The sequence below is a fragment of the Artibeus jamaicensis genome, unplaced genomic scaffold (assembly GCF_021234435.1).
Source record: "Artibeus jamaicensis isolate MK-2021 breed Jamaican fruit bat unplaced genomic scaffold, CSHL_Jam_final contig_332, whole genome shotgun sequence".
Lineage (NCBI taxonomy): Eukaryota > Metazoa > Chordata > Mammalia > Chiroptera > Phyllostomidae > Artibeus > Artibeus jamaicensis.
The window spans coordinates 4,733,189-5,309,904 of NW_026521788.1; the positions used below are offsets into that span (position 1 = coordinate 4,733,189).

Genomic DNA, 576,716 nt, shown 5'->3' on the forward strand with positions numbered 1-576,716 from the left:
GCACTAAATTTTAGTTATGTGCAGTCCTTCTTAGCAAGAGAGGCATATTTTGTACCTGTGCTGCTGGTAGGTCTTCGTCCATGGGGAATCCTGTTGATGCTGAGGATGTACCCATCTTGAGTGACGACCTCATACTCCTCACTGGGGTAGCCATTGTAGGTGATGATTTCACTCTGCCCAACACAAAGACGGCATTAGCTAAACATCTTTAAATGTTATCAATAGAAACTAGAACAAATCATCCGGTATGTACTTATTGGAGTGAATTATCTGTAACCTGTAGCACTAGATAACTGTAAAATGAATTTACTATGTAAAGTCTTGATAAAAATAAGTAGAATATTAGGAAATGTCTACTGCTGGCTTTTTGGGGGGAGGGGGATAATATTTAGCATTGACCCATTCTGTTGATAAAACTGTACTCTCAAGTCAATTGTTTTCTGAGATCCTTCTTTTGGTTAAAGATAATAAGATAATAGCCCAATAAGCATCAGTCATAAATATCATCCAGATGGCTTAAAATATAAACTTTTAATATTCTTGAAATATTACTTGTTTATAAAAATACAGTTCTGCTTTGTATTACTAGAAAGTATTATTCAGCCGAAAGAACTAATCTACCTAGCTTGACTTTTGGAGAAATGTTAAAAATCACCTGCTTATATCTGTTTTCTTATGAGATTTTCAGCTATAATAGATCCTTTAATAATTTCATAACCCATTAATCTGCTTTATTTGATGTTCTTCAGAATTTTCCATGACTTACAATATTCATCCACACTTCAGGATTCGCTTCATTTTCCAAATTAAAGAATCTATCACCATTTAAAATTCCACAAATCAAACAGGTTGTTGTTAAAAACAGCCACATCATGGGAATACCTGGCATAAGACATTTAATATCACAGATTAATTTCAAGGATTAGAGTGGAATAATGAAATCAGTATAGTGGCCTAATAAAAAAATTAACTAACATCCCGAGAAAGTTGACAAAGTGTGGAAGGGAAAAAATACAATAAGCTAACTCTGAGCATTATTAAACCATTTTTTTTCACATGAAAACTACCTTGATATAGTCCAGTTCTGAAAATAAAGTGAATTTTAGTCTGTATGAAGTCTTATTTTTTGTCTCATTTTAATCACAATTTTTCAATTATTTTAAGTCTTTGCTCACCTGTGAGTTGCCAGAACATCTAAAGATTCACACCATGGCAAAGCTAAAAGTGGAAGTAGCCTGTTGTCTAGCCAGTTTCCCACAAAACAAACAAGAACTGAAGCTTTAACCAAACAAGCTTACGATCAGTTTCTAACAATGTGATTATTTCTCTTGTGGTCACCCAAATGGCAATTTTTAAATAAATGTGCAATCTATACATTGTGGCCTGGCTTAAATCATGTCTCTTCAATGCCAGCATCGTCTCAGTGACCAGTGCTCATCACATGCGAACGCCAAAGGCCTGAGATTGAAGTCCAGCCTCACTACAAACCAGATTCCTAACCTCAGGCGAGTTATTTTTAGTGGCTTGTCTCCCTGCTCCCTTGACTGTAGACTTAAGATAATCATGTTTACACGGTTAGAGGGAAAGATTACAGGTTAGAGAGAGGATTAAGTGATATATAAAGCGCTAAGTACAGTGTAAACTCTTTCACTACTTAATCTAAGAATGAGGAAGAGAGTAATAGTAGAGAGTCTTGGTTCTAACAAATTAATGACTGACTTCTAGAAACTTAGAATTTACTTTTGAAATGAAATAAGTTTCCATCTATCTGGTTGAAGACAATTTTATATCTGTAAATGTTATATAATCTAAAACATTTTTGAAACAAATAATAGACATCTTTCGAATGCTTGGCCTGTGCCAGGCAGTGTTCTACGTGTCTCACATATGTTATTTAAACCTCAGAAAAGCTCATGAGGTAGTTACTGTTATTATCCTCCTTTTTCTAATGGGAAAAAACCCAAACACTTAGAGAGATGTAAGATCTGCCCAAGGTTACAGAGCCAACAGGGGACAGAAATACCACAAGAACGCAGGCAGCCTTCCTGCAGAGCCCATACATCTGATTGCCATGCTCGACTACCTTCTATTTGTGATAAATCTTGATCTTACCTTATTAAGTGAGCTTCCCCTGCTCCCAAGGACTCCTGTGAGTTAGGAACTTCTGATCTTTGGCATGTGACATCGGGCTGAAGAATGAGATATGGTTGCAGTGACAGTTAGAAGCGAGGTAGATAAGACAGGCACGCCCAGGGCGTCTTCCCAGCACACTGAATGCCACAGTGCACTTGTGGATTGGGAAACGATGGTCTGAAGGACGCCAAATAACCAGTTTGACTGAATCTTTTGTGTTTCCACTGAGTGTCTACCACTGCTGGGAGGATTCAGCAACATTTTGAAACCAGTGAGTCAAATGGGGAAGTAGAATGCATTCAGGATCCTAATGCACAAATTCAGACATAATAATAGCCACCTCCTCAACCCTATGGCATTACTGTGAGAGTCAAGTGAGGCAATGTACAGTTGGCACTTGAACAACACATGTTCAAACTACGTGGGTCCACTTATGTGCAAATATTTTCAATAGATATCGTAAATGAACTTTCCTCATGATTTCCTTAATATCATTCTTTTCTGTAACTTACTTTATTGTAAGAATATAGTATATAATACCTATAATGAGCAAAATATGTGCTTATCAACTATTTATGTTATCAGTAAGGTTTATGTTAACAGTATACTACTAGTAGTTAAGTCTTTGGGGAGTCAAGCATAGATTCTGCTGGGATAAAGAGTCACCACCCGTAATCCCTTCATTGTTTAAGAGTCAACTATATGTGAAGGTAATGATGTCAGCCATCTAGTGCAGAGATTTATCGACCAGTATGCCACAAGTATTTTTGAAACATGCAATACCTGACTGTGTAGTCAGACTCACTGACCTCTTTTCCCTTAGAATGTCAAATAAAAAATAACAGCCAACAATAGCTGTCTGGTCTGACTGTCCTGTCTTGAACCATGAATATATAGATCATATAATAAAGTTGCCTCTTATTGGTTATGTTGCGTAATAAGGTTGCGTTATGTTTGGCTATTCTTACTACCAGCAATTCTTATGTACAAATACAGGCACTTGATTTTTTAAAAAATCACTTTAGAGCAAAAAAGGGTAGGTGATGACTATTTTTTTTGGTAAATCAATCAAAATTACACCTATTTTTGTCAATCAACAAAAATATATATATTTTTGGTGTGTGACAGAACTTTAGTAATTAATTTATTGTGTCATGAGATGAAAAAGGTTGAAATTGCTGACCTGGTATGTAGGCATGTGAATATAACTAAATTCACAAGATGAACCATCCTGACTCCCAGCTCTTGAGTCTAGAAAGAGTTTGGAAGTAGCCCTGTGGCAGAGAAAAGTGAACCCTGTGTTAAAGAGATTCAACCTGCTGCCAACGTTGGAGCAACCACTGGGGAGCTAACGGACTGACCTTCCAGCAGCTGCCCTAAACGAGGTAGAGATGGAGACACAAGGAGAGTCAAAACTACTTAGCTTTAAGCGCCACCCGACATACTAGACAAGGGAGGCATGGCTTAATTTTCTACTTCACTTTGCCTGCCTTTAGAGTCCAAGCAGTATTTAAATCTCTTTCATCTTCCAACATGAAGAAAGGTTAAATTGCTATTCAGTGTGATACAGGAGTTTTAGTTCTATTACTTTGGACTCATGCACAAATTCCTTCAAAAACAAAGATTATCCATGTTTGTCTAAATCCTAAATCTATCCAACTTGTGTGAGAAATTTTATGCCATTTAAACCAAGGTGCAGTGAAAGGAAGCACTCAACTTGTTGGAATAGGTCAGATAGATTGGAAAGGTCAGGTACCAATCTGTCCTTAGTCTTGGTTGAAAGACTCGGCCATGGTTTGCCATGATGGACAGCCCATGGCAGAGCTTTGTGGACTTGTCTGGAATCTCTCATGAATTACGACTTTAAAATCAACCCTTTCTAGCAAGACTTCAGTGGACTCTTTGGAGAGTTCTAGGAAGCAGAGTATTATTATTAATGATGATTTGTTGCCATGACTTATTGTGGAAATAGCATAAATATAGTTAAGCTTCTCAGGCTTTTACAGACTGTGTAGACTAGCTTAAATCTCAGAAGAATTCCTACCCCATTGCCTCCTTATACTCCTTCCTCAACTCTGAGCATTATTAAATACCTGGAGAATTCTTCTAATGCTTTTGTTTGTAGAGATACAAAGCCATATCAAATAAATGTGGCTAATTTTTCCACAGTGTTTTCACCATTCTTCTTATGTAAACTTGCTATTTCAGTAATTACTTAATATATTGAAATGAATTAAAATAAAATACATTGAAACTTCTTCCTTGGCTCTGTGAAATATAAAATGAGAATTGATAATCTCTAAAAGCTCAAATTTCCCTGCTTTTTCCTTCCATAAAGCTAGATGACATTAGAGCTGGAAAAGGATGTTGGCTAAAACATAGATTAAGGGGCAGACTTTCAGAAGGCCTGTGGTATTTCTGATACCTTGGCCCAAGGACCGTATTCAGCTTCAGCAAATTGTTTAACAATGGCTGCCCATTGTTTGATCATTGAGATGGCTGGAAATATGTAGTTGAACATACATTCTTGAACTTGATATCTATTGAGAAAATGATTATTACTTTTTTCCAATGTTCTAATTCAAAATATGTTTGCTCTTATACCTCATTTCATTTTGTTTGCCTCATTCTCCCCAAAGACTGGCCACAGGCTCCCCTTTTATTAGCATATGACTGTATTAAAGGGGGCATAATTTCCCCTTCAACACAACTCAAAGTTAAAAAATAAGCATAACCAACACAAGAAGAACTACTAAGAATTTTAGAAAAAGAAATAATTTGAAACTTTACACCCTTGAGTCTTTGTATGAACAGGACCACAGAGTTTGTTGCTAGTTCACTAGGCAACTTATCTAATTCATTATGCATCCTAAAATTCAAGCAGGGCTCAATAAAGTCATAAGTGTGTGTGTGTGTGTGTGTGTGTGTGTATAAAATGATTGATTAGCACATTTTGGCTTTAGGAAAGGCATTTTAAATTACATTTTTTATTTTGATTTTTTAACCCATAAAGCAAAGTGGCCAATGTCTATAATATCTGTAAGAAACAATGTTGTTTTTGAGATTACCTGTTAGAGAGGAGCATGTTCTCCTTAGTGCTGGAGTCAATGCATCTTCGTTTCTGCTCCACTACGCCGCTCCCATCTTCAAATTCAGTACGGCTCTGGCAAAGACATCGAAGAGAGAAATGGCAAATAAAAAATTCTACCCATCGTAAATGAGTGAAATATTGAAGGTTTTGAAAAGAGGCCACAACAAGCTAATTGAACATTTACCCACCTCAAATCAAAGGCTCAGAAGAAAGATCACTTACATTTGAAGAGAAGTTATTACCAGAAGGGCTGCTTATTGTCTTTGATGACATCCACGACCCAGAGAGCCAGGATCAGGACACTATCAGTGACAAAGGTCAAAGCTTTGTGAGAATGAAGAGGAGCCATGCCATCCAATGGGAGGAAATTTATACCATCCATTCCTCCAGGCAGGTTTACCTGTCTAACTGCTTACTTAATGTGCAGAATTTATGTATGGTATTTGCTAGAGCTCATTTTGTATCTGAATTCCAGTAGGAGGTATATTCAAATGAAGATTCATTAAAAAAAAACAAAAACAAAACATGCAGAACACTCAGCCAGAAATTCAAGTTGGGTCTAGTTTTTAAATTGTCTCAACAATTTGCAAAGGTAAATAGTGATTAGACTGTAGGAAGAGGTAACAATGGCTCTTCTGATACATGCTCCTGTTTCTCTTCAGAGTTAATTTTCTGTTTTGTGCAGTTACTGTTATATCACCTTGAAATCTCCCTAGCACTTCTGAAAATGGGAAGATGGCTTTTAGCATCACAGCGCCTTGATTTATTTGTCTCCTAAACACCATGAACATCGAAACTATTTGTTGAGTGAATGAAGAAATGAATGAATGAATGATTGCGCGAGATGAGAGAAGGTTGCTTAATTACCGAGGAATACTAATGATGTTAAGCTACCAGCTTGGCTATAAATTCTAATGTATCCTTTTACTCTTACATACATTTCAAACATTTCTTAACGTTTTCATATGATAAATTTAATAGAAGAAAGTAAATTCATGGGAAAAAATCAATCTTGTTTTGTTTTTCTATTAAACTGGAACAAATCTACCTTTACTCATATATTGCATTGTACAAATAAAAAATTACTACTCAGCAATAGTTTTTCTGCCAGTTAGTCTTATAATTATCCTCAAATGTGAGAACTATGGCACAATCTGATCTTTCACACACTATATTCTCTCATATCTCCAGACATTTAAAAAAACCTTACAAATAAAGAATTATTCAAGTTTTTGTATAAATAACCAGATTTCTTAGGCAATAATAACCTTATTCTTGATAATCTATACCAGTGCTGTCCAAGAAAACTATAATGTAAAATATATATAATTTAATATTCTCATAGCCACATTTTGAAAAATATACAGAAACAGGTCAAATCCATTTTGTATTATATTTAATTTAAACCAATAAATCCAAAACGTCATCAATATTATTGACTTTTCATTCTTCTTTTTTTTTTTTTGCACTTAGTCTTTGTAATGTAAGGATTGTTACACTTTCAACACATCTGCCTTAAAACTAATCACATTGAGTGCTTGATAGCTGTATCTGGCTAGTGTCTGTACTATCGGTCTTATGCTTGTTTTTCCCTACAACTTTTCTTCAACCAGATTCTTTATTTTTCCATGTAGCGCTCACTCCAGAGACGTAATTTGTATCATATATTTGATCTGAATTGAATGAATATCTGCTTACTGAGCTTCCTCCTATCTGAATCAGCAAACGTGTCTTTTGAAGAGCTTGGACCCTGGTCTTCCTCTGAGCTTTGAGTGCTGCTGTCTAGCCAAAAAGACGTGCACAAATATTTTACCTACAATGTTTATCAGGAGTACAATATCCATCATGGTCTCAAGGTCAGTAAATCTAGAAAGATAGCTTGTCATATTGACTCTACGTCAACAACAAAGGCCAAACTATTATTTTAAAGTTTGTATTAACAATTTAAAATTTTCTGACCAAGATGTCACCAAAATTATGCTAGCATTTAAAATCAATTACACGTTTGATAGTTTCCCAGATCTAAATTTTCTATTTCTTTTATTTTTTATTTAATCTTTATTGTTTTTTTTCTAGTACCATTTAGTCCCCTTATAGCAATCACCACACTGTGGTCCATGAGTCCTTTTTCCTTTTGCTTAATCCTTCTACTCCCTAACTTCCCTCTCCCTAATTATCTGTCATCTGTTCTCCACCTATAAGTCTGTCTCAGTTTTGCATGTTAGTTCAGTTTGTTCATTAGATTCCACATATGAATGAAATCATATGGTATTGATTGAATAAGCACCAACATAGCAACTTTCTTGGGAGGTTTTGCTTGTAGATCATAGGTATCAACAAAAATCCATTACTTGTTCTTAAGAGTCCTTAATGTAGAACTGAGAAAATATTTGCCTATGGCTAGCTTTATGGTTCCAAATAGTGTAGGCCTTCATCTCTAGCTGGACCACAGCAATCTTTGAACTAGATTCCTTACACCCATTTAATTCACTCTACACTGTGTGAACATTATCATTGCTTTAAATCACACATATGACCTGATTCTATTTTGAACATTCTTGAGATTAAAATTCTTTAATGGCTTGACAGTCACAATTCTGTGAGAGTTTAGGAAGACCTACAAACCAGGCTCAACCTATTTTTTTAGGTTCAATACTCCCTGTCTCCTTGTGCTTCTTTAATTCTCTTCAGTAAGCCAGCTTCTTGCCACCTGGGCTATTCCCCTGCTTGTAATAGCTGAGAATTTAAAGATCTCAGCCACAACTTGCCCACACTGATGAGGATGCATTTCATGTTAGTGGATTCAGCACAATTTTAATAAAGATTTAATTAGGTGAGTAAGCAGCTGTATAGTATCTGCCTTTTTCTTTAGTCTGTGAAGTTCCGTTTGGGCAGGAACAATGTCTACCTCATTACTCTCCATAAGTGCCCAGCTAATTCATAATAAACACAATATTATAGCATAAAGATTAAGAGCTTGGTATCCAAATTCAAGATTCTGAAGTTTAGAGCATTGATATTTTGAGGCAAGTTGCCCAATATTTTTTAATTTTAGTTCCCTAATCTACAAAGAAAGGATACAAATGGTATTTTATATAGCTATAGTGAAGCTTAAATGTAATGTACTTAGACTGTTATTTTATTATGGAAAAGGCTCAGTGCACTTAAATAGTTATGTAGGTGGTAATGGTTTCTGTTAAACCACATACTTCCTCTGGGTTTTTAATCTATATTTTATTGATTATGCTATTATAGTTGTCCCAATTTTTCCCCCTTTGCCCCTCTCTACCCAGCATCTCCCACTTGCTAAGGCAATCCCCACACCATTGCTTATGCATATAAGTTCTTTGGCTGCTCCATTTCCTATACTGTACTTTACATCCCATGGCTATTCTGTAACTACCTATTTGTACTTCTTAATCCCCTCACCTCTTAATCCATTCCTCCAAACGCCCCTCCCACCTAGCACCCATCAATATGTTCTCTGTATCCACGATTCTGTCTCTGTTCTTGTTTCCTTAGTTTGTTTTTTAGATGCAATTGTTGATAAATATGTATTTATTGCCATTTTATTGTTCATAGTTTTGATCTTCTTCTTTTTCTTAAATAAGTGTCTTTAACATTTCATATAATAATGGCTTTGTGATGATAAACTTCTTTAGTTTTTTCTTGTATCGGAAGCTCTTTATCTGCCCTTCAGTTCTACATGACATCTTTGCTGGGTGGAACAATTTTGTCTGTAGGTCCCTGCTTTTCATGACCTTGGATATTTCTTGCCAATCCTTTTTAGCCTGCAAGATATCTTTAGAGAAAGCACTGACAGTCTTATGGGAACTCCCCCATAATCCTTGCACATCAAGCAACATTTTCTCACTGGAACTTCCGATGTGTTTTATTACCGGGAAGGCATCCATTAGTTTGGCGTAAAATTGATATCGTTTTTTTTGATAGCTATAGATTTTAATATAAATTATAGGTTTTGGGTTGATGCTTCATGGCTTCTCAGTTACACTTCAGTTATGTGACTCAGCATGTGTTAAGTGCGGTCATTTCTGGGACACTAACAAGGCCAAGTATCAGGTTGTGACACTCTGATACGCCATAGTCCCCGGACATGCCTCCCTGTGAAGACTTGTGGTGTCCTGCCAGACAGGCTTCCCCTGCCAAGGTTCAGATCTCTTTCCGTTTTCTGTCCTTCACAACTATAGCTCCTTATTTATACCAACAAATTCTTGAGAAACGAGTCTTAGCCAAATATATATTAATTATATTTTAAAAGTACCCCAATTTCCTCAGGACCCAGTCAAGTGCTTGGAGGTCAGAGAGGACACGCTCAGCTATTTAACAACCATTCATGAATCACGGACTCTGTGCCTGAGTGATCGTTGGTGTGACTGTAAATGAGACAGACAGATCTACCACCATGAGGCAGCTGACCCTCCACCCAAGTTCATTTGGCAATCAGATGAACACCACATCCTCTGGCTCCCTTTCTGTCTGTAGACACTCCAAGGCCTCTCTCACCTTCCATTTACGTATGATTATATTCACACCTAGATCACGACTTGGACAGCATATGGGAATATTCCTGGGAATCAGAGTAACAAGATAGTTACTTGCCATTGGACCTGGGGTACCTAATTATTTCTGGAACTTATCTTCTTCATATATAAAATGAGTTTACTAATATCTAACCCATAAACTATTGTGAAATTAAATGAGATAATATGCTACACTTGGCACTCAAAAATAAGAAAAACAAACACAGAACCTCACAGACACAGACAATGGTGTGGTGGTTACCAGAGGGAAGGAGGGTTGGTAAAGAGAATCATATGTGGCGACAGAAGATTGGACTTTGGGCAGTGGGCACACAATGCGATATCCAGATAATGTATCACAGAATATACGTTTGAAAGTTATATAATCATATTAATCAATGTCACCCCAATAGATTTAATTAAAATAATGAAAATATATTAATCTCCTGCCCTGGCTGGTGTGTAGCTCAGTGATGGAGTGCGGGCCTGCGAACCAGAGGATCATGGTTCAATTCCCAGTCAGGGCACATGCCTGGGTTGCAGGCCAGTTCCCAGGAGGGGATGCATGAGAGACAACCATATATTGATATTTCTCTCCCTTTCTCCTTCCCTTCCTCTCTAAAGATTAATGAATAAAATCTTTATATATATATATATATCCCCCATTTCCATACATGCACACGATACCTGGTCCCCTTCTCTCTCCACAGCAGGTAGTATAGCACTGGATGAAACATTAGAGATTATTTAATTGATTGTGCAAAAAATGGAGAATAATTCACAAATACCTTTATGCTGGCAACATTCCATTGTGAGAGGCAATATAGCATCATGGTTAATTAGCATGTTGGCCTCAGTAGTGAGACATTTTTGGGTTCACTGCCCTCGCCCATCAAAAAAGTGGCTCCACCCCTTCAGAAAATTATTAACTTTTCAAATATCCAATCTCCTTATCTGTAAAATGGGAAAACATGGAGTCTATCTTTAGGACTATTATTAAAATTAAACAAGAAAAAGTACAGAAGCATTAACATAGTGCTTGGCAAGAGCATTTCAAAATAATAAGTACAGATGATTTTTATTGATGTTATTAAGGTAAATATTAATATACTCAAGTCAAAAGAGGGCAAGAAAATAGGTATGACTTTACATATGTCATTTAATGTCTTGATATACTGCACTTAATTCCTCTGTAAATTAAGCATTCTATTCTTCTATGTAGGGTTTTGGTTATGATTTGAAATATTGAGCCTTTATCTTTATATAACACTTTATAAATAATAATTCTTATTAACGCCTTTCTATGTAACTGGTATTAAATTTCTTAATTAATTATCTCACAACAATCCAATGATAGAAGTACTAACATTATCTCCATTTTACAGATAAAAAATATAGATTGGAGTGATAAACTTGTTTATGGATATGAATATCACAATAGAGCTAGGAAATAAACCTTAACAACTTGGATTTCAAGGCTCATGTTTCAGTACTGTGCTATGCAAATGTGCTTCATAACCATCTTTGATCTTTAATACAGCATGGGGGTAGGCAGGAAAGAATGCCTCCATTTTGTGGAAAAGGAAATTGCTAGAATTAATGATAAGGAACTATTCTAGGGTCACACAGCTAATTGTTAGTGGAGCCAGCTTTGGAACTTTCATTGTTTAGCACTAACATGAGCACTCTGTCCATTGTGACTCCGCACTACCTCTCAGTCTATAAGAGGAAAGGTATTTGTACCTGTGAAAGCACTTTAAAATGAACACGAAGAGCCATAAAAATGAGAGCAACTCTTTGTTAGGATGATCTCCGTAAATATTGCTAGCGCCCAAAATATCCTTAAAAGGAATGGTTAGGAGAGAACTGGTTTTCGTTGCACTGAGCTGATGGATGTGCCTGACGCCATGTTGGTGCGCAGGACACGACAGCTGGAGCCAACACTAAAACAAGTGGGTCAGTAGAACCTAAAAATGTGAAAATGTTCAGCCTCGGGTAAGGAATCTCACCTATGAAAATAAAGGAAAAGCCTTTTCTTATTAAAGTTATAGAGAATAGTGACTTTTCCAAATTTATTTTTAAGTTGAATTTATTGGGGTGACACTGATGAATAAAATTATATAGGTTTCAGGCATACAATTCTATAATACATTGTCAGGTCTCCTTCCATCACCATTTATCCCTCCTATGCCCTCCTCCACCTTCCCCCCACCCACTCCTTTCCCTCTGCTAATCACCAATCTGTTGTCTGTGTCTGTGAGGTTGTTTTTTTTCACCCAGGCCCTCAAGTCCCCTCCCCTCGGACAGCTGTTAGTCCATTTCCTATACTTAGGAAGGAGTCTGCTTCTACTTTGTTTGTTAGTTTGTGTTCATTAGCTTTCTGATTCTACTAAATATAGAAGGGAGGATTATTCTCTTGAGGCTTGGGTCATTCTCCAAGGTTGCAGGGCAGGGCTTCATTGAGAAGGGTCAAGAGGATGATGCTTAGCTGCTACCTTAAAGTGTTGAAGCTATGCAAAAGCCATCACAACACTCCTGTCAACAGATTTGTCAGATGAATACCAACCAAGATGTCAGCCTGATTTTGACTCAGAACTTGGGTAGCCTGCTTCACATACTTACTCACACTCCTGTTTTGTCCTGGCATTGCCCAGCTCTTGCTGCTGGATTAGTCAGTCCTCTCTGTAGCTCAAGCAACATAGATTTTGCTTTAGTTTCTCTGTTAACTTTAAGTATGTGTTAAATTCTGATCTTGCCTATTGTACAGAGCCCCAAGAATCCTCTAACAAGGAGACACTTTCCTGACTGGACTACTCTAACCAAGACTCCATATTGAGAGATGAAACAAGAAAGATTTAAAGCCTAAGATTTGGATTCAAAAAACTCTGGGATCAAAACTCAGATTTGCTTCTAATTTTTAAATATTTGACCTGAGCTAGTATTCACATTTTCTGAGTCTCAGTAGCCCTCTAGCAAATACAGGGTTTGGCGGCGGTAAGGCTGGCTCGAGTGTGGTTGGTAGCAATGTCTCGCATGAGATGGACAACAACTTGAACATTTCACCTAAAATGTCCTAAGGTGTGCTTGAGTGTGATATTGTTATGTTACAGGATTACATGCTTATGATTTTGTAATAAAAGATTTTGTTATAAAATAAAGGAGCATTATTTATGCTGGACCTCCTCTAGCTAAGCATAGTACCTTTATAACAAAGATATAGACAAGGATGAATGACTTAGACCATATATTTATTAAAAGTTAATTAAGTTAATAAGTGCACAGTAAGTGCTAAATAATATTCATTATTTTAATTACTGTCCTTATTGTGATGAAATTTCCTATTACATTTTAAATTCAATACATAAATCATAAGGGCGAGAACCACTTTTTCTTCTTTCATCCCATACCTTTAGCCTTTAACATATAAGAAATGCAGGTTGAAATATTTAAATTAATAACTTGTAACTTTAAGGAGATGCTCAGAAAATCCTTTGGCAGGGACTACAAAGACTATCCACCACTAGGAGACCTCCCACTTCCTGCACAACATAGGCTTACGGTTAGACTGAACAATAATGGTTCTATATGAAAGTTTTCTCCCTTCTAGAAGCTGCCAGTGTTCAGAATATTGGACACATAGTACAAAATCAAACTAAAATTATTACATTGATATAATTGATGAATGTGGTGATGGTGTACTTTGAGATTCCTCCTAAAAAGAAATTATAAACTAAGAAAATATTTTCAATGTATAGGAATTAAAACAAGAAAATCCAACTTGATTAAGAAATGCCATGTTGTGACAATTATAATTCCATTCAGTTTAAGGGAAACTTTTTTGTGGACAAAAAAGTTCTACCACCTACACATTAGCAGAATGATATAATTGTTTTTAAAGATTTTATTTATTTATCTTTAGAGGGGAAGGGAAGAAGAGGAGAGAAATATCAATGTATGGTTGCCTCTCGTGGGTCTCCTGCTGGGAACTGGCCTGCAACCCAGGCATGTGCCCTGACTGGGAACGAACGTCGATCCTTTGGTTCACAGGCCTGCACTCAGTCCACTGAGCTACACCAGCCAGTGTAAAATGATATAATTTTTAAAAAGATCTTGATTTTCACTTCTAGTCATGAGAGAATAACAAGTTTTAGAATTACCGTCCTACCCTCAAAATTAGAAAATTGGAACCAACATAATAAACAACATTTTTCAGACATTGGTGAGCAGGCAGCACTGTGATGATAACTAAGAGGATGAAAACAGTAAGGTGAGCCCTCTGAAGCCCTTAGCTTTTTGCCTATCAGCAATTTCCACATTGCAGCAAAGGTAAGGGAACCCACAGAGAGCTCAGTGGCCTAGTTTACTGAAGGTGACAAAGCCTAGAAATCAGGGAGAACGAGGACAATACAATATATGGGTCTGAGTAGCAGAAAAATGAGCAGTCTCGAGAAAAATATCCTGAAATATGAAGATACATCTCCCGGAGCCTTTGGCTAAATAATAATATGCTAATGCAAAGGGTAAAATTCCACAAGAGTGGACAAAGTAAAACTTTCAGAGGAAAATAATTGCAAAGGAACTGTAAGTAAGACAATTTCTAGAGTATACATAGGGATTGAATTGAGTCCTCACCAACCAGCAAGAAGATACCTCTGTGAACACACGGGAATTCAATGGAGACCTTGGAAAGGACATGTCTCAGTGTTAGGGCTAAATTTCCTCAAAGGGGAGAATGCTCTAGACCTGCCCTTGGGAGATGGAAAAGTTTCAAAACAATCAAAGTTAGGTGCAAGTAAATTAACTGACTGCCAAAAAATTTCCAACTCTATTTAAAGGGATAAAATAAAATTCAACATTCAACAATGCAAAATTCAAAGTCTTGTAACAGTGGAAAATCGTAATGGTGGAAAATTATAACCCACTTTAACATTCTCTGACATTATTTCTGTAACTGCTGACTCAGACTAATACATAGCTTGTAGCTAAAAAGCATGTTTATATAAGAATCCTAGGAACTAACTTCAAAAGACAGACTCCAACCTTCAGGCATCCCAGCTCTGGGAGATTTACTCTCCTTTGACTGTGGAGCCAGGATGATGTAAAGTCAGGATGATGTGAATCCAGAATGACTAAACCAGGATGATGCACACCAGACCATCACTTGCCTCATTGGAATGGACTGTGCTGGTCTGCATGTGGAGTTTTCAACACCTTCCCTTCATCTCTTTGTTAAAAAGATCCCACTCTCCACTGACAGAAGTGGAGATGGGCTTTGAGACATGAGTCCCCTATTTTCCAGAAGGCCAGCATCTGAAAATAAACCACTTTTCTTTACATCAGCACTTGCCTCTCAAGCATTGGCTTTTGTAGAGGCAGAAAGCTGGATCTGCATTTGGGTCCAGTCTGGCATCCAATAAAAATTTCTGAATGTGGAATGGAAGCAGGAAAATATAGCCCTTAAGCAGAAGAAAGTCAATACATAGAACAAGCTCACAAGTGAGAGAGATAATTAAATAAGCAGAAAGTATGTTAAAACAGGCATTAAAATGTTTGTGACATTAAAGGATTTAAAGACAAACATAAAAGTAAGGAAGAAAGATACAGTAGATACACAAAAGACCTAAATGAAATATCTAGAGATAAACAATACAGTACCCAAAATTAAAAAAATGCACCAAGTATAGTTACAGCAGATTAGATAGTGCAAAAGAAATGACTACAGGATGTGAAGCCATAAGACGAGAAAGCATGTCAGCTAAAGCACCCAGAGAAAATTACTCGGGGAAAACACAGCTGCAGCGACTTGTGAGTCCACTGCAAGTGCCCTGACATATTTGTGATTAGAGACCCAGGGAAAGTAAAGCACGAAAGATACTTGAGGAAACCATGGACACAAGGTTTCCAAATTGGATAAAAACTATATATGCATACATGCAAGAGGCCTGTAAAGTTCCAAGTACAATACACACAAAAACACAAGTTTCACCCAAATCAAATAGCTAAAAAATTATTGACAAAGAGAATATTTAAAAACAAAGGAAAAAGGTACATGAACTACAAAGAAACAGAGATGTGGTATTCCATACTTCTCAAAAACTACATATTCCAAAAGTCAATGAACAACATTTTTTAAAGCACTGAAGGAGTAACAACAAAATATGAAGCAGGTCAATCTAAAAGCAGGTCAATTGTAAGAAAAAATATTTTTCAGAAAATAAGGCAAAATAAGAATTCACCAGTCAGCACAGCTAGAAATTCTGGAAGCTGCTCAAACTTTTTCTAAGGATGTACACATTCCCCTCTTCTCCCTCCCTCCTGGAGCAGAAGTCTCACGGGCATTAGCTTTTTTCCATCACCACTAATCATCAGGGAACTGCAAATCAAAATCACAGTAAGATGTGACTTCACATCTATTTGGATGGCTATTGTCAAAAAAAAAGACAAGTATTGTTGAGGATGTAGAAAAATTTGAAATTTTATGCACTGTTGATGGGGACACAAAATGGTGCCATTGCTGGAGAAAACAGTATGGAAGTTTCTCAAAAACTTAAAAATAAAATCACCTTGTGATTCATCGATCTGATTTCTGTGTATCCAAAAGAATTGAAGTCAAGACCTTGAAAAGATATGTGCTCCTGGTTCATTCCAACATTACTCACAATAGCCAAGGTCTGGGAGCAACCTAAATGTTCATTGATGAACAAATGGGTTAGAGAAACGTGGAATACATTTTTTTATGTATTCCACAATGTATGTATTCCAATACATACATTAGAATGCTATTCAGCTTTTAAAAAGACACCCTATCATAGGCAATAATACAGATGAACCTAAAGGACACTGTACTGTATGTTGCTGTGTATGATGTGCAACCATGTTTTAGTACTACCAATGTATAGTGGGCATCCTCGTTTTCCCCCCAAAACTTTGGGCAAAAATGGTGTACCTTATACATGGCAAAATATGGGTACTCAGTGAAATAATCCAGTTACAAAGGACAAATGCTGAATGATTCATGTATATAAAGTATATAAAATAGTCAAACTCATAGATGCAAAGAGTAGAATGGTGGCTTCCTGGGGCCAGGGGCAGAGAAAAAGGGGAATAGTTGTTCAACAGGTACAGAAGTTTCAGTCATGCAGGAAGAAAAAGTTCTAGAGATCTTCTGTACAACATAGTATCTACACTTAACAATACTGTATACACACTTAAAAATACATTAAGAAGGTAGATCTCCTGTTAAATGTCCTAATCACAATAAAAACTGAAGAAATGAAGTCAAAATAAAGATCTTTTTTCCAGACACACCCTGAGAGAATCAGTCACTAGCTGCTCTACAAAACAAGCAATGTTCAAGGACGTTCTGCAGGCCAAAGGAAATACAACAAAAGGAAATAAGGGCAGGGTCTCTTAAGCTTCTAACCGAAGAGATAAAAATAATAATAACAACAATAATAACTTATTAGTAGTAGTATCAGTAGTGGTTTACTATTGCTCATAACAAATTACCACAGACTTAGTAGTTTAGAATCACATATATTTATTATCTCACTGTTTCTGTGGGTCAGTGTTCAGGGCATGGCATAGCTGGGTCCTTTGCTCCAGGTCTCAGCAGGCTGCAGTCCAAGTGTTGGTGGGGCTGCGTTCTCAGCTGAAGGCTTTCCTGGGAAAGAATACGCTTCCCAGCTCATTCAAGTTTTAGGCAGAATACATTTCCTTATAGCTGTATGACAGAGTCCTGACTCTGCAGTTTGTCGGCTGGAGGCCACCAGCAGATCCTAGAAGCCACACATGGTTCCTTTCTATGAGGGTTTTCTCAACATAGCTGCTTACTTCATCAAGCCAGCAAGGAGAATCTCCTGTTCCAGTCTGCTAACATGGTTTCTTATACAATACAAAGTAACCAGGGAGCGACAGCCCAGCACCTTTGCCAGGAACATAATCTAACCAAGGGTGTGACAGCCCATCACCTTCGCCAATTCTAGAAGCAAGTGTCAGGTCCCTCCCTTACTCATAGAGTGCGAACTACACAAATGCATCCACGTGAGGAGGCAAGTCATTGGAGGGGTCACCTTCGGGTCTGTATGCCATATTGTTACCATGGAAACTTGCTTGCTTATAAAAAGGTAAGTGTACTTAACTTCAGAAACATTCCTCCATCATTCTGATCAGGTCTTGGTAAATTTCCTGGGGCGCATCCTGTCCAAGGTAAAAATCCACATGATTGTAGTGAGGAATAAATTTGTAATAAATGAGTCTGGTGATTTTAGGAAGTAAATTTTCAGTGTCTTTGGAATTAGCCACGCGGTCCTGTCCACCACTCCACACTGCTGTTGGAACGTCCATCTCAGAAACGTTGTATAAGGGAGGTGTAAGCTAAACACAATTAAAGAGACAGAGAGAAAGAAAAAAAGAGCTTTCACGAAAACCCACATTATAGAACTAACATTATCAGTTTTTAAGCATATTCTTTAAATGTTAAAAATGTGCAATTAGGATACACAATGATATGCAGACATTAAAATATTAAATTTGCATAAAACCCTTCAGGGCAATAACATGAATTATGAATTTAAAAAAACAATCATTATATTTCTGATTTTCACTTTTCTGAAAATAGGAAAGGGTCCTAGAGAAAAGGGGCTCTTATTTTTATGGGCATTATCTTTCTAGTAGCACTTGGACTGGGAGTGTGCCCTTTCAAACAAAATATTGTATAGGATAAATATAAATGCCCCTCCACATGTGCAGAAACCTGGGCTCAGGGGTATTATTGACATTTGAGCAGACTCTTCAGGGAGCATTGGGACCAATACATAAAAACAGACATTGGGAATATGATGTTAAAAAGCCAGCCTGTTACAGAGCAATTGTGCCTGGGGCGCTCATCTCCTGGCAAGTTTTCCCTGATCCCTGGGCTCTGGTAACACCTTTCCTGTGCTGATTCAACAAATTCCGCTCCTCCAGTTCCAGAGTGGTCCAGGGTGACCAGGTCTGGCCAGTTAGCTCTTTATTCTCCTGACCACAGTGGTTGTATGAGAGATGCAACTGCTGAGAGAGGAGATGCACTTTTTCTGACTCTGTCAGAAATAACACAAAGAATAACTATTTAAATGCAAAGATAGAGATAAAGAATGCATGACAATGCAACACAGCAGAGACAGCAACAAATATCAGCAAGCTTCAGGACACAAAGGGGGTCTGAGAAGCCCCTGAAATCAGAATATCTTTACTGCAATGACTTAATAAATACCCTGCTAAGGATGAATGGAGAGCCTAGAAAGATGACAAAGAAAAATGAATATTCAGATTAGGATTTAAGTGATACAGTGGTTTTGGCCAAGAATTTTTACCTTCTTTGTAATAAAAGATTGGTGATAACATTGGTAATTACACTTGTCTAATGTATAGTGTTACTACTTATAGTTGTGACTAGGTTTATTGCTTTTTAAACGTGCATATAGTTGACCCTCAGTTTATTTAGGATTTATTTTACCCCCAAAGTACCAAGCAAAATATTCATAGCTCAACCTGAATCATCATTTAAAAAAATGGAATCTGAAAACATAATGATAAAGCTAACACCTGTGAGTCACTTAACCTCATCCACACAGGCATCTGAGTCTTACAGAGCAAGGCCACCACCTAAAAGTTTTTCCTAAAGCACTTGTATACTTTTGCCAAAGCAAGAAATTGGCTAATTATTAGTAAACAGTGTGTATAGACATAGTGTGTTTGTGTGTTTGGGCACACACACCCACACACATATGTAATTATAGTAGTTTAGGAGAGAAATCAGATTTTTCACACCAGTTGAAGTTATTCATTTTTACTATTGTAGTTATTATAGTCGTGCTGAAAATTTGCTTTTCAAAAAATTTCCAAACTTCCACATTCCTGATTTGTAAAACCCATGTATCTTTGATGACTACTTGTTTAATGTTAGCTCAGTCTATCAGAAAAAAGTCAAAATCTCTACTAAATTCCCTTATTTATTTAAAAAAACCCACATATTTCCCTTAATATAGAACTTTTGCTCCAAAACTTTTCCTAGATAACATCAAGAAATATCTTGATGTAGCATTCTCTGGGAAATAGCACCAATTCTTCCTAAAGGTGACATTCCTGCCTGGTGTATCCTTAATGGTTCTGTACAGTAGTAAACAACTCTCCAAAGAACTAATAAGACAGCGTTAGCTCATTCTATGATAGATGAATATAGAATGAGAGCATATGCTCTAGAAACAAAAATTATGTATCTTTACTTCTCCCTTTAATATTTGATCTTAAATGTTGAGAGTTTCTACTTTAAAAAAACAGTGAGTAGAAGAAGAATAGACTTTAGATCCAGAAACTCCTAAGTTCTATTTCGATTCTTTACTAGCTAAATAATTTTGACAATTTATCTAACCTCTCTGAGCCTTGCAAGGTCACAGTGAAGATCAAAAGTAACGATATGGCACAGGGTAAAAAACCAATAAGTAATAAATGATCTATATAAAATAGCTGGCATAGTTTGAATGAGACTAGTAAGTGTTTAATGAGCAGATGCCATATAGGGTGGTGCAAAAGTAGGTTTACAATTTTTCATATGAAAAACAATATAATAATCAATAAACACTAACACAAGAATAAATACTGTGTTTTGCATACTCACAAGTGTAAGCCTCCTTTTGCCCACCCTGCATGTATTAGCTCGTTCACAGTCCGCCACTGATGACTGTTATTACTGTACCTGGTGGAAGTGCTGCATGTTCTGATAAGGGTTTCCCCAATCAAATGCTTGGAACAGACCAGAATTAACAGCCTATAGTAAAAGAATGAACACATTAAAATGATATAAAAAAACCATACATTTAAAGACAGTAAGCAAGAAATGTACAGAGAAGGTTGACACTATATCCTACTTTTTAAATTTCAATAAAGATTAATAAGCCAAATAATAAAAATCGATACTAATTTCTGAAATATTGTTAAGCTTTTGTCCCCCCTTCTAATTTTCCAATGAAGATCCTCAAACAGAAATGCCTTTAAAATGTTACAATGTTGTACACAGAAAAGTTTTAAAAGAAGCTGAGTCGAATGATTCTTAAATATCTTGGCTTAAGGAATTTACGTATCTATATCTACATCTATATATCTGTATCTACACATATTTAAAAGGCACCACCTATACATTTCTTTTTTTTAAAGATTTTTATTTATTTATTTATTTTTAGAGAGGGGGAAGGGAAAGAGAGAGGGAAACATCCATGTGTAGGTGCCTCTCTTGCACCCCCTACTGGGGACTTGGCCCACAACCCAGGCATGTGTCCTGCCTGGGAACTGGACCAGAGACACTGTGGTTCACAGTCCAGTGCTCAGTCCACTGAGCCACGCCAGCTAGGGCCACCCATACATCTCTTACATTAAAAAATATCTGCCATTATTATTAAGTGACTTTAAACCTTATTATTCTTTTGAGGCGGCCTAGGATATTCTGATGACGCTCCCTGTTCTTAAACAGTTTTGTTACTATTGAAAGGGACGTTCATTCCCAGAACACCCAGGTGCTTCTGGGGGGAGGTGTGGATTGCCGGGTCTGTCTCCTGTGTGCAGGGCCAAGGCCCTGCCATGTTATCAGTAGGGTGGCCACAGGCTGCATGTCCAAGACACCACATGTGCCCTTTTTCACATTTTAATTTTAGACTTCAGATATTAGAAAAGAAACATTCATACACCTAGAGGTTCCTTTTTCTGTTATTTGCCACCCATGTCTATTCAAAGAGGCAGATAACCTTTACCTTTACCTCAAGCTCTTCATTGAACTATTCCCAGACTACTCTAGAGGTTTTTTCTTAACTTGAATCTCAGGTATTTTTTTCACACTCATTGATTTTAACTTGACTTTTAGTTTTAAATGATCCCATCAGATTTATACGGACAGAGGCAACAGCCTTCTGTTATTGGAATTTTGCAAGATTTTAACAATGGGAAGCGATAGAGTATACTAGTTAAAAACATGGATTCTTGCATCAGACAGGCCTGGTTTGAATCTAGGCTTAAAGAAATATTGAATCTGTGGTCCAGGACAAGACATTCGTCTTCTTGAAACCTGTTTTCTCACCTGCGAAATAAGATTGGCAATAGCATTCTTCTCATAGGTTGTGAAGAGTAAATAGAGCAATAAAAACATTTAACACCTAGAAATGCTCAACAATTTTTTTACTAATATACTACCATCTTCCTCATTCTTCCCTTAGCTGTCTATATAAGGTATGACCTAATATTTTGTACCTCCACCTTTATTTCTGTCTTGAAGAGGTCCTTCTGTCACAGAAGAATGCTCTGGAAGAGGAGTCAGCTGTGAGATGTGTAAGGGATGGGCTGTGGCATTTGTAGAACAGGGATATTAATGTCTTTATTGCCAGATTGTCATGAGAATGAATTAAATGATAATGGATGAAGTCATGTATAGAAATGGTAAAAGAATGCATAGTAAGTGCTCAGTAAATATGAAATTAAAGTTGCACTGCCTGGAAGGCCATGCCCATCAGCCCATCAGTGAGTCTGTCTCCTCACTGGGTGGTGCTATGCCTTGAACATCTTTTTTCTGATACAAACTTGAAGGCTTATTTCAGAAATCCTCAACTAGTGTTTTAGGCTAACTGTGGCCATGATTTTAAACTTTAAAGTAAGAAACAAATGTGTCAGGGTGTAGTTTAAAATGCAAATTCCTAGAGATCTCAGATACATTAAAATTTGGGGAGGAACTCCCTCCCCACCCCCTATTCCACACACAAACTTTCTTATATACTTGGCTCGGGGAACTACACTAATTGAACTTGACTTACCTTGAAGCTTGTCAACTATTAAGTAACGTAGTAACACAAAGAAAAAACTTAAACTGAGGGTAAAAAGAGACAACATTAATCTATATTAATCCCTTCCTAATATTTAATTTGCTCTGAGTAAAACTCCATACTCTGAAATGGCCCATAGGCCAAATGAAGGGTGAGATCTTTCTGGAATAGCCTATATCATGGTGCATAAAGTTCTGTTAGAGCTGGTGGTGTCCCAGAAGAGGATATATAAGCTTTCCCTAGAAAAAGCAGTTTGGAGTAATTTAAGGATCAGAAGTCAGTTAGAATACCCGGCAACCAGGCCCAGACTCCAGACACCAAGGACACGCAGATGAGAAGGGAGTAAAGGAAATCAGCATGGGTTGATGCTGATTCTAGAAATATCAGTGACAGGTGCCTGCAAAGCCCTGCAGTGAGCTGTCTGGGGGTGCTGCTTGGGGATCTCGCATAGATATGTGTGTACCACATCAGAAACAGGAATCACGTACCTGGGACCAGTGTAGCATATTCTGAACAGATGTCCCTGCTGGACTCTGTGCCAAATAAACATCCAAGCGACTCTGCACAGTAAAGAGATCATGTTTCATGTTGAGGCTAATCATATAATCACATCACAAGTAAATTTGAATATTTTTTAAAGTTTTTCTTTTAGCAATAAACATATAGCATACTCTCTGAAGACATATTAACCAAAGAAGCCCATCTTTAAGTTTTCCTTCCCTTAGCTCCATTCTTCTGTCCCGAGCAGTGTGTTCATAAAGCCCACAGAGGGTATCCCATGGATCGGAGGTAGAAAATAATATACCTTTTCTTTCTAGTTGCATCTTGGACAGGTCCCAGAGGACAGAAAGTCATGGGATAAACGCCCCACTGGTTTTCTTCTTCATCCTGCATTATGTCCCAAAGGACATTCTAAGAAAGTTATTCATTGTAAGGTGTTGAGAACAGATCTGAATGTTCCCATTTGTTCTGATTTTTAAAATGTGGTAAATATCCTATAGGGTTCTTTGACAGTTTGTAGAACACAAGCTATCCAATATTTTAATCTCCATTAACATTTAAATTCATTCTGGGTTTTTTAAATAATCCTTGAGTTTTTCATATTTTCAATTGCATTCTGGTTTTTTAGTATACAAAATGAGTGATTTGTCCACCATAGCAAACAACAGAAACATCTTGGAGCTTCAGAAAATACAATTAAACTACCCAAACCTGAGATTCAATATTAAAATCTCCAGGGCTGAGTTCTGGACATGTGTATTTTTTCAAAGTTCTACAAACATTCTACTTACATACCCCTGGTTATACTCTGCTAAACATTCATACAGGCATTGTCACATTCCATAGTCCAGGCCCCAACAGTGAGGAAAAAAAGGCAATTTTACTGCATAAATGTACAGCGAGAGATGCCAATTTATGTTCAAGCGTAGCATTTTGTGAGGGATTACTTTAGCAAACTCTTAAACTATGTTGAGAGGCTGAGTTTGAAATGATCTCTATTGAGTTTGCCTAAAGGTTTTTTTACTCAGCTTTGCCTACATGAAATGCTTCCATCTAAATGATAGGCAAGCACAGTCTCCCTAATCAATTCAGAAAGTGAGAGAGGAATGTGAAAAGCAGTGGCTAAGGCATGCTTTGCAAAGACAACATTTTAAACCTTGCTTGAATGCAAGGAAAATATTAATCAGTGCTTTCCACCTCCAGGGGGATACAAATCTCTGTGCAGAATCTGAGACACGAGTGGAAATCACCTTCAGCTTTGTCTCTGGTTTCATGCATATCTCCTCTCTAGCTGGGCAGTGAACAGTAACTGCCTCTCTTTCCTCTTCCCATTGTTTGGGTTAGCTAGAGGTAACTAAAAAAGGAAAGGATCTCAGTTAAGTTGGCAATGGCTTGACAAACAGCCAACATTTATTCCTCTCCATATCCCTTGAACAATGAATGTATAGCTATCATTGAAGAGCCATCCCTTTATCTCTTTGGATTAAAGTGGCTCACAAAATGGCTATTTGTACATGAAAGTAGAAAACTGATTTTAAAAATAGAGACACCTGAGCTCACTTTCTGAAATTCTGCTTCACTAGGTCTAAGACAGGGCTCATGCACAGCAAGATAAGTTTCAAAATGATAGCTGTAATCAAAGTGAGGAACTTTCCAATGTGGAACCTTGGCCAATAGCAAGAGTTAGTAAGAATTTTTAGCAAAAAACTCTCTCAGGTTGTCATACTAAAATAGGTGGACTCTCAGCTTTGGATGGAAACCGTGAATATCCTATAACATTTCAGGAGACAAAAAGCAGACCTTGGATATGGTTTCTGTGCAATTTAGAATAACATCTCCTAACCACTGTGCAACAAAACAATTGCTTTCCCAGATCCAACTACTTACACGTACCATGTTTAAGTTTTTGGGATCAAATCCAGAAAAAGAAAATAGGAAGTTGCTGCAAATACGATGAAATAGCTTCCGGTTACACACCTTGGTGGCAATGAATTGTTCAAAAAATGTATGAGGGGAGAACATCTTGTCACCAAATAGTACCTGCAAATTCAATTTAAGACACTATCAGATTTCATGGGGTGCATGTCAACAGTGGAAAATGAGTAGTAATTCAGACAAGGACTGGGCAGAAGATGACATCTGCTTAGTACTTAGAACTCAGTGAAAGCAAGAGTTGCTATGTTAAATTTTGTCTTCGCAGTTCCCTCAGCTCACCTCATTTCCCGAGATCCTCTCCTTGGAGTATTTTCATAATGCTCCCTAAGAAACTAGTCCTCGTAGAACATAGTTAAAGCTTTGGAACCAGGGATACCTTGGTTCGATTTTGGACTTTTTCTCTTATACCTTAGACAAGTATTTAATTTCTAGTATCCTGAATTTTCTCAAATTTAAAATGGAAAAGTCAATATGCACTAAGTAGAACTGTTGTGAACATAATAAGTCATGTTTAAAAGACACCTAGTGCATTTTTTAGACCTAGTGAACATTACAAAAACAGTATTATTATTATAGTTAGTGACTAATACAGACTTGATAAGTCATTCCTTCTGGAATCTTTTAATACAGTCTTACTAGAGGCAAAAGCTTACCTCCAATAAATCCATCTCTACTTGTGGAATTTCTAGTAATATTACAAGTAACTTGAATGTATCTTTTGAACTTTGAGAATCCTTGAAGTTAAAACATAAATTAATATCTAATCCCTGTGCATATAAATCCAATCTTGCCTTAGTTGCACAATAAATAGTTTTATAATCTTAGGATAATAAACTAGACATAAAGGTGAAAAGATATTTTTTTGATTCTTAAAACTTTTGGAAACACCCATTTACACTATAAGACTATCATTTCCCTCTCCTGGAATTCTTCTTTAATTGGCAATCACAACTAAGAACAAAAAAAACTAGCACTTATTTTTATTGCACTAATGCACTGCAATAACATATTATCTTTGGTAAATTAGATGTAGTAAATTCCTACTGTTATAACTCATTAAATTCCAAGTTTGAAAAATGGTTACCTTTACAATCCAAGGTAATATTTAATAAAATATTTTATATTCCATCGGATATTAATGAAGTATATGATATGCCATGACTTAATATAATCCTTCATGCCAGAGAGAGGGAGGGGCCAGAGGAAGGAAGGAAGGGAACAGGAAGAGGCTACAATATGTTAAACTAGTTCAAACCACTGCAGGCATTATCTGACTTATTCTGGCCTCTTATTCACATTGTCACAGTCACTGGGACCCTTGGACAATAAGTCAGATCATTTATTTAATCCACTTAACAAATTGTAACTCTTCCTATGTAACTACCTTCATGATCATTTAATAGTACTTATCTTTTAAAAGGATGTTGAGTTCTATGTTCTCAAGTGCGATAACCTAAATAGATCACCACATAAATAAGTAATTAAAGTAAAAGGCAGGATTTGATTTTACTTAGTCAACATTTTTATTTTTCATTTACCAATATCTTCATCATCCACACTTGGCAGAGAATTCATATGAAAGAAGACAGCCAGTTCAGAGACTAATTGACCATGAAAATATGATGTGAAGGAAGAGGTTATATACCATAAGAAGCCCTTGTTCTTTTTTCTAACTGTTGACTTTCCTAAATACGGGGTGAAATAGCATGATTGCCTCTGACTCGACTCCACCTCTGTAACCATGCATGAGTGACTCAGCAAAGCTAACATCCACTTACCCAAGGATAAATAATTGCTCCCTTACCCTAACCTGAAAGGGAGGATAATAATGCAGACTGACCAGCCATATAGCACCCACTCGCAGAGAGGTAAACATGCTGACTTGTCAATGTAATTCCAGGTTGGTTCTGGAGGGGACATGTTTGTCTCGTAACAGCATGGAGATATGCTTCTGCTGGTAGTTTTTTTTTGGTATCTTTGTGACAATTACAAAAGTGCCCCCCTCTTTCTTCTGGCACATGACTCTATGCCAGGGCACATGGCTTGCCAAGCAGAACAGGGACTGCATTCAGTCTTCCACAGCCTACTGAGCTGGGCACGAGTGTGTATGGCTGCATAATGATACAGGACTGACTTCTTCAGGTCGGCACTAAAAATGACAACATATGAAAAAGAGCACTGACCATGGATGGCCTGATCAGATCTGGGTTCAAATTCTGATTCTGCCACCCATAAGCTGGGTGATTTGGAATAGGATGTTTAACCTCTCTGAGACTCAAGTTCCCTTTTTAATAAGTGGAAACAATATTAATCCTTAGTATCATAGATAGTATGTAAAAAGCAAAGGGTCAAAGAAAGCTATAACTTAGAACAAAGAAAAATAAGGAGAGGAAGGCATAAATGCCCAGGGGCAAAACAAGGGGTGGGAGGGGAGGAAAGGATATCTGGAACACAGAGGGCTGTGGCTTTGACTGCAAAATAAGTTCAGTTAATAATACTAGATAATATTTATAGAGCACCTACTACAGCCCAGTACAATGATCTCAATGAATATTCCAAACAACTTGGGAAATTCTATATTTTTAAATTTACTTATTAACTTAAAACTTTAATGAATAATTGACACTACAAGACTTTAAAAATTCTATGAATAAAAGCTTGTACCCTTTGATCTACATCTCCCCATTTCCCCCCTTTTCAGTCCCCGAGACCACCATTTTAATTTTTGTTTCTACACAATTGGCTTGTTAAAATTAGATTTCATACATAAGTGATTCCTTACAGGATTTGTCTTTCTCTGTCTGGCTTATGTCATTTAGCATTAAGCCCTCCAGATTCACCCGTGTTGCTGCAAATGAAAGTATTTCCTTCTTTTCTTTTGGCCTTTTGATGTTCTTTTTAATTTTTGTATTTTAATTTGTTGAGGAACCTGTATATGTTTTTCCCATAAGGGCCATGCAGTTTACTTCCATCGATAGTATAGTATGAAGGGTTCCCTTTTCTCCACATTCTCACCATCATTTATAATTTCTTGTCATTCTGAGAAAAGCCATTCTAAAAGGTATGAAGTGATGTCCCGTTGTGGTTTTAATTGGCGTTTTCCTGATGATTAACAATGTTGAGCACTTTTTCACATATCTACTGGTCATTTGTATATCTTCTTGGAAAAAACTTGTGGTCCTTTGCCTATTTTAAAATTAAATTACCCACTTTTTCCTATTGAGTTATATAAGTTCTTTGTATATTTTATATTAACCTTATATCAGATACATACTTGGCAAGTATTGTAGGTTACATTCCTAACATATCGATTACATCACTTGTGGAGTTGAAGCATTTTCGTTAGTCCTATGTTTTAGTTTCCTTACCCATGCTTTGGGCATTTTATCAAAAGAAATTATTGGTAAGATTAATGTCAAGAACCTTTTCCTCGAGTTTCCTTCTGTGTATTTTATGGTTGCAGGTCTTACATTTAACTCTTTAATCTATTTCAACTCAATTTTCTGTGTGGTATAATATAGGGATCCGGTTTCATTCTTTTGCAACTAGTTGGCCCTAGCCAGTTCTCCCAATGTTATTTATTGAAGAGACTGTCCTTTTCCCACTGTGTTCATAGTGCCTTGTCAAAGACCAGGTGACCATAAGTAGGGGTTTATTTCTGGACTCTGTTCTGTTTTTCTGGTCCATGTTACTGTTTTTTATGTCATTACAATACTGTTTGATTACTATGTTTTTGTAATATAGATTGAAATCAAGAAGGGTGATGACTCTACCTTTGTTCTTTTTCTTTTTTTAAAGTAATCTTTATTGTATTTTTCCATTACCATTTAGTCCCCAACTCACACTCACTCCCCCCAGCACTCACCATACTGTTGTCCGTGAGTTCATTTACCTTTGTGCTCCATCCCTCTGCTCCCTAACTTCCCTCACCCACCGTTATCCTGCTCTCCATCTATGACTCTGTCCCTGTTTTCCTTGTTAGTTCAGTTTGTTCATTAGATGCCACATGAGTAAAATCATATGGTATTTGTCTTTCTCTGATTCACTTACTTCACTTAGCATAATGTTCTCCAGGTCTGTCTATATCATTGCAAAATGATATAGCAAAAGGGTAAACTTTTCTTTTTTTCTATGGCTGAGTAGTATTCCATCGTGTAAATGTGGCATAGTTGTTTAATCCACTCATCTGCTGATGGACACTTGGGCTGCCCCCACATATTTGCATCTGTAAGTAACACTGCAATGAACATAGAGGTGCTTAGGTTCTTTTGAATTAGTGTATTGGGTTCTATCAGATATATTCCCAGAAGTAGAATAGCTGACTTAAAAAACAAATCCATTTTTAATTTGTGAGGTATCTCCATACTGCTTTCCACAGTGGCTGCACCAATATGCAGTCCCATCAACAGTGCAAAAGGATTCTCCTTTCTCTACACATTTGCCAGCACTTTTTTGATTTACTGATGATAGCCATCCTGACAGATACAAGATGATATCTCATTGTGGTTTTAATTTGCATTTCTCTGATGATTAGTGATATTGAACTCCTTTTCATATGGCTATTGGCTATCTGTATGCCCTCTTTCAAGAAGTGTCTATTCAGGTCTTTTGCTCATTTTTAAATTGAGTTGTTTGGTTTCTTTTGGTGTTGAGTTTTGTAAGTTCTTCATAAATTTTGGATATTAATCGCTATCAGATGTATTGGCAAAAAGGTTTTCCAATCTGTGGGTTGTCTTTTTATTTTGCTGATGATTTCCTTTGCTGTGAAAACTCTTTTAAGTTTGATGTACCCATTTATTTTTTCTTTCATTTCTCTTTCCTGGAGAGGTATATCTGATAAAATATTGCTACAAGCAATGTCCAAGATTTTACTGCCTATGTTTTCTTCTACAATTTTTATGGGTTTGGGTCTAACATTTAAGTCTTTATTCCATTTTGAATGTATTCTTTTGTGTGGTATAAGAAGGTGATCTAGTTCCTTTTTTCTACACATATCTGCTCAATTTTCCTAACACCATTTATTGAAAACTATCTTTAGCTTATTGTGTGTGTTTGTGTACTCTGTCAAGTATTAATTGACTATAAAGGTATGGGTTTATTTTTGGGCTTTCTGTTCTGTTCCATTGACCTATGTGTCTGTTTTTATGCCAGTACCATGCTGATTTGGTGAACTATGGCTTATACTATAGTTTCATAGTAGGTAGTATAATTCCTCCAACTTTTGTTCTTCCTCATGATTGCTCTATGAGGGGCCTTTTGTGGTTCCACATACATTTTTGAAATATTTCTCCTCATTCTGTGAAATATACCATTGGAACCTTGACAAGAATTGTGTTGAATCTATAGATTGCTTTGGGTAATATAGACATTCTAATGATGTTAATGTTTCCTATCCATGAACACCATATGTGCTTCCATTTATTTGTACCTTCATCTATTTCTTTCCTCAGTGTCATAATTTTCTGAGTGTGATGGGTCCTTTACATCCTTGTTTAGGTTTATTCCTAGGTATTTTATTCTTTTTGTAGCAATTGTGAATGGGATTGTTTTATTAATTTCTCTTTGTTTGTTTTTGGCATATAAAAATGCAACTGATTTCTGGATATTAATTTTGTATGATGCTTCTTTGTTGAATTCATTTATTAGTTCTAGCAATTTCTTGGTGGAGTCTTTGGGGTTATCTATGCACAGTATCATGTCATCTGAAAATGATGACAGTTTTACTTCTTCCTTTCCAATTTGGACACCTTTTATTTCTTCTTGTTGTCTGATTGCTGTGGCTAAGACTTCTGTACTATGTTGAATAAGAGAAGTGAAAGCAGGCACCCCTGTCTTGTTCTCACTTTTAAGGGGGATGCTTATAGTTTGTGCCTATTGAGTATGATGCTGGCAGTGGGTTTGTAATATATGGCCTTTATTATGTTTAGGTATATTCCTCTAATCCCACTTAGCTGAGAGTTTTTATCATAAGTGGGTGCTGGATTTTAGCAAATGCTTTTTCTGTGTGTATAGAAAGAATCATATGGTCTTTACCCTTCCTTTTGTTTACATGGTGAATCACATTTATTGATTTATGAATGTTGTACTAACCTGATATTCCTGGAATAAATCCCCTTTAATCATGGTGTATGATCTTTTTGTTGCATTGCTCTATTCAGTTTGTTCATGTTTTGTTGAGGATTTTTAGCATCTATGTTAATCAGAGATATTAGCCTATAATTTTCTTTCTTTGTAGTGTCATTATCTGGCTTTGGAATTAGGATAATGCTGGCTTTGTAAAATGAGTTTGGGAGCCTTCCCTCCTCTTAAATTTTATGAAATAATTTGAGGCAGACAGATGTTAGTTCTTCTTGGAATTTTTGGTAAGATTCACCCATGAAGCCCTTGGCCCAGGGCTTTTGATTGTTGGGAGTGTTTTGATTATTGCTTTAATTTCACTAGGTATAATGTATTTATTTAGATGACCTGATTCTTCCTGATTTAGTTTTGGAAGATTGTATGTTTCTAGGAATTTATCTTTTTATCCAGGTTGTCTAGTTTTTTGGCATGTAGTTGGTCATAATATTTTCTTACAATCCTTTGTATTTCTTTGGTGTCAGTTATTTCTCCTCTTTCATTTCTGACTTTATTTATTTTGGATCTGTCTTTTTTCTTGATAAGTCTGATTCCATGTTTGCCAATCTTGTTTATCTTTTTGAACAACCAACTTTTAGATTCATTGATTGAATTTTTTAGACTCTATTTCATTTATTTCTGCTCTGATTTTTATGATTTCTTTCCTTCTACTCACTTTGGGCTTTGTTTCTTATTCTTTTTAAGTTCCTTTAAGTGTAAAGATAGATTATTTGAGCTTTCTCTTGTTTTATTTTTTTTTGAGGTAGAGGCCTACCCATTGCTTCCTCTACGTCCCACAGATTTTGGATTGTTATGTCCTCATTTTCAGTTGTTTCAAGATATCTTTTGATTTCTTTCTTGATCTCATTGTTTGTTTAATAACCTATTCATTGTTTAATAACATGTTATTTAGTTTCCATGTGTTTGTGTGTTTTTCACTGTTCTTGTGATTGATTTCTAGTTTCATAGTATTGTGGTCATAGAAGATGCTTGATGTGACTTCAGTCTTCTTCAATTTATTGAGACTTATGTAGTGTCTTAACATGTGCTTTATCCTAGATGTTCCAAGGGCACTTGAATAGTATGCACAGGCTGCTGCTTTGGGATGAAATGCTCTGAGGACATTATTAAATCCATCTGATCTAGTGTGTCATTTAAAGTTGTTGTCCTCTTGTTGATTTTGTCTGGAAGACTTATTCATTGAAGTCAATGGGGTGTTAAAATCCCCAACTATGATTGTATTTCTGTTGATCTTTCCCTTGAAGACTATCAAGATTTGCCTCACATATTTAGTGCTCCTATGTTGTGTATGTGAATGTTTACTAAGGTTATATCCTCTTGTTAGATTATTATATCCCTTTATTATTATGCATTGTCCTTCTGTGTCTCTTACGATAGCCTTGTTTTTAAAGTCTATTTTGTCAAGTATAAGTTCTGCTACCCCAGCTTTTTTTTCCTTTCCATTTGTATGAAATATCTTTTTCCATCCTTTTACTTTTAGTGTGTGTATCTTTTGATCTTGTTTTCTCATTCACTCAGTTACCTTATGCCTTTTGTTTGAAGCATAAGTCATTCACATTTAAGGTGATTATTGATAGATTTATATTTAGTGCCATTTATTGTCAGACTATTTTTCTCTTTTTTTTCCTTTCTCTTTTTCTTTGTCTTCTTAAAGCAAGCCCTTTATCATTTGTTGCAGTACTGATTTGGTGTAAACAAACTCCTTTAGCTTTTTCTTGTCTGAAAAGTTCTTTATTTCTCCTTCAATTTTAAATGATAGCTTTGTTGGGTAAAGTAGCCTTGGTTGTGGGTCCTTGCTTTTCATCACCTTGAAGATTTCATGCCACTCCCCTCTGGCATGAAATGTTTCTGCTGAAAAATCAGATGACAGTCTCATTGGTGCTCCCTTGTAGGGAACTACCTGCTGTTCTTTTGATTATGCATTATCATTTTGATTATGATATGTCTCTCTGTAGGCCTGTTTGGGCCCAACTTGTTTTGGGTTCTCGAAGCTTCCTGGACTTGTATGTCTTTTTCTTTCACCACATTAGGGAAGTTTTCTGTCATTATTTCTTTAAATAGGTTCTTGATCCCTTGCTCACTCTCTTCTCCTTCTGGTACTCCCATTATGTGAATGTTGTTACACTTCATGTTATCCAAAATGTTTCTTAAGCTTTTCTCAATTTTTAAAACTCTTTTTCCTTTTTGTTGCTCTGAGTGATTTTTCCTGCCTTGTTTTCCAAATCACTGATTCAGTCCTCTGCTTCATATAACCTACTGTTTATTCCTTCTAGGGTATTATTTATTTCAGATACTGTATTCTTTATTTCTGAATTGTCCTTTTTATGGTTTCTGTCTTTTTTTATGCTGTTGTGTATCATTATTATCATTACTCTAAACTCTCTATGTGATAAATTGCTTACCTCCATTTCATATGGCTGCTCTTCTTAAGAATTCTCTTGTTCTTACATTTGGGGTCTGTTTCTTTGTCTTCCCATTTTGGCTGCTTCTTTGTATTTGTTTCTTTTTATCGGGTAGATCTGCAAAGACTGGTATAGGCCTTTGTTAGACACTGCTGGTGACTGGCCCTACTCACACTTTTGGAGCTGTCAGTGATCTACAGCAAGTGGCTCCCTCTGCTGGACAATCTTGTTGTGGGGAAGTGGTTTTTCTGTCTGTGGCTATCAGGTTTCTCTCCAGCTACTGTTTAGCTGGTTATTCAGGATGATTTCTCGACAATTTAGTTGTAATTTCAGATTGGTCCTGGGAGGAGGTTAGTGTAGCTTCCACTCACTCTTCTGCCATCTGGGATCTCACCTTTTGCTCTTTTTCAAGATTGGTTTGTTTTTCAGAGCCTTTGTGGCTTAATACAAATTTTAGGGTAGTTTTCTTTTTCTGTTTTTGTTAAAAAGCCTTTGAACATTTGATAGGGATTCCACTCAATTATAGATAGCTTTGGGTAGTATGGCCATTTAAACAATATCAATCTTTTAATCCATGAACACAATATATCTTTTTATTTAATTGTATCTTCTTCAATTTCTTTCATCAATGTCTTATATATTCAGTGTACATGTTTTTCACCTTTGTGGTTAAATTTATTATTACATATTTTATGATTTTTGATACTACTGTACATAAGATTGCTTTCTTAATTTCTCTTCCAGATAGTGCATTGTTTAAGGTAGAGGAATGCATCTATTTTTTTAATGTCATTTTATATTCTGCAACTTTATTGAATTCATTCATTGGTTCTAACTTGTTTTGGTGGAATCTTCAGGGTATTTTTTATAAGGTTATGTCATCTGCAAACAGAGATGATTTTACCTTTTTCTTTCCAATTTAGATGCCTTTTATTTCCTTTTCTTGCCTAATTTTCCTGGCTAATATTTCCAGTGCTATGTTGAATAGAAGTGTTTTTGATCTTAGAGAAAAAGTTTTTAATTTTTCACTGTTGACTATGTTGTTAGCCATGGGCTTGTCATATATAACCTTTGTTTATTGAAGTATATTTTTTCTATACCAAATTTGTTTAGAATTTTTATTATAAAGGAGATTTAACTTTGTGAAATGCCCTTTTCACATCAATTAAGATGATTATAAATTCTTATCCTTCATTCTATTAATGTGATGTTTCACATTTATTGATTTATATATTTTGAAACATCCTTGCATTGCAGGAATAATCTCACTTGGTCACAGTGATTAATTCTTTTAATGTACTGTTGAATTCAGTTTGCTAATATTTTCTTGAGGATTTTACATCATGTTATTTTCCTGTAGCATCTTTGTCTGACATTAGTATCAGGTTAATGCTGGCCTTATAAATGAATATGGAAGTGTTACCTCTTTTTCAATTTGTTGGAAGAATTTGAGAAGTATTAATGTTAATTCTTTTAAGTTTTGTCAGCTGAGCTCAACAGTGGTAAAGACTGCAGGAATCCACACTTGCCAAAATTATGGAGGTCTTTGGTAACAGTTGTGAGTAGAATTAGTAAGATCCTCAGTGGCAAACGCTGCTGGTATTCTCCTAATTCTTTTTGTGCATGGGAAGAAGCTATAGCTTCGGGTATACTTCCTGGTACCAGGTTTGGTTCACTGAAACTCAATGTGGTAGCAAAGCCAGTGTCCAGGGTTCAGGTACACACGGAACTACCATAGCAGCTAGGTTGGGGCATAGGTGTATTTACTGCGGTAGTGGTATTAACTCTGAGGTGTGGGCATGTGCACACCTCCTGTGGAAATAGGATCTGGGTCTCTTGTGCTTGTTGCAGTGACTCAGGCCCAGAGGTGGGGGAAGAAGTTGGGAAACTCAGCAGCAGCATGGGCCCAGGGATGATAGGGTGCAGTGGTGACTTAGGTTCAAGAGGCAGGGTGTAGCAGTAGTATGCCCTGGGGATGGCATCATTAGGGCCAAGCTGCTGTTGTCCCATATCTGCCCCCCGGGGGGGCCAGGGTTGGGACTTTGTTGCATCCTAATGATGCTTAGACAAAACCCCAACTTGGGTACTAAGGGCAGAACACAAAGAAGCAGTGGTGTGGCCCCAGTGATGGTGGTTCAAAACCATGAGAAGGGCAGAGCAGTAACAACTCCAGTCCCATAGATGGCAAGGCACTGTGGTGTCCTAATTTCAAAGTGGCCAAAGCTGCAACTGGGGCCCCTGGAAACAGTGGGGCTCGCTTCAATGGCAGCTGTAGACTTGGAGAGGAGATGCAGCATCGGGAACTCAGAGCATCTCTGTCAGCTGGGTTCAGTACTAGAGAAGACTGTGGGGATTTGGTAACAAAGGCTGCAAATTCCCAGGGTGATGATAAGGCTTGATGGAGTTCTTCTTTTTTTTTCAGCCACTTGATGAAGTACCTCTGAGGGGATCCTTTTGAGAGATAAGCTGCTCCATACTAGCTGGTAAGGTGATGCAGGAGAAATGCTTTCTATTATTTTTCATGAAGCCATTCTTGGTATTTGAGGTCTGAAGGGTTTCTGCTATTTCTTCACTATAGTCCAGAACTTCCCCAGAACTATTTTCATCAGTTTACACTTGTTTTATTGTTTTTGTTGTTTCTATTGGGTAGACAGGCTGGGACCTCCAAGCTCACCATCTTGCTGACATCACAACTTCACATTCTACCCATTTTATAAATGTAAAACTTAGATTTTAAATAGTTGAGTAGCTTGCCCTAGGTCACAAGGGACAGAAAGCAGAGGCAGAACGTGAACTTTGTTCTATCTGACCAAGTCCTTTAGCCAGTATGTAATGTGAATTCAATTGAATCAAAACTAAGTGAAGGAGTTATAGAAAAGAACTCATAGTATCAATAAAAAGAATTATCTAATCAGAGATAGTGAAAAGGTTCTCTCAGTCCATCTCTCCACTGAAAGAGGAAGCCATTCTCCAATTATGTCTGAGGACTTTTGGCTAATAAGAGAACAGAAGAGAAAGAAGCCCCTCCCTCTCAAAGCTTGTATCATGTCTATTTTATTATCAACTCCTGTAATTTTTTTTCTTTTTGGACAACTCTGGCTCAGATTGTCACCTATCAGCTGAAGTGTAGCAATAATGCCATAAGCACTCTATCTTTTTCACCTCATGATGTTCTTTACTCCCATGCACTTCCATTTAGTTACCAGGAGAAAAGAACATTGTGTGTGCCCTTCCCCATGTGCAAGGACTTTCCATGACACCCATTACCTATGGAATAAATTCTAAACATTAACTTAACACTCAATTCCTATCAGAATCTATTATTATACTTTCAATATTATTTCTCACACACTTTTTTACAAATGCAAAGCACCAATAAAGTCAGTTACATGTGGTTTCCCATGGCTTGAGTTTTACTATTTCAGTAGTAGTGTTACCCTTTTGGTTTGGAAAGACTTCCTACACCACCCTATATGTTGAGCTCTGGCCTTTAATCTCAAATTCAAATGCCACATCATCTAAGAAGTTCTGCAATTCCAACAACTAGAAACTAGAAAATCTTCACTTTTCTCTGTGTTTGCCTATATTTTTATTTTTACTCTATTCCTACAATGCTGGACTTTCTATTAGAAGTTAGTGGTTCATATCTGGTAGCTCCTCTATTGTAGTCAAAGCTCTTTCAGGGCAATCTTTCTAAACGTACAAATTTGATCAAGCCAGTTCTCTGCTTAACATTCTTCATTGGCTACCCATTACCAACAGAACAAAATCTAAACTTAACATGACGTAGCTGCTTTCCATTAACTGTGCCACACTCTCCCTTCAGTCAAATCTCCCATGACTCTCACCTGCACCCTGCTTCTCAGTCATATCCATTGGCCGAAATGCATTTTTATAGACATTGCTGTTTCTTGATATTATTTATGGCTTTGAAATAGTAGCTCATATATCTTTCCACAGAATTGCATTGACCTGCACTATACCACAGGTGTGTCAAAACATGTGAAAGGTTGAAGCAGAGCTATGCAAATTGAGAAAAATAGAAAGAGTCCATCATAACAAAATGTCTCTTAACTGTATGGGAAATGCTGACATAAGTTACTAAGCAGTCCAGTGAGGCCAGGCTAGACTGAATCTTTAGGGTATGAGGGGCCCAAGTACTATGAGGGAAATGAGAGCATTTCCCATGTTGTTTGGTGGTCTTCCTGCTACTGTGTTTCTGAGTTATATAGGTATGGAACGACTCAACATAAGCTAATTTGCTTATCTCTTACCAACCAAAATCCCTGGCTTCTATAAAAATTATCTCAGCATTTGCCTTAACTGAAATCATTGATTTTAATTAAACACTATGATTACCTTCTGTCAGCCATGAGAAAAACCTATATTAATATGCAGCATGAAAACTCACCAGCCCACATACACCAATTGTCCTCGACTGAGTAAATGATGAGCTTAGATAACTGTCAGCTAGCAGAAAAACCTGGGGTGAAAGATATTGTCTAGGTGTTGAGGAGTTAAAAGACTGGGAGTCTGTGAACTGTGAGCAGTTGGGGAAAGTTGGACTTGGAGAGATGGGGGAAGGTATGTTATATGAAATGCATGACAGTGATAACAGTAGTTGACATTTGTTGAAGGCTTATAATGTGCAAGACCTAAGGGATTTACATGAACAATGAACTCACTTAATCATCACAGCAGCCCTATGAGGAGAAAATATTGTCCCCACTTTAACCAATAAAGAAAATGGTTCACAGAACAATTAAGGTCTTGACCAAATTTACCCAGCTAGCCAGGATTCAAACCCAGGCCATCTGGCTTCATGCCCTGATCTCAACTACAACTGTATTTGAGAAACTAGGGGCCTCTGGAGAGAGATTTAACCTACTAGATTAAACAAGCCAATTAATCCAAGCAGCATTTGTTGTATGTGTAATTGAAGAATGACATACATGAGAGAGAGAAGGCATTGATGAAGACAGTAGGGCGGTATAGCATCAGAGTGAGCCCCTGAACCCTGCTGGTAAAATTGCACCTCATCAGTAAACCTATATGGGTACCTCCAGCACCAGTGATAGTCTCAGAGGTTTATAAAATGTCATCTGATTTTCTTCTGTTGAAACCATTGGGAATAGAGCTAGCTTTGGCATCTACAGAATTAAACTTGGGAAGTCACATACCTTGACTGCTTCTCTGGAAAGAGTTGTTAATTTTCTCATAGGACTTTGGGTGTATTGCACTGTAGTGACTGGAGCCAATGCAAAAAATATTTTAATCCTTTTAGCCAGCTCTGGATTTGTAGAGAATGCTATGAAAGCTGAAAGGGAAGAAAACACTAGTTTATAGACTTAAAAACAATTCCTAATCATTTTAAAACATAGAAAAATAGTTGTATTAAAACCAGCAATGGAAATGAGAAGTAATTCAGAGTAAGCACAATTTGTAGAGAAGGATTTTCTAAATTTCTCAAGAACGGAACTGGCTAATTCAGAAGAAAGCGCTTCCTGTCCTTGGAGGGTACAAGAGCTACAGAGAGGGTTCGCATGGCCCTTGTAGGGCACGTGGAGGTAAGCTCCTTGCTCAACCACCTCTTTGGTATCAGACAAAACCAGACTTTAATTTTGGCTTACATTCACTAGCTATATAAAGACTTGAGCAAGTTAACTATGTGAATCTCAGTTTTTGCAATCTGTAAATGTGGATAAAGAACTTTATAGGATGATTCTTTTGAAGGTTAAAATATACATATATAAAGCTTAAGGTATTATTTGGCAGTATCACCCTTAGAAAGGATTTCTAAATTCAGCCATTTATAAAATATGGATGATAATGGTCTCACACATTTGTACTTTCCAACTCGAGAATGCATGTAAGATGGCTGGTATAGTACAGGCATATAAAATCCAGCTTTATACTAGAAACTTAATTAGAATTAGGATACAGAAAAGAGACTGGTGGAAATGCTGCTGACATTGTTGAGGCCAGCGGCAGGAGGAGGAGCCGTGAAGGAAGTGAAGTGCCTCATGGTATTGTCCACAGACCCCCCTCTCCATCCAGCCCACCCCAGCACATGCTGGGAAGTGAACAGCATGCTGCTCACGACATATGACCAGTGGGATTTGTAATTATCAGTTTTCTTTTCAGTGTCTTCACTAGACTGTGAGCTCTTTAAAGGAAAAGTGTCTACCATATTTACCTCTGCTTCCCCAGCATATAACCCAGTGTCTGAAAAATGTTTCTAGAATAATTCTCTCTCCTTATGGCTTATTTATCAATCTCCAGATTTAGTTCTATGGGGGGGGGAATCCTTGCTGTTTTTCTCCTTTTTTTTACTCTTCACAAATCAGACAGAGAAAATGGCTTTCCAACTCAAGTTCCCGAGCTAGAGACATCACAGAGGGAAGAAATCCTGACCCCTTTCATGAATAGGGAAGAAGATCCTCTGCCACTCTCAGGTCACACCTGCCCCAAACACACCGATGGTGGTGCCCTGGGAGTGGCCCACATAGTAGAGTCGTTCCTGTCCAGTTTCTTCTACAATAAAATTGATTGTGGCTGGAAGGTCATATTTAGCCATCTCATCCAAACTGCCAGAGGAAAAAGAACAACAAAATTGGAAAAGATATCACTGTTAGGCTTGCAATATTCAAACACATTCATTGCAGACATAGATACTTAGCTTTTGTTAAATCTAAGAGTAGAGTCAATACATGATATTATGGGTTTCTGGGACTTTTGAGGATGGAAGTTACCTCGATTGCACATTGTTAAGAAATTGGAATTAGAAAAATCTGAGTTACAAAAGCCTATACTTTTCCTGAAAGATTAGTCATATATTTCACTTAATTCTATGTCAGATTACCAAACTCCCTTTAAAAAGAACAATTACCTAAAATGTAAGATACAGGATCTTGCAGAAGTAAGGCCAGCTTGAGTGTGGCTAGTAGGGTAATAACATGGGTTTAATAATTTATTGTTTTAATTTGAACATTTCACCTAAAATGTCATATGATGTACTTGAGTGTGGTATTGTTATGTTACAGAATTACAGGCTTACGATTTTGTAATAAAAATGTGCATTATTTGTTCCAGATTTAAAAAAAAACAATAAAGAAAACAGATTTATAGTCTTTGGCCCAGAAAGACTGAATCAGGGAAGACACCTGGGAATCTGAATATTTATCAATCACTTCAGATGCTTCTTTTTGTGTGTGCATTTGTATGTGTAGCTGGGAAAACACTCATCTAGGGAATCATCATGTTATTTGCAATAGTACAGTGACACAGTTGCACTGGGGTGTGCAATTAGGAAATACCAAGTGGCTTCCAGGAATAAGGCGGAAACGAGGTCAGAGAACAAACGGCTCTCGTGGTCTTCAAGGTATGGTTCTAAGTGCCTCTGCAAGTGCAGGGGTTGGTCCCAAGGACTGAGCGGGCTTGGCTTCCAGAGCCAACAGTGCCCCAGGGAAGGCTGGTGGGAACACTCTGCTCTTTGATCATCCCACAATCAGGCTTTCTCCTTATTGCCCCCAAAATCTACTGCCTGGGGCAGAGTTCAATACTGCCCCCTATGGAGGACAGTTTTTTCACCAGTCAGCAAAACATTTGAGTGTCATCTACACACAGGATTAAGCTCACCCTTGGCGTATCATGAATGTTTGGTTCTCAGGATTTTCAACGAGAACCTGTTTCTTGTCCCAGTTCTCAATCAGCTTCATTTTTCCTCTTTCATAAGAGTACCATGTCGGCTTCTTTTGGAGTCCACGTGGATGAAGGGATAGTCTTGGAATTAACCTTTTCCTGAGGCTGACCTTTGCATTTTGATTTTTTTGCATATATACTTTGCATATGAACATGCACGTACCTGTTTACCCCCACCCCCACACACCAGCAAGTGGGGTGTTAGAGACAAACATCAATGCAATAATAAGGGCATTTTTTCAGAGCCAGTGAAGAAAGCCTAGGTAAAGGAGAAAATGTTTGTTTCCTCCTTGTGGATTTCACTGGATGCATTTGGACAGAAAGGGAAAAACTGAAGTGTTCATTCATATATATGAGCCAAGTACACATTTTACTCATTACTATGTATCTCTTTACCTGAAGGCCCAGAATTCTGGTGATGTGGGTGAAAATTTCAAGTGTTTTCTGGACCAGGTATTGCCCCGGCTGTTCCCCATCCACACATCATAACCTCTGTCTGCCAGAAGGAAAGCCAAGCTGTTGTTGGGCAGGTTGCAAATCCAGTTAGTTGCAGATGCAATTAAGCCATGTTGCAAATAAACAACAGGCCTTGGAGCTGCAAAACATAGGCAATGAGAATTGTAAGTCTACTTCCTCGGTGTCCGCAAGAGAATTCTCTTTCCTGACTTCCTGTAGTATAGAAGAGAGGTTAAGAGATGAAATTTGGCACTAGCCAAACCTAGGTTCAAGTCCTTTCTGAACCACTTACTTGGGCAAGTTATCTATCTTCTCTATGTCTTGTTTTTCTTATTGTAAAATTTAAATTATATATAATGTATTGTGTTGTTCTGTAGATGCTGGAGTCAGATTGTCCTGGTTCAAAATCTAATCTACTATGGATTAACGCTTTTGTGGTTATCTCAGCTCATTTACCTGCATAAAGGGTAATAATGACATGCTGTCTCATAGTAGAGTCATAAGAATTAATTAGAATTAAATACATAAAAGAGTGTCCAGGACAAGAAATATTTGCTTTATTATTATTTATATTAATGACATTTTATTTCTCAAGAAGTAACTGATAATAAAACTAACTTTTTCTCCAAATAATAACAAAAACCATAAAAATGCCATTTGTTGAATACCAGGCATTATGCTAGATATCATATACACTGCTTAATTTAATTTGTTCTTTCAGAAAGCAAAATTTAAAGATTTATGTGAAATGTTATGCCATGTAAAATCATTCATTTAGTATAAAAATCCTATTCATAATGTAAAATTGGAACAATCTGACTAAGAAAGAGAAAAAAGGAAGTGGGGAAATGGTGTGAAAACTCCAAGAGAGAGAAGTGACCAGGGTTTTTTTTAAAATAAACGGTTTGGAATGCCCTGTTGCTACCTCAGGACTCTCCCTCAGGTCACTTTTGGTGCTACACCAGCTTTCCAACACTGGGTAGGCTAGACCGGACTCTCAGAGAGCCTTCAGCCATCTGGAAATCCAATGGACCAAGCAAGGAGCTGTGTCCATTTACCCAGCTTTTCAGAAGACAGAAGGAGGAGGTATTACTAATCCCGCAAACGGCAGTCATAGTCCCTCTCTGATCTGAGCCCTCAGGCAGCTTCTCATTGTGGAGACGGCTTTCCATATCAAGTATTTTGCCAGCTTCCTGGCAGAGATCATGAGATAAAAGATTGTGGAAACAAAGTTCTTGTGAGTATTTATAAAGAAAATAGATTTATTTGGGGGGAATGGATGTTTCTATTAAGTCATCACCATTTCATCACTCCTTCTTTTTTCAGTTGAGATTTTTCTTTAAATAATTAACCTTTCTGATGTTACAGTGTGTGTTATACAATACTCCAAAGAAGAAAGGGAGCTAAAACTCAGAAAAGAAAATAAAGAGTTCTTGCCAAATGAATCTCTCTCCTCTACAGATACCAGCCTATATTGCAGGGAGCTAGAAATGACCCTTTCATTCCATTTCAGTATAGAACTAGTAGTGTCAGATTTACTTTAAAAATGAAATCCCACTGGTTGGAGTGGAGGACTGATTACAACTGACATAATACCGGTTAGAAAGCTATTGTAGTAGTTAAAGCAAACGATGATAATGATGTGTAAGCCCAGACTTGGGTGATCTTGAAGTTAAAAGAATTTTGCAAATAAGAAAGAAATGTAGAAGACCAGTACTGGTGATTGGCTATATCATTTTAGTATTTATGTCAGTAGGTAAGGAATCAGAAAGTATTCAAATGCCTCCTAGATTTCTCGTTTTAAGCTGGAAAGTGGTATCTCTAGAGGAAGACTGAGTTTTCTTTTTTGTGTGTTTTAGGAAAGAGGACAAAGTGAGAAATAAGAGGTTAAATAAACAGTGTATGTAAAATGCCTTAAAAATTCCAAAGGGTTATACAGATGAAAGGGAGTGGTAAAGGTGGTGTGTCTCTAATGGAAGACACTGGGCTCTGTTTCAGAACGAAAGCTGCCTTGCTCCTATCAGCACATCCAGGAATCTCTGCCTTAGACATCATGCCTTTCACAGCAAAAGAAATCCTACCTGCTCCAGAACTCCTTCTTCCATGAGGAATCCTGTAAATTCCGAGGACATAACCATCTTTTGTCACAACATCGTACTTTTCATAAGGATAACCCCAGTAAGAAATAATTTGGCTCTGAAAAGAGGAAAGAAAAATATATATATTCATGATGCCATCTCTTGATTTCTATACCTGCACTGCAATATAGTACTTTAAGTCCCAGTCTACTCTTCCTCTGTGCATTGAGACAAAATAAAGCAGGAAAATCAGGACAGCTTGAGGAGGGCTTTAAAGAGGGATAGATAGAGCAAAGGCATCAGTGAGGCAAGGTTGGGTGACTGTACATTTTGGTTTGCTTGGCCTGGTATTATTAGTGCACCCTAGTTCATTCTCAAAAAAATTTTTACAAGAAATTATATGGTCGTAATGAGGGAAACCACAGATGATTGTACAGTACCCTATGCTAATAACAAGTGAGCTGTCACTGAACTTTTACCATAAAGAAGATGAAAGGAAGTGATTACCGGAACAGAACCAGACAGTCAGGTAGAGAGGACCGCATTGAGAGGAGCTGTGACCTTTAGCAGAGCGAGATGGCCTGTTTAGGGTGATCTCATGCAGTGGGCCAAGGCAATAACTCATGATTTCACTTTCCCCCTTCCTTCTGATCTCCTGCTCACTATTTCCACTGGATGAACTGAACCGAAAACCAAAGATCCAGGGAGCTTGTTGACCTAGTTCTTACAGGTCAGCCTCTTGGACAGAGAAAACAGTATAAAAGAATACAGAGTGGATCTAGAGGGGTAAACTAGAGATATCCCTACCTACAAGAAAGAGGGGAACTACTGTTTATTGCATAGAAGATGGTTTATACCTCTTGTTTTATTAATCTTAATAAATAGTTTTTAAGATAAAATTATACCCATTTTGCAGCTGAGAAAACTGAATTGCTGAAATATTAACAATCTGTCTGAGATTGTACAAGTAGGCAAAGATAAAGATCCAATTAAGGCCACAGTCACTTTAGCTCAAAAGCATGCCCTTACCGCAAGATTATGTATTTGACCATGCCAGGCACACAAGAGGTGCGTACACATTATGGGACCATAGGAAACAGTGGTTATGCACACAGAGTCTAGAGACTCACAGTATGACACTGAATGCCCACTCTTCCTCCTGCTAGCTATGGAGCTTTTGGAAAGTTACTTAACCTTCTTCTGCCTCATTTCCCTCAACTCTGAGACAAAGATAAAATGGTAGCTCTTCACAGATTTGTTGTGAGAATTATACATAAAGAGTCTGGAAGAGTGCCTGGCAGAATCTAAGTGATCCATAATGTTTATTATTCTTTTTTTCTCCTCATCCAAGAACATACTTATTCATTTTAGAGAGAGGGGAAGGAAGGGAGAGAGAGGAAGAGAAATATCTATGTGAGAGAAGCTGATTGGCTGCTTCTAGTAGCACCCTGAACAGACTAAACCTGCAACCGAGGCGTACTCCCTGACTGGGAATTGAACCTGTGATCTTTTGGTCTATGTGACAATGCTCCAAACAAACAAGCCACACTAGCCAGGGCTAATGTTTATTTTTCTTATGATCATTATAGAATAATTTAGAGCCAAAAAGCATTCAGACCAGAAAGAATAAAATGTATGTGAATATGGGAGGAAAAGGAGAATCTGGATTGAGGACATATATTTATAGACTGTGAGTTCAGCAGTGTGGTAGAAGTTTAGGGGTATTTGCTGGATGCATTGGAATGAGAAACAAGACGCTAATTATAAAACGTTGACAATTCCATTCTTAAAGTTCTAATTTAAACAGGTGCGGCAAGCACATCAGTGGTGTACAATGTCCGCAGGAGTATGGAGTATCCCATTAGAACTAAGTCTACAGTGGATATTGGTCATTTGCCTTTCTGCTCCCTCCCTTCCTTCCCTCTTTATTTCTCTCACAGCACTGTTCCGTTCTATCACTCTATTTCATTCATACCCACTTCTGGTATGGATTCCTGCATGTTAAAATACTTTTGGTTAATAGCAAACCAAAGCCAGTATACTAAGCTAAAAGAGTACACTGACAGAGCTCAGAAATCACAGAAGCTGCTCGAGAAACAAAACCTCAGGAAGAATGCAAGGATACACCATAGTATGAACTCACAAACATTTTCTTCAGTAAGCCACTGTGAGATGGTAGCTCAACTACCGGGAGAGGGAGTATTAACTCCCTCAACTTGAATCAGGTCTTTCAACCCTTGAATTAGTCATGTCAAGGAACAGGGGAGGAGGCACAGATTCTGTCAATTTAGAATTGTTGAAAAGTAGGCAAGCGCATCAACTGTGTCTAAAAAATGATGACTGAATAAATCCTTATCTTAATTTTGTTCCTTAATGGATGACTTACAATATTCATATTAGCTTCAGGATTTGTGGTGCTGCCTTTTTTGTGATAACCGTATAGAGGTCCAAGAAGAAGCATCCAGCATGCTGCTGCTAAAAGCTGCCACATTTGGGGTCTGCCTAGGAAGGAAATATTAATATTTTTGTCATCAAAGAGAATTCTAAATGTGAAGTATGGTGTAATATTCTATAACGGTACTGTGGGAGTGAGGACAAACACACTTCTAGTTGGGCTTTAACAAGCAATATACTTAATTATTCAAGACTCATCCCATTAAAAATCTAAATGGCAACTTTTCAGTAGAAAGAAAGAAGAAAGTGTCAATTAACTGTCCAGTAGGTAATTGGACAAAATAAGGAAATGTACGATTTGCAGGAAAAGAAATATAATGGCCAATATATTAATCAAAGTAGATTTAATAACTCTAGTTATGGATAAATTAATATTTTCCCTCTGATTTTGGGAGTAAGCACTGGCACAGCCTTAATGGAAAGAAACTTTTTAGCATGTCTTAAAAATTTAAAAATATTTGTACCTTTCACTCAATCATTCTATTTTCAGGAGTCTATCCAAAAGAAATATAACATATGTAGGGAACATGTATAAAATTAATTCTTATACCTTAGAATAGTGAAATTTACCAAAATAAGAGATTGACAAAATAAATTATGGGTGAGGAAGAATGAAATTATTTACATAACGAGTATTATTTTTACATGTGATATGTGAAATTCCTATTATACAATAGTAAAGAAAAACAGCCCTGGCTGGCATAGCTCAGTGGATTGAGCGTGGGCCTGCGAACCACACAATCGCAGTTCGATTCCCAGTCAGGGCACATGCCTGGGTTGCAGGCCGGTTCCCTGTAGGTCAGTTCCCAGCAGGGAATGCACGAAAGGCAACCATACATCGATGTTTCTCTCCTCCTCTCCTTCCCTTCCTCTCTCAAAGATAAATAAATAAAATCTTTAAAAAAAAAAAAGAAAAGAAAAACAATGTACATAAATTGTGTATATATATCCTCACTTGAGAACATTGATTTTTATAGAGAAAGAAAGGGAGAGGGAGGGAAGGAGGGGAAGAGAGAAAGAGAGAGAGAGAAATTGATTAGTTGCCTCCCATAGGCTCCCCAGTGAGGGATCGAATCAGCAACCTAGGCACATGGTCTGACCTGGAACTGAACTGGTGACCTGTCAGTGCACAGAATGATGCTCCAACCAACTGACCCAAGCCGCCTGGGCATGTGCATATATTTTGAAGTCATGAGAAAACAAATTATAAAGGGAGAAAAAGAGACTAAGCACCAAATTTTATTATGGTTATATCTAAATGGTGAATACTTGGGTGGATGATTAGTTTTTTATTTTTAAAGGATTCTCCTTCTTTCTAAATGTTCTATGTCCAGTATTTATTATAAGAAAATATTTTTCAAATAGAAAATATTGGGAACAAATTATGGGGGTTAAAAACATGATATACATTTTTTATTTGGCTTTGAAACTACTTGAGTTTAAAAACAACAACAAATAAGTAACATCTGCAAAAATAACAGAGTGGAGACATTTTTCAGGAGACCTCCCATTTACTACTATTGTTAGAAAGTAAAGCTCTTCAAATTCTGTTAGAAAACACTCTCTGCTGATTTGCTGTTTTCTTCTAGGAAGAGACAATGGCAAAATTTAGGCCAAAGTAAGTTTAGCTCCAAAGCATATGGTCTTATTATAGGATTATCCATTTGACCATGCCAAGAATACTATACGTATAGTATACATAAACTATATATATATATATATGTATATATAGTGTATATATATATAAGTGTATGTGAGCATATATTATGGGGCTATTAAGCAGAGGAGTCACTTCTCTCTCTTCTCTGTGGCTCCAACACCACTCCCCCTATTTCCGTGTTTTATTACACGGAAATAGTCAAATTATTACAATTCTACATTGTGAATAGGATTTTTATATCCAATTAACATGTAAGAGAGATGATAAATCTCACCCTGCAGAAAATTCATGCCTTCACTGCTCTGTTATAGAAAATTGTATGAATTCCTTTCTTAAATTTGCCAGTCATACTCTGTTAACTATATGTTAGTTAATATATTAATATGATTAATAACATACATTCTTAATAACATAATTAATATGATTAATAATATAAATTATGCAGTTTTATATTAATATATTTATATTTAACTAATATTGATTAGTATAACTTAGTTCTGCTGAATCATTATGGTAGTGATAACATCATCAATAGCAATAATTATTACTTTTACAGGTATGTATTAAGCATCTATTATGTGCCATGTAATGTGCCAGACATATATTAATTCATTTTATTCTCAAAGTAATCCCAAGGGATAGAAAATATTATTCTCATTTTATTTCAAATAATACTGGGGGAGGAAATGGGAGGGAGGTGGGGAGCAAGGGGCAGGGGAGGCTGGGATGGGAAAAATAGACAAAAAACTGTACTTGAAAAATAACTAAATAAAATTAAAAAAAAAATACTGGGTATTAAAAAGGTCATTTGCCTGAGGTCAAATAGTCAAATAGTGATGGAGCCTGAGTCTGAACTCAGGTTGCCTGGCTCTAAAGGAATGTTCCTGAACTCTCACCCACTCAGTCCATTCAGAACAGACTCACTAGAGCCCTCTGGCGGCTATGTGCTCACCCGCGGCCCACAGATCATAGGCATCATAATCATCATAAAAAACAATGAAGACTCTTAGAATCCACCCCAGCCTAAGCAAATGAGACTCTGTGGGGTTGTGGGCAAGGATCTGCATTTTAAACCAGTATGCCAAATGATTCCAAGCATTTCAATGTGGGAAAAACAGCTAGACTGATATGATCCCATGAGAAGAGAAACTATTCCATTCTCATTTCTGTCTCTCTGAGATGGAGCCTGGAGGTCCCTATAAATGTTTGTCAAATAAATAGATGAGTGAAAGAGTGAACGAGTCCATTATGTAATCTTAAAAACTGTTTCAAATTGACTCAGTATCTTCTATCATATATTTCTCACCTGGTTTCATTTCACTCCACCTCACTGGTCTTCTCTGACAGGAAGCTTTCAGCTGATTATGTCCTCAGTTCAATTCGGGAATGTACCTTAGGGGTAGGTAGTAGGGCAGTTTTTTTAAATTTGCCTTTTCTTGTAGGGCATTTACAATTTAGATGTTCCAAATTCTGCTGAGTGATTGGGATTTAAGGTCTCCAAGTTATAGTCACTGGCCAGGGAACCTGGAGCCTCTGCATTAGAACAGATTCAGCTCTTTTCTAAACCAGACAAATATGAGAACCTGTGGAGGTGGTAATTGTGCAGGGGAGGAGGTCTAGGTGGTTAGCACCGTGTGCTGCTTGGGCCTCGTCCCAAGAGATGGCACAAGAATATGCTAGTCCTGACAGGTTATCTTTCACAGCCATGGCAGGGAGCCCATTCGGCTGCCTTAGTTTCATTCTTCTGGGTGATGGATCTGGGTAGGGCAGGGTGACACACCCAGTCAACAGGAGTCTCTGTGGTCGTTCTTTTAAGCAGTGGCAGGTCCTAGCCAAACAGTCTTTCTTCAGGCACTTCTCACCAGGGCTGTGTTTACCTGTGCTTTCCAGGGGTGTGTTTATCTGCACTGCCCTATCTGAGCCTCACATTATTAACTGTAATTGCTGGGTAAGTCTGCCTGACTCAGGCATCTGTTCTTAATGATACTCCAACCGTCCTCTAATTTCCTTGACCTGTTTCTATGATGGCTCCCTGATGAATGTGTCCTACATCAGTTGACATCCTGCTGGTTCAAACTAATGCATATAAGGATGTTAGGCTTAGAAAAAGCAGACATAAATCCCAGAGGGCTGTCAGTTCTCAAAAGTGAGACCTTTAGCTTCAAGCGCCCAGACTAAGCCATATATAATTTGTATAGATTATACATGTCTCCCATGTTATTTGCAAAAGGAGCTCATGGGGAAACATGTTAGAATAGATGAATAGTGGACTCTGTACATGCATATGTGTGTGTGTGTGACTTGCTGGAGAGTCATAGACTATATATAAATATAAGTATATAAATATTTATAAATGTTACACACATGACTTGCTTAGAGAATCTTAACTTGGGTATAATATTAAGGCTCAATGCAATCCTGCACTCAAGACAACTGTTTAACTTTGTTTAAAACAATCTGCTTTTTCACAGCCTTATTTGCTCTTAGAATTTTTATCATTCGAATAATACCAATTAAATATACTATAACCCAAGTTTTCTAAGAAACACACTTGAGAAATGCTGCTTTGATATTTATTGATTTTCCTATTTACTATACCAAAAATAATCAGTGTCATGAAGGGAAAGCTAAAATGATGCAAACAGCCCAAAATTAGAAGCTCATCTTTGAGAAGTTCCCTGCAGGCAGGTGCCCTCCAGGCCCGGGGTGAGATCTGCTGTGAAGTGAGTGCGGTTGTGAAAAGACAGTGCCAGGAACCGGACCACTTGTTAAGACTCTCCTCCATCCATCAAAATTCTCCCTTCTCTGTGGTTAGTTTCATCTTTCCCCCTAGCAAATGCAGCCAGGGGGATAGATGAGAATTTTGAAAGAGTATTGCTATATTTTGCTTCATATTGATTTAAATATTTTCCATTAAATGCATGTGCATTAATAGGCAACTTTCATAAGGAAAACCTTTTCCATCTACAAATACATTGATGATGAAATAAATCAGGGGTGGCAATTTCTCAATGAGAGAATTTCATAAATAATATAGAATTTCATTCTACTTTTCTCATTGCCCCATGATAGTTATTGTAGGACTTATGAGGTGGACATTTATCCAAGGCTTATGTTGATGCTTGGACAGTATTCTCAATGAATCCACATCCCAATTCTTAACTATGTTGTGAAAATAGAGATGAGAATTAGCCAGAAAAGGCAAGTACAATGACCCCACAGGTAGTTCTAAACAAGTTTTTGTTCCAAAAATCCATAAAGGCCAGTTTCTATGTATGGCTCTCTGGTGAATCTCAGTCTGCTTGATGGTAAAGCAAAGGGTAAGTCCCTGAGTGCTCTACACAAACTTTGAGTTAAAAGTCTGGCTGTGTCCTAATTTAGAGAACATGGCAGCCTGAGAATGCACCTCTTAGACGTCTGACTATAGAGAGCAAAACTGGCCATCGGCCATCTCTCCTGTGCTCAAAAAGCCATCACTATGTCTCCACTAAAGATAAACACTGTAGACACTTCATAAGTGTTGGCTATCACTGTTATTATTATCAGTCGGGTGACTTTTGCTAGTTAACTTAACCTCCCTGAAACTTAGTTTCCTTACCTGTATTATGACTATAATATCATCTACCTGGTAGGGTTAGCTTGAGATGATAAATAAGATGATAAATAATGTCTATAAGACATCTAACAATGTTTGGCATTTAATAAATGGTAGCTGTTGGTATAACATACCCTCAATTATTTAGTGATTGTTTCAGATGTGTATCACTTGGCTGTCAAACTAGTCCATGAGTTTCTTAAAAGCAAGAACCACATTTTACACTCTGACTGTATTTATCATTTTTATATCATTCATGTGTCTAGCCTTGCTCATGCTAGATATGATACAACTCCTTGAATTAAATTGTAAATAAATCACAGGCATTTTATACCAACATCTCTTCTGAAACAGTAACATATGAGTGGTTAAGAATTTTTGTCTGTTTATAACCTCTATCAAGAATTCTAATTTTTATTATGTAAGTACCTTACTTATTTCATCTATAATTCTTCAATGGATAATACCATTCATTGAACATCAATATATTTAATCATCATGATTATTATTTTTCACAGGTAGAGAACAGCAAGTCCATGACTCAAGATAGAAAGAAGTTAGGAAAAACTCATGACAAGTAGAATACAGAGGTAGGGCCAGACATCACAGGCCATCACAGGACTAGGTCCTCTCACCAGAGCCCCCAGCTCCACACATGATGAAAGGGAAATAGTTCATGGCAGGAAACACTTGCAACTGCAGTGGTCACAGAAGTCAACAGTAAGGACTGTCTAAAACCAGAAAAATCCAAGATGGAGAAAAAAATTGACCAGAAAACCAACTCCAAAATTTCGTACACCATTATTGTAATGAAAACTGGCACCCCAAGCAGAAGGGAGACTGAGGGTGAGCAGCACCATGACACTTCTCAGAATGGACCATATTGGGAACAAGACCCCCTTCCCAAGCAGAGGGCAGAATCAAAATTTGATGCCCCAAAGTTCCGAAACAACCCACCCTTGGAAACTTATAAAATTCCAAGAGCTGACTTACCCAGAGTGCCACTAACTCACGAGTTCACCCACGTCCGCCCCAGCGTGCACTTTTCCTTTTTACACAACAGAATCCGTGAGACTTCCAACCAGTGGGGCAACGGGTGGTGGCTGCCAGTCTCAGGCTCAAGCTCTGGTCCTGTCTCCAGGAACACATGTCCTAACCTTTTTTTCTCTCCCCGAATGAAATTTGCTTTTGTTCTCTCATTCTCATTTGTTCTTGATTTCCTTCTTGCAAAAGTCGAGAGCCTGGAGGCCCAGTCCCAGACAGTGCCAGAGTAGGGCCAGTCCCCAGCACTGGGCTGACTGGGTGACATTAGGATTTGAACAAGATCTATTTTACTCCATGGTCTTTTCACTGAATCTTGTTTCCTCATAACATTATTCTATAATGAAATTTTCTCAAAGTATTAATAGATGTCAGAAAGTTTGGGCACAGTGTAACTCAGTAGAAGATTAAAACAGATGAGCAGTTTTGTCTTAACAGGTATGAGTATGCAATTATCATCGGTGATAATATTGAAAATGTGAGCGAGCTTAGATATGTGAATCTATCTTGTGTATGAAGGTTGCTTAACAACAAAATAAACAACACAACACAAAACCAGGATGAATATGCATATTAAGATGTAAACAAAATGTGTGACAGTCTCACAGCCAGAGGGAGATGTGAGAATTGAGATGAAAATTATGGACATATCAGCAAATACAAGTATGTGTGTATATATAGATATATATACATATATATGTATATATATGAAAGCCAAGTACAATGTTATGTAATCATATCTTCTCTGTTGTCACAGTGATGGCATATTCTTTTTTTTCATCTTTTATTGACTAGAAAATAAGTGAACTCAGAAAATAAGAAAACAAATGTAGGAGGAGAGAGTGGGAGGAAAAGGAGCGATCATATCACAAATTTGCACACATGCACAGACAAGAATTCTAGGCCCCAATGGTTTATTAATGAATATCCTATTTAACATTAAAGGAAAAATGATTAAAACTAAGAAAAAACCATTAGAAATAGAAAAGGAAGAAATTCTTCCCATCCAATCTCATTTAAAATGATCTAAATGGCAAAAGAAACAAAGTTGGATGACTTACACTACCTGCTTTCAAGACTTACTATAAAGCTCTACAGTAATCAAAAATGAGTGCACAGTGGTGTCTAAAGATAAATCTATAGTTCAATGAAATGCAATAACCAATCCACAAATAAACACATACATAAATGCTCAATTGATCTGGAGCAAAGCTCTTAAGGTAATTGAAAGGAAAAAATTCTATTTTCAAAAATGGTGCTAGAAACATGTTTTAAAAAATCAATTTCAGCCCCTGATTCACTAAAGTTAAAAGCAAACCATTTTTCTCAACAGAAAAACTAAAACTATAAAAGTTTGGAAGAGAACACAGAAAGTCTTTCCGACTTTGGAGCAGGCAAATATCTTAAGACACACACACATACACACACACAAGAAAAGAAAAAGAGCAAAACAAAATTCATCAAAATTAAAAACTTGTACTGCAGAAAAGATACCATTAAAAAATTTAAAAGCGAAGCTGTAAACTTAGAGAAAGTATTTGTAAAACAAGGATCTGACAAAGAAATTTTATCGAGATTATATATAAATCTTTTACAGTTTAATAGAAGTAAAATTGACAATAATAAAATGGTCAAAAGCTGTGAACAAACACTTTAGAGAAGATATATAAATCACTAATAAGTATATGAAAAACTATTTTGTATCTTTAGTCATGAAGAAATGGAAATTTAAAACTACAATGTGATAGTTCTTTAACAACTAACACCCACTATAACGACTACAATTTATTTTTCCCCTTTTTAATTAAATTTATTGGGGTGACATTGGTTAGTAAAATTATACAGGTTTCAAGTGCAAAATTCTATAACATACCATCTGAATATTGTATTGTGTGTTCACCACCAAAGTCAAGTCTCCTTCTATCACCATTTATTCCCACTTTCCCCTCTTCTACCTCCCACCCCCTTTTCTTTCTGGCATTCGCCATATTGTTGTCTGTGTTGTTTCTACCCGTTCTTCTGCTTATTTACCTCAGAATAGTCCTATTTAGATAACTAATTAAATATTGTGGACAAAGCTATTAAAATGTTTATGAAGACTACACAATAACATGAAGACATACTTACAATATCATGTTAAATCAGGAAAAAGCTGTTGGGAAGAATGGTATGTACCAATAGTCTTGCTACTAGGGTATGCCATGGCTTTGTAAAAAATATAGAGGTATATAAACAGTTTTTAAAAAAATCAAATTAGGTACAGAGCTTTGACTCCCAAATATACTCTTTTCTAAAATTGATAGGACCTGAGAATTTCTACCTTCAAGCAGGTTTTCCTTTTCTAACTCAATGAAGGAAAAGCCTCTCTTCTCTCCTGAATCTAGGGCCATTGCCCCAGGCTGTAAAAAAGTTGGAGGCCCCTAACAAAGGAACACTTGGCAGTATGGACATTGGTGCTGGGAAAGATATTGTTAATGAAGTGATCAGCTTTTTCAAGGGCAATTCACCTTTGCAAATCAGTTAAGTTTATAATCCTTTGCTTTTAAAAAATTGAAAAAGGACCTACCAAGTTGTTAGGAGGTAAATCATTAAAAATAATTTTTGGAGATGCATTATTATGTGATTTGCAGCACAGAGCTTCAGAAAAAGTTTGAAGAATTGAATGAAATTATGCAAACATGATTTTTCAGCACTTACATCCATTGAATAAATGGGAAAGAACTGATGTTGACTATCTCTTTTCTACCAAGAGATAATAATCATCACTAGATATTTAAATTAAATGGAAAAGTCCATTTATGTCATTAAGAGATTTGTTAATAATGTTTTATTTTAATGCTTAATAATCACTCATTAAACTTTTAACATACCTATGATCTCTTGATAATTATATACTAATAGAAATTATAATAAAGAATCATTAAAAAATTAAGGGAAGCTGAACTGTGGTTCGACCAAGGGCTTTGGATTCACCACCACCATAGCCAGTCAGTTGCAGGGCATCCTTTGTTACTACAAGTTGGAGAAGTGGGTCATGGAGAAGATGTGCAAGGCTGGCAAACAAAAGAACCAGAGGCTGAAGCAAGCCAAAGAAGAGGTTCAGGATGGAATTGTACAGTACTGCCTGGAGAAGAAGAAGGAGTTCAAGGCCAAGGATGCTGTGGCTCTGGGACTCCAGGCTGTTGCAGCACTGAAGTGGAGAAGGATACCCAGGAGAAGATGATCATCCTCCAGGCTTACTTCCAGCAGAACAGGGGTGAAGGGCTGGATTGCCTGTTGGCCTTCGTCTGCCACACCCAGCCAGAAAGCCACGAGAACTACAGCATAAATGGATGGAGGAAGAAGAAAGAAGCAGCTGCTCCATGGATTGGCATTTTAGGTGCCTCCATGGAATATGAAGTTTTGCAAAGCTTGTGAAAAGGCTATTAAATTATTTCTGTATACTACATATTAGGTCCTTTTACTCTTTGGAGAACAGCAAATCTAGTTTCTCAAATGTAGTAAGAAACATTTTTTTAAAGAAAGGAATTAAATATATGTATTTTTCCCTAAAACTTTCTCAAAGATTAGGGGCTTTTCCTATGAAAAAGTAGTAAACAGTTGTTTGTAACCTGTGCAAAGCAGCAACCAGCCTTAAAAATAGCCTTTTCTGGCTAAGGGTTGGAAAAATGAATACTTGTGTAATTGTATGGGCTGCTTTTAGTATCTCTTTATCAAAATTACTAGATTCAAGAACTTGTTACATATTATTACTTGGTGTACTGATAATCATTTAAAGACTCTGTCATGCAAAAAAATGAAAGAAAATGCAACTTATGATCACAAGATGTAGAAGCAATGAAAATATCAATGCATTTTCATTTTTTAGTTGCAAAGAAGGATCAATTGATCAATAAAAGACTTTTTAAGCATACTAATATATTTCATTAGGATGTATATTTATAGAAACATGTAAAACACCTCTAAAAAAGTGGGATGGGAATATGAATTGAAGAAAAAAGCCCCAAAGATATAAATGTGCAATCTATTAAATGAGGTTTCTTTCCCAAAGAATATTAGGTATCAGATCATTATTCTATTGAATATATTTTTAAATGTGTAACAATTTTAATTTAACCTGTCAATTTTAATAATGTGCCTTAAAGTTCATTCTTTATAACTGTTTTAAAATTATGATAAAAATTTTTATATGTCGGCATAAATATTTCTAAGTGTTAGTTAGCATAGGCAGGTAGTTAGTTATTAATGAAAGAGATGAGAGCCAGCCAGACAGCTAATTAGACCAGAGTAACTAGGGGATAGCCATGTTTCCCCACCAAGGGGTTAACATCCCCCTGAAGAGGGAGGAAAGACTGGCTTTCCAATCACTCCAGGGGACAATCAGTTAGTTTCTGCCCATGGGGGTAGGGGCACCAGTGAGGGGGAAAAACTGTCTGCTGAGGTATGTGCAGTAGGAGCCAAAATGGTGACCGTAAGGGGAGGAAGGGAGGAGTCTAGCTTGGGAAAATCTGGGGAAAAGACTGGATGGGATGAAGGCAGGAACTCCAGGATATCCAGGGAAGGGCCTGGAGAGGAGGGGGCCTGCTCAAGCCCTGGAAGAATTAGGAAGAAGATTGGTTAGTTTGAAAGAAAGTTTACCCTTTCCCAAACCCAAGGAGATATAATCACAGTTTAAAGGTGCAATGTTTAGAGTGCTCTCTCTCCCTCCATAGCAGCTGCAGGGGCAGCCACAAGGACAGGAGTGTAAATAGTTCAGAGGATATTTTCCCATTAATGTGGCTTGGGGAGTGGAAGAAGCAGAGCACAGTGGCTGGGAGATTTTGCATATCTATGGCAACTTAATAGTTATGTTAAAAAGCTGTGCCTGCTGTGCCTGGAATCAGGGAGATGGGCATGACTTTAACCCCAAAGGAGCCAGTACTTTCGAGTTTGGAGGTGGTTCACTCTGCCTCATTGTTAGTCCACACACGCCTCGACTAACAATAGCAGCCACAGAATGCAGAAGATAATGGGGAACATGCAGAGGTAGCCCACTGTGGGAGGAGTCGGAAATGGGGTTGCACCAGAAGCTTTGGGCTGGGATTGAAACTAGGTGCAGCGGCCATTTGCTCTCTTGGCCATGTGGGGAGTAGTAGTGAGGGAGGCGGCACGCTGTCTGTAGTAAGGGTTTTTTGCCATGTGGCTTGAAAGGGAGTAGGAGAGCCATGAGGGAGAGGTGATGTACTGATACAGGGTGCAGCTGGGAGGGCCCCAAAAAAGATTTGGAATGGTGTCCAGAATTCAAAATGTATAGGAATATTGGAGAGACATATAAGATGTCCTCACCCCCCAAGGGGGAAGGGACCAATAGAGCAGGGTCATTGAGAGCTGTTTTGCATAGCAACAGTTTTGCAGCTAACCTCTGGAATGATTATTTAACATATCTATAACCTTTAACTGATTTCATACATATGTTAAATAGCTGTGGCCAAGTTTTGAGCCAGGGAGAAAGAAGTAGCTGGTAGCCAAGAGGTAACTAGGGGCTGAGCCCCTGAGTGGGAGAGTTCCTGTGTGAGAGCTTTGGAAAAGATGGGCTCCGGGACATGAGGGGATAACTGCGCAGGTGAAAGGGAAAACCACGCAGCTTTGCCAGAATGGAGATCCCAGCAGCCAGGTGAAGGAGAAGCCACATGCTTTTGGTGGAGTGTGAACACCTGCAGCTTTGGTAGAAGAGGCCCACGCGGCTTTGGGGTGCCTCCTTTGGCCACGGGGCCTGGAAAGCAGGAGAGACTTTGACTGTAACTTGGTACAAAGAACTCTTGCCAGTGGACCATGAGAGAGTGCCACATAATTTTGGATTAACTCAAGAGCCTACACAGTGACACAGCTGATGGTGCCAGTGGCCTGAAACACAGACCTGTGCTCTTTTCCTGATTTTACGGTACCCGGAGTTGGGACAGTGGGAGAAGGGAACGCTGTGTGGGTGTAGGTGTATACCCTAAAGGACTTTAATATTTTAGTGCAGGCATTAGACCTGGATAGCATTCAATAAACATTTTATTTCCTTTTCACGAATCTCTGGCATTGAGAGATGTCTCTCCAATTGGCACGGACAGAAGAGCCCAGTAGATATTAGTATTCTGTCCTTGGGAGGGGCCCCTGTTCTTTAGCAGTTTTTGGCATCCCTAGGTGAGCCAAATATTGTATTGCCCCTCCCTCGAACCTCTTGTTCGGTAACAGTACCACCATGAAACTCTCCTGCTCGCTCTCTCTGCTACACGGCTTGGGAAAGAGAAGGAGAGTTGACCATATGTTTTGAAAGAGAGCAGTGAGAAGGGAGAAGTAAGCAAGCAGCTGTGTAGTTTATAGTGAGGAGAGATCCCATGTGACCCGGACTAATAAAGGAGATGCTGGTATGATCGTGCCTGCTCTAACTGACTCTGAAGCTGCAAAGGACTGCTTTGCAAGATCCTGACCTGCTGCACCAGGCTTCTACCTGGATTATATTTTTATAATACAAATATACTGTAAGTCCTGGCTGGTGTGGTTCAGTGCATTAAGTGCTGGCCTGCAAGCCAAAGGGTTGCTGATTCCATACCCAGTCAGGGCACATGCCTGGGTTGTGGGCCAGGTCCTTAGCAGTGGGCACATGAGAGGCAACCACACATGGGTGTCTCTCTCCCCGTCTTTATCCATCCCTTCCCTTTTCTCTAAAACTAAATTTAAAATCTTAAAAAAAATTAAAAATATACTCAAGATGTTTAAAAATAATAAGGTATAAATTTAAACTCAAAAACCTTTGAGTAAAGGTCCCAAGAATCTTATGGGACGAAGTCCACAAGTTTTATTATTTCCACCTGTGATGACCAATTATTTCTGAAGTTCCCTGAATTTTTTGGTTATTATGGAATTTTTGTTAGTTATACATACACATGACTATGTTTGCCAGGGGCTGTTTTCTGTCACCAAAAACATTTTGATATCTGCCACATTTTTCCTCTTTACCTGATGTGTTCAATTTAGAAAGAATTGGGATGATTATAAAAATTTAGATTCTGCCCAGTTGTTACTTCAGCTTTCTCCTTCACAAAGCTCTGATATTTTCTTCTCTTACCAAAGAATGGTGACTCACCAAGTAACACAACTATTAGCAAAGTTAATCAGAATCTAATCTAAATTGGTCTGCTGCTCTCCAAATTCCTCCACCCATAGAGTGAAAGAGGAAATGAATCAGGAAGAGTGAGGAGACTATTAACAAGTGAATGAAAGGAGATCATTGTACAATAGGATACCCAGGCCCACACATTTCAGATTTGGGTTTAGTTCCTTGTGTCAAATGAAGAAGGATTGGGCACCTTTGACAAGATCTTTAAATAGGATTGAGAGGCCAATAGCTCTATGCTCCAAGCCCAGAGTTAGCAGAAGAGTTTTCGGATGAATGGGGAGTAAAATGCTCAAGAGAGAAAAAAAATACAGTGAAACACTAGAGGACAATATTTTCATGGCTCTTCTACAATATTAAGGATGAAGCACCTGAACTCTGAAAATGTGTAGCTTCAAAGTTTATAAAATGAAATAAAGTAAAATAAAATAAAATAGATAACAAAGGAGAAGCTGTGGAGGGAATAATTTTTTGTTCATTTTTCTATGAAAGTAGACTAACATGGACCAGTGAAGGAACATTACAGCAAGTTGTATTAGAGTAAAATGACTCCTTTAACACCATATTCCCATCCGCAAATTTAGCTCCACACTCATATTTCCAGTCTGAAGTATTAAGTGTGCTACAAAGATTGTACATTTGAACCAATTTCTTTTTTCAAAGTCTCATAACTTATTTCTTGTTTCTTTAGAATAGGAAACAAATAAAACAACAGCCATTTGGCTTTGATAGACAGAATTAAAGGACAATTATTTCACCTCTCAATTTCTGGGCAGGGAATATTAGTCCATCAGGGTGGCTTATCCTCATCTCCCCAGATTTCAACGCAGTTTTGCAATTCTGAGAGTTAGTGGAGCATGTTACACTTAAAAACCATTCACATTCATGTGAACCACTTTTTCACTCTACACCCAGAAAGACTTTCATTACAAAGAAGCAGAAAAGGAAAATGGTGTGCCCCTCACAAGCTATTAGAAGGGTGTTCACAATTCCCATGAGCAGGAATGTCCCTTAGTGCAGTGATTCCCATCAATCATTTGGCCCCACGCTTCCCTGCAGCTGATCTTTCTCATAAGAAAGAATACACATGCTCAAAGCCATTGGAATGAGACAATAAAAGGCATTCTGTAAATGCTAAACATTTGGAAAAACATTATTCAAGTATTACTTCCCAAGCCCTTAAATGCACAATCCCACAGAAAGATCTTTTAAATCCTTAAAGTACCTGTCACTAGTACTTCCCAGGTGTAGACTTGTGATGCCACCTTTCATTGAGATTCAGATACAGTACTGTCTGCTTTGTGAGTGCTACCACAGCTTTCTGAAAGAGAAAACTCAACAGTAACATGCCTGGAAACACCACCATATGTCTTCTCCATCTGGAGTGGTCACATTATATTCTTTTGTTATCTCTTGCTTAACTTGACAGAATCAAAACACAGTGCTCCTCACCAACATGTAAAGTTTTGTACCTCCAAATATTTCCCATGTCTCACTGAAATACCATGACTCAGGCTCTGCAAATAGATCAATAGTTATTACCTGAAGTCTCCGGGGATATGTCTTCAAGTCTTGGGAGCTTCAGGTGATTCCTGCCCTTCCAGAGGCAGCTGTCAGCAGAGCATGCTCTTTTCTCAACAGCCCAACGCATGTTGCAATGAGCGATTTCTCAACTGAAACAGATTAATTATGGCTTCACATGCAACAGATGCCATCCAGGCAACCTCATTACGTGAGTTCTTAGGCAGTAATAAAAAACCAGTTGCAATGAACTAAAATCCCTGCTTAGGCCGAGCCAGTCATGTGCCTCAAGGGTGAGATGAATTGGAAGATCCCAAGTAGAATGCGGAGTCTCAATTTAGAAAATAATTTTCACCTAGAGCTGGATGCAGTGACTCAGTCAGTCATCTAAGCATCTCTGTAAACTGCCTAATCACCTTGCATTGTCCAGCCACAACACCTATAATGCTATTCACTTCCAATTAATGCTCTTGTTAATTTGGTTTATCTAATTTCCTCTACCTTGTTATGTAAATTGGGTATTCAGATTGGCAGAAAATGCAAAAAAAGGTACCCATTTTTTAAACTGAAGCCTAGAAAGACAGTGTCTCATTCGAGATTTCCAACTAGCTAAAGGCAAACAAACAAACAAACCAAAAAGAAAAAAGAAAAAAAAACCTGCCAGACTTTTTTCTTTTCGTAACTGGTCTTTCCCAACCACACAAGTAGCTCCTGCATCTGCACTGGGTGGAAGTTTGGTGTTAGATAAACTGTGAGGAATTTTAGAACTATACAAATTTTTATGTTTTTATCTTCCTTATAATTATGAGGCCGCAAATCTAGTTTGGCTGAATTCACCGAACCAAACTTCTAGTATGACTTTAAAACTAACATGTTACATGCTTAAAAGTCATCTAAAGAAGAGAGAGAATATTCTTGAATGAATTTCTGAATTTTCACTGTTGGTATAGGCATGTTGTGTTGACATCCCCTCCGAGCATAGGAGGTGACTGCCAATGCCTTTCTTCACAACTTGCATTTCTTAGTCAGGTGGCCAGGATTTAAAGGCATGTGGCTGATTTACATATCTTCAATGTCTTTGCATTGTGTCAATTCTTAACTACATTTAAGGTACTCTGATTCAAAATTGTAGGTGGAATTGGGTTTAATTTGTAGCTGGAAATGGAAGTGATTCATGAATCAGACATCACCCCGTCTAATAAGTAGAAAAGCACTCTGGGATGGGGAGGGGTGTTGTACACAATGAAAGGCTTTTATTGGAAAAAAGTGGGGCAAGGGAGCTTTAGCAAAAGAGATTATTTTTGTGCCATCTTTTGGGGGGGGGAGAAGGGACCAGCAAAGGTTTTATGCAAGGGACCATGCAAGATTGTCTCTTTTCCCTCTAAGGGGGTGGGTGAGTAAAGAGGACCCACGCACTTGACCAGAAAATTCTAGACGGATTAGGATCACATTTCTGATGAAGGTTGAAGCTGCAGTTAGGTCAAGTATAAAATCTACTTGTGGTATCAAATGCTTTAGCACCAGTGACACTGTTTTGGGTCTGTAATTTTCTTTGTAATGCTATAATAGTTCCAGCAGTTTAATTAAAATTTTATACAGGTTTGCTTTATTAGAAGCATTTTATATAATGTCAACATAAGAAACAGTCAAATCTGTAGAGAATTTTTGCGAGTTTATTTGAGCCAAACTGACCATTGCCAGGAAGCAAAATCTCAAGGAACTGAGACTGCTCCAGAGAGTGGCAGCTCTGCACCCCGCTAATTTACACATTACAATCAAAAGAGAGGATGGAAGTGGGTTACATAAAATCCACTGGTGACAGATGAGGAAGGAAGGAAGTAAAGCTGGAAAACTTCTGAAATTGAATAAAATGTAAAATAATAGACACATACTTCTTTTACATAGGAGGGTACAGGACAGTTGACAGTCAATAATTAACTCAGCAATAATGAGGGGTTTTGTAGTCTCTACTTTGGTGCTCTGGTGTGGCACCTGGTTTGAGGGGTCAGGGAAAAAGAAATTACTTTGGCATTGCAAAGGTATATTATTATCATAGATGCAAAAAGACAATAGATAGGCTTAATTAAGGTGAAGATTGACTTTTGTCAGGGAAAATTCTAGGCTAGGATGTGACTACTGCCATAAATTGCTTTTAGTAAGTTACAATTTCAGACCATCTTTTAGGTCTTTGAGCTACTACTAAGGCTGCCACGCCAGCCACACTTGAACTTACCAGGTTTACTATGTGTTCCCTTTTTGTCCACATGTATCTGTATTTGTAATAGACAATTCCACTTACAAAGTAGTACATTACACTAGCACACCATTTTGAATCTCTGAAGAGACAGAACCAACTAGAAAAATAGTTCATGTGTTGGCAGTATATAAACAACTGGAATCTAGCCTATGCTATAAAATCAGATATTCTTGAGCAAAAGAAATGGAAAGGTAGATTTTTCAAGTATTGCATGGTTGATATTGAACTATTTTACCAAAAGTTTTTTGTAATACATCTTTCACTCTCCCCAAATCCAAATCTTTATATTTTGCATATTTTGACAGGGAATCAGTTACTCATTCATAGACCCTCTACTATTGTGTTTATTCTTATCTTGTTTAATTTTAAGCTTGTTTCTGTTCCTGACCCCCACCCTCATACATTTAACCTCCTTTCCTTCCTAAAAAATAATTGTGACACATCATTGTAAAGTATATAGTATTCTATGATAAATATCATTGTGTTTCCTACACTAGGCTTACAAATAAGACTGGCTACGTAAAATGTGCAGGCCAGTGCAAAATGAAAATTCAGAGCCCCTTGTTAACAACTGTAAAGAACTTCACGATGACAGTAGCAAAGTATTCAACATAGTGTGGTGCCCTGTGCTACTGCCTGAGTCACACATCTATCGAGTCAGCCCCATTTGGGAGAACACAGCACATGTGCACAGGGGGTTTGTTTTTTTCTTACTGTCCCATCAAATTCCACAATAGCCATTTTTAAAAGTATCCCATCCCTCAGGGACAGATACTTTCATTTCTTCAAATTCCCTGCCCTTATACACATCAACATTTACACTTTCCAATAATTATGTGAGAATTTCTTTGAGACATATTTCTAGGAACAAGACATTTAGGTCATAGGATATATGGTTGCTCAATTTTACTCTATGTTGACAGATTGTTCTGAAATAGGTTGTATACTCTTGTCAACAATGCTGAGAGTACCCATTTCTCTATTTATTGTGCTAATTGTGATGTACTTATGTCTGTCAACTTTCATTTTTTTAAAAAAGATTTTAATTTATTTATCTTTAGAGGGGAAGGGAAGGAAAGAGGGAGAGACTATCAATGGATGGTTGCCTCTTGTGTGTCCCCTGCTGGGAAGTGGCCCACAACCCAGGCATGTGCCCTGACTGGGAATCAAACTGCGATCCTTCGGTTTGCAGGCCTGCACTCAATCCACTGAGCTACCCCAGCCAAGGTTCAATCTTTCATTAAAAAATTTATCTCATCTATGATTTAACTAATTGAACAAAATTCATTTTCTGTTCGCATTTTTACTTTTACATTCGTATTTGTGCCTTTGGGTTCTTCTCGAAACTTATTTTTCAACCCCAAGATCTCAAAATAGCAGGACAAAGATGTTTTTCATTTCCCTAACTTAGTAGTGGCTTTAGAGCCCTTGAGGGATGAGGCCCCTTTGGCTCCGTTGCTCCTCCTCCTTGCCTCACCACGCCGGAGGAGCAGGTGTGCTTTCAGAGCACATCCTCTTCCTCTTCCATCAGGATTTCTGAGATCTCCAGGGTAGCAGGGCTGAGCATGGGAAAGAACAGAGCAACTCCTGTTTGACTCAAGCTGTGGGCTGATACACTGATGACTAATGCCACACAGGTCTTAAAGGGAACATTTGGGACGAAGTGCAGCTGGGTCCCAATCTGGACACATTTTAGAATTTACGCTCTCAGCTCTGGTCATGTAGCTCAGTTGGTCAGTGTTGTCCCACTATGCCAAGGTTGGGAGTTGATGTCTGATCAGGGCACATACAAGAATCAAGCAATGAATGTAAATAAGTGGAACAACAAATCAATGTTTCTCTCTCTCTTCTTCTCTCTAAAATCAATAAATAAAAATTTAAAAATAAAGTAAAATCTATGCCTTCTGAGGATTGATACAGTAAGGAAAATACTCTGTATGATACTGTAGTGATGGATGGATGTCATTATACATTTGTCCAAACCTATACAACATGCAGCACCAAGCATGAACCCTAATATATACTGTGGACTTTGGGTGATTATGATGTGTCAGTGAAGGTTCATACATTGTGACAAATGTACCACTCTGGTGGGGGATGTTGATAATTGGTGGGGGGGGCCTATGCATGTCTGGGAACAGGGAATGTATGGGAATTTTCTGTACCTTCTTCCCATTTTGCTGTAAACATAAAACTGTTCTAAAAATTTAAGTCCTTATAAAAATCTGTGTCTTTAGGTCTGAACCAGAAATTTGGCATTGTTTCATCAAGGAGGTGAAATGCCTTGATGTTTGCCTAATGACCTTCCTTTGTTGTGACGTACTGCTTTGGTGTACTAGCCCCTGAGATTTGTCTTCTTATGGGCCTATTGGTGAGGAACTAGACTAGCATGAGGTTTAAGGTCTCGATTTTAAGGAATGTAATCCTCCAGTGCTGTGCACTGAAGACCTTCTGTGTGTGCCTGTGTGTCTATGCATCGGGTGTCTTGAATGCCTGGGGTACACTGGAGATCATGAGTCAGAGGAAAACAAGGCCCACTGTGGGTCAATGGACATGGCCCTTCCCCCTACCATGACTGAGGGTTGGTCAGATGGCCACTGTACAGAAAGAATGCGTTGTTTTGGGAATGGATCATATCTCCCTCTTTATCTCTTTCTGGGAGTAGCTTCTTGCCCTGTGACTGCTTCTTGACCCTTGTACACACTTAGTGTAGTTTAGGGTCACATGTAGAACATGTACCTCCCTTGTCTGGGACCCCTAATAACGAGCCTCAGACTGGAGCAGGTACGGTCTCTCTCGCGCCAGCCCACTGTGCCAGTGCACTTCCCTGTAACGTGAGTAACAAACTGCATGTCCTTGTCGCCTAGTGCACTGCGTGGGGTTTGTTTTTTTTTTCTTTTTTTTGAAACAAACCATGTGTACTTAAGCAGTTTCCTGGCTCGGGTTTGAAGCTCCTGTGTTACACCCATGGACAAGACAAATATCAAAACTTACTCCCCCTGCTAATGAATGTAGCAATTTATTAAGGCATGTAATTTTCCTAGGGACTGGGTATTCAATGAAAAAAAAAAAACAAAACCCTGAAGCTCTTACAACATTTTTTGAATCTAAGATATCTCCATTTGTAAAATGTCTTCTTCATTACAATATACCTTCCTAGGAAGAGAAAACAATGTCAATCATATTTGTAAGACATCATCAGTTATAAGAAGAATATATAAGATATATAAAAATGTAAAAAACACATTTTGAAATCAGTGAAATACGCTTTTCTGTGTTGTCCCCAATAGAGGGACCACAAGATCTTTGTCAGAATTTGCTCAATGATTCAGATTTATATATGGATTAAAACACTCACATGTTCTGGCTTATGATGAAGTGAAATAACCTAGGATTTTGCAAGCCCCCAAATCTCCTTTTAAAATTTTGTAGGGGATTTAAGAGGCCACAGTATTAGGAAAAGGGTCCTGAGACTAATAACCTATTAACTCTAATTGTCACCAAAACTCTGCTTAATTAAGTTAATATAAAGCCCATTTTATAGCTTGGGAAACTGATGTTTAGAGAAATTATAATATGTATAAAAAACTAGCTGGTGAAAGATAAATATCATGACATTTAGCCCCTCATTAAGACATTTAATTCATATAGCACCAAATGCCTAATTATTCTATTATGTAGATATTTGGTATTTCGCTATAGGTCTAATAGTTCAAATGTCATTTGTAGACACAGTCTATGCGTTCCAAAAATATAGTTTATCATTCATTTCAAATGAGGCTTCTAAATCAATATTTATCTGCTTATTTATTATTCAATAAGCTACACATACAGAAAAGATGCAAGTCTGTTCATTCTATAAAATGAAAAGAAACAAAAATAAAATTCCTTCTCTACACAAAATATTTCCTCTGTAGACCAATTGGCCATGTTGCCTGCCTGTATAAACAACTTGAAAATTAATATTTTTATAGGAGGACAGCATTACTGAGTACCAAAGCCAGAAAAGGACACTACTAGAAAACTGTAGGACAGCTAACATAGTATTCAGTGGAGAAAGTTTGAAATCTCTTCCTTTAACACCAGGAATAAGACTAGGGTTCCCACTCTCACCACCCCTATTCAACCTAGTACTAGAAGTACTACCCAGAGTAATCAGACAAGAAAAAAGGCATCATAATTAGAAAAGAAGAATGCAATTGTCTCCATTTGCAGGTGACAAAATTTTATGTGTAGAAAATCTAAAAGACTTAAGAAAGCCCTGGCTAGGTATCTCAGTCAATTAGAGTTCCATCCTGATATGCCAAAGGTTATGGGCTCAATCTCTGGTCAGGGAACATATAAGACTCAACCAATGAATGCAAAAATAAGCTCCTCTGGAGGTTTCTTAACATTTTTGGATAATGAAGACAATAATGGTAATTATGATGATGTAACTACTATTTATTGAACATCAACTATGGGATAAGTTTTTGACTTATATATTTTAATCCTCGCCATAATCCTACAAAGTATGAATGATTGCTTTCATTTACAGATTAAAAGTATTGCTTGAAGAGGTGAAATATTTTATTTAAAGCCACTAATCCAGGCAGAGGTGGGAGCTATGGACTTGTTCTCTTTAACTAGGCTCCTACTTGTAAAATGAGAACAAAAAGTAAATCGGACGATGCATGCAATATGCCTAGGATTGTGCTTGATATTTTGTAGATGTTAAATAAATATCAGTCCCTTTTCCTCTTTAGTAGGGGTCTAGATTACATGTTCAACTATGGTCGGAAAAGGTGGTATCACTGTGAGTTGACAAGAATCGGGAAAGAACCATTCTGGGAAGTTAATGTTTTTAAATCTCTTTTTTTCCTTTCCATGGAATTCACTCCATTTGCCCAGAAGTCACTGTGATGGCTGGATGTATTCTCATAGACCATGATGAAAGCAGTTGCCAAAAGGAGCCAAATGGCAAGCCTTCCCTCTCCTACCTAATCCTTCAGTAGGGCAACTGCTGACACCTCCTCCACCTAATCTGTATTGCTTAATCCTTTCCCATTGCCAAAACCTCACTGGGTCTGACTAACAGCAAACCCACTGCCAGGATCTCTGCCTCTTCCCTTGGTGGCTGCCTGAGGCTGTGTGGAGGGGAGGAGAGGCTTCATGTGGCAGTGTATGAGTGTGTATGCATTTCTATTCATTGGGGATTATTCAAACTGGACTGCTCCTATGGACCAAGGGCCACCATCTTATTAAAAATACCATTTCAATGGGCCCCATTCCAGACTTACTGACCAGCATTTTTGGACGTGGGTCTCTGTTTTAGCAAGGTCTCCAGAAGATTTGTAATATATGCTAAGGTCTGAGAATATCTGAGGTAAAGCATCCTTTTCACAGGAAAATGTGTTGCAAGTTTCTAAGGAACAATTTAGAAATTAGCATTAAGAGACAACCTATTATTAAGTGTTGGCACTGCTGGCTTTATGAAAATGAGAAGACACAACCCTCTTTTTTTTTTTTTGAGGAAGAGGGTTATTGACACTGTTTCCAAGGAGCAGATCGGATAATAAAGCTTCTCTTTCCACCTCTTCTAACCTCAGGACAATGATTTATCTGTACATCCTGGGTCAACATAAAATTTCCATATGCACTTGATTTGTGAAGACAAAAAAGGGTAGAGATGTGCAGAAATGCTGAAGTCTGACTGTTTTTTTCAGAATTTAAGTTTATACCTGCTTCCACATTCTACCTCAACAATCATATTTTCACTATATGATGGCTATGTTCAGACAGACAGACCATGAATAAGGTCAATGAATACACATTTTATTGCTGTTTCTCTGTTTCCAGCTTTTCTCAACTAACTGACTATCAAGTGCCACTTCCTACCCAGGCTTGACTGACCGAAGGTAAAGTTCAGATCTTTAGGGTTGTGTATTCCCAAAGCATTCGGGACAGTTTTTTGCACATATTAGATTCACTGCTGAGTGGTTAATAAAGGCACTTTTCTTTTTGCCTTAAAGGAAATGTTTCAACTTTATTTTAGAAGACAAATACTCAATGCAAAAAGAAAAACTTAGAGAAGTAATAAGAAAAATAACAAAGTGATTTATGCAAAAACAAACAAATAGGAAAACTCCCACAATAAACCCAATAGGTTTGTTTTACTGCAGGGCCACTTACCATTGGCTCCCATCTCCAGTCTTGAGGAATGACACACATAATCGCAAGTAATGTAGGCGGGGGCTCTATTCTAGATGTTTCAGAATCCCTGAGGATGAAGTGAATATACTTTGAAAAAAACCCCACAAGTGATTTTCTAACTCTTTAGCTGATATACCAGCAATAAATAGTTATCTATATACCAGAATACAGTCTAACAACAGTATCATAAAATTTCTGTAAATGACTTGAATAAAAAGTGAAAGAGACCTGAACAGGAAAGTATGCAATTATACTAAGGTACATCCGAGACAACTTGGGTGAAAGTCCAGACATATAACATTTAGAATAAGGAGATTCTGTTTGAAAAAATTATTTGAATTATTGAAAAGGTTTAATGAAATTTTAATGTAAATCTCAGTGAATGTTTTTGAAAACTTGCAGAAAATATAAATTTTACTAAGAATAAAAGGGCAAGATGATTTACTTAAGAATATTGAAGAGTAACAAAAAGAGACATACCAAATTATAATTTAAAATAAATTTCAAGGTTATTAAAAATTAAAAACTGTGGTATAGTACCAAGATTGACCATAGATCTACAAAACAGAACAGAGAGACCAAAACAATTGTAAAGTGATAAATAATATAAATGTATTATAAAGATAATGCCATAAGTTAAAAAAAAAGAAATGTTAAAGGGCTAAAATGGGAAAATAAATTAAATTGGACTGTGATCTTAGAGTAAAAGCTTTACACGTAGCAAGAAAGAACCAGTGCAAAACATTCTCGAAAATTTCAATGATAGAAAACCCACCTGAAATTAACACCGTTACTACTGAATCAGAATCTAGATTCAGACCCAGCTCTAAGTTTATGTTATAGTATTCTGCCTTGCAATGAAGGAAAAAAAGGGTAAGAAATAACCAGTAAGGAAAACAAATCTTCACATCAGCCCAAGCTTATGTTTTCTATATAGAGTAACCAAGATTAGAAGATCAATGAGTATTTTACTAAACTATTTTAAGAATCAAGATTCTTTTTATTAAAAGCTCATGTTTGGCTGTGTTATATCTTATTTTTTACTATCTTAACCACTTCATACTGAAAGTGGAGTTATCTAAATTAATTGCCCAGTAATTAGCCAAAAATAAATTCCCCAATTGTGCTATGCATTGAGTTCAGCTATCAAATACAGGAAGAGTAATACTGTGGATCATTTACAACAAGGGCCCAAGAGATACTTTTGAAGGAGGAAGTGTACCTTAATAACTTGGAAAAACACAAGAGTGACTTTGTGCTTGTGTTTTCTTGTGGAATAAATGACAACTACCTTACTGTGTCTCTGACGATCAGAGCTCCTCCAGACAGATTTGTCTTTCTGACTCCACCATGCTGTTTATTCATAGGCTATAACAGAGATTCCAGAAAGAGCTGTGAATTGTGAATGAGTAAAGTTAGCTCATTTGCAGGTTATGTAAATAAAATAAAAACTTGACAGAAACAGAAAGCGTAACCAAACCAGTCCAGGAGGAAAAATCTCCCCATTGCATAATAATCATTCTCAAAGGGATACCCTGATACTTTGATAGGAGGGTAGAAATTCATCATTATTAATATAATTATTAATTATCATTAATTATTAATACTACAGGCCTGTCTTATCATGATGGAAAAAGAGTGTTTCAAAAGAAACTCAGAAATAAACTTGATTCTCACCTAGGAATTAAGCCCTCTGTTGGTTAAATAAAAAGCTAGAAATCATGAGAGGCTCCTTATGTTAGATTAGATCAGGAAATACGGAGTCACAAAACTAAGGCTTAGATATTTAGCTGCAGTGTTGATGCTTGCACTGGCTCCCGGCGCCCACAGCATCATGGATGAGATATGAGAAACTTGCAGAAAATATAAATTTTTCTGAAAAATTTTTCTGAGAAAATACAAATTCACACGGACTACCGAGTCCTGTGGAGGAAAAGGGACTACACAGCTACTCCCTTAAAAGGGGAGCACCTCAGAGTGGCTTGGCCACCCTCTCAAGGGGAAAGCGCCCTGACCCTAGCCTAGACAGGCTTTTATTGGGTTTAATTTATGCAGGAATACAGGAACAGCTTATTAATCATTGTCAGGCAGTAAGGATCAAACAGTAGATAGCATACGAAGAACTATGAGGGCCTATTTTGAGTCAGGGTTTATTAGCTAAAGGGCTACAAGACTTTGGGAAACAAACTCATTTCCTGCTCTGACCTTTATCATTTAACTAAGAGCATTCTAGCAAAGCAGACTTCACAGGATTTTACGTATTCCTTCTTAGGTCTGATCACTCAGGGTACCCGCCCTTTCCAGCACAGGGCTGCACCACCCTCGTCATTGTTTCAGGCTTAAGCTCGGCAGAGGAGGCAGATAGTCAAGAAGTTTTCGGAGACTTTGCAAGGACTCAGGGGAGTCAGGGTTTGTCAAAGCCTAGGGGCGAGGATCCATCACCCCCTTTCTCCATAGCCATGGGGTGGTTTCTCCATGTGGTTTATTAATTAGCCTTGTGACCTTGGACAAGTCACCTAAACCCTAACAGACTCAGTTTCCTCGGTTGAATTATGGAGATAATAATAAGTGCTTCATTAGTTGTATAAGAACAATATAAGGTGAATAGCCATGTAAAGCATTTACCAGGATAATTGGCAAATAAGTAAATGCTTGACAAACAAGTAGCCAAGATAATTCAAATACCTACATGTAGTAAATACAGTCAGCTCACTCTGTAATTAATTGGTTTTGTAAACGGTAGCATATTAGTAGGTTAGGATATAATCAAACAGTTTTTAAGTTAAATTCCATACTGTTGAACTACACTGGATGATCATTTTTCACTCTTGATAATGGTGTATAGAGGAGGCTCAAAAATGGCCCAAAACAAAAAGCTTTCAGATTTATCCAACAGTCTCACCTATATAATATATAGCCTGATTCTCTTTGATGAAAAACGTTTTTACTCCAGGAGCACAAAGTTGATTAAGGGATTTTCCTATCTGGTTGCCTAAGTCTTCACATTATAGCCAGCACATCACCCAGAGTAAGAATCACATAAGAGACAGGCGACTTCTCAGTGCTTGTTCAAAATAAGCTTGATCTTATTTTAGGCCCAGTTCTAACAAGGATACCTATCTAAGTTCCCACTGCACAGAAGTTGGGAATATGTACCTTTGAAGATGGAAAATACTTGCTGTTATATATGAGTATGTTGAATACAATGACAAATTATTCACAAATCAAATGAAAAAAATAGATACATTCAGTATTCAAATAACTCAAAAGAGTAGTAGATTGAAGTTATTTGGTTTAGCACAAGCAGTTTTATTCATTTCAAGAAATTCTAAGGAAATTTCTGTATTACATCTCAATGCAATAATTTCATAAACTTAGATCAATGAGAAGATGTTAAATGATATTCAATATGTGCTTTTTAAAAAGACAGGAAAGTGTGTCATAAGTGCATGCACAGTTCCATCCAGAATGGTTGAATTTTTGTGCAGTTTTGGAAATTGAGGGAGTAGATCTTAGTCATCTAGAAAATTTCCCCCTTTTTCACAGAGGATTTTGAGTTGATTGCTGACCAGGTGTTACTGCTGCCGAGCCGCATGGCCCAGATCCCCCTTCAAGTCTAAGGCGCTTAGTCAACTCTAGTGGCAGGATAGGTGGTGAGTCCTCCCTAAAGTTGTTTTTTCTCCATGAGAACCCAAGGGTATGCTTCCTTCCTGGGGCAGCCTACATTTAATGACTCATCCACAAGATGGGTAAAAAAGCCCAGTTGCTCAAGAAGAGCTATTGCATACAGAGGTGGCTGAGTCACTTTTTTTGTTACTGAATCCCAATCCAGCTTCTTATTGTCTAGTCTGCTTTTTTGACTTTTCCCCTAAAGGTGTTTTTTTAAACAGTATCCTGAGTATTAATCTTCATCTCCTTGGGAACAAGACCTATTACACAATGATAAGGACATTGGGAATCTGTGTTTCACTGATCTTTTCTTCTAAAGTTTTACAAGTGAGCCCTGGCAGGTGTGGCTCAGTGGATTGAGTACCAGAATGCAAAACAAAGGGCCACTGGTTCAATTCCCAGTGAGGGCACATGCCTGGGTTGCAGGCCAGGTCCCCAGTAGGGGGTGCGAGAGAGGCAACCATGTTTGATGGTGTGATGTTTCCCTTTCTTTCTCCCTTTCTTCTTCTCTCTCTAAAAGTAAATAAATAAAATCTTTAAAAAAATAAAATAAAATTCTACAGGTGCATACTTTAGAAGAAACCAACAATAAGAAGAGAACTTTTATAGGCTCCTGTCAACAATTTCATCCAGTTTCCTGTATATGAGTCTATATATGGACATTCTGACAGAGCTCAGAATTATAGTAGGAATAAAGTAGTCAGCTGAGAGTGAGCATCATCATAAAAACATGCCCTTATTTCTCCCATATGATGCCTCATTTGCTCCTTTTTCCACCCTACTTCTTTCCTTTACAACTTTCTCTCATGCTCTTTTGAACTAACTTGCTTCCATCTCAACCACTCCCTCAAAGGTGCCATTATAAAAGTCTCCTACAACTTTTAGGCTGCCCAATCCAGTGGTCAGATTTCAGACTTCATTACACATGGCTTAACAATAGCATTATCCACAGTTGGCCACATTCTCTTAAGACACTTTCTCCCCTTGACTTCCAGAATACCAGAAACTCCCGGTTCTCCCGATACCAGTCATTATTATTTCCCAGTTTCTTTTCCTGTTTCCTCCTCATCTAAACTAAAAGTGGCCCAGGGCTTAGTCCTTGGACTCCTCCTCTTCTCTGTCTGCACTTCTCCTTTGGTTATTGCATCCTGTCTCATTTACTGATGACTCACATTTTGTATCTTCAGTCCAGTCCTTTCCTGTGCACTCCAAATTTTTATTATAATTGACAGTTCAACCCCTCCACTTGAATCTCCATTAGGCACCTAACATTCAGCAGGTCCAACACTGAGCTCCTGCTCTCCCTGGTCACATCATCATTTCTTATAGTTTTCTTCATCTTGGATAATGACATCCCCATTACTCCAGGTGCGTAGGCCCCAGATCTTGCCATCATCCTTGACTTCTCTTTTTCTCTTATACCCATATCCCATACTTAAGCAAATCCTTTTGATGCCACCTCCAAAATATATTTAAAATAAACAGAGAGCCTAATCCTTATTATTAACCCCCCAGGTAGCCATACCCACTCATCTAGGTCACTACTATCTCTCAGACGGGTTAGTGTAAGAGCCCTCTAACTGGTTTCTCTGCTCCAGCTCTGTCACCTTCAGTAATGAGAGGGATCTTGTTAACAGCATCACATTACTCCTGATTCTGTAGAGGATCATGTAACTCCTCTGTTCAAAACTCTTCTGTAATTTCCTCTTTCATGTAAAGTGAAAGCTGAAATCCTTACAAAAGCCAAAAATCCCTGAACAGTCTGCCCTCCTCAACTTCTCTCCCAGTCTCATTTCTCTCTCTGTCTCTCATTCTTAATCTGATTCATCTACACAGTGAGTAGGCCTTAATTCCATTCCTTGAACATGCAAATGTAGCTCAGCCTCAGGCCTTTTGCACTTTCCAGTCCCTCTTCCTGGAACATCAGTCTTCCAGATATGCCGTGCATATGACTCACTCCTTGACCTCCTTCGTATTGTTACTCAGAGAGTGACTGGTGCTCTTCCCTGTGTAAAATTGTTGTGTATCCTTTTGATGTCCCTTAATATTGTTGCAGGGAAATGAAGCAACCAGACACCGAGGGTTTCTGGAGTACAAGGTTTATTTAACGTGCATGGGCCCAGAGGAGTCAGTATTCAAATTCTGAGCCCCGAACAAAGGATTCTTAGGGTTTTTATAGTTTACAGGGTCTTCTTATCTATGGAGCAAAGTGGGATATAGAAGCGGAATGAGGAAGTTAGTTCTAGCTATGGGGCAGAAGCAGAGTACAAAGGCTAAATTCGGAGGTCAGTTTTTAACAGCAGGGGTGTTAATCTCAGTCCTAGCTAATGAGCCGTTGTTTACTTAACCCAGACAGCCCCATCATTCTCCCTAGGGCGCCTGGGGCCTGGGCAAATAAAGGTTAAACAGAGGTTCTTCAAAGTTTCCCATATCAATATCTTTCCCCATAACATTACCATTATCTAACAGACTTTGTATTTTTTTTAATCTTTAGTATTTTCTCTGCCTCCTCCCACTAGTGGATCCCTATTATCACACTGATAGTAGGAAGACAAAGATTTTACTCTATTTTATTTATTGCTGTATTCTAGGACACATACTAGGTGATCCATTAATATGGTTGAATGAGTGAGATCAGTTCAGTCCAGAGGCTGTGAGTGCACAGCGTTTCAGAGCATGGGTTGGCAGTCAGAACGCCTGGGCTATATCTGAGCTACCCTATTTGTAGTAACTGTGTTACCTTACGCAAAGTATTTACCCCTGTTTTCTTTCACCACATGCACAATAGGAATAATAATTGTTCCTATATCCTTGCATTGTTGTTGATATTACATTATATAATGAGTGGAAAATGATTAGCATGATGACCAACATGCCTGTGTAACCAGTAGAAAGAAGTCTACGTCAACGAAACCACCTGCTTCAACTGCTTTTACCTACCAATGGTGGTGCCCTGGGAATGATCAACATAATGTAGCTTCTCCTGTCCAGTTTTCTTTAACATCAAGTCAACTGTGGAAGAAAGGTTATATTTAGCCATTTCATCAAAGCTGCAAGAAAAAAAGGACAAAATAAACAACGTATTTCTTGATATAATTTCTGAAAGTCAAACGTATTTATACCTAAGGGTCTGTTTGAGAAATTGAAAACTAGATTCTCTAAGTGTTGCTGCTTATAGAGCATTAGTGACTGTCAGGTGCTTTTGGGGTGCTCCTTATAATCAGTTGACATCATTTCTGAAGCACAGCATTAAAGCCACAATTTAATCAAAATGAAACAATACCTGAAGCTGGTGATTATTTGTATCCCTAAAGCAATGTCTGACTTAATAATCAGTTGTACGCACTGTTACGCTGCATTTAATATGAACTATGTCCCTCTCTATTGTATTCTTCACAACTCAGCCAGAATGAACTTTTGAAAATAAAAGTGGGAAGACTTCCGGTCAGGATGGAGGCATAAGCAAACACAGCTCACCTCCTCACGCAACCACATCAAAATTACAACTAAAATATTGAACCACCATTACTCAGAACCATCAGAAATTGAGTTTAATAGAAATCTAACAATTGCAAAATTAAAGAAATCACATCCATCCAGACTGGTAGGAGAGGTGCAGATGTGGAATGGGCTGGTCCAACATCCACATGTAAATAGTAAAAATTCAGGAGGGATATCTCATGAGTGAGGAGTCCCAATCACACTCCAGGTCCCCCAACCCAGGGTTCCAGTGCCAGGAGATAAGTCCCCATATCTTCTGTCTGGAAAAACAAGCAGAGATTGAGTCAGTGAAAGAAACTTCTGGAGTCCCAAGTAGTTCTTCTCAAAGAATGCTCATACAAACTTAACCAGACTCACTCCCTCTGAGTTCCAGCACTGAGGTAGCAGCTTGAAAGGCACCAGTGACATACAGGGAGAAAGTGAAGCATCTGGCATGAAGGTGAGAGCTGGGGGACAGCTTTCTCCCAGACATAAAGGCAAGCAGAGACCAATGTCCCTTTTCTGAACCCTCCCACAACAGAGTCAAAAAGCCGGCAGACTGGTGCCATATCTGAAACTCCATCAACATGGCTAAAACTGTTTGCCCCACCTTGGAGATCCCCAGAGACTCCATCATACCCCACTTACGGGCCGACCCAAGAATTAAATGGTTTGCTTCACTGAGTTGACTATTTTTGAATATTTTATTTTCATCATGGTAATAGTTTCTAAGATGATAGAACTTACTAAAATGTACACTTTAAGTAGGTGCAGATTATTGTATGCCAATAACACCTCCCAAAACTGTTAAAAATATATTTTAAAGAAATTCAGCTTGATGTTAATTTAAGTGGTCTTGCTTACTTTCATATTTTTTGTTCTTCACAATATTTCTACAATCTGAAAAAGATAAATTTTAATAGTATTAGCAAAAATGACTTTTATCTGTTTAGTAAATAAGTTTTTATTTTTCTCCCCTCTGTAACACACACCCAGGTTCACTCTCCTTGATCCTCTAGGACTGAGATCTGTTTTTTTATCTTCAAAGAGCAAGCTTTCCTTAACTTCTAGTTAGGTGCCTATGTCAGGACTTCTAGCTTTATAGCCTGTGCACAAATCTAGCATTGCTCCAATCACATATTATTAAGCTCTATTGTTTATTTATATATCTTATTTGCTTGATGATCTCCTTGAAGACCAAAGATCCTACTTCATTAGTGTTGCATTTCCAGAGTAAGCAAGAGTCATTAAGTGTTTGTGGGGGGGAAGGGAGGAAAAAGGGGAAGGAAAATAAAAAGGAAAAAATGAAGGGAGGAAAAGAGAGAGAGAAATAGAAAGAAAAAGGAAAGGGGGAAGAAGGCTATACCTCTTTTCTCTGAATTTTTCTTCCCATAAGGAATTCTGTAGATCTCAAGAATATAACCACCTTCAGTCATGCCGTCATATTCTTCACTTGGGTATTCCCAGTAAGAAATCATCTGACTCTGATGAGGAAAAACAAAAACTTCTTTAGCTCACTTCTTAAATGCATCTAATAAGTAGATATTATTATATTTAATTGAGCATGTAAAAGCTTAAATTTACTATAATTCTAAATGATGATAATCTCTTGGTTTTATAGGTTTTTTAGTCCTCCAGTACTTACAGCATTCATAGTCATTTTGGGGCTTGCAGGATTTGATCCTCCGAAGAAATCATGTGTAGTTCCAAGTGCAGATATTAAATTTGCCACTGTTAGTAATAACCACATCTATCTGAAGTAGAATAATTTCTGCCATGGTTAACCCATTACATTTTCATAGCACTCCTATTTTCTGTTAATTTTATCTTCATGTTAAGTAGGGAAATGCTTAGTTTTATTATATTATTTTGTGCCAAAACCTGGGACATATGGATACTAGTAAAGACATTTTAATGCTTAGTATGTTTTCAGTCTTTTTGATTCCTTTCGCTTGAGAATATTTTCTATTTGAAGTGATATTGAATGAAAATTAATTTAAAAGTATTCTAATTTTCTAGCAGAATATTATATTCTTTTAAAAATTATTTTATTTGTTTATCTTTAGAGGGGAAGGGAAGGAGACAGGGAGAGAAATATCAATGTATGGTTGCCTCTCGTTTATCCCTTGGTGGGAACTGGCCTGCAACCCAGGCATATGCCCTGACTGGGAATCAAACAGTGATTCTTTTGGCCAACTTATTCTGAGAGTTCAGACTTGGGGGATGAGGCACTGTGTGAGCATTTGACTCTTGTAGATTCACTCTCAATATAATATGTATTCAAAGCTATCATAATGTTTTTAATATCATTTTATTTAATATTAATAGTCTCCAAGATATTTATTGATTTGAGGTAATTATGTGCATTTATCACCAAGCCCTTATTATATGCAATGTTAAAGGAACTTACCTAAGAAAAAGAAGATAAAAAAGATGAACAGTGAAAGGACAGAAAATTCACAGTTATTAAGAACCACACCTAAAACAAAAACAAACTAAGAGAACAGCTAGATCAGGAGCAGAACCATAGAAATGAAGATCACATGGAGGGTTAGCAACAGGAGAGTGGGAGAAGGAGAAGGGGGGAGAAGGTACAGAAAATAAGTAGCATAGATAGTAGGTAGAAAATAGATGGGGGGGCAAGAATAGTAGGGGAAATACAGAATCTAAAGAACTTGAGACACGTGGTCATAAACTAAAGGGGGGAATGGTGGGGGAGGGGTGTGCAGGGTGAAGGGGAATGAAGGAGGGGAATAGAATAACTGTAATGGCATAATCAATAAAATATATTTAAAAAATAAAATAAATAAAAGCTACTTCTACCTTCTCAAAATGCTGCTATAACTAGAGTAACATGTGAATATAATATTAGGAAAGTGTTTGTTCTTTAAATATTTTGCTATGAGATGACCTATCAAAAGTTCTTAAATAGGCCTTGACATATATAAATGGACAATGTATTGGATGATAAAATAAATTTTTTTTCACAAGTGTTTAGCAATTAAAAGGAACATCAGTATCATGATTTGAAAATGATTGTAGCAATTTCTCTATTCAACCCCCTCATATTTTACAGGTAAGAAATAGCAACTAGTTCTTAGAAAATTTAATGGTGATTTCAAGTTGACCGAGTGCTATTGTTTCGATGATCAATCTTTCACATAATTGTTTTACCAAAATTGGCAGGCTTTTGCAAGCTATTTTAAAAAGTCAGAAAACATATGTCAAAATCCAAAAAAATATCTGCAACTCTTATTACAAAAGGTTAATTTATTCAATACTTAATTAGCTTTTAAAAATGGGTAAAAAAGGAAATACCAACAGCAACTGAATTGGTATAGTACGTAAAAACATTTCATAGAAATAAAAGCATCTTAAAAGCTTAAGACTTAAAAACATTTGCAAAAATTCTCAATTTCATTTTTCATCAATATAATATAAATTAAAACTACAATGTTGCAACAGTTTTCATCTATTAAATAAAGTCTAATAAGTTACAGTAATGGTAAAGTTATAAAACAGACACTTAAATGTTTGTGAAAGTATAAATATTTGAAAGATCTTTAAGAGGAATGTGACAATACTTACAAAAATTTACAAAATATGAAAATTTAAAATACATGTCCCTTCCAATCCACATTTAGAAATTTAACCTCAAATATAATTATAAATATGCCTACATATATGTATTACCATGTTCATTACAGCACTGTTTATAATAGGAAATATTTGTAACAAATTCAATGCCCATCAGTAGAGAACATAATTGTATAAATTATTTGCAACTACACCACAGAATGCCATGCATATTGTTTAAAAGAAAACAGTAAGGTAGATCTGTGTGTGCTTATATAACAAGTTATCCCAGAGGGATTATAATAGCAAGGCATAGAATTCAATGTATTTAGTGTATATAGTATAGTATATATAGCACCATTTATGAAAATGAAAATGTATAATTTAAAAAGTAAAAATAAAACACCAGAATTGTTAGGCTTTTTTTGTAGTTGTACAATAATACAGGCCAAGAGGACAGTCACAAGATGTATTTGTTATGAGACAAATAAAATGTTTTGGGTTGAAAATAGCTTAACTGATGAGCTTACTTACTATATCTAATCTCTCATAAAAACCAAGTGAGTTCCAGCTTAAATGGGGTTTTCCAACCTAAAATTTTTAACATGTGATCCTTGGAGCAACTGGTTAGCATTTTTTTCTGAGACAATAACTAGGGATTTCACATACACTCAAAGTCAGTAGACCTGAACTGATAATCCTTTCAACTTTTACATTTTGAATACAATTACAATTTACAAGCTTTCTTTTTCCAAATGATCATTTCGACAGCACGCTACCATTTTGCTCTTCTGATGGCAATTATCCTTGTTTCTCAGCACATAAAGAATATCTGACATTAGACCCAGAACATCAAAACTTCCTTTATGTTATAATCACATACAACAAGTTTGAGAACATTCAGATATTAAGCTGGGGGAAAAGCTTCAAGGAGAAGGGATATTTGTCTTCACACAGTTGAAGAAATGCCATGTGGAGAACAGTTTTATATCAATTTGTTTTTAGTGTGCCAGAAATAAATAATTCAATGTATTTTATTAAGAAACTATTGCATACTAGGAGCAATACTTGGAGGTCATGCATGAAAAGATTCTAATTCTATACAGTGAAGATTTGTAGAATCCAGACCATTGGATTCAAGTAAGATTCTTTGAAAAGTGATGAGTTCTTTGTTGACGATGATATTTCAACAGAGGCATAAAACCATTTGTCATAATTCATGTAGAGTACTTAGCATAGTGCCTGACTTACTGTAAACCCAGACTAGAACCCTCAAGACCTAATCTGACCCTCTAGCCTAATAGCTTAGTCTCTTATTTAGCAAACAGTTAGATATAATAGAATCTCTTAAAAATGGATTTTTAAAAACTAAACCACATCTTCACAATCATATTTTGGGAAGGGACAAACCAATATGTAAAGACCAATGAGTAGTGTTTTAACACTCAAACCAGAAGGCTTTGATCCAGTATTTCAGGAATGCATAATTTTATAACATCTATTGACTTCATTAAGTAATTGTTATTGTAAAGTGAGGGCATCTGACCAATAGTTTGAGTTATCAAACATTCCAACAGCCCAGTCTCATACATGTGCTCGAAGATGTTCAGGGGCAGGATGACAAGCTCTAAGATAATAACAGTAAGTAGTATTTTCAGAGTGCTCACACTGCTGGGCACTACCTGTTACATGTACAAGTGGGTTACCTTCGCTAAGATGGTTTCCTCTCCTATAAAACAGGGCCAGTAATAATGCATGTCCTGAAGTTATTACGAGAATTCATCAAGATAATAAAAGTAAAGTTCTTAACAGCATATTAGCCATCTAGTAAACCCTGGATAAATGCAGTTATAATTAGTATCATCTCATTAAACACTCATTCTAACTCGATGAGGTAAGTAGCATTATACTCTTCATTTTATAGATGAGCAAGCCAAGGCTGAAAGAGGACTTCCCCAACCTGTGTGTAGAAAGCAATTGAGCTCGTATTTGACACTAGGAAGTCTATCGGTAAAGACTATGTCTTCTCCACTATAAATGTTTCTTTAGGATGAGCTTAGGCCAACATTTATAAGGAACTACTTAGGATATCCCCAGAGAGAGTTACTTAGTTTAATCCAAACATTATTTGAGGTGTTTATAATTTGAAAATAAATGTTAGTAGCCTATGAAGTTTAATCAGTATTTTTTAAAATTTATCTTTAGAGGGGAAGGGAAGGAGAGAGGGAGAGAAATGTCCACGTATGGTTGTCTCTCATGTGTCCCCTGCCGGGAACTGGCCTGCAACCCAGGCAAGTGCCCTGACTGGAAATCAAACCGCGATCCTCTGGTTCACAGGCCCACGTTCAATCCACTGAGCTGCACCAGCCAGGGCTAACAAGAGTATTCTTAAAGGTTAATTCAATAAGTTGGTTCACGTGAAATTAAATTATTCAATGTAATATATCAATACACCCAGTTCATATGACACTAGAGCACTGATCTATTGTTTCTCAAAAGGGAGAATAAAAGATACAACACTTTCCTATTAAACATCTATGACAAAAATGCCAAATTAATAAACAGATTTGTCATCTACTAATCAAGAATTTTATGTAGTTATAAAAATAGAAGAAAAATACATCAAATCTCAGAAGAATAAAACCTAATTCAAGTAGACACACTTATATAGATCAATATATAACAAATATTTCTGTCTTTATAAATTCACCCTGGCTGGTGTAGCTCAGTGGATTGCACACAGGCCTGTGTGAAGCTAAGGATCGTCGGTTTGACTCCCAGTCAGGGCACATGCCTGGGTTGCGGGCCACGTCCCCAGTAGTGGACACACAAGAGGCAACTACACGTTGACATTTCTCTCCCACTCTTTCTCCTCCCTTCCCTTCTCTCTGAAAATAAAAAAATATTTTTCAAAATGCACAGTTGGATTAAAGAAAAAATGAACCTGATAATTCAAATATCAATTTTGCTCAGCACAAATTATGTTCATGGTCCCCTAAGAAATATGATTATGTTCCTCTGGGAGTTTAGTATTATCATTAATCTTGCATTACTTCTTATATAAAAAACTTCAACAATGGCCAAATTACTCATCTACTGATTAAATTGATATAATGTCTTTAATATCCTCACATCATCAAGATGTAAAATGAACATCTAAAAATTAAATACTGCACTCAATTTGACATACTATTGAGTTGTCAATTTTTAAACAGATTTTATTATTTGTTTTTAGAGAGGGGAGAAGAGAAAGAGAGGGAGAGAAACATCGATGTGGGAGAGATATGTCTATCAGTTGCCCCTCCCATACCCGCAACTGGGCACTTGGCCTGCAGCCCAGGCATATGCCCTGATTGGGAATCGAAATGGTGACCTTTTGGTTCACAGGGCGGCACTGAATCCACTGAGACACACCAGCCAGGGTGTCAACTTTAACTTTTAACAATCACAAATATTGGCCAAAGAAGTTGTGTTGATTAAGAATGATTTAGAAAACATTAAAAATGATTCTTGATGGCTTAAACATATAAAACTGTTGAACTAAAAGTATAATGCAAGTTATTATGTAGTATGGCTCAAATAAAGAAGCCTAAGATTTTAAAAAAAGTTCTCTTGCATAAATACAATGCTTAAAATGTTCAGACTAGATAGTTAGACAACCGCCTGCAAATACACGTAATCAGCAAGGCTTCTTTATATTTGTCTTTGACCAGGGTCTCTAACCTTAAAGATAATAGTCTAGTTAATATACAAAACCCAACCCTGCCCTTTGAAAATGTATGAGGATGTCTATGTTCCTGAGTGCTCACCACAGTGCCTGGTGCCCTGGAGTAGCGGGTTGTGAGGGAGCAATAAGCTTTTCTGGCTCCCAAGACTCTACATGTGTCTGAAGGAGAAGGCAGTGAGCGACAAATCAACAACTGAATCAACAAAAGCAAACTAAGCAAACAACCAGAACAAGAACAGAATGATAGATATGGAGATCATTTGGAGGGTTATTAGCTAGGAGGAAGAAGAGGGGGAATGGGGGAAAGGGTGTAGGGATTAAGAAGCATAGTTGGTAGGTACAAAATAGACAGGGGGATATTAAGAATAGTAATGGAGAAGCCAAAGAACTTACATGCATGACCCATGGACGTGAACTAAGCATGAGGGGGGGTGTTGCTGGAGGGAATGGGGGTACTGGGTGGAGGGGGCAAAGGGGTAAAATTGGGACAACTGTAATACTAGTAATCAATAAAATATATATTTTTAAAAAGAGTCTAAATTGAATTTTATGAGACTCTCCTGCTGATCTTCATGTGAGTAGCCACTGTGCTGTTATATGAAGCATCTGACATTGTGCAGCAAAGAAATATTTATGGAGAAGCCCAATCAACTACTTATAGGATGAGGAGTTTGTGAGGCAATATTATACTCTGTTGAATAAAGCTCCAGAATATTTACACAGGTTTTATGGCAGGAATTCTTTCTATGTTCATGGTGGAGTAGATGCTAGAGGAAAGCACCAGGAGGCTGTTTATGGGCAAAATGATATACACCACAAAGTGTTGTCTCTAAACTTCAGTAAATGTCATGCCAAAATTTGTCATGTGGATGCTCACGCAACATTGAATGATGGAGTAGTTTTCTGTCTAATGATGGACAGCCCGAGAGGAAGTTTATGCAAAACTTGGTTCTGGCTCCTGAGGCATATGTTCCAAACAAGTTTTACATTCCCAATTATATGCTTTGTTATAAGGAAGAAGTATTTGGTGACTCTAAACCACAACCTGATGAAGAATCAGAAGATGAAGTAGGAGGACAAGAAAAAAAGCAACCACCTCCAGAACCTGTACAAGAAAACACTAAAATGGTGGATACTATGAAGCTCAGCCTCTGACTAATGGCACAGGGAGCCTTTGGAAGCATCCTCTCATGAACCTGGACCTGACCCAGATTCTAAAACTAAGACAGAAGAGCTGAAACCAGCAGTGAGGGAGAAGAACTTAAAAGAATTAGAGGAGTCTGCTTCTACTACAGCCAAACCTGTTTTTCTGCCCCAGGAACCACCAAAGCTCAGAGTTGAACTAATAGTTCTGTCTCGGTCACCTCACATGCATGAGCAATGAACTAGAGAATGGCCTGGTTTCCCTCCTAGAGAATCGAGACTAGGCAGTGTGTAGAAATAGAACAGAATAAATACAACAACCATAGAATAATTTGTTTTCCAGTCAGTCATCAACTTTTTTGGTAATTTGCCACATGATATGATGAAAGTTAACTGAAAGCATTCTTCATGAATTTTGGAAGCATTATGGAATTTCGCATGGACACCAGAAGTGTTTGGCAAGCTTCCAAATTTTGGTTTTGTGGGTTTTTTAAAAATTTAATTTATTTATTTTTAGAGAGAGAGGAAGGAGAAAGAGTGGGAGAGAAACACCAATGTGTGGCTGCCTCCCACCGTCCCCCACTGGGAACTTGGCCTGCAAACCCAGCATGTGCTCTGACTGGGAATCAAACCAGCAACCCTCCGCTTCACAGGCCCACGCCCAATCCACTGAGCTACACCAGCCAGGGCTGGTTTTGTGGTTTTTGATGACTCTGAACCAGTTCAGAGACTCTTAACTGCAAAACCAATTATATTTAAATGGGAAGTGCATTTAAATGTGGAAGAGAAAAAAATAGAGCCACAAGAGTGAGAAACTAGAGATGGTGGTGATGATCAGAGGGATTTTAGGCACAGCAACTGAGGTCTTGGTGGTCCACATGGAATAGTGGGTAATAGGATGACATGTGACCAGGATGGAAGAGGACCTCCTCCAAGAGGCAGCATGGCAAAAAAAAAATTGGCTCTGGAAGAGGAACCGGGCAGATGGAAAGTCACTGCACAGGACAGTGTCGGTGAGGCCCACCCCCCCCACCCATTGGCAAAATCTTGGTGGTCGTACATTCTTTGTGGTGTTTGCATTCCTGTTAATTTATTTGGGCTTAGGTTAAGGATGTGACATGGCCTTTTTTTATCATTCCTTTGATGTGAAAAGCATCTTTGGTTTTGAATTAAACCAAGGTGAACATTATTTCCCCAATTTCAAAGTGAGATTCAATTTGTTAATTTATAAATCTAGGCCTGGAGAATTAAGGACTGAGGAATGACCATATCTTAAACAATTTACAACAAAATGAACTTCTTAAAAGGACATGCCCAACCGATTTCAGGTCCTATGAGTAAAAAATAATAATCCTGTCCTCCACATTTCATTTGTGTTACTATTTCTGCCTATTAACATTGGAGACACAAACAGTACAATAGGAAATCTTGCATTTTTTCTTAGTTCCTCCCAAAATACAAACCAACAGAAACTTGTTATGCATGCATCAAAATGCTCTACTGTGTACTCTGAACACATTAACATTGACATCTACAATAGGAGGCAACAGGGGAAAAAATCTTTTATCATTTTTTCCAGGATAGAGGAGTTTGAGAAATGAGGGCATTTTATTTTCTTGCTTTGACGAGACTGCAAGTATAGTCCAGAACTTCAAATGCTTTGCTCTTAAAAACTAGACCAAATTTAGTGGCTCTATATCTCAGATTTTTCTACCTGCCCCTTTTCGGTACAGGGATGGCTGGCTACTCAACAAACTCCCCCTCCTCTTTTTCATTTCTCTAAGCTGTGTACAGTGAAAGTTGTCTTCACTGTATTTTTATTCTCTAGTGATGTAACAAGCATGATTCTATTAATGCATCATTCTATTAATACATCATTCCAGCTTTGCTGGTAATTTTGTACCATAGAGTGTATCAATTGCTGTGCTGCAAAGCCAAATAGCTGCAAAACATTGAATAATCAGTGAGGTGTATAAAACTGCAGTATCTTTAAACTTAGTAAAGTTAACTAGTATATTATTTACCTTGTTCTTTAGTTAAGAGCTTTGTGTTCTCGGTGGGACAGAGTCTGGTATGTCTGGGAGGGAGAGGGAATGAGGCAGGTATTTGAGTAAGTCTCTTGTTCACTGTTCTCTTAGCCTGAATGTGAACCTGGAAGCAGATCACTTGGGAGGTGCTTGGAAAAGTCAATCAACCTGATGTACATTAATAGTGTTATTTAAAAGCAGTCAGATTCCATTAATGGCAAGTAAACCCAAAGTGAGGACACTGCAATTTTCAGCTTAACAATAACCCACAACCTTAGGACCAACTAAGGACACTGCAATTTTCAGAGAAAAGAATAGCAGTTCTTAAGTGTTTGCATTTTTTATTTTGGGGGGAGAGAAATGTCATAAATTTTTTATAATTCTTGAACTGATGTCACCAGTCAAGTGGTTCTGAATTTAAGTTGGGGACATATCTTTTATTTGAGCAAATTTTGCGGCTACTGGATTACTGTCTGTCTTTATTGCAAGTTCTAGTAAACAGCAAGAATGTCAAAGGACATCTAATTTATGCCTGAAGTAAATAACCAGTGTCTGACATTTCAAACTTGGAGTGGGGTCAATAAATGTGACCATTAAAGCTGCTTGTTAGCATGGAAGATGTCTTTGTTCTATCTTGGTAAAAACAAAAATGCACTTGACATAGTAGCAAACTAGTTTTGAATCATGAAAGCTGTTTGCCATTTTGTAAACTAGCAAATAATGCACATATTTTGTTTTTCATGTACTGGACAAAATAAGTAAAGTTAAATCTGTTCCTTTGTTTCCTTTGAATGAGGTCCTCCATGTTTAAGGAAGAGTCTTGCCCTATTGCATATATTTTGGGGAAACGCATCTATAATAATTTCCACTTGGGGGGGACTTAAGGATTCTTCTTTGTCCCGTTTAAAACACTTTTCACATTTTCTGTGTATAGTACTCGAAGTTCTTACCAGAAAATTAATTCTGAGTTTTGAAGTCTTTATCAAACTACATTTAAATTAATGCTTTATTGTCGGTTTTTTACAGTATATTTTCCCTCTTCTCTTTTCTTTCTTTCTTCCCATTTCATATATCTGAAATTTCCAATCCAGGATATTGCCATGCCTTTCATGGAAACTGTTCTGACCCCAAAAATAACAGCAGATACTAAGTGTAGCAGGAGAATAGAATGAAGCATCATTTATCTTAAATTCCATGAATAAAACATTAACACATCATATGGACAAGTTTACATGGTGCTTGGTCACCAACTACACTGTGGACTTTTAACATTTGTCCCCAAAAGTTTTCATACACTGTGAAAAGGGCTGTGAAGAAACAAAGGACTATTTGAAAGACAAATGCATTAGTTCACAAATTCATGAGAAAACTCTTGGTGCTTATGAAATGACTCCATTTGATTGTATTCATAAAATTCCAAAGTTTCTTTATCTCTTTGAAGAGATTACATTGTCATTCTAATTCCTCTAGAAGCCATGTAAACGTGTGTGTATTTAAGTCTGTATATTTCTAAAGTGAGTAGCTCCTTTACTTCCATTAGATTCTTGAGCAAAACTCAAGGAATACTATGACAGTAATATGAAAGATAAATCAATAGTGTTCAGAAAACAATTCCAATGACAATGACACCCAGAACTTTGCATCTAGTAGGAATATTTTTTAGCATGCCAATGATTTTGTAATAAATGCTGCAAAATGTTTCATGTCCCCAGATCATATTCAATTGATTGTAGAAGGTAGAGAGAGAGGGTGAGTGAGTTTAGGAATTTGACAGGATAAGTTGCTAACATGCTTAGGGTTATCCAGTAAGACCTTTCCCTATCTACAGAGTAAGTGGGGTATGTCTGTCAGTCACTTGGCACTGTGAGGGAATAGGCTAACTGAATACACAGAAAGAAAAGAATTTTCACAAATAATTACACTTAAAAGTAACATTAGATCTTTGTAAAACCATACTTTACTAGAAGGGAATGTGTATTTTATTAATACTATAATTGTTGGTGAAAGTGAGTTGACTTTAAAATCCATACCTTCTAGTAGAAAGACCACTTGCATATTAGTAAAATATAAAGGTCCACGCGACAGTAGTCCAACATACCTGGCAAGCTTGGTGACCTTTTACACACAGACTAGATTAGGAGAGAGACAATAACTCTTTCTAATATTTAAGACAACAGTAAAATAGATTGTTGAAACCAGATCTTCTTTGTTGACTCTTTTGAAGAAACAAAAACAGCTGTGGCTTAAAATTTCTGGACAAAAACCAGTCTGGATGCTGGTTACTGTCCTGGCCCGTTGGTCTTGAATTGATCCTGTAGGTTTGGAGATAAGGGTGTTGATCTGACTCGTAGATTCAACAGGTTCCAGCCCGAATCCTGCCGAGGTTTGTCCTTGCTTCTTCTCTTTTGTCACCACCCCTTGGGCAAAGCAAATTTATGAGTCCCTACCACAATAGAGGCAAGTAGAGAGCTGAGGTGTGGACATTTTGGACACAGATATTAGGATAGAATTATGAAAAACTACTTTGGGAAGAAAACCTGTGGGTGTTCTAACAATTTATAGACAGACACTGCCACCCCAAATCATTATCTCATATATGACAGAAGCCTGAAAAACAGTCTTCTTTGGCTGTGTCATGTGATGCCAAGTAGGTAAAACAGATTAAAAGTATTAATATATTCTATTAGTTTTAGACAACACTTTATATGTTACATGTGTTTTTATTTTCAACTTATTGTCTAAAGAATAATTTTTCTAAATTAGTACCCTATTACATTAGCCTTTTTTGAAGGATTATTTGAAAACTTTTAAGTAATACATGCTGTATTAACATTCTTGAAGAGATCACTACATATATATCTATTCTCAGTGCTCTCCTATTTTAACCCTTAGGGTTACCAAAAAAAGGAAAAAACTTATCTTTAGCCTTAATTATTATCTTTAAAGTTATTGTTTGCCTTCTCTTGGCTATATTAATAATATATGCATGTATTTTATTTTTTTCTCAGTATCTATCCACATGCCATTTATTTTTGTATAACAATTTTTAAAGTCCATACCCATGTGTTAAATACAAATTTTGCAGCTTCAAAACTAATTGAACTTGACTTGGCTTTCAACCTCCATTTTGTCAGAGGTAGAAAATTCAATTTTCCCACTTAGAGAATAATAGATTGCTTATCTCAATCTTTATATGGTAAATTCACACTCAGTTCTAGAATTCCCCTTTTCCATATTGCTCTCCCCAGGGATTACCAAAGGCCTGTGAAATTATACATTAGGAATTGGAAGGAAGAGAATTTGGCCTCCCCTGAAGCATAAATCTGCAGTGTGCTCTGTACCTGCTGGACATACCCATTGTCTTACCACAGCCTGTGGCTCCTTTAATATATGTTGCAATTACTGACAGTATTCCTTCATCCCATATCTTCCCATCTGCTGTACCCTGTTAAACATGTCTGCGCTTTTCTGGTCTGTAAGAGGCTCTTGCATCTTTCATGCACTAAGATACTAGACATATTTTGTGAAGCCACCCTCAGATCTATTTACATAGAAATATGCACCTACCACTACTTTTAACACACACTAAGCTGGACAGGTAAATCCAGTCTCCCCAGGCTATCCACCCAAGGAGTGAGGCACACACACCCCCTCTATGGCTCCTACTGTCTCTCTACCTCTAGAATTTAGACTAAAATGTGGTAGTGGGCAACATGTCTTTACTATCTTCTCCACCTGAACTCCTACATCAAGCTCAAAAAGTGTTTTATTCTTCATTCAGAATAGAGAAAAATTAGCTTTCATATCAGCAAGTATTCTTCCTAAATCTATTTTTATAATATCATAAATGCCCATATTTCTTTTAAAATAACACATCTTTACTCTGGCTAGTGTGGCTCAGTAGATTGAGCACTGGCCTGTGAACCAAAGGGTCGCTGGTTTGATCCCTGGTCAGAGCACATGCCTGGGTTGTGGTCTGAGAGGCAACTCATCCATGTTTCTCTCACACATTGATGTTTCTCCATCTCTTTCTTTCTCCCTTATACTCTCTCTAAAAATAAATAAATAAACTCTTTAAAGAAAACACATCTTTCTCAAAAAACTATCTCTTGCAGTTAAAATATTCAAGGTTATTATTTTTCTTTTCACTTATTTACATTCTATTTAGAAACACAACAGATTTCTTTGGGTTAAGTTATTATGTTATTTCCCCTGATATAACAAATGCTACTGATTTGAAAAATGGAAGGCTTGAGGGCAATGAAAAATATAGGGAAATTTTAAGATTTTATTTAAATAACTGGAAATACATACATAGTAAGGAAAAATAATTGGCTTTTATTAAATATTATATAGATCCTTCAAAACAAGCACCATGGTTCTTATAGATTGCCTTGGATAATATCAATGATTTCCTGATAAACTTGATGATATGCATCTAATCCAAACAAAAAGTCTATATGATTGTAATAAGAAATAGTTTTATGGTAAATATGGTTTCTGATTTCAGAAAGTAAAAGGTTAACATCTTCAGGATCAGCCAGTAAGTCACTGTCACCGTTCCAAGTTGCAGTTGACACATTCATGTTCGTCACGTTGTACAGTGGAGCAGTTGTCTAAATATAAATGAGTACATATAAGGGTTTTCACAAGGGATAACACTTAGGAAGTGTTATTTACTGATTTGTTAAGTGTTAAATTAAAAAAAACTGTTTAGAAATGACCTGAATTAAATAACTACTACTACGGAAGCAATGAATGTGAAAGAATAGCTATTACAATTTTTACTTAGAAATAAATCAGATACAAATCAAAACTAGATAGGTGGTTCTAATTCAGAGTATCCAAACATTTCACAGAAATAAATTCAGTTTTACTTACACAGCATGAAAGTGTGTTAATCAAAATTTTCTGTGACTGCCAGTATGTTTATCAATAAATAATAAATACTGGTAGCCAAGGTCAAATCTGGTGTTACTGAATTTGATGTTTATGTTACTTCAAACCTTACACAAGCAAACCACATGTGGCATGGAGTTTAGCTAATGAATAAAAATAGAGTGGAAAACCATAAATTTTGAAACAAATAGACTTGGGTTTTAATAGTCCAGGGCTTCTGTTATACTCATACTATTTTTTTTACCAACTTTGCTTTAACTTCTATATTTTCCTAATTATTATATGCATTTATCTTAGCTTCCTCAATAGAATAGTTTTAGGGTCAAGAACAATATTACACTTTTTATTTCTTATTTAAGCAAACATAGAACTATGTATATTACAAACAATATTTTTTTCTCTTGCAGGATGATCAATTATTCTATTGCCTGTCAACTTCTCTAGGCTTCTATAAGATATTTGTTAAAATATGTAGAAAACACGTAAAAGCATAGCAGTGTTATTTACAACAGCCAAGTGCAAACAGCCTAAGTGCCCATCAGTAAATGAGTGGATCAAAAAACTGTGGTACATTTACACAATGAAATATTATGCATCAGAAAGAAAGAAGGAACTCCTATTCTTCATGATAGCATGGTTGAAACTGGAGAGCATTATGCTAAGTGAAGTAAGCCAAGTGGTGAAAGACAAATACCATATGATCTCACCTATAAATGGAACCTAATCAACAAAACAAATAAGCAAGCAAAATACAACCAGAGACATGAAAATAAAAAAAATAAACTGACAGTAACCAGAAGAGAGGGAGCAAGGGGAATAATAGGAAAAAGGACAAGGACAAGTCAAGGAACATGTAAAAAGGACCCAATGGACACAGGCAATAGTTGGGAGGGAGACTGAATGTGGCAGGTGGGAGCAGGCAGGGGAGGGGAGAGTAATGAGAGGGAAAATGGGGACAACTGTAATTGGACAACAATGAAAATATTTTTCAATTAAAAAATAAAATAATATGTTAAAAAGGAAAACGTGGAAAAGTCACTTTGACTGGATGTGACAATATGAATCCAAAGCAACATGATCTTTACTGCTCTTTCTTACTGTGTCATTGTACTCTTGGGCTTTATGGATGAGCCTTTATCTATAGCAAGATATTCTGAATTGATCACAGACATAGTTTTTAGTTTACATATAATTATGTACCTGATTAAAATGAACCAAGTTCAGAGCAGGACTGCCCCAGTCAAAAGCTTTCAAGTAACTAGAATTGAAAAGCTGAAAGAAAAATAAAAAAGCAAGACTGTATTCATTTTTTTCATCACAGGAGCAGTAGAGACAAATTAGGAATGCATTGTACATATGGCCTCTTTTTACTGGGTCTGTTGGTATATGTGCAGGTGACCTTCATTGCTCCTCCCTTCCTTTGCATAGGATTATGGGTGGAAGAGGTGGCAGTTGGGGGCCGGGGGCTCAACAGAATATGAATCTATCTTCTTCATTTAAATGCACATCACTCCAAGGCCTTTTATCTTATTATAGGGGGGGCCTGTGTGTTTAGGGTAACATTCGGCTTCACCAGAAATCCTTAGCTTCATTCACAGATGTCAAAAGTGAGTGTCTAACACTAAGTGATCTAAGATTAACATGATACTTCCCTGAATATGCTTGCTTCACGCTTAACACTCATATTCTCACTACCACTGTGTGCTCCAAGCTTATTTGGCCTAATATGATTATGTCCACTTTCTTCCTTAATTATGTTTTTATTACAAGAAAATGTAGAGTCTCAGGTTCCCATCTTCTCTGATACTATAAACCTTGTAAGTCTCCACACCACCATGCCCCCCACACCCATTTTATCTTTCCAATTGGTTCCCAACTACAAAAACTCTCTTTGTGATCTGGAATTCCTTCATCAGTTTAGATCTTAAAACTCTTATCTAATAGACCTCTGTATCTCCTTGCTCTGTTGAACACATGATTTTCCCCGAGAACATTTTTTTATAGATCTTTGTTTCTACCAAAACTGGCCAAGGTTAATTATGATCTAGATATTTTTTAAATTTTGGTCAATTCTGAGATAGTTTCTCATGTATGAGCAGTATTTGACACAACTGTTCATTCACTCCTTCTCGAGTTCTTTATTACCTTCTAGAATAGCGTTTTCTTGATCTTCATTTTCATTCACTGTTTCTTTTTAGTTTTCTGTGTTATGCATTTCTTTCTGACCTCTTAATCTTCCATGTGTTAGCAGTCAATCCTTGCTGCTTTTCTCTGTGTTCATTCTATTTGTGTTCTCATCCAGTTTCTTGGTTTTAAATGTCATTCATATTCCAAATGTTTTTCTCCTTTTATAAGTTTCTTCTAAATTATGGACTTTTATACAAAACTGCTTATTCAAATTATTCAAATTCATCACTTGGATGTCTAATACTTAACAACCCCAGAAGAGAACATCTTAGCTCCCCATCAAGCCCACTCTATCATCAGACCTTTTTTTCTCCTTTAATGGCAATTTTATCATTTCATTGCTTAGGTCAAAAACTGTGGAATTATCTAAGACTCTTCCTTCTCACATCTTATATAATCCATCATTAAATTTTGTTGGCTCCATGTGTACAATATACACATATTCAGAATCTAACCATTTTCACCACCTCTAGTAGGAATATATCAGTGCAAGCCATTATTAATTACTGTTTGGGTTTTGAGAATAAAAATAATCTCGAAAATTGATCACTGCCCTTACCCTTGCCCCACTATAGTCTACTCATGTAGCAGCTAAAGTATCCTTTAAAAAATTTACATCCTGCCATGTCACCTTCCTGCTCAAAAACCTGCAGGGGTTCCCCACACCATACTGAATGCCAAAGTCCCTGCAATGGCATACAAGTTCCTTTCTGTTGCCCCATTGCCTTTTTGCCTTTTCCTGTGACTCACTCCCTTAAATCACTCACATTAGTCGTACAGACAGACCTTTTACTGATGCCTTTCAGAAAGGCTCCTGACTCGGGGCTTGGTATTAGCTATTTCTTTTGTCTAGAACACTCTTACCCAGATTTTCACATTGCTAACTTTCTCATCTCCTTTAAATCTTTTCTCCAAGGTCACCAGCTCATTGTGGCTTGGCCTAACATTTCTATTGAAAAATACAATCCACTAGACCTAGCATGCCTAATCTTTTCCCCCCAGTTTCCTCTCATTTTTTCATAGCTTCTAGGCCCTTCTAACATTTTAATAATTTAGTTGTTATTTTTATTGTTTACTGTCTGTATATCTACTACTAGGATTTAAGCTTAAGGAAGACAAATAGATTTTTGTTCACTGATTTATACCACGAGCATAGGACAGTATAGAATGCATAGTAAGTACTCAGTAAATATAGTTTCATTGGATGAATAAATGCAAAGGCTGTTCAGATTTTCCTGGTCTAGCTACGACTAGGTATAAACTAAATTAAGGATAAATAATAAAAATAATACTTTTAATAATCTATTCTTAAACAATCACTTAATAGATTTAAACATTTTTAAATGAGGAAGTCCTTAACCAACATCTCAATGACATTTTAAACTTACCTAGTGTTTATTAATTTTAAAGAACACTCATAATTATCATCCTATTTAATCTCACAGTATTTTTGTTAGGTCATAAAATTATTATTAATTCTACTTTTTAAATTAATAAGATTGAAGGAGATTAACTCAATACCATTGATAGTAAGGTTCAGAGAAAAGAGTCAGTGCTATTGTGATCTCAAGAATAGTGTTCTTTCTGTGATATTATCCTGATTCTCAGTGTTAATATGATATTCACACTGAATTTTGTTCTTCATCAATATTTATTCAACAAATATTTTTGAGTATCTACTCTTTTCCAAGAACTCTTGGCTTTGCAAATATTAAAAAAATGGACAAAACGTGCTAATGGTCCTCATGGAGTTCACAATTTAATGGAGAAGAAAATGTAACCTTGTGAAAAACTAGTCTTAGTTTTATTTGTTTGTTTGGTTTCTTAAAGGAATGGCTTTGAACCTTCGAGTCAAAGAATGGACATGACTTAGATGGTTCCTATCCTACTGTTCTTAATGAACACTTTCTCAGCTGTGAAACTGAAAAGAATTATTTTGTTCTTATCATTTCTTAGCATTATTGGGTCTAATAAATTATATTAATACATTATAAACTATATTTTTTACAAATGTGTAATTATTTCTATCCTTCCAAATTTGTCATTTTACAACAGTTGGCATGAATCCTAGAATGATATGATAACCCATGGATAATATAATAAACTTGTACTGAAATGTACTTTAAAAGTTATACCTGAGTCCAGTGGAGTATATTTTGAACAGAGGTTCCCGCTGGGTTTTGTGACATATAAATATCCATACGACTCTGAGGGAAGAAAAAATCATTTTTATTCTTAGTCCAACCATAAAAAGTGTAATCTTTGATATTTATTGAATTAAACAATTTCAGAAAAATTAATAAATAATACATATAAAACTATATTTAAATGTTGCAGACCCTGTCCAGCAGAGTCCGTCTGTTGTGGTTTATGGCAAGAATCAATGCACAGGCGACAACAACCCTGTGTGGAAGAAGGGAACAGGCACGACTACTCTCTCAAGGGCAGAGTGTCTATGGTGCCTCGGCTACTCCCTCAAGAGGGGAGTGCCATGACCCTTGCCAAGACAGGCTTTATTGTCTTCCTGGGGTCTTACATCATAGAAAGATTTATTATCTATCACACAGAGCATTATTATCTACATCCTAGGTACAATCAAGGAAATAGAAATAGCCTGCAGAGGGGGATGGCAATGAGCTCATTAGCTCTGTCCTTGGGAGAGCTCACACGGGTTTTGGGAGTTACCTTGAGGATAAACAATATACATTTGTTGCTTTAGACTAGGGTGAGGGAGTTTTAGCAAGAGCAAGCCATAACAGTCTGTATTTTCTAGGCCTGATTCCCACAAGAAAACTCGGTTTGAAGGTCTGGCTCCTGCCCACCACTTTGCATCTGTAGGTTTTCCATACAGAGCTGAGTCACATTTGCCAGGCTAAGACAAACTGGTCCCCTACATTTAAATAAATATATAAGTGTACTTATCAATTTTAGAATTTCTGCATTAAGGTAGAAGCTATTATTTTCTAAGTTATGTGGTCTATTACCCAACACTGAAAACAACCCAAAGTGATGGAACACACACAAACACACCTTTTGAAAACACTAAAGAGCAGAAAAAATAGAAGGAAATTACCCGTACAAATGAAAAAAGTAACTAAGAACCCAAGGAGAACAGCAAACTACGGCCACTTTTTCCTTAATGTTATTTCAAAGAAATTTTTTTGACTTTATTTATTTATTTATTTGTTTGTTTGTTTATTTATTTATTTTTACACTTTGTTCCAGTTGTATTGTTTCAAGAATTATTCAGACTGTTCCTAGATTTGCATTCAAAGACGGCGAAACCCACACCTATTTTTTTCAATTTAACTCTAAAGTGTCTTTTTTAATTTTTTTTTATTTCAAAGAATTTGAAGTTTCATTTTGAGATCTTAGCTAGCTGAGGAAAATATAAATCAGCTGAGGGCCTCCCAAGGCAGTTAGAGATTTAAAAAGAAACCTTTTCCATGATAAACTGGGGGCCCAAAGTTTTACACAAGGAAAGTGAAGCTAATTAAAAAATATAGCAGCCTCATGTCAATCTGTAATCTAGGTCTGCCTACACAGTCTCTGGGAACATCAATCAGTGAATAAGATATTTTTAAAAATACTGTATTCAAGAATGTATAGCTCTGTGTTTGGTATATAAGAAATAAAAGTCCTAATATTGACCCTAAAATTATTTATTTTATTTGGGAAGATAAAATAAAGATATAATAATTAGAGCAAAGAAGGAGTTAATAAGCAGCTGGTAAAAATGGTATGAGTATAACAAAAGTCTTAAACTTTTAGAACCCAAGTCTGTCTACCTCAAAGTTTGTGCATTTCTTTCATACTATCCTACCTTAGCTAAATTTCATATCTAATGTGGTTTGCTCATTTGAAAGCCAGAGGGAAAATGTAAAGATCAAATTTAATAAAATCAGATTTGACCTTGGTTGCTAATATTTGTCATTTATTGATAAACATATTAACAGTTAATAGCAATAGAAAATCTTTATTAGCATCCTTTCATGCTGTATAAATAAAACTGAAATTATATGTGTGGCATGTTTGGATACTCTGAATTAGAACAACTATTGATCGATAGTTTTGATTTGTATCTGATTTTGAATTAAAATTTTAATAGCTATTCTTTCATACTCATTGCTTCCAAAGTAATGATTAGTGTAGATTCAGTTTATTTTAAACAGCATTATAATTTATCATTTAATGAATTAGTATATAACATTTTCTAGCTATTCCGTATGAAATCTATTATTTCTAGGTAAGCAAAATATGACTGAATTAGCCATCAACAGACCTTCATTAATAAAAATTCTCAAGGATGAACCTCAGGAAGAAGGAATAAAAACAAAACAGTAAATATCTGGGAGTAGAGAACATCTAATAAATAATAATAAGTGGTGATGTTTAAAAATATAATAAAATTTTAAAATTAAACAACAAAAATAAGAAAGAGGCTATATAGGTGCTAAAGTGGCTCAAGATACTCAAATTACCTATGAGAAGCATAAAATATTGATTAACTTTACATTTGCAAATTATGCATATTTTACTTCTAGGGAAATCACTGAAAATAATACAATATCTAACTTAAAATTCAGAAAGAAAAAATGAATGATAATTTTTAATTCAAAAGAAAGCAAGAAAGGATAGAAAAAGAAAGAAAGGAAGAATGTATTTTTAGAAAGAGAGATTTAAGGTGGTGGAGTGGTGAGTGGAAGCCACGCTGACCTCCTCCCACAGCCAGTCTGGAATTACAACTAAATTGAAGAGAGAGCGTCCTGACTCTTGAGTATTAATCTCATAACCTGCAACCCTTTCCATAATTGCTCATTAGTTCCCAGGAGCTTTTAGTCCACTCTCCAGCTATTCTACACAGATGTCCTATTATCTGAAAACAAAGACAATTTTATGTCTTCCTTTCCAGTCTGTAGACCTTTTTATTTCTTTGCTTGCCTTACCACATTAGCAAGGATGTCCTACATGATGCTGAAGAGAAGTCATGCAGAGAAATCCTTGCCTTGTACCTGTTCTCAGTGGAAAAACTGCAAGTTTTTCACCACAAAGTATAATGTAAGTTGTAGTTTTCTTGTAGTTCTTTATCAAGTTGAGGCAGTGTCCCTCTATTCCTAGTTTACTGAGAGGTTTTCTTTCTTTTTTCTATCATGAATGAGTGTTGTATTTTGTCAAATGCTTTTTCTACCTCTATTTATATAATCATGTGATTTTTTTTTTCCCTTTAAACCCTCTGATGTGATGGACACATTTTTTGAATGTGGAACCAGACTTGCATACCTGAGATATTTTGTTCTATATTTTCTTATAAATTTGTTCCAAATTACCTAGTTATTTATGCTCAGAGGGTAATGCTACACTCGGCTATTCACTCATGGCCAGAAGTAAAATTCTCTATGTATTTTCATTATGTCACCTCTTTAAAAGCTTTTGCCATTTGGCTTCCTGGGGGGCTTAAAAGAAAATCTGTTTTCATTGCAACTCAAGGGAGTTGGAACTTGCAAGAGTAAAGTTCTGATAAAACCCTTTAAAATGTCCTGTGTAAAGCTTTTTAACACATTCTCTACTTTACTCTCAGGGGTTTGTTGTATCCTCTAATCATAATTTTTCCTTGTGCTTGAAATAAGCTCCAATAGACTGTTTGTCTTGGATGGGATACTCTGGATATACTAACATTCATGGTCACCATTACTGGTGAGCTGGCGTGGGCTGAAGATTTACTCAACCAAAAACACCTTGTCTCATTCATTGTCCTGGGAAAAGAAGATTATAAGTAGCTTTTATAAATGCTCATTATTCTGTCTCCATGAGTAATCTGAAATGTTTACAAAGTCTCTACATTAACTTTAACTGACAGGTAAGAATAAATCTATTCCCTAAAGGGACTCAAATCATAACCACAAACCATAGACTACTGTACTCAGATATCTCGGGCTCTTTATAAGTGTTAGAATTTAGTTTTTTGTAAGCCATCATCACAGAATCGTGTGACTTGAACAAAGTAAAAATTCTGAATTGTTTGGTGATATGTTTTCCTAGTTATTTTGGTGAAAGCTTTTTGCCACTTGTTCTTCCTTGCATGATAGCTTGCTTTAGTTTTCTTATTTGGTTTTCTATTCCTGAGTGACACTGGCCTGATTCCATTCACTGCCTTGTTACAAACCACTAGATTCTCTGTCAGTTATTCATGCTGACTACAGGAAAGAAATTCTAAGTCAGACCCTATCTTCCCACATAGATTTTGACAGGCTCAAGAAGACTGAATCTAACAGAAATATACTATCGCTCTTTCTATTCCCATATACAGTCTGTGTGAAATTGTTCTGTTTTAACATTCCCAATGCTGCATAACTCAGGACACAACCATATTACAACCTATGTACTGTCGACTTTTGTTCCAGGAGGGAGACTCAGAAAGTTAAAGGCTAAAAAACCAGAGTAGAATCTCCCTTTATAGTTCACAAAAAAAAAAGTTTTCAAAGAAACCACAGTATAATTACAGAAAATATAGCAATACTAAATATACTACCCAACACACAGAATGAATGAATGAGGCAAGCAAAACTTCAGATTAAATTTATGATTATATTATTTTCATGATTGAAAGATAGCATTCTTTCAGTCATTCCATGGTGGGTACATAATACTACATGGACACAATAATATGAGAAAGGGAGGGTATTGAAATAGTCTTTAAAAAAAAGACTCCTATGGCTAAGTTATACTGCTCACACCTTTATGTGCAAATGGAGAGAAATGAGTTCATTTCTTCTATTATGAACTATTTCTTTCAAATTTATACTATTGTATATACAGTTCTCTTGGACTGGGATAAGGTCTTGAGGTTGAATAAAACCAGCTTTTTTGTGGTATGAGAATGTATTTGGAAACTAAGAGAAAATCAATCTCTCTCCTCCACCTTTCTCACTGAATGAATAAATTGGTTTTCATTGAAAAGTTCTTAAAAGGTCCAGGTACAAGAACAAACCACTAGTCCAAATGCCACAACTGCTTCTGCCAACCCTGGATTTTTTATTTAATGAAAAATTTTAGAATGAATACCTACATCTTTAAGAGAATCTACAGACAGTCAATCCAAATGGACTTGGTAGTGGTAGCTTGAATACCAGTTTCCCACTCTAGGGTTTTGATGAATGCAAGAAGCCACGTAAGTAACTGACAGGCACCACTTCTAATTACGAAAGGATCAACAAGGAAGATAACATGTTTGGAACCAGGATATAAGAGGAGGAGAAATGGGTAACCAGTAAACAGAAGGCAACCTAAATGCAATAAACCACAGGAAACTAACACTTTATTAAGTGTAATAGCAAAGGTTAATGAAGATGCCCATCACAACAGCTTCTCTCTGTTCTTTACAAATATGAAAGCAAAACAATCCCAATATGCAAATCAAATTAGTGTCACAATACTGGCATGAACACAGAATCAGAAGAGCAAGGAATCTAACTCCTAGTATATATGGATAAATCATGAAATGACACACAAGAGCATAAAATAAACTCTATTAAGAGCTGCTTTCTAAAAATTGACAACATGTGTTTTAAATACATACAACTTGTTCTTACCATATTTAAGTTCTTCAGGTCATATCCATACATCATGAACAAGATATCATGGCAAATCTTACCAAAAATTTTTAGTGGACATAGCTTTGAGCCCATAATTCTTTTAAATGAGGTATGAGGTAAGAAGTCTTTGTTGCCCCAAAATACCTGTAAATAAATTTACTTTATTCATATTTAGAAGAGGAAAATAATGTATCAAGAAATGATTTGGTGAGTTCACTATGTTTATAACTTAATGCAGTATCTCACAGTAGGTTAAAGCATTTAAATTAAGGACAAAACTGAGGAGCAGAATTCAGATATGATTTGACTGCTAGATTTTCATTCACACCGAGATGCTCTAAAGTACCACAATTAGTATACTACTCTTTTTTAAAAACAAAGGCAAGAATCCAGTATGAATGAAACAAACAAACAAAAAATCAGTTCATGCATGTGGCCCCATGCAAGCCTAGTTAAGACTTTATGTTTTGAGAGTAAGAATCATTGTCTTTTGGGGTGAACAACAACATAAAAGAAATAAGTAACATACCTTAATCACTGACTTCCACTTGTACGCCATTTTAATTAAAGGGCTTTTTACATATTTAATGGAAAAAACTGGTGCTAGGGCAAAAAATATTTTGATTCTTTCAGCTATCTTTGGTATTGTGGAAAATGCTATGAAACCTGAAAAAAAATGATGTAAATGAACTATTCTTAATTACTAGCATGTAAGAAAAGACACTGTGGTGAATAAAAGTTCGGTAGGTTCTAACCAATTATTTTACTAATTTTTTATTTACTTATCAAATATTTCCTGATAAGCCAGCATGAGAGATACATATTGGTCACAACATAATCTTTATTATTAGCATTAAAAATGTGTCCAGACCATAAATGATGATAGTTCATCAATAAATCAGTCTTGTAACATCATAATTTAAAAATCAGAGAAAAATATTGATTATTTGTGTGAATGACAATGGCAAAAATGTGGTTAGTGAATTTTTCAGGTAAATGAATCTTACACTTTAGGTGAAAAATTCAATAAATGTCAAACTGTTTTAATGTTTACCATTAACATATTTAAAAACTCTTCTGCCTTCCAGTACAGAAAATACTAAATACTACTTTATATTGTGCTGATAATTTACAGTCATTATTCCTTTTAGGGAACAACTTCTATTTGTTATAATAGTAACTTCAAGCGATGTACTTGCAGGTATCTACTTGTATTGATTTTTTTCTCCCTGGGTTCTAAGAAGTCAAATAAAAAATTGACCAAAAATTATATATTTTATTATGAGTCAATAAGCTCTGGGTGACATATCACACTTTTTTAAATTTAATAATTTTCTAAGATTCTTAGTTCCACAGAACTGAAGAGCTGATGAAAACTTGGACTAAAAGTCACACGCATGGTTAATAAATGTCAGGGAGAATATCTGTGAAAATTAGGAATAGATTGTTATTCAAGATACTTTTTCTCGTAGGAAGATAATCTCTTTAAGAAAGTGATACTCTTCGGCTGAAAAGGACTCATTTAATAGTACCTTCTATTATAAAGTTGTCTAATTCCAAAATAGAAAGAGTAACTTTAAATAAGCAGGCTTACAATCCCATGTAAGAACTTATGTTAGGAAACACTTTCTTAAAGGTAAGTTGTTACTCATTAGACAGAAGCACTAGTGTTGTAAGGAGATGAGAGTTCTTTTCTAGATGTGTTCAAGTAGAGGAAGGTTTTTTTCTCATCTTTGTATACAGTATTTCTTAAATTTATTCTAAATGCCGAAATATAAACATCCTTTTCAAGTCTCTCACTCATAAAGCCTTAGGCTATAGTTTTAAAAAATTATGAAAGTCCTGTTTGTGAAACAAGTGATAGTTATGGTCTCAGTTTGATCTAAGATGAATATCCAATTGTTATACAACTGGAAACAACCTTGTTTATACAATTAATTCTTTGTGACTAGAGAAGACTATGTGGAATTGAAGCAGGACATAAGCTCCTAGGGCATTGCTATGTAATGCTTGTCTCAATTCTGCCTTGTTTCACTTATAGGTCTGGAAGCTTATCTACATCCTTAAGAAGCATATGTACAAATTTGTAAGATGTAACTAAGGAATACTGGCACTAATCTTTCTTGCCATACCAATAGTTGTACCCTGTGAGTGGCCTACATAAAATATTTCCTTTTGTCCAGTTTGCTTCACAATGAAATCAATGGAGGCTGGAAGGTCATATTTAGCCATTTCGTCAAAACTACAAAAGAAAAAGAAAAATGCAATTTGTAGTCATGCTACATTAACATTTGAATGTAATAAATAGGTAGATGAGTAAAAGAGATTTTCAACTCTTGTTGGGTATGATCAAGAAGTTATATCGTATAATGAAATGCATCAACCGAATAAAGACTTCTGTGAGAGCACTTCGTCCAGGAAATGAAATTGTCCCAAAGTAATCTGACAAAGAGGGTATTTGAATTTTCCAAGGATAGTAGATTAGACTAAAATGTAGGTTACAGGGTGAAAGGGTAGTTAGAGGAATCAGTAGCCTACTGTAAGGCTTACCACTGCAAAATGAGAAACAAGTTTAAAATCAAGCACTCTTGATTGTAAGGTCAATTAAAAGCCCTTAGTTGAGAGAGGAGACTTCTTAAAAATTTCACTAAAAAATGTTTAATACATTTATAAAATAAAATGAAACATTTCTTGATTTTATTTGTACCTGAAAGCCCAGAATTCTTTGGAATTTGTCTTTAGGTACAAGTGTTTTCTGGACCAGGTGGTCCCTCTGCTGTTCCCCATCCAAACATCACAACCGGCATCTGCCAGAATGAAGCCCAGGCTGTTGTTGGGAAGATTGGAAATCCAGCTGCTGGCAGATGTAAGCAAACCGTGTTGCAAGTATACAACAAGCCTCTGAGCTGGAAAAAATGCAAATTTTTTTTTTAAATTTTGTAATGTTTACATGAATATCTTATCTGAAATTCAATCTTTTAATACATTACAGTTTAAACACTTTTCAAAAGTGATATAAATAGGCTAAGTTAATAATGTTTAATCCCTCTCTGTGTCAGAATCATTTAACAAAGTTCAGTGCTGAGTTTCTTTCAGGTAACCAAGTAAGCAATTAGGTCATGTCCCACTTAAACATGTAAACTTTAAGGATATAGGATAGTCAAATACAGTGGTACCTCAGTACTCGGCTCCAGAACTCGTCAAACCCGGTACATGTTGCATTTTGATGAGAAAGAAATTTCAGCACTTGGTGCTTGCTTGCCACTCATTACACTTGCTAAAACTTGTATGAGCCATGACGCCACCCCACAAGAAATAATGCTTCATCACTCATCACTGGCTTGCTACTCATGGGACCAGATTAACAAGTACGGAGGTACCACTGTATGTAATAGTAATTTGGGCATATATATTATATATATAACATTTATATGATTTTCCCACTTTTCATTTCATGAAACAATTTTATTATCACATTTATCAGCCATATTTAATATAGGCGCCATCATTACAATTGTGTGTTACTCATCTAACAGAATTCCCAGAACCCTGCTTTATACATCTAAGGTTTTTGAGAAATACCATCTTTTGAATAGTGTAAGGCATGCTCACTAGTAACTTGGGTTTTCACCCCCAAGTTGTTATTCACACACAATTCACCTGATCATCATCTACTGAAGTGAAACTGACAGTGTTTCCTAAAGTCAGTCCCAATACTCTGCTAAGGGTTCTTGTAAGCTTAGAAAATTTCAGAATTGCAGCAGCAAATTGTGAAGGAAAGGATAAAAGGGTTTAGATGTAGGTAGGCTAAATTTATTAAATAGGAACAGAACACCCACCAACTGATAAAGGTGCCTTGGGAGATCTTGGAGGATGTTCTATCTACCAAGTTTTTTTTTTAATGTACTGGTGAGAACAGCAGCAGAATTTAACATCTCAGAAGTGGAGAATTTCTGCTTTCATTTTGAGATAACTGGAAGAAGAATCACTCACACGTTTATAAAAAAACTAGCTTCAAATTCATAACTTTTAAAAACTCATCAAAACATAATGTCACAAAGCACAAATCTGGACCAAAATCTTAAGAGAAACAGGTGCTTGCAGGGCGAGAGGAGTCATAAGTCCTCCCTACAAGGGAGACATACAATCAGAAGAGCTCAGGTAGAATAAGTAATTAGTGAAGACCAGGTGAAGCTTCCTGGTGCAGTAGATACTGGGAAATTCTACACCCTGCTGCAAGCTCTTTCCCATGAAGCCTACATGAAGCTCACAGAACAGACTGGAAAAAGTCTCTATTGTGGTATAGACCTATGAGAGGAAATAGCAGTTATGCAGAAGGGGCAACAAACTCTCCTCTAACCCTACACCCATCGGCCTTGTAGAACAATATTTAACCTGTGTGTGGGGGGTTGGGGGGGAGTTGTTAGGAAAGGGATAGGAAGAGCAACCAACACTACACAGAGCACACTAACCAAACAAGTGCTTTGGAAGACTCAACCAATTTACATCAGCCAGATACTGTTTTTAGCAACCCCACTGCTGTGCAACACTCTCAAAAAGGCATATCCATGATGGCAGAGATGGAGGCTAAACACTGGCCCATCATTGTGGGCCTACTCACCAAGGCAGACCTAGCTACTGCCAGGGCAGTATGTCTGACCTGTCAGTGAAAGAGATCTTACATGCTACCGACCCTCAAGGAGATGAATACGAAATGTGGAGTCAATTTGGATACTTCAGTCCCTTTGTCTTCGTGGAAAGAGCAATTCATTATGAGTAGGTCTGATACACATTTCTACTATGATTTGCCTTTTGCTCCACACAGGATCATAGCCAGCACCACTATTCAAGAGTTCACAGCATGTCTGCTCTACCTACATGGGACACTGTCCCCCTCCCCAACCCACCTGCCACTCAACTACAATCAAGACACTTCCAGCCTTGTAAAACAGTGAAACAAAAAATTGAGGGCTCAGGGGAGATGCCAGCTGGGGTATTATATCCTGGAAGTATGGGTACTGTCCTTCAGGATTTATTATACACCCTAAATACATGGTCATAATACAGTGATGATTCCCCTAGTTAGTAGAATATATGAGTTTCAAGGGAAAAAAAAGGAATGGCATTAAGGATCATTATCACTCCCAGCAACTCCTTTAGAGACTTACACTTACTGTCTTCACAATTTTAGGCCCTATCAATCTAGAGGTCCTGGTTTCCAGAGAGCAAATGCCTATAGCAGGGCTCACAGAAATCAACCTAAGAAATCTAGAGCTATGACTGCTGCCTGTTCACTTTGGGTTCCTCCAGCTAGAAGACTTACCAGCAAAGGAAAGAATTACCATAATGGCCTTAATCATCGTGAGGAGGTAGGGCTGCTGATGACAGAGAAAATATATTTGTTATTCAGATGATTCTCTGGAGCATCTGTTGTTATTCCCATGCCTTGTTTTAGGTGTAAAAGTACAAGTCAGCAACTATGAACTGTTATGAATGTAGTAATCCTTCCTTAGCAATGAGGGCCTGGCTTACCTCTCCAAGAAAGATAACTGGGAGGGAGGAAAGTCTATGATGGGTAGTGGAGGTGGGAATTTATGAGTGCCAGTTAGGACATTAAAATCAGCTACAAGAGCAGATGTAGGAATTTGCTCTGCTAACCTGTTCTCATAAGTTTTCCCAGAAATTCTGACCTACCACAGTTCTAGAAAAGCCGTTCCTGAATGAAATAAGTGTAATGTGAAAAACAGGTGAATCTGAGTAGTGCAAGGGATGTGTTCTGTTAGATTATTTGGGTGCCCCACTTAGATTTCCTTTACTAAGCAGGTACACCATTCTCCTAGCTGTTGTAAACTGCTTTTGAGGGGTTCACTATTGCCCCTTTCTCTGCAGAACTGTCCCCAAGCAAATGGGAATTGCCTCACCCAAAAGATTACATCTTTTTCTATAGGTAGCCTCAGGCACTGACTGGTATGGGAATGCAAAAGCTAGTTCCCTAACTACAACTGGGTCCACCTCGGGAGCAGAATTCATAAATCGTTGAGGTCCTCTGAGATCACACTGCAGCTAGACTTAGCCGAGGCACATCCCTCCTCAGTTCCTTTGCCTGGTCTACCCTGATTTCCACATTACTTTCTCTTGACGGTATTCCATCAATAAATAACATTCATTTGAATTCCTGTCTCTTGCCCTGCTTAGAGAGAATTCTAAGGCATGTACTATATTTTTAAATTATCTTTAAATATTTTATTATAAGATTTGCAAACTTAAGCCTTACCCTAAGGAATGGTTATTATAATTATGTTAAATCTATGTTAACACTTTCTGTCTAGTAGATGTCATCTTTATTAGAAGCCAAAATTACATTGATTGGGGCTGTTTTAAATTAATGTGTCTTCTCTGAAAGATACTTAATATTCAAAATGAGAACTTGAGATGGTATCCTATAATAGGAGAAAAATTCTTTACTAGGAGAAAATCAAAAGAGAAAAAAACTGGCTTTTATTTGAGCAATTAGATGAATAACAAAGAAACCTATTACATATTCTTCTGGTAAGTGGTAGATGGAGGATTATAACTGCAGTGATGAGTGCTAGTGCATTCTTTGCACCTCACTCTGCTGCTAGTGAACCAGTTTTTGTTGTGATAAAGAGCCATGAGGCTGCTACCCACCTGATCTCTTTGCTATTACTGAAGGAAAGAATCATAATTATGAAAAAATCTTCCCAGCCATTCTTCAGTCCTACAGAATAATGTTATTATGGTTCAGAGTGTTTCTAACCACTAACTAAACAAGTCCCAGAGAACAACATGTATGAGTAAAGTGATCCACAAAGAAAATTTGGAAGAAACAACTGGTGTTGCACCATATTTTAAAACCACTCTATGAACAGTAAGCCAGTGGAAAATCAAACTCTCCTTGGGGCATGCAGAGAGATGTGTGAGGAAGGAAACTGTTCACTTCCATTCAGATCCTTTTCTTGTCCTAAACTCACTGAGAAGAAACAAAAAAATGTTAAGAAATTCTGGCCCTAAAGAGTCAACGATTTATCTTGAATTGAATAATACCTGATTTATCATCATTTTTTTTCTTTCCATAAGGAATTCTATAAAGGCCAAGAATATAACCATCTTCAGTTACAATATCATACTCTTCATCTGGATATCCCCAATAAGAAATAATTTGACTCTAGGCAAAAAAAAAAAGGCAAACCTTTAGAATAAATTGCAAGATAATTAATATAAATTAATTAACCTAACTTATTAATGTAATAATGAACTTTCATATTCTCTTTTAACCTCAGATCTATTTTTATTTTTGTCAATTTCCTCATTTATTCAGTAATAAGTATTTATAGACACCTACTAAGCATCAACCTTCTATAATAGGAATTCTTGAATACATAAAAAGCATAGACCTCTGTCTCCAAGGAAATATTTCAGAACTAACTCATTATTCTTTTTTTTTTTTTTAACAATAAGAGAGGAAGAAGAAAGGAGAGAAAAACCTCTCATGTGTCCCCTGCTCGGTTGCAACCCAGGATCTCTATCCATAGCTTCAGCCAGGGCCTCATTATTCTTTTTTAAGTACTAATAACTTAAATTTCTATCTACTCACCCTTATACAATTTTAAAATATTTATTTATCAATAAATGTTTATATGGCTATACATATATCTAACTCTTTTCATTATATTAACAATGGCTGAACTTTTTCTGGACTTCACATATTAGACCTATATAAAAATATATGAGTGCAGAAATATAAATCTGACTATTAAACTAAAAAATAGAATGGGTAACATTCACTGTTATTTTGTCAGCCTAACATTTATTTTCTAATAACTTACAATATTCATATTTGCTTCAGGGTTCACAGACCTTCGATATTGAAAAGCACCGTGAGTAGTTCCAAGATTTAATATAAAAGATATCGCTTTGAAGAGGTACCACATTTGGGACCTACATATAAAAGGAGATGTTGATACTATTAAAATTGTAGCAAATACTATCTTTGACTCTTTAAATAATTCCATGAAGTAGACAATATTACCTTTTTCAGATAAGAAGACTGGCTCTTAAATAACTTGTCTAAAGATACACAATATATAATTGTCAAGGTTCAGATTCAGGCCTGCTTCATTTCAAAACCCATATTTCCAACTGCCAGGCTTTTCCAACTGCCATATTTTGTAGCACAGACTCCTTCTTTGAAGTCTCCATTATAGTATTATTTAGCCCAACTCCAAAAGCTTTATCATACATTGAAAGTTAATTAAATTAATAGTGTATCAGTTGTTGATATAGAAAACTGAGCAAGATGAGCCAAAACTTTGATCAAATTAGTTTTACGAAATATCACTCCCCAACTTTTTTTAAGTAGATGAAAAAATTCACTAAGACCATATGTTGGTCATGAAATAAGTATTAATAAATTTCAAGAATATTAAAATATTGCAAAGTATGTGTTTGGACCACAACAGAACTAAATTGGAAAAGAATTTCAAGAAAATGTAGAAAATGTAGAAAAACCTCAAATATTTAAACTGCAAGTAGTACACTTATGAATATGTGAATAACCCAGGGGTCCAGAAAGATAAACCAAGAAATATTAGAGAATATTCATGACCAATGGATTAAGACAGTATACTGTTTCTTGATATGCTGGATTTAATTGAAATAGGACTAAGGAAAGTTTGTAAATGCTAAGATACCTTGTTCACATAGTAATAAGTAGATAGGAATAGAAAAACTTTTGTTGAATAATGTCACTTAATTTTGTGAGATCTTGGGTCATATGTCAAAGATATAATGACCTCAGCAATATTGATCGCGACAAAGGAGGCTCCTGCGCGCCATACTCCCATGGACATACTAAATAAACAGCTAGCTACACATGGAGCAAGTCCCTCTGAAAGAAACCCAGAAACTACCTTAGCGACTTCTACACATCAGACAAATACGAAAATATCCACTTCAAGATGGGTACAAAAGGATGAAACACACTCACACCATAAATCCCACTCTGCACAACACCATACAATTTGGAGGGATTCCCAAACTCCCAGATTATTCCTGAGGGAAAAGGGTTTCAACACCATATCCATGGCCCCAACTTTTAAGTCATTCACACTGGCAATGGACCTCCTCTCCCAAACACCTAGGTTTGAAAGCCAAACACACCTGCACCTTCAAGACACATAAGGCTATATAGCAAACAAACAAACAAGCAGTCGTTAGTGGTCATGAGCACTCAGTGCATATATCACCCCAAGTTTTAGTGTACAGGGAGCTGGAAAAAATGCCCATCTCCTCATCTTTCCCTAAACAGGGTCTGTATTTTTCAAACTTCCAAAACTGCTGACTGAAGATCAGGCATTTAGTTTAGCAAGTATCTGGGTACTTACTGTTATCCTACCCCCCTATGGGCCACTGATGGGTCTTGGCATGGTCTCAATTACTGGCAGCCACTAATAACAAAAATGGTGGTTTGAGTAGTCACAAATGTCAGAAAAATAGAGTATGGGCCAGTCTGACTCATGAGGTTAATCACTTATCTGAGACCACTCTGTCCAGACTAGCAGAGGTGACTATTTTAGCTAATGCATAGAAACTAACAGAGAGAATCAAGAAAAATGGGGAAAAAAACCCAGGAATTTCAAACACAAGAATCAGATAAAACTCTAGAAACAGATGTTAGTGAAATCAAGATAAGTGATTAACCTGACAGAGAATTCAAAATAGTAGTCATATATATACTCCCAAAGATCAGGACAAAAAAAATGAATGAACAATGTGAGGATTTTGAATGGAGATGGAAAAATCTTAAAAAGTACCAAACAGAAATCACAGAGATGAAACATACAGTAACTGAACTGAAATATTCATAGAGGGGTTCAACAGTGGGCTAGACCAAGCAAAAGAAAGGATTAGCAAACTAGTGTGTTCATTTTTGTGTGAACAATGGCCTAGAGAACAAACAATGACCTCCTGGAAGACCAAGACCAGGCAGAAAGGATATTGAACAGAATGAATCTGAAAGCTGCAAAATAAATTGCTATCCAGACAGCCTCAACTTTCTGCTTGTAGCTTGCCACACAATATTGATTTAAAAAAATGAATGGAAGGAGTTCTTCATGAGTTTTGACAATGTTGTAGAATATCAGTATCAATGTTGTCACATCAATAACAAGGGTGTTAGAGGAAAAGTTACAAATTTTGGTTTTATAATTTTTGATTATTGTAAGCCAGTTCAGAGAATTTTAGTTCAAAGCCAATTATGTTCTGAGAGGAACTGCATTTAAATGTGGAAAAGAAAGAACAAATGCTGCAAGGGAGCGAGAAGCCAGATGTGGTGGTGATGATCACAGGGAGATTAGATGCAATGACTGAGGACCTGGTGGTCCACATGGAACAGTGGGTGACGGAATGATGGATGACCAGGTTAGAAGAGGACCTCCTCCAAGAGGTGGCGTGGCACAGAAACTTGGCTCTGGAAGTGCAACTGGGCAGACGGAAGGCCACTTCATAGGACAGAGTCAGCGAGGCCCCAATATTGACAAAGCTTTGTCAGGAGTATGGCTTCATGGTGTTCGCAATTTATTATTTTTTTTGGCTTTGGAATGTAACACAGCTTTTTGATCATTTCTTTGATGTGAAAAGTATCCTTTGGTTTTGAGATGAACATTATTTCCACAATTTCACGACAAGATTCACATTGTTAATTTACACACCTAGACTTGGAGAATTAAGGACTGAGGAATGACCATGTTTTAAACTATCTACAACAAAAGGAAGTTCTTAAAAGGACATGCCCAGCTGAATTCAGGTCCTTGGAGTCAAAAAAAATCCTCTGCTTCACATTTTGTTTAAGTGTTACTGTTTCTGCCTATTAATGTTGGAAACATAAATACTGACACTGGAAATTCTTGCTTTTTTATTGGCTTCCTTCACTCCTGAAAATACACATCAGCAGGAACTTGTTATGCACGCATCAAAACGCACTAATGTGCACTCCGAACTCGTTAACATTGAAATTTGCAATGGGAGGCAGCAGGGGAAAAATTCTCTTTATCCTTTTCTAGTAGAGAATGGTTTGAGAAATGATGAGGGCATTTTATCTGCTTGTTGTGATCAGTGTGTTTACACTTAAACCTTAACATATCTACAAGTATATTCAAAAGGACATCATTTAGTTTGAACTGAATAACAAAAATCAAACCTTTAAATACTATGATCTTCAACACTAGACCAGATTAATATATAACAGTTTTCTATCTTTCCCTCTTCAGTACAGGAATGGCCGGCTGCTCAACAACCTCCTCCTGTTCTTTCTTTCTTTAAACTGGCTACAGTGAAAGCTGTCTTCACTGTATTTTTGTTCTCTGCTAATGTAATTAGCATGATGTTGCCTTCCATTAATACATTATTCCAGTCTTGCCGGTAATTTTGTACAGTAGAATGTATGAATTGCTGTGCTGCAAAGTGAAACAATTGCAAGATGTTAAAAAAATTAGTGAAGTGTGTAAAAATTGCAATATCTTTAAAATTAGTAAAATTGACTTTAGTTAACAACTAAAATTAGTAAAATTGTTCTTTAGTTAACACCTCTGTGTTCTTTGTGGGACAGAGTCTGGTGTGTTTGGAAGGAGTGGGAAGGAGGCAGGTATTTGAGTAAGTCTCTTGTTGACTGCTTTCTTAGCACAAATGTGAACACGAAAGCAGAGCACTTGAGAGGTGCTTGGAAAAGTCAATCAACTTGATGTACATTAATAGTGACATTTAATTTAAAAGCAGTCAGATTTCAAAAATAGCAAGTAAACCAGAAGTATGAATGCTACAATTTTCAGAGAAAAGGACAGCAGATTTTAAGTGTTTGCATTTTCTATTTGGAGGGCAGAGATATGTCATTAATTTAGCACAATTCCTGAACTGATGTCTGCAGCCAATAAGTCTGGGATGACATCTTTTATTTTTGCATGCATCTCTAAACAATTCTGTGAACAAAGTTTATAGCTGCTAAAATACTGTCTTTATTACAAGTTCCAGTAAACTGCAGTATGGCAAAGGACAGTCAATTTTGTACTTGAAGCATTCAGTACATATCAGTTTCTTATGTTTCGAGCTAGGAGTGGGGTCAATAAGTGTGACCATTAAAACTGCTTGTTAGCATGGAAGACATCTCTGTTCTATCTTGGTAAAAACAAAAATGCACTTGACATAGTGGCAAATTAGTTTTGAATCATCAAAGCTGTTTGCCATTTTGTAAACTAGCAAATGATGCACATATTTTGTTTTTCATGTACTGGACAAAATAAGTAAAGTTAAATCTGTTCCTTTGTTTCCTTTGAATGAAGTCTTCCATGTTTGAGGAAAAGCCTTGCATATATTTTGTGGACACAGATATGTAATCATTTCCAATTTGGGGGATTTAAAGGATACTTCTTTGTTCTGATACTTCTTTGTCCTGTTTAAAACATTTTTTACACTTTCTGACATACAGTACTTGAAGTTCTTATCAGAAATTAATTTTGAGTTTTGAAGCCTTTATCTAACTGCTTTTAAATGAGTGGTTTATTGGCAGTGTTTTTTATAGACTATCTCTTTCCTCTACTCTTTTATTTCGTTTTTCTGTTTCATATACCTGAAAGTTCTAATCCATGTTATGCCCTGCCACTCACAAAAACTGTCATGGCATGCAAAAAATGGCACATGTGTAAGTGAAATAGAAAATTAGAGTAAAGTGACATTCAGCTTCAGTTTTCACACTCCATGAATAAAACATTAAAACATCACATGGACAAAGTTATATGGTGATTGTTAACCAGCCATACTGTTCACTTTTAACATTTGCCCCCTTTCCAGTGAACCACAAAATAGTCATCTACTATTACTGTAATTTGCTGGTTTTTATGGTAATATTCTATCCTTATGACACAATTGCAACCATCTTGGCTTTTGTAGGTCTAATCAGAAGACAATGGACTACCATCTCTATTGCTGTAATGTGTGAAGCATTATTTACTAGCAGAATCTAGTTCGTTTCAGGTGAAAAGTATTCTTTCAGCTTTCATTTTGAATATGTTTGGACTAAAGAAGCAATACATGACTTAGGTCTGCATATATAAGTAATTGCCAGGGCAGGACAACCCACTTCACCAGGCTCTGTGTGGGGTGAGGTCTTGGAGAGGGGGCAGTACTACTGCCTGGCTTCTGGAGGTTTGCCCAGCATCTGCCCTGTTCCCAGTCACTTTACCCACTTCCTGTATGCTACTGGCACCCTTTTAGTTGTTGCCCTGGTGGTAATCCCTGCATGGGTGGGTGTGCATACATTCTAAGCCTATTTAGGCCCTTTCGATGGTATCCTGAAAATTCAGCAGTTTTTCCTGCTGCTCCAACCCCCACTGGTTTTTACAGTCAGAAGTTATGGGGATTCATCTTCCCAGCACTGGAACTCTGGGCTTTGCGTTCTGGCCTGGGGCTGGGATCACAAGCTTCTAAGGTATCCCTCCTGATTTTTATCCAAAACAGTGAAAGTGCAACTGCCTGTTCCACGCCGCTCTGTACCACACTGTATCTCTGCACCTCTCCACCCATCTCTGCAGCTCCATCCCTTCTACCTGCCTGGATGAATGTGGCTTCTTTATATTCTTGGTTGTCAGATTTCCGTGCAGCTCGATTTTCTGACAGGTCTGGGTACTTGTTTTGAGATATAACTGTAATTCTCTCTGTGGTTGCATGAGGAGGAGAAGCGTGTCTACCTATGCCTCCATCTTGACCAGAAGTCCGTTTTAGATGTATCTACCTAAAATTATTCCTCAAACATATTATTTGAGTTAAGGCAGAACCTACTTTCTAGTAGTTTTCATTGATTGCTTCAGGATACTGAAAACATTTAATTACTTCTCCCTTAAGTCCTTTCACGTATTTGAAAATAGGTAACATGTTCTCCTGAAGTCTTCTCTAGGCTAGAAATCTCTATCCTCTTTACCTGTTCAAATAAGGTAACTTCAGGCCTGTTTACCATCCTGGTCATTTTGTTGGAATGGTGCCACTTTCTGAATGATCGATCCTCTTACATGTGGGAGCCAGCACTGAGTTCAGTATTCTAGATGTGATCTGGCCAGTCTAAAGTGTTGGATTATCACCTCTCTTGTTCTGCATATTATAATTCACTAATCATGGCGCATTCTCATATTTACTTTTTGTCCTGACATATCTATTGTACTTTTAATGCATAATGATCAGGGTCAACCAAAATTCTAAGCCTCTTTCCTTGATTTAGTAAAATTAGTTTTGAGATACAAGGGTTAACGGTTTCAATATCCTTGTCCAATTTTCTTTTGGTTAAATTTGTTTCAGTGACTGCCCATTAAAATACTTAAAATCCTAATTATAACGTACCCCCATGGAACTATTCATCTTGTTTTTACTTGATCTAAAACTATTAGATGTGGCATAAAAATTATCTAAATTATCAATAACACAGTTAAGATAGAACTGTATATCACACTAGTAGATATCCTCTGCTGACTGGCATGACATATTATTACAGTCATATATTATAGCATTAAAACACTCTATGAAAAAAGATATTTAATATTGCAATCATTCAACTGAATAGCCATTCACCATATCTTACTTTAAGTATTGTCTTCAAAAGGCTTATATAACTTCTAGGCCAAAACTTAGTGAATTCTCAGTTTCTGAGAATTCTAACTTTGATTCTAGTCACCGGGGATACTAGCGTTTAATATAAAAATGTCTCTGCCTTCTTGGTTCTTAAATTCTAGTAGGAGAAAGACAATAAATAAACAATAAATAAGTAGATGGGTATAAACACAAAATAACTTCTAAAAGTGACTGTCATGAAGAAAAAAAAACAGGTTAATGGAATAGAGTCACTGGGTGGGTGTTTTAGGTCAAGTAATTAGAGAAGGCCCCTTTAAGTGACTTGTAAGCTTGAATTGATTAACAGAAGGAGTCAGCCTTGCAAAATTCAGGACTAGGAAAGAAGTTAAAGGGAAAGGTCAAGGTGACTAGGAAGAGTAAATACAAGCACATCTATCCCAGCTATTTTGCAATCCTACTTTTTATAGGTCATCTAGTTATTCCCAACTCTCCCTGAAACATAAATGTGTGTCTGTCCGTAGCCAATCATGGACCAAGAAATCTATAGTTATAGTTCTGGACTAACGTAACTTCTTCTGGAGTTTGGGGAATGGGAAATGGGGTGAGTGGTTATACCAATGCTTAAAGGTTAGAGTAATGAGAAACTTTGCCAACATGACTAGCTCTATCCAATGGTCATAAGAATCCCAAATTCTGGCTAACTTTATAAAGAGCATATTGTTGATCAAAGGAGAAAAGAAAAAGAGAGTGAAAAATTCACAACTTTAGGAAACACATGTCAACAGTTCTTGAGCTTAAGCAAAGGTTTACCACTTCCACAAATAAGTGGAAAATCTGAGCACGTTCTCAAGGAAAATAAAATAATTCAATTTAGCTATAACACAGGGCATATGAAGGTTATCAACATAAGATATAAACAGGTTGGGGAAATGTCACTGAATACTTTTTATGCCAAGCAGTTACATTTGATTTTGTATGAATTTGAGAGCTACTAAAAGCTTTTTGGGGAGGGTGGTGTGACCGATCTCAGAGCTTGGTGCAGAACACAGACTAGGAGTGGGGAGACCAGTTAGAAAACTATAAAAAAATTAGCAGTAATAATTCAGTTAAGAACTAATGCTTGCCTGAATTTAGGTGATGTTTAACCTGTTGGTGATTACCTTTCAGAATGCTAAATGCCCACAGTTTACAAGAATGAAGTAAAATAGGCATTTTAGTGCATTTCCGGTGGAAGTGGGAATCATACTTTACTGGTGTACAACTGCATGGGATTGCATTACAAAGGAGAGAATGTCAAAAAGACCAGAAGACTGATAGATATGAAGGATGAGAGAAGAGAAGCTATTGGAGATGATTATGAGGTTTTAGAGGTGATTGTGCTAGATGATCAATTAACAGAAATGAGGAAACAAGAGGAGATGATGAAAAAGAGCAGAACACATTCAAAAGACTGAGGATCTGCCCTGGCCTCATCATACAAATACTTTGTAATCTTGGAAAAGCTCACTTAAACTTAACATCTATAGTAATGAATATAAAATGGTGGTGGCAGAGGGCCTTGAAATAGACTACCTTTCAAGCTAGAAAATTCTGCGATTTTAGAATGTTGTGAATCGTATTATTGAAGCTTTTAATTTCAGAGAAATGTCTTAAACTATAAACAATAAGGCAGGGACTTATCTTACTACGTTTCACATATTAGCTTAACTAACAAATAAATAAATAAATGATTAGAAATATCTGGGCCTTTAAAAAATTGAAATTAATAGTACGCTTTCTTTCATATTTCTCTGCAACTGCATATGTGCTTGTATCTATCTGTGTGTTCACAAGAATCGGAATTTGCTAGTTTGTAGCCCCTTTTCTCAGCATGACAGCAAATGTAGTTTGCCATATGTTTCTATATATTCAAAACCATATTTTTAAAGATGTTTTAATATAGGTGTATGAATAGCTATAATCTTCTTAACCCTCTGTTGATTATATACATTAGTGTTTAATAACTTGAGGTACACACATTTTTACCTACATCTCAATGTACATTTGTAAATTATTTTCCCAAAATAAACATCTAGACCTGGAATATTTCTTTTAAAGGGCATAGCTTTAATTTGACATATTTCGAAACTCTGTTCCAGTAAACCTATTACATTTCTACCAGTAATAATATTAAAGTATGCTTTGTTACACTCGTGCCAAATGTAGGCATATAACATTTTTAAAAAGCAGTTCCCAACAAATAGAGTGGCATCTCATTTTAATTTGTATTTGAATGTAGAAAAGTTAAACATGATTTTTATGTTTATATGTTTTATATAAACATATAAACATTTTATGTTTATTGGACTTCTGTATTTATGTTCAAGAATTTTATTAAATCTGGGAATATTTTCTTTTTGGATTCTCATTTAATTTTAAAGATTAAACTTTAAACTCATTAAACTTTCATCTTTCATAGGTGTTTCAAAAATTTGTTCACAATTGTTTTGTGTTGTGTACTTTAACATACAAGTTGTAATGATTGTGCATTCCATCTTTCTTCTCAGTTCTACCTTTTATTTTTATGCTTAGAAGTGTCTTCTTAGACTATATATGTTCACTGTATTTTCTTCTTAGTTCTTTTATTGGACATATGTAATATTAACCCATCACCAATTTAATGCATGGTGATTTCTTCATGATGTGGACAGTGGCTACCATTGTCAACTTTCTTATTAGTTCTTATACCTATTGTTTCCCTAGAGTTTCCTAGGTAAATTTTTAAAATCTACAATTTAATGCAACTTAATTATTTTTTTAATAGTTCATTGCTTTTTGTTGTTTCACTCAGAATTTCCAGGACCATGTTGGGGGAGGGGGACCAGTGGTAACCTTTATATCCCTTACAGCATTTATAATATGTTATGCCATAAAACGTTTCCTGAAGAGCTGAGTGATCTAAAGTGTTTCGGTGCATCAAATATCTTTCATCTTCATAAATCCGAAATGAAGACGTTATCATTTCCATTTCACGGATGGAGAAACTGAAATTCAAAAAGATACATAAACACAAAGCCCAAGGGCTAGTTTGAGAAAAAAATTTCCTTGACTCCAAAATCTTTTTTCTATTATGTGAATAGCAGCCATTAAGGCATTGGAGGGAGGCTGGCTCTGGCGTCGCTGGAATGTCCCCTCCAATCCGCACTTTCAGATTTAGAACATTGAGAGCAAAGGCCCCACCAGGCAGTGCCAGTTACCCCGTAGGCACGTGGTAGTCAACAGCAGCCCGAGGCGGACAGTCACACTAACCTGTAAGATTTTCAGGCTTTTCTAAGCGAGGGCCGGGCGCGGTTTTACGCGCCGGCTCCGGGCCCGCGAACCAACGGGGAAGTCCAAGTTTGCCGCTCTTCTCCGGGCAGACCTGCCTCTCAGCTCCGATCGCCTCCTCTCCGCCCCCTGCAGGCCGGCCGCCGGGACTGCGCAGGGGACGGTGCCAGCTGGGTCTCGGCGGCCGGGCAAAAAACTGCTGGCCGGGCAGTGTCGCCGCGGAGACGTCGGGTCATGGCTCGGGTGCTGATCGTGGGCGCGGGGCTAACGGGAAGCTTGTGCGCAGCGCTGCTGCGAAAGGAAGTTGCAGGTCCTTTACATCTCGTTGTGTGGGACAAAGCTGGGGACGCAGGTGGGTCGACTACTGGCCAAACGCGGGAAAGGAAGCCCGGGCGAAAGCCGGTTTCTGAGGTAGCCAGGGCCTCACCAGGAAAAGTCTGGGGAAAATGCAGTTTACCCACCAGCCGGACGGTGCGGTGTGCGCCCATCACGTGATCGGAGACTTCCGCCGCTGGAAAAGGCCGGAGTGGGGCCGCGGGTGGGGGCGGCGACCCCTGCCTGGCTGGCGGTGCTGCGCCAGTACGCGCCAGGCCCCAGCTGCAGGGAAGCGATCCTGACCGGAGTTTGCCAAGCCTGGGCCTACCGCTGTCGCTGATAAATAGATTTTTCATTTTGGCCTGCCTGTGCCTTTGCAGTTTTCTCCAAATTATGCGGATCCCCCAAAACCCATTGACCAAGACCCAATGAAGATGTAGTTTACAGTATCCAGTTATTCTCATGAATCCTGACTCAGAGAGTGAAAGCATTCATTGATTGATTCATTCTGACATTTCATTCATTATTTTATTCATTCATTGCTTTCATTCGAGTTAGCTGTATGCGCCACACATAGTACTGAGCACTGCTGTGTTATTCATGTGTCATTCTTTAAAAAAAAAATCACAGTGACCAAATTTTCTTTTAACTGTTTTCTATCAATGTTGGATGACACAATCTTCAACTTCAAAAAACAATTTTTCTAATATAGACGTAAGGTTACCCATTTGAGGTAAGATGGGGTGAATAGCATTAATTGCAAAAGGTTATTCTAATGCAGAGACATTTTCCTGTGGATTAATTCAAGGGGGAAGAATGACCACCAGCAGCAGTCCTCAGAACCCACAGAGCACAGTGGACTTGGGTGCCCAGTACGTCACACGCACGCCTCACTATGCCAAGAAACACCACCGGTGAGTTAGTTGAGGAGTGGAATCAGTCTTAACTAGCTGTATGACTTAAAAATAAACTATCCATATTTAACAGGGTTAAACTTTGCTTCTTGTAACATAGTGAAATTATTTTGATATTATTTGTGGTGGTTTCAGCATTAAAAGGTTTACCTAGTAAAATGGGAAAACTGTAACACATGCCTGAGAGTGTTGTTGTGAAGGTCAGGTGAGATGTTAGATGGCACAGAGGAAGGGCCCGGTAAATATGAATCACTGTGTTGGTGCTGAGGAAGAAGATGAAATAGCTGTGTTGGAAGTCAATGCTCACCAACTTAAATAAAACTGGGGTACTGAATAACTTTCAGTTCATCTTCGCCGACTTTATTTATTTACTTATTTAGAAATGTACAAGAAAATAGGCTCTTGATTAATGTCAGCAGAAGATTTATGGATTCTCGAAACGTTTCTGTTCTTCCCCCGAATTATGCTGTACTAACACAAATCATACATTGAGTTGATCATATGACAATTTCCGGTTATTATTTAATATTATAATCTCTAGGAATTCTTGTGAGAGAATATGGTATGTTAGAGCTAATTATAACATATAACTATCTTATATATATTGATTGATTTCAGTTTTTATGACGAACTGTTAGCTCTTGGCATTCTGAGGCCTCTGACCTCTCCTGTGGAAGGAATGGTGGTGAAAGACGGAGACTGCAACTTTGTGGCCCCACAAGGAATTTCTTCAATTATTAAACATTACTTGAAAGAATCAGGTGGGAGTAGGATTTTTTCTGCCTTCTTTTAAAATTAGCACTTTAAAATAAAAATTATACACATAATTAAATATTAATACTATAAAGAAAATGATAAGATATTGTCCTATTCGATATTCAATAGCTAGTTTTCTTCCCCTGAAGTAATCATTAATAACAGCGTCCAATGTATGCTTCTAGAAAAGTGTTTATGCATTTATCTATTAATCTACATGGCTGTCGCTATTTATCTATTCACATACCTTTCTATTTTTATTCTTTTTTAAACTTTAGATTTTAGATTTATTTAGGGCCATTTGCACATGTTTGTAGAATATTTAGTTTAACAGATGGCACGATAGCTCCCCCTCAGTGAGACCCTGACCTAAATATATTTCCTTTACTTATAGAGCAAGAGGATAACATTAAACACAAAATCTTTTGATTTGCAGCACTGAACAATGATCTACACAGGCATCCTTCAAAAGCTACAGTTAAGGATCCGCTTAACTTTTCAGCAATACAAGCCCAGGTCTTCTGGCCTATTTGCTTGACATTCGTGTTTTATGCCTTGAAATTTCTTTTTGACTGCATCCTTGGAGCTTGCATCGATTTTATTTTTCGGAGGTGGTGCTAGTTCTGGTGCCCTCAAAAAAGCAAACAAATAAGAATGACATTTCCTCTTTTCTGGATTCCTTAGTTTTAAAGCTTGGATCAAACAAAGCAGAGTGAGAAGCTTCCTCAGGAAGCATTTCCACAAAATGTTTAAAAGGATTGGCAATGGCTACACCACCATCTCCAACCAAGAATCAAGTTCTCTTTGCCTTCCTCAGTGATGCACTTTTTGTCTGCACTGAGACAAAAGATGCCAGCCTTCCTTCTTTTGTTGATTTCTTCTAGTGTGGAGCACTTCCTAAGTTTCATGTCATAAAAATGCAACACACTTCATCAGCAACTTGCACTCCCAAGGCCATCTTCAATTCAGGGTTGGCTGCAAGGACATGGCGGGCAGGGGGAAAGCAGGACAAGGAGTTGGGGGGCAGTCGTCATAATGTCTAATGAGCATCCTTCTCTTAGCAGCAGGACCAAGTGACATGTTTATAACTATTGTTTTGAAAAATATATGCTCATGGGACTTTTTACATAAACCATTCTATAACATGTTTGGACTATGTTGATAATAAATCTATCTCTACTCTCTCTCTCTCTCTAGAGCAGTGCATTTAGTTAGACATTGTTTACATTTCTTCAGATTTTGTCTGATCAGTTCTGAACTGCTGCTCCCTAGAACCTATTTGTAGGAAGTTATGGTACAAAAATGAATATAGATTTTCTCTATGAAATAGAAGAAGGCTGGGAAGAAAATTGAGTAAATATATTTCAGAAACATATTTGTTTTTGTAAAATGTTTAAACTTTAATATTCTGATATCCTTATAGCTTTTATATACTTAAAATTTATTACATGTTATAAATATTTAATAAAATATTAAATATTATAAATATTCAAGAAACAGTGGTAAATAAGAAGTGGTTCCTACCTCTGTTAACAGAAAGACTATGTATATACACAAAGGCACTTAATAAATGCCAAGAAGGAATGAGAGCCTTATGAGAGAATGTACAGGAGATCTAACTAGTTTCAGAGGTAGGAGAGGGGGAGATGGGTCAAAGAAAGTGTCACTGAGCAACTGCTGTTTTCATCAGTACCCGAAAGGTAAGCAAGAGGAAACTAGGCCAAGAAATGAGTGGTGATAATTGCATGCAGTGGACGCATGAAATTGGAACTGTTCTAATATAGGATCAAGTTGGTACATTTGAGGAACTAAAAGGTCATCATGACTGGAGAGTCGTGAATGAGGAAGAAAGTGATGAGATGAAGTTCAAGACTAAGACAGGATCATAAGGGGCTTTGTAACCAATATTAAAGATTTTATACTTTGTCTTATGTGCAGTGGGAAGGCATTGAAGAATATTAGATTGTCGGATAAAAAAGGACAACAGCCAACACAATAATAGCCCTCCGGTGTGAATGAATCAAAATTATACCTATATTTTTGTCAGATTGGCAAAACATAGGATATATTTTTTGGTGTGCTGCAGAATTTTAGTAATTAGTTTGTGTGTGCCATGAGATGAAAAAGGCTAAAAATCGCTGCCTTATATAATCAAACGAGCATTGATTATATACCTAGTGTGTGCCAAGGACTGTACTCTATAGGCTGTATGCTTATGTAGAAACAAAACAGACTTGATTACAGATTAGAAGGGAACAAAATATTAATCAAATAACTACTCAAATAGTTACCAAAATGCCTTCTGTCCAAAAATGGAAAATGCAGTAAGAGGATATTCTAGATTGTGTTTCTGTTAATTTCTTCTTAATTAAGGTAGTTGATCCATTGATAAGGACTTGGATTCTCTTACAGAGACCATTTTCAGGTTTAATAGGGAATAATAATTTCTTTAATAGGGGATATTGCTCTTTCTTGCTATCACTAGAGGGAAGAATTAACACCTTTACTAAAATGTATACTTGCTCTGCAGTGATAATGAGTTTACAGTCAGAGAGAGGTAGCTTTAAATTACGGCATGGCATTTCCGAATCTGTTTCCTTACCTGTGAAATTAATTGGTATAACGTGCATCCAGTGCTTTGTGTAGTCTTGTCATGTAGCTGATGCTTAATAAAAAATAGCTATGGTTACTACTATTATTAATTGTAATAATATTTTGCCCCATAGCAGGCATTGATAGGTAGGCCAGGAGTGCCAGAAGGAGATGAATTCTCAATAAATGCTGAAAAAAGTAAGAAAGTGAACCCCAGGGGACATAGGGGACAAAGTGCACCATTTATTCACCCAGGTGACTCTTCTCTCCCCCTTTATTCACATGGAAAATTCTGCTTACGTGAACATGATTTTGCTTTTGGAACAGGTGCTGATATCTGTTTCAGACAATGTGTGACCCAGATCAACCTGAGAAATGACAAGTGGGAAGTCTCCAAGGAAACAGGCTCCCCTGAGCAGTTTGATATTGTTGTCCTCACGATGCCAGTTCCTCAGATGCTGCAGCTTCAAGGCGACATCGCCAACTGTGAGTCTCAGCCTGTGTTGTTTACTTCTGGGAATGGGATTTCTTTGAGAGAGCATGAATTCAGCTTAACTCTCTTAGCAAAGGGTCTAATAGTATGGATCCTCTTGATTCGAATGTTTTACAAGCATAAGATGGCCTAGTTCATGGTATTAGCCTTGGTCAAACTGAAACCCTTAACCAGTTCAAAGTTGAATGATTTTCTAATTGCTGTTGCCTTTAAGATGTAAATAATTTTGATGGATATGCAGTAGTTTGCCCTACAAGGATAGTAGTCTTCTTGTGGACACCTGGAGAAAAGAAGGTTTTTATGACACAGCATTAATTAGGTGAACCTCTGGCAAACCTCATCTCTGACTGCTCTTGAGTAAGAGTCTCATGTTCTTCCCCGCTTGGGATCTCTTGGCTCACCTTTTACTTGGCTTCTCCCCATCTTTTTTCAAAAGCAGCTTTAAGATGTAATTCTCATACCATGTAATTCATTCATTTAAAATATACATTTCGGTGGTATTTCATATATTCACCAATATATGCAACCATTCCCACTCTCAATTTTGGGCTATTTTAATAACTCCAAAAGAAAACCCACACCCTAAAGCCCTTGCCTGCATCCTTCTGTCCCCTAACCCTAAATGAACTGTCACCCATTTTCTGTCTCTAGATTTCCTCATTACCTGGATTCTTAAAAACTTTTCTGTGGATCTGCTTTGCCTCTACCTATGCCAGGTTTCACTGATTTTTCTCCTGTCTTTCATTTTGTCTGACTGAACCTGGCACATCAAAGTCATTGACTTCTAGAGGACACCTCATCTTGCCTTGAAGCCCATGAGTTATAATAAAGCAGAGCCTGGCAATGGTGGGCAAGACTTGGGGTCATGTAGGAATGGCGGTGGATGTGACGTGCCTGGAGCTTTTGACTTTGTTGCCTGACTGAAGTTGACAATGGATTTAATTGAGAAATGGCCTTTGATGCCACTATTACAAAGAAAACTGGTAATAAAAGTGTTGTATCTATCATAGATTTAGAACTCTAATAGAAATTGTTCTTTGAGGAAGAAAATAGCTGCTTATTAGATCTTCAAAGTAATTAACTTTTCTTTAAATACCAGTTCTACCAGACAGTACAATATATCGGTACCTTCTTTGCTAGTGCAGTGTGAGGTAATGAAATAGAAGGGATTGGAATATTTATTATGTAGCTAAAGGAAAAGCTAAAATATATAGGCACAAAATATATACTAAAAATATATAGCTATATTTAAAAGGCAATCAAAAAAAATATATATAATATTTATTATATAGGCACATTAGGAAAGTAATTTCAATAATCTCTATCATGAGCCTACTTCTAGTCTCTTGCCAAAGTTACTTTAAAGTAGGATGATTTATTGTCATGGTATCTGCAATAATTGTATAAATTTCAAGACTTAAATAATATGCTAGGACATTTTACTAAAATACAGTTATTGGTCAGTGGATTCAGTTGTGCTGTTAGTTACATATTCCGATTGTTAAAAACTACAACAGTTCTGTATATGAGGAGAGATCCGTCAGCGTTGCAATTGGAAAGTACTTGTCAGTATTTGTATTAGTGGCATATAAAACATAACACTTGGCATGTGTTTAAGGGCCTTCCAAATAATAATTTTATTTAGATCTTCCATATCCTTTGAATACTTGAACTATATTGGACTGAGACAGATAACTTAATTCTCTTACTGTTATTGTATTTCTTTATATCTTTCCAGAGTTTTGGGGGCAATTTTTGATTCATGTTTTTTGATACCATTTTATTTGATTCATCATATATCTTCATTAAATTTATGTGCTACATCCTTTTTACTTTAAGTCTTTCAGAGATGCTTTATTTTGAAAGGCATTTTTTTTAATTTGCTCATCTTTGAGTCCAGTAATTTAATAAAGATGTATAGTAGTTGTGTGTCGGTTTTGCATGGAGCATGTCGTCCATTATTTTACTTGAAAATTTGGCTTTCCCCTTATTTTCAACTAAGTTTTCTTCTGATACTTGAAGAATTACTTCTGGTACATTTATTATGATCTCAGAGTATCTTAAGAAACACAGAGTATCTCCCTCCCCTATCTGGTATTTTGTGTGAACTCACTTTCAACTTCGGTCTTTGCATTACTTTTTAACTTTCTCTAAAAAGCCTTCTCTCCATGTCACCCATGCAGTTTTCAAAAGTGTTCTTTTTGCTGTCTTCATTGAGATACTTTCCTAAAGAGGTCATATAATTCTTCGCTGTTTTCAGGTCATTGCCTAAGTGTTTGTTGAACTACTTACTCTGCTTCCTGACAAAATTTTTCGATGTGTATTTCTCATCAGCTCATTTTTTAGGTTCTTTTAGGTTTCGTAGTCTTTCTCCTTTTCTCAGCATGGGTCCATCTCTTTAGATAGTCATCTTTAAATGGGACTATTTCTGTCAGTTTTGTGAAGCATAGTGTTGTTGGGAAGGCCAGACATTTCAGTTAAAATATGTTCCCTCAGAACACTTTCCATATAAATTTTACAAATACTTACCTATGAACAATTGAATGCTAGTGGTCATTAATGTAATAATATAGTTATTAACAGGAAAAGATTTCAAAAGATTTTAAACTGAAAAACAAAAAGATGCATCTATATTTTTTCAATTTTGGTTGAAAAACATTTTTCAACTTAAAATGTTTTGACAGAAACATTTTAACATTTTTTATTGCTTAAAGATGATTTTTATATTCTTCCTTAAAATTTTTGAATAATCATAACTTTAAAATAAAGATAGTTTAGCTTTACTATTAAAAAATAATATTGACATAATGTGAAAAAATATATCATGCTGAAAAAGAAATAGATTTTTTTCTTTTTTAGTGGAACAATATCACGGAATAGGTAGGCTCTTCATGATGAACAAGTTTAAGACTCATTGACTTGGTGCAGTTGATTGATAGTTAGGGTCTTTGGAGCGTAGAATTGTCTCAATTCGTAATTGGACCCCATGCAAATAATTCCGTTTGCTTCCTTGTTATAAATGACCCAGTCTGGCAGTAAACAGTTAACAGAATGTCCTAACAATGAAGACACAATGCTTATGGGTATAAAAGAAAGGAGTTAAAAAGATCAGCTTTCTCTTTATCTTATAAGTTTCAATAATGACTTCAGTATAAAGAATAAGTTAATCCCTTCTCTCTTTGTTTCTGGAGAAGTTATAATATACTCTTATAATGTACTCTTGTTTGATTTTAGACATTTTCAATTTCTATGAAGAGATATCTGTTTATAAAGCCATTTATTGCCATCTAGTGGATCCCAATATACATTGCAGTTCCCTTCTGAATTTTTATTTTTATTTATCTATTTTTAAAATTGTAATAGTTTATTTTTATTGCATTTTTCCATTACCATTTTCCCCCTTGTATCTTATCCACCTCCACCCCCTGCCCTTCTCCCCTCAGTCACCGCACTGTTTTACATGTTCATTACGTGTGCAAGAGTTTTGGTTTTTTTATTCTGCTTGGTCCCTCATCTTCTGCCTCCTACCGCCACTGCTGTCAGCCTGCTCTTTATATGTCACTCTGCCTCTGTTTTGCTTGTTAGTTCAGCTTGTTCACTAGATTCCATATGTGGTACTTGTCTTTCTCTGACTAGCTCATTTCACTTAGCATAATGGTCCCCAGGTCCACTCATGCTGTCGCAAAGAGTGACTTTTCTTCATTTTTATGGCTGAGTAGTATTTAATTACATAAATATACCATTGTTGTTTTATCCATTCATCTACTTAGGCCGCTTCCAAATCTTGGGTTGTGAATAATGCTGCAATGAACATAGGGGTGCTTATATTCTTTTGAATTAGTTTTTTGGGTTTCTTTGGATAAATTCCCAGAAGTGGAATAGCTGGGTTTTAGGGTAGTTTCATTTTTAATTTTTTGAGGTAACTCCGTACTGCTTTCCACAGTGGCAACACCGATCTGCATTCCCGTCAACAGTACAAAAGGGTTTCTCTTTCTCTGCATTCTCTCTGGCACTTATTGTTTGTTGATTTACTGATGATAACCATTCTGACAGGTGTGAGGTGATATCTTATTGTGATTTTAATTTTCATTTCTTTGATGATTAGTGATGTTGAGCATCTTTTCACATGTGTATTGGCCACCTGTATGTCCTCTTTGTAGGAGTATCAATTTAGATCCTTTGCCCAATTTTTAATTTGATTGTTTGGGACTTTTTTGCTATGACTTTCATAAGTTCATTTAAGTTTTGGATATTAAACCCTTAGCAGATGTATCAGCAAGTATGTTCTCCTATTTAGTGATTTGTCTTTGTATTTTGTTGATGGTTTCCTTTGCTATGAGAAAACTACCCAAAGCAATCTGTAGATTCACTGCAATTCCTATCAAGACACCAATGCTGTTATTTCACGGGACTAGAACAAATATTTCAAAAATTTATATGAAACCACAAAAGACCTCAAATAACAATAGCCATCTTGAGAAAAAAGAACAAAGTTGGAGGAATTATGCTACCAAATTCAAACTATACTATAAGGCCATAGTAATCAAAACATCATGGTGCTGGCATAAGAACAGACACATTGATCAATGGAACGGAATAGAGAACTCAGAAATAAACCCACACCTTTATCTGACAGAGGAAGCAAGCACATACAATGGGCTGAAGATAGTTTATTCAATAAGTAGAGTTAGGAAAATTAGACAGATACATGCAGAAAAATGAGACTAGACCACCTTCTTATACCACACAGAAGAATAAATTCGAAATGGATTAAAGACTTAAATGTTAGACCCTAAACCATGAAAATCCTAGAAGAAAACATAAGCAGTAAAATATCAGACATTGTTTGTAGCCATATTTTTTTCTGATGTATTTCCTTAAGCAAAGGAAACAAAAGAAAAAAGAAAAACCAAGCAACTGGGACTACATCTGTCTGAATTTTTAAACTAGAAAGGAATATGAAGGTGATTGAAACACAGAATATGTATAAAGCTATAGCTATAATATAATTCACAAAACCCCATAATATCACAGGGAAATAAATTTAGGTCTGTTCTGCTTAATTTACCCAAAATGCATAGCAAATTAGAGACAGACCTGGGGCCATGTTACAAGTCTTATATTCATACAAACTCTAAGCAGTCCCATGTCTTTGGCTTTTTTTGTACTTTTCTTCTCATTCTATATCTCTTTCTTTTTCTAAATCATATCTAGCTTTTAGGATCTATGTATGTACCATCTCTTAAATGAAAGACTTCCCTTTTGATTACAGCACTGTGGTCTGGATTTCCTCCTAACTCTTCCTTTTTCCTAATTTTTTCTGTGGAAGAAACAAAAGTAATTTTTTTTTGCGGGGGTGGGGTGCAATTACTTGTTACTTTTATTATCTTCTCCAAGTTGGAAGAGGAGGGAAGCTTTATAAACCATACGGTGAATCTCTTATAATTCACAATTCACCTTCTGGTTCTATAACTGTGCTCTTCTTCTATGTATTAACCTTACAAAAGTCATCTCATTTAATCCTCACCCAACACCATACATAGTTATATTCCCTATGCTCTATGTATATCCCTGTGATTGTTTTGTAACTACCAATTTGTACTTCTAAATCTCTTCACCTTTTTTACTTAGCCCCCTAACTCTGCTCCCATCTGGCTACCATCAGTTTGTTCTCTGTCCCTATGAGTTTGTTTCTGTTTTGTATGTTCATTTATTTGTTTTTTGGATTACACATATGAGGAAAATAATATGGTATTTGTACTTCTCTGTCTGATTTATTTTACTTAGCATAATACCTTCAAAATCCATCCATGTTGTTTCAAATGGTACAATATCATTCTTTTTTATGGCTGAGTAATATTTCATTGTATATGTGTACCACATTTTCTTCATTCATTCACCTATCAATGGACACAGAGGTTGCTTTCATATTTTGATTAATGTAAATAATTCTGCAATGAACATAGGGATGCATATATTTTTTCTTATACCACACACAATAATAAACTCAAAATGGATTAAAGACTTATATGTAAGACCCCAAACCATAAAACTTCTGAATGAAAACATGGACAGTAAACTCTTGGACATTGCTCTTAGTAACTTTTTTTGATATGTCTCCTTGAGCAAGGGAAACAAAAGAAAAAATAAACAAATGGGACTACGTCAAACTAAAATGTTTTTACACAGCAAAGGAAATCATCAGCAAAACAAAAAGACAACTTGCTAGATGCAAGAAGATATTTGCTATTGATACATCTGATAAGAGGTTAATATCCAAAATATATCAAGAACATATGCAATTTAACATCCCAAAACAATTTGATTAGTGGGCAAAGGACCTGAATGGGCATCTCTCAAAAGAGGACACACAGATGGCCAATAGACATATGAAAGGATGTTCAATGTTGCTAATCATCAGAGAAACACAAATTAAAATCACAAGATATCACCTCATATTTGTCAAAATGGCTGTCATCAATAAATCAATAAACGAGTATTGTCAAAGATGTGGAGAAAGGTGAAAACTTGTGCACTGTTGGTGGGATTACAAATGGGCACAACCAGTGTGAAAAACAATACGAAGATTCCTCAAAATTAAATTAAATTAGAGCTACCAGGTAACCCAGTAATCCCACTTCTGGGTATTTGTCCTACTAATTCTTGATCACCGTGTTTTCCAAACATGCCTAATAAAAATTACTAGTTAAAAAAATCAAAGGGTCACCTTTGAGAAGACTCTGATTCCTAGGTTTTGGGTAGGGCCCAGGAATCTTGTATTGTTAACACAGAGTCCATGGGAATTATCCCTTCCCCAGTTAGTCTTGTTTGAGACATTCTGCCTTGTAATAACACTCATCAGACTTTATTGTGATGCTTATTTTTTTAGTAAGTGGCTTCCCCACTAAGTCATAAAACCCATGAGGAAAGGGGCCTTATAAGCCATTCTGTCCCCACCCAGAATCGAGTACCATGTCACATCCAGACCCATGCACTACTAGTATTTTTAAATTAATATCTGCTGAATGAATGAGCATCTGTTTTGTTTTATTTACCAATTTGATTATATGTTCCCCGAGGTTAGATAATCATAGAGTTTACCTGTCCTGGGTTGATACATGGTTCACAGTGCTAGGGTTAAAAGGTGAACCTTCGATGGATCATAGAATTTAGGACGACAAGGAACCTTGGGGCCTTGCTTTTTCCACTCTGATGTTAGAGATGAGGAATTTAAGACATGATTTGTCTTATACACAGTCACACTATTTATTAGGGGCCATACAGGGGAGAGTATGGTCAAGAGAAAAGGCATCTTTCAAATATTATTGTCTTGATTTCGTGCTTCTCATCAGGCTGCGAGGGAAGATCTGGGCATGAAATCCACGTAGCTGGCTTCCCTGCCACAGTTCTTCCATTTCCCTGCTAGCAAAGTCATGGAGGTAGTAGAAGGATGTGAAATGAACATTGTAAAATAAAACAGGTGGCATGTGGTCAGTGATGGAGAGGAATGAGGCGCCCGGAAGGTTTCTCTCCTTGTACCACACTTCCTCCCACCCAGAGATGCTCAGGTTTTCTCCCACACACCCTTAGATTAAAGGAATGTATATTTGAAAGGTCTCCTAGATAATATGTTTCCTTCATAGTTGGGTATGCTTTCTCATATTCTTAAAACAAGAGTGCTGTTTTCTTTTTTTTTTCTAGTAAAGAAACTAGAGAGAGAAACTAGGTCTGGTGCCTGACTCCCTGTGAGTGCCACTCCTGTCCCTGTGTAGGCTCTTGTGCACTCCTGCTTCCACCAGATGAATTAATAGAGGTGAGAGCACTATTCATCTGAGTGAAAAGATGTCAGTATAGCTCCAGGGGGGAAATGGGCCAGTTATACTCTGCCCTACGCCCTGCTGCCCCCTCTTCCTACTCTACTAACTTTGCATCAAAGGCCTCCGGCAGGAATATGAATGAAAGCCACAGTCAGGTCTATGCCGAGCATGTGGCCACAGATCAGAAGAGTCTCCAAGAGGAAGCTGAGAGAGGCAAGAAGAGTGATGGAGTTTGGTCTCCTTTCTTTAGAAATCCTTGTCTACTGTGTATTTGTATCTAGGACACTGTGTGATGTTTGGTATTTGTGGAGATCATGAATAGTTTAAAAGTTTCAGTAAACTCACAGCTGGTAGGTTTTTAATGAACTATGAAAGATTCCTGGGGTGTATATTTCTAAATTTCTAAAGATGCCCTAGTAAATAACCACCGTCTCAGTAGTTATTTATGTACCACGCCTCCCCTTTCCTCACATCAGTGCTGGAGCAAGCAAAACAAAGAAAGCTCCTGATGCTTTCCATCATCTAGCTACACACTCTGGCTTCAGATATCCTACCACCAATCTGCACCTTAGTTGCTGTCCTTAAGATACGTAAAACTGTTCAGTTCCTCCTTTCTTCTAATATTATGTATTTTTTCTATTTTACTTTTATCTTAGCTAATGGAGTTTATTGATGAAAAATTGGAAAGTAAAAGTAAAATAAAATCCACTCATAATTCTTGCCCCATAAATACTGCTAACCCAGTGAATACACATTTCCAGATATTTTTAAAGGTAGAAATAAAAATATGTTTTCTGTTTTCAAACTTTATAACATTTTAGGAATATCTTCCCAATGCTAATGAATGCTCATGGGTGTCATTATTTTGACTACATAGTGCTCTATTTTGGGATTTACATTAATGTATTAAAACAGTTCTATGGATATTTTAGGTTTCTAGTTTTATAAAGTATTGCTTTGACAGTGCAAAGCTGAAACAGATTTTCTCCTTTAAACTCCTTTCCTCACTGCAAGTTATTTTACTCTAGAGTAGAATAAGGCCCTCTTGATGGTTTTTGTTTTTAACCCTTCTTGGCTAATCTATCTTTTAGTTTTTCTCTGTGTGCTTTAGAGTCAGGTCTCATTAAAAACTCCTGTTGAAATATTGATTTGAATTACATTTAATTTAAGCATTAACATAGGGAGGTTTAATGTCTTTACAATAGTGCACCTTCCCATCCAAGGAAATGAAATAGTTCTTCATTTATTCAGGTATTTTTATGTCCTCCAGTAAAATTGTGTGCCTTTTATCTAAAGATGTTACATATTTTTATTGGACTTATTACGACCTTTTATGATATTTGTGGAGATTTTGAATAATGCCTCTTTTGTTATCTTATGTTTACCTAGGTGTTTCTAGAGAATACCATCCAGCTGAGTTTTTTTACTACAGTTTTTCTTTTTTTTATTGTTGTTCAAATACAGTTGTCTCCATTTCCCCCCACTACTCCCCCCGCCCCAGCCATGCCCACCTCCCAGCCTCCATCCTACCCCCCTTTGGTTTTGTCCCTGTGTTCTTTATAGTTCCTATTGTCCTATATAGGAGTTTTTAAATCCAACATGAAAAGTCTGTGTCTTTTGATAGGATAATTTAATCCTTTTACAGTTATTGAAAAAACAACTATTTTGTTTCTAACCTTTCCATTGATGTCTATTATTTATTTTGCTTCATTTCCCCCACTTTTTGACTGTGTTCTAATATTTGCCAATTGTATCAAGTTTCTTTTATTTCCTTTCTCATCTACTTATAAGGTGAGGAAGTGTCAACTTGCTCATCTACAGTTCTTTGGCAACTATTAATGGTTATCTTCTTATTTATTAAAACATATTTAGCCCTGGCTGGTGTGACTCAGAGCATTGAGTGCCAACCTGCAAAGCAAGGGGTCAACAGTTCGATTCCCAGTCAGGGCACATGCCTGGGTTGCAGGCCAGGTCCCCAGTAGAGGGCACGCGAGAGGCAACCACACACTGATGTTTCTCTCCCTCTTTGTCTCTTCCTTCCCCTTCAAAAATACATAAAATAAAATCTAAAAAACCACATTTAAACCTGTTTCATGCACTCCCTAGCCCTCTCCACATCATACCACAAATATTGTTTAAATGCCTACTGTACTAGAGGTTGTGGGACAAGTCAAAGAAACTTAAGTAGTCTTTCTCCTCCTCTCCCTAAATATTTTTTCATTACTTTAAATGACAAACCTGATTAGTAATCTTGTAGCAATGAAACAATCTGAAGTTTAATTAATCATTCGTTCCGTGTCCCGTTGTCCTTCTCTACGCCCCAGAGGTAATTTATGTTAATTAGTGAGGTAATTAGTGAGTGCTCTCCCACATATTGCTCCAAGCATAAGGATGTCTTCTAAATGTGTTGTTTTGAAATTTGCTTTTTAAATTGATATTTCTTCGGTTAAATATATATATATAATTTATATTTAATAGCTGCATAATTTTCTATAATTTGGAAGTAACAGGTTTTAGTTTTTTTATCTCTTACTATTTATTGATGGGCAGTTACATGCTTTTCATGTTTTTTCTTACTTATTCCTATTTATTGCTACATTGGATGAAAAAGTGCCAACATTGAAATGTTTTAATAGATATTGCCATATTACTTTCCAAAAATTTTGTGATGATTCTCATTCTTAATGTTTGAGAATACCTGTTTTCTGACACTGTATGTTCAATAGCGCTAGATGTTTTGAAGATTTTATTACTCTTTTAAGATTTCTACTGAAGTGATCAGTGAAAACAGGTGCATTGTTCTTGCTTTAATTTGCACTTCCCTGGACTGAAAGTGAGATTGAGCCTCTTTTCATACATTCATTGGCCATTTAGACTTCTTCTCTGTGAATACCCAGGTCCCTGGTTCCAGCAGCCACCAGTGCCTGCCGCTCCAGTGGGCACTGTGTCTGTTAGGAGCATTTACATGTGAGAGACTATTTTTTGTATATTGTATTACAGTTATTTCCCAGACAACTATTGATTTGTCTTTTGCTTTCATTTATGTTGTTTGCCATAATTTCTTTAAAAAATGTTTGCAGTCGCCCTGGCTGGTGTAGCTCAGTGGATTGAGCTCAGGCCTGCGAAGCATACAATCGCAGTTCAAATCCCAGTCAGGGCACATACCGGGTTGCAGGCCGGTTCCCTGCAGGGGACGCACGAAGACAACCATACACTGATGTTTCTCTCCCTCTCTCCTTCCCTTCCCCTCTACAGATAAATAAATAAAATCTTAAAAAAAAAATGTTTGCAGTCAATTAGGTCTGTGTTTACTTTTACAGATGCTGGATTTCCTGCCTTGCCAAGGACTATTTATTTCCTTTACTCTACAGTCATATAAATATTCTATTTATATTTTATATTGTATATATAATTAAGTATAATTTAATTCTTATACTTTTAAATTTTTATTCTATCTGTAACATGTGTTTTATAAAGTATGAGATAGGGATCTAGCTCCGTGGGGTGTTCTCCCCCGCGGTGATACCAATTTTATCAGCACCATTTATCTAATAAGAGATTCCTTTCCTACTAAATTAAAATTTCTCATGCGCCATATGTTAAATTCCATATATACTTGCATCTGTTGCTGCGTATCTGTTCTGTTTCATTTATTTATTCCCGTGCTGATACTATCACTATTTCCTTTATAGTTACTTTGTAGTTGTAACTCATTTTTAAGGGAACAATATGGAGTGGACACATGAGAAAGCTTTTATTTATTTCCTGGAACTGCCCTCAAACTTTCCTGTGTTGAACTCCATGTTTTTCTAGAGAGTGAGTACCTTAATAACATCTTATTCATTTGCTACAAGGTTCTTAGTTACTTTTGACTGTTGGAATAGTCTTATTTTGTTTTTTAAGACCTAGTCATGTTTATTTTTAAACTCCAGTCTCAATTCAGAGCTCATTCCTTCCACCTAATGCCAGGTAAATCTGTCTGTAGTATCAGAGGCTGTGGGCAGAGTGGATTATGGGGGCTGTTCTTATAGACACACCTCTTACATGCCCTTTGAATATCCACTCCCTCCTCCCTTCAAACTATATTCTCTTGGAGACAGTGATTGCTCCTGTAAATGGCTTCTTTTTGGTGGCTTTGGCCTCCCTATAATTCATTCTGTTATCTGATGCTTGGTGATTGTTTTACATGCAGTCAGTGATGTATTTTCTTGGCCCAGGGAACGGATTTCAGTTTCTCACTGAACTTCTCTGGGGTTGTTAACAAGGCCCTCACCTGGCCTAGAGGCAGAGATGTTTCTTGTCGACACCCCACTAGCAAAGCTTTGCCCCAGCCCCTGTGGATTCTGTGGTTCAGCAACCACCTAGTTAGAAAACAACATCCCGGTCACCCCTTCTTGGAACTTTCTTCTGAGGATTTGCTTCTGAATCATTCCCTAGAAGCCTCTTAGAAAGGAGAATTACGGTACCCATTCCGCTCACAGGATTTAGAGGAGAAAGCTGCTGTCCAGGAATATGACATTCCCACTAAAGCTGAGCTTTCACCTACCCTTGATTCTTCTTCCTACACTGACCGGGCTGTGCGTGGGGCTCAGAGCAGGAAGGCCAGCTCTTGCTGGCAGTGTCTCAGAATTCTGAGGGCAGTTGGCTAGGTTCTCTTTCTGGTAGCTTCTTGAGCTTCAAATGCAGGATCATTATTGCTTTTTGTCCCCAACTTTACAGAAAACCAGGGTAATAGGGAAAAATACCGTGTCAGTTTTAATGTCTGAAGGAAAGACTTTCCTTAGTATGTCTTTATTAATAACCAATTTAATAATTACCATGCCCTCATCAAGAAAGTTTATTTGCTGACTGTCCTTTGCCCCACTTTAGCCCCCTGCTCATCCTTCAAACTCAATTCGAAACACTTCCTCAAGAATGCCTTCTTGACCCCTAAGACCAGGCCATTGCTTCTAATACATGTGATGCTAGTTTCTTGTTCCTCATATTTTTAACATGTATCAGAATTGTAATTAATGAATGACTTAATCCATTTTGTAGTGTGTGTCTTTCTCTGTAGAATGTAAAGTAGAGGAAGACAGGAACTGGCTTTGACTTACACGTCCCATTTTGCCCAGGATTCCCTGTGAGTGGCTCATACATGGTAGAACCTCAGTCTCTGCTGAATGAATGAATGAATGAATGAATGAATGAATGAATGAATCACACAATCTGAAATATGTTTCAAAGACAGGCAGAGTAAAGGAGGTAATGCTTGGGAGAAGAAAAAGGGTCTTAGCAAGAAGTTGGAAATATAAATGCTTATTTTATATCTTGGGAACTGAAAATAGACTGACTTCGGAACAAAAGTTTTGTGGTGGGGAGTTTGGAGAAATAAAGCTGGAAATGTGGATTTGGGGCAGAATGTATTAAGCCTTGAATGTGAACATCTGTTGAATAAACAACAGAGATGTAATTCATCTGAAACATTGCATCTGTGTTTTAAACCTGCGTGGATACATTGAGATGGTAAATAACTTTACCTGGTTGCATTGGGAGGAAAAAAACATTTGCAGGACTTTGGGGAACAGCATTAAAAGGCTTTTAATATTAACGTATGTGCTGTCCTTAGACACTTAGAACTTTAAAAGCTATACTACAAAAATGTTTAATCTTAGAATTTATTATGCACTATAGAATATAATGGTAACATATTGCTCATAAGAAACACCTTCAACCTCCTTTCCACAACTTCTAGAATCTCCCATCATTGTTGATGAAAAAATGAGAACCAATTCTTTTTACTAAAAGAAATTTAAATTCTTCATTTTTGCTTGACATTTTGCTGAAAAGATTTTGATGAAAAGCATGAATAACATGCTTCATTGCTTTTTCCAGCAGACCATCACCACAGGAGGGAAAATAATTCAGTTTCTAACCTTCTTCAGATATTAGCTGCTCTATTAGTCTGCCTGAAAGTTTATGAGCTGAGAGTTGGTCTGCTTAATCTTCCATTCTTTCTCTAAGTGCCTGAGAGGGAACCCAAGCTAGTGTTTGCCTCTCTACCACCCTCTAGAAACTCAGGAGTCAGTGGGAATGAAGGAGACTCCCATCCATCTCGGAGCTGAGCGTGATCTGGCAATACTTTTACTTGTGCTGACTACCCACTCTAGGTCTTGGCAGGACAGAGACACTTTCCCTACCTGTATGGAAATGCCTCTGGGGAGCTAATTACTGTGTGTGTGTGTGGGGGGGGAGAAGTAAGAGGGATAACCAGACGATGATGATAACCAACATCAAAGAGCATTTTGGGAATACTTACTAAGCACTTTACCTACATTATATCATTTATTCTTCACAACCACTTTATGAGAAGTAGTTCTTCCCCATTTTATAGAGGAGGAAAGTGAGAAGCAGAGAATTAAATTAACTTGTCTGAGGTTACATAACTATTGAGTAGTAGATCTGGAATCTAGATCTTCTCCAGGCTCCAGTAATTGGGACTTCGTACCTTTGTGTGCCTGTACCCAACATTAATATGCATGATCTCACTATACTTGGTATAAATGCATCAGTGATGCTTTTGACTGTTTTGTTTTTGTATACATGCTGTCAGTAGATACATATTTGAAACTAGGCCACCAGGTTGCTCCTCTAACAGAACATCCTTTCTTAATTGTGCCTTCACAACTCAGAACTTTATTTTTCATTCAGAGTTCTTCAATATCAGAAAGCTTTACAAAGAAGTGTCAAAGCTAGAGATGGGGCGAGATGAAAGAGCAGAGAGCTATAATTTATGAATTGCATCATTGTCACAAACTGAGTCACCAACTGAATTAAATTAAACTTCTCCCCCTCTGAGCTGGCAAAACCTTTTGAAAGAAGAAATTTGAAAACTAAGAATTTTAGCTTTCTGGCATAAATCTTTGAAGAATCAAATGAGATGTGCTGAACACAAATAAGGAAGTATTACCACAATAAAATACTCATGTTAAAGTAGAGAAATTTAAACATTCAGATTAAAAGAAAGTCCCTGGCTAGTGTGGCTCAGTGCTTTGAGTGCCAGCCTGAGAACCAAAGGGTTGCTGGTTCAATTCCCAGTCAGAGCACATGCCTGGGTTGCAGGCCAGGTCCCTGGTGGAGGGCACACGAGAGAACCACACACTGATGTTTCTCTCCTTCTCTTGTTGCCTCCTTTCCCCTGTGTCCAAAAATAAACAAATAAAATATTTCTTAAAAAGATTAAAAGAAAGGAAAAGAAGTAGAAGGGAATACCAGCATTCTGCATTGGACAAGCCTTCTTCCAAATTTTTTTTCCACAAATACGCCAGATTTATGAGTCATGACTACATGCTGACCGGACATTCTGATCATCCATCATTCTTCTGAATGATGTTTCCAGTCTGACATTTTCTCATTCTGATTTGAATGTTCACTTCTAGAAAAGAATGAGAATCTAAAAAAGTACTTGAGTAGCTAGCACAAAATATTATGTTTACCAATGTAGAAGTTTCTGTTGGTTTGAGAAAGCTATTTAAATTCTGGTCTCTCCCCAAATTTCTTCCATGAATTAGCCTCCTCAAAATCACTATCCCCAAAGCAGGGCGTCCTTTCCATTTCTGTGACTTGTTAGATATTTTTAGTATCTTGTAATTTTACTTGCCACAGGCATATAAAATCATGACATTTTATTCCCAGAAGAGAAATTAAATCTAATTTTATTTTAAACGGTAATTTTAATCTCTTATTCATGTTGAATAATCTCTTATGCGTGTTGAATTCATTTTTTTCATTTTAAATGTTTATCAAACATCTACAGTGTGCTCAGAATTGTTCTAGGCACCCTGAATACAGCAGCGAACCAAACAATAAAAGCTTCAAAGTACCTCTTTTCTAGTGGGAGGCGGGAAATAAGCAAATATCTCTGTGAGATGACAGCAAGTGTTGGGAAAGAAAGTGAAGCAAGATAAAGAGGATAAAAAGTGAAAAGGAGTAATTTTGTATACGGTGCGAGCAGGTCTGTGACAAAGGGATTCTGAGCAGCAGAGGCCTGAAGGTAGTGGAAGCGTGAGCCATGGGAGTATCTGGAGGGATGTCCAAGCAGAAGCACAGTAGCTTCGAATTGAAAAGCCCGAAACTACGAGCAGTTTCACTAGGAGACCAGTGTGACTGGTATACACTGCGTGGCAGGGGCAGGGGTAAGAGATGAGAGCAGAGAAGAAGCAGGAGGTCTAAGTATCAAAGCTTATGGATGACAAAGACCTTGGCTTTTACTCCCCATGAGGTGGAATGACATGGAAGGAATGACAAGATCTGACAGATCTGAGGTGGTGTTGTCATGCTGTTCTTGTATGGAAGTTAGACTGGAAAACAGCTGAGCTGATGAAATGGATTAATATTATAAAAAACACTGGCCAGAAATGCAGGTGACTTGGACTGTATAGCAGTAGTGGTGGCGTGTTGAAGAGGGGTTGCAGTTCAGACGCTGAATACAAGAATTCTTAGTTGTTTGACTCAGTTCTGTTCCTGATATCAGCTCTCAAGAGTTCAGATAGTTAGGGAGAACCCAAGCATTAGTGGTGCCAAGAAAGAAGTGATCGGGATGCTAAATTCTGCCTCTAGTTTGTGCATGTTAAAGGGTCTTTTTTTAGAAGAAGCTCAAACATTATAGGAACAATATATGATCAAATATTACATGAACAAGAAAATGACAATAAATACATATCTATCAATAATTGAATCTAAAAAAAACAGGCAAGCAGAACAGAAACAGAATCATAGATACAAAGAATGTTTTGATGGTTGCTAGATGGGAGGGGTGTCAGGAGATGGGCAAAAAAGGTGAAGGGATTAAGAAGTACAACTTCGTTGTTACAGAGTCATCATGGGAATGTAAAGCACAGCATAGGGACTATAGTGGACAAAGAATGTACTCGTATATGCATGACCAATGGACGTGGACAACAGTGTGGGGGTTGCCTGAGAGAGTGGGGAGGGTCTGGATGGAGGGGGGCACTGAGGGAAATGTTGGGGCAGTTGAAATAGCATAAATAATGAAATATAATTAAAACATTTTAAAGCATTAGCTATTGAATGTAGCAACGTGGGGGCACAGGTAACATAGACAGCAGTTGTTTCTGTGGGTACTGGGAATGAGAAAACAGGAAGAGAGGACTTCGAGATTGGACTGGTGTTTCTCAATCTTTAATTATTATGACCCCCCTAAGGAGCTTTTTACGGCACTTTTCCCTAATTTCTCCCCTACCCCCCAAAAATCTAATATCACAGACATACTTTATATTGTTACATATTATATGTATGATGTGCTTTATCTATAAAAAGAATATAACTTTTTCATCTGGGAAGTGTCAAATTTTGCCTTTTGAGGGTAACAGCACCTCTGTTGAGAACGGAATGATTTAGACAATTCTTTAGATGGAGTTTTGCTGTGAAAGGGTGAGAAGAATCGGGCTGGTAGCTAGAGGAGGAGGCTGGATCATTTTTATTGTTTTGTATTTTCAAGTTGGGGTGTATTATAACATGCTCGTGTGCTGATGGAACGAACCTAGTAGAAAGGGGAAAACTGATGATGTACAGTAAGAGTGAACAGTTACAGGAGTCATGGTCTCAAGTGGAAGACAGAGGATGGGCCCTCAGATGGGGGCCAGGCAGTTCCCCCCAAATAACAGGACAGAAACCAGAGCGGTGGGCACAGGCGCAGACAGGATGACGTCTTCGGAGCTGAGAGCTCGTGGAAGTCCTCTTCCCATTGGTCTGTTTTCTCAGTGAAACAAGAAGGAAGATCGTCAGCTGAGATTCAGGAGGGCAGGAGATTCTGAAGGCGTAAAGGAGAAGGAGAAGTGTGATACAGTCACGTAGGGGAGCGCGTTGAGTAGAACATCGGGTGGCTAGGCAACCCTAAGACCCACCTACAATAGTGATTCTGAGTTTAAAATCAGACAAGCCTATATTCTTTTCCTCCAGCACTTGATTTTCTCTAAGCACATTAGAGATTTTAAGTATTTGAACCAGTGAATAACATGACTTAATACTGAGTTTATGCTGCATGCAACCTAAGATTTTTTTTCAGTTTAATACTTTTGTGCTTTTAATTGGAATGTTTTATTCTTGATCTTGTTAATATTAAGGACTTCAGGTAAGAAGTCCTTACTTATCCGATAAAAGTAACTAAAATCAGCAAAGATTTTAGTGCTTTTATTTTGGTCGACGCTGAATATGGGAATGTGGGGAGAGGTTATAAAAATGACAACTAGTTTTGAATCTCTTTCTAGACACATATATTATTTTCATAAAAAAGAAACAAAGTAAATGGTAGTTTCTTTGAAGATGGGGTAGTCATTCTCTAGAAATTTCTGAAATCCTGAACTAGACTTAATCATTCCTTCATACATTTATTCACTTAATAAGCATTTTCTCAGCATCTACTCTCTTGTCAGTCACAGGAAGGACAAAACTGAATGTAACACAACTCCTACCTTGAAGTGCGTTACAGGCATCTGGATGTTACACTACGTTGAGGTGTATACACTTTTCTTTGGAGTATATAAAGATATACTTAAACTAATGCTCAGGGCCCAGCAGAAGTAACAGCTACTTGACTGTGGTTGGTAGAATAATAACACAGGTGTAATAATGTATAGTTTTAATTTGAACATTCCACCTAAAATGTCATATGGCGTGCTGGAGTTTGACGTTGTTATGTCACAGAATTACATGCTTGTGATTTTTTGTAACAAAAAATTTTGTAATGAAAATGTGACGTTATTTGTGCCAGACCCCGTATTAGCGATCACAGCTCATACAAGGCAACATACAGTATTATCACTGATAAAGGGAGCATGTTACGAGATTTGTAAAATAAAAATTCACGCTAGTAAATTCAGTGCATTTCATACAAAATGTTCCTGGTTTGGTTTCTGTTCTTTCCATAGGAAACGGTGCGCTCATAGAGACTGCTCTGTCGCGGCCACAATCGTGTGCTTTGTAAAATCTGTACTAGAAATGACCAATTCTAACGAATTACTCATTTTCAAGATTGTTATGCTTCTGTCTGACAAGACCAGTTGCTGCTTTTAAAGAGTTAACAGCTTCATAAATCTGGCCTGTGATTTATCCTGCTGAGGCTGGGCCTGGTACCTCCAGACTGCAGGACCCACAGATGAACAGCATGTGGCAGTGTTTGAATGCTGTTCTGAAAACTCGTGCCACGGGCCCAAGACAATTTAGAACACTTGTCTGCAATCACTGCGAATGCATCCCGGGATTATATTTTTCTTTTATATTGCTGGGTGTCATGCTTTGTTTGCCAAACAGAATATAGAAAATGAATAGGCAGTTTTCTGGCATAATTCTTTGTAGATGAATTGTCAGAATGAACTCTGTTGCTTAAGAAAAACATAAACACAGTTTAGTCACTGGATGCGGCTGTATGCAGGTTGTTGCTGTGGGGAATTTCGGTTTGGCTCAAGTGTTGTTTTTTTTTGTGAAAATTCTGAGAGACCAAGATTCTCTTTGCTTTCATAATAGTCTCACTTCATTCACCAAAAAAGAGCAAGCTATTAAATTACTGAGGTTTCACTTGTATAAATGCTGTTGCACATATCTTACATAATTGTGAATTTATTTTGTCATGACTTTAAAGTATACTTATTATTTGAATAAAAGAGAACTAGGTTTTTGATTCACTTCTACCACTTGCATGGAGAATTTTCTTTCATGCAGATTTTTTCTCCATATACCACATACAGCTGACTGAAGTTTAAGGCATCCCCCAAATACACGTATGTGTGTGTATGTGTGTGTGATCCTCTTCATTATCCTTCATGTTTTAAGGTAATACCACTGGCAGCGGTTGAAATCTCTATATAATAATATAATGGGGCAGAGCTCTATGAGCACAGTAGTCATTGTCACAGAATAGATCTATGAAGATATTTTTAACCTGTGACTATTTTCTTTATGCATGAATATTCTCATTACTCTCTACCTTTTGTATTGACCATCGTCACAAAGATTGCTTTGAGAAAATGTGATTCCTTATTGCCCAAGTTGCCATTTGCATTTCAACTCATTATAACACACAGTTATCTATTGAGCACTCACTGTATTCTAGGAATAGTCCCAGATTCTGAGTTCATGTGGGCTAATGAGCCCTGGCCCCAGTTCATAAGGAACTCATCGTGGGAAGATTTGTCTATTGCACCTTTCTTCTAGTTGATTCTGAGTTCATTGTTTGTGTATAGTAAGGTGTTAAGGCTACTGCCCTTCTTGCTAGTCCAGGCTCTGTTGCTTGTTAGCTCTGTGACATTGGGCACGTTACATAACCTCTTTGGCTCCCTGACTCTCTTCTGTAGAATTATGGTGATGATTTCTACCTCATCAGGGCATTTGGAGGAATAAATAAGATGATGTATCAAAGTACCTAGTAAATTGCTGGCACATGATCAGTGGCCAATGAAGGAAGCTGCTGCTATATAACTTGTATTCGTCACATGTCTGGCACTTATTTCTAAGTTTTAGTTCCCTATGCTGCTATCCATTCTTCAAACACATGGCCAGTTAGGAATTTGAAAGCAGAGTAAACACTATAGCTCCAATCTGTAAGCATCTTTTATGTGCTAGGTATTTTACACATCAACAGTCCTTACAACAACCCAGTATTGTTATTATCCCTGCTACAGAGAGGACCAGGGAGATAAAAATCCTTTCTAATGCTATGAAACCACCTATTAGAAGAATCAGTTTACTGACTCCAAAACCTGCCATCTTTGTAATACTACACATTCTGAGATCCCTTCTAATTCTCAATGCTTTGATTTTTTTTGAAAAAAAATGAGCATTATTTATGATCACAAGAAATAGTAGTTTTCATTTGAGTACCAACTCAGACATTCAAATCTGGATGCCTGATGATGTCATTAACAAGCTAAGATATAGAGATCTGCACTTTTATAAATAAATATGGGTTTTAGACCATGGGCAGCCAGAGTTCCCCAAATAGTTCTCAGATCTTGCTATTTGCATCAGTTGATTTCTCTGTATCAACTGAAAGTAGGATTGTTTTTAAGGGGTGTTTTGGGATTTTCTTTAGACTTTTGGAAATATTTTAGAAATTTTGATAAAAGTATATCATTGATTTTTAGTAAAAGGTTTGTTGATATTTTGACTTTTCTTTAATCATAAATGGTAAACTTTGAAGATCTGTGATTGCTTTGGCAGAACATTTCTCTGTCGTTATTTTGTACTTCTTGGTCTTTGGAAGGCTGAAAACATCAAGCAGAAAGAGATACAATTAAGAAGATGGAGAGCTGATCCATGTGGCTCAGTTGCTTAGCCATTGCCAATGTAACAAGAGTTTCTGACTTGAGAAAAAGGAACTTGTGGGTGTGTATTTTCCATGGAGAAATGAACAAACTATTAAATTAAATTAGAATAATTAGAGTTCTGAGTAGAATTCTTGTTATCAGCTTCTAAATGGTTACCTTGGGCAAATGCCAGTGTATCTGGACTTTATTTTCCAACTCTGTAAAATGAGATCACTGCAGTCTAGATTTCTAAGATCCCTTCTCAATCTAAAATTCAAGCTAAAATGATTCTTTGAAAAGGCAGTTTTTCTTTTCCTGTAAGAAAGGCAGGTGTGTGTAATTGCTGTTTGAAATGTGAGTTATTTGAACATGAGTTCATAGGTTGTAGATGTAAGAAAGTTTATTTATAAAATGTTACTGTGGGTGAGTGAGAGAGAAATATTTCATTGTTGTTTACAAACACCTCAGCTGACAAGTTTGCACCTTTCCTGAACACAGTAGACTTGCAGGGGAGGGGAGAGGAAAGAACAAGAAAGGCTTATATTCAAACTAAGATTTAATCGTTTTTTTAAAAATAATAGTTAATTTATCTCTTTCACTCATTAAACTTGAGTCCCTTGAGTCTTACTCTATTTGTACCACCTTACACTGTCCTAAATAATAGTTTTGAATGAATGAATTAGAAATTGACTGACAAAACCTCCTGTTACACTACTGTCATAATACTTGATCATACTACAAGAAGTAAGACTTTTTCAACCTGTGCTCTTTTTAGCCTCAACTATCTCATCACCTGCTATCCACCTACATTATATTGAAGGGAAAAAATCAATTATCAAAGGAAAAAAATAGTCCCCCCTTACTTTGCTTTTACATTCAACTCTCATTTTAAAAAGCAAACTATTATCTTTTTTGATGATAGCTGAATGATTTCTGAAGTTTTGCAAACATAAATGATTTTTATTTCTGTAAAACAGTTCTACTAGCACAATTAAATAATTAAATGAAATATAGCAGAAGTTAGTGTAGGAATTTTCTCTTATTTCCAAAAAGGTATATCTAAGTATCAACAAAATATAGCAACAACCAAAAGCAAAACAAGGTTGGGGATTGTCTCTGTGATGTATAAGTGGATGGATGGGTGGGTAGGGGTGGATGTAAGTGTGGATGTTGTATTGAAGGAGGAACGGAATTTAAAGACATAGTTATTTTATATATATTTTATAGAAAAAAATCAAACCACTGCCTTTTCTGGGGCTCAATCTCCTTAACTATGATGTGAGAAGATTGGGCTACATGATGTTCATGATTCTTTCAGCAGCAAATGTTCACTGATTCTGCGACTCAATCAGTCAGTCGGCCGTGGCACTGGCTTTCCAGCTTGACTCGAGAGTGGCGTTTGCCTGCCTCTTTAATTTCATCTCTCCCGCATTGCTTTTTCACTCTTCTGTTTATTTCCTCTAAATGAGAATTATTTTTATTTCCATTTTTGTGCCTTGTATTATAACAAAATTAAAATAGCAAACTGGATATACTTCAAATATATATTTTACATATATGAGCAATATTTTTTATTTTTATCTATATGCGAGTAAGTTTTCGGAGATAAGAGTGTGTAGGGCTACAGCTATATGACAAAAGCTCTCGCTTTTCCTGCCGCCCAATATGAATGGGAGCATTTGCCAGGATTTTTCACATTGAATACAGTCTATTAGTGTCCAGTCATTCTGTGCTGCTGGCCTCGCTCCCCTAAATGTGAAACAAGAGACCTAACCTAGCTTTTATGCCGTACATTCACATGTATCAGTCCGCTCTCTTTATCGATGATGCTGAATAAGCATATCTTAATGCATGTTGATGCTGTTGTCATATGACACTTTCTTGACAGCAAGGAGTTGTCAATTTTGCATTCCTGGGCCTGGCAGAATGCTAGATACTATTGATGCATGTGTGTTAAATGAATGCTTCTATCATTTGTTGGTCTTTGAATGCATGGATTTGTAAAAATACATATCTTCTTGTAAATATGTAGGGATATACTTGGTAATGAGGTAAAAGTGAAATATGACTAGTTATATCATGAGGTGCACCTATGTTTTAAAATTTACCAAGTTTATATTTTAAATCAGTTAATATAGGACTTGCTCCAGTGGTGCTATCTCCTCATCTGGGATACTTCTTCCGTAATTGTAGTTTTGCCTACTCTTATGACCGCCTTATGAGGTAGCAGGTCATCACCCTTTCATACTTGGAGACAGCCACTCAGAGTCTTGACTGATGACTAAATATAGTGGATGACCAGTCACAAGTAAAATATGATTGGAAAGCAGTGGGAACAATTTTTTTAGATGTCTCAAAAACCAGAATGGAGGTTGTGCCAAGAAATTCCAGAAATGTTTTAAGGATGCTGGGATTCGGGAAGGTAATCATAAACGTACTTTGGCCTTCGGAGCTGTTTCTCAGGAGGCTAGGATTTTTATTTCCACAGTGCTTTCCACAGTAGCTTGCTCATAAAGAGTCTTTAAAACTCCTAATAAAACGCACTGCATAAATTATTTGGGGGAAGAAAACTGACATGATGTTTAACATTTATGAAGTGTCTATATTTTAAGCAGGACACATTGTATGTCACATATTTAAACATCGCCTCTGCCATTAAAAACAGCACAGCAAAGAAGAGTGACAAAAGGATTGAGTCAGGCTCAACAAGAAACAAGAGTCTACAACTGTGTTAATTGATCAGGCCTCAGAAACTTGCCTCCTTCACAAGCTATTGTTCTGTATGCAAGTAGGGGACTGTGAACCAGTGTGACTTGTTTCAAGAGATTGAAAGATACATTAAGATAAAGGTATTTAAGTAAGAAAAGAAATCTCATTCTCTGATTCAGCTTTTCTGTTAAATTCACAATCATATTCAGTATTGCAATTCCTGGTCACTCAGGTTAATACCAAAGAGTATGAAGGGTTTGGCAAACTGGACTAAAATCTCAAATCATTACTGGTAAAACAGGTGTAACTGAGTACCTCTCAAAGAATCCCACAGCTTCATCGTGAACAAACATTTTAAACCATTACAATGGTTCTTTTGATATGCAACCCTGAAAGAAAGATCAAAGTATGTTTAATAGTAAAAGATATGGCAGTTATTTTGATGTTACATGCTTTTGATATGATAGTGTTTTATATACGGTAATTGAGTTCTTACAACAACATGAAGAGGTAGGTTCAGTTACTATTCCCACTTTGAAGATGAGGAAATTTAGGGTTAAGGAACTTGCCGAACGTGAGTTGGAATTGAAAGCAGGCATGCTGAATTCTGGGGCCAGGCCTGAACCACTGCACCGCGCTGCTTTTCACTGTTAATAGTGCTTCTCATACCCAACAAATGAATCACAGATTTTCTAGTGCAGTGAAAACATGGTAAAAGAGCAAGATGGGCAAACTGTCATCTTCCACGATCCTTCATCTTCCATATTTTGATATCTGGCGTGGTATGGAAAATAAAGGCCCCTCAAAAATGTCCACATCCTAATCTCTGGCAAATGTTACCTTACATGGAAAAAGGGACTTTGGATGTAATTAAGTTAAAGATCTTGAAGCTGAAGGTTATCCTGGGTTATCTGGTGGATCCAAATTAATCTCAGTAGGGAAGAATCAGAAGCAGATGAGATATGCTGATAAGAGCAAAGTTCAGAGAGGTGTGATTGCTGGCTTTGAAAATGAAAAGGGACTACAAACTAAGAACTGAGGGCAGGCCTTGCAAGCTGGAAAAAGCAAGGAACAGACTTTCCTCTAAAACCTCCAGAAATAACCAGCCTGCAGGCACCCAGATTTTAGTCCCATAAGACCTATTTTGTCCTTCTGATTTCCGGAACATATGATAATATATTTGTGTTATTTTAAACCACTATGTTTGTAGTTATTTGTTGCAGCGGCAAGAGAAAACTAATATATCCAGTAATTATTTTCATTAACAATAATGTTTTAATGAAACTTGCTGATACTCATCTAAGAATGATAATCAGATTGAACATTATAACCATTTCTAACTCAATACTCTGTGTAGGAATTACGAGGAATAGAATTTACTTCTCCCTCTTAAAAATAATTCCAGTTGACTGCTTTCTCCAGCAGTATGAAAGCATCTTTATAGCCTTTCAGTAGTTTTGCTGAGTCAAGTACTGAGAGTCTAACTAGTTCTAAGGAACCTTTGAGCACTTCATTTGGAAATGACTAGGAATTTATGTAGGCATAGATCTTTTAATGAGATAATTCTCTTTGTAGTGGAAAAGGGTTTGCTTCTACATAGAAGGTTATTTATTTTCTACCCATAATTGGAGAAGCCAAAATTGCCTTGAAGTTTCAAAATGCTGATATTTGGGAATGTATTTACTTTAACCAAGATAGAATCTATTTTATCTGCAATTAGTTTCGCTTAGCATGTGCCAAGGCTGTGTTTGTTAGTAAATTTTGTAAAATCCTACTAATTATTTGAAAGAAAACATGCTTTTCAAATGCATACAGTTAGAGAGAGCGTCCTAGTGCTGGCATGCACAAGCCAAGACAGGCTGATGAAAGCACTTTCATATCTACTTCCCCTGTGAGCCCAGTGGTCATGGACTTGGAGTGTGTTCTTTAGATTAGTGTTATCATAAATCAATGTGAAAAGAGGGAAAAGAATTTAAAAGTAAATAGGAAAAAGGAGTCTTGAGGTTGAGGACATGATATATCTGAAGATTATCTCAAGGGGTCGATGTATCCTTTTAGGGCCATTGTTTCAGAAAAATGAAATTAAAAATGCTCACATTTGTTTCTTCTCAACCTTTCATTCCTGACACACTAATGTGCACAGAGACACACCATAAACTTAGTTCAGTAAGCATTTGTTGGACCTATGTCACTGATGTGCCATAATCCTTCTGTGATTCTTTTCTTGTCATTTACATGGCAAATGTAAATGACATTTACATTTGTTGTCTGTTGTTTTGGTTTCTTGGTAAGAACTCAATTTAGAATTTGAAGATTCTTGTTGTCTTTGAAGTAATATTGGATTTTCTAATATTTATTATCCAGAAATTTTATTTAGTCAGCTCAATAATAAGCTTATGGCTGCTTAAGAAAGTTTTTAACATTTCTTACCTGGATAATTTTTTTTGTTTAATCATTGACATATGACATAAATTTTATAAATTATGGATTTGATTAAAAAATTTCTATATACCCCTAACATGAAGATAATAATTAACTATTTTAAAGTATTATCAGTATCAGAAGTTTCTTCAGTGGTAGTGCTCATTGAGTTATTACTGTTTCTTATATAAAAGTAAGAAAAAATGTCTACTTGCAGTAAGCACAAAGGGCAAAACTTGATTCTCTTACTTAATTACTATTAACTTAAGTAAGTGAACTTCATCTTTATTCTAACTGTTCAGAGTTTTTTAAAGTCACCATTATTCATTTTAGAATTTTATATTTTTATTTCTGGATCAAGCAGGTGAAATGATCAGCAAAGCATTTTTTCTTTTTATAATACTTTAAAATGTTTTGAATAGGCCACAATGCTAAAATACTCTTTTGCACTTAAAAAGGTATTCCAAGTCATGAAATCCAAAGACCTACAACCAAGATTGCTCTATCCAGCAAAGCTTTCATTTAAAATGGAAGGACAGATAAAGTGCTTCTCAGATAAGATCAAATTCAAGGAGTTCATCATCACCAAGCCCTTATTATATGAAATGTTAAAGGGACTTACCTAAGAAAAAGAAGATAAAAAAGATGAACAGTGAAAGGACAGCAAACTCACAGTTACTAAGAACCACACCTAAAACAAAAACAAACTAAGAGGACAGCTAGATCAGGAGCAGAACCATAGAAATGAAGATCATGTGGAGGGTTAGCAACAGGGGAGTGGGAGAAGGAGAAGGGGGGAGAAGGTGCAGAAAATAAGTAGCATAGATGGTAGATAGAAAATAGATAGGGGGAGGGCAAGAATAGTATGGGAAATATAGAATCTAAAGAACTTGAGACACGTGGTCATAAACTAAAGGGGGGGAATGGTAGGGGAGGGGTGTACAGGGTGGAGGGGAATGAAGGGGGGAAATAGAACTGTAATGGCACAATCAATAAAATATATTTAAAGAATTACTTCACTATAAGATAGATATAAAAAGTAAATATGGTATCAAATATGATACTTGGAGTATTCTATAGTTTTGGATTTTAGTTTTTATTCTTTTTTAAAAATATGTCACTAGTTTTTTGTCGTGGTTGTTGGTTTGTTTTTAAAAGATTTTATTTCTTTATTTTAGAGAGGGGAGGGGTGACCAACCAGAAGCTGGTTCTCATGTAGACCAGCTTTTTGGAACACAGTGGTCAAAGATGGCTGCCGTTGCCACCAGTCCATTCAGAATCTTCACAAAAGGCATGGCCTATGTTTAATTAGGATTAATTTACAAATATTTTATAAGGTATATAAAGTATTTTCGTGTGTATCTAGTACCTTTTAAGCAATCATTTCTGTTAAATAAATGTCTTTGTGCACTTTAGGTCTGCTGTACCAGAGACATTTTATCTAAACTTCATCTCCTATGTGTCTTTCTTCACCATATATCATTTCTTAAAAATATAATTTGGATTCCACTAGACAACCAGTAGATAACCCGTTGGTCCATCTCACTTTTAAAATATATAACCAGAAAGCATAAAGTGGCATTTAAGAAGTTTCAGAAGAACATGGGGAACTCTTAGATAACCAATTTTATAAGTTTTCTTTAATATTTAAATGAATTCACATGTAGGTTTTTAAGTTTTTCTCACAGTTATCATCTGGACTTTCCAATTCACAAGGGAGAGGAAAGAGACTGTGGGCAAGACCTAAGGTGCAAGTACTAGGAGCTGGGGATGAGAAGGGGGGATGGGACGGAGGATGGAGGGATGGTGGTGGCTGGGGGAAAGCTGGCTGGTCATCAAATATCATGAGAAATTAGGCTGGAAATATTGAGCAAAGGGATTGTGTAACTGAGTCATGAGGACAAAGGGAAAGGTTAGAGATGTGGGAACATACAGGTGGGGGGTCAATTTAATTAAGTTCACCTCTTTTAAAAGCGCAGTCTAAAAGGATTCCTTACGGAATTGTTTGTATCTCCAGGTAGACATTACCTCAAGTTTGGTAACTTTTTCCTCGTCGTTGTGTATTAGGGACAGAATGGTTTTATATCACTCAAGGGAGATATACTCGCAAGTCCTGTGAGAGCCCAGAGCATTTTTATTATATTTTGTGATTACAGTTGGAGGGCTGCTTATCTTCTTTCTTGTAAAACTCAGAGGGAAGCTTTCCAAGGGCTTTACTGCTCTTGGGTCCCTTTGTAATCAAATATGCATCCTCAGCAGTAATTTCAGCATCTGTTATTGTGTTGAGCCCTGGCAGCACCGCAGCCTCACAGCTTTGACATCACTTGTCATCATGCAGTGCTGTCTAGTGCTCCTGATAATAGTTTCTAAATGCATAGCTAATTTATACTGCTTGGAATTGTCCCATCTCTTCCTAGCAATTGAATTTGGCAAATAAATCATTTAACCCCTTCTACCCTGTGCCCGGGCCTCACTGTGAAGTCACTGGTGTCGCACCAAGTAAGGCTTCCTATTGACAGAAACGTGTTTGTGCTGGAATTGTGAAAGTCACCCTTTCTGGAAGAGGCACATGTTGTCATTTTAGATGAAGAAATAAAAGCAAATAAAAGCATATTTTTCTAAGTACACTTAACGAGTCCAAAACAGAACCAAAAAGGGAGGTCTGTGCTCCTCCTTCCCAGTCACATGAGTGGCTCCTTGGGCTGCCTTCCCTTCTCACCAAAGCTCCTGTGCCAGCAGCTCAGAATAATCATAGTTGAGCTCAGCCTCACACTTAAGTTGTCAGAGCTGATTCCAAGATACTAGGTTTAAGGACTTAAAGAGGGAGGGCTGTCAAGTGGGCCTACATGAATCTGATGGGCTGGTTCTCCACTCATCGTAATCTTGAATTTTTATATCACAGGGATCCATCTTTAAGCAAGGCTTGTAATTAAGAAGAAACTCAGTGGAAAGAGACTCTGGCGCTCACATGGACTGTCCCCCGATGTAAGAACGTCTTTCCCCTCTTTAGCTCCCTATCCTCAGAAAGGCTTCCTCTTGTCCTTGGAGTAGGCTGTGGAGGGTTCCATTTAAAACTGCCATCCCTTCCAGCCCCCCATTCTGCATACTCTCACCCTCACCAGATAGACATGTCAGCCACTGAGGCTTCGTCCCCTGTGAAGAATCCTCGAATAAACTTCACAGGCAGGAGGTCCTTCTTAGTACCATACATTCACTTAGAGTGGCACAAAGAAGATATTTCTCTTTGCCGCAGGTCCATATGACCCAGACCAGATTTGACTAGAATTAGAGAGATAAATTGTAAGGCAAAAGAAGGACCTGTTGTTAGGTTGATTGTTTTCTCAAGCTAAAGGTTAGAATTATTTTCTTTTCAAATATAATCTTGCTGCCCGATTTCCTGATTTCTCACACACAATAGTACCATGTGTTCTCAATACTAATTCTTCTCTGGTGCCGTTTTTCCTTGTGTGTCTGTCCTGTGGAACAGACGTTATCTCTGCCTGCCTTCTCCCCACCAAAGTGCATTCTACCACCCTATGAAAGATTCAGTGGACATGGGCATGTGCCCTTGAGGCCCCAGAACTATCTTTTTAGTTGTGAACTAAAAGCCAACAAAAAGCCACTTTAAGGTGGATAATGATGAAAATTAGCACTAATTATCTTTACGAGTGGTCAGTTTAGGGGCGGGGGCAAAGGATGAATTGCACGTTGCTGACGCAGAGGCAATGAATTATGAAGGCAATCCAATTGAAATAACACTGGCAACTTTGAAAATGCCTGTGCAGCCAATGGTTTCCCTTGGTGGTTTGAAGTAACACCACCTGGGGTCTTACCATTGAAATACGATCAGAGCCCGTGCATGTTAGTGGACAGCACTTGACTGCTGTGGAGGAAAATGCAGAGTCAGAAGATGACGATGAGGAGGACATGCAAGTCCTAAGTATATCTGGAAAGCTTTCTGCCCCTGGTAGTGATAGCAAACTTCCACAGAAAAAAGTAAAACTTACTGCTGACAAATGTGACAATGATTTTAAGGATAAGGAAGCTAAATAAAACACTCCAGTAAAGATACCTGTATGAGATAAACCAGCCAAACATACACGAAAATCAGACAAGAATGGAAATGACTCGAAACCTTCAATACCAAGATCTAAAGGTCAAGCATCCTTAAAAAAAAAAAAAAAAAAGGAGAAAAACTCCTAACATACAGAAAGGACCTTGTTTTATAAAAGACATTAAAGCAAAAATGCAAGCACACATAGAAAAAGACCACTGAACAATCCTGGGCACTAGTGGTAAATTATATGCAAAGATGGGGAAAGAGGAAAAGGAAAGACAAATATAGTCCATACTGAATTCATCAGCAATCCGACTGAAGTTTCCCGTTTTAATCTCAGTCCCATTTCCTGATTTACCACTCACCCATGCTCTCTTCCACGTGGGAAGCAATCTCACCGTTAACCTCCTAAAGAACTTTTTTCTTTTGACTTCTGCAGTTCAGTGAACTTTTCTTCTTGTTCATTTGCCTCACCTCTTTGACCATATTTTAAACATTTTTTGTCTCTCTCTAGCTGCTCAATATTTGAATGAATAAAGGAAGACTAATTCTTGGCATATACTAGAAAGGTTCATGTGCTTGTTTTGTTGCTACTTGTTGAAGGCCAAAGGGGTTAAATGTGTCAGACACAGAGGGTCATTTGTATGACATACTACATGTTAATAAAAAAGCATATGTGGGAATTCCAGGATATGTTTTATTCTGTTTCAGCATTAAATCTCAGATCATGGCCAAGTATCTGTTTTCATTGAGAAAAGCCAGAATCTGTCAAAGTCAACATGAAACATTAGAATTGCATCATGATGAAAAAGAGTTAAGACATTGTACACAGACACATTGTTCTTTTCAGTTGTTATCAAAGTTGCCTTGTTTTTTTAAAAAACGTATTAAAATTTCATTGCAATTTAGAAAACTTGTAAGAGAATTCAGTGTACATACTGATTTAGATTCCATTTTGAAAACTGCTCTCAGAGTAAATATTTTCTCTCTATATAATAGAAATGCTCATACAGTTTTCACAGTTAGCAGCCTTAACATGGAAACAACTGGTAGAAGTTGGCATTTTTTATTGAAACCATATTCTAGAATTTAAAATTCAAGTGGGTTCAGAAATGTAGTAAGGAAAGACCATATAGTGAGTTACCACACTATGTCAGAATCTGATTCCTGACCATGTTGAGAAAGCAACCTGGAGTTTCCAAAATTTGATTTCTGATTAAGGAAAGCAAATTATCCTGCTTCTACCAAATTACCATACTCATTGCTTAATTTAGATTTGACACATGAAAAAACCTATATGTGGTATGCCTATAAAGTAATAAGATTTGGAGTTTAGACTCTCCTCATTTTTAAAAAAATTCTTTTTTAGTTGTTACTCTGCTTGGATATTTTTTCTCCCTTGTCTTCCAACTTGCTGTTTAGATCCTTTCTTTGATCTAACCTACTGTTTATTCTTTCCAGTGTATTATTTATTTAAGATATTGTGTTCTTTATTTCTGACTAGTCCTCTTTTATGGTTTTCTATGTCTTTTTTCATGCTATTGAGTATCCTTATAATCATTACTCAAACCTCCGTATCTGATTAATTGTGTTCCACCATTGTATTTAGTTCTTCTGGAGTATTCTCTTATTTTTTTTCATTTGGAGCCTATTTCTTTGTATTCACATTTGACTGCTTTTTTGTGTTTGTTTCCATGTGTTAGGTAAATCTGCAAAGACTCTGGTGCAGTCCTATGTCAGATGCTGCCTGGGCCTGGGCCTGGGCAACCTGTTTGGAGCTATCAGTGATCTACAGCTTGTGGCTCCCACTCCAGGGCCTGGGTGTGTGCAGAAAGGAACAGACTGCACACCAACGCCCACTTTTACCAGCACTGGGTCTGGGAGATGGTCCGTTAAAGTCCCTGAGATTTGGTTTTCAAATTACTTATATATAATCTATTTAAAATGTGTGTTGTCCTTGAGAGAGTTCCTCTGGAAATTTGTACTTATTTCACAGTTCTCAATTATTTTTGAAAAATTCTTTTAAATAAAGTTTTAGTCAACTCTTTTAAATAAAACTAGAGCGAAGTATTTCTTTGAAACTACCCACGAGTGGTAGTTTCTAAATTTTGGAATTTAGAGCCACCCTAGAAAAGTTCTTTGAATTGCTGTTGTAGTCACACTACAGCTACCAACATTTAATTCTTTTAGATACATACCTACCTCTTTGGCCATGGCCTAAATAATTTTTGACTCTTCTAAAACTATTTTCTACTTTCAAAGAAGTTTTGCTATCCTTGTACTATTCAAAAGAATGAGCAGGATTCTCTAAAATTCCAAAAGAAAAAATTTCAAAATATGAATAATAATAGTAACAACTTTGATATAACAGCATCCCTTTTAAACAGCACAATTGTCTGGATATGTTAGTTCTTACATATTTGTTGAAAAAAACATAATGCTTTATAGTAACATGTGTAATAGGTTACAGTAGATGCCTTTTTTAAGAAAATTTTCACTTCCTTGAACCAGAAAATAGTTGCTTTTCTAGCAGCCTCACAATAGCTTATGAAATGTTTGTATTTGACTTTTGGAGGAATATGGCATCTTAGAATTTTTCAGGAACTATGATGCATAATTTAGCATAGCTGTTTCATGGGCATTTCTAAGAGCTATATCTTACAGTAGTAAAAGCATGTTGTTAGTAAAGTAAGTTTTCATAAAATAGGGGGGAAAGGTATTATATTTTGAAGACCATATAATTACTTGAAATACTTTTTATCACAACATAAATTTTGTATTTGAAATTATCTTGACATTCTGGTAGAGGTGAAACCTAATTTAACTCATTTTGTTAGTTTGTAAATTACGTTATCAAAGTGATAACAGTATTTTTAATAGATGATGGCTAAAAAAATCTATTGATGGAATAAATAAATGTTAATACTGAAGAATTAGTTCATGAACAACATTTGTTATATTACAGTAGCTTGATGGGTATTTAAAATCAATACATCTTTACTTTTGTAATCTTTATTTTGAATGACTTACCTTTGAATACATTACATTGACTCCCAAATTATGGACCTGAGATTTAAGAAAGTGTTGATGTAGCCATGTTGCAAAGCGAGCTATATATTTACAGAGGTGAATTCATAGCACTTATGTACTGAGTAACTATTGTTGCTCCAGGTGCTGCACTAGGTGCTGGAGATAATGTGGTGGAGAACAGACAGCATCTTTGCTATATGAGCTTGCACTCTGGTGAGTGTAGGGGCTCCAGAGAGAACAGACCAAGCCAGGAGTCTACATAGCGACTCTGTGTCCTATGGAAAAGCCCTCATTCCAAATCTATGGGTTCTTCTCTTTACATTGAAGTGTGATGAATTTGGACTCATGGTCTCTATCCTTTACGATCAGAACTTATGCTATGAATCTCTGAATCTCTTTGTTATCTTAACTGATATAATCCTACCTCCCATATTCTTAGCATTTTCAATATGTAATATATGTAAGTACTATGTGAGCATTTTTAAACTGTAAAATCTTTTCCCTCTAAGGTAGTGCTGTTATTCAACAAGAAGGCATTGAGTTGTATCTTCACAAAACACAGTGTAGATCCTCCCAGACACATAGAAAACAAAAAAAACAAGTAATCAAAAGGTCCTTTCTCCTCTCAAGAATTGGAAGTATTTTTGCCTGAATTTAGCTGGTTAATTTATCAACTGTCTGCTAAACAGTCTATCAACTGTCTCAGTTTTATAGAAACGATTTTTAAGTCTCTTGAAACTACAGTTTATTTCACTATGGTTTGGAGCTTGCGTTTCTTTGGCGAGCACAGAATGTGTCACCCTGTGAAAGAGAGACTCTCAATGTTGTTTATGGAAGCAGGGAACAAAATGAAGTCATGAATCCGGAGGGTACCCTATTTGGCCACAGCTTTTGGGGAGAAGTAATTACAAATAATTTAAAATGGCTAGTTAACCTCTTTCTTATAATTTTCCAGCAAGAAAACGTAACAACTCCCCTCAGTAACTTATGTCAGCAGTCACATACATTTTCTTAAGTAGTTTCCTTCTCTTAGAAAACTGGAAAAAAGGAAATGACAGGATAATGTCTAAGACTATCCTCTGTATCTTCTTCAATTATTGTTTTGCTTTTAAAAAAAAAACCTTCAACCCATAGTTTGGCCTTCTTAAAAATAAACTGCAACTGAATGTGCTCAAACTTATTATTAAGAAAAGAAAAAATCGAATTTCACTACTACTGGTTTCACTAGGGATGAACAAGAATTTTATTATTTCCTTCAAGTTCTGCTTCCTGTACTCTTTTCTGGAAGCATCTCTAAAGACAGACAAGGGATTTTGAGGAGAAATAAATCATGACTGAATACAACCATAGCAGAAATGTCTTTTCTAAGGGTTAATGAGGTCACATTGTTTGTTATATTTTTTGAAGTCTTAGAATACTTGTGGATTTTTTTTCTGACAACAAAGTGCAGCTGTTTCTAGTCGACTCTTTTAAATAAAGTTCTTTCTTAGCACATCCATTTCAAAATCAGCAAACTTCTGGGCCCAGAGTCAATCTTCCCCTATGGACATGCCAGACACTTTCATTATTTGTAAAAGTCACAGGTTAATCTCCAAAGATAGACTGTTTTCCAAGTCAGAATCACATATGAGTAAATAAAGGCCCCATCTGGCTCTCTGCATCTGAGACTCATTTTGAATTCACTTATAAATTCTTTATTTCCACACAATTCTGCTGCATTAACAGTTTCTGCATATCAATTATATTTTTCCACTGCTGAAACTCTCAAATGACTCAACAAGTACATCATTTTTTTTCTGCTCCAACCTTCCCCAGGGACCTTACATTTGGAAATAGTTCACAGTTACAAAATTGTCATCATCAACACCATCTTTTTTCATGTCCTTTTCTTTATTTACTTTTTATTGAAATATACACATAGGAAGTACACATAAAGTACACGTCTTGAGGAATTTTTACAAATCGAACATGTATCCATATAACTGGCACATCTGCCAAGAAGCAGGAAACACTGGTACCCTTGCTCTCCCTTCCGGTCACTCACTCTCCCGGCCAACGGGAGTTATTGCTCTGACTTCCAGCAGCATCCTTTGTTTGTTAATGTCCTGCCTGTTTCTGTGCTTCATTTAAATTGAATCACGCAGCGTGAGCTAAGTGCTTAGCTTCTTTCACTTACTGTTATTCGTGGAATTATCTTATCGACACGTGTAGTCATTTCTCTTGTTGCTGTGTAGCATTACAGTGTGTAGCTGTAGTGCACCGGCCCCATCTCACTGTTGGTGGGCCTTTGGGTGGTTTTTCAGTGGATGCTATTGCAGGTAGTGCTCTTATGAACATTCTTGTACATTTCTCTTGGTGAGCAATTTGTATGCATTCCTCTCAGATATGTACCTAGATCATCCACATTTTAATTTTTCAGTTTTATTGATGAAAAACTTAAATGAAAATTTCCGATCGGCCTGAATCAATCAGAGTTACCATACTGAGGTGATATAGTTTTTTTCTAACTCATGCAAACTTAACATTTTGGTTACTCGTGCTGATCTCCTGGTTTCAGTCATGCTAATTTCATTTCGGCTCTTTTCACTCCCTTCCTGTCACCCTGCATATCTATTTACTCCTCCTTTTCTGCTTTTACTTTTATCTCCTAAGGTAGTGTAGTGATATGATGCCTATATTAATAAATAACAGCAGCAACCATTTATTGAGCACTAACCATGTTAAAAAAGCACTGCTATGATTTAACTGCTTTTTAATTTAACTCCCACATAATCCCAGTGTTATGCAAATATATTCCAATTGAGCAATAGTTTTTATAATGATGTATTACAGATATATCAAAAAAGAGTCAAGAACAGTATAGCTAACATTCATGGACCCAACTCTTAGATTTAATTTATGTAAAGAGTCTGGCATTTTTGTTTCTATTTTTTCCTGTACCCAAGATTTAGAATTAGTTCGCTTGCTTAAGCCTTCCTCCCATTAAGTGACAGAGCTGACAGCTGATATTTAACTTTTTATTACTGTCCCTGCAAACCCCTGCTCTCTCCCTCACACTTTACATTTATTTTAAGGTCTAAGCTCCTTTCTTACATGATCCTATCTGTCTTATTGTTTCTCCTCTCTAAGAATGCTAGCCAATATTTATTCTTTCAGCCAACAAATATTTACGTGCCTTTTTTAGGTTCCAGGAACTATGCTAATATGTTTCCATGCCTCATGTAATTCTTACCAGAGCCCTTGAGGGAGGTCCTGGTACTGACCTCAGTTTACAGAAGAGGAAAGCACAGCTGGGGGGTGAAATCACTTGTTTAGTACTGTGGATCTACTAGGCACCCAAGGTTGTATCCATCTCACGTGTGTCTGACTCTGAAGCCAATGCTTTTTGAGGATTATCTCAAAGTCTTGTTAATTGGAGAAGGAACGTTATTTTTTATTATTTCTTGAACTTGTAGCTAGTATGAAGTGCTAGCTGGGTGTGAGCCCCTTTCCTAAGCCTCATCTCCTACTTTACAAGACAGGATGTTAATGTCTTAGAGCAGTTGTATGGCCAGGTCTGGGCCCTGTGGCTCTTCAGGGGAGCCGGGGCTAGAACCTGAGTTTCATGACGCCTCATCCAAGCTTCTCTATTACATAATGCTGCATACACATCTCCAGTTTGAGAAGGTAAGCGTGCAAACAGGTCCATAAAACAAATTTAAACCTCTTTTGTCAATCCTCTGATAAAACCATTCTCTGAAAGGCCAACCCCAGTGACCTCTTCTTTGTCACATTTGGAGTTTTTCTCTGTTTTCACCCTCCTTATTTCAGGGCCTCCTTTATAAAGCTCCTTTTCTCTTGGCTACTCTGGATCTGAACTCTGCTTGTTCTTCTCACTGTGGTCACATTTTTTCCTCTCTTCTTTGTTAATTAGTCCTCTTCCTTACTCCTAAAATACAGGCAGTGCTCAAGGTTTTTTCTTGAGTCATCTTCTTTTTCTATGCTTTCTCTCTTAGCATTCCATTTGCCCCAATAGTTTCTGTGCAGAAGATCACAAATCTTTATTTTAAACCCCGATTTCTCTTCCAAGACTTAGACCCAGGGCTCAGGCTGCTCACAGAATTGAACTTGTGCCGAGTGAACTTCAACACTGCTCCTCTCACCAAGCCTGTTCCTCTTCCTTGAGCTCAGTGCAGTGTCACCCCGTGGGCTTGCCAGTCTGTCATGACTCTGTGCATCGCTTACTTCCCGCCTGCACTGTAACAAAGCCCGTTATGGCATCTTTCTGTCACTAGTTAAACCTGCCTTTAATCCATCTTCATATCTGAAACCAAAGTAATCTTAAGGGTACCTGAGATCCTTTCATTCTTCTGGGCATATAAACTCTGAGGGGGTTCCCCAGTACCTACCAAGTAAAATTAGGTCTTCAAAACCCCATTTTACTGATTTCTACTCATCTTTCAGGTCAAGTTAATCTATTTCTTTTCCTTTTGACATGTCTACATGTTTCCATTCCTGTAGCTTTTCCTAACACTTTCTTTCTCTAGCATTTCCTCATTTCTGTTAAGATCCAGTCCATCCTTCAAGGCTACTTTCCTGTATCATTTCCTTATACTCTCAGGCAAAAATAACACTTGGTGGTCCTTTCTAACCAGGAATGATTGGTGCCAGTGAAAAGGCCATTCAAGGGGAATCCAAATTAAACAGGGACCAAAATTTCATAGTACATAAGAATGAAAGGACTGATTTGGAACTTAACTTGAAAATGAAATAAAAAATTATAAACATAAGCTTATTTTTCTTGTAATTAATAAAACTTAAGTTGTAATTGAGATTATATGCTAATACCTGGAATGTACAAAGAACAACTAAAGTATTCATTGAGTTTTTAGCATAATTTGCTGACAATTATAAGATGGAATAGTTCAATCACATTGATTTTGACTTTTGCAGCACCAACATAATTTTTTTAATATTCCAGAAGCTCAGTTTTATGTAGATCATCTTTTAATTTAATTTGATTTTAAAAGCACTAAAAGTGACATGTCAGTCACTTATCATATCTTTAGTTACCTGGTTTCTCTCTTCCAGATCGTCATTTATAAGTGACTTTGCATTTGATTTTAGTGCTTTTTTCCCACCTGGACTTAAACTGATTTTATGCAATTGTGCAGATTTTTCAATATCTACAACTTCTTTTTGCAATAAATTACTATTGATATTGTAATCATTAAATAAACTGCAAAACCCTGTGTGATCACCTAACACTTTATTCTTTGTTTTTTTATAGCCTCTAAGTCACAGGTGGCAAACACAAGGCCCCAGGGCTGAGTCTGGCCTCCACCTTATTTTATCCGGTCCGACACCTTGTTTCCACCTGGAGGCAACACTGAGCTCCTTGCCCCTAGTTAAGGAGTAGTTACATTTGCACAGACCTAAAATTACACTGGGCTCTTAGAAGGCAACCAGGAGGCTGATATGGCTCCCCCGCCCTCTCCACCCCCGACCCTGGTGAAAATGAGTTTGACGGCCCTGGTGTAAGTATTTGAATACATATCTGTCCTCCGAGGTTTTAAATTATCTTGCAAGGGCTTTGGTTTTTTTGTTGTTGTTTGGGGTTTGTTTTTTGTTGTTGTTGTTTGGGGGTTTTTGTGCCCTTTCATGAATCCATGGAAATGTACATAGTAAAAATTTAAATTCTGTTGTTCCTTTGTTCCTCAGCAGAACAAATCCTTGCCTTTTGCTGCATTTCATCATTAGAAACAATATCATAAAACTAGATTATAGAAAATGAATTGTTTATTTTTCCCATTGGAACAGCACACACAATAATGAGTTGCATTCCTAATCAAGACTCAACTTCAGATAAAAACAAAAGTGTATCATTAAATAAGAGATGTAATAAGTAAAGTCTTTAAGATAACTTAAATAAAACGTTTCAAGTGTTGCAAAATGTCAGTATAGCATGTGTAATGATTGTTTCTTATAATATGTACATAAAATATAAAAGTTATATTTAGATTATAAATTAGATTACACATTTAACATAAGTATAAAGGCTGTCATAAATGTGAATTTAAGAGTCTAATTGACAATAAATTCTCTTATTTCAAAATTTATAAGGGTCTTTGTAACCTAATTCTTTTTATTTTTAAAATTATTTATTTATTTTGGGGGGATATAAAGATCTGCCTTAATTTTTTGGCCTTAATAGTTTTTAATTTTATTTAGTTATTTTTCAAGTACAGTTTTCTGTCTATTTCTCCCATCCCAGCCCAACCCGCCCCGTGCTCCCCACCTCCCTCCCATTTCCACCCCCCTTAGTTCTCGTCCTTGTGTCCTTCATACTTGTTCCAACCCCAAATCCCTCCCCTTTTTTCCCCTTAAATTCCCTCCCCTGTCCCCTCTGGTCACTGTCCCCCTATTCTCTATTTCAGTGTCTTTTGTTTTTATTCTGTTTGCTTGTTTGTTTTGTTGTTTAGCTTCCTGTTAAAGGTGAGATCATATGGTATTTGTCTTTCAACACCTGGCCTATTTCACTCAGCATAATGCTTTCCAGTTCCATCCATGTTGTTGCAAAGGGTAGTAGCTCCTTCTTTCTCTCTGTTGCATAGAATTCCATTGTGTATATGTACCAATGGAACATTGATACCTAGGTTGATCCATTTTGATCCATTCATTTACTGATGGGCACCTAGGTTGCTTCCAACTCTTGGCTATTGTAAATTGTGCTGCTATGAACATTGTGGTGCATAGGTTCTTTGAAATTGATGTTTTAGGATTCTTGGGATATAATCCTAGCAGTGGAATTGCTGGGTCAAAAGGCAGGTCGATTTTTATTTTTCTGAGAAAATTCCATACTGTTTTCCATAATGGTTGTACCAGTCTGCAATCCCACCAACAGTGAACTAAGGACCCCTTTTCCCCACACCCTCTCCAACATTTGTTGTTGGTTGCTTTGTTTATGATAGCCATCCTGACTGGTATAAAGTGGTATCTCATTGTGGTTTTAATTTGCATCTCTCTGATGGCTAGCGATATTGAGCATCTTTTCATGTCTCTCTGGATCCTCTGGCCTTAATTTTTAATCTCATTTTTACTTTATTTTTATTGTGTATACATATGACAGATGTCCTCATCTTCTCCCCTTTTTCCCACCTCCCCTCCCTACCCTCACCCCCACACTCCCCCAAATCGCCATGTTGTTTGGTGTGTATAGGCTATGCATCTTTTTAAAAGGTTTGTTCAGGTATGTCTTAAGCAGATACTTCCCTGGGGGAAGCAAACAATTCTGTTGACCTGTGATTTGCCTTATCCTATTGTAGGGTTATCAGTAGTTTGGGAGATGATAATAATTTTGCTTCTACCACTGAATGGCTGATCTAACATGTCCTCATTCACCCTTTTCTTATTCAACGTAAAGCCATTCAACCTCAGAACAAATGAATTCTACACAAAAGTAAAAAGTAGTTATGTCATTCTACTTGATCAATAGTCACGAGAATACTACACGCATCATTGGTATGCTGTAAAAACGATTACTAGGTCTTTGAAATGGGCATTGTAATGGGAATTTCTGACAGAGGATAGTGCCCTGACTTGACTTAGCATGTGCTGTTGTATGAAAATCAGTGAATAAATAAAGGTGGCAGAAATGTAGGAATGGTAGAAAATATGCAGCTATGATTTAGTGGCATTGAGATCTAGTGCCATTTAGTGGCAAATGGCTTGAGGTGGTGACCGCCTGCATTGCTAACATCTGACTAGGAAAAAAAATTGCCTCTATAACTCAAATGTCCTTGCTCTCTCTATAAAGCTTTTATCAGGACTAAGTGGAATTGCAGTATACCTAATCTAATGGGAGTTTTTCAAATATTCTGCTAAATCTAATTTGTAGCAGACCTAAATTAAAATAGACAATTTATCTAAAAGATAAATTTAGATACCATTCTCTTATACTTCCCTTTCTTTTCAGAATTTAAACATGCCCTTCTACAGTCATGTTTCTCTTCGTTGCCCCAGCAGTGCCTGTTAACCTACAAGGTCATTAATAAAGGAAGGCTGCCCTCTGCTGTACTTCTTTATCCCTCCATGAAATCATGACAACTGAAATCAGACGCCATTCTCTGGTTCTCCACAATTGTAATGCATTGATTCCTCCACTTGGAAGAATATTTCTTACACACTGGATCAAGTATTGGGACCAGTGCCTTTGGGGACATTTATTGAAAAATATTTGTTCAGTTCAACTGCTATTAAACAGTATTTAATTCAAATATTTTTTATCTAACCATCAACTTTTTTTAAAAGCAAATTCTCATTTTTTGTTTATTAGGGAGTAAACCAACATGCATTTCTGGAAATCGTAAGTTATTTTATTAACTGTTTTTTGATGATCCTGCCTTGGTGCCCCCCACCTCTGTTTCTTATGGATTCACTTTTTTGACTTTTTCTGCTTTTTTAAAGTTTTCTTCATTTCCTTTTTCATGTTGATTTAGTTTGTGGTGAGATCGTTGTAGCTCCCCTGTAGTTTCTGGTAGCTCATTGTGAGCTCTTTGAACTTCCTGATAACCAGTGCTTTGAATTCAATGAGCTCCTACCCTTTGCAACAGCTTGGATGGAACTGGAAACCATTATGCTGAGTGAAATAAGCCAGGCGTTGAAAGACAAATACCATATGATCTCACCGTTAACAGGAAGCTAAACAACAAAACAAACAAGCAAGCAAAATAAAAACAACGACACTGAAATCGAGAACAGGGGGACAGTGACCAGAGAGGAGAGAGGAGGGAATTTCAGGGGAAAAAGGGGAAGGATTTACAGGAATGAGCATAAAGGACACATGGACAACAGCTAAGGGAGGTGGAAAGGGGAGGGAGGTGGGGGCATGGGCTGGGAAGGGAGTAAAAGAAAGAATAGTTGAAAATTAATTTAAAAAATAAATTAATTTAAAAAAACAATTAAAAAAAGAAGGGAAAATAAATTTTCCAAAGTAAAAAAAGTTTTCTTCAATGTTATGTTTTAGTCTTTCTACTGAAATTTTAAAATTTTATCATAGTATCCTTTCTTATTTTACAAACACAATATCTTCTCCTATCCTTCTGAGGACAACAAAATTTTTCAATTTTTTTTCCTCTCAGTTGCTGCTTTTTTTTTGTCGGGCCTTTCGCTTTTCATCTTCTTCACAATGGGTTACTCTTGGTTGTCATTTCATATTTTTAAGATGCATGACTAAATGCCAGTTGAAAGCTCTGGTTGGGGGAGTTGCACTTGGAATGGTACATTTTACTGTAGGACAACTAGGCTAAGTTCTGACCACTGAGAGAGGGTCTCTCAAATAGGTCTGAAGTTGACCCTCATAGTACCTTTGTGTGAATTAGGAAAAGGTGTCACCCGGAACATTTGAGCTATTGACCAGTTGATACCTTCATGCTAACTGGAAAAAGTTAGCCCCTTCTCAGAGCACATGGCTTGGATAATGAAGTCTGGATTAGATGTCATTCCTTACTCATTTCTCTAATCAATGTCCCTTGTATATTTAACAACCCGAGAAACCTACTCCTAAATGTTAGTATCTGTAGGCCTTTCTCTTCAGCTGGCCAGTTTCTCCATAACCGACGTTTAGTGTTCTGCCTGGGGGTGGGATTGGGTAGGGCTGTGGCAATGCAGGGAGTCTATAGGTCTGGCTGCTAGATTTCTGGAAGCCAAATAGAAGAGAAGTTGGGGAAGAGAGAATGTCTCATTATTGAATATGTAGACTTTTGCCTAATCCTCTGCATCTAGAAGAGTTTCCCAGGCTCAGATTTCCAAGCCTATCTGATTTAGCCTCTTCAGAGTCTTCTGCCGTGATGGTTGTGAAGGGTAGAGGAGGAAACGTGGGGGTCCCTAGGATCCAAGTTCTCAACCACATTCTTTCCTTTTCCATCCCTCATTGCTTCCTTCCGAGATGCCTGGTGCCTCCAGTGCCTGAACCTTCCTAGAATTCAGCATCTCTGCTGGTCTCCCACTGTTCAGCTCCTTTGAAAACTTAAAATTCAGCTACATCTAAAGCCCAGGCAATTATTTGTCATCCATCTACTAAATAGCTTTTAAAATTTTGTTTCTGTGCCTCGTCCACTATTGTCTTTTCAAGTTTGCTCTGTCCTTTTTTGTTTATTCACTTTTTAAATGTGTAGTCATCTTACTGGGAGATAATAAGGAAAGAGAAACAAACACCTAAACAATTCTTTGTGTTTAAATGGAAATTCATAACTTCTTTATCATTTGGGGAGGAGGATCTGTATTACTGAATTTTTACATATACTCATTCTAATATGAGTTCTGAATTTGGTAGTTAAGGATGTAATATATTTTGCCTAAGGTTGTAGTTGCTGCATTGCTCTTGCCATTTTGATCTTGGTAAAGTACCCAATAAGCCTACTTGATTTTCATGGGCCACAGTTGAGGTACTGTGGTTCATTGCACAATTATGAAGACGAGGTAGATTTAAACAAGAGCTAAGGTGCAGCTTTGCACCTTGGTAAACACGTTTACTTGGACTTCACATCATCCCACAGATCTTGACTGGCTTCTGTGGGTGTTGGGCCAGGTTTTTTAGTGAAAGCCATATAGTGATTTCTTAAGGGTCCGAGGAGACCTGGGCAGCTAATACATATTTGTATCATTACTAGGAGGTGTTATGATCTCTTCTGTCTGCTTAAAGTGTGATCTAATGTTGCAAATGAATACAGAAATGTACCATATAATGTTTTTACTAACCTAGTTGTACCCCACAGCAGCACTCCAGTCAAATGAATAAAAAGTGATATTCTTTACCACCCACTTGAACTTCTTTATGGCTGACTACTTATTGATAAGGTCTTAATAAAAATCTGGAACATCTAATTTAGTAAGATATTATGATCCAGAAGTCTGAAAATCACTTCCCTCACTACAGGATCAGTTTGAATACCAGTAAGTGTTTTCAGGCATATACACAGTCTGTCCAGAAGGTATCCAGCCATGTAATGTGAAAAATAGAGACATTTATTGAAGAAAATACAAGATACAGTGTAAACAGGAAACAGTGTTCACAGGATAATGACGCATCAGTCTCCTACAGAGTAGGGACCTTCGGATCTCAGGACCCCACACAGTTCTCCCAGTTGCTGTCAGCTGCCCCATTGTATTTTCCTGAATCTCATCGATGGTCTGAAATCTCTTCCCTTTCTTTTTTTTAACTTTTAAAATTTATTTATCTTTTAGAAGGGAAGGGAAGGGAAGGAGAGAGGGAGAGAAATATTAATGTGTGGTTGCTTCTTGTGCATCCCCTGCTGGGAACTGGCCCCTGCTGGAAACTGGCCTGCAACCCAGGCACGTGCCCTGATGGGGAATTGAACCCGATCTTTTGGTGAAATCTCTTCCCTTTCATAGGTGATTTTAGTGTTGGGAAAAGTCAGAAGTCACAGGGCACCAAATCTGGGCTGTTGGGGTGCTGGGTTACCTGGGTGATTTGATGTTTCAGCTAAAAAACTCTGCATAAGACACGATGCATGAGTGGGTGCGTTGTCATGATGAAGCTGCCAATCACCAGTTGCCCATAGCTTCGGCCTTCTGCATCATCCAAATAGTTTCCGTGGAGGAACGTTGAAACATAATGTAAAAGTTGATACAGATTTGTCACTGTACTCTCTCAGTCATTTTGAATGTGACAGCCACGCAGCACACATGCTCACTGAACAGTGTCTACTGCACCCACTGACTAGTACAGTGAAGTTATCATTGTTCAGGCATGCACATTCCAGTCCACACTCCTTGGCTGCCAGGTTACATTGATGTCATGCAGACCATTCTTGTTATATTAACAGTGGCTGGACTTTTTCCAGGCAGACCTTGTACATAACTGCACATCTAAGCTATGATTGCAAACTTGTGGAGCATTATTTCTGAGCACAGTTCTATGTCAACAAAAAATAAGTAAATAAGATTAAAATTAAAAGTAAGGCCTGCTGAAAATCTGTTTAGAGAAAATAATCTCCCCTTAACTTTGAATGCCCTTCTGCATTGCTACAGATTCAGCCACCTGAACTATTTTATTATCTAAGTGCTCTATATGTAGATATTTAGGGCTTTTCTAGGGCCTTTCTAAATGTGGAGCAAGTTTATTGTATAGTGAAATGAGGAGGTTTAAAAGGTTCTTATGTTCTGTCGAATATATTTCATATCAGGGACGATCCACAGGAATTTTATGGGATGTAGAATGAAAGGATAATTCTGGTATTAAATATTTGTTTCACATACCTCTTAAACACACACACGCATGCAACAACAACACAACATCTTTACTTCCCAGATGACTTACACAAGTAAATTTTCTTCCTGCTATAGTTCTTATGTGGAGTTTAGCTGTCCCTTGCCATTGGGTTGCCAGATGGGGAAAATGAACTGTAGTATTATCTGCTTTCAGTTTAGGGCACAGAATTTTAGTACTTGAAGTATACTGAAAGATCAGCTACAGCTAGTGTTTGGCACAAGTTTATATGTAGGGCCAATACAGCATTAATAAATTTGAAAATCATCTAATCAGTACTTTCCAATAGAACTTTCAGTGATGACGGAAATGTCCCACTAGCCGATATAGTAGGCACTAGGCACATTGGCTGTTGAGCACTTCAAGTATGTCTGGTGTGGCTAGGAACTGAATTTTACATTTTGCTTAATTTTAATTAATTTAAATTTAAATAACTAATAAATAATGGGATATTCTTTTTACAATTATTTGAGAATATAGATAACAGAATAAAATTATTCTGAATAGCAGACCTAGCCTATGAAATGGAAAATTGCCAGTGGCTTGACCATGGCACAGGTCATTCATTCACATGCCTACTCAACACGTATGAAGTACTTACTGTGTACTATACTAACTGTATGATGTTAGATGTTCAGGTAAATACATTTTCTGTTGCTGAATTGGGCTCCAAATAAATTAAACATTTTTAGGGTCACACCATATATGAGTAGCTGACCAATTGAGGTTGGAGAGCCAAATGGTTCTGTTGCTGTTACAAAACAGAAAGAAAAAACAGGGCCCCGGAAACCATCAGGGAAAGGCTACAGCCAAAGAAAAAGGACAGAAGCCAAGAGACCTAAGTAATTTGTTATAATTAATTCATCCGAAGAAATGATAGGGTTAAACATTATCAGAAGATAGAGTTCAAAGAGTTTAAACAGGAACAAAGGGCCAAAGCTAAGCAGAAATTATTGCAAGATTAGCACAGTGGATGGTGCATCTCAGAAAGCAGCTGTTCAACCAGGATGCCGTATTGTTCCAAAGCACAGCTCGGTGGCCATAACTCCATGGGAAATCCATCTAGCAAGCAGATGTGGTAGGTATGAGGCTGCTACTCACTGATTTCCCTTATGTGTTGTCCTGTCTTAAAGGTAAGGGAGGGAAGGGTGAATTTATAATTTAAGCAGTGATTCTTCTATTCTGCAGGTGATTCTGAAACTGTCCTGGCTTTGAGAATCCCAGCTAAATTCTGCATTGTCATACAATACCATAGTCCCTTTCTTACCACGGTTTCATTTTCCACAGTTTTGGTTACAGCAGTGAACTGCTGTCCAAAAATATTAAATGGGAAATTCCAGAAATAAGCAGTGCATAAGTTTTCAATTGTGTAGCGTTCTAAGTAGTGTGATGAAATCTTGTGCCATCTTGCTCCATCCCTCCTGGGACGTGAATCATCCCTTCGTCTGGCGTAACCACTCTGTACATACTACCTGACAACTAGTCACTTAGTAGCTGTTTAGTTACTATGTATCAGAGACCACATTCACACAGCACGTATCACAGTATATTGTTATAATTGTTCTATATTATTATTTATTGTTGTTAATTCCTTCCTTTTCCCAATTTACAAATTAAACTTTATCATAGGTATGTATGTATAGGAAAAAGCATAGTGTATATCGGGTTCATTATTATCTGCAGTTTCAGGCACCCCCGGGGGGTCTTGGAACATATCTCCTGTGGATGAGGGAAGACTACTATATGTATAAATTACCCTTTTTGGCTTCTTTTTAAACTGAGTCTGTGCCCAGAAAACTCCAGTGATTGATGAGTATGATAGTTTTGAATCCAAGAAGGAGATGGGAGTCATCTTTCATTTTGTTGTTTGTAATTTTCTAAACTCAAAGGGAAGGATGCACTCTGGCTGAATGTTCCTGAGCTTGGAACCTGATGTAAAGTGGTTCCTTCCTTCTAAAGGAGAAAAGAATTCTGTAAATGTTCATTTTTGTGGAATCATAGGCAGTGGATATAAAGTCTCCTTTTACACTCGGCCAGGAGTATAGATAACCTGACTAAGGTTATTTTCTGAATGACATTTAGTGGGGCATGTGCAGAGCAGACCTGTAGTTAATCAACAGCAATATTTTCCTTTTAAAAACATTTTTACGATTTAAGGTTCAGAATTCACCCTTTCGCAAATGTTACGAAAAAATAATCTCTTCTGAGCATTTCTTCTCACACCTCTTGATGCACAAGTGTATGTGATGATTCTGAGAACTAACTGTAAAGAGAGAAAAGGACTTCTCTGTTTATAGAATTGCCTTCTCCTTCCCTGGACAGCTGTTCGGATACAGAGCTGCATGCTCATTCATGCTAAGGAAGGCCCAGGGAAAGGAAATGCTGCTGTCTTTTGTGGTCTTCCCGGCCATTATCCCCCAACCCCTGTAGGCAAGGCGTTCTTTGGGGGAAAAACTGGTGCAGTCACTCCGCTGCCTCTGCTGTGGATGCTTCTTTTCTCTTGTCCTGCCTACAGAAAAACAGAACACTGGCAAAATACTTACAGGCTGTTATTTCCTTATCAGCCTTCCTTCCTTAGGTTAAATAAGCCACATTTCTTTGTCTTTCTGTTTGGGCCCAACTATTATCACTTTTTATTCTTTCAATTTCTTCAATCAGTGTCTATGGGATTATTTCCAAATCCTCTATAAATGTGTTCTGGGCCTAACACCGAAGCTAATCAGTAGCCTTATAAAGGCTTGCGCAGTGCCGAGCCTGAAGGGGTGATTGCCTTGTATTTCCTATCAGCCACATGCTGAAAATACTCTTGTATAAAACTTGGGTTTTAAATTATAGCATAACATCACTAGCTTGTATTTAATTTGCTTTTTTTTTATAGAGGCACACGTTTTTGTGTCATGGATACTCAACACCAGCCTTAGTAAATATTTTTTTAAATCTTTACCTGAGGACATTTGTTCATTGCTTTTAGAGAGAGGGAGGAAGAGAGAGAGAGAAACACTGAGGTTACATGGACCAGGGATTGAACCCATAACCTAAAATTTACCTCAACTACAAATAGAATCCACAGCCTCTCGGTTATGAGATGACTCTCCAGCCAACTAAGCCACACTATCTAGGGTCATGCTTGCTAAATCTGTACTGGTTCAGAATGGCTTCACTTGGAAAAATCTACACTACCAAACTATATCATTGCATCCATTTGCCAACTTCTACATCATTGCCATTTAGAATTTTTATTTCATATTTCAAATTTTAGAGCTAGTTTTTGCAGAATTCAAATTTTTCACCTTCAATCACCCATTTTTTTTCTTCAACATGTTATTAAACCTCTATATTTCAGGCACGGCCTGTCCTACCCTGCAGATTTTTAATGCATCAATAAATACATTGGAGTCACACTACAACATTGTTTCAGCCCAAGGCAAGAGCTGATTGGCCTCATTTTAGGAAAATGTAGTTAATGAGGTATACAAAAGTCCTCATTAGAAGATGAGTCTTCAAAGACAACATTAGGATGATGTTCAGGGGTAGGACCAGCCATTGAACTGAGCCTGCCAGAGCTTGTTTGAGCATTTACTCCAGGGCAGAAGTGAAGCAACAGTTATTGTTGCTTGGGTAACACCATCTAACAAGAGTTATGATAAAAGTCACCCTTTAATGCCAACTTATTGGCTAAAATCAGGATCTCCTTGTTTCATTGTCAATTTTGGTGATATGGGTGTTCCCAGGGTTTGTTCAGTTCTTGCTGTTCAGACTGCTCTGTTCTTTTCCTTGCTGACACGATCCTGTGCCACAGTTTTCACTCTTTTTACCCAATCTTATGTTTATAACTTCTCTAAGATCCAGTTCTGTCTCGTTAGCTACCCTAAACACTATCATCTGAATGTGTTTTATCACAAATTTAGCACATTTTATTTTCTCCTAAATTATTTACCAGTTCTGGTAGCTGTGTTTCTATTACTGACATATACATCCTTCAATGAAAACTTCATTATTTTTAAACTGTCACCCTTTTCTTTTGTTATATCCTAATAATCACAACTGCCTTGGTGTCCTCCTTCATTAGTCCTTATTACCTGTTATGGGCACACTGAACTTCATAACATGCTTCTCCAAATCCTCCAGTGCTTCCTTACTAGTTACAGGCTGAAAATCCCGACACTTCAGGCCTTGCAAACCAGGGAACCAAACAGGGTCCGAATATTAAACACAATTATGCTGAGCCTTGCCTTTATCATTGCTTCTGCCTCCCTTAAATATCATGCAATGAATTCCCTAAAAGGCAATATCTTTGAAAGTTGGAACAAGGAAGTAGAATATCCATGGTTAGGATCTGAACCAGAAAAGATGAACTCAAGAATAGGATGATTTGATTTGGACAGGAAATATTTTAAGCATGTTTTGCAGCAAGACCTGAAAAAAAAAGCAACACAAATGTACAGGAACTAAGATACTTAATTAGGTAGAAAAAGAAGCCTAACAAAGACTTCAATGGAGGGAGACATGAAGAACAGGAAGAAAAGTAAAGATGCCAGGCTTGTCTAAGTTAGCATAAACTAGTGTTTGTATAGACTCTTAGTTCCTGATAACTTATTTTCAATAAAGTTTGTTTTCAATAGGCCAGTGTTTTGGGGAAATAATTCTCTTCTGAATTTAGAACTTTCTCTCCAGCTGGAAAAATTTCTGTACATGTTCAATAATATATTTATTTAAAAATATGGCAAGTCCATGCTCTATGTGAGGGCTAAGTAGATGTTCAGCAAATATTAGAGGTGTCATACACCTCTAATCTTCCTCTTTCATCTAGAAAGATGTGTCTAGGTTAGGAAGGATTAGAGATGGAACATTTGCTAGGCTTGGAAAGCACAGAAATTCAAGCCTGAATATGCATCAGACTCACCTGTGAAGATTTGAAAAAAAAAAACCCAGAAATGCCTGGAAGGATCCCAGACCTTGTGAATCTCTGAGTCTCTGGCTGTGGGACCCAAATACTTTTTAAATGCTCCTCAGATGTTTCTCAAGAGTAGCCAAGTTTATGAACCACTCATTGCAGGCTGGAGAAAGTACTGGTTTTCTATAAACAAAAGCCAAAGAATTATCTTGTCTTTCCTTGAGGATGTGCCATGGCCAAATGGAAAAAGTGCTGGGCTGGGATCTAACTTTGAACTTAGGTCTGCTAGTGTAGAAGGTCACTTAATTTCTTTTAATGTCTGTACAGAACCATTGTATTAACAGAAGCCTCTAGACCATAAGAGCTAACTAGCGGTAGGTAAACAATAAGTGTTAGCTCTTCTCACTTGCCCTTTCCCCACTCTCTGGGTAAATACTGATTCTTCAAAATAAGTAGTTTAGTGCCCACTTCTTAGTCTAATGGGAGAGATGAATGGCAAACCAATTATACCAATGTTTATTAAATGACAGTTTTGTTACATACCACAAATGTAACATGTTATGAGGATCTTTAACAGTATTTTCTGATCTAATTTATATCACTATATTAACCTTTTGTTTTAGCTACTTTTTTCATATTAATGTATTGAAATAATATCTCTTTACCTCATTAATGCAGGAAAGCTTATTGTAAGGAATAAAATCTCTTATCACAAGTATAAATGAACAGATATACATTGTGTTTTCCTGTGGGTTATGTTTATCTATATATGTTACTTACTGTTATGGATAAATATGTATACCCTAATGCCAAGCTTTTTTTAAAGCCCTTTTCATTAATTTTTTTAAAGTCTAGATTTAAAATTTTATTATATCTGTTGGGTTAAAGACAAATGGACTGGTTCTCATTAGGGTCTAACTTGGCTGAAGTGACAGTGAAGAAACGTCCAAAGTCAGTTCTACTTGGCAACACTAAAAAGAGAAATCTCTCCTACCATGTTTTAAAAAACAACTGTCAATTAAGTTTCATTTGGGATTAGGATCTGTCCTAGTTATATACTTTAGAAAATTAAGATTTATAACAGGACAATCTTAGTGTCTTAACATCATTAGGTAAAGCTGAATCTGTTTATTGTTTCACATTGTGTAAAACTCAGAGTTCCCTTTAAAGTGACATGAGAATTGTTTCTCAGACTCTTCTGGCATTGACAATCAAGTTTTGTTCGGTGAGGAAATCTTTATTCAGTCAAAATTATATGACCCTCTTTGGCTTTACACTGTTCACAAGTAACTTAGGATTTTAGCCATTTGTGTCTAGAAGAAATCTCTTCACTGGATAGTGTAGGTGCCCATGTTGAAAGATTATTTCTAGATTACCAGTGAAAAATATTCGAAGAGTAAAGAATGGCTTCTGGAAATCACTTCTCAAATTTATCACTGTGTTATGTATGTACATGTAAAACAAAAGGGCATTTCACTCAGTTTATATTACATACATGTAAGATAAATATCAAAGTGAACCTCTGAGACATTATAAAAATTAACATACTCAAAGCATTTAAATTCCCCAAACATTGCTAAAACAGTAAACTTTTAGATGTGTTTTTGACTAAATATTAAAATCCCTATTTTATAGCCTGTGTTAGAGCCTCCAAGGACAATGCCAATTTTTGTTAATAAATGGTGCATAGCATATGTGCATGGTAAAAAATTATTGTTTTTCCCTTATGATGTGAAGACTGTAATAAAAAGGAGTTCTGTGCATAGGACAAAATAGAGTTATGCACAATGAATTTATAATGATTTTCCAGATGTTCATGTTTAACTAGCAACCATTATGAAAGAAGTAAGACTTTTTAAAGGTTATCTTCCTGATTAACAGCTTTCACCACTCCTGGCTGGGTGATTTTACAGTCTGTCAGGGAAGTTAACCATGTAGCCTCCAGATGATAGCTGTCATAATATAGACAGAGTATAATTTCACACATTTCAATCATATATTGAAATGAAAAGTAGACATTACTTGATTTCATGTAATGATTTATGTACTGTCACAGATATATTGACACACCCAAACTCTGAAGGGAAATGAACACTTTGTCAAAGTTGGCATCTAGTTTTTAATACAATAGGGCCATCATCAGAGATGAAATGTACGACCACAAACGCCCTCTCAAGGACTTCATGTCTCATGATGAATTTTTCTTTTTTCATGATACTATTAAATATACCAGTGCATCAAATTTTATCTTCTAAGAAAAAATGTCTCTTTGAAACAAAGCGCCTCAGTGGTAAAAAGGGAAATACTAAATTGGAAAAAATACCATCCGACCTTACAGATAGACTAAGAATTACAGGGACTTCTCAACAGCCCAGACAATGTGATATTGCTCTGAAGTGTGTGCCTTCTAAAGCTTGAGTGGCTTGTTATAATCAGACTAAATTCTCACACCATCTAAGTCCATTAAATGTATGACTCAAATCCATGAGAATTATAACTGAGAGAGCCTTACCCGATCAAAATCAAATTTAATTATATGTTCACATTGTAATCTAAAGAATAGAGGTTTTAGTTTAAAATCAGCGTCATCTCTCTGTTCCAAGTGGAAAGTGAACCACTTTTTTTCTCAGTGGGACATACTTTCTATAGGATACAAATCTTCCACGTGCTTCTAAAGGTCTCCATGTAGATAGTCTCTGATCTAGCCATCTTCCCTTCCTTATTTTTTAATCCACTGTATTAGTTTGCTAGGACTGATGTAATAAAATACCACAGACAGTGTGACTTAAACGATAGAAATTTATTTTTCTCACAGCTCTGGAGACTCCAAGTCCAAGATCAAGGTGCTGGTAGATGCTCCCGAAGTCTCTGTCTTTGACTTGCAGACAGCCAGCTTTTTGCTGTGTCCTTACAAGGTCTTCTGTTTGCCTGCATCTGCAGTGTCTCTCTGTATCCTCTTCTTGTAGGATATCCAGAGGATTGGATCAGGGCCCTACCCTAATGACCTGATTTTATCTTAATTACCTGTTAAAGGCCTTATCTTCAAATACTGTTGAGTTCTGAGATCTTGGGGGTTAGGGCTTCACATAAACTGGAGAGACACAGTTCAGCCTGTGACCCCTACTATGTATTGCTCTAACTGTCCCTTCCTCCTTCCCTTTTTTCTTATATTTTTACTTTAAAAAAATATTTATTGAGCCTCTAGGTATATGCCAGGTGTGGGGCTGGAGGCTGAAGATACAATGGTGACTGAATAAATGATAGTTTTCCCTCCAAAGTTATGGAAGAGAAAGCAAGGAAGCAAGGAAATAGTTAATTATATTATACAAGGATAGTATTCTCATGAGGGTGTGCATAAGGCATTATGAAAGAACCAGCAAAACCTCTGAAACCTGCCTTGGGGAATTAAGGAAAACCTTCCCTATAGAAGCAGCCTTTTAGCTGGGTCTTGAATGACTAGTAGCAATTAGCCAGGAGGAGAGAACTGGGAGAATGTTTCACAAAGAAGCAACATATGCAAGAGCTCATGGGTGGAAAAGACAGTACGATTGGACCCTGCAAATAATTCACTAGCATATGAGTGAAGCAGTTATGAGGGTTGATACTGGGGTGATGAATAATGGAGAAATAGTAAATCAGTATTTAGTACTTCCTGAAAATAAATTAACAAAAATAATGCTATACTTGGAAAATCATATTAAAATCAAAACAGAAATGACAGTCTTGGGAAAAAAATACTTGTAACTCTTAGTAGAAAGGGCTAGTTTCTTTAATATGAGAGTTCTAATCAGTGTGAAAGGTCAGTAATCTAGTAGAAAAATAGGCAATGGAGTAGAGAATTGCAAGAAAAAGAAATGCAATGGCTCCTGAACATATGAAAAAAATAAGATGTGCAATAAAACTACAAGCTACTTTTTCATCTTTGGCCTTGGCAATTTAATAGTAATGTCTAATAAAGGCAAAGAGAGACACATATATTGCTGATGACAGTGTCAATTTTTATAATCTCAGCAGAGGAAACTTTGGCAATATCTCTCAAAATTATAAGTACACCTTCCCAACAGTTCAAATTTTAAGGAATATTCACACGTGAAATAATAGTCATACAATTTTTTGCATAACTAATTATAATACTAAAAATATAATATATAATAAATCATGTGCATTAAATATTTTAAGGCAGATATAATATTTTTTGCAACATATTCTGAAATTAATAAAAATATAAGAGGAATAGATAGAGGAATGAAGGGAAAATTAGATATGTGATAAATCAAGTACATCATAAAATGTTATTGATAGAATCTTGCTGATGAGTATATGAGTATTTACTGCAATGTTTGTCAATATTTGAAAACTTTTATAAAATGTTGAAAAATTGCTAATAACATTGTAGCTTATTCATATGGAACTGGCTTAATTATAGTGCATTCATACCATGGAACACTATAGCTATTTTTAAAAAGAATATGACAGATGTTTATGTACAGACAAAAGGCTCTCCAAGAAGGATTATGATATGACATTAGATGTCAAAGGCTGTATGGATACCACCATTTGTATATAATATCTCTAAAAGGATGTGCAAAGGTTGGGGGGGGGGAATAGAGCCCCTTGTAGGGAAACTTCGTCCAGAGGACCGGGTGGAAGGGTGATCTATTCTTTTATACATATTTGCTTTGAATCATGTGTCTTTACTGTCTACTCAAAAATAAAATTTTAAAACATTGTAAATAGTTATATGGCCAGATACTTTTGATGTCTTATTTTCTCTAATTCTCACTGCCTTCCCGCCAGATATGTTATTCATATCACCATTTGCAGATGATAGAAGAGTTTCTGAGTTCGATAATTTGCCAAGGCCACGCAAAAAGGCACAGCTAGGCTATAGGTCTGTCTAAGTCCAAAACCTTTGCCATTTGCACTGCCAAGGCACACTGCGTTCCAAGCCAAGGCCACAGAGGTGGGAAAGCAAAGCCCTCATTGGAGACCTGTGAAGAGTACAGAGCAGCTGGGGCACAGAGGCCTTATGGGGAGTCCTGGGCGGGAAGGAAAAGGAAAACTACAGCCCCGAGTGTGCAGCCGAGAAATGTGTCCTCCACTTGACAGATGCTTAGGAGCAATGTGTTGAGGATTAGTTACTTTTTTTATTACATGTTTTTTGGTGAAGGATAGAGAAGAGTGAAAAATGACAAGTTCAGATAACTGGCTTCATGGAGAATTTATGTTCACCATGTTGTTTTCTGAGCATCACTCAAGTAATGGAGTGGCAAATGTTTTGTAAACCGTAAACACTCTTTATTATAAACTGGCATGTATGCATTCTGTAGGCACGTATGAGCTCCCTACATATATGCAATTGAAACTTTCCGAAAAGATCATCCCCAGACCATGTACTGAAGCAATAATTATGGCCGAAGGGGACTTGCTTCTGACACAGAAGGGTGCAAGCACTTTTTTCTTTAAATCTCACCCTCCCTTTAAAAAGAGAATAACTATCACTAATAAAAAGATTAGCATTATAAAGCGATTACTATGTACCAGAATTTTCCCAACTTCTTTTGTACAATATTATAACTATCCTTACTAATAGTTATATAAATATGCTATCTAATATTAAATACTATAGAACTACATAATTAAATTATATAAATGCTATGAATAATAATTATAAATATGCTATTTAGTAGCAAAATTCCCCTTGTATTTTATACCACTTTCGTGCATACTATATACTCACTTGAATTCTTAATATTACTGATTACATGCAAGGATGATTTTTGAGTTGTTATTTATAAAAGTAAAAAAATGGAAATTAAATATCCACAACAGCAATTTGGTTAAATGAATTATAATACATTTATGTTATGGACTGTTCTGCAGGGACAAAAATATGGTTTCAAACCAAGAATGTTTAATGGCAAATAAAAAAAATAGGAAACGAAACAGTATTTATAGCATGACCACCAGATTTTCAAGAACATCAGTGATCTCTAGGTTGTAAAATCCAACTATCAGTCTTCTGCCTTCATCATACTTGACCTACCTTGGGGACTTGAGCTTAGATTCGGATCACTCCTTCCTTCTTGAAATGCTGTCTTCACTGGCTTCCTAGACCAAACTCCCTCTTTTGTTCTTCTTTCCTCACTCAGTGTCCTCGTCTCACTCTCTCTCATCCTCTCTAGACTTCTAACTGTTGGAGTGTCCCAAGACTCAATCCAATGCCCTCTTCCCTTCCTCATCTACACCCTCCTCATCCATTTGCATTGCTTTCAGTCCCAAATGGACATTTGCAGCTTTGGTCCCGCCCCTGAACTCCAGCCTACTCAGGAACTCAACCTGCTTGTATAATAAGCACCTCAAACTTGAATCATCCAGAATGAACTTCTGATTTCTCCCTCTACAAACATGTTCCTCCCACAGCTTTCCCCATGTTTGCAAATGACAATTTTGGCTCCAGTTGCTCCAGCCAAAATCTCTGGCATTCTCCTTGACTCTTCTCTTTCATACCCCACATCTTGTCCACTCAGGAATGGAAGGAGCTGCTGCGATCACCTGTGGCTTGCATGTCACTGAAAAATGATTCTCCTGAGAAATGAGGGCCCAGATGCAGCTGCGGAAGGCTGGGAGGCCTGCACTGACAGACTTGGGAGGGAGGGAGGGAGATAATGCCCAGTCAATCCCCATTTTGGAATAGAGCTCTCCCTCACTCTAATCTATATGTCATGTCTCCCATTATTTTCATTCAAAATCTCAGCTTTTTATCAATAAAATGGACATAATTGTTATGTGGATTAAAGTTTTAAGCATCTGTAAGGTGCTAATTAATGCAGTGCTTGTTACATAGTAAACCTTTAATAAATATTGACCTGCTTATCTGTCATTTATTTTCATCTTTGGTGATACAAATATATTCTCTTTATTAGTAGAGATATTGTGATACATTTATTACTGCTGAATGAAGCACTTTAGGGATAGGAGACATTTGGTGAAAGATTTATTCTGAAGCTGCTTGTGATATGAGTCAGTGGAAATTTTAATTGATAGTTAAATAATTTCTTAAATTTTGAATAATTGAAAATACTTAAAAGGTATTTTTAAATTGTTCTTTCTGTGCTATTTTTACAAGTTTACATCAGGATGGTTAGAATTATCTGAGCCAATATTTTTGGCTTTGTTTTGATTTTTTAAATATTGAGTCATCCCTTCTGTTGTACCACACAGTATATATTATCCCAATTGTGCATTCGACTTGTACATATACCATGCTATTCTAGTGGGGGAAATATAGTCTTCTATCTAAAAGTCGGACATAAATTTGACATACTTCCATGAAATGTGAAATGGTTGAAACTTTCAATCCTAAGTTATTCTCTGAATGTTCATTTATATTAAAAGCCTCAGTAGGCACATGAACTCCAAATGTTAATGTCCTAGGGGATGACTTAGAATGACCATTTGGACATAGGTAGAAAGGAGACTATAAAAAATGTATCAGTTTTGAAATGGGGCTTGATAAGTCATCTTTGAAGAAACAGTCATAAATCTTTGCAGGCAGATGGCTATCACTCTTATGAAACGTATTTGAGAAAGATTGTATGACCAGTTGGTATCTTATTTTAGTATTTAATAATCATAACTCTGAGAATATCCTTCCTTATAGGTATTTAAGCCTCCCTCCCTTTTTATACAGTGTTTTTGCGGAGAATGTCTCACCCGTTTAATTGCTTTTTGCATAAATTTTTGAGTTGTTACCTTTTTTTTTAAACCTAAACTGTTCTTAAATATTCAACTTAACCATTTTCTGGCTCTTTTAAAAAAGGCAATCAAACATTTTATATGTTTTATCCTGAGTTTAGGACTAGGATTAGAACTCTTTCTTTCCTTCTGCCATCCCTTTCTCTCTTTCTTGCTTTCTTTCTCTCATTTATTCCATCATTCAACTAATACTTTCCACATATTTTTCCACACCAGCCACTATGCTAAGCGTTGGGAATGTAGTAAGGAACAAGATATATGTGGTCCATTTTCTCATGGAGCTCACTGGCTAATGTGATTCAGTCCCTCATTTAGGATAATGGGCAATCATTGCCTGTCTTTGTTTGCCAGTATCAAAGACCAGCATGTCACAAAATCATGATCACACAAATAGAGAAAGAAGTGATGAGTTCATCTAGGCTCTCATTGGTGTCATGACACTGCACTTCAAACAAAGTACTTCATTCATTCCTTCAGTATCACCTCACTGGGGGCCAAATAAGAACTAGAGAGGAATTCAGTTCAGGAATGCAGGAAGAGAACTCTACAGGGCAATCTTAGAAGGGATTTAGGAGCCAGCCAACAACAACAACAAAAAAGGTTCTTGCCAAAGGAAAAGCAGTCATTGGAAAACGGTTGCATCCTGGGCCCCAGAGGGCAACGTGCAGCAGTGCCTTTGAGAACGTGTGCAGGACGGTGCTGGTAAGTCAGTGCATCAGCAGATACATTTAGGGGTCACACTGAAAATGGGAATATTTGACTTTATTAGAAACCACGTTTCCTTAAATTTCTACGTAGTTCTTTTCTTCTATGCAATTAATGTCTCAAATAGGCATTCCTAGATAGGAAAGGAAACTGGGGAAGTGAGAGTAGTTATGGGCAACAGGCCTCCATCTGAAGGCACAAGAGTTCCAAGGCTGTGGTCTTTTCACTCTTCATTCCCACAGCTGCTGTAGACACAACACAGAACCACCACCAGCACCAGTAACTTACAGGTACTAATGGGGAAATGCTAGTAAAGCTCATCAAGATTATATCCATCAATAATGCTAAATAACAATAGCAGCAATCATCCTAACTACAGTTACTAAGCACTTTCTAAGTGCTGGACATTCTGGCAAATACTCTACGTACTGGTACGTTTTCTCATGGAATCATCACAGCATACCCATGTGGTAGAAAATTACTAATAAACCCATTTTGCAAATGGATAAATAAAGGCATGGAAAACTGATATGATTTCATCAGGTTACACAGATTGTAAGTGGTGGAATTATTCAGATACAGATCTATCTGCACAAAGCACTATGATTCCTCTCTAGAGCTCCGTTTCACTGAAGAACCCTCAGTTGCAAGCTGCTTATCATTTGGAATTTGCTATTTTCCCCAAGTTTAATGGATACACAGCTGGCAACTAAAGACAGGGTAAAAGACTTAATAATAAAAGGCTTCAAAATAGTGCTTATAGTAATAGAGACCATTCTAGTTCAAAATTTCAATTTTCCAAGAATGATGATTCATTTTGCAGCTGCAACTGCTATCCATTAACTGATTAAGTCTTCTCACTAGTGACTGTTTACCCTATTTTAAAGTTTCAGAAATATCCAGTTAATCCCACCGTTATCAGTTGTAAAGACATTAGATTTACATATAATCACAGTTCAAAATCATGCCCATGGATGTAATAAATGGTTACATTATTTTATCAGTGGATTTAGTTTCCGAGTGGCTACTAATTTTGAACTCTCGATGTGTGCTGCATTGAAATTAAATATTTATTATGATCTTTTGAAGTTTACATTGGAAAGTACTTCAAAAACTATCAGTACGTCAAATTATAATATATTGCTTCTCTTTTCAAAAATCTGATAGTGGTAATCCTTTGTGAATTTTGCACTTTATAATTCTTTCATCAGTGCAGATGTTAGCAACTCACATGGGAGAGTTAAAAAATGTCTTCTCATAAAAGCTGTAAAAAAGAGTAAGCCATAAATCATGCACTTTAAATATGAGGAGAGCATCTTACTATGGATAGTACAGTTTCTCAAGAATGGATGATTGTGAAATGAAAGTCTGATACTTCCATTAACATAACACTTTCTTTATTGATTTGTTTGCAGCTGATTGGACCACTTCTTTTAGGAATGTCATTTAGGACTTACTATTCTGTATATTTCAATAGATTTTTTTCAAACTACCAGGAAAAATATCCAACAAAAAGTGGTATAGTCATTTCAGTGTGGTGATTGTGAGGTTGGGGGGGTTGTGGAGGAGGGTGGAGGCGGGTATAGGGGGATAAATGGTGATGGATGGGGACTTAACTTGGGGTAAGTGAACACACAATACAGTGTACAGATGATGTGTTGCAGAATTGTGCAGCTGAAATCTGTATAATTTTGTTGATCTGTGTCACCTTAATAAACTCAGTAAAAAAGGAAGAAAAGGAAAGTACTCATTTCATGTGTGTATGTGTGTGTGTGTCCGTGTGTCATTGGGGCAGGTAGGCCCCTAGACTGTGTTCACATTTAATTGCATTTTATATTTCATCGCATAGTTCTTGGACTTGACTTATGGTTAACAGTACACATGTATAATTATTCTTTCATGCAACTTGGCCATTGGCAGTGATTTTCATAGCAGTAATTTAACTGCTGCGGCTACAAGTCAAGATTCATCAGTTTTATTAGGATGCTGAACCTTAAAAGCTTATGGTTGATGATGTTATTAACTCTCTCTGCATTTCCTCTGTAGTAAAGGGGAAAATTGGAAGTGCAGCAGTTTTTAATATAGTCCACGTGTGGGAGGCTATGAAATGCAGGGGTGGGGACTCTCAGAGCTCAGTGAGTGACTAACCCAGTTATCTCAGTATTGTCACTTCAGTTGTCAGGCATTTAGTTGCTTCAGAATACTTGAGCCTTTCACCTTACAAATTTACAGAATGGTGTTGCGTTCTGATGTCTTTGTCTTTGTTTTAGTAGAATATTCACCTTTCTTTTGGTTTCCATACCTATTTTTGCATTAATTTTTGTACATCTTATAAAAGTACTCAAAATTACAGAAAAGCTAAAAAAAGCTCATCGACATCTAATATCAATTGTTGCCATTATTTCAGATTTATTTTCTTTCTATATACAAATAAAGCCATATAGATTTTATTTATGCTTATTTTTATTTATTTTTGCTTGCTGGTTCTTATTGTTCCTGAATCCTTTGAAAGTAAGTTGATAAGTTGCAGACACCCTGACAGTTTTTTAAATTAATTTTAAATTCAGGATCCAATTAAAATTCACTCATTGAATTACACTGTTATATCTCTTCAGCTTTAATCTAAAACATTCCTCCCACAACCCGTCCCAGGCTCTACTATTGTATAATTTGTGATCTTGACATTTTTGAAGAGTTCAGGCCTGTAGAAAATCTGATGATCTGAATTTGTCTCATTGTTTCCTCTTCAGATTCAGATTAAACCATTGGCTCTCAAGTTTTTGCATGCTTCAGAATCATCTGGAGGGCTTATTGAATATAGATTGCTTAGCCTATCCCCAGAGTTCTTGATGCAATAGTGCAGTGATTTGCATTTCTAACAAGTTCCCCAGTGATGTTGCTGATGCTGCTCTTGGGGTCATGTTCGTGAACCACCCGGGTAAACATTTTCACACAGATGATATGTGCTTTTCTTACTGCATCACACACATCAAAGGGCGCAAGATGGCGGCTTGTTCTGCTACTGATGAGAAAAGTTTGATCATTTGGTTAAGGTGTTGACTGCTAGATCTCTCCATTGTAAAGAATCTTTTTACTCCTTTGTAATTAGTAAGTTATCTATGGAATGATACTCTGTAAGTAAGAAGTAATCTGCAGGGACAATGCAAACTTATATTCTCCGTAAGAACTTGGTTTTAGCATCTGGTGACAATTCTTGCCTGGTTCAGTTATCATTGTTCTATTACTTTGTAAATATCTCTTCCTCCTCTCTCTTTCTTCCTCCTTCCCATGCACATAATGTCCCCATACATTTTCTCTCTCTTTCATAGTCTCTACTGTTTCTCTCTCCCACTCTCCTTCCTTCCAACTTAACCCACTTTCGACTTTTCACTATGAATAAAGACTTTTTACATTAGTTATAATTTATTATCATAGCTACTATTTGGGGGACTCAGATTTATCCAGTGACAGTCCCTCCTGGATCCTTTCAAAATGATGCCATTACTATTGGGCACTCCATTGTTTTCTGGCAAAACATGTTCAAACCTCACCTTGTCCTATTTCTGCTGTAGACTTGGAATCAACCATTTCTCGAAGGAGAACTGATTTCTTTTAGCAGAGAATATTATTTAGAAGCCAATATCTAGGTGTTGGGCATTCTGATTGCTACTGGAGTGTCACTGCTTCTAGGCTCCTCCAAAGAACAGACCTAAGATTTAAGTTTTAAGTGATGAGATCGTACTGATACATCCAGTTCAAATGCAGCACCAGAGTTCTTCCTTACCTTACTCTAGTCCCCAGTGGTATCCACATTCGTCCACAGCAAAAACTCGGGTTCTCAAAGCCAATTTGTAAACATGTTAAAAAATTTAAATATTTAAATATATATGTACATATTTTGTTCCAGTACATAGAAAATAGATTCAGAATTATAAGAGTAATATTTCAACCAACAATAATAAAACTACTAAGAAAAATAGATTTCATTATTATTTTGCTCTTAGAATATGTTAAATATATATAGTCTGAATGCTGTGTTCAAAAGTTTCTTAAATTATTTTTATTGTGTTTGTGTTATCAACTTGATATATAGTTTATTTAGTTGTTGCAGTTTTTAGCCCCTTTAAGGGTTTTATTTTCCAACAATTTTGATTTAATTTTATGTTTTGAATATGTAATATATATATATATATGTGGTCAAAGTCAAAATTATATAAAACTTAAAATGTCTCAACCCCATTTATATTTATTAGTTTCAGCTCTATTTTTTATGTTTTTTTTAATGAAAATAAATAAATACATGTACATTTCCCCTTATACAAAAGTAGCATATAATACACATTTTATGGCACTTATTTTTTTTCATTTAACCATATATTCAGGGAATCACTCTAATACAAGTTCATAAAGATCATTCTTTCTCAAAAGAACATACATTCCATTGTGTATCATAGATGATTCAGTCAGCATTTCATGGATGAATATTGAGGTTGTGTCCAAGATTTTGCTGTGGTAAGTAATGTAAGCAACTTTTAGGTCACCATATTCAGGGGCTTGCACGAGGTTGCAGTCAAGCTGTGGGCCAGTTATCTTATGGCTCAAACTGGGGCTGAAGAATCTGCTTCCTAGCTCACTCACATGGCTGCAAGTAAGGCTTTGTTTCTTGCCAGTAGGGCTCTCTGTAGGTTGCCTGAGTGTTCTCAAGACACAAGGGTTGGTTTCCTTCTTCCATGGGTCACTTTCTGACATGAGAGCCGTCTTCTTCCAAAATGTGTGATGAGAGGAAGTATGTGTGCCCACTGTGCACCTGTCCAAGGCAGAAACCACGGTCATTTTATAACAGAGTACAGAAGGATCATCTGATCCTATCTGCTATATTTTATTTATTAAACTAAAAGTCAGTCACTGAGTCTAGTCCACACTCAAAGGAAGGGAAGTAAGCTCCACCTCTTCGGGGGATGAGTGTCAAAAATTCGTGAGCAAACATATTTTCTAAACTACCACATTGAGACTACACAGAGACTTCAGTCTCAAAACCCTTATTCTGTGATAGCACTGGTACTATGGGATGTCATGAATATCATCTTATTTAATCCAAACAACCACCTCGTTCTGCTCCAGAGCAGGACTACACATCTGTCAACTTGCAGCTTTATAGTTTAATTGAGTTCTCCAGTTATAAATCAATTTCTGTGCATATACTCAAAATTGAATTTCAGTAGATCATCTTACACATTTGTGCTATTCAGTATCTTAGCTTTTGTTTACATGTTTTGAGGACAATGATAAAGAACAGAAACCCTCTTTAGAGTAAGGAGAAATGGGTGGAGTGATAAGATAAAAATGGCTATAAATTGGTGCTCATTGAAGCTGGATGTTGGAAAGACACATGGAGCCCATTATACTATTCTGTCTACTTGTATATATATATATATATTTAAGTTCCCAATATGAAAAGTAAAAGAAAGAGGGGAACAGGAGAAAAAGAAAGCCTATCTCTTTTAAGTTAATATTCTGTCCTTTAAGATATATTACAGTAAGGGAATATAAGTGCTTTTGATCATTAAAAAAAAGACTAGTTCTTCTGATAAGCATGAAGTTTCTGGGTCATGAGGAGGAAGCTGAAGTTCCTAACATGTAGCCTCCTTCTGTTACAGAGTTTCCAAACTTTACTGTACACAAGAATCATTTGCAGAGCTTGACAAAATATGCACAGATTCCCAAACCAGCAATTATAATTTAGGAAGTCTTGATAAAATAAAAAAGCCTGCATTTTAAGTGAGTATCCCTGGCGTTTCTGATTCTAGTGATAGATTCCAATTTGACATACATGGTTCTGTGGATTTATAGTGAAGGCACTCTTATGAATAAAGCAGTATGACAGCTTTGAAGATGAATGTGTTCTTCTAGTATGTTGCATTTCCTAAAGAAAACCACAGCCTAGTAGAGGAGAAAGACATGCATAAAGTGGTGCGATGAGATATAAAGAACTGGGCCTATTCCATACTATCCTACCAGCTCTCAGCAAGAAGAGAAGATCATATGGGACTAAATTTTTTGTCTAGATGAACACAGAATATAGTAAGAGCTTTGAAAAAATAGAGGTATAGATCATTGTTAGCTTTTCCACACACACACACACACACAAAGAGAAGTTTGAAGCTAGTCTCGTCAAGTGCTGAAAACTGTTAATTCATTCTGTAGGTTACATCTCTGATAAGTACCAGGGTTTTAGGTTATTGATTAAAGAGGAATCCAGATGCTTTGAGTATAAAATGTGCAAATGACAAAGGTAGTTCAAAAGCTAACACATTGTAGCTTGCAAGGTCAACCCACTTAACTGTCATGGTAGACCCCAGAGGAGCGCAGGAGTGCCAGGCACACAGTCATTATGTTAATTCTTCAGATCCGCCCACTAACGTGGACAGGTAGACTGTTCAGAGCCTGCACTATTGAGAACTCAGGGGTTAATATTTAGCTATGTCTCATTCATCAATTAAAATCTATTTTGTAAATAGGATTTACACTACTCTATGCATAGCTGTGGAGGACATAGGGCTTAGAGAGAGAATTAATACTTAATTGAGTGTCTGGTATCATAGCTTCACTTTTTTTCATAACCCAATTATGAAATGGGTGCTGTCCCCATTTTAATGACAAGGACACCAATTTGAAGGTAATGACTTTTCCAGCTAATTCATAACTATCAATCATGTGAAACACATCTCCAAGGGATCAAACGACTTGCCCTTTAGTATACAATTTAATTAATATTGTTGGTATTAAGTTTTTCTAATAATAGCCTAACGGGAAAGATGCCCCTAGTTCAGCAGCATCGAAATAAGAATAGCTAACTTTCATTGAGTACTTATGAACTGGGTATAGTGTTTAGTATATATTAGTCTATTGTATGTCCTCTTCTGAGTTAAGAAAATAATTTCATTATATAGATAGATGTTTATGTATGATAAGTGAAAACAAATCAAATTTATCCACTTGCTAGACAAAGTTATACTTTTATCGTATATCTCCTACTGCTAGACTGCTTTTGAGTTATCTCTTAAAAGGCTGTGTAGCATCAGAGGAAAAATATAACAGCCAAGCCAAACTTTTTGAAGAGGATGATGATTTAAAATACGTCTTTGAATTAAACTCTGAGGATAGAGATTTATACTCTTCTCAAGTTCAGAGAAATGTCAACACTAAATAGCATGATTTACTTGCCTTCGTTTGTATCTGTAGTTTTCAAGAACTACTTTTATCCTGAATGCAACTAAACAAAGATATGAGTTTAGTTGCTCTAAAAAAAATCCAGATGATGTTGAGAAACATTAACTCCTTATATGTTCCTAGACAATAGTCCAGCAATAACTCCAGGTAAGCTCAAAATCATTCGGGAGCAAAGCTTACTTCTAGTGTAGAAAAATACAGATCTCTCCAGTGTAGATAAATTCATTCAGCTCTGCAACATTTTATAATGTAATTTAAGTGCCGGAACAAATTATATAATCATTTGACTTAATCCCAGCAGTATTCTTAATCTTCATTACCCCCAGGGAGTTACTGTGACATGATTCAAAAATAATGACTCCTTGGCCTACTGTTCGGACTAGAATAGGAACTAACTTACAGCTAAGGTATTGAGAGTAAGCCTTCCCTTTTTATGTCCCATCAGTCAAAAGTTCTATTTGTCACATCAAGAGAACTAGCAACCTAGAAAAATACTATTAAAATTCTGATCTAACTATAAGCAGAACTTTGCTGTCATTAAATCTTTACAAGTTCATTGAAATGGATATTTATGATTATACATGGTAATAATTCTTTCCTCTATGCCTCTTCCTGCCAATAGGAGAATTTTCAAAAGCCTGCATATCTTGTAAATATATGCATAAAGTTATGACTTCCACTATTTTATCTGTTTGACACTGGTTTTAGACTGTAATACAACCTTCTTGCTGACTAGTCTGCCTATTTCTTGTAAGTTCTCAGGAGCCCACCTAGATGATGGGCAGGGTCCACTGCTGGGCTTTGGGAATATGGGGACAACTGTGCTGCATCAGAGCTGCAGAAACTGATTGCTAAGGAGATGGTGGTGGCAGGGAGTGGACAAGAACATATAAAGCTTCTTAAGGAATCACTCAGGCTGTGTCCACTTTGGGATTTACATCTGTCTGGTTACTGTGGGGGTGGTCAATATCGGTCTACTTGCAGAGCAGCTGAGAAACCTCCTATGGGGGGGTGGGGATGGAGAGAAGGCCTTCTGTGCCCACACTGCCAAAAAAAAAGAGAGAGAGACCTGATAAAGCAGCCACAATAACAAATAATTTTTGTTAATACCTTATAACATGCTAGCTGTTAGAAACACTGTCCTGAACCCCAGGGGTGGGAGAGAGAGAACAATAAGGAAATGTTGAATGGCCATCACACTAAATTATGGGACTCATTGGAACCAAGAAATCCTGCTTTAAAACCCATCTAACAGAGGATTAATCAAATGGGAGTTTTTACACCTTAGGGATCAAGATAGTCACTGGCAGAGAAATGCTGTGCCCAGCTAAGGAGCAAAAGAAATACGGTGCCCAGCAGAGCAATGCAGACTGGTGAGCGCTTAGCTGCTGCTGCTGTACCTGGTGGGCAACAATGGACTCTTCCCTACGCACAACACTTTTACCTCCAATTACCTCTCTGCTCATCTCCTAAGCCCAAGGACATTCTTCTACGTAAGCGCACTGTCATTGTCAAACCTGGCCAAAATTATGATCATTTTGTAATTTCAGTTACTATTTTGTGTATATTCAAATTTTCCCAAAATGTCTTTCATTGCTGTTCTTTCCCAAACTAGGATCCAATTAAAGTTTATGAACTGTATTAGTTTGTTCTTTCCAGAGGAATTTTAACTGTTAATTCTGAAATAATCTGAGACATATAAAAGTAGCAGAGAGAATAATGCAAAGGATTTCTATATATTTTTCACCTAGATTTTCTCAATGTTAACACTTTACCACATTTGTTTTATTAATCTCCCCCATAGATAGTAATAATAGTTCTAGTATTTATTTCTGAACTCTTTGAGAGTAAGTTAGAGAAGAGATGCCTCATTTTCTTAAATATTTGTGTGTATTATCTTCAAACAAGGGCATTTTCCTACATAATGGTAGTATAATCGTCACAATCAGGAAATTATTGTGGGATACAATATTACTATCTAATCTATATATTTTATTCAAATTTTGCCAGTTGTCTCAGTAATGCATTTATAACAACAGAAAAAAACATTTTCCCCCTACTTCAAGATTCATTTCAGGAGCGCATGTTTCATTTAGTTGTCATGTCTCTTTAGTTTTCTTTGATCCCAACAGTTCCTCAATCTTCATCTTCCATGACCTTGATAGTTTTGAAAAGTTGAAGAGTACTGGACAATTATAATACGGATGTTCCTTCATTTCAATTTATCTGACATTTCCTCCCAGTTGGATTCAGGTTTTGCATTTTTTATCTGGATGTGAGGTGTGTCCTGCTGAGAACATTATGTTTAGGAGGCAGACGATGCTGGCTTTTCCTGCCATTGGTGATGCTGACTTGGTGATGTTACCTGGTGGTGATCACTTGGTTAAGTGATGTTTGTAGATGTGTCCACTGTTAAGTTACTGTTTTTCCTTTGTAATTAATAACTAATTTGGAAGGTACTTTGAGACTCTGTAAATATCCCGTTTCTTACCAAACTTTCATCCACTAGTTCTAGTATCCATGGGTGATTCTTGCCTGAATCATATCTTAGATAACTTTTATGTTCTTGACCAGGATGTTTTGCTTTTTTCTCTCCGAAAGACCTCACAAACACTACTTTATAACTACTGTAATCAAGGTTGCTTCCAAAATTCTAGCTAGTTGGCTCTAAAAAATCTCGCAGTGGTACACTGTATGCAGAGACCAGGTGTTGTTGAGTCTCTCCCTCCTCACACCTTCCCTTTAGACAGGTGCTTGTTCTCTCCCAGAACTCTTATTGGCTTAAGCCATCCATTGGTTATGTAAGATATTTCGCTTGACATTTCTGCTTTGGCCTATTTTTTCTCCTACCTGTTCCTGGTTTTAAACAAAAATCTCTTCCTTTTTAATGCCTACCTCCTCAAATCCATCAACTTCTACTTTTCGGAGTTAGGCCTTTGACACTGCTCTTTGTAAAAGACGTTCCCATTGTTGTTTTAAATCCATGGCTTTTTGTCTCCACATCTGCCATTTTCTTTTTGTCTCTCTCCCATTTCAGCTTTTGAAAATCTCCAGCATGGAGACATTTTACATCACTTTCAGTCTGGGCTAGTGCAAGTTGAAGACTGCATCCTGATGATTGTCATCTTCTTTCACCTTGAAACACTAAAACATGAAAATAAGCTAATTCTGTATAGCTTCTGTCTAGCCTCTCTGCCTCCAGAGGGCCTAGACTTGTGTCTATTGTCTGTATTATTGCTTTTTAATTTAAGCGTGTTTCTCCAGTATTTTCAACAAGTTTAGTTAGTCTTCACAAACAACTTTGAACTCACTTTTTAAAATTAATTTACTTATTTTTCCTTTTCCTTGATTTCATATCCTCCCCTGACCTTTGCTGCCTCTAGCAATCAAGTTCATTCTCATGGGGGCCCGTTATATAGGGCCATTGACTTTTCTCTTTTTTTTTTTTCATTTTCATTTTGATGTGTTTTCCAGGGAAGCAATACATTCAGTTTGAGAATCTCAAACTTTAGTGCACCTGTTCTTTCCTCCCTTTTAAAATGCTGTGCCCTTTGGACATCGCCGTAGCTATGTGCATATTCCCATAAAAGTTCCTTAGTCTCCTTCTTCAGAAACACTAGGTAAGCTGTGGATCTCAAACTTAAAACCACCCCAGGCTGCACACCATAGGGCAATGCTTTTTTAAGTTGTAACTACCATTTCTTGAGTTGTTTACCATGTACTTGCCTATTCCAGCTTTAACCTTTGTCTTCCATGAAATCAGGTGGTGTTGGTTTTTTTTTAAGGAATCCAGTTTGTTATGTGCTATGTGTGGCAAAGGGATGTGGCACCTGCTGACAGAGAGCCTCTAACGTCATTGTAATTGGTGGAGATGCTTATGCATTTCTCTTGGGAGAGCATTTATGCTTCATCGAATTCTCAGTCATCCTGTCTCCCTGTCTCAATTTCTGGTTCGAGTTTTGATTTCCTAATCCAAAAGTCAATCAGGCTGTTTTTTCTGCCTTTCAGCATCTGAAGAAGTAAACTATTAGGCCACAGAGTCTTCCTTCTCCTATTCTGCTTCTGAAGTTTAACGTTTCCCAGGTTAATGAAATTCTAAATAGTTCTCTTGGAAGTTCTGGATCCTTTGCTTATAATATAATACCCCAAGGAAATCCAGCTTTATGATTTAAAAATCCTCTCAATTCCTTAATTCCAGAGGTTTTAATTACTGTCTTGTATCCATACAGTCAAGTCCATCTTCACTCAGTTTATTGGGCAATTGCTCTCCTGCTTTCACAGGTGGAAAATGTCTAATAGTTTTCGCTTAAAGGTGTCTTTCTGGGTACTTCTTTCCTTCCAGAAGCTGCATAAATGTTCTCTCCCCTCCTCCTTTGCCCCTTTTGCCCTCTGCAACCCATATGAAAGGCCAAAAAGCCAAGTTAGAAATGTTTGCCTCTTTCCCTTTTTGTCTCCGGCATCCTCACAACAACCTTTTAAAGCTGCTTTCCTCTGTCCTGGCCCAGTTTTTCAAATATATTCTCTCTTTCTTTCAAAATTCACACTAGAAGCTGACACTCACCAAAGTCCTGAACCAAAAGAAAAAGTACTGAGATACACGTACCTACTCTGTCTCATTTCCACTCCTGGTGCCCTTAATCTTTCATTTCTTTGTCAGTTAGGCTGGCCCCAAACCAAGTGTTTACATCTTTCCCCCTTTTCCTTCCATTTCTCCTCCCTTCCACCCACAGACTGCGCTCCCTCATTGTCACTTTAACATTCTCTTCTTTCCCTCAAGTTTCTCTCCTCTCTCAATCCCCTTAATCCCTTTTGATTTCCCTTCTTTCCAGTATACCTCATTCACTTAAGTGAAAACTACTTTGACACACTCTCTCTGAGGTAGTGAGAGTTAACGTACTGTATGTCCATCTTAGAAAGGTCATAGCTGATGCTTGGAAAATCTAATTTACATGTCTAACATAGCACAACTAGGTACTATAAGCCATCTTATTACAATTTATCTAAGGATTTCCTTCCTTCTTGGAAATAAAGATGAAGATAACAAATTGAGGTTATTGGCTAATTTTCTCAAGTCGTACTAATATCTGTGTGCACCTTTCTCATATGGAGAAATTTTATATTTTTGCAACAAGTAAAGCATACGATGACTGGAAATTCTCTATACAAATCATTTGTCTCAAGTTGTACCAGTTTAGTATTTAATGTTGCTTCTTAAAATCTGAGAAGGATATCCAAAATTAGGTAATGGAAATAGGATTAGTTTTCCTCGCTAAGAATTATTTCTTTTTTTTGGAGAGGTTATTTTAAAAAGGTATTGAATGTCTTTTAGCACCAAAGCATGTGCTGAACTGGAGGCAAGTCTCAGCATCTAACCTGTAAAAACTCGAGGGTGGGATGTTCAGATTTGTTCAGGCATAGAAATAAATTGGTAATACTTGAATGTTGTTTATTGTTTTCTTGAGTATAGAATATAAGAACAGCAGACTAAGTTGGTGTCCTGAAACTTTTGTCTAATTGTTCAATTAAAAAGAATCAACGATTAAGTCTGGCCTTAGAGACTTTTAGAGAAAAGTTCACTACTAATTTTTGTAGGTACCATTCAGAGTTTCCCCAAAGCACATAGCTGGCAAAGGAGTGAGCTTGGGTCTTGCACCAAGATTTTGGTCCCAGATCTAATGCTCTTCTTCTATAGTTCCACCATCATTTTTAATATTAGTCTCTGAAAATAGTCCCTCTGTCCGGCTAGGTTTTCAATATGGTACTGCACATACCCAGAAAGACTTCACATATAATTTCTGAATAATCTTGGGGCACCTTAGGAACAATGCAATGGATATTTTTGAAAAGTAAGGAGAGCTTCAAATAAATACCTTCAATGCAAAGAAAACAATACATTTGGTTCCATTGAATTATAGAGCCTTTATTAATTTTTATCCACTCCCATTTAAGCTCTTTTTTATCTTCGTTTCTCTCACTGGCCCAAAACAGCTTGTTTACAGAATGACCGAAAAAAATGTTTTGTTGAATAAACAAATAACCCATTTGTATACCAACATTAAGAAAGTGAAAGCCACTCAGTTTTTCTTCATATTTTTACTTTTTAACAGTCTTTGAAATTTTGCCATGTAACTTCCTTCTTCACTCTGAGCTAATTGCAGCACTGTTAAAAATCTGAACATCCCCAACTCCTCCTTTTCCTCTTCCTTTCAAAAATCTGTCTTTGTCAATGTATTTTAACAGAATCCATATGTTTCTTTTTTTCCTCCTTACCTTTTTAAAAATAAGTCTACTGCACATATCAGGGCAGGTTTCTTGGTGTTTATCTTCTACTATCACGACAAAGGGATAATCTGTTTTCTTTTAGTTTAATTTCAGAGGTCAGAGGTCAAAATATTGTCAGTCGAATTGTCTCCCTGTGATTTTTATCTCGTTTATGCTCTGCTGGTGTTCAGAATTGGTTGGGAATGTTTTTATAACCCAGTCATCAGTGGTGGTAAAAATCAAAATGGACAAACGCAGCTTTGGATGACTTCACATCCCCCATTACACCGAGGGAAACAATTACGGTACTTGGGAGGATGCTTTTTGAGTTGCTGCAGCTGCAGCAAAGGGAGAGCAGTAAAGGAGAGGGAAGGAGAGAGAAAAAAGAAAGGGGCACTGTATCACCCCACAATAAGACAGTCCTAAATTTTTACATATGTCTCTACAATAATATAATATAGCAGTCTTGAGTTGGTTTATAAAGTGAGAAGAACAAGTAAAGTACTCCGTTTAAAGATAAATGTTCAGGAAAAAATACTGGAAAACTTAGAAAGTGATCTAGGAGAGGACAATTTGCTGAGAGCTAAGAAAATTACAAAATAATTGACATCGAGTTGTAGCTATTCATTGACTAATAACTGATGCCCAATTTGCGTGCTTTCCTCTGTTCTCACATGTAGTTTCTGTTATCATTAGAAGATACACTGCATAATATGGTGGAAAACACGATTGTAATCTGCTTAAGCCCCTTTTAAATATCCATTTACTACATTTATTATCTAATTTACCAGGATATCAGAATATACATTATTGATGAAAATATATAATACAGGTAACTCTATTAAATATCCATTTATTATCTTTTCTAACTATACATCAGATTATCACAATGATTCGTTTAAAGCTGGCTTGCAAATAAACACATGCCAGAGTCACAAAGTGATGCATGCTGGTAAGATAGTGAAAAATGAGTCCCTTACATTGATTTAATTTCTCATGTAACAGAAAAGTTGACTAGTATAACATGTCAGTTACTGTAGGTAACACTTGTCTATCCATGTTTTCAGTTATAAAATATATTTAGATACTTCCATAAATTTATTCACTTTCAAAACTTAAAATCTCTTACTCAGAACTTTATCCTGGGTGGAAAGGGGACTGCCATAAACATTGTGAAGAAGAGAAACTATCACATCCCTAAGTCTGATCATCCTGTTTCTCCACTTTTGGGAGCCATCTATCGATGGTCTTTTAATAAATATTTGGAGATGATGAGATTGAAAAAGCTTATGTAACTTCACATGCAAAACTAGGGAGAAAAATTATGTTGAAAAAATAAAAGACCAGATCAACGGTGGGTATTGCATGCCTCCACAACCCACCCTTTGGGTGTTTCTTAAGAAGACTAAATTCTGCTTGGAACTTTACTTTTTAAAATGAACTAGAGCATCTTTTCCCAGAGTGTATACTAGGAAATGTTCTGCAGAGCGGGGTTGGGGCAGGGTGGCAGTGATGGGACTGGAGGTTGGGTTGCTGGTAAAATAAGATTGAAAGGTTCTCACACAAACTGTTTTGCTCTTGAAACATACAATTTCTATTACAATGTGAAAAATTCTGCTGTAAAGCACATTATTAACTTTGTTATCCCAGCTTTTCACAAACCTAAAATGCTTTACCATTTTAAACTTTTACTTTGTTACTTATTTTATTTTACATTATTATTATTATTATTATTACTATTATTATTTACTCTAACACACTGCTGACATCTCTAAGCAATAACACATTTTCTCTTTAGGAAGCAATGGGCTGGCCTTCACCTTCATGGTCCTTCATTACCTCCTTTTCATATCATCACTACCTCTTCAAGATCTGCAATGCTATCAGTGAACATTGTAACAGCTAATTAATGCTTTTTCCTTCCACGTACTGCACAGGTACATGGGCAAGAGAGAGAGTGCGCTCAGCACTATTTAATTACAATAAGGAAATCTTAATAAATAAGTAGTAGGTTAGTAAGAAATTAGTTCTATACATATAATATACTTTTGAAATATAGGCCAGAGTATTACATAAGCTTTCTGAGAATAGTTAGCAAGCTCAAGTATATACTCAAGAGGCAATGGCAACTGACAGGACAGAGTCCATTTTAATACATTTTTTAGGCCCCAAAAAGGAAAATATTTCGGATAAGCTTTTAAAGTGCCCCAAGGTTTTGGTTGTTTTTTCCCCTCTCTTTTAAGCTTTAATATGTTACAGCTTCTAGGTGGTTGGTATGCCATGGCTTAATTATATGGCATTAGTCGCTTTAAGAAATGTTACAAAAAAACATGAAATTTTAAATTTTAAAAGTTCAAGTTTTAGGAAAGAAGATATTGATATTTCGTTGCTACATTGTACAGCCTTAAAAATCTTGAGGTTTTTGAACAAGCTCTGCATCAATATAAGTAAAAGTTAAAAAAAATAAATATATCATAGTTTTAGGCAGGTTTTTATTGTAGCTTACAGTCCATAATGTTATTTTTAAAAGAACACAGTACTCTGCAAACAGTATGTTTACATTTGCTAATAAACAAGATTCTTTTTTGTTTTTTTTTAAATTTTATTTAGCTATTTTTCAAGTACAGTTTTCTATTTCTCCCATCCCACCCCACCCCACCCCACCCTGTGCTCCCCACCTCCCTCCCATTTCCACACCCCCCTTAGTTCTTGTCTTTGTGTCCTTCATATTTGTTCCACCAAATCCGTCCCCTTTTTTCCCCTTAAATTCCCTCCCCTCTCCCCTTTGGTCACTGTCCCCTTGTTCTCTATTTCAGTGTCTTTGTTTTTATTCTGCTTGCTTAAATAAACAAGATTCTTGACCCTAAAAAATGTAAACAACTTTCTGTATTTGTCTGATTTCATTTAGTAATTTTTGTCAAAGGATGGCTGATGTTCACTTTGTATGTGCACAGATTTTTAGGTAAAGATTGTAGGACTTCCCACCATGAGCTTAAAAAGTTCAGACATAAAAGTAAAGAGAATCTTTCTGTTGAAAATTGTTTAATAGAGAATTAGCTACAATTAAAGTAACTGTAGACTAGTTACTGTTTCTAAAGTACCTGTTTCTTTTAAAATAACTTCAGACTATTTGATATTTAATAAACTTAAAGATTGCATCTTAGAGTATTACCTTGAGGCACTGCAAAATAATTTCACTATTTCAGTTTCAAAAACGTAAATGTTTTGCTATAACTTGCTTCAAAATCAGCGTAAATAATGCCTTTTGACTATTAAGTGAATAATTTGAAATTAACAATTTGCAATATATTTTTTCCTTGTAAAACATAGTCATAAATATATAGAGAAAGTTTATTTTAAAATGAGTTTAACATCCTTTCATATGTCTCTGGGCCCTCTGCATAGCCTCCTAGGAGAAGTGTCTGTTCAGATCCTTTGCCTATTTTTTAATTGGGTTGTTTGTCTTCCTGGAGTGGAGTTGTGTGAGTTCTTTGTATATTTTGGAGATCAAACCCTTGTCCAAAGTATCATTTACAAATATATTTTCCCAAACAGTTGGTTCCCTTTTCATTTTGCTGATGGTTTTCTTAGCCATGCAGAAGCTTTTTTATTTTGATGAGGTTCCATTTGTTTATTTTTTCCTTTATGTCCTTTGCTCAGCATCACTAGCCATCAGAGAGATGCAAATTAAAACCACAATGAGATATTACTTTACACCAGCCAGAATGGCCATCATAAGCAAATCAACAAACAACAAGTGCTGGAGAGGATGTGGAGAAAAAGGAATCCCTAGTGCACTGTTGGTGGGAATGCAGACTTTCCTCAGCCACTGTAGAAAGCAGTATGGAATTTCCTCAGAAAACTAAGAAATAAAACTGCCTTTTGACCCAGCAATCCCACTGGTGGGATTATATCCTAAGAATCCTGAAACACTAATTCAAAAGAACCTATGCACCCCAATGTTCATAGCAGCACAATTTACAATAGCCAAGTGCTGGAAGCAAGCTAAGTGCCCACCAGTAAACGAGTGGACAAAAAAACTATGGTACATTTACACAATGGAATATTACCCAACAGAAAGAAAGAAGAAGCTCCTACCCTTTGTGACAGCATATGTGGAATTGGAGAGCATTATTCTAAGTGAAATAAGCCAGGCGGTGAGAGACAAATACAATAATGATCTCACCTATAAGTGAAAACTAATCAACCAAACAAACAAACAAGCAAAATATAACCAGAGACATTGAAATAAAGAACAAACTGACAGTAACCAGAGGGGAAGGGGGAGAGGGATAATGGTGGGGGAGGGGGAATAAGGAAAGGCCCATCAAGGAACATGTATAACAGACACACAGACAAAGACAAAGAGGGTAGGCTTGAAGGTGGGAGGCAGGGATGGGTGGGGCAGGAGGTGTGGTGGGGTAAAAATGGAGACAACTGTACTTGAACAACAATACAAAAGAAAATAAAATAAGTTAAAAAAACTTTCTTCTAGAATGGACAACCTTCTAGCAGTATCTCACCTTTAGTTGCTCAGTACCAAACAAATTAGTAATTCATAAAGGGTTCATGACAGTCTTAAAATCCCAGATGGTGAACTGAGGCTTAAAGATCCAACGAACGTGGGTACTTGTTTGAATGTGCTGACAGGAGCATCTCTACAACAGGACTGATACATCGAAGTGGTTCTACGCAAAAAGGCTATCTGTTTCTGTGAGAAAATGGGGAGCTCAAATTGATGAGGTCCTTGCTGTTAAGTTTCAATTTGAATCACTTGGGGACCATAGGCTCCACATCCATTTTGCCTTTTACTTGTTTACACAAAGGGAACATCTTCAAAAGACTCATGTCCCAGAATGCATGCTAACCTCATTACACAGAGCTGTGGTTTTGATGTTCTTGTTCCCAATTTATTGCCGGGGTCCAAGTACTTGGGTGCCATGGTGATAAAGTGCCACTGAAATACATAGGTAATCAGTCAGTGAACTGGAGGATTGACTTCTTTCTTTCCTTTTTCTGAACGGACAAAAGCATTCTTCTTAGAAGGAGTGGGAGTAGGAGGACATTTACCATTTACATTATGAGGCAACAATGATAAAGACAAATATGCCATTTAATTAATAACTTTGCCTGGCCAGGGACTATCTCCAGGGAACTGAAAGTGTGGAAAACCCTAACTGGTCTCTCCCCATAAAAAACGCAGATCTCTCTTTTCCCATTTTCAAATTGGAAGGTACTGAAAAGGCAAATCATTTGCTTTTCAGCTGAGTTCAAGTCCATAATGGAATTAGGACCAGGATCAGGAACTTTTGGATTTCAAGGCAGGACGGCTTAGTATGGTGTGCATCACTACAGATAATGATCCGCATGTTAATCACTTGTCTGTTCTGAAGAGCACATCACAGTTTAAAAGAGGTCATGCATTCTGAGCCAACTACAAAGCATATTTTTAAAAGGTCTTTTAAATATTCAAGTGCATACACTTCATATTAAATGTTATCAGCTTTGCCATTCACAACTATGACCCAAATTCCTCCCTCAAGCATTTTAATCGAGGCCACATTACTCCACTTTCTGCTTTTACATAAGAACGTAGCACATACCTGCTGTACAGTAATCATGGAAAATTTGGCTTCTGGTACTTTTGCTCTCTTAGCCTTTAACTTCTCTTTCTTCACATTTATTTCATTTTTCATTCCATGTTCTCATATTTTAATATATTTTACTTTCATTTATTTTTTGGTATATTCTTTACAGTCAACTCTATGAAGTTCTTAACAGGTAACGTTTGTCATTTTTTTCTGAAACAGCTTTATTGAGGTATATTCTACATACAATAACCTGTTTATTTACAATATGGTAAATTTCTCTGTGTATACACCCGGGAAACCACTTAAGAAAATGCATCTATCCACACCCTCTCAAAATTTCCAAATTTCCACATGATTCTTTGTAATCTATTCCTCTTCCCACCTTTCATCCCTTATATCTCCAGGCACTCACTGATTCACTTTCCGTCTCTATAGATAACATTTACCTTTTCTAGAATTTTATATAAATGGACTCATACAGTATGTACAACTTTTTGCCTTACTTCTTTCACTCTGCATAATTATTTTGAAAGTCATCTGCATTATTTCAGGTATCAATAGTTCATTTCTTTTATCAATGATACAGTATTCCAAGTATGGATACACAACAATGTGTTTATCCACTCATCTGTTGTAGATATTTGGGTTGTTTGCAGTTTGGGACTATAAACAACTGCTTTGACCCCTAGCGTGCAAGTCTGCATGAGCATGTCCTTCCCCTTCTTTTGGGTAGATACCTGGGAGTAAAATGGCTGGATCACATGTGAGGTGTATGCTTAATTTTTTTAAAAGAAATTGTCTCATTGTTTTCCAAATGGTTATACCATTTTATATTCCCACTAGCAGTGTTTGAGAGTTCCAGTTTTTCTACCATCTTGTCAACACATAATATACTTAGTCTTTTTCATTAGCCATTCTAATAGGTGTGTAGAGGTATCTCATTGAGGCTTTAATTTACATTTGTGTGATAACTAATGCTATAGAGCATCTTTTCATGTGTTTATTTGCCATCTGTATATCTTGTTTAGCCAAGGGTCTATTCAAATCTGTGTATTTTTTATTTGGTTGTGCCCTTTCCTGTTTTTGAGTCTTGAGAGCTCTTTATATAAATTTTAAATTCAAATCCTTCATTATTTGCTTTACAAATATGTTTTCATGCATTAGCTAACTTTTCTTTTCCTTAACAGCATCTTTTGAAGAGTATACATTGTTAATTTTGAAGAAGAGACTGTATAAATTTATTCTTTTATGATCATATCACAAAGATTTTTCTCAAGCTTTACTTCAAGAAGTTTTGCAGATTTTAGGTTTTACATTAATCCTATGATCTATTTTAAGTTTATTCTTATATCTAGTGCAAGGTATGAAACAAAGTTTATATTGTGCATGTGGATATCCAGTTGTTCCAGACAACTTATTGAAGAGACTATTCCTTCTTCACTCACTTGCCTTTGAACCTTTGTCAAAAATCAATTGTTCATATATATATATATGAACAATTATATATATATGTCTGGGATGATTTCTGGATCCTCTCTTATGTTTCATTGACTAATTATCTGTCTTTATGCCAATGACACACTGTCTTCATCACTGTAGCTTTATAATTAACCTTGAAACCTGGTAGTTTTATTGATCTAGCTTTGTTCTTCCTCTTTGAGATTGTTCTATCAATTCTAGGTTCTTTGCCTTTCCATATGAATTTCAGAATTAGTTTTTCAATTTCTTCAAAAAACTTGCTGAGATTTTGTTGAATCTGTAGATCGGTTTTGGGGAGAACTGACATCTTAGTAATATGGAATCTTCTGACCCATGAACAAGCAAAAAATAATAAGAAATGCTTAAGGATAAATCTGACAATGGGTAAGATATGTACACTGAAACCACAAAATATTGCCAAGAGAAATTAAAAACCTAAACATATAGAGAGCAATGCTTCAACTGACCTTTAACAATTTTTGCCATGCTTTTTTTGCCATTTTCCCCTTCCAATCTGTCTTGCAGTTCAACTTTAAAGAAATTAAGATATAATAACTTTAAAGGTATGTTATTAGTCTTTACCTTCAGTTTTAATGAATAAGTGATTGATGGAAAGTTTAGAAAAGTAATGTTTATAAATAAATTATTCCTGGAATCATTATCTGCTCTATGTATTATCCAAACACTTTGTTCTTATTCTTCTTCCATTTTTTCTGTCTACCTTTTGGCATTTTCACTTCTTATTAGTGTCTTCTGGAGTAGATAGTAGGGAGAAGAAATGAGACCCAACTCATAAATTCTCTTTCTTCTGTTAGTAAAAAGCCTTTATGAAAAAAGAGATTGAATGCCATGTTCAGGAATTTTACTATTTTTCCTGACCCCATTCCACACCCCACGTTTCCAAAGAAAGAAACAATTGGCAGTGGTAAGAAAGTACAAATGTGCACTTTTAAATATCAAATGCTGCCTTCTGAACTTGTTGCTGTATTTTATCAGTGAATACACAGAACATGTGTAAAGCTGTTCCCTCAAGAAGGAAAGCTATCCTTTTGAAGATTTTTCACTATATTAAAGATTTAGACTTTGATATTGGTTGTATTTTCAGTAGAGCTGGCTCAGTAGCTATTGAGATTTAAACAAGCTATTACTGAGAACCTTCATGAATATTATGTCAGTCACCCTCCAGATTAATAATTCTTATAAAAATTTGCTTTTAATTCTCATGTTGTCAAAGACTTGATATAAGTTGTAGCTGATGTATAATATTATCAAGACGACTTTTTCAGAATTGTGGGGTATAGTAAATTGAATATGTTCACAAGAGTATCTTCAATAAGATGTAATTAAAACTCTGATAGCCTGGATAAAATATTAAAGAAAAGAATACTTATTGTGATGCACTCCCTCTAATTATCTTTATTATATTCACTTGATTGTTAATTTGCAAAATCTGCAAAAGATTATTACTCAGTTATTACTGCCAATTTGTAAGATTACTATGTATCTTAATTTATAATAAAATTACTTGCAAAGTATACAATATGAAGGGTTTTTATTGTGTAATATTATGTCATTGATTCTCAGGAACAAAGTGTTGTGAACAAAGAGAAGCCAGGAGAGAAAGGAACCCAGACACTGTCAAGAAAAATTATATTTGGCCCTAATCAGTGTGACTCAGTTGGTTGGGCATTTTCACTCAAAGCAAAAAGTGGCTGGTTCTATTCCCTGTCAGGGTACATGACTGGGTTGTGGGCCCAGTCCCCAGTAGGGGTCCATGAGAGAGGCACCCAATGTTTCTCTCATATATCAATGTTTTTCTCCCTCTCTTTCTCCTTCCCATCTCTAAAAATAAATAAATGAAATCTTTAAAAAAATTTTATTTGGCCTTTGAGAAACAGAAATATAAAAACACAATTGGAATAAGAGAAGAAATAAGAGTACCAACATAATTATTTTATAATATATATGTATGTATGTAGCAACTCATTATGTTATATATCTTAAACTTATACAAGGTTACATGTCAATTTTAGCTTAATAAATCTTTGGAGGAAAAAGAGTATCAAAAAGACTAGATTTATTCAGCAAGTTCTGTGATATGCATCATTAGAATTTAGGGAACCTATAACTGTCATCATGGCATTAGGAGCCAAGCATTTGAAAAATTACAGTTAACAGAAATTTTTTCTATGCAGTCTTTAGGAAATTTATCCACCTTAAAAAAAGAAATTGAAGAGTAAAATTCTGGCAGCATTTACTGCAAGTTTACTGTATGTTAGGCCCTGGAATACAGAGACAAAAAGTCAGAACCCTGATTTCAAGGACTTTCAGCTGTGATCAGGGAAGGAGCTTGGAAAATAATCTTCCCACAAAAGCAATTATAAAAATGGATAAAAACTGGAAAAAAAAACCATTGAAGTTCTGTACAGTCACCCAAAGGCATCCAGTAATCTGAGAAGCTTTATGTTTAAAACACTGTTGAATTATGGATCTAGCCCTCAGAAAATGGAAGCTTTACTAGCTCAACATGTCTGAGTACCACCTCGGTCCAAATGTTGTCACACATTGAACCGTATAGTCACAAGTGTGATCCCTGGGAATCCAGGTTTAAGAATTAAAGCAAGAATTTTTAAAAAATGAAAAGTAAGCAGGATTATCAGTGGCTGCATTCCATGAGACAAATTTTACAGACTTATCCCAGACAAATTGCTGCAAAAACAAACAAACAAACAAACAAACAACAACAATAAAAGCAACAACCAACATCATCAGGGGAAGAAATCACAATACAGATTTCCTGCAATATATTATCTAAAATGTTCAGTTTTTAACAAAAAGTAAATAAAAGTGAATTGAAAGTGAGTAAGGAAAATAGCAGTCAATAGAAAGTCTCTGAGCATCCTCAAATGCAGAATTTAGTATACAAAGACTTCAAAGCAGCTAAGTAAAATTATTTTTAAAGAATTAAAGTAAATTTTAACAATATAAATTAACAAGTAATAAATCCTAATAAGCAGATAGAAATTATAAAAATATCCAAAGGAAATCCTATTTTTAAGATATGTAGCCTTTTTTTAGATTTTATTCATTTATTTATTAGAGAGAAGGGAAAAAAGGGAGAAAGAGAGGGAAGGAAACATCAATGTGAGAAAGAAACATTGCTCAGTTGCCTCTCGTATGCACCTCCAACAAGGAACTGCACTTGCAACCCTGGCATGTGGCCTGACCAGGAATCAAACTGGTGACCTTTTGTTCTGTAGGTTGATACCCAACCAATATAGCCACGATGGTCGGGGCTCAAAAGGAAATTCTGAAGTTAAAAATACAGTAACTGAAATTTTTAAAAATCACTACAGTGTCTCAAGAACAGATTTAAGATGGCAGGAGAAAGAATCGATGAACTTGAGCGTGATCGATAAAAATTATACAATATAAAGAACACAGAGAAAAAGACTGAAAAAAATGAGGAGAACCTTGGAGGCCTATGGGACAACATCAAGAATACCAACATACATGTAATGTCAGTGCCAAAAGGACAGCAAAGAAATAAATCAGCAGAGAAAAAAATGATTGAAGTAATAATGACCTAAAACTTTCCAAATTTGAAAATCAGCATTACTCTACAAATCCAGGAAACTCAGTGAATCCTATGTATCTTATGAAGAGTGAACACAAAACTGTCTACACCTAGACAAATTTTAGTCAGACTATGAAGGCTAAAGGAAAAGAGAAAATCTTAAAAACAACAAGTGAGAATCAGCTCATGACATGGAGATGAATTGATACAATTAATGACTGACTTCTCATTCAAAAGAATGTAGTCCAGAAAGCAATGGAATGACATATTCAAAGTGCTAAAAGGAAACATTCCAACCAGGAATTATATATCCAACAAAACTAGTCTTCAAAAATGAAGCTGAAATAAGATCATCCAGCATTAAAAATAATAATAACAACAGAAAGCTCATTGTGAGCAGACCTGTCACGCAAGAAAAGCACAGATACTGTTTTAGGAGAAAAGGAAGTGGTACTAAAAGACAAATTCACAGAAAGAAATGAAAAATGCTGGAAATGGTAAATATAAAAGGTTAATAAAATATACATCGTTTAATATAAAAAGTTCTTTATTTCATTATTGCTCATAACTTCCTAGAATGACATAATATTCTAGTAGTTATAAAACTGTGTTGTTGCATTTACATAAATATGTATACATACATATGTAAAATATATGTGATGATAATAACACAAGGCATGGAGAGGGAATGGAATTATAAAGGAGCCAGTCTTTAATATTTCAGTGCATTTAATTTATTTGTCTGAAATTGACTATGATAAGTCAAGATGCCTATGGTTATCCCTACAGCATCCATTAAGAAAATAACTACAAATAAAATCATTTAAAAAATTAACACAGGAGTTAAATAGCACACTAAGCAAGATGACAGCTATGGGGGTGGGAGGTGAGGGACTGGAAGGATTGAGTTAAAAGGAAAAAGGGTTCATGGCAGTGGGCAACAGTGTGGTGACTGCAGGGCTCAGCATAAGAGGACTAAATAGTAATGTGAAAAGATATATATTTAACACAAAAAAAGCATTAAGGAGGAATAGGAAAAAGAGGAAAGATATCCATAAAACATAAACAGCAAAGTGGAAGTTGTAAATCCAACCATGTTAATTAACATGGTTTGTGTTTTATTAACACAAGTTTAAAAGACAGAGATTGGTGAACTGTTATAAAAGCAAGACCTAACTATATGCTGTCTATAGAGACACAAGTGAGATTCAAAGACACAAATATGTTTAAATAGATGAAAAAGATATATTATGTAAACTGTAGCTATAGAAAAACTGTAGTGGTTATAATGCTATCAGACAAAATAGACTTTAAAACTAGGAATATTGCTGGAGAGAAAAAAAGAATATTTCATGATGATAAAAGAGTTAATACCAGGAAGACATAACAATTGTAAATATATGCACACACCTAACAATAGAGCCCCAAAATACATAAAGCAAACAATGATAGAATTGAAAGCGGAAATAGAACCTTGGAAATGAATTAAATTCAATAAATTATGACAAACCATTTGGACGTTACTAGTCATGTCTTCATAAAAATAATATCAAACCAGACCAACATAGGTTATTTTTTAACGTACACCACATATACATACACACACAACAGAGTAGTGAATAATACTGATTTTAGTTCTGTAAGAATCTTAAAAAGTATTAATTTGAATAAAGTTTCCTTTTGGGGAAGTATAACAGCATTTTTGACTAAAGTCTTATGAGAACCTTAGAAAAGTATGAATTTTATTAAAGGTTTCCTTCAAAGGATAACTACTAGCAGTTAGTCATCAACTTTGAGGAACTTATCAAATTCAGCCCACAGCTATGTCAAAGAATTTTCACTTAATTGATGACCCAGGAAACAAAACTCAGAATATCTTACCAGATTTCAAGTTCCTGTAGGAAATGACATTTCTAATGCTTTCAGGGTAAAATTAAAATTCAAAATATGTTATTAAATAGGAAAATAAGCTTTCAGAAATTAGATGAAGGTCTGGCAAGGCAAATACAATGCAGTAATACAAGAATATAATGGACAAAGACTGACTAATCATAAATTTAAGAGGAAAGGAGATTGAATTATGAGTGAAGACTTAATGAGCATAGGATTGTACAAAGAGCTAATATGATGCAATGATGCAAGGATATATTTAAAAATATACAAGTGGTATACAAGATTTAAACAGGAATTTTTTTCTTTTTCCAGTAAGTTTTATATCCATTTTATTTAAATATTTTTTTTATTTTTCAATTACAGTTGACATACAATATTGATTGGTTTCAGGTGTACATCCCAGTCATTAGACATATATAGCTAAGTGATCATCCTGCTAAATCTCTTACCCATTTGAGACCATAGTTATTAGACTATTAATGACTGTATTCCCAATGCTGTACTTCACATCCCTATGACTATTCTATAACAACTAATTTGTACTTCTTAATCCTTTCACTTTTTCCCCCATCCCCCCAACTCCCCTCCCACCTGGCAATAGTCAGTCTCTTTCTGTTCTGCTGGTTCATTTATTTTCATTTTTGGATTTAATTGTTGATAGATAATGGGTTTTATTGCCACTTTATTGTTCACTTTTTAATTTTTTAATCATCTTTTTTCGAGAAGACCCTTTAACATTTCATGTAATACTGGTTTGGTGGTGATGAGCTCCTTTAGTTTTTTCTTGTCTGGGAAGCTCTTTATTTGTCCTTCTATTCTAAGTGATAGCTTTACTAGGTAGAGTAATTTTGGCTTAAGTCCTTGCTTTTCATCACTTTGAATATTTCTTGTCAGTCCCTTCTAGCCTGCAAAGTTTCTTTTGAGAAATCAGCTGACAATCTTGTGGGGACTCCCTTGTAGGTAACTAAATGCTTTTCTCTTGCTGCTTTTAAGATTCTCTCTTTGTCTTTAACCTTTGGCTTTTTTTTAAACCTTTTTTTTAACCCCTTGTCACACCACCGATTGAAGCGAGACAAGACATGCTGCCACTTCACCCAAAAGCGGTGTTTTTACTTTGCCTTTTCTTGATGGCTCAGTGGGTCATTAGCGAAAGGCCCAACGAGTGCTTTTCAAAGTGGCAACCTTTGGCATTTTAATTATGATGTGTCTTATTGCGAGTCTCTTTGGGTTCACCTTGTTTGGAACTCTCTGTTCTTCCTAGAGTTATATTTCTATTTCCTTTAGGTTAGACAAGCTTTCTGTCATTATTTCTTCAAATAGGTTTTCAATATCTTCCTCTCTCTCTTCTCCTTTCAGCACCCCCATGAAATGAATATTGGTATACTTGCAGTTGTCCCAGACTTTTTATACTATCCTCATTTTTTAATTCTTTTTTTTATTTATGCTGTTCTGATTGGTTATTTTTTTGCTTTGTTATATTCCAAATTGCTGATCTGATTCTCTGCTTCATCCACTCTACTGTTGATACCCTGTAAATTATTCTTCATTTCAGCTAGTATATCCTTTTTCTTTATTTGACCAGTTATTTTTATGGTATCCATGTCATTTTTATGCTGTTGAATTTCTCACTAAGTTCATTAAGCATCTTTATGATCACTGTTTTAAACTCTTCATCTAGTAGATTGCTTGTAGAAGCTTGGGTGCTCAGGGAGGCTGTGCCACTGAACCCTACAGAATGCCTACTATGTAAGGCCACTATACCAAGCCCAGGAGACATAGCAGCTCTACCCAATGCATAGAAACACACACAGGGAGGTTGTCAAAATGAAAAGACAAAGAAACATGTCCCAAATGAAAGAACAGAACAAAACCCTAGAAAGAGAACTAAACAAAATGGATACAAACAATCTACTAGATGTAGAGTTCAAAACACTTGTTATAAGGAATTTTTTATTATGATCATTTGGTGAATTTTTCTTTATATGTTGGATCTGCTTTTTACTATACCTTTAAAAGTAGAAACTAAAAGAATGCACAATGAAGGTACAAAAAATAATAAATGGAAAATAGCTCTTTCATATGGGCAAATAAGAGGAATTTGGGTTATTTTTCCCTAAATGTGAAAAGCTAAGAGATGGCAGCATAATTTTAACACTGGCTGTAAGGAATTTTTTATTATGATCTGTTGGTGAATTTTTCTTTATATGTTGCACCCACTTTTTACTGTAGTTTTAAAAAGTACAAACTAAAAGAATGTACAAAGAAGGTGGTTGATATGAACAACAATGAATGGAAAAGAGCTTTGTCATATAGGCACACAAGAGGAATCTGGGTTACTTTCCCCAAAGTGTGGAAGGCTAAGAGAGGCCAGTAATCAGTAACTCATATTTCTCTTTTAAGTTTTCCTTTGCTGAGACAAGTTCAGTGATGATGATACTGATATTTCTAATGTTGCCACTAATGTTTAAGAGGATTAATGCTTTCCATTTACATGGATTACCTTATTTAACCTTCACAATTATACTATGAGGTGAAGACTGATTAGCTTTATTTTTCGGATTAGGAAACCAGATATAATTTTTCTCAGATGCAAATTGGGCCAATAAAATATGTCTCACTTGTTACTTCAGGTAGAAACATGAAAATACCTTGCAACACTCTAGCTTCCAAGGCTTATTTTTTTAACAAAGTTACAGGAATCCTATATAGAGCATGCTTCATAATTGTTAAGAATCAAGTATGGAAAAATTGACCTCAAAGAAAGACAATTGACTTTTTACTCTTCTATCATTAACACCAACAAGCCATTGCTGAATACCTGCTACAGTTAAGCATAGTTCTAGATGCCGTGATAGGACATACAAAGAAAAAAAATATGTTTACCACCCTAATAATAATTGTAGCTAATATTTATTGAGCATTCACTGTGTATTCAATTATTCCTTACAACAACCCCATACGGTAGCTACTGTTAGCCTTATTTTACACATTAAGAAACAGAAGCTAGTTGCTAGAATTGTAATTCAAACCAAGATACTCTAGCTCCTCACTTGGCTATAGAGACAGGATAGGTGGATGGATGGATAGATAGATAGATAATAAGGTACAGTAGTTAAGACTATGTCAAATCAGTAAAAGGGAGAAGTCAATTTGAGCTTGTTTGGGCAAGTATTTTCATTATTCTTAAAGTCATGGGCTGGGGTAGCTAGACAATAGTATGGAGTGAATTATAAATGGGTTTCATAGGATTGAGCAAAGCATATTTGGAGTAAATAGTTAATTAATTTATTCAATAAGCATTTATTAAGACCATGCTGTAGGCCATGCACTGGGCCATTTGCTAGGATATGAAAAAGCAGCAGGTGGAGTACAACAAACGTAAATTACAACAATGCTAGATGATAAGTTCCATAGCAGAGGATACAAGTCAGTGTCCGTTGTGCATAGGATAAGTTGAAGTTCACACAGGAAGCCTGTTATCCCTGGTTCTTAATAGAGAAGTGTGACTTTACCAATTTGAGAAGGCATTGCAGAGAGGAAGTATGAGAAGAGCACATGAGAGTTGTCACATGCTTCAGAGTAATAGAAGTGTTGCCACAGAGGTAGTTGGTTGGGGGTAATTAGGGACTTGAAGCAGGAAAGGTGAACTGAGGATGAATAAACCCTGTATATTGTGGGTTTATTCTTTATCTGGGGGGACATCAGCGAGCCTGCAAGGCTACTGGGCTTCCCAGGCATGCTTTGATGACTAGTGGCAGATGAGGCTGAGGTAAAGTGGGGCCACATGTAAAGGGATATTTTAGGAACAGGGTGAGATATTTGAAATTGAAGTGATAGGCAGTGAGGACTCATGTGGTATGATTTAACCCTGTCATGTAGTGAAAGTCAATGACTGGGCCCGAGGGGAGGAAAGAGTGGGAGTGGGAGTGGGAGTGGCAGGAGTGGGAGTGGAAAGAAAGTGATGAATCTAAAAGAAACATTGAAGATATGTTGCCAAGCATCAAAGACTGATTGGATCGAAGGCATAGAGGGGCATAGGAATCAGGTGGCCTCATGTTTTCAAGCCTGGGAAACTTGGAGACCAGGAGACATGTGGCGCTCAGGGCAGACATTAGAAAATAAGGAATGTGTTTAGGTGGGAGAAAGTAAGCACTTTTAAAATGTCTAAGGGATAATATGAGAACCATCTTGGAGTAGGTTTTAAAGTCTTTATTGCTAGTGGACTTCACTCTACAAAGAACCTGAGGCAGCTGATTCTCAAGCTTTAATATTTATAGGTGTTTAAAAAGAAATCAGATGAAAATCTAACAAGGATAAACATTAATCTATCTGAAATAGGTAGTGGGCTACATGGCCTTATAAGATTCCATGCATACATTCAACACACATACATTATGAATACCCAGACAGGATTACACAGTGGGTGGTGGCATAGCTTAATAAGCAAAAGCATGTGCTCTAGGGTCAGGTGGAACTTTGGTTGCATTCCATCTCCTGCACTGGAGAGCTGTATGAATTCAACAGAATACTGGCCCTCTCTGACCCTGAAGTTCCCCAGCTGTGAAAAGTAACAGTGGCAGTGACTACCTCAGAGGAAGTTCATGGGATTTAAGTGGGGTGATGCCTGTAGACCCTTCAGTCCACTGCTGGGAAGACAGAGATGATCAGTGAGGATTAGATGCTGCTGTATTGTCTGTTATCATCTCTGAATCCCCATCATCACTGTCACCCCTATCATCATCAGTGTCCCTGTGCACCATGTTCCTCTCCATCACTGTCATCACTGTCATTTCTGCAGTCACCACCATTCCTGTCATTTTTGGTCTTTGTTGTGGTAATTTTACAGGGTAATAGGCATCCACTTTGTTGTTCTATTGGTCAGATTTTCTTTGAACAAATCCTGAATATTACCATTCAAGAGACGACTTTAGACACGGAACAATCCCTAAATTGTTGTTGTTAATTTAGACCACACTGTACCATTCTTCTGTTCTTTTCTTAATAACAGATAGTTATCCATTATTTAATGTCATTGATAGAAAAAATATAATTTGCTTGAATTGTCATTTGGGGTTAAATCAAGAATTTGAATTTCATTTATGTGATAGCAAGTTAATTGTTTAAAAATGGTCAGACCATTTTTGCACTTTTACCATTTTGGGGAAAGATGCACAGCAAAAAGCACTTACAGAGTTCAAAAAAGATGCAGTTAAATTTGAATTCGGCAAGCCTTGCTGCTTCAGGAACTCATTGCCTTGGCAGTTAACCATGCTTTGGACTTGTGTGTTTTGTGAATATCAGTACCCTGGCAAACACACCTGGTCTCTCCTCCTTACCACTCAACTCCATTACTACAGTTTCTAAATAAATAAATAAATACATACATAAATGAAAGAATTTTACCATCTTTTCATTACTTCCAAATACCCACATCTATGAGGAAAGGGGTTCATGTTGAAGATATGTACTTCTTCAACAACAGTTTAGGGAAGTGGTTTATATTTTGTCCAGACTTCTGTTTGAAAATATTGTAAGATTGTTAATTTAGAAAGTAGCTTTCATGAACATTCCTGAAGATAAAGGCATACTACTTCAGTATGTTACCTATTCATTTGGGGAGTGGGGGAGTTTATGTATACACTCCACTATCTTCTTCCTAGTGATACACATCCCACCAAGGGTAAGGGTGGTGCACAATGAGTGACCGAGCTGCCCGTTGGTATGGCCCATGGATCAGTGCCCGCCTGCCAATCTAAGAGACAGGATAATTCAGGTATCAGGAGCACATGTGTAGAGACTTCCATAGCAACTTTACATTGCCATGACTTCCAAATGTACACTTTTGTATTTAGCACCAATCTTAGCCATCGATTGATTGGAAGTTTTAAAAAATGACAAACAGTAACAACACTAAAACAAGAACAAATTCATCCCGGTCTTTTGCTAACATGGTCTTCAGAACACTGGTTCTGTGGGATATTAGTAGGTATTGCATTAAACGTGCATACCATCCTATTTAAGGATGGGTCGAGAGCAAATGATGAAATAAGCCATGCAAGCTCTTGTCTTTAGGACTCTCAGGGGATGGAACTGTGAACCTCCAGGAGAGGAGTAGGGTTGGCAGAGTCTCTGATGCCATAAAACCCTGGATTTGGAGAGCATCTACAAAGAGTAGTATCCTACGGGGGGCACTTATGAAGATTTACTATTCCATAGCTATTTTTGACCTTACGTCACTTCTTACACAGCTTTAATACAGCACTATGCTCTTTAAACTTTATTTTCCCTTATTTTTTGATTTTTGAAACATGAACTGTAATAATACAAGTGGGGTCAGCGTCACTTCCTAGAAACCAGAGACCACATTATTTTCCCTTATCGCTGGGTCACCACAGAGAATAGGGGATGAATCTCTGAAGTTTTTGTGAGGGATGACTTGAAAATAATCATGTTGGAAAATTCTTCTTGGTATAAGAAGGTGAGATTAGGAACTGAAAGGACATTGGGATTAATCAGATATGAAAGGGTTTTTAGTACTGCATATAGAAGGTAGAGGGAGAAATAAAGGGCAAGTGAGGGTTTAAAAAAGTCATTGAAAACATACTTAGAGAAAATGTAAAAGTGGTAATGTAAAAATGTAATCCCTTGAAATGCTATCAGATATTAGGAGTCTGAGACCAAGATCTATTGCCAGGAAAGAGTTATATGGAAGAAATTGCTTCACCTCCTAGTACATTGCTCTTCCCTTATTTAACCAGCACACTTTCCATTTCAGTTTCTTATTTCCTGAGTTTGGTATATTAAAACAGCTCTGTTGATGGCTGGCCATAACTTAGAGCGTGGTGCACTAATAAAGTGTAGAATCCGTGAAAATCCCAATGAAATTAGGCAAACCCTAAGGACACATAAACACAGCTGCAAGTTTGGAGAAGCCACAATGGAATGCCAGTCATCTTTCCTCCCTGTGTACTCAAGCCTGCTGGCTTCCTCGGCACATCGCCTGGTATAGCCACCCTTCCAATCCTCTTGGATCTCAGCCTGGTGATCACCATTACTAGCTTCCCTCTGTCTTTCAAATACACACAGCATCTCCCTATTTAGGCAGTGACACTAACAACGCTACATTCTCTAGCTACTTTTTATTTCCTACTTTTCTGTCTTTGTGAAACTTCTTAAACAAGATATCTTATTTCCCCGCCACCTCCCCTCTCTTTAATCTCAGGCATCTGGCTTTAATAACAACGACTGCAGCCACCAGGGCTGACTTGACTGAGTGCTTACGCTGCAGCAGTCTTAGTGCTCAGTGCTGAGCACACATTATTTCATGGAACTCTCACAGGAATTCTCTCAGGCAGGTATTACTCCTGTAATTTTATGGAGATGTTCAGGCTTAAATTAAGCAGTTTGCTACCTACACACAGCTTCTGGTGACAGGGCTAGAATTTAAGTCCAGGTCCGACTGACCTCACCACATTCTCTTAACTACTTTTGTTAACCCAAAAGTCTCAGAAAAATGCTCCCAACTTAAAGAGGTATTACAGGGTGGGGAAAAAGTGGGTTTACAGTTGTTCATATGGAAAATAAGACAATAATTAATAAATAATAACACAAGATAAATGCTGTGTTTCAAGTACTTACAACTGTAAACCTACTTTTGCCCCACCCTACATTCAGTGCATTTGCTCTGAACTTGGAGCATCTGCATCCTCCTTGAAGGCATTTGCAGTGTTATAGGGACATTTGATTGTCTCAGAGCTGGAGGTGGGAATGCTACTTTCATTTAAATAGCTAGACAAAGGAGCATAGTGGTGAGAGCTGTCTTGCATTGCTGAGAACCACCCCACAGCAAAGAATTATCCTGCCTTGAATGCCGATAATGCCTCATTTAGAAACAATGATAATGGATGAGAATCTAATAATGGATTCAGAAAGCCTAGATAACTTCCCCGAATCTGGAGCCATAAATCAAACTGGTATCTGCCTGGCTCTAAAGCTTATGCTTTTTTCACTCTATTCAACAGAACATTAAAATATTATGTATAATTTGATTTTCTTCCAAAATTATCATATTTTATACATAACATCTTAAATATAATTTATTTAGAGAATATTTAACTAATTTTCTGATTGAATGAATGTTCTTTTAATGCACTTAATGGGGATAGCATGTATCATAGGATTTGCCAGATTTTCAAACGGATGCTAAAACTTAATGAAAGAAATCATCAGCATTATATTAAATGAAGGAAGCTGCCTATGTTGGAGAATGCCATCTTCTTCACTGCCACCCAGGAGTGAGAAGGATTCATTTAGGCGAGGGGGGGGAGCAGTGGAGGAAAGTTAGATGAAGAGGTTAAAAGGGAGGAAAAAGATATATTTGGATTTTATTTAATTAGTCTTATATTCTGAACTCTGAACAATCACTTTCAGTGTTTGCTTCTTCTGAAATTTTATTTTAAAAATTATCTTCTTCATAAACATTCTAAGGCCCAAAGGGTTGCCAAAATTGAAAAAGTTTCTGTACTTTCTACATATAAAGGCATCTCTTTAATGTGCTTATTTCCAAAATATATGCTGTATAATTTTTGTAGCAGTGATAGGTTGTGCTGAGCAAAGACCTTGTCACTTTCGGGAAAGGAGAGCTGTGCTTTTCATAATCTAGATTTCATTCCGAGGGCATACCCTTGGACATGCCCTGAGTCTGCAGAATTGAGCCATTTTTTTCAAACACCAAGGTCCATGTGCCATTTTTTTCTACCCACAAAAATGCAACAAGAGTTTCATCCTCATCCTCATGCCTACCTTGAAACTCCCATGCTGAGTTGCCTGAAGAAAAAAAAGTATCTGTTTTTTCATACAGTTTTACTCCTTCCTATACTCACAACTTGAGATCTGTTTAAATTCCCAACATAGATGATTTTCTGGGCACCACAGAGAACAGAGAATCTCGTACTTTAGTGGTGATAAGAATATCTGGGGAGCCTGTGGAAATGCAGATTTCCACACTCTGTACCAAAGACTTGAACTTAGTAGCTTTTGGAGAGAGTAATGTGCTGTGTCAGTGAGCTCCCCAGGTGATGAGGCGAAGGTGGTTTATGTTTTGTTCTTCCTTCCCCCCACCTTTGTCCATCTGTTTTCAGCAACTCTTGAAGTATTATTATGGTTGCTTCTCGCAGTTTCATGTAAGGTCTTTTGCATCGCCATGGCCATCACTCTGCTTCCGGACTTCCTGTCTCGTGGGTTGTTATTAAGTTTCCTGGAATCTAGACCCTTTTTATTCCAACTCATATTGAAAACCACTATTAAAGTAATTGTCTTCTAACTCATGCTTCTCTGCATTGAAGATTCTTCATGATTTGATCCAAGCTCCCTACCCACTTATTCTCACTCTGCTCTACTTTTCTTTAACTACATTGGTTTACACTCCTGTCCATAATCCTGTATTATGCAATCCCACCTTCCTGCCTTTGCTCATGCCCTCCTGCCATGGGCAGAAATGGGTCTACAGGTCTGGACTGTTCAAAATCCTGCATAGTCAAAAGAAATGCGTGTCTTCAGGACTAGCCCTCGGCCAGCTCCGGGGGGCTAATCATTTAGCCCCTGAAATACTCTTTCTGATAAGAGTGTTTCTGTATGGGGTGAGTCTTGGACCGTTGTGTATTTGTGGAAAAGACCAATTGGTATGTCCAAAGGCTTGAGCCATACTATATTTATGAGATACACTTATTTGCATGCCTAAGACCTTGGCATACCAGTTTAACCAGATATATGCTGATTTAGGGTGAAGGCCTGTTTCGGTTCTAGTGGTGAGCTAGACTCTGGGTAGCTGATCTGAGTCAAATAGGCTCTGTGAGTCTATTGTGACTGTCCCCCAGTAGCAGTCAGGTGAGCTTTCCTAGTTGGCAACATTTCACATGGGTTACACTTTATTGCTATAAGAATTAAGCATGTCCTCACAAGACTCTACTGAGAAGGGACACCTAGAAGCTTGTACCTGGTACTTTCCGGACTTCTGCCCCTGTGCTTTTTTTCCCCTTTGCTGATTTTAATCTATATCCTTTCACTGTAATGAACCATAGCCCCTGGTTATAACAGCTTTTCTGAGACCTTCAGCTTCTTTGAGAACTCCTGAGATACCCACAAAGGACTGCCCTCTCTTTTCTGCCTTACCACACACACTAGCCATACTTCAACAGCCTGCTAAAATCCCTTCCCTTCTGTGTTGCCTTCCCAGGAAGGCAATCAGCAAGTAGCACCCTCTTCTGGTGAGAGGAAGTGCCCATTGGAAACACCTTTCAGAAAAGAAATTTGGCTGTGCTGGCAAAAGTTAAAATGGGCATACTGGTGATCCAGCAGTTCAACTTTTGGGGGTTTATTGTATAGAAATCTTCACACAATGGTACACTGAGTGTGTTGCTGTCTTGTCTGTTGAAGCAAAAATTGGAAATAACCTAATTATTCATTGATGACAATAGTAACACAATAATTAGCCTTTAATAGTGATGATGGTAAAACGTCCATTTGCTGAGTACATTCTGTTCCAGCCCTTCATTGATGACAATGGTAACAGAATAATTTCCCTTTAATAGTAATAATGATAAAGCTTCCATTTGCTGAGTATATTCTGTTCCGGCCCTGTACTAAGTGCTTTACTTACAGCATTTTTCTTAAATTTATAGCAAATTTTCCATGTAGATAGGTTATCCCCACTTAGACAAAGCACTGAGGCGCTTAGAGGTTCAATGAGGTCAAATAGCTAAGATCTGTATGACTCCATTTATATAATTAGTACTAAGCTAAGAAAAAAGTGGTTAATAAAAAGTGGTAGAACAGAAACAAGTATAAAGGACACATGGAGACTTCTGCCAAGATAGAGGCGTAGACGGAAGCACTGTGCCTCCTCCCACAACCAAGTTTAAAAACAACAAAGTTTTAGCAACAAAAACACAGCCAAAACCACAGAAAATTGAACTTCACGGAAGTCTGACAACAACGAACCCTTCAGCCAAACTGGTAAGAGGGGCAGAGCCAGCAGCAGAGCAGGGTTGGGCAGGAAAGATCCACTGGACCTACCAGGGCAAGCGACTCAGGTGTGCTGGCAGCCGTAGGCGGATCACAGGTGTGGAGAAGCGGACAGACCCAGTGAGGGTGCAAGGCAGCAGACTCACTGAAGGCTAACCATGGTCACACATTTGCACGCAGAATAAACCAGTGAAGGAGGGAGCGGTGAGACAGACTGACAGACCGCGCAGGCCCCAGTGGCAGGAAGTGGCAGAGGGGACCGCCATTGTCCTCTCTGACCCCGTCCCCACATACAGCGTCACAAACCAGCGACCTAGGTGGCCCCGCCCTGGTAAACAATTAAGGCTCTGCTCCTCATACCTAACAGGCACGACCAGATCAAAATATGGCTCAAGAAGAACTTAGAGCCCCAGAGCCAATAAATCTAAGCAATGAAGAAATAGCAAAACTTTCAGATGCACAGTTCAAAACACTGGTGATCAGGATGCTCACAGAACTGGTTGATTTTAGTCACAAATTAGAGGAACATATGAAGGCTAAATTCATTGAAATGAATGGAAATGCACAGGAAACCAATAGTAATGGAAAGGAAACTGGGACTCAAATCAAAGGAGTGGACCAGAAAGAGGAAAAAAATGACCAAACAGAAAAGAATGTAGAAACAAGAATTCAAAAAAATGAGAGGATTAGGAACCTCCAGGACATCTTTAAACATTCCAACATCAGAATTATAGGGGTGCCAGAAGGGGAAGAGGAACAGCCACGAGTGGAAAACTTATTTGAACAAATAATAAAGGAGAATTTCCCCAATCTGGCAAAAGAAATAGACCTCCAGGAAATCCAGGAAGCTCAGAGAGTCCCAAAGAAGGTGAACCCAATAAGGAACACACCAAGGCACATCATCATTACATTAGCCAAGATTAAAATGAAGGAGAGAATTCTAGAAGCAGCAAGAGTTAAGGGGACAGTCACCTACAAAGGAGTTCCCAACAGACTGTCCGCAGATTTCTCAAAAGAGACCTTACAGGCAAGAAGGGGCTGGAAAGAAGTATTCCAAGTCGTGAAATCCAAAGACCTACATCCAAGATTGCTCTACCCAGCAAAGCTTTCATTTAGAATGGAAGGGCAGATAAAGTGCTTCTCAGATAAGGTCAAATTCAAGGAGTTCATCATCACCAAGCCCTTATTATATGAAATAATGTTAAAGGGACTTACCTAAGAAAAAGAAGATAAAAAAGATGAGTGGTGAAAGGACAGCAAACTCACAGTTATTAACAACCACACCTAAAACCAAAGCAAACTAAGAGGACAGCTAGATCAGGAGCAGAACCATAGAAATGAAGATCACATGGAGGGTTAGCAACAGGGGAGTGGGAGGAGGAGAAGGGGGGAGAAGGTACAGAAAATAAGTAGCATAGATGGTAGGTAGAAAATAGATAGGGGGAGGGCAAGAATAGTAGGGGAGATATAGAATCTAAAGAACTTGAAATATGTGGTCATAAAAGGGGGGAACCGTGGGAGAGGGGGTTTGCAGGGTGGAGGGGAATGAAGGGGGGAATAGAACAACTGTAATGGCATAATCAATAAAATATATTAAAAAAAAGGACACATGGACAAAAAGTAGGGGGGTGGAAATGGGAGGGAGATGTGGAGGGCTGGGTTGGAGTAAAAGAAAACTACTTGAACTACAATTAAAATAAAATTTAAAAATATATATACACATAATCATAAATATAAGAATTAAATTTAATAACATTAATTTTAAAATAGATGTAAAAATTATTAGTTATTAAACAGTCACAGGGACATGAAGCACAGCATATGAAATATAGTCAATAATGTAATAACTATGTATGGTGTCAGATGGGTACTAGACTTATCAGGGTGATCACTTTCTAAGGTACATATAAATGTCTAACACTATGTTGTACAGCTGAAACTAATGTTGCATGTCAACCCTAATTAAAAATAAAAATAATTTCTTAAAGATTTTATTATTTATCTTTAGAGGAGAAGGGAAGGAGAGAGGGAAAGAAATATCAGTGTGTGGTTGCCGCTGGTGCATCCCCTGCTGGGAACTGGCCTGCAACCCAGGCGTGTGCCCTGACTGGGAATCGAACCATGGTTATTTGGTTCACAGGCCTGTGCTCAATCCACTGAGGTACACCAGCCAGGGCAAAATAAATTTTTAAAAGAAATAAAAGTGGTAGAGATCATGTGTCATAGAAATGTACATTTGAAACTTATGTGATCTCATTAACCAATGCCACCCCCATAAATTTGATGTAAAAATAAACAAATTTTTTAAAGTGGTAGAGCTCTGTATGCTGTCATGGAAAGAAGAATATCACATATTATTAAGTTTAAATATTAAAATTAAGTTATGAAATCATTTGTATATGTTACCATTTTGTAAACCACATATATGTATACACACATTTGCATAGGGAACAAAAAATGCTGTAAGATTCATTAGCTTACTGAACAGGTAACAAGTAACTCCTTTTCTCCTAATACACTAAAATGATGGTTGTGTAATAAACTTGGCTGGCCTCATACAAGGTTTGAACCAAAGAAGAAAGATATGAAATTAAAAATAAAAGTATGTATCCATTAGTAATAAGGCAGGGACTTTTGGTCCTAAACTGGGGGCAATATAAAGTATTAATATGTTAGAAATACGACTAATACATTTATGAAATGAAAGAAAGCCTGAGTCCTTTCACAGATGGAAACATTTTAATCTATATTAAATATTGTATTTTGTATCTATTATGTGGATATTTAATATATATATCAAACACAACTTTTAGTTGTAGAGAAATTAGGAAATGTAGCAAAGCACAAAGAACAAAATAACACGTAGACCGATACATTATTTTCTCAGACAGTATTTCTTTTTTGTGTTCTAAGAACAAATCTAAGGACATGCTAGCAGTTTTCCTTGAAAAAGAAAACAAGTTTGTGTTGTTTAAACAAATTTGACTAGTACCACATACTGCATCCTTCCCTTCTTTTAGTTCAAATATGTTTATTGAGGAAGCCTTGCAGTCAACTCCTTCTTTACCCAGTGTTTTTAGATGGTGTGACCACATAACCCTTCTGCTCCTCAACTCCCTGCACCTGCGCAGCCCACAGAATGAAAGGAAACTGTTGCTCCCTGTTCACAGCAGGAATCTGGGCTCTAGCAGCAACTGTTGATATTTTCTTGTCTCTCCATCCCAATCCAAATCAATAATGTCAATTTATTCTTCTCCGTATTTGTACATCTAAGATCCCCCAGGAATGACTCTTACTGGCTCTACCAGAGCCATATGCCCCAGTCATTGTGGAGAATGGGGTAAGATAACCTGATTGACAGGCCTGGCTGATAGGCTAAGTACTGTAGCTAGGGCTCTGAGCTCTGTGATGGCCGGAATGGCATGAATCACAAATATATGAGTGGGAAAAATTAGTTGTGCCAATGGAAAGAGAAGAGGCAAAAAGTGACAAAATATAAGATTTCTAATATGCTGCCTTTGTCCACTTTTCTGTTGAAACCCCTGTATGATTTATAAAAACATCTTGTATATACATAGCATAAATTCATTCTCATATTATACTTTTTCAGTTAATATATCATAACACTTTTGTTGACATTAAATATTCTTCAGAAACATGCACTTTAAAAGATATGCTTGTCCCATTTTATGAATGGACTATATTTAATTATTCCTTTATTGTTAGGCACTTAGTTTGTCCCTATTTCTGTTATTAAAAAGCTCTGGATTAGACATTCAGCATCAGGAGTTCTCTTGGGCTCAGCTCAACGTTCAGACTCCAGACCGTAGTAGATACCATTCTACTCCAAAGGATTCCAGGAAAACAAACTTGCTAGAAGGACAGCGATGGTCAGTCCTTCCTAAAGGAGTCCTTGCAGAGAGGTCCATAGCAGATCATGCACAAAGATGCACATCAGGGAATTGCAGGAACTGTTTTGGTTTGGAAGCCCTATTTACCCCAAGAAGCCAATAGCTCTTGCAGCAATCTCATAGGAATAGGTTTTCAAGGTCCTTGTAAATGACATGTTCAGTTACAAGACCATCAAACTCAGGGAAGCCCAGTGCTTGCTTCCTATCAGTTATTGATAGCTTTGCTAGTCTACATACCACCTACCAGTCCAGGGGCAGTTTTACTATAAAGTCATGTTGACTAGTTGTGAAGATACTTGACCTGCCCCCTCACCAGATTCACAGGTAACTGAAGGTCAGATTTTTATGCAGAAAAAGGGAAAGGTTTTATAAATCCTTTGCCCACACACATTCTTAAACATAAATCACTGTCCAGCTATGTGGTTATTTCCTTAAAATAAATCCTAAAAAGTTGGAATACTGAATCAAAGAGAATTAATAATTTAAAAAGTCCTGGTATATACAACTAAATTATTTTCTAGAAAAGAATACCAAATTAAGATACTGTTGGCAGTTCATTTGTCATAGTTGGGCCCCCTCCTGACTTTCCAGCATTATTTCTGTCATTTTCTACCTGAAAATAACTTTCACTCCAGCCCCATTAACCTCTTCAGTATTCCATCCATTTTATTTTCTTAACATTTCTTGCTTAGCCTTGCCCTCTGACTAGATGTTCTGTCATTTCTGTGCCTGATGGCACCTGATTTCCCTTTTGATGTACACTAGAAATGCCACTCTTGAAATGCTCTTCCAACACTGCATCCCTTCAACAATTTTTGTAAGTAGAATTCTTGACTCACCCCTCTCATGCCCATAGTATTTTTTTATTCTGAAGGCTACTTTAGTGCTTTGAGGTTGTATTATTATTAGGTGTATATTGCATCTGTCTTTTAGACTAGAATATGGACTCTCTGTAGCTGGGAACTACATTTGCAATTTTTCAGCTCAGAGCACTTTGAATAGTCTATAGTGGCCTTTAAAAAACGTTTGTAGAAGGGTATGAGTTAATTCAACAATAAATATTTATTAAACCATTACCATGGGGCAAGTACTATTAAAAGTACTCTATCTCCAGCATCTGGAACTGTCCCTGCATATAATAGATGGCCAAAAACCAATAAATACTCACTAACTAAGTGAGTAAATGCAGATACAACACTAAATAAGACAAGGTCCCTATTCTCAAGAAGGTCCCTATTCTCAAGAAGTATAAATTTTAAAGAGAGAAAAGAGAAAATAAACCGAATAAATAAGAAAGCTGTCAGACGTAATAAGTACTATGAAGAGAAGAATTAAAATGAGGGCGATGTTATAAAACTGGGTGGCTTTCAGACTGAGTAATCAAAGGTTTTGCTGTGAAAAAGACAAGCTGAGAGCTGTATTTTAAACAGGAGTTAGTCATGCAAAGATTTGGAGAAGGTCGTTTTAGGCAGAGGTGAAACCTCATACGGAGACCCTGTGATGGAAAGAATCTGATGTGTTCCGGGTAATGACGAGAAATGCCCTGGGATAGGCCAAAACAGAAAAACAGAGATGGTTTTTAAAATACATGATGACTGGTCAATCTAAACATTAGCTGATGTATCATAGCCTGTTTCAGCCACTGTCTCCCACTTCCCTCTCCCCCCTCCCTCCCATAAGGCCACTTCCTGCCTCTGTATCAGCCCCGGATCCAGAGCCCAGAAAGCTTGAGAGACACCAGTCTCCTCACCCCCTTCCTGATGTTCTCTTCTAACTTCTGATCAGATGGAAGAACACTCCCTACCTGTTTTTATTTTGTGGAATGTCAAGCAGATAGTATTTGCAGTGGGTATTTGGAATTCCTTTAAGACTGATTCCAAGACTCTGGAGATATTTGGAATGGCTGTTGGGCAATGCTTCCCAAACTTTAACGCTTGTGTGAATGATCTGAAGATCCTGCTAGGGTACCAGGGCTGATTCAGTAGTCCCGGGGTGAGGCCTGAGATTCTGCTCTTCTAGTAAGCATCCAAGTGATGCTGACTGACATCGTTGGTCCACAGTTTCTACTCTTAATTAGAAGGGCATAGAGCCCATTAAAATCCACTCGAGAGCTTTTACATGTCCTGCTCCCCAGGCTGCACCGAATGTTCATTACATCTAAATCCCTAGTATTGTGAATCAGGCAGGTAGAGTTTAATTCCTCCAGATGATTTTAGTATTTGAGAGGCACTGGTTTAAGGCAAAAAGTTGGTAAATTGCCTCAACCAGTCTCTTTATGTCACAGGCTAAATTCTACAGTTATTGATGAGATACTAGGTGGTTTTTTAGGAAACAGATGTTCTAAGACGAGTAAACCCCACCCTGTCAAAATCCTAAAAAAAAAAGTCTTAAGATGGTTAAGATTTATTTTTATTTTCTTTTTTTTTGCCTTTATTAAGATTATGTTTGTGCTTTCTCCCATAAAAGCAGGCAGGACTTCTTTATTGCCTTCAGACTATCATAACTTAAAACTCCTGTTTTGATGCTGGCCTCTTTTGAAAGGATTTGTTTTTTTCTCTGAAACCTTTGGGCAAACTGAGGCTATAAAGTAAAGGAAGGAGAGGCTTGCTCTCTGTCCTCTGCCATACAGCCCAACAAAATGAAATAGCTGAGATAAATATGGTCGCATCAGGCTGGTGTTCTCTCCAAGTTCCAAACTGATGACAAAGATTATACCTTACTGGAGCCCACTGTGATGAACTTTCAGACAGCATTTCTATTATAAATCCACATCTTAAAAGGTTTGTTACTCAGCTGTAAACTTTTGCTCTAGGCCATGGCTTGGACATAGACAATTTCACCTGGAAAGATATTTTAAAGATAAAAGGGTTTTTTTTTCATAGAGCAAGTGAAGTGTGGTTTTAAAAGGAATGAAAGACCCACTGTGCTCAGGCAATTCTTCTCCTCTCTCTCACCATTTCTTCTCTAAGTGGCCTTGATTTCAAACAAATGAAACCGAGTTCATTTGCATATTGTTAAACTAAATGTTTAAATTATCGAAATGTATGGAGGGAGCTCTTTGAATTAAGAAAATGCATTTTGAGGATCACAACTTATAAGAAAATAGAAAATATTGTTTGCTATTTTTCATGTGCAGAACTCGGGTGGGGAAGGGTTCTGTTCTTTGAAGATCCTCAGTCTGTTGCTCATTTTTTCAAGGGTAGTGTTGGGGGATAAAGATGAATCGAACACTAGGAAGCCTATTCACTCTTTGTTTGCTTTCACTGAATATTTCTCAGGTTTTTTAAAAAATGTGTTTCTGTCATAGTACATTTTAAAATAAATGTTGGTGAAATTCATGACAGAATTCTTGCTTCCCACTTACTGGTGCTGGGGACCTTTCGTGAGATAACCTCTCCCCAGGTTGGGAAAGGAACTGTGTTGCTGTACGGTGGTGTAGCTGGTTCCTCCAGGGGCGGCACTGAGCAGGGCAGCCGCAGACTGTCCACAGTACATCCCTTGTTGTCTCTCGTTTACATCCCATGCTCACAGAGAGTTTCCTCTTCCCCCTTTGACAATGAATATAAGACTTAGCACCTCTCCCTCCTGCCTTACTGTGGCATAACAAAACCCCAGTGACCCATCGGTGCCCAGAGGAGCCCTGTCCCAGCTCTAAGTCTAGAGAACCTTATTGTTGCTCAGTAGTGGTCAACCCAAGGCCTACAGGACTTCGTGCATTCCAACCGACGTTTCATAGGTATGACTGAATCAAATTTCCACTTATAACTATATGCTGCTGTCATTAAAAGTGATATTTCCTTTAAAACAGCAAATAATATAAAATCATGGTATATAAAGGTTTCATAAACAGCTGTGAAAAGAATGAAAGCAAAAGTAGGCATTAACTTTGAAAGCGTACTCTAGGCTCTTTGTCAGTGTTGCTAGGGAACCCAAGGTGTTCTGGCTATGATCCTCAATTCTATTCGCCATTTTTATCCTAGTGCACATTTTCTTTCAGGTATCACCTCTAAGGAATGATGCCTGGCCTTTGCCCCACCCACCCAGCATGGATCCCTGCCCTTCTCTCTCTTCGGACCCCCACTGTGCCCCTCCAATGAGCTCGAACATAACGCCTCCGAGTTTTCTGTCTGCTTTCCACCAACTAGGCTGTGAACTCTTTGGGTTCAGAGACTGTGCATCTTATTCACCGTTGGAACCATAACCCCTAGCACACTGCCCTAGCACCATGCTCAATAAATATTTGTTGTATAAATAACAAAATGAGTAAGTCAACAAAGTGCAAGTATAGGGACTTGCGCCTAAATAACAACTCGAATTTATTTGCCAGTATTGTATAATACTTTCTGGTTTTATCTAAATATTTTTGGGGGGAATGGTCTTGTTTTATTAGACAAGTGTTCATTGCCTAGTAGGAGCAGCAGGAGCAGCAGTAATAGCTGACATTTATTGACTATTCAATTACCAGGCACTATGTAAGCACTTTACTTGTATGAACTCTGCTAATCTTCACAACAGCGTTGTGGGCACTGCTATTATCCACATTGGACAGATAAAAAAATAAAGGGAGACAAAGAGGCAAAAAACCACCACCAAAACCCGAAAAAAGAAGCCAAAGAAGAAAAAAAAAAAAAAGAAAAACAAAAAAAAAAAAAAAAAAAAAAAAAATGGAGCTACTTGCTCAAATCACCACTGCTAGCGGTTCAAGCTCAGCTGTTCCCATTTGAACCACCTTTAGCACTATGATCTATGGATGGAGTAAACAGTCCTACTTGTGGCCATTCCCAATGAGCACGTCATGGTCGACTCTATTTTCATGTCAGGGGACAACCGGTCTTCAGCATTTCGCTTGGCAGCCACCATAGCCCCACACAAAGTCCATTTCTCCTAATCTCCGTTTCCTCGTAGGGCACACATGTTTTTCTTTCAGTTCCTCCCTGGTAGTGTTTTATGACTTGGGGAGGTTGGAGAGGCAGCTGTATTGTTCATGTAAGCCATTACCACAGAGGTTTCTGCTTTTTCTCAGAACCTCATAATTTGTTAAAAGTTCTGGTTTGGGTTTCCCTCACATCTTATTGCTGACAGTTTTAGCAGTATCTGCCAACATTATTGGTTGTCTCCAGGGCACTGATTGAGATATAAAGGTTTCTGTAATTGTCGAAGATCATTTGCTGCTTTATGTAGTACAACTTGCTCACGTAGGTACACTCTGTTTCCAAGTGATTTTTCTGGCCCCAAAGGGCTATAAAATCATTTGATGCCACTGTAACTTTAAAGACAACAAAATATTAACTCTGAATCATTGCCTTTGTACCCTGACAAGGGGGAAATGATAAGCAGGGATTCTTTAGTTAAGTTGAAGAAACTAAAGGGATATTTTTCTCATCATCATTTCTTTTGCTTGCGGATATGGATTCACAGTGCTATTTTTATAGGCTTGCTGCTAGCTCTTTCTCATTCTGAAGCATGGATATTAGAAATTTTTGCAAACGGTAGATCAAGGCCAATATCAAAAGTTATTCTGACCTGAGGTTTTCTTGAGCTGATAGCTGTTTGAAAATGAAGCTCTGGTCCAAAGTCACATGGTTTGCTAGGGCCAAAATTGAGACTAGACCCCTGGTCTCCAGACACCCATCTGAGTGCTTTTTCTATTGTTCCACATCCTTAAAGTTTATTTGTTTGAAATAATGGTCCATATTGCACTTTAGGAAGACAAGTAAAAAAAAAATTCACTTGGTAAAAGCCACTTATTTTGAGAGCTGCAAGTCCTCTGCTAGATTTAAGGTCCCAAAGAACAACACACACAACCACAAGAGTAGCTTTCTGAGAACCTAGCAGAAAAGATGGAAAAGCTGTATTTTATTTTTTAGCCAAACATTAGACCAACATAAAGTTAAAGACTTCCTACATTGAGAAACTATAAAAGGGGTAGTAATCTCTTAACTCCACAAAATAATTTTTCTTAATGGAGTTAATGTTCCAGTACTGTATAGATTCTAGCATAAAATTTTCAGGGTCCTTCATCACATCCCCAAAAGAATTTATAGTCTGTATTAGTTTTCTAAGACTATCATAACAGATGACCATAAACTGGGTGACTTAAACAGTAGAAAATGTACTGTTTTTGCAGTGCTGGGGACTAGAAGTGCAAGATCAAGATGCTGTTAGGGTTAGTTCTTTCTGAGGATTATGAGGAAAAGTCATGCCTCTTCGCTAGTATCTTAGCCCATGTAAGCTGCTATCACAAAAGACCATAGACTATGTGCTTATAAATAACACAAATTTGTTTCTCATGCTTCTGGAGGCTGGGAAATCCAAGAAGAAGAGCCTGGCAGGTTTGGTGTCTGGTTCATGGATGATGGCGTTCCTCTCACATGGTGGGAAGGGTACCAACCCCACTCTTCAGGACTCTGCCGTATGACAATCACCTTCCAAAGGCCTCTTCTCCTAATGCTGTCATCTAAAGGGTTCAGATTTCAACATATAAATGTTGAGGGGGGCACAAACATTCAGCCCATGGCACCTAGCTAGTGATGATTTGCTGACAATCTTTGGCTTTCCTTGGCTTATAGAAGCATCATTCCAATCTCAGTCTTCATCTCCATACGATGTTCTCCCTGTGGGCACATCTTTCCAAATTGCACTGTCCCCTACCTTTTTTTAAATAAGAGGACAGCAGTTTTGTTGGATGAAGGCTCACCTTATTTCAGTATAACCTCATCTTAATGAATTATATCTGCAACAACCCTATTTCCAAATAAACTCATAGTGTGAGTTACTGGTGCTTTGGACTTTAACGTGTGAGGTCAACCATAACACTGTCTATTTAAGGAAAGGTGAGTTCTCTGATTAGCTACATCAAACAGGAAAAACCTAAACATAGGCAATATATTATTCTATCAGGAGAAGAAAATGCAAGTAGAAGTATTTACTTTAAAATCAGGGATGACCAACCTGTGTCCCACAGGCTATATGTGGCTCAGGATGGCTATGAATGTGGCCCAACACAAAATTATAAATTTACTTAAAACATTATGAGATTTTTTTTGTGTTCATGTCGCAATGTATTTAATGTGTGATCCAAGACAACTCTTCTTCTTCCAGTGTGGCCCAGAGATGGCAAAAGGTTAGACACCCTCCATTTAAATTAATCATTTAATGCCATCAAATCCATCCTGTACTTTTAAATACAGTCCCTATAATTTATGACCACACTGCCTGGAAATTAAGAATATAATATGTTGTTTCATCACTTTGAGATACTGCCTTGATTTTTGTAGGCTATCCTCTTATCCATTTTTTTTCTTAGCAAGACAAATATTTTTATGTACTTTGAGTGAATTCTTGATAAGTTCTTAATCCTCAACTTCCAATTCAATTTGTTTAAAGGGTTATTTAGAAGACAGAATTCCCTAACTCTTCTCAGGCGAGTCATTATTCTTTTCTCTGTGTTCCCACAACATTAGGCACACATCTCCACTGTGAAATCTGCTACTGCAGTCATTAAAATATTCTTTGTTTTCTGCCCGACTCCTCCATTAGTCCATAAGTAACTTCAAGACAGGGATTGTCTACTTTATTTATAAGACAGTGTGTTATTTCCCCAGTACCTGTAATGGTGTCTGACACCCAATGCTTGGGATACCTTAAGGACCCAAAAAAAGTTCATTGAAGAGGGAATAAACATGTGTAGAAGAGTTCATCGAGGCCTATTATTTTAGAACTAGAAGAGGTCTCACATCAAATTTTATCTAATATAGTCTGTATACCTAGTGTCTTGGTCATTGGTTTGTCATATACAAATATAAATTAGTAAACACCATATTTTGCTGTGTATAATGTGCATCCACATTTTTGGCCCCAACTTTCAGGAAAAAATATTTTGTTTTAATATTTTAATTTAATTTTTTATTTATTTACATTTAAAAACAGAACTGATTATCATATTCCAGGGTATTATTTTGCATATGAATATTGTTATTGCTTTCTAGAGTTATACTTCTAATGCATAAGCATAAATAAAAGAATTTAAAACATTTATATAGATACAGAATTAGTACTCCCCTTGTATAATGCACATCCTTATTTTTTCCTCAAAAATTTGGGCAAATAAGTGCACATTATACATGCCAAAATATGGTAATTAATTCAAATCAGTATTCATAAAGCAGACACTTTCAAGGATAATAGAAAAAATCAACACATTTATAGGACAATTACTATTTGACAAATTCTCAGAAGTATAAAACATATGGTCTTTTGAAACCCTAGTGAAAGATTTTAAATAAAGGCTAAGCATTATAATTAGATGGAAAGTATTTCAATTGCTTTAGATTTTAAAACTTTTGGGAAGTCTTTATCATGACAACTCAATTCCAAGTAATAAATAATATTTGTTTGAGTATATCTTCTCTGCTACTTTGCAGCTACGTCGGACAACAACTTTACCTTTCTTTGGCCTTCATAAAATATTAAACCACTAATTGTGGTAACTTTTAGCTCCAAAATTCTATTATTCAAATATATAGCCTACAATTACGCATTGTACACCTACTATATTCCTGGCATCTGACAAGAGACTAGGATCTCGACTGGATGCATAAATGTATGGTCCAAAACGTCCCTCATGCAAGGTAGGCAAATCCTATAAAAGGCACCGAGATGGTAGTATGGGATACCAGAGAGCGCTCCTATATGCCTGGGAAGGCCAGAGAAAGCTTCACAGAGTCGAGGAACTTTTGAGCTGTGCTTTGATCTGTGATTATTGAAAGGTTTCCTAAGTAAAAGAGAAGCTCACTTTCATGGAGGAAGCCTACTTCCTGCAAGTTTTGTAGACACTTTAAAGGTGTTGTCAGACCATCCTTTGTCACCCCAACTTTACTTTGAATCGATAGCTGGAAGGTCAGCAATTTTAAGGGTTGTAGAGCCCAACTGAAAGCACCCAAAGGCCTCCATTCAATCCTCACCCAGAAGACAGACAACCTTACTTCCTGTCTGAGCTCTGGATATGTCCCAAGCCTTGAGGGCAAATCTGAGTTCAGAAGTTCAGAATCCAAGCAAACTTTTGACTGTTGTCGTGACCTGGAAGCTAAGGGCTGATTGGAACCATGGAGAAGCATTTTCAGAAGCTCTCTAATGATAGTGGGATACAAGTTTGTTTGCACCATAGGAGCCATTTCTTCCTTCCCATTATTAAGTTTCTTCCCTCCTCTATAGACACAGAATCAACATATCTTTAATTTCTACCCACGTGGTTTCCTCTACTCGGGCCTAAAATAAACAGGCTTCTTCCCTTAGACATGGAAAAGCAGCCCAAGTTCTACTGCTACAGAGCAGAAGCGAAGTAGCTTTTCTCCTCCTCCTGCTTCTGTTCAGTGTAACATGATACAGGATGGCTGGTCACTGAGATGAAAACTGAAGTTGATTAGGAGTAAACCCCAAAATGGTCAGAAGGTAAGAGGGAAATAGTAGGGAACTTCCATTTATTTAGTAACTCTAAATTTCTGGGGGATTTATCATCCATTCATTCATGCATTTACTCAGCTAGTATTTTTGAGCAGAAACTACATGCCAGGCACCGTTCTAAGCACTAGGCATAGAACATAAGTAAAATAGAAACAGCTCTTTTCTTCATGGAGGCTTCATTATGTTGGAAGATAAATAATCAGATACTTACAGATTGTGACAAGTGCTAGATAAGAAGGGGAAATGTGACAGGCAGGAGGCTGAGGAGACTTTGAATGGGTAATCTGGGAGGGCTTCTTGGAGACAGAGACACTTAAGCTAAGACATGAAGGATGGGAAGGAGTCAGCTATACCAAAAGTCAGCCAGAAAGAAGTGCAAGTGTAAAAATAACATATGGTATTTCATGTATATCTCTTAACTGCTTGAAATAGATGACATTACTCTTCATTTAACCAGTAAGAAAATAGATGTGAGAATAGAAAAATATACTGATCAGATTTCTGTCTTCTCTAATAGGAGAAAGATTTCCATGGAAGATGCTTTTCAGCTATAAAGTTCTTTTACCTATCTGAACCTAGTTTCCACTTCTTAAAAGGAGCATAAAATCCACCCTTCAGAGGCATCTGGTGAGGGTCAAATAAACTCAACTACTTAGCACAATGCTAAACTCAGCAAAATGCTCCATTAGTATTTGTTTGCTCCTTTTGCTATTTTTTTTTCTCAGTGCCAGACTAAAAGACACCATCAAGTTTCTGGGATATGAGGTAATTATTTGGTGGTCAGTATATTTCTGAGCTGTGAATTTTAGGGGTCACCCCAATTTCCATCCGAGCTAATAGTGCATTTAGCAGCAATAGTACTGCTAAGGGTTTGGAGTGATCCAATGCCCTTTAACCGTGAGCACAGCTGCGTCAGAACGCAAGTGCCTTTCAGTGAACAGAGGGCTGACCTGAGAGCTTCAGTCATGCTGGAAAGAAGTCAATGGTACATCACATTCTCAGTCACCAGTAAACATTTGTCCTCCACCAAGCAGAGTGGAAGCACAGAGAAGAGCAAGCCCAATCATTTGTTTTTCTTTTCAGCCACCACTGCAAACCTTGAATTTCTTAACGGTGTCTTGGGGCTCTGTCGACTCTAACTAAAATTGATTAGCAAGCTCCCTGCGTGCTAGCACTGTTTTAGTAGCGAAGGTACAGTACAATATTTCTGCTGTGCCACAATACCGAACAGGCAAAAAGAGCAAACTGTCCATACAGGCTTAAAATAAATAAGTTGCCTCTCTTGGTTGCGCCTGATGTTTCCAAGAAAAGGTGGTAGATTTGGTCCTGTGGCTCTAAATTGAACACTGAATTTTCCCACTGACAGATTTAATCACTGTAAACATCTGAACATGTTTCCGTCAAGGGACATAACTGCTGGAAAATAGAGAAGCTATAAAATGCATCCTTTTAATAGTGAAATCCAAAAGGAAAGGAAATGGGAGGGAAAAGCCCTTATCCACCTCAGATCTTTTTGAAAACAGTCCCTCCCCCTTCTTCTCCCACCTCCCTTCTTCCACTTCCTGTTGGCCAGATTCCCCTCTCCTCTCTACCTTCATCATCCAAAAAATATTGTGGAAAGAGAGAGCTTCACACCATGTTTTTGCTGAACAGTAAATCTCTGGTTTAGAGAAAATTATTGGAAGCACCAAGTTAGAGTTCTAGCTCTAAGGACCGAAGCTGACATGCTTCTCTTCCTCCCACCGCTTCTCCCTCTGTTCCTCCCACCAATAAAAACATCTTCTGCTGCTCAGTTTTATAAGCCATTTTCTAGTGTCCCCTGGGAAAATGTGCCCTTTGGCTTTTAGCTGGAGGCTCATATCTAAAATATAAACCAGGGCAAAATTAGAATTAAGAAACACATTTGCTCTTTTTGAAGCTAAGTTGAGGGCTGTTATCCTGGGTTTTTTGTCTGTCTTAATTATAGATAAATTCCATTCTTCCTTTGAACCTTTGTACACAGCTTTCTATAGGGAAAGAGGATGACAAATTAGACAAGGTCCCATTTTCCAGAGAGTTTGTAACACACTGAATGGGAGATGTTTATAGAGAAAGAAAAGTATCCAGTCAATTGGTATGTTCTCATCCTAAAACAGTTGTGTCCCAAGTGCCAATAGGAATTCAGCAGAGGAGAGCTGTACCCCATTCTTAACAGCTGGAGAAGGACAGAGAGAACTCCCGAGGTGCTGGGCCCCGAGGGCTGGGTGGGCATGAATGTAGAAAGTGTTTGGAGATGGAAAGATGGAGAAGCAGCGGAAGAGAACGAAGGCATTACCACCGAAGAACAGCGTATGAGGCCTTTGTTTCGTAAAAAGGAAGCTCCATGCTGCATCTGGAATTTGTGCAAGAGAATGGACACAAAGAGCAAACTTCATGTGGCATGTGGCAGATTTGTTAGGCCTCTGCCACACCTGTGCCCTGCATCTGCAGAATGGACGTGGTAGCACCTGGTTGGAGAATCGTTGGGAATAACCAATGACATTAATTGCAACTTGCTTAGCTAATCTGCCATGCTAGAAGGCAAGGCTCTTTTTAAAAATATTTTATTTTATTTATTTTTAAAGAGAGGGGAAGAGAAGGAGAAAGAGTAGGAGAGAAACATCAATGCGTGGTTGCCTCTCATGTGTCCCCTACTGGGGACCTGGCCTGCAACCCAGGCATGTGCCCTGACTGGGAATCGAACCAGTGACCCTTTGCTTCACAGGCCCGAACTCAATCCACTGAGCTACACCAGTCAGGGCAGGCTCTTTCAGAGGGGAGCAGGCTACTTCTCAGTCTCACCCCACGATAGATGTCTGGGGAGGGTAGGCTCCTTGAGGGGGGAGTGAATTGGGGTGAGGAATCAGGATCCTCAAAAGCTTACCATTCAGACGAATTGCCTGTCTGTCTGCTGTAGGAACAGTGCCAGCGGGCGGTATGCCTGCTGCCTCTGGGGTCAGATCTAGCTTCCAGACCTCCACAGCTGCTGGAGACTCAGGAGGCTTTGTTAATGAAGACATCTAGATACTGAAGACTGGCAGGTTACTGAGGGATTTACTCTAGTAAAATGTACTTTCTGAGTCTGAGTTCAAACATAAGCTGTCTTCTAAAAATTATAAAATGTCAACAACAGAAACCCCAGCAGCCCTCCATCTTTTCCCTTGTAATGTGCCTCACAGCAGAGAAAATGCATTGCCTTGGTTTGCATGCCATTGCATTTGTTCAGCAGAAAACCCACCAGGTTTACTGTGAGCGTGGGGCTGCAGCAGGCTGTGTTGGCTTCATTATGCTGTTGAGGTGGCAAATGGTTTTCTTTAATGATTTACATCATCATCTTCATTGTTCCCGCCCTCCCACTGATGTTTTCTCATTGAGGCAGACCAGTGCTTCAGATAATGAGCTAACATTTAGTATTATGATCTTGTTCCACTTTATTGCTTCTCTTAGCCACATAAATCCCCAAAGTCTTTACAAAACAATCATATATTATGTTTGGTGGGTGCAGCAACTGTGGTGTGTAGTATCAACAATGTCACTCAAACGAGAGCATGGGAATGACCACCTCAGGTTAAAATTCTTCAAGCCACTGATGCACCACCATCATGTAAATTCCCGAGTCGTGATGGGGAAGAAAAACTTTCTTGAGGCTTCACAGGGGCCTCAGCCAAGGTTTTTCCTAAAACTGATGGGGTTTTTGTTTTCTTTTTCTTTGTTGTTATTGTTGCTGTTGATGGTGGTGGTGGTGGTGTTTTCCTGTGGATAGAGGAGGAAGGCTGTCTTTATTTTCTATTCTGCTTTAGAAAATCATTTAGAATGCTTATGCTATATAAAGCCTACAAGTATGACCCAGTAGGATCGTTCCAAAAGTTACTGATATTGTACAAGGAGACAGTGAGGAAAACATGTTAGAATCATGAGTTATTGTGGTGAGTTGCATTGGTCAACCAGAAGGTCTCCCACTTCTCATGGGGAAACCAACCCGGTATAGGGACCAAAACTAACAGTTTGCCTCCCACCTTGAATGTTTTTAATTTAGTTAGGCATCTCAGGAAACTAATGAAACAACTGATAGGCTTCTGGTAGCTCTGAGGCTGCTATACGATGAGTCATCGGAGTCCACACTGGGGTTGGTTCCATGCCCAGTACCTGCTCTGTGTTTAGGGTGTGTTATTGCTCAGTCTGTGTGAGTGCTGCCCTTTGAGTTGTGCAGCGGGCAGCCCTGCTTGTGATGTAGCCTGCAGAGGACCTGGGTCCTTCACCTGGATTATATTTTCAGCTTTGCTGTTAAGTTGCTCCTTGACCTTGGGCAAATCAAAGAGCCTTAGTTTTACCTTATCTGTAAATATTCCCCCTAGTCCCTCTATTTCTAAAATTGTCTCATTCTCTATTATTTTTATTTCCTATCTCTCAATACAACTTGAGAGTGTTTGAATTTGGATTTTTCAGTCATCACCATTGTAATACACTGTAAGAAATATATGTATATATTCAAATATACATATTCTTGAATATATATATATATATATTCAAGAAAACATGTAATAGAAATAAAAGCAAGCTGCAAGTATACCTCAGGAAAGCCATAAAAACTTTAATTTTGCTAAAGTTTTGGGTGCTTATTCTACCCTACTAGAAACACAATTTGGAGTAACTTGAGATTTATTGCCCAGTATGGGGAGAAATACTCTGGAAATAACCATTCCTAATTTACTTAGTTGAGATGGAAAATGAGAGTCCCCTGGCAATAAAACAAATATGATTCCCTTTTCAAATCTTGAGAATTCTGATTAGACTAGTTTTATTAATTTTATCAAAGAATGTTCTTGCTGACTTCTTATACAGCTTCTTCTATCCCTAAAGCCCATCAATTAAAACTGTTCCAGGTTCACTGGAACTAAGGCGCCTTGGGAGCCCTGTACTGGAGGGAGACTAGTATTCACTTTAAAATGAAAAGACTAAATGGTGAATGGGTGTGCGTTGGGTAAAGTGACTTGGGAAACTTCTTTATGTTGTTTTCCAAAAAATAACAGAACTGTTGAAAGATATTTCCTTTTTCTTTTTTCACTTCTTTTTTAATTGACTTTACTGGGATGACGTTGATTCACAAAACCATAAGGGTGCAAGTGTGCAGCTCAACAAAACATCATCTGCACACGGCATTGTGCACCAGTCAGCTGCTAGTCTATGAGCTCCTTGGAGACAGAAGCTAACCTGTTTCCTTTTGTTCATTTTTATTTTTTCAAGCTTTTTTCCTCAATTCCTAAAATAGTGTTTGACAGATAACAGTACTCAATAAATATTTGTTGAATTGGATAAAAGCGATTATTTATATAGATCAAATAGTTCAAATGAAGGAAACGTGTTCAGACTTGATTAACTAATCCTCCAGGAAATAGGCACAGGTTACCTGTGCTCCTGGTTTATGTTTTCTCCATCACCCCTGGGAACACCCTCACCTCTATCCCCACACTTTAGAACATGTTCTACTTCTTGCTTCTTTGGCCACAGGGGAAATAAATCTGATAAACCAATTCAGATTGAACTGTAACTGACTTTAATGTGTTCCTCTTGACTGACTTAACCACCTCTGCCTACTGGAGCTCTGCATAATTCTGTTAGGCTTTGTAACTTTCGGTAAGGAGTTGACCTTCCAAAAGGTTTAGAGGTTATCATCATATACCTAACTTCCTTAACTTCCAACCATTGAAAATAGATACAAAAGCCACGTGGATATAAAAACATTTTTAATGGAACCCCAATAGACTCCTAAAGTTCAACAGGAAGCTTAGACAAGCAGCTGAACTTGGTGCTTTATATTTACTTATCCAGACATCTATGAAGCAACCACCTATAGAAAAAGTTAGACCTACAAAATTGATTCTGAGTATATTTGCTCCCACCATGCTACCAAAATGTCACTGGAAAAAGTCACTAATTACTTCCTAGTGATCAAACCCAATAGTCATTTCTTTGTCCTTGCCTTAATTGATTTCCAATTGTTATTTGGCTCTGTTGAAAACTCCCTTCTTGAATTTTTCTCTGCCTTAGGCTTCTAGAATACTACCCTCCCTTTATTCCCTTTTTTCTCACTAATCATTCTTTAATGAGGTTTTCTTTCTCTGTTTACCCCCTAAAAATTATTTCTGTGATAATCTAATCTATCTTTTCACTATGCATAATCCATCAGCAGTTTTATCCACTCTCATCGCTTCTAATGTGTATTCCAGGAACTCCATGAAATCTACATCACTAATTCAGACTACTATCCATATTCCTGATGAATATATTCTTTTTTATCCTTAAATGTCTGCTGAAAAGTTTCTGTGTGGTTGTAGATAGTGGGCATACAAAGATAAGAGTCCCTGCCTTTAAGAAACAGACTAAGTACCAAAGACAAGCTACAGAAACGGAGTGGAGTAATGATATGAAAGAAAACATTTGTAAACACTAAACAAGAAAACTCAAAACAAACTAGGAAATTTAGAGAAGGAACTTAGAAAGAAAGGATGTTTTAAAGAACACTTAATTGCTGATTAACAATGAACACTGTTATTGATTCAAGATTACCTCCCATCATTTTCTCCTCTTTTTCTTGGGTGATGGATAGTTTGAGTCCAAGGTGGGAATTGGTCTGTAAGCCCCCTCTTTCCTCACTGTCATCTGTCAGTTTCATGTGATCTTCATAGCTGTATGTTGGTCTCCTCTGATATTAATGGTCCTCCTATGACTTCTAGTCTGATAGACCTCTCAGGATATGTGGACCTTCAACAGAGGGTTCCGAGTCTCTTTGCTGCTCTTCCTGCCCATTTCTGGGGTATGCATATCCTCTGAGGCTGACCTCAGATCCACCTGCATAAATACTAACTCTCACATGGAATCTTAGGATGAGATTTTTCTAATAGGCTCTACCCTGAGATCTTTTTTTGTGGAATCTATCCCTCTAACTTATTTTCTATCATCCAATTCTGAAGGACTCAGCCTTGGGTGGAGGACAGAGAGCAGGCATCCCATACCAATGTCTGGCTCCCCTTCTTTTGTCTGCTTTTCTCTGTGTATGCCCCACTCTTTGGCCCAAGAAGAGTGTTGATTTCCTCTCTGCCCTTGTGCATCAAGTTCTTTCTTTAGGATTCTTGATATAACTTCTTTCTTTAGGATTCTTGATATAACTTCTACACTTTAAGTCTTACAGACTCTACTGTAACTTATAAATATTGTTTTTTTCCTCTCAAAAGGCCCAGCTCTTGCAAATCAAAAGCTCTTTGGCTTTCATTACTGTTGATTCTGTCATGAATTTCATAGACGTATTTTGGAATTCAAAGCCAAGAGTTGGACTTCTTATTCTTGATGCTTTTGTGTCCTCTCTCCCAGAAACAAATTTAAAAATTTAGCCTCCTTTAGTTTAATGTTATAAAGGCCAAAAGTTTTTTAAAAATTTAAGGACGGGAAAAATACATTGGATTTTACAATTGGATTTTGCCATACTAGTAGCTCCTACCAACTTTCCATAATTAATAATATGCCTTTTCATTATTGAATCATCTTCTAATTTCTTAATTTAGTGTTAAAATTTTAAGATTATTTATGGGAGAAGGTCAGATAAGTTTTTTGTATTCATCAAAGTATCTGGGTTCATTCATTCATTCATTCATTCACTCATTTATTAGCTGAACATTTGTGTTTTTTTTTTAAATTTTATTTAGTTATTTTTCCAAGTACAGTTTTTTGTCTATTTTTCCCATGAACATCTGTTAAATACCTAGAACAATTAACAAAAATGAATAACAGTCCTTGCCCTTTATGAGTTCATGAGTTAATAAAAATTACTGTTGGGTAATGAAAGAAAGGTAAAAAGTAAACTAAGATAACTCAGAAGAATAATATAAATCAGAATAAAGAATTCAAAAGAGCTTTCTGGAGAAGGTAACACTTGAGCTGAATTTTGAAGGTTCAGTGAGTTAAATACATCAAGGAGAATTTATTCCCTTCATTGGAACTTCATGTATGAATAGATGGGAACATATTTGGTAATTACAACTATATAATTGTGCCCAGAATAAAGTAGAGAGTCTTTGGTGGTCAGAGAGGAAAGCAATGGAGATATGAAATTGGTATTCAATAAACAGATCAGAAGGACCTTATTAGGAATTTGAACTTAACTATAAAAACTATGTTGAATTATAAAAGGATTTAAGGCTTTTAAGAAAATTCTTTAAAAGGATTTTAGAAAGGTCACTAAGGCTACAGTGAGGAAATTATAGAGAATGAATTGCATTTTTAGGGGGATCTCAAATTAGAGGGAATAAAGATTAGAAAATTATTGCGAGTGGTAAGAATCTAGAAACAGACCACAAACTACAGAGGAGGGGAAGATATGGAAAACTGGTGTCTAATCTTCAGGTCTTGGATGTGGGAGTGGAGGAGAGGGTGGATGATGCCGAGGTTTCTAAAGTTTTTGAGTGATTGTTTAAATGGTAGTTTTTATCTCTTAATTAGGGAGGAACAAGTTCAGATTGGGCTGTATTAAATCTGACATACCCGAGGCACCTGAAGTAGAGCTGTGGGGTAGAGAGCTGTACGGTAGTATCTGTGGCTCAGACCAGTGTTGGAGCTGGAAATATTGCTGTGATTTCTAAAGGCATGAGTATGGGCAAGACAATCAATCAGTAGGAGAGTGAAAACATGTAGAAATAAGAGACAGAGAAGAGAATCCTGTGGAACACGGTGCAGGCCAAAACACAGAATTCTCAGAGAACAGCAAAAAGAAGCTCCTAGGAGGAGGGGTGGAGACCCAGGGGAAATGAGGCATAAAGTTCCAGTGAGCAAAGCTGCTTGTGGCGTGGCTCCTATAAATTAAGGATAGAAAATTAATGAGGGAGCAAGTGGAGAGTATGAATGTCAGAATTCCATGGCTTAAGGAAAACACAAGCTTCTTCTAGAAGATTAACAAGAAAGAAAAGTGAAAGTTGTGGATCAATGAGGGAATTTTTTAATACTTTAAACCAGAATCTGAGCATTAAAACCAAGTTTTAATCAGGTCAATGTACAGTTGCGACATTTGAATATAAGGGGAACCCACTTTAGTAAGGCAATAGTGAGGCACCTTAAATGAATCAAGTCTGGTATAATATATACAAAATATACTTAAAAGGGTAGTGTGCTGCAGCAGTAAACTATTTGCTCTTTGTCTAAGGAAAGAGCTCTACTGTCTAAAAAAAGTAAACAACAACAAAGTCCTACATAAAACTATATTATCCTACATATAAGAAAATTATGTCCTCTTTTCAGTTTTATACAATCGAGGACCCATGAGGATCCCTGTCTCTGCAGAAGAGCTTCTGAACAATTTCCAAATTCCAAAGAGATATTGCCAGCTTCCTGTCATATTATGCGAGCTTGTCATCCCTGTAGCAGGAAGCTTCTGGGAGGGTGTCACTGTAGGGTATAGTAACCCTACTGCCACAGCCTCAAAGGAGCTATTTTCTTCTTTGCACACAAGAAACTTCAAGCTGGCTGCGTGGGTAAGTGAAAGAAAGCATCATAGCTGGGAGCTGTCTCCCAGGAGCTCCGTTAGACCTAGCAAGGTTTTCACTTCCTTTTTATGTGTGTTACTCATGGAACAAACACAGAAATATTTGAGAGCAACCCTCACATCTCCAGCCCATCTTTTCTTTGATTATATTTCTGATGCTTAGAGAATTTATTCTTCCCCGGAACACATACCCCACCCCCAAATTATTTTATATACCATGGAAAGGTAGTTCTCACCGCTCTGCCCACCAAGCAGGCTGTGACTGAAGAGAGTACATCTATGCTTGACTGTGAATCCGTTCTTATCCCCAAGTCAAGAAGCACCCAGAGTTGGCATTTTACCTCCTCCAGATTGAAAAGATACACTGAATGTGGCAAATATGCTGGGAGACTTTTAAGACCTGTAAGTAATTGCCTTTTAGTGTCAATTTTTTTTTAAATCTTGAGAAAAATACCCACTTTCCAGCACAATAATGTGCTCCTCTCTTTCCTTAATCACCATGATTAGCATAGCATGATTGCAGTGAATCACCATCAACTTGTATACAAGTAGGTAGGAAGGAAGAGCTCTCTCTAAATAAATACTGCATAGAAAGAAATTTGGAAGAATTGGAAGGGGAAAGTAAAGTGCATTTTCTGATAAGGAAGTCGTTCATTCCAAGGGTTTATAATGCCATGGGTTCCCCAAAATTACATGACTAACCATGAAGAAGAAGAATTTTTCCCCATCTGTCAATTCACAAGTAATCAGGATAGAACTCATTTGATCCAATAGGAAGATAACACAAATATATATTTTCTGTAACACATGATTATTTATTAAAAGAAAGTGATTTCCATTCTCTTACATTGAAATTCCATAATTTATAGTTGCAAGAATTGCCATTCTTAGGTCATGTATACTGATATTTTCCTATCCAGCACCTGTCCCTTCTTTCTTCTTCCCAAAAGAACCTGAATTTGTTCAGGTACCTGCCCCTTTCCTAAGCAGCCCAGAAGACTGAAGGGAAGCTAAACACATCCCCAGTTTCAGAAACAGCCTTGAGTTTCTAAACCAGGCAGGATCAGACTCTCCTGTAGTAACTGTAATAAGTCTAGTTAGTTGGTCATGTGACCTAGAATCAGAGGACAGAGAAAGATTTTTATTGCATAGTTGGGAGAGGAGAGGAACCAGCCTTAGCAAAAAGCCAACACCAAAGGTTATAGAAGAGAGGGATAAAAGGAATTTAGCTCAAGGGGACATAATATAGCTAATGAATTAGCCAAACTTGAAATCTTTTCTCCTTGTGGGCTTCCCATTGCACGAGATGATTAATTTCCTTATTATTTAAGTCAAAGTGAATGGGACTTTTCCTTCTTTGCACTGGAAAGTATCTTGAATGATATATTTATGATTCACATTTTATGTTCATGTCTGGGCAGACCCTGTAAGTAATTCAAGTCCAAGGCTGCCTTGATGCTTTGATTGAAGGAGTACTAACCACAGATTATCTCTTCTCCCAATCTAACACTTGACCTGAAATCCTGGCCATTAATTGCTGCTTTAGGCTAAAGCACTATGTATCCATGGTGGCGATTGTTAGGATGCCAAGAGGACTGACATCTTAAACCGTGAATTCCCACAAACATCTGTGGGAGAGCAAATGTTCGTTGAGTGCATTTTAGTGCTCCTCAGCCATTATTTATTGCATCTAACTGTCATGCCCTATAAAGAAATGAAAGTGAAGATAAAGAAACTACAGCCCTTGGCATCAGAGAATGTGTAACACAATAGGGGTGAAAGGTGTGCATGCACACAGTTAGCCATATTCCAAGCAGATCATGAAGGAATCAGTAGGTTAGGGAGCAGACACAATTACTTTTGTAGGAGGCATTGCAAATTTCAGGCAGGATTCCAAGTACAGAAAGGATAGTACAGACATTTGAAATATTTACTTGAAGGAAATAATTAAGCAAGTCCTTGATGCAGAGTGTTACTGTATTTTTCGGACTATAAGATGCACCCCCCTCCCAAATTTGAAAGGAATAATAGTTATTAATGCTGGTGTTAAGTTCTGTTTACACTTACATTGGTAAAATATTATGTTATTTATGTTATTAAATATTTTACCACATTTTTTGCTTCAAAAATTTTTTTCCAGTTTTCTTCCTCTAAAACCTAGGTGCATCTTATGGTTTGAAAAATACAGTATATTGGACTCTGAGCTGGGAGGTCTGAGTCTGAGTCCCCCTTTGTCACTGTCAGAAAGTCACTTTTCATTATATTAGTCCTTGGTCTCCTTATTTTTAAAGTGACAATTTGAGTAGCTGTATGGGATCTTTTACCTCTGACATACTGTGATTGTACAAATGCCTCAAAAGATGCCAATATTGTACACAACCTGCTACAGTTTCTTTTTAACCACAAGCTTTGCTACAATATTCTTTGGCCAAAATTTGACCTTGATTTTATTTACATATTTCTGTTTAGAGTGTGTCTGAGCAGGTTCTGAAAACTCTCACAAATGTCTTCACCGAGTAACAAACATGATGGTGAGGCACCTCTGTTGATTTCAGATCCTAACGTTGCTCTGAGGAAAAGAGAAGGACACTTGTTATATTTTATACCACCTGATGTAATCACTGGGAATTGCTAGAGCTTGTAACAGTAGTAATAAGTAGATGATTAAACTACCAGGTTTAATGGTACCAGGGATACCTGGAGTTGAAGATTCAAGGTTTATACTGAAGAGCCACGAGCAGGCCTTGGGGACTTCCAACAGTCGCAGCGACAATGACTGTGTGTTACTGGAAAGAGTTTGGTGTTTGCTGTAGTTCTGTTAAGGTTAAAATGGTTTTTGACATGTGATAAAGAAGAAATGAAACAGTATGTAACAAGGAGAAAAATTATTTTGTGTTGCACTTGAGAATATGTTGGATTGACCTGTGTGTATCAGGACAGTTTTGCTTTTGGCTGTTGGAGTTAGCAATAGGATCTGCTTCATGATATCAGTCAGTTTGTAGTTCCTATTTTTTGCAAGATACAGAACTCAACTCTGGGTAACTTAAGCAGAAGGGAATGTATTGGGAAAACGTGGATATATATATTGAGGGCAACTCAAAGAATAAATAGGAGCCTGGCAGGTTGGGCTCGGGAATGGGCAGAACACAAGGGACTTCCAATGAACCAAGAAGGAAGAAGAACAGCGCAAGTCTCCAGTAGACTTCTGGTCAGCCCACACAGTTGCTGTAAATATCTTCACCATGTTTCTTCCATTCTTCCACCAGCAATTTAAGATTAACGGCAAGGGGTAAAACACACTCTTAGCCAAATTCAGATCACCCGCCCATTCCCTTGATGTCACATGGGAGAGTAAAGAAAGGGTCTTACCTTCCTGCTTCTTTACTAAGAAACATGCTCTTCCACCAAGAGGAACTCTAACACAATAGTAATTACCCAAATTTCCAAAGGGCGGCATTAGGTTGGGGGAACAGATGCCCTGCAGCCAAAAAAACACTGGCAAATGGTCCATATATAAGTTATGATGTCTTTAATTCCTCAAGTGACATAAATGATAAATTTTTACTCAGATTTACCTAAACATGGAAGGAATTTATTAGCTTATATAACAAGAAATTCAGAATTGGGGTTGTCTTTAACACTGGTTGAGTCAGCAGCTCTGTCAAGTCATCGAGTCCCAGCTTCTTCCCGTTTTCTCCCCTCTGCCATCTCCGAAGTGGCGGTTTCGCCCTCTGGCTGGATTGCCTCGTGGCTCCAAGACGGATGCAACCTTCTCGGGCATCACATTCAGCTATGGCAAAATCTGGGGAAGGAACACCGCCTTCTTTTCCCGAGTTTCATTCATACGAGTGCAGAAATCTTTTTGAGAAACACCCTAGTAGATTTTTCTTCACATCTTATTGGATGAATTGAATCTCAGGAGCATCTATAAGCACAGAGAACAGGATTTCTACAATTGGTTTAGACTAAATAATATCCTTCCCCCACTCCCTTAAGATGGGGACAAAGTCAGCCTTGCATGACTCATGAGTCACATGGCGGTTAACTGGCCATTTGAATGGAAACAAAGTTTAAAATAAAGCAGGGTCTGGGGATGAGAATTGGGAAGAATTCCAAGTCTCCAGCATAGTCTGTTATCCTGGGGTCTGGAAATTCTTTGTAGAAAACTGATCCATTGTGTAAACTTTGAAATGGATTTCAGGTTAAGACATAAACCTTGGATACAATACTTGCAATAATTCTTATTATACTATAAATATCTTGAATGTAAAATAAATTATTTCAAACTGTAAATTTGTCTGGTTTTGAGTAACATTGTTGATACGAAATTCAGCCTCATCTATATGGAGCTTTAAATGCAATCTTTTATTGATATATTTTCTGCATTCAAATGCTAGTGAAAAGTTGGTACAACTAGAAGACTGGAGAGGCAGACAGAAGGATGAGTGCCTGCCTTCTCTCCTCAGCAAAATGATGTTTCTTTATGCCACTCACAGATTGGAAGCCAACGGTCTATCACTTTCCCACAAAGATACCCTTGTTACAAAAGACAAAGCTAAAATGCCTTAGTTTTCTAGCTCGTATTTCTCAGGCAGGGCCTAATGTGCAATTTTCACTCTTGTTCATGAAGTTGTTTAGTGTTATAAATTATACATTGGCTTCCAAACTGCTGTAACCAGCACCTCTATTATTTGCGTGCTTCATCAATAAATTATGCCATTTCAGTAATATGCAAATTTCTATCAATATTTTTGGTCTTGAAATTACAAACCTCAAGCTTGTATAAATAATATATGGAAATGTAGATGGCATCTGCAAACTGATTTTTATTATTATGCACTTAATGGTAATGAACTATAATATTTAGCTGGATGAGTACTTTATAAAATATCCAGAAATATTTTTTTAGCTGTCTTGCATCACTCCTTTAAAAATAAAGACATGTATTCAGTTATAGGAGTAAATAATAGAATTCTGAGAGACAAGGACCAACTCGAAGCCCAAAGGATAATTTTTAAATAGCAACTCTTTTAAAAGGCACTCGGGGGCTTGTGTGCATTAGGGCTTTGTAGATACTTGCGTGGCTTGTAACCTGGCAACATTTCTTAAGAGCAAGCTGAAATTGCTTTGCTGCCGATATTCTTATTAAGTGGTAGAAGCTTTGATTAAGAAATATAATTGTGAGTGGCTTTGTCAGCCTTGACAAAAGTAAAGTATAAAACCTCCTTATATCTGCAGACTTGTTTCTAGGACAGAGGCCTGGAATTCTCGTTCTAATTCCGAGCCATCCTGGAGATCCATCTGGTCTGAGGTTATCTCGGATCCAAAGGACCCACAGGGGTGTCCTGCCAGCAGGGCATGAGGGGCTGCGGGATGGATCTAAGCTGGCCTTCTTTGCAGCATCTGTCACATGCAGGGCCTCCACCTAGCCCCTGGTATCACCACTCTCTCACTCCAACTGAGTAGCACGTCAGAACCCAGAATGAGCTCGCACACCAGCCCAGAAGCTGCCCCTCCCTGAATATCAGGTGAGGAATTCTCCTTTACCTCCCCGTGCCCCTCCCCTTCTCGTCCTGGCATCTTACTTCCTACATTCCCTCACCTAAACTCTCTGAGTGTCATCCCCTTGCCCCAGGGTACTCACCCTGTTTCCTGGTTCCCCACTGCCTCTCTCTTCCTCTCAGTGTTATCAGCTCTCGCAGTGTTAGGTCTAGGACCTTGCAGAGAGATCAACTATTGAGACCTCATTTTACTGATAATATAACAATTATAACATTGGTAACTAAAAATTATGTAGTATGGTTATAACAACCACATTATAATAGAATAATTCTTTATTATAACCTTCCTATATAGTAGCCAGTGAACAAGGCAATCTTACTTTTTTTTTTTCCAGGAAACACCACAATGAGGAGTCACTAGTATTACCCCCACTATATACCTTTATATTCTTTTCCTTTGGTTCCACATTTGTGTCCCTTTTGCTTTCCAGCCATCTGCAGAGATGCTTTTTTTATTGTCTGAAAATTTGCAATTCCATATTCTTTCATTGTTTATTTTCATAACAGTCTCTTCTTTTAGGACGCGCTATCTTCTAGATTCTCTTTTAGTTTTACTTCAATAAAAATTTTCTGCTAGCTCCATAAATTCTGTTTCTTTATGTACTTTGGGGGTATTATTTGTTGATCTTTATTCATATTTTTCATGTTGGTTTTGGTGTACTCCAGTTACTTGGTAATTTGATTCTTATCTGTTCTTTCACTTTGTGTTTGAAAATGTTTTTAGGGAGTTGGTAGGGGGTAGGAGAAGATGCAGATTGTAATTACAGTTGCCCTCAAATGAAGGGAAAGATAAATGCTCATTGTGCTGGAAACTTTCCTTCTGGGATTGGGGGGCCTCGTCCCTCCTGTCATCTCTAGTTGTCCCTGGTGGTGCCTCCCTTCCTACTCATAAGGCTCTGTCTTACTGTTGCAGCAAATGGAGAAGCTGAGGTGGGGGAAGTAACAAAGACAGGTGATCAGAATTTAGTGTGCCAACCGATCACACAAACATGCTTCTGCTGCTTGCATCTGTTTACACGAAGTACAGATCACATTTAAATGCTGTCACCTTCGCAGAGCGCTGTCCTGCTCATGTTTGGGGGCATGGTTTTCTCTGGTATGAATTTCCATCTGATTCCTAACTTTCAGGAATGCTTTAAAACCTCTAGCCCTTTGATAGCACAAGCACTTAGTTTCCAATGCTATGTGGTTTTACAGTAATTTTTTTCAATATCCAAAGGAACCCAAAGCACTAATTTGAAACAACATAAGCACCCCCATATTCATTGCAGTATTATTTACAATAACCAAGATATGGAAGCAGCCCAAGTGTCTATCAGTAGATGAGTAGATAAAACAACTATAGGACATTTACACAATGGAATACTACTTAACCATAGAAAGAAGAAAGTTTTACCCTTTGTGACAATACAGATGGACCTGGAGAATATTATGCTAAGTGAAATAAACCAGTCAGAGAAAGACAAAGACTATATGATTTAACTCCTTTGTAGAATTGAATGAACAAACTGAACTAACAAAAATAGAGAAAGACTCAGACAGGATGATGGCTCACGTGGGGATGGTAGGCGGGGTGGGGGGAGATTGAACAAAAATGAAAAGGACTCACAGACATGGACAACAGTGTGGCAATTGTGGTGGGGGAGAGGTGTAAGGGGATTAAATGGTAATGGGAAAAATTACAAGAAAAATCATTTGAAAATAAAATAAAAGTTGTTCTGTTATTTCATGGGACTTGTATGGGAGGGACAGGGATCCCTGGATTCAATGCACCATTTTTATCCAATCTTTATTTCCATGTCACAGATGAAATAACTGTGAATAGCTAAAGAATGTGCCCAAGAATCTGATAGCCATTCTAACCAAGTCTTCTGATGCCAAAGCCTGTGCTCCCAACCAATATGTATTCTGATTTTCATAACAAGCTTTCCAGTTTATATATAATCACATATAGTGGCTCATTTGTTTCACACAATATGTGTAGCCTCTAAGGTATTATGACTATTGTTTCCAGTTTAATGATGAGGAAACAGACTCAGAAGTGTTAAGTGACTAGCCCAGGATTTCACAGCTAATAGTGGCGTGTAGCAAATATTTCTATATGTGCAACAAATAATGATAGACATGTAATAAGAATTCTGGATACAAAGAAGAGTTTTATGCCTCTGCTTGCCAAGATCTTACAGAATAAAACCAGAAGTTGCCCTGGCTGGTATAGCTCAGTGGATTGAGCGCAGGCCTGTGAACCAGAGGATTGCGGTTTGATTCCCAGTCGGGGCACATGCCTGAGTTGCAGGCCAGTTCCCAGCAAGGGACCCACGAGATATGCAACCATACATTGATATTCTCTCCCTCTCTCCTTCCCTTCCCCTCTAAGATAAATAAATAAAATCTTTAAAAAACAAAAAACCCAGAAGTATAACCAAAGTTTTCTAATTCTCGACCCATATGAGTACCTTTATATTGAACCTCATTAGTGTGCACACACACACACACACACACACACACACACACACACAATGCAACCTTACTCTGTTGGGAGACCGCAAATGGCAAGACCTGACTTGTGTTTGATATGACTACATCCAATAACGTATTGATGTTTCATGCAAGTGTACATTAAAGAATTAGCCCTAAGGTTTTCAAAAGATTTCCAATATGGCCTCAATGCTCCAAAAGATTTGCATCTCTGATCTAAGGTAGCTGTGCAATGTGCTTAGAAATAAAAGAGAGAAAATTAGCTGTATCAAAGAGAAGACACTGACAAATCACAAGCTTACTGAAGAATCTGGTCACCTAGGGAATTTAGTAGAACAGGCTGATTTTTTGTTTGTTTGTTTCTTGACTACTTTATTTATTTACTTTTTCTCTCTTCATTTAAAATTTTTTTTAATTTTTAGTTGTTGTTCAAGTACAGTTTTCTGTCTTTTACTTCCACCCCAGCCCTCGCTCACTCCTTCCCATTTCTGCCTTCCTCCCTAGTTTTTGTTCATGTGTCCTTTATACTTATTCCTGTAAATCCTTCCCCTTTTCCCCTTAAATTCCCTTCCCTCTCCCTTCTGGTCACTGTCCCCTTGTTCTCTATTTCAGTGTCTTTGTTTTTATTCTGCTTGCTTGTTTGTTTTGTTGTTTAGCTTCCTGTTAAAGGTGAGATCATATGGTATTTGTCTTTCAACACCTGGCCTATTTCACTCAGCATAATGCTTTCCAATTCCATCTATGCTGTTACAAAGGGTAGGAGCTCCTTCTTTCTTTCTGCTGCATAAAATTCCATTGTGTATATGTACCATAATTTTTTGATTCATTCATTTACCAATAGGCACCTAGGTTGCTTCCAACACTTGACTATTATAAATTTTGCTGCTGTGAACATTGGAGTGCATAGGTTATTTTGGATTGGTGTTTCAGGATTCTTAGGGTATAATCCTAGCTGTGGAATTGCTGGGTCAAAAGGCAGGTCCATTTTTATTTTTCTGAGAAAATTCCATACTGTTTTCCATAGTGGTTGTAGCAGTCTGCAATCCCACCAACAGTGAACTAGGGACCCCTTTTCTCCACAACCTCTTCAAAACTTGTTGTTTCTTGCTTTGTTTATGATGGCTGTTCTGACTGGTGTGAAGTAGTATCTCATTATGGTTTTAATTTGCATCTCCCTGATAGGTAGCGATACTGAGCATCTTTTCATGTGTCTCTGGATCCTCTGTATGTAAACGGGCTGATTTTTTTTTTAATTGGAATATTTTATTTTATTTTTTTCCAATATATAGTTTGTTTTCATTTTATTTATGTTGTTTGTTGACAGTTGCTTGTTTGGATTTTTAATATTTTTTTAATTTTTTAAAAAAATTTTATTTAGTTATTTTTCAAGTACAGTTTTTTTGTCTATTTTTCCCATCCCAGCCTCCCCCGCCCCTTGCTCCCCACCTCCCTCCCATTTCCACCCCCCTTAGTTCTCGTCCCTGTGTCCTTCCTATTTGTTCCTCCAAATACCTCCCCCTTTTTCCCCTTAACTTTCCTTCCTTCTCCCCTCTGGTCACTATCCCCTTGTTCTCTACTTCAATGTCTTTGTTTTTTTTTTTTCTGTTTGCTTGTTTGTTTTGTTGTTTAGCTTCCTGTTAAAGGTGAGATCATATGGTATTTGTCTTTCAGCACCTGGCCTATTTCACTCAGCATAATGCTTTCCAGTTCCATCCATGTTGTTGCAAAAGGTAGTAGCTCCTTCTTTCTCTCTGCAGCATAGAATTCCATTGGGTATATGTACCACAATTTTTTGATCCATTCATTTACTGATGGGCACCTAGGTTGCTTCCAGCTCTTGGCTATTGTAAATTGTGCTGCTATGAACATTGTGGTGCATAGGTTCTTTGATATTGATGTTTTAGGATTCTTGGGATATAATCCCAGCAGTGGAATTGCTGGGTCAAAAGGCAGGTCGATTTTTATTTTTCTGAGAAAATTCCATACTGTTTTCCATAATGGTTGTACCAGTCTGCAATCCCACCAACAGTGAACTAAGGACCCCTTTTCCCTACAACCTCTCCAACATTTGTTGTTGGTTGCTTTGTTTATGATAGCCATCCTGACTGGTGTAAAGTGGTATATCATTGTGGTTTTAATTTGCATCTCTCTGATAGCTAACGATATTGAGCATCTCTTCATGTGTCTCTGAATGTTCTGTATGTCCTCCTTGGAGAAGTGTTTGTTCAAGTCCTTTTCCCATTTTTTAATTGGGTTGGGTGTCTTCTTAGAGTGGAGTCATGTAAGTTCTTTGTATATTTTGGAGATTAAACCTTTGTCTGAGGTATCATTGGCAAATATGTTTTCCCATACAGTTGGTTGTCTTGCTAATTTAATACTGTTTTCTTTAGCCCTGCAGAAGCTTTTTATTTTGATGAGATCCCATTTGTTTATTCTTTCCTTTACATTCCTTGCTCTAGGGGACATATCAGTAAAGAAGTTGCTGCGTGAAATATCTGAGATTTTCTTGCCAATGTTCTCCTCTAGGACTTTAATGGAAAATCCTATAGACTCTACCCAAAAACTGCTCGAACTAATTAATGAGTTTGGCAAAACAGCTGGCTACAAAGTCAATATCCAGAAATCAAAGGCATTTTTGTATACCAACAGTGAATCAGCAGAAGCAGAAATAAAGAAAAAAATCCCATTCGATATAGCAAAAAGAAAAATAAAATATCTGGGAATAAACCTAACTAAGGAGGTAAAAAACCTGTATGCAGAAAACTACACAGCCCTGAAGAACAAAATCGAGGAAGACACAAACAAATGGAAACATATACCTTGTTCATGGATTGGAAGAATTAACATCATCAAAATGTCCATACTACCCAAAGCAATATACAGATTCAATGCAATACCTATTAAAGTACCAATGGCATATTTCACAGACATAGAACAAACACTTCGAAAATTTATATGGAACCATAAACGAACCCGAATAGCAGCTGCTCTTTTGAGAAAGAAGAACAAAGTAGGGGGATCACAATACCTGATATCAAACTGTATTACAAGGCCACCGTAATCAAAACAGCCTGGTACTGGCATAAAAACAGGCACATAGACCAATGGAACAGAACAGAGAGCCCAAAAATCAACCCAACTCTCTACAGTCAATTAATATTTGACAAAGGGGGCAGTAACATAAAATGGAGTAAAGATAGCCTCTTCAGGCTGATTTTTAATAGTGCCAGTGGACACTGCCAGTGGCACCCAGCTCCTCTTATGCAACCACATTGCCCTGAAGATTCCAAGAGACGGTCCTTGTCAGCTGCAGAAAAAATGGCAGGCCTGTAATGAAACCATCATAAACGCATTCCATTCCGTTATTTTGCTTTGGTACTGATACCTAGGTAATTGTAGTCTAGGTAAGAGAGTACAAAAGCGGAAAGCATTAGATATCAACATGAGCAGCATGACTGAAGTAAATGAAATTCCATTGCTTTTGCTGAATAAAGAGGTTTGATCTAAGTCCTCACTCCCTTCATTAGTTATTGTGGTTAATAACACTGGTAATAATAACCACTGTATGTTCACAAAGCTATTGAGATGAATATCTGGGTTCCAAGAAGGGAATTCATTACACCCCCAACACCTAACTTTTATTATTATGTTAATGTAAAGCAAAGGAATTTGATATTGCTGCAGTAATAATAAATGTCTATAATTTTCTTTTTTAGTTCTCATCAAAATATTGTAAAATGAATATTAGGATATTTTGATAATATCAAAATTATGGTATTTAGATATTGGATAAAGAAACATACCCTGAGAGGTTAAGTGACAGGCCTGGGTAGCACAACTACCCAATCACAGACCAAGTGATGAAATGAATACTCACACTCCAGTCCACTGTCTCTGAACCCCATGTTTATGCCTGACCATCTTGCTCCTCTAGGAATGCTCAGGAGAACAAGTCTGAACTATGGGCTTTTCTATGCTGGCTTCCACCGCTTAGATGGCGACATTCACCTTATAGGGGTCTTAGGATTCACTAACGCTATAGGACCCTTGAAATTTTCCTGCTTTGTCCTCAACTCAGCTCATCACACCTATCTATGTGTTCAGAGATATGTAAAACTGAATCTAGTGTTTCTCTTTATTTCACTGAAATAATCATTTCTTGTGACTTCTACAATAACACGACTTTTTAGTTGATTATTTTAAGTGCCAATTACTACTATTTTGGCTGGGTTAACACAATTTCTGACATTCAAAACTTCTTAAGGAAGTTCAACATGGCATCACTAAGAGCTATACATCATTTAAAAATAAAAATTTTCAGCTGGTCCAAAATATTACTTCAAACAAATAGGGCTACATCAAAGTAGAAAGTTATTGAATAGCAAAGGAAACCATCAACAAAATGAAAAGACAACCCACTGAATGGGAGAACATATTTGCCAATGATACATCTGTTAAGGTGTTAATATCCAAAATGTATAAAGAACTCACAAAACTCAGCACCAAAAAAAACCCAATTCAATTAAAAATGGTCAAAGGACCTGCATAGACACTTCTCAAGAGGACATACAAGTGGCCAATAGACATATGAAAAGATGCTCAACATCACTAATCATCAGAGAAATGCAAACTTAAACCACAATGAAATATCACCTCACACCTATCAGAATGGCTACAATCAATAAATCAACAAACAAGTGTTGGCAAGGATGTGAAGGAATGGGAACCTTTCTGTACTGTTCTGGGAATGCTGACTGGTGCAGCCACTTTGGAAAGCAGTATGGAGATACCTCAAAAAATTAAAAATGAAACTATCTTATGACCCAGCAATTCTACTCCTGGGAATATATCCAAAGAAACCCAAAACATTAATTTAAAAAATATGTTCATCGCAACATTATTTACAATAGCCAACATTGGAAGCAACCCAATAGTATACATCAGCAGATAAGTGGACAAAAAAGCTGTGGTATTTTTACACAATGGGAATCTTAAAAAAGATTCCCAGCCTTAAAAAAGAAGGGAATCTTATTCTTTGTGACAGCATGGAAGGACCTAGTTAGCATTGTGCTAAGTGAAATAAGCCAGTCAGAGAAAGACAAGAACTATATGATTTTACTCATATGTGGAATCTAATGAAGAAAATAAACAAAATATAGAAACAGACTCATAGGTAGAGAGCAAACTGATTGATAGCTGTCAGCAGGGAGGTGGGTTGCAGGGATGAGTGAAAAAGATAAAATGATTCAGCAAAAAAAAAAATAAAAACTCATAGACACAGGCACCAATATAGGGATTACCAGAAGTAGAGAGGGCTGGAAGAAGGTAGAAGATGGTATTGGGAGAATAAATGGTGATGGACAGAGACTTGATGTGGGGTGGTGAACACACAATACAATGTACATTGGTGTATGATAAACTGTACACCGGAAACCTATATAATTTTGTTAACCAATGTCACCCTAATAAATTAAATAAAAAAGTAAAAAAACAAAAAAATCTTCAACTATGATTGAATTTGGTTGAAAAGCAGTAAAAATGTATTCTGGCATTTGGCTCCATTGGAAAGATGATGAACTGTAAGCATTTGTTTCAGTTTGATCTTTTCAGCTTATTCTTTTTAGTGCCTGTCCAAAAATTGAAGGCAAGACACATAATCGTACACTTCTTACAGGAGGTCAGATTTATATCCTCCTTGGTATTTGATTTGAAAACTTTGACTTTAAAAAGTGTTTACAGCCACTGAGGTAACAAGCCCCAGAGTTACAACTCATAAGCCAACAAAGGATATAAAATAATAATCACTAAAAAACATTCATTCATTCCAAAAGAAGACAGAAAAAAAGATGGGAAATGGAACAAAGAATAGGTAGGAAAAATAGAAAACAAATACCAAATGGTAAACCTAAACCCAACCGAATCAATAATATTAGATATAAATGGTCTAAATGCCCTAATTATAAAGCAGAGATTGTTAGATTGGATTTTAAAATCAAGATGCGCCCTGGCTGGTGTAGCTCAGTGGATTGAGCACGGGCCTGTGAACCAAAGGATCGTGGTTCAATTCCCAGTCAGGGCACATGTGTGGGTTGCAGGCCAGTTCCCAGCAGGGGACTCATGAGAAGCAACCATACATTGATATTTCTCTCCCTCTCTCCTTCCCTTCCCTTCTAAAAATAAATAAATAAATTTAAATTAAAAAAAACCTCTGAATTTGGACTTAAAAAAATCAAGATGCAACAATGTATTACCAAGAGGAAATGCACTGAAAATATAAAAATATAAGTAAATTAAAAATCTTTTGAAAAGATGAAAAATATATGCTAGCACTACAAAGAAATCTTATATTACCATTAGGCAAAGTACATTTCAGAGCAAAAAAAATTTAATTGGGTAAAGAAGATTATCTCACAAAGATAAAAGAACCAAGCTAAGAGGACAAAAGAGTCCTAAGTGCACATATACCTAATGAGTTTCAAAATACATGGGAAAAAAATAAAACCCTGATAGAACTGCAAGGAGAAATGGACAAATTCACAGTAACTGTCAGTGGAGTTCACTTGAGCAATACTCATCAGTCGAAGTTGTCTAAGTGACTTGTAGGGGGACACTCCAACCAACAACAGCACAATTCACATTCTTTTTAAGTGAACATAGCACATTTACCAATATAAACCATGTGTTGGGCCATAAAACACTTTCTGTAAATTTAAAGGATTTGGGTAACAGAATCCATTATGTGTTATGTTCTCTGACTACAGTGAAGTTAAATTAGAACTCAATAATAGAAATATCTCCAGAAAACCTTCAAAGTTTTTAGGAACTACATAACACTTCTGAATAGCTCATGGGTCAAGGGAAAAAAACAAAAGGGAAATTAGAAAGTTTTTTTTAACTGAATGAATATAAAAATTCAGCATATCAAAATTTGTGGGATACTGCAAAAACAGTGGTTAGGAGGAAATTTATAGCACCTACTGCCTGTATTTGTAAAGAAAGCAGGTCTTAAATTAGTGATTTCAGCATCTACTTTAAGAAACAAAGAGCTAGTTAGGCCAAAATTAGCAGAAGGGAGAAAATAGTAAAGATCAAAGTGAAAATTAATGAAATAGGACAGAAAAACAGTGGAGAAATCAATGAAACCAAAAGCTGGTTCTTTGAAAAGATCAAATAAAATTAATGTATCTCTAGTTAATCTGACCCTTAAATTAAGAGGAAAGACACAAATTACCAACATCAGTAATGAGAGAGGGAACATCATTAGAGATTCTACACATACTAAAAAGAAAGTAAAGGGATAATATGAGCAACATGTCTGTAAATGTGATAGAAAAAATGGGCAAATTTCTTCAAAGACACAAACTACCAAATTTCACTTGAGAAGAAATTTTTAAAAGCCCTATACCTACTAAAACAAATTAGCTGATAGGTAGAAACCTTCCTACAAAGAAAACTCCAAACCTAGATAATTCAGAGAAATTCTACCAAACAATTAAAAAATAAATAATATCAATCCTACATAATGCTTTCAGAAAATTGAAATACAAGGAATACTTCTCAGCTCATTTGAGACCAGCATTATTATCCTGATACCAAAACCATACAAAGAAATTACAAGAAATGAAAACTACAAACCAATATTCTTATAAGCAGAGAAATAAAACTTCTGAACAAAATTATAGCAAATGTAATCCAGTTCTGTATAAAAAAGGATCATGACCAAATGGGAATTATCTCATAAATGACAGGTTTAACTTTTAAAAATCAATGTAATTCACTATATTAAGAAACTTTAAAAAAAACATAATTTCAATTGAAGCTATTGAAAAGCATTTAACTGCCCTGGCTGGCGTAGCTCAGTGGATTGAGCGTGGGCCTGCGAACCAGAGTATCAAGGTTCGATTCCCAGTCAGGGCACATGCCTGGATTGCAGGCCAGTTCCCAGCAGAGGATGCATGAGAGGCAACCATACATTGATATTTATCTCCCACTCTTTCTCCTTCCCTTCCCCTCTCTCAAAAAATAATAAATAAAATATTTTAAAAGAAAAGCATTTAACTAAATCCGATCTCCACTTCTAATAAAAAAAAAACCTCTTAGCTAACCAGGAATACAACTTCCTCATTCTGATAATGGCATCTATGAAAAAATCTATAGCCCACAACATAATTCATGATAATTAAGACCACATCTTCCCCCACCAAGATTAGGAACAAGACAAGAAAGAAGGGCTGCTGTCACCATTTTTATTCAGCTTTATACAGAGGGGATTAGCCGATACAATCCAGCATGAAAATCAAATATGAAGTTTCTAATGACCTAGATTGGAAAGGCAGGTGTAAAGCTGTCTTTATTCACAAATGTCATTAATTGTCTTTATAGAAAATCCAATGACATCTACAGAAACAGCAGTAGAACTAGTGAGTTTAGCAAGGGTGTAACTACAATATCAATATCCAATGAAAATCAGAAATAAAACTTTAAAAATAATATATGTACAATAGCATTAAAAATGAAACGATTGTGGACATATCTTACAGAAGATATATGCAAGACCCATACACCGAAAACTATAAAGCATTGCTGACAGATACAAAGAAGATCTGAATACAGAGATAAACCTTTTTCATGGGTTGGAAGACTCAGTAGTTTCCCCACATTACCTATACATTCAGTACCACCCCAATCAAGTTTCCTGCATATTTTTTGTGGAAATTGACAAACTGATTCTAAAATTCATGTGTAAATGCAAAAGATCTAGAATAGCAAAAACAGCTTAGGGAAAAATTACATCTAAGCTGAAGGGCCAACATTATGTGATTTCAAGTATCTCATAAAGCTGCAGTAAACAAAACAGTGTGACATTGGCATGAAGATAGACAAGAAGGACAATGAAACTGAATAAAAGCAATGCACACATAGACCGACAATTGATTTTTGACAAAGATGCAAAAGTAATTCAGGGGGGAAAAGATCATCTTTTCAACAAGTTGTGTTGGATCAATTGCATGTCTGTGCACTAAAAAGAAAAGAAGAAAACTCTGATCTCTCACAACATATAAAAATTAACTCAAAGTGGAACATCAACCTATATATAAGACCTAAAATTATAAAACTTCTAAAGGAAAACACAGAAAAAATATTTGTGGCTTGGAATTAGGTAAAGATTTCTTAGCTGTAGCACCAAAAGCATGATCCACAAAAGAACAAATTGGTGAAGGGACTTAAGCTTAGCAAATACCCTAGCCATTCTTGTTCTTCCTAGTTCTGGAAGACAGATCAACTGGACTCCAAGTCCATTCAACATTCCCATTCAGGAAACTAAAATGTGAATTATATTACCTAGGAATCCTTTTTTGGTAACTTTAAAGTGTAGTGGTTATGACTAACCTTTGTATAGCATTGTTCAAGTTACAGATGGACTTTCTATATATTATCTTAATTATACAGGAACTTTATAAAGAGGATACTGTTTTTATGCCCATCTTATTTACACATGACTAAACTGAGGCTCAGACAGATTCAGTTCCTTGCCCAAAGTTACGCTGATAGAAAGATGCAGGGCCATACTCTAACAGTTCTGTGAACTTATAGTTTGGTTGTTTTCGACTGCCTCATTTTGCTTCACTATTCACAATTGGTCAGCATTAACTCTCTCAAGACACCAGGATGTTAATTACTAGACTAGATATTCATCTTTTATCATGGCTGCTGCCATCTATGTTTGCAAGTGTGGCTAAAGAGAAAAGATGCATGACCATCCACTCTCTCCATCTTGTATAGAAATGAATTTGCCTTAGCATTTAATGACACTTTGCCACTCTGTACTCGGGTTACCATAAATTAATGTAATTCCCAATGTGACTACCAGATGCCCATGGTGTTACCTCTTCACCCAGTAGGAGCTGACCTGATATTCCTCTGATGTTGTCTAAATAGATGACTCACTTCAGGGAGCCTCCCTTTGAATTCAGTGCTGTTGGCATGTGCCCCAGTTCTGTAATAGCCGCATACCCCAGGGGTAAAGTAATGGATCTCTGGCAATCTGGCTGTCCTCTTTATTTCTCTTTCACATTTGTTTACACATTTGTGACTGTCCTCTGAGAACTGTGCAAAGTAGAAAGGATTATACCCTCCCACTATCCTAAGAGTCAAAACCACATCGAACAGTCTTATCAGTCTCAGATTATTCTTCAATTGTGCTTCTAGACATAGTTAAACTGTCTGGAAGCTGAAGTAGATTGTCGTTCACAGAAATAAATTTAGACCAGTACGTTTATTGCAAAAGACAATATTTGAGAAAGGTAAATGAATAAACGTGAGCCTTTTACATTATAGCCAAGCCTTTAACATTTGGATGGGAGAGAGGGGCATTTTACAAAGCTATCCAGAGAAATGCAAAACTGTATTTTCTTATTAGTAATAGTTCTAGTCCTTTGCCTTGGAAAATAAATTCAGTATCACACTTGCATGTTATTTTGAGAAATAAAAATAGAGCAAGAAGTTTGGGAAGCTGTAATTGGAAGTAAAATACTTTAAGTGCCATACATGGATGTTTTGTTTAACAATCGTTTTTGCCCTTTTTGATTTGCACTATTTCTGCCTATAAATCTCCATTCTTTTTCTATTGTTCAGGGTATATGTAGCCTTTATAACAATTTGGGTAAGAACAAGAATTTGTTTCTCTACTTTCTCCTAGTAGAGAGGTAACATAGTTATACATAAAAGCATAGGTGTGTCTAAGTTGCCTCTGCCACTTGTTCATTCTTTCACCTGGGAAAAACTACCTACTGGGGCTGAAGTTCAACTGTCTCATATATAAAATGAGGTCGTCATCCATGGGTCGTTTTGAGAAACAAAGGAATTACTGTAAAATATAATGACAGCCATGTAGAAGACATCCAATAAGTATCCTTTTTATCTTTCCCCTTAATGAGTTTAAGAATATGACTGATTTCTCTCTGTTCTATACCATTTTTGATACATGTACCTTTATTCAAATCAAATAATAAATAAGTTCTTATCTGGCAATCAGAAATTTAACAGCAATAATGCAGTCTCCAACTTCCATACTTTTTTAATTATGGTTTTCTGTTCTTTGGACTGAAAGTGAAATGTGATTTTCAGTTGTGTTCTGGAGTTTATAACTTAAAATTTGTCAGGCAGTAAAATATCTTACTTTAAGAGAAAGAACAGTTAATGGATAAGTATCAAATATTAAATATTGGAAATAGATCCATAATTTTCTACAATTACGGTGGAGGCAGAGACATGGCATTATCCCAAATAGTACTTCTGGTTCTGACATGCCATACAGAGCCAGCCACCTTGTCAAAGACAAACAGCCTTATCCTCCCAGTGCCTTACCCTGACCAAACTCTGCCCAGCGCGGCTTCAGGCACCCTCACGGGTTAACAGGAAAAAGAAAAGCCCAGAGAATCCACAGGGCTGATAACCTGGAGCTATAATTAACATACAGGGTGGCAGTGAAGATTAGTCAGGCAGTCTATTCCAGTCTCGGCTAACTGGGTGAATTGTGATAAAGATTAAGCAAACCTCTCTCTGTTTAACTGTAAATCTCTTCAATTTTCCTTTTGTAAAATAGGTATAATACTGGTACCATATGAAGTACCAAGCACTTGTAGATGCTCAGTTGACATTAACTACTATTTTTGTCAGTTATGTAAAGGAAATCGTTCCCTGTTTATATTTCATTCTTAACTTCAGTGTTTTTAAATGAAAAAAAATGTTGACTCTTTGCATCAGTTCGCTCCATCCATTCTAACTTCTTAGACTTCACTGATCTTTATTTGATGTCTTTCTGATGGTCCCCCTCTCCCTGCACCATGCTACCCAGGGGATCTTTCCACCTGTGAGAAAGCTGTGTGTCGTGCTGATTAAGAACCGCTGAGTTAGAATCCTAGCTCATCCTCTTACTGACTTGGGTACCTTGAGCAACTTAAACCACTAGGTACCTATAAAAAGGGGCAATCATCATACCTGACTCCTGGAGTTTTGGTGATAATTGAGTTATTACATGTAATGCACCTAGAATAGTGCCAGGAAAGTAATAATATCTTTAAGTTCTGGCTATGATTAAATGCTAGCAATTAGGAATATCAAAGTTATGCATCTTTTTATCTCCTGAAAGCACCTGTCTATTCAGAGGGCCTGAATTATGAGGACTTTTTCCTTGATATCATCTTTTTCTTTGTTTTTCAATAGGAAAAGGAAGAAAACAGAGTGTTACCTACACGCAACCTGTAGCCTCCATAAGTTGTCAGCACAGTTGTCCTCTGTTGTGATATCAGAGATACGAGTGAGGATGAGTCCCTCACTGGCTTCATTTGGGGCTGCTTGTGATTCACATCGGCCCACTTCATAAAACAGGGTTTTAGTGAACTGCCAAAGGTGGCCCAGTTTTGACATGGCTATGACTTTCAACCTGGGTTGTAACTCATGTGTACTTCTCTGTGATTCACATTAGACGGGCATCTCCCTGGGGGGGAAGGCCCAGATCCTAACTTCACTGTATCTGCAGCACCTAAACCATCACAGAGCTGAACGAGTGAATGAATGAGTGGATGGATGGATGCATTCACATTCAAAGTATAGTACGCTAGCCCTGTGTTCAGCAAAGAGTTGACTTCCAAGCTACTTTGGGGGACATTCCTGGAACTTTAAAACTTTCAGGGATACAGTTATGCATCCTAATTTGGCTCTTACTACCCTCAAGTTTCATCATTCCCGACATAGTTCATTGCCTACCCACCCACACACACACAAACATACTTAAGTGTTTTCATGTCTCAGTGCCTTTATTCTTGTTAGGCTTTCATTTTGGAATGCCTTTCCCTCCTTCTCTGCTAATTCCGAATCTCAGCTCACACCTTACACAAACGTTTTGTTCTCTAAGTGTAAGTCATTTCACCTTCTCCTATGAGACAGGGTAGTGAGAAGCTAGGAAAATTGCTAGAAAATTGCTAGGAAAAAACTGAGACGGATAGCTCAACAAACTGGCCAAGCAATTTACAGCCAGGAGCAATTTTACAGCCAGGCACAGATGGGCGCCAGAGGGGAAGGCCCGAGTGCCTGGCAGAGGGCAAAACTGAGAAAACGGAACCTCACGCCCAAGTAACCTTCCCTCCCCTGGCCTTCCCTCCCTGGAGGTAACATCTAGGTCTCAGTTGTGTTCCAGCCTCAGGCTCAGAAAAGCAGCAGAGCCAGGTGGGCCATGCCAGGACCAGGTGCAATGACTTAATGACCAGTCAGTGGAGATCATTGCCCTAAACTGACACACCTGGAGAACTGATGCATATTCTACTGAAACCTTCCCCTGAGACCTCCCCTAAGACTCCCAGTTGCAAAAGAAAGAAAGCCTTGAGACACAGAATCCAGCATGATCACTCCCCCTCTGGGGAGCAGTGTCGCCATTTTCTTTCCTTTCTTACCCTCCCCTGCGCCTTTCTTCACAGTCACATGTTTCCTAAACTCTAAGGCAATGGGCAGCTTGTCCCAGGCTGATCCCTTGACCCAAACCCCCTTTTCTCTGACTTCCCCGTGAGTTAAGGCGGCCCAGCCTAGACTCCCCCGTTGCTTCCTCTGTGCCGAGCCCTTCCTTGTTTTACTGTCCCCAGCTTTAATAAATGTACCCTCATAGTCACCTGGACTCGTGCTGTGAAACCTTCCCTGCACAGTCAAGAACCCACACACCACAGCTGATGTGATGCAGACCTGCATCCCTGTCCGGTAACACCTATGGCAGCTGTGGTCTAAACCAGTTTGCTGTTGTTTAGTACATACTGTTGTGTATTTTTAGTTGTTGTTGTACAAGAAAAATACTTAGGCAGATTTTAAATCCTTGGAGAGCAGTGACCATGCCCTATACATCCATACCTAGCATTGTACCTCATCCTTGGTACCAAGATAAAGTTACTACAGAGACTTGCTCTAACCACCTTAAACAGACTACAATACAAATTAAAACTAAACGCAGCACGATGAACACACGAACTGTGGTAAGTGGGAAGATTCTATATGCTGGAACACATGACAAAGATGTAAGTTGCAGGTAGAGTTGCAGCTTTATTAGTTCCTTTTGACTCTGTGCTTAATTTTTAATTGGTTTGATGCAACTTTTTATTTGTGTTTGACTTGTGCTTTGGGGCAGGGTTAGAAAGGTAAGGGCATTTAACCAGGAGTCTGCTTGCATGCTCTAACAAATAAAAGCTCTGCTGCAGAATTGTTTATTTTACAATAAGACATTTTAAAACAAAACATGAGACAACTAATGCCTCTCTGCCATCTGTTCTAAGAAGTGTGGGGAAGGCGTCGACGGGGGTGAGGTGTTATATGCACAGTTCCCTCCGCCTCTTCGAACCTTTCAGGAACATGGTGCTAATGATGCCGCGTGGATATCACCCAAATTTACAGCGTGTGGCAATGTGTCGGAGCACCCTGATTATCATAATATATTGGAGCTACCAAATTCAAAGCATATAAAGAATTGTAAACAAGCAGGATGCTGGAAGGTCATGTAAACACTTCATATTTTCAGTCCTGCTGATTGAGTCTTCTTAAAATGCAGATGCAGGGAAACACGTTACCAACCATTGCTCCAGATCGCAGAGAAATCACCATGACAGCAGATCTTGTGTCAAGGACCAAGGTTGTCTTTGACACTAGACATTTCCTCTGGCCCAGTTACCAAGAGCATCTGGTTCCACGCCTTTTCCTTACTCTGCATTTATGCATTAAAAACATGTGTGTATCCACCCACTGTGTGATATCCCCACCTGGGGAATGTGTCGGCATTACATGGAGCTAGAACAGCAGCTTCCTTCACTCATTACCCTATTGTTTGCCTGTGATTGGATAACCACAAGGGAGAGAATAATGTTCCATTTGTTTTAGGATATGACAGAACACTTAAGCATAGGTGTCAGCTGCTTCGAGTCATCAGGAAGGCCCGGAGCCATCTCCTCGTCCACTTGAGTTCAGGTTGGCACACTGCCTTTCTCACGGCCTGCGTCCGAGAGGCTCACCATCCACGCACTTCCACGAAACTGCTTTCATGCCACCTATCACTTTCTGCTTCCCACTAGTTAGCAGGTTCGTTTTGTTTCTATTTCTGGATTATATCTTTTCTTCCAATTATGAACTTCTAGTTTTTCCCTGCCTGATCCTCTTGGTCTCCCAGGAGCATCACAGAGAACTGACATTGTGTGCATCCAGTTTCTATCTCTGTTTTTCATTCATTCATTCATCCTTCCATGAACTTACGTAGATTGGCTTGCTGCGGGTCAGGTCCAATTGTATGTACTGAGTGAAGAAAACACAGTTCCAACACTCATGGACCTTCCATTCCAGTGGAAGGAGTCAGAGTAAACAAACAAATAGACTCACACACTTGCGCCGGGTGGCAATAAAAGTGAAGGAATCTGCTGATCTAGCTTCATGCAATGCTGACACATTATCCAGGTGGTAATATGAGCCATAGAGGAAACTAAAATAGGTACAGGAGAATGCTAGGTGGTGGGGGAGGAGTCGGAGTTTTGAAGGAAACCTTCACATGACAGAGGAAAAAACTGAGACAAGAGGGACAGCTAATTGGCCAGAGGCCACACACTTAGTGAAGAGCCAAGCCAGGTTCAAAACAAATCCACCTGGCTTGGGGGCCCATGCTCTTTGCCGTGGTGCCAAGCTGTGCTCTTGATCCTCTGCCACACTTTTAACGGACTGAGCGTATCGCAAGAGGAAGGGCCCACACCTGCTGCGTCTGCAGTCCCAGCAGGAACTCACGTGGTGCAGGAACCCAGGGAGCTGAGGAGGATGTGCAATGCCAATGCGCAGTCCTGTCGACTGAAAACAGATCGGCCAGCAAGTTTAATAGATAAACACCGAAATAGCCGGTACAGCCGGCTCATTTTCTTTGATTCACATAGTAGGCTTTGTAAGCATTTACAGAAAAGCCTTAGTTTGAAATTGTTGTATTCTACTTAAATCTATTTCAATTATAGGTGGTGCTACTTTGAGAAGAGTCTTTAACCCACAAACTCAGCATCACACTCCTTGTTCAATAACGCAACCTTCTCAGTGTTCCTTCAGATGTAGCAAATATTCAGTCATTAACCTTAACAAAGTCCGTCCTTGTCCATCTCCACGAAATTGGCTTCTAAAGAAGTTATTAAGAGCACTGGTTGCACCGCAGTGTCTATTACTAATACTGTCGAGTCCAGATAAACAGAGCATGTCCTTATGGTAAAGAGGTAAGGGCAATGCTGACCAGCTGCGTGTCAGTGTATGTGTGGCATAAATGCAAACGCAGGACAAGCCCACTCGTGCCATCTTTTTACAGATCAGGGCCATTAACGGTGCTGTTAGAAGAATGAGAAATCGGATGCGTGTAAAATGGTCTGGAAGCATGAAGGGAAGAGAATGCTTTCCCTTAAAACAGAAGTGGTTTGGGGCTTATCAACAAGGTTCCTTGCATTTTGAAAAGTGTTCTCTTGATAAAATCCACCTAATTGGGAAAATGGCAATAACTGGACGACAGCCACAAAAGAGGAAGGAAGTGATTTCTTCCATCGTCTTTTTGTTTTGAATGTTATATTTTATGGGATTTCTATCAAGCTGCTCACTTAGGGAAGGCTAAATCATGAATTAGGAACACTTTCAAACCGAAAATCAGCTATATGTTCTGAGGGTTCCTCATAATTAGTAAACAGAACACCCTAATGAATTTAAATTAATCTTCAGAATTTCCAGTTATCTGGAGAGAGAGTACGAGGAAGCAGCACACCACAACAGCAAATGTTCTGTTCAAGGAAACCCAGGCCACCAAACATGCCACTTCCAATTCCTTGAAAGAAATACTGAAAGGCCAGATATATTTATCGTGATTTGCTATCTGCTGTGGATTGGTTTTGAAAGAGTAACCATCTGAGGTAATATTGTACGCGTCCTGGAGACGACTTTTTTCTCCCAGGCTTCTAATTCATATCCTTCATTTTTCAATATATGATAGTTTTAAAATCACAAGTGCGTTGGATAAGGCAGTGTTAGCAGAAAACAAGATGAGCTATCAGGGAAGGATGCATTCTCATTCTTCCTACAGGAAGGCCACATTTAATATTTAGAGCTATCATTTCATGTTTAAGTGACTGTTTCACATAGAGCAGAAGTTAATGAAATAAAGATAGAGCTTTTCCCTCCAGACACTTTATTCTTATCAAGACTACTTATGAGAAGGACAGTGGAAGTATTGGGCCTAGAAAGAGATTTTAAAAAGTCCTGCCCTTGAGGAACCAAGTTAAGATGAGGTGACATGCATATAAAAGAAGAATTATAATACAGTGTGACCTTGTGTGATGAGCAATAAAGAGAACAATAACGTGTGGGGTTTTGTGAGGTCTTCTTTCTACAGGAGGAGGAATAGCAGATAAAAAACATTCTAGGTAAAAGAATGGCCAGCAGCAAATGTTGGAGGAAGCGTGGCTGAGACATACACCTGGACCAGACTGGTGGGAGCAGGGAGAAGGTTAAAGCAATAGTTGTAATGGAGCCTTAAATGCCAGGCTAGAAAATTGGAATTTCCTTCTGTAGGCAATTAGCAGCCATCAGAGGATCTGGATTGATCGCATATATAATGGGGACAAAAGAGTCATATATATGATATAAGATAAAGTAATCACTTAGGAAAAAGAGTGACTCAAGGCAGGTGATCTAATTAGGAGACCACACCTTCAGATGTGTGTGGATAGGACAGACAAGGCAGGTGGCAGCGAAAATGGACATGGGAGAAAGTTTTTGAAAGTATGTGGACTGTCGGGATAGTGACTGTATGAGGGAGAAGACTGAATTACCAAGTGACTCATTTTTAAAACTCAGGGTTTACCAGAAATATGTTAGATTCTTAATTGTTAATCTTTGCTAGTTAAATTAAAGGCTTTTTTTTTCCTGAGGTGCAGAGTGGCTTCTTTTTGCTGTAAGTGAATAGACCTTTGCACAGAAAGAACAGAATGCACAGGATCATAAAATATGCATAGAATGTCATCAGCAACATTACTAATGCTTCCTGTCCACTGAAAACCCAGTAAGGAAGAAAAGACAGGCTCCTTAGAGAAAAAGTTCCTATGCTTGGAGAGGGTGACAGGGCAGTTCCTGCAGCCTCTGGGACCTTCCTTGTCCAGACATTGAGATGTGGTATGTTCCTCGATGTTCCCATCAGGTGCCACAGGAACAGCTTGTACCGCACACAGGGCCTCACCTCAGCCTGCCCAGCAGGAGACCTCTGGGCCTTCTCTATTTGGCATTGTTGGTATAGACTCGACCTCATTAAGAGTAGCCAGGCATTCAGATGATGTTCTGCTCAGGCACAAGTAACTCCTCATTCCTTAACAAACCATATCAAACCCAAACAAACCCCGATACTTTAAGCATAGCATTAGTGCCTGCTGTGGGAGCGGGTTGAATGGTGCCCACCCCTCCCCCAAATATGCCCACATCCTAATCCCTGGGACCTGTGAATATTACCTTATTTGGAAAACAAATGCTTACAGATGGAAATTAAGGATCCTGGGATGATGAGTTGTACAGGCTGACCCTAAGTCCAATGGCAAGAAAAACCCAGAGGAAGAGACACGTTTGACAGAGCAGGTATCGGTGCCACGTGGCCATAAGCTGAGAAAGCCATCAATCGCCAGAAACAAGTGTCTCGGGACAGATTCTGTAAAGCCTCTGTGAGGAGTGTGGCCTAAACAACACCTTGATTTTGAACCTCTGGCCCCCAAAACAATGAGAAAATGAATTTCTATTTGTGGTAATTTGTTATGACAAACTAAGATAGCTATATTAAAAATCAGTTAACCTCAGTGAGCTTTATATTGGATGGTCTCTAAGGCTTAATGATTTATATGGCACTTTGGTGACCAAAAAGAAAGAGCGGGGCCATACATGACGTTATGCATAATAGTAGTATTGCCTGTATAGAATAAGTGCCTGCTCCCTGCTAGGCCTCCACCAGGGCCTGGACATCATCCTGTTTCTCCCCACCCAAGAACACTGAGACAGGCTGAAACCACCATGTTGCAAACGATGACATAGGGGCCAACTGAAGCTAAAACCACATATCAAGCTGGGGTCAAGTTTGGACCTTTTGGCTCTAAATCTGATGTTCTTTCTAGTAAGTGGCACATGTGCAGCAGAATAAGATCTCAAGGAAGAGAAAAATTCTTCTCAAAATTAGAAAATGGAGAAATTTACTTAAATTGTCACATCTTTCAAAATTCAAAAGAATATGGAGGAGCAGGAATTAAACCTGGAAAATAAACACGATGACTTGAAGAAGGAGAATAGGCCTAGTCTAGTTTTCCTCTATTTCCCTCACTTCTCCCATGGAGAGGTCAGCGAGTTTCAAACAGATGGTGGAGGACGCAGAGCCTGATGAAGTGAATGGCCCCACCACAGACCAGTTGCAGGTATCTTCTGACAGTGGCCGTATGAATGATCTCTCATGCAGAACTCTTGCCTTGTGTTCCCTACTGGCCAGCACCAGTTCTGCGTAGAAGCCGAAGTCTGCTGGAAAGGAAAAGCTGGGAGACCTCCTTGAAGTGGCATTTGCATAGCAAATGTCAAAAAGGCACTGTTTATACTTAGATGGTATGTCTGTGGGTGAGAAGGGGCTGCTGAAGCTCCATTTTGAGCCACAACCACCTTGCAATAGGCTTTAGCAAAAGAAGAAACTGCCAGACTTTCAAGGAGTCCTAAGGAATGTAGGCCTTCCCCACCTGAATGCTGTTCCTTGAAGTCAGCCAGTGGAGTGTTTGAACAACTCTGCTTCAGCTGAGGTCAGCCATCAGGGTTCAGCAGGAGAAAGTAGGAGAGAGTAGACCAGCCTTTCAGAGCAAAGTCATTTAGAAACTTGCTTTTAAGCCATGCCCATAGTATGCTTGAGAACACAGTCTTGTCCATAAGGGCTTCTTCCCTGGGGTCTCGAAGATCCTCTGCCTCAATCTGTCACTCCTAAAGTTCTCCATAACATTTGCAAAGACTCCTTAGCTCAGGAACATAAACAAAATACGTAGTTTATACTTTAGTGTATACACATATACCCCAAGGGTTCTCAATAAGAGTTAGTAGACAGAGAAGATGTTTAACCAATTTAACATCCTGGCCACTTGAACTGTTTGTGCAATTCCGTGAGAATCCTGCTAATGGAGACGGAGAGGGAGAGTGTATGTCAGATCCTTATCTCGAGTGAGAGCCTTCTTAGCCATCCATTCAGAAGATTTCCAAAGTCAGATTTTGTAAGCCTTTGATAAAACAAATACCACCATTTTAGATTGCCAAAGTTGAGAACACACTACTATTTTCAATAATGGCATAATAAAAGAAGTATGCACAAGGTTGGCACTGTATGGTAGACTAACAATGCATGCTTTCTAAACGCCCCCAAAAAGCAATCTAATATACTGTATTTAAGTTTTATACTGTATTGTCATGAGAAGAGCCCAGTGTCAGAACTGGATTCAATTTGTAAATGTGCTACACACTAGCTGAGTGACCTCTGACCCGCCATTTCCTCTAATAAAAAAAACACGATTAAATATCCCTACTGACCAGGATTGTTGCAGGAAGCAAATAGGATAACATGTGAGAGCATCCAAGACATAGGCATGCAATAAAAAAAATACTGTTGAATTATTAGCTTCATTAAGGCAAAAACATGCCTGATTACTTCTGCCTCTCCTGTGAGCAATTAAAAAAAAAAGACAAGTATCATAGTTTCCATTCTGAATTTACTGGATGATTACTCAATCTTAGCTTCATTTTATGTGGATATTTTTTGTGTGTTTTAAAAGTCCATGGATATTCATTTCCGATCACTGACTCCAAAAGAGAAAATGAGTAATTATGCAACATGAGTATAAGTGAGTCTGGGATGTCAACACTCTCGCATAAAACTGTATTTGTATCTACATCTTAATAGGACATCTACAGTGTGTAAAATCATGTGATCAAGAAAAGCCAAAATCATGATGATCCCAGAGAAAATAACCTGCTGAGATCCTAAGCCTGAAATTTTATGGAGTGGAAGATGAAGAACACTTTTAAAATGTTCTCGTTCTCCAGGGTTGATATTGAAGTTATGGCTGAAATCCTTGGCATTGTCATAATAACTTAGACATTTAAAGGGCTACAACTCATATTTCAGGAGCTGGCCTGTGAGTCCCTTCAAAAAACAAGAGTGCAATTTAATTCGGCAGTGCTGGCATTTTGACCTTTTGAGAAACATGCTGTATTATCTTTCCCACTGTTACACTATTTGTTCATTTGCCTGTCAGATTAACGTAGTAAACTATTTACAGCTGTTCTACATAATGTTTTGCTGATAATAATTCCCCATAAATGTAGGGTCTTGTCATTTAAAAAAGAACTATTATCAAAGGCTTCTAAATTCCAACTTAAGTATGATATTCTTTACTAAGATTTTCTAGTTATGGTGAGCATATAAGAAGAAACACCAGTTTTAAGAACTATCTTCTCAAACCACATGTACAAATCCATGTTTGAGGCTACTAAACAATACTACATTCTTTAAACCCTGTGTTCAAAGGCCTTTGGAAATTTTAAAACATAAAATCTTGATTCCAAAAGTACAACTGCCCCCAGAAGAATTCAGCAGAAAACAAAAATAACCCAGCGGAACTCCCACTCCCCTCTCCAAACATATCACAAAGTCTAGGAAGGCCAGATTCTCATCCTATATAATTCCAAGAACTCCCATAGGGAAATTTGGGAACGAATTTAGAAACCTCCTTTGCGGAAATTCTCATAGATCTATATAGGATGAGAATCTGGTTCATACACAGTAAACATAAAATCCTTTCAAATATGATCCTTGCCCTCATTTAAGCTCCAGATGCTAACTTGGAAATGATAATGTTGGAGCTCCAATACACTGTTGCCTGAGTTCCTAAGAATTTAGTCAGTCACTCAGAAACATAAGGATATTCTTAAGTCCCTATTTCCATGAAGGGACCTAGGATATTTGTAAAATCGCTCCATCCAGATTTTGGTAAGCTGGGAACTCGATTACATAGGACAAATCAAATTTTAGGCAGAAGGGTAATATAATTACATCTGCATATGTAGTTTTTTAAATTACAAAGATTGCAATAGGCTTGTAAAACAAAGAAGCACATAAAGTAAAAAATTTTAAATGCTCAAAAAATCTAATAGAACTTTTAAATTAAGTCAATTCACATATTTCTCCTCTCAAAGCAAAGAGAAAAAAATGAGGTCAAGTTATCAGGTGGCAATTGAATAGCTTTGAAACCTTCACCTACTTAGAATTCACTGTAGCATTTTCTCTAAGGAAAAGAGAGTGGGAGTTCTTAACGTGCCTCAACTTAAAAGGTAGAGTTACTATCATGATACAGAAACAGGAATCAAGGTCAGGGCCATGGAAAGGCAGAAACAGGTTTTGTCATGCTAACCATGGTCAGAACATTAGTGGTCTAAGGAGAGCAAGGTCAGAGAATTCCCACAGGTCAGAGTCACAGAAGACTGCAAAAGTCAGGACAGTCACAGAGAGAAGAAGACCCAAAGGACCGGAACTGCTGCCAGTGGAGCCTTCATAATGTGTCTTCATTTTCTACCTGTTCTTGACTTTCAGGTTAATCAATTCATGTTCATTCTAGACAGGGAGCAAGAACAACTGGCCTTTTGCAAGGTATAATGGTTAACACTAGTTGAGTACTTACTATGTGCCAGATTCTATTTTAAGTTGTATGTACACAATTCATTTTATCCTAATAAGATTACAGCAGCCCAATGAGACAAGGCTACTATTATCCCCATTTTACAGGTAGAAAAACTGAGACTTAGAAAGATCATGTAATCTGCTCTATCATATAGCTAATAAATCTGCGTGAATTCAACTTTTAGCCCTTAAATGTTTCTATAGACACAAAACCACCTTATTCACTTTATTGATGGAGGAAGAGTGGAGGAGTTACTCAAAAAGCACAGACCAACTCAACCTAATAAATGGTATGGTTGAGACCCTGGATATGAAGTCATCGACCCAGCCAGTGCAGTCAAGATTAGCCATCAATCTTTTGAATGAAACACAATCTCAATGCACTCTTGGCTCCCAGTTCTTTCAAGTGTCATATACCTTCCTAAGCTCCACAATGAGCTCTAGTTATTTCCCATGTGGATTGTTTATTTGGAGAGAGGTGGGAGCTGACGTCCTTGACAGGAAAAGAGAAGCAAATGTTTCACCAGCCCACAAAGCCATCTAGGTTCATTTGCTCATATGCTCATGGATTGTCATTCTGATTCTCTGTTGCCTTTGCAACACACCAGAGTAATCTGTGTTCAAAATCAAGCTGCCTTACTGTGCCCACAGCATGGTCAGCCTAGTTGCTCATACATACTTCACGGGATCTGGGTGCTTTCCATCTAGGCACTTTGGTTGGAGGCAACACTGAAAACTAGAGGAGATTTTTAGTAGTTCTGCAGTCTCCCTTCTACTCGTCTCTCCTAGATATCTAACCACCAAAACCCTGCCCATGGTCAAACTTCATTGTATTCATTGCAGTAGATCTGAGCAGGCACAGAGGCAATCTGGTGAGCTAATTGCAATCAGTTTAAAAGATAAGTTTGGTTAACTAAGTGAATCCCTAATGGGCAGGTTGTTTGGAAAGGTAATTTCTGAGCATGAGAGTCTTTCAAAACTTACAACTTCTAACCTCTACCCTATAAGTCATTAAAATAGGAATTAACAAGGTCTAAAAATTGCTAGTGCCGAATGTGACTGAAAACTTTAAAAGAGCCTTCCTGCTTTTGTGATTTTCCCATACAAACAGTAAGCAAAATACACACACATTTTAGGACCTCACCTAGGAAGACAAGTATAGTCAAATCTGAACCTCTAAAATCAAGGCTCAAACAGTAGTCTTAACCTTCTTCAAGAATCTGAGAATCTGACGAGCGGTGCGCATACACATACAAAATGGGTGTTGCATGAAGATTCCATGATGTAAGCAGTTGTAGGGCTAAGAAAAGAAATGGAAATTATGCCCTAAACCAGTCTTTAAATATCAGCCAGCTTCAGTTTCCACATCTCTAAAATTATGTGATTTCAATTTCTAGAGCTCTCAACCATCCCTTCAGCTCCAGGACTTTTTGACCATTCTGTTTCTTAAGCTCATGGAAAGCTGGTTTTTATTACACTCTCAAGACAAACTTAGACTAATAGAAGTCCAAATTATAAGCCTTCCGTGTATGTTCAAATAGATTCAGAATATTTGCTTCATGGTAGCCAGGTGTTAAGAATAAATTAACAAAACAAACAAAACTCCTTATAACTGTTAAGTGGAAGGTATAGAACCAGCCTAAATAAGAAAATATTTATGTTACTTGCATTAATTTCTTCAGATAGATGGTATTTTTATATCTCTAATTTTGGTACAGGTGTGACTGGAGACTATTTTATTTTGGTATGAAATATAAAGTGAGAGGACTAAAATAAGGTCAGAATTCTTGGGGGCTTACCTATTAAATGATGAATGGAAGTTATTGACACAGGGAAACTTTATCACCATCTGCAAGAATAATAGAAAACAGAATGGATGAGATCCATTCAAATGAATTGTTTGAAACATATCTGAACATGAGAATTGGAGATAAAGTGAAAGAATCTGATCTGCCAACCCCAAACCAATGAAGCACAGAAAAGAGATACCTGAAAGAGGAAGGAAGAGGCCCTTAAACTTGAAAGGAAAATATGACCCAACCTCTACCTCATGTGACCTCAGTGATGCTTAACAGTTTGGGCCAAGCAGTTTGCAGCAATACTGCTACAAATAAAGGCAGTATTTGGTCAGCTACTTGGAGGAACACCATAAATACAAAGCAAGAATGGTATAGGATCAACATGCTGTAAGATCAAGTCAGTGTAAGATGAAGTAGCTGAGAAATCCTAAAAAGTTAGACTCATCTTTATGAGAGGAGGGAACACACTGCCATTCACTGCTATCTTCACAGTGCCAGATGCTTAACTAATATTTGTAGAATGAATGAATGAATGAAGTCAGGTAGTGTTAGGAATTAAGTTATACTTTGCATATGAATGAATAGAAGAAACTGTAGGCCGGAAAAAGCTATTAACAGAACTGGGGCATAACATCTAGATTAGTGGTGAGGAGTTCAGCAGAAGAAAAGATCAAGGGAAGAAAAAGACATTTATGTACTGCCAGAACAGTAAGATTTAGGGACACAATATGTGGGAAAATTTGAATGGAAACCAGGAGACCTTTTGACCTTACATTTTCCTGTTAAAAATAAGAGTTGATATTTTCTTCCACTTTTAAAGGGATATTAAAGATTCTTCAAGCACAGTAGTGAATAAATATTTCTCCTTTGAGGCTGGACATCATCAACAGAGCTATTTCCAAAACATAGGCTTTAAATATTTCTAGTTTCTCTTCAGTATCAGTGCTAAGAATAAACATTTATTCATTCAACAAATAGAGAGAACCCACAATTTGACAAATCCTATTTCAAGCATGGGTAAGCTTTTCTTTATGTTGAGTAGGGCAGTAGGCATATGCAGAGAGCAATCGAGAAGCTACAGAATATTTAGGATGACTTTATTTTCATTTTTGCCAAGTGTCTTGAGAGAGTGCTTTACCCACACTTCTGCCCTCATTCATCTTTCTTCCCCAAGTCACCTGATCTCAAGCCCTTTGTTCCAAGGAAACTGCCTTCCTTAAAATTCACCTAAGAAGTCCAATCCTTTGGACATTGTTCAGGTCATTCTTTTCTTCAACTTTTGTTGAAACATTTCATATTATTGATCATTTTTGTTAACACTCCCACCTTCCCTGGTTTTCTTATCAATGATGCAGTATGTCCTAAAAGTTTATAAACTTTCCTTGGAACCACAGAAATATGTGTAAATCTCATCTTTGTCATTTTATAAGCCTCAGCAAATTATTTAACCCAGGTTAGTTTCCTAACCTGTAGAACTGAGGCGCTTACAGCCTTCATCCAGTACTCCCCTTATGTTGCTATTGTGCGGATTAAGTAAAAGTAAAGCATGGTGCCTGGCACACAGTAGAACAGGATCAATATAAGGGTTCTATCTGGGTTCCTCTTCCCTCCATCTAGATTGCTATTATCTTACTTCAGGTCTCCCTCCCCTCCTCCCTGAATTATTTCAGTGGCCTTCTCACCAGTCCCTCTGCTCTCAGTCTCTCACAGCTCCACTTCACTCCTCACCCACGGACTTTCTGAAATGCAAATCTGATCATACCACATTCCTTCTTAAAATCCATCAGTGGAACCAGTGACCTGTAGGATAAACAAAGTCCAGACTTCTAAGCATGATATGACTCAGGCTCATCTCTTCAGTCTCATTAACCGCAATAGCCTCCCACACCCTTCACTTTGACCGTGTGAGTTCCTGGAGTGTTCTGTGTGCTCATTTACCTTCATGCTTTTGCACATGACTTGTTCTACTCGGAAAGCCTTTTCCTTTCCCTTCCTTTTCTGACTAGTTAACTTCTGTGTGTTCTTCAAGATTCTGTTCATCATTACAACTTTGAAAATTCTTCCTAGAGTAGAAAGAGTTAGCTCTACCTCTGGAGCACTTCAGTGTTATCTAATGCCTATATTATGTTTTAACCATTAATCTTGTTTTTCAATTAGGTGTGTACTCCAAACAGAACTGTATCTGTACCCTGTTCTTTTCATAGGACCTGGCACCTAATGTGCTTAATATGTGTTTGTTGATCTAATTACATAAACAATAAGTTTAAAAGTTTGGGAGAAGACAAGTGAAAAAATAGCATGGAGTATGGGCCAGTATGAATGTGGAAGTCAGTCAACCAAAAGTAAGTGGGCAAATCTGTAAAATTCGTGATGAAGGCCATGTGAAACAGAATCAAAATCTGCCTAATGATAAACTTGTTTACAACATGTATTTTTCCCATGGTCTAGTGAGGAAATAAATTCTCCTTTTTCAAAAAGCAAATGAATATACGAATACCAGTAAGTTCTAGAACTAGGAGCAATGAATAAATGCTCATATGTAAATTATGATGAGACCACAAGGTGAGATGAGACCACAAGGATTGCCATGGGGTTAACCAGTAGACTGTGCATTGACCAACTCCTATGAAACTCATTGACTGAAATGAGAAGCATTACAGGAAATGGCCTTGTCCTTTGAAATCATGAGAATTCAGCCTACTTTGAGGGGAGAATCTGAGCCTAGCTGCATAACAGCTCCAATAGAAGAATGAAGTTGAAGTCATGCATTTCTAGCTGTGTTTTCATGGCTTTTAACTCTTCCAAAGATTCCCTTCAATACAAATTAGAGCTAGAGTCATTGTGTTGTTAAATGTCTCAAACTATTATATTTTGGTATTGGCCACTAAATTTATTTTTTAGGCCACATCATATTTTCATGGTAACCAGTCTATTTTGTGACATCCTGAATCTGAAATTGTGATTTAGCCTCAGCTATCAGAGCACATTTCTTGCTTGAATGTAGTAACAAATGTCAAGAGAGTACAACTGGCAATTCTGTTCATTTAAATCTTCAGAGCTTTTGTATTAACATGATCCAAGCAGAATTCTTATTTTCTGAAGTTGCAATATAAAAATAATAAATTGAGAACAAATAGAATAATTGTATGGTGAAGTTATTCATTGTGATTTTAAATGATGATCAAAACTTCAAGTTCTCCAGTTTAATTTCTTTGAATAATAAAAGTATAAATATTTAAATAACTTGTTAGAAGGTGTTTGTGATCTCACTTACATGTGGAATCTAAAAAAAGTGCAGATACAGAGAACAGATTGGTGGCTGCCAATCTGTTAGGGGGTGGATAAAGTGGGTGAAAGTGGTCAGAAGGTACAACTTCCCAATTAAAACACAAAAAAGTTCTGATGATGTAATGTACAACATGGTCGCTATAGTTAACAATATGGTGTTGTAGATATGAAAGTTGCTAAGAGAATAAATCTTAAAAGTTCTCATCATAAGGAAAATATAAGTGCAAAATTATGGATATTTACTGAACTTGGCATGGTAATCATTTTACTATAAATCAAATCATTATGTTGTATATCTACAACTAATACAATATTATATATCAATTGTATCAATAGAAATGGAAAAAATAATTTTTAAAAATTTTGGAATTTTACTCCTTTATTAAACTTTGCATAGAAAGTTTCCTCTGTTTTCCACAGTCTTATGAATATTGCCTTCACGTTGACCAAAAGTTGGCAAACTGTAGCCCATGGAGCAAATCCTGATTTCCTTAAACAAAGTTTTATTGGGACACAGACATACTCAATCGTCAATGTATCATCTGTGACTGTTTTCATAACTACAATGTCAAATTGAGTAGTCGCAACAGAGTATATACGTAGCACACAAAGCCTAAAATATTTACTATATGACCCTTCACAGAAGAAAATTTGCTGACCTCTGATATGGCAGTGGATATTAAGACAAAGAAGTAAAGCTTGCTCTTTGGAGTACTGAGCTAACAGACGTTAGTGTAATTCCTCTTAAAAGTGATAAGTAAAAAGATTTAAAACACAAAAACAGCTGTCAGCTATCACAAATGAATTTCACCTTCACCACGGATTTTTTCAACAAATTGCTCACCACCGAGCATTTAGAAGTTTGATATAACGGGCATTTTATGTGCATAGTAAGTGAGTTATTTGGCTCTATTATGTTGATTCTTTGAAATTAACTTTCAGGCGTAGGAGAGATAGCCTGCAATCTAGAACTGATTTCTTATAAAGTAGAGAAGATGAGATAAAATCACTACCTAAGTTAGAGGCTCTAATGACTCATAAAATCTTTCTGGGCTCTGTTTAAATCATTAGAAACTGAAATTAATGATTCATATACATGATGGCTCTTGCAGAAGTAAGAAAGAAATCATGATTCATCTAATATTAGTATGAGAGCTTTGTTTTTCTGACACAGGGTGAAGAAAGGCATTTCTAATGCCTTCAGATGTGTGTTTTCTTGCACATGTTCTTTTCCCTGAGTTTGGATTCCAAATGGAAAGTAAGGCTAATTAAATTAGCTTCCTAATCACATTACTGAAAATGTTCTCAAACAATACCTGAAAATGAGAAGCCATTCCTGATGCCTCTGATCGCACATTCAACTAATGACTAAATGACATTGTATATCGACTTTATTTGTTCTTATCCATACCAAATTCGTAAAAATAAATTTACATAGTAGATGTTTCCTGAACGGTTGAACGATTTGGTATAAAGTAACATTTTTGTAAATTGAATAATATTTTCTTATTTAAATTGTATTTCAGAACTGTGTCTCTACTAAGGCTTTTTTTCTCAACACATTGTTTTAAAAAAACACATACAATTAAAACATATCACACTTTCACAGAGACACAATTTATAAATAAGCCAATATTCATGTATTTTCTGGAAAAGGAGAGTTGTAAAAATAAACAGTAAGCTCAATATTATTTAAATATTATTAAAATGCATTATGAAAACACGAAATTGAAAATACAGTATTATTCAGTATTTTACATTGTTGAAAGGGAGAAGTTTTACCTCATAGCATAATGTTTACAGATTAAACAAAATGAGAAAAGAAATGGGAACAAAAACTTTCACACCTAATTAAACAACTCTTCTCCCTATAAAATCACCATGATTATCTTTTTAGGACATATTCTGGCCACTTCCCAGATATCTTTAACTGAGGTGCTGAAGGTATAGTTCAAACATGTTTAACAATTGTATTTATGTAATATGTGTACTGTCTCTTTAAGAACTCGCTTTTTCTTTCCTCTTTCATCAGTACACTGCTGGGGATGAGAGTGGGAGATGGGAGTAAAAGCAAGTAAAAAAAAATCCAGCAAAATAGTAGTGTGGACAGCAAAGCCAAAGTTCATATTGATAATGACTCCCTGCCACAGAAGCATTTTTATGCTATATGTTAACTCAGTCTGCAAGTCACATCACCAGTGTCATTCATGTCTTGCCCACAAAAACAGATTTCCACGTATTATAGAGTAAACACTAACGCTGAAGTCAGAGTTCTCTAACAGTGACTGTCAACGCAGGTGCCTGGCTGTCCTTTTCAGCCCCACAGTTAGGATTCCCTCTGTTAGTTCAGCAGCTGTAGGCACCACAAGGGCTAGACCCGTGCCTGTTCTGTCCACACTTTGCTCTTAGCACCTAGTAAATATTTGTTGACCTACTGAAAGATCTACAGTTGGCCATCCTTTATTTACTTATGCTAACTCCCACTATTTTCTCTCATTTTCCTCTTATGATGATTTCACCTATTACCTCAGTATTCTTGCGCCCCATTCTCTGTACTAGTATTTATTCTCTCCTCACATATCAGTCATATACATATAGCATAGACATCTCTCTTTTTTCTCACCCTTTTAAACAGAAAGAAACCTAAGAGAGTGTAGCCATAGAAAAAGAAATCACAAACCAAACTCAAACAGCAATAAAAACTGTAAGCCAGCCATTTCCATGTTGCATTTTTTTTCCAGGGGGAGGTTTGGACATTCCGGAGAATGGAGATTGTGTTCTTTCCATTGGTAGTGGACTGGCATATTCCACACGCACTCAGAGCTTAATAAGAACTTTTTGATGTTGACAATGATGATAGTTCAAGGGAGCAGGAAATTGAAAGAATCAGAGAAGGAAATGAGGCCTGATCTATGTCTCCCAGATTTGTATCTGCAGTCTACACCAAAGCAATTATTTTTACCCACATCTATGATATTTGAACATAAATCACTAGATACCCATCATTTAGTTCTCCTAACAACTTCAGGAGGGCAACACTGAAATCATCTCAAGGTAGTCGTTTTCCCTGTGCTTAGAGATTCCCAGAGAAGGAACATTTTCTATTTCCCAGGTGCCAGGGAGTTTTTTCTAAGCCGATCTGTAATTCTTTCTTCTATAATGTAAGTCCTGACTCTATCCAGCTGACTAAAACAGCTCCTTATCGTCATCTGGATAATATTTCTTTGCCTTGTTGAAGGTTGTTATTACAGCTTCTCTCTACGCCAGCATTCTCTTCCCTGGACCAGCTGCTCCTAGTCCCTTAACTTTGCCTATTTTATAACCCTTTCAACACATTTATGTCTGCCTTTTGGATAATTCCCAAGTTTACTGCATTTCACTAAAGATAAAACTAGATGGAGTTTGGGCAATGCCGAGTCAAGGATCCGGTTTCTCCTTGCTGCCGTTTCTTGTGCTCTTCGAGTTAGCAAGTGTGTTTCCCCTTGCAGCTCCACTTTGGTACTTCCTGGTGAGTTCAGGATCCATTATGATCTTCAGATCTTTTCCAAAAAAACTTGAGTCACGCTTTTCCCCTTCTCTCATTGAAAATTGTGTTTCCTTTTCTGGGTAAATTACTCTTCCATTTTGAATGTCACTTGGCCCGTGACTTAACATTTTAGAAAGTTTTAAATACCTACCTATCTCTTTTTAAGAAAATCCTTTCATGCTTTTACAGCAGAAGAAAATGTCCAAAAAAAAAAACAAAACCCAAAAACATACCAGAGATAGTAGAGGTGTGACTTGTAGAAAAGATTAGTTTTACTCCTTAAAAATACAGATGATGAAACTAAGGATGATTAAACAGTTTGTCCAGGGTCACAAAGATTCTCAGCAGCGGAGGCAGGACTGAAACCAGTCACCTGATTCTCAGTTGCACGCTTGTTCTACAACACAGTGAATGAAGCCTTTCGACCGTCCCTTATGTTACATTAATAAAACTGGCAAGGCAGGATTGCCAAATGAGAAAGGTATGGAAATTGTGTATTTGAAGGAATTTAATAGAAAACTGCTTTTATTATAAATTATACAATGTTATCATTGAATAATACATGCATTAAAAAACTAGGCTCTCATCCTCCATTTTCCAGAAAAATGTATGTATTTCAGCCAGGAAAAAAATGTGCAAGAACTCTTCAATTAACCAAAATAGATTCTCTCTGCTGAACTTTTATTTTTAAATGTTTTATGCTATAAATTTGTAAATGTATGCAAATATGGAAGAGCACAGAATAATGAATCCAGTTTCAGCAATTATCAGTACACGACCAACCTTGTTTTATCTGTAGTCCCTATCTGTAAATATATTTCAGTATGTGTTTCTAAAAGATAAGTGTGCTTTGCTTAAATCATAGCCATAGTAGTTATCACATTCTCAATTATTAGTAGTACTTTTAAAAATCAAGTATAGAGATAATATAATTGTTTAATACCATCAAATAGCCGTGTCCATACTTCCCTAATTTTCATATGTGTATATGTATAAGTTTTCGTGTTTGATTGAGTTGAAAATAAATCTTACAATATAACTGCAACTGCAATATAAATAATTGATTTACATGTCTCTCAGATGCCATTTAACTTGTGAGTCCCCTCTCCTTTTCTTTTTTTCTTCTTGCAATTTTTTTGTGTGGAGAAAAGTAGGGCATGTTTATATTATGTAGTTTCTAAAGTCTGTATTTTGCCAAATGAGTATCTATTGTGTGATGCAACATGTTTTTCTGAACCTTACATTGCCTATAAATTGATGGTTAGGTATAGAGAATTGATCATATTCAGATTCACTGAAGGCAGAGAAGACCACCTCATATGTGATACTATATTCTTCTATCAGAAGGTAAATTGTTACCAGCTATTAATGGTCATTGTCAAGATCTCTTAGCTCATTAGAATTTCAAACACTGTGATATTTTCCGTTATTAGCCAGACTATTTCTAAGGAACATTTTAATTAACTAGTGGGTTGCTTGTCAGTACTTTTATCAATATTTCTTTAGTAACTACTTGTATAAAACTTGTTCTCTTAGAGATTACTCAATAAAGGTGCAGATAAGCAATATTTTTTTGAGTTCTAATGTGTTCGTAACTGTTTACCTGTGGCCATTTTACTTGAAAACCATGTTAGGTGATTGTAAAATCCATGGCTCACATTTTCTTCTTTGAGTGTTTTAAATATTATGCTCCATTGTCATCTGCATAAAAGATTGCCATCAAAGAGTGATATAACCTGAAGTTATTTTCCTTGTGAATGACTTGGTCTTTTTGCTTGAACACTCAAAAGATTTCATATTATTTTTAAGAGAAACTTTTAGATTTAAACTATGAAGTCCCATAGTTTTACTATTGTAAAATATAGTCTTACAGCAATAGTTCTTTTCGTTTGGTTTTTCCAGGGACATGATGCACTCTTTCAATGTGTACTTTTAATTCTGTTTCTTTAAAAAAAAAAGTTTAGTATATTTGTTCTGTTCCATTGCTCCAGTTTTCCTCTTTTGGAATGCCTATCATACCTCCTTCTGGCATGCTTTTATCATCTATAGGAAAATTATTCTGCTCCTTCTCTCTCTCTCTTTTTTTTGTATGCTTTTTATGGGCAATCCTGTTCTGCTGCTCAGCTTCAGTGAATGAGTTTCCCTGTTCTTTGCAAAAGGGGGTATGGGCCAAAATAGATTTTGTTGATTCAGAAATCCAGAGCTCCCTCTTCTAAGATGTGTATCAAAAACTATGTCCTTGTAATTCTGAGATCTGCCTCCCCTCTGCCTACCCCTCTGTTAAATGGCTCTTCCTTCTCTTTTCTCTGTCCTGTTGATCCATTGTGTTCAGTTCAGATTCTCCTCTCTCTAGTTTCTCCACAATGGCAGACTCTGTCTTGCCAGGGAGCTCTGGCTGGTTAATTTTGAGAATTTGTGTGACTCAAACTGATCTGTCATCATCCAACCTAGCAAATAACACACATGTGCACTGCCTAATAACTGGATTATGCAGAATGCTGTCCCAGACTCAGGAGCCATGTGTGAGAATTTGTGGGGTATCATGTCAGCTCATTTTGTTTTACATGGTGTCTGTGGGCTTTTTATTTTGATTTTGTAGTTATTGTATTTCTGTAGAACTTAAGTATTTCCATGCTATACCTGCCTAGAAACTTCTCTGACATTACCTTTTAAAAAGTAAACAGATCAACACCAAAAAGGTAATGCAAAATATCATCTTATATGGTATTTCCTAAGGCTTACCCATATTCAGTCATATCTCTGATATCTTTTATACTAAAGTAAAACTTTAAGAGAATTGCTCATGATGATTTTGATACTTGGGCAATGAAGAATCTTGAATTGTGAGGGGGAAAAAAAAGTCTTGGCCTAACTTTTAGTTTAGTATAGGTTTAATTTAGTTTACCATAGATATAATTTAGTTAAATGGGGTGTTTACTTAAAACACCCCATTCTAGTGTTTAATATTTTGACAGCCTGAGGCTGTGAACACTAAGGAATTAAATTCTGTTCAACTATTTTAATAGTTTCTAGTATCAAATTTCAAATATAAAGACCTGTCTCAATGTTTATTATTGCTAATTTACTAAGAATAGAGAAATTATTTAATATTAGTATTATTTAGAAGGAGTTTTAATCTTCTGGCTTATGGAAAGAGTGTGATTTTTGTTATTTGTCACTGATTTTTTTACACTGATTTTCTCAGAATAATCAGACATGCATTTCTCATAATTGGTGTCTCTGCTAAAAGGTAAAATTTACCTAACAAGTTAATGGCAGTCATGGGGTGATGTGGGAAGGGAAAAAGTTGGGGGCAGCCTTGGAACTTAACATCTAGTATAATTTGAATTATTGTTTTCTGAAGAAAAATGAAAATGTTTTGTTAAAGGACAGAACTGAATGTTCTTTTAAAATTATAATATATAAGAAATAATATTCAAGAAATTATCTAGCCAACTGAGGAATTTGAGTTACATATCCATACTTTTAAAAAAATTACTATGTCATTGTGAACAAATCCAGGTCACATAGAACCATGGAGATTAAAAAAAATGAAAAAGCCAGATCTTTTCATAAGCAAAAATAGTCCTGAATAAGTAGAATTTAATTCAATCCCATTCTTGATGTGTAGTGATTGCTTGGTATTTACAATGACAATCCACTAATTCATTCATTTGAAATACATGCATTTTTATGCCTTTTATATGCCAAGACCTGAATTAACATGTATGTAAATTAATATGATATTGCCTCTGCAAATGCAGAGCAACCAATCCAGAGCCTATGTCCCCTGGCCATCTGTTTTATCTGCCTCTCACACTCTGGGCCACTATCCACCTGCCTTGATTAACCAGGACCAGGTACCATACAGGTAGGGACAGCTGCTCTACCCCAGAGCCTGCAAGAATTGTTTAAACTAGCCAATCCTGTGGGGGAGCCAGGGTCAGTCAGGAGGCAGAAAGGGAGGGGAATAAAAGCAAAAACATATATTGTGGTTTTTGTGGGAAGGAAAAGATGAGGCAGGGTACACAGTTTTAGGACTGGGTAGTCTGTTGAAACCATTCTTTCTTCCACTGAATGTTCTTGGCAGCTTGTCAAATCAGTTTACCATAGATACATAGTACATTTCTGGACTCTCAGTTCTATTCCACTGATCTATATGTCTGTCCGTAGGGCCAGTACCATACTGTCATACTTACAATAAATAGTTATGTAGTAAGTTTTGTCATTGGAAAGTGTGAGTCCTCGAACTTTTTCTTTAAGATTATATTGGCTATTCCATGTCTCTTGAATTCCCATATTAATTTTAAAATAAATTTGTCAAAGTCTAACCCCCCAAAAGGCTGTTGGGATTTTGATAGAGATTGTACTGAATCAGTAGATTATTTGTATTTTCCTTATTGTTTTTCTTTTCCGTCTTTTTAAAAATCTCTACCCTAATATTTATATTTTCTTCCTTCTGCTTTCTTTGGGTTCAGTTTGCTCTTTTTTGCTAGTTTCTTAAGATAGGAAGTTCGATTATTGATTTGAGATCTTTCTTCTTTTTAATAAAGACATTTGCAGCCATAAATTTCCTTTTAATCATTGCTTACCTGCATCCCATACAGAGGTTTGATAGGATCTCAGACTATTTTACAGTTGCCCTTATTATGTTCTATTTGACCTATTGATCATTTAGGTATATGTTGTTTAATTTTTACATATTTGTACATTTCTGTCTGTTACTGATCTTTAACTCCATTTCATTGTGATCAGAGATCATATTTTCTATTATTTCAATTACCTTAAATGTACTGAAACCTGTCTCATGGCCTAACATAGCATCTACCCCGACGAATGTCGCATGTATACTTGAGAAGAATATATTATCTGGGAGTTGTTTGGTGGAGTGTTCTGAATATGTCTGTTAAGTCTAATGGCTTAGAGTGTTGGTCATATCCTGTTTCCTTTCTGATCTTCTGTCTGATTGTTTTGTCCATTATTGAAGGTGGGGTATTGATGTCTCCAATTGTTATTTTTCCCTTCACTTCTGGCAGTTTTTAGTTCATGTATTTTGGGACTCTATTGTTAGGTGCACACACTTTTATTAGTACATGCTCTTGGTGGATCAACCTTTTTATTATTACAAATGCCCTTCTTTGTCTTTAGTTACGGTTGTTGTCTGAAAGTCTATTTTATGTGGTATTTTAGTATAACCACTTCAAATCTATTTTGGTTTCTGTTTGAATAATATGGTTTTTTTCTGTCTTTTTACTTTCTATGTGTGTCTTTAAATCTACAGTGTGTCTCTTATAGACAGCATAGAGTTAGATCAGGTCTTTATCTATTCTGCCAACCTCAACCTTTACATGGGAATATTTAAGCCATTTACATTTAATGTAATTTCTGAACCAGTAGGAGTACCATCTACCATTATGCTATTTATTTTCCATATGTCTTACATCTTTTTTTGTTCATCTAGTCTTCCATTACTGCCTTCTTTTGATTAAGTAAATATTGCCTACAATATCATTATAATTCCCTTATTATTTATTTTACTGTATTTAAAAAACTATTTTCTTAGTGATTTCTCTGGGTTTACAGTTCACCTCTTAATTTATAGCAATCTAGTTTGGATTAATAGCAACTTAATTTCAATAGTACACAAAACTCGGCTCTTATGTAACTCTCTTCCCTCCACCTTCCTTTGTGCTATTGTGGTCATAAAGATTACATCCTACACTTTGTGTGCACATCAACATAGATTTATAATTACTACTTTCTAAAGTTGTCTTTTAAGTCACATAAAGACCTACAAACAAAAAGGTGTATTCATCCTGTCTTTTGTATTTATCTGTAGAGTTATCTTTACCAGTGCACTTTATTTCTTTATGTGGATTCATGTCACAGTTTAGTGACTTTTTATTTTAGCCTGAAGGGCTCCCTTCTGGTAGAATGGGTCTTCTAACAATGAATTCTCTTACATTTTTTTATCTAAAAATGTTTTGATTTCTCCTTTATTTTTTAAACAATGATTTGTTCAATATAGAATTCTTGGCTCATAAAACTTTCTTTCAGCATTTTAAATATGTCATTGCCACTGAATTTTTATTGCCAGGGTTTCTGATAAGAACTCAGCTGCTAATTTTATTGAGTAGACTTTGTACATAATGAGTCACTCTGTCTTGATTCTTCTTGATTCTTTTTGTCTTCCATCAATTTTATTATGATGTGACTATGTGTGAGTCTGTTTTATTTTATTGTTTGTTGAGCTTCAAAAATGTGTAGATGGCTTTTTACTAAAATTTAGAATGCTTTGACATTATTTCTTTACATTTCCTTTCTGCTCTCTTCTCTCCTCTTCTTCTGCGGTTCCCATCATGCATCTGCTGGCGTGCTTGATGGTGTTGTGTTCCTCAGGTTCTAAGGCTTTGTATGTGTTTTCTTCTCTTGCTTTCTCTTCCTAAAATTTGGCAGTATCAGTTGTACTATGTTCGAGTGTGCTGACTCTTTCTTCTGCCTGCTAATATCTCCTCTTGACCCCCTTAGTGGAATTTTGACTTCTACTATTTTGCTTTTTAACTTCAGAATTTCCATTTGGTTCTATTTTATAATTTTTATCTGTTTATCGATCCTCTCTGTGTGGTGAGAAATCATTCTCATACATTCCTTTAGTTCTTCAGATGTTTTCTTTTGTTTTTTAAAGACAAATGGAATTGCTGGTTTAAATCTTTGCCTGGTAAGTATAGTGTCTGGTCTTCTTTAGGGGCATTTTCTATTGGTTGCTTTGGTCCTGTGCATAGGTCATATTTTTGTTTATTTGTATTTCTACTAATTTTGGCTAAAACTTATATTTTAAATAATATACTGTTGCAACTTTTAAAATCAGAGTATTTCACTTCTCCAGAATTTGTTACAGTGGCTATTTGTTAATGGTTGTTTGATTTTTCTGATCTGATTCTTTAATGTCTGATTTCTTTGTCATGGGTGGCCACTGGAATCACTACTGGCTAGCTTAGTATTTGGCTTATGATTGAACAAAAATATTATTAAGTGCCTGGAGCCAATAAGTCCCTCAGTATTTGCCAAGGAGCTCTATGTTTGTCTGGGTCATATAAATAACACTCCAGCATGTGCTGTGTGACTCTGCCTTAGCTTTTACTTTCTGCTTGCAGAGCCTTAAGGTTAGGTAAAAGTTAAGAGTTTAGGTTCTATTCATGTTTTTCCTGAACACAATCCTGCTGGATATGCTCATCTCCCTATACACATTTATTAAGCCTGTAGATTCTAGTAATATGTGTGTGCTTTTCAAGTATCTCTACAGACATATTTTTTTCTAGATTTTCCTTTTAGGCTTTAGTAAGCCATTATTTGCCCTAACTGCTTCTGGCAGCTGTGATGTGAAACAATTGCCCCTAACTTTTTTCCTACAAATAATAGAAAATTGTTTTCATTGAGAAAAACACTACTCATAGTGGATGAGTGCTGTCAAGTCACCCACAGACAACATTATGAGTGGGTTATTCCATAGGCTCACTGGATAGGTCAAGTTATGGCAGTTCTCTGAGAATGGGTTTTCGAAGGGGCTCTAAAACTGTTCTGAGCCTCTCATGGCTGTCAGGCTGCTGGTTTTTCACCTTGACTGCAGGCTGTTGGTTTTGAAGGTTATTGTAGAACTGGGGAGGGAAGTGATGGAAATAGAGCCAGGTATGGTCCAACAAATTTCACTGTTTTTACTGATTTTCAGCTATTTTTCTTGAATAAAAGCTTTCCTGATTGCTGCAATCATTTGGTTAATTTCTGAAAAGTTTTATTCTGACTTTTTTATGCTTTATTTTCATCGTTTTTAAGTAGGAGAGGGTTTTCAAAGTTCCTTAGTCTGTTATTTTATACTATTACCCCAATGTCCTCTGTTAATAAGTAATATTTAATAATGTTATTTACCTTTCTGAAATAAAATTCATGGATAATATAACATCAATACACACAATTTCAATATAATTACCCTAAACATAATATAATGAATAAGAAACTAATAGATTAATGCTAATTTAAAATACTTGGGAACAACTATATTAGAAAACAAAATGAAAAATTCAGCTACATTCATCTGTAGATCAAATTGGATTGGATGTTACAAATAGAAGTGATTATATTCATGCTTTTAGAGTACTCAAATACCCTGTGTAGCTTTGATGTTACAGTTTTCAAAATTGCTGAACACTTCTTGGTAAAGTTCCAAACAAAGTACAATCTTCTCTCAATTTACATTAAACTTGCATTTCTGGAAAATTCAGTGTATATTAAAACCATGTGAAAAATATTAGTGCTTTTATGTAAAATTGAATTTGGTCTTAGGCTTCAGTAATTATATACAAGTGTGTGTGTTTTTTTTAATCTACATGGATGGTTGGTGGGATATGGAAATCTAGTGTGCTGTGACCTGCTCCTCACATCTGTGGTCACTACCCACTCAGTGTCGGCGACAGCACCACAGTCACTGAGACCCTGTGAGGTTGAGCCTAGGACCAAATTCGGTTTTACACAAACACCTCCCCAACACACACACACACACACACACACAGGGATAGTTCCAAAATACCCCCTAGAGGGCAGTACCAATCCTTGAGAACCACTGCTTTAAATGAATGAGCTTATAAGGGGTTTTCGTTTGCTTTTTTGTTTGTTTGGTTTTTGTTTTTTGCTTTTGTTTTAATTTGAGCTACACCAAGATTCAAAGAAGCTTCCCCAATAAAAAAAAAAGCAATAAACTGATAAAATATAAGGATGCTATATTCAGAACTCAACTGCTACTCTGCCCCCTTTTCTACTTTTCAGGATACTTAAAAACTAAATAATCACTAAAAAATTTACAGAGACATTGATGCATTAGATGCCCAAACACTTTCTTTGATTTTTCCCTTGGAATTTTTATTGTAAATGAGAATTTTATTTAGTGTAAGTTGGTGAAAAATATAGAAAGTAATGTGCATGGAATAACACTGCCTCCCTCGGTCTTAAGACCCACAGTTCTTGGAGAAGGGCTATGTAATTCCACCAACGTGTTTCTGTAGTTGGCTGGTCCAGTGGTCTACATTTCTTGAATGGGATCCTAGTTGTATGTAACTCAGATGGTGTCCATAAGACCTTCACTTTGTCTCCTTATGGAGATGAATGAAAGCTGTTCTATGAAGAAGTCACTAAATTTCATAGTCACAACAGTATCAAAGAGCCAACACTGGGATCCTTGCCATTTTTATGGAAATGTGGTTTTATCAGTTCTGATGAGGAATCTAAAGACGAAAGTTCTGTGAAGTGAATTTCCACCGGCAGTCAGTAAACTGCAACCAAATTCTTCTTCCGTGTGTTCATGACTGTTTATGAATGTTGTTGTTGCTGCTGTGATAGCTGTAACCTTCTTTTGACCTTCTGAAAATAATACTTAATTAGTCAGCTTCCATGTTGCCAGGTAGTCTGCAATGCTGCGGCTTCCTAGCTTTCATTCTAGTGGATTTAGAGTTACATGCCTTTTCTCTGCAGCCTCTGTAAACTGTACCCCTAAATCTGAAAGCAGATATTCTAAGGCATGTATTTTGTGCAGTCTCCCAATAACTAGGGAACTCTTCTTATAGTTTATGGACATTTCTATTTAAAGTTTCTCCTTTCCTTTCTGTAACAGAGCCATGCGTTCTCACCAGATAAGGCTTTAGCTTTGAAAATGTCTGAAGTTGATTCCACCAGAGGGCACCATGGTAAACTTCATTTTCAAAGAGACCCATAATAGGTCAGCTACGAAATCCCAAAACTAGAATGTTGAAACAAATGTAATTAAAACAGCAACACCTTGACCAAAATATTGATTTGTTTTTTATTTTAAAATATCTATAGAATAATTCTTGTTGCTAAGGGTATGTGTATCAGTCACAGACACAAATTGGCAAGTCAAAATAGAGACAAGCTTTTTTTGTGGTCAACGAATGCGCTCCCCGGTCTGTCAAGAAAACAGCACTGGTCTGCTGAGGGATGGGGTTCTCTAGTTTTATGGCTTTGAAAAAGAACGAATGCCTTTCTGCACATGAATTCCTGGAGGCAAACCGGTATCACACTTTCCCATGTGGTACGAAATAGATTTCTTTAGTTAAACTCCAATTGCAGCATGATTTCCATTGTTTACTACTAATAGCCTTAGGAATGAAGTTATACCAATTCCCTCGTCTCAACCCAAGTGAGATTTCATTCCCTTATTCAGGAAGTATGGTATTTAGATCCCATAGAATTTCCCAGATGATGGCAGCTGTATCAGAGTTCACAACTCCAGTGGGAACTAACAAATAACAGGGCACATGCAGGAAGCACAGGGTACCCACATCCACAGCTCCATGGCTGCAGAGGTGACTTTGATTTGTCATCAAGATATGTTAATACCTTGACATTCAGTCATTCATTCAACAAGCAGTGACCTCCGACATACTACTGTCACGGGACCCGGAGACGCAGGGGTGAAGGAGATGGACTTGGTCTTTGCCTTAATTGTGCCTGATGACTTAGTAAGGGGAGCACGCATAAAAAAAATGATTAACAAGGAATCAAAAACATGTAATTTCATATTGAAAAATCATAGGAAATTAACAGAAAGGTACTGTGAGTGAGAATGAAAGAAGTCCTATCTTTGTATGTTACATGACATAGAAGAGCCAGCCGTGTGATGATGTGGAGACGGGGAACAGCCACACTGAAGGCCCTTCAGCTGGAAAGACTGCAGAGAGTGTTACAGTAACTGAAATAAGGACTCGGTGGCTAGAGTGCTGAGTTCTAGGCAGAATGATGCAAAGAAAATTGGGGCTGATCATAGCAAGGATTCTGAGTTTCATTTTCAGGGCAAATTTTAAGCAGAAAGCTGACACAGTCCAAAGAATAGAAATGAAGGGAAAAGGACAAGAGTTAGAGAAGATGGGGTGAAAGAAATTAGAGAAATCAACTAAGAAGCTGTTGCGGTAGCCTAGGAGGAGAAAATGATGCTGACTACAGAGATGGACCAAAGCAGCCAGATTCAAGATACGTTTTAGAAGTGGAATCTACATGGCTTGCTGATAAATTAGATATGGGGAGAAAGTAAAGACATAGATGACTCTCCAGTTTTTAGCTTGAGCAGCTGGGTGAGTGGTGATGCTATTTGCTAAGCCTGAGGAAGGAATGGCTTTCAAGGAGAGGTGGGGGAGGGAGGTAATTAGGTATCCAGCTTCTACATGATAAAAGCAAGAAGACTGTAATACACCCCAGTGAAATATATCGGAGCTGCCTTTGGAGCTCTCTAGATAGGAGACTCACTTGCACCAGTATTCTGTCTCCTTCTGAATACCCACAGAGATGTTCCCTCCGTCTGTGACTTCAAGGTTTGTGATCATGAAGGGCAAAGAGCCCTTCACCCCCATTTGCATTTCCCACTAAACTACAAGCTGATGTGGCTTCCGACTCTCTTTTCTGTGATCAGAGCATTTGCTGCTCTCGGTCCCGCAGGATGACCACAAATCATAATCTTCATAACACCTGTGTGGCATCAAAAGTGTTGGATTTCTGCGGATTTGTTGGATTTTCTGTGGCCAGAAAACCTCAGCTATTAGTTTACTCGCTGAATGAGCCGGGGCGCGCTATTTAACTTCTGGGAGCCCTGCAGGCTTTGTAAAGACATGATCCATTATTACATGAAAAAGCATTCTGTAAATTTAAAGCAGGTACATAAATCGGTGTTGTTATTCTCTTCTCATTTTAATCTAAATTATCACCTCTGTCACAAATAACCTGTCATTTACTTTGTCTGTTCTCGTCCCTTTCTTCTTTCCTGCTTCTTCTGTCTCTTGTCCCCCTTCTGCCACATAAATTTGCTTTCCCGAAAAAGGCTAGTTATTTGGAGACATCATCACCAACCAATCAGAGCTCACCATTCCTTCTGGCTGGTAAGCCAATCAGATGTAACCTCCAGGTCTCTTTTCAGTGTTGCTAGGGCTTCAGGTCTACTTCCAAAAGCTGACTTGCTTGCTTTCTGTTAGTTCTTATTTTCTCTCCCTTCCTCTCCCCCTCTCTCTCCCCCATCCCCCTCTCTCTTCCTCTTGTTGCTGCCCTCTCTCCATCCTTCCCCCCTCCCTCTTCAGCATTTGGAACGATTCCAAATACTTAAGCCTCCCAGAAGTTTGGGTTAGGGATAAGCAAGGTTTGACTGTGTCTTTTTTCCCTTGAGAAATAGAGAACAGCTATTCCATGTTCAATGTTGTAGCAAGTATTTTTTTAGCAGCTCAATATCCCTTGGCTACATAAAATTTAGTTTTGTTTATGGGAGTTTTTTGGTGTGCAAATCAACTTCATGTCAGATAGTCTAGAGCATAAACTTGCATTAAATTTTGGAGTGATATGTCATATCATTTGAATCTCATTGGGCTTCACAAAATATATTTAAGATATTTTAAAGCTCTTCCCGTTTTTAAGTGCTGACAGAAGATGTGGTTATAATGCTCCTATTATTTGACTTTTCAGTGCTGGGATTATTAGGGAAAGCCACTATGGATAGCAGTGATGTGGGAACTAATACCTAATCACTAAGTGGGTGTGCACTCTCTCACTCACTTCCAGCTTATCTTTGGAAGCTAATTAATGTTGGAATAACAGCTAGAGACCCTCCCTTTTTAGGGGACACATGGATTCATCTTTAAATGCCACGTAGCAAGAATGTTAAGGAGATTCCCTTAACATAAAACAGCTCTGCCTTCCAAAACCCTAAAGACATTTTGATAAGGAAAAACAACAAGTGATGTCTTTCTCATAACCTTTGCTACCTACTTAAAAACTGAAACAGTACAAGAATTTGCAGCTTAAAAATGACCAGAGAGGTGGCAGAAAGCCAGAATTCTGTCCGAGACAGCTTAGAAAAGCTTAATGATTAACAAATGGGTCACTGCCTTCAGGCTCTGACCTTTAGAACTAACCAATTTTAGCCTTTTGGTTAGGTTCCTTCAAATCATTGTGTGTCAAAGAAAAAAATACTTCCTAATGGCACAGTACCACCCACACAAAAGGGAGCCTTAGCAGCCTAGTATTTTCTGAGTAGCTTTTCTGATAACATTAAGTTTGTCCTAAACACAGTATTAACAACTGTCTAATCATGTTTTTTGTTAGAGTTTAGGGAAGGCCCTAAGCACTACTTCATATCCTGCAGGTGAAATGTACAAAATTCGGTTAACATGGTAACGGCTCTAAAAATACCTAGGCTACAGTTTAACCACAGAGTTTCCTCCTTAAGGTAAAAGAACCACCATTTCGAGCTGTTTGAAAGTGCAACAAAAGCAATCTCTGTCGGCCTTCTTGCAAGCAGGCTATTAAATTAGGCCTAGCAATGACAATCTGCAGCCACTCTGCATCCAAGTAATAATTAAAGTTCTGCAGGCCAGGACGGTAAAGCACAAACCAGCTAAGAAAAATTATATTGATAAGGCTTTTTTTTTTTTTTTTGCCCCTCCTTCAACCTGTTTTCGGGTGTGGCAGGGGCTCAGAGACAAAGAGTCACCACACTGTAACCACAGGGCCCCACCCAAAGGAAAGCCTGGGGCAGAAGGACCCAAGGGAGCAACGGGCCTGCTGCCTCGGTTTTTCCAGCAGCCTCGGCACCAGGCTCCTTCAGAAGGTGCATGGGCAGCAGAATCTCTCACACGGGGTTTCCTGTCAGGGCCTTCTGTTTGGCATAGATGGAGAGTATGGAGTCGATTTTTCCTTTAAGCCCTTGCAGTTAGAGTTAGAAACACACTTAGGCAGGCTCTTTTGACTTCTGACTTTTGTTGCTTCTGCAGGGTAAGAGATTTCTTACTAAATTCTGTCATGCCTAGGCTGACAGGATTTAGTAAATACAAATACCTGACACGCAGTTACAATTGAATTTCAGATAAACAATCAATTACGTACTATAAGTGTGCCCCAAACAATATTTGGGATATACCTATGCTAAAAATTTTTTTGCACTGTTGATCTGCAAATTTAACTGGATGTTCTTTAACTGGCAACTCTAGTAAAGCCCTTTTATTTTCTTCCTTCCTTCTGGTGTCCCTATCCTCCAACACCCAATCAGTAATTTGGGTTTTATTTATGTTTTTTCCTTTGGTTGGTTTGTTGTTTTTCTTGCTTTGTTTCTAAGTTTTAGGTCAATTTAGAAAGGCTACAGGCCAGGAATAATGAACTAACATTTACTGAGCTCATTCTTATGGCAAGCCATAGGTACTTTTGATGCAATTTTTTTAAATCCTTGTGTTTCCTATATGGTGGGCTACTTATAAGTCACATTTTATGAAGGAAACTACCAAGGATCAAAGAGATTAAATGACTTCACCAATGTCGCACAGCTAACAAGTAGCAAAGCTGGGATTAAGTCAGGTAACTATGACCCCACCTGGCTTTGTGAACTACTTCACTATGTCTACATTAGTTAGATTTAAATGCAGTGTTTAATTTTTGCATGTTTATAATATATTAGTTTCTTTTTCTTAACAGACCTCAACCAAATAGCACAGATTCCATAATAACTAAAAAGTTCCAGTTTCAACTGAATTGGGAACTATTCTCCATCAACTCATTTTAAATAATTAGCTATTTTATTGATCCCTTTGCTGTTATTGGACCCCCAACTCATTTCTGAATGCTCTCCCTTGGAGCTCTTCTAAGTAAGCTCTATATTAATTAACTTAATGCTTAAATCTATGATACAGGTGGTGCTATAGTTGCAAGCCCCACTTTATAGATGAGGAAGGGGAAAGGCTTGGAGAGGTTAAGTAACTTCCCCAAGGTCTAAACTTGGCAGCCAGGAAGGCCACATTTAAAAGTGGCTCATTCACTTCCAAGTGTACAACTGACTGCAGGGAAGGCTCCGAAATTCAATTTCTCTGCCCCATAAACTGAAAATTGTAGTGCCTCTCCCACAAGGAAAAAGCTTTGCATGAAGTAAGTACTCAACAAACAAACTTAGAAAACGATTTTGAGAATTATCTTCACTTGGCACCTGTGACAATAAGAGATATAAGAGAATACACTTGGGATTTGCAACATTTTTCTGTAAAGGGCCAGAGTGTCAATAGAACAGGCTCTGCAGGCCAGCAAGCAAAATTGAGGATATTACATAGGCATTTACATAACAAGGAAGAAAGCAAATTTCCACCGATCTTTACTGACAAAATTGTAAATTTAGTAGTAATAATAATAGAGTACAATTTTCTGTAATATAGGTCCATGAATGAAATTAATGCAATTCTTTTATTGTGTAGGAGAGAGAACATTTCACTTAATTGGGACTCAGAGTTAGTATTTCCTATCATCAGAATTGATTACACATGTCCATCTGTTCATGCTGATTTACAATGAGATTTCACATATTTCATCTTTGAAAATGGTTTTTCATACAGAAAGGTATGGCCAAATACTAATATCTGTCCATGAACATATGATTTTAATTGAGCACATTTATTGCTTGGAAGGCACTTAAAGACTTCTATTCAATTCTTCTCTTAATATTTGTGTTTTAGCATATCATTAAATTATTTCCATTTGAAGGGTAGGTGGAAGCTCCTCAATTGTACAGTTAAATGGGTTTTGAAATGTGGGAATTTTGTCTGCACTTGCATCAGGATCCAAAAACCGCTCTGGAACCGTAGTCCGAGCTCAGCTAAAATATCTAATGCATGTTTGTGTGAAAGTGGAGGTCTTGCTTCTTGTTTTAACTTTTGACAGCACAGGAAATGTATAAAGCAGCTTGACATTACATGTGATTCGAACAGTGTTAACTGTCATTGAAATGACTTTACCACAGTAATAAGTTTCACATTTAAGTGCTTGTTTTGCCTTCTAATCTAGGATTGTATTCATGAAGAAATAAATCAGTTCCACAATGAAAACTCATTTCCCAAATCATCTAGTGTTCAGTTATTTTAGAGGATTGGTGCCACATGTCACTCACAAAGATTTCAACCATGGCCCTCAAAAATATCAAGATAAAAGTTTAGCACTGCTTAGCAACTGATCTGCTATGTGGTAAATAACATATTTCAGATTCTATTATGCCAAATACTTACAGAACTGATGTGGTTAAGTCCAAAAAAGGTAAATGAAGCTCACCATTAACTCTGTTTTAATTCCATATGATAGATTTAATAACTGTCCACAAAACACCCACTGGTGAATAATAAAAATATCCATAGGCTCAAAACACTTTATATTTTCACAAGCTGTGTAAAATCTGTGTAACTGAGCCTTTATTTCTGCTTAAAAACAAGTATTTTACTACCATATTTTGGAACACATCTTATAAGATTCTCCTTCAGATTGTTTTCAGTTAGTGTTCTCTCAATTTCTTAAAAAATATTCTCATCTATTCTTTTACCATTCAAGGTGCTTAGAAAGACACTAATTCTTTAGTCACTGGAAAGGCAAAATCCACTCTAAGGAAAACCAATGAAAATCATTTACCTTGTTTTTTTAATTGACTATGATGCTTCTCCCAATATTCTGAACACTTCAAGCAACTTTTCTCACCAAAAAGAAACTCCATAGTCTTAAACAACTTTATTTTCTCTGGACAATTTCTTCAATTGCTGCAGTAAAACAATTCAATTTACTCACCACTGGCAAACAGCTTTCCTTGCTCAGGAAGTAAAAGAGGCACTCAGAAACTTGGTTGCAGCCTCAGTATCACTTTTCATTTTTGTGAAAAAATTCTGCTGCGATGAATTGTTTCACTATTATTTTTTTATTTTAATGACCATTGCTTTCATGTGAGTTGTAATGAGTGCTGAAATCCAGTAATGCCGATGTTGGTTGTACTTTTTAGCATAGTGACAGTGTCATTCCACAATAAACACAGTACTTTGCCATCTAGTTTGATAATAAAACCATCCACACGCCACCATACATTCCATTTGAAATCCACTTATCTCTTTTTATTTTGACGTTGAGTATGCAGTGGTAATTTAAAAATTAATAATAAAAGGTGTCACAGGCCAAAGTGGCTCTTGAAACACAGTAAAATTATAACTGTGTCGTGTATTCTTAGTGCACCCAGCAGCCTGGCAGAGCCATGGAGGCTCCCCCGTGTGGTCTGAGTCCTCACCGTTCCGCCCTGCTTTCGTAGCAGAGAGGCGACCAACGCCAATATGCAAACAAACGAGCATGGCTGGTTCCAATAAGCCTTCATTTGTGGATACTGACATTTCAACATCATATCATTTTCATTTGTCACCGAGTATTATTATTCTTTTGATTATTTTTTAATCATTTAAAAATTTTAAACCCATTCTCAGCTAGAGAGCTGTACAGAAATAGACAGGGGTCAGATATGCGACATGGTATGTGGTTTACCCACCTTTCTTCTAGGCAACTACATGTTAAAGTTCATATAAGAACTTTGATGAAATTGTTTCTAAAACAGGTGATAGGTGATCTGCATTTTAAAACAGCCTCAGACGTATTTATCTTTGTTTTATCACAGAAATTACTATAGAGTGAATATTAAGAACAAGGGCCTCAAAACTGCTCACTTGGGTCTGAGTCTTGCTCTGCCCTTTGCTGCTTGTGCAAGGTATTTAATGTACTTAACTTTGTTTCTTCATCCCCATTATTGGATTGGGTAATTAGAATTCTTACTGAGGTCACAAATAAGATAGAAGGGACCAGTATCATCACTGCTTCTTGACATAGTCGATACCTGGCTACTCAGAATGTGGTCTGTATCATTTGGCCACTTGTTAAAATTATAACCAGCACTTTAACAAGACCCTTAGGCAATTCGCATGCACGATAAAGTTGGAGAAGCACTGGTATAGGACATGTTATCCAATGCAACCACATACAGAAAAGAAATTGAAGTTACACCCTTTGGAAAGGAAAAGACAATCCTGCCATTATTTGTAGATGGCATAACTGTCATCTACAATTCAAGGGAAATCACTGAGAGCCTATAATAACTAATGAAGGAACAAATAGAAAAAAATGAGTACAAGAAATACAAAATATATTTTGATTCATATAGGTGTAAATACACATATGCACAATTCAATGATTTTGTCATACTATGCCAATGACTAATTAGAAAATATAAATATTTTTTAAAAACTATCTTTAAGAAGTGAAAAAAAAAACCAAAACAAAACAGTAACCTGCCTAGGAATAAAGTGAACAAGAATTCTACATGGGTAGATGAAGAGAATTCTGAAATTTCAGTGAAGGACCTAAAATATGACCTGGATAAACAGAGAAATATACCATATTTACATACAAAAAGACAATATAATAAATACATCAGTTGGCCCCCCATTAATCTATAAAGTCAAAGCAATTTTCTCAAGGTACTTGGCTAGTTGATTCAAAATTTATATGAAAGAGGAAAAGTTTAAAATTCAGCAAGAAATTGGGGGTGGGGTGGTGAGGCCAGATTACTTGTTCTACCAGATATTAAGGCACACCAAAAAGCTATAGGAATTAAAATGAAACAGAATTTATGTAGAAATTGTCAAATTGATCAATGAGTCAGAAAGAGTCCAGAAATAGACATATGTTTAAGAATTTAGTTGATAAAAAAAGCATTTCAACTCAGAGAAGAATGGATTATTTAAATAAATGATATAAAGATAACTCTCCATTAAGAAAGAGTTCAATATTCTCTCCCTCATACCACATGATATAAAGAATTAGAGATGGATTAAAGAGTTGATCCTAAATAAAGGTATAAAAAAGTATTGGAAGAAAATATAGGATTTTTAAATAATTGTCAGGTGGGAAAGACTTTCCTTTAAAAAGACAGAGTTCCAAAACTAAAAACAAAAATAACTTAAAGATTTGACTATATAAAATTCAAACTTTTCTATCTTCTAACAAGTAACTGGTTGAATATATTTATGATGTATGTAACAAGTATAGGATTGTATGCAAAATATATGACAAGGTCTGTCCAGCAAAAGTCCAGCCATTGTTAGTATAACAAGAATGGTTTGCATGACACTGATGTAACCCTGCAGCCAAGGTCAGTGGACTCGAATGCTCCACTGTGAACAATGACGACTTCATTGTACTAGTCAGTGGAGGGAGTAGACACGGTTGAGGGAGCATGTGTACTGTGTGACTGTCACATTCAAAGTGACTGAGGGAGTAGAGCAACAAATCTGCATCACATCTATTGCTTTACAGTTGAACATTCCTCTGTAAAAACTATTCAGATGACTTAGAAGGCTTTCAGGGATGATGCAACAAGAGCAACATAAATCAAAGTGCAGCACAAACGCTTCAAAGATGGTCAAGAATCTGTTGAAAGTGATCCATGTTCTGGAAGGCCTTTAAGAAGCAGGACACCTGAGAATGTCGAACTTGTAGGGGCTGCCATCAACAAAGATCAGCGACTGACATTGTGAGAACTAGAAGCTGATCTGGGCATTCCAAAAACCACTGTGTCAAGATTTTGATGCAGGATCTTGGCATGAAATATGTCATGGCAAAATTCATTCTGTGGTAAAATTCATTCTACCAGAGCAGAAGAAACATCATACTGCAGTTGCTAGTGACTTTATTCAAACCACTACCAACAAACCAGATTTCCTCAAGAAGGTCATAACTGGAGATGAATGGTGGGTCTACAGGTATGATATGGAAACAAAGGCCCAGTCATTCCCAATGGAAGTCACCTGGTTCTCCACGCCTGAAGAAGGAGAGGCAAAGTCACAACAAGATCAAGACCATGTTAACTGTGTTTTTTGGTTGGGAAGGTATTGTCCATCGTCAGTACCGCCCTCCAGGCCAAACAATTAATAAGGTGCAATATAACACCTCAATATGAGGTGCAAAGAATCTCAATGTTCTTTGTTGTTTGAGAGATGCAATATGACAAAAACGGCTGCAACTATGGGCAACTGGTGATTGGCAGCTTCGTCACGACAATGTTCCTGTTCATGCATCACATCTGGTGCAGAGTTTTTTAGTGAAACATCAAACCACCCAGGTGACTCAGCCCCACGACAGCCCTGATTTGGTGCCCTGTGACATCTTGCTGTTCCCAAAACTACAATCACCTTTGAAAGGGAAAAGATTTCAGACCATCGATGAGATTCAGAAAAATGCAATGGAGCAGCTGATGGTGATTCTCATAAGGATTTTGCAGAGAGTTTTGAACGGTGTAAGAGACACTAGGCTAACTGTGTGAGATCTCAAGGTGCCCACTTTGAAGGGGACTGATGCATTGTTGTCCTGAGTACAATCTTTGTTGTATCTTGTATCTTCTTCAGTAAATGTCTCTACTTTTCATAGTGCCCAGCTGGATACTTTATGGACAGGCCTCTCATGTAAGTGAGACAGACACAACCCAAGATCAAGTGGGCAAAGTGTATAAATAAGCAATACACAGCAGACATGCAATTGGGCCAATAAACATGAAAAGATGACTCATCTCCCCGGTTGGTGCAGTTTTCTATGGCATTGTGACAAATCCCAAAATTTAGTGAAAAACAACCATTGTATTATATCAAAAACTCTGCAGATCAGAAATTTGGACAGGTTACAATGGGAATAGCTTGTCTGTTCTCCACAGTGTCTGAAATCTAAGCTGGAAAGACTCAAAAGCTGGAGGGTGACTCAACAGCTGGGGGTTGTTATCTTCATAAGGCATCTTCACTCCAGTCTGTGGGTTGATGCTGGTGTAGGCTGGAGCTGTCAGCCAGAAACCTAAGTCACCTCTCCAGTGGCCTGGGGTTGTTCATAATATGATGGTTGGGATCCAACACCAAGTGTCCCAGGAGAACCAGGCATAAATTGTATCAACTCTTATGACCTAGCTCAAAAATCGTATACAGTAGTGTCAGTTGTGCCTTACTCACAAACTCTCAGATTCAAGGGAAGAGGATATAGGTCTTATCTCTTGATAAAAGGGATGTAAGGAGAGACTATAGGATGGAGGATACTGTTGCAACCATCTAGGGAAAAATCTATCTGCCATATTGTGTTTCAAGAAAATGCAAACAAACAACTGGAGACTATCATACATCAGATTGATCATTCTTCCCAGTTCATTCATTTTTTTTTTTGTAAAAAGAGTGAGAGGGGTGATAAAAAAGGAAGATAAGAAAAACAAAAACATTGGACTAAATTTTAGCACTATGTTTTTCCCTAGGTTTAAAAAAATTCTTGGTCTGGAAAGAATTTATTTTTGCTCGAATGTTATTAAAAACTGGGTAATTTTTAGAATATGAAAAATTACTTCTTTTGCATACTCTGCTTACATAGCATTACATTTTCACATTTAAGTAAACAAAAGCAAAAATATTTCCTGAATTCAACTAATTCTTCTACTTTAAAACGTACACTCATAACGTACTGAACATAGCACTGCTTTTTCGCCTGTAGTTTATAGTTGTCTTCTACTTTGTGCGTGTGTTTGTGAGAGACAGAGAGGAAAACACAGAAATGTACATTATCTTGTATTTCAGCTTGTTAAAAAATACTTTTGAATTATATTCAAGAAAGTAAGAAGCTCAAATGGAGCTAATTTTACCTGATTTTTAATAAATAATTCAAGTACTATTTTGTTCCAAGATAATTTTTCTATAAAAAAACATATTAAGTTTAATAAATGATTTATAATTCATGGATTGCTATTTCTGGTGAAGTTTAAATTGTTTTATTGTTTTTAGTAATGTTAAGTTCATTAGCATATAGGGTAGTATGTTTACCAACGCTATTCAAATAGAGAAATTTTTTTTTTCAAAAAAAGAAGTAAGTTTTAAATGTGTTGTTTACCAAAGCCATCTGGGTTCTTTTCATATAAATGTGATATGTAAAATTTTATGTTTATGTACTGTACCTGTGATATTTATATATTGGCAATTGTAGAGTTAACTACATGTAGCATAAGATTCATATATCCCTCACAAAACTAGATTGCTACATACATAGTTATGCAAATTTATAAACCAACCCTGGTTTTGGTACCTGCCACCATAGATGTAAAGGCAGGGGATTCAGTGACTAGTGAAGAACCCCATGCACTGCACACTTTTTCGAGCTGGAGTAATAGTTGATGCTGCTTCCCCCACAACATCATCTTTTTGACACTTGCAAGAGAATCGCAGATTATTCTTTTGCAATTGCTAGTAAAATACAAACACCAAGTTAGCAAATTAAAAAGTTAAATTTCTCAGAATGACATTGACTCATTTATATTGCATATAAGAAATAAATATTTTATTTGCTGCGTCATTCAGTTCAATTTCTCAGTGAGCGTTATTTGACATAGAGGTAAATTAATTTTTTTATAGGCTGTCTCTTCTGATTTCATCCTTCTGCGCCCACGTCCCGGAGTCTTTAGGCAAGAGGACAAGCTAGCGCAGTGAAATTGGCACCAAGTGAGAAAGCAGAGCATAAATCAGTTCCCATTCCAGTCAACACTCCATTTATAAACTATTTGTTGGTAATATTTTTTTTCCAAATTAGAAATGTGTATTCCCACAGAACCAATATTCTAATCTGCTGTTTCAGTCTTGTCCACAAAAGCTTATTTATCATTAATATAATAGAAATACTACCTATTTGCCCAAGCAAGATACAACACAATACATTTGTTCTATATGTATTGGACACTGGTTGTTGAGGGAAAGCCAGATGAGCAGGAGGTAGAGTCTTTTGTGAGATTCTGAAGGGCACTTCAAGGAACTCTTTACAAGTTATGGTTCTATATTACTTCTTATTAAGCCACAAAATATGTGGCTTTCCTTATCTCTGCATCACCAACCATTAAAGCCATTTTCAATTTATTTGGGGGGCAAAGAGTTACTCTGTTCTACTGTTGGGGTATGGGGTCATGTCTTGTTCATAAATAGAAAAGATAGGGAAGAGAAGGCAATTGGTGAGCTAAAAAGTGATCTTCCTGAGCCAACGGAACAACTTGGGTAAGGAGGTGGGCAAATGCGGAGGAGGTAACGCAGGTCTGCAGTTTAGGAAAGGAGGTGGCAAGAGTAAGCTATTAGGTGTCCATCTGACCAGGGCTGCCAGTTTGCTGCCTAAGAGGTGAGGGCAAGGTCAGCTGGGTGGAAGCTTACAGAGAAGATCTGCAATTGACTTCTCATATCCATGGGATACCCATAACTTAGGGTGAAACCAGATATGGCTGAAAAGATTTCATCAGGTAACCCAATAATTTTAGTCTAAATGTCTTTGTAATCAATGAGCCTAGCTCCATTTTAATGTCCCTAAGCAGACACAGGTGTAGAAAAGGTTTGAGCTCTGGAATTTGCTCTTTAAATAATGCTATGACAAGATCCCATTTATCACCCCATCATGGAGATACCTAGCAGATGTACACATTCACCTGCCAGCAAAGAGTAAACAGGTGTGTGAAGTGGGTGTGTCAGGGCAGGAAAGCAATGGAGAATTTATGTTTTCGACTCTACAAGGGCTAGAATCATGGGTCTGGAATATGTCATAAGAAGGAATAAAACTACTTATTATTTTCAGGCTATAGAGATGCTATGGTTAATTTCGTTAGAGTTAAATGTTATATCAGTTTTGGCTAATAACAGATCCCTAGTAAAAAAACCAAATACCTGGTAAATGTATTTTAATAAACTTTTTGGTAAAATGTTATATAACTGAAGCTCTAGATCAGAAACAAATACCTTGAAGCTACAAAATTGGGTATAAAATTATGTCTTTCCAGGAATGAGTTAGGAAAAAAAATTTTTTCTTCCTTCCTTGTTCTCACTCCTAAATCTCCTCTTAAGAAGTGTACCTGTATGTACCAGTTACGGCTATCTTGTCCATCCCTTTCCTTGCCACAGCAACGATGAAAACAATTGCTACTATTACTTTTTATCTGCCCCTATTTTAGAATATAAAATTTCAAAAACTTTTTAGTAATACCTAGAATACAAAGTTTCTAAACTTTATAACAACTTTTTAAAGCTAGGTCATACTACTACTTAGCAGATGAGGAAACTGAAGCTCAGTGAGTTGAAACATGTATATCCCATTATATGATATGTACCTATTTATACACACACAGATTTCTGCTGAGGCTCAGAAATGCAAGTGTTCAGTTAAGGATAATCTCTGTCATCACATCATTCAGATTAAACATTTGCAGTGATGTAAGGTTCAGAAGAAAAACAGGAGGATGCAGACAGCTGTACTTGAACAATAATAAAAAGAAAAAGAAAAATGAAAAAATGATTGAAACCTAGCAGCAAAAATTTATAATTCAATAGCATGAATAAAATGGAAATGAAAGAAAAATGAACAATATTTTTAAGTGTATTAATCAGCATATTAAGAAAAGAAACTTTAAAAATCCTTGCAAAGAACAGATAACCTAATATGAAGATCAAAAATAATTGTGCTTTACATCAAACTGAGATTTTTGTTAGTTCTGGGAGCACACTAATTTGAAAATAAGCAAAATGCTGTAGGCTTCCACTAAATGAAGGCTGGCACCATTACAGTTTTTTTTTCCCAAAGTTCAGTTTATTTGCTTTGGCTTTAGCTAAGCATTGTGGGGAGTTGTCGTTATGTAAATAGAAAAGAAACCAGAGGATCTGCAAAGTACAAGATGAACGGATTTCTGAGTGTCCTAGGGCTTTCATCACCCAATTCTGCCATTTTGCCACAGGATCGCAGATTCCAGATCCTTGCACACGTTGCTTTCCAATTTCTCAAACTATAAAAGTTTTGAATTAGATTCATTCACTGAGTCATTGCCTCAGTATAAAGTAACTCTAGCAATAAATATAAAGATAAATATCTGTGTAAAAATATGAGGTGACATGGAATCAGGCTTTTATTACTGTGAATTTTTAAATTTCTGCATTGCTCATAAATGACATGGCCATAAAGTAATTAAATGAATAGGCAGGGAAAGGGGGCTGTAAAATATGTGTGATGTTCTGTGACATTTTGTATAATAGCACACACAATGCTTTATTTTCCTATTCTGTCTCGTCTGAAACTCAGCGCTTTTCCTACAGAAAGAATGATGACATAATAGTCTAAAAGTTTAGAGGGCATGAAAATAACGCTGGCATATTCCAACCTTCCTACAGTGGTTTCCAGCTTACTGTATATGTTCTGTAAAAAGGATAGGAGAGCTGATTACATTTCTATTCTGAAGCCCAAAGAGAACCTTCCAAAGGATAAAACTGGTAATAACCAGGGACATTATTTTATGCCTCAGTCTAAATTCTATCGTAGACACTGCTAAGTGTTTTGTTAAGAGGTATTTTACAGTGACCGGCATAGTGCTGGGTACACAGTAGACCTACAGCAAACAATGTTTGAGTTAAATAATCCCACATTCTTTTAGAAAACAGCTCCTACATTAAAAAATGTTTATTTTTCTAATCCTGTGGTTAGAACTAGTTGCTATAGAAACAGCTGACTATCATTTTAGTTTCATAGGACTTCCATCCAGATAGGGAGAAGGGTAGGTAGTGAGTTTGTAAACCAGCAGAGACTTCATGCAGTTAGGAGGAAGTCAAAGGCTTTATGAGAAATTAGCTACAGCCACATTGAATAGGTAAAGACTTTTTCAAAGGCCACTGGGGCACCTTGGCGAGAAGGCAATTACGTGCCAGGCATTGTGCTACACACTTACTATTATCTCATTTAATTTTCCTAACAATCCTTTAATCAGGCTTTGTTATGCTTCTCATTTTACAAGAAAACAGACGCTAGAGGGATTAAGCAACTTGACCAAGGTCATACAGTAAATGTCAGAACTGGAATTCAAACCCTGATTTTTCTGACTCTAGAGATGCTTCTCAGGATGAAAGAAATCTTTCCCCAGGGAAATTCCACATAGATATATAACTGCTGAAGTCTGTCACCAATAAACTCTAGATTTATTGCTTGCCAAAACTGTTTTTGAAACTGTGCTTCCAGGCTTAATGGCTTCTATACCTAGAGAGTCCAAGTGACCATTCAATTTATTCCAGGTGAAGTGAAACAAGACATTCTGTGCTGCTTTTACACAAAAGAAATAGCTCGTGAATGGTAAAAGTTCAAACTCTTGTACTGGCCTGCTAGGAGAACTATTTATGGAAATTGGGTATTTCAGCACTATTTCTACAGCTACTTTGAGTAAAGAGGAATTGGCTGTTCTGGCTAAAATTCTGCTGGTTTCATGTGCCCACAGAGCTGGATGGTCTAACATGAGAAGTGCAGGAAATCTCTTGACGTTCGCAGAATTCAACATAAAAGATAAAAGCAAGAATAAGTAAATCAAGAGCGGCCAGTGTCCCCTGATGCAGAGCTTAAAATGCTTCTGATACAAGTCGACGTCCTAACTTCAACTGTCCCTGAGCTGAAATTCTTCACATATGGTGGCAAGTCAGGAATTTAGCAATCCCTCTGTACTTGGCTATAAACAACAAACTTCTGGAAGGAGATTAAGGCTTTGAGCACCAACTGTCAATGTGAGCAGCATTTACCATTAACTACAGTATTTATGATGAATGCCATGTTAGTGCCAAAAGGTGTTTGTTTTACTAGCAACATTGAAGTATTTGTTTTCATGCCAAAAAGCCAGAATTAGATGAAGAAAAAATATAATCGAAAGCAATACTTTGTTTACTTATGAAAACACAGACTTTCATGAAGCACAAAATATTCTCATTCAGAATACTCCTCGGTTTGAAAAGTTGATCTCTAGAACTCCATAAGAGTAGAATGTGTCATGGATTGCCTCAGAGTGCATTTCTAAAAGAAAATATAGTTAAATATTGCTTCAGTCAAGATCCCAGCAGGAAATAGATGGTGTATTCAAAACGATTTTCACTGGAAAACTTTAATGAAAGGGCATTTATAGAATGGCAGTTAGGGTTAAGGCAACCAGCAAAGGACACTGTGACACCTTGGGACAGTAACAACAGGAAGCCCTTACTACTGCTAGGCCTGAGTGGGTGAGAGAAGAAACTAGGATGTCCAAATCCCCGTGAGAACTGGAACCATGGAGTAAGAGCTACCTAAAAAGGCCTTTGACTGTTGAGGAATTGGCATTGCCAGCACCTAGCAAGGCAGGAAGGAGCGGAAGGAATCAATATTCCAGTGTCTGTCACCTTCTGCCCTGAAGTCTCTTGTCTAAGCCTCTCATTGGCCTATACCATCCAGAAAAGAACTCCAGGGAATTCACTCTATAGAGAGGGCAGTCACCCTGGGCGAAAAGCAGAGCAGAGAAGAGAAGGCCTGGACCTGGGGGAGAAAGAATAACCAGCACAAATCAAGTTTTGGCCTCTTAAGTGTTTAAACAGAAAAGAGAGGGAGGGGAGGAGGGCGAGAGAGAGAACCCATGAGCACTGGCAGGTGTCTGAGTGTGCACAAGAAAGAAAGAAAACAGCTGATAAGATCATTGACCTAAGTATTATAATACATATACAATACTAAAAAGTAAGCAGCACATAAAAATTATAATTAACAAAGAGTCTCTATAATGCATCACTCGTTTTAACTTACTGATGTGAAGAATCCAGTAGACTTATTAGCAGCATGACATGAACAGCTTGTTTCCAAAAGAGAAAATACATATAGGCTGGCAGACATACGAAGAATGATTAGTCTCATCAGTCGTTAAAGAAATAGATATTAAAACTAAAGTACCTGTACTTTTCTATTGAATTATCAAGAAAAAGGGATGGTTTTCTGTATATATATTAAACCTCATAAGCATGAATATAGTGAAATGGGTTTTTCATACACTCTGTGGAAGTATAAATTGGTTCAGTCTTTCCGAAAATGAATTTAACAGTAATTCTGCTTCCAATAGTCTATCTTAAGGATATAATTAAAAACATAAATACAAATCTAGACACAGGATATGCATAACAGCTTTAATTAGAACAGACAAAAAAAGAAATAAATGTCCAAAATTAATGGAATGGTTAAATTACACAGCAACCTTTCTATCAAATTTATGGAAGCATTAAAAATTATGTTCACAATGAGGAGTTTTTGTCATATATCCTAAGCAAAAATGCACTTTGTGAAATTGTATGTACTATATGATCACAGCCATGTTTAAAGAAAAAAGTAGGGAAAATGTCAAAATGTTAATGGTTGTTTGTTTCTCTGGCTGATGAGAATATGGTGACTATTTTTCCTTTTGTCTCTTTATGCCTTTGCACGCTCTCCAGTACTCTACAGTGGGGATGTATTCATCCAGGTTTACTGAAAGCCCACATCATACCGGGCAGTGTCCTGGGATCCAGACACACAAAGCTCATGAGGCTCAGTACTTGTCTCAGGCTACTTACAGTCTAGTGTCTTATTTTTCTATCGTAACTGCAGCAATTATGGAACAATACAGCTGTTGCTTATGTCATTAGAGTAGGCGAGAAGTAGCATCCTATCCATTTCTCATTTGATATTTGTTTTTGCCTCACACCACCTTTCCAAGCCAACAGAAATCCAGGCTGCTTAATATTCAAAATTATATCCAAAACCCTATGCAAAGTAACTGAATAAAGCTTTCAGAAAGAAATAAATAAGAAAATATCTTTAAGACCTTGGAGTAGACAAGAAGTTCTTAAATGGAATAATGTGCTCACTATAAATGAAAAAAATAGATAATTTGTACTAAATTAAATGAATGAAAACTCTGTTCATCAAACCATGTGTTTGAGAGTGAAAAGGCAGGCCACTGAGGAGAAGAAAGTTTTACTACACATACATGACTCGTATCCAGAATTTCTAAAGTACTCTTAAACAGCAGTAAGAAAAAGGCAGACAGCCCAAAAGAAAAATGAGCAAAGATCTGAACAGGCAATCACAGAAGGATATGCAAATAAACATTGAAAGAGGTTTCCAAATGTTAGTTATCATGGAATGCAAATTAAAACCATGACGTGATAGCACTACATCCCAAAATAAAAGGCAGATAGTAGTGAAGGTGGACAAAGATATGGAACAACTGAACTTTTATATACACCAAATGGAAGTAGAAATTGGTACAATCACTTTAGAAAAGCAGAGGACAGTATCAGCTAAAGCTGAATATGAGCAAACCCTATAATCCAGGAATTCCAGTACTAGGTATATGTACCCAGGAGGAACACATACAGATGTTCTTCATATTACATTTGTAATTGCCAAAAACTATGAACAATCCAAATGTCCATCAGCAGTAGAATGGATAAATACAGTGTAGTATATACATGTAAGCAATACTTTCCCACATTAACTGCAATTAACTATGACTACACATAACAATATTTATAAATATCACAATCATTAATAGTAAGTAAAAGAAGCCAGACATACAGGGTACATACCGCATCATTCTGTGTATGTGACATTTAAAAACAGCTAAACTAATCTATAGTGTTAGGATTCAGGATTATTGAATGATCTGTTGTTTAATATAACTAGTGATTACACTGGTATGTTCCCTTTTGAAAATTCATCAAGACATACTTTTCTGTATGTATGTTAAACATCAGAAGTTATATTAGGTGTAGTTTCATATATGTGTGTGGCATATATGCACACATAATGCAGTATATATGTAAATTATAATGCAAATGTATTTATTTAAACACACGCATACACATATATTCCATCTAAGATGTGATGACTCCTGACCTCCTCTACTGTTCTCCCCAGTCTGAGACTATGGCAGAGCTGCTTGCTCTAACTCCCCTGTTGCATCTCTGTAGCCAGGGATGCAATAATAATTCTAAAAATTATTATTTTTAAACAGAAGCTGGGTCATGTCTGTTCTTTGCTTATAACTGGTAGTAATTTCACATGTAAGTCAGGATAAAATCTTCAGAGGAGACTCAGACCCCTGGCAGCTTATCTAAAATGGCCTTCCCACCTATACCTGTCACGTTTACCCCTTTACCTTGCTTTGTTTTCCTTATAGTTCTTATCACCAACAGCCACACTGTTCAGTAGGTCATTTATTTATAATTGGTCCTTCTACCACTAGTATATAAGGGATGTGAGAGCAGGGACTTTATCTTTCTGCTTTATATCCCTATCATCTGGAACAGTGCTTGGCATACAGTCAAGAATGAATGAATATTATCACCAAAAAACATAGAAAATAGGCAGACTGTATATGTTTAGCCTCTTTGATAGGTAAAAAAACAAAGAATGAAATCACATTAGGAAACAAGAAATGAAATTACTTGAGGATGTTCTCAGGAGTACAGCCAGGCCTTCTTTTTCTCTCCTTCCACCACTTCCTATTCCTCCCTCTGTCCTTCACCTCCCCCATGCCCATACATGCACACCACAGGCACATGCAGGCATAGTTACGAGAATGGAATAAGGACGGTTCTTCTAATGGATGGAAGCAGGGAGTACAAAGTACCCTCTTCAACACAATTTATAGCCACTTTACTCACATCGTAGTCAAAAACTATATTTAATATTATGCGTACATGTGTGTATAGTTATAGAGAGTATATAGTCCTCATGGTTCAGAGTTAAATTAGGTTGACATTAGGACATCCAGATAAAGATTCATTACGTTGAACTGGGCATTTTTATATGAGAAGTGATTTTAGGGTAGATGACACATGATAGTACAAATACGTGATAGTAAAGAATATATCATTTTTCTTGCTGAAAAAATATATATTTGGGGCCCAGGGATGTTCCCTCTGGCATTTTCATAAGATGAAAAACTTTCATAAGAAAAACTTTCAAAGAAAAAAAAACATTCAAAGAAAATCAGAACATTTTGTTAGGTCCTGCAACAAATCAAAAACTTTTAAGGCCCTGAGAATGAATTTTTGGTGAGTATGTCCAGAAACGGAGACCGTTTCCGTCAGAAGTCTCACCTCCCCGTTCTCAGAATGAATTGGAGAGCCCCCGGGGCATACAAGGGTGTTTAAGGTTAATTTCTGTTTCTATATAGATATCAATTACCTTTTCAAAGGGCTACCCTGTGGGATTTGCCACTCGGCAGCTTGTCTAAAAACTAGCTAAATGTGCAAATTTGTGTGTGGGTCTGGGGGAAGGTCCCATTTGGTTGTCAACCTAGTTGACCCTTCACTTTCTGTTGAAGAAAAAAAAGGAGTTTTAGGCCCTTTCATTTACTAAATAGCTGACTCCACAGTTTGTGTTGGTTTGTTTTTTAATCGAAAAACTGGGAAACAGTGATATCACTAAGTCTCTAATATGTGCTCAACTGCTGGAATTAGTCTTCGTCACCTCCTCCCCCTTGGAAAGCAGTTAAGCATAACATCAAGCCAGAACCTTAAAAACAGATCAAATAATCAAATGAAGCCCAAGACACATCAAGTGTAATGAGGCCAATGTCAGAAGATCATTTGTTCATCAAGTAGTTAATATCTTTTAATAAGCAGGAAATGATGGTCAAAGGGAGTGATGGCTTAGACTTCTGTGTGCAAAATAATCATTAATGTCCAAGGAGAAAGCAATGCCAAAGTTCATTTTAAAGGTCAGACTTACAGATCAGGGGCATGCAGGGCCGGGGTCGGGGGAGTGGCAGATTGCACAAGGTAACGAGTTCCTGTGCGTGACTCCGATGCAGGGATTGTGGCTTCATCTTGACCCCACGAGTTGGGAGCTGTGTGATCTAAGGCAAGTTCCTTGACCACTCCGAATCTCAGCTTCCTAAGGATGTAAAACGGGGATGGTAAATATACCTACCATCTGGGGGTTTGTGAAGATTAAATGAGGTCCTAGTTCTACAAATGTTTGTAGCCAGGAATGTGTTACAATAATGTGTAGGATTATTGCTCTGTTTAATACTTCATTAAATATCCCTCTTGCCTTCTCTCAACCTCCTAAAATCACTTCTCCAAGGGCTAGCTAAAATTAGCTGTCATCCTTGAGGTCTGTCTGTCCCTGATGTTTTCTTTAGGATATCTTTTTACCAGCTTAATAAAAATTTTCTGTATATTGCATTTCTGAACTGGCCTGCCTAAACCTTTAGAATAGAACTATGGCCTTCTTTGAAAGTTATTATTATTACTATTATTATTATTGCAAATTATTCATGTTGTACATATAGGAACAAGTAGCTCCCTGAGGCCCTTTAGGATAAAGAGTTTGGAGATGGAGATTCAAACATGAAGGAAATTTCCTTTTCCGCCCCAGGATGTCCCATTTTCCTAAATAATTTCATCTCTAATAGAAAAGGTGCCTGTCTGATAAACACTTACACGGTCCCGAGCACTGAGCTCTGCGTTATTCCTGTGATCCTCACAGCACACTCGTACACCCTGTGCTAGTGTCGCCACTTACGAACAAGAGCACTCTAACTGAATGATGAAGTAAGTGACAGAATCAGGATTTGAATCCAAACCCACCTAATTTGTTTCCCAGTCTTTTTCCATTTGTTCATTATTTACCTCCTGTATTTTAACTAGCTTTGCAGGTCTTTGTTTGCCTTTCTATACTTTTATACTTTAATCCTTGGTGTGCCTATAATGAGGAGGGTAGAGGTCTGTTATCAAAAATGACTAAGGTGCGGTCCCTGTACTTAAGGACCTATTATAATCCATTGACAGGAAGATGACAGGCCAACAAATCTCTATGTGACATGGAAGAATTTAAGAGGTCCTTGAGAGATGGAGCTTCCGTCTCCCCAGCTGTCTCATGGGAATAACACTCTACCTTACAGAGCAGTTGTTAGGATAGAGTGAAATGCTTATGTCAAGTGTTTGGCAAAGACTCGGACTCATAGTAAGTACTCGGTATATGGAATCTATAATGTGGCCAGACAGTTCCAGGATAATAACTAGGATACAAAGCTAGAAAAGCAACTCGGTGCCAAATTTTGAGAGCCTTGAATGCCAGTCTAAAGAGTTTGGACCTTCAGCATGGTAAAAATAATCGTGCCAAGGTCAGTACTCATTCTGAAAGAAATGAAAGCTGATGCTATTTCACATTACCTTTCAAAATTCATCACAAGTGAGATGGAATTGGTGGAAACAGTTGGAACTAGTTTAAAGGACTTTTGTATTTGATGTACTAAAAAGAAAGATGATATTTGCAAGTTTGATGCCCTGCGCTTTTTTCTTCCACAGTAATTAGTGAATGCCAAAGGCAGCAACTGGAGTCGGTGAGCTACTCCTCTCGCTACGCTCTGGGCCTCTTTTATGAAGCTGGCACGAAGATTGATGTCCCTTGGGCTGGGCAGTACATCACCAGTAATCCCTGCATACGCTTCATCTCCATTGATAATAAGAAACGCAATATAGGTCAGTACCTTCATTATTTCCCTTAAATACAGTAACAATGGTGGGTGTAGATCATGAAAGATGCGGTTTAATTGAGTGTTGCCATTCTGCACAGAGCAAGCATTTAACTCCAAGCCACGGGGTGGGAGGGCGGTAAAATTTAATGTCACATTTGGCCAATAATAAAATACACAGTGAAACCAGCAGTTTTTCAGAAAAATTATTCGCAACATGGTTTGTATTACTGAGTTCATGAAAATAGTGTCAGAAGGTTTAAGATTTCAAAATGGCCCAAGATCCATGGCTTTATAATGGATTCATCTGCATGCAAATGTATTTCTCATCATTTGTTTCTTGGCTGAGTTTGTGTTTTAAAAGAATTTGATAAGTGTTGCTCTTGTTTCTTCTCCCCAGGCTAGGGGAGAAAGAGGTAAATGTTATAATGTTATGAAAATCCTTCACTTTAACATAATTTTACTCATTTTCTTCTGGGAGACTCCATAAAATTACTTTGTAAACAATGTAACTTAATGGTAGGTAAAACGTTGCATACGAGCTTCACTAGAATGCCATAAAATCTGCACTCCATCCTTTGTATTGAAGATAGTTATAAAAATTATACTTGAATTGCAAGAATAAACATAACTGATTCATTTCAGGCAAAAAGGTGAAGTGTATTCTTGTTTGTAGTATTGTGATCGCTGAGGTACTGCTTTTTGTGTAATAAATTGTAATAATCTAAAACTACGGAATTCTTGAAAGGGAGTGTCATTTCAAACTGTTACAGTGTTTTACGATACAGTGATGGTTTCATTGAGCCATTAGTTAGAAGTCTTGCTTGACGTAATCATCAACTCTTGTCTCATGGCTTGCCAGGACTTTATAATGGTAGAACTGGGCTGGAGTATGTTTTTATATCAGAGCACGTGATCTTAGAAAAATGTTTCTTTTATAACTTAAAACTCCCTAAGGGGTGGACTGTTTATGTTAACATGATATCACATATATGTACAATCAGCAGTTCATGAAATGCCCTATAACAACAATGGACTAGTCATTTTTTTATTTTTAATTATATTTTATTGATTATGCTATTATAGTTGTCCCAAATTCCCCCCACACTGGCCCTCCTCCACCAAGCACCCCCACTCCCTCAGGCAATCCTCACACCATTGTTCATGTCCATGGGTCATGCGTACATGTTCTTTGGCTACTCCATTTTTTACACTGTACTTTACATCTCCATGGCTATTGTGTAACTACCTATTTGTACTTCTTAATCCCCTCACCTCTTTACCCATTACTCAACACTCCCTTCCCATCTGGTAACTATCAAAACACTCTCTATATCCATGATTCTATCTGTTCTTCTTATTTGCTTAACTTGTTTTTTAGACTCAGCTGTTGATAGATATGTATCTATTGCTATATTATTGTTCATAGTTTTAATTTTCTTCTTTTTCTTAAATAAGTCCCTTTAACATTTCATATAATAATGGTTTAATGATCATGAACTCCTTTAATTAGTTTGGGTTTTTTTGTCTGGGAATCTGCCCTTTGATTCTAAATTAGAGCTTTGCTGGGCAGAGCAATTTTGGGGGTAGGTCCCTGCTTTTCATGACTTTGAATATTTCTTGCCAATCCCTTCTAGCCTAAAAAGTTTCTTTTGAGAAATCAGCTGACAGTCTTATGGGAACTTCCCTGTAGGTAACTGCATTTCTCTTGCTGCTTCTAAGATTCTTTCTTTATCTTTAACCTTTGGCAATTCAATTAGGATGTGTCTTGGAGTGGGCCTCTTTGCATCTATCCTGTTTGGGACTCTCTGTGCTTCTTGAATGTGCATGTCTATTGCTTTCACCAAAGTAGGGAAGTTTTCTTTCATTGCTTTTTCAAATAGATTTCCAACTTGCTCTTTCTCTTCTCCTTTCGGCACGCCTATCATGTGAATATTGGACCTCCTAAAGTTGTCCCAGAGGCTGTCTATACACTATCCTCATTTCCACGGGTTCTTTTTTTCTTCTTGTTATTCTGATTGGTTGTTTTTTGCTTCCTTATGTTCCATATCATTGATGTGACTCTCACCTTCATCCACTCTACTGTTGTTTCCCTACAACTTGTTATTTATTTCAGTTGGTGTATCCTTCATTTCTGACTGGATCTTTTTTATGCTGTTGAGGTCTTCATTAAGTGCCTTAAGCATCCTTATAACCATTTTTCTGAACTCTGCCTCTGATAGATTGCTTATCTCCATTTACTTTGGTTCTTTTTCTGGCATTTTGATCTATTGTTGTTTTTTTTTTCATTTGGGCCATGTTTCTTTGTCTCCTCATATTGGCAACCTTCCTGTGTTTGTTTTTGTGTATTAGACAGAGGTGCTATGACTCTGTGTCTTGGTCTCATGGCCTAATAAAATAGATGTCCTGTAGTGTCCAGTGGCACAGCCTCCCCTATCACCCAAGCTGGGTACTTGAGGCATGCTCTTTTATGTGGGCTGAATACACCCTTCACCCTTCTCTTGTAATTGAGCCTTGATTGCTGTGCATGAAATAGACATGCACATTCAAGAAGCACAGAGAGTCCCAAACAGGATAGATGCAAAGGGTTGTAGCCTAGCCAATCAGGTGTAAGGACTGGCTGTGACCACTGACCACCAACCTGCACCCTCCACGGAGGATCACAGGAGCAGGGTGGTGGTGCTCCAACATGGTCTGTAGCTGTCCACTAGTTGTGTAGGCTCTATGGTTTCTTGGGTGGAGCAGGCCAAGGTTAATCCCAACCTGTATTCTGTCCAGGGCCACCCTGCATAAGCTATAAAGCAATCTGGGATAACGCTACTTGTTCAGGTCTGGGAGATTCCCAGGTGAAGACAAGCTGTGTATCTGGGCTAGCTGCTGCTGGTGCCAGGTCTGGGGCCATTTAGTTATTGCTTATTGATAGGATTTAGGAAGTTGTGAAGCATGAGGCAAGACCAGCCACTCATATGGAAAAGTCACAGTTAACAACTTGGGTGGGCCCATAAGTTGGGTAGGACAAAGTCTCAAGGGATCTCCGGGGTGGGGCAAACAGTGTTAGCTGGGTTGATGGAGTCTTAGATATGGCCCCCACCTGCCAGTTCTGTGGCTCTGTCAAGGGAGGGCTCAGAAAAGGGACATTGGCCTCTGCCTGTTGTTCTGTCTGGGAGAAAGTTGTCCATAGCTCCTGCCTTGATGTCAGACACTTCAGTTCTTCCCTTTATGCTGCTAGTTCCTTTCAAACTGCTTCTCCAGTGTTGGAGCTCAGAAGGAGTGAGTCTGAGTAAGTCCTTGTGTGGGTGCTTTAAGAGGAACTGCTGGGGACTCCAGAAGTTTCTTCTCTGACTTGATCCCACACAAGGGATCAAGTTATGGGGACTTGATTTTTGCAGCTAGAAGTTATGGGGACTTATCTTCCTGGCACTGGATCCCTGGGCTAGGGGGCCTGGTGTGGGGCTGGGACTCCTCTCCTGAGATATCCCACCCAAATTTTTAATCATCACACATGGATGCAAGGCCAGCCCATTCTGTGTCTTTGCCCCTCTTACCAGTCTGGATGGATGTGGTTTCTTTAATTCTGTAGTTGTCAGACCTCCATTTAATTAGATTTCTGACAGTTCTGAGTGATGGTTGTTCTACATTTTAGTTGTGATTTTGATGTGGTTGTGTGAGGAGGCAAGCAGTGTTTACTTATGCTGCTACCTTGACCAGAAGTGGACTAACCATTTTTAACTCTACAACTGCTTCATTCTAAGAAAGAAAAATAGCCCTTGATCCTCATGTTATATGTCATGAATTAGATATTATCCTTTGTGTATTGCTTCATAAGACCTGATATCTGTAAGGATGTATTTAGTAATGTATAATAGAAAAAGAAACAAATTAAACTTGCTTAAACAACATAAGGACATTTATTATATTATCTGGTATAGACTGAATAGTATCCTCCCAAAATTTATGTTGAAGTTTTACCCCCCAACGTGATTATATTTGGATAGAGGACTTTTAGGAAGTAATTAAAGCTAACTGAGGTCACAGGGGTGGGATCTCAATCCAATAGGATTGGTGGCCATATAAATCAAGGAAGAGAGAAAGGTCCCTCTCCACTCTGGTTCACACACCGAGGAAAGGCCGAGTGAGGAGAGTCATGAAGGTGAGAAGGTGAGCTGTCTGCAAACCAAGAAGAGAGTCTTTACTGGGCACCAAATCAGTGAGTATCTTGACCTCAGGCTCCCCAACTTCTAGAGCTGAGAGAAATAGACTTCTGGTGTTTAAGCCATCCAGTCTATGGTATTTTTGTTATGACAGCCCAAGCTTACTGATATATTTTCTAAGAAGTTGGAGAGACTTCAGAATTCATTGATTCAAGAACTGAGTGATATCTTCAAGGACCTAGGATTTATAAGCCTGCACTGCCTTCCACTTTTGATGTTGACGTCCTAAGAGGACTGGCGGAGAGATGGCAATGACTGTTGGGTCACATCTAGACCCAACAATAGTTTCTCTTCTCTGTCTCTGTCCCTGCCTAAGAATCAAGGAAATATTTCCAGAAACTCCTCAACAGGCCTCATCTGGTATCTCATAGGTCAGAAGTGGGTTATCCAACCAGTCCAAAAAAAACCACAGGCAAGGGGACTATCGTGACGAGCCTAGAAAAATTAAGATTTATTCCTGAAAATGGTATTAGGATAATTTTCTCTTCAATCGTATGAGGAGTAGACACCTGAACAAAACAGGGATTTGTTCGAGAGAAAGAACAAAGTAGTTAATGCTGGGTTGGCAACAAATAATGCTTATTATCTTCAAGTCAGTCACATCTTACGTGGGAGGTAAGTTCTAAATTTGGCACATAAAGAACCATGTATATTCAAAATTGTCTTTGAAAATTCCTTAAAACGACATGACATTTTGGAAAGTGATGTAACTTGCAGTAAATTCAGTGTTTTTCCAGCATTCAATAGATTTCAGTCTCTTTGGGTAAGGCCAGATGAAATACTTGGTTTTCTTTTATAGGGCAGAGTGATATTTTCTACTATGAAAGGCACTCTGGAAAGGAAAAAATAGCAGTCATATTTCCTAACAGATTAAATTCTCTGCACAAATGGAGTGGGTTGGTGGGTAAAAGCACTAACGCTACCCAACGCAGTAGCAATTTATAAAGTCAGAGTTATGCAAATTTGAAATCGTGTAGCATAAAAATGTTAATAAATTCTCAGATGATTGGCAACATTTGAGATAAGAGAAACACAGAAGTTTGCTTAATAGTAACAGTCACCCAGTTTTGAAGCTGGAGGGTTGGGTCAACGGGAAACCATGTTTTTGCTACAGCCCATGGTGGTGCCGCTTCAGACAGCAAAGAAACGCCTGCATTCCCATGCCAGTTTTATGGAAAATTCATCTTGGATTATGCAAGTTTTAAATTATGGGAGGCTCCAGTAATGACATTTCTTAACGTAAAATCTAACTGCCTTGCATTTAAACTATTTTTTTCTCACTACCTGGAGCAGGATGCTCAGTGTAGCTAGGTAAACCCACATAATATGAATGTTTACATACTGTAACTCCACTGTATTTTGTTGACATTGGTACCTAACTAGACCAGTAAGACTTACCTCTTTTTGTCACTAACACTATCCCACACCCACGCTTTATTTGGAATGAATGTATATATAAATATATGTGAATATACATATGTACATACATACATAAAATAAATATCCATTTGCTGTCATTTAAATTAAAAGCACACATTATAAAATAAATGAATCTTATTTCACATAACACTTGCCACTTCTAAAAACAAACAAAAAAAATGAGTTTCCCTTAGAAAATAAAATAACTCAGAAAATGAAGTGTAGAGAGAACATCTGCACACAAAGCGGAGCGAACAGCAGATCCCTCTCAGCCTCTGGTTTCCCCGCCGAGCAATGCTCAATGGGAAAGACTCACATCCGAGACAGCGCTCATCCTCCCACTTGTCAAGCAAGCTAACTCAGTATGGAAATAAATGCCAGAGATGGGGGGAAAGTGGAAAAGCAACTAAATATATAACCTCAAAAAAGCTTTAAAAATACTCTATGGAACACATTACTGGGGAAAATATATCTTATGGAAGTTTCTTTCAGAGAAATTGAATTTACAAGTATTCAACTTATACATTTTGAATTGCCAGCTTATTCAGTTGAACAATTAATTCTTTACAAATATGTATTGACTGCCTCTGTGTGCCAGGCACTGTGCTAAGAACCAAGAACTCCGTAGTCACCGCCCTCATAACACAAGGTTTTGTGAAGTCTACTCAAGTGAGAATTCTGAAGGACATAGATACACAAGGCTCTGCTGAACCAGTGACTTGGAATCAAGTAAGAGTCCTCATAAATATAAATGGGTGCACTGATATATACAATATATAGAACATTAACTCATATTTACAATCAAAACCAAGAAGAGTCATGTTGCTTCGTAATAATATCATGAGCTTTTAGGAGAACTCATAAGACTTTTTGTCAACATGAACTTAATAAGTTTCTCTCTTTTTTTGGTGAAGAAATAAAAGATTAGGGCTATGGAATATTTAAATCCATGAATAAATCAGAAACTTTAGTATGGCCCATTATTTAACTTTCTCCAGGGCTGCTGAAAAGTCCCATAGATGCACATAAGTTATGAAAAGTCCAAGAAGCAGTGAACAAAAGGTTAGCGTCTAGAGTCCACAGCCGCCTGGCATTTCTGTAACTAAAAACAGTCCCAAATTACAGATATATAGAGCATCCCCACTAAGGAGTGAGTTTTAAGCATTAAATAAAAAAGTCCCCTTTTGTGTCGACATTCCACCTTTGTGTTCTGCCACCCTGCCCTCTGAGAGCCATCACTTGTGGTATTGGCTCTAGCTTGGGACTGTCAAGCTGAGATTTACAAAAGGCCTTTGGGTTGGCCAAGATTTGGTCCATTCACACAAGACTCAGATGTGCAGATGGCTGAATGTCTTTCTTACCCACTATTAGTGGGAGGTAAGGGGGGAATGAGAATCAGAAGACCGTGATCTAAATTTACAGGTCATAGATGAGAGCAACAGAAAAACTGACAGAGGCCGCCATCACTGCTGCCAGTTTAGAAAGGAAACAGCCAGGAAGAACCCTCTGTTGGTTTTGTGAGTAGGTGAGTAAGGTCATGTATAGCGAGAAGCATAAAATCGGCAGACGTTCACTGGTGGAAATCGCCACAGTCCCTCTGACCTGTCCGTTAACAGAGATCATGTGAATTAGGTGTGTAGCTATTGTCTAATAAAGAAGCTGCTGTACTAGATGTGATAACATCCAATATTTGCTACCCATAATTCAATCTTTTTTAAGAGATGGTTCTTTTACCTGCTGAGGACCTAGAAGAGATAAAATGCCACCTTGGAAGTAGGAATGAGGAGAACTAAATTGCTTTGCCTAATTGAAAACAATTTCAGAAACAATGGGCAGGGCAGGGAGCAGAGAATGGAAAGGAAGAAAGAGAAAAGTAGATGGTGAGAGGCTGGGGCCTGATCTGAGGGACAGTTGTGTAGATTTGTAACTTTGGTGGTACTTTGCAACACCCTACGACCTCAATGTAGTCCTGGATTGAACAACTGCTTTCAATCCATAGTTGCTCTTTACTGGGGAGTTGTTAAATAGTCAAGATAGTGCAGATACTTTCTGGAATATCCAGGGTAAAATTAGATAAGAACTTTACAATTTCTTTTTTTAAAGATTTTATTTGTTTATTTTTAGAGAGAGGGGAGGAGAAAGAGAAAGAGAAAAAGAGAAACATTGTGTGGTTGTATCTCATGCACCCCTTGCTGGTGATCTGGCCCACAACTCAGGCATGTGCCCTGACTGGGAATCAAACCTGCGACCCTTTGGTTTGCAGGCTGGCACTCAATCCACTGAGCCATGCCAGCCAGGTCTGGGACTTTATGGTTTCTTTAGGTTAGCCCCTGCACAGAAATTTTGAGGTTTCATTTATGTGGCAAACCTCGCATCTGTTTAAGAACCTTATTTAGAGTTAAGACAGAACTCCTCATCCGCTGGACCTCAAATAAAGCAAGCTCAACTTGATGTGTCCATAATACCCACAACCATGTCAGTCTGTTGAGAGCTGGAGATTGGCAAAAGGCTCTCCCTGTTGAACTGAACTGTTTCAAAGGATCTTGAAGTCAAGACTTTACTGAGGTCTGAAGTGAAGCTGTCAACACCTTGCATTGGGAGCCAGAGCTCAAAATGATGTGCTCTGCCCTGCTTCCCAGAAAGTGCCTGGTTTTCATCATTCTGGAGGCATCTCAAAACCTTTGCAAGTTGAGAACAGTCTTGTAAACTTGTGTAACTCTCAGACAGCTTGTGAGCCTCAGGTCCTGGGAGACAGTCAAGGCTTGTTGAGCTGGAGGAGAGCTTGACAAGTCTTCGTTCTGGTCCTTTTTAATCTGGGACCATGACAACACTATCCCAAAGAGGTGGGAACTTTCCTTTGCCCAGAGCTCCTTCAGAAATGATTCCACCATTTTCTTCACTGTCAAGCATTCCTCCTCAGATCAATCTAAATGTCTCATGGGCTAAAGAATTGATATGCCCTGCTTGCAGTGTCTGCTGCTTTCTCCAGAATTAGAAGCTCTCTCCTTTAGTGGGAATACATGCCACTATCCATCTTACATGCTGCCCATCTCTTGATTTCTCTAATCTTGATTGAGATTGAAAATAAAAGATAGATACTAACATCAGGCATAACAGAAGTATGTATCAGTCCTTAATAAATATTTGCTGAGCCAGTTGTCCTTTCTGCTGCTCTGAGATGTCCTTCCCAGGCCCTGATAATCAATACTTCAGCACTGGTCACCCACTGCAGGCAAGAAAAGGTAATGACTAGTCACCAAATTGTTCATCCCTAATACAATCTAGGTGTCTGTGCCCACTGCCCTTAAAATCGCATTAAACAATTTAGCTCTCTAATTGCTGAATCTAGAAGCCATTGGAGAGCACATGTGGGTCTTGGCAATTCGAATGATTAGAAGCCCCTTTTGGAGGTATACCTGCAAACTGGGCATATCAATTTTTTATGTAGGATTAGAGGTATTATCGGTTAAGATGTGGAAGTTTTATGGATCCCTCTTCGCAAAGAGGTACAGATACTCTCACTAACAATTTTACCGTTGTCTCCAGGGATGATACATCTGCTTTGAATGATGCCCCGTGACACAGACCTTGATTTCCAAGGTTACACTTCAAAGGATCCCACTGTTCTCTTTGTGAAAGATATTTCCTTTTAATAGTTAGTTAAAGAACAGTTGTGCTCCAGCTGAGATATGTAACTTAGAAAATATGGGGTAAGTTCTGCAAATGTGCCATTTCTTTGAAATGGTTTAGCAGCTCTCTCTTTTTTATATTGCAGTGAAATTATATTTTGCATAAGAATCTTGCCATAAGTGATAGTTCATATCAACCTAGGTTTGGTGAGTGATGGATTCTTAACTGCATAATTCATAACTTGGTATTTATATGGATGGTCAAAAATAACCACTTTTATCTAACATGGTTCTGTGAGTACTTTGCAATAGCAAACTTACTTTCAAATTATAATGTAACATGTAGAATTAAATTGAACCATCTTAATTGCTATCTTTGTAAATTAAAAATGGTTTAATACCAGCATTTTCATGTGATTCAACTCAATAGATCTGTGATCATGATTAAGTTTCTTTTTTATTTTATTTTATTTTTTATATATTTTATTGATTATGCTGTTACAGTTGTCCCATTTTTCCATCTCCTTTATTCCCCTCTGCCCCGTACCCTTCCCATCAGCATTCCCTGATCTTAATTCATGCCCATGGATCATACATATAAGTTCTTTGGCTTCTCCATTTCCCATACCATTCTTAACCTCCCACTGTCTATTTTGGACCTACCATTTATGCTTCTTACTCCCTGTACCTTTTCCCCCATTCTCCACCCTCCCCTTCACCACTTATAACCCTCCATGTGATCTCTATTTCTGTGAATCTGTTCCTGTTCTAGTTGTTTGCTTAGTTCATTTTTGTTTTTGGTTTTGTTTTTTTTTTAGCTTTGGTTATTGATAGTTGTGAGTTTCTTATCATTTTCCTGTTCATATTTTTTATCTTCTTTTTTTAGATAAGTCCCTTTAACATTCTTCTAATAAGGGCTTGCTGATGATGATCTCCTTTAATTTGACCTTATCTGGGAAGCACTTTATCTGCCCTTCATTTCTAAATGATAGCTTTGCTGCATACAATAATCTTGGATGTAGGTCTTTGTATTTCATGACTTGAAATACTTCTTTCCAGCCCCTTTTTGCCTGCAAGGCTTCTTTCAAGAAATCAGCTGATAGTCTTACAGGAACTCCTTTGTAGATAACTGTCTCCTTTTCTTTTGCTGCTTTTAAGATTCTCTCCTCATCTTTAATCTTGGATAATGTAATTATGATGTGCCTTGGTGTGCGCTTCCTTGGGTCCAACTCCTTTGGGACTCTGAACTTCCTGGACTTACTGGAAGTCTATTTCCTTTGCCAGATTGAGGATGTTCTCCTTCATTATTTGTTCAAATAAGTTTTCCATTTCTTGCTCTTCCTCTTTTCCTTCCGGCACCCCTATGATTTGGTTGTTGAAACATTTAAAATTGTCCCAAAATTTCCTAAGCCTCTCCTCATTTTTTTGAATTCTTGTTTCTCTATTCTGTTCTGGTTGAATGTTTCTTTCTTCCTTCTGGTCCAAACCGTTGATTTGATTCCCAGTTTCTTTCCCTTCACTGTTGGTTTCTTTCCCTTCACTGTACATTTTCTTCTATTTCATGTTCCATAGCCTTCACTTTGTCCTCTATTTCATGACCATATTCAGCCAATTCTGTGAGCATCCTGATGACCAGCATTTTAAATTCTGCATCTGATACATTGGCTATCTCTTCAATGGTTAGCTATAGTTTTTCTGCAGCTTTGATCTGTTCTTTCATTTGGGCCATATTTTTTTATCTCAGGGTGCCTATTATGTAGTAAGGGGCAGAACCTTAGGTATATGCCGGGGTGAGGAAACCCATGTCACTTCACTGTGGCAGTTTGTGGGGGAGGGATCTCAGAGGGAACAATGCCACTTGCTCAGCTCTCAGCCAGCTTTCAGTCACTTCCCCTGCTACCCACTAGCAAATTGGGCCCTCTGGTGCTGATTCCCAGGTAGGTGGGCTTGTGTACATTCTAGGACCCTGTAGGTCTCTCCAACAAACTCTCCTGTGAGGGTGGGAGTTTCTCACACCACCTCAGCACCCACAGGTTTTTCAGTCAGAGGTTTTGAGACTTTATTGCCCCAAACTGGACCATGGGTTGCACCAACTGTCTCGCTCCCCAGTTGTTTCTCCCAGTTTACCTGCATGTAAGTGTGGGACTGCCTGCTCCACCAGCTGCCACCTTGCTCAGTCTGCCAGCTACTACCTCACCCAACCCATCCTCCAGCTGCTGCCTTGCCATGACCTTTCCACCCCGGCTGCCTGTCTCTGCCCCTCCTACCAGCCTGGATGAATGTTTCTTCTTTAACTCCTTGGTTGTTGGACTTCCATACAGTTCAATTTTCTGGCAGTTCTGGTTATTTTTTGTTTTTAAATTTGCTGTTGTCCTTCTTTAGGGTTGTACAAGGAAGGAAAGTCTATCTACTATGCCTCCATTTTGGCCAGCAGCCCCTCATTAAGTTTCTTAATCACTTGAAGCTTTATTAATCTCTACTATAAGTATAAGGTTAATAAAGTCTCTCAGAAATGTTATAAGGATTGAATATAGTATATCCAAAATTTCTAGTACCATGTTTGGCACATAGTAGGCACATATATATATTAGTTCTATATTTTTTTTCATTTTGAGAAAGAGAATAGAGAAGACAATTGCCAATACTGGAAGTTTAGCTATATTATCTTTGTGAAAAATGATAACACTTACACATTAGGGTGGCTAAACAATATCTCATTACCTGAATAAGGTGTTAGACTCATAGGACACTAGGTTAGATGCCATCCTTTCTTTTTGTACAATCTCAAATCACTTTTGAATGAGAACAATTCCCCAAAACTCACACTACAGCTATTCTGAGAAGAATTAGACACTTTGAAGTCGGTCATCATGAAATCAAAGGGCAGAGAGTAATTCAAGAGCAGGTTTCAGAGTCCGACTGTAGAATCTCACCATAGGAAATCGCTTCACCATGTTTTATAAATACTTTATATCAGTTAGAATTTTTAATTCTGTCCAGAGTCAACAATCCATCCTTTTGTTCAGATGTGAGGTTATTAAGTCCATTTAGCTTAAAGGGCCCTTTGGTTTATTACCAGTGTCTTTCTTGTTATTAAGTGAGTTGAGAAGGCTTTGATATGCCCCTTAAGATACATGGGCCCTGATGTTTTTAAAGATCCTTGCACCTACAGACTTCTTATATGTGTTCATTTAGATAATGAGAAAGATCCACATGTATTGTACAGGACATTGAATTCCCTGCATAATACGAATGAATATTAAACATTAGGATCTGAAAAGAATAGTGCAATTCTATTAATATTTATAACTGATCTGTGAGACTAGGGGAATTCTTCAGTATGAAATATTCCAAATTCATGTTTGTGAGAATGAAGCATCCATGAATTTAAAATGCAGTTTTCCTCACTGAATTAGATTTCTATTATACAATATACCTAGTGAATTCTTTGTTGTTGATGTTATAGCCTTACATTATTTAATAGAGGCTGAAAATGCATTTCAGAAATGTGAGCTCAGTTGAACCTAATCCACTCTTTTTTATTAAAAGGAAAATGCCTTTTCCACTATCTTTAATCTTAATAATAGTTTCTTAGAGTAGCTAACAATATTATAAAGATTATAGTCCCTTTGATTTAAAATTTTTCACCAAATTGCTCAGATTCAATCTTTGGGGTTTTTTTTCCTGTCAAAATTTAACAAGAAGAATAATTTTACTAGTCTTATTAGTAAAGTAGATAAGAATGTCCACAGTAAACCAGTAAGTTTCCTTTATGAAAAGGGCCAGAAATATTTTGACATTATCATAAATAAAAACTTCATTATCTGATCAGTCTCGGTTCTCAAATTCAACATTTTATAATGTCAAGGCAAAAGCTTCTCTTTAATACACCAAAAGAATTGAGAGCAAAGCTTTAGATCAAATCTTCCAGCCCAGAGATAAATTTCATCCGTTCATGGCATTCTTTTGAAAGTTACAAATCTAAAATTGAACCCAATTATGCAACTACAGTGATAGAGTGATAGCCTTAGAGGCAAACCAGTGTGCTGGCTCAAGGAAAACACTTTGCCCAATTCTGGGAGAGTCCAATCATAATACCACCTAACACACAAAATTTCATATAGGCTCTATGCTGAGTAGGCCAAAATAATGATGTATAATAAGGGATGGCTGCTTCTTGCTGATGAGTATTTGGAAAGGGGAGCATTTTAGTGGACTGTCATCATAGAAAACCAGAGCTTTCTTACGCACTGGAAGAACTCCAGTCAGGGCTGGAACGCCAAGTGCGAGTTAGGACAAATCCCCTGCTCTAGGGACCTGGGTAGGGCCCAATTAAAAGACTATCAAAACCCTTCCATTTTTCCTTTTGGCAGTGCCAATAAAAGCTTCAATGGGCTGAAAATCTCCTTGTGTCTCAGGATAAATAGATGTTTTCATAAAACTTGGGGGGGGGGTCTTAGCCAAAGAAAAAACTTCTCCCAAACAGATCCCAAACTCTGCACAGTCCCACTAAATGTGGCTGCTTTCTTTAAATGGGTAGAATCTATGGAATTTTTAAAGGGGTTAGGGCAAGGAACATGGAAGAAAAATCACTCTAGCCCTGGGTAGTAAGTAGAATTCAGAAAATGCTCATCAGAGTTGTTTTATTCTTTTCTTTAAACAATTATATATGTTAAAATCAAACTTTATATGTGAACACTGGCTCTTGATTACTTGCCTTCCAAATTCAGAATATGTTTCTCCTCCAGTCTTCTCTGTTTCTGAAATGGAGCCACCAATCTCCTGTCTCCTTATGTCCAAAATCAGGAATCATTCTTTGTTTCTCTGCTCCCAACCCACCTGCCATTCACCCCAATAACCAATCTGTAACCAAGTCACACTGATCTTGCTTCCCAAATAGGCAATGAATTCACTTGTTTTAATCACCACTGTTACAACCAAGGCACGATCTTATTTTAACTGGCCTCCCACACTTGCCTCTCTTCAGTTCATTCCTCATAATAGCCAGAAAGTTCTTGTAAAACATATCTGTTTATGCCACCCACTTTCCTATTCAAAGCTCTTTAATGCCTTCACTTTGCACACAGAATTAAGTCTCAAATCTCTATCGTGACCTACAAGGTCCTGAGTGACCTAGTACAGGTGTCACAAACTTTTTCTATAAAGGCCACATAGTGAGTAGTTTAGACTTTGTGAGCTATACCTACCATCTCCATTCCAGCTACACAACTCTACTAATGTAAAGAAGTTACAGACATTACATAAAGGAAGGGGCATGACTATGTTCCAGTAAAACTTTATTTACAAATACAAATGGTAGGCTAGATTTGGCCCACGGACCTTAGTTTGCCAACCGCTGATCTAGCACATGCCAATCTTACTAACTCCTCGCTCATTAGCTTGCTTTGCTCTCCCATCATACCTCTCGCTCGGGCCATGCTTTTTCCCACTCAAGAACATCGTCCATTCTGTTCTCTCTGCCTAGACTGTCTCAATTTAAATGTCACTTCCATGGAGGCCATTCCTGGATTTCTAATTTAATTATGTTTTCCTACTGTACTCTTTTATAGCACCATTTATTTTAATTTCCAGTAACCATGCACTTCTCTGTGGGATCATTTCTTTAAAGCCTGTTTCATCTTCAAGTTGTAAGCTACATGAATGGAGACACTGAATTTACTTTACTCATCTTTGTATTTCTAGCACCTGGTGTAGTGCTTAACATATGGTAACTTCTCAATTAAATGTTTGTTAATTTAAAAAAATAATGAGACTTAATTAAAAAATTGATGAGGAAAACAAGATAATTTGGGGATTTCTGATCTGAAACACCAGATGTTTTTAAATCCATTTATTTCCAAGGTACACCATTTGAAAAGTCTACTCTCCAAATAAAGAATATGTGCAAACCAGGGTAGTTAACAGGCATAGCCTTAAAACTTAAAGGTACTGGGGTTGACATAGTGGAGCTACACAGAGTTGCATGCGGGCTGGGTAGCTCTACTGCATCTGTAGCTCTGCCTTCTGGAGCCCACGCCCCAAATGTGAGAGTGGAAGTGAGAAAAACATGGAGGAAGCACAGCAGCTTTAAGAGCCTTGGACTGAATCTGACACACTTCACTTCCCCTCATAGCCCGCTGACCAAAACTAGCTACACAGCCCCAGCTTAACTACCAAATCGGCGGGAATTGTCAGGGAGCACAATACATTTTCTTTCTATCCCATACATTTTCTTCAAGGGGAGCTAAGTTTCTTGAATCTATTAAGTGGATTACCAGGCAGAAGATTACCATTTGTAAACCAGTTTGATCCTCTTCATGACTCAAAGCCAATCCAGTACAAAAATTAAAAAACATTAAAATGAGTTTGTGTAGGCAATATATATTTTTTCTTCCAGTACTAGGAGTACTTATTACCCATCCCCCAGGACCAACCCTACTGGTTATTTCTTATCCCAAAGTCAGTCCTTTCCACTGATCACCTTGTCTATTATGAAATCTTGTCCACTTTGAAGATTTGTCTCAGCACCTTAATTCTTATATTTACTCCTAGCTCCTCTAATCAGTAGAAAATTCCCCCACACACACACCACAGTCTAGCTCAGCCCCTGTTCTCACTCTCTTGAACCCATCTCAAAGCGTCTAGTATCCACTCCAGCATTCACAGGTATTGCAGAAATAGGTAATATGTTGTTTATTATTTAAGTATCCTGGACTACTGGTAAATGATATCATTTACTTTCTCAGTTGGCTGGAGAAGGCAAAGCATACTCTTCTGTGAGCAATTTTCCATTGTTTACTAGAAGATTATTTCCTGAATTTGTATACATTTACTTATACTGGAGCTATGGGCAAACATCTGAAATTGGAAGTATGAAGTTTAAGGGGATTCTCATTTTACTTTTCAATTCATCATATGGGGTTATACACACTTGTTTATATTTAACTAAATGTCTATCAGAATGGTTAGCTTATACAGAATTGTTTAGAGGATGTCTGTATGTCTGGTTAAACATAAGAAATCCAAACATATATAGCCTGGGATAACAAGGATTACAAATACACATGTGCGTCAGCTTGAAAACTTCCCTTCCTGTGTTGTATTTAAAATGGCAAATACATACATCCACAGATATGTTAGTGTCCACAGGCCTAAAGTAAACAAGTCAAAGACCAAAAGAGTAGAAGAAACTATTAGGCATGTTAGTGTTTTTTAAAGCTAGTATTTCTAACTCAATGATGGGAAAAATTCCCTAGGGTCACATATAGAACCACAGCTATAACTGTGTATTTGTGGGCATTCAATGCTGTCAGATTCTAAATGTGCTATTGTTTTGTCCAGCAGAGCTGTCCGCATCCTGCTCATTCACTAGATGGCGGAACGCATACTCTGCCCATCCATGATCTAGGTGCACACAGACAACATGCAGTCCTCTGAGAGAAAGGTCTCAGGGGCGGAGGAGAATGGGACCGATATGTTTGAGTGTGTGCAAAAAGTTATTGGTCCATAGGTAACATAGATTTTTGAGCATTCATGAAAAAATATGTTAGAGTTTAAAATATGTTCAATTGAGACACAAACGAGTGAACAGATGAGCTAATTGTCAACTCTAGGAAAAATGAAGGGTTGAACAAAACAGGATGTATGGTTACAAAGGACTATTTGGTTGCTCAGAAGCATTACTATACACCGTTATAATATAAACTCTGATTAATGATTTTACCAAAAATTGTTGAGATGCTGGTTGGAGTGATGAGTTGGAGTGAGGAGAAGGGTGATGTGGAAGACCTAAGTCTTCGTCTGCCGTAATAGGAGATGAATATCTGTTACTTCATTCATTCATGCATCTATTCATCCATATTTTTAACAAATATTGATTGCTTACGACATGCCAGTTTCTGAGACAGGTGTTAGAAATGTAAAACGAGTGAGTTGAAGTAGCCTTCCGTCTAAAGGCAAGACAGACAAGTAAATAGACAATTAAAATGTCAAGGAACATGTATTAAAGCCAAAGGGGCCAGGATCAAGGGTGGGAGGCAGGGATGGGTAGGGCAGGGACAGTAGAGGGGGGAAATGGAGACAACTGTACTTGAAAAACAATAAAAAAAATACAAGATGACAGTTGCTATGATTCTGGGATGCACTTTTCTTCCACGATGCATCATTTTCCGAGATTTCGATTTCCCGTCAATGAAGTGGAAGGTAAAAGTGATGGCACAATAAAACCTCAGTAACTCTAACCCTCTGAAATGAAGTGAGTCAGCCTTGATAGGTAGGTTTGTGAATAACACTTGATGAGTACTCATTATGTGCCAAACTCTAAACTTCTCACTTTACAGGGATTTAATCTGCACAGCAATCCTGAGGTTGGCACTATGGTTACCACAAGGACAACAAAAAGGCAGACCACTGGAAAAGAATGTACGAATTGGGTTGAATGTGAAAATACGCCACTCACATGAAACCAACTGAAAACTAAAAATAAGGCACAGTTTAAGATAGCAGATTAGCAAAAATTACCCAGGGTTGGTAAGAGTATGGAGAAATGAGAGCTCTTCTATGCTATTGGGGCAAGTGGAGTTCAGGAGTACCATTTAGCTATAAAATTATTTAGCTGAAATAATTTTGTAATACTTTTATTTTTCACTGTATACCCTTTCACAGTGTTGGAGTAACCTTTTCTAAAAAGTAACTTTGTATTGTTTCTCTGCCTTTTGGCTAAGATCAAGTACAGTATCTGTTCTCATCAGTTTAAAAAATAATTTTGTAATTTAAGTAAAAGTAGTTTTAAAACATCAAAAGGAATTTTCTGCCATCATCCCTTTAAAGAATCACACTGTATAGAATTATACTAGGGACTCTGAGAAATCCTCTATAATTCTGTTTAAAACAAACATTTCAAAAATATATTTGCCCAAAGAATTTTATTATTGTTGTTTTGCCTAATAACTATTAATATGGCATGGGTCATCCTGTGGGGAACACTGGCCCAAGGAATCGCAGACATGTTATCACTGACCTAAAGTTATACAGTCAGGGAGAAGGGAGACAGAATTTCTGACTCAACATCCAAAACTCAACTGATGCCCCTCCAAAACTGGCTGTGCAATCAGGATGAAGAAATGGATCTGATTCATTCATGCTAGATAAAGTGTATCTTGTTTCTTAAAGGGAAAAATAGCACTCCAGGTTTTTCTGTCAATCTTAGATGGTATATCATGATTTCCTAAGAAGAGTTAGGTACTACCTTCAACAGGAAGAGAAAAAAAGACACATTTGAACTTGAGTTATATTTCCTGTCTTTTATTTATCTATTTTTAGAGAGAGGGGTTGGGAAGGAGAAAGAGTGGGAGGGAAACGTCAATGTGTGGTTGCCTCTCCTGTGTCCCCTACTGGGGACCCAGCCTGCAACCCAGGTATGTGCCCTGACCAGGAAATGAACCGGCAACCCTTTGTGTCAGAGGCCCGTGCTCAATCCACTGAGCTACACCAGCCAGGACTATTAAAAGAATACCATTTTAGCCCTATCATTTCCTCTTTTTAAAAATATTTTACCTTTAAAAAGGGAAGCAGGGGCTTGTCAGGGAATTTTGGTATCCAGTTCCTGACAAGAATACAATTTCTCCATTTCTATTTCTAAATATTTTCTAGGCCAATTACTCTCTCCTGTTAGTTTTTTAGATACTATTTTCTTGTATCTCCCAAATGAGACTCTTCATTGAAACTTCTTCAGTGATTTCATTAGCTATTTAAAGGAATTGCTATATGAATTAATATAGTCCCCTACCTCCAGAGAAATAATAAGGAAGAAAATAAAGTCACTATTTCTCCTCAAAGATGATAGGATAAAAATGAAATAAGTAAAGGGGAAAATTAGAAGTAAAGCCATTTTTGTCTGCGCCTGGCCCAAGCTGTCATTTCAGAAGTTTACAGTTTCAGAACCTGACTCTTCAGTTAAAACCATGAGACTGTATTGAATGAATATAAATACTTCCTACAAAAGTCAGTGCTGCAGATAAAATTGGAAGTAATGAAGTTGCCCATGACATGAGTAGGCCTCTTGTAGATGAATTTTGGCCTCTGTAATGTATACATAAGAAATAGGTTTGAGATTATTGAAAAGCAAACAAAACCTGCAGGTGGTCCCTCTGAATAGTGAGGCCTAGTTCCTGATTCTGGGCCAGCAGCAGACACACAGAACAGCAGACACACTGCCAAGGATGTGGAATGCCAAATGGCAGAGTGCTATATGCTTGTTTGGGTTGGCTGTGCTAGGGAGAGGAGGAAGGGGAGAGACAGACACCAGAAGCACATATCTCTCCATCTCAGTCTCCCTTTTCCCTCCCCAGTCTTCTTCCTTCTCTTTCACCATGTATTCCCTCCTGGAAGTTGAGTTAACTCTTTTTGCTGTTGGATTTACTGATGTGATTGGCTTCCTCTCGACTGCATTTGCTGCTGCACCCTGGAGCCATATGAAAGAGCTAAATTGTAATGCGAGCTTTCATGGCTGGAGGGCAAGGATAGCTGAGCCAGTTCCACAGGAGTAGGGAGAGGCAAACTCAGCACCAACTTCTACTGCCAGGGAGAAGGAGGAGGGAGAGCTGGGCATTGCCACTCCCAAACCGTGGCTCTCAGCTCCTTTTCCAGTTCCTGTCTTCACAAGAATTTGTTTCCTAAACTTCACTTGCACACATACACTGTCGGTGCCACGCCATTTAGCAGATAATGGTTCTCTAATTGTTTTCTTGTGTGCCACCTTCCCCACTAACGTGCACCTCGGCCGAGTTTCTCGCTGTACCAGACACTGCACTAGCCACCCGCGTGCTGCTTATTTGATTGAATCAGTAGGTATAGAAGCATTTTGCCCATTCCTGACGTTCTTGCCCTGCAGCTATAGTGTTGGCCACTCCTGTTTCTTTAGTCTCTACTGCCTTGTCAGAGGTGAAATCTAGAGCTGGCCGTAGACGCCTGTCCTTTGAAAGACCCAGCTTCTGTCCAACTAGATGACCTCACTTTTGTCCCTTGGTAGATATTGCCAAAAATAAAGTTTATTGGGTAGACCAGGTGTCTGAGGTATTTGCATGTGAATAGGGTGTCTCAGTGAGTTTGACCTTGCTGTGTGGCCTACGAAAGTACATTTCTCCTATGATTCCAGAAGTAAGAAATCAGAAATGGTGACAAATTTGGTTAGAACAGGGAGGGGAATACTCTATGTTTTTCAGTATATCCAGTTTTCTAGGACAATGTAAAGAATTCATCTTCCTCCAATGCTTTGTTTATTTTCCTATATTAAAAACTTAATATATTTTAGGATTATTTTTCCAGAGGTATCTTTTCTGATTCCTTGACTAGTATTGTCATCCAATACCAGGCTGTTTCAATGATGCATTTAAACACATGGCAAAGCAAGTCTTGACCCACTGATTTTTCAAAAGTTTTAAATAATCTCATTGCCTTATTTTTCCTTTAGAATTATTTTTTCTAATTCAAAAAAAAAACCCTCTTGTAGAATTAAGATTTTTCTTGCTAGTTATTGCTGTCATATAGGAAAATCAATTTAATATCAAAAATTTTTAATTAATTTGATGGATTTTATTTTAGTTAACTATTGTTTTTATTCCTATGATTTTCCTTTTTTTAGTAACTATAAACTGCATTTATATTTTTTTATCTTAATACACTAACTGGGGCAATATTGAACACCATTGGTATTATGAAGCATCCTCATTTTATGCTGATTTTACTATGAAAAGATATATTATTTAATTGTAAAATGTGATGTAAACCATCACCTTAAAAGATACATTATCTCGCTTTGAGAAAGTTACCTTTTTCATATTGTATATTTTATGAATTTATATTAAATATTAATAGATTTTTAAAAATACATATTGTCATGATGTGTTTCTCAATTGTACCTGTTAATATGAAAAATGCACCTATTATTTAAGAGAAGAATAATCTGCACTTTGGTGTGTTGGTGTCTATAAATGTGATGTGTGTATCCACAGCCAACATTATATTCGCTCAATGATTTTAAACAAATCACAAGTGAAGCAATCAGGTTCTAAACACTTTTTTTTAATTTATTGACTTTTTTCCAATCTTTTATGTATTTTAGTTAATACTGATATTTTTAATAGTGAGTTAATTTTGATAACTTCTATTTTCCAAGAAAATCACCCTTTTCTTTAATATTTGAAGGCTTTTAGCATGGACAGGTACACTTTCACGGCTTTAAAGAATGTCTCTGTATGGGATGCATCCTGACTGGCAGGGGAAGAGAATGGGGCTGCCTGATTTTCGGTGGAGTGGAAAAAACATAAAAGAAAGAAAATGTCTGCCCTGAGATGCCAAACCATATATTCACCCTCAGGCAGATTTGGTGCCCGAGTTTATTCTGCCAGTATATTCTAAAAATCTGGTTAAAGCAGTCACGGCAATAGCGCCCCAAGGCATCTGACAGAACCTAAAGTAAATCTCCAAAGGAACACTCTTTAAACTTAAGCCTCAAACAATTTCTCAGATAAAGTTCCTAGGAACTTTAGGCTCCCTTTAGGAACATGTGCCCACAATAGGGGGAAAAAGAGTCACACAACATCAAAGGCAGCACACCATTATGGGTAATAGCCATCCAAAACAGCAGAATCAAACTCATAGGGACTGCAGATTTTGTAACAACCAAACACTCAATGTAAGATACTATGTTTAAAGAAATAAAAGAGAGCACTGACAGTATGACTAGGGAGAAAGCAACCTTCAAAATTGCTTATACAAGATTAGGAAAATAAAACTTTTATAAATAAAAAATAAAATCATTTAAATTTGAAATTCAAAGGGCAAATTAAACATCAAAATAAACACAGACGTAGGGAGAGTGGTGAACTAAAAGATCAATCAGAAGAAATGCACAGGATCTAGCAAAGACAGAAGTGGAAAGTATTAAAAAGAGAACAAAATAGGTGATGATAGAATGAGAATACCTATTGTTTCTCTAATTAGAGCTCCATAAAGATGGAATAGGGAATAGGGAGAACTAATGGCTGAACAGTTCCTAAAATCGTTGACAAAAATGAGTCTTCAGACTCAGAAAACCCAATGAAGTCAAAGGTAAACAAAAAGAAACTCAAACCTCAAGATACCAAAGTAAAACTGTAGAACACCAAAGACAAAGAGAAAACAATGGCACTAACCAGATACAAAAGAACAGTTACCCACATAGAACCTGCAATCAAATTAAGAGTTGACTTCTTAAGGGCATCACTAAAAGCTGGCTACATTAGAATAATTTCTTTAAAGTGTTAAGAGAAAATATTTTCAATCTCTTATTCTATAGGGAGGATAACTATCTTTCATAAACAAGGATTAAATACATTTTTAGAGAAACAAAAGCTGAGAGAGTTTTCCTTCATGAGAAAGTCATTAAAGAACTTCAAAGGCAGATACTTGGGGAAAAGGAAAATGACCCTGGAGAGAAGACATGAAATCCATGAAAGAGATTGTGGATAAATATAAACAAACACTGACTGTATTAAAACAAGACTGAAGAAGTAAATCCTGAACAACAAAAGCGTATAAAATCAGAGTTAAAGTATTTTAAGGTTTTTCTGTTGTGCAGGAGGACAAAGATGGTAATTTTTGACTTTATATAGATGACTAAATCTGTGGGTAATCCAAGAACAGAAACAAGCCATATAACTTCCAAACTGGTAAAGGGAAAGAATAGAATTAGGGGTAAAAAATTGTTTAATCAAAAAAGAAGGAAAATTTGAAAAAAAATTTTTAGGAAAGGTAAAACAAATAGAAAGTACAAATAAACTTTAAGGTTAAAAGCACTTCTAAATGAAAGATATTCATAACATATTCATAAAGGGCATCAGGAAATAGCAGGAAGCTAATAACATGGTTTCAATATAAAGCAAACATTTTAGTAATTGATCAAGCACACAAAAAAAATTATGGGAATTTAGTTGATTTAGAACTGCTCAATTAATAAAATTACTGCAATGGACTTCAAATGTTAATTCAACATCTAGAAAATGATATTCACACATGCATGTAACACTTGAAAACTGACTGTGTGAAACCATTTAACAAATCTTATAGTATCATACAGATCACATTTTTTGACTTCATATAATTGAGTTTTAAAAATGTATTTTAAAAAATAGGATTTGTTTTAAAAATGTATTTAATTGGAAGGAGCATATAGTTAGATGTTATTTTCTTGACCCAGTATGACAATATTTGTCTTTAACTAAGCAAGTTTAGTCATTAAATCAAGTGGAGACTGAGCCAAGAAAGCAAGAGAAAGCTGAGACTCAAAAGGGCAGTAATAGAAGAATTAGGAAAGATTACCAAGAGCAAAGATGCATCATTAGAAACCAAGGGTAAGACCATCCACATCCTCGTGTTCCCAATTACTATGAACAGATATAAAAGCTGGACGGTAAAGAAGGCAGATAGGAAGACAATTGATCCACTTGAAATGGTGTGCCGTAGATGAGCTCTACAGGTACCCAGGTGCAAGCTCTACATGTCCCAGAAAGAGGGACATGCGGGTCCGGGAGCAAATCAAACCTGAACATCAGTGGAGGCAAAAACGACAAAACTGAAGCTGGCCTGCTTCAGGCTTCACAAGAAGGCCGGCTTCTTTAGAAAAGACAGTAGAGATGGAAAAATAGAAGGCAGTAGGAAAAGAGGAAGACAAATATGAGATGGACTGACTCTGCAAAAGAAGCCATAGTCATGAGTCTACATGAGCCATGCTGTCGAGGACAGGACGCTGTGGACCCCACACCAGGAGTCGGAGCTCACTCAGTGGCACACAACACACAAGAGCAAGTTTAACCTGTTAATGTTATGGTTAACATGGCCATGGATCTGAGGCACCTAGTGTACTTACTTCAAAACAAATTTTAGTGTCTGTTGGGATGATAGGTAATGTCTGCAGCTCTTTACTGTATTTCGAGTGAGAGTCTTCTGTATCTCAGTGTTCTGTTAACAGAGATGATCATGCTGCTGTCACAGCCAGGGCTGCTGCTATGGTTATCATCAGCTTTCAGTGTCTGGACCCCCTTCCAAAATTGTAAACTAAAACTCTCCCTACTTCATAGCCATTAAAATGGCTATTATGAAAAAGAAAATAAAGTAACGAATGTGGGCAAGGAGATGGAGAAATTAAACCCTTTGTGCTTTGCTGGTTGGAATGAAAAAGTGATGCGACCACTGTGGGAAAGAGTAAGGTTATTCCTCAAAAATGAAGCACAGAATGACCATGTGATTCACCAATTCCATTTCTGGCTATTTACCTAAAAGAAGTAAGAGCAGGCACTCAGACAGGTATTTGTACACCCATGTTTATAATAGCATTATTCACAATAGCCAGAAGGTCAAAGCAACACAAGTTGCTTCTGTGGATGAGTACATGAACAAGATGTGGTATATACATACAGTGGAATATCATGTGGTCTTAAAAAGAAAAGAAATTGACATATACTACAAAATAGATGAACCTTGAAAACATCATGCTAAGTGAAATAAGCCAGTCACAAAACTGTTTGACTGATATTGTTTGATTCCACTTACGTGAGTATCTAGAATAGTCAAATTTATAGAGACAGAGGTAGAATGGTGATTGACAAAGGCTAGTGGAAGGGGAGTGTGAGAGGTTAGTGTTTAATGGCTATAGAGTGTCAGTTGGAGAAGACAAAGTTCTGGATATGGATGGTGGCGATGATTGTGGGACAATGTGAGTGTACTTAATGCCAGAGAACTACACACTTAAAATAGGTTAAAATGGAAATTTTTTATGGTATGTATATTTTACCGCAATAAAAAACAAACAAAAAAATAGTCTGTGCCAGTACCCAGAAACAGTTTGACACTCTTCGTGGGGAGTTGATAGAATAATTGTAACGGGTGCTGAGCCTAGAGGTCTCCTCCAAAACAGAGAAAACCCCCAGAGCTATTGCTTGGGGGATGAGGGAACAGAACAGGGCCATTGAGAGTTACTTTGCATATCCAAAGAACTTGGCCAGTGTTTTAGTAATGCTAAATAGCTGTGCCAGCTCAGAGCCAAAGAGATGGACATGACTCTAACGTGTGATGTAGCCCTGGCTGGAGGGGCTTGCTGCACCTGCTCCAGAGCAGGAAGGTGGTCAGCTGCTACATCACAGGGCCATGCTTGCCCAGACTAAGAATGGCAGCCAAGAAAGGCAGAAGAGACCAGAGTGCTGGCAGGTGTAGCCCCGTGTGGGAGGAGTCAGAAATGGGGTTATGGAGGAATATCTATGCCAGGATTCAAACCCAAGTGTGGGGGCAGCTGTGCTCGCTCTCTCTCTCTCTCTCTCTCTCTCTCTCTCTCTGCCCTGCTAGAGCTCTGGACCCTATGGGAAGGAGAGTACGGGAGCCATGAGAGGCTCTCTGTCTCTCAGCCATGAGGTTTGGGAGCAGAGAAGCAGGTCTTGACCATGTGGTTTGAAAGAATGCTGAAGGACCCCCAGCAGCTCACCGTGAAGATATGGTTTTAGATTAAGAGAAGGAGCCTTACTAGCTGAGCCCAGACGACTGGAAGAAGCCAGAATACAGACAGAAATCTCCCCAGCTAAGCTACAGACTTTTATTTCTTTTGCTGCAAGACAGTACTCTCACTGGCCTGGTTTGGCAAAGGGGTAGTGCAGGCAGGACTGTGTGTTTATGGGTGTCTTTTTGTTTCTAAAGGGAGTGAGATGTAACAGCAGAATTCCGCCTTTATTCTAAACCTGTATAACTTTTGAATAAATAGTTCCTTTCCTTTTCATAAGACTCTAGCTTTGGGAGTTGTGGTTCTTACTGGCAGCAGGCAATAGAACCAGTGGTTCTGTTGCATAATCAATCTGAATACTTTGAGAGGAGTCAACTCTGTTATTCCTTTCTAAAACTGCTCTCACTACAGCATAGATGTCAAAAAGATAAAAAGAATATTATCTATGAATGCCTCACATTTGTGTAACACTTTATACTTGAAAAAAGGCTTTTATGTGTCCTGACATTTAATCCTTATAACAGTCTTATAAGGTAAGTTGTAATATTCCCTTTTAATTCATGGAAGAAAGCAAAGCCTGGGAGATTAAATTGTCTAAGACCATGGAGCTATTAAGGATGCAAAGGTTCAAATATCTACTGACTAAAGCCATTCACCTCCCAACATACAGAAATAGTTGTCAACTTACTATGAACTTTACATTTGAAATGCCAAAAGCAAATTGCATTGCTTGTTAAACTGAATAAAAAAAAGAAAAAGAAAAAGATAACATCATTACCTTCTCAGTGACCAAGGAATAATGATTATGCTGAATTTACGTGGTGAATCCTATTACCATATGTGTGGCTTTATTTTTAATGCTCAGTTTCCAAATCTTGGTCACATTTAAACTCTAGTTGACTGTATTTTTGAACTTTTGCTTCTAAAAATACCCTTTAATTTGGGAGGTAGGGGAGCTTTATCTTAAAACACACTGTTTTAGGTTGAGTCTATTCAGTTTTTAATCTAAATTCTCCAAAAAATATCTGATTAAAAAACAAACAAACAAGTAGCTAGGTTGTTCTCTCATTGTTATGCAAGAACTGTCTCATTTTGGGTCTTAAATTTCCTTTTTTATTGCTCTCCTTGGAGTGGATAGCTAATGTAAATGAGAGAAACCTGGCAATGCACCATTACTGCCCTTAGTAATTTTATGAGTTCCCCTAGAATAAATGGCTGGGTCAGTGCAAGCTCTCGATTCTCAGCACACAGATAGCATTCCCTTTTTTCTGAAGCCTGCCATAGATAAGTCAACTCAGAACCCCAACTCTCCTGCTGCAGAATGCTGACCCAGTAGCTTTCGCTGTCTCTGGGAAGATTTGGCACCTCGTGGAAGAGTGGTGGTATTGACACCCCTTGCTATGAACAAGCCTCCCTGAATTTATTAACTGATAGCATCAATAACTCCTTGTGAAAATACACAATAGATTGCACTGTGGTGGGATTCAGGGAAAGAATTTGAGATTTTGCACTCCTTGGTCCTTTCCTCTGTGTGGTGCCCTCTACAGTCTACACTGACAGGTTAAATCTTGAACATTCAAAGAGATAGTCCCTTGATTTATGCTTTCGAGTCATTCCAGGTGCTGTGAAGACAGTGGACGATCCCTTCCCCATTGCATTCACTGAACATGCTCTAAAGTCCCAACCCCCACCTCACACGTATTAGAAAGCACTCTATTTTATTTATTTATTTTAAAGAATTGCTTTCTTTTTAAAATGTATTTATCTTTAGAAGGGAAGGAAAGGAGAGAAGGAGAGAAATATCAATGTATGGTTGCTTCTGGTACATCCCTGCTGGGAACTGGCCTGCAACCCAGGCATGTGCCCTGACGGGGAATCGAACATCTTTTGGTTCACAGGCCCGTGCTCAATCCACTGAATTACACCAGCCAGGTTATTTTAAAATGCTTACAGCATTTTGGGGTGCTCTTCCCTTGTGACATTGTGTCAAATTCATAATCGAGGCTTCTCAGAGCAGAAAGCAATGGAAAAATGAAGTATTTTACAAAAAATAACTCATACCTATCATTTGGGCAACACCATGGGAACTTTTCTCTTATATATATCAGATTTACTGTTTCTATTCCCATAGCTTATATTTATGAAGCACCTACTCTGAGCTAGAAAATGCCGAACACTTCACATGCACTGTGATTTTATTTAATAAAACCTAACATTCTGATTTTATATAAAATCCAAAAAGCCTTGAAGTACAAAGAGGTTAGGTGGCATATGTTGTTCAATTTTTTCTGTGTAAAATTATACACACCTACCTCAAATAGATCATTGTCTTTAGAATCCCAAATTAAAGAATTTTCAGAACCAGGTTTGCCAACCCCTGTCAGTAACTTACAAGATTTAATGTTCTCTTCTCTCAGCAGGGGGGAGCACCAATTTCTTGCTACTATTTCATGCATTTCAGATCTATTATTGTTTTCCCTCAACTTTCTCCTCTCCACGACTCAAGCAAACAAGAATAGCAGGCAAACTCTTGTTAACATTCCTGCCAAGTCTGTCTTTTATAAATGCCTCAGTTGCTTTGCTTGCAACTTTGAATTTTATTTGATTTTCATATATTTTGCTAAAGAGTCAAAGATATGGAGCAGACATTCATTATTTGTAATTGTGAATTATAGCAAAAAAATTCAGTGGCAAACAAAACTGGAAAGGAACTCTATGTTAGAAGTGAGGCAGACTTATTTTTAATGCTACTTAAGAGACAAAGGAAACTATTAGGAAATCAAGCCTGTTTTTAGAGAGAAACTTGATATTTTTTTGAAAATGGTAAGGGTATTTTATTCTAACATTTAACAATTTCAACAAAATATTTTGTAACCCATTTAACAAAAAACGAATAAGTATTTTTTGAACATGTGCTTTGTTCTTTGAATTTAAGGAGAATATAGACTATATGTAAGAAATGGTTCCTGCCCAGAAGAGTTTATAATGTAGCAGATGAGAGAAGATGAACATGCAAATAAATTTGATTATACCCAAGGCAGTACGTATCAGGTACCCTTCCTTCCCATTCTTTAGCAAGACCTAGAAATTTATTCTCTAAAATATATCATGAATTTCTCCTCCTCTTCAGAGAAGCTTGATTTTTGAATTTCAGAAATAGCCTAGTTTTATGCTTCGAAGATTAGAATCTGTTTTCCCTCAATTTATTGTCTGTTTATGGTAATCAAGTCTTAAATCTGTATTGAGATGCTGGGAGACCCTACCATGTTACCCTCTTAAAATGTATCTTTATGTTCCTCCTATGCCAGCATCATCGGCAGTCGGGCCTTCCCTTGTGATTCACACCACTGTTGCATTTGGAGTTGCACACTTGGAACACAGCACGGAGGATGTGCAGGAGTTAATCTTCCAGCAGCTGGAGAACATTTTGCCAGGCCTGCCTCAGCCAGTTGCTGTCAAATGCCAGAAATGGAGACATTCACAGGTAATCATGAAATCCAGTAGTACAAGCACAGCTTTCTTAACAGGTCAGCAGAACTGACTTTACTTTTTTTCCCCCTTTGCCTAATGCATAAGTGTAAACTTCTGCAGGTTTTATCATCCTGTTATTTCCCAATACGAGATGCATACAATTTTCCCCAACCTAATGTTTAAATTTTAGCATCTCAAAACACACAGCCTGAAAATCCAGGGTTTCCTATGCAAGCAAGGCAAGTTATATGTCAAAACGCAGCTGTTTCCCTGGGGTTTTTCTAAATCAGTAGTACTGTGGTTATGTAGAAACCACTACAACCTCCCCAGTTTTTGCAATACGTCAAATTAACCTCATAAGTGTATTTTGCCGCCACAGTTTTCATTTTTATTAGTTCCCACTTCGGTTCTGACTACCGCCAGCGGAGGTCTTTGTGGGAGAAGGATGAATACCAGCACAGATCAGCTTGTTCGGCCGTTTTTCAGGGTTAGATAAACCTGCTGATCTCACTACAGTTCAAACTTAAAGCTCTTTAACACTAAGTAAATGTTGACTTTTCTGAAGGCCTCTGCATATTTCCGTAGAAGTTTGTGAGTATTCCTAGAAAAAGCCTTTTGATCTGTAAACTTGGTTGTGAAGTTATTTGGGGACAGGGGAGCAGAGGGCAGGAGGGGAAAGGACACAGAGGGTTGTCCATCTCTCCCTAAGAGTCGCCAGCCCCTGGGGCTATTGGCTCTCTAAGCTGGGAAGCCTTTAGGAAAAGTGGCGTGGTGAGAAAGAGCAGTAGATTTTGTGTGTTTTAAAGGGATTTCCAAAATCAGAGGAAATGGGAAATTGTAAATTACTTCCTAACACTGCTGCAGGGTTATGTATTTAGTCATATCCTCTCCAGGTAAATTATACAGTAAAACTTTGGGGAAAATATTTACTTAAACATGTCAGGGTCACTTTAGAAGACAACTTTTTCCTTTTAATTAAGCATAGAAAAATCGCAACAGCTAATGTCTTTAAGTGATATCAATTCAGTTTTAGGTTGACTTGAAAAAGTCAGGGAAATAATCTTCGCCTATGATATGAAGCTACATCTGTTACACAGCAAGTCACTTTGCAGTTGATAAATATTCCTCCAAAGAAAGAATGGTTTCTGAATTTTTTCTGTGGCTTCCTTAACATAATTTAATAAATCAAAAATATGACTTAAAAATCTACTCATTTCCTAAAATTCACTGTGTTGTAGGAATAGATGGGACCTTACTACCAAATGACCTATTCAAAGTTGTGCACAATCACAAAATTTAATTTTAAAAAATGTTTCAACAAAGCTTTCATTTAGAATGGAAGGGCAGATAAAGTGCTTCTCAGATAAGGTCAAGTTCAAGGAGTTCATCATCACCAAGCCCTTATTATATGAAATGTTAAAGGGCCTTACCTAAGAAAAAGAAGATAAAAAAGATGAACAGTGAAAGGACAGCAAACTCACAGTTATTAACAACCACACCTAAAACAAAAGCAAACTAAGAGGACAGTTAGATCAGGAGCAGAACTGTAGATCACATGGAGGGTTCGCAACAGGGGAGTGGGAGAAGGAGAAGCGGGGAGAAGGTACAGAAAATAAGGAGCATAGATGGTGGGGAGAAAATAGACAGGGGGGGCAAGAATAGTATGGGAAATATAGAATCTAAAGAACTTGAGACACGTGGTCATAAACTAAAGGGGGGGTGTGGGGGAGGGGTGTGCAGGGTGGAGGGGAATGAAGGGGGGAAATAGAACTACTGTAATGGCATAATTAATAAAATGTATCTACAAAAATGTTTGAACAGAGTGCATTCAAACCCTAGCAATGATTTTTGTGACAGTTTGGATGTTCTCTCCTGAAATTATTCCAGGACACTTGCAGCTCTGTAGTCATGAAACCTGTATTGGCTCCAAAGCCTGAGAGGGAAGAGTTGTTATTCAACCTTAGACGTTTGCATTTTCCACCACTCCTGTACCCTGAGCATCATTCTACAGAACACAGCATTGTCGCTGGTAGCAGAGATCTTACCTATGTTGTGGGATGATAGCTAGCAAGGGAGCTGGCTAGATAGGTATAGACAGTCCCTCACATCAGCTTAGAAAACGAAACAAACAGGTTCGGAGGCCCCATAACATTTAACTAGTTCTCAGTTATTACTCCCAAGAGACCATTTCTTCAGTGTTTTTAAAATGCCCACTTTAACCTTTGAATGTGACATGAATATAGCGACCCCTCCTCCCTTGCCATCCAGGACCCGAGATCTACCTTTGTAATTCATAATGTTTGTGTGTGAATAAGTTCTAACGTGGTGCTTAAACTGAAGAGGAGAATGGGATAGAAACAAGGACCCGAAAAAAGAAAGAGGAACGAACAACTGATTTTGACGTTTTTCTTACAGTTCTGATTAGTGGTGCAGTCCCCCTGCACGGGAGATTCCACACATCTTTTTTTCCAGGCTGGGTTCTACCCTATGTTTTCTTCCTTTTTCTCCACCCAGTCTTGTTCCACCCAAATCTTCTCCAACTTTTCACACTCTACCCCTTCCTATTTTCTCTTTGACCTTCATACCCTTATTTTATGAAATCCTGGGTAGACCACAGAACTACTGCCATCCATGCTCCAAGCAGCAGTGGTATAGATTCCCATTTCTAGACCCCTCAGACTTAACTTTTTATCCACACCCATTTTCTTTTTCTTCCTGTGATCCCCACACTGCATCCTGGCACCCAGTGACCGCAGGGTTGGAAGAAGAAGAGAAAGGGAGATAGCAGTGATGAGCGCCCACAGTGTGGGCCCCCTGGAGCTGGGCGATGCCAAGATGTGATCTCACTGCAAATCAAACGTAGCCTTAAAGATTGCGCGTTTTAACCAAGTGCAGCGACAAGGAAAACAAAGCCTCGTAGACATGAAATAAATTCTCCAAGGCCCATCAGCTAGTAATGAGAAAACCAGTCTATCTGCCTCTTGAGTCCTTTACTCCATTTCACTGACCCTCTGTTTCCTCTTCGCTGCCGCTGTTTCCTATCAACACAAGTTTGATGGCTTAAAACAACACACATCTATTATCTTACAGTTCTGGAGTTCGGGAGTTCGGGATGGGTCTCATCAAAATCAAGGTGTCAGTAGAGCTATGTTTCTTCCTGTGCGGATTCTAGGGGAGAATCCATGTTCTTGCCTGTATATTTTCCAGAAACTTCACATTCCTTGGCTTGAGACCCCTGCCGCCATCTTCAGAGCCAGCAACAGTGGGTCAAGTGCTTCTCATTCTCACTTTACTTCATTCCAACCTATTCTTCTGCCTCACTTGTTCTTTAAGGGCCCTAGGATTACATTGGGCTCACCTGGGTAATCCAGGGTCATCTCCCCATTATCCTTTATGGGGCAGTATCTTCCACTCCGGTCATAAAACCTCTGGGGAGAGCATCAGTCCTTCAAGGCTCAAGGCACTCAAAGGAAATGACTGCTGTTTGAAAAAGAAAGATAAGGGTGTGTCGTGGCAGGGGGTGGGAAAGTGGGGGTCAGTTTCTTGTACCCCGATGTTGTTCTTCCACGCCCGGTGCCGCCTCTAATGTTACATACCGCACTGGCATCAGGGGGTGGGGTGAAAGATATTTTATTTATTCATTTGGTTACTCGTGTATTCAACGAATTCCTACGACAAGGCTGGTACTCTGCTCATAGAACCCTAGAGGCTAATATTTGTTCAAGGCCACTCCTAAGACACTCAATTTTTTTTTTTGTCCTGAGTAAGATAACAATGCATTCTTGTGGGAGTTGCCCTTAAGGGAGGAAAGAGGCAGATGAAGAAAGAAGACGTGTTGAAAGACTTGGGAGGTGCCCTGCGCCTCCCATTTGGGATTCGAATAAATCCGTAGTACAAACAAATTTAGCAAAGCAATGACAGATTTTCTTCCCTTTAGCCCCCATTTGCTTTCCATAATTTAAATGTTTATCCAGGCCCTGGCTGGTGTGGCTCAGTGGATTGAGCATGGGCCTACAAACCAAAGAGTTGCTGGTTCAATTCCCAGTCAGGGCACATGCTTGGGTTGCAGGCCAGATCCTCAGTAGGAGGCACGCAAGAGGCAACCACACACTGATGTTTCTCTGCCTCTCTTTCTCCTTCCCTTCTCCTCTCTCTAAAAATAAATACATAAAATCTTTCAAAAAATAAAAAATAAACAATAAATGTTTATCCAGTTAATACAATTTGATGCCTAGGCCGTGATACATTGAATTGAATCAATGTGAGAGAGAAACATCTATTGGTTGCCTTTCATACACACCCCAATGGGATTCAGACCCACAACCTAGGCATATACCCTAACCAGGAATTGAACCACCAATCCTCTGGTGTACTGAATGATGCTCCAACCAACTGGGCCACACCCAGCTGGGCCCTGTGCTCCACTTTTGACTATCCTTTCTCTCCTTCTTAGATAAATGCCTTTGCCCTTTCAATGCAGATTCCCCACTTTGACTTCCTCAGGTCCTTCTCACCTGAATACCTCAGCTGACATAGAACTCCCTAGGAGTTAGAAAGAATAAAAGAGAAATAAGGAAATATGCACTGATGGAAGGCCAGAATTTTCCTTAGCAATTTGTGTTTGGTGGGAGAGGAGGCAGTGTGCAGAGAAAAGCCTGAAACCACCATATACTTATTGAAATCTATTATTCCCTCATGGGATTAATTTCTGGTGGGTAATTATGTCTAATTTCAGGATTAGAAGGTCAGGTGGTGATTGATAATTTCATTTTTTCTTTCTCTTTCTATGCATCTTCTATTGTATCTTCCTCATTTTCTTCTTGTAGGTAGATAGGAACTGGAAAGCAGTAACTGATTATAGGGATATACCAAAATTATAACTACGAAGGACTGTCACTTTCAAAGTAGCTACTTGCCTTGATAAGCTGAACTTCTATTTCACTAAGATGGAGCATCTCTTTCAGAGACTGACATGTATTCTTCAGCATATTATCAGTTGGATCAGATCATTGAAATTTGATCAGATCATTGAAATTTGATCTGATCAAATTTCATTTGGACTTAAATCAAAGTCATTTGGACTTAAATCTTTTTAACAAAATGGATGCTCAACCTTGATAATTTTTTAAATGTTTTATAGCAGTAAATAAAGAAGCATAGCTATTTGTATTTATCTGTGTTAATGTGGCTGTTTGGCTGAATCTAAAAGCAGTTCAAAACTGGTACCCCTAAAGGACATTGACCAGTGTATCATTATGTATTTAAACATGTGGTCTTCTAGGATAATTACTCTGAAAGCCAATAATTGTGTTTTAGTTTAAATAGTAGTTATGTTGTTCAGTAGTTTATTTCCTCAATAAAATCATGCCTTTTGGGGGTGAGGGTCATTCTGCCACCAGCCCTGTCTTTTCTTCTACATTTGTATTCATAATTCCTGGATTTTTAATAATGTGCTGTGATTATGATCTTGAACTTCAGAGTCAAACAGACTTTGGTTCAAACCTTGACTCTCCATATGCCTTTGAGGAAACTGAATGGCAACTCTAAATTTCAAGAACCCGGACTGTAAATGGTAACAACTGAACCTACCCCATCGAGCTAGTAGTTAAAATGAAGGAGAGAGTATTCTTAACAGGGATGTTTCAGAAGGACTGCTTCAATGCCAGAAGCTATGACACTTAGTTATACCATAGGGACTGTTGAATAATATAACAACAAAGTGAGATAAAAATGGTAGATCTCTTCTCAACACAAGCAACTCTTCTCACTTGGGTTTTTTTTTAAGCTAATAGATTTTTCAGCTTCTTGCCATTCATTCCTAAACTAACTTGCACATTTCCCAGTGTTTGGTAAATTCAACACATTTATGCCATGAGTCAACATTTCCTGGCATGAAATTATGGCCATGAGCATTCTCGCCTATGTGCTGTATGATCACAGTAAATTATAAAGAGCCAAAACGGGCCTTTTGGGATCAGTGGACTATGGCATGACCCAATCCATCAACAGCAGGAAACATAATGGGTCCTAAGCAGTCCATGGAGTAATCTCCCACTTTTTTTGTAACTCGCACATAATTAACTAGTTACTTCACCTTATTATGAGGTAGCTGCATATGTGTGAGATCATCAGCTGAGAAATTCTGGTCATTGAATTAGGGATGTACAGTCATAGATTAACTGAAGTTTTATGGGTATGTATTTCCCCTTTTCACAAAATCTCATATTATATGTGCTATAAAATGTTTAACACATATACATTTAATTAAATCATTTTATTCAAGTACTCATGGGACTTATCCTGCTATGTAGTCAGTATCACACTTGTTAAGAAAAACTAATTATTTCGAACAGTACTACTTTATAGAAAACTTTGAAAGGAGTCTGTGTTATCTTTCCAAAACAAATGTTACATATATTCATCTGTACCCAATATTACTACTTAAAACTGGCTAATGACTGTTACATGGACATGGACAACATAAGAGAAAGAGGCCCTATTCTAACCCTATTACACAAAAGTGCAATCTACTTGTTCTACTTAGAGATCAATAATATGATATAAACCCAGCAAAAAAAAAGTTCAGTTGAAAAAAAAGCTATTTATATTCACATTAAAAGTTAATAATATATATTTATCTTTTCATTTAACACTCATGTATTAGCTCCTACTATGTGCTAGACATTGTACCGGAGTCTAAAGGCTCAAAGGCAGCTCCCTTACTAGTACTTCCATACACCATGACAGTCCACATCCCACATCGTCATTTTATTAGTTGTCTGTCTATCCATCTATCCATCTATCTATCTACCTACTACCTACCTACAATATCTATTTATACTCTGTCTCAAAAATGCCATTTATTAATCTCCTACTCTGTGTAGCTCATTGGGCCTTGTATGTAACTTCCTTCATCCTCCAAACACCCAATAGAGTTTATACACTCTCCCCATTGCATGGATAAGAAAGCTAAGAATGAGAGAGCTCAGAACCTTGTGTGAGGTTCTTCCTCCAGGGAGTGGCAAAACTGGAGTTCAAATGCAGGTCTAATTAAAAGCTAGTGCTTTTAAACACCTTACTCTACTGCTGGTAACTGTTTGAGTCCTGGCTTTCTCCCAACTATGACACGTTTTTATACAATCACTGTTACTGCTGTCAGCTAGAAATAATAATAGTTAACATTCATACTCTGATTTTAGAAGGCACTTTTATGCTTTTTTTTATTTGATCCTTATAACAGCTCTGACAGACCAGGAAGTAAATATTACCATCTTTGCTTTAAATGGAGAAACTAAGGATCACGTTGAATGTTTTTGTTTAATGTTATGCAACTAGTCACCAGCAAAATAGAAACTAGAACATGTCAGTTTAGATTCAAAAGCCTGTGTTGCATGCAATATACAAAAATTAACCAAACATGGATCATAAGCAAAATGGAAAAACCTTAAACTATAAAACTTCTAGATGCAAACATAGGAGGAAATCTTTATGTTCATGGGTTTGGCAAACATTTCTTAGATAGGATGCAAAATATAAACCATAAAAGGATAAATTGATAAATTGGGCTTAATTAAGCCCAATTAATTAAAATTAAAAACAATGCCTTCGAAAGATACTATTTTCAAAAATGAAAAGACAAACCACAGACTTAGAGAAAATGTTCGAAAAAACATATATCTGATAAAAAACTAGTATCCAGAACATATAAAAACTCTCACAAATCAGTAATAAGAAAAAAATGTCCCAATTATTTAAAAATGGGCAAAATACTTGAAAGAGTACTTTATTTTTTAAGTTTAATTTTAAATTTTCAATTATAGTGTACTTCCAACACTATTTTGTACTGGTTTCAGGTATACAGCATAGGAATTATATAATCATATACTTCACAAAGTATTTTCCTCAATGTTTCCTGTACCCACCTGGCACCGTACGTAGTTACTGCAATATTATTGACTACATTCCCCATGCTCTACTTTCCATGCCTTTACATGCTTGTATGTCTTAATTTCTCCACCCCTTTTATACAGTCCTTTAACCTTCCTCCCCTCTGGCAACCACCAGTCCACTCTCTATGTCTATGAATCTGTTTCAATTTTGTCTATTTTATTCTTTAGGTTATACATGTAAGTGAAACCACGCCTTATTTGTCTTTCTCTGACTGACTTATTTCACTGAGCATAATACCCTCTGGTTCTATCCATACTGCCGCAAATAGTAAGAGTTTATTCTTTTACATGGCCAAGTAATATTCTGTTGTATATATGTATCACAGTATTTTTTATCCACTTGTCTATTGATGGGTACTTCCGTATCTTGGCAATTGTAAATAATGCTGCAATGAACACAGGGATGCATATATTCTTTTGAATTAAGATTACTTCACTTTAAAAAGATGTAATTTTAACCATGGTATTGTAAGAGTTCTATAATAAAAACTGAAAATAATCTGAATATTTTTTTCTGGCAAATGGACAAACTTATTCAAAACATTGCTGAAAGAAATCAAAGACAACTTCAATGAGAAGACATCTCATATTCATAGATCAGAATACTTAATATTTTTAAGATGTCAATATTACCCAAAGTGATACACAGATGTATCTGAGTCTCTATCAAAATCCCAATGGCCTTTGAAAAAATAGAAAAGGTGATCATAAGGGACCCCACATAGCCAAAACAGTCATGAAAAATCACAAAGTTGGAGGACTCACATTTTTTGGTTTGCAAACTTACTACAAAGCTACCATAGTCAAAACAATAAGGTAAAAGCATAAGAACAGATCTATAGATCAATAGAATAGAATCAAGAGACCAGAAATAAACCCATATAATGGTCAACTGATTTCTGACAGCATTCTCAAGAACATACAATGGGGGGGGAAGCAGTATCTTCAACACACAGTGCTGGATATCCACATACAAAAGAGTGAAGTCAAACTTATATCTCACATCGCATGCAACAGTTCACCCCAAAATAGATTAAAAACCTAAATATACAAGCTAAAAATACAAAATTCCAAGAAGAAAACATAAGAGTAAAGCTTCACAATTTTGTATTTTGCAGTGGTTTCTTAGATGTAACACCAAAAACATAAGCAACAACAAAAAAGAATAGGTGTTTTCGACTTCATCAAAATTATCAAGAAAGTGAAAAGACAACCCATAGAATGGGAGAAGATATTTGTGAATTACTTCCTGAGAAGTGTTCACCATGAAGAAAATATAAAGAACTCTTTAACTCAACACCCCAAAAATTTCCAATTTTTAAAATAGTCAAAGGACTTGAATAGGCATTTCTCCAAAGAAGAGATACAAATGGTCAACTAACATGCAAAAAGATGCCCAATGCCACTAAATATTAAAAAATGCAAATTAAAACCACAATCAGATACCACTTCACGCCCACTAGGATGGCTATAATTTAAAGAAGAAAAAATAAAAGAACAAGTGCTGTTGAAGTTGAGAAAATGGGATTCTTGTACCTTGCAGGATATATGCAATGATTCAGACACTGTAGTAAACAGTTCGGCAGTCTCTCAATAAGCTAAACATACAATTATAAAATGACCAAGCTATTCCACTCCTAGGTGTGTACCCAAAAACACTAAAAAACATTCATTCAACAAAAAATGTGTATTTATAGCATTTAGAGCATATAGGTAAATATTTATAGCAGCACTATTCACAACAGCCAAAGGTGGGAAAAAACTAATTGGTCATCAGCTGATGAATGGATAAACAAAATGTGTAATGCCTATTAAATGGAATATTAGCCACAGAAAGAAATAAATTAACCTCAGTTTCAAAAAATTAATCATTATATGGGAAATGTGTGTTTAATGTCTTTCTGATAACAAGAACCATGGAAAATGGTATAGAAATGCACATATTAAACATTTGAAGGAGAAAAAAAGCAATGAAGTATGGATGCATGCTATACCAGGGATGAACCTGGAAAATGTTATCCTAAGTGAAAGAAACCAGACACAAAAGCTGGTTTCCTGAATGATTCCATTTACACAAAATATCCAGAATAGGCAAATTCATGGAGACAGAAAGCAGGTAAGTATTTGCCAGTGGCTATTAGTAACAAAAAAGTTTGTGTTGTGTGTATTTTACCACTCACAATAAAAAAAGAGAGGCGGATGGCGATAAAAATGCTGCACATCACTGGTCACTAAAGGACTGTAAATTAAAACTACAGTGAGGACTATGATGCACCTAGTAGAATGGCTCAAATCAAAAGCTTTGAAGACACCAAATACGAGCAAGGGTGTGGAACCACTGAGTTCTCACCTGCACTGTGAGAATGCAAAATGGCACAGCCCCTTGGAGAAACAGGTTCATAGTTTCTTACAAAATTAAATGTATGCTAACCATATGACCCAGCAAAGTTACTCTTAGGGATTTTCCCAAGAGAAATAAAGGCATATAACCACATAAAATCCTATTTGCAAATGTTCCCCACAACTTTATTAATAATTGCCCCAAACTGGAAATAACCTGAATATTCATCACCTAGTAAATGAACAACCTGTTAGACATCCAGCAATGAAAACTGCTCAGTAATAAAATGAAACAAATTACTAATATTTGCAATAGCATGAGTGAATCTCAGAAGCATTATCTAAGTGAAAGAAGCCAGACTCAGCGACTACCTAGTGTATTATTCTATGTGTATGGCTTCTGAGAACTGAAAATTCTATAGGGACAGAAAACTGATCACTGGTTGCCTAGAGCTGTTGACTGGGACAAGAGAATTAATTACAAAGGGGCAAGGGGAATGTTGATGGAAATCTGATTGTTTACAGTGGTAGTAAACAACCATGTGCTTTAGTTACTGAACGAAGTGGGATTCAGCCACCTGCCTTCATACACAAATATAACACAATTACTTGGAGAGAGGAAGAAAAAGGTTTTTTAATAACAGGTTGCCCAGTTTGGCAGAGGTGGGGGCTCCCCTGCTCCAAGCCATCTTCTTCTGCAAAACACAGAAATCCTCTTCTTCCCAAAAAGAGTCAAATCCAAATCCATGCCCAGAGACCCCACTCCATTTTTATCAGTTCTTTGGAAGTCCAAGGCTGCTGCATCTGTCCAGCCCCAGGCTGTCTGTGTCTCTCTCTCTCTGGAGTGCACACTTGTGGGGCAGGCATCTCCACTGGCCTGCTGCAGCTTTCTCCCTTTCCCTGGCCAGGGTGCTGCCAGATCACTGCAGCTGATTGTGAGAGGGGCTCCATCCACAGGGCCCTGGCACACAAGGCTGCTCACACTCGTGGAGCCAGCAAAAGTCCTCTCCGTGCACATCTGTGTGCTGCTCTCAGAGCAAGAGACTGGAAGAGGTCTGGGCCATGCTGAGCACTGCAGGGCCAGAGCGCCCTGTGGGTCGCCACCAGCGAGGTGCACATCTTACCAAGGCTGCTCCCAATCATGCTATCAGGGCAAGGGAGAGCCGAAAGCAGGGCCAGCATCCATCCATCCCATGAACACTCCGGGCCCCCCAACCAGGCATGGAGAGGGGAACACAAACAGGGCAATTTCCACATGCCCCCCATTTTAAATCTTTCACCCCAAAATCCAAGGCAAAAATGTCAATGGCTGGCATCCACAGAGTGTCTCTGCCCCTCCTCCTGCCACTGTGATCCAGAAGTGGGTAGGAGGGTTTCTAGCCGCCCACAGGGGCACAGCTTCTCTGCTTTGGGTGGGGCATTGCCATGCTCACCTTCATGATAAACATGTATTGTGACCCTTCAACCCACCTGCTCTGTGCAAGCTGTATCAAGAGCCATGTTAGTTGTTGACCCTACCCAGGGCTAAGGAGGCCTTTCATGCCCCCACCGCAGCTTCAATCAACCACCCTGGGGTTTTCTCTGACCCCTCCCTTCTCCAGGGAGAGCAGCCTCTCATGCCAGATCAGGGTTCATTGGCACCCCAGAGACCTAGTCAGACCTCTCCATTATGTTGTGTCAAAATTTTTGGAACAGCACACACAAGAGTAAATTTTAATGTATATAAATTATTCCCAAGTTAAACTGATTTAAAACCACTTGTTTTTATCCTCCATTATTTTCTCTCTGAGGAGTATAGACCTTGACCCTTTTATTTTCACAGTGTTAGAAGTAGAAAGAAGGTTCTTTCTAAAACAAAGATCAAAATGGTTACAGTCTTTCTGCCGTAACTGCACAGCCGAAACAAAAAACTATTACGTTCCTTCAATGTGAATGAGAACCATAAAGAAACAACCATGTTTCTGGGTCGTCAGGAAGAGGAAGGGAGAGAGAATGGGAGAAGGGATGACGAAAGGTTGAATTACTGGGAAATTAAGCAGCTGTTAATCTAAATGAGGAGAAGGCGTGATTAGGCTCATCTGAGTAGGAAAGATGATTTCAGGTTTATCTCTAGACTCACGATCAAAAGCATTTTTGCCATCTGCATCCTAGGATCCCAAACACTTGGATTCGTTGAGACTGTGGTGCAACATTTACATTTAAATGAAAACAAAAGGACTCCAGTGTGTTAAATCACCTTATTCCTAGGAACTGCTCTCTGTACTGTGACACTGTACACAGTGCTCAGCAAATACTGGAAGCACAACAGATATTTGAAGGGTTAATGAGTGAGTATACTAAAACTTGCTGAAGGACAGAACAATTCTCTACTAAATTAAAAACTCTACAGAGTAGTGTAATACCAGTTGTTTTGTCCATTATTACTGCAATGGTACTAGAGGAAACAGTATTTCTTTCTTTATTGTGTGCTTGTTCTGAACAAATCCTCATCAAAACAGACTGCTCCCGTGTTTTCAGGACATTAAAAGATAGACTAGATCTGAATGGATTCAGTGTAGACTTCAGCAACTGAATATACAATTTCAGCAAAGTATGTCCTTAGCAGTTTGAGCTCACTAAAGCTGCTACATGGATCATATAAATGATTTGTGGCACGTTCTGCCTGCATCTACCCAAAGGTTTATTCAAATTGAATAGACAAATACCAATAAAGTGAAAAGCTCCACTGAGAATTGACCGAACCACATCACTCTCTTCACACCTAGGGTGTTCCAACCAATAGTAATTTTATAGCGGCGCTTTGTAGTATCAGAGACAGAGCTCTGTCTGGAGCCAGGAACCCACAACACAAGCAAACCTTTCCCTAATGCACAACAAAAAATGAGTTTATGAAGTCACCATTAAATATAATAGAACACTGGAGAGAAGAGTAGAACAGAGGCAAGATGAAATTGGTTCTTATAAAACATAAGAACTAATTAAAAATCGGGAAAAAAGATAACAAAAATAAAAAATAAAAATAAAAATGTACCATCTCTGCAGAAAACCACCCATGTGTTGATAAAGCTTTTTATGAATATTCAGCACTATAACATAACATAATAGAGGACTGAGAATCTCAAACATCAGGAGCCCAAAGAGGTACAATATTTTTAAGGAAATATACCTAAAAATATTTCCAATGGTAAAATCAACACTCCCAATTTATCATTATTGATGCTAGTTCTGGATCTCACTTATCTTCACTAATATGCAATGTATGCTTAATAAATAATTCTTATCATCACTTTTTCTAACAATATAACAAATATATTCCATATGTATATGATTTCTGGCTGTGCCACAAAAATCAAAGCATTGAGAGTTGACTATTTTAAGAATTTAAAAAAGATATAGACATCATCAACTGCCTAGATCACCCGCCAATTTTTTTTCTCTCTGACACCTATAGCTTTTAAGATTGTGTTTGCCATCTCCCAGAGAAAAAGTATTTAGAGGATTATTTAGACTGTTTATCCATGCAGGTGTGCTGCAGCTTTGCCACCAGCTGTGGAGATAGCACGGTCTCCCGGTCCTTGGGAAGAAAGGCAAACATCTGTATATCTGCCATCTGTCTAGTTATATTTTATACACCTTTCAAGGAATTTTTATGAAACAAGGGTTAATTACCTAAGAATCTATCTTCACTTCCTATTTGAAACTCAGGGTGATTCAAATATTCCTGGTGCTTTTGCCTGCAGGCTACAAAACAGGAGCTGCAGGCAGAGAATTCAGCTTGTCAGGGGCGGTGATGTAAGTGTCAGAGCAAGGGGTGTGGGTACCAGAATGCACAAGTAGTTGTCTCCTGGACAGTGCATCTGCCCAGGAATCGGGGTAGAACAGCATGGTATCACGTGTGTTAAAATAAGAGCCTAATAACTTGGCAATTCAGAAAGAAAAACAAAAATGTAGAGACTGAGAAACCAAAGTAAATTATTTTCGTAGAGGGAAAAAAATCCACCACAGTAAAGACCATGTGAACACTGAGAATTTAAAACTTTCAAAAATTTGCAGGGACTTCCGCCAAGATGGAGGAATAGGTGGAGACACCGTGCTTTCTCCCACAACCAAGTTTAGAGACAACAAAATATTAGCAACAGAAAACATAGCCAGAACACAGAAAATTGAACTTTTCGGAAGTCTGATAACAACAAATTCTTCAGCCTGACCTGTAAGAGAGGCGAAAGCAGCAGCTGGCAGAGCGGGGTAGCACAGGAAAACTCGGTCAGACGGACTCAGACGCGCGGATCCCAGGTGTGGGGTTGCAAGGGGCGGACCCAGTGAGCGACCCAGTGAGCAACCACAGACCCAGCGAGGGCACAGGGCGGCGGGTTGACTGTGGTCCCACATTCATGCGCAGATAGACCAGTGAGGGACTGGGCAGTGAGACGGGACGGAGCAGGCCCCAGTGGCGAGAGGCAGCAGAGGGGGCCGCCATTTCCCCACTCTGACCCCGCCCCCACATACAGCGTCACAGCCCAGCAACCTGGGCAACCCTGCCCTGGTAAACACCTAACGCTCTGCTCCTCTTAATTAATGGGTGCAAACAGACCAAAAATGGCTCAAGAAGATCTCAAAGCCCCAGAGCCCATAAATCTAAGCAACGAAGAAATAGCAAAACTTTCAGATGCACAGTTCAAAACACTGGTGATTAGGATGCTCAGAGAACTTGTTGATTTTAGTCACAAATTAGAGGAATATATGAAGGCTAAACTAATTGAAATGAAGGGAATTGCACAGGAAACCAATAGTGATGAAGAGGAAACTGGGACTCAGATCAAGGGAGTGAACCAGAAGGAAGAAAATAATGGCCAAACAGGAAAATATGAAGAAACAAGAATTCAAAAAAATGAGAAGAGACTTAGGAACCTCCAGGACACCTTTAAACGCTCCAGCATCCGAATTATAGGGATACCAGAAGGGGAAGAGGAACAGCCACCAGTGGAAACCTTATTTGAACAAATAATAAAGGAGAATTTCCCCAATCTGGCAAAAGAAATAGACTTCCAGGAAATCCAGGAAGCTCAGAGAGTCCCAAAGAAGAAGGAGGAACACACCAAGGCACATCATCATTATATTAGCCAAGATTAAAATGAAGGAGAGGATTCTAGAAGCAGCAAGAGATAAGGGGACAGTCACCTACAAAGGAGTTCCCATCAGACTGTCAGCAGATTTCTCAAAAGAGACCCTACAGGCAAGAAGGGGCTGGAAAGAGGTATTCCAAGTCATGAAATCCAAAGACCTACAACCAATATTACTCTATCCAGCGAAACTTTCATTTAGAATAGAAGGACAGATAAAGTGCTTCTCAGATAAGATCAAATTCAAGGAGTTCATTATCACCAAGCCCTTATTATGTTAAATGTTAAAGGGACTTACCTAAGAAAAAGAAGATAAAAGAGATGAACAGTGAAAGGACAGCAAACTCACAGTTATTAACAACCATACCTAAAACAAAAGCAAACTAAAAGGACAGCCTGATCAGGAGCAGAAACATAGAAATGAAGATCTCATGGAGGGTTAGCAATAGAGGAGTGGGAGAAGGAGAAGGGGGGAGAAGGTACAGAGAATAATTAGCATAGACGGTAGGTAGAAAATAGATAGGGGGGCAAGAATAGTATGGGAAATATAGAATCTAAAGAACTTGAGACACATGGTCATAAACTGAAGGGGAATGGTGGGGGCGGGGGGAAGCAGGGTGGAGGGGAATGAAGGGGGGGAATAGAACAACTGTAATGGCATAATCAATAAAAAAAAGAATGCCACAAAAAATTTGCATTGGTGTTGTTGTTTTGTCCTGCAGGCATACATTCATTCCACATTAACCATGTATTAGGGAGTGACAAATAGTGGGAATACAAAAATGAGTGAGACACTGCCTTATAGCTTTCTCATAAAGGCTTTTAAACATTGGCTATCTCTTACCACACGCAGTTTGGTGAGTTAAGTGTAAAGGAATCTGCAATATTTTATTGCATTTGCATCAAACCCTTTAGGGACTTTTGAAAAATAAAAGGAAGGAGTGGAAACATTACATTTTTAATTTAGCCAATAGAAAACATTTTGTGCTCTCAAAAAAAGTCTATATTCAACTTTGATTTGTCAGATCTTTCTTTCCTCTATCATGGAAATTTGCTTAGGGATCAATAGTATTTTTCACCATTGATACAATAGTGAAGTCCCATCTTTTTCTTTTCTAATTTTTAAAAAATGTTATTAAGTTTATCGGGGTGATGTTGGTTAATAAAATCATACAGGTTTCAAGTGCACAATTCTACAATCCACCATCTGAACGTTGCACTGTGCGTTCACCCCTCAAAGTCACATCTCCTTCTGTTGCCGTTATCTGACTCCCTTTACCATTTTCTACCTCCCCCAACCCCTTTTCTTCAAAATCATTATACTGTTTTTTTTTGTATCTATGAGTTTTTATTTGTTTTTTCACTTGTTCATTTGTTACTTTCAGTTTTATACCCCAAATATGAGTGAAGTCATATGGTTCTTAACTTTTGTATCTGATTTATTTCAAGATCTATCCATGTTGTCACTGATGGCAGTATTTCATCTTTTTTATGGTTGAGTAGTATTCCACGGTGTATACCACAACATCTTTGTTCAATTATCAGTTGAAGTCCCATCCTTTTCAAAGTGCCTGGACTAGTGGATATCAGCATATGTTTTGGTTTCTCCTTCATTTGTTTACATTTCTCCCTGTTTTTGACAACAGGCAATATGGTAGATGCTTGGGAATATGATAAGGATGAGATGTATACAGAGAATCAGTATAACCACATTTTCCCTCTAGGTACATGAATTCGAAGATAGGTATTTATTCCACATTTAATAAACTCTTTCCCCCAAAATTCCTCATTTTTACCACACCTTTTATGATTACTACCTGAATATTTAGCCACACATAAACAAAGAAAAATTGTGTTACCCCAGATTCTGGTTCTGTCTAAATTAATATTTTCACAGAAGAGAGGTTGTGCACATTTCTAAGCAATAAGTTTTACACAAGATTTTATTCCACTTTTAAAAATCACTCACCCCAGCCCTGGCAGGTAGTTCAGTTGGTCAGAGCATCATCCTGACCCACCAAGGTTGCAGGAATCAACCAATGAGGGCATCAGTAAGTGGAACAATCAATCAATCTCTCTCTTTCTCCCTCCTTCCCTCCCTCTCCCCCGCTCTAAGATCAATCAATACATAAAAATTTTTAAAAATACTCATCTACTCACTAAGTCCAAACTAAGATTGTCCAGTGTTACCTGAGATTACTGATGGGTTTTGAAATCAACCACTGCTGTCCTGCCCACCCTGTTTTATGGCTGACAAAGACTGCTGTGAGCCATGTAAGTGCCTTGTCTCAGTGCAGTGGTTCGAAGCCTTTTTATTTCATGGACCAGCAAAGTCCCCCTAACTGTTTTGGGAACTGATATAATATTGTTATCTTTCTATTCTGCAGTTGAGAATTTAAAAAGCAAAAACACAGCTATAAGAATTTAATGAAAAGGATAACCAAAAAATAATAAAGATATAACATCATAACAAATTTATAAACACAATACATTTAGCCCGATGAAAAAGTGCATAATTCTCTTTATTTTTTTCCATTCTTGCCGTAGATTGGCTTTTGGAAACTACTTCCTTTGTGCTTTGCATAGAGGCTATAAAAGAATAAGTTAACCAAATATTCCATTTTTGCTGTTTATGTTCCATGGCATGGGTTCCGGTTTACACTGGCAGCAGAATAGATGTGGAAATGTGTGATTCAGCTCCGTAGCATCACAGTCTTCTCAGCCATTTATGCCACCCATGTGGTGAGCACCTCACCCGTACCATGGGCAGGGAAATGCCAGGGTGAGGAGGTTATTACTCAGAGTTTGCCCCGGTCAAGTTAGTGGGCAACTAAGAGGCAAGAAGATTTCCCTGGAATGCAGGGACAATTTAGAGAGTCACCCTCAGACATTGAAATTAATTTTTTAATTAATCTTTTAAAAAAGGATGCCGTGTGAGTCTCAACAGCCCAAGTGATAGCTTGGACAGCTCCGTCCACTGTCAGGACTCAGGCACACTCCAGGCAATTAGAGTTACCCTTGGGAATGGCACAGAACATAAAAAAGCAGTAGAGTTACCTACTGTCTTTTACCACACCTTCGGGTTTTTTTAATGGAATTATCCCAAATGCAATTGAGATATAGATCAGTATTACAGAGGAATCATATGGGTTTCGTACATGTTTATATTTTCAGGTGTTCAGGTTAAGTTTTCTCACAAGAAAGGTATAAAACGTTGGTAAATATAGAGCGCTGAAGGAAAAGGAAAACCCTGAAAGTGACCAGGTTTTTCTGTGAGCAGAGTCACAAAAAAGTGACCAGAGGTGTCTTCCTTAAGTGCAAATAGGAGCTGTTTCAATAGCCTTAAGAACCGCAGGGTTTTCCATCGTGTTAACTTTGTAAGCAAAGACGCAAGTGCTGGTGAAAAAACCACAGATATTTTCCCTTTACTAAAATGACAGATTGATGAAGAAGGCTACATGCCAGATCATATTTTTAATTTAGCTCAAAATAGTCACTTCTAGGAGCAACTGTCTCCCAGGACCTCCATCTCAAAGGAGAAAGGACAGCTCTTACCCAGAGGTAAGGCTGCACAGGGTGGACCCTGTAGCTAGATGCAGAGGCTGGGAGAACATTAACTGTGCTATTCATTTTACTATGATATTTATTGTTTTAGTTCATGCTTGGTTCAAATTTCCATAAGATTTGAGTCATCTACTCCAACTCTATTTTCCCCACAAACTCTGATATTTTTAGTGTGCAATTTTGTAGCCAAAATACGTGTATTTTATTTTCACACTGCAGTCAAAGCCCTGGTGTGATGTATGGAAGGGCAGAGATTTGGGGAGAGGGCATCAGAAGGTTATTAGAAAGAATTGGATTTCAGCCTCCGGCATCAGCTAGAGAAAATGGCTCCTGATGTGATCCTAATTCTCTGCATTGACATGACTCTGGTTTGGAGAAAGGCAATGCATCAGACTATCCTGGCTTAATGGGAAAAAAGGAAAAAGAACAGTAAAGAATACTTAATTCCCTTATTTCTAATTATGTGTTTGCTCTGCAATCTTCTCATCCAGGATTGCTATATAGGATTTCTCTCAGGTGCCAACTCCAATTGACTGGTAGTGTCTGCCCGATGCAATGAAGTGGGCAGGGTGCTGAGGCCACTTCTGGGCTCAGAGGGAAAGAATGCCACAACTGATCAGTGATGTCTGTCAGGAGTTGCTGATGTGTGTCACCCCTATAATCTGTGATACACTTGAGGGAATTTGCCTACTAAGATGAATGGTCCAGGAAGGCAACCAGACTTGGTTCTGGAATCGGTACATTTACCTTTGTAAATTAACAAATTGATTCTCTGATAACCGGTCTATCTCTGTCAGCCACACCTGAGGCTGTTCATTTGGTTGAACTGAGAAAATGGAAGGTTTAAACCAGCAATCCTAAAGATGTTAGGAGTCCTGACACCTTGCGCTATTACCAGAAAACGCCTTCCTTGAAAGAGCTGACCATTCATCATCTTTTTATTTGTTATGTATTTTCTATAAAGTATTCACCATGCTTCCCTCCTAACCCTAATTAATACTTTACTATATTTCATCAACTGGAAGATGCCACCCGGTCGGCACGTACCAAGAGACAGCCAGAATGTCATTTTTTCACACATCTGAACTGAGTTATTTCTAGTGGTCTAACAGGGGGCCCACTGAAACCTCATGATAATTAAATCAACAGATTATTTGAGGAGAAAAGGATGTGAGTCCCTGTGGAAATTTTCTATCCACTGGGACTTCGAGGAAGAAAAAGTGCACAATCAGAACTTCCAGAGCAGGTGTCAGTGGCTCAGAGGAACCCCCCCAGAAAGGATAATTCAGTGGAACACACCTGTAAGAAATGCCCCTTATCAGTGCCGCAGGAGGCATAGAGGGCAGACCGCATGGGGGAGAGCGTGGGCACCAACAACCTTGAGTCAGAGAGTGCCCGGGCGAGATCAGACTCTGAATGTGAAGGAGTTTTTGAAAAGGCTTAACCAATGTATTACTCTTCTATTTTCTTTTTGTTTGCACAAGTTCTACATGTAAATAAGCTCAAAAGAACAACTCTAGTAAGTATAAAATAAAGCTCGATGTCATGCTGACATCATTTTTTTCTCTCTCTGGTACATAACATATTGGCGCCTCTTCCAGCTGACAGTGACTTAGACTCAGTGAAATGCAGTATAATTTACATTCCTAACAAGTGCAGAGATGCAGCCTTAAGAACCTGCTTGTGAACTGCACATCTAGGATTAGAATTTATGAGACCTTAATTTTTGCCTTACCCACTTGAACATCACTTAGTGTCCTATTTCAGAAAGGTTGGTTTTAAGTATCCAAATCATGGGCTGGATGGCCAACTAAAAGTGATCAGACTAAAAATGATCAGACTAAAATAGAGCCCTTCCATAGACCAACCCAGTAAGATTGGTCCATGCGGATAGATGTCTGACTGGTCCAAGGCGATCTTCCGTGTCAGTGTAGGTATGGATGGAAGACCGCCCATTGTTGTGTGTGCCACTGATCTTTTTTGGCTAATTATCAACTATCCTGTATGGAAATACCCCTTCCCCTGCTTGTCTGCATTCTTTTTTCGTCTTTAATTTCATTCTTACACCAAAGGAACATTTTTGAGGTGAAATTTTGTAATTAATAACTATGATACAAGAACTATTAAGTTAAACCATATAAAATTGATAATATTTTACCATTCTGACCTACAGAATCAGCAAGTTTATGTGGCTCTACTTAAAACATGCCATTATGAGATTTTTCGCATAAAGCAACTCACGATCAGAGACAAGGAGACGGCCCTCCATTCACCGTTATTGAAAGCCTTCTCAATATGATCTCTCTCTCATTTAAGCTTCTACCAGCTCTGGGGGAATGTCTTAATAACACTTTTTGTGTAGATGGTTTTCTGTAAAGACCTTTATTTGGTCAACCTTATATAAAATATTTTGTCTTTTTTTTTTTAACTCCATAAACATTTGTTGTACACTTAACAGGAGCTGGACACTTAACAGGGGCTAGCCACATTCTCAGGCTTATATACAAAATGTAGTGCATTACAGTCCCTACTCTTAGGAGCATGCAATCTAGGGAGGAAGACAGGCATGGACGTAATTACAGTGCAAAACAGAAAGTCACATAATAGACATAAATAACATGCTGAAAAGGCACTTAGCCTGCCTGCAGGAGCAAGGAGACTTCAGAGCAGGTGACATGCCTACTGGTTCTCAGAGAATGAGCAATTCACTTGGCAAAAAAAGAAAGGGAACAATACAACATCACCAAGCCAAATGGCTTGTTCAAAGTCACAGAAGAGCAACAAAGAAGGATGCATTTGAAGAACCTTAGTTTGAATGTAGATAGGACATGCGAGTGAAGTGGCAGAAGATGAGGCTTGAATGGAGGCAAGATCTGGTTATGAAAGATCTTCCCATATGGGGCCAAGGAGTTTGCATTTTATTCTGCAGGTGGAGAGAAGTTATAAAATGCATTCACGTGCGTTTAAATAGCTTAGAAATAAAACTGTTTCTGCTATGACTTTCTATGTTCAGTTCAAGCATCACCTAAATTTATAGAAATATTACATTAGCGACCCCGCAGCATGAGCGTCTGCAGCGGGAGCTCTTTTTATCCGGCCCTGATACACATGTGAGCTGCAGCAACCTGAATTGCCAGGGGGTTGTTTCATCCCCAACATCGCTTTTAAACACAGTCATTGAGCTGTGGTTCCTCACTGTGGCTGGAAGCACAGCCAAAGGCTCTGTTATTGTGAGAACTTGTGGCTTTGACAATTACGAGCTGCTCCCCTGCAGGACTCTCTACTACACTTGGGTAAAGGAACTTGCCAACAAGCACTTCATGTTTTCTTATTTTCCTCACTGGGTAATTGCAAAATGGATGATTCCATCTAAATGCTGCGAGATTGATTTCATTAAATGGCAGACTAGCTAATCAGTGGCCCAGTTTTCCAGTCATGTGATCTGGCATCTGGCATTTACCACCCATCAAATGAAATTACACGGCACCGATACATGATCAGCTCACCACGGGCAGAACTTTTTCCCTTAAACTCCCTCCTCCTTAATACTGTGTAATGTTTAATAGTGCCGTGGCTTATCTCTTCAGGGATATCAACTGGAATGTATTAAAACTTTATCACAAATGAAGATTTGTATGTGTGCGTAAATTATACATAGATACCTACACATGTATATGTAGGAATGTATATGAATGAGTTATCCCATTTATGTAAATTTTCCAGATGCATAAAGCTAAGTGACTATCACTTTTCTTGTTTTAAAAATAATATATACATAGACGTGTGTATATGTGTTGTGTGTATGTGTGTGTGTGTATATATATGTATGAATGAGTTGTTTTATTTATATGTCTTTCAGATGCATAAAACTATGTGACTGCCTAAATAGATCCTGGTACTGATTCTAATGTTGAGGGAGGTCCCCCCTAACCAACAAACAATTCTCAGACACCAGCATGTGTCCAAGATTTCAACTCAATTCTGACGGTCTACCTGGAAATAGCATCAGATTCTACAGGTTAAGGGTTCACTCCAAGACTGCCCACCTCCCACCACTTCAGAAGAGCATCACAAATCCAGGTGTTATCTGTGCTTCAGACCCACTGGCTAATTTAAAGGTTCCCGTGATCCTCCTCATTGAGTTCCATTAACTTGCTAGAGTGGCTTACAGAATTCAGAGAAATGTGTTACTCATTAGATCACTGATTATAAAAGGATATAACTCAGGAACAGCCGGTTGGAAGCAATGCACAGGGCAAGTATGTAGGAAGGGACACAGACCCTCCATGGTCTCTCCCGACAGGCTGCTCTCCTGGTACCTCCGTGTGTTCACCGCCCAGAAGTTTTCGGAACCCTGTCCTGAGTTTTTATAAGGCTCCATTACATAGGCAAGATTGACTAAATCCCTGACCATTAATGATGGAACTCCATCTTTGGCCCCTCTCCCCTCCATGGAGGTGGCCGGTAGGATAGGACTGAAAATAGCGACCCTCTAATTACAGGGTTGGCTCCTCTAGAGACCAGCCCCCATTCTTAATTTTTTGACTTTCCAAAAGTCACCTCATTAACATAACAAGAGGCAATTTTATGACTCTCAAACTTAAGAAATTTCAAGGGTTTCAGGAGCTATGAGTCAGGAATTGTGGGCAAAGACCAGATATATATGAAAAATATATTATGGTCATCAGAATGACCAAATACATATTTATTATAAATTATACTATCACACCATGTAACATTTCTGTTTTGTTTTACTTAAATCAAGTCTCTTAAATTTTTTTCCATTACAGTTTACATTCAATGTTATTTTGCATTAGTTTCAGATATACAACATAGTGGTTAGATAATCGTATACTCTATAGAGTGTTTTCCCAGTATTTCCAGTACCCACCTGGCACCATACATAGTTATTACAATACTGACTATATTTTTTGCTGTATTTTATATCACCATGACTATTTTGTAATAACCATTCTGTACTTCTCAGTTTTCACTTTTTACATCCAGCCCTCCAACCCCCCTTCCCACTGACAACTACCAGTCTGTTCTCTGTGTCTATGAGTCTATTTCACATTTGTTTGTTTATGTATTTTGTTCTTCATATTCTACATACAACTGAAATCATAGAGTATTTGTCTTTCTCTGACTGCCTTTTTTACTGACATATATCACCAATTATTAAAGGATGTAACTCAGAAACAGCCAGTTGGAAGGGATGCATAGGTCCATCACTTCTGATCCATTTAGGTCCATCTATGCTGTTGCAAATGGCAAAATTCATTCTTTTTTATGGTCAAGTAATATTCCATTGTATAAGTACCACAGCTTTTTTATCCTCTCATCTATTGATGGGAACTTGGGCTGTTTCCAAAATGTGTTTATTATAAATAATGCCATAATAAACATAGGGGCGTGCATATTCTTTCAAATTAGTGTTTTGGGTTTCTTCATATATATTTCCAGAAATGGAATTGCTGGGCCATAAGGCAGTTCCAGTTTTAATTCTTTGAGGAACCTCCATACTGTTTTCCTTAGTGGCTATGCAAATCTGCTTTCTCATCAATAGTGCACAAGAGTTCCCTTTTCTCCACATCTTTGCCATCTCTTGTTTGTTAATATGTTTATGATAGCCATTCTGACAGGTGTGAGGTGATATCCCATTATGGTTTTAATTTGCATTTCTCTAATGATTGGTGATTGTAAGCATCTTTTCATACGTCTACAGGCCATCTATATGTCCTCTTTGTAGAAGTGTCCTTTTAGGTTTTAATGGACACTTGACCAGTTTTAATTGGATTGTTTGTTATTTTGGCGGTGAATTGTATGAGTTCTTTATAAATTTGGATATTAACCTCTTATCAGATGTATTATTGGTGAATATGTTCTCCTATTAAATGTGTTCTCTTTTCATTTTATTGATGCTTTCTTTTGCTGTGCAAAAACTTTTTACTTTGATATAAACCCATTTGTCTATTTCTTCTTTTGTTTCCCATGTCTAAAGAGATACATCAGAAAAAATATTGCTAAGGGAAATGTCTAAGATTTTACCACCTATCTTTTTTTCTACAATTTTTATTGTTGTAAGTCTTACATTGAAGTCTTTAATCCATTTTGAGTTTATTCTTGTATATAGTATAAGAAGGTACTCTAGCTTCATTGTTTTGCATATATCTGCCCAATTTTTCCAGCACCATTTATCTAACAGACTGTCTTCACCCCATTGTATATTCTTGCTTCCTTTGTCAAATATTAATTGATCATAAAAGTGTGGGTTTATTTCTGGGCTCTCTATTCTTTTCCATTGATCTACATGATTGCTTTTATATCAGTGCCATGCTGTTTTGATTACCATAGCCTTGTGGTTGCTTGATATTGGTTAGTGTAATCGTCCAACTCTGTTCATTTTTCTCAGGATTGCTGTGGCTATCGGGGTCTTTTGTGGTTCCATATAAATTTTCAGATTATTTGTTCTGTTTCTGTGAAATATGCCATTGGTGTTGTGACAGGAGCTGCACTGAGTCTACAGATTGCTTTGGGTAGTATGGACATTTAAATCCAGTCTTTATGGAACTATTTCTGAAAATATTGGGACGGTGAGCTCCAGAGTCAGCCTGCTCTGTTCGAATTCCTGTTTCTTTGCCTTTTAGTTACCTGTCCTTAGCAAATAACAATCTTTCTGAGTCTCAGCTTTCTCACTATAAAATGAAAACCACCTCATAGGGGTGCTGTGTGAATTAAATGGGGTATGCATGTAAAGCATTTGGTATTAGTGAACATTCAAGTAATGCTAACAATGAATACTTTATGCACATGAGAATCGATTCTTGGTTATTGGGATCATCATCACGGGCACTAATGATTATGGGGAAACTAATAAGTTGACACTCTTCGGGCCTATTAAGACCCATAAAGTTATTTGTCCTATCTCTAAATGGCCCCTGACTATCAGTTGTCACATTCTGAAATTGCTAATTTATATAGGAACCTAACAGTTTTCTTCCTTCCTTAGTGTTTTACCGACAAATCGTATAACCCAACTGGTTAAAATTCTATCTAAAGCAGGAGTATTAAAGCTCTGACTGAATGCCCAAGTCTGTCCTTCAGTGCCTATACTCTGTGCTATTTTAGCCACTCAGATCTTTACTGCTGATTCCAAGGTTATTGGCTAGGGAATGACAAAAGCCCAATACAGCATGACCTCACTTATATGTGGAATCTAAAATAGTCAAGCTCATAGAAGCAGAGCATAGAATGGTGGGAGGGGGGAATTGGGGCATTTTGGTCAAGGGTACCATTTCAGTTATACAAGAGGACTCAGTCCTCAGATCTAATGTGCAACAAGGCAACTATAATTAACAATACTGTTTAGTATACTTGAAATTTGCTAAGAAGGTATATCATAAAGTATGCCACCAAAAAAATGTAACTATGTGAGCTGATGGATGTGCTAATTACCTTGATTATGGTGATTATTTTACAATGTCTATGTATATCAAAACATCAAGTTGTACACCTTAAATATATACAATTTTTTTGTTAATTATACCTCAGTAAAGCTGGAAAAAGAACAAAGCTATAGCTACATTAAATTGTCCATGGCCTGGACAATTCAACACAGATTAAAAGTATGCCACAGTTTTTTTTAAAAGATTATCTGTAATGTCTCTGATAGATGATGTTATCAAGTGGTCTCCAGGGAAGTGACATACTCAATATTTTACACTTGTAGCTGAATGACGCATGTCTTTAAAGGTCTATAGCTTTAGAGACCCAACAAAGGAATAATTGTACCACCTTATTTTTAAAGTAAAATATGGCATATAAATAAAAACATACCTAAGCAAAGTTTTTCTGGTTCAAAAAATTGTAACAGCCTGTCTAGAAACAAAATCTCAGCTCCATAATTCAGATAGGGTTCATTATATTTCTTGACTTTTTTGTGTGATTTTTAAACTAGCAAATCCTATTATTCTTTATGGAAACATTGTACAAGAGAGGCCAGAACCGCTACTTGCTGTCTACATGAGTGATGCCCCCTGAAGTTGTGTAAAGAAATCCCAAGTGAGACTGCCTTCATAATAAATTTGTGGGATTTGTATTTTGGCGTTTTTTTTCAGTGTTTCATAGCCAAACCTTCTCAGTGTCCAATATAATCACATCTACCTCCTAGTCATTCTCCCAGCTGTGAATGCATCTTAGCAACATTCATCCTAATTTTGAGGATGTATTTTTTCCAGGATATAATCTTTCTATACCTTTTTCATCACTTCAAAAATTATAAACACGGTTCTATAAAATAAAATAAAGTCCAGACGTCAGCTGATTCTCCTGATTCTGGCTCCTAAGTAGAAAACTCTACATTTTTAATAGACTTTTATATTTACATTTTATATTTTTAAATTTTGAAACCCTGTATCTTTCTCTTTTTTTTTAAATGTATAGTTGCTTCTCGTGCATCCCCTGCTAAGAATTGGCCTGCAACCCAGGCATGTATACTGACTGGGAATTGGACCGCCATCTTTTGGTTCGCAGGCCCATGCTCAATCCACTGAGCTACACCAGCCAGGGCTGTATCTTTCTTATTTTGCCTTCTGATCTTGTCCCTTCCTCCAGTCAGCCTCCCCCTCTAACACACACACACACACACACACACACACACACACACACACAGCAGGTGGCCCACAGTGTCATAAACACACTTTCTTCTCCCTTGTCCATTGACTGTGGGCATTTACTCATACTGCTCCTTCTCTATGGAAAGCCCTGTCTCTGTTTCCTTGGCAAACCCTTACGCACTCATCAGAACTCAGAAATGACTGGCCACTCCCTTTTGAGGCTTCCTCTGTCCCCATGTGCTGGGTGGGGCCCACTCGTGTGTGCTCCCATGGTGCCCTTTCTTCCCTCTCTTAGCCCTTGGTCCCTGCTAAGTGCCAGCAATCATCTGAACTGAAAACTCCTTAAGGAAACAACCCTCAAATCTCCTTTCTACCCACCTTGTGTAGCATGTGGTCTGGATTTGATACTCGGTGAATGATCCTATGAATGTCATCTCCTTCTTATAAAAAAAAAATCAGTGTACTTTCAACTAATTGAGCAAATCGTGAGCTCCTAATTTTGAAGTTAAATGCCCTTCTGATTATCTTATCAAATAATTGAAAATGTAAACATGTAAGAATGATCAGTGTAAACACTTGGATGACAGGGAAGCTCCCCTGTCCTGGTTTTGTTTATCTTTGCTCCTAGTAAGACACCTTGATCTCTCCAGGTCGGAAAGCCTTGCCCAGGTGGGGGCTGACATGATAGCAGAGGGGAGCACAGAATGTTAGTTGCAACACACCCCCCACTTTTTAAAAATCTTTTTCAGGTTACAAATGCCGCTGCCAAATATCCTGGCCAAATGACTCTCCATCTCCAACCTTTCCTTGTGTGCGGAGGGGACGGATTCACTCAGTCCAACTTTGACGGTTGCATCACTTCTGCTTTATGTGTTCTGGAAGCTTTAAAGAATCATATTTAGTATTTGTATTCTTTCAATTTGTGTTCTTTGTATGTCTTTTATTTTTTTAATTACAGCTGGCATACAATGTTATGAGTTTCAGGAGTACAACATAATGATTATACATTTATATAACTTAAAAAGTGATCACCCAAATAAATCTGTTTAGTATCTGTTCTTATCTTTTGCATGTACTTTGGGTTTTGGATCTCACCAATCTCTGTTATTGGTTGTTTCATTTTCTGTTTTTTTATATGTTTCCTTTGATCACCTTTTATTATTTTTTTTATTTTTATTTTATTGATTATGCCATTACAGTTGTTCTATTCCCCCCTTCATTCCCCTCCACCCTGCACACCCCCTACCCCACCATTACCCCCCCTTTAGTTTATGACCATGTGTCTCAAGTTCTTTAGAGTCTATATTTCCCATACTATTCTTGCCCTCCCCCTATCTATTTTCTACCTAACGTCTATGCTACTTATTCTCTGTACCTTCTCCCCCCTTCTCCTTCTCCCACTCCCCTGTTGCCAACCCTCCATGTGATCTTCATTTCTATGGTTCTGCTCCTGATCTAGCTGTCCTCTTAATTTGCTTTTGTTTTAGGTGTGGTTGTTAATAACTGTGAGTTTGCTGTCCTTTCACTGTTCATATTTTTATCTTCTTTTTCTTTTGATGAGAAGAAAAAGAAGATAAAAATCTTTCTTTTCTTTCTTTCTTTCTTTTTCTTTCTTCTTTTTCTTTTTCTTTTTCTTTCTTTCTTTCTTTTATCTTTCTTTTTCTTTTTCTTTCTGTTTTGATGAGAGAAATTATCAAAAATTGTTCTACATTTGTCATTTTTTATGGAGATTTTATGATTTATAAAATCAATTTTTAAATTTTGATAGTTACAACCCACACTAGAATAAAACTTCCTTTGACTTTCTATCTTTTGCTACCTTTCTGAGTTGCCATGACTACTTCTTGATGGACAAAGTTAGTGCTTAAGAGTAACAAATGACCCTCCAAAATAATTACGTGAAATCACAGTAACAGTTCATGTTCCCAAACCTTTATTATTCTTTTGAAAATTTTGCTTTCAAATAAAGAATAACCATTATCAAAGCCTGGTTTTTAATCTTCAAGTGTGCCCTTGATTCAGTAATTTTGCAGCCTGCTGAACTACAATGTTCCTCCAAACTGTGAATAATTTTTGTCTCTTCTTTTTCTCCCAAGTCATTAAATAATCCTGAATTGTAGGTCAGCCATGTCCTCGTCTCTGAGAGGGCAACTTGACTGATGAAGTAACCTCTCTTTAAATTGTCAGAAAATAACTAGATTCAACTTCCAAGTGACTTGTGATTTTCCAAGTCACACAATGTTTTTTAACTTTAAAAATAAGGCTTATTATGACAAATAAAAATTAAATGGAAACTGAGAGAAAATGTATTGGTCTTTACCTTATGTTATCTCCCATGGCTGCTGCTGCTGCATTTACATACATTCCAGTATGTGCTGTGGCGTTCAGACTGTGTCAGGCTTAGTGAACTTAATACAACCAAGAGATGCATTGAACCAGAAACTAGATGTACTTAAAGTAGTTCAATATTTGCCAACATACTGGTTCAGTGACCCACATGCTTTGGTGACAACCCGGTGACTTGCTGCCTGGAGAGAAATTGGTCCCCAGCCTTCCAAACAAGCTACCTGTTGCTAATTTGAAGAGCAGGATGGTAAGTTCTATTTTATCATTTTGAAAGGAAAGAAATTGTTGTAGCCTCTCAAACTAAAAAAAAGTCTAACAAAAGACTTTTTACCTTGGTTGTGACCTTAAGCTTCACGCTTACATGCCCACTGATCATACACACACACAGGCATGGGAAGAACTTGCTTATACAGCTACAGAGTGGGTTTGTGATTCTAGGGAATATTATGTGTCCTTTTAGCAACTGGTTGACGAAAACCAGAAATGCCTATGTATACTGTCATTTATTTTTTAACAGAGAAAGAAAAGGGAAATTAAGGTAATTTCTGCTATGATAGCATTAAAAAATACTGAGACTTCTTTCATCATTTTGGCCTATATTTGATTAACATTTTCTTTATATTGGCTTTATCTTTTTAAAAAAGGTAGAAAATCATTCACATATATTAACTTTTGTTTTTAATGTAATTCTAGAGTCATATGACTGAAAACATCCTGAAGCTTTAAGAACAATGTTATATTTGTCTCCTGAATGTATGTCCTCCAAAGGAAAGGAAAACAATTTGTAAAGGTGGGTGGGATGCCTAAGGACAGAGTCTTCTAAGCCATTAGTGATGACTTGCAATGTCTATTCATTCTGTGTCTCCCAAATAATTTTGTACCTATTGTGAGAAGACTATATGCCATCTGAGAAGAAAACTCAACCCTGCCTTATATGTAGATCAGTTACTCTGCTACTTTAATCATTCTGAAAACTCATTTTACATTTAGATCTGTCTATGATAGGAAGAGACCAATTCCCTGATGCTAAGATGAGGAAGTAAAAATGTATCAAATGCTTGTGTTCTTCATTTTCATTTGCCCCCTTCCCCATAGAAATTAAATGGATATGGGGCTGTCTTGTGCTGGCAGGCGTCCCTGAAGGCTGTGAAACTCAGACGGCCAGGATGCCCTAAAAGACCCAGGGCTAAGGTCTCAAGCTCCCCTGGGAAACCAGGGTCAGCACCACTGGGAACAGTTGCCGAGGTGTGTGTACGTGAGCCCCACAGAGCCCCACTGCACCGTGATATTTCCAAACAAGAGCGTCGTGAATCAAGCTAGCCAAGGAAAGCTGCTCTGTTTTGAAAGGAGCATATTCAAGTGAGAAACGGCTGGAGCAGCAGGGTGATTTAATACTTGTTAGCTGATAAATATAGCCTTTGCCAGAATAAAACTTTATGATGCAGTGTTGAAAAGCTTAATTACTAAACTGTCTGTGCGCTCCTTGCCCAGGCAGCAAAGGTGACAGATTATAATCAGAGTAGTATTTTTCACCTTTGGCATTTCTGAAGGGGAGAAGTATGTCTCAAAACATCAAGAAAGCAGTAACAATTGTAGGTGAGTTGGGGGAAAAAAGACACTTCATTGAGTCACCAAGCCTTCTGTGCAAAATACCATCAGCCCCAACCCTGCCTACACATCACCTTGCCAAGAAAAAAAAGTTCATTTTACATTTACCTGGTATTTTGTACTCATCCAAATACAAATATATGCATATATTTCTATATATTTATAAATATATATAATTTATATATATAGGCCAATATATAAAATATATATTTATATTTGGGTGAGTATAAAATATACTCATCTATCTGTGAGTATCCACTTCCCATCCTCCTAACATTTTTGTGAAATAAACAGAGCAAGGATTTCTTATTCACATTTGACAAATGAGGAAACAGAGGCCCAGATATGGATCAACCAAGGTCACATAATGAGCTGCCGAGACGAGATCCATGCATCCCACCACCCGGTCCTATTTACGTGCTGCTCTGCTACTGCCAGATGAACATGGTGATTGAGGCTGATCTGAAGCGTTGGTTGGAGGTACAGTCACCACCACGTGGTCCTCTCGTTGATGGTTCATTTCAGAGAGCTAGCACTAATCCTGATGTGATATATACAGGGGTCTGATATGGAATAAACTCTCCCTAATACCAGCTACATGATTTATATTCCTCTTATTTTCATTTGCTGGTTTATTTCCTTCCATGGGGGGGCTCTTGCTATGAGAAATGGCTGCATCATAATGATATTGGACATCAACCTAACAGTAGTTGGTTGGCTACAGACTATGTTGATGATTTCCCTTGTATTTCTTTGTTTCTTCATTCCTTTGTTCCATTCCCCTCTCCTCTGTCATTTCTTTCTTCCCTTTTATTTTTCCTCCTGCTTCATCCCCTCTGCCCAATTCTCCATTCTTAGAAACCCGGAAGATAAGTGCAATCACATTATGATTAATATTTGTCTTATTTTCATTTTTTTCCTAAAATTTAAAGCAGTTGATTCTGCTTTTTATTCAAGTGGACTAGATCATCATTATTTATATTTTTCAAAAGCGATGCAAGAATTTAAAACTGGCTGTGGCTTTCAGGGATCTCAATGCTAATAACCTAAAAGTACAATGCAAAGCATGGAATCAGCATCTGTGGTAGCAGACGCAATGGAATATAGTCAGCAATCTCCTCCTAAATATTCTAGTTAGGGGAAGACAAGTCACATGGGGTGGAAGGCAGGGTCAAGTGCATGTCGGTGTCATGGCAGGCAGTAAATAAGATGCTCTAACTTGTGAAGCTGGGGAATCCTAAGAGAAAGACCATGTTAAATTAGGAGAGGATGCCTGAACAGCTGCAGAAATGCATCAGGCCAACACATCCCTCTGCGCCATACCTGAGCAGACCTGGCTGACTCCAGGAATCCAAACTGTATTATCAGGACAATGAGTCTGGTCTTTGGAGAAGGTTCAATGGGACACAGAAAGTGGTTTCTGGAAAGAAGAAAAAACCTCAGCAAACCTCAGACCAGCCTATGCAGGACTGAGCTGCTGTATTCCAATCTGAAATGTATTTGTGTCTTGCCTATTATCAACTGACCGGATAAGCCAAAGAGGGTTGGAATGGTAATGTGTCCTATATTGCCTTCTCAACAGACCATGATTATAGACCACATAAGAGTTCATAGCAGAATCCATCATACGAACCTGCTAAAGAGAAAGACTGTATAGAAGAGGGTTAGTTTAAAGAACACATAGAGCCCTGGCTGGTGTAGCTCAGTGGATTGAGTATGGGCCTGTGAAGCAAAGGGTTGCTGGTTTGGTTCCCAGTCAGGGCACATGCCTGGGTTGCGGGCCAGCTCCCTAGTGGGGGATACATGGGAGGCAACCACACATTGATGTTTCTCTCCCACTTTGTTCCTTCCCTTTCCCTCTCTCCAAAAATAAATTAAAAAGTCACGTACAATCATAGAATCCTGGAAATTGAAGTTTAGAGGGCTTGGAGACCATTTTGACCATTTCTTAAGCCATCTTGGGTTTTGAACCCATTTGAGAAGCTATGGAAAACTATGAATCTTCTAAAAACAACAATAAAAATAACCGCACATATGCACATAGAATTTGTAAACCATCCTGGAGCCTGTTCTTGTGAATAGGTTTCATTGGATCACAGCCTTGCCCATTCATTTGTGCATTGTCTATGGCTGCTTTTTTACAACAGTAGAGATAAGTGTTTGTTAGAGACCATATAGTCTTCAAATCCTAAAACAGTTAACTATATGATGCTTTAATAAACAATTTGCTTACTCCTGTTCTAGGGAGTTACAAATCCTCCAAAGTCTATTTTTAGACACTCAGGGGTCTATGGACTTCAGATTAAGAACTTTTAAATCTCAGCCTTCTGATTTTATGTAATTACAGGCTTATGTTAGCTCCACACATCTGGTCCATTGTTCCTTGATCCTGTGCCCCACTGTAAATCCTTTAAGACAAGAGTATAGCTTCCCAGTTAAGAACATATTTTCTGGCATTAAATAGATCTGTATTTTATCCATAATTTTAGCTTCATTTTATGACCTTGAGACAGTTACAAAATCTCACAAATCCCTCATCACCTGAAAGATGAGTTAATGGTAGCTATTCATAAGATTGTTGTGAGACGTAAATATAAAGAAAACCTTAGAGAGCTGCACACGTGGCAAGTGCTTAATGAATGACAATGGTGGTGATGATGACAAAGGGGAGAAAGAAGGAGAATTAAGAAGAGCACCAGCAGATCCTCCTGGTGGCCCTGAGGCCCCTAGGAAGGCTAGTTCCCTCTGCATTGACATAGGACACTTAGGACTAAGTTGATGATGAGGTGAGTGTGTGCAGTGACAGTAAACCGTGGTGAAACTCAGAAGCTCTATGTTTCCTCAAAATCTTCATGACACTGAATAGTAGTGTCTACCTGAGACCAGCTGTGAGCCACTTTCTCTTGTCTTCTTGCAGTTAAGTAGATACTTGTTGCTTGCGGAAAAGGTGGTTTGCTCTAATGTGGTCCTTGAAAAGAAACCAGGAGTAGAGATGGTGTAAAGTAGCAGCATTCTCTGCAATGAACTGTATCATTCCTTTTTTAATAAGTATGTGTGCTGACTGCAAAAAAATTGAGTGTTTGGACTGGATTCTCCTAAAGATTGTTTACAGGCAGACCTTGGAGCTATTGAGGGTTTGGTTCCAAACCACCGCTATAAAGTGAGTACTGCAATTCAGTGATTCATAATCTTTCTGCTGGTAGAGGGTTATTTCCTTCAGTTTGTAAAACACACATCTGTGAAGCATAGTAAAACAAGGTATGCCTATACTTAAGCTCTGAAACACTAAAAACTAGGAGCGAGTTTTTTCACACTCTTAACGTGTTTGGCTAGGTATGCAAATTCGTCCCCAGTCTTTGGCCTTCGTTTTTAAAAGCTAAACTCCTGGTAAGTAGTAATGACTCGTGGGGAGTTCCATGCCATCCTAAATCCACCACCTTCCAGACGTGTGATAGCAGACCAGTTTCTGATGTCTCTGAGCCTCCAGATCTTCATCTATGAAGTGGGGATGTTAATTTTACCTACCTTAGGGTTATTCTGAGGGTTATGGAATATACAGGTAAAGATTTTAGCTCTGTGCCCTGCTTATAGAAAGTATTCAATAAATGTTAGCTATTATTACTACTATTATTGTTAGCAAAACATTATTAGGAGAATTATCCCTCATAAAGACCCCTACCTTTATAGGCAGCATTGGACCTAGCCAGAAAACCAAGCGAATATTTGTAAAACTCATCGGGGACTGCATGCAGGTGCCGTAGTAAGTTTGGCCTCAGAGTCATGTCTTCAAAAATTCTTAATGACTCTTGATTGAGTAAATGAATGAATCTTATTGCCATGCTCCTTAACATACCTCCACAGTACCATGTTTTCTCCCAGGGACCCTAGTCTCTTCGCTCTCATTATAGTATTCACATGTGTACTTAGTCGTTCAATATCAACTTGTCACCAAAACTGCAAGAACCACAAAAGCAGGGCCTGGCACATAGGAGGTACTTTATAGAAGTCTGTCGATCTAACGAATGAATGAATTCAACTAATCAACATTTCTTTTTCAAAATACAACAAGTACCAAAGGAAAGATTGCTGATATAGAATTGTCCCATAGAACAAAATGTACTCGCCTCAATAGAGAAGATAATTACAACAATACCTACACGCTCCCTATACAGTTTCTATGCAGAGTCAATAGGTGATTTCAGAAAATTGCTACTTTACTATGCCTCCCGTTATTTGGGAAAACCTTATTTGGAAGGTGGGGGCATTGGGGAGACCTGCCCTACCATCCGAAACCACCTAATACATACTCATACTTCACTTCTCACTATTTTGTCCACTATTTAAAGGTTTCTGTCTATGAAGTCGAAAGTCTGAGTGAAGAAATGCACCAGACTGTGGAAGCCCGCTGAGTCTGTTTAGTGGTAACCTACCTGAAAAGCTGGAGTCATATATGAGAGTTTTGTATGTAGAAATTTACTAAAACTACAGGTAACTGAATTACCTAAAGAGGGAGGTTAAATATATTCAATTTAAATAATTATTAAGTAGAAACCCTTGTTTGCACCAACTCCTCCTTTGTTGCTTTTCCATAATGCCAATTCACTTCTTTTTTTTAGTACCTTTGGTTCTCATAGCATATTAAAGTTGAATGAGTCCTGGTAATCCTTGGAGTTGGGATTTCAGTACCATGTAGTGAACTCCAATGGACAAAGATTTTTGTCTTTTTTCTTTACTTTGGAAACCCCAGTAGTGTCTGCCTGAGTGAGCCACCAGAACATTACCTGGAACATACTGAATAAATAATTCAAAAGCATTCAGACCATCAGCAATTAGGAAGCTATCTCATGCATTTAAAAGATATTGGAAAGGGGGTTGAAAGCTAACAATTTATAAAGTCTAACAAGGCATAAAAAATAAAAATTAAAAAACTTTGAGTCTTAACTTATGAATAAGTTCTATAAAAACAAGGATCATGCCTGACTTACCTAAAATGTTTCCCAAAAACCTACCACAGAGCAGATCACAAAGTAGACACTGAATAAATCTTCGTTGAATAATTAAATGATTAAAGGAAGGAAAAGTTTGAGCAAAAACGAGCACCACACTCTAAAAACCCCAAGAGAATCTCTCTCTGTAATTGGTGCGTTTGTGTGTATACAAATGTGTGCAAGGGCAGGGGAGGGGACAGTGAGGCTTTGCCCGTGCAAACAATCAGCATTGCTCCTGTGGCAATGTGTTCTGCCCTTGTGATTTATCACCAACCAACAATATGCAGTCAGAGTTTAGTAGCTCATATTTTTATTTTCTTGGTATTCTTTTTATTAGAATTGATTTACAGGTGGAAAGAGTTAGACCTAGTGGGGGAACTGCTTCTGTTGTACTGGGCAGCCACCAATCTCAGATTTGCACAATACGTTTTCATTATTACAATAGCCATGTTTACCCTTTGGAGAAAAAAAATCAAACTATTTCCTGTAAACCATAAAACTGTCAGAAAACAAAATGCTTATGATACAGAGATGATGGTGGAGAAAAAAAATTGGCCAATGTCACTCAGTTCAGAAATGTTAATCTGGATAGACTCTGACAAATTAACTAAAAGAATGTCCCTGTAATCAGGAAATCCACTCATACAATAAACCATATTAATAGTTGCAATGATAAAAATCTTATAGTTATTTTAATAGATGTTGAAAATTATGTCATGAAATTAATATATATTACTGCTAAAATTTTACGGAAAACTCAGAGAAGTGGGATGCTGCCTTAGAGAAATAAAAACTTAAAATTATTATAAACATCACAATTAAGAACAAATTACTAGAATCATCTACATTAAATTGGGAAGAAGTCAAAGATCTTTGCATCAATGTCTTGAAATTTTTAGGGACTGGGTTAAGACGTAGAAGATATGTAAGAGATGGAAATGCCGGGAAAGAAAGGCCAATGGTTACTAACTTCTGTCAGTATGATTACATTCCTAGAAAACACGGGTGAACTTATTTTAGAAGTAATGAGACATGACTAGAGAAACTGAATAACAAATATTTAAGATCAACAATTTTCTATATGCCATAATAATTAATGCAAATATATCTTGTATATATATTTCTATTTTTTATTTTATAATTTTTCCATTACCATTTAATCCTCTTATACCCCTTCCCCCCAGCGATCACCACACTGTTGTTCAGTATACGTATATACATATATACATATATTTAATTAACCACAGCAGAATACAGAGGAATATCTCTAGGGAAATCTATAAGGAAACATTTTCAAATTTTTCATAATGATATTTTAAGAGATTTGAATAAGTAAAAATATATATGCATGTTCTTAATAGGGAATACTGAATATTATGTATTTTTTAAGTTTTCCTATTATTAGTTTATAGGGCAAACATAATCGCAAGGAGATTTTTTAAACATAAAAAAGCAGTTTTAAAGTCCATCTAAAAAAAATAGGTGACAAAATGTAAGTTGAGGAATGAGAAAATGACTACCCTGAAACTTACTGGCTACTTTAAAGATTTTATTTATGTATTTATTGTTAGAGAGAGGGGAAGGCAGTGGGAAGGAGAGGGAGAGACATGGATGTGCAGCTGCCTCTTGTACACTCCCCGTCGGGGGACCGGGCCCACGACCCAGGCACGTGCTCTGACCGGAAAACAAACCAGGATCTTTCGGTCCACAGGCCAGCACTCAATCCACTGACCACACCAGCCATGGCTACTTTTATAAACAGGGTTAATTCACTTTATTTTCTTAAAGAAAATGATGTGGCCACAGCTGGAGCCTGGGTCCTCTGCACAGACCCTCTGGGGCGTGTCTTCACAAGATGGCCCATGAACCTCCAACACAGAGACTTGGTGCGTATGGTCTCTTTCTGGAGGTGGGGGTGAGATAGCTGTAGGTCTCAGAGATGGCATGGAAGGTGGCCTTGGTGAGGTTGCCAGGGTGGCAGTGCGGTCCTTGACTGAGGTACAACAGTCCTCGACCGTGGCCACCATCAGCAGTTGAGACAATGCCAGTGCCCCTGGGGCGGGGTGACACACAGCAGCACAGAGCCACTGTGCTCAGTCAACTTGCAAGGGACAGTGTGGGCTTGCAGATCTTGCTCCCCCAGTAGCCTCGTCACACAGGGAGAATAGAGAGTTTGGTGGTTCCACAGATGTCAGCAGCTGCCTCTGTGGTCTCCAATGGCAACAAAGACCTTGAACCAGGTCCTCTGGCCAGTGCCATATTGATTTGCACTGGCATAATCTTCAAAAGACATTATATAAATAAAACAGTTTAATATTAGTTCTATAATTGACACAAATCAATTAAAATAATGACTTTAAAAGCACTTAATGTGATCAAAAAAGCATTACAAAAGCATACATGCATTAAAGGGGTAAGTATAAACAAATATACATCCCCTGAAAAAAATAGAGAAAAATACACTTGAATATTTAAAATTCTCAGAAAACAAAACTAAAGTTTATAGATTGACTATGAAAAAACACTTAAAATAATTTATAGCAAAAGTATAATAGTCTTAATATAGATAAAACTCCTTAAAAGTTAAAATTTGTTATTTTATTTTTATTATATCTACATTTTTTAAAATTATGGTAACATTGCCATATATTTATGCTTTGACTTTTATGTATGTATTTATAAAAATGTAATAATGTCTTCTGATTTTTCAAATTTACTACATATTGCATATTATTATTATAATAAATACCCTTGTACATGTTTCTTTTATATTAAAGCAGTGTTATTTTTCTAAATATGGGCATTGGCTCATAAATGATTTGTAATAGTAATTTAGGAAAGCAAGAAATGTTTTTTTTTTAATTAAAAGAACAAAGAGGAAAAATGAGAAGGCTGACAAGTGACATGTGTAGCTATTATTTCATAAAACTTTTGCTTTAGTGCCCCAGGTCACTATGTAAACTGGGTTCACACAGAAAACCACTGCTAGAAATAGGATAGTATATAAAAATATATAAGATTACTACTCATCGTCTCTAGCTCCTATACCCAACTGTTCTCCCTTCATCCAAACCTGGAGATTCTGAGAGGCTAAGGCATATCAACCGCCTTGAGACGGCACAGGCTTTAGTTAAAAAAGAAAGAAAGAAAAAGAGCGACATCAGATGCGATTCTATCCTGATATCGTGCATTGGAGGATGTTCTGGGAATCTGACTCACATGCATATCCCTAGTATAATGGCACTTCCTTTTCTCTGAGGAGAGCCCAGAACTGCCCTGTCCCACAGATGGCCGTGTCTCCGTCACAGGATGCATCATTCTGATAGACATGGCCTGGCGCAGCACCCTTTTTGTCCTGCCACTCTGGGGCAGAGATAAAGCATCAGACAGAAAGGACCTCCTGGGGAAACAAGTTTCCACTTGTGAGGATGCTTTTTGAGGGGACGAGAACATGGGACATACCACAGCCAATTTTCTAGGCCGAGTGCTGGGCACTTGACTCAGGCCCAGGTATTTCATGCCAGGCTGAAAGCATACGCAGCTCTTGCTTTCTGACCCAGATGAGAGATAACGGTCGTCTTAAATCAAAATGAAACAGGATGGGGTAAGCAAAGCCACATGAAACGCGTTGAGAAGTCCTCTCAGGCGCTCTGGGAACCCAAGAGGCTGCTGAGCTGCCCAGACTGAAGTTGTCCCTGTGGTTTGCTTGTGAGCTGGCTCGGAAGTTTTGCTGCCACCAAGAAGAGAAATCCGAAGGCTAGTTCAGCATAAACGGTCCCCTGGCTGCGTGGAGGGCAGTCACAGGTGACTCATAGCAGTGTAGGAAAGTAGAGATGCACTCTGGAGGTCTGAGAAATGCCACTTTTATCTCCATCTCAAGACGAGTGTCTCACAAGGAACTGAAAGTGGAATTACTCAAAGTAAAAACTGCTGACTTCACCAGGACAATTCCCTCGCTGACCCAAGTCTGGGAAGTGTCGCTGGTAAACAACCAGAAATGAATTTGCTCATCAAAAAAGGAACAGAATGAGATACTCTCAGATGCACTCGGTGACATTTTCACAGCATGAGAAGCCATCCCTTCTCCACCTCAAACCAGAGCACTGAAATGCTTGAGTCTGTGCAGTTGTGGTAGAGAGGCCCGCTATCAAAGGCAGGCTCCAATACCACAAGCCAAAGATAAATAACAGAGGAAATCATTGACACCATGACCTCTTCATGACCCCCTGGAGCTAAATCTTTGCTAGACCTCAGAATATCAATCAGGCCACCCAGAGCAGTGTATGTATGAACAGCATGGAAGCCACTTCAGCCTGGATGTCTTGACGCTTGAGAAGAGAAATCCCAAAGGAATTTTTCACTATAGCCCCAAAGCAAGGGCTTGATGTTTAGGTGGAGAAACCCCTTTAAACACATGAGCTCCTTCCTGGGACTCTACCGCGGTCACTCAGAAAAAGAATTTGCTTGGGAGTTGGGGCGTGTCTCTCACCCGTCCAGTGGTGAGATACCAGTATTTGAAAAATGTTCTCTCACCAACTAGCAAACAGTGAACTGGCAGGATTTCACAGGGGCTGTGGTTATGGAGTCCCATCAGCAAACTGTGTAGGGTGTTTGCTATGTGACCACTCTTGTGGAAAGTTCTCAGAGGATGCTGAGCAGAAGCAGACTCATGCTGCTCATGGAGGGAAGCAGAGCAAATCAAAGTAAGGGTTCTCCTCTGGGGACAGTGTCACAACCCGGAAAGCAACTCCTGGTCACCACTGCCAGTTAGGAAACCCCTGAGGCGTACACAGCTATGGAAGCTAAAGGGAACTACTATCTGACAAGGAAGGCTTGGTCCCTAAGGTGCCATTGGAGTGTCTGGCTGAAGACTGGCCAAGTCAGCTAAATCCTCAAAATAAAAGGTGTGGAGAGAATCTGGAAGACAAAGTCTGACCTTCAGTCTGATAGGTAGGAGATCTTGACCAGGGGAAAATGCACACAGATTGAATTTGCATCTCTTAGCTATACGACTCATGAAGGAGTCCAAAGATCAATTGATAGAGATCATGTATATAAAAATACATATACAAAGATCAATCGCACACAAGAGGGTTGGCTCTTCAGGTTGAAGAAGGACTCCCCTTGGGTTCTCAAGGTACAGTGGAAGCCACAAATAATGGTGTTCTCAGGTCCTTGCTGCCTAATTCTGTTACGTTGTGACCCTGTTGCAGATTCCCCCCAGATATTCATGATTCTGTCCTTGACACCCTGTGGGACAGTCATCCAAAGAGAGAAGCGACACCTTGTGACCCAGGCCAGGCTGTGGTTTGTTCATGGGTGAGAGTGACAACTCAGGTCTGACCAGTGTTTCTGTACTTTGCTCTTCTGCCACAGCATCTCAAAGAGTAAAAAATGGGATCTTAAAGGAGGGAAAGAACTGATCAGATTCTTTCATGCCAGGACCCTAGTTCAGTGTACCAATCCTATCTACACATAGACCCCCGGGTCCCAGAATCCCACTGTAAAGTAGTCCTTTATTCAGAGAACTGGCAATTCATGTTCATTCCTTATGGATGTTCAATGAGGGTTTTGTGCATGAAAACATTTTATTCAATCTCATGGTTATCATGTACTTTTTAAAGTGGCTGTAGGAAGTCTGATAGAACCAATTCACCTGGATTTGGCATTTTATTGCTTTTCCCCCAGATAGGATATGCCTCCTGGAGTTTCACTGATCTTTCATCATAGACTCCAACAATTTGCTGACTCTAGTAAATATTTGCCAATTGTCTCCTTAACATCGACTGCCTTTCCTTCCAAAGATTTCATGTGGGTTCCCTCCCTTTACCTACTCTCAATCCACGTGGTCTGCAGTGAGGTGCTGCGCTGTGCCCTGGGTGGTGGGGGGAGGGGGAGCGAACCCCCGGGCCAGAATTCATCAGTGCTTTGCATGGTGCTGGCCCCGACAACTTGTCCTGGGTAAAATAAACATGAAATAAACCTGTTTTACCATAGTGAGGCTCAAGAGTCTGTGAAAAGCACGTAATAAAACAAAGGGTCCTCCCTAATTCACCCTTTGACCACTGCCAGTGCTTCATACAAACTTCTCTGCTTAAGAACAAATCTTACACCAACGTTCCTCCCTATAACTATAAGCCCATAAAATTTCATTCCATCCCCAAAATATTTAATATCTGAATCTCTCAGTCTAGTCCCCGTGGGCTCTCATCTTTTCCTAGTGTGGCTTCCGAGCCCCTTATGAAGACACCAGATCCTATAGTTCTTAATTTCTACATTTAGATTCTTTCTGCTCCCTTTTTTTCATGCCTCCCTCCTATCATTGATCTTCTTTTTAAAAAATTTACCCAAACCCAAAATGTGGAGATCTGACTGTATTGCTCCCATATCTATAATTTGTAAGTTATATTCTATTCCCAGTTAGGCTTAGTATATGTATCGCTCATGTATTCTTCCCAGGATCCAACCACCCCTAGTGATATACAGCATTGTTCTATGTTGCTTGTTGGGTTTGCAGCAATGTACCTTTAAACATCTCCATGAGATGTGTAATCCGTTAAAAATGAAATGTATGGTGTATCAGTTTGGCATTCCAAAAGGCAGACGCTGGCATCAATTAGGTGTGGAAGGGGACATGCCTGTGAAGGATAAAGAGTGCAGGGAGCAGGTATGGAGATCTTTCAGGTAGTGATGCAGGTCTGATGTCTGTGAAAGAAGCAAAGGAAGAAGGAGAACTAGGTTGGGTTGGAAGAGCCACATAGCACAAGCTTTTGATTATCTGTCTGATGCTGGTCATTTGAGAGCACGAGAGCAAAGGTCGCCTGTTAGAGGAAGAAATAGCTCAGGCAAAAATGGCCCAGGTCTTGTGCCCCAGTCTGCTCAGTGCAGCAATTGACCACCAGCCAACTGCCTTCCTCACAGAAGGTTCTTTTAAAGGTGATCCAAGTAGTAGTCATTGTGGGTATTTTTAAAGTGGAAGCGATTTGGTGTATGGTGTGCGTGTGTGTGTTTGTTTAAAAGAAAGAAGATTGTCTTGAAGATAGGGGTCTGAACTGTGACAAGATAAAACCATGAAAACCAGAATAGAATTTTTCTGTCTGGGAGACCGAGCCTCACTCCTAACTTCTAGACTGTTTGGCTTGAAAGAGAAGCATTTCACAACTTTAAAAAGGAACAAAATTAGAAATTCCAAGAGTGCAAAGTATTCTGGGACTGCCAGGCATCCAACACACTGCGTTAATCATAAAGGGGGGAAAGCCCTCTGTTTTGGCCACAAATCAGGGGAGTTATTTTGGGAGCAGCCCCATCAGTGACCCAGACATTACCATCTGAGTTCCAAAGCCCTGCTGTGTTTTCTTTCTTCATAGAGCTTTTTGCATAAATCCACCACTAGCTCAGTGTTCCCCTACTCAGGGGCGCCTGCAGAGAAGTAGATCATTGTCGTTAGAGAAGGTGCACTTTCCTGGGAAGTTACTTGCTGCCTATACAGGGGGCCTCAGGGTTCACAGTCTCCAGGGTCTTTCATGGCCTCATAAAGAAGCACCATAAACACTGCATTTTACCAGCCCATCCTTTACCAATAAATTGCCTCATATAAGAAAGCCCAAGAGATGACCACCATTTCTAGGATTTTTATGACGTCATCTATGTAACTTCTCTGCAAGCTGCTGGCTGGTGGGGAGACAAAGGGGAAGGGATTCAAAGAAAAATAATGGGTGATGCTAACCCTAAAAGCATGACTGACAAATTCCCTGCTCAGGTCACCTGTGAGTATACCCAGACGCTCCTCTTACTCAAAGCAGTAAAACAAACCATTTATAATAAGCAATACTAATTGTGCACTTTTGCATAATCTCATTTTATATTTAGAACACCCTATCAGGAAGGTCTTTTTATAGCCCTCCTTGGAGAGATGAGGACACCTAGGCTCAGAGCCCTTTAGTAATTCACCTAAACTAACCCAGGTAGTAGCATATGACTGAGCTGAAACTTGAACTTGGGCCATTCTGACTCCAGAGCCTGTACCCACAACCACACTTTTTTATGTCTCAGTCATTGGCATCAGGGCATATTCAGGTTTGGGGGAGACTGATGTATATGTATTCGGGGACCTCGTTAAGAAAAAGAAAAAATATATGAAAACAAAATTCAATCCAGGGCCTTAGAAGGGGCCACGCCAGTGAGAGAGGCAGAAGCTCCAGCTTCGTGTGCTTCGCAGTGAATCCACTTTTGATTGTGATAATGTTATTCTTGCCAACAATGTTAATGTGAAGAAAAACAATTATTCTTCAAGCCAAAATATAGGAAAGTCTGGTTGGTTTAGGGTTTAAAATTTTCCTTTGATAACAGAGTTATCCTAGGTACTCAGAGGCCCCCCACATGCCCCTTTCCGACAACCATGTGATTTCCCCACATCTGAATCGTACCCCACCTCCTCAAATTCCCTTCATGCCATTCTTGCACTTCTTAATAATAATTATAATTGTTAAATGGTCATTTAACATTTACTACAGGTGCCAGGCTCTGCACCAAGCCTTTTCTTCTCACTGCCTATTAATTAAAGCACCTAGTACCATTTTCACTTTCCGATGAGGAAACCAAGGCCCTGGGAGATGAAACCATTTATCTCTAAAATCTGTGCTTTTAATCACTACACCATGATGCTTCCAATAGCCTGGGTAAATCAGACCTGAACACAAGTTGACTCCATAGAGGCCAAACAAAATACAGTAATTACAATGTCTTGATAAAGTACTAATTATAAGGCTAGATATTCTGTAAGTCACAGGTTCAATACTTTGGTCTGAATCCCCTTTGGTACCAGTGAAGAGTGCAAGAAAAAAACCATGTATCAAACCAAATCAGCAATTCTGAGACATGGAAGTTTTTGAAACTGTAGAATTTGGTGATAGTATATTTTCCCTGGGTTGCAAATTACGAAGCCCAAAGAGTTTACATATTTATTATAAGTATTATACTTTTGTGGTCATTATCAAACTACCAAACTATCAAACTATCAAACACAGAGAGCTGTGCTAGCCCTGGAAACTAGTAGCCAATCGGAAATACACCTGAAGAAACTTGGAGGGTGGTAAAAAATTGTCTGGTCGGACTGGCGTGGCCCTCTTCCTGGGGCTGAAGCTCCGTGGAGGCCACAGATCTGAGTTGTGTTCCTTGAACTTAAATATTTAAAGGAACCTCAAATTTTTTCCACTTCATACCCTTTATTTACTGGTGAAGGCAATGGGACCCTGGGATGCCAGAGGTCACAGAGCTGATGAGTATCATTCAATCAACAAAATAATTGAACAGATCATGGAACTAAGATTGAGGACTTTTCCACTGTACTCTGAAGCCCTATGGTTAGGATATACTATTGGGCATAGCATCAGTGATCTTGCATTAACAAAAAAAATTCTGCCTGTGTCTTTCTCTCTCTAACTTATCTCACTTAGTATAGTGGTTTCCTTAAAGAAATTTTTCTTCGAAAAGAAAAAAAGACAACTCTCTTTGCCAGTGGTATTGATGCATTGGTAAAACACGAAAATTAGGTTGGATGATGGGAAGATAAATGCAGGACTAAGGAAAACACCACTGTTTGTCTAATTCAGCCCAAGGACCACCCACGAAGGCTTAGAAAGTACAGTGCTGTCCAGGAAATCAGAGTAGCACTACCTAGCGTTTCAGAGCAGGGTTTCAAAGTCCGATGAGTTCAAATTCAAACTCTGCCTCTTACTTGTTCTGTGACCATTACATTATTCAACCTCCCAGGAGTCTTAGTTTCATCATTTGCAAAATGGGCAAATAACAGCTACACTTATATGGTTGTCATAAGGATTACATCCTAAGTTCATGTTGATAAAGCCCTTGGCATAGTTGCCTAGTATCTGATGAATACCTGATGAAGAGCAGTACTAAGCCAGCCATAAACGATACCTACCCACCTGCATAGCTTGGGTTACAAAACATCAGAGTGGTACCACAACAAAGTGACTGGAGGAATCAAAGAAGCCAGCTTAGGTTGCTTAGCTTCACAGTTCCTGTTCTTTTGGGAAATTTGTTGGTCAAGACCCTATGATGGGAGTTGAGCACAGGCAGGAAGGGTGTTTTTTTACTTGGGAGTCAAGGATTAAGATACTGTTAGATAGTTAGTACCCATTCTCTAGGCCAGAACAAATCTTATTTTACTTAAATTCTAGCTTTCATTTCTGCCTCATTCTATACATGTTCTGTGCTATATTATTATTACTCAATTTGCCTGGAGAAAATTAGCATACTCTACACACAGTTTTATAGCTGGTTTTTCGCTTCAGGATGTGTTCAGCTGGTGACTGCAGATGGAAGTGCAGAGAGCTTCCCTACTCAGCTTCCAGGGGTAGGACATGATGGGCAGGTGAGCCATAATTCACTCACCTGGTTTCCATCAACATATAAACTTTTTCCAAGTAGAACTTCCATGAGTAGCCCTTGTACTCATAAGCAAACATCCTCAATGCCCATTTCAATTGAGAAAACATGTAGTAGGATTAGTGCTGAAGGTTACTGGGCATGATGATTGTAAGTATATTTCTTTTTGTTTGTTGAACTACCCATTCCCCTGGCTCCAATTTAATTAAAACTGATGTCCTGTAGATACCGATGGCTTCTATCAAGTTGGAAATGGGATTATTTTCCTCACTCAGATAGGGGCACAAATCTTCAGAAACCCCTCTTTTCTTTGTTTTTCTAACTTCGCTTTACTAACTGGACTCAAAAGGAGACCCATATATGTGATTCTCGACCAATTGGGTTTTTAACCCACTCCTTGGTACTTTTCCAAACCAATCTTTTTATAGGCAATAATTTAAATGATTAGGTATATTCTAGACCATACATTAATACTAACTAGGAAGTAACCGTTAAGTGATAACATTTTCCTCAGTTACCAGAATTTAGAATTAGAAAATGATTAAAGTCCACAGGGGGGAGGTACAGGGGCACTGGGGCATCTAGAATGCTCTTCAGCTTGAGGGATTCAAGCTTGTAGGTAACAGAGCATTAGAGACTGCACTTTCTTTGCACACTTCCTTGTGACCCCTGTGCCAGAAATCCCCACATCTCTGGTGAAGGGATGAGCCTGCCTTCTCTCTCATCCAGACATCACAAGCCCCTAATGCTCCCAGGCCAAGAGTAGCTCTCTGTAATTTGATCAAATGGTCCCTATTATGAGCTAATGGCCAAGTCTCAGGCCTGGGATTTATTCCTTATCATCACCTTAACTCACCTTGCAACTTTGAATTCATAACTTTTGCCATTATCTCAGTTTGTCCACTGGTAAAAGAAGAATGAATATTTGCGATCATCAAATAATAATTGCACTTTGCATGGAGAATTCCTGGTGAAATGAGAAGTCATGATTAGCATACACACCAGGGCTATTCAGTTAATATTAATTATCCCATTCATTTCTCACTGTGGCTCAAGGAGGAACGCATTGTTATGCCCTCTGTTTACAGCTGTGGGAACTAAGGCTCAGAGAAATGGACTAATTTGCCCAAAGGTATCAGAACAAGTGAGTTGTGAAGCCAGGCTTCAAACTCGTCTTTAAAGACTGTTCTTTCCACTAGTTAAATTAGACTGTATTTAGTAGGATCCAGAATTCATAGTTCTAAACATTTATCTTGTGTCCAAAGTCTTCTGGGAATGGTGCCCAAAAGATTCTCTGTGACAGGAATTACCATTAATGTCACAGTCAATGACATTTTTTAACTACCCTTTATGTCCTGTCAAGAATATTGGCAGTAACATTTTGCATTCGAGACTCTCTTTCAGCTTCTCAAAGTATTCCCCGTATCTACTGATGCATTTTATTCTCAGAGAAGTACTATGATTCCCCACAGATGAGGTCAAAGAATCTGCCTACTCCATTATAAAATTCCTGACTCTGGATCCAGTGAAATTTGGGGGGGAAGGAAGAGTGTGTTTTTATGCATCTGTGATTCAATTACTTTATTGGATGTTCTTAAGCGAAAGAGTAAGTGTTTGTTACAACAAACCAAACAGTACAGATTCGTTTTCAAGATTAACTACCTTCTCCTTTCTTTCTTCAATCCCACCCTCCCGAAGCTATCTATCCATGGTAATGTACTGGTGTTTAACCTTCTGTTCCAGACTATGGACATCCATGGTTTCAAAGATAATATCATGGGCTGAATCGTGTATTAAAAGGCACTTCTTTCAGTATAACTTTTACCATGTTAAGCACAGGAATCCATCTGAAATTCTCTCACTAACCCTAGAGGCTATTTCTTCCACCCCTGGGGATCGCATACCCGAGTCCCTCTCCCTAGCAATGGGGCTCCCGGCCCGACCATTTACAAACGAGGTTCTCGGGACTAATTGGCACCGGCTGAGCTTGGTATGTTCGTAGTTCGTCACCCATCTGACATGGTAACTATGCATCCTGGTACATAAAAATTGTGAGCCAAATCCGCTCTGCCACCTTAGCCAGCTGCCCATCGACTTCCGCTGAGGGTACTTCGCTGCATTCGTATTGGAGCACCGCGTCTCGGTATACGCGGTACTCCAATACAAATGCAGCGTATCTTCCATTAACCCCTTCCTGCCGTCCTTCTGACAATATAAGAGTGTCTCTTGGGCCCTGTCCTAGAATTGTCTTACATCGTTTCACTTACACTCACATCACATCAATTTTGACATCATAATGTGATTTGCATTGATGTGATGCCGCCATAAGGATGAGAACTATATCAAAGCCTCTGTTGAGTAAATAAAGACCTGATTTTGACTGTGGGCAATGATGGAGGATGGAAAAATCACAGAAAGAGACCAGAAACAATACAAGCTCAGCAGGGAAATTTTAGACATCAAACATTTTTTTTTCAGACACAAAGTACCAAAGGTCACTAGTCTCCCACATCAAATACACAGACAATTTTTTTAAACAAATTCATTTCAGTCTGAGTCTTGAAACAAGTCTGAAATATGTGATTTTGTAAAGAAGATGATACTGGGGTAATTTTAAATTTGTTGCTTTTCAAAAACAAAGGATGGACCATTTGAGACGCCAGACAAGGAAGGCCAATGAAGAAGGGCATCGCTTCCTTCTCTGTCCACATTCAGCACGTGGACTTCAAACGTATCCAGAGGTGTTGACATCTGATTAACTCATCCTGAAATACAAAATGCCCGAATCATACTCACTTGCAGGCCTAAAATGCCACCAGAGGGGCGAAGCAGGCTGCGAAATGTGGCCTTGTGCCAGTTTTTAAAAAGACTCACACTCAGCTAAGGCTGACTAGGGCGCCCTCCTTCACCCGAGATGAGGCTTCTGCATTTATCTCCGCGGGACTTCGACAAAGGAGTGAGGTGTGGCCCAAGGTGCGTGGAATGAGCGCGAAGACCTTCCCGCACCGTGTCCTCCTACGTGAAGAAGGCGGGTTGAGACAGAAGGTTTCGGGCCGAGTTCCCGCCGACTTAACTGGAATAACTCGCTCTCTTTCACATCTGCAGCTGTGTCCTCCTCAGGGAGTTGTCCAGCTAAATGTGATTTTAAACATCTGTCAGCTAAATCAGAACTCCAAATTTAGCACTCGGGAACACTGTGTGGATTTGTGATGCTCGCTGGAGACCACTGGATCCATCCACCACGCTCACGTGGCACAGCGGGCGGGGGGGAGGGGGGGACTCTGCTTGGCGATTTCAGTCCGTAACACGTTTGATTTGCCTGCACATTTATGAACGTTCTGTAAAGGGAAGGAGCGACCATTGACCCGCAAAACACTTTCTGAATTGCTGCAAGGTCAATAGCCAAAAAGGGAAGTCTTTACATTGGGAACATGGACTGTATTCTGATCTAATCATTGCCTGGAATTAAAAAAAAAAAAAAGAAATCCCAGTGGGCTCACTTGTGCTGAATTTCCTGAAACTGTGTTCTCTCTCCGCCTTGAGCTGGCTTTCTGGTCCAGCTATAACTTTGCTCTACTGAACCCATCCAGCAGGAGGAGTTCGGCATAGAGTCACAAATCCAAGTTACACATTTGGAGATGTCACTATGGGACAATCGTCCTTTCCCTCCATTGAATGATGTCTCTGATGGCCTTCACTCAAAGATTCTCTTCGCTGAGGTAGTACCCTGGGTGATTGGCAAGGAATCCTTAGTGCGCAGGGAGGTTTGTAGCCCATGTTATCGGTTCCTGAGGTTATGATGTCCTTGGAGGCAGACACAGGGAGGAATATCCTTGCGGTTCAGTACAGGTTTCCGACAGATGACTTGCCACAGTCAACTGGAACAGGAATTTGCCCTACTTAGGTTAGCACAAAAGCTCACAGCCTCCAATGTCCACTGCTCCATTAAGCCTTCCCTAGTTCTTCAGACAGAGTTGGTTACTCTCTCCTCTGAATTCCCAAGACAGGCTGTGTCTAGCTCTCATCTGGAATTAATGTCCGGTGTTGTTAGGGAGTGTCTTCAAATGCCACTGTGATCTCTAGGGCGGCAAGATGGTATTTGATTTGTCCTGTATCCCCAAGATTAGGACAGAGTGTCCCCAACTGACATTTAATAGATAATGAATGAACGCACCAGGGACTGGCACTGGTTTGAAGGGCATAAGACTATCCCATCAAGAGGCAAGGAGAAGTGGTTTGGGCTTTGGGCTGATGGCCACAGGAGGACCCTCCCCAGGGCACCTTGGACAATCCCCCGTGGATCATGTGTGTATGTGGGCACCTGACCCAGCACACATCTCCCTTCTTGCTGGAAAAAGGGCAGCCTTCTGAGGTACCAAACCCTAGGCGAGGACAGCCAGGAGCTAGGACACAGGGAGAGCAGTGCTGTTTAAATGGGGTTGCTGAGGAGACCAAGCAAGGAGGGGCTCTGCCTCAAAATATCTTCTTTCTGGCACCTGAAATTAGAGTATTTCTAGAAGGCGTGGTAAGTCTTCCCCCTATTCATCCCACCTGCGGGATGGCAGACGTGCCTCGGGAGCCCACATAAGATCATCGTTGAGACTGAAGACTATAGCATCAGACAGATCTGGGTTCAGACTCTTGTCGGTAATTCACATAATCTAGTATCCTGGGGAAATTACTAAACATCTCTGAGCTAACTGGTTAGGTAGTTGAAGGGATTGAATGAGCCACTGTGAGTGGAGAACCTGGAACAAGCACATTTTCAGTATCATCGATTTTATTATCATTACTCTAACTCGTTTGGACTTTTTTGTTGGTGAGTGATAAGAATGAACCAACACTGGCTAAAAAATACAAGTGCATCTCACATAAACTGAGAGCGGGAACGTGCCTGGGCCTCAAAGGGGTACCGTCACCTCTGACGCCTGCTTGACGGTCCTCTCTTGGCTTCTTCTCTTCTCAGGTCCACAGAGTTGTTGGAGAAAACCCGCCCTTCACTCCTAAGCTGACACAGTGCAGATTCAGCTACCCCCAAAAAGATTAATACGAGTCATTTTCCTGGCCTTATTTTCACATTTCTGGGGAAAGACTCAGATCGACTCACCTTGAATCTGGTACTAGTCCTGCTTATTCAGCTGTGGCAGGGGTCAGGCAGAGGTGAGGCAGAGGTCGCAGACATACTTCGGCCTCTCCACTCAGGGCCCCCTTCACTGGGTAAGAGGCTGGCAGAGAGGGAGAGCAGTTGGATGTGTGGAGGAGAAATCGCCTTGACAGGCAGATACTGCAAAGGATACCTTCAAAGTACTAGGAGGTGAAAGTGGGACATTTAGAAATGTGACAGAAAAGTGTGAAATGGCTGTGTGGAAAAAAATGATTGTGTATATGTTATAATCATAACTCTATTCACTTACAAAGGTAAAGATTTATAGGGAACACAGAGAAATTGTTTTTCTATTATGGTGATGATTTTTTAATGGCCCTTGATTTATTAAGAAAACTTTGTTTAATGTGGAAAGCTCCTACAGGATTAATCACCCTTGAGCCTTTGCCACCTAACACCTAAGCAAGGATTAGTTGACAACTGGCTGAGAGCCAGGCCCCAGGGGACAGATCCAGGCCTGGAGGGGAGGAGGGAGGGGACAGAAAAGTACCCGGCGCTGGAGGCAAGCTTCTGGTTTCTGAACAGTGGACAGGGACTGCCACCCTCTCTCCCAAAAAGGCAGCTAAGCTGGTTTAGAGTTCTGAAGCCTCCACAGAATCTTACAGAACATGAGTCAATTCCAGGCCAGAGACAGGGCGACTACAGAAAACTCCTTTGGTAATAAAAAGGCATCTGGAACATCACACAAAGGCAATGCGTGGTTTCCAGGGCAAGGCTGATGCCAACTTCCAAAGCCCCTACAGACATCTTATGGAAACAGCAGCCTCTCGGCCCATTGGCCTCAACACCATTCCCACACAGGGACACCATGAGGACAACCTGGGAAGTCTTCCTTTTTTAATCCTCACCCAAAGATATGCTTATTGATTTTTGAAAGAGAGAGAAATGTTAATGTGAGAGAGAAACATGCACTGGCTCTCTCCCCTGCATGCCTGACAGGAGATTGAACCTGCAGCCTAGGCATGTGCTCTGGGGCGAACCTACAGCCTTTTTGGTGTACGGGACGTTGCTTCAACCCACTGAACCACCCGGCCAGGGCAACTCGGGAAGTCTTTGTATTTAGGATCTCGCATCCTGCTTCCACTAGCCTGAATGTCAAGTTGCTGTTTCTTCTAGCATGTCCCTCAGGGATTGGTTAGGACAGATGGTCACTCTCATGTTAAAGCCAAAAACTCATGAAGCAACTTTGAGAGCGCTGAGAGCTGAATGCCTACCCCAGGGACAGAGCCCTGAGACTCTGGCTGGGACAGTGACCGGGGCTCGGAAATGCAGTGGATAAATCACATCCGCAGCCTCAGCTGTAGAGTAGACACAGTGTTTTTGAAATGGCTCAAGGTGGTGGCCCTGAAACATCACCCAAATATTTCCTTAAACATTTCTTTTATCTTCACCAAAGCTATATAACGCCAAAGCTCCAGAAAAATTCACTGTCACCTAAGGGTTTTGAGTGAGTGTTCAAATTCCAGGCATTAGGAGATCCTGACTTTCAGTGCTAGAGACCCTTCCTTTTTGTGCCATGACTGTTATCTTAACCAAAAACCTCAAAACTGCCAACTTGGGCAATTTCAGCAGCTTATATATAGCCTCAGGCCTCTGTGTCTGTGGAGTGTGGGCCTACAAAGTTATCTATGTAACAAAATCGTCATATATTCAATAAGGTAGTCCATTAATTGAGAACCTACTATGCGCCCAGCAGTGTGCCAGGAGCTGAGTATAAAATGATGAGTAAGACTCAGCCCTGCAGATCTACAGTCCAGTAAGGGAAAAAGGAATCTAAAGAAGCAGTAACAGAACAGGATAATAAATGCTCACAGGGTTAACTGGGTACCTGGCACACCCAAGGGAAATGTAACAGGATATTAAAGGGTCAGAGGAGTTTTCCTAAAGCAAAGACTAGTCCTGCAGAGTCCCGCAGGAAGCAAAGGGAGGGCGCAGATGAAGATGGGGATAAAGACCGAAGTTATCAGACCCCTCAACGGCGGCCTGTGGCCCGCCCCCATCGGGAGGTCCAGCCACGAGCTGAACTGGCAAAGCAGTTCAAGTCCACGTGCTCATGCGGAGAGTTGGACAGTGTGCAGAGCTGGACACGCATGAATAAAAACACAGGCTTTGCTCCCTGCAGGAATGATGACAAAATCAGACTCTCCGATTGGCAGCTAAGAGGACTGACTAAACTTTCTGTCAGAACAAGTTAGTCATTTAAATAGTTTGCCAAATATGTAGAGTGCCTACTATGTGCCAGGTAGCTGGGGAGGAACAATAAAAAAAGATAGCACATGCCCTGGCTGGGTGGCTCAGTGGGTTGGAGCGTTGTCCCACACATCGAAAGGCTGCAAGTTCAATCCCTGGTTGGGGCGTGTTGGGGAGGCAACCCATCGATGTTTCTGTCTCACGTTGATGTTTCTCTCTCCTTTCTCTCCCTTTCTGCCTCTCTGTCTCCCTTCCTCTCTATCTAAAAGCAATAAACATATCCCTGGGTGAGGATTTAAAAACAGATACTACATGACAGGCAGTGGAGAGATGGGGTAGGGTCTGGGGTGGAGGAGAGAAGGCAGGGAAGCTATTGAGCTGGCCAGGCGACCCCAACCACTCACTGGTGGTGTCAGCTCACCAGCTGGTTTGCATCTGCTGACCGGTGACTAGCAACTCCGTCTCTGCTAAGATGAACAGGAATGGACACGCCTGGCAGAAGGGGTCCAATCCAATGGAATAAGCCATTTCTTGCCAGTTGTCTCTGACATGCTTCGAGTGTGGGATCAATGCTCTGGGGGAAGACGCACCATTGGCAGAGGTGTGTAGGCAAGAAAGAAGTTCAGATGACTCGCTCAGATTTCTCCCTGGCCTGTGCCTGAGGTCTGACGAAGCTTAGCTGAAGTACGGAGTGAAGCAATCTTCAAAGGGGCTTCAGAGATTTAAGTTACATGAGCATCTGTCCTAATGCAGAGTTAAGTCAGGAGAAAATGGCAAATACAGAAATGTGTTATTCCAGCTTTGTGTGTTTGTGCATGTGCGTGTTGGTGTGCGTGCGTGGTGTTGGCAGTCGGTGGCTTTAGCAGAGTGTCAGTTCTCTGTCCCTCCCTACCTGATTCTAAAGTGGAGGGAGGAGTGCTGAGAGGTGGGGTTAGAACAAAGGGGTGATGGGATTAAGAAGCACTAATCGATGGTTACAAACCTGCACAAGGTTGTGAGGCACAGCATACGGAATAGAGTTGACAATACTGTAGTAACTGTGTACGGTGCCAGATGGGCACTTGAATTATCAGAGGGAACACTTTGTAACCTATATGAATGTCTGTGTGCTGTGCTAATACCAAACAGTATGGAATGCAAACTGTACTTGAAAAATAAAATTAAAAACAGTAAAGGGGAGATGTTTACCAGGTAGTTACACACCCACCCGATTCATGCTCCATTCTTTGGAACCTCTTGTTGACAGAATTTTAGAGCTGAGGAAGGAATAGAAATTAAATGAGAACCTGTCTACTGGGATGCTTAGCATGTGCTCGGCATATTTTATCCGTGATAACAAAAGTAAAACAACTGTTTCAGATTTCTCTTTTTACACATAAGGAAACTGAGGGACGTAAACAGTGCAAATGAATTGTTCAAAGTCCCACAGCCGCTCATTCCCCTATGTGTAAATTCATGCAAATCTCACCGAGAGCCGGCCTTATGCCAGGCATTGTGTGTGGGGTGCTGGCAAAGCCAAGTTCTAGAAAGCAGTTTTCTGGACGGCCAGTCCAGTGCTCTCCCTTTAAAACCTGGAATTTACGTCTTAGGTATCCAAGTTAGAGGCATCAACTTCCTGTCATCTGTACAAGGTTCTGGAAGAGCAATCTAATTTCTCCGTGACAATCTGTCTCTTCTCCCAGAATATGCAAGCATTTTAATCACTGGCACAATGTAGAGGAAATATTGTAACCTCAAAAGATAAACCTTGTGTGAATTTTAGGTTTACGGCTTTTATAAGAATCAAGGTTGGCAAAATGAAGCAAACCAGAAGAGTCTGAGTGCAGTTTGCTACATTATTCTATTATTATTGTCCGTTCTGTTATGGTAAAGAATGTAACAAGTTAACAAACTTACATGCCTCTCTCACAAGGTATGTCTCAGGCTATTAAAGTTCAGGTTAACAAGGTCATCTGTGGATCATTACCAGGGAACTTGAACTCAGAGGACACAAATGAGTGGTCCCAGGCAAATCCAGCCTTTGGTTACAGTGTTTGCTTTGGCTTGAAGAGTGCTGGGCCACACAAGAGTTTTTAGATTTTTGGATTCCTTCACAACATTAAAAACCAGGAGGTTATTATATAAAAAGAAAGATTAGGGCTTGTACGGAATCCGAAGTTTCTGAGGCACTGAGCCGTTCCTTACGCACTGTCCGCATGAGGTGACGAGGGCTGTGGCCAGGGCAGCCTTTTAAGTCAAGGCAAACAGTCCCACGGCCTCTCCCACACGCTGCTGTCCTCTGTTCCTGCCTGCTTCACTCATTTATGTACCAGGCCCTGCTGGCATTTGAGTTCACGGCCTTCGCTATGTATCAGGGGGTCAAAACCTTTAGTACGTTGCGGAGGCTTCCAACCAATTTTCTCCCAGCATTGAGTGCAAAATGGTTCTGGTGATTAGTGAGATTAGAGTGAAAAAGTGAATTCTCTCCCTAAACATATATGACTGTTCTCTTGTTCTCCAGACGGGTGCTGAGAATAGAGGCGACTGGCAAACATAAGGCTTAGCCTCTCCGGCCACCTCTGGGCTAGTGGGAAAGAGAAATATGTGATTGGAATAGTTTATCCAGAGGTTATGGTGAGTCACGGTAGCATAAAGGTGGGAGCAATCAATTCTACTGAGGAACATTTAAGGAATTTTATTAGAGCAAATAACTGAACTGAATCATCAGGTCCAACAAGGAAAACAGGAAACATTCTAAGGAAAATGGGGCGGTTTCGCACTGTCAGTTGGTAACCCAGGTGTGATGGTTTCCAAACATGACTCCCGAATTCTTGGACATCCATCCCCTGGAGGGAGCAGCCCGTGTTCCTGCCCCCTGTGGGAGCCTGAGTGGCCGTGAATTTTGACTCACAGCGCAGGGAGGAAGTGCTGCTGTACGCCTTCAGACATCGGGGCACAAAAGGGAGTGTACTTGTTTCCCGACGGACCCCTCGCATTTGGAGCCCCGAGCCTCCGTGCTAGCGAACTGCTGCGAGGCCATAAGGAAGTCGCTCCACAGGTCAGGTCGTGCGTGGGTGCTCCAGTCGGCAGTCCTAGCCTTTGAGTCATCACAGCCCAGGCACCAGACATGTGGCTAAATAGTCTGCGGACAATTCCAAGCCCTAAGTGTCACATCACCCCAGTATTTGAGACTTTCCAACTGAGGGCCAGATATTACTGGACAAAAGAGAAATCATACTGGCTGTTCAAATTCTGGTTGTTTTGAGCCACTGAATTCTGACGTAATTTGTTACATAGAAACAATAACCAGAGCTACAGGTTATGGAATTGCTAAAAAGGCCGAAGACAGAGAAGCAACTTACATATTAGCAGCCGCAGGAAACACAGTGCTCCCGTCTCTAGGATAGAAGGACAAAGAAAATACTTGGTATTCATGAGGTTCAGGGTCCAAGGTAACCTGGCAGAAGTTAGAACCAAGGCAAGCCTTCCGGAAAGAGAGAAACAATGGAAAAAAACACAGCTGGAGCGAAGATACTACTCAAAGAACAAGAGGAATACTAGGTTTCTCTCTTCTTCCTGTTTGAACATCTTCTGCTACTGCCTCCCACTGGCCTATCTCGGCCAGAAGCCTAGACAACACAGCCTGCAAGAGTCCGCTCCTTCTAAATACGGAGCAGAGCAAGGGGAGGAAAAAATGGGTCTAAGGAGAACAGGCCCAGAACTAGCACACTAGATATCGAAGAATGAGTGGAAGGTCGCAGGACAGATAAGGAGGGATAAAATTCCAGCAGAGCTGTGGAGGTGTGTGCTCATGCTCAGGAAACTTCCCAAGTTGGGAGGAACCTTGCATTTGGGGTGAAATGGAATAAGTAGATAGTCTCATCCCCACTGTATGGACACGAACACTGCAGCTCAGTGCTGCAGATTAAATATTAATGTCCCCCTCAAACTCATATAATGAAATGTAATCCCCAATGTGATGGTATTTAGAGGTGAGGCCTTTGACAGATGAGTAGGTCATGAATGTGGAGCCCTCATAAGTAAAATTGCTACCCTTGTAACAGAGCCCCCGAGAGCTCCCCTTCCCTTCCTGCTACGTGAAGGCAGAGAAAAGACAAGCATCTATGAAACAGGAAGCAGCTCTTCACCACACAGTGGATCTGCCCACATTGTGATCTTGGACTTGCCAGCCTCCAGAACTCTGAGAAGTAAATTTCTGTTCTTTTTAAGCCACTGAGTCTATGGTATTCTATTACAGCAGCCCAAAGGGTCTAAGCCACTGACAGAGGATAAGTGTCATGAACGTTTGTTGTCTGAGGAGTTATCTGGGTCCCCACATCTTATTTGGGGGAGCCCTCCTTTGTACATGTCTTGGTGGCGGGTGGGGCATTGCCCACCACTATGAAAGCACCTCTGTCAAAGCTGCATGATCCCAATGGATGCCTTTGTCCAGAACTTGGGATCTTCAGTGAGTAGCACAAAGGTAGAGTTAACATTATATTTACAGTCTCAGTGGTAGTGTTTTAGGTCCACTGTGACCAGCTCTGGGTGTCCAGGGGAAGTCTCCTGACCCAACCAGCCTTGATCTTGGCTCTGTGGCCTGATTCATGATCTTCTTCAGCTCCCACTAATTTTCTAAGTCTGGTCCTCCAGACTTCCAGTTAATCCTGGGAACCACCCAACATCTTGCCAACAAATTCCTTTCCTGCTTAAGTTAGATTGAATCAGTGTCTGCTGCTCCCAGTCAGACGAAAGCTCAATAAGAATTCGTGCTCTTAACTGCTCTTTACATTCAATAGCATTTATTTTGGGGGCTATGAGATAGATGTTGAAGTGATAATAAATCCAGACTGAGACACTAGATACATAAATGTGCTGTGGATCTCTTTAAACTCACTAATTATGAAGGGGTATCACTTGATAAAGAAAAAGATTAAACCATCAGCTAACATTTATTAAGTAATGTAATAGTTTCCTATGGCTTCTATTTTTTTTTTTAAAAATGCCACAAACAGTGGCTTAAAAACAACTGTGCATTATCTTAGAATTCTAGAGGTCAGAGGTCAGAAATGGGTCTCACTGGGCTCTCATCAGGGTGTCGGTAAGGTTAGTTTTTTTCTTGAGGCTCTAAGTGAGAATCTACTGTCTCTTGCCTGTTGCAGCTTCTGGAACCTGCCTGCATTCCTTGTCTCATGGCCCCTTCCATTTACAAAGTCAGCAAAGACAGGCTGAGTCTTCTCTATCTCATCACTCTGACCACGAGTCTTCTGCCTTCCTCTTTCACATTTAAAGAACTTGTGATTATATTGAGTCCACAGAGAACAGAGATAATCTTCTTATGTTAAGGTCATCTGATTAGCAATCTTAATTCCATCTGCAACTTTAAATCTTCCTTGTCAGTAAGAAGGTATACTCTTAGGTTCCACGGATTAAGACATAAACATGTTCAGGGAGCCAAAAATTCTGCCCACCACAGAATTTATTGTGATGCTTAATTTTACAGGTCAACTTGACTGGGCTAAAGGATGCCCAGATAGTTGGCAAAGCATTGTATTTCTGGGTGTCTATGAAGATGTTTCTGGAGGAGACTAACATTTGAATTAGTAGATGAAGAAAAGAAGATCACCTTCTCTGGTACAGATGGGCATCATCCAATCCGTTGATGGCCTGAATAGAATAAAAGTAAATGTGCTCTCTCTGCTGCAGCTGAGACACTCACACTCTCCTGCCCTCTGACGTCAGTGGTTCTCGGGCTTTCAGGTTTAAACCAAGATTTACATTATTCCCCCTTCTCCCCTCACCCCAATTCTCAGGCCTTTGGACCCAAACTAAATTACACCACTGCCTTTCTTGGTTCTCCAACGTACAGATGGCACATCATGGGATATCTTGGCCTCCATAACCATGTGAGCCAATTTCTGTAATAAATCTGTTATAAATAAATGCCTATAATAAATACATCTATTCCTATTAAAATTTTATATAAAAATATATAAATATATGTACTCATAAATCCTATTGGTTCTGTTCCTCTGGAGAATGCTAATACTCTTATTGTGCACCAAGTTTTAACATACGTTATACCTAATAATTTTCCTGGTGATGCTTTGCTGGGCAGTGCTGTGGGCTTTGTGTCCAAAGTCCCAGGCATTAATACAAAGTGCTTTACAGGCCATTGTTCCCTCTGAATATATTTCCCCCAGTTACAGGGACTACAGGGAAAGGAGGATAATTAAGAGTAAGGCTGAGCCCTGATTGGTACGGCTAAGTTAGTTGGGTAGTGACCCTCAAAGCTAAAGGTCCCCAGTTCAATTCCCAGTCAGGGCACATACCTGAGTTGCCAGTTCAGTCCCTGGTTGGTGCACATAGCAACCAATCAATGCTTCTCTCTCACATTGATGTTTCTCTCCCTCTCTTCCTCTCTCCATTGCCCTCTCTCTAAAAAACAAATAAATAAAATCTTCAGGAAAAAATAAGGAAAGAATAAGATTGAGGTGTTCTTCTACCCCTGCCCCCAAACCATCTTGATCCCACCATAATTTGCAACAAAACAATAGAAATGACAGTTATTTGGGTCAACTGCCTATCATTTTTGCCTAATTACCACAAAGTAAAATAAGAGTTTGTCAAAACACACGTCAGATTAGCTTGTGTGAGCTTCATTTGATTATAGTGGCAACCTCCATTCTGTACCCTAGACTTCATGGCTGGTTACACATGTATAATGGTTGTCTGCTCACCACTTAAAAACATTAGAGGGTACACTCGGTGTTGGAGACATGGTAAATCATCCAATGCCTGATTTCCTGCCATAAGGAATGGTTTAAGCTGTCACTGCTACTTCAGAGAGTCCATCTATATCCCCACTGTCTTTGCTTCCGACATCCTAACCCTGAAAGGGGTAAGGGGAAGAAGAGCACAATGGGATTTATAAAAACATGATAAAGTCTGTTATGTTTCCTACCTTACTCTCTGGACACATTTAAAAAAAAAGGAAAAAAACATCACCCTCAATTCACAGCAACTGCTGCAAATTATACGACCCTGATTATATGGCAGTACTCCTGGCGGGAAAGCCAGAAGTAGTGAAGGATGGACTTTAGCATGTCCTATGTGTTTATTTATGGTGCAGCACATCATCAAACACCACTTCACAGGCTCTAAGCTGGCAAACTGGAGGACTTGGAAGAGAAATAATGAGCTGAGAGGTTCATGATGTGCGATTAAGAAGTTTGTGATTGGATTTGGAAAATCAGATGGGTCTCCAAGGAAAGAGACCATTTCTGAGCCATTGCACTTAGAACCTTTTTGAGCCCCAGAGCAGATATTTATGGGAGGGGAGAGTGGTTTTTGTCTCAGATCCAGGTTCCGACTCTGATGTACAGAGGGGAGGCCACTTTGCGCTGCAGACCTGAGGTCCTAGAAGAGCCATGATGTCACTTTTTTCTACTGACCGGCCACCACTGAAGCAGCTCTCTATTCTGTCATACTGTAGCTTAATTCTCCCATATGTGGGTCTCAATTCCAGCCAAAACAAAGTCGGCGGGGGATTTTACAGCCGCTGAAACACTCAAGGTGCTGCAGGCTCAATGAGATTGGGAAGATCAGATCAGGGCACATGATTATGAAAATATTAAGAAAAAAAGACAAAGAGAAAGAAAAGGCACCAGGATGTGGGATTTGGAGTTGCCCGGCCTGACGTCTGATTTCCAAATCAAGCCTTTGATCTTCCAGTCAGTGATTTGATGCTCTGGGTGTTCACCTTTGAGATCTTCAGTGCTTTTCTGGCATATGTGATGGAAGAAAGCACCCTCTTCTGGGTGGTAAGCCATGTCCCTAAATTAGGAAGGAGACATTTTAGGATATGAGATCATAAAAGAGGAGATAGTGTTTGAAAAGGAGAAAAAAATTACACACACAATAACATAACTAGGGAAACACAGGATGAATTTGTGGTGAAGCCATTTTCCCATTGCAGATGACACTTTAACCCCGTGAATCCCAGAGTCCTCCCACACACGCGGGGCAGGAAAAGAGCTCTGCCGCTGCCGCCACCACAAAGCCAGGCTGGACCGGAGGCTGAAGGAGGAAGGTCTAGCAACCCTGGGTCAGTGCTCTGCTGCTCAGCTCACAACGCATGATCCCCAGACCCTCCACTGGAGGTCATTCTGTGACTCATCCTCTTTTCCCCGTCAGCACCATGATGCATAAATGCATAACTCTCGGAAGCTCTTCCAGAGTGAACGAACAACGGGGCAGAGCCATCCCACCATGAAAAATGATTTGTGATCATTAGGGGAAGAAAGGGGGGTTGGGCAAAATGTTATGCTAATCAAAGCAGTAACTGTTGTTTCTTCTTCAGCTTTCTTCACCAAAGGCACATGGATTATGATACATTTTCAAGGCTGCTCCAGCCAGGCTCTGAAATGTGCAAATACTTGTTTCATATGGGCAAAGCTGTTTTTTTTTTCGGTGTTGTTTTTTTTTCTTTCTTTCACTGTGGGAAAATGAACTTATTCTCAGTCACCCCTGACATCTGACCACTCAACCGATCACGAGGACACTGCGGTAAACCACAGCTCAACTTGAAATTATCTCTTTTAGGCACGGTTCCTGTGCTTCGGATGGCACTGCCCCTGACTACCCAGCCTCGGCTCTCCCCTGCAGGAGTGGCATTTTTGCTCTCCTTCATCTACTCTAAGCGAAAGGTCTTGCTCTAAAGCCTTTCAATTAGGCCCGTGCTCAAAATAAGCTGAATGCAAAAACTGGGGGCTTTCTCGGCCAAAGCCCCTAGTGGCCCATTTATACATTGTGTCCTCTTTGTAAAAGGTTGGGGAGCATAAAAACTTTACACATCCCGGGGGGAAAAAACAAACAAACAAAAAAAAAGCCTGATTAATATCAGAATGATCCAGCAGGGTTTATACATATTCCTTCTGTTTTAATCATCTTGTTTTCTGTAGCTGTTTTACACCTCCAGTATCCTGCCATCTGCCCACTTTAAAGAAATGCAGCAAAGCAATCCAAAAAACAATGGCTGGAAGGAAATAATTGAATAAACCCAAGAGAGATCGACTTTTCTGCACCCTCCTAGTTACTGCTTCACTCCCTGGAGGGAATAGAGTGTGGGGTAGCCCTCAGGTGCCTGCTGGGGGGGGCCTCAACACCCCCACCCTCGCCCCTGTTGTGCCATTCATTAGGCTAAGGAGAGAGAACTTGGTGTGCAGATCTGGCTGCCCTCTGGGCTGAGGAAGAAGGAGGAGGAGGGTGGGCGGCTCCCTGGGCAGTTCTGTCCTCCTCAGATCTGGGGTGTGCCATTGCAATAGAGGTCAGCATTTGCCAGACAAGTTAAGGCAAGCTGGCAGCATGTGCACCCTGACCGGGCACAGTTCTCCCTCACTTTCTTTCTGCCCAAAACAAGTTAACAGGCCCAAAGAACATGGAAAGGCAGAAAGAAAGCAGTCTTTCCATTTTGTTCAGAAATGCTGGGGAAATCTCAAGCTTAGCAAAGGCTTTATCAGTCTTGGGGGTGGGCCAACGAGCCGGCTGAAATTCAGCTGGCCAGGCCAAATGCAGCTGCTGGCTATTCACGCTTCCCAGAGGGACTTTTCCTCAAGCCCTGATTTAGCCAGCATAGTGGACGGGTAATGTGCCCGTAGCTGCCTAGGGTGATTGCAGAAACAAAGTGACTTTGAATTACAGAGCAGTTCAGGTGGAGACAGAGAACACAGAGAACGCAGAAAACGTTTTCTTTCCAACAGCAAAATGAGGTGTCTGTGAAAGAGCCGCTGGCCTTGCGGAGAGATTATTCTTTAAAGGGACACGGGCAAATGCTTTCAGTGGAACTTGTAGGCTTCGTTACCTGCCTTTCCCCCACAGTTCACAGACAGATAAAAAAATATTTCGTGAATTGGATTTTTCTTGTGAATGAAAACAGCGATGCCCTGGTTTTTAAGGTAACAAGTGTTGCCAAGTTAATGCCGAGCAGACAGAAAGGAGGAAGAGGACTCATCCTCTGCCTCCGGGGCATAGCAAGGAATGTTCAGAAAGGAGCGTCATTCCCTTGATTGTCTGAAGTCACCAGACTGTGCCCGCTGAAAATAGAACTCAAGACTCCCAAATCCCAAAGTCTGATTAATGTCCTTTGAGTAAAACAGTGAAAATAAAATGGATTAGTAAAGGGTCTTGCTGCAAGCCAGCGAGTTCAGAAAGCAAACAGAGCCTCCAGGAAAATGGGCTTTTCTCTAACTAGGCTGACGTCAGATGCCCCTGTGGAAAGGTTCTCAGCGTGAAATTAACATTTGCACAGCAGGTATGTTTGTGATTCTCATCATGTACGTTAAATTAAAATTTAGTGAGTATCCCTACATTCCTGGAACTGTGCATGGTATTTGCCCAAAATTATATGATTTAACCCTCATGGACCTGGTAGGTCATATAATGTTACCACTATTTTCCTAATGAAAACTTAACCTGATTAAAATCCTATTTGATAGGTAAGTGGTAGAACAGGGATTCAAATCTAGGTTTCTTAACTGCCATGTTTAAGAACCACTCAACAGTCTATTTTCTTTTTCTTATATATATATATTTTTCAATTACATTTTACAGTCAGTATTATTCTGTATTAGTTTCAGAGGTGCAGCATAGTCGTTAGAAAATCATCTACTTTACAGAGTAATCCCCGACTGCCTTTTTTTCTTTTTTTTAATAAGATTTTCTTTATTTATGTTTGGAGAAAGGGGAAGAAAGGGAGAAACATCGATGTCAGAGGGAAAAGTTGCCTCTCGCACGCACACGCCCTGACAGGGCTGGGGAGGAGCCCGAAATCCAGGCCGTGCTCTGACCGGGCTGGAACCGGCAAACTTCAGCTTTGCAGAACCATGGCCACCCAACTGAGCCACACCGGTCAGGGCTCAACTGCCTTTTTTCTTTAGCATCTTATCTTGAGTATTCATGTGTAGGTTGACTGTTATAAAGGGTAAACTTATGGAGGAGAAAAATGATGAGCTAAAGCAGAGGTTTCCTTGAATTACCTACATGCAGTGTTTTGCCTAAATGGAGACAGTGGGGTTGGTCATGAAATCACTTCATGCCTCTCAGTTAAATAGTGCGTACATTTGTGAATAAACACTGTGAGGAAAACATCATGTGGCCTGATTAAAATCTAGTCTGGTATTGAAATGCATTACAGTGTCCAGAGGTAAAATAGCTTTGACCATTATCATAGGAAAATAATTGACTTGAAAGGTTGGACATTTAAAGATGTTAGCAAATAGGTGATTCGGTGCTGAGTGCATCCTGACAGTAATTTAGTTAGCACCTTAGTTAGAGGGGCTGGGTGCCGACCTCCCCCAAAATAAACAAAAAGGGCGTGGTGTGATTTTTTTGCTCTCTCTCTTTTCTACCTGTCTTGTTTGACAAAGGCGTGGAATAGGAGAAATAAGGTAAAAGTGCTACAAATAAAGAAGAAAACTGGATGGCACCTGCTCTCAAGGGTCTCCTGGTCCAGAATTGGTAGCAGACAAAGAAAAAAAACGTGATGCTAGATGGAAAAATAAGAAAATATATATAAGGCACAAAAAACAGCTCAGAGGAGGAAATGATTGCCTAGAGAGAGAGTTGGTTGGGAAAAGCTGGAAAGGAGGAAAAATTGAGCTGGAATTTAAAGACTTTGACCAAGTGTGTAATGGAAGAAAAAAGAAAACCTGTACCAAGGCAGCGAGGATGAAACCGGGTGACACAGTTGGGGCCAGGAGGAATCTGAAACTGCTGGAGGGGAGGCCTCGTGTGGGATCAGAGGTGGCTGTGGGTTCCGAACATCAGATTTCAGTTTCCCAAGTTACTCTTTTGGTGGCGAAAAGAATAAATGGTTACTCATCTGATCAACAAAATGAAAGGCTTGTTGTTTCGAAAAAGTGATTAAATAGACAAACTCTTGGCATGACTGATTTTTTTAAGAGGCAGAAATAAGCAGTACTAGATATGAAAAGGGACATTGAAACGGAAAAAGTAAATATTTAAAAGTCATAAGAGAATCACATGAACAACTGTAGGACAATATCATTGAAACCTTAGACACATGAGATAATTTTTAGAAAGCATAAATTACAGAAATTAACTGGAGAAGAAATTAACACTGAATAACCAGGAAGTGAGGGTGGAGAAAATGAGCTCAATAGTTTTGAATATACTACAAACAGTTCTAGCTCCAGAATACTTTATGGGCAAATTTTCCCAAAAATTCAAGGAAGAAATAATAGCTACTCACAAATAACTATCTTAGGGAATAGAAAATAAGAGAAACTCCCCAGCATATTTTAATAAAGCCATTTTAACCCTGACTCAAAGCCAGACGAGGAAAGAACAAGAATCAGTCCCACATAAGAACAATGATGCAAAATTTTTAAATAAATATTAGCAAAAAATCCAAAGTGAGTGTGCATACAAATATCATATATATCTTTTATGGCATGCAAAGATTGTCTAACATTAGAAAGTCAATCATGTAATTTATCGCACTGACATATTATAATAGATAATGGAAAACATTCAGTAAAATTCTGTTCACAATTTAAAAAAAATTTTGCCAACTACTTTGAATGATATCTCCGTGACCTATTAATTATTAAATTTAATTCAGATAAAAGACCATCTAAGCTTTGTATAACAAAGGAGGGGGCTAGGAAACAGAAGAGCAATTAGAGTGGAGACAAGAGAACGAGCCGCAATGGCAACTCCAGGCCGGAGACCCAAACAGCCCAGCCTGGAGAAAAGCCCTGTGGCGAGGGCTGAGCAGAGGGCAGAGTCCGCGTGATTAAGAGGAAAGACTGACAGAAGCCGGTGACAGACTGCATGTGTGAAGAGAGGGGTTGTAATGAGAAGATGGAGTCTCTTATTGACTCCCAGCTTTCTGGACTAGCTGGTTGTATGGAGGGTCGTTCAATGAATCAAAATAGCAACTGTGGTTGAAGGTTTATGTGAAATTAGCAAGGCTCTCTTGTATGAGGGGCAATAACTAGTCACCAGAGCCGAGTATCATCCTGGTAGAAAAGCTTTTGCTCCCTCAGGATTTCAGTTAATATCAGGAGGGAGAGGGACAGAGACAGACAGACAGACAGAGAACTATTGGCTTTTGAAGCCTAAACCGGGCCTGTCTGTTGCCACTTGAATAAATGTTTACTGAACTAGCTGAAAGCTACCAGCAGTTTACGCAGTGTATAAATAAGTAACGGACTGAGGCTTTTGGACACCTAGAATTATAGTAACTAAGAAAAAACAAATATTGGAACTATATAGTAAATCCAGAGTTAAGAAGTGTCTAATAATGGTAATATTAATGATAAAAATATTTTTAACATTGAAATTAGAACAAAGAGGGAAAGCTGTTTTCATTTTTTCAAATCTTGCTTTATCGTGTATTTTATGTTTTTATAAATAGTTGTTACATTTTGGATTAAAACGAAGCTTCCTTTACAACCAATGTAATTTTTGTAGAAAAAACAAAATATATATTTTGGTCCTCAGTGACCACATGCTGACTGCTACCAGAATTGCCTTTTTCACCCCCCTTACTTCTCCAATTTGCCATTTCAACTTGATAATATCCATATATGTTTCACTCATTGTCCTGTAGCTTGAATATGTATCAAAATCTGTAGAAGCAAGCCAAACCAAATGACCATTTTCCTATGTATGTACAAAATGTCAAGAAAGTTAATGACTAATATTTCTACCCGGCCTAGGAAAAGGATCCGCAACACTCCAGAATGGGAGGCCACTTCAAAGCAGTAACATCCTACTGAAAGCAGCAGCGGGCAGCTGCCAAGAGGTTTTGGTAATAGGAAGACCAGTCCTCCCCAAGGCGGATGAGAATGATGACGACTTCATTTGGCTTTAAGGCAATGCATCCGGGTGTGAGCTGGGGAGAGAATGCTGGGAAGGAATGAGCGACCCTTCTAGAGTCGGGGTCATTGTTTCATAATGGACTGGCGCTTGCACTTTAACCTTTGGGCCACCAGGCTACAGATGGCATTACCCAGAAACCAAACCCAGAGCAGAGGGAGAATGAACTAGAACCCTTCCCCAGGAGCAATCTTCTGCTGATCTGGTCCAAATGGCAAGATCCACAGCAGGACAAAGGAACTTTTGAAAGGGACTTGAAAAGAGTTCAGTTACTCTGCGGTTAACCCATCAAAGACATCTTCCTGTAACCCAGAGGACGGCAGGCCTCGACATGTGCTGGCCATTTGGAAAACAGATTCATATGGAGTAGATCAAACATTTCAGGAGAGCCCCTGGCCTTGAAAATATAAAAGCCTTCTGAAAATCATTAAGCAATTCATTGATATTTATTTGCCTACACTGCACTTCAGCAAAGCAAGCAGGGAGATGAGGATGAGAACCATTGACCCAATTTCAGAGGCCCCAGTTCAGGAAAGAAGGATTCCCTTACATGCCTGATTTTTAAGAGCCTTTTAAGAAGACATCCTACCACACAGCTGGCATAGGAAAGCTGTCTTGGCTCCCTTTAACTGTGTATTAGGTTAACAACCACCTCAAGCTTCTTAGAAACCTAGAAATCCCCAGGCAGCTAGAGGAATTCCACAGGGCTAAGAAAAACCTTGCAATCTCAGAGCTTTAAGCAGAAAAGTATTTCCAAACATCCAAATATTTCTCACTCTGTGGCACTTTGTGTAACCCGCTCCCAGCATCATAAAACATGGTGGCTCCACAACATGCCCAGTAATCTGTTCTGCTCAGTGAGCCAAAACCCTTCCATGGCCTGGGTCCAGTGGACCTGGGAATGAACAAGGAGCAAGTTCATATTTTCACATTGGGAGTCACCAGGTACACACACACGTTCTTCCTAAACCAAAGTAACCCGACTGCCTGATGCAGGAGACTTGCCTTGCTCTAAAGCTTAAGGTCGGGCGGGGTCCTTGAAGATTCATGGGCCTCCTAGCCTCCACTCCCCTCTTCCACAGAAGTGAAGTTCCCACCAGTGGAGAAGGGCTCATCAGATTGTCATGAGCCTTACACTTCAGGCTTTCAAACCTTGCCCCAGGGAATGCCAAATGAGGAGTCTTGGAGGCTCCTAGAAGCTGAGCTCAGCTTCTCCCAGAACATTACAGAGGTCGAAAATCTGTCCTCCAATACTCAACACACGTGATCTGAAATTCATGAAGTTCCAAAACTGAAAAAAAAAAAAAAAAAAAAAAAAAAAAAAAAAGAGAGATCCGGCCTTGGTTCTTCTACAAAGCACATACCCAAAGAATGTTTGTTGACTGATGAATCTGTTAGCTACTAAATACAAGAAATACAGTTTGTTTTTTGTACCACATGGCAGTTGAAGTTGCTAGGAAGACATTTGTCCTGTTTGTCATTTAAAAAGTTTTAAAAAATGAATTACCTAACCCTACCTGTGTTTGAAAAATAACTTTCCTCACAAAGCCTTCCCTATAGTGTCCCCTTTGGCATATTTCGGGGAAACATCCATCACTTAGCTTTGAATTGTTAGTTAAATTTTTGTAATCTCCTCCACCTCTCAGTTCCCAAAGGGAAAAATCCGGTCTAATATTTGTTTACTTAAATCTGGGAGGCTAGCTCCCTCAAGTCCTACATAGATTCTTACTCAATAACTGTTTGTTGACTGATCAATTTGTTCATTGATAGATATTAAAAATACAGTCTGGTCTATGCTGTATGGCATCTGAAGTTGTGATGCACAAAAAACATTGTCCTCTGCATCATTTTGTAGCCTGTAGGTGCAAGAAATGTCATTTTAGAAGATCTTTTCTGTGGTTTTGAATTAGCTTTGGACACCAATATTTAAGAGGAAATAATGTATTTTATGCAGCGCAATTAAATAACACATATATAAATATCATCACCACAGATATTGCAACACTGCAGGCATTATCTGTTGATTGGCAGAGATGTTGGTTAATTTCTGATAGGCCCATGACAGCCATTTCTGTAGTAGATAGATGAGTCTTCATTATGACAGATCCTTTGTAGAGAAAGTAGTTGGGTTTTCAAAGTATAAGATCTATTTTTTTGATGCTTTTTCTATTAAGGAAAGAAGGGAAGAAGGAAGGGAGAGAAGAAGGGAAAGGGGGAGAAGAAGGAAGGAAGGAAGGGAAAAGATGAAAGAAAGAGATGAAAGGCAAAGAAATAAAAACAAAAAGAACCTCTTTGTTAAAGTGTCCAGATACATGACTTAACCACTTGTTAACTACTGACATTTGTACACACAGCAAGTGTATTGACATAGGAAATTCTAAAAAAAAGAAAGGAAAGAAGGGAGGAAGAAAGAAAGAAAGAAAGAAAGAAAGAAAGAAAGAAAGAAAGAAAGAAAGAAAGAAAGAAAGAAAGAATTCCAACCTTAAAAATATAACTTGAGGATTCTTCCCTCATAAAACTTTATCAGTGACCACTTTGCCCAGCCAGCTCCAGTTTACTTTCAGAACGAGCCTAAGCAAAGCTCCTTTGGGGGCCAACCTAAACTTTAGGACTTCTAAGTAGCACTTTACTTATCAGTGCTTCAGATGGGGGTGTCCTTCCACAAGAAGCCTGGGAGATGGGTATTTTCAGAAGCTTGAGCTTCTCATAATTGGGACAAAAGCCTCCATCATGGCACGTACTGATTCCTTGTGTCTGACTCTGCAAACACCCTCTCATCTGTCGCTCTGTCGGGGCTGGGACTGTCCTTTGTTTTGCTGGGGGCTGGCACGTGGAGGGGTTTAATACTTATTGTATTAGTTGAACAAATGAATTCTCCTATCAGCCCTATAAAATAACAGCATAATACATTTACTGGAAGAGGAAGTTGAAATGGGAAGTAACTTGCCCATCTCTTGGTGAAGTGCGCACTTGTACCACTTTCTGCCCAGCATCTGCACTGAGCCGTCCAGAGAGAAGGCAACCACTTACCTAGTTACCCTCCCCCCACACACCATCCTCTTTATGGCCAGAGGGCAACTTTCAGGGATATTACTTCCTTTTGCTGATAGGTTAAAAGAAGTCTTTCAATTCCTTAAAGATTCACTGAAAAGAAAGCTAAACTATCAAAGCCTATGTAATAGCGTTTCCTGTGATCCTTTTTTTAAAAAAAGTCAGGAAATGGCTGCTTAGGCACTCATAAAGTCAGCTCAGAGCTCTACCTCTTCCGCCTTTATTAAGACTTCCTTGACTTGGAAAGTTGCTGCACGCCAAGGACTGTGCCAGCTGAGTTCACCAGCTGCCAAGCCCACCACCTCTTTCTTAAAGGAGCCAAGGCCTTCTGTACTCCAGAACTTTATGACACAACTAAGCAAAAGCCAACCATTTTTAAACAATGTTATACCACAGTTTCCATAAAATAGTTTAGAAATCTGCCATATGTAGTTAAGTATTTAACACAGTACAGGTGTTCAGTAGCAAGAGTCACACAGATACATGACTTAAAGGTCAAAAATGTCTAAAGAGGTAGTAGTTACTTAAAGATCGAAATATTCTAAGGAGGTCAACAAATATTCATCAAAGACTCCCAAGAACTTATTACCCATAATATCTTCATTAAGTAACTGTGCTATATTAACATACAGAACAGCCCACGGTGATAACGAGAGCTCAATTCCAAAAATGCGTTTTAGTAAAATTCATTGCAATAGGATTCTACCTGTGCAATACCTTCACAATGTAGAAAGAAAAATAGTGTCGGTGATTATTAGTCCATATTAATCATTTCTACAGAATCTACACATTGACAAACAGTATATATCAATGAAAAAAACTGTGAGAAAAAAATGGAAGTCTAATTGTTTTATGGGCTTGTATCGCTGACTCTTCGGTCAAACTTGCAATTGAGATGATAATATTCTCTGGGACGCTGCCATTCATTTCAACTGAGTACGATGTTGTGTGTAAATACCTGGGCATGTCTGACACCTGGGCTTGATGACTCGTTTCAGCTGTCATGGCAGTAGATGAAATGAGGCTACCTCAAGATGAGGAAGCATTGAATTAATAATAAAACTGGTCATGCTGGGCTGCTTGGGGTACTCCCCCCAGTGTGACCATGCTTACCACCAGCGGAATTCACACCGGATCTATGTTAGGGATGGACTGATTTCCATGTCAAACACAATAAAACACCAATTGCCCAACAGGGCCTCAGCGACGTCCCACCCTTCTGCAAGTTTCCCCTTGAGTGCCACCCCCTCTATTACATCTCTGATTATTCTTCCAAGCAAATGTTTCCACTCTTTCTCGAATACCTCCAAAACTTAGCTTCTACCCCTCTGAGGATACTTCCCCCGCTCCGTGTGTTCTGTTGCTATCTCTTTGCCTTGTCTCCTATTGGATTTGAAACCCCTTAAGAGAAGGGATCAGTCTTATCTTTACATTTCCTATAAGCAGAGCAGAGAGGGCATTGGACTTAAAAGTTCAATAAAAATGTGTTGAGTTGTAGTGAATTGTGACCCACTCTGGCTGCCAGGCCCTCAGCCAACTTGAGTGAAGAACACAATAGGGTCTTGTATTCCCTGCTGTGCACACCCAGAAACATATACTAAACACCTGGAAACATGGGGACTCTTAGTTGCTTGGCAAATACTCTCCCTCCCAGGGTGTCCTCCCTTTTGAAAAGGCTCTTCTGACAGCCGGCCTGCTGCTGATTCGATGGGGCCCTCCCCGGGATGGCCCATTACCGCAGCACATGGCCAAGTTCACTGTGCCAGGAGCCAAGCAAAGAGAAGGGTCCAAGTAGGAGAGTGTCAATGCCAAGAATGTGCTCTTGGACTCATAACTGAGAGGGAAGCAGGGTGCACGGCAAGGGAGAAAATGATGTTGAATTTGCACCAAACCCTCCTCCCCGTCCTGTCCTCTTTTCCTTCTCATTCCTCTTGTTTTCCTCCCCTGCATCTTGTCCTCCTCTGTCACTTGGTCCTGAGGAGCTCAGAGAACTCGACCCTAATCCCCAGGGAGAGGTCTCTGCTCTGGGGAGAGCAGGACCCTCCCCCACCTCCTCTGTGAGATGCTCTGGCAGACACCACGGCAGTGGGGCTTGCTGCTTTGTATTAAACAAAACACAAGTTATGCTGACCCATTTCCAGGAACTTTAGTGGAAAGTCAGTTCCCCCCAAACCCTCAAGACATTTTCCAGATCCTGAAGGGATTATTATCAACATTGTTATTATTATTTACAAAGCCCATATCATTTTTTTAAAAAAGTTTTCTTAAAGGAACAAGATGGAGTAGGCATAAGCATGCAGCATCCTTCAGACTCTGCTTCCTTCACAAGAATGACAAAACCAGCTGGAGTCTGGTTGAGCAGCAAGGCAGGAGGGCTTGGGCTTCTTCTTGAAGCCCAGACCAAGTTGCCAGATTCACTGAATAAAAATACAGGACGCTTGGTTTGATGTGAACTTCAGATAAACAACGAATAACATTTTCGTATAAGTATGTCCCAAATATTGCATGGAACATACTTATACTGAAACGATATGCATTGTTTATCTGAAATTCAAACTGAACTGGTTATCCTGTATTTTATCAGGCACCCTCAGCCCAGGGAGAGTCAGGACAGCAAAGAGATTTTCACAACAAAGCGTCTTTCAAAGCCCTGGTTGAATGGCTTTGGAAGACATTTCAGTTCAGGCCCTGCATTTTCCCTGGAGTGTGAGCTCAGTGTCATAGAAAAACAATTGGGAGAATGAACATTCAGTGAGCATTCTGCCCCTTCCTTGCCCTCAGCAGCCTGTGGCAAACTACTCCCCTCAACCAGCTGGGGAAGAAAAAAGCTTCTCTTTGAAGATGGCTTTCTCCTCCCCTTTTCCAGATTGGATTGTTCCTTGGATTTGCTGGAGAACTGCTTTTGCTAATTGCTTGCAGACTGCAATTCAACCAGGCCTGCCAACTGTGGAGGTGGCGTGGAGGGGCTGAGAGGTGAAGAGTAAGGGGTGGGCTGTCAGGCAGACCCTTTCCGAATTCTGGCTCTGCCACTGTCTGCTAATGGCACACTGGGCAAGTTGCTTACCCTCTCTGGACCCCAGTTAGGGCGACATGAAATCGGAGCATGTACAGTGCTCGTCACAGTCCCTGGCACATAGTAGGTGCTTCTTTAATGTTAGCCATTTTTATTATTGTTGTATCTCTTTGGTATGTCACATGTGATGGTGACACCTGGAATAGAGTCCTCTCAAGCCTGAGGATTGGAAATGCCAGAACACGGATTCTAGGAGGCAGTTAAGTCCTTGCATACCAGAAGGGTTAACTTGGTTAAACTTGACCCCACCACTGTCCAGAAGGGCCCTGCCCCATTCAGTCTTGCAGCAGCCCAAAGACTGACCACCTCAGAAGTCAGTGATCAGATCACCAAATGGACATGCATTACATCAGCACAAAAATGTGTTGGGAGTCAGAAATCGACCTTAAGGAGTAGAAATAAGAGGGAGAAAAGGAAAAGGAGAGGAAAGGAGGAAGAGTGGACCAGAAAGAAAGGAAGGGAGAGGGAGGAAAGTACAGAGAATGCAGGGTTTGGTTTCATTGTTCAAAGCCACCTCTCCGTGCACATGGGTATGGAGGTCATCTGCTCGGGCAGCTGCAGTCGCTATCTTTCCCTCTGACCTTCTTTGGTGATTCAGGCTTGGTCAGGGCACAGGTGATCCAGGTCTATAACAGCCAGATTACAATAACCCCCAGCCACAGAGCAGGGCACATGACTCAGCAAGTCACTCTCACAGAGAGCTAGTCCGGGGCCCTGGCCTGAATGATTAAAAGAAGTGTTGACTTTTCCCTCCTAGTCTTTGAGAGGGAGTGAAGGTCTAGAGCCTCTGCAGACATCTTACTACCATGGAGATACAGTTGAAGAACTTACATCTTACAGATGTGAAGTCTGTGGAAGAACCAAATCAGCAGAGAAGGAACCCAGCCACTGAGAGAGTAAGGGGGGAAAGTCCTGTCATGTCCTTCAGGCTCCTGTGTCCATCCCTGAGCTGCTCACAGACAGGTCCAAATACAACCTATTTATTGCTTAATCCTGTTTGAGACCAGCTTTCTGTTCCTTGCAGACACGGCTACAGCCCGTCTGCCGGCTCCTACTTCATTTCCGTCTGCCCGGTGCTTCATTTTGGAATCTCCGTTTGTAGCTACTAAGGTTCATCTCGACCTGCTTGTTTGCCAGTTGTCAAGGATTTCAGCCTTAAGCCCCTGCAAACCCTGGTGCCGCTTGTCCCCAGAGGTATCACCCTGGAGTAACAGACACAAGGGTAGAAGTGCCATTGGCAGGTTGCTATACCAGGGAGTGTCTGGCACCATGCTAAGAGGTTTTTATTCCACTAAATCTTCCAGCAACCTCATGTCACAGATAATGCAGATAAGGAAACTGAGGCTCAGAGTATATATTAAGGTGTGAGCATGGTTTTTTTTTCAGGGGCTTCTCTCCCTGGCTCATGGGTGGCCATCTTCCTTCAGTGTCTTGACATGGTCTTTGTTCTGTGTCTGTGTCCTAATCGAGAACACCAGTCTCACTGAACTAGGGCCCATCCACACGACCACATTTACCTTCATTACAACTTTAAAAGCCCTATCTCCAAATACAGTCACATTCTGAGATACTGAGGGTTAGGATATCAGCATATGAATTTTGGGGTTGGGGGCAGATGTGATTCAGCCTACAACAGAATGGTTAGGTGACTTAGCCCAGGTCCTACAACCGGATACATTGAGGAGAGATTCATGCTCAGATCCCTGTGTCTCTAAAATCCATCATTCTTTAAATTTCATGCCTTCCCATTTTCTCAGCTTGGCCAGGTGGCCCGTCCACTCCCACTATGGCTTGTTTTGATGAGTGGCATGAAACACGAACACAAATTCCTGCCCTCCAGTGCATGGTCTGGTAGAAACAAGAGAGGCAGGTAACACCTAGTAAGCATTCAATAAATACTAAGTCCTTTCTCTTCATTCTAACAAGGCTTATAGTAACAACTGAGAAGAGATTTAAGAAAGTTATAAAGAAAACACTATATGGCTACAAAGGAGGGTGAGATTAGCAATCAGTGATGAGGGGGGCAGCAGGTGGAGAAAAAGAGATAGGATCAGAAAAAGCTTCAGGGAGGAGATGAGAGTTAAGAAATAAAAAATAATTTCTTGGAGCACAGGGGAATTAAACCGTCAGAATGTGAACCCTAGCTCTACCAACTACTGGTCATGTGATCTTGGACAAAGTACTTAGCCTCAACTTCCTCCTCTTGAAAACAAGGGTAAAAATATATGTATGGATCTCACAGAGTCCTCGTGAGGAATCAGTGGAGTAATCCCAGTACGTGTTAGAACAGTGCTGGCACATAACAGCAGCTTAATAAATGCTACCTGCTATTACTTGGGATGTCTCTAAGAACAGACAAAAATTTAGAAGAATAAATTTACAACTGAGAAGAACGAATAATTAAAGTTATGATGAAGCTGACCTTAAATGTGTAAATGATGAATTTGGACTTGGCTTTTCACAGTCAAGGAGCTGCGGAAGACTTTTGAACAGGAGCTATGATGCTGTTACTAGTAAACATACGCTGTGAAAAGATTGCTCTCACAAACTTGTGTCAAATGGACTGGAGGGGGGAAAGGACATGACTGAAAGGCTGGGGTGAGCAGGGGGCTGTTGGAAGAAAACAGATAAAAAGTATTATGAGCTTGAAGTGGGAAGCAAAGGGCATCCTGAGGGGTTAGTGAAAGGGGAGAGGAGGAACTGCAGAGATCAGATACAGGAACGTGGCTGCCAGTTTGTTATCCGTGGTCAGGAGAAAGAAAAAAGCACCGTTGTAAGACTAAATTATTGGTTGTTGCCTGCAGCAGACCTTGTTTTTCCCCCACATCCCCCATCACCCCTCTTCCCTTCGATTTTGTTTAATATTTGCCCACTGCTTCTAAGAAAATGGACACAGCCTCAGCCCTGGAGGCGAGATGGGGGAATATTGATTTGTCCAAGACACCCAGGTGGCTCCATTTTCTTGTCAGAGGTTGGAATAAGCATGAGCACGTGGCAAAGTTTGGGGCAAAAAGAGCAAAAAAAAAAAAAAAAACCCCAAACTCCAAATGTTCATCAGCCGCAGAATGAATAAACAAAATGTGGTATATCCATACAGCAGAGTATTACCCAACAATAAAAATGATGAAATGCTGATTCATGATATAATATGGATAAGCCTCAAAACATTCTGCTAAATGAAAGAGGCCAGACACAAAAGACCACATATCATGAAAGTCCATGTACATAAAATGTTCAGAAACCACAAATCCATTAAAACAGAAAGTACATTAGAGGGGAATGAAGGCAGGGTTTCTTTGGGGGCAATGAAAATGTTTAAAAATTGATTGTGGTGACTGATGGCCGCACAATTCTGTGAATGTACTAAAAATAAGAGAATCGTATACCTTAGACAGGTGAATTATTGTATATGATATACATAGGATAGCTCAATAAAACTGTTATTACATTTTCTTTAAGAAGCAAAAGGGAGACTGTTAGGGAGACTTCTGGAAAAGGTTTCTCCACTCCTAAAAAGAAGCACATAAGAAGATGGCACCTCTTCTGGAAGCTGCTGTTTCAGAATATGGTCACTGAAGTTGTTACTGAAACCTACCTTCTCTGACAGGAGCCCGCGGGAGCAGGCCAGAGCAGAGAGAAGCACCTAGACTTCTCATTACTTAAGATCATAAACTTCCTCATTTTCTAGGCCAATTGAGCCAGGGTATTCTGTCACTTGTAGTCACAATGTTCTAACTGATATAGTTCCATTAACGAAAATGTTTAGGTCAGGAGAAGGGCTGCTTTTTCAGAGAGACTATGAGTTTGCATTAATTTACATGTTGCACGTGTATTCTAACTAAAAGTTAGGTGTAGTTTGGGATCTGGAGAAAGGGGCGAATGGGTTGATTGAAGAGTTCCATGTCAGACCTGAAGGCTGAAGCCCAGGAGGGAGCACAGAGAGCGAGCCGAGAGCACCGAGCTGCCCGGACTCCCTACACTGAGCAGGAGAGAAAGGAAGAGACGTCAGGGAAGGAGGCTGAGCAAGGGCGTGTGGAAGAGGACACGGAGCAATTAGAAAGTGCTGCAAATGTTGTCGTATAAACAAAGAAGGGCATTCAGAACGATAGGGTCTGAAGTTTGGGTCAAATTTTACAAAAACGCCAAAGAGGTAATAACAGAGAAAATATGGTCAAAGAGACAACTAGAAAATCATTGTAGAAAAATAGGATTTTTTTTAATAAAAAAGGAATTCAGTGAACGGATGGTGATGGAGGCCAGATTTTAGAAGACGTGGGCTGGACGGACAGTGAGTCATCGCTGAGGAAGTAGAGGGGGCAGTTTAGGAACCGCCGTACAGAAGTTTGGTTGTTGTGAAAAGCACCACTATGTTCACCAACATCTGGTTCTGCTCCCCATACAGGCACATGGAAGATGGTACTTCTCAGTGTCCTTGCACTTGAGAGGAGTCAGGCGCTCGTTTTCTCAGTGAAATATGAAGTGGGTCAGTGGACTGAGCCAGTAAAAAGCCCATGCTTAATTTTCCACCGCTCTCTGCAGCAGTGGTCATGGAGGAGACCTTGTCACCTCGTTGACAAAAACAAAGATTGAGGCCTCTTATCACTGAGTCCCTGTCTAAGAGGACAGCTATTCTCAAACAGGCCCATCTGCTCTTCTGTGGCCTTCTGCTCTCTTTGTTCTTCTGCATGAAGAACAAATAATATCTTGTCGAGCCACCAAGATGTAGGGGTTGTATGTTCTCATAACCTTGTCTTATCCCTGCTGATAGACAGTGGACTAGGAAAGCAGCAAACCAGAAGAACAAAGCCAAAAAAAAAGTATTTTTTATTTTATTCTATTTTATTTGCATTTTCATAACTTTAGGACAAATGAGACCCAAGCATGCTTGTTAGGAAAATAGAAGGAGTCAGTAGAAAGGAAGAACATGAAGATGAGAAAGCAGTGTCCTAAAGAAAGCAGAAAACATGGCCATGCACAAGTTCAGAGGTGGGTCTCTGTCGTTCTTCTGAGGCAGATTAAAAATCTAGACCCAAGATGAATTCCTGACAGTTTGGGTTGGAGATGGAAGCTGAGGGCGCCTACCCTCATCGGCCTATGCATTCACTTCTGAGGCAGGAAAGCAGAGGTTGGAATTTAGAATCCTCGGAGTAGAGCAATTTTGAGGGATGACGAGTGTCTGCGACTGAAATAACCCTGCGTGCAATGATCGCCTTTGTGTATCAGCTCCTGGCAGCTGCCCATGAGGGATGACTGGCAAGGACTGCTACAGACGGCACTTGGTTCTTTTGGTCTAAATTCTGAAGGCATTTCTTAACCAGATCTATCATAATTTGAAAAGTAATTTCAGTCATGCCCAGAAAGGGTTAACACTGGTTTTTCTAAGTTCTTGCCCAGTCCTCCACCCCCACTGTTTCCCCAAGCCCTTTAATGAAATTAGTTATTCCACTGACAGGCCAGTCCCGGTCCCCTCGCAGAACAACACGTGCTGTGCTCTCTCTGGGAGCGGACTCATGATGAACTCGGAGCCGCGCATCTGCTGCAGAGAAGGAGCTCTTGTTCCCAAATGGCTGACGTTAGCTGAGGATGCTGGGTTCATCTCTGCCGCGGCATATTTGTAGTAGATGGGCAGCTGAAGAATAGATTTAGTTACTTCGTCTATATCTCATATATACCCCCCACTATTGTTCCTTTTATCAGCTCGATGTTATTCTATGACTCAGTTTCTGCAGAGTGAATATTTGGATTAAAACTGCTGTCCATCCTCACTTATCCCCAAGCCATGTTTGTTTCTAAGGACCTATTTTCACAATGTCACCATGCCAAGCTTTTTTGCTTTAAAGTGGTTGGTGAACATTTTGTATAAAGGCCCAGATAGTAAACATTTTCAATTTTGAGAGACATACAATCTCTGTTGCAACTGCTCAGTTCTGTCATTGTAGCACCAAAGGTAGCCAGAGATAATAGCTAAATGTATGAGCCCGATTGTGTTCCAATAAAACTTTATTTATAAAAACAGGCAGTGGGTTGAATTTAGCCCATGAGCTGTACTTTGCAATCCTATATTAAAGTAGGGATTAATAAGAAGACCTCAGGTGAACTGACAGACAAAAACCAGTATCTTTTCAAGTTCATCTCCTAGAAGGAAAAAAATATCTAAAACATTTTGTTGAACATTTAAAGGTTTTTTTGCAGACAACGGTATGATATTTTCCTCCTTCTAATACACTGCATCTTAAGTTTTAAGATTCTTCTCCCACAAAAAGTTGAGGAGAGCAGTAGAATCTAATTCAGAAAAGAGAAGCTTATGAGGCTAAAAATTGGAGGTGAAAATCTCACTTATCTTCAAACACGGTATCGTTAGAAACTGGTTACCCAGCCACTGAGATGATTATAAGATGCACAGTAAAAACAAATTTGCTAACCTTCACTTCAGAGATCAAAGGTTAAATTCATACCCTGTAGGATGATTCTGTTAAATCACTCCCAAGCTGCCTGATGACATATTTTCGAAAAATATTTCTCTCCAACTTTATCAAGTGTTCTTTGTGTTCTGGAAACATGATTTGAAGTCCCAGCTGGAGCTGAAACCACGTGAGTCTTAGATAACTGGAATTCTTCTTCAACGACCTCCAGAGGCATGTAGTTAGTTGGGACAGATGTTAATTGTAAGGGTTAAGACCTCAGAGTCTAGTGTTTATCAGATTCTGAAATTGACATTTTACACTGGCTAACCAAGGATTGTATGGACCGTGCATAGATAAAGAGCTAAAATTGTCCACTTTGATGTCCTTGATTGGGCTGAAGAAACACGTCTTAAGTGGTAGTATTCATCAATGATGAACTGTTCCCAAGTTCTTTGCCTCTAAGCAATGCCCAAAGCAGAACCCCAGCACTTTAAAAATGAGAAAAACTTTGTGTACAAATTAGTCCAACTAAAAAACACTTTTTAAAAGGCAAAGCAAATTTTCTGTCTCTTTCATTGTAAACTCATACAAAACTTTTCAATAGCAATGGTTCACAAAATTTATTTCATGACAAAGTTTTGTCAGTCTATAATATGATAAAAGAAAATTAAGATGGTGGTGTAAATGCATTTTCTTTAAAGGAATTTCCTTTGGTCTCTCTATTTTTATGTTAGGTGATGAAATAGAATTAATTTTAATTAATAGTTAGTAAAATGATGTTAGCAACCTTATATTGGTCTCAGTTGCTTTAAACTACAATTTTCATGGACCGAGTTGTACACCCCTGCAACCCATAGGCTGAACACCTACACGCAGTGTCATGGTGTTAGAGATGTTATTGGGCGATAACTAGAGTTAAATGACATCATGAGGGACTCTCGTGATGGATCAGTGGCTTTATAAGAAGGAGGTGGGAGAGATTTCTCTCTCTCCACCCTGAAGTCACAAAGGTGGCCTCTGCAAGCCCGGAAGAAGGCCTTTACCAGGAGTTAAATCAGCTGGTACCTTGATCTTCAACCCTCCAGCCTCCACAACTGTGAGAAATAAATGTCTATTGTCTGAGCCACCTGGTCTATGGTATTTAGTTATGTCAGCTCATTGAATAAGCTGGAAACTGAGAAGATAGAAGAGTGTTACTGAAACTTTAATTTCTAATATTGTCCAGCTCGATAAAGAGTAACAAATCTGGATTGACTTCTGTACGAACTTCAGAGGGTATGTCATGGCTGGCTGACCACTAGGAATACGGAATGTAAAAACTAAGCTGAATAATGTTTTATCTTTGGGGGACATGTGTGTACACGCAGGAAGAGGTGACATTGACATAGTAGGAGGCAGGTGTTGGGATACCTGATTTGTTGGGTGGAGAAACTGAGAATTGATTTTTCTAACTGTGAGTTAAAAATTAAACCCAAAGCCCTGGCTGGTGTAGCTCAGTGGATTGAGCACGGGCCTGCGAACCAGACAATCGCGGTTCGATTCCCAGTCAGGGCACATGCCTGGGTTGCAGACCTGTTCCCTGCAGGCCAGTTCCCAGCAGGAGATGCACAAAAGGCAACCATACATTGATGTTTCTCTCCCTTTCTCCTTCCCTTCCCCTCTGAAGATAAATAAATAAAATCTTAAAAAAAAAAAAAAAGAAAAAAAAATTAAACCCAAATGTCCCCAAAGATGGCCTTTCACTCATATACCACATACTTCCTATTGTGGCATGAAGCAAACCAGTGACAACTGAGTAATTGAAGGTTCCAGTAAGATACCTATCACATACCCAAGACTTGGCTTCTTTATCTGTAAGTGGGGATAACAATATGTCCAATCTCATGGGGGTGGTTGGGAATCAGAGACAATACACAGAACACATTAGTTTAGTTACTGGCATAAATTAAGTGTTCAGTAAATGTTTTGTGTTATTATTGCATTATATGTTTTAAAAAGAGCCCCCTTCAAAAGGCTGACTTCAGTTATGAAATTATTTTTTCAAATTTTGAAGCTAAAATAGAAAATAAAATTGCCTAGATCATTTATCAATAAAGCCATTCAAGTGGTTGGAAGCCTTCCACTGAGACTCTGCTCCTATGCATGTGGACGGTAGGGGAGGAATAATCACAAAGGATGATTTTTAAAAATTGTAAACTTTTCTACTGAGAGTTAGAGAGATAGATGGGACCTTGACCTCCAGATCTTCTCCTGCTAGCAAGCTACCACCAATGAGGGCCAGATAAGGATATCCAGCAAAGGAAGACTCGATCACCCTCTGAAGTTTGGCCCCAGTCTTCTGACCAGTGAGGCTCAGACCTATGTACCAATGACAATTTATTTTGCATAGAATAAGGAGGCCTAAACAGGCCACCTCTCCTGAAATACCTCTTGAACAGGAGAGAGCCTAGTGTTAATGGTTTCAGCCACACAGATCACCGAGAGAGAAGCAATGCAGAATACAGCAAAAAGGCCCAGGGTCCCCATGTAGGAATCAAGAATTTAGCTTTTTTCCCCCTTATTAAATGAAAACTCCACTTAGTTCACCAAGACTGCAAAACTCTTTCTTCTTGGGAATGAGTGAACAATGAGTTGGGGCAATGGAGAACCCTAAATTTTCTTTAAAGTACATATATTTTACTTTGGTATTAGGGTGAGAGGCAGCACAGACCTGTGTGAAAACTGTTGAAAGCAAACACTCTTTCAGGAATGAAAAAAAGACATTGACACATGCATAAAATGTTGCTTGTAACTTTGAGAAGTAAACAGATCTCCTCCAGCCCACCCATGAAATCCAATTAAGAACGTTTGCCTTTTTAAACAAATAGGCATTGAACACTAAGCATGAGGCACTGTATCAGGCACTTTTAGATCTGCATGTCCTGAGATCTCAGAACATTCTTTCCTTGCAGATACTGTTGTCCCCATTTTACAGTTCGTTAGGAAAGCGAAGCTAAGAAATGTTGAATGACCTGCCCAGTTCGAGGTTTCAATAGTAGCTCTGTCATTTACCACCTGCGTGAACTTGAGTCAGAGCAGCTGCTCTTACACTCATACTTAGTTTTCTACTCTATAAAATTGGGTTAAAGGACAGTCATGTGCACTTAATGTTGAGGATACATTTTCTTGTTGTTGTGTGGACACCACAGAGTGCACTTGCACAAACCTAGATGGTGTAGCCTCCTAGTGTATTGTATGTGCTAGGCTTTATATGACTGCACAGTAGGTCTGTGTACAACGGCATCACCACAAACATGTGAGTAATACTTTGCATATGGCATTATGAGGCTATGCTATTCCTAGGCAATTAGGGTGATCAGCTCCATTAAACTATGGGAATGCCATTGTATATGTGGTTGCTCACTGACTGAAATCTTGTTACATGGCGCATGACTATAGTATGTATTGCTGATTGCTGTGGGTACTAAATTGCATGTAGTGACCTAGATTGTTGTGTGGCTTAAATGAGATCACACAAGAAAATATTTTGCACAAATTCTGAAGCATGTTAAATATACAATAAAAAAAAAACCCTTGCCTGAGTATTGAAATGACAGCTAGAGAAAGCTGCATGACACTGATCAAAGCCCCTTTGGGTAAAAGGAACAAAATCCACTCAAAGTAGCCCAAGAAAGGGAGGTTACCTAATCAATAATTTATCCCATAATTAGAGTGCTCTACACTCCCCCAAGACACAGGGACATCTTATAGCATCATAGGGCCAGAAGTCCAGCCAGACCTCACGAACTAGCACTGAAATCTTGGGTTTGGAAAACAATCCCTCTATTTTTCAGGACCTGCATGGTCTTTCTCATACCTTCTCGTGCCTTCACTACCCTTTTTGTATGTACTTCATTTTTCTCCTTGCCCATTTTCTCTGAGTGCTCATTTTGGACATGGCCCAGTGTAGTTCTTAGACCCAGTCTTCATGTTCTCCCCACTCCTCCTGTGTATACACCCACTGAATCCTCCTCTTGGCGATTTGACACATCTAAAGGAGGGTTCTGGTCGGCTTCACCAGCCTATGGGGTCAGATCATCTTAATCAGCTGGCGCCATAGTGGGGACTCTCAAGTGTGCAAACATGTGACTCAGGCCCACTCATTTCAGGTCATATTGGGGGCAATTTGGAAAATGGGTTTATTGTGTGCCCTGGTCCCCAAGAGGAAGGAGGGATGAATTGATAATGGTTCCTTGCAAATGTATCCCCACCATGGAAAAGAAAACTAAAAGTAATTTCTACTCCGAAGGTACACATTCCTGTGTTTTTTTTAAAGGGCAACATATAAACTCTTGGGTTTACATTATGTCTAAGTCTTTGGGGAAACACGTCCAACAGTGGTTTGTGCCTATTTCATACTGGTTTTATTTTATTTGGCAGCAAAATAAAGATCGTGTTTCAAATAAAAACCCGGTTCTGCCCCTTACACGTTTCATTAAGTATTATATGCTGTTTTTGTGCTCGGGTTCCACAGTCACACCCAGGCGTGATTTGCAGTCTCCTTTTGTGGCAATATTCTTCCCTATTTCTATGTTTATGATTTCTTATAACCACAAAGTAACATTTGATGTAGGGTTGGAGGATTTGAGGAAGATAAACGTATCTTATCAATTCATTGTTTATATTAATGAATTGATAAAATTACTTTTTTATGCTGTTAAGAAAAACAAACTATAGGGAAATCTAAAACTGAAATATGTCTCTGGTGAGGACAGTGAGAGCAAGGAGTGGGTGAGGTTGTGGAGCTGGGAGGCTGAGCCAGGCTGAGCCCCTCACAAGCCGTAGGTCCTTACACAAAGTCACATCACCTTTCTGGGACTTACCCTCCCTCATTAGTCATATGAGGGTGATACTGCCTTCGACTTGAGCTCACCAATTTTTCTGAGGACACGGGATTAAAATAACGTGCTCTAACAAAAGTACTTTTGTGATTTGTGAATATGCTTCAAAAAATGGAAGATCAGTTAAAAACACAAGGATTTCCCAAGCCCAGAAAACTGAGTGGTGCTTCCTCCCTCGCCATGTGACTCCCATCAGCAGCTTCTTGTGGCTTTAGAGGCAGATGGATCCAGACTCTTTGTACTAACTCTGCCCGGGGCAGTTCCCCTCCTCTCGTGGACAGATCCCAGATATGTGTCTCCCTGATGGTTCTTGGATCAGTCCCTCCAAAGCAGATGCTCACCTCTGATGGTCCCTTAAGAACTAACTCAGCCCATGTACATTAGCAACCTGTTGTTCATCAGTCATTGTGCTGGGCTGCAACTTTATGATAATAAAAAGAATAAAAATATACTGTGTGATTGTAACCATGTGATCTTATACAAGCTTACACCAATGATCTCATTTGATGTGCACGACAAACCCCTGAAGTATGTAATAATATTATTTCGCTGTTTAATAAATGAAGAACTGAGGCAGGAGAGGTTAAGTAACTTGTCAGATGTTAAACAGACTGGTAGCTATGGAACCAGGCTGTGAATCCAAAAGGTCACTAGAACCTCCTCCCTGCCCCAAAGGGGCTTATAATCCACTAGGAGGTTGTATTTCACATTCTGCTAACCACAACGTAGAATGACACAGCCAAGCTTAGTACTGTGGGCTAAGGAAACTCAAATCTCAGCTTATTTGATCTTCTTTCCATTGGGAGGACTTCAGAAAGAAGGTAGCAGCTGATTGAGTCTTCGGCATAGAGCCGAGCTGACCAGACCTCCCTTGTCAGCACCTAAGTGGACTTACCCATCCAGGATTTCAGATGTGATTCAGGCCAGAGTTTTCAGTGGCCACGTTAACCTGGGTGTCAGTGACTTGAAGAGGGAGGGGTGGGGAAAACCTCAGTTGAGGGGTCAAATGCTTAGCGCTTCATAACACTACAAACCACCCACCATCCAGCCTTCCATCTAGCATTCACTTGCTCCAGGCAACTCCTCAAACCCGAGACCCAGGAGATCACCTAGATCAGCAATAGCAAAAGATTTCATTTCCTGTGCCAACTCCAGTCCACTGGGGTTGCTGCTGAACACTGGGTTTAGAACAGTCCTTTTTTTTTTTTTAATCTTTGCCTGAGAACACCTTTTCACTGCTTCTAGAGAGAGAGGAAGGGAGAGAGAGAAACATCCAAGCAAGAGAGAAGTGATGATGGGTTGCTTCCCATTCACGCCCAGACGGAGGATCAAACTCGCAACCCAGGTACATGCCCTGACCGGAAATCGATGCTCCAACCAACTGAGCCACATGGGCCACAGTGGGTTTAGAAGGATCTTGAGGTTGTCAGGGATGAAAGGGAAAAGTGCCTCAATTGATTAGTGATGTATGACATGGTATATGTGCAACACATATACCAGACTGAATCTAACCCACCATGTTTGCTTTACACAGGAGGAACTAGGACTCTTAAAGGCTGAATGCCTCAAAATCACTTAGCAGGTTAGAGGCAGAATCACCTGGGTTCTAGTGCACTTCCCATACCACCTCAGCTCCTGTCGAGCAGTAATTGGTACTCACAGGTCAGCAGCAAAACCCAGCAAGCAAATGGTATGATGCTTAGTACAGTATCTGAGTTCAGTGTATTTCATTTAAATTCTTTGAAAACTGACGATCCATGTCATGTAACTATATTCATCAGAATATCTGATTATTCAGATCATCCCCGGACTTAGCTGGATAATAGCCAATAACCATCCCCCAGGAAAGCAGCAATTTATTCCAGACAAAAGGAAAGAAGACAGGCCAAGGTCTCCCTTCCTTTTCTAAAGACCCAGTGATAAACATTTATGTAGTTTTACTGTTTGCCATTCTGACCTGAGATGTCAGTAAAACCTGACAAAATAAAATGCATTTGAAGGAATGATGGCTCTCTAAAGAACAAGTTCAGCTAAGTTAAACCTTGGTGACCAGATTTCATCATCTTTAAACATTCCTAAAGTATGAGCTAATCAAGGAGTGAGCCCCGAGAAACCAATAGGAATGCACAGGTAGAGGGGAAGAAAGGAGGGTATTCCTAGCAGGGGAACTGCATTTACAAAGGTTTGGTGCTAAAAAGGAATGCAGCCCCTAGGTGGGGAGAAAGGTGAGCCTGGTTGGAGCATGGAGTCTTGGGAGCAATTGAGAAGCAAATGTACATGGTGAAAAGAGCCAGGATTTGCAGTCAGATGGGCTTCCAACTCAGTCCTGACTCGCCACTTAACCAGCTGCAGGGTCCCAGCACCAGGTGCAACTTCTCTGGGTCTCCGTTTCTTCATCATGTACCCTACAATATGGTATAAAAATTGACTGAGATAATTATGTCAAATGCTTGTACACAGTGCCTGGAATTTAATTGGTGCTTGACAAATGGTCAAGTAATTCATTAAAGGGCAGGCTTATTGTTTTTTGAAGGGAAAGCAATACTGGGCCAGGAATAAGAAACTTTGAGTTCTGGTTCCATCTCTGCTACCAACCAACACCAGGACCTTGCAGTCTCTGTCTTGGACACAATTAACACTAAATAAATATTGGCAGAATGAATGAATAAGAAAATTCAAGGATTTTACATACTTCTTGGGCACCAGTTTTCTCATCTGTCTAAGGAAGACTGATTTTTCAAATCCCTTTTAACAATTTTCTTTTGATCTCTGTAGTTCTCAGAGATGCTCACTCCACCATGGGCTGGGCTGGGCCCTGTCCTGGCCATGAGACTGATGTCCCAGGAAAGTTCATACAATACAGCATTTGACCTCAGCAGTCCCTGGGCTAAATCACACCTGAAGATTTAACCCTAACCCCCCAGAGATCCCATAAATGTTCCACTCCTTGAAGCTGACTGCAAACAAAAAAAAACAGATTTTAAAACAAGGGATAGCCAAAGGTGAAAATGAGGCCCCGAATTGCATCCCAGCCTCTGCTCATTCATATGAACCGTTGTCACCAGCACTGTTCACTTGCTGGGCTTTCAGCCTCCTCATCTGTGAATCAGGGACTATGAAGTGGAGGCTTTGGCTGCTTGGCCACCGTGAAAGTCAGGAGGCCCCACCCACCGCTGACCCTGATCTGCCGCATTCAAGTGGGGTGCCAGCTTGTTCAGTGGGAAGGCAATGGCAAGCTGGGTTTGCTGAGCCATCAGGGCACCAGCTGGGCTCAGGGACTGCCCACTTTCCCTGGCTTCCTGTGCACTGGTGGAGATCCCCTTGAGGTGTGGGCTCAGACCCAGAAGGGGGCAAAGGCACTCAGAGGCAGGGAGACAACAAACTTCACAAGATGAGAGTTCAAAAGGAAATAGCACAAGCTGGAAGTAATTGATGTGTCTTTAGTGCTTTAAATATGCCTGCTTTTGTTTATTTTTTTTAAACTCAACAAGTCACAAGCACTGAATGGTAAATCAGATTGCTGTTTCCCCCAATTTTCATACTCCATTTTAAGAGGAGCTTTTACATGGCTTTAAAGATAAAACTTCAGAAGGCCTCCGCTCTGTGCCCAGGAGGCAGAGAAAGCAACCATCCGACAGGGAGAAGGAAGCAGCAAAGTCTGTCTCATCAGCCCGCCCTGAAAATGAGGTTGGAAACAGGAAGTACAGTGAGGTAGGAACCAGGCAGATAAATTTGCTGTGAGCTGATAAAAGGTGGAGCCATGAGACCAGAGAAGTCGGGGGACCAGTTTGTTACTAACGTAGTATCAGCAGGAAGTCATTACAGGTTTCCAAGCAGAGGAATGGACAGTAAGAATATTCTGCTGATGAAAGAGGTTTCTAGTATCTCTTCTTGCTACAGATGAAAGCAAGTGGTAGAGAGAGCACATCAACCAACTAGTAGATCAGTCAGGTTTGGAAATGGAAAGGATGGGGTTATGTTGCAATTTTTCTAACCTATGTTTTACTCAAATAACAGGAATGTTTGTAGTGCTACAATATCACTTACTTTTATATTCATTTACTTGATATATAATTATGAAATATTTACTACATGATCATCCCCCTGGGAGATACAAAAGAGAAAGAAATTGATAGTCTCATCAACAGACATGTGTAAATATGTGCCAAAAAGAAAAAGGGACAAAGGACACAATTGCCCAAGGATCAGGGCAGATACTATATGATATAATCAATCTGATGAAAGAGAATTCTCTAAGAGCTGGAATAGTTCGGGAGGGACAGGTAGATGAGGATCAGGAGCTGGTGCAGATGGAACATTCCAGGCAAGGGGAAGAGACTGGCGGAGACTTAGAGGGAGGCACAAGCAGGGTGTCTGAAGGACACTGGTCTAAGTTAGAGGTGAATATTCAAAAGTCCTCCTGCAAACAAAGGGGAGTCCTTGCTGACTTTTGGGATAAGCGTTCACCATTTTAAATGGTAATTTAAGATGACTCTGGCAGCCATGTTCATTCAGAGAGGGTCAGAGATGGGACAGTCTAGGAGGAAGAGCTCAGGTGAGGCTACACCAGCAATCCAGAGGCAGAGAGGGGACTGAGAACCTGGGCGGGACATAGCCTATCTTAACAGTTGGTTCTCGCGGACCTTTTCCAACATCCCAGGGCCCAGGCAGCTGTCCAAGCTATCCAAAGAGAGAATTGGACACCCGTGCTCTGCATCCCCGCTCGTGGCAGGAAATGAATACTTCTGGTGGCTAAGAGAAGCCTGGAGAATAGAACAAAACCCCAGGAAAGTGTGCTTCCCATCTGCAGCCCACATCCCCGGCAAGCCGCCCACCATTTGGAAAAGATCATCGGAGGCCTGGCCTTCTATTATTCATTTCTCTTGGACACGTCTGAGGTTCCATGACTCCTCTCTAATCCCATCTGCCATAGGTAGTTTACATTTTGACGGGCACGGGCTTCAGGGTGGAGAAGGTGCTGCCCATAGTCTGTGCTGAGGGCTGGCCACGCGTGGAGGGGGAGCCCTTTCGGGAGGGGTCAGCTACCCAGGAGTCCAGCTCTCTGGCACCAATTATATGGCAGGGAATCAGAAAATAGGGTATCTTTATTTTTTCTCCTCTTTTTATTTTATCATTTGAATGCAATAAGAGTTTTCTTCTAACATCAATCTGAATTAAATTTCTGAGTTCAGAAAAGTCACAAAAATTTTACTTGATCTCTGAGTGTTCTTCTCCCAGAGCTGCTCCACAGCTTGGGTTTCTCTTCCCACCTGATAGCTACCATATTTTGCTGTGTATAATATGCACCTTTTTGGGCCCAAATTGGTGAGGGAAAAACAAGGATGTGCATTATACTTGGGTATAATGATTACACACCACAGGTGTGAAAACGCGTGTAATAATCACATGTATAATGCACCCAAAAATGTCGGTGCACATCATACATAGCCAAAGACAGTAATTCTATTATCCAGGAACGTGTACCAGGATTCCCTGCTTTGAACCAAAGGTTTCTTGGCTTTTTATATCCAATAACACTCACAGAATGAGGATCACTTTTCATCATTAGGGACACAGGATGTTTATTTGGGTTTTGTTATCTTTCATTTTTATTAAAAATATTGGAACATAAACCGCAGATCTTAATATTTTTACCCAACTGGTGAAAAAGTGACTTTTGCAATACACACGAATCCATACCTTTTCAGAAGACTTCTAATTAGCTCAGTGCCATGTACGTCACTCATGTTCCTGACTGTCCTGCGTTGTTTGATGCCATTTGCCACTTCATCCTTACTCTCTAGTCACTGGTAACAGTGGGTGTTATCTCTTAATGTCACATCTTGAGAGTGCAGCCCAGCGGGGTATAGCACAATGGTGACCTTACTAACGCTCCAAAAGGCTTGTTTAATAACCACCCCAAACGGATGTTGAAAAGTCCATCTGTTTTTCTTCAGGCTCCACCCGGTTCTCTCTCCCACCTCCCCCTAACTGGGACCCACTGTTGTCTCGATTGCTGCAGCCTCTCGGCCTACCGGGCCACTAGAAAGTCCAGAGCCCGTACACCTGTCACCACTGCTGGGCAGCAGCCACCTGCCACACCTTTCTGCTTCTCCACATCAGAGGGCACCCAAGCACCCGGGAGTCTAGAGTGGGATCGATTCTCAGGGGGGAAATTGAGTTCTGAAAAAGCACGATGGGCACCTGAGGGTTTGGGGTTTGGCTGGTTGGTTTTTTGATCCTCTTCTTCCTGACTTTTAGAAAGCCATTTTTCTACATATTTCTAGCATGAATCATTCTGGAGAGGTTCATCCTTTTCCTATACCCTAGATCAGCAATTTTCAACCTTTTTCATCACCAAAAAAGGTGTACTTTTTACTGATCTGACAAAGAAAAAATAGGTATAATGTTGATTCCTTCACACTGGGTGGCTACTGTTGTATTGGATGTTGCCGGTCTTTTATTTGACAGTCTACAGGGAAAGAGGTCAGTGACCCTGACTAAACAATCAGGGGTTGCATGTTTTAAAAGTTCTTGCAGCACCAGGCTGAAAATTGCCGAGCTAGAGGACAGCACACACCCCGCCCTGGCCAGTCCTCTCCCCTGGTTTCAGTCATTGATTCAGGAGGCGGGTGTGTAACCCAAGCCGAAGTGACAGTCTCAGGATCTGTGCTGAAACTCTTGGGGAAAAGATATTGTTTTTCTGCTGGATTTGAAAGCTGATAGACTAAGTAAGCGTGAAGCCTCTGGTGGCCACCCTGTCACCATAAGGGGGAACCTTTGGGAGTAGTAAGCCAAGAGGGGAATGCAGAGATAAAAGGTGAAGAGACCCAGATGTCTTGTGACATTATTTGAGTCCCTGGACCTAGTCGTGCCCGGAGCTAACTATGCCTGAGTTTTTTAACAAGGTTGGCTGAAAACATTTCCTTTCTTGCTTAAAGCAGTTTGAGCAAGGCTACGCACCATGAAAAAAGAGGCTTTTCCACCTGATGCCTTGGTACTGAGAGCCTGCTGTTGATGGAGAATTTTCCTGCTATTATTGGTATGCTAAGGTCCAGGAATAGATTGATAATTCTCGTTTGTGACACGAGATAGAAACATGTAACTTTATGTACATTTCCAACTCATCTTAATCTGTATTCTTAATCCCTTCTTTCCTAAACATGACAAAGTACTGATCAAGTAGCAAAATTTACGAATGGCTTGCCTCTGTGAGGTCTGACGTAATGAAAGGTCTAAATGTAAGGAGCAGCAATGTACGATCTGTCTGATGCACGAAACTCATGTCCCCAGTAGGGTATCCAGGACTCATTGTACACAATCTAAGTGAAGCCCCCCCTCCAGGACTGGCCAATGAGAGCCAAGGAAAAGGACTTCCCAAGGCAACTTTATTTCTGGTCCACAGAACTAAAGACTATGTGTATCCATCCATTAACAAGACCTAAACAAAAATCATGAGTTTTGATATTAGGAAGGCTTGTATTTAAATCCCAAGGTTTGTGTAGTTTACTAGTTGTGTGAAATCTCAGAGGCACTTTCTTAACCTTGGTTTTCTTTCCCCAAAATGCAAATAGTACCACCTATTTCATAAGGCTGTTGGGGATATTTGATGAAATTGTAAATTTAAGTACTTTATCTAATCATAGGAAGTACTCAGTAGTTAGGAGCCATCATTAGTATAATTATTAGTAATAGTAATTATAAAGATAATAACAGATTCTCTAGAAGTTTGCTCACTTCTATTTAAATTTTATATGTGTGGAATAACTGAAACTATAGGCCTATAAAACATCATTGAGAATAATTACCAGTAGATAAGTCTCGCTGTCCTCTCCCCTGGCATGTAGGGATTAGGAGAGCAAAGAGCTGAAAGGGTGTTTTGACCAGTTTTGTAGAGGTCAATACAAAGTATGTACCTTGACTAAGTCAAATTTCTCAAACACTTTGAGGATTTTGTATGCTAATCTCTGCTTATTTTCAATTCAGGCAAAATGTCCCGTTAAATGCATGCTAACGGATCTCTTTTAATAGTTGAATTATACAAACTTCATTAAAAGATAAAAGCTAATACCTTCCCTTTATCTGTTTGGCCTCTATAAATGGCATCTGAAATGACATACGAACTTTTAAAAGGATTTTGAAAATGTACTCTACAATCCCCCATTTTTAAACTATGGTATAAAACAGAAAGAAAGCTGAAGATAAACACTGAAAAATAAAACATTACCAGAATAAACAAACAGAAAAACAAAGCAATGCCAAAGAATGTAAAAACAACATATACACGTATATGAGTATGGTATATTCGGAACCTGTTCAGAGAGTTTCAAGTGGTTTTACAGGTTGGACCACCTTTCAACACAAACCTAGCCTCTGATAGGCAAAGAGATTCACATTCCCTCAGGAGTAGGAACCACAGTGGGTATTTCTTCTGTTTTGCTGTGTTTAGTTAGGGCTCTTTGCCCCGGCTCCCAGTCCGCCCTCCCCAGGTCAGGGTTGTCCTGGACCAATCAGCGCATCTCTGGCCTGAGCGATTGTTTCAGGGACGGGCATATGAAAACATTTTGGCTAGAGAATTCTGATTGGGTTCAGAAGTTTGTTAAACAGAACACCTTGGGGAGAGAAATCAACAAGACGTTTTCCAACAAGACCCCCAAATGAGAGGATGTGCTCCTACGACTGCCGACCATTACTACTATTGTTCACCAAACACGAGAATGAAGCCCACGCGGACAGAAAGCAGAGGGAGAAATGGAGAAATGGAGAGCAGCTGAGTCCTGAGGATACCCTTCGAGCCTGTAGTCCCACTGTGCCTAACGCGGCTCCCCAAGCTTTCCAGTTTATGGAAGCCCATGCCAGTTCAGGCTGGAATTTCGTTACTTGCAAGTTAAAGTGACTTCATGAGCTCCAAAACAAAAACCAACAAACAGAATCAAGAAATATTTAAGTTTAAATTAGGTATAAGCAAATCAGTTCTATGATCACAGCTGAGAGATTACTGTCCAGGAGAACAGCCTGTTGAACCTACCAATTTCTACAAATTGATTCCCAGACTCATGATGCACCTTTAAATAACAGTAACTTAAAAAAAATAATAAAACATCTGATTCCTGCTATGTGGCCATATCTGTTCAACTGGGGGATTTCAAGAAAGAAATTAGGAAATATGTCAGAATCAAAGGTGGTGGTTTCGGCTGGAAAATGGATCAGGACTTCGGCGGCCTCTTTGGGAAATTAGCTGAGGAGTCAGCAGCTTTACAACTGCCCTGAGCAGGAGAAGCAGTGGGGTAATTTGCTGACTCTTGGCCAGGGTGCTTATATTATTTAGGGCTCCTGCGATTTCAAATTAAGAGGCTTTCCCAAACTTGGGAAGGTGCCTTTAGGGCCAGAAGTAAAGAAGTGTGACTCCTCTCACACACAAGCAGAGAAAACTCGGACAAATGAGGAATTGTAGTTTCATGAAATAGGGACTGTACAAAGCAGATGCAGTAGGAATTTGGGACCAACTTAAGACAGTACATTGTTTGTTCAGTTCCTGGTAGAAATCCTGCCCCCCAAATTATTTTTAATCTTATATGGCAACTTTTTTGCCAAAAAGAGCTTTGATGCAATGCTAGCACAAAAATCACTTAAAGCCAGCGTAGTTCAGAAGACCGGGAAGGCAGGCGCTTCCCTTCCAAACCACAGCTCAGCCAGTGCCCATTCCCAGTGGGGTGGGGTGCAGTGATTGCGGGCTCCAAGCTGAGGAGGCGACAGGGGCAAAAACTGGCCTTTTTCTTTATATTAAGCAGTTTGTATCAGGACTCTGACATTCCTCTGATTAATGTTTTTGGAGTATCTGGCACTGTGTAATTCTGCTTTGACTGGGTAAACATCAGGAACTGTTTAAAAAACAGGACAGAATTAACTGAGCCCTGTACACATTTAAATACCAAGGTTTGAGTCCCTTGGCCCAGACGTTTGCCCACTAGAGAAGGCTTGTGCTCTACCTAGGAAGCCAAGGGAATCATTCCACACCTTAGTGCCTCCCCATGCCATACGATGGCTCATCTGGGTACCATGTACCAAGCTACGTTTATGGCAGAAAAACATTTCCCGTACATTCAAGCCTCATTTTATATGGCGAACAGACGAGGGGGTGTGGCTATGACGAAAAACACAGTATCCAAAATTCAGTAAAAAGCAGAGAATCAGTCTAAGAATAGTGGCTAGGATGTAGCAGGCACTTATGAGTATGTTGAGTGAACCAATAAAAGCAAAAGCAAATAAATGAATGAATGATTGTTTCTCAGTTTAAAATGAGACCTGAAAGGAACCAGCTGGAAATTTTTTAGAAGTGGAGCAAGATCACAGTTGGTCAACAGGACAAATATTTACGGTTCGTTCACCTTGCACAAGGTGAAGCAGGAAATACAGAGTGAGAGGGGGAGATGCAAAAGTGTTATCAACGTGATTGCTGCTCATGTTGCTTGGCATTCACCTGAGAAAATATATACCCTGTGAAAACAAGAACTGGAGTTACAGATTAATTCTGTTTCTGAAATAAGGGATACAGAAGAAAAACTCTTAGCATTTGTATAGGTTCTGGGGGTTGAAGGTCAGAAAAAGCTTTGAGTCGAAATAACATCAGTGTAAGTAGAACTTAACTCTGGATAGAAGGAGCAATGCTTACCTGTCAAGAGAACATACAATGTGCATGCAATCATGTGACATATTTGGGACCATCTTGGCATCTAAATATCTCAAATCTGTCCGCATCTCCTGTCCTCTCTGCCATGCTCCAGGTTCCTGCCGTTACAGCAGCCTCCAGCTGGGTTTCCAGTCACTTTATCTGGTCCTCTCCTGACCCATGTCTGTAAGGCAGCAAGAACAAAGAATGATCTTTTTGAAAGATCAATCCTATCAGTTTCCTGCCCTGCTTAAAACCTACGATGGCTGCCCACCAACCTTAGAACAACATTGTAGCTCACTAGGCTTTCAAGTGCACCAGGATCTGGCCTCTGTTTTCTGGCCCCAGCCCTGGCCTTCCCACTCTGCCGTCCCACTACACTGAACTTCTGTCCATTCCCAAGGGCCTGTGCTGTCTCCCCTGGGCTCCATACCTGGTCTTCTTTCCACCAAGAGAAGTTTCCCCTGTCTTCCAGCTGGCTAAGTCCTATTCACAGGTCAGATCTCACCCCAGACAGCACTTCCTCTGGGAGAGTCCCTTGGCCTCAGGGCCCAGGTTATGTGTCCCTCCCATGTCCTCTCAGAGCACCCTGTGCTTCCCGCTGACAGACGTGGTCACACTGCGTGGTCATCATGTTCGGTGCTCCACTGACTATAAAGTCCATGAGAAGAGGGACCAGGCTCGCCTGTGTCACCATTCTGTTCTCAACACAGAGCAGTGTCTGAAACTGGTTAGATATTTGTAACTGAATGCAGGTCCGGCTGCCCGCCACTTCAAAAGCCAATACTCAAGAGACAGGTGCTGGTGAAAGGAAGTGGTTTATTCAGATGCTGGCCATCTGGAAGATAGGAGACTCTTGTCTCAAAGCCCATCTCCTTGAGAAGATAGGAGACTCCTGTCTCAAAGCCCAGGGCCACATCTTAGTGGGGGCAGAGTTTTTATAAGGGGAGGGGAGTGAAGACTTCCCTACGTGCAGACCTGCAGAGTCCATTCCGATAAGGACAGTGCTGGTCCCGGGCACCTCATCCTGGTTTAGTGCCCCTGGCTCCACGTCATCCTGGCTCCACAGCTGAAGGTCAGCAAATGTCCCCGAGCTAAGATGCATGAAGGTCAGAGTCTGTATCTTTTGAAGTTAGTTCCTATCCAGGATTCTTATCCAGACATACTGTTCATCTACAAGCTACATGTTAGTCAGAGTCAGAATTTCCAGCAACAATGTCAAGAGAATGGTGGGTTGGGTTATAATTTTGCCCTGTTACATATTCAATAAAGATTTGCTGAATGGTAGATAAGTGAACAAATGAATGAATGTTGTACAAACAAGCTGGGCAGGGACTGAGGACTGCAATGAGAGTTACACGATAGATCACGAATTCTGAATTTTACCTTGAAAACACCTAATCATTAAACACAAATTTGAGTACAAAGTGTGACAAAGCAAGAGGTGATTAGATAGCTATTCCAAAGAAAAAGAAATATAACCAATTTTATAGGAACAAAAGGTCGGAGAATGAAAAAAGAGAAGTCAAAGATTTCACTTCACAAAAATAAAGGGTTTGAAAGAGGAGACATGAGATCAAGTGTACAGTTTAGAAATATTTCTTAGAAAAATTACTAATATTTGGGGAGTTTTAAGATTGAGTTCAATCCATAGTTGGTCCTCAGAACTAAACACAGGCCGCCTCCCTTCATTTGGTGTCATAAACGCTGGTCCGTGCCTCACTCACACATAAAAGGGGGGAAGGGATGCAGAGTTCCGAGGACAACTTGTAAATAACACTTCCCACACAGAGTAAACCACATTTCTCTGGCTGGGGACAGAGAATGATAAAGATTTAGAGTTGGGTAGAGAAAATGAATACTCCCAAGCTTGACTCCGCTTGAATTAGAGAGCCAGCAAACACGCAAGCTGGCCCTTGCTTACCCAACCCACAGGGCTGAGCTGGTCCTTCGTAACAAGATTTAAAAAAGAAGAAGAAGAAGAAAGAAAATGTTTAAATGTTACGATTGTTCTATTAATATGTGCATGGTAAGCACCATGTAGGCAGAGGAGGGACAAAAAGCCCAGCTAGTCTGCAGATCTTAGAAAGGTCAGACAGCCCGACCAACCACCATGAGTTGTCTTGGAATATATTGTCCTGGGTGACTCCTGAGCCCCACTCTGCATTCAATCAAATGTTGTTTGGGTTATGATATGAAACTAGGAATAACGTGACCCACACTCTTAAGATTATCAAAAGAGTGGAAAATTGCACAACTGAATATCTTTCTTAGTCTTCAAAACCTGAGAGGTCATAATTTTGTAGGATCACTGTGCTAGTTTGAGTATTGATTATTTACTAAGTGTTGACAGCTCAGTTCTGTGCAAGATAGAAAAGAAGTTTCAGTCCTTCCTCAGGGAGCAATAAGTTAGGCAGGCAAAACAAATCCTAGGTAATACAGATAATACGTGGCTGCAAAATAATAACAGGGAATTTTTTAAACATAAATACCAGAACTAGCTATTCAAGAGAACTGCTCTGCAAATCTATTACCTTGCAGCATGGTACAACTAGTTCGGAGATGTGTATATTGCTCATACCTTTTTGGAAGGTGCCTCCAGACTCTGGGGTGCAGTATGGTACAGTGCAAGAAGCAGACACTTTGAATTCTGACCATTAGCAGCTGTACAACCATAGGCGAGTTTCCTAACTTATCAACTCCTTAGATTCCCTTGTAAAATGGAGATAAGATACTACGCTCCATATTTTTAACATCAATGAGATAATGCTTAAAAGTATCAGTCTTCAGAGTGCTTGCCACTAAAGTCAGTCACTTTTCCTGTCATTCAGATTCAGGTTTAGATCAATAGGATAAAATCAGTCTTGTCAGGTAATCATAAGATTTTTGACCAGGAACAGAATTACTCAGCTTGACCACTCCAGACGTCCCACTTAGTCCTGTATCAGTTTCCTAGGGCTGCCGTAAATAAGTACTACACATTGGATGGCTTAAACAATGGAAATGTATTCTCTCACAGTTCTGAAGGCAAGAAGTTCAAAATCAAGGTGTTGGCAGGGCCATACTCTCTGTCTAGGCTCTAGGGGAGGGTCTCTTCATGCCTTTTCCTAGTTCTGGTGGCCCCTAGCAATCCTTGAAGTTTCTTGGCTCATAGGCTTAGCCCTCCAATACCTGCCTTCTTCATCACATCCCATTCCTCTGCGTGTTTGTCTCTGTGGCTCTTCTCTTCTCTGTAAAAGGATGCCAGTTAGATAGGATTTAGGGTTCCCCCCCCATAATCCAGTGTTACTTTATCTGAATATAATTATATCTGAAAAGATTCTCCTTGGAAGGTTCATTATTCAACACATAGAGATCACCAAACTCAATCTCTAAAAATAAAAAAAAAAATTTAAAGCCCACAAGCTCTGACTAGTGTGGCTCAGTTGGCTGGGCATTGTCCCACAAAGCAAAGGGTCACCAGTTTGATTCCCAGTGGCATCTCATGCCTGGGTTGTGGGTTCTGTCCCCAGTCGGAGCAGGTATGAGAGACAACTGATCAGTTTCTCTCTCACATCGATATTTCTCTCCCTCTCTTTCTCCCTCCATTTCCCTCTTTCTAAAAATAAATAAATGAAATCTTTAAAAATAAAAATAAATGAAAACTTAACAATGCAGGTTTTGTATTTTTAAGAACATTCAAAATTACCCAATGCAGGTTTTACAAAAACTAGCAAAAAAGAGGACTTCCAGATATGCTTCAGACAGTGGCAGCTGGCAGCTTTGTGGGAAAATATGGCTTGGCCACCACTGTCATTAAAGATTCTGTGTATGTACTCTCATGATTTCAAGACTTTAACTAAACCACCATTTTCCCCTCCATGAACATGGCATGGAGAATTTACTCGTTCATGCCTAGGCTTACCAACTGATACTCAACTCAAAGGAGCTAGAAGAGCTATTCTCAATAATAATAATAATAATATTTTTCTCTAAATTTGATCTGGTCAGAACGTAACTCAAACTGAGTTATTCCTTTTTCATCTCCAGTCTCCAAGTTTTATGTAATTACACAGTTTGCATTTGTATAAATACCATACATTTCAGTAGCTATGCAGCAGTTAGACATCCTTTGATGCAAACAGAAAGTTAAAGATGTTCTGTGGTTTCAGGTGAACCCCTCCCTTGAAGAAGGCAGATTTCAGATGGAGAGAGATGCTAGAAGAAGACGTGCTTGAGGAAGTGGTAGAGAACCCTTCTGGAGAGACAGCAAGAACACCAGGCTGGAGGAAGTTCTCGGCCACTTGGTGTACCGTGAGCCTGTGGTCCAGACACAGCTCTGAGCTTCAAAGGACTGGGCTGTATTGGGCTGAGAAGACCTGATTACCCCATTCTAAGATTTTCATGTCTGATGAGGAAGATAAGCCATACACAGAAAGCACGGATCTCAAAACAAGGGAAGTCCTCTTTTGATTCTGGGTGTCTGGAAGGGTTATAATTATCACCAACACTAGGACAGGGATTCCTGAACTCCCCATTCCAAAATCTAGGGGAGCAAAGGAGACATGTATGAGGTACCTAGTGAAGCAAACAGATATTCTAGAAGCAGCGAGAGGGGACCATGGGACAAAGTCAGGCCAAGGAAGTCCCAGCATGAAGACAGACTCTTCATCCGAAGACTTAACTGAGTGTCCTGTGGGGAAACATTCTGTTCAACTTTTGAGCCCTGTGATTTTAGCTATGGAAGATTACAGAAGCCTTATCAACTCTCCTCTTTTAATAAAGCATTCCTTTAATTCCTGCCAACCAGCACTGTTCGAGTTGAAGAGTTGAACTCAGTCTCCCGGGCAGGCAAGGGAACAACTGTCTCAGGTTGTGTGTAAAAATCAAAAGAGGCAATTCACCCTCAGAAAGTCCCCTAATTCCCTTCTGCCATAGTGATCTTTGACAGCAGGCTTACACTTGAAAAAATTCTCCAAAGGCAATTTAATCTGGAAAGCAAGGAAAACAATTGAAAACTGGAATGCCCACAAGAGGTGTGGCAACCCTAGGAATCAAGAAGTCCAATACCTGCAGAGGCTAAGCAGGTAACCTCAACGAATGAAGTGGAGCCAGTGGAAGATAGCCGTGAACGCAAGGCGGACATCCTGTCCAATGAAAGTGGTGACCCCCAGCTCCAGCCTGTTGGCGTTGTGCAGGATTAAGGCCCACCATTGTTAACAGAAACCCAACACCCAAAATATTTAGATGTGACCTGCCCATTTTTAACAGCTTTCTTGCAATATAATGGATATACAATAAGTTGCATGTGTTTAAAATGCACGGCTTAATATACAGGGTCCAGTAGAAGTAACCAACCACACCTGCTTGACCGTGGTTGGTAGGGTATGTGAATGTCCTACCTACAAATTGCTACAAGATAGACAGCAATTTGAATGTCTCACCTAAAATGCCATATGGTGTGTTTGAGTGTGATATTATTATGTTACAGAATTACATGCTTATGGTTTTGTAATAAAAAGATTTTGTAATAAAAAAGAGCTGTTATTTTTGCCAGACCCGGTATAGATACATATATGTATATATATATATCCCTATGAACCAGAACCTTAACAAAGATAACGAACATATCCCCCCTCGAAAAAAGTTTCTTTTTTAAATTATTTTATTGTCGTTCAAGTACAGTTGTCTTCATTGACCCCTCACCACTCCCCCACCACCCCAGCCATCCCCGCCTTTCTCCCCTGATTCCAGCCCCCCTTGGTTTTGTCCATGTGTCCTTTATAGTTGTTCCTGAAAACCCTTCCCCAAGAGTTTCTTTGTTCCATTTATAACCCTTCTTTCTCACCCTCATCCCCAGGCAACCACAGATGTGCTTTCTGCTACTCTAAATTCATTTGCATTTTGTAGAATTTCACATAAATGGACTCACATAGTATGCACTTTGGGGGTCTTTCCTTCTGCATTCAGCATAGCTTCTTTCATTTGTGGAGCAGATATCATGTTTAATATAAATATTGTAGTATAACTGTTTTAAAATTAATTCCCATTGTGTGTATTAATAGTTGATCCTTTTTTATTGCTGAGTAGTATTTCATTTTATGTACGCCCAACCATTTGGTCATCCATTAATCTGTTAAGGGACGTTTGGGTTGTTTCTGGTTTGGAAGCTACTAGAATAAAATCGCTATAATATTTGTGTGTAAGTCACCGGGCATGGGTTTTTGTTTCTCTTGGTTATATACCTGGGAGCAGAATGGCTGGGTCATATTATAATTAAATAATTAAGCTTTTAGGGAACTGCCAAAATGATTCCAGAATGGCTGCACCACTTCACATTCCCACCAGCCGTGTATGAGACCTGCATTTCCTCTACACGCTTGCTAACACTTGGTATAGTCAGTCATTTGAATCTCAGCCATTTGAATAACTATATGGTGATAACTCATTGTGGTTTAAATTTGCATTTCCCTAATGACCAATTTAGTTGAGTATCTTTTTAATTGTTTATTTGCTGCTCATATATCTTCTTGGGTGAAGCGTCTGTTTAAATCTGTGGCCCATTTTGCCCTGGCCAGCGTGGCTCAGGTTGGAGTGTCGTCCTGTAACTGAAAGGTTGCCAGTTCGACTCCCAGTCAGGGCACATACCTAGGTTGCAGTCTGTTCCTCACGTATGGGAGGCAACCAATCGATGCTTCTCTCTCACATTGATGTTTCTTACTCTCCCTCTTTCTGTCACTCTAAAACAGCAGTGAAAAATTCCTCAGATATGGAGTAAAAGAAATCTGCCCATTGTAATTGTTATTTATTTTCTTATTATTGAATCTTAAGAGTTTTATGTAATTGTTATACAGTCCTTTATCAGATATGTGATTTTTCAAATATTTTCTCTCAGTATAAGACTTCATCTTTCAATCACCTAATAATGCCATTTAAAATCATAAGTTTTTATTTTGCCAAAGTCTATGTTATCTTCTTTTCTTCTTTCATAGATTGTGATTTTAGTATTCTATCTAAGAAATTTTTGCCTAACCCAAGCTTGTAAACATACTTTCTTTTCTTCCCATTTTAAAATGCTAGAAATAAATTTCAGTGCTATGGAAGTTCTGTGTAAGCCAAACAAAACACATTTGGGGCTCGATCTTGCCTGTGAGTCACCTTTTCATAAACTTTTACTTATAGCATGATCCCTCATATCCTTAATTTTATATCGTGCAGGGCTAACCAGTCCCGTTCTTAGCTTTCTCACAGCGCATCAGTTTATGCAAGGAACTGTTGTAATTCTTGTTGAGGGTCATCTTTCCCGTGATGCCCACAGAAGATCAATGCCTTCTGTTAAAAAAAAGTATCAGGATATCAATACTTTTAGTGAGTATTGAGAAAAAGAATAAATGATAGTTTCGTTCTCCTGAGTCTGAACTTGCTCCGAGTCCAGGTCAGATAAAAATGACATTCACTAGCGTGATATACTAGCTAAATATTGCTGAACTTTAACTAAAGAGAAAATTGTTGAGGTAACGGGCAAAGGGGAAGGGGCGGAGAAAAACCAGACTTCTCCGTTTAAACTTTGCGTTCAGGTAATTAGAGTCAGTATCAGTTGGGGCCCTTTTATTCTGTAGCGCATCTCACAACTCAAAAAAGATGAGTTCCAAAGCACTTGGCTAATTAAATTGCGCTTCCTTTAACACAGACGCTCCAGGACGGTGTTTTTAATATACTGGAGGAGACAAAAGTCTGGCCCTGGGCAGATGTTAAAAACATTTTTGTGTAGTCAACAGAGAAAGAGTGTTCTTAGCCCCCCTGGCTTTCTTCTGGAAATCCACACATGATGCAGAAAATTAGTTGTCTCATGTCCAAACGCTCTTCACAAGAGCCGTTTTTAAAAAGGTAATCAGACCCCACTGAAATGAAGGGTGAAGTTCAGAATGTGTGATGTGTCCTGAGAGCACCAAGGCTTAAGAATGCCACTGGGTGGACGGGCAGCACCCACGCGAGGGACAGCTGAGTTTAGCCAAGTCTTTTATTGGGAAAAAGCTTTGTTGAACCCTCTGAAACCACTACAGCATTAAACTTTAGGAACTCAAAAGGAGCAAGGACAACTATGGAGCCCCAGTGGCCTGTAAACACCTAAAACTTTTCCTCTGTTACGCCGAGATGCTGGTTTGGATCAATGAGCATAAACTTAATGCTGGAGGCTCTTTTACTCTGTTGGTTGTTTCGGCAATGGTTCAAACCCAGTATGAACTCCCATAAAAAGCATTTTCAGAGAAGTGAAAGCTTTCCATCGCCCTTAAAGGAGGCATGGCTTTGGATCCCCTTTTACCTCCTCTTCTTGGGTATTTCTGATATTCTCAAAATAGCATTTCATGTTATTGTGGTGATTTTTACAAAAATGTAAAGGAAACGCAGAAGACCAACAAGGGGTTAAATGCCGGAAAGTTCCAGTGAGTCACCAGTTGAGGCTGGAGTACCCCTAGGAACTTCACATCCTTAATTTTGCACCAGCAATCAAGTACCTTGGCCTCTCTGTATTTCGTTCAGCATTTAGTAGTAGCCCGTGATCAGTTCATCTTAGCCTAGAATAAAGCCACTGATTCTTGCTATGAATTTAAGTTAGGGCAGCTTTGAAATCTAAATAAAATGAACTGAGGAGTAATTTTTCTAGCAAACTTAATTATAGCAGAACTGTACAGGATGTGTTATCTTAAGGTCTCCTCCACATCCTTCACAGAGAGAATCATCAAAAAGTACAAATTTGGGGCATTTTCTTTCCTGAAGCGTGTGGAGGAATAATAGTTTGACTAGGAAAAAAATCTCAACTTCATTTTACTTAGTACAAAACACATTGCCCACCATAGAGAAAGGCAGTCATTCCATTTTAGTTTATATTAGTCCCAGGTGACTTTGCCTAGTAAGAAAAGCACAGCCATGGGTTCTACAGACAGGATTTTGAATAGCGGGCCTGCTGCTTGCTGTCTATATGGCCTTGTACGAGTGCTCTGACCTCTTTCATGATCATCACATACAAACAAGGCTACTGACAACTAGACCAGAGGGTGGCTGTGAAGGTTCTGCATTTCAAGAGACTGAGCGAGGTCCCCAGGAGTTGTGGCTGTGCTGCCTCTGTTCTCACAGCACCGTGGGCTCTCAGTAGCACTTGCCACCTTGTTTCTTAATTGCTTATGTCATCATTGACTTCCCCCAAGACCCGACTAGGGCAAGGGCCATGTCTTGCTTACCCACTTTTGCATTATTCACCTGACAGAGGCTGAGTACAGAGGAAGCTTTCAATAAATATTTCTGGAAAAAAAGAGAGAGGGAAGGTGGAGAAGAATAGCCTGACTAGAACAGTGATTAAATGATTAAAAGCATAGATTTGGAGTCAAACTGAATTTCAAATGCAAACCCTCTGACTTATTAGCTGGGTGACATTGGGCAAGTTATTGAACTTTTATCTATAGAAAAGTAATAATATTTACCTCAAAGAAGCGTGATAAGGATTATGAGATTCACTTTGTAAAGGGTTTAGCGTTTTCCTCAGAACCTGGGGAGCGCTCACTATTCTCACTATTACTATACAGTTTAATAGAACTTATCTTAAATCTGATTGAGTCATCATTGCCTCCGTCCTTGCTGGATGAAATGGGTGTGGAAATCAGGCAGACGTAACCTTTTGCTGTTACTAGAAATGAAGAGTCAGCACTATCTGGGAACTGTGTGCAGGAGAGGATAGGTTGCCCTTGTCATCAGCAAGACTGACCCTGTGAGGAGTGTGGCCTCTTAACCAAGTCAGAAAAGTATTTGAACAATACCCATCTTTATGTTCAAAGCACAGGGCTACACGTTCTTAGGCATTCAGAGATAAACCTAGATCATAGGGTTGGTTTATATTCTGTCCTACACGAGTTGGCAACTCATAAATCACTGTAAGAAAAGGCAGGTGGTGACCAAGTGCTCCAGCCAAAGTGCACACCATGGTCTGGACCCGAGGGAGTGGGAGGGTGATGTGCTGATTGGGAAAATGGGTTGTGGGTTCAAATCATTACCTTACTGTTTTCTAGCTGAGAGAAACTTCATTTCCTAGTGTACCAAGTGAGAGCACCTAGAATATTGGCTTTATAGAATGGTGGTAAGCATTAATGAGATAATACTTGTAGGTAGACCTAATGCCTGAAACACACTTAATAAATGTTAGCCATTATTGTTGTAGCTGTCATTATTACTGGCTAGTATCATTTTAACTAGAGAATAGTAATATTATTATAAATATTAATATATAGTTTAACACTACCAGCATGTTATCATATATTCTATATTTCTATAGTTAGTATCTTAATATTAATCAGTATAAAACTAATAGCATAATAATAGTATTTGTAACATGGTAAGTGCTTCGTGGAAAATTTGGCATTTGAGCTAAATCTTGAAGAACAGGTAGCATTTAGGCAATGTTTGGCTATTCAGTATCTGAGGAATGAAAACAGATGTGTTTAGCTGAAGGTTTTACAAGTTTTAATCAATTCTAAGCTTTATACAGCGGTTGGCAAAAGTAGGTTTACCGTTGTGAGTACGAGAAACAGAGTGTATTTGTGTATTATTATTTACTTATTATTATACTATTTGTTTGTCCTATTATTGTTATTTTGCATCTTTACTTATGATTTATCTCTCAGGTAATGAGGGCTAGTCACTGCACCCCCTTTTGCCCACCGCTGTACTCCCCAGCTGTGCAACCATTTGCAGAAGCCTTGGTGCTGAAGGGTTAATGAGGAGGACGTCTGGAACCAAACACCGTCAGGGGTGAAAGAGAGGAAAGAACGCACGCTCAGCAGAAACTCCCCAGGTCGTTGCTTTCCCATATTTCTCTTTCTTTACCCGCCCTGACATCTCACAGAAGAGCAAGACTGGTGCTGATCAGAGCACTCCATGCACCGTAAATATTCGCTTCACAATTACTAGACTATTAGTATTTGTGTTGAAAATAAATTCCCCTTTGGGGCTCCTGCTGAACTCCATTGGCACCTGGTGGATCCTTTAATATTTCAGGTCCTCCATCTTCAAAGATCCACATCAGAGTCTTCCCAGAGGCAGAGGACTGGATGCTCCTGCACCTGGGAACTTCCCTCGTGGCCAGAAAACCGAAGAGGGAAGAAGGGGGAAAGGTTTCGTGCATAAAAGAAATGTTAAAGGGAGAAGATAAGGCAAAGTGGAGGGAGTGAGTCTTGAGGTCTAAAAACCACACGTAAAGATTTAAATTAGCCTGCCTCCACTCCTTCACCCATTCCCATTAGTGTATGAAAGAGTGTGATATGTGTGTATTTGCGTGTGTCTCTATGTGTTTGTACACACACGTGCTCATGCAGGCATTAGGAAAGGTGCAATAAGTCAGAGTTGAAATTTGCATTGACTTCCCAGAAAATGTTTCATGAAACTTGTCAAATGAATCTAAGGCAGCCGGTCTCAGACTTCGGCGAGCACAAGAACCTCCTGGAGAGCTGCTGGAAATGTGTATTTCCAGCCCCAGAGAGCCTGACTCAGTAGGTCTAGGATGAAAATCTGGAATCTTTATTTTTAACCACATCCCATGTAATTCTGATGCAAATGGTCCTTGAACCACTCTGAAAAATGCTAGTCTGAAGTTTATTTTTTCTTTTTATAATTTTTTCCTGTCCTCTTCCAGTGGAGTGGCCCAGGAGCCCGATGACTCACAACGTCCTTTGCATTCCATCTGCATTTGAAGTTGAATAAACTGCTCGTGGATGAGGTGGAGGAAAGCTGAAGGAACACTCTTGTGTAGCAGGACCAGACAGACCCCTCAGAAGGAGCCCTGCCGTGGGGAGCAGGCACTAGGTGGCAAAAGGGGGTGACGGCAGATTATGAATTTAGTGGCAGCAGTAAAAGTCCTCATCAGAAATTTGAAGGCTAAGATATATTCTTATCTGGGAAAGTTGTCACAAAGCTATTACAGCAGTGGTTGACCCCTTGCTCTACAACAAAGTGTCTGTAAGTCCTGCTGTTTTCACAGCTATGGATTTCAATTTCTTCTGTGAAATGGAAGTATTGGAGTTGATGATTCTGTGAGCCCCTCCAGCTTTGAGTAGTTGCAAGGTTGGTTATCTATTACCGCATAACAAACTTCTCCACAGTTTAGTGGCTTAAAGGGACCATTTACTTTTGCTCACAGTTTTGTGGTTCAAGAATTCAGGAAGAGCTCACCCGGGTAACTCATCTTTGACTCCGTCTGGGAAAGAAGGACCCATTTCTGAGACTCTAAAAAGGCTTCTTCACTCACCTGTCTGATGCCTTGGGGTCTCTCTCTCTCTCTTCCCTCCTTCCCCCTGCCCCTCCTCCAGGGCCCCTCCATGTGGCTGATACTTCTCAGGGTATCTTGGCAACCTCAGGCCGGTCATACTTCTCACCTGGAACCGTAGTGTTTCAACAGACCGAGTTAAAGCTGTGGTCCTCTCAAAGGCAAGCCCAGAGTTGGAACAGCATCATTTTTACTGTATTCTACTGGTCAAAACACCACAGGCCAATGCAGATTCACATGGAGAACTAGGACCCACTGATCAATGGGAGGAGTATCAGAAAATTTCAGAGTATCTGAGAGCATCAGAAACTATCTCCTATGGGTCATGGTCAGCATTTAAATAGAAATTAATTCCCAACATGATTAAATCTACTCAATGGCAATGACTCAAAAAAAAAAAGTCTGTTCTTTCACAAAACGTTAAGAATTTAGCTTTCTTTAAACAAGAAGGCTGTTTGGGATAGTCAATGATTGTTCTACATCCTCGTCATACCCAGATACAAAACTGACTGCAGAGGAAGGTCGGGTTTATGAAGATACTGTTTATAGACAAAAAAAGCTATGTTTAAATAAATAGAAACTGATCACTGTTAAAAAACAAACAAGAAAAAAAGATTTATTTTTATGTAGTTGACTTTTATCTCTGATAATGCCTCATCCTTGATAATGTTTCAGAAAAAATGGCATGGGAATTGCTAAGTATCCAGTAACTCCAGCTACAAAGCCTTGTGACTGTGGGCCACTTCATGGGCCAGGGGATCAGCTCATTGCTTAGCGCTCTGCTCATGCTACGCAGTGTGACACAGATGCCACCCTTGCAGCCTGCACACAAACAGATCTTTGTTGCTCTGGGTGCAGCAAATTCTTTACCGTGAATAATCTACTACAACAAATGCTCCCTTTAGCTCCTTCTCCGTTTTGAGAGCATTTGAGCTTCCAAGAGAAAGAATCATTGCTCAATAGGAATTAAGTGCTAGAAATGCCCTCTTGAAGCATCGCTATGGAAAAAATAGAATGGCTTAGAAGTATGGTCAAAGGAACAACTGGATGAATTTGGTGTGTGGACACGAAGTGCCATAGCAATGAGGCAGCATGGTGGCACGGTGAGGCACCCGGGATTTGGGGTCACCCCGTCTGGGGTTACATCCATGCCTGATCATCTCCCCACGTGACACTTGAGACCAATCACTGAGCTTAGCTGCATCTCACTTTTCTCAGGTAAAGAAAACACCACAGTAGAAGCACCTACCTCATAAGGCTGCTTCTGAGGGTTAAATGCAATGATCCCTGCAAACGCTCAACACACAGTGAGCACGTGACATGTGTTTGAGCTGTTGTCATTACTGCCGTTACCACATCATGGACTCACACCCACTCACATTGCTCCCCAGGTAGGCAAAGGAAATGAAGTTTCTTCATTTTGCTCCCTACGGATGTCATATTCCTCAGGAGTTCCCCCGCAGTACGGGCAGTTGGGAAGGAAAGATTTTAAACATCAATTAACGGTACCTCGATCTCTTTGAATTAATGTAAAATTTATTGAAACCAAATAAATGTTCTTGATTTCATGTAGTTTCCTCATGTATTTTAGGTCACATAGGGTGTCTCCCCTTCTCAGGGATTTTCACCAAAAATGGAGTCAGGTATAAGTGGACAGTGAGGGCCTGGGACCCGCAGCCCTGCTTTGGCTCTTGCTTGTCTTTGCAGTTGGGTGTGCCTTGTCCTGGACAGGCACTGGCCATGCTGACAACCTCGGACCAGCCATCTGCCTTCAGATCCCTGCAGTGTCACTGGCTTCCAGCACCTCTAAGTCTTGCCATCAGAGCAAACTGGAATTTTTAGATCTCCTGCTCACCACGTGCAAGCCCTAGGGAGCCAGGAGCCCCGCCTCAGCCCCCCATGACCTCTTCCCAACCTGAGCCACTCCGTCACTGTCACTCCAACATGGAGCCAAATGTTGGGCTTCTCTGAGGGCAGTGGTTCCTATGGAAAGGAAGCCCAATTGTGCCTCCAGGAGATACTGGCAAGTGTCTGGAGACATGTCTGATGGTCACTAATGGGGAGATGTGGGGACTGCCAGTAGGTAGAGGCCAGAGATGCTGCTAGACATCTTACTCTGTGTGGGACAGTTCCTCAAGCCAAAGAATCACCTGGCCCAAAGTGCCTATAGTACCGTTGGAGAGAAAATCTACCGTAGAGGCTCCCAGCAGCCGCAGGCCACAATGAGGAAAGCAGGCCACTAGATTATAGGTTATAAGTTCTCCGTAAACCTATCTAGATGTTTCTACCACACAGCACTTCCTCCATTTCCCATTAGCTGGGGGTTTTACTCTGAGAATGGAGTTAGTAGGGAGGTAGGGATTTGGGTACCTCACCACCTCTTCCCACGTCCCCAGCATCATTTGTTCCTCCTGTTCTAGATGTCATTTGCCCTGGGGGCTTCTCTGGGGCCAAAGGGTGAACTGAGCACAGGCAGAGAAGCTGACTTTTATCACTGAAGGAAGATAAACTGAGGGGTATTTCAAAATGACTTCATTGTTCTTTTATTAATATTTATAAACATTATATAACCAGCACCCTGGCTGGTGTAGCTGTGTGGGTTGAGCATTGACCTGCAAACTGAAAGGTCACCGGTTCAATTCCCGGTCAGGGCACATTTCTGGGTTGAAGGCCAGGTCCCCAGTGGGGGGTGTGCGGAGGCAACGGATCAATGTTTCTTTCTCACATTAATGTTTCTCTTCCTCTCTGTCTCCCTCCCTTTCCCTCTCTCTAAAACATAAAATTTAAAAATATATATTATAGAACCAGCGACTTTTTCTTAACGCCAGGCAGTGACTTGATAAAATATGCATTGGATGGAATTACTTACACTATAAAGTATTTATTACTCCCTGCCTGCCCCCCCCCGAAAATAAAACAATTTGGGGAGGAGTCTTTTTCTCTAGGCGGCCTCCCTTTTGTAGTGTTGAGCTGCTCTCTGAAGTTCTGCTCTGACCAGAAGAAACCCTATTTGTAAATCCCATTCTTGCCTCTCCACCTGTGAAGCCTAAGCCGAGGGCCCACACTCAGTTTCCTCAGCATCAAGCCTGCCCCTGTGGGTGGCTGCAGGCACTGTCCGCCTCGGGCCTGAGAGCTGCCTGCAGTGACTGAGGTGGTCCAGACGTGATCACGATAAAGACAGAAGATTCCACGCACAGACTCTGGAGTGGGGCTGTGGAGCTCAGAGTGCTGGCTCCAGCACTTGCTAGAGGTGAGCCAAGGGGTGCATTACTTCATCCCTCTGCACCTCCGTTTCATTAACTGTAAAATGGAATGGTGATAATACCAACTATGTAGGCAGTTTCAGTAAGCTCCAGCTGCCATAACAAACACTACAGAGTGAGTGGATTCAGTAACAGAAACGGACCTTCTCATGGGTCCGGAGGCTGGAAGCTTGAGATCGAGGTGTTAGCATAGCCGGGTTTTCTGTTTTGTTTGGTTTTTAATTTTTATTTATTGATTTTTAGGGAGAAAGAGAAAAAAACCATCCATTTGCTGTGCCACTCATGTATGCATTCATTGGTTGCTTCCCATACATGCGCTGACAGAGGACTGAACCCATGTCCCTGGCATGCGGGGCGATGCTCCAGCTCAGCCAGGGCCCAGCAGGGCTGCTTTCTAATGAGGCCTCTTTCCCTGCCTTGCGGACAGACAGCGCCTTCCCGCTGCGTCTCTACATGGCCTTTCCTTTACACCAGAGATTTTCAACCTATTTTATCTCATGGCACACATAAACTAATCACTAAAATTTTGTGATATACCAAAAAATATATTTTTTGCCAATCTGACAAAGAATAGGCACAATTTTGATTCATGTATATTGGACAGCTATTCCAATGCTGCTGTTGTCATTCTTTTATTTGACAATCTAAGGGAAAAGAGGTCCATGCCCCTGACTAAATAGTCAGGTACTGTAGGTTTTAAAAATTCTTGTGGCACACCGGTTAAAAATCACAGTTCTATGCACACACAGAGAGGGGTAGGGAAAGGCTTTCTTATGTCTCCCCTATTTTTATAAGGACACCAGTCCTACCAGCTTATCATGCTACCTTTATGACCTCATTTAACCTTCATTACCCACTAAAGGCCCTGTTTCCAAATGTAGTCACATTGGAGGCTAGGGCGTCAACGTAAGAATTGCACTGGGGGAGGACACAATTCAGTCCACAGCATAGGATTCCATGTAAAGCATTTGAACCTAGTAAGGGTTCAGTAATGCCTATTAGGACTGTGGTTGCTGCTATTGCTGTTGAGAGTGGAGAGCACCACCTGACCAGGGCAGGTGGTCTACAGCTTGCACCCTTTATAAAAGAGTTTACTGAGTAGGAACTGGAAAAGGAAGACCTGCTGCTAACATGCAGTATCAGCCCCAGACGGACAGGCGCCAGAAAGAGCCTGGGGAAGTTGCCCTATTTGGCAGAAGGAAAGAAGTAGGTACCTCTCAAGGAGGACCAAGTCACTACTACTGACAGAACACAGCATTTATTGATTTATTCCACAAATATAATATAAGCTGTCATTTATTTAACATTTACTGTGTGCTGAGCACTTAATGTACATTATCTCTACTATCTCCCAACAACCTCAGTACATGGGGAAATGGAGCTTCGGAGATGTTAAATGACCTCACCGAAGTTTCAGTTAGTAAGTGGCCAAAGCTTGACTTCGTTCCAGGACTATTTGAATCCCCAAGTCAGGTACTTTTCCCCTGGGCTGGACTGTCTCAAGCTCAAAAGCTCAGGGTTGTAGACGAATAAGACTAGAAGATGCAGTCCCTTCCCTGGAGTCATTATTAATTAGAAAGAGGAGCTGGTCTCTACTTGCAACATTTGGAAGGGGCTAGAAAACTTGTCCATTTGTCCCTAAACAAACTGAGCTGAGAATTAATGTATGAATTGGGGAAATAAAGGTATTAATGATTTCATATAGGTTGGCTGTACCTTGTTACTGCATAACAAGTAACTCACTGCAAAATCCAGAGGATTAATACAACAACCGTTTAGCCTTGCTCACAGGTCTGCAAGTCACCTGGGTATTGCTCCTCAAGCTTGGCTGTGCATCACATACAGGTCTAGCTGCCCTTGGCTCCATGCTGAGTTTTCCTATGTATTCATCTAGGCCTCAGGCAGGGAAATAGCAGCTACTTGAGAAAATCTCTCCTCACAGAGATGGGAGTAGTGATGCCTTTTATGGCCCAAGCACAGAAATGGCACATGGCCACTGCCACCCACACGTCATTGGCCAAAGCAAGTCTCAAACCAATGAGAAAGTTGACTTGGCCTTTTGTGCGAGAGGCTGCAAAGTCACATGGCAAGGGGTGTGGACAAGGAATTGAAGCCAATAATTCCATCTACCAAAGACATTTTCTGATCTGGGGTGCGGGTGGCTAACATAGAGGGTGGAGTGGGCAGAGAGGATCTATAAAATCTCATTTTCGAAACACTTGCCAGGACGACTTTGCCTGTGAATCAAACACCACATTTCCTCATTTCTCCCACCGAGATAATGAAAGACAAGCCCTCCCACCCTCCCACTTTCCTTTTCTTTTCCTTAAAAAGTATACAAAATTGTAGGATGCCAGAATATTAGGCAAGCCTGGCTAAAAAGAGAGATCCCTCTAGTCTCAAGTTTCAACCGTCTCTGAGCAAATATCTGTGAGACATGCGTCCCTCTGTCTGGAGGTCTCAGAGACCCCATTTGGTGTTTAATCTACACCCCTGTAATCTGCAAATGCAAAGACACCAGCCTAACTGCTGGACAAATAGGAGCAAGCACGCTAATAAAACAAAAAAGGAAGCCCCTAGAAACATAAATCTGAAAGAACTGAGGCCAGGTTTTACTGCAAAAAGTCAGGGGAGGCCTCCAAGTGGTATCACATTACTGAATGTGGCTGTGTTTACATTTCATTGTGTTGGCTCAGCAGTTCTGATGATCAGGGATGTCTTTGAACGCAGAGACACGGTTCCAATGGAAAACTGGATTGGTCTGTCTTTTTGGTACAGACCCGCCCTGGCATCATTTGCTGTCTTCTCTCTTATTCAGACAAGCTCCACAGTGTCAATTATGTCGATGGCCAAGAAGCAAAGACACTAGATGGGCTCTGTCTAGGGGTCTGGGCAGTACTTGGGGCCCTTCTGCTTCCAATCTCTTAAGGATTATAAGGAGGCCATCCATGCCGCTTAGTGCACAGGTCAATATCCAGATCCCTTTTTGCACCAAACTATAAGTCCTACAGGGTTGTGCTGCCCTGAATTTCAATCCACAAGGAGTCACAGTTCTCTTGCAGTGTGTCTGGCACTGTTGCCAGGCAATGGAAGGTAGCAAAGGAAGAAGACTGTGTTGTCTACCCATTCATGAGGTGTGGGGCTGCTGTGACTTCAGTTGCAGTACAACTGGGGGACTGGGGGCTGAGAGTTTTAGGCTCTGCTTCTAAGAATACAAACCCAAATCACATAACGAATTTCAAAGTAATTACAGTGTACTTTATCCTATTCTTTTGCCAAAGAGCATCTTACCTGAGCTTGCTTTCCTTTTTACTTTTCCTCCTAAGTCACAAAATACCTCCTCCTTGGTCAGGAAGAAAGAAGCACAGACCAAGCTGACTGGAAAAGGGAGTGAGGGCTGCACCGGCACCCACATTGTGCCGAAGACGAAACTCGGGTCTGACGGCCCCCAGGTCCTGGGGTTGGACAGACTCATGCAGGTGTGCGTGACCCGTCTTGTATCAGGTGGGGTTTTATTTTTCCATGAACACATGGACCGCGTTAGTGTTCAGGGGGCAGTTAGGTTAGAAAAGAAAAAGAGAAAACAAGGTATAGTGCTTTTTATTGTATCAAAGCCAAGTTCCAGTTTTTGGGTGTGCTGTTAATACACTGTCCCTGGTTATTTAAAAATACATAATTTTTTGAGATACATAAATGCACATGCACTGTTGTCTACTGCAGTGGTTTTCAAACTCTTGTATGCCTGAGAATTCCCTTGGAAGTTGTTAACAACCCAAACTTCAGTAGAGTGGGCCAAAGAACAGCCGAGGAATCTTTATATTTAATCCTCTCTCCCAAATTCATGGTTCACGAACCAGACTGTGAAAAGCACTCATCGAACGCCCTGTCTGCTCGTCTTTGGTTTGCCCTCTGTCACTTGTGTCGTGCTCTATTCCCGACTGCACTGGGGAACCACAGACAGTGCATCGCCTGTCCCTGCTGTTCAGAAAGCCTTTGCTGAACCCTCGCTGCATTCATTTGTTGTGGGTTCCCTATGAGGGAGATATCACCCGAGTTGTTAGAGAAGAAGATATGTCCTTTATTGCTAAACTCAGAACAAACCCCCAGAGATTTCTAGATCAGCGGCTCTCAATCAGAAGGGATTTTGCCCCCCGTGCTTAACAATGTCCACAGATACTTTTGGTTATCAGAGTGGGGAGTGCAGTAAGGAGAGTGCTTCTGCATCTGATGGGCACAGACAGGGATGCTACTGAACGTGCTGCAGTGCACGGGACCGGCATCTACGGCAAAGAATTGTCCAGCACACAGTGTTAACCAGGCCGAGGCTGAGACACCTGCTTCAGATCCAGCTGCTCCTTAGAGAAAAACTTGGAGAGCCTAAACCCTTTCTCCATGTGCTCAAAGGTATATTGATCCCAGATGGTGGAGGATCTTGAATGCCATTCTTAGGCGTGTATAGCCTATTCCACATTTAGTAAGCTTAGAGGAAGAAGGAAAACCACCTGTGCCTGCAAACCAATTAGCCCAGAGAAAACTAAGTCATGATAACCCTGCAAAATAAATACTCTTAGCAGACATTGGTGTGTTGAATGTCAGCACAAAGGCTGGGGATGTGGATAAAAACAGCGCAGTCCCTGACTTCAAGTAAATTCTTTTTTGTGAGTGTACATCACGTCTACTCCAGGAGCCATGATATAAAGTAAAGAGAGGTGGAGTGGAGCACATGTGACTACAGTAAATAGAAGAGGGGAATCTGAAACCTCTGAATGAAGAGGGTAGATGGGTACTGGGGAAGGAAGTGTGGGTTTTTTTAAATTTGGTCATCAGAGTAGGTGTGATATTGGCAGAAAACGTGAAAATAAGGTTATTCAAGCAAAGGTTCAGAGTGACAAGAAACGCAAGGTGGCATTTATGGAGAGGGGGATGTCCCAGAAAAGTGAACAAGAGATTTTCATTGACATGTTAGGGAGAAGAGTGAGGTCAGCCCAGTTTGGGAAGGTTTTGGCTGCTTGGCCAATATCCTTGGGCTTTATCAGCTGTGGGTAATATGGGCCACCACCAGGTCCTTGGTCCCAGGAGGCTCTAATCCCTAATCCTTCCCCTGTAGCTCTAGTTCTTGGGCAGAGTCAATAGGCATAAGGGCACATATCTGCCCCAGAGGCCTAGCCCCACACCGTCCCTTGCTCACTATCTGCTTTGCAGCTGCAGACCAGGCTCTCTGGGAGGCCTGTTGAACACTGAGCCTGGTGAGAGGCGAGAGCATTTGGTTGTTTGCAGGTTGTATGCAGGAGGATGAGGAGAAGGATCTCCAGCTTACACAACACCACTACCATCCCAAGCGCCATGGAGTCAGGCCCCGGCATCATAAATCCCGGGACTTCCCAAACAACCTGTGTATCTTAACAAAGGCATCTCTTTGCCATCAGGTCAGGGATAGGTTAAGATAAGTGAGTGGGGCCATGCTCTTGGGCTATGGCAGCTCATGCTAACTCCATTTCAGTAGAGACTAATTTTTGGTTGCTTCTTAAATAGGGTGGCTCCATCTAACCAATCTTTAATCTTTAAAATTAGCAAGTAATTGCTCAAGGAAAGGTATAAGCATGAAAGGCACTGTTCATATAAACATGAACAGTATCATTAAAAATCAGCACAATGAGTGACAGACACCCACCTAGATAAGGAGGCCCTGAGAGCCAAAGCAGCCGGGGAGACCTTTGATGAAAGTTGAACATGCTGGGAAGCAGCTTCCATGTCCCTGGCACTACGTTTCTCAAACCATGTTCCATGACATGAACTGAGTTCCCTAAGACAAGCTGAGGTGGTTCATAAAAACTATTCCATAGTCAGGTAAGCCTGGGAAATGGCAAGTCATATCCTCTGCTTTTCACAGTATCAAAAAAAGTTTCAAAATTCCCCTGCAGAGCATTATACTAGAGGTTCTGAGGACTAAAGAAAAAAATGTAGATGACTTCGATCAACCCAGATTTTCCAAAAGACCCTACTTTATTTGGAGATCCTTTTATTTGTTTATTTTTAATAGCACACCTGCCAACAGTTCATGGATAGTTCGGTATTTTACAAGAACTTACCATGTATGGCTTCTGTTCTAAGAACTTTACAAACTGTCATCTTGTTTAATCTTCATAACATACCTACGAGGTAGGTCCTATTGGTTTATTTTATAGATAAGAAAACTGACATACGCAACGAGGGGAACCAGGGAGGGGCAGGGAGATCATTTTGTTCATGTCAGCCAGACAGCAGGCTCCATAGCACACAATTTTTAACTAACACATGGAACATGGTGTGAAAAATCCAGTGCCCTAGAGGGGCTGTCCGGGAGAAAAATGTGGAGGGAACCTGGCTCTTTCGTTGAGAAGCTCCCTTGTGTGTTGAGTACTCGTGCTACTTCTAGGTACCCCCCTGCTATCTGTGCTTTGACTTGACAAATACTCTCTCTCATAATGGGCCAGAAGCAAAGGCTGCCAAGGAGACAAGTTAGCCAACTCAGCCCACGGTGCCGCAGCAGAAAGTGCGAACAGAGCGTACAAATCAGAGAACAGTGTGGACTCAGAGGCGCACTGAAGCCAGAGTCAAGATCATAAATCCCAGCCCTGTCCTGTGGAGGGAACTTTCAGGAGGATTATCTATGTGCCTCATTTTACACACGAATGAGAACCCAGACCTGAGAGGGTGTTTGTCTTACCCAGGGACTCATGGTTACAGCTGAGCACCTGTTTCCTGATCTGGGACTTTTTCCTACTCATAACTACATTGCTGCTAATTTTAAAGATTGAGAGTAGCTTAGACAGAACCACTCTGATGACAGAAGCAATCAAAAATTAATCTCTGCTGACATGGAGGTAGCATGGGATGCCCAAGAGCACTTTGCCTCTTTGCCCCCTGCATCTGGTTTGCCTCATTGGGGGAGGGAGCAGGGGAAGGTGGAAGGAATAAAATAGTCTAGCATACTTTACTTAAGAGCAAAGTACTCATCACCCTATAAAGATCCCTGGGACTAAGAGCACAGTACAGGCTGTAATTTCCAATTCCTCCGAAACTCTCCTACTTTCCACAGTAGGTAGGCACACTGTACAACTCTCCTCAGAGGAAGAGAGCTGTGGAGTCCATGAGAGGCAAGAGATGAACCCCCTTTGAAGGTCGGTGTGGGTGAGAAGACTAGGGAAGCCACCCCCACAGCTGCAGGAGCTGCCAGAGTTCCTGGTAAAGGAGCACATGTCCTGCCCCCACACATGTCACTGTCACTGAGCCAAGCCTGCTGGGTCCAAGAACAGGAGCCCTTAGAGAAAGCTCCTGGCACAGTTCTGTGCCTCCCCTTCCAAGCCCTGAATCAGGCCAAGCAGAGCCAGGGCAGGCCTGCCACTCAGCCCTGGGAGCTTGCTTCTGCCCTGGACCAGACCCACCCTGGATCTCACTGCTAAGCGAGGTCTGTTGAGCGTGTAGCATGGACGGCTGCACACAATATGGCAGACACGACTGACACGATTGTTCCCCAAGAGGAAACCCAACTCTGAGATGAGCTTTCTGGACCGTGAACTACGATCTGAGAAGATGGAAAATAAGCAAGCACAGATGTGCATGAGCAAAATAGAAAGAGGGAGGGGGAGGACACGTAGAGGTTGAACCCTATGTCCAATCAACTCAAATCACAGAGAGTTTTTAGCATACAAGGGAAACAGAGAGGTCTTCTAATACACAGAGCCTAGAAAAGTTGGTGTGAGTTAATGAAGAGCATCCACATCATAGCATACTAAAAAAAATTCCACTTTACTAAATGTGGCTCATGCAACATTTCAACCACCAGTAAGAGAAAAGACAGAGTTAACCCACCCTTTAAACCCCACCTGTCCTGAAAAATCTCTCCTAATTTCTGTAATCCACACAGACCTCCCCTTTTATGTGCCATGGTCTCTAATTGATTTGCCTATATTTGTTCTGTTTCCTTGGGTCAGGCCAGGGCGTAGGCAGCAGAAGAGTACTGCCAAGGATTCAGGCATGGCTCAAAGTCTCAGGTCGCCAAACTCAGAACAGATGGGGAATGAGAAGTCCAGGTCTGAAAAGAACGAGACCATTTCTTTATGTCAGAGCAGACGATGGGTTGAAAATCCAGGACGCTGAATACATCTTAAGGATTTAGACAGATATCTAAGATGGAGGCAGGAAATATCCAGAGCACAGCAGGTCACGGGAGTTGAAGAAAGAATCCCAAAAAGTGGGAACCCCAAATTTAGGGCTGATCCCAGGGTGGAAGTTCTTATTTCTCTGCCCTTGTTCATAATCACGCTTTGTGCTGTCATTTAGTCGCCCCTAGCTCTCAGAAGAAGACATAGGTTTGGTTGCAGTATTTTGAAAAGGTGAGGGTGTTTGGGGGTTGAAAGGGTAGTCATCAGTATTTTAAATATGCCCAACACTGTTTATTGGGATACCTATAAAGGTCCAAAGAATAGACATAAAATCATTTTATATAACCTGAGACCAACGTAAATATCATGAATTTCTGTTCCCCAGTGCTTCACTACATAGCACTTGGTCAGATTTGTTAAGAGATAAAAAAAATTTTTTAATCAATCATTCACTGTCTAAATGCCAAAATTTTGCTTCTGTCAGTCACTCTAAAACTATCATTTTGTCCACAATATTTACTGTCTACTGCTTGACAGGCACTGTGCGAGTCTCCATGCCTGTGTGGGGGATAGGCCAGCAACCAGCCCCTGGAGTCATGACACTTCCCACCCAGCCTAACAGAAGCACATGCCTGCCTGCCTTCCTCCTTCTCTTCTTTCATCTCTCCTTCCTTCCTTTGTATGTTTTTTATTGCCTCGGGAGAGTAATTTTTTTCATAGTTTCAGGTTAAATTTTGTTGACCTTCAACAAGTTGGCAGCCAGATATTCTCCATTAAAATGGGCTTATTCAGGAACAACAAAGAACTAAAATTTGGGATATGCCGTCTAATGGTGAACCACATGAAAGTGCAGAGAACAAAGGAGAGAACGGGAGAAATTTGGGGAGGTGGGGGTGCAGCTGTTGTAAACAAAGAGACCTTGGAAGCCACTGGGATTTCAAAGCCTAGTGGCCTTCCACGGGCTGAGCTGCAGCAGTCTTCAGCAAAGTGCTTGCTGGGTGAGGAGAAGATCCCCCTTGTCCCTGCTGCTAGAGTAGAAGAGCAGAAAACTATCTTCCAGTTAGAGATGAAAAGCACATCTCTTCCTGTTTGGGGTGAGTGATGACGAGCAATAGGATGTGAAAACTCTCTCTACAGGCCCTCCTAACTCCAATTTAAATGAGGTTGCTGTTTCTTAATCTTCACAATTTCATCACAATTTTTGTAGAGCAAAATTATTACTATATTTTGTACAAATTCAAATTGTTACTCTGCTGTGTCACTCAGCCTACAATACATAGAGAGAAAGGGTATTTACATTTTTCCTTTTTGTAGAGGAAAGGGAAGATGTAAATAATTATAAAATGAATAACCTAGGAATATGATATTCAAATGTTAACGTCCAGTAAGAGCTTTTAAAGTCATATCCGAAATGTTAAGAAAATGTGTATACTTTTATTTATCTATCTATACATACACATTCATCTAGATGGACAGATATATACGGATGTGAAAGTGGTTCCCTTTGTGACCTTCGAACACAGGTCAATGTCATGAAAGCTGAAATGTTAGAACTCAATAGGTTCTAAGGACATTTTTGAGATGATGAAACCACATTCCAGATAATCACTAGGTGATCATCACTCAGTTAAAACTAGAACTCACATCTGTTGACTCCCTGCAAAGAAATGTTTCTATCAATATCATTTTAGGGGTTTCTTCAAATTTAAAAATAAGACTTTGGCACCCAGAAAGGTATAAAGCTTTCACAGAGCAATTAATAGGACTCCAAAAGTGTGATAATTTTAACTAGGAAAATAAAGGTCAGATGAACAATGAAGTTTAAAATATTCTACTTACATTGTTCAGCTGGTGATTGTAGTAATAACTGCCTCTATTGTGCATTTTCTAAAAATTGGAGCTGGTTTTTAAAAAGCTAAATAATTTATTTTGAAATAAACCCAAAATGGCATACAAATTAGTGTTTGAACTGCAATTACGTGAGACTTCAGCTACTGGGTGCATTGTCTGGAGCTTTTACATGGAGCATCCTTGTAGCTCTGGTGCTTTGGGGATTTGGTCCAAAGGGAAAGCCACGTAGCCACAACTTCTGTTTTATAATCACCTGTGGTATAATACTCTGTTCGTAAAGCTTCATTTTTTAAAAATAGCTTTTGTAAGGGAATACATCTGACATCAGAAATGTCATAATAATAGCTTAGTAAACAATTTTCTTATTTCCTTAATGCTTCCATGGGATGTATTCAAAGATACCACAGATGAATAGTTTATCAAAAAGAAAGTGAAATCCACTGAATGTCAAGTAAATCAAAGTGCATTTTAAAAGACTTTAAGGTAGAGATTCAGCTAAGGATTTATTTTCAAATAAAGAACAAGGCACGTGTCAAATAGAGGCACACCAATATTGCAAGGTCGAGTGTTTGTTTTTATGCATATTTAATACCAAGTGCATGGTCTTACTGTCCATGGAAAAGGAATGGCTAAGATTTTACAATCATAATCCTGCGTCCTAAGAGCAAGAAAGTGAGAAACAAGCTGAATCAGAAAAAAAAGTGAGATATTAGTCATAATTAGTTAGTCAAATTCCCCTTTGACAAGGAAGTTATCAGTCTTTTGTGGATTAGTCTGAATTAGCTAGGTTGTGCTGTAGTAACAAACACTTCCCCAAATCTCAGTGGTTTAACACAAGAAGGCTTACTTCTCAATCACATAAGACCTGTGTGTATGCAGGGGTCATGGAGGGAAGCTCAGGAACTCAATCTGGTTGTATCTATATTATAACTATGAAACTTGGAACACATAGTTTTAAGCCACCATGGCTGCAGAAGAAAAAGCTCAAAGTATGGCATCAGCTTTTAAATGCTTCAGTTCATTGGCCACCCACCTGCAAAGGGCTGAGAGATGTGGGGAACATATGGCTATTCAGTGAGGAGTGAATGTCTGTCCCGCCATATGACCCTAATCTGCCTCCGACAAAGTGTGTGCTACGAGAAGTTGAAGGTTCTCAATAATTCTCCTCGGGATCTTGTCTGTAGCCTTTTTAAAATTTGTTAGACTTTAATTAATTCCTACACGAATGGTAGAAGCTTATTAGTTCATATCCACAATAGATTACTCAGTAATCTCTTTACCTTCAGGAGATGCCCAAGTGCTATCTCTTTTTAAAAGAGCCTTCTTAGCAGACCTCAGTATTTCTCAGCCTGCAAAAGGATTGGGCTCCAATGTGCTGGCTAACTTTCAACTTCGGTGTTGCCAACACATTTCCCTGCCCACGGGACACCCTGGTCAAGCAGTTATAACACGTGAGCGTGCATTGTTATAAAAAGAGTTCTGTACTTTCCCATGCAGAGTTTGCCTTGCAACATTACTTTCGATTGCAGGACATGGTGTTTGCTTACATTCGTTTGATGATTCTCTCTAGAAGGAACACCTGAACTGTGAATTCTGCCTTCATTCTTAATAGACTCAATAAGACGAGGTTGCTGGAGCCACTGCCATCTGCGGAAAAATGGAGATGGGAATAGTCCGGGCTTCAGATCTTGTTCTTTTTCATTTAAACTTTGCTCAAAATTTTTTATTTTTTACCATGGAGAAATCTCCATATAATATTTTCCAACAGAGTTAGCCAAGATCGTATCCTAAGTGGGAAGTGTTGCATGTGTTACCATTTAGCACTGATATATCACTTAAACATGCACGCAGCTGCAACGAGCTCTACCCAGCAGTGTGAACTCGGGCGTATGGCACCGGATGGGGTGTCTTGGGTTCCTTTCCAGCTCCAAGCACTTCCATCACACTGTGACCTTGACTCACTCAACATTTTCCCTCGGGGTTCTCTACAGAGAGGCGAGAGATGAACAGAGATGACATTTGTAAAATACACGTTCTTTGAGGAAAGGGAGGGTGTTGCATGAAGTTGATAGTGAGACAGGAGTAGTTGGCTGTGCATTCATATAATATATATTATTTATGGGAGATGTTAACTCCATCCTAACGGTTTAAAAAAGATTGGATTAGCAGATTTTGTTCTGAATGTTTGGTTAAGATGTTGGGTTGGCCAAAAAGTCTGTTTGGGTTTCTTCTGTAAAATAAAAGACACAATTTTCATTTTCACCAATAACTTTATTGACTTGGATATTTTGTCAGTTATCTACCACATGGTATAACATTGATTGTTCTCAATTAATGTCTTGATTTGATCACCATCAACTTCAACTGGTCTACTTGACTGTGGAGTATCATCCAGCAAGAAATCTCCAGCATGAAACTTTGCAAACCACTTTTGACACATTCAATAAGTCACGGCACTTTCTCCATCTACAACACAAAACCTTTGTGTGTGTGTTTCAGTTGCATTTTTACCTTTCTTGAAATAATAAAGCATAATATGCCAAAATGTTGTATATTTTCTTCCATCTTCAGGATTAAAATAACTACATACAAATTTACCAATTTTAATAAGATTTTGAAAAATGCACACTGATGTGACAGCTGTCACAGTGCAGTCTAACAAAATTGTTTCAAATGAAGTCAAAGGCAACTAAGTGCTGCTAGAGTCATCTTACAGAAAAAACAAACTTCTTTGCTGTGCATGAAACAAGAGCGGTCTCCTAACATAATTTCTTCCATCACCCTTAGCCCCCCAAATCTCTTACTTTACTTCCTAGTTTCTGCTCGTTTATTAAAAAATTATAGGTTAGTTTTGAAACTGCTTAAACCCTCTGCCTTGCGGTTTTCAACCAAGATGGAAAATGTTCCTATTTTATTTTAACAGATGATTTACATTTTATTTATTTACTTAGGGACTCCTCAAATTGTGACTTTCCTTATCTCCTCTGGTCTCCACTCAGAATCTCTAGGCTAGTGTGTTACATTAGGAATACAAAGTTGAGCAATACTTTCCAAGAAAGAAGAATTCGGGGACTTGCTTCCTGGAAAAATAAATAGACCGTTGGTGAGAAAAGGCTTTTTCCATTAAAATTAGTAAAATCAAGACTAAGAGATGGTTTTGCTATTTTTTTCAATGTGCTTGGTAATGTTTTGTTTCAAATGATATTGATTGGTTTTTGTAAACCAATGATACCGATTTAGTACCATATTTTTATATTATTGTTCTTTGTTAGCTTAAGCCTAAGCTATTCTTTTTCTCTCTAACTCCTCACCACATAACAGGTCTCAGAATATCTCAGATAGCATTGGCATCGAAATATTTGATTTATTTATAGGGCTTAGTCAAAGAATGTGTCCAATGAGTAAAAACAATAATGATAACACTCAATTTAACAGCTTGTTTAAATTTTATTTACTTATTTAGGGATTCAATTTATACTATATCCTTAAATGAAAAAAAATGACCAACTAAAATGTAAAAGGTAAGTTGGAATCACATCATAGAAGATACTAAGGACCATACATGATGAGGAGTTTGGAACGTGCTAAGTAGAAGATGGATATCTTTTAGAAGCTTACAGACACAGTATATTATTTCATCTGTGTTTTAACAAAATAACATTTCCAGTACGAAGAATGGATTGAAAAATAACAGAAAAGAAGAAAGACTAGTTAATGGGGCAATATTCTAGAGACCAAAGCTAGTCTAGTGAAAGTGAGAAGGAAGAGAAAGGGATAGAAACCAATGAATGAATGAATGAATGAATGAATGAGATGTTAGAATAGAATACAATAAAGAGAAAAGGATCTGTATGTAACCTTGGCTTCAGTGACTATAGTTTTAATCAGCTGCTGCTGAAGGAAAAGTGGAGCAACAGATTTTCAAAACCTGGTTACTCCATTATCTCAGTAGCCTCAGGACTGAACGAAGGCAGGGCATCAATGCAAGAAGAACATGGGGTTACTTAACACACTCTGACTCCTCTTTGCCACAGCCTCTGAGCATTGGTACCTTGGTAGACAAAGACCTACTCATACAACTAAGACCTAAAGTGCCTCAGGACCACAAAGGCAGGTGTATAGTTGCAACAAAGCATTCCAGGTGCTGAGCTATAGAGATGAACCTGGATACATTACTGATTACTATTACTATACAGCACTAGATTAACTTAGCATGCTATTCATAAATGATAAAAACTCTATAGTTTACCCTCAACTACTAGCAGTATCTGAGCAATCTTCTTGGGCTACCGCTCAGGACAGAGAGGAGTTCCTTAGGTAATAAAAAGATGGGTCATCTTAACTCAGTGGACTAAAGTCATAGACCTAATAACAGTTCTGTTGAATGCACAAAAGACCTGGTAATTAAACTCGAGTATCGTTTCTCAGGTATTTGGCTGAGAAAAGAAAAGAACAAAAAGCAAGGAACCCCTCTGTCCTCCAGCATGATTGTCCAACCAAATGTAAGAGACACATTACCGACATTTCCATTCCATTGTCTCCCCAGTAAACACCCACTGAAGAACATGCAAGATACTAGCAAGATCAGCAGCAAAACATATACTCAGAAAGCTAAATGACTGTTCAAGGAAACATGTGCTGATTGTCAGTGGGTTACAGGAAGACAGTGCCCCAGGGCCTGGGTAGTTGAATAAGGTATGATCAAGGATCTGAAATGAAAACAAGACCTCCAAGTAACGGTTGTTTTTAAGTGAATAAAAAAAGATGAGGTATTGGAAAAGTGAAAAGCACGAGTTCAAGCAAGAAAGCCTTTGTCTTGGTCAGGCAAACATGTAACTCCAATTGACATCAGACAGGAAGTTTATTGGCTCATATCACTGAAAAGTACAAGGGTCCGTCTTGAAGGGCTTAAAATGTCAGCGTTGTCTTTCTCCATCTCTTAGTTCCATTTTTTTTTCTGTGCTGACTTTACATTCAAGAAGATTCTCAACATGTTGCAAAAAATGCTGACAGTGGCTGGAGGTTCATTCCTCACTTTTCAGCTGTCCCAGTAAAGCAGTACAAAAATACAACTTCTCAAAAAAAAAAACAAAAAAACTTCTCTGCAGTTGATCCATCAAAAAAATCTCAGGATTGCCTCTGATTAGACTATCTTGGATTACCTGCCCATCCTTGAACCCATCTCTGTGGTTAGGAGGATAAAATATACTGACTAATCAAGCCTGGATTATGTGCTTACCATAGATCCAGGGTCCGGGGTCAAACCTACCTGGCTGTTACAGGTTATTACTGAAAAGACAAACCAAGAGATGTTCACTCTACCATTAGTGCATCCAGATATTGTATCGACAAGTTTGCGATCACCAAAGAAAATATCTTACTGGAATCATGAAAAGTATCATAGGAGGAAATAATGAGGTAAGATTAATAATATAAGTGGTAGGGATTCTTGCTGTAAAACGTGGGAAATCACTAAAGATTTTTGAACAGGACAATGTCTTTTGGATTCAAATGGCACTCTAATTTCAAATATCCAACTAAAAATGCTCTTTTACAGAGAAGAAAGCTTATTAAGTACATTAAGGCTATATATTTTTGGAAAAGTCATATGGTAATTGAGAGTATTCATATGCAAACAAGTAAATTCTCTAAATCTCTGTGAATATGTGTGAAAGTGAAAAAGAAAGCTTGATCTATCTAATCAAGCTTTCTAGTTAATTCTACTAGAGCAACGTCACACATTATCTGACATGAAAGTAAGGTGAGGTTAAGTAAAGAAATATCAATTATTCCTTCCTTCCTTCCTTCCTTCCTTCCTTCCTTCCTTCCTTCCTTCCTTCCTTCCTTCCTTCCTTCTACATGCAAGACATTGAAGCCATCATAGTTTGCATCCAAAGGGAAGCAAGGATTTGGCCCCCAAATCTGAATAATACTGTGGAAAAACAGACAGCTAATACCCATCTTCACTGAACAGCAAATCTGTGTCAGGTAGTACACTAAGAGATATAAACACTCTGCAAGGTGAGTATTACAGAGCAGTAAACTGAAGTTCAAGGATTTTAAAGAAAATGCCCCCAAGAAGTATAAGTAGTAAGTGTCAGAGATGTAAGGTTAATCCAAGGCTATGTTCTTTCCAGTATTCTGGGTTGCCTCTCCACAACTGAACTTGTTAATGGCATCATTTCCAAGGTCACTGACTAGAGTTCAATTTTTAAAAAGTGGTTCACTGTTGATGAAGTTACTTGTCAGGAATGAGTTTCTGGTTTTCCAAAAGCAATACGTGTTGTATGTACATCATGGGAACTTAGAATCAGAGAGAGAGAGAGAGGTGTATCTCCACTGTATACTACTTAGATATAATTTTGGTTTTAATTAAGTGTGACGTTAGCTTCCCCGGTGACTTCCATTATTTAAAAGAATACTGTGGGTCCTTTTGTAAAGTGAAGTTTCTTAATGTGGTTACTGTATTATTTATTGTTCATTACTGCAGCTAAGAATATAGAGCTGAGTAGTTCTAAAGTTCTACCCCTGTGCAGTTTGAATTTTTCAGAAGTGTGACTAAGTGTGGCTCCAGAAAAGAACAAACTGCCCAAATGTTAAATATGTTATCTGAAACCAAATGTTGTTTTAAACTTGAAGCCATCCTCAACATGAAAGATGAACATTGGCCTAGAGCTGGGAACATAGCTCAGGTATATCCAGTCGCCTGGATTTTTTCCTAAATTCTTCATCCATATCAGTGGCCTCCCAATGGACAATTCTGAGTTCTGATGTGATCGAATGTATTTGAGCACAGCTACTCTTGAAGCTCACAGAGGAGGCAGTTAGCCCCTGACCACCTCTGTCTAATATACCAAGAGAACCCCTTAAAGTAGACATACCTCAAGCTGTTTGCCCAGTAATGGGTATTTGACCTACCACCCACCTTTCCCTAATGCCAGCATAAGTGATATTTGAAGAGCAAAGCAAATTCTGCTTTGATTCCAAAGCTGTTCTCATGCACTTTGACTAACGCTCCAAATTTTAGGGAGCAGTTTTGCCATAGAGATCCTCTCAAGCAGCTTTTGAGTTGGCCATTATTCCATTAATGCAGCCATTATTTCAATCTAAGCAGAAAATGCAAAAGCTGCCATGGCTAGCTGAGAAGAGGGACAATATACATAATACACACTATGCAAGCTGATAGCTAGAACCAATAACTGAAGAAAGGGACCGTGGCCCATCTTCATTTCGTTGCCCTGCTCCCAACCAGAACATTATACTCTCTAAGTTTGACAATATACTGCACATCGAAAGTCTGAAAATTTCCCAGACTTACCTATTAGGTCCCCTTTAATGAACTTATTGTAAAGAAATAGTCAAAGATATTTGATTTAGCTACATCAAGCCTTAGCTAAAGGGTGTTCACTGCAGCATTGTTTGATTAATGAAGAGTTCAAAATTACCTAGAAATGCAACAATCGGGATATTGGTTTTCTGTTGCTGTTATGACACATTGCAACAGACTCAGGGGCTGAAACAACACAGACTCACCATCTCACAGTCTGGTAGGCTGACTGGGCTTGACCGGGTCTCAACTTCATGTCTCACTGAGCTCAGCTCAACATGTCACCAGGGCTGCATCCCTTGTGGAGGCTGTAGGGGATCAGAGGTCCCCACTTCCTTGTAGCAGTCACAGAGATCCCCATTATCTTGCTGCCTCTCAGTTGAGGGCCATTGCCAGATTCTCAAGACCGCCTGCCTTTCTTGGTTCATGGTTCCCATCTTCCATCTTCAAAGCCAGCAGCAGTGGGGTCCTTCTTGGGTCACAGGTCCGTGCCCATGTTTCTGCCTTCCCCTTGTCCTGAAAAGGTTCCACGTGATTCCATTGGGAAATCAGGGCATGTTGATGTCTGGGGGTCTACCACAACAAGGCACCAGTGAAGTGCAGTGTGGAACACGCATGGACTTAGATGACATGTAAATAAAAATAATGGTGTGGAAAATATTTAATAACACAGAAAATGTTAAGTGAGATATCACATTAAAAAACATTAAAATAAGAATTTTTAAAAATAGGCCACTCAACAGTATGTAAGTCTCATCCCATTTTTGTAGAGTAAATATATAGTTTCATACATCTAAATCTCTATATCTATTCAAAATTTATGTATCGACAGGGGAAGGTTTACCTCCAAATACTGAGTGGTTATTTAAATTTGGGTATCACTGGGTTGTTTTTGTTTTTTTTTGATTACTGTGTATTCTTGAACTTAGCAAAGTGATTAAGTATATCATCTACAGCAGACACACGTAAAAGTTTAAAACTAAATCTTCCTCTTACAAGTTGAATGCAATAGATGGCCCTTCAGCCAGTCAACTGACCCACCACACATACCGAAAACTGTTTCTCTTAGATGCCGTGACATACTCATTCTCACGGGGCTGAACTCAGTTTCCACACGACAGCCCCAATCCCAGACAGCCTTTCCTAATTCGGAGAAATCCAATATTTTTAGCCCAGTGGCCCAGTAGCTATTAAGCCACGTTACAAGAGAACTTTATAACTTTATAACCTTGTAATGCTGACTTCCTACAGCTGCAATAATATACTGTTGTTTAATGTCACATCTGAGACATTTTCTGACACGGTACAGCCTGAAACATCCATACGTCAGTGTTGGACTTGGTTTAAATCTCAGATAGCTAAAAATAAGTCTTTCTGCTCCTTTTGGTTTTAAAGTGTAAGCAGATCCAGCTTTTGATGTACAAAGCTTATAAACGAAACAATTTGCTGTCTCCACCCGAAGACTGCTAATGCAGCTCCAGAAAGAAGGGTCTATCTTTAACAGTTTACTCTACATTCTAACTGCGGTTTCCGTAAGAACATACTGTATACAAACTTTGTTCTTAAGGTTATTTCTGTTGGTGCCAAATTGACTTCAATTCACAAAAATCATGTGGTGCATTCCCATGGAACTTGGATGATTTGTTCTAAAGAAAACAGGTTTCCCCTTTCTGCTTCAGCCACTATTCCCATTTATGGAATATCCACTTCCACCCCAGAGATCACACTTAGAATCCGAAGCCCTAGCAAAGACTTTGACCCCAACCTAAGACTAGACTGCACACCCTGTCCTATCAGTAGCTGATTCGTGGGCACCTTATAACATTGTGGTTAAAAAGCATAGGCTTTCACCATGGCTAGTATGGCTCAGTTGTATGGACATTGTCCTGTGGACCAAAAGGTTGCAAGTTCGATTCCTAGTCAGGGCACCTGCCCGGATTGCATGTTCAGTCCCCAGTTGGGGTATGTATGAAAAGGCAACCAATCGAAGTTTCTCTTTCTCTCCTACACTCTCTCACTTTTCCCCCTTCCTCCCTCCCTCCCTTCATCCCTCTCAAAAAGCAATGAAAAATGTCCTCAGGTGAGGACAAAAAAAGGTATAGGCTCTCCTACCAAAATCCCAGGGTAACAAATCCTTGGGTCCAAATCTCGTCTCTGACCATTACTTCCTGTGTTGCCAGGGGCACTCATTTTACCTCCGTGTGTCCCAGTTTGTAAAGTGAATGTAATACTGTCACCTATGACCTGGGACTGTTGTGAGATTTTAAATGAATTAAACATATAAAGCAATTGGAACACACCACAGAGAGAGAGAGAGAAATCTTTTTTAAAACTCTTTTTTTTAACTGATTTGAAAGAGAGGAGAGACAGAAACATTGATTTATTGTTCCACATACTTATGCATTCACTGGTTGATTGTTGTATGTGCCCTGACCAGGGATCAAACCCACAACCTTGGCATATAGTAATGACACTAACCAGCTGAGCCAGGGCCAAGAAAACTTCTTTGCAGGAGTCACGACCATTTACAAAGAGTGCAAGAAGCTCAAGGTATGCTAATTAGCCAGGCACCTTCTGCCTCAGAACCTTCAAATTAGTGTTTGTTCTGACCAGGTGCTTCCTCTTTGAAATATCTGCAAGGTCCATTCTCCCTCCTTCAGGATTTTCCAATAATATCTTCTCAGTGCAGCCCACCCTGACCACCCCATAGAAAACCACACCACCGCCCTGGCGTGACACTCCTTGTCCCCTCGCTCTTCTTATTGCTGTTCAGTTACAGTTGTCCCACCTTTTCCCCCATTGCTCTCCCCTGCCCCATCCCCCTCCACTCCCACAGTCAATCCCCCCATTTTCCTTGCCCATGAGCCGCTTTTAACTTTCTATACAATTTCTTTATTGTGTTTACTGTTACGTAAGTTTCAGGAGGGGAGAGATTTTTGTTGTTTCTTGCTTTGTATCCTCAGCACCTACAATAGCTCCTAACTTGTAATTAGTGGTCTGTACATATCTGTTCAATGCATGGATGGCCACCTATCTTCAAGAATAGAGGATTCCACTTGGAGAAAGACAAATACCATGTGATTTTACTTATATGTGGAATCCAATGGACAAGAAAAGGCAACAAACAAAATGGGAACAGACATAGATTCAGAGAACAGACTGACAGCTGTCAGAGGGGATGGGAGTTGGAGGCTGGGTGAAAAAGATGAAGAGATTAAGAAAAAAACAACTCATGGACACAGACAACACTATGGTGATTATCAGAGGAAAAGGGGGTGAGGGAGGTAGAAGAAAGCAAAGGGCAAATAATTGTAATGGAAAGAGAGCTGACTTTGGGATGGAAGGAGAGCTGACACAATACATATACAGGTGATATATTATGAAATTGTACACTTGAAACCTATATCATTTTATTGACCAATGTCACCCCAATAAATTCCATTAAAAAAGTGAAGGATTTGTCTACAAAGGATGAATGTGTATTGCAAACCTTTGGACGCAGAGCTCCTTAAGCAACCTGTTGAGGAACCCAGTGTGAGCCTCTTCCCTGACAAGGTCCCCAGTGCAAGTTCTGGAGCGATCTAGTGAGGTGGAACAAGTGGCTGGATGTTGGGAGACCACGTTCAAGTTCCATGGCTGCCCTTAACCATCAACTCACTTCAATTCCCCTTGAATCTAAAATGAGAACCAAGCGATTGGTCAAGGCTCATTAGGATGTAGAACATCTTACGTTTCTGTGAGTAGAACGGAGAAATAATCACTTGGATCAGCATGTCTTTGACATCCATATACTCAGACTGCTTCCGTTGCCCTTAGCAAAACTTCTGCCAGAGCCTGGATGGAAGAAGGAAAACAAGTTAAATTTTCCATTTTACTTGTGGCTAGACCATCCCTGTGACTTACATAGAAAGATCGCTCCGAGAATCCCAAGAAATGTTAATCACTATTTTGTATAAGATCTCTCAAAAAACTCAAAACAGAACTTTCTAGGTTTAGTGCAGTGACTGACAAATTTAGAAATAAAATATCTTTTGCATTTCTCTTTGATTACAAACTACTGGATACATTTTTCTGTTAGGGAGAAAAATGTGTTTTGCCTCTCTTGCTCTCCCAGACAGAAAGAAGTAAAGTATTGGCTTATAAGCAATGGGGTCAGAGAGGGGCCTGATGCCACTTGGCAAACAGAAATCACCCACATCTCTGGGCAGAGGGTGAGGTTTGCATTGCATCTTGGTCAGCTCTCCGGCACTGCGCCAGTGTTAGCATTTCCACTTCCTGCCTGCGTTTTCTGGTCTGTTCTGGGAAATGGAAAGCCCATAGGAGAGCTAGATCTTATCTTTTCGTAAAAGATCTTATCTTCTGCCCCTTGAGATGTGGTTAGGACTTGGCTTGAATCCCTAATGCAGAAGCCTCCCACAAGATTTCTATGAATGTATGGGTTGGACATGCTTTTGGTTACCACTTTTCTTTACAGTCCTATCTGAACTGCTATAATAAATGGACTCAACACAGCAGTAGCTTAAACAAGATAGAAGTTTATTCTCTTGTGTAATGGTCCGGAGGCTGCCAGAATAAGAAAGGTAAAGCCCCTCTGCCATCTTCAATGCACATGGCTGAGTTCAAGGTGACTGAATAGTCCAGCCCCTGCTACTACCTCTACGTGCCAGACAGCAGGAAGAGGAAAATGACATGCGGAGCTCATGCCCATGCCTTATAAAGCCACAGTGCCAAAGGGGCACACATCACGTCTGCTCCCATTTCAATGCTCAGCACCTATCACATTTACACAACTAGCTTCAAAATGACTTGGAATTGGAGTTGTTACCTGCACTGTCATAGGTCTAACTACAAAAAAATGAACTTCTATCAGTAAGGTACAAAAAGAATGGATGATGGAGGACAACCAGCAGTCTCCACCATAGTCTGCCTCTCCAGCCACTCACATATCCATTTTCACCTTTCTTCCCACAAATGGCTTGGAGCATACTTGCCCCAGCCCAGAGGGATTCATCCCAGTGACCCATCTAGTTACTGTATCTAGCTCTGCAAAGAGGAGCAGTCTCTTCCATCATCTAGATGCAGCTCCTCAGGGCCCGGTAGAATGCTACCACCCTTTCATTGCACACACACGCCCTGTACACAATGATGGAGTTGAAATGAACAAACTGCAATTTAACACTCCCACTAGGAAAAGGGAAGATGGAAAAACACAGCAGTCACTTGTCTATAGCAATTACCAAAGTTTTCCTCCCCTGACTGAATAAATTTCCTTGATTTGATCCTGCTTCTGCCTGCTGAGATGTTCTTGCTTCTTCATTATTCTCCCTTGTCACATCTGAAGTGAGTGTGGAAGAGCAGCCTTCTTCCTTGGGAGCTGTGCAGCTTTCATGAAGCACTTCCTCCTTGGGGCATATTCGGGGGACCAGCGTTGTTCTAGGGATGGAAGAATTGCAGGCTTCTGGCTTTGGGGTTCCAGTGCATTTCATGTGTGTACAACTACAGCCAAAGAGCTCACCAAACAGAACTGTGCTTTTTTAACTGATCTTGTATTCACTCCTCTTTGTGCTGCACCCATCTCTCTCCCTCTCTCTCTCTCTCTCTCTCTGTGTGTCTTGCTCATTATCATAGCAACCTTGGGACCATCCGAAACAATAATCTGAGTGGGAAGGCAATATCCTTAAACTGATTTGTGCTTCTGACTTAGCCCTCACTATCCAGACAAGAAGTCTTATTGGGGAGGGGAGTGTCCTGTGGCTATAATATTATCACCTGCTAAAGGTGTCCCTTTAGAATATGGGTCACCTTTTCTAATTAGCCAGAGGTCATCAGTCCATAGGTGAAAAGAGGTTTCTGGAACAAATCAACATTCTGAGTTTTCTCAGTCACTTTCACTGAAGTCTCTCTATCTAGCACCATGCATTTTGTCTCCTGAGGCTTCACTGCATACAATCTTTTCAACTACTGTGCCACGGCATAATAACGATCCCCAGATTTCCAGATGCAATGTTTTCCTTCTCCTCTTGCTACCCAACCACTAAGCCCTTATTTTGGTTTCGTTATGGCAGCACACCACTTCTGCCCGCAAACTCTGTGTTTGGTGGGATGCAGCACAAGCTGCTCTCACAACAAAGCCCAAGCGCAGTGGCTTAAACAAGACAGATTTATTCTATTTTAATGATTCAAGTACAATTTTTAAAATTTTTAAACAATTCTGAGATGGAAATGTGTCTAACAACAGCATCTTAGCATCGTGTCACAAACTAATTGTGCGTTTTTCCTCTCGAGACAATGCAATATAATAGTGCGTTTGCAATTTATGGCATCTCCGATTGGACATTTCTGTCATATACTAGTCCAGACACCGACGATTTAGAACTGGTAGGGCAGCTCTATCATCTTCAACACGTGACTCCCACGTCTGGGTCCAAGGCAGCTCCCCCAGCTCCTCCACCATCACTAGTCAGCAAAAATGGGGAGTCGGGGAAGTGCATGTTCATGTTCATTCCCTTCAAAGCACAGCCTAGAATACAAATAACTTCTCCCATAGCCATTAGACACCTTAAGTCGCATGTTCACACAAAACTTTAGGAAAGATTTAGCAATGTAGTCTACCTGGACAAGAATGTTTCCAGATACAACTCAGCAGGTCTTTTTTAAAAAGAAAAAAAAGAAAGAACGAGAATAGATACTAAGAATCAACTAACAGCCTTTACCATACCCTATGCCTCCAAACCCCTGTTTCCTCAACCACTGTACTATCAAACCCCAGTCACTTCCTTGATCTCCCTAAATTCACTTCTTTAGGCAATTTGCACCGTAGAGGTTGACTCTGTTAAAGCCAGGCTTGGGGGAGGCAAGACTTTCACCACCATAACAAAAGCAACTTCAACTTAAATGGTCAACCTCTCTATTCTTGTCTTCACACCACCCAATAACCATAGTGCTGGGACCTTTCCAAACTCATAGTCCTCTCTCACTCCTCACCATCTCTGCTGTGCCTCACTACTTGCTCCTATTTTTTAGCCTTGTCATTTTCCTTTAACTTAGTAACTTATGGCTTCAGTCTCATTTTTACCACTAACAGCTTATCAAGGACTTTCCCTACATAAAGGTAGATATCCTCCCTAAAAGAAATGTCAATGGAGTCACTCCAAGGACAGTAATATTACTAGGCTGCTTCAGAAGACTGCCAGAAGACCCAGAAAGGACATAGAGGTCAAGGTCAGATGCCTAAAATTCTACCAGATGTCACCTGACAGAAATCTAACATGGAAAAATCAGGATTCAGCAAATCCATAGAGCTGAGCATTGTCTTAACACTTTGTGAGTCATCTTGAAAACAAGCCCATAAAATGATATTTATTTTCTGCCTTATTGGCCCTCTAACAATATAATTTTCTGTATTTGTCTGCCAGTGTACTCACTAAGGTCTTTAACAACATTGCCACTACCCAGATGTCAATGAAGATACCTGCTTGGTTGTAAAATCCACATAATTTTTTTTAGAGACCAGTAATTAGGTATTGATGAGACCCCAGCTTCACCTGACAGCCTTTTCTCTTCCCCTTTGTCTTCCTAGTGCTTGTCCCATCTCTTCATATTCTCTTTTCATGCCTGGGTATCGGCTATTCATATACTTTCTTCACATTTTATTCGAATGGAAAACATGTCCGTCAATGCTGGCATTAATATGCACAAAATCCATCATGCATGGGGCCTAATACCATCCATGAGTTCTATCCAGTTTTCCCAGCACCTGCATCTCACTATCATGCTTGGAAGTTCCAAGTGGACAGACTTCAGATCCTGCCAGCATCCTGGCACAGACGTGGTGGGTTCTAGACTGCCTCCAACAGTGATGTGTCTATAATTCTGAGTATCGAAGGGTGGTGAGTGTCTGATGGCCTCATGCCATTCATTGTCGGCCTCCAGGTTTGGGTCAGTTCCTGTAAGTTGGATCAGTTCCTATAATGGCTGAATCATACTAGTAACAGTCCCTTTTAATAAGAAATAGACTTTTAGGTTTGGCTGTCATAGAATTATACGTGAATGCCTCATATGGTCAAGAGAAAGAAGCTCTGCACGCCTATATTTAAATGCTGCGAGTAATTCCCGCTCACTCTAACTCTATCCAGATGTGGATACTCTGTGCCCATGTAAATTAGATGGCTTTCTTTTTGGCCTTGTAGAGAATCTGCACTCTGACTCACATACAAAAAAAAATATGGAAAGAATGTGCGGCAACTACACACAAGACATGCTATTTTAATAGTACAAGCTCTGTTGAAGGGAAAATCAGGGCTTTTGTGTTGCAAACAACAGCATTTGCATTTTGAGGGGCTGGACACTATGGCTCAGTAAGTACCAGGCCAACGATGGCCTTTCGTCCTGGATGTCAACTATTCTCAGGGTTGGATTTCTGGTTTGGGTTCTAAGTATTCTTGAGTTTGAGCCACATCTGTTCTCTGCCCCCAGCCTTGCTGCGGTGACTTTCTCAAAGGGAAGAATTATTCTGAGATAATGGGCCCTCTGTAGTGCCTTCAGCATTTTCCATTCTATTTCTCTCTCTCAAGTAGTGAACTGCAGTCAGGCAAATGTGGGCACCAAAAACTCTGAACACAAAAAGCAATTCACAGGGCCCATCATGTTTTGTGTTCCACAGAGTGTCTTATTTAAAAGACATCCCACTAAAGACTCATTTTACTAAATTGGGCTCTTGCACAATGGAAAAAAATAAAGAAGAAAAGGGAAAGAGGCAGCCCATCTCTTTTTTTTTTTTTTTGCCATTTTTGAGTCATTTACTGATTTTTCTTTGGAAAACCGTGTTCTATGACTGACAGATTGCATTACTCTTTGGTCTACCTTCACCACAAACTCACCCTTTCTTCTCTGAAACACAGAGGGGAGAAAACCCACAGAGGGTGGAGGTGCTTGTAGCATGATAATAATCACGCCACCTTTTCACGGAATGGCATTGGAGAGCTGCCGGAGGCTCACCCTGCTCTGCTGGAAGCCCATCCCTTGTCCCTATTGCAGATTCTGCCCCAGAGTCTATGGCATTTGACATGTGTGTTTATTTAGCCTAAACTAAATGTGAGGCTGAGAAATGAAATTCAGAATGAAGAGAATAAATCACTACTGAGACTCACGTGTCATTGACCATAAATGCCTTAGCACAAGAAGCCCACATTGCACAGACCAGGTTCTTGCCATTCCCAGAGTGCTTTCTGAGACAATATTGCATTTGATGCTTGCAACTATCCCGGGTGGTAGGCAAGGCGAGTTTACTACTAAGGTTTTCCAGACGAGGAAAATGAAACACAGGGAGGAATGTTAACTCTCCAAGATCTCAGAGCTCGTTAAAGAGGAAGAAAAGGACTCAAACCAGAGCTTCTGGTTTCCAGGCCCAAATTATTTTTGCCACATTTTAACCAGACCCTCCAGACTTACTCTCTCTACTTTCTGATTCCGTAACTTGTTTGCTCTTCCAAAAGTGAGGATTTGAGGCCCAGCACTTTTGGGGGACTGAGGCAACCAACTGTCCCCGTTTGTCTGGGACTCTCAGTGCTACGGTCAGTCATCCTAGCAGGTAGGACTTCCCGGGGCAAGTAGGGCCTGTTATAACCAAGCTCCTCTTCAGCCAGCTTACACCGTGTCTGGGCAATGTGTACTATTACAGAGAGCACCCGTAGCAAAGGCTTCCAGAAAGACAAAGATATCCGAATGGCCTGCTCTTTTGGTGAGACGTGGCTATTCAGCAGCCCTGTCTAAAGGAATAAGTGACTGCCCCTCAGAGCACACCCAGCCCCCATAAGTCTGACACCATCTTTCCCAGGCAGCCAGAAGCCAGTCCTCCCACCTGGCTGGACTGAAGCCTGTGAAACCGGGTGGCCACTGGGGGTGTGGTGGGTAGAGGAGAAAGTTGAAAAAATAAGAGACCTGTTTGTGACTTTTCCCCCCAATGACCTTGAGCTGTCCATTTTGATGACTGAGTTACTCCGCTAGAGAGGTCTCATGCTGACATTTTTACATAACTTCTATGCTCTCCTGCTCCAGACGAAACAGGGCCCCTATTCTCTATGCTTTTGATGGGAAAGCAAGCCTGGTCCACCCCCTGTGTGCCAGGCCAAATGCAGTAGTATGTATCAAAAGCCTTAAAATTCTTCATAACATTGAACCAGGCATTTTCTTTGAGGAAATTTAGTTTAAGCAAACAATCAGGGAAATACATATTAATATTAATAAAAATTAGTTCATTATGCTAGCCTATCATCTTGCTATGCTACTTTTATTTGTGGGGGTTCAAGGAAGTGTGGATCGCTGGTAAGACTGGCTGCAAGAGACCTTGGGCTATGTCCACTGTCGGGTGTAGAAAGAACAGGGCTTGTCTGGAGCCCTGGGAGCATCCAGCGTAGGGGTAATGAGGGAGATGAGTGTGAGGCTGAAAAGCATTCTGGGAAGCAGCTCCCCAAGATAAAGGAAGCTAGGGTCATTTTAACTTAGTAATAAAGGCTTGGACCTTGGAGGAGTGTGGAGATGCTAAGGCAGGACAAAGGCTGGTATCTAATGTCAGTCCCCACCCAGGTCCCAGAGGCATGTTTGAGGCCTAGGAAGAGGGAGGGAGAGCTAGAATGGAAAGTTGAGTCATTCCACTGGACTCTGGGGCCCAAGGGACACTGCTTTAGGAACCTTTTGGGAAAAGGCAAGTCATATCAATGAGACAGCTGTTCTCACCACTCTTCCCAGAGGCCCTGGCCGGCTTCGGCACCTTGAGAGCCTCAGGCAGCCCCTGGCCAAGGAACACTCTTCCTAGAGCAGCGAGAGAGGCTGCAGTTCTGCTCAAGCCCCAAAGAAAGGCCACCCGTGTAGCCAAGGCAGCTGAGTGAAAGGCAGGAAGGAGGACACAGGAAAATCAGCTTCCAGGGATGCAGAAAAAATCTTGGGAATCTTGGAGGGGGGGGGGCGGTGCAGGAGTCAGGTAATTGGGATTAAAAAATCACAATTTAACCCTGACCAGTGTGGCTCAGTTTGTGGACATCATCCCACAGAGCAAAGGATTACTGGTTCAATTCCCATCTGGGGCATATGCCTAGGTTGCGGGTTCAGTCCTCAGCTGGGGCTTATGCAAGAGGCAAACAACCAACATTTCTCTCTCACACTGATGTTTCTCTCCCTCTCTTTCTCCCTCTCTTCCCCCCTCTCTCTAAAAATAGATACATAAATATCTTAATTTGTAATATAATACACCAAATGTCCAACATAAAAGGCAGTTTATAGAAGGGGGAACATGGCCATCTCAGGAAATATTATGTAGGCATTAAAAATGGTGCATTAGTACAATACTTAATTACAAGAACATGATTATAATATATTAAGTTTATTCAAAACTTTGTAACACATGTGTGCATATATGCTATGTATGCATACACTTATGTATATATGTGTATATACATTGCACATATAGATGCACACAAATGTCCCAGAGTTTATGAGACAAATGAAAGTAATTATCATCATCAAATTTATCTCCCTATCTCCCCTATTAGAACCTAAGTTCTTTAGGAGGAAAGAACCTTATCGTCATGTTCACCTTCATATTCTTAAAGCTCAGGAGAATGTGTTGCTCATGTGTAGTCGATAAATATTGATCAGATTAACATGGCCATTGTAACCCAGTCTTATTAGGATAGTTCCTAGAAATTAGGCCCTCTCAAAATTTCCCCAGCGAGCTAGGGGACTCTCCAAAGGCGTGTCTCCAACACAGCTCAGTCTCAGCATCCTCCCACTTCCCTCCTGGTCGCCTGTCCATGTTCTCTGACCAAGGAACCTCATTGTCACTGTTATCGACAGTCTAAACCTTGTCAACTGTTCAAAGGGTTCCCTTCCGCTCCTTGGAGTTTCAAAATACTGGGTTTGATTGGGAGGTTATAAAAATGTCCTCCTCTCCAGTTCTGGACCACACGTGGTCACTAGGACCCGCAGCAGCCCTGCCTGGCCCAGAGATGGGCGGTCTTCTTTGAATAGAGATTTGGGGCCCACACACGTCTGACCATAAAAGTTCAAATCAGTAAAAGGCTTGGGCAGGGGTAAGACATTATACAATTCATACCAGCTTTTCTCCTCTCCTTTCATCAATAATAAAACGAAACTCTCTTTGTATTATAATGTTCAAATAGATTCCACGGGAAGGGAGAGGAGAGAGCATGTCTTTTGCACTAACTGCTTCTGGTCCTCAGATCATACGGAGGATAAAGACCCTAGGTCAACAGTTGTTACTCCTGGGTAGTGAAATTATACTTGATTTCTATTTTCTTCCATAAATACATAAGGGGGTGTGTGCGTGTGATTTCCCACATTTCCTCCAAGTATGTAACATATTTAAAGCCATACTGGGATAAAAGGACATTAATCAGGGTTATATTTCAAATAAAACAAACAAAGGAAAGAAAAAGAAGGAAAATGTCATAGCCATCTCAGCTCCTGCTTGGAAGAAACATGTACCTGGATACCTGATGGTGCCACACCTGGGCTGGTGGTCCATTCATGTCACAGAACAGAACTTCAGGCCTGAAGCTCAGGGAAAAAGGAGGCTCAGAATATTGCAGGGTAAAGACTATAAATTGGCAAGAATACGTTCCTTCGAGGCTCTCCAAAGGCATGACGAGGGCCCACTGACCTCCTCCAACCGGAGTCCAAGGAGAAGAAAAGGCTGGTCGGACTGCGACCCCATAAGCAGGTGACTCTCAGGTCTGAGGCTAGTGAGAGGGCAGGAACCTGAAACGATGCTTCAGAATCACGGAAGACCAAGACAGGAGCTGGGAGGATCCTTGAGGGCGGGAAAGAATCTGGAGTTCAGCCTTCTAAAGTCACTGTCGGAGAAAGAGAAAATGGAGAGCTCTGTGACTCCATGAGGATTTCACAATTCTTCAGTAACTTCAGGGCATCGTCCACCTTTCTTCCCCTTTTTTTTTCAATTAAAATTTATTAATGTCATGTTGTCGAGAATGGAAGAATCAAAACTGTCAGAATCAAATGGTAAGAAAGTTGTGTGGCCTTAAGAACACCCCTCCCCGTAAACACAGTCGGATAGTGATACAGGGCCCACGGAGTAAAAAGTCACAGTCATTTCCCAAAGTTTGACCTGTGGGGCTCTGGTCCAGGGACATAGCAATAGATGTGATATGGAACAAGAGAGTAATAGAATACCCTTGAGAAATACTGGTTAACCAACGTTTTAAGTGATTCCGATGTTAATATGTTTTATGAATTTGCATCTCAAACACCTTCAATAGTAGAAACTTTACTCATCTTGTAAGACAAATATTGTACAGATGTAATTTGATAATGCTGGACAAGAGGTCACAGCCTTAGGCAAAAACTGTGATTTCTTCAGAAAGCACAGCTGGGTTGTTCATGGCTGTGGCCTTCAGCACAATACCCTTAGTCCTTCCTGGGACAGTTAAAAATTCTACTCAGGAATGTTTCTCTGCAGTAATCTTCTACTTAGGAACCACGTGTCTTTACATTTTCATTTTGCTAATTTTCTTATTTTATCATCTGTAATTCAAAAAAAATTTTTTTTGCACTGTAACAGATGCAATGAAATATCTTTCTAAAACTGTACCATTATTTTGAACACAATTTTCTCTTTTGATAGGCTATAGAACTATGACAAATAAGGCCAAAAAAAATTAGTAACAACTGACAGAGATTCCCAGGCAGGAGACAAATCAAACACGCTCGATTTAAACAATATCTGTTCAATCACCTCTAAAATGATAATACTGCAAGAAACAGCACCAAGCTATTGATTTTATGGTTGTGATTGATTTTATATCTTGAAAAATAGATTCCTCTGTCCAACTAGAGTCAGAAAGGCACCTGTCACTGGGGGGAACGTGGCACCTTTAGACATCACTGCACGTGGAGAGAAGTAGCAGCAAATTGACTACTGCTTCTGCAGCCTTACGGGTGGGTCTTGCTGTTAACGTGCTGTTACTGTAGACAGTTAAATATACAATAAGGACACACACTAATGGCCTAAGTTATTGTTAGGATCTGTGGAACCAGCAGCTAAATCTAGATACAAAGAAAAGTCAAGGCTAAGAACTAAGATAGATGTACAAGGTAGACATATCTGGTCAAGAACAAAAAGTGACTGTCCCTGAGGCCACTTCACAGCAAACACTTTTCTTTGTTTCAAACCTACTTTTAGGTACGAGAGTATTCATGATGAATGTGACTAAAACTGTATTGACAGCAGCCCTGCCAACGTTCTTTAAAGGCGTCCAAACTGTCAGAAGTGAGTCACTTCTAGTGAAGATAATTTACAACGTAAAACATACAGTCTTTGAAGTAAAACCTTTTTCTCCCTGCTGGAAACTCAATTGCCAACTAGTGGTGCCACAGAGAGAACCCAAGGCCAGCGGATCGATGCCACACAGCAGAGTGACACCCAAGTGTTAGCGTGCAGGTGTGTGTGTGTGTGTGTGTGTGTGTGTGTAAACACACTTGAGATTCAGCTACAGCATACCCGCAGTGGGGCAGAACAAGTAGCAGACCACATCAGGATATGTCACTTCCCCCAAACACACTTCCAAAACTTTTGTTCTGTGTTTCCGAAGTTGCCCTTCCTGCTGTCCTGCCATCCTAGCCACCAGCAGGAGAGGACTGGGCTTTACGTCTACACACATTCTATGTCATACCCAGGAGCCTGTCTTAGCACAGACGTTCTCAGAATGCCGTGATTACAGAAATATTTATCCTCGAAAGTAGAAATGTCGATAGAAGCATAATTAATTAATTTCTTATATTCTTCTTTCCCGGGGTGAAAGTCAGGCTGTGTGTGCTTTCCAGAAAGGACTGTGGTTTGTGCCAGGGCCTAGCAGAGGGTGCAGCGCATGGAGAGGTGGAGAACTGCAGGCTGGAATAACGACGGTCCTGGGGGGAGCCCTCGGGGGAGAAAAGGAGGGCAACGGGGAGCAAGGGGGGATGAAGTCCAAACCACATTCCTACGTTCTTCCACCTCTCCTTCCCCCCTCAGGCTACATTCTCAGATTCCAGGTGTTCCCTGAATTCCAAGCTCTGGTCCTTTGCAATATTCTCAGAAAATTTGTTAAATTTACCACTAAGTGACCTATTCACTTTATGGGTGATCGTTAATATAAGGTGCGTGCATGTGTGAGACTTTGACAGTCACACACACAATCAGGACAAAGAGAGAGGAAGCCGAGTAAGAAAACATGCCAATAGCTCTGTCAAGCCCTTCTAAATTTGAAGAAAAAACCATCAAGGTGATGAAGGGAGTGAACCTCCACAGCAAGGACGGGCATGCGGCTGAGATGGGTTGAGCAGGAGGAGCTTCAAGCAAGCCTTCAGACCTCAGGGCTCTCAGTCTTCAAAGAGCAAACCAGGCCTTGATGACACAGGGCACAGGGGTGAAGCTGGTACAATGGGACGGGCACTGGGCTGCTCTGTGGGGAAACTGGTGGACAGACTCACCTGAGAGGGACCCGCGGGGACTGCTGAGCTATCTACCTGTCACAGAAGGAGCATGAACAGAGTCAAGGGTTAGCAAGTAAGTATGAGCCCCTGTGAGCGCAAACCGGGTGAAATAACGGCATGGGGGTGGGAAGGAGCACAGAAAAGCAGGAAACATATGGGAAGATGCCAAAAAAACTGGAATTATCTTCTGGAGGGCGGGTCCCTTGTAGCACAGACTTCCCTTGCTAGGTGAGTGTTCTGGGAACACATCTGTAGCAGCATACCAGCTGGTGGTGTTGTGAGAGGCTGCATTCAGCTTCAGCGAATTTTTTTTGAAGATTCTCAACCCATTTGCCCATTTCGTGTGGGTGATTTATGACTACACTTTCCCACACTGTGCTGAGTGTTCAATAGTTTTTGACCAAAAAATAACAGGACCCTCATGCCCCACCCTCCCTATTCACCCAATCTCCCCTAGAGCGACCTTCTTTTTCTGTTTGTTTTCCTGGATGAAAAGTGTCTTCAAATGGAAACACTTTGCCCAATGTGGAAGAGGTGAAACAAAAAACAGCAGAAGCACTAAAAGACATCATAATAGATGAGTTCAAAAACTGTTTTGAGCAGTGGAAAGAAGCCTCGGTAGATGTATCAAATGCAGAGTTCTTTGAAGGTGACTGAAGTTTGAACGTGTAAGAATAAGCACACAATTTTTATAAGTTAATTTCCGTATTTTAGGGTCCCCCCTCATAGGCCGGGTGGTGAGCAAAAGGTACACTCGGGGGGAAGGTCCCTCACTGGGGCACCCTAGACATTTGAAGCCACTTAATCATTCCTTCTCCAGAGGAAGATAGGACTGTCCTCATCTGTCTGGGTAACGACCACCCCCGCCAGGCATTTGACTTGCTGTGATACAGTGCCTTCAGCCTTTGTCTTTCATTGAACTGCAGCATTAAAATTATGTAAGATTTTAGGGTACTTTCATTCATACAAAGACAAGTCAAAAGCCACAGTTACGGTGTTTATGTAGCATGGATACATTTCAGAACAAAATATAAGCCAGGCCTCCAGGTTTTGTGAAAGCGATCCTACTGAAACGTGAAGAAGATGCCGTGGCCTTTATCACTCCTCAGGATGTTTTCCTTTTGTTTGGTCCGTGTCCTTAATTGTATTTTGTTTTAGACTTCTGCTCATTTTCTTTTGTTTGTGAAGAGCCATGTCAGGCTGAGTCTCAATTTCCTCAAACATTCTGGTTCCAAATGAATTATTGATTAGAGAAAAAGTAATGCTACCATCTGGGTGCCTTGTTTTCTTCCTCGGCTCCAGCTGGGTGCTCACCACCAGCCTTTCCTAACCTTCTTCTGAAAAGCAAATGGAGCAAGTGAAAGGCAGGAAGAATAAACCTGGAGAGGTGGCACTGATAGGAAAATGACAAAGGTGCCAAGCCGATGGCACCCTAGGAAGGGGACGCTGCAGGAGCAGCTGGCCGCGGCCGTGGGAAAGGCTCTGTCGGGTCAGCTGGTGAAGGAGTGAGATCTTCAGAGGTTTTGACTGGTGGAAATAAAAAAAAAAGCTGCAGGAGGAATCAAAATCTGACTGTAAACACTGTGGCTGTGTGAAATATAGTGGCAAAAAAAGTCACTGGAGTAACAAGCTGTATAAACTTGGATAAACCTGAGATACTCCTAGAGTGAGTCACGTACCAGGGCAAAAACAACTAAAATTGGCCATTGGAAAGAAGTAGAAGGGTAGCCCAGCGGAAACATGAGGCTGAGGATTTTCTCCCTGTATAGAGAAAGCTGACCCGCCAAAGACATTTTACATTAAAGGGGCCATCCAGAGACGAAATGGGATATTTACGAATTCTGAAACAAATTCAAGTGGCCCTGGGCGGCCCCCGTCCGCATGGTTCTTTCTACTGCGGAGAGTCGGAGATTAGACGGGTGTGGGGCAGCCTGCGCCCGGCCAGGCAGCGGTTTCCCATTGGAGGTGGTGCCTGAGGAAGGGAAGAGGAACACAGCAGCCACTGGGCATCTGTGCAGGGTGTCATCCAAATCATTTTGATCTCAGAAGCAAAGTGGCTGCATTTCCTACTGATGTGAAATAAAGGCGAAAACAGTTTAGATGCTTCCTTACCAAATATTTGGGGGAGAGTTATCAAATACCAGTGATATGAAAGACTCAAATTGCAGCAATAACCTCCAAGATCCTGTAGACATCAGTGCCCACAGTCCAGAGCTATTAGGAAAAGGAACATAAGAAGCAGTGAAGGTTCTCAAGTCCATTGTGGCCCAGGAAGGGGGCCGGCCAGAAAGGCCAAGTTGGGAAGATGAAGGAAGAGGTGAAACCTAGCCTGCAAAATAATTCTAGACACAGTATTCATCTCATATAATTCCGAGACCTTTACACTTCCAACACACTCTCATAGGCATATCCCATTCAATCTTTGGAATTGGAGGCCTGGCTTCAACTTCAGGCTCCACCCATTCTTAGCTTTGGGGACCTTGGGTCAGTCACCTTCGTAAGCTGAAGTGTCCGCATCTGTGAAAGGGGATAATAAAACTCCGGACTCTCAAGAATCAATGTGCAAAGCCCATCACATGAACCCACCCCAAAATAGTAAGCACTCAAAATGCTTTGTCTACTTTTTTAAATTATTAATAAACCCCACACAAAACCCCACCTGTGAGGTACACGGGACAAGTATTACCATCTTCCTGATACAGGCGAAGAAATTAAAGCTCAGAAAGTGACTCACCTAGTTCTGCAAGCACATAGGCCCACAGAAAAAGACACTAGAGAATGTATTGCTCAACTGAAAACAAGAGCGCGCTGAGCAGGGGCGTCCTGTTGCCGGGCGTCCGCGTGTGTGCACCCCGCCACAGCTGGAGAAGGGGCAGGCAGGCAAATGAGTTCCAGGTTTTCAAACTAAAGGAAAATTCGACAGAACGTTTTCCAGTGTTCACTTTGCATCTCAGAAACAGGACCATTCTGATTCCCACTCAGAAAAACTTAAGTTTTATGGCCAGGAGGATCTCAGGAGACAGCAGGGTCCCAAAGGGGAAAAGAAGGGTGTTGCCTATGGGGGAAAGACGTGCCGTGGAGGCCTGGACCACCTCACTCACTCACACGCACGGTGCTGGGTGAGGACTTCCTCCCGCAAGCCAGCAGGGCCGAGTACATGTGGCTGCCCGCGGGTCCCATCTCTCAGCTCAGGTCGTAAAACAGCGACTTGCTGGAATCACCACAGACTGACTTATTGTGGAGACAGCTGACAACTCACTCTTCAAGCACCCAAAACTTTAAAAAATATTACTATTACCACTTTAATGAACATGTGTTAGTGGATCACAGATACCTCTGGCTTTGTAAGCAGAGTGCATGGAGAAGAATAACTTAGCCTTTCCTTGGCACCTTGAGGACATCTTCACGAACATCCATTTCTACACTGGGTTGTTACAGTCTTCCTCTCGGGACATTCTCGAGCATGTCAGAAAGGCGTTTTCACTGAACTAAATGGATCCAGACTACAAGCATTTCTTAGTATTTCTCTGTGCTTTTTTAAATATTGTTTTTGTCTTGTCTCTTACCGTAAGCATTATCTTTTTTTTTTTGCTTGCCTGCCTCTATCTGTCCCTTGTTCTCTCCAAGCCCCTTTAACTTGCTTTTTCTCATCATGAAGAGCCAAGCTTTGTAAAATAAGCTGTAATATAAGTACAAAGAACACATTTAAATTTTAATTTTATGATACATGAGTTATAGCTCAATAAAGCTATTTATCAATGCATTGCAGACTATAAAATTTTACAAAAGGAGAGATACCACATTATTCTGTTTATTTTGATGCTAAACTATTTCACTCTTTTATTTAAAAAATTTAAAAAGCACAAATAGTCTCTGAGTAAAGACTTAGAATTCTTCCATAAGCGATATGCCCAAGAGTTAAGGTATAGCCTTTGAAATCTCTATTTTTGTTTACTTGACTTTTTGGCTTAGTTCTTAATCCTGTAAGTAAAATTAATTTTAGTAAGATGTAGCATGACTGTAGATTCTTTGATGAAAGCCTCCTCCCTATCCTTTGTTCATTCATTTGGTGTTTTTTGAAAGCCTACTCTGTACTAGACCCTAGAAAAAGTCGTGAATCTTTAAGTGACTCAGCCTTTTTTATGTGGATTTCATGTGTATGTTTCTAGGAAATAGGAGTTCTGATGCCTCCTTGATTTGTGTTCCCATAACAACTCTGTGACTCCAAATCCAGTCAGTTCCCAGCGAAGTGTCATAACTGACCAACAGACAGACCAGCCCCTTGCTAGAAAGCTGGCCCTCGGAGTGGGGATCCGTGACCGGGGGAGAAGGCTAAGCGGTGAACACAGAGCTGCTTCCAGCTGCTGCATTCTCTAGCCCTTTTCCATGGAGCGAGCGTCTGGAACCTTGGTACTCAAAGTATGGTTGCTCAGACCAGCAGCATCAGTATCACACGGCAGCTTGTTAGAAATACAGACTTGTGGGCTCCACCCAAGCCCTGTTAAAGTAGACTCAGCCTTTTAAAAAGTCACTCAAGTGATTCATACGCTTATTAAAGTTTGAAAAGCACTGAGCTAGATAATATTGTACACAAGCATCCCTGAAACACCTGGCACTTCACCCACTGCAGTAATCCTATTTTTCAGAGCCCTTGGATGAATGACACCAAAGAGGAGAGGTCACCATTTGACATAGAAGCACATCCCACTGGTCAGTAGGCAGAGATGGTCACGATGATGCCGAGCAGATGTTCACATATCCGTTGAGCAGCCAGAGACCACTGCTGTTCTCTTCACTTGCCTGTCAGGTTCAATAACTCTTCTCCAATGACTCATCTCTTCATACACATGTGTTGTAATTTTCTTTAAAGACCAGCTTGTCAACAGCATTCAAAGCTGGGTATTTTTCCTTTGTTGCAAAACCTCCATATTCCTGGAAACATCACGCCCCCACCCCAGCCCAAATTAAACTCCAGTCTTCCTAACACCATTCCATTCAGCCACACACGTACTTGAAAAGTACTCACTGAGTGCTTACTGTCTTCCACATTTGCCATTCGGTAACCACCGTGCAAACACTGGAAACCCTTCTATACCAACCAGCTTGCTTTCCTTTAGCACTTAGATTTTACATCTTTCATAAAACTGGATACATTTTTTAAAGTAAAAAAATATGACTTCTATTATTTAAAAACTAATACTATAATGGAGAAAGCAAGATCCATAGTTTTGAAGTAGCTGGAGACCAAATTTTTGAGACCACATAGGAATGATACGTGCTGTACCAGACTGGAATGTGCCTGAGTCAGGAGAATCTGGGACCAGTTTGGTTCATCTGTGAACTTACTTCAAACTCTTAGACAAGAGGCCTTTTTGCTCCTGTACAATTTTCTAAACTCCTAAAAAATCATTATTTCTTTAGAAACTATTGGACCATCTAATCTCAAAAAATATATCCCTCTTTGTCTCCAATATCCAAGTGGCCAAGGATGGATGCTAAACTACATTCATAACTCTGATGGAATTCAAGGCAAGAAAATAAGCAGCATAGGGTTGATTATGGGGACTGTATATTACCATGATTAAGACAGCAGACAAATATAGGTTCAGATGTCAATGTAGTGTAAGCTAAATACCCTTGAGACCTTTGACAAGTCACTTAATCTCTCTGAGTCTTGGTCTTCTCATTTGTAAACTAGGATAATAATAATACCTATCTCAGAAGCATTATGAAAACTCAGTGTAACAATTCATACAAAGCCCTACGCACAGTGCCTGATATAAATGATGTACTAAATAGATGGTGATGATGGTGTTGATGATGATGGTCATGGTACCTTTAGGAAGTTCTTGGTGGAGCACACAGGCCTTTCCAGTAAGGATAAACTTCAACTCTAAGTTGGATAAACTACAAAGAAACTGACAGCCAGCAGCAGAGGAGGAGAAGGAAGCAATGGTAAGAAGTAAGAAAGATGGGAATACAGGTAAGTTGATGGACAGCTTTCTTGACCAGAATGGATGGAGAAGACTTGGTTTACAATGAGAGCTGGACATAGTGAAGCTTAAGTGCAGTGGCTCTGCTGTCTGTGCAGATGATGAGGAGCCGAGCAGCTGAAGGAAGGGAGACCAGCAGGGCCTACTGGGTAGTCACTCCTGGGTAAAATGCTGAGAGCGAGACAGCAGAGCGAAACATCGGGAAGAAAAAGCAGTCCTCTGGGGCTTCCCAAGGATCTATTCAAAATTCTCCCCCCAAGAAATTCCCCTTGATCTCCTGCAAACATGCATGTTTAGTATTTCTTCCCACCCCAATTAAAACGAGAGGAAACAAGCAACTGTGCCCATGTGCGCAGAGATTTGCGAGGAGCTGAGATCACATCCTGTCTGTGAGTTCTGACTCAGAGAATCCCGTAAGAGGATATTGAAGGTTACTAAGCAGGCCATGTCACTGTCAGCCTGGCTTTAGTCAGAGATCTTGCTGGATAAGAATAGGACCCAAGCCCTCCGGGCATGGCAGGGCCTCCGCAGGGCCATGTGGTTGCTATTACTGAGCCTAAAAAATGAGCCGAGTGCTTGTACAGGCTGTGTCCACCATGGTCTCCTTCATAGCCAGCACCCCGGGGCTGCCCAGGAAGAACAGAGACTGCCCTGACATACCCGTGGGAGGCAACCACTGTTTCCTAGAGACACCCCAGAAGCAGAAGCAAAAAAGAGCTTTGCCTCATTACTGGCCACACTGACCAGAATTTGCTCCTGGCTTTATCACTGGTGTGGTCCTGTGGCATGCTTCACTTGGATTTGGTGCCTTCTGGAGTATAGGTTCTTCTCCACAGCTTCCTGGATGGCAAACATTGCCCCGACCCTGACTCATAAACAAAGAAACTATCATGTGATTTACAGAGGGGTGCCTGGTGAGGCAGGGCATCAGAGGGAACTGTAGTCCAGCTGTCTTCCCAACACATACACACACTGCCCCACAGGCCTGCCCCAGCATGACTTTATCTTCCACAGTCCTGGGGACCTTCTTCCGGAAACAAGATGTGATGGGAAATTGAAACCCAAGCTTTCAGAGCAGGGCATGTGGCCATGTCCCTGTGGTCCTGACAGGTGGAGAATTGAGGCAACGATGCAAGTGAAGAGCAGAACAGTTTCTTTGAAGCAATCAGAGGAAGAGTCCCTTAAAGCCCTTTCTATCTTGGTCCTCACCCATGTATTCAGCAAGCAGTTACTGAGTGCTGGCTGCACCCACAAGAGTCCCAGATGCTTTAATGGATTCCACAAAGCCTCTGATACTCTGCTCAGTGAGTGTAGCATAGGGGGAAAGAGGAGACTTCCCAGAGACAATGACATTTGAGCAATTTCGTGAATGATGAGTCATGTATTCCAGCCAGATAGGTAGGTAGTCCCAGTGGAAGGACTCTATGTTCAAAAGCCTAACCCAAGAGGACCCATCTCTTTATTTTGGGGGGAGGGGTGCCAGGGGCAGGGCAGGTCCACACACCCCAGCAAGCAACAGTGTTCTAGTGAGTGGGATCCTCTCCTTCTGAGTCCTGTCTCGGTCTCCTCTTCTCCCACTCTATGTTCCCGAGGTTTTCTCCTGCAGTAGAGTTCCCGGTTACCCTCAGAGTGAGGATTACATTGTTCTCACATGGTGGTTTTTTGCTGGCCTCCTTCCTCCTTCAGTCGCAACCCTAACGCACTCACGCTAACAACATTCAGCACAAACATCAGTTCAAACTGAGACCTTGTTTTCCAGATGGAAACTTGGGAGGCGCGGCACAACTGGGCAATACGCACAGTGGTGTTGTCAGAGCTGAGGTCTACGCAGACCGAGTGACAGATAGGACTGCAGCCTGCATTTCTTGTCTATAAAATGAAGAATGAGAATTCCTGTCTTACTGGGCTGGGCTGTTGTGAAGATAAAAATAATGTGCCATGTGTAACATAGAATCTAGCTTATAAAAATCACTCAACAAATGATAGTCATTATTCAGTTTACTATTATGTTACCATACAGCATAGTCTAAGTGAAAATATTAGCTATTCCCAACTTGGTTGGCCTGTCTGAAACTTGTGGGCATCTTAAGTACTTAAGAAGCAGATGAGAGTTCTATATTTTTTATTATCATTTGTGTCATGTATTTTGGTTTACATGCTTCTTCATGATCTCATTTGCACCTATGCCAGTCTTGTGAGGCAAGTAGAACATGCCTGTAAGTGTTAGGACACTGCTTTGCCTCACAGTGTGAAGCCTGCCTCAGAGAGGTTCAGTCACTGCCTACGTCACACAGCAAGTTAGTGACAGAGCCACAGGTGAAAGAGAGGTCTTCCGGTTTTCTGTAGAGTGTTACAATTTCATGTTGTATCGTCATTAGTTTGTGCTTTCATATATTCAACAAACATGTAGTTATTACCCTTTGTATGTCAAGTCACTATGCTGAGTAGGTTTTACTGATCCAAAGATGAGGGAAAGAAAGTATTTGCCCTCTAAACCAAGACAAGTTAAGAAAACATCCTCCCCCCTGGGAATCTAATAGAAAATACTTCGCCAATTATGTGAGTCTCAAATACAATTTTTAAAAATTGTATTTGTAAATGAGATGATCAAATTCAAAATGGGACAACTGCCCTCACTTGAACCATAGCACATAAAATTAACATTAAAAGGTAATACTGAAATCACTGAAGTGAGGTTTGCAAAAGAATTACTTTTCAACTGCTAAGAATTGTCTCATTTTTCAAATTAACTTCACTGCTAATAAGACCAGCCAGCTTGCCAAAGGAAAATGATGCCAACACATATTCATCATGATACACAAGTTAAAATATGAAACTTCCAGCCTCTTGGAGTCTGGGCTCCTTAGACGTCTCCCCACCTAGCTTTGCTTTGACCTCAGCCACTGTGAGAAGAAGATACAAAATACTCTGGTTTCAGAATGTTCTGTCCTTGGAAGAGCTCCATTCAAAGTTTTTGGCCCAATGTCCTACTGATTCCCTTCTGACTAAGACACTTTGGGGTCAGCTGAATTTGGGGTCTACAGGGATTTCAGAAAAGGGACTGGGTGCAGGGTTCAGGCCAACACGACATGTTTTTAGAAACTTGGAATAAAGCCAGGCTCTGCTACATGGATTTAGAAAAGAGTTAGCTCAGGACGCTTTTCCCTTAAATAAAAGAATTCTGAAGTCAGTATTGTTCTTTTATTACCAATAATTGTGGCCACCACTTAATGAGAGGCAAGTATGTGCTGAGCCCTTTATGTACGCTATTTCTAATCCTTACAAATAATAATGCTGCGAGGTGTTATAATTGCTACTTTACCATATAACATAATCGAAGCTCAGAAAGCAATTTTCCCAAGGTCACATAATAAGAGGCAGAGACGACATTTAAAACCAAGGTCTGTCTTATTCCTAGTTCCTCTGTATGTCTGGCACTTGAACGTTTTCTCCCAGAGCAACGAGACTGGCCCTCAAGTGTGTACGTCTGTACAGGAAACTCCAATTGTTGGTCTACCCATATTCACTAATCATCACCTACACACCCAGCACTATATTAGGCACTGAGGAATTATGAAGAAGAATTCTTGGTTTGGGCTTATTTATTGACTTGAGAAAAATTGGCCTCTTTGTATCCTGTTCTCACATTGGCCAATGATCTATTTCTCTAGGCACTAAACAAAATACCAAAATTGGAAACTTCTTTTTAAGGCTTAGGGAGAGCTAAATGAAAGATCTTGTTAAATCAAAAGTTATAATAATATTAATTGCCCATTTAAATCTCATAGACCCTAAACAACATAATTTACATCAGAGTGACAATTTTAAAAGGTGTCTCATCAAGAAATTTGAGCCATTGAATGTGCATTTATATTTTTAAAGAAATACCAAACCTTCCCCTACTTGACTTAACATTACAAAGATTCCTGTTGGGTTTCCTGTGGAGAATACCCTGAGAACATTTGCCAGAACTAACTGAAAAGTCATAGTATGGTGAGTAGATCAGTGAAATAGTGTCCTTCAGTGACCCTCAAGCAGAGGGTGAGGGGTAGGAGGGGACAATAGTGGGGTGGATGATGAGAAATAATATTTTGAAAAAGCACATTCAATATTAAGATACAATGTTATATTTTGAAAATGAAGTGCATTGCTTTCGTAACACAAGCTTTGAAAGTAAAGCTTGAAAACTTAAAACTTCTTTCCTGGTGCGTCGCTAGCATTAAAAAGAAATGTTGCAAGGAAGTGTATAAAGGACCCATGGACAAAGCCAAAGGGGGGTAGGACTGAGGGTGGGAGGTGGGAGTGGGTGGGGTGGGAGAGAGTGGTGGGAGGAAAATGGAGACAACTGTGCTTGAACAGCAATGAAAAAATAAGAAAGAAATGCTGCTTCACGTATATGAGAGGACCGGGGACAACACCGGCTTACCCTTCAGCCTCAGTTCTACAGCCAAGTTCACAAATCCATGCAAGGACTTTTACTATTTACAAAACTAAAACTCATCATTTTAGAGGCTATATATCAGATGTTTAGTTTTGTTTGTTTTATTTTTCATTTTCCTCACTTAAAGGAGAGATAAACCAAGGTTCTCTTCACCCTAAATGGTCTGGGAGGGAGAAAATATGACTACATTATGTTCTAATGGATTGTTGACGATTCCTGCATGGATTCCTAGTGGCCTAGACTCCACTCGACTTGAGAAGCAAAAAGCATAGGATACACCCACTTAACAAAGTAAGACGTCTGGAACACCTACCTCTGCTTTTATGTAATTAAAAATAGGTCCTGGCCACCAACTACACACGTGCCTTCTTCCCTGCCACTCTCCATCCTTCTTTATCAATGAGGAAGAGAGTGGCAATTGACCAATTCATCATCTCTAAAAATTCTCACTCACCAGTTCTTTTCGAGCAAAGCCTCAGGGAAATTAGGATATTTAAGTGGTTTAAAACTAGTTTGTGAGATTACTAGCAAAAATTAATAATTGACTAAAAGGAAGAAAGGAGGGGAAGGAAGAAAGAAAGGCATCAAAAGCCACGTGGCTGGCAAGCTGCATAAATCCACCCTTCTGAAGGCAGAGGGCGAGGCGCAGGGTTCAGACCAGCTAACTCCCGTGGTGACTGACCAAAGTGGAGACCGGACATAGCGATGCGGATGGGGCGCATTAGACCAAGGCCTTGTGTTTAGGAGGGGAACTAACATTTGACATTTTTACCAAAGAGTTAATTTGTTAGATAAGCAATTTCAGTATGTCATAATATTTGAAATTCCCTTTTCAATTTCTTCTTTGTATTATAATATATCCAGACCTCTGAGGGGCTATGGTTAAAGCCATTAAGGTGGAAGTTGGGGGAATAAAGGTACCCAACAAGTACAGACCATTCAGGAGCCAAACAGGCAGCAGGAAGCAGTTCCCAACCCCAGAAAGGAGAAGACTCCTGGGAGAAATGGGTGGGCCACTGATTCCTGCATAATGTTAAGCACGGCTGTCTTTTTTATGTGTTTTATGCATCACTAATCTACCTAATGTTTCACTCGACATAATATTTCCACTGTTGAAAACAATAAAATTTTCTAAATACTAAGTAAATTCCATTCCGACGGAACAAACTTCCTTTCTAAAGTAATTTTGAAAACTAGACAGAAAACTAAAATAAAACATTCTATTAAAAGTACTAATAACAACCTATTAATACTATAATGTTGAATGTCAACTGTAATTGAAAAATGGAAAAAATAAGCATTAAGAATAAACAAGACAGCAAGGAATTTCTAGGAAAGCATCTAGGAAAAGGCAAAACCCAGAGATATAAGCCCAACCTTTGAAGTCGCTTTGCCCGGTGGGCAGATGCCAATACAAAGTAAAAGCTATAAATCAAACTTTAGTTGTGATGGATTTGTGAATGAGCTAGATAAAACTCAAAGTGCAGCGCCTCCCTTATACACTAGCAGGGAAAATGTAAATTCATACAGCCACTCTGCATGGAATATTCCTCAAAAAATTCTAAATAGAACTATTATATAATGTGGCAATCCCTCTACTGAATGTCCAGAGGAAATGAAATCACTTTCTTGAAAAGATAACTACACTTCCATATTCTTTTCAGCGTTATTATTTACAATGGCCAAAGTATAGAAAAAACATCATTTTGAACCTAGAAAATCTCAAAGAAACTGAATTTAAATCAGAATTAATAACAGAATACAAAACCGACATATAAAAATTAATCCCTGACTGGGTAGCTCAGTTGGTTAGAGCACTGTCCTGATACACCAAGGTTGTGAGTTGGAGCCCCAGTCAGGGCACACACAAAAAGCAATCAATGAATGCATAAATAAGTAGAACAACAGCCCTGGCTGGTGTGGCCCTGTGGATTTGAGTGCTGGCCTGTGAACCAAAGGTCACCAGTTCAGTTCCCAGTCAGGGCACATGCCTGGATTACAGGCTGGGTCCCTAGTTGGGGCATGTGGGGCATTGGTTGGGGCAACCAATCAATGTATTTCTTACACATCAAGGTTTCCCTCTCTTTCTCTCTCCCTTCCCCTCTAAAAATAAATAAATAAAATCTTTAAAAAATAAGTGGAATGACAAATCAATATTTCTCTTTCTCCTTCTCTTGTTCTCTCTCTAAAAATCAGTTTTTAAAAGTTAATTATACTATTGTAGTCTACCAAAAAAACCTACAAAAATTAAAAAGAATTTAAAGACACCATTTATAACAGCATCAAAACTATCAGTTTCCTAAGAATAAATCTAGAAGAAGATGTGTGAGTCTACTATGAAGAACACTAGAAATTTTCATTGAGTCATTAAAGAAAGAGATATTCCAAGCTCATGAATGAGAAAGCTTAGTATTGCAAAAATGTCAGTTCGTACATTGTTCCAAAAGTCATTGTAATTCCAATCAAAATCTCAACAATTTATTTTTGTGGCATTTGACTGGCTGATTCTAAAATGTACATGGAAATGAAAAGGCAAATAAAAAAAAGAGCAAACTTCTCTTGAAGAAGAAAGACAGAGACAATTAGCTCTGCCAGATACCAAACCTTATTTAAAGCTATAGTAACTAAGACAATGTAGCATTGGCCCAAAAATAGATCAACAAAACAGCAGAACTCAGAAACAGACACACGCATATGTGAATTTGGTCTATGAGAGACGGCACTATAGACTTGTGGGAAAAGAACCGTCTTTCAATAAGTTGTAATGGGACAATTGGGTATTCATGAAGAAAAACGCCAATGGACCCTTAATTTACATTATGTAGAAAAATCAGCTCCAGGACTATTAAAAAGCTAAACATGGTAGACAAAACTATAAGGCTTTTAGAAAGAAAACAGAAGAAATTTGTATGACCTTGGTATACAGAATGATCTCTTGAATAAGATATGAAAAGCGATACACATTTTAGAAATGAACGCACTAATAAACAATGAGTTTGACTGCATTAAAATTAAGAACTTCGGTTTATCATAAGACATCATATTGCAAGTGAAAAGACTAAGTCACAGAAGGATAGGAATTATTTAAAAGCCGTGTAACTTAGGATGGGTAAGGAAGACCTACAAATCAAGTGTAAAAAGATAGAAAACCAAAATACAAAATGTGCAAAAGATAGTCATAAACAGATGCTTCACAAAGAGTGACTCCAATTGGTCAATAAACATACAAAAAAGGGGTCAACATTATTACTGTTCAAAGAAATGAAAGACAAAACCACTGTAAACTACCATAATTCAATCAGATTTCCAAAAAATTAAAAGGTCCGCCAAACCCAAATGTTGGCCAATATTTAATGGGAGTGAATAGCGATACGCCGAGTTTAGATAATAGTTTGATGTTATGTCCACACCTCCATGACCCCATAATCCCAACAGTGGGCTTATGCTCTGGACCAGAAAAACTTGCACACAGTTACACCATGCTGGAGATGAAGGCTGTTTAGACAGCATAGTTGTAACATTCAAAAGAGGGCAGTCCAGAATGCATGGCAGTACACTGCATACAAAAATCATGGTATGTGACTTCATTGGCACACTAAAGAGGAATGAAAAGGAGAGAATGATGGCTACAAAGCGGAACCTGAATGAATCTTACACATATGCTAACACAAAATAATATATGCAACACAGTCCTACTTATATTAAGAAAATGCTAGAGATGTTCATTTGATAAGTTACAGAGAAGATCAGAAGATGATGATGATATGAAATTGAGGATGGTGTTTCCCCCTGGAGCCAAGGAGAGAACTGTGACCCTGAGGGAAACACGAGACCCTTCCGGAATGTTGGCAATACCCCATTTCTTGACCCGGATGGTAAAACATGGGCATTGCTTTATACTTACTTACAATATTGTACATCTTTGTATACACTTTTTTGTATGTATGTTACATTTCATAATTTTAAAAGATTAAAAAAGGGAGAAAAATGAAAATTGCCACACCCAATGATTGCCAAGATCTCCTCCATTGTTGAATCCTTGTTTTTTGCTGTTGCTTTTGTTTGTTTGGGTTTCTTTTGCACTTGGACTCCAAACCAGAAAGCTGTCACCATGTTAAATAACGAATGTAGAAGAGAAGGAAGGATTTAATGTCAGCTGTCAGAGAGGATCTGGCTTTTTGAAGTCAGCAAGTAAAGACATCTGCCTAACCATTCCCACCAAAAAGACACCACTACAGGCTTTAGATCTCCAAGAATAGCTGAAAATTCTTAAGAATTACTCTCCTGAGTGATTCTTGTCCCCTCAGTTCTGCAGGGAGAAAGAGATGAGTCATTCAGTCTTTAGGGATAAGGTATGTAAAGGTCTTTTGTGAGAAATCCAGAGGCCAAAAGATGGGCCTTGGCCCAAATCAGATCCTAATGTCAGCTGACGGTCCTTTTTGGAAATAAAAATAATAATAGTAACCTCTCTAAAGTAGCAGAGACTCTCTTACAAAGCTCTGCAGAAAAACCTTTCAGGAGTAAACCAGCTAGTTGAAGCAGGATGCCTAAATCCTCAGCTTCCTTGGGGCAGGCAGAATTGCTCTTTAACAGAAAGTTTAGCACAGTACAAATTAGGTGTATGCTGGAAGTTAAAGCCCCAAATACAGCCCTTCAGTCCCTCAGAGAGCAGAGTGACCTAATGATGCGGAGCAATTGATTCAATCAACACTTACTGAGCAAATAGCACGAATTAGGCACTTCTTCTACTAAGAATTGAGGTAACAACACTGAAAGGCATAGGTTTCATCCTACAAAGTGGAGAGGATAGTTATGCACAAACAAGCCATTCACACACAGTAAGAATAGTCACTTTTACAGAATTTTGTATTAAGTGAAGGGGCAGCACAAAAGAAGTAATTAAGTCAAAGTCTTCCCCACCAAAGTAACATATGTTAGGTGATCCAAGAATATTTGAAGATGGCATACAGGTCAATTGATTGGGTGGAATTTCAAAAACCTTTTTTCCAGTTTTTTTTTCTGGTTCATAATAACTCTCATCCATTATTTTTTTTAAAGATTTTATTTATTTACTCATTTATAGAGGGGAAGGAGAGAGGGAGAGAAACATCAATGTATGGTTGCCTTTCGTGTGTCCCCTGCTGGGAAGTGGCCTGCAGGGAAGCAGTCTGCAACCCAGGCATGTGCCCTGACTGGGAATCAAACCGCGATCCTTTGACTCATCCATTATTATTATAAAGTAAGAACATGATGCAGTCAAATCTCAAAGTGATGGAAAATTAACTTTAGGACAGTTGTAAATATTACAATAACAGAAGTTCAAGAAAACAACAGCAAGTACATATACCAATCTTCCATTAATATAAGCAGTTTCTATTGAAATAATATAAAAATGCTATAGTAACAGACCTAATGTGATAGCTACATTAAGTGAGGCTTTAACTAAATCCTTGTAGGAAATATTGGTTCTTTTTTTATAAAGAGATACTTGCATAAATAAATTTATCTAATAGTGTCTCTGCCTCCAAAATGAGTAAATCAATAAGAAACACTTTGGTTTAACCTGGAAATCACTGCTTTAAGAACACTTTATTTTGACATCAAAATGCACTAGTAATCAGAACTCCATGTTAGACTATAGTAACCTATTATATCTTTTTAAAATGTAATCTTCATTGTATTTTTTCCATTACCATTGAGTCCCCTTATACCCTCCTCTCCCAGAAATCACCACCCTGTTGTCCAAGGCCACGAGTCCTTTTCCAGTTTTGTTGAGATATAATTGACATATAACCCTCTATTTGTTTTAGGTTTACAACATGATGATTTTATAGCTATATATTTGTATATAGAATATATAATTATTACCACAATAACTTCATGTAACATCCATTGCCTCAAATAGTTACAAATGTATTTTCCTGTGCTAAGAACCTTTAAAATCTACTCTTTTAGCAACTTTCAAATATATGCTAGAGTATGGTTAGCAATAGTTGCCTTGCTGTACATATTTATCTTATAACTGGAACTTTGTACCTTTGACCACGTTTACCCATTTTGCCCATGCCCAACCACTCACCTTTGGCAACCACTCACCTGTTCTTTACATTTATGAGTTCAGGGTTTTTTTAGATTCTACATATAAGTGAGATCGTATGGTATTTGTCTTCCTCTGACTTGTTTTACTTGGCATGATGTCCTCGAGATTTATCCATGTTGTTGCAAATAGCAAAAGTTCCTTCTTTTTATGGCTGAATAGTATCTCACTGTATATCTATATGGTCATAAATTTTAAAAAACCTAAACCTAATACATTTGAATCCTCTGGAAGATGCTACAAAATTCCTAGGTGCAGACTTCTCTCCGATGCTGTCTATGAAACACCAACAAAGGCCATTGACCAATTCTCAGTGATAATGGTGCTATTCCTGTTCTTATTGTTGTACTGAATTTACCAGCATATTTAAAGTGGAGGTACATCTTTTCCAGTTGTTTGGTTTTAAAGTTTACACTTAAAGGAGAAAATGTCACATGGCCAAAGCACCCTTAGAAATCTTATTTTATTCATATATTTCAGCATACATTATGTTGTATATATACAATCATTCTTAGGCGTATTAAAGGGCAAGGATCACTGAGCTAGATTAAAGAGATAAAAGAGGGAAGTCTCAGTGAAGATGTCAGGACCCCAAATAATTATGCCTTTAATATAATTACCAAACTCCTAGCAGTACATGGGAGATAGCTGGAGAAGTCTACAGTGTTTCAGCTTGTGTCCATGATTTATTCCACTCTGTTTTAACCTTACCTTCTCTAGCCTTTCTTACCCTTACCATTTCTAACCCTACCTATTTATTATTGTAGATTAATATTATGAGGGGTTTGGATTCCAAAGTCATCACCAAATGACATGGATATCCATGCTAAACACGCTTTTATAAATACATGGTGAAGAAGACAAGCAGGTCATGTCAGGAATTCTCCTCATATCACTTCCATTGAATGACGGTTAGCTCGGTGCTGTTAAAGTCTAGTTCTGGAAAGACATTCCTACCCCCTGGAATAAAACGGTTTAATTACAGTAGAAGGGGATTTTTCTAGGCAACACTTAAATGTCACATTTCCTTGACTGGGAGAATTATATCTCTTTAGGGATTGAAGGGCTTAGAAATTCAGGGGTATCAAATTCATTTTCACCAGGAGCCACATCAGCTTCGCAGTTGCCTTCAAAGAGCCAAGTGTAATTTTAGGACTGTAGAAATGTAACTACTTCTTAAATAGGGGCAAGGAGCTTGGGGCTGCCACCAGGTAGAAACAAGGTGCCGGCAGAATAAAAGAAGGTGGAGGGCTGGATTTGACCTGTGGGCCTTGGAAGAGTCCAACTCTGAAGTTGGACTCCCAGCCAACAGAGGCTGGAGGGTGTGACAAAGTGAAAGAGAAGCTGTCAAGTAGACCTGAGGTCTGGTCTCAGCTCTGCCATTGAGAAAACCACATTTCACCACCTCAGGGTCCAAGCCTTCCTACTCGTGGATGGAGGCTTAAACTACATTCTTTTCATATGGTCCCATCTAAATTGAATAGCCTTGGCCAGGTCACTCAATCTTTCTGTGCCTCCATTTCCTTATTTGTAATTTGAGGATAATAATTGTTTCTACCTCAAAGGACACTGTAAAAAGTGTTATAAAGATTGAGTAAGTACATATAATAGGGTATGTATGTGTGTGTTTATGTGTGTTTGAATATAGTCTGGCACTTGGCAAGCACTCAGTAAAATTAGCTGCCCTGATAATAATTTTCATTATTGTTGTTATTAAGCTGTGATTCTTTCCTTCTATGTTTGGAGATCCAAAAGTCCATCCCAAAAAAAGTGTATCACAATTTACACAATGGCTATCAGTTAATTCAACATTTCACGTGCTTCTCATAACAGGTAGCCATGATTATCTAGGCTGAGCCAGATGCACCCCACAACCACCACCACCCCCATACCCGACACGAGCACAACATAATGCGGCATCTTCTACAATGGCAGGTGCTCACTTTGCCCACAGCTGAATCATTTAAACTTCCACATCTCAAAGGCAGATAGTCTATCCAATGACAGCCTTCAAGCACATTTATCTCATTCTTCAAGCACATTATCTCCTTCTAATGATCTAAAATGCTCTGAAAAGCCATCTAATCAAAAACAATGAAAACTCTGCAAAGGGGCAGGGCATTTCCAGTGCCACCTCTAGAGTGATTATCATGAACAAGGGTGGGGACATAGCTACAGCCTGGCCTGCACCAGTGCTTTAAAAATGTCCTCATCGGGAAGTTAGATGACCACCAACGTCTCTTCTAATCCTAGAATGCTAGAAGTTCACTGGCTAATAATGCATTTAAAATGTAGGAAGGCAAGTTGAAAATAAGCCACCAAAATCCAACTGGGGTGTTTGCACAAAACTTTGTGGTGAGTACCACAGTTGGAGATGCACCTTTCACAGCCACTTTCTTTGCCCTGATTTGATTGCTTTCCCCTGATTTTCCTTTTTAGCACTGGTTTACACTCACTTCCTGATGTGGTTTGATTCTTAATTTTCAATTCACCTTAATAAGCCTTTCTCCTGCCCCTCCAAGCCAGTTTCACCAAATCTGGGCCTCTTCCTTCTATAGAAACTACATTGCTGTTGGATTTCTCAGAATCCCCAGCTTTTCGAGATTGAAATTACTGGCTACTTTGACCTTTCTTGATTTTAATTTCAGCCTCCATTTAAAGAAAAAAAGAAGAGGAGGGGAGGAATGATATTTAATCCTTACCATTAACATTTTGCAAGAGCAATCACTTTATGTCTCCAGTCTGCGTGAGTTTAAGGGAATAAAAAAGGGCCACATGACATCACATGGTGGCTAAAAAGAAACACTCTGAGCCATGTCACTGGGGACAGTCCCTGCAAAACCAGAATGTCTAGTCACTTTGACCTACAGCAAAAGGTATCAAATGACTTGGACAAGCGCTAGGGCAAACAACTGACCAAGTCATTAACCCTAATGCAGCCACTGCATAAGCGGACACAATTAAACCTACCAATTAAAGAATCAATCAAGGAGAAAAGAGGAGTTGAATTTTTTCCTTTCCATTCTTAGTTTTCCTTCTATTTTTTTTTTCTCTCAGAAGGACCTGAGAACATGGGTGGTGAAAGGGACAGGACTCTGACCAATTTGCAGAATTCCCAACTTACAAAATCAGCTGAATCTTTTCTCCCCAAATAAGGTGAAATCACACCTTTCCCTCATGAGCCACTGCTGCAAGGAGCCAGACTCAAGGCAACCTACAGGGTGCAGCCCCATTTTCTGCCAGTGTGTTTATGGTGAGACAGAGGAAATGATAGGATCTTGATGAGCAAAAGAAAACCCTGGTCGGCGACCAGCCAGCCTTCTGGCCTTCCACCAGAACGGTTGTGCTACAGAGTAGTCCTCGACCCAGGCGGTCTGGGGAGATGTGATTATCAGACAGATTAGGACTGAGATTAAGAACAACAAAATAGTTATCATTTCATCTTCTGTGACTCTGGGACTATTCTTGCACTAAGCACTTTACACATATTAGCTTATTTAATAGTTTCATTAACACTAGGAAGAGCTTTTGTTTGCATCTCCATCTTTCAAATAAAGAAATCAGGCTTAAAGCTTTTAGAAGATGAGCCCTAGTTCACAGAACTAACAACTGCCACATCTAACTCACATCCCCACTATATGTCCCTCCCAGCAGCATCTCTGCCCAGACCATTTCTTTATTTTCTTTCAGAACAACTGCACCAAGAGGTCCTTGCTTAAAAGGCACAAAAGTCAAGTTCCAATAACATCTGTTACATTTATTTGAATAAAGGCATATCATTTTCAAAAACTAACACATCTTATTTGGGCCCCACAACACCTTCTAGGGTAAGTAGGGCAGGTTGTTTTTAAATCCCTTAAAAATTATATTCAATGACTAAGCCTTTCCAATGATTAAACTTTTAGAGGTTTCTTTCAAAACACTAATTGTCAAGATAGAGTCAGTCGACAACTTTAGCCATTAGTGGAAGGACAATAGACAGGCTCTTTGTTCGGTGCAGTGTCTGAATGCAAGTTGGGGGAGGGAAAGTGCATTATAAAACCACAGGGACAAAAGGCGGCACCGCCCCAAGTGGCCCCAGACTCTCAGGCATGGGAAATGTGCCTGCCTGTTTTCTTTGCCTTGTCTCTACAGGCTCTTAAAAGCTAGGCCCAAATACAATCAAGCATTTCAGGAGCCTTTTGGAACGTTGACCTGATCCCTAAATTTCCACTCTCCTGTTTTTCACTCCTATTTCCAAGAAGAATGGTGTGAAAATGATAGGATTTGACTATAGGACCACCAATCTGAGGCTCATATTTTCATCTGAAAAATGGAGGTATTGGTTGAGAACATTAAATAAGATAATGCATATTAAGCGTTTGGCACAGTTTTTGATATGCATTAAGCACGCAAGACTATCCTCACTTCCATCACTGCTTGACTTTAATATTTGATGTAAACATGTGAATAAGACATAACTGGTAACATATGATGTTTTGAGAGTTTCACAAGTCCTTCATAAAATTCCGTACCTGTGGTCACATCAGATCACATACCATCAAGTCCTGACTATCTCAAGGCTGAGAACCAGGTGTTAAATAGGAAACAACAGATTGGGATAATCACATGCTCCCCTCTGTCAAAACTTGCTCACTTTGGGGTTTTCCAGGGACTTGCTCTTTGAAGAAGCTTGGTAAACATTTAAATAAATAACTTAAAAAGCAAATTTTAGAATGTCTGCCAGGAACGCAAAGAGTTTCTAGGCAGTAAAGGGTGCAATGTACTTAATTTTAAAGTTAAGGGGGTGGGGGGGAAAACAAGGGCCGTAAGGTTTCAATCTTTAAGCTCCTGGAGGACATGGATAAGGCGAGCAAGCACAGGTTTACAAAATAACACAACATTAAAACTTGGGCTACAATCTTAAAGCTTAAAAATATTACTAGGACAATAAGATTAAGTACTACTTCTATCAGGAATGAATGTTTGAATCTAAGAATGTTTGAACGTTTGAGTATTCCAGCTGGAAAATGCATGTAGGCTTTCTAAAGGTTGAAAAGAATCCACAAATGATGGACCCAAATCCTACTTAGTTCCCATCTACTTCAAAAGATAATTAAGGAGCCCTGGCTGGTGTAGCTCAATGGATTGAGAGCGAGCCTGCGAACCACACAATCGCGGTTCGATTCCCAGTCAGGGCACATGCCTAGGTTGCAGGTTGGTTCCCTGCAGGCCAGTTCCCAGCAGGGGACGCACAAAAGGAAACCATACATTGATGTTTCTCTCCCTCCCTCCTTCCCCCCTTCCCCTCTAAAGATAAATAAATAAAATCTTAAAAAAAAAAAAGATAATTAAGGAGAACCTACTCATAGACTCAGGACTGAAATACAAACATGAAAATCACAGGTCCCACCCTGAAGAAACTTGTTCGGAGGAAGAAAAGCTCTTTATTTAGTGCTTTTCAACCCATTGATGATAAGGAGTAGGATCTTTTATCATTTTATTTCCAATATGTCACAGACCAATACTTTGAAGAAGAATAAAAATAAGTTACTAGGAAAATGAAAATTTAAAAAGATACAAAAATACAATGCCCAATTTTTTGTGACTACTACAGTCAACTGACTTAAATTTACTGTGTAATTACTAGGACTCTTTCTAAACACTTACCAGCAGTTTCTGTACTTGACTGATCATGGAATAGTAACAGTTTGCAGACCAGCAGTGGTCCACAGGCCACATTTTGAATACTATCGATATATAATAGAGTAAGTTAATTGCTTTAATGAAGACAATAATAGAGGAATAGCACAAGAAGATTTTAAGAAAAGAAATGATTTGGGAACCATGCCTACTTGACTGATATATTCTGGCCAAATCTTATGAACCCCTCAGACTAAAGGACTACTTTTCTCTTCCTTTCTAGGATATATTTTCTTAAAATGTAGCCCATATTTGCTGTCTCATCACCATGCCAGAATCATTTTATAGCATAGAACAGAAAAGAATCACTGTACTTTTTTATACTTCTCTTGTAATACTTATATTCTACAATGTGAGAGAGCTATTTATTTCTCCTTTCCCATTAGATTTTAAGCTTCTCATAAGGATAAGGGTAAGAACTTATCATAATTTAGTTCAATAACTACAGCACCTACTATAAGCCTTAATCATGATAAGGACTCAAAAACTGCTTGGTAAGTGAGTGAAAGAAAATGAATGATTTCTGGCCAAGATAGAGGCTTAGGTAGATACACTTTGCCTCCTCACACAACCAAAAGAAGGACAACAACAAATTTAAAAACCAAAAAATAACCAGAACTGCCAGAAAATCAAACTGTATAGAAGTCCAAAAACCAAGGAGTTCTAAAGAAGTAACATTCATCCAGACTGGTAGAAGGGGTAGAGAGGACTCTTGGCAAGGTGGCAGCTGGCAGACCAGGTGGTCCCACATTTGCATATGGATAAATCAGGAGGAACAACTGGGGAGTGACACAGACCAAGCAACCCAGGGTTCCAGTATGGGAAAATAAAGCCTCAAAACCTCTGACTGAAAAAAACGGTGGGGAAACTCCCAGCCTCACAGGAGAGTTCATTGGAGACCCACAGGGTCCTAGAACATACACAAGCCCACTCACCTGGGAATCAGCACGAAAAGGTCCAATTTGCTTATGGGTAGCAAAGAAAGTGAGTAAAGGCAGAGAGTCAAGCAAGCAGCATTGTTCCTTCTTGGACCCCTCCCCCACATACAGCACCAATACGCAGCAACATGGGCAGCCCCATCCCAGCGAATACCCTAAGGCTCTGCCCGTTACTACAGGCCCTCCAAGACAAAAAAATATATATGGTTCAAATGAAAGAACAGATCAAAGCTCCAGAAAAAATACAACTAAGTGATGAAGAGATAGCCAACCTATCATATGCAGAGTTCAAAACACTGGTCATCAGGATGCTCAGAGAAATGGTTGAGTATAGTTGCAAAATAGAAGAAAAAGTGAAAGCTATGCACAGTGAAATAAAGGAAAATATACAGGAACCAACAGTGACAGGAAGGAAACTAGGACTCAAACTAACAGTTTGGACCAGAAGGAAAAAAATAAACATTCAACCAGAACAGAATGAAGAAACAAGAATTCAAAACATGAGGAGGGGCTTAGGCACCTCTGAGACAACTTTAAATGTTCCAACATCCAAATCATAGGGGTTCCACAAGGAGAAGAGGAAGAGCAAGAAATCAAAAATTTATCTGAAAACATATTAAAGGAGAACTTCCACAATCTGGCATAAACCTCCAGGAAGTCCAGGAAGCTTAGAGGGTCCTGAAGAAGTTGGACCTAACTTGGACACACCAAGGCACATCATAATTACATTTCCCAAGATTAAAGATGAGGAGAGAGTCTTAAAAGCAGCAAGAGAAAAGGAGACACCTACCTACAAAATGGTTCCCATAAGACTCTCAGCTGATTTCTCAAAAGAAGCCTTGCAGGCAAGAAGGAGCTGGAAAGAAGTATTCCAAGTCATGATAGGCAAGGACCTACATCCACGATGACTCTATCCAGCAAAGCTATCACTTAGAATTGAAGGGCAGATAAAATGATTCTCAGATAAGGTCAAGTTAAAAGAGTTCCTCATCACCAAGCCTTTATTATATGAATGTTAAAGGGACTTATCTAAAAAAAAGATAAAAAATATGAATAGTAAAATGACAACAAACTCACAACTATCAACAACCAAAGCTAAAAAAAAAAAAAAAAAAAGAACTAAGCAACAAGTAGAACAGAAACAGATTCACGGAAATGGAGATCACATGGAGGGTTATCAGTGGGGAGGGGAAGGGAGAAATGGGAGAAAAGGTCCAGGGAATAAGAAGCATAAGTGGTACAGAATAGACAGGGGGAGGTTAAGAATAGTATGGGAAATGTAGAAGCCAAAGAAATTATATGTATGACCCATGGACATGAACTAAAGTGGTAGAATGTTTGTGGGAGGGGGTTACAGGGCAGAGGAAAATAAAGGAGAGAAAAAAATTGGACAACTATAATAGCATAAGCAACAAAATATAAATAAATAAATCCAAAAAAAGAAAAAGAAAAATGAATGAATAAACAAGTAAACTAGCTACTACTCAGTGCCTCCAAAAATATATTACTGGAAAGTTCTATGTTTTAATTTATTTAATACCAAAGGTTAATGTTTCCCTTTAGACCTAAGCTGCTGGAACCACTTAATTTTTCTATATTTGGTCCACATGTGAAATTACAACGAACATCAAATGAAAGTTTGATTAAACAGACCAAGAACAGCATGTGTGATAGATGGGAACTCCCCCAGGGCAGGATGTTGGTCTGGAAACCAGAAGACTTGTTCTCACAGAGAGCCAATGCCCTGGCCCCAGAGAAAGAGGACGTATGCTTTGCCTCTGAAAAAGAAACAACTCAAGGTCAGAAACACAAAGGTCCCCTGGATCAAGTACCAGGTTTTGACCCTGTACTACTTTCCTTCCTATGTCTCTCTCCTCTTTTATCATTGTATTCAGTTGTCATCATAAGAAAAAAATGGAGAATTCAGTGATATTGCAGAAATATTTCTAACCTAAGGAGGCAAAAGGACAGAGCGGTTTCAGCTTCCAAGATTATTCTAGCTTCTCAGAAGCTCCTGTTGCCCTTGAAGCTGGTTTCCCAGAGCAGCTAAGATTCCTGGGATTCTGCAAGCAGCTAGAGTTATCTGGTGAGTGATCAGAAGACTCCTGGGAGGAGGCCCAGCTGGGATTTCTTCCAAACCATGTCTGCACCACCTGTAACTCTTCAATACATATGCTTGCCAGAAGATCAGCCCAAGCCTGGGGGGGATGGGAAGACTTGCCATTCCAGAAAGAACCACCAGCCAGCTTTGGCAGAGAAGGGCGTCCTTGTGTATTGGGAAGGAGTCAGGGCCTCCAGCTAAGGCACCTCGCCAACCCTGGTATGCAGGTCCAGGATCTGTGCCCACGGAGCCTGTCCCAACTTGCCTAGGAGAGAGAGAAGCCAGGGAAAGATGGGAAAGGTGTTCACTCCACACCTCCTTCTGGTTCCAGGCAGCTCCAGGCTCCTTTGAAGTCCTGGGCCGGAAGGCATGGCAAGTACTGATGCTGAGTTTTTTCAGTGAGCCTCTGGGATTTGGGTTCTCTTTTTCTCTGGAAGGCAGACCAACATAAATCAAAAAGCATGGACTTTGGAAGAAGATAAACCCCGATTCACATTCTGGCTAGGCCACAGGCTAGGTTTATAAGACCCCCCAAAAGTTTTACAACTTCTCTGGCCCTCAGGGTTCTTATTTCTGAAACAGCATTAATCTGAAAGTTTCTCAGTCTCGGCACTATTGAAATTTTAGACTGGATATTTTGTATGGCATCGGGGTGGGATGAGGGAGCTGTCCTGTGCATTATAGAACGTTTGACAGCACCCTTAGCCTACCTACTAGCTGCCAGTAGCACTGTCCCCATCTGAACCATGATAACCAAAAATAATTCCAGACACAGGCTGATGTTCTGATGGGGGGTAGAGGGTGAGGCTAAATCACCCCCAGTTGAGGCTGCTGATCTAACATAACCCTTAAGATTGTTGTTTTATACACATTATTGCAAATATAGAGAGTCTGGTATCTATGAATGAGTGAATTAATTAAAAGCACCCAAGAATTACTAATTCATGTAGCAGATGCCATCACGGCCCCACCCTCATCCCCTCAGCATCCACCTCAATACACTGATGGCCACTTGCCATGAACACCTGGCACTCTCTGGCCTTAAAAATATGGTAAGTCTCTGAACAGGGCAAACTGGAACTTGCCTTTGGAAGCAACCCTTAACCACGGGTAGACGAGGAGTTGGTGGATAAACACCCCAGCTTCTTTGCCCCTTAGTTGAGATAGTTCTGAATTCCCCATTGAGATGAGACTCCATCAGCCATGGTGGCAGCTGGCTATATAACACGGCCTTCCCTGCCTTCACTTCCCCGTTCCCTCATGGGTACTTCCTAGGATCATTTCCCAAACATGGTGCACAACTTCCTCGATGTTTCATGTGTTTCTCTCTTTGAGTAACCTAACATATAAAAACGGAGACTTTTATCTCTATAAATGCCCTATTTTGCTGACTCATCAGGTTTCTCATTAGTGTTTACTCAGGTCACAGTGGTTCAAAAAATTTTTTTAAGTACTGCAAATAAGCTACTGTTCTGCTCCTCGGGAGACGGCTGAAAATAATGATTGACACATGCCAAACAGTCTCAATGCAAGTAAATAATGAGAGGCTAGAATTCTCACTCGTTCCTAAACTCATTCTTTCCCCAACATTGCCACCACACCGCTCCTAAACACTAAACACACCCCAGACCATGTCTGACATGAACCCAGCTGTGTCATCCATGGCTGTAAGCTCAGAATCCAAAAGCACACCAGTACAAGGCACCCAGTAATATTTGTTAAATTACTGAGTGAATGTCATTCTCGTGCTTAAAGTCTTCGGCTGCTTCCCCATGGTAACAGCAAAAAATAAAGATGAAACCCTTTCAAATGATGTACAAGCCAGAGCTTTTATGACTCAATCTCTGCTTCCTTCTCCAATTTCATCTCTCGCCACTCGCCCTTCTACCTTACCCCAGACTACATGCACGCAACCTGTGCTTCAGCCATCCTGCACTATGTGTGGTTCCTGGAAAGGTATGTTCTTTTTATGGCTGTGCTTTTACATAGGTAGCCCCTGAGCTTGGGATGCGTTCTCCAGGTCTTCCCCTCGTTGACACCCACAGGTTCCTCAAGGGGCTGCTCAACTTTGACCTCCTTTGAGGCAGGGAGGCTTAGAAGGGAGCCTCCCTTCCAGGGAGGAGAAGGGAGGGTCTGCCTTGATCCCTTGAATAAATGTAACCCTTTCCTGCTCCCATTACATTATTACACTTTAAGAGTTGCTCATCAATTTCCCCCACCAGAGAGAGAGCACCCCGAAGTACAGGACTGCCTTTGATGTATAGGTATCCCCAAGGCCTGGGACATTTTAGGTGTTCAGAAAATAAATGCTTGTGCATTGATGAAAGTAATAATGTAGTAATAATTTGAAGAGGCTTTAGTGGGTGTATTAGTCAGAGTTCTCCAGAGAAACAGAACCAATAGAATATAAAAAGATATAAAGAGATTTATTGTGAGGGATTGGCTCACTTAAGTGTAGTAGCTAAGAGGTCCCACAATGTGCCATCTGCAAGCTGGAGGCCTGGGAAAGCTGTTGGTCTAAACTCGAAGACCTAAGAGCCAGGAGAGCCAATGGTGGAAGTCCCAGACTGAGTTTTAAGATCGGAAAACCAGGAGCGATAATGCCTGAGGGTGGGAACAGATGCATGTCCCAGCTCCAAGAGGAAGCAGAGTCCCCTTCCTCTACCTTTGTGTTCTATTCAGGCCCTCAAAGGACTGGACGACATGCAGTCACACTGGTGGGAGGGAGTTTCTTTACTCAGCCTACTGATTCAACTGCGACTCTCTCCCAAAAACACCCTCACAGACACACCCAGTAAAGTTTACCAACTGAGCATCCCTTAGCCCAGATGAGTGGACACAGAAAATTAACCATGACAGTATTGATCCTCATTCCCCTGAATCAGCAACTGACTTCTGCATAGAGAGAATATTTGGTAAATCCCAGGGATTCCCCAACACTAACCTTCTTCAGAAAGATAAACCACAGGTACATGAAATGCGTTATCTAAGCCTCCTACTATTATGGTTTAGCTTTACTAATGATGGGAAGAACCTTCTGCCTTAGCCAAGAAATAATGCAACCTCCCACCCTTACCTGTGAAGGTTCAACGTATGAAAACAAATTCCACATTGCATAGCCAGCTAGGGCTCTGTCATGAGAACCCAGAAAAGCTGTGTTAAAGTCGTGCTCTTTGTTGACCTGAGTTCTTTCAACCTAGAATATCTTCAAGATGAGATTTTTGTAAATTCAACATGAGGACTTAAATCTTAGAGCTGGTGTTTAATACTAGTGAGTTGGTTTCATAGAAACAGAGAATAGAAAACACAGGGAGAAGAAGATATCCAGGTTCTGCTCAAATCTTTAACTCTACATCTAAGTCCTCTTCAAAGAGAAGGATTCCGTTGGAACCCTTCCTCATTTCCCTACCCCTCCTTCATCGTCGTTCTCTCGAAACAAAGCTGGTTGAAGAGCTACAGACATGTTCTTTCCAAACAACCATGACACTTGAATAAAATCCAATTATATGCAAAAATCATAATGCCAATAAAGAACAAAATGAAAGAAGAGTTTTCATTATATTGATTCAACCTGACCACCAGCAAGCACCAAACACTTGTGACCAGCTCATGCATCAAGAGGGGCTTGTTTGACAATATTTTAAAGGTGTACAGGCTCACTCAGACAAAGTGCAGGAGTCAAATGCTGAACATGATGTCTGAAAAGTAATTCACGTTCACGTGACCCTAAATGTCCTATATCCCTTTGGCAGGAGATACTCACTGAAGTCTCTCTTGCTGAGCTAAGAATCAACCAAACTCCATTTTCAACAAAGTTCAGGGCCTCAATCTTCCACCAGGACCACCTGAAACATTTCCTCATTTCCAACTACCCAATCTTTGAATACTTTATTGATACCCTGTTTATGTCACAAAACAGGTCATTCTGCTATTGCATAATTTATCTTTAGTTCTCCAAGCCTGCCAGTCACTGGACTGCCTGTATCCCCATATAGAAAGCTGAACGAAAAGTGAACGTTGTCATTTTCCTCCTCCGTTTCTAAAAATAGTTTCCACTGGATGACACCTGATAACATACACCATCACAATTGCTCTTCAGGGGCAGGTTTAAGCAGCACAGGAGAGTCCCCTCAACTCAACTACAGTTGTTTAGGATGAGATTCTGGGAATTAGTCCACTGAAGACCATGAAAGTTCCATGTGTAAATAAATGTAGAGGCTGGCACTTAGAAAGAAATCATAGCACCACCAAATGCCCAAGCGGGAAGGAAGTCAACAAAACTAGCTCAGTGATTGAGAATTCATGCCTAAAAGTCAGAGAAGATATTTGAAATGCTCAAGTTCCAATAGCTGGGAAGACCAACCATACCCGAACTTAAGTCTCCTGGTGCCCACATTACATTCTTTCTACTGCTCATAAGCACGACCCCTCGTAAGGGATTCCCATTATTGAATCCCTCAGCCTCCTGAACAAGCTGGACTGGCACTGGTGGCCCCAGGCACTGCTGCTGCATTTTAGCCTACAGTTTAGACAATCAAGAGAAAGAGTTTTACATCATTTCTCATGTAAGTACTAAACCATCTCTTGTTATTGTCCTACCCTAAATCCATGTGGACTTCATCAGGAGACTCAAAAAGTTCCTTACCCAGGGTCTTACAGATATTGGATGAAGTAATTAGGGGCTAAGTAGAGACTGGATTCCAGTTCTCCCTGCATCCTTTCTATTCCTTTATAGCCTCCTATACTCCATTGTTCCCGCAGAGAGGAAATGATACATTTCAAACCCTTTATTTTGAAACCAACATGCTATGTTAACATCCCACTCTACATACCTGGTATTAAGCAAGAGAATCTCCTTTAGTTAGAACCTTCCTGGAACCAACAATTCCTGCTAAAGACAAATAAGAATCCAGCTAAAATAACTGTTACTCCTGTTATAAAAATATGTTATTACTTGTAGGGCTCCACAGAATGATGGATACTCCTCTTTTTATGTGCTATAGGAGCAAGTATGTTTAAATGACATCTTTACTTTGACAGAAGAGAACATTAACACCACATTCTATTTGTTATAGCAAGACTAATGCCTTTCCCTATTGGGTTCTGTTGATTGACAAAAAGCTCCGAAAAAGAAAAAAAGCAACTATAGAGCTACTGGGGGAAAAAATTAAATTCTAACAGAAAAGTGTAGGGCAGGGTAGCTTGGCAGAATTGCATCAACGACACTAGTGAGCAAAGCTTGGTTTTACTTTAACTTATGGTCCTGACAGGCCTTTTCTCCAAAGACTCCATTCCTGACTAATAGTCTCAAATTCCATGTGGTTTCCTTACTTTTTGATGTCACACCTATGATATGATGAATAGTTGAGCCTTTAGACAGCTTAGCTAGTGAATTTAGACAAACAGTATTTACAGAAAGAAGTTGCCTTAACTAAAAAAAGAAATGAAGAAATGTTCCTATTTATCTCAGGTTAGCAACCAGAGTACCAGCTATCACAGCCCATTCAAAGAGCACAACAGAAACTGTGCTTTGTATGTGCTTTTTGACTATTTGTATGTTTGATATTGATCTTTTTCAATTTAGAAAAATGTTTAGAATGAGAAAGAGAAATAGTCTCTTTCTAATAAGAATGAGGTACACGGGAGATCACACTAAGCCTATGGTAATAGTCCCCCCCGCCCAAAGAGAAAAGTACAGAACGATGCCTCAGTGACCTACAAGAAAAACTGAGATCCCAAGCCTGACTTTGGGGATGAGTGAGGACTTCAGCACCAGGCATCAAGTGGCAAGGCTTCGGCCCTGACTTCAGGCACTCCATGCCTTCTGAGCCCTGGTTGCTCCATCATCTATAGGTAAAATCATATTAACACCTATATTCCAGAGCTGGTGTGATAATTAGACAAAATGTGCATATAAAGCCTAGCTTCTAGCATACAGTAAGCACTCAATACTATTTGGTGTAGGAAAATAAGTTGATTAAAATTTATGGGTTTTTAAAAATAATTCTAGGACTTCTAGAAGGCTTTATTATACAAATGTACGTTAAGATTCTCAAAGAAGATAGAATTTGTTTCCAAATGTAATTGAGCATGGCACCCCTTTTCCAAAGGTCATCTGGCAGGTCAGGTTGTCCAGAGATACCCACAGAAACTGCTAGTCCATCCCCATTCTCTTTTACAGACCAGGAACCTGGGGCCCTCGAAAGAGAACTGGCCTGGGACATTCAGTTACCTCGTCTCAAATCCAAATGGAGAACCCAAGCTCCCCTGCTACCGTACACATGTTGAGACTGTGGAAAGAAGTCCTATGCTCTGCCCATCCTGCATTCTGCCCACTTAGTCCATCAAACTCAGTCCCCACCCTCTCACCGTGATAGTTTCAAGGACTACAGCAAGAGGGCAAATGGAGACCCACATAACACACGTCTACATACATAACAGATACAAGGCAAGCTAACAAACAAAATAAAGGAAGTATGTTCTACTCTCCTACTTTGGCAGATAAAGCTTCACAATGACCTGGAAGGCCAGGTTCAAATTCTGAACCTCTCAGAGTTCCTCAAATAGCACGACACATAAGGGAAACGGGGCCTCTAGCCCGAGGCCGAGCCCCATCCTTTTCCTATCTCTTCCCGTCCCTGGCTCTGTCCCACTGTGAGGGGTCTGGTTTACATGTATAAGGACCCTCTGGCCACGATGTTTAAGCTTCATCCTTAAGCCCCTGCAGTAGCTACCTCGCGACACCCCCTCAGGACTCAGAACTCCGGTGAGTGTGTTCCCCACAGCGTGGTGAACTCTCAGGAAGTCAGAGCCAGAGGAGAGAGAGGCTTGTGTGTAGAAACCTGTGCAGGGCTGTTTGGGCAGAAATCAGGGGCTCCGGGTACCTGAGGCATGGAGAGGCAGGAGCCCCGAATGGACACATGCCCTGAGCCCTGCAGAATCATTGCCCCGTAGGAACAAATGCAGAGGGCAGAGGGCCAGAGCAGGCCTCCAAAGGTGGAGCCCAGGCGAAGAGCAATCGGCTCGCTCGGCCCCTCTGAACACCAGCAGTGCTGTTTCAGGGAAGATACATGAAACACCTGGGAAAGTCAGTATGCCTCTCTGCTCCCTAAATTATAGGCTTTTTAACTGAAACAGCCCTCCGACCCCACTGTGGATGGTGTCCCGGAGGTTCACAAACCACAGCCCTGGGAAGACTCAACGAGACACATGGAGGAAATGAAAAGGGCACACTAAGCGTACCCCAAAGTCATACCTGAGGAGCCTTTTCCGGCCCTCCCCTGCCCCCACTTGGTAAATTAGAGAATATCTGTAAAAACTGGAAGGAGACTCAAGGCTCGCATTATGTGCGGATGGTTTGCTACATGTAAATAATAAGAACTTTATGGTAGCAAGCAGATTGTACATTATCATTAGTATGATTTCAGCCTGCTTTATGGCTCCTCTGCTAGCTGGAAACATATTTTTAGTTCTAATATCAAAACCTGTCAGAATTTGTTTTGCTAAAGCTAACAGAATGATACAGGTCAGATAATTATTATGGAAAATTCAATTAAGATAGTACCATATGTGACACTAGAAAAAAGACGGCAGCAGCACATATGGCTGGAAAGGAGAGATGGCACTGTGTCTCTGCACATGCATGACACCATCCTTGTCCCTCTGGCCATACTGGAGTGGGAGATGCCCTCCTCCTGCTCAATTCCAGCCTCAGGCTACCCTTTGTCCCCTTCCCCCGAACCACCTGTTCTTCTCTGTCGTCCCACCCCAGGGCACCTGCCAACCAACTTAATTGTGTTTGTCCACAGACGACTTGGTTAACAGGACTCTAGGAATCCCAAAGCGCTGAAAATTTTAAACGGGAGACAAAGAAACTGGTTAAGCGATTAAATACAAGGGCCCAAGTTTGATTGGATGCCCTACCTCTGGCCTGCCAGGGAGTGGTCAGGGGTTAAGAACACAAGTTCAAGCCCTGGCTGGTGTAGCTCAGTGGATTGAGCATGGGCCTGATTCCCAGTCAGGGCACAGGCATAGGTTGTGAACCAGTTCCCAGCAGGGGACACACGAGAGGCAACCATACATTGATGTTTCTCTCCCTTTCTCCTTCCCTTCCCCTCTAAAGATAAATAAATAAAATATTTTTTTTTTAAAAAAAGAACGCAAGTTCTGGGATCAAGCTAGCTGGATTTAGGTCCCTGCTCTACTACTCCCTCTTCAAGTGACAGTGAGCAATTTGCTTCATCTCTCAAAGCCTCAGTTTTCTCATTTGTAAAATGGGGATAATAACATGAGCTTTCCCGTGTGTTTATTGGGGAAATTAAATGAGATAATGACGTTTAAAAAATTAGCATGGTATCTGGAAACAGGAAAAGCTCCATCCGTATTAGTTGATGCCTTTATTTTTATGTCATTGACAGGCGACAGGTTTGGTAGAAAGGCACACAATTTAAGTCAGGAAACCTGGATCTGCCACTGGCTCTCAGACTTGGGAGTAGTTAGTTCACTTCTCTTCCATCATCAACAAATTGGGGATAACCATACCCACCTGGCAGAGCTGTTTCAGGCTCCAGTGAACCGCTGCTTGGGGAAAGTGCTTGCAAACTATTATGTGATACGCAGGCATAATTTAAGGTAATCATCTCCACACTAGCCCCAAGTCTCTGGAAACGCTGGGCAGATGTCATCTCCATGAGTTTGTTCAGAATATAGACTGTCCAGGCATCTGATTAACACCTAAAAACACCCTGAGAGTGTAATGACGCAAAGCAAAAATGAGGCACAGAAAAGTGGAAGCCTGAACTCAAAAGAGCCTGAGATGTTCTGTGCTCCGAAAGGGACCGCCAGCCTGGTTGTAGTTAATAGCCTAGCATCTTTCAAATAGATTGCTTATCTATTTTTTAATGTCCTCAATCAATATGCAGTCGCACAGCTTCCTTTCAGGCCTAGAGTCTATAATGCTTTTGTCCCTTGAAACCGTATTCCAGGACGTAAACCAGTGTGAGGATGCTGCGATGCACCACAGTGACGGCCTCCCTCGGGCTGACCAGGACTTGCGTTCGGGTTTTGCTGACCGAGGCAGCCAGCGACCCAATCCCTTGGCTCAGATCATGGAATTTTTCAACCTTCTTCTGGTCCGCGGCTCCTGGCTAACAGTTACGTTCTCCAAGGGCCCTTCCGGCCTGGTCATTCTCCGAGGCAAAGTGAACTGATCATTTACACACACCTCTTTCTTTTTGTAGCCTGAGGCTAGGGGTATGTTATGCATTTTTATCCCAAATCTCTTATTTTATGGAAGCCTCGTGGATATACAGCACAGAAAACGGATCAGGGAAGGAAATCTTAAAGATGAATGAAAGGAAAGAGGGGAAGCAAAGGTTCTCGCCTGACCCTGCTTTGCCTCCTCAGGTGAAGGAAGAGGAAGGGTGGCGTCAAGGTTGCACCAGAGGAGGAAGCAGTTTGGGGAAGTCGTAGTTGCAAAGGTCAGGGGACTCGTCAACTCCTGGAGGGTGGCCTCTGTCAGGGGCCTCAGTCTCGGCTGGTCGTGGGAGCGCAGGGTCCTGCTCCTCTGGGGTCACACCAGGGCCGTAGGCAGTAACGCCCCCAATGGGGGACACAACTCCAGACCACGCAGAGAAGAGGCAAAGCTGCCGTGGGGGTTGGGGACCCCCTTCATCTCGTCACCAGGATCTGATCGTCACTCGGGTTTCCTCTTAGCTGTGGTTAAAGAAAAAAATCACAATTAAAACAAAAAACCCTTCACACGTGTGATTTCCACATCTTATCCCATTGTGGGGTGACTAGAGCTTAGTGAGCACTTCTCTCGAGTCTCCTCCTGCTCTTTCCTGGTTCTCTTTTCTCCCCAGACATTCCCGTACACTCGTGTTTTCTCTTCTCCCGTCCTGGTCCTCTTGCTGCTCTCTCTGCCTCCCCCGACTCGGACCCCTTCACCAGAAACTCCTCTTCTGCTCCCCTCTTCTCTACTCCCCCTGCTTTGCCTCCCCCTTCTCTTCTCCTCCCTCCAGTTCCCTCATTCTCTCACTTTCTCCCCTCATCTAGCTTTCTGCTCCCAACCCTTCTGCTAAAGACACCCTGATGGGAACGTGCTGATTTCTCTCTGGCTTCTAGGACTTTAAAGGTAGTGTATGTAAAGCTATCAAAAAGGCACCATGCTAGTGAGGAAAGAATAATGGGGGTGGGGGGAGGGGTTGGTTGAAGTTTAAATAAGGAAAATATTTGTAAATATAAAGCAATTATATCATGAATTTTCTAAGAACACAGACTACTTCTCATATTTATGTAGCCTCCATTAGAGCTTGGCATTGTGCTTAGCACACACAAACACAAAATACTAAAAAAAATTTTGTCGAATTGGTGAATGAATATATACTGAAACAAAATATGGTTTTATTTCATTGAGCACATGCGACCACAGAATCAACTAAGCCAGAAAGCAGAGATTCTGGCCTTTAGAGAATCTCAGAAATCCTCTAGTGAGCGTGTATTTTCACTTATGATTAGCATAAGTGTTAATAAAACGCAAATGCTGCTGCTAAGGTTTGCTCTGCTCAGTGGCTAACAGTGTCCTCGTTTCCATCGCTAATTTTCTTGGCAAAGCCCCTTTTATAGATACAAGTAGAATTCCAATGTACAGGTTCAGTCCACCAAGCCGCTAACACTACCGCGGTCCCACGGCCACTTCGCCCACTTCACCCACTTCACCCAAGCTCTCTGCACCCCACTTGTTCCCCTGCTGGGTTCATTTAACTCATCCTTCCAACAAATATATTTATTTTATATAAATAAACAAATTTATTTTATACCTTTTTGTGCCAATCTTTGTGCTGAGTATTTGACATGTACTGCCTCGTTGAACCCATACAATGCTCTGAAGAAAGTGCTGTTATTATCTCTACTTTTCAGATGAGGAAACGGAGGGAAATTTGGACAAGTAGATTCACCAACCATCCCAGTCTGCCCGCCTCTGAGGAGGCTCCCAGGACATGGAGCTTGCAGCTCTCTTACCAGGACAGTCCCAGACAAGCTGTCCTAGACTGCCAGGCCCTGGGGAGTTCCTGGGTCATGGGACTTTCAGTGCTAAAACTGGGAAAGTCCCATGCAAACTGAATGACTTTGTCACTTTTCCATAGTCACGTGCTCAAGGTCATGCAAGTGGTACACATTAGAGATCGGATTTAAAGCCACCCCTTGTCTGACCCAGAGGCTCCCCCTTTTACCTACTCTACCTCACCTGCCAACCTCTTATCCTATTTCTGGCTACTTCTAAGACATCTCACAGTCACCTCATACCCCAAACACCACCACCCCACAAAAAATATATCTTCCCCTTGAGACAGCTGTGCAAACTCCAACTCCACTGAGTTACCTACAAGCATCCTAAGAACCACTTCCAAATCACCTGAATCCTCCCTTCTGTTGCTGCCCCCTCTATCACCACCCTGGTCCACATCTTCAGTCCCTGAAAACCCAGAACCTAAAAGTTTCTCTGCCTCCTAGTGTCCACGCTGCACAGCACCCTGAGGTGCATTCCCTAGAATGTTGACCTAAAAGAGAATGCACAGACAACCATGCACTTGGATTGTTAAGAAGCCAAGGCAAAGAGGATTAAAAAGCAGACGCCATTCTAACACAGTATCTTCCTAACCTACAGGCCTGAGTGCTTCCCCTTGCCTTTCCTGGGGGTTCCCAGGGCCCCAGAACAAGTGCAAACTCTGCATCAGGAGACATTCCAGCCCTCCCACCCTCCCTGCAAGTCCATCCATCACATACCCTGTCTGCTCTGCTACATTGGTCTGATCCCTGCAGCCCTCTAACCATCTTCACACCTGCTCCTCTGTCCTGGTGCACCCTCCCCTCTCTCCAGCACTAGGAGGTTTTTATCGAGCACCTGCTATATGGCACAGCCTCACACTAGGGACTGCCTGCAGGAGGCAGACACAGCCCCCTCAACAAGCAGCTTTCACTCTTGCTCAAGTTCTACCTCCTGGTGACCCTTCCTCCTGACCCCCTTTTCTCATGACTTTCCAGAAATCATATTGTCTGTACTTTCGGCACTGAGGTTTCTCTATCTCATTTTCTGTCCATTCTATATAGATGGCTCTTGCTTTCTTAATAAAATGGTCTGGTTTTGAATGTAGTAATAGTGGAATGCTTTTCTTTCTGGTCCCACAACACATCTGGCCTTGTGCTGGGCACACACTAGATGCTTGAGAAGTACTTGCTGAGCGGAATTAAATTGGTCACAACAGGTTCTCTGTCACAAACGATTCTAGGGAGCAATTCATTTTCTCTGATTCCAGTTTACATATCAGTCACTCTAACAAAGAGAAATTTGACTGGATACCATTTGCACTGCAGTCCAGGATGGAGAGAGCTGACATCAAAGTGACCCATTTACATTTCTTTATTCCGGCAGCTCCGGAGAGCCTGCCTCTTTTCTATGCTCTTCCTCCTCCACTAGACCTCTCAAAGAACCTAATCACCATCTTCTAAATCCTCCCCGTCACCTTCCACCCCCTCACCAAACGCACATACCACCTCAAATACTAAACCACAACTCAGATTTTAAAGTTCAAGAGCTAAAAAGAATGAGCGGTTGACTCATTTTTCCTTGATTCAAAGAGCTGAGGGTTCTCTAGAGCAGCCCCGACAGCCATTACGTGGGCTGATCCCGAAGTCAGGGCAGACCAAGGGGATTTCTCCTTCCCTACCCAAAGTGAACAATGGACCATCAATGACACAGCCTTGATATGTGACCTTGAGCATATGAGTCACTTTACTGCTCTGGACTTAGGACGCCACAGCTACCAAGTCAGGGGCTGGTTCTTAGAGGTTCCCCACAGACTCTCAGCTCGCATGGTCTACGGCTCCGACTTCCCTTGTCATTCTTGGGCTCTCTCCACAGTGCACCGGGCTCAAAACAGAACTCCAGCCCCAGTAAACCCTCTTCCATTGGCACAATTCTCCCACTGCCGTTATAGAAGGTGGAAAGATGCTTGCTTTCTACTTTTCATGAAATTCCAGGCTGAGAAAAGCTCATGAAAACTGCTAGCTCACCCAGGAAGAACTAGGGGAAAGACATGCCCACTAAAACGGCCAACAGGCCTCGGGGGGCATAGACTCTCAGTTTTCCTATGGAGATAAAGCTACTCCAGAAACTCGGGTGGCTTGGTTTCAGCAGCGAATTCAGATCCTCGAGCCATCTGCCGTCTCAGAGTAGAGCAGCAAGGAGATAAGAGTGAGCCTCTGAAAAGCCAACACCAGCTTTGGTCTTTTGTGGCGTCTTCCTTCAGGGAACACACACGCCATCAGGTTCCCGTGGCCTTCTCTTGGGGAACTCACTTGCAAAGGAAGAGAAACGCTGTTTCAACCACAGTTGCCTTCTAAGGAGAGTGGCTCTTAATAGGAAACCCTTTGGATCTGCTGAGTACCTTGATGGCTTTGGAGAAGCAAAATGGGCCCAGAGCAAAGTATGGAAAGAGTGGTTGGGGCAGAGGTGAGTTGCTCTGCATAATTAATAAGAGGATTTGGAATTGGTGGGGAGAACCTGGGAAGGAGGGGATGAGAAAAAGAGAGGTGGATGAAGAGAGGGGACTGGCAACATGGGTGAGCTCCGGGCTCTCTGCAGGGGAGACTGACCATGACGAAACCCCAGGGCGGGAGTCCAGAACTTAGATGTCACTGTTCAATATGTCGTTGTGTCCTATTACAATAAAAGCTCCGCCATCTTCTTTTCATATCTGCTGTAAAATCTTCTCCACAAAATTCCATGTGCGAGTGAGGTTATTTGTTTGTCTGTCTGTTTGTTTGTTTGTTATGATGGCGAAACTCAGAGATGAGGCTCAATTCGGGGTATGAGTCAGATGTGGACTAGAATAACAGAAAGGGCAAAGCCACACACACAAAAAATAGCAGTTAGAAGCCAGGGGTGATCACAAGAAAATAAACCCCCCAAATTTGGAGAAATTTCTAGACGTTCACAACATATCAGATGGGTGGCTTGAAGCTCATCTTTTCCAGAAGTCACTGAGAAGGAAGCCTCTGAGTGTGTATGTGTGTGCGTGTGCACACACACACTGTGCACACGCACGCACACATCCGAACAAAAAATGAAGAGGCTGAGGGAGAGCAGTTGTCCAGCTCTGGGCCTGGACACAGGGGACACAGCTGGCCAGCAATGAGCTGGTGCCCCTGGAATCTGAGGACTTTTTCTTGAAGAAGCCGAGCAGGTAGAGTCATGGCTGCCGGCCAGGAAATGGAAAGCCACCATCAGAAGAAGAGGCTGCTGCTGGCTTGCAAAGGGGCGTGGATGCGCGCTCCAAGTGCTCTCTCCAATGAGGGAAGCTGACCAGATGAGTTAGGAATTTCTCTTGATGGTTCGATGCTTTTACATGGAATATTTGGAAATGTCTGAGAACCGTGGCGCCTTGAAGATGGAAGATGGCTTTTCCTTATAAATACAACCCCTGCTAAAGCTATTAAGAGCGTGTGACTATACATTGGGAAAAACTAAGCCAAGAAAGGGAGAGAGCAGAGTTGGATGGCGAGAAAGAACCAAATTCCTGGCAACCAAAATATAATCCCAAAGAAAAATGGATGCCAGCCATGGAAACAGACCTTTTAATAAATTGTTATTAGGAAAGAAATGGGGAATGAGGAGTCCCGCACAATCTCAGACAGACCCACCTGGGCTCTATAGCTTCTACCTTTTCATACTTTATCCCTCCGTTTTATCTCTCCTTATATTGACTGAACACCAAATACAAACCAGATATTCTTTGATGTTAGGGATACAGATATGAAACAGACAAGGCCTTGCTCTTAAAGACTTAACAAGGAGAAAGTACACCAATGAATGAGATCATTTTAGATGTTATTAAATAGCCTATGAGTAAAATAAAGCAGAGAACTGCGATGAAGAACAACATGGTGTAGAGACTGTTACAGAGAGAGAAGTCAAGGAAGGTCTTTCTGAGGAAAGTTCACTTGAGCTGAAATGTGAGCAATGAGAAGGAGCCAGCCTTAAGAAGATGCTGGAGAAAGGCATCCTGAGCAGAGGGAAGGAAATGCAAAGGCCCTGGAGAAGGCAGGAGGGCTGGTGGGACTGGAGCTGGAGAATCATGTCTGGAGATGGAGGGAGAGAAGTGAGCAGGAAGCCCAGGGGCAGGTCCTGCAAGCTCTTGAAAGTCTGGGTAAGGAGAATCAGAGTGCGCAGCCATCAGATACACCTTCACGGAGCTGGAGGAGTCTCTTTCCTGAGCTGGGAGCAAATGCTGGGAGCATTTCTCCTAGATGAGAAACTGAGTGAGCCCAGCCCACAGGGAAGCAGCTCCGGAGCAGCGCTTGCAGCGGAGAGCCACCAGGTGGCTCTGGAACGAGCCGGCCCAGCACTTTCTCCTACCATTGCTGACGCCTTTCCTGTTCTAAGGTAGAAGCCCTTTTTTTCCCACTGAACAAAAGCTTCTTTAGCAAACAGCCACTATACTTTCTTTTTTTTTTTTTTTTTTTAAACAAAAGGAACCAGTAGAAACCAGTACAATGGGGCAGTCAGGTGACTTGACAGCTTTGCACTCTGCCGGCTAAAAGAGGCAACTCCTCAATGTTCCCCCATTCCCAAGCTCCCACTTTTTCAAAGTGCTGTGTTCAACCCAACTGGCTGGATCACCCTCCTTTTCAAAAAAGACAATTCTAGGAAAAAAAGAAATGTCAGTAGCCCAGGCCTCAGGCCAAATTCCAACTCTGCAATGAGCTGACTTGCCCAGGAAGTAGTGGATTTCAGAAACTTAGAAACCTCAGCAGTGTTGTGGGTGAGAACGCAGGGCTGGAGAAGCAGGAGGAGCTGAGTGAAAAAGCCAGGCAGGGTGTTTGCTATTTTCACCAAGATTTCCTTGCAGCGGTATGTTTTTAAAAATTAAATAAAGGCAAGAATTGCTCCAAATAGCCTGATGAACACTGTCCTTAGAAACAGAGTTGTCTGGTGTAAAAGAAGGGGCTTCAGTGATCAGCATGCAGGTACCTCTAGGAAGCAAAGGTCTGCAGGGCTTGTCAGTGAGTCAGCAAATTCATCAAGGAGCCACAGCGCCCGAGGGCCTCTCAGGACCTCTGAGGTGGAAGGGAAAATGTAGCCCTTGACTTTTAGGGGCTCACAATCTGAAGTTGATGTGGGAATTCTTGCCCACTGGAACACTTTTCTATCCTGTGGAAAACTAGCCTCTCCATCACTTGAGCTTCCACATCCTTGGTACATGTTATACTTGTGTCAGAACTGTGTCCCTCACTAGCTGGGCTGTTCCCTGAGTCCAGAGTCACATGTCATCCTCCTCTGTCCCCCTCCTCCAGCACCTTCCACAGAGCTGGAGGGAGGGGGGAGAGAAAGGAAAGAATTTGTTTAATAATACTGTTCTCCACTCTGTTCTGAGCCTCTCCCTGACACAGGTCCACACACGTACACACACACACTTAAAGGACATACATGTCATGTTCTAGCAGCTCATTTTCACAAACTCAAGGGGCAAATTTAAGGTCAAAAAGTGACCGTAGGATATGAAGCCATATGATCATTTTTCTATCTGCCTGACCAAAAAGAAAAACTAAAATCCAGGAAGGGCCCTTGTTTAATTGCTTTCAGCAATGGGGAGGAAGAGAGGCCTGCTGTGCTAGTCCTCCATGTCCCCATGAAAGGTCACACATGTCCTTTGTCCAACAGCATCTGGAAGGATGAACTCTAATGGGAGCTCCTCCGAACACGGCCCACCAACCAGCACTGCTGAAAAAATGTTCTTCCTGCTCCTGCTTTGCTGGCAGAGCAAGGTGTTTGGGCAAGATTGGCACACCAAAGAGCCTTGGGTGGTAAGTTTAAGAATCACCACTGGCTAAATCTTCCTGTGGCATTGCTCTAATTACGCATCTCTCCAGGCACAATCTCTTTCAATGGCTCCCAATTGCCTGCACGTTCAGTCAAAATCCACTGGCCTAGAGGTTGGACCCTTCTCAGGTGAATCCTTCTCCTTCCCTGGAAAACGTCCTGGATTCCCTCACACCAGAGGCATCCATCATCCCATGTTCCCTAGCACGCTGAACTTCCAGCCCTTCACACCCTGGTTAACTGTGTGATTGAATTTGAATTAAATGTGTGTTTAATGTCACCAGAGTCCACTGCTGAGCCCTGTGTGTATAGGGAACAGGTCTTTTTGGTCAAGCACTCAAAGTAGTTTCTGGCACCAAGCAAGTCCTTACAAATATTTGACTCATTCATCAACTGACTCACTTGATGTTCTGGTCCCAACTTACCTTTTCGACGTCATCTCCTGACTCTTCCGCACATACTCCTATGTTCTCACCAAACCCAGCATCCCCTGAAGCCTGTCTCTACTTTCCTATCTCTGACTTTGTTCACTGGATTTCTGCTTCTTGGATCCTGGCTATTATTTCTATACCATTGAAGGAAAACCAGAATAAAAAAGGCATAAGAACATTTTAATTGAGATATAATTTCACATACAATAAAATTCATCGGTGATTTGTGGTATATTCACAAGTTTGTGCACCACTAATTCCAGAACATTCTCATCACCCCGAAAAGAAATGCCAGAGCCATTAGCCATCATTCCCCATTCCTCTGGCCATCACACCAGTTTGCCTCCTCCCCAAGTTCCTGTCAATCATTAACCTACTTTTTGTCTCAATATATTTGCCCGTTCTCGATTTTTTTTAAGTGAAATCATATGTGTCCTTTTGTATATGCCTCCTTATACTTAGCTTAATATTTTCAAGGCTCATGCATATTGCAGCAGGTACCAATACTTCATCCTCTTTGTTCCTAAATAATATTCCATTGTATGACCATCCCACCTTTTATTCATCCATTCATCGGTTGATGGACATTTGGGTTGTTTCCATTTTCAGGCTTTATGAATAATGTTGCTATGATATTTATGTATAGCTTTTGTGTGAACATATGTTTTCAATTATTTTGGATAGACACATATACTTAGGAGTGGAATTGTTGGGTCATATGGTAACTATATTTAACTTTGTAAGCAACTGCCAAACTGTTTATTCGAAGGGGCTGTACCACTTTAAATTCCTGCAAAGGACCAGTATTCCCATTTATCTATATCCTCGCCAACATGTTATCTGCTGTAGTTGTTGTTGATGGTGATGATGATGATGATGATAACTGCCAAACAAGTGGGTATGAAGTGGTATCTCATCATGTTTTGATTTGCATTTCCTTGATGACTAATGGTATTGAGCACTTTTTTTCATGTATTTATTTTATTTGGAGAAATGTTCATTCAAATGCTTGGCCATTTTTAATTGCACATATTTTTTTCTACAATTCTATAGGTTAGCTTTCCACTTTCTTGAGAGTGCCCCTGAAAAACAAATTAGAATTTGATAAGGTCCAATATATTTTTGGATTTCGTGTGCCTCAGGTGTCATACCTAAGAAATTATTGCATAAATCCAAGATCACAAAGATTTACATCTTAGAAGGTGCTTTCATTTAAGAGTTTTATAGTTTTGATTCTTATAAACTTAGACCTTTGATTAACTTTGAATTAACTTTTGTACATGGTGTGGGTAGAGGGTCCAGATTTATTCTTTTACAGGTGGATATCTTGTTCTCTCAGGACCATTTATTTAAGATTATTCTTAGCCCATTGCATTGTCTTGGCAAAAAGAAACATTTTAAAGATAATCCTGATCAAAGAATCTGCCATGGTAAAGAGCACCACAGTCTGAGGTACGGCAGTCTGGAATGTAGAACAGAGACTGCCTGGGTTATCTATGTAGAAATTCTAACAGCACCATTGAAGTCAGTTAGCTTAAGTAGCTAGATATTAATAAAGAAAAGGGAGCAAAACTGGCCATGCTTAATTCGGTCAGAAGCTACAGCTTCACAACTCCAGGGGACAGCCAAATCCCCAGGAGGGAATTACCATCTCTTCATGGCCCCATCTCCAAGCTATCCTCCATGTCGGGAGGAAGTACCTGCTTTCCAATCTCCCCACGGAATCACCAATCTGCTCTCCGCAAACTACCAAAGGGAAGAAGAACCAGTAAAGGGGAAATTCCTCTGCTGGGCAGATGCACAGCAGAAACCAAGGCGGCCCAGGAAGAGGTAAGCACATATTCAGTAAGAACCAGATGACACGGTAGGACTTCAGGACATGCACAGTAGAAACCAGAATGGCACAAGAGAATGTTCTTCTAATTTAGGGCATGCAGAGTAGGAGCCAAGTGGCAAAAATGAGAGGAAGGAATCTAGCCTTCAAAAAATATTGAACTGGATAAGGGGGGAGAGCCCAGCAAAAACCCACCAAGAGCCAGAAAAGAGACTGGTTCATTTGAAAGAAAGACTGATCTCTCCCAAGCCTGAGGTAACATCATCAAAGCTTAACAAAGGCCCCTCTTGGTAGCACAAATTCACCTGTTTGTGCAATTTCTCTCCTAGCAGTCGTGTGGGTCCGGCAGTCCTGTGGGCCTGGCAGCCAGGCAGGCCCAAGCGCAGGCCTGCATATGGCAGCACAGCTGCAGCCAGGGTGCAGCTGGGAAGAGAGACTAAGCTAGCTAGATGGGGACATAGACTTCACTGGACTACGATGCTTCGGCATCGACTCAACTGAACTATGAAAGTTTTGGATGCCCTGCCAATGCCAGGCCAATGACACAGAATTTCTGAACCCTGGCCCTTCTCAGCACAGTAAAGACAAGGCTGGTCTTCTTCTACGGCAGGACGGAGCTGAGCCACCCGGGCAGGGAGGGGACACTGGGTACCTGGGGACAGTCCTTTATTTCTATCTCAATAAATTTTACCACCACACTTCGTCCTCCCATGCATGGGTCCCAGAAATGCTTTTCTCCTGACTCTGCAAAACCTCCACCGGTAACAAGTCTACCTCTTTCTATATATAACAACAGTTCTTCACCTTATTTAGAGCACATGATTGAATGAAATTGTGAACTCTTTCAAACACATAATATTCTGCTTAAAATGTTAAGGCGTTCACAGATATGTCCAGACCCCAAATAGCCCATCCACAGACCCTAAGTTAAGACTCCCCCTACTCTACTCTCTTCCCCACAGAATTCACCCATTGCTGAGGCTCCAGGCTACAACCCACAATGCAGATGACTCACTTTGTTTTGTTCACTTGTTTGTGTATAGCCCTACTCTCTCCTTTAAATTACACATTTCCACCTAACTCCTCGATGAGTGTACTAAGTCCCTGGGCATCTCAAATTCAGCACATTCTCACCTCCCTCAAACCAGTTCACACCCCAGCTTCCCTTTTTCTGGTCACAGCACCATTCTTCCCATCACCCAGGCTCGAATCTCAAAGTCATCTTCACTTCTTCTTCCCCTCCCCACCCCTCCCCCACCATTCAAGCAGTCTCTAGGTTTGCATAGCTGTTTCTTCATCCTGACCACCTGGCCATACCCTGCCTGGTCCAAGCTCTTACTCAGACTTGGCAGAAGCAATAGATGTCTCTGGACTTGCTTGTTTCTTGCTTCCAGGTTGTTCCCTTTCGAATTCATTAGAGCACCAGCTTTATTTGATGAGAGTATAGTTCTGAGAATTCTATTCTCTGGTTTAAAAAAACTCAGTGGCTTGTCATGGTCCTCCAAATTTAGTACAAACTCAGTTGTTCAAGAATTCGAGATCCTACATTCTCAGACTCCAATCGACTATCTTGTCTCATTTCCCAACTCTCCCTAAAGAAGATCCTATCTTCCACCCAACAGTGTCACCACTGTCTCTGCTTCTTTCCTTCACTCACTAACCTGCCACCATCCTTAGCAAACTAGCTTTGCTGGGCCCTCAACCCAGCCCGATAGTGATCACCTCTGTGAGGCCTTCCTGACTCCCCCATGGGAGGCAGAACCACTCCCCATATCCAACCTCCTATAGTAATGTAGTTATCTTATATGACATTCACTACTATTATGCATCTTACATTCCTCTTAGAAGATAGCATTGTCTGGAATGAAACAATTCCTTAATGAATATTGGTCCCATTCAACAGTGATTCTCAAGGGAATATGAATCAGAGTCACTTGGGGAGCTCTTTCAAAATACCCTAGTTGATACACGGATTTTGAAAAAAATTTGTCCACTGACAGGATGTACATCGCAAATTAAGAAATACTGATCAAGTTAACAAAACTAGCAGAAATACTGATGGTTAAAATATATTGAATATTCGCTAGGTGCCAGGCACTGTGCACACATGATCTCATTTAATCCTCACAGAAACTCTATGAGGTGAGCAGTATCATTTTCTTATTCTTTGGATGAAGAAACAGTATTAAAGAAATGAAGTTATTTACCTAAAGTGGGCCATTTATGGGTAAATGAATTAGATGAAATAAAGGTCTTTAAAGGATATGAACAATCTATTGAGAAGCTTAACAGTGATTTGCATGGAATATCTATGTTCAGATTTAATAATTTTTACCCAGTTTCTCCTTTTCCTAACTTTATGACCTTGTGACCTTGGGCAAATTACTTGCCTTCTTTGAGTTTCTGTTTCTTTTTCCATAGAATAAATATGATATAATACCTATTATAATAGGAAGGATTAAATGAGTTAAATCATAGGAAGTGCTAATGCCTACACAGAGTAAATTGCCAATAGGTTAGCTATAACTATCATCATAATTATTTTTATTAAAAAATATGCTTCAAACCAAGATAGTTCTTCATCACTCCAGTCAACAATAACAGGCTGAGTGGCACAATAGCTTAAATAAGTCACCCTTATGCCCTGGCTAGTATGGCTCAGTGGCTTGAGCACTGGCCTGTGAACCAAAGGGTCACTGGTTTGATTCCCAATCCAGGCACATGCCTGGGTTGCAGGCCAAGTCCCTGGTGGGGGGCACACAAGAAACAACCACACATTTATGTTTCTCTCCCTCTCTTTCTCTCTCCCTTCCCCTGTCTCTAAAAATAAGTAAATAAAATCTTTTTAAAAATTACTTTAAAAAATAAATCACCCTTAAGACTGACTCTCAGTCTTTAAGATGGGGCTAAAATTAATGAATAGATTTTTGCTGAGGAACTTCTAGGTGTCAGGCACTGAGGTCCAGCAGTAAACAAAGACAGGTTCCCAGCTCTCAGGAAACTTACTATTTTGATCACAGAAAGCAGACCACTCTGCCCGCAGCAGAGTTTGTTCACTGGCCTGGAGGCCTGTAAGTTCTTGAGGAACTGACTATGTGAAGATGTTTCAGCCTTTGAGTTTGAGGGTAGCCCATTTTACAACATAATATTTCCCTCCCAGACAGCAAAGGCATGGAGGAATGTGGAGACAGCCTTGGGGTCGGATCCCTTCTCCCACTGTCTGGAATCTGTGTCCTCAGACTTCTCTTCGGTGTGAACCAAACATGATCTTGTTCTACGTTCTTTCCTTCAAGAATGTATGTCAGGATGGGGAGAGAGCATGATTGTAAATGACCGTGACATGTTCCTTTTTGGGAAGACACAGACATGAAATATCTCAGCTTTTGCAACCTCCATTAGATTGTGAGTGCTATTTTAATTAACACTTTCATTTGAGTAGCATTTTTTTGGATTTACAGTATTCTTCAAATATACTTTGGTGTAAAAAGTATTGCTCTCAATTTATAAGATGAAAAACAGCATCAGAGAGTTTGTGTTACTTACCCAAGATCACACAACTAATGAGCATCTTTGACGTGGCAATTCTAGGAAGACTCTTTAAAAGGGAATAGACAGTGGAGGTGGGGAAGGAACACCTTTTGCCTTTTTCTCTTCTTGCTACTTCTTGCTTGAAATTCAGACATCAGGGTTATAGCTCAAGCAGCCATTTTGTAACTTTGAACTTGGAAGTCAGACAAAAATGATGGCAAAGCAGAAGAACGGAAGCAGCCTAAGCCACTGATGTCTTCTTATAACACCAGACCTGCTCTGAACAGCCTACCTTTGGCTTTTATTTTCTCTTAATGTGTTTAAGATACTAGTGTTGGATCTCTGTTTCTAGTAGCTACAAGCTGTTCCTAACTGTGAGACAGCATAATCTATAATTGCACAAAACTGGTTAACAATCACCAATAAGGATGTGGTTTCGCAAATAATGCTAAAGGCACATCATTATAATTGTGCCTTTATTGTCTCTTTATTCCTAAGAGGGACCTAGACTGTCCTTTCCCATGTAAGCCATTAAAATAACAATTATAAATAACAGAGATGCAAATTCCCAGGCACATGATATACCTAATGGCATATATGCTATGACTGAAATCATGCAAAATGTCTGAATTTGGAAGAAAAGACAAAAATCTAAAATACAAAAATAATAATAGAAATTTAAGCTGTCAGAATCATGGTTGATTTTTTAACCCTATTTTCAAACTTGTCTATAATATTAACACCTTGTTCCTTTAATTAAAGCATTGAAGAATTGTTTAAATGCCGAGTTCTCCAAATCATCACCTTCATTATTTCGTTATTACTAAACACATTCGTTTTTGCCTCGGAGACATAAGAATATATTGCTATAGAGTATAGAGGCCATCTCTCCCTATGATGATAAATACTTTAATAATAGGAAGAATTATAATCCATACTCATATTTTTTTTAAATAGAGAAGCTAGGGCATTCCCTTGCATTTGGTAAATCCCTACGGCTATGTGAAGAGGGCCCTGGGGTGAGTGGGCAGATTCCGGAGGCCCGTGTGACGTGGGTGTTGAGATCACGCAGCAGAAGTGGCCCCACCAGTCCAAGTTCTCCTACTTCTTCAATCAATAGCATGTGGGAAATGGGACTCATTTTCAGTGTCTGTCTTTAATCTCAAAATTTCACTTCCCTTTAGTATAAATGCTCATTGGGGACAATTTCCGGGTTGTTTAAACCCACTCTCTCGTTTTAATGGTGTTTCCAATCTCCTAAAAGAACATTACATTTGACACTTGCCTCCTCACTGAACTCGTTGTTCTACTCCACACAGCTTCTCATGGGATTTATCTTCGTCCTTGTCCATATAAAGCTGTAAATGAGTGTAAACTAGGGCAAAATCTACTCCTCTGGGGAAGCACCGAGTATATGCGAGCATTTGAATAGGGAGAAGAGAGAGGCGGGGAGGAGTGGGGGAGAAAAATAGGTGTACAGAGCAGTGTGCCCTACACCGTCCTCTTCCAGAGCCTTTACTTACATTCTCAGGTTGACTCCTTCATAGGACGCATGATGTACAAATGAGTAAGCTAAGGCTCTTACAATTGACTAACTAGTCAAGGTCACACTGTTTAAATGGCACCCAAAACAAGCAGGCTCAGATGTTTTACTCTAGTTTTTTCATCACATTTGGAATGGACTCGCCAGCAAGCCAATCGCATTGGAAACTTTCAGGACAGTTTCTAGGTTAAATTACTAACTTCATTTACATGAGGAAATGCACTGTACTTAGGTGAAAAGAAGATGACAAGGAAGAAAAACGCTTAGCAGTAAGAAGCAGCACAACACAGGTGTTCACAGGCTGCCTCTGATGCCCAGTTGCAGGGTCTGAATATAAGTTCTGCCACTGTGTGATCTTGGGTAAGGTTATTCACCTCTCGGTGCCTTGGGTTCTCTCTCTGTAAAATGGACGTGAGAATATTGCTGCTTAAAGTGTTGCTGTGAGGACTGAAAAAGAAAAAAATGAAGCACACATAAAACACCACCTTTTAGAGAAGACTAGTTCTGAGAGACACCAGAGGAGGGAGGGAGGGGCAGCAAGAGACATGAAGCAGATTTTCATCAAAGAGTGTGATGAGTGTTGCAGCTCTAACATTCTTGGATATCACACCTCATAATAAGTTAAATCCAAAATCCTGCTCTACAGAACCACAATATACCTACTCTGTCTCCAGATTTACTTGAGTGCAGTGCCCTCATCCCATCTAAGACTGGGGCAGGTGTTCACACTTTGGGGAAGGCTGCTCTGGAGTACGAGGTGTCTGGCACGCCGAGACTCCTCCCCGCGTGCAAACCCTGTAGAACAACTCAGAGGGACCTAAGAACGCTTTGACCCTGCTGCAGTCTTTTTGCTCCATGTTTCTAAAGTCAAGTGGATTTTTCCATGGGTAATTCGCATGTCGTTCCCACGATTACATTTTAAAGTTGATGAGTAATATTTAGAAATAGAAGGCTTTCCATGTCTAGTTCCTCTCATTGGTATGTACTGTGGGCAAGTTAATTAACCTGTCTGGGTTGAGTCTTGCTTTCTACCAGATGGAGAACCATGCATAAAATGAATAATTGCTACATCCTTTCAAATATAACCAATTACACTTTGCTAGAAATGTCATGCCCCACCCCACGCAGCCCTCCCCAAAATTCACAAGAATAATTAACAAACTGAACAGTAAGTGATATTTACTCAGAATTCAAAACCAAAAGACTGATTAAGTCATTCTGCCTGCATGATCATATGTTTTCCCACCAGTCTGTGGATTTGCGAATATGATAGTCCAAGACGGTTGAGCCAAAAACCAGGAGACTGGATAATAAAGTTACATGTGGCAAATGCACACAGAAAAAAATGGCCATATCTGTAAGAGGGTATATTTTCTACTTTACATCTGACAAGGTGCTCAGGAGAAAACAGCAGTGATTAATCAGGAAAGGCTGGACCGGACGAGACCCTGTAGAGGCAGGTTTCATGAAACAGGTAAAAATGTAAAATTAACTGAGGTTGTTAACATTCTTTTTTTTTTTGCTAAATAAAAATTAAAAGTTACTATCTACCATCACTTCATTTCAATAAAGAAAAGAGACCTTGACCAACATAAAAATTGGAGGCACCTCATTTCAGAATAAAAGACAGTTCTTAAAATTGAACAAATTTGGTGATGTGAGAAACTCAGTGCCTCGCCCTTACTTTTCTCATTTCCTCACACATCGATGACAACTCTGTCCCGTGCTGGCTCTAGTCCAAGGAGTGACCGCATTAGTGAAGAGTCTCTCTCTCGCTCACTCACGTGACCTGGTGCAAATTTCTCCATTTCCAGAGGTTCTGGTACCCTCCCTGCGATGGGAATCCCGTGGGCCTGCTGGGCCTACCCCGGAAGACTGTGGTCAAAGCAGACACGGTAACAAACACAAAATGGCTGTGGAAAAGGTGAAGAATTGTGTGAATGTTCAGGATGGTTATTCTTTCTCAACTTCAGTTATATATTTATTTCCAAAGTCCTGGGATTAGATGATCTTACCATAAAATGGTTCACTTCTGGGAAAGCAAATGCCAGATGCTCACACCTTTTCTCCATTAGGAAGATAAAACATGAATTGATAGTTTACCTTGGAGACCAGGAAGCTGCATCTGCATTTAAGGAGGACCATCCAATGCGAAGGCCATTGGTTTCAGCCAGTGCTTCCATTCCAGGCAGAGTTTGCCTAAACCAAGCCCCTCAGACGGAGTCTTCACCATTTTTTTAGAGATTCCAAAAGAAGTTGCACAGGCCCAAGATTCAACACCCTCACTGACAATATATTTTATTTATCTCCCTATCCACAGAACTGAGAACAAACCCCAGGAACAGAATAAGGGCTCAATGAATGCTGAATAAGTGAATAAACAGTCTTGGCCTTGGAAGCATTTTTCAGTTGATTGCCTTAGTGTTCTCATCAGTAAACTGTACGAGGTAAGAAAACTACCAACCTAACTTCTGGGGTGGTTACAAATATTTCCTATTAAAAACAACCAAAGAAGTAAATCACTGGTGGGGATGTGAAGTGGAACAGTCACTTTGGAGAAAGTGGGACCTAGGTATGTGCCCAGGAGAACTGGGCCCAGGAGAACTGGGCACATGCCTTCACTTAAAAAGTTGTACACGGATGTTCACAGCAGCATTACTTCAAAGAGGCAAAAAGTAAAAACAATTCAAATGTCCATCAGCAGGTGAATGCGCTATATCCCTATAATGGAATATTATTTGGCAATGAAAAGGAATGAAGTACTGTTACGAGCTACAACATGGCTGAACTTTGGAAACCTCATGCTAAGTGAAAGAAATCAGACAAAACAAGCCACATATTGTATGGTTTCGTTACATTAGATGTCCAGAATAAATATTTATGTCAATTATAATTTTTAAATATTTTTTAAATGTTCAGAATAGGCAAATCCATAGAGATATAAAGTATTACTACTTGTCAGGGGTCAGACGGTGGGAATAAAACTAGCTGTTAATGGCATGGGCAGTAAAAATGTTTGGAATTATTGTAGATGGTGGCAATGGCTGTGCAACATAGTGAATATTCTAAAAACCACTGAAGTGCACACTTCAAAATGGTGATTTTTTATGCTATATGAATTATATTTCAATGCAAACATTTTTAAATATAAAAGGCTATAAGAAAGAGCAATGTTGGGGGTGACAGGTAGAATTATGTCTTACTGAATCAGCCTTAGAGAAACTAGTTTCCAGTTATGCCTCTTCCACTTTAAAAAGAGCTTTCTCCTGCCAGAACTATTTATTTAAATTTGTGTCAGGAAACATATTTCTTTTTCAGCACCTGGTAGATAATACGCACTCAATGTGTGGTGAATGAGCCCTCATGGGTGTGGGGTAGTTGGGTGGAGTATTGCTCCATAAACCAAAAGGTCCGGGTTCAGTTCCCTGTCAAGACACATGCCTGGGTTGTGGGTTCTGTCTCTGCTGGGGTGTGAACTAGAGGCAACTGGTCAATGTTTCTCTCTCACATTAATGTTTCTCTCTTCCTCTCTCTCTGAAATCAATAACGCACTTCAGTGGATTTTTTTAAGTGGTGAATGAATAAACATATATGAGGACCTCATATTCAATAGATAAGCTTTTAAAAATACATTTTAAGACATAGCAGGAAAACCTGGCAGATTTCGCTCCAAAAATCCTACAGTCAACAAATTCCAGTATAGTGACCCAGGCAGAAACTGAACAAGCACCAGCGTCCTTGACTGGGGGTTCCTAAGTCTGAAGAACACTCTGAAACCATAAGACTTTTACACGATGAATTATTTAAACCAGGAGTTTTCACACTGTGAGATGCCTTCAGTTATATCAAGTGAAATCTTAAAATCAGAAAGTTCTCAAAATAAAATTAACTAGACTTCCTTAAATGGTTAAAGTCAATTGGTTCTCTAAAGCATATTTAGGTAGCAAAGGGCATAGTACAAAGTACGCTAATCATAGGAGTGGAAACTCCAAAATGATTTGAAATAACAATATTGAAAAGACTCACCTGAGACTTGTTCAACTCTCACGAACAGTTTCAACAGCCCCATGAGTTGTATTTCTAATTGACACCCAAGCTGGGACTGCTCAGGTCCCCCTGTACTTGGTAATTCATGTAAACTGAATCCTTCGTTTCTAGAGAAAGAGACCATGAACCAGGAGCACAAAGGGACCCGTCTGAGACCACCCTGCTGGTTGGGACCGAGTTGAGCCTAGAACCCAGACTGCTTGTTTTCTGGTTTTATGTTTTTCTACTGCTGGAATTCTATACATGTTCTCTGACTATATCGAACACACGCTGAGAAAATTTTGGAATTTTAATGTGGCTAAGGTGACCATAATGGGTTTCCTCCAGATTCACAAATTTTATAAATACCTTAAGTGAAGGTTTGGCCCAGGTTCAATAAAATATACATATATTTCCTACTTGCGCATAGGCTTCTCACACTGGCATGGATGCTTGGAACTATTTGAAAAGCTGCAATTCTTCCCATAAATTTAGATCTCCCCTTCAGGTGGGCTAATTCATCCTTGGACACGCAAGTCCTGTGAATGCCACTCATTCTTCCAGTTGGTGGGGTGGGGAGGGGGGAAGCCAGCTTCAACTTCAGGCTTTGCCAAAAACAAGTCATATAATTTATAGCAGAACTAAGGAAGGTATAATCTGCAAATTGGCTGTGTATTTATTTTTCTAAGACATAGTGAAGTGTTCTTGGGAGGTAATACCACATGGCAAAGTGTAAGCTCTTTTGGAGACAGGGGAGGAAAAAAAACAACTTTATGAAGAAAAACTGCAGAAGCCAACGTGGAGGGCAGTGGTTGGGTTTACCTCCCCCCTCCCCACCCCCAGCACTCGGTTGGCCTTCTTTTGATAAAAAGTGATCCAGTTGTACTTTGGAGAATAGCCACCCGCTCTCAGTCTGTGAAATTTGGACGGAACTCAAATCTACCACCCTCTCCCCGGGCAGCGCCGCGGGTGGTCATGTGACTGAGACTTGTGCAGCCCAGCTCTCCTATTTTACCCCCCACAGCTGTGATTGTGTCAAGGATGGCCACATGGAAAAGCCAGGCTAGTGGGACTCTACTCCCAGACTGTAACTGCATTTTGGGAAGGAAAGTTCTCTTGCCACTTCCTTTATCAGCTGCGAGGAGCCACCAGAGGCTACCTGTTAAGAGAGCCTAACTGTAAATACAGGCAATGCAGAGCTAAAAGCCAAGAGAGGCTCAGCGAGAACAGTACGGGCTACAGGAAGACCCAGTGGAAAACTGAATCCTGCCCTACCCCGAGCAAGAGCCTTCTCTGGGCTTCAGTTACATCAGATCCTTTTGCTCACACCAGCTTGAGTTCAGTGTCTGTCCTTGGTGATGCAGGCAGTACTATGCAGCAGTCATCCAGACTCTCAGCACAGGCATGAGGTGTGGCTCCTGGTTCGGCCACTTTCTACGTATGAAACCTTCATCTCTCCAAGTTATATTTTTCTCATTTTCAAAATAATATCTGCTTCTGAAACCATTGAATCCATAACCTATCCAAAGCACTTGTTTTGATCACTGCTATGGAGTTAGTATTCAGTAGATGTGAGCTATATTTTTTTAATGACCAAACTGTAATAAAAGCCACTGAATGACACTAACAAAATTGAAGTTATTACAATATTATTCCACTTTTACTAAGCTTGACTAGTCCAAGAGAAAAACTTGGCCTTCAAATAGCTCATCAGAAGGAGGCATGAAAATGAACCTGAATGTCATTGTCTAATGTTTCTAAAAAGTTTGAAGTAACATGAAAAAATGCCTGTGGTAGTATTCTAAGAGAATAAAGGATGGTATAATATAATCCATGGTCTATTTGGCAAGAATATTCAAAAGAAAAAAGGTAAAACAAAATCTTTAAGCCTGTGTATGAAAAATCCTGGAAGAGCCCTGGCTGGTGTGGCTCAGTGGATTGAGTGCAGGCCTGTGAACCGGAGGGTTGCAGGTTCCATTCCCAGTTGGAGCACATGCCTGGGTTACAGGCCAGGTCCCCAGTGTGGGGCGTGCGAGAGGCACCCACCCATTGATGTTTCTCTTTGTCGCTTTCTCCCTCACTTACCCTCTCTCTAAAAATAAATAAATAAAATATTTTAAGAAAAGAAAAATCCTGGAAGAAACTGCAATAAAATGAGGAAATGTGCATGTTGACTGATGTTCAGATTTTTTCTTCTGTCTAATTTTTCTATTTTCCAAGTGTATTTCATTGAACATTGACTGTACTTCTGTTTTGAAAGTTTTATTGCCTGTATGTTCCACAATCACATCATTAGGCTTTAGAATGTTGGTTTTGGAATTGGAGAATCCCAGACTATTAGAGGTAAAAGAGGCAACAGACATTTTACATAATTCTCTCATCTTATAGGAGGGAAAACCTTGTCCAAGATCAAATAGCTAGACCCCGGCGGCATTGAAGTTATGGCCTAACATTCCTACTAATCCAGGAAAAAAAATCCATAAGAAAACACTATTGATTGGACCACGTCACCTAGGTTAATTCTACTAATTTTTCAAGGACCCATTTAAATATCACTTCTTCCAAAAACCTTTCCCTGGGCATTAGCTAGAAGGAATCTTCCCAACTTTGAATTCCCAGAGCACCTGATTTTTACTTTTATTATTCCCAGTATTATTCTCCAGGCATGTTTAAGTCTTCTTTATTAGTCAATAAATTCCTTGAAAGGGAATTCGAGTCTTTTACAGTTACACCCCAAGCATCTGACAACATGTTTGGTACATAATAACCACTTGATTAATGGTTGCTAAAAAAAACAAGCTATGGTTCTGCATCAGGAACTATTGAATCCATTTGGCTTAGGTAGAGATCAGAACTGAATTGCATAGATGGAAAAGTCATCACCATACAATCCTTCCTGGGCGCGAGGAAGCTGGTACTACCTGGCCCCATTACAGTTGGAAGGGACTGGATCACTACCTTTGGCCAAAGGACTGTAAGCAGAGGTGAGGTTCGTCACTTCTATGCTGGGCCAGTGAAAGGGCCCTATGAGACCCTCCAGTCATATCTTCCCTTACCTCAGCCCCCAGAAGCCACACGCTGACAAAGAAGGGCCATAAAAGGAAGCAGTCTTCACATGACAGGGAGCTACACATCAGAGCCACTGGACTTACATCAGGCTTTGTGTGCGTGAGAAAGATGACTTTGAAACATTAACTCACCAAGATTTGGGGGTTCCTTTGTTGCTGAAGAAAAGCCCAGCCTAACAAGATAATAGCCATATTAAAACACAGACCTTGTGACAGGGACTGCTGCTGATAATCTGTCCTTCTTTACTCCTTAGTAACAGAATCTTGGGCAACATGCCCTGCTGAAAACTTTACGTTACAATACATTATAGTATATTACATTACATATCAGGTAGGGGTGGCCAGTGCAGTTTAGGTAGAAGTTATGAATGAGTTTTTCAAGAAGTTCTTCCTCCTATTTCCTGAAAAGAATTCAAATGTAATGCCTGGAGCTCCAGCAGCCATTTTAGACAATGAGGAGTTCTTGACAATAAAAGTCACAAACAAAGAGTGGAGGGCAGGAAGATAGAACGAGCCCGGATTCCTGATGACACCAGGTAGTTGCTACACTAAGCAAAAACTGCCCTACCTTTGTGTTTTAATTTAAGAGAATTAAACCACTATGTGTTTAAGCACCACGGCTGTATCTGTTCGTATCAAACAAATGTAACTCTTATTTGGTACAAACTTTATGTCACACACTCCAAAACAGTATCCTTGTTCTAAATAGTAAACAAGGGGGTACCAAAGGAGGACTATTTAACACCTAGCCAAAATTGGGAAAGAATTGTATTCAATTCCATTCTACTTTGATCTGCGGTGGAACTGAAGAAAAATTTTATCTCTGATTAAGTCTAATATCATTTTTAAATGCTTTTTTCACATTAGCAAAGGAACATATTCTGAAAGGAACATAACCCCAATTGCATTTTCCCAACATAATCATAAGGACCTTAACTGTGAAAACACAAGAAGGGTGAGGCTTAGTCAATGTTCAAAATTTTTAAAAGCAAAAACGATTTGCTATTTCTCACTATTAAGAAAAATTTTAAATGTGAGGCACTCTTCTGGGAGAAGCTGCATTTTGAAAGACTGGGAGAATTTAAACATTGGAGATTTTAAAAGCAGGTTCAGTGAAGCATTTTTAATTATTCTTCTTTCTGATAGTGATTCTCTAAGGGATTCGTCTGCTTTTCATAAAGTTTCATTATGATTGTGTCTGCTATTACTTTAATAAGCACTGACACAAAAATTATAACTGATTCCAAAGAAAAGAGAATATTCAGAATCACCAAGAGCTTCTTTTTCTTTCTCCCTCCCCCCCCCCGCCCCGCCCCGTATTTCTTTCTGGACCAACATGTTAGCTCAAGTCATCTCAGCTACATGCTTCTCAAAATCTGGATTTTTCTGAAACAAAACAAAAGCAGACTTCAAAAAAATTATGCAACCTCTATCCCCATTAAGACTGCCTCTTCAAATAGACACTTCAAAACCATGACCTTCTATACCTTTGGGAATGGGTACAAATTTCATCTTTGTAAGTTACATGACTCTGTTCTTTCTAAGACTTAGAGGTGTTCCTCCCCCTTCATCCAGCGGAGGAGTATTTCCAATGCCAGGCATCTCGGGCCACCTGGACTAGTGAAAACCAGAAACACAGGGCAGGGAGCATGTCCCCAAAAGAAAAGATTTCACTGTCATCTGCCTTGAAATATAACCAACAGGAGTATTCATTTCCAATGTGAAATTTCTCAAGAAGCCTTTCACCCAGCAGTTTTCCTAGAAAACATTGTAACGCATCTGTCCTTTTACACACTATCTTCTCAGTTGTCCAGAGCTGGGCTTTCAGGGTATAATGGGCTTATGACCAAATAGAAGTTATTTTCAATCTTCTTTTATAGAATATGACAAACCACCTTTGCAGCCTGAACTATATCATTTCTAAAATAATCCTCACTCAACACAAAGCTTTTCAGATGACAAAAGCTCCTAGTCCCAGGGTTCACTTGAAAAATTGGAAAGTCTGGGTGTCCTTAATACTTTTTATGCCCTACCCTGGATTGATTAAGAATAAAAGCAGATGGGCTTGAATTCCCCTGAACAGAGCTCCTACCAGTTCAATAACTCTGAATCTCTCTGAGCCTCTGTGTCTTCATACATAGAACAGAACCGTTAGTCCCCACCTTATGTGGTTACCGTGATGGTTGAATAAGACAACAGGTGTAAAGTGCTTAACACACTGTGTGGCACATAGTAAGCACTCAATAAATTACCCATTGTTAAGCATTCGTCTGTCTCTTTAGCTGACGGAACTCTGGGAAGAAGCACTGAAGGACAAACCCAGAAATTCTTGGAATTATTGCCAGAGACAGAGACGAACTAGGGCCTCTGTGGGTTTTGGCCAGTCTGAGCAGCAACACTTGGTCCAAGTGGGTAAGCCAGGCTCAGAGCCCGCAGATCTGGGCTCTAGGACCCATCCGCAGGAATTTAAAACTACATCTAGCAGACTAATGCCTATTTCGTGTCTACATCTACGCTGCCGCCCAGAGTGACTAAATCCTTTACAATAAACTGTTCCAGATTGCAACCTTTCTCCCCTACCAGACATGCATAAAAATGAATCCATCTGTGTACATGAAGTAGCAGTTCCAAAAATAACAGCGACATTAAATACTGTAAGACCACAGGACGGGAGAAACGGCCCTGAAATAGGATGGTTAGGGAAGCATTCATGAAGGAAATGAGATTTGATCTATCTTCTGAAGGGTGAATAGAAGTTAGATATGTGGATTAGAGAGAGGGGATGTCTTGGGTAGTTAGAGCACGGCAAAGCTGCAGGGGTAGAAACAAGCAAAGGGAGGGCAGTGGGCGATGAACAGAGCTGAGAGGCTGCGGGGGAGAAGGAGGGGGTGGGGCAGGAGGGCAGGCTGTGATGATGTAAGGAGCCCGAGAGCACTGAGTCAGAAAGAGACCCCATAGTGTCACGTTCAGTTTTGTCTCTACAGGACAGAGCCTGGCCCAGAGCAGTGCTCAGTAAGTTCCAGTGAGTGGATCGGTGGATCTGTAAAGAAAAGAAAGTGGCAATTTTAGATCTCTCTGGCTGTGGATGTGCTGGAAGAAATGTGATGCTGGCCGATCAGGTAGGAAGTTGCTGCAGGTCTGAGCCTGAGGTACTAAAAGAGTTAAAGTAGGAGCGCTATAGTGGCCATGAAGAGACCAACTGGAGAAACTGGACAAAAGAAGAATTTGAAGAACTTGGAGACTAGAAGAAAGCGATGCAAAGTCTTAGTTGGATGAGAAAAAGAAAAAAAGAAAGAGAGGGAAAGAATGAACCCGAACAAAGATGGGAGACCAAACAGCAGAAACCCCACACGGGCGCATGACACCTCAAACATCAAAGTGATGCCTAACTAAGAAAAACCTGCATCAGGATGGCCACGATGTGAGAGGCTGTGATCTTCATTTCTCATTTACCTCTCAAGTATTCTCATGATTCCTGGAGTTGAAGAATCACTGGCTCGGGAAATGAAGCCTCTCCACAGCCCATCTACACTGCCTTTGACTCACTCCTGCAGAAGACCGCCTAGGGTAAATGATTAAATGGAAGAACTGTGGAGATGGGATGCCAGGGTTCAAATCCCAGCTCTTACTAGCTGTCTGTGCTTGGGTACATCATTTAATGTCCATGTCACGTAGTCTCTCCAATATTCTCCGATCAAAAATAAGGAAAATATAGTAGTACTACCTCATGAGGTTCCTATGAGGATTATTTGTGTAAATACATGAGGTCTGTCCAGAAGAAGACCAGCCATTGTTAATATAACAAGAATGGTTTGCACAGCATCGATGTAACCTGGCAGCCAAGGAGAATGGACTGGAATGCACACATGTGAACAATGAGGACTTCACTGCACTAGTCAGTGGGGGTGGTAGAAGCCATTGAGTGAGCAGGTGTATTATGTGGCCATCGCATTTAAAATGACTGAGCAAGTAGACCAATGAATCTGCATCAACATTTGCATTACATGGAAACTATTCAGATGATTCAAAAGGCCACCACTATGGGCAGCTGGTGATTGGCAGCTTTATCACAATGCACCCACTCATGCGTCATGTCTCATGCAGTTCTTTGGCAAAACACCAAATCACCCAGGTGACTCAGCCCCACTACAGCCCAGATTTGGCCCCTGTGGCTTCTGGCTTTCCCCAAAATTAAAATTACCTCTGAAAAGGAAGAGATTTCAGACCATCAATGAGATTCAGGAAAATATGATAGGGCAGCAGATGGCAATTGGGAGAGCTGTGTGAGGTCCCAAGGTGCCTACACCGAAGGGGACAGAGGCATCATTGTCCTATGTACAATATTTCTTGTATCTTGTATCTTCTTCAATAAATGTCTCTGTGTTTCATATTACACAGTGGATACCTTCTGAAAAGACCTCATATATGCAGAATAAAGTGACCTTGGTACTATGGACAGTTGGGAAGGATAATTCTTTTTTTGTGTGATGGCTGTTCTGTGCATGCAGGTCATTTAGTAGCATTTCTGGCCTCTCCCTATAAGGTGCCTATAAGGTGCCTGTAAGGTCCCTATAAGGCCCCTATAAGTAGACCCTTCTCCCAATAGTGACAGTCAAACATGTCTCCAAATATTACCGCACATCCTCTGGAGGGCAAAATTCCCACCAATTCAGAACCACCAGCACAGAACATCACTGTTTTCTGAGCATTTGCTAGAAGTAATGTTGTATGTGACATTCATTGCACCTTAATCTTTCAGATCCCAGTGATGTAGGTATTATCTCCAGACTTATAAAGAAACTGAAGTTCAGAGGGATAAGTAGTCTACCTAAAGTCACTCAGCCAGCAAATTATGAGGAGGATCTCCAGTCAAGGTCAGCCTGACCCTCAGTCCCCAGGTCTTTCTGAGCTGCCAGAGGATCAGGCTCTCACGGGGTGGCTGCTAGGGAAACTGACCTCGTCATCACACTTTTCTCCAATGTGAGACAGAAATTGCAGTCACTAGCACCTCTGTGGCCTAGCATCATGGGAACATACGACACTCCTACCCTGAATCCTGAAAGTCTGCCATCTGTGGTTTTCACCCTACGTCACTCATGGGGTAAATTTCAGTTCACAGGAAATAACACCTCCCACTCACCTCACAGTGTCTGGGCTAGGGCCGTTCTCTGTACAGCCATCTGTCACAGGTGATCTCCACGAGCAGTCCTCTTTGTCTCTTTGTGAGCGTCTGTTCCTGCGGCTGTTTCCACAACACAAACAGGGCATGGGGCATGCGCAGATGTGCACTAGGTAGACTGTTTGTTGAATGAATGAATGGCCTCCCAGCTCTGAAATACACAGATCGGGTTGGCATCTGCCTCACTCTCAAGTTCTAGGACCACATGGAAGGTACTACAGACTTCCAGGATCGTATCCAACTTGCTTTTCTATACCTGAGCAGCATGTGGAAGATGAATATGAAGTGCTTGAGTCCTTTAAGCAGGCATTTTAGTTGAGATTACTTGAAGAATGTCTGGCTAAGATTATACCATAAAAGCAGGGAGCAACTGAAACAGTTTTAACTCATAAGGATGGCTTCCCCTTCTCATTAACTACATTTCGATTTATTTCATCCTCCATAGATTAAGAACTCTAACTTTACTATCAGATGGACATGGGTTTGAATCCCTGCTCCACCCCTCATTAGCTATGTTATTTTGGAACAACATAACTTACCTCACTGAGCCCCAATTCCCTCATCTGTGAAAAGGGGATCAGAATAGCTACATCATAGGGTTGTTGTAAGATTTAAAGGCATCAAGATACCGAAAATATTTAGTGTCTGGTATGCAGTGAACACCATTATTAGTGATAATATTTGTATTGTCTCTTAAAATTAAAAAAAAAAACATTATTTACTTGTAACAGGATGTTAAAATAGAAATTAGTCCAGGGCACATTTCAAAGAGAAGTGCTAGATAAAATCGTTACTCACTACCTGGACCACTAAACTCATTACTACGGTAAGAACGCCAGATTTATGCTTACAGGATGCAAACATAATCCGCAGATGACAGTTGGGCTGGGCAGACAATAGGTAGAGGGGAGGAAGAAAAGATAAAAAGAAGAGATTAAAGGCCCAGATTTCACACAGAGCCCAGCCAGCAAGCCAGAGAAAGGTGTGAGGTGTGATTTGTGACCCAACACTTCCTGCCACAATGCTGAGAGCCCATTCTCAGTGTGCTCCATGAGAACAGCACCCAGGGTTCCTCTTCCACACCCCCGCCCTGCCCCCCCGCCCCACCCCACCCTCCCGCTGGGCTCTTACTGTTGCTGCCTGAGACTAAAACAGGTACTTACTGGGTGAACTCTTCCTCTTAACTCCAGTCTCCTGAAAACCCAGGTATTAAATGTCATTCAGAGTGCATCTCCTCGGAAGCTGTGAAATAGAAACTTTCAAAAGATGAACTCAAGTTTAACCACACAACCTGTGTCATTTCATAATTCTAAACTTTCATAACCTGCACTTCCCGCATGCAGCCGGCATGACGAAAAGTGCCGTGTAATTTGCTCAGCACAGTCCTAAGAAGGAAACAACAAGGTTGTCAGGTGAACTGAATCCATCTTTGGAAGAGTACACCAAGATGGATTTGAAGTCCCTTTAAGAATGTAGGCATTGACCCTGACTGGTGTGACTCAGTGGTTTGCAGGTCTGTAAATTAAAGGGTCCCTGGTTTAATCCCCAGTCAGAACACATGCCTGGGTTGTGGGCCAGGTCCCAGTTGGGGGTACATAAAGACAGCCACACATTGATGTTTCTCTCTCTCTCTTTCTCCCTCCCTTCCCCTCTCTCTAAAAATAAATAAATAAAAATCTTTAAAATATAGATACATGTAGGTATTGCCTTTCACTTTCTCAAATTTTCACTTGAATATCCACTTCCTATGACCTTGCCGCCTCCTCCCAGCTGCTCTTCACCCATCTGCCTTGGAGGTTCCTCTCCTGTTTTCCACAGCTGATCTCTCCAAGGTAAACTTGACCTCTATCCCTCATCTCTCTTGTATCTTCAATCAGATTGTTTTCCCTATAACCTGGAAAAAGAGTTCCAGTTTCCTCTATTCTAAAAACAACATGAAAGAAGAAAATACCAAGGAAACTTTCTCAACCCTACTCTCCCCTCAAGCATATCCTATTTCTCGAGTTTCTGCCCCTACATGGGGTTCACAAATGCTAATCTGTAGACTGGCTTCATCTGAGCCACCTATGAAAACTCAGTTTCACAGGCCAACCAACTACTGAAGATTTGGCTCAGAAGGTCTAATATGGGGTCTAGGAATTGTTATTTTTCAGATTCCCTCCAGGTGACTAGGATGTTCGGCCAAGTTTAAAAACCACTGGTATACCCGCCCTATTGTTATCTCACTACCACCTGCTCCAAACACCTGCTGAGCTGACTTCTCAAGAGTCGCCCATGATTTCTAATGGCCACGTTCAATGTCTTATTCCTGGGGTTCATCCCTGGCTTCTCTGTGGCAGTCAGGAAGAGAACAGTGATCCCCTTTCTTGACATTCTCTTCTCCCATTTCTCTTGGGAGCCATCCAGTAGCACTATTATCACATGGGCCAATACCCCATGTCTTTTTCTATGTCCAGTCCTTCTTCCACCTCCTAACACGAAAGCATCAGCAATACTGAGACAAGGGTTCTCTCCTGCTCCATCTCTGTAAATCTCATTCAGTCATAGCATTTTAATGAGCTTTCAAAGTGATTTCCATACATATTTCTCCAGCTCTGACTGCCCTCTTGAACTAGACCATCCCCATCATACGTATCCTCATCGTTCAGTTTAGCAAGTCTCAAAGTCATCATTTTCCCCCAAACTAATCATCCTTCCAGAAATTCCCACTTCAGTCAACAACATTATTTCTCCGGTAATGTCTCTTCACAACCTTCAGATGTCTCTTGCATTCCCTCCCCTTCCCCCACACATGCCTGCTTTTTGATTCTTCCTTTGCATATTCTCTAGCATTACTTCTTGCCCATCTCCCCTCCACCAGAGCCTTTCCGTGAGCCATCTCCTCTGCCTGCATTCCCTCCCACTCCCATCTTCGTTTTCTCTAAACCCTGACTCCCTTCAAGCCCCCAACCCAAGTCTGCCTCTTTTGTGGAACTTGTGTCTCTTGTCCACTATAGCTCACAGGGGTGGCTTCTTCCTCTGACCACCGTTAACATTTATTTTCTGTTCTATCCAAGCAGCATTCACTGCTTACTGCCTGACAATACTATTTATCTCTCACATTCTGTCCCTACCACTGGATTATGAGGATGTTTTGAGGGCAAGGATTCTACCTAATATCAAAAACCCCATCTTATAGTACTATTTCTATGTTTAATAAATACTACTCATCATAATAATAGAAACAAAAGTCTTTTGCCACATCAAAAAGCAATAATAAGCCCAATAATTTGCACTGAGGTTAAAAGACTAAAGGATTGAGTTCTGTTCAGCAGCTAGAACGGCAGCTCTTGCATCCTGTTGGCATCACCTGTGTGAATGCTTCTCCCTTTGTTCCAGGCCGGCTTCCTAGACATCGTGTCGGAACTCAGGAGGGTGGCGCATGGTGTCAAACACCCAACCCAGCGGGCCTGGGAGACACTGAGCCCCAGGGTGCCTTGCAGCCCAGCTTCTCCTACTCACCTGTCTCCTGTCCTGGAGGTACTCACCCAGCTGGGAAGACCCTTCCTCCATGTCCATTCTCTGCTGCCTTTTACTGGTGCAGGCAATGGAGATTGAGGGACTAGGTCCCTGCCGTTAATTTAAAACAGGTGAACAAACACCGGAGGAAAGTGTGATTGTGTTCTAGTTGCCTCTATGGAGGTCCAATAGGGGAGAGTGAAGGGCGACTGCTGAGTTTGAGCATTGTCCCCACCACTGGAAACTATGGTCAATCAGTTTGACTCCCTCTAACACTGATACGTTGCTTCCGGTGTGAACAGGCCTGAGACCAGGAAGGCAGACTGTGGGGGGTGGCGTCCCTACAGGGTGCGTTTGTGCTCCCTCCCACCTACTCAGGACATGTTGCTGCACACGAGCAGAGGAACCAAGCAAAGTTAGTGGTTTGTACACAGGACGGCGACTGTGTAAGCAAAATATGTCACAGAAAATCCAATTTCCAATCCTCTTAGAAACAGCAAAACAGTGTCTTTAGGTGGGAGCTTCCTGATTATTATTGAATCTTTTCCTGTTTTCCCTAATTTCCCTACACTGTTCATGCATAACCTATGCAATTACAATAAATAACAAGGGGCAACACTGCACTAATTTGGGGGGAAAGCATACAGACATAGAGAATTACTGTTAGCCATTAACCACATTTGTTCTTGTTGAGTCGGGTACGTTCATTTTGGTTTGGGAAATCTGCTCACCGTACGAGGCCAGGTTAACCTGCTGCCCCCCGGGCTCTTTAACTTTCTCTAGCCATGAATGCTAGGGAGTGAGATGCTGAGAAACCAGAGCCACAGAATGACCCAAGACTTTCCACAGCAAAAGCACTTTCAACCTGGAATGACTCAAGGCAACTCCGATCCCTGCCAAGGGCAGAGAAGACATTTCAAACAGATTGGCTATGCATGCTGGGCTCACTCTCTCAACCTTAAAATGTCATCTTGTCGATGTTTTGTGGAAGTAGAGACGCACCCTGGGGCACGTATCTGGATGCCTGTCTTTGATCTCATCATTTAGACAGTAGCTAGGAAAGAAGAGGGAATCAAGTCGGATACATTTCTGAAGGACTCGCTAAGTAAGCTATTGAAAAAAAAGAAATGGACCTCTCGGTGCTACTACAGAAAGATATTCAAAGTATTTTAGGTAGAAAACAATATAATCTCATTTTTATAAAAGAAAAACTAGAAATCTTTATACGTGTAAATGCAAGAAAAAGGGATTATCTCCTGGAAAAGGAGAATTATAGATAAGTAATTGGAGTGTTCAATTTGCACTATATGATTTTTATAAGAAGAGGAGAATAATGGTTTTCTTGTATAATTTGTAAAATTAAAACATTATCTAAAATATATGTAAGAAATATCTAACCGAGGGTAATAAATGACCTAGGGAGCATCCCATCTAGGCTTGAAAGTGGCTAGAATCACTTTCAGGCAGGGAGAAAAAAATCACTTCAGATAAGGTATTTATCATTGGACAAATCCACCAGCAAATCCATTTGACTCTCAAAATATAGGTAGAATCCAACCACTTCTCACCGCCCCCACCACTCAGCTGTGTGCCCTTCGTTGTCACTCACCCGTGGCCTCCTGACCGTTCCTCCCTCTTTCACCCTTGGGCTTGCACAGCCTGTTCTCCATACTCTCTGTCCTGAAAACCAATGTTCCTCCTCTGCCGAGAAACGTCAATGGTTTTTCATGCCACTCAAATGTCGTGATATGACCTCCAGTTGTCTCTCTCACCCCATCTCCTACTACACATAGGCCCAGCCACAATGGCCTCTGCTCTTCCTTGGACACTGTGGACAACCTCCTGCCTCAGGATCTTTGCACTTACTGTTTTCTCTGCCTGAAATGCTCTCTCCCCAGATTTCTCCAGCATTTTCCTCCTCACTGCCTTCAAGCCTCTTCCTAAAAGGCTCTCTGACAAGGCCTTTCCTATCTGCCCTAAACACTCTCATCTCATTTTCTTGGTTTGTTTTTCACCACCATCAAACATACTTTGTACCTTCCATCTTACTTTGTTTATTGTCTGTTGGTTTATTTGCCTGCTTGTTTGGGGGTTTACCCAGCTTCGTTGAGATATAAGTGACATGGAACATTGTGTAAGTTTGAGGTGTACAGCGTGTTGATTTTATATACTTAGATATTGTAAAATGATTCCCCCAGAGCATTACCTAACACCTCCATCATGATTCCCATTTCTTTTTGAGGGCAAGAACATTTAAAATCTACTCTCCTATTTGCTCGTTTGTCTATTTTTAATCAGCCTAATTTATTGCTGTCTCCCAGCACCTGGACCCATTGCCGGCCCACCTTATGTGATCAGTAATGTGCTGCGCAGTGAATGAGATTTGAACAAGCCTTTTGGCCGACATCTTTAACTGTTGGATTGAGCTAGTTGTCTTTTGTGGGGATATGGTGGACACCTCCTCCCTTTTGAGAACAATGTTAAAAGATTAAGGGATTGAAAAACCCAAGCTTTCTGCATCACCGGCAGGGGGCCATTGCACAAAGGAGGTCCTTGTGCTGGGGGCCAGTTCTTCGTCCCCTGTACCAGCTCTGTCGGTTCTGCCTTAGAGCCTAGAATATGTATCTACCCTGTGTCAGGAGACGCTGCCCCACAGACCACCCCGGCAGACAAGGGAGGCTGGGCCCCAGTGCTGAGATGGCCAAGCTCCTGCACATACCACGGAAAGGGAGCCCAGCTCAACTCCACAAAAGCAGACTGACCTGTGGAGCAGCCAGAGGGAAAAAGAAATGGTCAAACAGTTAGAGGGGAGGAGAAAAAAACAGAAGTATGCACATGACATTTGGAACAGACATGTTGCTAAGAACTTTTTGAGGGTGAGTCTATCCAAAATCTCAGAAAGTATCAAATAGCCAAAACCAACTACTAATCCCTGGCTGGTCACAGAAGGGAGCAGTGTTGCTTGTATCCAAGCCCCTGCATATTGTTTTTCAAATGCTCAAGTCAGACTCCCCTGGCCTCTACTGACCAGAGGCAGCGTGATGAGGTGGACACGCCAGAGCTTTGAGGTCAGACAGGCCTGCGCTCTAATCCTGCTTCTACCTCACTAACAACTTACGCTGGGCAAGTCGCTTACCCTTTGTGAAACTCCCATTCCTTATATAGCAAATTAAATGGGAATAATAGTATCTATATTGCAGGCAGGGTTTGTTGTGGACAAGAACTACTACATGTATTTTATATGTCATATGTTTATAATACTTTATATATACATCTATTTATTTATATACTACTGGCAAACAATCATTCCTTAATAAATAGTAGCACTCATCATAATTAGTACCACTGTTGATTAAATAATAATAATGAGTCTTAGCCCTTGAAGACTCCATTTAAATTTGACTTGCAAAACCCACAGTTTTGTTTGTTGTGAGTTTGTTTGTATGTCTCAATTTGTTTTATTTCATTCCTTCAAAGCTATTATACTGCCTTTCTCCTCAGTACGTTCATGGGCTATTTCTTTCTCAGAGAGTTCTGGGGCCCACTGCCAGTGAACAGAACAATTAAATAAAGGTGCAATTTTACTTCCACAGTCATTTTCAGCTGGGGCTGAATTTAAGATGACAATGCCGAGGAAGCTCTGCAGCCACCTGGCTCTCGTAAAACCCAAAAGGGGACTTGAACGTGATGAGTCTGCCTTACGCCCCTTCGGTGACCATCCTGTTTTTCTTAGCGCAAAGACTAAGTTCCTTCTCAAGACCTTCCAAGCCCTTCCGGTCAGGGGGCTTCCTCATCTCTCCATTCTCCCAGCCCGCCCACACTGCAGCCACCCTGACCTCCTGCCAATTTTTTGAGCACACTATCTCCTCTGCCATAAACAGGCCCCTCTGCCAGCTCTCCACCGCCTAACCCCTTCGGGTCTCACCAGAAATGTCATCTTCTTAAGGAAGATTTACTGAACCTCCAAACTGGATTAGGTTCTCTAATGTCATAGAGAGACCTCTGCTTTTGTCCGTAAATATCATATTGTTATTAACTCATTGTTGGTGTGATTCCATGTCATGTCCACCACTTTTAGACATTAAGTTTCGTAAGGGCTGCAACCCTGTTGTCCTTTCTCATGGCTGAAGCAGTCCCTGGAGCTTAGCAGGGCTGGGCATAGAAACTCGCTCCGTAAATATTTGTTGAATGGATAAGTGGAGTAATGGGTGGATAGATGCTGTTGTTGTTTGGCGGCGCCCAGTTTGGATCTCTGCACAGTCCCTCTGGGGACTGTGGGTCATTCTGAGAGACGGATGAGCCATAAACAGCAAACTCTGAAAAGGAGAGGGCAAATAATGGGTACTGAGGAAAGGAGGCCTTCTCACAATGTCCACAGGGTCTGTGTGCTCTCAGGCAACTCCATCGACAAAGGACACGCATCCACGGCCAGGGTCAGTGGGCCTGGGACTTCCGCCCTCCCCCAAGGGGCTGGCACTGCCCTGTCCAATGCAGTACAGCGTTAGCCACAGGTGGCCCTCAAAGTGTGGCCAGTTTGACCGAGGAGCTGATTTTTAAGTGTTATTTTCATTCTATCATTGACATTAAATTTTTAAAACTGATGCTCAATTCAGCTATTAGGAAAAAATGTAAATATGTTTGGAACAACTTGTATAGGCAGAACTACATTTTCAACTATAAACTTAGGAAGTCTAAACATGGATTAACTAGTTCTTCATGAAAATTTAGCATCCTGTTTGAAGTGTGACAAATTTCAAAGACAGTGCCTCCGAAAACACAAATTTTCTCATTAGTAATTGTTATATTAATTGCATATTGAAAAAAGTTTTAGAAATATTCATTTAAATAAAATGTACTATTAAAATTAGTGTTATAAGTTTTTTTCTCTTTTCAACGTGGCTGCTAGAAATTTTTTCATTGCATATGTGGCACACATTATACTTCTTCTGGACGTTTTTTCTAGACTGTTGACTTAGAGAAAAAAATTTCAAAACATACTCCTTTCAAACTAGAGTCTGTAAGATTTAAACAGATATCACCATGGCCCACACTTGGGAGAGGGAGACCATAGAAAGCAGAATCTTCCTTGTTTACACGAAAAGCTACTGTACTGAAACTTGAAATGGTAGACTCCCCAGGAATATCAAGAGTGAAAAAGAAATACAACTTATCTTCTTCCACAGCTGTGCTGTGCCTCACCATGAGGGAAGTGTACGTGGTGGAGAGGCTTCTTTGGTCAGAGTTGCTCCGCCTGTCAGCTAAACCGGTAATGAAATGAAGATAGCGACTATAAACTACTTTGTTCTTCTGAAGCACCTTTCCTCCATTGATCTTGCAAGCTTTCACAAATGCTAATTACATCTTTCACAATAGCCTGCAAGTCCAAAATCTCACCTCCTTGTGAATGGTGAGGAGGCAGCGACCTGGTGATTTGCCTAAAGCCACAGAGCAGAGGCATCAAAGACTCAGAAGGGCAGATGCATGGTCACTTGGCCGGCTGCTCAGCCAGGTTGCTTCTCTGAGATGCCAGCCAGTTAATCACAGAATTATTCTTGCTTTCCAGAGTGCCAGCCTTCACTACCTTTTAAATAACCCCTTGTTCTAGAGGAGTGAAACTGTTCGGTAGGTGGCAAAAAAAAAAAAAAAAAACACTGATGTTACCAGTATTTCAGTGGAGAGCAGATGGTTAAAAAATAAAGTCTAAGCTGGTAAATTCTACTTGTTTCCTTGTAGATGGTATGGGTTGGTGCCTTGCAGCTCAAAATGTGGTTTGCTCATTAGCAGGCTGGACATCATCTGGTGTCTTGTTAGAAATGCAGAATCTCAGGCCTCACTCAGACCTACTGAATCAAAATGGTCATTTTCGCAAACTCCCCCAGGATTTCTGTGCACATCAAGGTTTAGGAAGCATCAGTTGTGAGACTTGGGTTAACCCCAACTTTCTTACTGTAAGAGATTGTAGGAAACTCACTTGCCCTCTCTCCCCTTCCTAATCTCTCTTTAAAAGTTTTCTGCAGACGTGCATCTTTGTAAGGCTCTCAGTTCTCCTCCCCAGTGACACCAGCTTGCCCAAAGATATAGGTCTCCTGGTGCCCATTTATCTTTAACTTTATGCAACCATTTGGGAGAGTGACTCAAATGCCTACAGCAACGAGGCAGGTAACATGGCTGAGTGTAGAAAGCCATGTTCGTTTCGGAAAGGAATCTTAATTTGTGTTTCTTCAGTAGAGATACATTTGGTTTGCTTATTACAAGCCACTAGAAAAATCATTACTTTCACAAAGTAATATGCTCCTTCTCGTTTTGCAGTAAACGTGGTCTTTTGATAGAAAAGGAAGGTACAAGAAATATGTCGCATTTCCCTGAACCCGGTTGCATCGGCACACGGAGCTCTCGCCTCCCCGGGAGCGGCGGAGCTGTGCAGACGCAGAGGGCAAAGCTGGTGTGTGACGGGGTCAGGGGCACTTTGCTCCGGCCATTGTCTCCAGGTGGGAATTAGGGTCCATTTTACCAAATCCTCCCATTTCTTAAAGAGAAGCCGGAAATCTGGATTTTTATGTGAAATCTCCCATTTTTTAATGTTGGCCATTAATTCAATTTCTTTAAACATTGTGCGGGCCAAACAAAACATATCTGCAAGCCAAAATCTACACCCTCTGGACTGTGGTTTCCATGACTTTTAGAGCAAAGCCTCAAAGACAGCGTGGTACTGTTTTAATTCAGGGTAGATATCCAACCCATGGTCCTATCAAGTGGGGTCAGGGTATGGAATCACCTGGAAAAAGCACAGCCTAAACCCCCACTCAGCAGGGACTGGGGGCAGGGAGCCATTTCCAAAGAAGCAGTTATGAGTTGGGTCACCAGCCCAATATGTGTGGTACATTGACAGATATAAAACTAGGGGATTCTGAGAGACAATAAACCACATACTTTATTAAAAGTTGGGCTTGTTGGGGTATAAATTCCCCTTTTTTGCACATGATTCTGTGAGCTTTGATGTATATACACAGTCGCGTAACCCCTGCCATATCAAGACTGGAACAAGCCATCACCCTCAAAAGTTCCCACGCGCCCCTTTGTGGGCAGCCCCACCTCTACCCCTAGCAACCACGCAACTGTTTCATGTTCCTACAGGTGTTCCTTTTTCAGAAGGTCATGTACTTGGGATCACACAGTTTGTAGTCTTTTGAGGCTGGCCTCTTTCACTTAACACAATGCATTCATGTTATTACATATATCAGCAGTTTGCTTCTTTTACTGCTGAGTAACTCTCCATTGTAGGATGAACCATCATTTGTTTACCCATTCACCAGTTAAAGAATATCTTGTGGCTGTGAATAAAATGACTACAAACATTTACGTAGAGGTCTTAGTATGAAAATAGTTTTAATCTCTCGTGGGTAACAATCTGTGGGAGGGTTGCCTGAATCCACTGGAAAGCATACGCCTAACTTAATAAGAAGTTGCAAAACTACGTTTTCCAAAGGGGCCAAACTGTTTGTCACTCTCAACAGCACTAAGTGAAAGCCCCTGTTGCTCTGTTTCCTCTCCAGCACTTGTCATTGTCAGCGTTTTGTTTTTGTTTGATTTTGTTTGGTTCTGACCCTTCTTGTAGGTGTGTGGTACACACCCTTTTTTGATGAATTAGGCCAAGCATGAAGATCATCCTCTGAATCTAGGGTGTCAGCGGAAACAATTAAATATTATTTCTGATATAATGTCCTGTCCTTGTGCAGAGTGACTCATCCATCCTCGGTGCATTCACTTGTGTAATAAGACCAGTGGTATTTAAATCCGCCAGATGCAAATCTCTTCCTGACGTGACTTACTGCCATTCCGCTACTGAGCCTTGAGAGATTATGGGTAAGTGCCAAGAAGGAAAAAAAGATGACTTTGAACTGCTCTTTCACCAGTTAAAAATAATACTGAAACCAAATGTAAACATAAAAGAAGTGGTCAGATTTGGGTTACACATTAACCGTGTTTGGTCAGGCTGGGGCTGAGGCACAGCTGCAAAAAACACCTTTCACTTATCACTGTTTCCAAACCTCCCTACCTGGGCTAGACTGGACTGGGTGTACAAGAGAGCTTTTGAAATGGTGCAGAGAAGGCAAGCAACACACATTTCCTGGCAGTAAATTTAAAAAGTTGCTAAAACATTCCAGAGATTTTTCACTCAACGTTCCTCTGGCCAACACATCTGCAATCTGCCAATCTTCAAAAATTAGTGTTTTTGCATCTTAATCTCACAAACATCTTTGAAAGTAGCTTTCCTCTCTGCCTCCATTTCAAGCAAATCCAATTTTTAGCCATTTTCTAACAGAATTATAATGCTGTTTAATTCATGTGAGTTTGAGTTAACTGGAGTTAAAATAAAGCTTCAGATAGTTTGTTTGGCTCACTCTTCCCTACTACATGATTCCATTCTTAAAATGGTCCTGTGATTACATTACAATGGTTCTGTCATTACATAGGTGTGCAGCAAAATAAAGGATCTGAATTCTGAAATTATATGAAAGCAAAACACTACTATTAAGATATGAGCTGGAATAGGTTGTATCATTGACCTCGATTCTTCACCCCTCCCTATATACATATGTCTTTTACCATGTTCTTCCCAGAGTATATCTTCCCGCCCAATGACTTTGGATTCAGCCACGATATTTGCAGTGGTGTATAGAATGAAGCAGAAGTGAGGGTGTACTCATTCAGATCCTAGGCCATAAGAGTCCTCGTGTGTCTCTGTGTCTTCTTGAACCTCTAGCATCGCCATGAGATGAGCATGTCCTGAGTAGCCCACTGTTCCCAGGAAGATGATAAGACAGACATGGAGCAGAGCTTGGCCAGCTGCTACAGCCCCAGGTGACTCACAGACCTACAACGAGAAGCAGAGCTGCCCCATCGGGTCCAGTTGAACCCCAGCCAATTCAATGCACGAGCCATAATAAATATCTTTTTTAGCCACCAACCTCTGGACTTAATCATTAAGTAGCAAGAGCCAACTGATATAAGCACATTCCTCAATTATTAGTTTTACCCCAAAGAAAAATAATACCAGCTACTTAATATTTTAAACTCTGCCTGCTTTCCATATGGAGTAAGTTCATAAAAAGAGAAAGGTAGGAGAGGCCCCAGATCAGTTGGAAGAAATCTTCAGAGCTCCACATTGCCCCATTCAGCCAGTGAGCCAGCACTTGACCCTCATCGCTGCTGATGGATGGGGGCACGAGCTGAAGTCACTGCAGCACCGTGAGCCGTTCCATCTCCAGCTGTTTCTCTTGCCTCTTTTCTCATCTTTTAAAGGCAGTGGTTCTTGACGGGGGCAATTGTGCTCTGTAAGGGACATTTCACATGATCTGGAAACATCTTTGGTTGTCACAGCTGGGTCCAGGGGAATGTGTTGCTGGCATCTAGTGGGTAGGAGGCAGGGCTGCTGCTACATCCTGCAATGCCCAGAACAGCCCCCAATAACAAAGAATAATCCGGTCCAAAGTGTCAATAATGCTGAGGTCGAAAAACTCTGTTTTTGTTCTTTAAAATTATTTGATTCTTGCCCTGGCTGGTAGAGCTCAGTGGATTGAGTGGGGGCCTGTGAACCAAAGGGTCACTGGTTCTATTCCCAGTCAGGGCACATGCCTGGGTTGCAGGCCAGGTCCCCAGTTTGGGGCATGCCAGAGGCAACCACACGTTGATGTTTGTCCCCCTCTCTTTCTCCTTGCCTTCCCCTCTCTCTAAAAAATGAATAAATAAAATCTTTAAAAAAAGAAATTATTTGATTTTTTTCTTCATACATGAGTGTGTAAGTTTCAGTCTGAGAAATTACATGATGCAAATTTACTGAACATATGAAAGTTATCTTTTTAAAAAATTCGAGCCAACTTCCTGTATACAATGTGCAATATATATGAATGCATACTATCTTCAAAGTACAAATGACTCCTTTTTTCACAAATGTCCTGAGCAAGTAATAGTTGATTAAAGAAAACCTCCATTGGAATATTTCCGTACACCTGGAAATAATTGCTAGTATTTCAAATTGGCTGTTGGAAATCCCACTTCATTAGAAATATTTTGGGATAAACAAAAAACAGGTAAGTAAAGATATCTTTTCCCCATTCGGCCCTCTGCCCCACCCCCGCCCCAAGACCCCCAGAATCTTAAAATGTGACTATCACCATGGTGTTGGGCAAAAGGCCATTTTGAATAAAATTGCTGTATTATGACAATATCCTTTAGTGTTTTGGTAATTAAATCCTCTTAATGACATCCTAGGGAGACCAGGTTAATATTGCATTCTAGCCTCAACGTTTTTGGACCTGTGCCAAGGAAAATAACCGAATCCCCAGAATCACTGAGAACTGGTCGTCAGGCAGGCCAGTCAACTGTGGTTGAAATACAGGTACGGAACAGTACATGCATGGCTCTTTCTGATGAGAGACTGGATTTGGCCAGGATGTCTAAAATAACAGAGCTGACAAAATGGGAAGAGACTTTCGAGATTCAGTGAATGAAGGATTTTAACGCACTGTTGTTCTATGAAGACATTTCGAAAAACCTAAGAACTTCAAAAGAAACTGGGAATTCAACAGAAGAGAGGACCCAGTAGGGTGTGCTCAAGATTTGAAAGGAGAAAAAGAAGTAGCCCGCTGGAAGCACGTTTCAACCATGGACAAAGGATAAGGTTACAGAGGTGGAGCCATAAATCCAGAATTAAGCCAAAGGGCCCCCAAGGGAAAGGTGAGATCAGGGAGTTACCACCACCAGGGTCCAGGGGAATTGTGGTTGGCACGGCTGTTCCTCGGCCATGTTCTGTGGAAGGACAACAAAGATAGCAAACGAGTTTGAAAAATCAAGGCCAGGGGAGTAGCCTAACTAAACATTGAGGCTGAACACTGGGTAATATTTTTTAAGAACCTAATTATAATTAACCTATGCTAAGCTTAAATAAATACTATATCACTAACCTAACTTTACTAAGGAACAAGAGTATTTGCCCTGTGTCCTATAAAGTGGAGTCCTATTGACGCCCTGGCCCGTGTGGCTCAGTTGGTTGGAGCACCGTGCCGTAACCAAGGGGCTGCAGGTGTGATTCCGGTCAGGCCACAGGCCTTGGTTGTGGTCCGATTCCTGGCCCAGGACCCTGTGATCCCCAGTCTGGGCTCAAGCAATCCCTGGTCCCGAGGTGCACAGGAGGCAGCCAACCAATGTTTCTCTCTCACATCGATGTTTCTCTTCCTTTTTCTCAGTTGAAAAGCAATGAAAAACATAAAAAAAATAATATTAACTAAAGCGGGAACACTTTACATTGATGGTAGTGTATGCTCTGACAGTGGATTTAAATCTGTGTTCAACAAAGCCATGCTCCACATTACCTTTTTTAAACACCAGAGCCTCTAGTTTTTCATATGAAAAAATAGATTCTGCTGCAGAAAAAAGTTTGAAAAACAATATTCGGAGAGGCAGTGGCCCCTGGTCCATATTGATGGGAAAATGTAAGAAGTCAGACCATGACCCCAGGGCCAAAAGTCTATAGACAGAAGCATCGGAATGTTTTCTGAGCAAAGCAGCAGCGTGAAAAGGGAAGTGGCCCTGTCCATTGGAAGGCTCCTCCCCGATTTCATTCATGTGATTGATTATTCCAACTGGAACGCTTTTGAGAATGAAATGGGGCTCCATGAAAATTTATTGGTTGGGACAATGGGCATAATAAACTATGACTTCCCTGGGCAAACCCGAATGTTCAGTCACCCTAATTAAAGTAGGTACTGGCCATGTCGACACAGGCTTTAGTGGGGAAAACAGACCTGTTTCTAGGTTTGGCATCGGTGTGAATTGCTGTTATACGCACTAAAGAAGGTGGTTCTGGCAGGGAAGTTAACGGATACAAGTGGATTAACCATGCACAGCAAGGCTTTTTTTGTCCACTAAATGGGAGAGGAGAAAGAAAATTTCCTAAAGCTTCTATGATATCAGTGTCATGCTTTCATATTACGGGCCCTCCCCTCCTCTGAAGCCAAAAGCAGAGAGTTGTTTGAACTAGCTTATGGAAGGCACTTAAACGACAGGGAAACCGTCTGTGTGCTGCTGCTCAAGGGTGAGGCCCAGGAACAGATTCGGTTATGCCAGCGATTTTTTGACCTTCTCCACCTCACAGCTCACATAAACTAATTACTAAACCTCTATGGCACACCAAAAAATATATTGTATTTTTGGCTAATCTGCCAAAAAATATAGGTGTCATTTTGATTCCTTCACACCAGATGGCCATTGTTGTACTTGCTGTTGTCATTTTTTTAATTTGACAATGTAAGGGAAAAGAGCTCAGGACCCCTGACTAAATAGTCAGGTACGGCATGTTTTAAAAAGTCTTGCGGCACACCCGTGTGCTGCCACACACCAGCTGAAAATCACTGGGTTACGCCATCAGTCGGTGCCCAAGCCCACGGAATGCTCTCCGACTGTGGATCTGTGCATTGCACCACCCCTCATTACCACTGCTGGCCGTCCTGGTATCCCCAACCCCAAAACAGTTCGGATTCTGTTTGGGTGATAGTTAACACGTCTAACCACTTCACCAAAAGACCAACAAGAGGAAACCACCAGTGAGAGAGAAGGTTAGCTTATTATGAGTTCTGGCCACCTCACACCTTATGTTTGTTCACTGAGTTTGCCAGAAAGTTCCCTTCTGACAGTCTAATTTACAACTTTCCTTGAGCTGCCAATTCATTGCCCAGCAGATTTCTCCTATTACTCCTACTCTGCTACCTATCTAAGGCCTTCTCGTGCAGCATTAACCAAAAACTCTCGGACCAAGCAAAACCGTGACCCACATCGGGCACAAATATCTACCTGTCACTCACCGGCCACATTTGGCAACTGGCAATAATGATGTGGGCGACAAAGTAATTACAGCAGGGAAGTTGGAAAAAGAAATTTATGGGTTTCAATCTAAATGCTTAGCACGCTGTATCCCTGGAAAACTGAGCTTCTAAAAGTCAGGCACAGAGAGCGTAAAAAGTGTGTAGATTAAGGGCCCTGAATTACATATCAAGGGTCTCATCATTGTTAAATGTTTTTAATCAACTAGGTAGTCAGTTCCTTGCCCTCGAATGGTTCCTGGATCTCTCCTTGAGGAGTGTGCAAACAGAGGGGCACTAAACCCCAATGCGAACAGCATTTCCAACAATACTTGTGCGGTGACTGTCTCCACTCGGTAGCATTAGGGTTGGTCCCCATCCCCTTCCTGCTGGCTTTCTGTATTTTCTATCTCGTCTAAACACATCTGTGTTTTACAATTAGAAAAATGTAAATGTCGGTGGGAAAAGGTTGTAGAATTAGGATTCAAATGCAAATCTGCATCCAAAGCCCATGATCTTTCTACTATACTCCACTGCCTCTAGCCCATGTCCATCTTTTACACGCTGTGTATTTTATTTTTATTTAATAAACAAGTAAATAGAGTTGAATGTGTGCCAGGTACCTTTCCAAGCATTTTAAATATATTAATTTGCTTATACCTTACATCAACCCTAGGGTGTGAGTACTGTTCATATTCTCATTCCGCAGATGAGAAAACTGAGGAACAGAAAGGTTAGGTAACTTGCCTGAGGTGGCACAGCTGGTAGAGCAATAAAACTGAGATTCGTGCCCAGGCAGTCTGGCCCCAGAGTCTGTGCTCTTAATTGCTCTGTTAAGCTACCCCAACCTTCGCTGTCTTAAGATAGATCCTCGCTGGCCCTCATAACCTTTTCCAACCTGGCCTGAAGCCCTCGCCTATGTTAATGTTGGGGGCGGGGCAGACAGGCTCAAGGAGCATTTTTCATAAGAAAATGACATAGGTGAATTACTAACTGAATCGGCTCAAGCCTCAAAGCCTCAAGATGAAAAGGTTCAGATGACATCAACTGCAGCCAGTGTTCATGAGATGAGGAACATGCGAACAACCCTTCTGCCTGAGCAAATAACCACAGAATCATTTTGCTCATCTCATCTAACACAGACTTAAATTAAGCTCCTTGAAAATGCTTTTGCCTGGGTTTCTAGTTTTCTTCAGTGTTACCTTTCAGCCAAGCCCTCCCCCACCACACAAATGCCGTCACACATCCCTTTCTGTAAAGGGACTTGTCCACACTGAGCCAGGCTCTCGACCTCCCTGATCCCAGATTTTCTTCTGTAGGTTCAGGGTTTGGAATTCAGGACCTCCAATTAGGATGCCACCAGACATTTATGTAAAGATCTGTAGTTTGTAGGCTACTTCCATGCCCCTTGTCTCACTTTATCTTTTCCATGACCCTGGATACTGGGCACAAGAGGTAGGTTGTCCTCCCTTTCCAGGTCAGGAGGACACTAAAGTTCCTCTGTAGCAGAGAAGAAAACTCAGATCTGCTGGTTAGAAGAAGCCCAGAGCTCCTTCCTCGTTACCTCCCACATCTCTAAGAGTAACCTCAAGCTCATGGTCAGTGCTTCAGAGCCTGCCTTCAAGGCCCCTGTCCCCTATTAGGCCAGTGCTCTCTGTGAAGTTGGCGCTGCCTGCTGCAGCATCCTGGCTTCTAGCAACATATGAGAGGCTCGCTTGGTAACTGAGGACGGCAGGGATGAAAGGTCTCCCTTCAGTTTTTGTCCTCATGAGTCCGGAACATCAGAGCCAGCCACTGAGACCACGAACAGATGTCAAACTTGGCCTGGGTTTTCTGGGGGTCACAGCTGGTTGGCCTTTCCCCAGCCTCTTACTTCCCTCCACATATGGTTTTCGCAGAGGCTGCAGGCCTGTGAGCTGGGAGAGGGCGTGGGGTGGGGGGAGCCGAGATTATCTGGGCCCTGTGCTGGCTCCCCCTCCGGCTTTCATTTGTCCCGTTACATGTATCAGACATGTTATTTACGAGTGCATAGTGCCATGCATTTTAACCTTCCTTCCAGAAGAAGGTCTTTGCCTACATAATGAGAATCATTGGCCAAAGAGGGAAAGAACTGACGTGATTCAAAATGCAAAGAAGCCAAGTAGGCACAAGGCTTACAACTTACACAGGGCTCAGAGACCAATGTGTGGACCCTGATTAGGATAAAAATATACCCCACTTTCCCCAAACAGTCCCAATTTATACCTCCTATGCAGCTGTAACTTTTAAGAGTATTCTTTTTCACTCTCAAATTTTCCTAGTTTGATACCAGACTTATGAAGGTAATCACTTTGTGAGGCAAATGTCTTAACACTATGTTATACACCCAAAAGTAACATAGTATTGTATGTCAACTGTAACTGAAAATTTTTTAATATTCAAATTTTTTAATTTAAAAAGTAAAAATAACCCTCTAAAAATGTTTCCTAGTTTGCAAAATAAATTATATGACCACCTAGCCAAGAGGTAAAATCAAAAACTAGCACATTACAGAGTTTCTAATCTACAAGTTACACCAAAGACCTTGAGGGTCCCCCCCAGGCTCTGAATCCCCTTGGAAACAGGACAGCAGAGTTTAAGCTCAATCAAGCAGCACATTTGGATCCACAGTCTCATAAAGATCTTTAAGCCACTTCCTATGTGTCTGTTCAGTGTCAGGAGCTCCTAATATTGGAAGACATCACAAACGTTGACAATGCCAGAATAACGTGGTAACGTGTCATGCAGAGGTAGTTAGCGGGAAGGAGAAAGGTGCTAACACTTTGAGTAGCCACTTTGTGCCACACCCTGTGATGAGATGTCCATGTTGGGAGCACTATCAAGGAACAGGTATTATTTGCCCCCTTACAAGTGAGAAAAATGAAGCACAGACAGGTTAAGTAAATTGCTCAAGACCCCACGAGCTAACTTGGGCCAAACCGGAATCTGAACTTCACTCTTTCTAATCTCAAAGCCAGTCTGACAGCTGCCCCTGTTAGGGCCTGAGGCCTCCCACTTTGCCTCCCCTCTCCATTTCCGTTCTCCATTGACGTTTCGGGTGGGAAAGCAGAAAGTGCACAGACAGCTCTCACCCCATGATCCAGGCCTCCCCCCCACAGCCTGTCCGATCCCTGGAGAACACGCTTCTTCAGTGAAGGACAGAGGCAGAGTGCTGCGCTGAAGAAGTTCTGTGACAATCCACCTCCAACTTGCAAGCGTCAGCTTTTGTCCCTGTCCAGATCTAACGTGAAGTGACCCCGAATGGTGAACAAAGGTATTAAATCATTTTAGTGTTCTTTTTCCTTTTGAGGGAAAGGCGAGGGCTGTGAGCAAGGAGGAAGGGGACTGGAGCTGCTCCGTTGCTCCAGAGTGACGCAGCCAGGGCCCCATTTCCTGCCCGTGGTATCACTTCAGAGCAATTGTTTTCTTCTGCGAAGACACTTGAGAGACTCTTGGAGACAGATGCTCTCGTGACTGGCCGTAGCGAGAATCAAAAGACCTGGGTAGAATTACGAAGCAACTCTCGTGCCGGGTATATTGGGAAGTGCTTCACAGGCGTGTGGCAGATATGAGTGGGCAGAGAAGCCAGTGAGCTGCCCCAAAGGAAGAGGCAGGCGAAGCAACAAGTCAGGGGCCCCCTGGCCCCAACAGGGCAGCTGCAGGGGCAGCAAAGGTTCAAAGGTGAAGCCAAAGGTTGGGGTGATGAAAAACTAACATCACCCCATTAAATCAAGTCTGAGGAAAGCAGGAGGAGTAAGGTCCAGAGTGAACCAAAACACTGACAGCCACTAACTTGAAATTCAAACGTGGGTGTGCAAGTCTGTGTATGTGCACGCGTGCTTGCATGTTTCCATTCTACGTTGACTTCACTAATACTTGCAGAGTGCCTGCCATACAGTAGCGAGAAAAGCTCGGTTCCTGCCCCGATGGAGCCTGCAGAGGCATGGGCTCTGCACCATTTCGAGGTCTGGTATTTGAGGCAACTCGGCCTAGTGGAAAGGGACAGAACAGCTCAGTGACCTCATTCAAGTCCTTTCACCCGTCAGCCTCAGGTAGGATTTTCCAAAATACAGTCCTTGTAGTAGTAAGTAGTGAAGATGTTTTCCTTTCATTGTTTTGTAATTATTGAATATGTAAGTATCACATCACACTCAGTATTGTCATGGGTTTTATGGCTTAAGACAAGGCTAGGTAGAAATGGTGAGTCAGTTTTTTAAAAAATATTAAGTCCAATGATATTGGAGGTGGCATAAAGAAAGAACACAGAGATTAGGAAAAGAAGCCTCAAAGAACTGACATTTCCAAATCACTGAGATAATGAGAGTAAAAATAAAAATGCATGTGATCCACAGAAGTAGAAGGGATTCTCGATACCCCTCAGTGGGCATTCGCTCCCCTCACTCACCCCAACAATAACAGATTAAGCTGCCATGGTGTGAACAGCGCTGCTCTGACTGAGAAGCACTGGCGCCAGCTCCGCCACCATTCCGAAGGCCCTGAGTGAGTGTTGATGTTGTGGGGAATGTCACGAAGAGCGGAACGTAGACCCCGGTCTACAGAGTATAATGTAGTAAGAAAGAAAAGACCAGCATATCAATAACTGTAAAATGGGATAAGCTCCAAAGAGGAGGTACAAAGTTCCCACAGAAGGTGCTCAAAGGAAGGATAAGTCACGCTGGCTGGGCGAGGTCAAGAAAGACTTCACGGAGATTTGAGATGGCATTTAAGATAAGCCCAGGAAAGATGGGTAAAATTTCAAGGACCCAGGGAAAGGAGGGAGTGGAGGATGGGAGACATTCCAGAGAAGGGGAAGCTCTTGAACCGTGGTACAGAGATCGGGCAGTGTGAGCAGAATGTCCCTTCTGTCCATCTAACTAAGATATAGAACACATGCAGATGATTAGGTGGGATTAGAGTATAACCGGCCTGGAGGGGCAAGCGAGGATATTTTACTTAAAGTAGTGAAAATGGGGTTGGACCAATGGAGAGTTTACAACATAATGGGAGCTGCACTGGAGGAAGCTAAGCGACAAATGGGCTGGAAGTAGAGGCTGGGGGAGTGAGAGAATGGGTTGGGGGATGAAAATGATGACTTTACAGGCAGAATCTCTGTGACCTGGGAATTAATCAAAGGTAGGAGACGTGGATCGAGGATTCAAGAATAACTAGGCAACTAGAGCCCTCCTGTTCCTTCGACTGATACATGTCCATAATAACTATTCTTATTAATGACACATAATACACCAAATGCAGTCTACAATATGATACAAATATTATATATTGCATATAATGAACCATTGCCATTTGGTAGATTTTTATCTTGATTTTTGGCTATGCTTAGATTTGCCAGTGTGAATACACAGATAAGAAGCTAGCTATTTTCTCTTCTAAAATAAGGATTATCATTTTTGATCTTCTGTTCTTTTAACTTAGCCTGGCCTTTTCTCCTGACCACATTCTTCTCTCTAGGCTAATGTGAACCTCTAAGGCATTTGTATTTATATTACATTACTTATAAGTGTTTGCCTTGGCCTGTAACTTTACCACGTGCAAGGTCTGTCCAGAAAAAGTCCAGCCACTGTTAATATAACAAGAATGGTTGGGGTGACACCAATGTAACCTGGCAGCCAAGGAGAGTGGACTGGAATGCATGTGTGTGGACAATGACAACCTCATTGTACTAGTCAGTGGAGGTGGTACACACCACTGAGTGACCATGGGCACTGTGTGGCCATCGCATTCAAAATGACGGACCAAGTAGAGCAATAAATCTACATCAAATTTTCCATTAAGCTTGAATATTCCTCTGCAGAAACTATTCAAATTATTCAGAAGGTCACAGTTATGAGCAACTGGTGATTGGCAGCTTCAGCATGACGATGTGCCCACTCATGCATCACATCCTGTGCAGGGTTTTTTGGTGAAACATCAAATCTCCCAACTGACTCAGCCCCTTACAGCCCAGATTTGGTGCCTGAGACTTCTTGCTTTTCCCAAAACAAGGGATTTCAGACCATCAGTGAGATTCAGGAAAATATGACAGGGCAGCTGATGGCGATTGGGAGACCTGTGTGAGGTCCCAAGATGCCTACTATGAAGGGGACTGAGGTGTCATTGTCCCATGTACAGTGTTTCTTGTATCTTGTATCTTTAATAAATGTCTCTAATTTTCATATTACATGGCTGGATACCTTCTGTACATTGTGTATTTGTATATATATATATATATATATATATATATATATATACACACACATATTTTTAAACAAACTTGGCAGATGTGATTAAAGTTATAGACCTGAAAAGAGAAGATTATCCTGGTTCATCTGGGTGGGCCCAATCCTTAAAAGTGGAGAACCACTATTTTTTTCCCTCGCTGGGGTCAGAGAGGGAGACGAGGGTAGAAAAAGATCATGGAGTGTCGATGATGTTGCTGGCTTTGGGGATGGAAGAAGATGGTAAAAAACTAAGAACCGTGGGCAGCCTTTGGACGCTAGAAAGAGCAAGGAAGCAAATTTTCCTCTACAGCCTCCAAAAAGCACACGGCCAGAGGCACACAAAAGCTGTGTTGCCTACCTTCTCCACTTACTAGTTGCATGGCTAATGGCCTGAGAAAGTAACTCAAACTCTCTGAGTCCCCTTGACCGCAACTAAAATGGGGGTTATGCCTCATCGTGGAGGGTCGGGATGCTCAGTGAAATCTCAAATCCACCCTCCCGTGGTTCTTCTCATGCATAGTCCGTGCAGTAGGAAGTCCCAGAGCTGCTGCAGAGCAGCTCATTTAACATCGCTTTTTCAGACCGCGTCCCTTTGCTGCTCAAAACCTTCCAGAGGCTCCCCTTCTTAGTCATAGAACAACCTAGAAGACTTCCCTTGTTCTCAAGGCCCCATTTCCTCTCTGACAGTATCCCCTTCTGCTCTTCCCCTTGCTGATGCTGCTCCAGCAACACTGGCAGCTTTGCCCTTCCTGGGCCACAGCCCAGGCAGCTTCCAGCCTCAGGACATTTGCACTTGCTCATTTCTCTGTCTCGAATCCTTCTCCCCTATATCCACTAGGCTTTCTCCCTCAACCCTTCGGATCTTCCCTCAAATATCACCTTCTTTCTGAGTCCTTCCCTGACAACCCTAGTTAAAACTGCAGTATCACTAACACTCCTCACCCCTCTCTTCTGCTTTGGTTTCCTCCATAGCAATTTCATCTTCTAACCTAATACATATTTTACTTACTTTGCTTTCTCCATTGGAATGTAAGCTCTAAGAGGACTCTTCATGGAGGGCATATAATAGGTACTTGATAAATATTTGTTGAATGAATATATCAATATGGACACAAATCTATAATCAGAAAATAAATATAAGCATGGTCTCTTATTAAAGACATACCCTTTCAGTTACAGATGGAAAATGGAGTCAAAAGAGTAATGGACCTGTCACTGAACAATGATGTTGCAGCTCAGATCAACTCCTTTGCTGCTCTTGCTGAACGCAACCAGATCAAAGGAGAAGTGGTCCGAAGACCCAGCCCTTGTCTCCTAGACAGAAAGAGCCCAGAGGGAGCCGGCTTTCTGATTTCCTGTCCTTCCTGATTTCGGCCAACCTCTCAAAACCAGAAGAACGGTTTGTCTCAGTATTTCAGTACTTCCGCTTCCAGGCCCAGGAAAGAGCAGGAAGTGTGAGGGCGTGTGAAAATTGAGAGAAAAGAAGAATTAAACCCATTACACGTAAAGGGCTCGAAGACTTCCTCTGCGGCCTTCACAGCACATGGGTTAATGTGCTTTCACTGCAAGCCTGGGGGACCACTCTCAGGCAGAAGTCCAAAGCCCAGAATGCTAGTGCTGGTCCTCTTTCCTCCAACACAGATTTATTTGGGAACAACTGCGTGCCCTGCAGAAGACAGATGTGGTCCTTACCCAAGTGAGCTTACACTTCATGGTGGTGTAACTTTAGAAAGATAAACTCAGTTCACATTTTACCTACCCAATATCCATGCTGAGCAGGCTGAGTTTCCAGGCAGGTCCCCAAGGGGTGCCTTAGACTATGAGGAATGAAATGTACCGTTTAAGGCAAACTTTAGAAACTGGCCAATAGAAGCTCCGGTCTTAGTTATCCCACACTTAGCTACCTATAAAATTCCAAAAGAAAGGACTGTGTGTATTTCATTGACCATTCTATCCCCAGCACTTGGCACA

General features: G+C 39.2%; 3 protein-coding genes, 1 non-coding gene and 3 pseudogenes across 8 annotated transcripts in view; 3 read left to right on the forward strand and 4 right to left on the reverse strand.

Moving 5' to 3' along the window:
• Window positions 1-874, reverse strand: part of LIPN (lipase family member N) — a 14,389-nt gene extending 13,515 nt beyond the window's left edge. The window contains exons 1-2 of the mRNA XM_037156671.2: window positions 767-874; window positions 56-173 (exon numbers count right to left, since the gene is read on the reverse strand). Of these exons, the coding sequence (XP_037012566.2) occupies window positions 56-173; window positions 767-874 (226 nt within the window). The remainder of the gene's footprint in view (window positions 1-55; window positions 174-766) is intronic.
• Window positions 875-17,346: 16,472 nt separating this feature from the next.
• On the reverse strand, window positions 17,347-104,856 carry LOC119057753 (lipase member K-like). Of its 2 annotated transcripts, XM_053663984.1 has the most exons (14): window positions 104,684-104,856; window positions 104,109-104,218; window positions 102,506-102,642; window positions 101,974-102,120; window positions 96,520-96,591; window positions 93,398-93,469; window positions 78,192-78,309; window positions 41,678-41,876; window positions 40,058-40,167; window positions 38,761-38,897; window positions 25,002-25,148; window positions 23,096-23,167; window positions 20,501-20,572; window positions 17,347-18,141 (listed from the first exon to the last, which is right to left on the reverse strand). In XM_053663984.1, exons 1-14 carry the CDS (start codon window positions 104,761-104,763, stop codon window positions 17,908-17,910), a joined length of 1,707 nt encoding a protein of 568 aa, XP_053519959.1. In that variant the 5' UTR covers window positions 104,764-104,856; the 3' UTR covers window positions 17,347-17,907. The 2 variants fall into 2 exon arrangements, with proteins under 2 accessions (XP_053519959.1, XP_053519958.1); XM_053663983.1 differs by lacking the exons at window positions 78,192-78,309; window positions 93,398-93,469; window positions 96,520-96,591; ... (2 more) ...; window positions 104,109-104,218; window positions 104,684-104,856 and adding exons at window positions 43,819-43,933; window positions 46,202-46,327.
• Window positions 104,857-120,020: 15,164 nt separating this feature from the next.
• RNLS (renalase, FAD dependent amine oxidase) lies at window positions 120,021-452,807 on the forward strand. 4 transcript variants are annotated; one of them, XM_053663986.1, is made up of 7 exons: window positions 120,021-120,262; window positions 121,034-121,139; window positions 121,758-121,900; window positions 124,815-124,973; window positions 316,360-316,533; window positions 345,619-345,794; window positions 452,686-452,807. In XM_053663986.1, exons 1-7 carry the CDS (start codon window positions 120,145-120,147, stop codon window positions 452,776-452,778), a joined length of 969 nt encoding a protein of 322 aa, XP_053519961.1. In that variant the 5' UTR covers window positions 120,021-120,144; the 3' UTR covers window positions 452,779-452,807. The 4 variants fall into 4 exon arrangements, with proteins under 4 accessions (XP_053519961.1, XP_053519960.1, XP_037012541.2 ...); XM_053663985.1 differs by lacking the exon at window positions 452,686-452,807 and adding an exon at window positions 374,119-376,268 and having other exon boundaries at window positions 345,619-345,837; XM_037156646.2 differs by lacking the exon at window positions 452,686-452,807 and adding an exon at window positions 413,797-415,209 and having other exon boundaries at window positions 120,022-120,262.
• On the reverse strand, window positions 122,249-122,956 carry LOC119057761 (destrin-like; annotated as a pseudogene).
• On the forward strand, window positions 154,765-155,504 carry LOC119057760 (nucleophosmin-like; annotated as a pseudogene).
• Window positions 211,017-211,149, reverse strand: LOC119057789 (small nucleolar RNA SNORA21). The gene has a single exon (XR_005084141.2). It is a non-coding gene; the product is annotated as a small nucleolar RNA SNORA21 (small nucleolar RNA).
• LOC119057791 (uncharacterized) lies at window positions 334,484-334,654 on the forward strand (annotated as a pseudogene).
• Window positions 452,808-576,716: the final 123,909 nt, after the last annotated feature.

Bases quoted from the DNA above. Each gene is read 5' to 3' on its own strand.
- RNLS (XM_037156645.2), top strand. From the start codon at position 120,145: ATGGCTCGGGTGCTGATCGTGGGCGCGGGGCTAACGGGAAGCTTGTGC. The intron at 120,263-121,033 runs GTGGGTCGACTA...GATTAATTCAAG, and splicing joins GGACAAAGCTGGGGACGCAG to GGGGAAGAATGACCACCAGC. The intron at 345,795-374,118 runs GTAATCATGAAA...AATCTTTTTCAG, and splicing joins AGAAATGGAGACATTCACAG to GTTACAAATGCCGCTGCCAA.
- LOC119057753 (XM_053663984.1), bottom strand. From the start codon at position 104,763: ATGGGGAACAGCAGAGGGACCACCTGGTCCAGAAAACACTTGTACCTA. The intron at 96,592-101,973 runs GTAAGAACAAGT...TTCTTCCCTCAG, and splicing joins ACCTGAAGAACTTAAATATG to AGTCGTATGGATATTTATAT. The intron at 20,573-23,095 runs GTACGTGATTCC...CTTTTACTATAG, and splicing joins ATATGCTACACTGGTCCCAG to GCTGTTAATTCTGGTCTGTT.